Source organism: Lissotriton vulgaris, chromosome 2_1 (assembly GCF_964263255.1).
Source record: "Lissotriton vulgaris chromosome 2_1, aLisVul1.2, whole genome shotgun sequence".
NCBI lineage: Eukaryota > Metazoa > Chordata > Amphibia > Caudata > Salamandridae > Lissotriton > Lissotriton vulgaris.
This window is the reverse complement of record NC_141687.1, coordinates 76,478,220-77,054,935: the sequence shown is the minus strand read 5'-3', so window position 1 is coordinate 77,054,935 and position 576,716 is coordinate 76,478,220.

Sequence of the window (576,716 nt, the reverse complement as noted above, 5' to 3'; positions counted from 1 at the left end):
GCCACATTCTGCACTATCTGGAGCCTGTTCGTGGGTTTCTTTTGGATATTCAAATAGAGGCCATTACAGTAATCCAAACGGGACATTATCTGCCCCATGACTGCTGTCCTGAGGCTGTCTTTTGGAAGAAGGAACTTTAATTTTCTCAGAATTCTGAGAAGAAAAGAGCTTGCAGAGACAACCCAGTTTATTTGTTCTCCAAATGTGAGTCTGTCATCAACAGTGACCCTTAAGTTCTTCACTTTCTTTGCAGGAACAGGGAGAGTACCCAGTTCTTCTGCCCACCAATCAGGTGTCCAGAGGTGCATGTTGTTCCCAAATATAATGACCTCTGTCTTTCCTGAGTTTAGTTTCAACCAGTTCGATGACATCCACCCCGCGATGGCTTTCATGCAGTCATGGCATTTAATTCCCATTTTGGCTTCCCGGCCAAGTTTGAGAGATAACACAATTCATGTATCGTCGGCATAGGACGTCAATTGAAATGCATAAGATCTTATTAGGTTTGCCAGAGGGGACACGTACACATTAAAAAGCGTAGGGCTAAGTGCCGACCCCTGTGGGACTCCACATGGTAGAGAGAAAGGTTCAGATTTATTATTAACCAGATCCACTGTTTGTATCCGATTGGTAAGAAAGGATTTTGCCATGAAACCCTGCTTCTGACATACGGTACATCAATCTCTCATGATAAACCGTATCAAAGGCTGCCGAGAGATCCAACATAATGAGTATCGCAGTGCCTCCCTGGTCCAGGGCCTCTCTAACTTCCTCCTTGGATTTGATCAAAGCCAACTCTGTGCTATGACCAACACAAAACCCATATTGAGTAGGGTCAAGTATGCTGTGTATCTGGAGAAATTGGCTCAGTTAGATAGTCACAGCTTTTTCTAGCATATTTGCTGGAAGAGGAAGGCGTGAGATAGGCCTGTAGTTACTTTGGGTTCTTTGGATCAAGATTTTGTTTTTTAAGTAGTGGAAGGATGGAAGCAATTTTCCATCTTTTAGGAAACTGCCCAGTGTTCAGAATAGTATTAAACAGAGGGGTTAGAGCCGTCCCAATACTCTGAGGGACTAGTTTGCTCACAAAGGTGGGGCAGGGGTCCAGAGGGGATCCAGAGCGGATCGACATCAAGAGTTTAGTGGACTCTTGTGTCTCCAGTGACGTAAAGCTATCCTATATCTGGATAGTTTTACATCTCTTAGGCTTGGCCATGACTAATGCTGCGTTATCCTCTTTAAGTAAGTCCGTAAAAGAGGAGAAGATAGCTTCCACTTTTTGTTTGAAAAATCCAGCTAACATTTCACATAATTCAGGGGTGCTGTGAGTTTCAGGGGGATTGGGGGAAGTAAGTTTGGCTATGCTTTTGAACAATTCTTTGGACGAGGATTTAGCCTTGCTAATCTGCTCAGCAAAAAATAACCTTTTAGTATCAAGGAGTGATTTCTTATAGGCCGTAAGACTTAATTTATACACTTCTCTATTGGTCTCAGTGTAGCCTTTCCTCCAGGCTCGTTCTAATCGTTTGCAATCTAGTTTTAACTTTCTCAATTCTTCAATTCTCTATCGATTCCGTATAGGCTGTCGTAGCCTCCTCGACTCTTGGCGAAAAGTTGGGAGCTGTGGTTTTTAGAAGATTGCCTAGCTCTATATCATTGATATCGGAACAAGCCCTTGTTTCTATCTGAACTTGGACTCTAATTCGCATTCGTGATGGGCTGGCCGTGCCAGATTGAAAAGAATAGCGGAGTGATCATTCCAGGGGAGTGGTAGGACCACAGTGCAGGTCAGATTCGAATAATTGGAGAATACACCATCTAGTGTGTGTCCAGCTACATGGGTGGGGCCAGCTACCAACTGCTTAAGGTCCCCCACACTCATAACTTGTTGCAGTTTTATAGTGTCAGGGTCAGTGAGATCTTCAATATAGAAATTGAAATCCCCCAGTAATGTAAAGGAGTTAGCACAAAGTCCCTCCTCCAGAAGCGTCCCCACAGACTCTAGAAAAGCGCCTCGGGAGCCCAGAGGGCGGTACAGTAGGATCACTATAAATGTATTGTGGTAGGAAATGCGAACACTGATCCGCAGTGCTTCGCAGACCACGTTAGAGGCTGTAAGGAAAGAGGGATCCAGTGTATTGTGAAAGATGACTGTCAGTCCTCCACCCCTCCCAGCCGGTCTGTCTTGCGAATAGCTGAAAAACCCTGGGGGTGTGGCTTTACCTAAGTCAGGTCCTGAAGCTTTGTCTGTCCAGGCCTTTGTAATGAGGGCCAGCATAATTCTGTGTTCCTCAATAAACAGAGCACGTTCAGTGCTATGCTTGCTTAGACATCTAGCATTAAGGAGAAGGCATTTCAAGGGGGCAGGATCACCTATCCGAGTGGTTGCCCCTTTCTTGTTACCCAAAATGTTAATGGAATGGTCCAATATATGTGTAGTAACCGAAGACAGCATGGGCAAGTACCTGAGTAGTTTACCAGGGTTGCCTAGAGTGCAATTCTAGAGCAGGTTACGGACCCAACTTCACTTTTTAGACCCAGAACATGATCTCTGGAATATTTCAGGCGGTCTGACCGCGGAGATCCAGGGGGACTGGCTCTGAGCCCGGTCTGAATGCAGACGGCGCAGACGGGCTTGCCTTAGGTGCACCTTTGGCGTGCCAGCGGCGCGGTTGCGCCAGCGTGCCTATTTGTAGGTAGCGGCTGAACAACTAGCCTGCTAACCTACAAAATGGCGCCCGAGCTCCCTGCCCCCGATCCGTGGGACCGGCGCCAACAGAAAACAACAGAAATCGCCGCAGTGCCCTGTGCAAATGAGCAGCCTACAGTGGTCAGCCGGAAAGAGCCCCGTGCAGAGGAGAGAGCAATAAGTAAGGTGCAGTGGAGTTAAGAAGCAGCAATGTACAAAATGTTAAAAACGAATCAAATTGAATAATAGCGGTTACAAATGTTACAAAGTAGGCTAAAGTAGTCTAATTCCTGGCGAGCATTGAACACAGCTCGTAGCAAACCCAGGAAGCAGCGCTGTGCTGTCGCGCCAGCGTGCCTATTTGTAGTAGCGGATGAACAACCAGTGGTGGCTGGTGAGATTTGAAAGTGGTGAGGCATAAACTTTCCGTCAGAGTGCACCATGGCGAGCGAGTGCAGCGAGCGAGCCTGAACATCCAAAGGGTGGATCGGGGGGGAGGGGGAGGTGCTCTCCCCCAAGAAAATTTTGAAAAAAGAGTGGGTAAATGGTGCATTTTCAAGCAATTTTGAGAAGCAAGAAGGTAATTGTGAAAGTACCCTTGTTCTGTACAATTCACCAATGAACCCCCATAGGCCTCTCGTCCTGTCCTGCTTCACATGTTTCTGTACTAGTAGTACTGAAGTGTCTACAGCCCTTCTACAAGCAGCACTGGCATGATTTGCATTGTGTACTGGTCTCCAGGTAAGGAGACATCCAAGAGTACATTTGTACCAAAGCATTAAACAAACAACAATAAGAAACATTGCTAGCTAGCTGTGATAAGAGTGAGGTCTTCAAATATATATCCTAAAAGATGTAGGTGAAATGTTGCTGTCTCAGATTGAAACCCCGTCCAATCCAACTCTGCATTTCATCCTTTTGTAAATCAAGAAAACAAGTACCACTACTTCTAATAATATCACTGTTAATCTACTAAATAACCCCCATCCAACTGCCTGACGTCTCCATGCACACTGCAGATACTCAACAGGAGCCAGAGAAGAGGCTGTCCAGAAGCTCAACAGCGACACACATATCACCCCAGCTGCGTACAACAGCACTTAGAGGCTTTTCCTCATTCCATCATCAATCAAGTTCCTGCTCATTAGCCTCTCTCCAAATAAGGACTACTGTGACTTGGTAATGGGCGAATTTCTAAAACAAACATTACACGCTGAATAATCATTACACAAATGAACAAAACTGCACAGGTCATTACGCACGAGCAGGTTGCAGACTTTAAACTACTGGCTGTTTCCTGATGTCGAAAGGTGCTGGGGAAGGGTTGCATTACAGAATCACTCCTCCTCATTCTCTCCTTTCACGTATCCTAACCCCACCTCCTCTGCTCTCCCTAAAATCCCTGCGTGCCAGAAAAGTACAGTTTTGTGAAGAGCATTCTACTTACAAAAGATCTCTGCTGTGCCCATGTATGTATCTGGCACTCATGACCCCTTCCTTGTTCCCTGTAAAATCGTCTGAAGTCTGCCAATGCGCGTGCGAGCTCTAAAATATGCCTTCCAATAAATTACCAGAATGAAACAGAAATCAATTTAAAGTTTTTTCCCCCTGATTTGTACGTCTTCAATAATAGGATTTAAGGCTGCATCCGGTATGCGGAGCATTTCTTGCCTCCTGCTGTCCCTTTGGGCGACAATCACATGCAGGCTCCGAAGATAAGCATTGTGTAGCCTAATCAGCATTACAAGACTTACTTTTCTTGTCAGGGAAATGCGGCGCTGCAGGAAGTGGACACACACACTCCCAGAAACCATCCTACGCATGAACAGACATTTAAAATTTAAAATTGCACACATACAAATACGTTTTATGTGATAATCGCATACATTTTTAGATGTGAAATAATCTGTGTGCAGTCAAGTCTCGCAGTACTTCCGGGGAGGGGGGGGCCAAGGGAAAACAAAAATTAGAAAACTTATCTGACCGCCTCTGCTCCTGGTGCGCGTTGGCACCTCGTCTTCAAACAGGAACAGGAACAGCAGTACTGGAGTGGCAACCCCTAAGCCAATCCTGGCGCTGTTGCAGCGCCAGGATTGGCTTGGGGCACAGGTTACTCCACGCCCACATTTGCCCTCCGTCCCCACTCATGCGCACTTGTGTTGTGCTGCTGCTTGCTGCCCCATGTCTGACAATGCATAGTGTCAACATGACGCCAGACCGCCCGGCCCTTCAGACTCTGAAGGGGGTGGGCGGTCTGACGTCATGCTGACTGACATGCATTGTCAGTTCTCCCTTGGCGTCTTGAACTTAAGTAAACTGATTCAGTTTACTTAAGTTCAGAAACGCCGAGGGAACTGCGGGCGGCTGCGGGCGGGGGGGGCTATGCCTCCACGTCCCAATCAACGGACCGCAGCTGTGAACAACTAGCCTGCTAACGTACAAAATGGCGGCCGTGCTCCTTCCCCCAATCCAGGGGACCGGCGCCAACAGAAAACAACAGTAATCGCCACAGTGCCCTGTGCAAATGAGCAACCTGCAGTGGTCAGCTGGAAAGAGCCCCGTGCAGTGGAGTTAAGAAGCAGCAATGTACAAAATTTTAAAAACGAGTCAAATTGAACAATAGCGGTTAAAAACATTACAAAGTGGTCTAAAGTAGTCTAGTTCCTGGAGTGCATTGAACACAGCTCGTAATTAGTGAATAGTAAATAATGCCCCTCTGGAGTCCAACACTTTCCCTACTGTTGCAGATGCTAAGGCTGGAATAGTAGATCTAACCCGTTCCGGAGTCCAAAACTTTCCCTGCTGTTTTACAGGATGCAGTGGGAAGAGTAAAATAATTGTTTGTAAATTAAATACTTTATGAAATGTTTTTTAACCTGAATATATATTCATTTTCTAATTGCTATTTAATACTGTATGTTTACATTTTTTAACATTATTTCTGTATTTTAGAGTTTATATTATTTTTATTAAAAAGTTTGTTAAACTTATTCTTTTAGATTTATTATATAGTTTAATCAATTATACGTTTTTGTAATGGTTTTTTAAGCTGTTAATATATATTTTGATTTGAAATTTTGTAAAGCGCTCATATGCCCGGAGGCGTCTTTGCGCTGGCTTCTTACACTTAGGGCCTGATTACGATGTTGGGCAGATGCATCGCCGCGGTCTTGAAAAACACCATAACAATGAGACCGCATATGGTGCGGCAGCATAATCCGATTTCTCTAAACCGGCCACTGCTCAAGCTACCATGGGAGATTCAGTGAATCCCTGTACCGCAAGGCAGGCACCTCAAGATGCCTGCCACACGGTGCAGGGATTAACAGGGGGGCACCATAGGTGCCCCCTCTGCCCTAAAACCGAGGGCCATGGAGAATGTGGACACTGCTAGGGGTATCCCAATCCAAACCTGGGTATCCTATTAGATCATCATGGTCCAATCGGAGTTATTGGATAAGAAAGACCCTGTAATTTTACTTAACCCCTCCCATGCTCATGACGAGCTGAGCTCGTCATGAGCCATGGCGCTCCGGTGCTCATGACGAGCTGAGCTCGTCATGGCCCTTGGAACGCTCAGGTGCGGGGAGAATTCCCCTGCTGTGCTGAGTGTTCCACAGGAGCCGGTGCACCTGTGACGAAATCAGCTGGTCATGAGCACAGGAGCGCCGTGCCTCATGAAGAGCTGAGCTCGTCATGAGCATGCGGGTGCTGTGCGCGCCTCCCTCCCCCCCCAGCACAGCGGGGGAATAACCCCTGTAGAGAAGGGGTTAAGGGTTTAATGCACCTGCTGGAGACGAGGAGGGTGAGGAACAGAGGCTGTGACATTACAAGCAAGGGACAAGGTCAGGAGTCCCTCACTAGCCCAACACGCCCCTCAGGCTCCCTGTCCTCTCCCCGTCCCCCCAGAGTGGGCTCAATGTGTTGACTGTGAGTAAGGAGAAGGATAATGCCACCCTCAACGGGCCCTGAGAGGGCAGAAAACAGCCACCGCCGCTGCACTTGGTTCCACGGAGGCCAACACTCCTCCATCTGCCCACATCTGTGTGCTCTCAGCCTCATGCCCAAGACGGTCAAACCATTACAATGAGATGGTCCCACAGGGGGCTGATGAAGGACCCTGCTGGACCTGGACAGTAAAGGTGGGCATATGAAGGGGATGACAGAGGCCCACCTGCCCTGTGCTTCGGGCCTTCATCACACTGCCCAAAAAAACAGACCGCAGGTGGCCTTCAGAAACCCACCCATCCACACAGTTCCTGACTGCGCCTCTCACCAATCTGACCTTGAATTGTGCTCACGCCTGGGAAAGAGGCGCACGCCTACTTCGTAGTAAAGGATTCTTCATAAACTGCATCCCTTCAATGCCTAGAACAAAACTGTCCGGTAGAATTAGTATAAAAATGCATAATTAGTCAAGAGATTGTCAACAAAGTATTGGACCTGCTCTTTTTTTGCACAAGGATCCAGTATACTTTGTTGATATTATTTTTACAAATCATGCAGTTTTATACTAATTTTATATGAAAGTTTTGTTGTAGGCATTGAAGAGATTGGTTCTTCCCATGAATAATCTTTTACTACTCAGAAGGCATGTGCAGAGCTGCTCAAAGCTACCAGCATAGTGAAAACCATAAAACTGCGGCCCTATCTCTCTCACTTTATCATCCACCACACTGCTCCACGCTGCACAGCATAACAGGATAACCGCTGCTCGGTGGCCACCCCCAACAACATGAACATCTTCCCACATCGGATCAAAACAAAGACAGCATCCTTCCAAGCACACACCCTGACTGGTGCAGCCGGCCAGCGCCTCAGCGCCCCGCATAGGGGTAGTAAAAGTTGTATTAATACTGCGGCACAGTACAGGAGGTTCTTTCCCAGGCGTGAGCACGACACGCTGTCCCTACTAACCCAGACGGACTTGCGGACGTGACCCCGGTCAGCCAGACGGTGCTCCCCTTCCAAACAGGTTCGGAAAGCACCGTCAGCCCTCATTACAGACAATGCGATTATTTTTGGGAACCGTTTGTTCAGGAGCCACCCGCTTAGATAATAGTGGGGCGCAGCATGGGGCCACCGGCCACGGGTACAGATGGGTCCATTCATGCTCCGTTTGATCGGCGAATGAGGCATAACCAATTACGGCTAACCTGAGGAGACCCCCGCCACAATGGGCGCTTTTCATCTGATGTCTGAGGTCAGACAAAGGGAGGACTGTACCGCGACGTGGCGGCACAGACGGGCACGCACGGGCGTTTGCATCGGTACAATTAAGGGCGCACGTTTGCAGGCTAGGGGGGGTTTCCGGGGACGTCTCACCAGGCCAAAACAAAGGGGGCGCGGGATGTGGCGGGGACTCGGCGTATATCTACCCAAGCAGCAAGTCTGTTTGTGACAGTAGTGTCAAGGGCGGCTCTTGCCCAGCACCATGCAGTGAACAAAAAATCACAAAAGCTGTACTGTAACCCTAGGGGGGCTGAGGGTATAATTTTGACTAATTGTGGCCGGGACTGTACCTGCCACTCTTTATGTCAGTGGTAAGGGGAGGCCAGCATGTGACCCGGGACTGACACATTCGACCACCCACCCAGTGTGCGGCAAAGTGCGTCACCGCTCTGCAGTGAGACTGCTGGGTGCCAGTACACCATGTCCTCAGGTGTCACCCGTGATGACGCACGCATGGCAGCCTTATGCAAATGCTTGTTACTTATGTACTAACTGATATAGTATTTAAATTTGACAAACTGACGGTCAGAGCTGCCGGGTTTGGAACTGGGGAACCAACTTCGAGTCTTGGCGTTGGCACTACATTCTGTGTGACTCTGGGCAAAAATCACTTAATCTCCCCGAGCCTACCAAAAAATGAATGTATCCTTGCGCAAAGTAACTGGTGCTCATGCAAAGCGCTCCAATACCACAGGGTCCCGTTCAGCGCTATACGGCAAAATACCAAATGACGGTGTCTCACATACAATCGTGTTTTCATAGGTGGGGAATAAAACATCTAGCAGGCACGCGCCTAGGTCACTAAAAATTACTTATCTCATCGCCTGTCAAATATGAACGGATGCAGTTTCACTTCAGAAAAATTGTATTCAAAATTGTCCAAACCCTGGCAGCAAAACAATGTTATGTACTCGATTACCGGACGTTTCTGCATTTTAATCAAGATGTTGAACGCTGTGGAAATTCCTTGCTTACACTTTGGCAAAGCCGACTCACATCATGGGAATTCGCTAACAAATGTTCTGCAGGAAAATGCTGGTGGTGACAAATTATAAAGAAAAACGAAAGAAAAATGTCAGGTTATTACGCATTTATTCATATCAAAGTCTACATCCTGGGATGCTGCCACACCGAATAAAACCTCACATGTAAATGCCATGACATCTACACATATAAAATGAAGAGGCTGTGTTGCTGTTATTGTTTTGATTCTGGTCCTGAGCTCAGGGTAGTCAACGTTACAAGCAAGAGCCATTTTACCAGCTTAGAGTCCTTCATGCTGTACAGACCCTTATTTCTATTCTGTTTGTTAAAGGCCCTGAACTCGAGTTATAGGCCCGGTACAGCCTGATATTGCCTAGACCGAGGGCTAGAAGGCTATTAGAACATTTCATCCACTGAGGGGCAAACTAACGCTGCAGAACTTTCCTTTCGGTCTGGACGTACCTGCTGGGCCAATTTTGCCGCTCCTGGGGTCGCAACGCTGTGTGTCCCCCTGCCGCCGTTGAAGACCACTGGTCGCAGCTGGAGGAGACTACAGCTCCCAGGGTGCTTAGCGGCACCGTGACAACTTCCGCCCGGAGGCGCTGAAAAAGGAGAGGCTCCTTCCGTGTCGCGGTACGCACGTGGGCTGCGCCGGGAGAAGCCCCGGACAAGGGCGGTACAGTCTGTGGCAGTCAGAGGCCAGAAGAGGCCAGGCTGGGCCCCCCTCTAACATCGGATCATGGGTAAGCGTAAGAACACCACAAATACTGAGGGGGGGGGGGCAAGAAGGCCAAAGTACAAGCGACTTTTAATAGCGGTTCTGTTTAGAGAGTATGACATTACCGATAGTGAGTGCTTGTTTGCTGATAAAACTGAGACGAGCGGGAGTTTTTATCGTCTAAACAGAGAGGAGCTCATCTGATTTGCGCACCATGACAGTGCTGGTAGGCGCAGAAATTGACTATTAAAACTCCATACTAATCATATCTTACATACAAAGCTGAGTCAAGAGCAGTTGTGTATTAGGAGTTCGATACTACTGAAAGATGGCGCTTATCTTTGCGACTTCTAGTAGAGTCTTGGCTTTACTGTCAAAGAATGGAGGACGTCATCTGCACCGTCTAGATGCAATAGGGCGATATGTCAACATATATACCACAAATAGACGCGTTCTGATTCGCGTCTTTAGTCCTCTATAACGGAAGGTATAGACGATCCTCCATGATGAGGGTTTTTAATTTCAACATCAACAAGCTCCGTAGACAGGGTAATACAAGGGTTTGTGCACAGAGAACCCAATGGGAGAGATGGGTTCTCTGTCAATTCTTTTATCCAATTTTACTTGCAGAGTCTCTATCTGTTCAGTGGTCGCAAAAACAATCATGACTAAATATTTTTCTACACTACAGAGCGGTGCCCCATTATCCTGAGCATATATTTTGAGAACAAGGGTACCCCATAAAGCGAACCTGGGGTGAGAATGTACTTTTGGAAAAACAATGGTTCAGGGATGGCCTAATAAGGTCCTAAAGGGAGTATAACGTATGATTAATTAACGCTGGGGAGCTAGAGATGTAGGTTCATATACAATCTTTTATTTAATTTCTTTTTTTAAATTAACAATTTTCATAATGTTTTTAGGTGCTCAAATGAGTGACAAGGTGCAGAACGTGACACAATTGAACATAGTGAAAAAACGAAATGTCACACAACAACATGGCTAAAAACCACAGAGATATATAGAATGAAGTGGGGGTATTTCCTTGGATAGGTTGACGACGTTTCGATCTATATGAATTTAGAACATCATCAGGACTGATGAGCCTCCTGAAGCTGCAAAGAGGTGATTGAAATTAAAATTTGCAAGTAAACCTACAGAATCATTTTCTTAGCTTAGTGATTCTTGTGCTCCCAGTGGCATAATTCATTTCCATGCACATTTCGATTTAAAATAGGTGAGGGGGCGCTTTGCAGTTTCACCCAATGTGTACTGCGCATATTTATTTATCTTAAAAAGAGGGGGTAGCATGTGGATGCATGCGATGTCCTTATCGTCGTACGGGTGACTTACTTTGTACTTGTGAGCAATTGAACTGGTCAGAAAGAATTGGATTCTGAAAAACCTGAATATCCGGTAATTTGCCGTAGAAAATTTCTAAAGGGGACAGAGAACCGGTGTCATTTCAAACATACGTTTTGGGGTTTAGAGCGGTGTACATGTGGATAGTTATTAGTTATTGCAGAGCTCTAATGGTCATAGTAATGGCTTTTCACAATGGTGCATTCTAGCCTTGGACCAACGTTAGCTTGACAAGATGTAATCGCTATGGCATATGGAGTGTCAATGACTAGGCTCAATAGCGCTGCTGATAATCATATTAGTGGCTAGTTTTCAATAGACTACAGTAGTCGTGAGGAAAATTAAATTTTGGCCATGTTGTGTTCCCTAGCGCGTACCCCACCGACTCCATGTACCAGCTTAAAGTGCATGTAACTTCCCTCCTGTGCCAGCTATGAAGACGCAAATACATTTGCGTCCACCGTTAACTTGTCCTTTTTCAGATCCACCATGAATGGATTATGTAGTCCGTCCCTAAATATGCTATGCCACCGTCTCTTTGTAGTACACTTCTCATATTCTTCCTGCTCTAGCAAGAGTAGGCCCTGAATTCCTGCCATCTGAACCTCTTTTGTGGCTCCTGACTCTGCCCAGGCTACCTCTGTACCCGTGAACTCTGTCCTACTTTCAGCGCGGCCCCTCGCGCTCAGCTCAGCCTGCTTTCTGCCAAGACTGACTATAACCTTCGAGTTATCTGTTCCGTTCCTTGAGAATGCATTCCTGCCTACTAGATTCTGTAAACATCCTCCCCAGCTGCAGAGCCAAAGGGCCGACCTGTCTCAATGCAAGTAATTCATAGCCTCTGTTACCATGCTTCCATGGAAGGCCCCGTGCCCCACGCTTCACATGTAGACACTCAGGCGCTTATACACACATCCACAGTTAGCATAGAATAGCTTCTGCCCTAGAGACCTTTTCCGCCCAGATAGTATAGTTCCTAAACATCAGATATCAGATATGATAGAAGTACAAGTTGATCTGACATGCCAGACTTCTGTCTCTTTCCGTCAGTGTAAATGTCAAGTCCCTTGCACCTCGTCAATCACACGTCATGCAGCTGCGCGCGCATCCAAGCTTCCGATTTCTGCTGACATTGCAAAATTCTGTTAGCACCACCCCTTGGTGCCACCCACTTGCGTCACTTATCAGTGACGTTTCTAGCACACACCTCTGGTTCACGCCTAGTTTACGCCTCTTGATGATGTACTAGTACCACGTGTATACTGTTATCTTGTCTTCTCTCAGCTGTTACGCCTCTTACATTATTCTTTATGGTATAAATCAAGTATATAAGCTATGTACTGTTATTAAACGGGAGCGCTCTATCCCTTCTGACACCCCTGTGGTGGTCAGAACATGATATCCTGATTCCTTTATGAGGAATAAAACCCTTAGAAACTCTAACACCACGGACTCTGTCTTTTTTCATTCCGATTGAGTTATTATTGATTAAGTACTTACCTGCATAGAAATTAAGAGAGTAAATTAATTATTTACGTCATTTTGGCGCCCGAATAGGGACCCCTCCCCCACCTCACGCGCCGGTTGGTGCGTTGCAAGCTGTGTCCCCTGCCATCAGTTAGATGGAACACACGTGTACTGGCAGGATTTCCTGCATCTCCCTCTGACCCACGGAGGTGACGAAGACTGCGATCAGTGCCCAGACGAGGCGGTGAGGAGTGCGGAGGATCCCGACCAGAGCCTAGCCGAAAGAAGCAAGGTCCGAGGTGTGAAGAGGCCCACCAGTTTTCCGAAGTTTTCCGAAGTTTTCCGAAATTTTCCGAAGTTTTCCGAAGTTCCGAGTCGAGTCCAGTCGAAGTTTTCCGAGGCTTTCTGTTTCCGTGCTTCCCGGTGAGTACCATTGCTGGGTCGTATCTAGACGGGTTTGGGTACGCAAGTCCGGTCTGCACTGTTTTTAGGCAGTGTATCTGTACTGTTTAGCAGTATATCAAGTATTCCGAATTTCTGCACTGTTACACCAGTGTATCCGTACTGTTGAGCAGTACATCCAGTATAGGGGGGTAGTCATCTATGTCTTTAATGTTTTTATGTGATTAATGTTGTGGTATGAATGTGACTGTTTAAAGGTGTATTATTGTGCTTCTCGTATAATCTAGCTGTCAAGAGTAGTAAAGAAAAAGGATCTAGCATTCAGTAATAAGTAAGCAAGATGCCGTTTTTCAACAAGTTAAAACAGATAGGTACTAGGAAAGGGTTACTGGAGGAAGAAATTCCTATTCCCCCTAGGGACACTCCAGGCAATTTTATGTACCAGAAGCATGGCATAGATGCCATATTATATCTAGATTTATGGGCCGATTACACCAAACACCTAGACGAAAGACACAGATGGCCTGTCACCGGAACATGGGATGCCGAGTGCATCATGAGGGTAGAAGAAGCATTATGGAAAAAGAAAGCTAGACAATCTCAGAAGGACGCCATAGAATTTTGGCGTAAGGAATCACGTAAGCGTGCTGACAAAGCACTCCGTAGAGAAGACAGACTTAAAGAATCAGAGAAAGACCAAGAAAACGAATTAGTTACTGAAGGGATCCGAGTAAAAACAGAACAAATAGACCGTGCCCGAAATAATCTTGTAAACGGTATGTATCTTGCAGCAGATGGCACATCTGAAGCCCAATCAGAAACACCGAAAAACTTACCGACATCATTAGTTCCAACTAAAGTAATGCATAAAACTACTAAAGACATATTCCTAAATTCATATCTAGAGGATGTAGCACCAGCTTACACCAATCTGCCTGTTCGTGCCCTGCCTACAGACAGGGATGGGGGTGGCACTGTGCCCCCAGATAATGTTCCGCCAGTATCACGACAGACTTCCCCTGTTCCGCCAGCTCCGCCACTTCCCGCACTCAAAACAGACCTACCGAAACCAGTCCTACCTGATCTCACTAAACGACAAATTCAGACTCAGATCCAGACTCCGCGGAGAGATAATGCTCAAGCATCCGCCTCAGGAGGTGCGACAGCGGGTCTACAGACCCCGCCACCGACACACAGATTGCATTTAAGGGACACGCAGAATCCTTTCCAGTCTCCCCACTTATCCCGGCTTGACGCATTTAAAGAGAAGATGTCAGTTTGCAGATATGATCCAGTACCCGGAAAAGACGATTTAATGATATTAGCATCACTACGATTAAGATCTGCCACCGATAGCTTGCTATGCTATGTAGGAATGAAGGAACGCCTCGACAGACTATATGAGTTTATACAGACAGGGAAAGACCCTGACAGTGTCAAAGATGCCATGCATAAACAGAAAGTTGACATTCAAGCACAGATATTACGATTTTTCATAAATTGTGTAATAAGAGAACGAGACAGGCCCGAGACAGACCAAAGTGAACTAGACGCATTAAACAAGTGGGGAGACAGCTCACTCCCGATCGCATCCAGTTAATTGTAAATATGCCACGACCCCAGACACAAAAGGAAGTGCGGGCCTTCATAGGCCTCACCTCGTACTGCAGACAATGGATTCCTCAATATGCATTTCTAGCTAAACCACTCATTCAGTTAACGACGCAGGAGGCAGCAACTTCCATTGCCCTCCCTTGGACTCAGGAACACACACAAGCCTTTGAGGAATTAAAGAAAGCTTTATGCCAAGCACCAGTTTTAGCGACACCATGTTACAGCAAACCGTTTACACTTTTCGTTACAGAACGTGATGGTACAGCGTTGTCTGTCCTCACCCAAGATCAAGCAGGTTCACATAAGCCTTGCGCTTATTTTTCAAGTACATTGGATTCAGTAGCCCAGGCACTCCCTGCATGTTTAAAGTCAGTAGCAGCAACAGCGTTAGCAATCAGACAGAGCGACTCAATTGTTTTAGGTCATCAGTTAACAGTACAAGTTCCACACTCTGTAGAGGTTCTGTTAAACAGAACCCAGACTCAGCACTTGACTATAGCACGACTCACAGGTTACGAATTGACATTATTCCAGCCACACATAGAAATCAGACGCTGCAGTATCCTGAACCCAGCAACACTGTTACCTACAGTTATGACAGATCCAGCTCCACATGATTGTATAGAGATCATTAATGCAGTAACAAAGCCCCGACGAGATTTAACAGATGTTCCATTGACAAATCCAGACCTGATACTTTATGTAGATGGTTCATGCATGAGAACAAGTACAGGAGAGTTAGTGGCCGCGTATGCTGTGACCACTGAAACTGAAGTTAAAGAAACACACCGTATTGATACACTGTCTGCTCAAGCAGCAGAGCTCATCGCTCTGACCCGAGCCTGTATTCTAGCCAAGAACAGAAATGTTAACATATACACAGATTCCCGCTATGCGTTCGGAGTCGTACACGACTTCGGCATGCTGTGACAAGAACGAGGTTTTCTGACCTCTCATGGTACAAAGATCCAACATGGTCCTCTCATTCAAGCACTATTAGAAGCAATACATCTGCCTTCAGCCATATCCGTCATGAAGTGTAAAGCACATACTAAAGCCACAGATTTTGTTTCCCAGGGTAACGACCTGGCAGATCAGACAGCAAAACATACAGCACTGACCGACACTCAGATAAATGATACGACAAAAATAACAGATCCGACAAACTGTATGACAGTCAGGGATCCCACACTAGATGTTATCGACATTCAGACACATGCTACTCCAGAAGAAATAAAGAAATGGATTGAACTAGGAGGGATCCAGACAGATCAAGGTTGGATGACGAAGGGAAAATCGACATGGTTTCTCCCTGACTCTATGGTTCAAGTCATGATAAATACAGCACATAGTCCTGCACATCTAGGAGAGAAAGCAATGCTAGACAGTTTGCAAAATCTCTGGAACAATAAACACTTACGAGCAGCAGCAAAACAGAAAGTGCGTACTTGCATGATCTGTTGTCAGTTCAATCCAGGTAAAAGCGTCCCTGTAGAGCAAGGTGGATTTCATCCTCCCGATCACCCTTTTGAAGTCCTCCAGATGGATTATATCCAGATGGACCGTTGTCGAGGTTTTAAATATGTTCTCGTAGTTGTCTGTGCTCTGTCCCGCTGGACCGAAGCATACCCAGTCTCAGATTACACTGCTCCGACCACTGCCAAGCAGTTGGTTCGTGAATTCTTCCCACGATACGGCCTGCCTCGTGTCGTGTACTCAGATAACGGTCAGCCATTCTCGTCTGCCTTAATGAAAGAAGTTTCCTTATTACTAGGATACCAGTGGAAGTTCCATTGTGTCCGACACCCAGAAGCCGCAGGCCTTGTTGAGAGGCATAACCAGACATTAAAGATCCGCCTTGCCAAAATATGTCAGGAAAAAGGGGTCGACTGGATAGTCGCCCTTCCAGTGGCACTATTCTATATGAGAATGGTCGCCCATTCGAGATCAGGGCTATCTCCGTACGAGGTGGTCTTTGGAAGACCACCGAATATGTGGGGGACGCCCATTCCCAAAAAGATTACTGATGTTGATTCTAATATGTTGACAGATTACCTTGCCTCCTTGATGTCTGCACTCCAATCATGTCGTTCACAGGTTGCCGCAGCCTTCCCTGACAATACTGATGTGAAGCCACATGACGTCCGTCCCGGTGATACTGTCCTCGTCCGCAACTTCGACAGGAAAAGTCCGTTGGAGCCCCGCTGGAAGTCTCCGAAGACCGTTCTTCTAACAACAAGGACGGCGGTGAAAATCGAGGGAAGAAAGGGGTGGGTACACACGAGCCATATCAAGAAATTCGCTGGACTGAAACCTGACCCAGACTCGTCCACCCCCACCAAAGACTGTGTTACCAAAGACTTTACCGAATCGCAACGAGAAAAGACTCCTCAAGAACAATATCGCATGAAATTACGATCTAGCAAGTCAGACAGTTTAATTGTTTAAGTCCTCCCCTAGGTGAATCGGTTAAATAGTTTCTGACATGTATCCCCTAGATCGAGATAGAGAGAGAGAAGCAAAGAAACGTACATATTGCAAATCACTTCGTAGTCACTGCATAGTGACACTAATAATTATGTTTATTATCAGCATTTTAATTATTATTGCTAGCATCTTGTTACCTATCTATTATCCTATTTTCAAGCGTGAACAATCTGTTTACAATGTTTCTGCTGAACACACTTTTAGTGAGTTACCTCCTCACGAGCTTTCCTACAGACTTGCGCTGCGCAACAACACATTCATTAGTATGTTACATCATTCTCATCAAACTAACAATGCTACAAATTGCTGGATATGTGGCCGACTCCCTCCCTATCAGAATTACAAGGGAGCTCTGCCTCTCTTTCCGTATCCGTTCTCTCACAATGGCTCCTGCGGAGCATGGTTTAAAATAATTAATTCCTTAGATCCTGATATTGCTGTTTTCGACGGGGGCTGGGTTTGGGGAAACTTGAACTTGGTCCTGCTCGACGTCTGTTACCCAGATAAGGTGGGACTCCCCACTAGAATAGGAACTGATCTAGAAAATGAAGTGTATGGATTAGGTAATTATACAATTAACCTTATGATTCTTACTGTCGAATCCGAAGCCACACCAGTTCTACCTATTATGTCAGTACTGCCAGTCACTGGTGAATTATGTATCAAGAAGAAAGGTTCAGTACACTTAGGTCATAGTAAATGCACTACTGTGGTCGAATTCAGTGATCATGGAAAGTCATCTTTCAAAGCTATCAGTCATTCTTACTTTGTTTGTGGTCATACCGCATACATTCGTCTACCTCCAGATTGGGATGGTACCTGTTACATTGCATTCCTTCTGCCACCTGTTTTTCTAGCTCCTCCTGATTACCATAGAAATAGCAATATAGTAAAGAATAGACCCAGAAGAGATGTCCCACTTGTCGACTACACAGAAACGGCATGGGAACAGTACACCGATTTTAATAAAGGATTCTTTTTCTTTTTAGGACCTGTCCAGAATAGTAAATTAATACGCAGATTAACTAGAACACTTGAAGCAGTAGTAAATGAAACTGCCTCCGCCTTAGGTAACTTAACAGAAGAGCAGTCCGCTATGCGGGTTGTTGTCCTTCAGAATCGTCTTGTAATTGACGTCATCTTGGCAGATAGAGGTGGAGCCTGTAAGGTCATCGGGTCAAGTTGCTGTGTTTTCATTCCACAAAACGCACCCTCAGTATATCAAGCTATCACCCGTCTTCATAATATTGCAAATCAGATACATCAGAATCCAGGCACCTGGACTTGGTCCGGTTGGTTCTGGACAACGTTAACAGCTTGGGGATGGAAGATCCTATCCTTCCTAGGCATTGGCCTAGTCCTAGTATTCAGTTGCTGCCTGTGCCTACAATGTGGGCCAGCGATTTGTGGACTGTGTGCCACTTCTTGTATTGAACATTCCAGTTTTCATTCAAAACGTAACCGAAAGAAAGAAGAACAAATGATGTTACAAGAACAGACTGATCGATTCATGAGGATCGATATTTCATGAAGGGTCCGTAGGGAACAAGGAGGGAATGAGGAAAATTAAATTTTGGCCATGTTGTGTTCCCTAGCGCGTACCCCACCGACTCCATGTACCAGCTTAAAGTGCATGTAACTTCCCTCCTGTGCCAGCTATGAAGACGCAAATACATTTGCGTCCACCGTTAACTTGTCCTTTTTCAGATCCACCATGAATGGATTATGTAGTCCGTCCCTAAATATGCTATGCCACCGTCTCTTTGTAGTACACTTCTCATATTCTTCCTGCTCTAGCAAGAGTAGGCCCTGAATTCCTGCCATCTGAACCTCTTTTGTGGCTCCTGACTCTGCCCAGGCTACCTCTGTACCCGTGAACTCTGTCCTACTTTCAGCGCGGCCCCTCGCGCTCAGCTCAGCCTGCTTTCTGCCAAGACTGACTATAACCTTCGAGTTATCTGTTCCGTTCCTCGAGAATGCATTCCTGCCTACTAGATTCTGTAAACATCCTCCCCAGCTGCAGAGCCAAAGGGCCGACCTGTCTCAATGCAAGTAATTCATAGCCTCTGTTACCATGCTTCCATGGAAGGCCCCGTGCCCCACGCTTCACATGTAGACACTCAGGCGCTTATACACACATCCACAGTTAGCATAGAATAGCTTCTGCCCTAGAGACCTTTTCCGCCCAGATAGTATAGTTCCTAAACATCAGATATCAGATATGATAGAAGTACAAGTTGATCTGACATGCCAGACTTCTGTCTCTTTCCGTCAGTGTAAATGTCAAGTCCCTTGCACCTCGTCAATCACACGTCATGCAGCTGCGCGCGCATCCAAGCTTCCGATTTCTGCTGACATTGCAAAATTCTGTTAGCACCACCCCTTGGTGCCACCCACTTGCGTCACTTATCAGTGACGTTTCTAGCACACACCTCTGGTTCACGCCTAGTTTACGCCTCTTGATGATGTACTAGTACCACGTGTATACTGTTATCTTGTCTTCTCTCAGCTGTTACGCCTCTTACATTATTCTTTATGGTATAAATCAAGTATATAAGCTATGTACTGTTATTAAACGGGAGCGCTCTATCCCTTCTGACACCCCTGTGGTGGTCAGAACATGATATCCTGATTCCTTTATGAGGAATAAAACCCTTAGAAACTCTAACACCACGGACTCTGTCTTTTTTCATTCCGATTGAGTTATTATTGATTAAGTACTTACCTGCATAGAAATTAAGAGAGTAAATTAATTATTTACGTCAGTCGTGGGGGCAACGCATCACCGGTACAGCGTTAAATTGCCAGTGATCAGGCTCAGTTAGCTATGATAAACTATATTTGCCAAGGTTAATAGCAGAGCACACGTTCAATTAATGCTGGACTTACTAGATCCGAAGGAGTATCTGTTTCCGAAGTTAAAGTGGCTGATCAATTCGGTTGGTCAGGAGTTTTGAGCAGTAGCAAATACTTAATGGGTCCTGAAGACGCGGTAGATACCTTTTTGGATCTTTAATTTCCGCAGAAACATGTCGACCAGTAAATCTAGTCAGTAGTCATTTGTTTAACCTACTGACTTATTTGCACTCATATGTTTTTATTTCTTTGGAAGTGGACGGCTCCAGAATAAAGTGATTATTGCGTTCACTCTCCAATTTTAACAAGAGCACTTTTCTTTTTCACAAATCTTTCTATGCACTGCTTTCAGTTACATATACACAACAGCCACTGATCACTTGGGTCCTAACACCATTGTAGTTAACCATTTCATTATAATATCTTTTGAGGTGGTTACAACATGGACTCCCCACTCTGTGAAGTGGTCCAGATGATGAAATGGGCGGTGCAGGAAAAGTAACTGATGGATATTCTTTCACACTGTGTAAATATCCGGTTGTATGCCTCACGGTTAAGGCACACATAGAGCCATCCAGACACACATAGGCACTTCTCTTTTCTAGACCCACAGTTACTTTTTTTGTAATATAATTCTTGATAAGGGGGATGTAACTGTGCTGAGGTCGTTAAATATTCCCTTGGACCCTCAACCCATCCTTCTGTTTTTGATAAATTTATGGCTTCCCTTCATCAGGAGTTATTTGCCACGGTTAGGCTCACCAAGGAAGGCAGGTGCATGTCTAGATTTAAATCAGAGAAAGGGGTGCGCCAGGGTTGTATCCTGGCCCCCTTCTCTTCACTATTTATATTAACGGGCTGGGAAAACATCTAGAGGCAGGGGGGGGCGGATGTTCCGCGTGTAGGAGGAGTCACTGTACCAGCTCTCCTATACTCGGACGACGCAGTCCTAATAGCGCACACTGGTAATGGACTACAGATACTGTTGGACCTATTTGGGTCCTTTATGGAGAAACTTGACCTAAGAGTCAACGCGAAAAAATCCCACTCGATTGTGGTTGGACTACAGAGAAGTAAGCCTAAAACTAAAACCTAAGTTTGCAAGGGCGAGGTGGTTTCAAGGGTCACTGTCTTCCCTTATTTGGGGGTCCTGTTCAACGAGAGGGGGTTGTGGGCTCCCCAGATAAAGGCCAAGAGCTTATCCCTGGCCCGTTCCAAGTCTGCCCTGATGGGTTTCTCAAAAAGGCTAGGGACCAGGCCGGTGGAGGCCCTCTTGAAAGTGTACAACAGCAAATGCATCCCTATTACCACCTATGGGTCAGCCATGTGGGGCTACGTTGCCCAAGATAAAATCCAAAGTATAGAAATTGGGCTCTTAAGACAATTTCTGTCTGTCCCTAAGTCCTCCCCCACCTTCACAATCCACTCGGAGGTGGGCATGGTTTACATAACGGATAGATTGAAATTGGCCCCCCTAGTATTCTGGGCAAAAACATGGCTCAACTCAGAATTAACCATGAACCATGCAATTCTGACGGATGTTTTGTCCCTGGACCACGCCATGAAAATACCCTGGTTGAACTATCTAAGAAATACTTTTACACACCTAGGGAGACCTGAACTCTTCCTGTCACCTTCTAATATCAGGAGAGAGGATGTCAAATGGATCAAGAGTCACTTCTTGGAGAGGGCATGTTTGGCTAGAGAGCAGCTGGAACTAGTGAAACCCTCTGTAAGATCACATCTCATGTTAATCACCTCCCCTTCTCTCGAGCCTTACCTTAAAACTGTCACCAAACCCCTACATAGATATTTATTAACAACATTTAGATTTAATTTGATCCACTTCTCTCTGGGTAGCTATCAATCATGGGCCAAACCAGAAGAGGCTCCTCCCTGTAACTGTGATAAATTTTCCCATCAAGATACCATGCATTTTATGATGTTTTGTGGGTTTTATGCGGGTATAAGGAACAAATATTTGTTACCCATCTTGAGGGAGGCCGGCTTTATTCAAGTCAGGCCTGCATTAATTTTCCTCCAGATGTTGAGTAATACTCGCATTATCTATTGTGTGGCAAGTTTTTTAGCGGCGGCATTTAGAATTAAGCATAAACACGCGCCACTAAATGCATTATATTAATCATGGTATTGCCTGTATTGATTTTCTTTTTGTGTAATTTGTAGTGTAAATGTTTACTTGGGCCTAGCACTGATTTTGTACATTCATGAATTGCCTATTTTAACCATGTATGTCATTTTTATGCCTTTTATGATTTTTAATAAATCGAATAAAGTGTATTTTGACTGACTGATAGATTTCTAAATTAAAAAGCGAGAAACAGAAAGACAAACAGTTGGAGCAGGAGGATTATACCAGCCATTATTAGTCATGAACGCCCTCATTGTCTTCAATGGCGCTCCCTAAATTCTAATATTCTAAATATACTTAAAGTACCTTAGTATTTGATCGGTTGTAATTCTGTCCAATGAACGTTAGTCAAAGACGCTCATATCATGTAGTTTATTGGCCCTGAGCCAAAGGAGGAGTGGCTTGTGTTGGGGAAATGAGGTGGAGTGGAGTACGGGGTTGGGATGCAAAACAACAGTTGATGGACAGAATGCAGAACAATGTCATACATTCACCCCAGTACAGAGATCTGGGCCTAAATCCATTGTTTTTTGCTCACCACACAACCCCAGTTCTGACATGGCCATATGCAAATCAGCCTTGTCCCTGTGCCTCATGGGAACAGTCCAGCGTGAACTGCCAAGCCACGTGTTTCCTGGACTGGAATCAAGCATCCTAGGACCGGTTTCTGGCTATCAGCCTTCTTCAGCCTGGATAGCTTGACTCCAGTGATGTGGAGAGCACGGGACTCACGTCTGAGCATACCCGTCCCACTCAGGGTGACAAATGCAAAACAACAGTTGATGGACAGAATGCAGAACAATGTCAAACATTCACCGCAGTACGGGGTCGGGATGGAGGGGATGGGGGAGAATAGAGAGTTATGGAAAAAAATTAAAAAGAACTTCCCTGCGTGTCACACTCTTCTGCTGACCTCTCCTTTCCACTGCCAGGAAGGTACAGGCTCCCATGCTTTCCTGCAGCCAATCCTGTCGCTGCTCTCATCATGATAGCAGCTTCAGGGTTGGCCTGAGCGCCGATGATTTACTCTCCAGGAAATACTGGTAGCATGCGCCTGATCTCTCCAACCCCAGCAATGGAGCTGGAACTGGAGAGTGGGTAACTGCGCATGTGGACTTGGCCGGCCTGAGACTGCCAGCCAAACCCCACATGCCCACTGCCCACACTCCCCACCCAACCTGTCACCACCCTGGCCCTGTCCCCAAGCCTCGGCACAAGGAAAAATAAAACAATCATAAAACAGGTTTTAACCCAATTTTATTATTCCCCCAATTTCAATAGTGCTGGCGGGGGAGGCGATGATTCTCCACCATAGCGGAGGAGCCGCCCCTGAGCCCAAGTAGTGTCTCCTAGTTTTAGGCGTTATATGGGTTTGAAAACGTGGCATCGTCCATGGCACTCAATCAAGCTATGGACCATTGACAAGAAGAAAAAAGCGGCTTCGAGAGGAGACAAAACTGTTTCCTTCTCACTCATCACAAGCATCTTCCGGAGTAATTCACTTAAATTCTTAACACTGCGAAATGCTCCTTCAAACAGTAACCCCTTTACTTCCTAACTAAAATGCTGGTAAATACTTTCCGTAATCAAGAAGCTTACTCCTCTACTACCTGATCTCATCGCAGTGTAACTCTGTTCACTCGAGAGGGCTGAGGTGGCTTGATACCGGTGCTCTTGCTGGTGCTACCGACCTTATCCTGCGGATGAGGGAGCCGCCAGTCTTGCTGGTTCAGTGGGCAGGAAATCCCACAAATGAGAAATTGGTAGCTTGTGGGGCCAGGATTTTCAAGTATTGCAACCACCTGTGAATCCTGCACCCCTTTGATAGAGCATTCCAATCCATCATGGCACGGCAGATGGGTCCAGTACCCACCGTAGATGCTGCTGGATGCAATAGTCTGAATGAGCAGTCACTGACGCCTATTGAGAGCCCAAAGACTACATTTGTCTTGAATGATCCCTGAAAAGTGTATGATGAAATAAAGTGAAAGTCATACATAAGTGAGACAGTTGTGTGATGTGAAGACTACATTCTCTGAAGGAGTTATTAATCATATTATCCCACTCCTCTACCTTCGCCCATCAGCTACTACTTGAGACCAGTAAAACCTGTGCTTGTTGCAACTTGAGGCTCCCTATTTCTCTGGGACAGATAGGAGACACCCTACGCATGGACCTAAAGTCTCCAGGCAAGCACCTATTTTCAGAGATCTTACGGAAACAGAAGGCAATGGTGCCTCCTTTTCCTGAAAAGTCAGAGGCTGTTATCCTAAAAACGTTAATTACGGAACTAAAATTGATTATGATTTCTATGAGTGCTGTCCAATGTTCAACTTCAGGCTGATGTGAAATCTATGTGAACAGAGGTTGCAACTTCCCAGAGATGGATACAGTCTACTGACAAATGATTCCACTGAATTATATGCCGAACTGGGGGCTGATGACCTCGTCAACTATCAGTCCATCACTCACCTACTATTCATCAGCAATACATTGGAAAGACAGTCCATGTTCAACTTCAAGTTTTTTTTATAGGGGGGTTTCCCAATTGGAAAGATACCTGTTTTTAATTATCTTGGGATTCTGCTAGAGGCAAATGGTACATGGGATAGATTAATATCTCAGATTGCGCAACAAAACGAGGCAATATGTGACTCAATTCCCAGATTTGCTAAATGATTAAGCCACAAGCCAATTAAGGAGATGACCCAACTGTATAAAAGTAAATGCTTCTCAGTTGGTGCTTAAGGAGCAGGGGTTTCGGGCTATGTTGTCCATGGGAAGTTGCAAGTAGCCAAAATAGTTTCTTGTGTAGGTTCTTAGCCATCCCAAAAACCATTTCAAGTTTAATTTCTCAACTAGAACTGGGCATGGGCTTGTGGAGGACCAAATTTACATTGTTCCACTATTACTGTGGCTAAAGCTTTGATAAAATCCTAAGGAAGAATTTTCCAGACAGGTGCTTAGGGGCTGTCTTTGTTTAGACAATACGCAAGCTATTCCATAGCTGAATTATGTTAAAGATACCTTTTATGCAAAACACACAAGATGATGTACGGAATGTTGCACAATGGCAAAACATTCACCCCCAATCACAGATCTGGGTTTAATCCATCGTTATTTTGCTCACCAAGCCACCCCAGTTCAGACATGGCCATATGCAAATCAGTCTTGACCCTGTGCCTCATGGGAACAGTCCAGACCGAACTGCCAAGCCATTTCTTCCCTGGACCGGAATCAAGCATCCTAGGACCAGTTTCTGGCTATCAGCCGTCTTCAGCCAGGATAGCTTGACTCCAGTGGCTTAGTGAGCACGGGACCCACGTCTGGGCATACCCTTCCCACATAGGGTGAACAGCAAAACACACAAGATGATGGACGGAATGTTGCACAATGGCAAAACATTCACCCCCAGTCACAGATCTGGGTTTGATCCATTATTATTTTGGTCACCAAGCCACCCCAGTTCAGACATGGCCATATGCAAATCAGTCTTGACCCTGTGCCTCATGGGAACAGTCCAGACCGAACTGCCAAACCATGACTTCCCTGGACCGGAATCAAGCATCCTAGGACCAGTTTCTGGCTATCAGCGGTCTTCAGCCAGGATAGCTTGACTCCAGTGGCTTAGTGAGCACGGGACCCACATCTGGGCATACCCTTCCCAAATAGGGTGAACAGCAAAACACACAAGATGATGGACGGAATGTTGCACAATGGCAAAACATTCACCACAGTCACAGATCTGGGTTTAATCCATAGGTATTTTGCTCACCAAGCAACCCCAGTCCAGACATGGCCATATGCAAATTAGTCTTGACCCTGTGCCTCATGGGAACAGTCCAGACCGAACTGCCAAGCCATGTCTTCCCTGGACCGGAATCAAGCATCCTAGGACCGGTTTCTGGCTACCAGACATCTTCAGCCAGGATAGCTTGACTCCAGTGGCTAAGTGAGTATGTGACCCACATCTGGGCCTACCCTTCCCACATAGGGTGAACAGCAAAACACACAAGATGATGGACGGAATGTTGCACAATGGCAAAACATTCAACCCCAATCACAGATCTGGGTTTAATCCATCGTTATTTTGCTCACCAAGCCACCCCAGTTCAGACATGGCCATATGCAAATCAGTCTTGACCCTGTGCCTCATGGGAACAGTCCAGACCGAACTGCCAAGCCATTTCTTCCCTGGACCGGAATCAAGCATCCTAGGACCAGTTTCTGGCTATCAGCCGTCTTCAGCCAGGATAGCTTGACTTCAGTGGTTAGTGAGCACGGGACCCACATCTGGGCATACCCTTCCCACATAGGGTGAACAGCAAAACACACAAGATGATGGACAGAATGTTGCACAATGGCAAAACATTCACCCCCAGTCACAGATCTGGGTTTGATCCATCATTATTTTGCTCACCAAGCCACCCCAGTTCAGACATGGCCATATGCAAATCAGTCTTGACCCTGTGCCTCATGGGAACAGTCCAGACCGAACTGCCAAACCATGTCTTCCCTGGACCGGAATCAAGCATCCTAGGACCAGTTTCTGACTATCAGCGGTCTTCAGCCAGGATAGCTTGACTCCAGTGGCTTAGCGAGCACGGGACCCACATCTGGGCATACCCTTCCCAAATAGGGTGAACAGCAAAACACACAAGATGATGGACGGAATGTTGCACAATGGCAAAACATTCACCACAGTCACAGATCTGGGTTCAATCCATAGTTATTTTGCTCACCAAGCAACCCCAGTCCAGACATTGCCATATGCAAATTAGTCTTGACCCTGTGCCTCATGGGAACAGTCCAGACCGAACTGCCAAGCCATGTCTTCCCTGGACCGGAATCAAGCATCCTAGGACCGGTTTCTGGCTACCAGACATCTTCAGCCAGGATAGCTTGACTCCAGTGGCTTAGTGAGCACGGGACCCACGTCTGGGCATACCCTTCCCACATAGGGTGAACAGCAAAACACACAAGATGATGGACGGAATGTTGCACAATGGCAAAACATTCACCCCCAGTCACAGATCTGGGTTTGATCCATCATTATTTTGCTCACCAAGCCACCCCAGTTCAGACATGGCCATATGCAAATCAGTCTTGACCCTGTGCCTTATGGGAACAGTGAGGTAATTGGAATTTTTATGGTCAATTGTGTCCCCTAACGTAGACCCCAACGGCTCCATGTACGTGCTTCAAGTACATGTAATTTCCCTCCACAACCGAATCTGAAGACGCAAATACATTTGCGTCCAACGTTAATCTGTCCTCTATCAGATCCACCATGAATGGGTCAATAATTCCGTTCCTAAGTATGCCGTGCCACCGTCTTTACATGGTGCACTTTCACGTTTTCCTGGCTCTGTTGAGTTAGGCCCTGATTTCTGCCATCGAGCCCTTTCTGCCTTCTGCCTCAGAAAGCTGCAGCCTGGATCTGCATCCATGACCCTTACCCTACTCCCTGCGCGGCGAGTGGTGCCCGGCTCGGCCTGCTTGCCTGCCAAGACAATTCAGCCTTCAAGTTATCTGCTCCGCTCCTCGAAAATACATTCCTGTCTAGTGATTTAGGTAAACATCTCCCCAGCTGCAGAGCAAAGGGCCCGGTCTTTCTGTCTCCGTACATGAAATTCATTGCTCCCGTTACCATGGTAGGCCCATGGCCCCTCACATTACACGTAGACACGTAGACGCATGTGCATGCACTAGCAGTCAGTATAGAATAGCCTCTACCCGACAGACCTTTCCTTCTAGATAAAACAGTTCTCCAAACACAAGATATCAGATATGATTTGGGTTTAGGTTGTTCTGACACGCCAGACTTCTGTCTCCCTTTATAGTGCTAAATGTCAAGTCCCCTTCACCCTCCAGTTCCACGTCATGCACACGTCATGTTGCCTGCGCGCGCATCAAGCCATATATTTCTGCTGACACTGCAGGATTCCTCTATGAATCCACCCACTTGTGACACTTCCATGTGACGTTTCTAGCACACACCTCCGTGTACGCCCTCGTGCACGCCTTCTGTTACGCACATGTGTTCTTATCTCGTTTCTTTCAGCTGTTACGCCTTCTGTATCCTTTACCATTGTATGCATTTACTATATATATTGTGCACTGTTAATAAAGAATTGTCTATCCCTTCCTGAACCTTCGTGGTGATGGAACATGATACCATGGTTCGAACCATTCCATTACATGGAATAAAACCCTTATAAACTCAGACCCCACGGACTCTGCCTCTCATTTGATTGAGCTATTTTATTGAACTTATACCGCATAGAAATTCAGTATACGGTAAATCTTTATTTACCACATAAATTGGCGCCCGAATAGGGACCCCTCCCCCACCTTACACGCCGGCGATGCGTCGCAGGCCTTGCCCCCTGCCACAGCCATGACGGACAACTACGCGTACCCGCAGGATTTCCTGTATCTCCCTCAGGCCTACGGAGGTGACGGAGACTGCGATCGACATCCAGACGAGGCGGTGAGGAGTGCGGAGGATCCCGACCAGAGCCCAGCCGAGAGAGCAAGGTCCGAGGTGTCTAGAGGCCCACCAGTTCCGAAGTACCTACGTCACGTGTCGAGTCGAGTCCAGTCCGGTCGAGCCAGTCGAGTTTCCGAGGCCTTCTGTTCCGTGCTTCCCGGTAAGTACCGTTGCTGGGGACGCATCTAGACGGGTACATTAATTTGTGTCCGGTCAAGACGGGTTTGGGTACGCAGACCCGGTCTGCACTGTTTTAGCAGTGTATCTGCACTGTTTAGCAGTATATCCAGTATCCAGTTATCCAGTTATTGTTCGTTCTGAAATGTTTTAATGTATTTTTATGTCGTGGTATGAGTGATTGTTTGATCTTCATTCCTGTGTTTACTGTATTAGTTGTGTCCAAGTTCGAGTAAGTATCAAGTATCAAGTATCGAGTTACAGGATGCCTCTATTCTCTAAACTGAGACAGATAGGAACTAGAAAAGGGATACTCGAGGAAGCTGTTCCCATCCCACCCAGGGACACTCCCGGTCATTTTATGTACCACAAGCACGGCTTAGACGCCGTATTATATCTCGACTTGTGGGTGGATTACACTAAGGACTTAGCAGAGAATCAGAGATGGCCCGCTACAGGGACATGGGATGCCGAGTGCATCATGAGAGTAGAAGAAGCGTTGTGGAAAAAGAAAGCCAGACAGTCACAGAAAGATGCCATTGAATTATGGCGTAAAGAATCACATAGGCAGACAGAGAAAGCACTCAGAAAAGCAGAGAAAAGTAGAGAGGATTCTGATAAAGCCAAAGAAAAAGAATTACTAGAAGAAGGAGAACAAGTTAGAATGGAACAACACGACAGACAGAGTAATGCCATTTTGACAGGATTGTATCCAGTCCTGGCCGAGGGCCTGCCCAAGGCGACCCCGGAAACACCGAAAAATCTGCCCCCTCCATTGGTTCCGACTAAATTACGTCACAAGACCGCAGCAGATATTTTTCTTTCTTCCTATTTAGACGATGTAGCTCCCGCATATACCAATGTACCCGCCCATGTACCACCTATTGACAATAACTTGCCCCCTGATCATCAGCCCCCAGGTCCGCTTCCTGCACCCTTACCTGTTGTTCCCCCTGGTATTCAACAACTACATCCACTTAATCCTTTTGGGACTGGCACAGTCCAGGTTCCAACTACGTTACAGCAGATACCGACCCTACAGCCAGGTTATGCTCAGGCCTCTGCCTCAGGAGGTGCTACAGGAGGTTATCGCACCCCGCCCCAGATACATCGAGTGACAATGAGAGAATTCGCAATGTCGCGAACACCTAGGGGTGCCCCAGCCGAAAAGCTCAGAGAACAGCTTACAGATTGCAGATATGACACAGTGCCTGGTAAAACAGGACCCATGTTGTTAGCGTCCCTACGTTTGAGACGTGTTACAGATTATTTGCAATTACTACCAGAAATGCCAGACCATCTAGACAAAATGTATCATTTTATTAGAACAGGAGAAGGACCGGAGTGTGTTGGCGACGCCATGTCGCGTCAGAAAGTTGAGAACAAAGGTTTAATCATGCGATTTTTGGTCAATTGTTTGATAAGGGAACAAGATCAGACAGGCTTTCCACAAGATGAGATGGATAGATTGAACAGATGGAGTCAGAATATTGCTGATGGTAAACATGATAAAGAGAAATGTGTACATGCTATGGTTAGAAAGATCCGTAAAGAAATAATAGCAATACATGCCCGTCGAGAGTCTGAAGAACCACTCGAATCAGACGATCAGGACTCCTCGCAGGAGGATGAACCAGAGAAGACAGCAGAAACATCGCAACAGTCAAATAGAGACATGATAGCATATGTAGGTAGAGAGAGTCTCCCTAGACCGTGTCCTCTTGATAGGCCCTTCGATAGACCCATTCGTTTAGAAAAGAAGAAACGTTACCTTTGCCCGATACCAGAGCGATGTACCCTTGAACATGTATTCCAGATTACTGACAAAGTACTAAAAGAAAGGATAGGTTATCAAGAACTCAATACCCTACGTGATCAGGAACTAGCCCGGTCCGCAGTACAGTGGGCCGTAGATGACAGCATATATAAAGATGATTCGGTAGTACAAACGTTTTTAAGCCTTATTCCAGAAGAACAGCGATTAGCTGGTATATACATGACACAACATCTCATTATACAGTATGAAAGTAGAGCATCTGACCCAGGTCCGTTATATAATTTACTGCAGGACTTACTCCTGAGAAGATGGAGAGGTCTAGGTACTGAACTAATCAAAACGATTTTAGAGCAACGCCACAAATATAGAACCTTCTTGGCTCCACATCTTGTTTCTGTTCCACCCCCAGTCAGGAAACCATTCCACTTTGACTTTGACAAACAGAATCCTTTACGAGAAGTACATCCAGTCAGGAACACTGATGATACCCTTACACGTGTATATGTATACATGCCTATAACTAAAATGGAATTATTGGAAATGAAGAAAATAGTGCCCAGTCATGATAAAGACCCTGCAGGTTTTCACCGTGAAATAAAAGACATGTTACTCATGGGAGATTACACCTATCCCGACATTATGAAGATACTAAAAGTATTATTGCCTGCCGGTATTTACGAGAAACTCAAAGAAAAGGAATGGGAGGTGGGAGACCAAAAGATTGATTGGGCTGCATTAGAAACGGAAGAGACTGGTCGAACCCCAGGTTTGGGTCTTGGGGATAAAACTAAAGCATTACCAGGACTGTTAGTACAGGTTTTGCCACGTTTGTTAGCAACTAAAAAGGAGGACTGGGATGCAATCTCAGCCTGCAAACAGAAACCCGATGAAGACACTAGTGATTTTTATTCCCGATTTGAGAAATGTTTTATTATTAATAGTGGCCTGAAAGCTAGTAGCGAGTCATACCCACACCTTTTTGTATCCAAATTAGTCGAGAATTCATTGCCCCAGGTTAAGAACCGTGTATTGAAAGTCGAGAGCACATGGCAAGCTAATTCGCCTTCACAAATGTTACAAATGTTACAGTACCACCAGAACAGGATCAGGGAAGAACATGACCATGAACAGAGACGTATGAAAGACACGAAAATGAAAATGCTCATTGCTCAGTCAGTCTCAACTGACGGACATAAAAGGGGTACTACCCAATCCAATAATTCAAATTCAGCAGCTCCTGTTAAAGGGATATGCAACTATTGTAAACAGCCAGGTCACTATGTTAACGATTGTGCAGTTTTGAAACACAACATATCTACAGGTAAAACTAAAGAGAGACTGCGTCCTCCTAGACAGGACCAGGCCCCACAAAACGTTCCACAGAATGTTCAGCCTATGCAGACTCCACAACAGACTGTAGCGGTACCACAGCCACAACCCATTGCCGCAACACAACATGCAACACAGCAGATGTACCAATATGCACAATCTGACTATCCCGATTATCAGCGATACACATGAAACAGCCTAGAGAGGGAGGTTGGCTTGCCTCTTATTGAGGTTCCTGTAGATCAAGAGGGTCCTTATGTACATAGTCAGGTATTAGGGAAAGATAGAAAGTTTTTGATTGACACAGGGGCAAGCAGGACAACAATCAGTCACAACGAGGTTCCAGGGGCACCCCTCTCAGGCTCACAGAATGTTTCCCTTCGATTTTCAGGAAAGCCTATTGTTAATGAAGTATCGGAACCAGTTCCACTTGCAGTTGGTCCATTGTCCCGCACTACAGATTTATTACTCACGAAATCATGTCCAGAAAACTTACTTGGTATAAAGACTCTAAAAGCTCTAGGAGCTGTAATTTGTTGTTCTCCGGAAGGAGTAAGACTGTTTCTGCGTGATTTCAAAGGCCATTATGTATTGAGAGATTTTGACCCCAGGTTACAGAATGTTCCTGCACATTTATGGGCGAAAGGCCCCACTGATGTAGGTTGTATGCACATCACTCCATATCGCGTCACACTGAAGCCAGGAGTAGTACTACCACGCATTCGACAATACAAGTTACCACCAGATGCTGTAGTGGCTTTACTGAAAATCATTGACGAGCTCATTGCACAAGGAGTGGTTGTAGAAACCGACTCCAACATTTGTAATTCCCCTATCATTCCGATTCTTAAACGCACTGATCCAAATGCACCTCCAGTTTATCGATTAGTTATCGATTTACGAGAATTGAATAAATGCATTGTACCACAATATCCCGTGGTCCCAGATATTTCATCCCTATTGACAGCTATTGATTCCGAAGCGACGTTCTTTACTGTAATTGACCTCAAGAACGCCTTCTTTAGTGTCCCTATTGACCCGGAAAGCCAATATCTTTTCGGATTCTGTTTAAATGGCCGAAGCTTCAAATTTGCACGTGCACCTCAAGGATTCACAGAAAGCCCCAGTATCTACAGCCAAGCATTGAAAAGACAACTTGCCAGTATCCACATGCCTGACAACACTGCTCTACTACAGTATGTCGATGATCTATTGATCACCGCCCGTAGTGAACCAGAATGTGAACAAGCGTCACTGACAGTTCTGCATTTCCTGGCGGACAAGGGACACAAGGTGTCTCCTTCGAAGCTACAATACTGTGCCCAGCAAGTGGTGTACCTTGGGCACTTGCTGTCCAAGTGGGGTAGGCAGCTGACACCTGACCGAATTCAGTTAATTGCACATCTTCCGCAACCCAAGACACAGAAAGATGTATGAGCCTTCATTGGACTCACTTCCTATTGCAGACAATGGATTCCACAATATGCATTCCTAGCTAAACCACTCATACAGTTGACAACTCAGGAGGCAGCGTCTTCGACTGTCCTCCCTTGGACTCAGGAACATACACAAGCTTTTGACGAATTAAAGAAAGCCTTATGTCAAGCACCAGTTTTAGCAACACCATGTTACAGTAAGCCTTTTACACTTTTTGTTACAGAACGAGAAGGTACTGCATTGTCAGTACTCACCCAAGATCAAGCAGGTTCACACAAACCGTGTGCTTATTTTTCTAGTACATTAGATCCAGTAGCCCAGGCTCTGCCTGCGTGTTTGAAATCTGTAGCAGCAACAGCTCTAGCAATCAGACAAAGTGATTCCATAGTGTTAGGACATCAATTGACAGTACAAGTTCCACATTCTGTAGAGGTTCTTTTAAACAGAACACAGACTCAGCACTTGACTATAGCACGACTGACAAGTTATGAATTGACATTGTTCCAGCCACACATAGAAATCAGACGCTGCAATACATTGAATCCTGCTACACTTTTACCATTAAGTGAGACAGACCCTTTGGCACATGATTGTGTTGAAGTCATTACCATTACGACGAAACCCAGACAAGACTTAACAGACATCGCATTACCAGATCCAGACCTGACACTTTATGTGGATGGTTCATGTATGAGAACAAGTACAGGAGAGTTAGTGGCCGCATACGCTGTGACCACCGAAACTGAAGTCATAGAAACACATCGTATTGACATGCTGTCAGCCCAAGCAGCAGAGCTCATTGCTCTGACTCAAGCCTGTATACAAGCAAAGAACAAGAGAGTTAACATATACACGGATTCACGTTATGCATTCGGAGTCGTACACGACTTCGGTGTACTCTGGCAGGAAAGAGGTTTTTTGACCTCTCACGGAGCCAAGATCCAGCACGGTCCCCTCATCCAAGCTCTGTTAGAAGCAATACATTTGCCTACAGCCATAGCCATTATGAAGTGCAAAGCACATACGAAAGTTACAGATATCATTTCCCAGGGTAATGACCTGGCAGATCGAACAGCCAAGCATACAGCTCAGACTCATACTCACACAATCGATATGACAAAGACAGTAGTCCCGACACCGACACAATGCATGACAGTTAGGGATCCCGTCCTAGATGTAATCGACATACAGACACATGCTACACCAGACGAAATCAAGAAATGGACTGAACTAGGAGGGATACAGACAGAACAGGGATGTATGACGATGGGAAAAGCCACATGGTTTCTCCCCGACTCTATGGTTCAAGTTATCATTAACACAGCACATAGTCCAGCACATTTAGGAGAAAAAGCCATGTTAGACAGTATTCAAAACCTTTGGTTCAATAAGCATTTACGAGCAGCAGCAAAACAGAAAGTACGTACTTGCATGATCTGTTGTCAGTTCAACCCAGGTAAAGGCATTCCCGTAGAACAAGGTGGATTTCATCCTCCCGATCACCCTTTTGAAGTCCTCCAGATGGATTATATCCAGATGGAACGTTGTCGAGGATTCAAATATGTCCTCGTAGTTGTATGTGCACTCTCCCGATGGACAGAAGCGTATCCGGTCCCAGATTACACTGCTCCGACCACTGCCAAGCAGTTGGTACGTGAATTCTTACCCCGGTATGGTTTGCCCCGTATCGTATACTCAGATAATGGTCAGCCATTCTCGTCCGAGCTTATGAAGCAGGTATCACTCCTGCTGGGATATCAGTGGAAGTTCCACTGTGTCAGACATCCCGAGGCAGCAGGTCTCGTAGAGAGACACAATCAGACCCTAAAAGCGCGTCTCGCCAAAGTGTGTAAAGAGAAAGGCGTAGATTGGATAGTAGCTTTACCAGTTGCTCTTTTTTTATGAGAATGGTAGCCCATTCAAGAACAGGGCTATCCCCGTATGAGGTGGTTTTTGGCAGGCCACCGAATATGTGGGGGACGCCTCTGCCTCGTAAGATCACAGATGTTGACTGTAATATGCTGACAGATTACCTTGCCTCCTTGATGTCTGCACTACAATCATGTCGTTCACAGGTAGCTGCAGCCTTTCCTGACAACACCGAGGTGAAGCCACACGAGATCGTCCCTGGAGACCTAGTATTTATCCGGTATTCGATAGAAGGAGTCCGCTGGAGCCCCGCTGGCAGGAGCCGAAGCTTGTTCTTCTGACAACAAGGACTGCCGTTAAGGTGGAGGGCCGCAAAGGCTGGCTCCACTCGAGTCATATCAAGAAATACCATGGACTTCCGCCAAAAACAGACTCCCAACCCTGCCCCATTCCAGAGACTGATACTAAACTCCCCCTGGTAGAAAAAACTCCTCAGCAGGAGTTCAGACTGAAATTGAGGTCTAGCAAGTCAGACAGTTTAATTGTTTAAGTCCTCCCCTAGGTGAAGCGGTTAGACAGGTTCCTGACATGTACAAGTTAGACCCCAATAGAGAGAGAGATAGACAGAAACAGATCAAGAAACGAAAATATTGTAAATCTCTCCGCAGCCACTGCATTGTGACATTATTGATTATGTTTTTTCTGAGTCTTACGATTATTAATACAGGTTTATTGTTACACATGTACTTTCCTATTTCCATACGTGCACACCCTTCCACAAATGACACTGTCGAGCATACTTTCAGTGAATTGCCCCCTCACGAGTTATCATACCGACTTGCGCTGCGCAACAATACTTTCATCAGTATGTTACATCATTCCCAGCAGACCAGCAATGCTACTAATTGTTGGATATGTGGCCGACTCCCTCCCTATCAGAAATACAAGGGAGTTCTGCCCCTCTTTCCGTATCCGTTCACACACAACGGTTCCTGTGGTGCATGGTTTAGTTTAATGAATTCATTAGATTCTGATTCCATAGTTTACCAGGGCAATATGGTATGGGGAAATCTGAACACAGTTATGAATGAAGCATGTTTCCCTGACAAGGAGGGTCTTCCACGAAGGACAGGGACCGATCTAGAAAACGAAGTGTATGGATTAGGTAATTTTACACTTAACCTCATGATTCTGAATGTCCAGTCCGATACAAGACCAGACTTACCTGCTATGTCAGTATTACCAGTCAAAGGTGAATTATGTGTCAGAAAGAATGGTTCAGTACACCTAGGTCATAGTGAATGTACTACTGTGATTGAATTCAGTGATAAAGGCAAGTCTACATTCAAAGCTTCCCGTCATTCCTATTTCATTTGTGGTCAGACAGCTTATATACGCTTACCTCTAGATTGGGATGGTACCTGTTACATTGCATTCCTTCTGCCACCTGTTTTCCTAGCCCCACCTGATTATCATAGGAACTCCCATCTAGTACACAATAGACCCAAGAGAGATCTCCCGATTGTCGATTATACTGAAACGGCATGGGAGCAGTATACAGACTTCAATAAAGGTTTCTTTCCCTATCTAGGCACTGTCTCGAATAGTAAACTGATACGTAAATTAACCAGAACCCTTGAAGCAGTAGTGAATGAAAACTACTTCCGCCTTAGGCAACCTAACAGAGGAACAGTCTGCTATGAGACTTGTTGTTCTTCAAAATCGTCTCGTTCTTGACGTCATCCTGGCCGATAGGGGCGGAGCTTGTAGAGTCATCGGATCGAGTTGCTGTGTTTTCATTCCAGAAAATGCACCATCAGTATATAGAGCCATAACCTGTCTCCACAAGATTGCAAATCAGATACATCAGAATCCAGGCACCTGGACTTGGTCCGGTTGGCTCTGGAGCGTGTTATCAGCATGGGGATGGAAAGTCCTATCCTTCCTCGGAATAGCCCTTCTCATAGTATTCAGTTGTTGCCTATGTTTACAATGTGGGCCGGCGATTTGCGGCTTGTGCGCCACATCATGTATTCCCCATCCAAGTCCACGTTCTAAATCCCGCCTGAAAAAGGAAGAGCAAATGATGTTACATGAACAAATAGATGGACTAATGAAGATTGATATATCATGAAGGGTCCGTAGGGGACAAGGAGGGAATGAGGTAATTGGAATTTTTATGGTCAATTGTGTCCCCTAACGTAGACCCCAACGGCTCCATGTACGTGCTTCAAGTACATGTAATTTCCCTCCACAACCGAATCTGAAGACGCAAATACATTTGCGTCCAACGTTAATCTGTCCTCTATCAGATCCACCATGAATGGGTCGATAATTCCGTTCCTAAGTATGCCGTGCCACCGTCTTTACATGGTGCACTTTCACGTTTTCCTGGCTCTGTTGAGTTAGGCCCTGATTTCTGCCATCGAGCCCTTTCTGCCTTCTGCCTCAGAAAGCTGCAGCCTGGATCTGCATCCATGACCCTTACCCTACTCCCTGCGCGGCGAGTGGTGCCCGGCTCGGCCTGCTTGCCTGCCAAGACAATTCAGCCTTCAAGTTATCTGCTCCGCTCCTCGAAAATACATTCCTGTCTAGTGATTTAGGTAAACATCTCCCCAGCTGCAGAGCAAAGGGCCCGGTCTTTCTGTCTCCGTACATGAAATTCATTGCTCCCGTTACCATGGTAGGCCCATGGCCCCTCACATTACACGTAGACACGTAGTCGCATGTGCACGCACTAGCAGTCAGTATAGAATAGCCTCTACCCGACAGACCTTTCCTTCTAGATAAAACAGTTCTCCAAACACAAGATATCAGATATGATTTGGGTTTAGGTTGTTCTGACACGCCAGACTTCTGTCTCCCCTTATAGTGCTAAATGTCAAGTCCCCTTCACCCTCCAGTTCCACGTCATGCACACGTCATGTTGCCTGCGCGCGCATCAAGCCATATATTTCTGCTGACACTGCAGGATTCCTCTATGAATCCACCCACTTGTGACACTTCCATGTGACGTTTCTAGCACACACCTCCGTGTACGCCCTCGTGCACGCCTTCTGTTACGCACATGTGTTCTTATCTCGTTTCTTTCAGCTGTTACGCCTTCTGTATCCTTTACCATTGTATGCATTTACTATATATATTGTGCACTGTTAATAAAGAATTGTCTATCCCTTCCTGAACCTTCGTGGTGATGGAACATGATACCATGGTTCGAACCATTCCATTACATGGAATAAAACCCTTATAAACTCAGACCCCACGGACTCTGCCTCTCATTTGATTGAGCTATTTTATTGAACTTATACTGCATAGAAATTCAGTATACGGTAAATCTTTATTTACCACAACAGTCCAGACCGAACTGCCAAACCATGTCTTCCCTGGACCGGAATCAAGCATCCTAGGACCAGTTTCTGGCTATCAGCGGTCTTCAGCCAGGATAGCTTGACTCCAGTGGCTTAGTGAGCACGGGACCCACATCTAGGCATACCCTTCCCAAATAGGGTGAACAGCAAAACACACAAGATGATGGACGGAATGTTGCGCAATGGCAAAACCTTCACCAGAGTCACAGATCTGGGTTCAATCCATAGTTATTTTGCTCACCAAGCCACCCCAGTTCAGACATGGCCATATGCAAATCAGTCTTGACCCTGTGCCTCATGGGAACAGTCCAGACAGAAACTGCCAAACCATGTCTTCCCTGGACCGGAATCAAGAATCCTAGGACCAGTTTCTGGCTATCAGCGGTCTTCAGCCAGGATAGCTTGACTCCAGTGGCTTAGTGAGCACGGGACCCACATCTGGGCATACCCTTCCCAAATAGGGTGAACAACAAAACACACAAGATGATGGACGGAATGTAGCACAATGGCAAAACATTCACCACAGTCACAGATCTGGGTTCAATCCATAGTTATTTTGCTCACCAAGCAACCCCAGTCCAGACATTGCCATATGCAAATTAGTCTTGACCCTGTTCCTCATGGGAACAGTCTAGACCGAACTACCAAGCCATGTCTTCCCTGGACCGGAATCAAGCATCCTAGGACCGGTTTCTGGCTACCAGACATCTTCAGCCAGGATAGCTTGACTCCAATGGTTTAGTGAGCACGTGACCCACGTCAGGGCCTACCCTTCCCACATAGAGTGAACAGCAAAACACACAAGATGATGGACGGAATGTTGCACAATGGCAAAACATTCACCCCCAGTCACAGATCTGGGTTTAATACATCGTTATTTTGCTCACCAAGCCACCCCAGTTCAGACATGGCCATATGCAAATCAGTCTTGAGTCTGTGCCTCATGGGAACAGTCCAGCCCGAACTGCCAAGCCATGTCTTCCCTGTACCGGAATCAAGCATCCTAGGACCGGTTTCTGGCTATCAGCCATCTTCAGCCAGGATAGCTTGACTCCAGTAGCTTAGTGAGCATGGGACCCACGTCTGGGCATACCCTTCCCACATAGGGTGACTAGCAAAACACACAAGATGATGGACGGAATGGTCCTAGGATGCTTGATTCCGGTCCAGGGAAGACATGGCTTGGTAGTTCGGTCTGGACTGTTCCCATGAGGCACAGGCTCAAGACTGATTTGCATATGGCCATGTCTGAACTGGGGTGGCTTGGTGAGCAAAATGACGATGGATTAAACCCAGATCTCTGACTGGGGGTGAATGTTTTGCATTGTGCAACATTCCGTCCATCATCTTGTGTGTTTTAAAGATACCTTTTATACCCTGTTAACCCTCTGTACGACTACCAGCCTGGCTTTCAATCAAGCTGCAGCACTGAGACTCCTACCTCACATATAGTAGACGATGATCTCTTGATCACAGATAAAGGTGACCCCTCCCACCTGATATGGCTGGACCTCGTATCTGCTGCAACAGAGTCAACCATACCGCCCTCATGCGCACTCCGAGAATCTTGAATGGAATTCACCCTCAGTGTCCTTCAGTGGTTCTCTGCTTACTTTTTTCAACTGGCACCATTTTGTTCACATGGGCACCTCCAGGTCTTAAAAGAGTTCTGTCACCTGTAAAGTCCCCTGGGATTTCATACTGTCTCCTGCCATCTACAACCTCTACATGGTGCCACTTGGTGCTCTATTCAAGATAACAGCATCACTATTCACCGATAAGCAGATAATGCACAACTCTACTTGAATGTCTCCTTCAGACATCAATTCCTCCAACACTGGTTGCATTTCATCCAGGCCTAGATGTCCTGTGCCTACCTGGAGCTCAAAACAACCAAGATAGATTTGGTATTTGGCAAGCACAATAAACAAGATACAGTACAAACGTGCCTCGGAACATATCTGAATTCACCTGGAAATACCACAAGTGCATCTAAATGTAATACACTGGGTGCGTGCCAGAGTTTGCTAAGAGTGCCTTCTCTAACAGAATTCTCACTGCACCGAATATTTGCCAACAACAACAAACAAGATACAGTATAAACCTGTCTCAATGACATGAACCTTTACAGCTGCAAACCACAACTTTCATAGAATGTGTAGTCACTTGGATTCACCCTGGACACAAACCTCAAACCTCACCCTCAAAGAACACCCTGCCAAAAAAACAAAGATGGCCTGATACCAACTCTCTTTAAAGAAAGTGAAACAGTTCCTCCCAGAAAGAGACGTAAGAACTGCTGTGCAAGCCTACGTACTCTCACATCTGTATGGTGGTAATGCCCCACTATGTTCACAATATAGAAATTCAATTTACATACATTCACATATAAAATTAGTGGACCTGGAAGATCACAGTAGGCGAGACAATATTCACGTCTTTGAGATTTCAGAAAAAACAGAGGCAGACGACGCGTTCTCTCTCCAAGACATGCTGCCAATCACATTGAACCCTCCATTGGTATTTGAGAGGATGCATTGGATAAGTTCTTGGAATCAGCAATGTACTGACACTCCAAGACATTATCATCACCTTCCCACTGCGCCACCCACAAACTAATTGTGCAAATGGATAAAAAGCACAGAACCTATGAATATGGGAGTTCCAAAATTCAAATAGTTGATTTTTGACAAATATAAACCATGAGAAAGTTCTGGCTCTGCACCCCTAGGATTTAGATAGCAATGGAAATCAGTGATGGAACACATCCATTTACATTTATAACTGCTCGTATGGCAGAGGCGCCTGTACGCCTCACCACACATAGTGATGACTGTGATCATGGACCCAACCAGGAAAATTATGGGAACCCAAGCTGTGAAGGAGTGATGACACATCTGGGTCACCTCTGAAGCTTCCAGAGTCATCTGTATGACTTCCTAAACCTCATCATTACCTCACACGTTGATCACAAGTGGGCAGAATTATGTGGCATTTCTTTGACACTCCTATACCTATTCCTGCCTGTAGTAAGTACGTCTATTAACCTTCCCTTTACATAGAACATGCCTAGGGTTACTCTACTATTGGCATTCCTCTGTTTACCTATCTCAGTCAATATATAATTCAATGTAGATGGATTGCAAACGACAAGGTGTTCGTCCTTAAATGTATTGCTATCCCCACAGTCAATAACCCTTGAATATGCACCTCATCTGCACTTTCCCTATCTCGGTCAATCACCCAAGATTCTTCTGCAACCTTTGCACGATAAGTACCAAACCCACACACGTTATCCTGGCTCACCTGCCTTTTGTTTCCCAAGTTCTCACCAGTTCCTCCTCCTCAACGACCCCCGCTTAATATTATTATTAACACGAGCATAATTGGAAAGCAATGAAGCTGCTGTTCATTCAGACCTCCTAAATTAAGTCTGAGTGCTTCTGCAGCTGATTAAGTAGCTACTAGCATGTCACTCACTATCATTGTACACTCCTGACACCCTACTCTCTTTACATTTTAGGTATTTAGAATACTCTTTCCCATGTCTAAATTCCTCTGCCTACATTACTTTTGGATTTTAACACAATTCTCTTCTCTTGTTTTATACATTCATCTTAAGACACAGGTATAGATGCACAGAGATATTTAGTACACGTTCTCTCTCAAACTATATCTAAAAACAGAGATCACTATCTTCTCTTGCCTCAAAAACATTTAATGTGGTGATGCTACAGGAGACTCATCTTTACTTATTGGAATTGGGCAAATTAAACAAAGACTGGCTAGGGAAGTTGGTATTTGCTCTGGCGAAGCATCCAGAGAATTTACCACTATCTGCTACACCCAACAGGTTAGGAAATAAGAAGGGTGAGATGACCATCCCTTTTGTTATAGATCACTACTGGTTACTATACTAAAAATGTGGATTAACCCCTGGGGACAATATGTGTATGCCAAAGGCCAGCTTGGAGAGAGCATCCTGGAGCTTTGATTGGTATGTGCCCCTCACCAATGACTGTAAAGAACACATTTTCACTTAAGACAGCCTACAAGGAGAAGTTTGAAGTCTCAAAGACTTGGTCAGAGGTGATTGGATAATAGCATATTCTGGATCGCTTCGAGAAGCTGGACACCAATGGCGACAGATAACAAGGCCTTCTGAAGGTTTTATTGGATAATTGTACCTTACTGGATCCCAGGCACTTGATTTACCTATGAGATAGAGGCTATACATTCTTCTATAGTATCTTGTGCAATAACACAAGGGCTGATTACTTCTGGATGTCAAGCAATCCACAACCCAATATGGTTGATCAGGATTTCTTAGAGAAGAGTCTCTGATCATTCCAGTATTTAAAAGACTATCAGGACTTTACCAAAGGTTCTGTTTCTTCACAAACTTTGTGGATCGCAAGTAAGAAACAAATCTGCAAAAACAGAAAACCTTAGAATTGGATATCAAAACCCTGACAATAAACTACAACGACAATCATAATGATGCTCTTCTCCACCACTTAGGAGCAGCCAAATATGATCAAAACACGAAGCGCACCTCAAAAGTCTAATAAGCACTGTCTCACTTGTGATGGAGGTACTATGAACAATGGAAAAGCCTGGGAAGCTCTTGGGACTACAACTGAAAAAAAGAGAGCCAATGGTAGGGATTCCCTCTAAGTAAAACCTGATAGGATACATGATCATTAAATAACAAAAGAGAGAGTCAGGGAGTTTACACTTGATCAATGTGAGTTGGGAACTCCTGGTCCCCGGGATTAAGTTACAAAAACAAAGGAGGAGTTACCCCTCAAATAATTAGAAGGAGAGAATCTCTCACAGAGGGTGAAAATGCTCAATTCAGCACAGTCTATCCCAACCTGTCAGTGGATAATGCATATCCTTGTAGAAGACCCCTCACTCACCAACCTGGTTGGTGACATGCTTCATCATCGGGGTCCCACCCCATAGGCCGAGTGCCTATAGGGTGTGCTGCGACTCCTGATTACAGAGGAGCGGGTTGTTTTCTTTTATGTGTTCAGGGCGAAAAATAAGTGAATTTAAAAAGGGCCAATACTACTCACTGCAAGTTTTATTCTTGAGTGCTTGAACCCTAATAAAAATGTGTAACACCTATGCCTAATTAGGTAGACTTCGGTGTGAAAAAAGAAGTGTCTTTAAAAATAGCTAAGTGTGCTATGTGAAGTGTAATTAGTGCTATAGGTTAAAAAGGTCTACATGTTTCAACCATTGTATCAAGTCAAAGGTTTTCGTCAGGACCGTGAAAATGAACTGGGTGGTCCGCACACGCTAAGGTGCGTCCTGCCCTAGTCCACGATAGAGTACACAAATTGTGAACTCGTGTGAAAAAGGGGTGCAATTTCTTTGATTCAAAGAAAAAAACCTGTAAAGAAACAGGGAAAAACAGAAAGACAGGGAGGGGTTACATACAGGGGATGACTACACACATGTAATACATTTAACATACATAGCCAGTGTGTTTCATCAGTCAATATATGGGATGATGCCCATGTTACAGTCAGACAGTTGGATCCATCTGTTAAGCGGCAGTACTACAGTGCTGTTACCGGACTGTGACTAATGAGCCATGAATCAGTGCCAAAGGAGTGGTGTCGATATGGTTTTGGCATCTGCTAATGACTAGTGACAGAAAGGGGGGAAAAACGTACTATGGGCCAGTGATCATACTGGTGCTGCGGAGTGATCGGATGCACAGAACTGTGAGCACTCGTGAAGGCGTTTAAACTTGAGACTGGTATAAGGTTGGTTTCTTACACTCCCTTTGCGGAATTACCGCATCATGGGCGCCAATGCTTCCAAGACGGCAAGAGTCCGTCTCCTGAAAATGGGTAAAAAGCAAATACAAATACCTGGTTTTAGTTCTGCTGGCTGCTGTTTCCAAAGTATTGCCAGCGGTGAACGCCCGAAGAGAAACCGGTGTTCTCATTCAGGATTTGGATTTACATTTCACTTACTTGCAGCTTCTGCTCTTCCGACCGTAAACCTACTTGGCAAGACCGGCGGCGCCCCGAGGAGTGACCGGCTAGTTCTGAGTGCCGGTAACTACACGCTTGTGTAATGCTTCTCCTTTAAAACCTCTCTCATCACCATGGAAACATCAACTTACTCTGTTTCCCGATAGTAAAACAAACATCACAAGGCCCCACCCTCTACCCGAATCTGATTGGCCGATTACGACCCACGTGACCACATCACGTGACGTAGCCACGCCCTTCCCGGAACCGATCCGGGTTACTTTACCGGCACTCAGAACTAGCCGGTCACTCCTCGGGGCGCCGCCGGTCTTGCCAAGTAGGTTTACGGTCGGAAGAGCAGAAGCTGCAAGTAAGTGAAATGTAAATCCAAATCCTGAATGAGAACACCGGTTTCTCTTCGGGCGTTCACCGCTGGCAATACTTTGGAAACAGCAGCCAGCAGAACTAAAACCAGGTATTTGTATTTGCTTTTTACCCATTTTCAGGAGACGGACTCTTGCCGTCTTGGAAGCATTGGCGCCCATGATGCGGTAATTCCGCAAAGGGAGTGTAAGAAACCAACCTTATACCAGTCTCAAGTTTAAACGCCTTCACGAGTGCTCACAGTTCTGTGCATCCGATCACTCCGCAGCACCAGTATGATCACTGGCCCATAGTACGTTTTTCCCCCCTTTCTGTCACTAGTCATTAGCAGATGCCAAAACCATATCGACACCACTCCTTTGGCACTGATTCATGGCTCATTAGTCACAGTCCGGTAACAGCACTGTAGTACTGCCGCTTAACAGATGGATCCAACTGTCTGACTGTAACATGGGCATCATCCCATATATTGACTGATGAAACACACTGGCTATGTATGTTAAATGTATTACATGTGTGTAGTCATCCCCTGTATGTAACCCCTCCCTGTCTTTCTGTTTTTCCCTGTTTCTTTACAGGTTTTTTTCTTTGAATCAAAGAAATTGCACCCCTTTTTCACACGAGTTCACAATTTGTGTACTCTATCGTGGACTAGGGCAGGACGCACCTTAGCGTGTGCGGACCACCCAGTTCATTTTCACGGTCCTGACGAAAACCTTTGACTTGATACAATGGTTGAAACATGTAGACCTTTTTAACCTATAGCACTAATTACACTTCACATAGCACACTTAGCTATTTTTAAAGACACTTCTTTTTTCACACCGAAGTCTACCTAATTAGGCATAGGTGTTACACATTTTTATTAGGGTTCAAGCACTCAAGAATAAAACTTGCAGTGAGTAGTATTGGCCCTTTTTAAATTCACTTATTTTTCGCCCTGAACACATAAAAGAAAACAACCCGCTCCTCTGTAATCAGGAGTCGCAGCACACCCTATAGGCACTCGGCCTATGGGGTGGGACCCCGATGATGAAGCATGTCACCAACCAGGTTGGTGAGTGAGGGGTCTTCTACAAGGATATGCATTATCCACTGACAGGTTGGGATAGACTGTGCTGAATTGAGCATTTTCACCCTCTGTGAGAGATTCTCTCCTTCTAATTATTTGAGGGGTAACTCCTCCTTTGTTTTTGTAGGATACATGATCACACAATCATTTAATATTACCAGGGAGCTTACCACATTACTACTTCATGTACAACTCAGACCACGGCAATACATTCATGTTCAATTTACATCTCACTAAAATAAGTAATCGATAATGCAATGTCATCTTGCAAAGCTCTGGAGGTGACATATGTCCTGTAGATTATTATAAATTCATCATCAACAAAGTTACTTCACTGTTACACAGAGCCTTACTGGAGGTAACAGCTACAGGACCAATATTCTCTCCTTTCAGTGCAGCCACCATTTATCTCTGTGGGGCTTATCATGGTTGTTGCCTAAAGTGGATGGCGAGTAACCTTTATAGCTCGAAGCCAGAACGGAGTGGGACCAGGGGAACCATGTAAAAATACTACTATTGAACAAATTCATGTCCTAAGTTTTAATTCTAGGATGTCACCGAGTCATCTTTAAGATCCAAATACCATTGCCTATCTCAGGTGGAATGGACGAGACTATTTTATGTAAGACTAATATCACAGCCCTTATTGCTCAGTAACTATGTATAGTGTAAAGCTTAGCTGGCTGCAGGTCCACCTTGGCTATCTATACACTTTATATCCATTGTGAATCGATCGAGGTTATAATATGTATGTTTGCTAGCATAATCACCCAATGTTCATTAACTGTCTATTGTACAACGTCCTGCAGATTCACGGTCCTCTATGTTTGTTATTCATATATTTTATATTTCTTTTGTACGAATTGACACATTTGAATGAGTGTATACCACCTCAACCTTTTATGTTCTTATACTGTAAAGCGCTCTGATACCCTTGTGGGTCACGTTTGCGCTATATAAAACTTTATAAATAAATCAATATCAAATCCGGACAAAGATCTGTTGCAATGCTCGAGTTATATACTTATTTCTATAATCATTTCAGACATAACAATACTGACACATGCCATGGCAACCAGGCTTTCCAGAGTTATACCAAAACTTTTACATCCTTTGCAAGTGTGATTTTTTATAGGAAGATCCTTCAAGAATCATCTACCGACCCTTACTTCAATACGTTCGATAGTTCTTTGAGGATGAGGATAGCCCAGTGGGAGTCTCATTGAATGGTGAAGAGTTGTTTGATAAGCCAGAGTGGGAATAACTATTTCAAATGCTGGGCTTGGCCGTACTGAGGTTAGAATTTATCGACAAAGTTAAATAGCTACTCTTGGGACTGACCTCAAGGACAAACTGTGTCGGATTCCTGTGTGATTCCTTTCAGATGTATGGAGGCACAAAGCAAGGATGTCTCTTGTCCCATCTACTTTTCTTACTGGCACTTGAACCTCTTACAGAGGCCATCACACGCTTAAGGTCTGTCAATGATGTTTTCTCTTCTGCTATTGAACACAGAATACTGATTGTGGAAGGGGAGCGCCGCTTACCTCGACCAAGCGGCGCTCGAGCAGGGATTCCATGACCCTTGACCCTCCCGCGTCCCTGACGACCAGGACTCCTCCTCTCTCTCTCCCCCTGCAGGATACGGATCAACCAGCGGAGTCGCGCATCGTACCGGAAGTGAACGCCGGTGACCCCGGAAGTCCCGCCCCCATCACCAGCCCGGGACACAGAAAAGCCGGCGAAGAAGAGAGGAGAGCGTTCAAGGCAGCGGACTCGTGGTAGGAGACTGCGGGCGGAGAACCAGAGACGGAGAGCGGAAGGACCAAGAGCGGAAGCGAGGAGGAGGAGGACGTCTGAACCGAAGATTGGTGGCGTCCTCAGGAGGTTGCTGGAGAGCGGCCGCAACTCTGCGGAGAGTTGCGGCGGGGCACGTGAGTACACAGTCACCTTTTCTCCGTGTCTCCCTGTAGATAGTTGTATAGTAGATGTATATAGATCCCCTCACGGAGAGTACACCGTTGCACTGTATATACTTAGTAGTTTCATTGCACCTAGCCACTGTATTATAACCCCTGCACCTCCCCCTCACCGCAGCACGCACTTCCCACTCCTTTCTCGTCTATCACCTTCCTTGAATCCTCCCGGTCCGCCCCCTCCTCACGTTCTCTGTGGCCCCCTCACAACCTGGTGGTTGGTGACAGTACTCCGGCCATAAAGGACTAACTGCCCTCTTCTCTCTCTCTTTTTCCCTCCGAGGCGAAACCGGATCCCGGCCCTTGACCCGCAGCCAACCCGAAGACGACATCACCCGGACGGACTTACGGCCATCCGGCCACAACTACCGGCCACCCCTCCTGTTTTACCAGACTTGTGAACAATAAAAACAGCTGCCATAGCGCAATACATCCGGCCTCCATGCCTGTTATTCCGGTCCGCCCGTACCCCTAGTCCACACTTGGTGTCAGAAGTGGGATTAACCGGAAGCATGGAGGCCGCGGTTAAACAGCTGGCAGAAAGCAAGGAGATGCTGGGAAAGATGATGGAACGTTTCCTAAAAACAGCTGAAGACGATCTTGGCCAGCTGCACGACGTCCTGAAAGATCAGGGCACCGCTCAGGATCAGACTCTCGGGAGGTTAGCCGACGTCATGGGACAACAACGACCAGCCGCCTCCCTTCCCTCGGTGGTCCTACAAAAGTACGTTCCGGGAGAAGACCCGGATTTCTTCTTCACGAACTTTGAACGCCTCGCCAAGCCACTTCATGGCCAGCCGACCGCTGGGGTCACTACCTGGGTCCCCTACTGACAGGAGAACTGCAGGCGGCTTATCAACAGGCCAACATACAGGGTCAAACACCGTACCAGGATATAAAGACCTGCATCCTAGAATGGTTAGGGATCGACGAGGAGACCTATAGGGTTCGACTCCGGCAAGCCCGCGAAGGACCCCAAGAGACGCCCGGGCTTTGTCATTCCGCATCCAGGATCTGGCCAACAGATGGTTAAAGCCTGCCACAGCATCAAAGGAAGAGATACTATCCAAGATTTACTTGGAGCAACTCCTGGCCTCTCTCCATCCCGCTACCCAGAAATGGGTGCGACAACATGCCCGCTTGACACTAGACAGCGCTGTGGAAATCGCTAGTGCATGCAGCCGAGCACAGGAATTCCAGAAAAAAGACGAGCATCCTCCCTGTGTACCCCATGGAATTCACCCTCGAGCCCAAAGACCCATTGCTCCCCGAAAGCCGGAACCAGTTCCCTTGTTTCCCTTCCCGGTGATGCCCCGACCAAGCCCTCCCGGACCCAAATGCTAAAACTGTGGAGGACATGGGCATATCGCCCGCTTTTGCCCACAGAAAGAAGAGCCCATGGAGGTCGGGCTTACCAGAAACTATGTTTGCCTCACAACAGATGCCAGCCCTCCTCCCTTCCGGTGTCCCGTGAAGATCGATGGCCACCCCATGATGGCCCTCGCCGATTCCGGTTGCAGGCAAAGTGTCCTAAGACCCCAGGAGAGGCCCACCCCTATCGGACCTGTGATTGGTACAGTGGACATCCAATGTGTACATGGTGACACAAAGAGGTATCCCACTACTAGGGTCCGTGTTCAGCACACCTCGGAGGAAGGAAGCCCACTCACGGTGGGGCTGGTGCCAAACCTACCGGAACAAGTGATCCTGGGGAGCGACTACAGCGGTCTCCCACATCTACTCCAAGATGCTACCAACTCCCTAGAAAGGTGGTGGACCGAAGCTCCTTTCTCTCACAACTCTCCTCCCCTAGAGCCAACAACCAAGGTTCCGAAAACTCGAGGCCAAAAGAAGAAAGAGAAGAGGACCCACACTACAGCCTATCCGGTCCAAGTGGACCATCATCCCTGGGAGTCCGATCAAGAATACCGAGCAGCACAACAAGAAGACCCGGTGTTACAGGAGCCTGGGGGCGTGCCCTCGAAAACGAAGACCCCCTACAAGTATGTCCTTATTTTTTCAAAAAGAACGGTCTGCTATATCGGAAAGGCGGACCCCAACAAAACCCTCAGCTCCTCGTTCCTGCTCCCTTTCGCGACAAGGTACTGTTCCTGGCCCATAGCCATTTATTAGGGGGTCATTTCGGAGATGACAAAACAGGACAAACCATTTTGGAAAAGTTCTACTGGCCTGGTGTGTACCAACAAGTGAGTCAGTACTGCTGTGAATGCCCGGTATGTCAAAAGAACAGTCGGTACCGGCCCTCCAAAGTACCCCTCCAACCCCTCCCTCTCATCGATGTCCCTTTCAGTAGAGTGGGAATGGACCTTATTGGCCCCATGTTACCCTCAAAGAGCGGGTGTAGATACGCTCTTGTCCTCGTGGACTACGCCACCCGTTTTCCTGAGGCCGTACCCTTACGCCACCCTACCACCCAGAACATTGCTAAAGCTCTTGTCTCCATCTTCACCCGGGTCGGTTTTCCCCGTGAAATATTGACAGACCAAGGAACCCCATTTGTCTCTTCCCTTATGCGCCAGGTATGTTCCCACCTGGGCATTAAACAAATAAGGACCTCTGCCTACCACCCCCAGACCGACGGGCTGGTGAAACGGTATAATGCCACCCTGAAAACTACTCTCAAAAAGCTGTTAGGACTGGAGAGCCGCCGCTGGGAAGAAATGTTGCCCTTAGCCTTATTTGCAATAAGATGCAAAGTTCAGAGCAGCACGGGATACTCCCCCTACGAACTCTTGTATGGGAGGGCACCCAGGACCCTGTTGGATATGGCCCGAGAGGCCTGGGAGGCCGAGCCTGATCGCACCCGACCTCTACCGGAATATGTTGCAAACCTAAAAACGCATCTAGGTCAAATCAGAGAAATAGTCCGACAAAACATGATGACCGCTCAGGCAACCCAAAAACGCCAGTACAACCGGGGTGCCAAAGTGAGGACCTTTAGTCCGGGGGACCTAGTACTGCTCCTCCTTCCCTCCTCCGACCACAAGTTACTAGGCCAATGGCAAGGGCCTTATCCCATACTAAGACAGGTGACTCCGGTCACGTACGAAATTGAATTGGACCACAACCGCAACCAGACACAAATATACCATGTAAACCTCTTGAAGAAATGGGAAGGACCCCAACCAGTACTAGCCAATACAAGGCGTCATGAACCCCTGCCATTTGAGTGTTGTCTGGACCCTGATTTGACCGAAGTTAAAAGACAAGACCTAAGAAATACCCTATCCCCTGTACAGACGGTCTTTTCCTCCCTACCAGGGCATACCACGGTCATTGAGCATGCCATCCACACGGAACCTGGAAAAACCGTGAGGCAACGGCCCTATCGGGTCCCTGAAGCGCGCCGAAACGTAATCAGGGAAGAGACCAAGCAGATGTTACAAATGGGCATTATTGAACCTTCTATCAGTAGCTGGAACTCGCCCATCGTCCTAGTCCCCAAACCCGATGGCTCCACACGATTTTGTATTGACTTTCGAGAGGTAAATAAAGTCTCAAGTTTCGAAACCTATCCTCTACCAAGGGTAGATGAAATGATAGAACGTATAGGCAAAGCCAGATATATCAGCACCTTGGATCTCTGCAAGGGATACTGGCAGATACCCCTGAAAAAGGAAGATAAGAAGAAAACGGCGTTCTCCACGCCGGATTGCTTGTTTCAATTCCGAGTAATGCCCTTCGGGCTTCATGGGGCCCCGGCGACGTTTCAGAGGGCCATGAACATTGTCCTACAACCACATGCCCAATACGCCGGAGCCTACCTGGACGATATCGTCATTTACAGTAACGACTGGCCAGAACATCTATCCCACCTAAAACATGTTGTCACATCCCTCGGGAACCACGGGTTTACTATCAATCCCACTAAGACCACTCTCGCTGCCCAATCCGTAAAGTACCTGGGGTATCTGCTTGGGGAGGGCGTTATCAGACCTCAGGACAACAAAATAAAAGCCATCCAGGCCATCCCCTTCCCCCAGACCAAGAAAGACCTCTGTGCTTTCCTTGGGCTGTTAGGGTACTATAGAAGATTTATCCCCTGTTTTTCCCAAACTGCCGTTCCCTTGACTGACCTTTTGAAGAAAAGCACCCAAACAGAGGCCGTACTACAACACCCCTCTCCACAGATGTTGCAAGCCTTTCACGAACTCAAACGATCCCTGGTTTCTGAACCAGTCCTGATTAGCCCGATTATTCACAACCCTTCATCTTACAAACCGATGCCTCGGACCAGGGATTGGGGGCCGTTCTATCCCAGAAAGACCAGACAGGGGTGGAGAGACCTATCCTTTACCTCAGCAGAAAGCTCTTCCCTCGGGAAATTAATTATGCCGTAGTCGAAAAGGAGGCCCTGGCCATCAAATGGGCAGTTGAAAGCCTTCGTTATTATCTGGAGGGGCGTGAGTTTATTCTGTACACAGATCACGCCCCATTGGAATGGATGGCACGGAACCGAGGTCACAACGACCGAGTGCTACGATGGTTCCTATCCCTACAACCCTACAGATTTAAAACATTACACCGGAAAGGGGTAGAACAGGGGAACGCGGATTATCTTTCTCGATATCCCCCACCTACCTCACCCACAAGAAAGACAGCTAGGGAAAGGGGATGTGGAAGGGGAGCGCCGCTTACCTCGACCGAGCGGCGCTCGAGCAGGGATTCCATGACCCTTGACCCTCCCGCGTCCCTGACGACCAGGACTCCTCCTCTCTCTCTCCCCCTGCAGGATACGGAACAACCAGCGGAGTCGCGCATTGTACCGGAAGTGAACGCCGGTGACCCCGGAAGTCCTGCCCCCATCACCAGCCCGGGACACAGAAAAGAGGAGAGCGTTCAAGGCAGCGGACTCGTGGCAGGAGACAGCGGGCGGAGAACCAGAGACGGAGAGCGGAAGGACCAAGAGCGGAAGCGAGGAGGAGGAGGACGTCTGGACCGAAGATTGGTGGAGTCCTCAGGAGGTTGCTGGAGAGCGGCCGCAACTCTGCGGAGAGTTGCGGCGGGGCACATGAATACACAGTCACCTTTTCTCCGTGTCTCCCTGTAGATAGTTGTATAGTAGATGTATATAGATCCCCTCACGGAGAGTACACCGTTGCACTGTATATACTTAGTAGTTTCATTGCACCTAGCCACTGTATTATAACCCCTGCACCTCCCCCTCACCGCAGCACGCTCTTCCCACTCCTATCTCGTCTATCCCCTTCCTTGAATCCTCCCGGTCCACCCCCTCCTCACGTTCTCTGTGGCCCCCTCACAACCTGGTGGTTAGTGACAGTACTCCGGCAGTCCACAAGCCGTTAAGGACTAACTGCCCTCTTCTCTCTCTCTTTTTCCCTCCGAGGCGAAACCGGATCCCGGCCCTTGACCCGCAGCCACCCCGAAGACCACATCACCCGGACGGACTTACGACCATCCGGCCACACCTACCTGCCACCCCTCCTGTTTTACCAGACTTGTGAACAATAAAAACAGCTGCCATAGCTCAATACAGCCGGCCTCCACGCCTGTTATTCCGGTCCGCCCGTACCCCTAGTCCACACTGATGTATGTAGATTATACCTTATCGACTGTCAGGATATGAAGTGAATTGGCTGGGAGTAGGATGTTATGTTATGTTACTTTATTTTTGTATAGCGCAAATCACCACTGGTCTCTAAGTGCTTTTTTAGGAAGGAACACAACAGAAGCCACCGTTGGTCCGCCTGCTACCGAACTGACAGTTTATATTGAAGCTGTTACCCTTTTAAACAGGTAGGTCTTCAAAGCCCTCCTAAAGGGCAACAGCCACGGTACCCCTTGTAAAGTTTCAGGTAGCTCGTTCCAGATTTGAGGAAGGAGGACCGACAGAGCCCTACCACCCTTGGATTTAAGTTTAAATCTCGATGGGACAAGCCTGCAGGCCTTGGAAGAGCGCAAGGCTCTGCCAGGGCTATATTTTACCAGACGATCTTTAATGTATTTAGGAGCCTTTCCATAAATAGCTTTGTAGGCTATACATAGGCACTTAAATTGCACTCGGTATTCAATGGGTAGCCAATGCAGTTTATATAAAAGGGGAGTAACTCGTGTTCTCCTCGGTGGGGAAAAAACTTGCCTGGCTGCATCATTTTGAACTACCTGCAATCTCCTAAGCAGATTCCGAGGGAGGCCTAAATAAAGAGCATTGCCATAGTCCAGTCGGGAAATAACTGTGGCGGACACGATGGATTGTAATACTGAGACAGAGAGAATGGGAACAAGTTTCCGCAGTTTCCTAAGTAGGCCAATACAGGTGCCTACTACTGCAGAGCCTTAAGGGGTCATGGACAGGTCGAAATCAATTTTCAGTCTTAGGGTTTTTACTACTCTCCCTCGGGTAGGAACCTCCCCCAGTTCAGGGGGCCAAAAAAGCTCACACCAGGGGCTATTTTGGGTTCCGATTATAAGCACCTTGGTTTTATCTGGGTTAACCTTCAAAAAGTTCTTTGCCACCCAGTTAACCGTAAATCTAAGAAGATTTTTTACCAAGTCTTGGGCCTGACTGTTGCTATCGAGTTGGACCAACATTTGAGTGTCGTCCGCATAATTATGCGTAAGTCCGCTCCGTATGCCGAAGGTTTCTGGTAAAACAGAAACGTGAGTGGCTTAGCGATAAATTATCTAAGTATTCTAGTTTATACCGACCTCGAAAATATAGTCTGTGATAACATTTCCCCATATTTATAGAGGGGACGATGAATGATTTCACAGGTTGCAGATCTCTCTATGGGGAGGGTGTGAGTTGTACAAATAGTTGTCACACCCTGATTCAAGTTTCTTTTTGGTTTTATATCCCCGGGTGTTCCACAAGACACTCTCTGCCATACTGATAAATGCTCATCAGTTGGCGCTTATGGAGCTGGAGTTTGGGGCTATGTTGCCCATGGGAAGTTGCAAGTAGCCAAAAATAGTTTCTTGTGTAGGCTCTTAGCCATCCCAAAATACATGTCAAGTTTCATTCCCCATCTAGAACTGGGGAAGGACTTGTGGAGAATCAAATTAACATTGTCCCACTATTACCGTGGTTAAAGCTATGGTATAATCCCAGGACAGAAATGTCCAGACAGGTGCTATGGGGGCCGTCTTTGTTTAGACAATACGCTTTCTATTCCATGGCTGACTTATGCTAAATATACCTTTTATACCCTGGGACTTAGACATCTATTTGATACACTGGAAAGCATTACTCGCAAGTCTAAAGAATTAGTCAAATGGAGTTTTGAATCACTTAGGGGCATACCAGCAAAGAACGGCGATGAATAACACAAAGCGCCCTTAGCGCTTTGTTATTCATTGCTGTCTATCTCTGGAATTTATCGCCCTGGTAGCGCGTTATCAACAACAGGGCGATAAAAATTCCAGAGATAGTGGGGGAAATTACCATTTTGCAGGGAACATCGCTGGTTTTCCAGCGATGTTCCCTGCAAAAATGCGATAACCTTGCTGATACAACCCTGTGGTCGTATCAGCAGAATCCACCCCCTATGTTAGGGGTGGCTAGATCAAGAATTTAGCAAACGTTAGTTTTTGGAGAAAACAGCAGTTTTCTCCAAAAACTAACGTCTGCTAAAATGCTAGGGCATCCTTGCTGATAGCGCAAAGCCGCGCTATTGATGTCCTGACATATAGTGTATGTCAGGAACGCCCACTTTGCATCTCATTAGAGATGCAAAGGTAGGCGTAGTGCAAAAGGGTGCTAACATGCGAATATGCATGTTAGCACCCTCTTGCTGATAGGCGCGATGGTTTTATCTCTGCTTTTCTGGCTTTTAAAGCCAAAAAAGCGGAGCTAAAATCCTTGCTGATATGCCCCTTTGAGAGGACCTGAGATTAGAAAGATTACTTGACATGAGCTCAGTTACTAGGTATATTGAAATCATTACAACCATATGTGCTGAATCCTATTTAAGCTAGATTTTTAGCCTAGAGTATAGATTTTACTTGACTTGGTGAAGACTCAACACAATTCACTTTTTAGTAGCTTTTCCCTCAGCTGGCACGTGGTTTACCTCTCTTCCACGTTGCCCATGTGATGTTAGATCTGTCCAATCGACTGCATACTTTTTATTTACAACTGGCATTGGAGTTTGCCGACTTTCCTCTGCACCTGACTAGCGCCCGATCGGCACAGCAGCAGTCTTCATGGTGGCTCCACCCGGTAGCGGCCTGTGGTGGGAGTGCTGCTGGGAGCTGACGTGGGGCGGGGGAGGGGCAGGGTGTGGAGTAGCAAACTACGGATTAAGGCAGATTAGAGGTAAGTAAACATATCTATACTACTATTATAAAGAGAGAACAGAAACCTTTTGGCAAGGTAAACTCAGGAACCACAGCGCCAATCCACACACCCAATACATTGTTGTAATCCTCAGGGTGTGTAGATGGACATAGGCTGCATAAAATTTTTTTTAAAAACGTATATTAAAAAATTAAACTTTAAAAACAAAGTAGTGCCCTAAAACTAGCGCCGGCCGCGACGTAGCGCTGACCGCCACCTACACCTGCGTGATGACGTCAGGCGGGGAGGAGCGGTGACGAGCGGCGAGAAGTGGCACGGCGGCTCAGGTAAGACGAGGCGGGAGGCGGGAGGCGGTCCGGGCAATGTCGGGGCAGGCGGGGGCCCGGGAGTGGCGGTGAAGTCTGGAGCGCGGCTGAGGTAAGGCAGAGGCAGGCAGGCGGGAGCCGGGAGGCAGGCTGGCGGGGGGCGGTATAGGCAATGTCGGGGCGGGCGGGCGGGGGCCGGTATAGGCAATGTCGGGGCGGGCGGGTGGGCGGGCGGGGGCCGGTATAGGCAATGTCGGGGCGGGAGGGCGGGGGCCCGGCTGGGACTGCACAAAAGCACAAAATGCTGCCCCCAGCCCCCTTCTGCCCCGGGCAACGCTGGGGTGGGCTGCTAGTAAATAAATAAAAGAATTTTGTTGCGCGTGCTGCATCGCCAAATGCGATGCAGCATTCGAAACGAAATTCGTTTTTATTCATTGATATGTTTACATACCTCTAATCGGCCCTAATCCATAGTTTACTACCCCGCCCTGCCCCTCCCCCGCCCCACGTCATTATCCAGCAGCACTCCCACCATGGGCCACTACTGGCTCCACCTGGGATATGGGGTGGTTGATTTTCCTACACAGACTGGCTATGGCCCAATAGGCACAGCAGTAATTTTTATGGCGGCCCGCCTGGAACACAGGGTCACTAACTTGAACCTGCACACAGGTAATGACCTGATCATTGCATCATTAGTCTCCTCACACCTCGATACAGTGATACACTTGCCATGATCCCCCACTGGACCTCTCTCCCTCCGAAGCTCTCCTCTTCCTCACACGGTCCAGTGGTCTTGACATGCAGGCAGGCACTGGTGCTCCAGGGAGAGGTGTCCTTGGATGTCTGTGGATGTCCCCTTACCCAGCTGGGAGACTTCCAGGCCTTAACCTTGCCTCAGGCCTATGGCTTGCAGAGCTTCTCCTGCTAACATATCCCAACTGGTTGTTTGACAGTTGACAATTTTAGGAGCCTAAAGCCCCCCTTCATATAGTCATTTTCCAGACAACGAATGTGATCTAGGGTCTGAGTCTTTGAAGTTTGTGTGTTGATCTGCTTACCCTAGTCCTTCCTCCAGAAAGCATTCTGTCACAGCAGGAGTATTTCCAAATCTGATAACCCCACCACATAGGTTATGGGAATGACCAGAGGTGCACACTTAACTGTAAGCCACAGTGATATGTGCATCAAAGGGTTACACTAGGGCCCAACCATGCTATTTATGAGTCACTTTTCAGCCGCATCTCCTTCCTAAGATGTGCCCAGGCCCCTTCCCAGTGCCCTCTCCCTGAATCAAGGAGCACCCTTCGAGGTTTACTGAAGAGCCTAGCTCTCCTTCCGCCCATGTGTATCCCACGCACCTCACATGAATACAGCAATCCACAAATCTTATTGGGGGGAATCCTCTATCCCCCTCTGCTCCTCCATCCACCCCATGGTCTCCCAAAATGGAACCCAGGATCTTCCCTGTATTGTAGCACTCACAGGCACACATACACCCAGCACATGCATACAAACCACATGCACTGCACCTTGTTACATACTTACTCTATGTAGGTCAAAGGTGGGTTCAGCACCCAGCAGTGGAACTTAACATGAGTGAGACTGTAGGCCTCTCTCCAGTGACACATGTAAAAAGGCCTGGTCATGCCTACTGATCTCTACACAGTATGTTGCCACCACCATGCTTGTGCTACTTAACTCCTGCAAATGCAGTAGTCTTTTATCACTAGGAGGGTAGCGCTTTGGATGCCCTTCCTGGTCCAAGAGCTTATGTCATGGTGCACATGCATGCTCCATGTTGGCCCATGACAACAAAAATCAGTCGCAGACATCCAAACATCATTGCCGCTTGGGCCCTGAGTACAGGGGTACACGTCTGTCACCGTACAAGGGACTTTTGCGTCCCAACATATACAATTCTTTATTGTGTGATATTTCATTTTATCTACAGTGCAGGTAGTGATCTTAGCTATAATATCCTTTTATCAGTCAAAAGATCTTAGCTACTGTTGATAACATGTCAATATTGCTGAAGCAAGTATGTCTCAACCTCCTCCATTTTTAAATGACATATTGAAGCAACGCTTGCTTGCAAAAATGAGACTTTTTGAATCTTATTTGGTTGCTATAGGAGGGGAAACATTTTCACCATTTTGTGGGACACATGTATTACTACACAACATAGCTATGCATGGAAGCAAGGATTTTTCATAATCTTCCTGACTGAAGCATTGTAACAATTTACCCCTTATACTGTTTGTACATAATGTAAACTTTCTGGTAGTAATCATTCCTACTCAAAATTCACTCCACTGCCTGCATGGGAGCCAGAAAGCATGCTAGTCAGAAATCTGACCGGCCCAGTCTGGGTCTTACTATTGCAATACTACAAAGTAAGACTGTATTTTTCTTCACCTTTCCTTTTCCCCCTTCTTCCTCTGGTGAGATGCAGCCATGGATGAAATTCAGGAGTAGTCTGGGGTTACAGATGTGACCTCTAGCTTGCTCTGTGCTACTCTTCGCACTTCCTTTGCAACCCCTGGCCTCAGAGGGGGCAGAACCTTGCCTCCTCTGGTGCCAGGGATCACAGAGGAAGTGACCGCTGACTACTCCCACATGACGTCCATGGATACAACCATACTCAACAACACTTTGTCAGAGTGGAGAAGTGTGGCTCACTGGTTAGAGGAGGCAGACCTGGAAGCAGAGGTCAGCACGGGACCAGGGTTCAATTCCCAGCTTGGCGGGGTCTTGAGTCTTAAAATGTCCACGGACTCGACAATTCTTGCTCCGGTGCCTACTCGATTCATGGGTTCACACTCTGCGACTCTGGGCAATAGCTTGCTTAATCTCCACAACGGCCCCTCGCAGTGGAATGCCTGGCTTTTACCTTGTGGATACCCTGCCGGGGTTATCTCACAGGGGAATACCAGGACGGGTTCCCTAAGCAAGCGCTTAGATACCGGGTTGGTGATTTGCGCTATATAAATACATGTACATTTACATACATTTACAGCGACCTGTGCACGCCTAGGGTTCTCAGATAATCCATGTCTATAGCTGAAGCTTGAAACACAAAAGGCGATGGGGGGCCGCTTGCAATAAGTCTAACCACTGGCGGTAGCTAGGGTAGCAGTCCAACCCATCGTTCTTTTGCTCACCATGCCATCTCAGTTTGGATCAAACTATGTGAAAATCAGTCTTGATCCTGCTACAGTTGGAACAGTTCAGCCCAAACTGCCACGCCAGGTCGTCCATGAACCAGAAACACAAGCAACCCAGTACCGGTTTCACCTTAGATATGGGCTCATCGGCCGGGTTCTGCTTGGTTCAAGTGCCACAGTGAGCATCGAACCCACGTCTGGGAATGTCACTTGGGAAGGTACATGAAACACTCAAAAGGTGATGGGAGGCTGAAGCTTGACCGGCTCACAACCTTAGTATAAACTTCCCACCTCATTGAGGAAGGTAAAGGAAAAGGGCATATCTGCTGCTGGCAAAGGCTGTGGGCAGAATTCCTCAAGCAAGTCTTCGAGGACTTAGTCCATGACATCCAAATGCTGTGAAATCGTAGTCTTATATTAAGATTTCATCAGTTTCGACATTTATTTTAGAGCAGCACTCTGGAGGGGTCCTTCTGGACTCAAACAGCAGTTCCATAACAACAGGATACAACTTGTTGACATTTACATAGGGTGCAGTATAAACAGATGTCTGTGCAAATGTAAATCACTTTACTTCCTTGGGATGAGTAAATCATGCAACTTAAGTAGAGAGTGAGCCTTGTATACCAGTGGTGGACAATGTGATTTCCTACTCTCATGAAGATGGGAGCAGTGCTTAATTTGAGCCAGTGGTTTTGGGTGCTCGTCACCAGCACTTAATTGTCAACACTGACGCTTGTGACAGTCAGCTACATGGTAGCGCTGTCTGTCTGATTTAAAGATGAGCACAACAACAGCTGTTTGTTCAGTATACATCCAAAATGAGGAATACCTACCACCCAAGCCATTCTGATAGCTTTAGGGGCATGGAATAGTCTAATTATCACAGCAGTTGGAGTGTGAGGGTTAGTAGTTGTGTTGGTACTGTCGTTGGCCGTGCTAGCAGGGTACAGGTGGAGCAAGCTGCATTGGCCTCCTGACGAGAGCCCTGGCATGTAATTTGTGACAAATTAAGCACTGGATGCGATGAAGTGTGAAGTTCGCTGACTTCCCCCAGGATAACATTTTCTGCAGACGGATGTACCACAATAGCTGCCACTCAGGCAGGCTGCTTCATCTCATCTGAGACGACAATGGAACTGTCTACAGGGGCAAGTGCCCAGCCCCCCACAGCAGGAAGACGTCTCCTTCAGCAGCGCAGGGGTAGTTTTTTGCCCACAATTACTTTTTATATTTATTTCATCAGCTTCGAATTTATGTAGCTGGCACGTGTTTAAAAGCAAATTTTGCAGAGGTGGGAGGTCTAGGATTTTGCATCTTCCCCCACTCATACTGTGGAGCAGAGTATTACTTTACCTAATTTCAAACTTCTTTTTTTCAGAAACCATTCTTTTTGGCCCATATGATTGACAGCTTTTCCACCTTGCATTTCCGCCTCTCAATAGCCGCCTGCTTCCAGCGCTGCAAAGTCACGCCAAGCAGGATTTTCCACTTGTACCCTTCCATCAATGTCTTCCCCGCGCAGTGTACTCCATTGCACGTGCTCCTCGTGCCAGCCCAGGTTTCAAGGCTTTCAATAATTAAATCCATCAATCAATAGGTTAAAGCAGGTTAAACTGTGGGAGGATAAGATCTCGGGGAGAGACAGCACTTGGTCTCCGCACCATGTTCTCCTGCAGGCAGGTAATGCATATGAAAGCAGGCTGATCCCATGGCGATAAGAAGGAAGAGAACTGGGTTACCTGCTGAGTGTCCGGACTCTTGCCAGGCCCTTCTTAGCAGTGTTAGGTGTCGTGGATTGCATGCCTGCACATCACATCTCCTCCAGGTCTCAATCAAGACGAAGGAAACATACACCCGGGAGTTCACATTTCCAGCAGAAACTTGAAACATTGTTCATTATTCTCAGCTCTGCATAGCACAGTCAATAATTCAGCAAGCTGGCTGGCCGGCCTCGGCTGGATGTAAATAATACAGTCTGTCCTCCGCTGTCCTCGGTTCATCAGACCGTGCGAAGGTCATCAGCTCGGGTGGATTGATGAATCCTTCTATAAATGATCCATCAAACCTGCCAACCAAGGAGCTAATCACCAGTTTCCGTGAGAAGGGAGGCATAGGAGATGCCAGTCATGAAATATACAGTGACCTACAGGGCATTATCTGCGAAAGGCGGCAAGGGCTCGGTCAGAGTCTCTTATATAATAGGTTCAGAAGTATTTTGGAAAGATGAGTGAATACAGAAAACTAAGTGCATGATGTTTTCATAATTGTGTTATGCTTAGCACCAATATGTCATCATAATTGCTAGATCAGAAAGCTTTGACATACTTTAAACATACAGATGTGCATCCTATGTTAAGCACTTACGCAGGACTGTGTGCTAACTGTATGCTTCACAGTGCATTTGAATGCAACTGAGATTTTCACAGACCCCTTGCACACAGCAGTTTCCTCCAAAGCACTCCCAATGAGCCTGCACACTCCAGGCGCGCTCTCCCCTGTGCGCTACACTCAGATGCACTCTCTCCTGGTGGACTCAGATGCTCTACAGCTGTGGTCAGACATATCACCAGCGTGATGTGCTCTGATGCCCCCCCCCCCACCCCAGCTCAAATGCACATCTGCTGTTCAAGGATGTCTAGATGTTGGACTCAGATACATTCCAGGTGATCCTAGATACACTCTAGGATGCTGGCATGCATTCCACATGTATTTAGGGTCATACATGATATACTGAAGTACTCTAACGTAGTCCTCACACGTGCTCAAAAAGTGCGTTTTCAGATGTTTTCGAAGATAGAATGGTTGGATGGTCTCACGGGTTATGCTCTAGGGAATTTCTGAGCAGAGGGACTTTCACACAAAGTCCCAGAGCTCCTCTGTCGGGCAACAAATACATTTTTCAATGAACCAAGAAATGAATGACTGGAAGCAATTGAAGTGGGGTGAGTGCCACTACTGACATCTGCAGCTCAGTCGATTGCGTCATATTCAGGCGCATGTCCTTTGGACGTCCACGACTGCTCTTCACAGCGCACAGCTAGGTGGCCCAGGTGCCTGCTAAGGGTGCCCCCCCTTCTTAATTCCATATAAAGTTTTAGAAACCATGCTATGCACTAAGGAGGCATCTCTTGAAGAGGCAGCCTAAGGTTGCCCTGGGTGCAGGAGCCAGGCTCTGCATCTACACCCCCCAGAGAATGATGAAGCTCCAGAAACATCAATCCTCAAAAACTTTTTATAGGTGAAACTATGACCAGAGCATGTGCATAACAACAAAGATACTATAACATAAAGATGCAAGGAAGAAAATGGGAATGCCATTCTCACAGAATCGGGTGGCTGAGGGTATAAAATATTGTCATATTTAGCAAACACCAACACCAAAAAGATTGCATTTTTTTAAACGTCTTTGCAAAGTTTGAAGATGGGGTAGTTTTAATAAAGAGGGTGAAAAGATGCCACATACGGTGGCCGGAATCATTCCAGCTGAATAGAAGCACCAACGCGTGGCTGCAGACCAGTGTGTTTTTTAACCAGTTCCCTCTCAGGCTGAGCCCAGCCCAAGCTTCCTGCAGTTGGATGTCCCGCCTTGCTGAACAGAACATCTGGCTGCAAAGACTTACAGCTGATTGAACAGAACATCTGGCTGCAAAGACCTACAGCTGAATGCTTGCCTTGTATGAGGGACGGAAGCCCCACTCACCTTTCTAACTTCACCTGACTTCTCGGGTCAATTTATTGCTTTCCACATTTCTATGCATCTGCAGAAAAGTGATACAATGTCTAGAAGGGACCTAAACAAAATTAAGGGCCAGGTGTACTAAGAGTAGATTAGCAAAAGGCAGTCTTAAACTGTGCAATAATATTTTGTGACTGTACTAATAGATAGTGTCTCAAAATCACACTTTGCGGGGATCGTAGAATGATCCGCCTAATGAATATTTATTAGGCAGGTCACAATTTATGGCCCCCTGTGGCTGGCTACAAACTCAGAGATTGTGGACTGCAAGGGACAGATGGCCCCCATCCCTGTATTTGCATTCTCAAATGGAAAGCCTTTTTTTTTTAAATCAGACAATGGGGCATATTCTCAAGGACGTGTGCTAACCATTGCAAAAGTTACTTAACGCAACTTCCAACATCGCAGTATATCGCGGGAAAATTACGCTGTGTTAACCAAGCATTCTCAACACAGCGGTACCATGCGTTAAAATCAATGCCACGGCGCAAAAATTCGATAAGCGAATCCAAAAAAAGCTGCGATGAGGCCAATCACGATACTGAAATCAGCAAAAACCAGCTATAGGCCAGCAAGTCACATGCGCCAGGCAGGAAAAATCACCATAAAAGTATAAAAAAAACCTGAGAAACAAATGCCAAACAACAGCGGAGCACAATGGACGTTGCTGGAGCAAGGACGGGGGAGAAGCAGAACCCCACAAGCCCCCCGGAGGACAAGCCTGGGACCTCGGGTCAGTGTAGGCCAAGGAGAAGAAGAGTAGGAAGAAGCATTTCAGTCCGCAGGAAAACAGGATCCTGATAACGGAGGAGGTCGTACACCATCAACAACTGTTTGTCACCTCCAATGTGTCTTTAGCAACAAAAAATGGACTACGGCAGTCCATCGTGGACTAGGTGTATGCAGTGGGAGTGCTGAAGAGGACAATGGAAGAGGTCAAGAGGCACTGGAATGATGTCAAGCGCAAAACCAAGCTGAAACTCACCAACAACCGGAAGGCAGCAACGCAGACTGGAAGTGGGAGTCTTGTGCCACAAGAGGAGCTGGACGACATGAAGGAAATGGTGTCCACAGTCATCAGTGGGGAGACGGTGACTAGAGTCGGGGGACCTGACACTGCTCAACATGAGCGGACACAACAGCAACAGGGTGAGTAACGACCAGGGCCTGGGGGGAAGGAGGGAGATTGCCACAATGGCACACATGCACAATTTAGTAGAGCACATCTGTGGACAAACCATGCCCCAGACCCTCAACACCCACCAAAAGACCAATGTACCCAAGTATGACACATGTCAGCACTGTATAAGCACAGAAGGCAAAGGCACATTGCAGGAAATGGATAAGGGGCAGCAAAACAGAGAGCAGGAGCCACACTCCCCAAATGCAGCACACACCCATAACATGCAGAGCACAGCAACACTGACAACAATGTGGCACGAACCGCAACACGTCCACAACAGAACACAGGGTACAACTGGTGCCGATTGGGTGTAGACACTGGCCAAGCACAAGTGGTATTGCAGGGAAATGTGAGATGACAATCTACGAACACACACACGTCTGTTATCGAAATGTCCACTGTCCCCCATCAAATAGGCAGCTCCTCCCAAACAGTCACAATGTACACAGTCATGCAGTCTGTATGTAAACATGTACAATGCGACAACACACATGAGAACACATTGTTAAACTGTATCTCCCCTTCACATTGCCGAGGGACAATCAACACCTCTTGCGGAGCAGCCTGACTCTCTCCTCTCTGATGACGAAGAGGACCACCAGAGCTTCGACTCCGACGCCCTCCGAGAGTTCATTGACAGCTACGTCAATCCACCTTCAGGAGCAGGGCAGCCCAGCTGCAACAAGGACACCCCACCCCCTGCACAGACCACACAGCAGGCAGCACCCACCACCACGGCTGCCTCCCAGAACCCCCATGAAGAACACATGGCCTTCCAATGCCCTGTGTTGGGATGCCAGGAGCAGCTGGCTGAACAGGTGCAGGTGGGCCTTGACTGCATGGCAGACAAACTAGATGCCATACGTGGGTGTCTAAGTCCCATCAGGGCCCACTCATAGTCCCTAACAGTCACCCAAAGTCCGCTCCATGCTCTCCAATGAACCATGGCTGACATTGCCAGAGTCCTGACTCAGAGACAAGAACTACTGAATACTCAGAGTGGCTCCATCTCGCTCGTCCGTGAGGTGGGAAACATGCGGAGGCTCACGGAGACCATGGGATGGGCCAATACGGAAAGAACGGATGCAACGGATGCACACCAGCGAGTGGTAGCTGGGTTCCTCAATGACCTCAAAACCATCCGCATGGCATTGCTGCCACAAGGCCTGGCGCTGGTGCATGCTGCTGCCACACAGTGATGGAGAAAGTCCAGACGTAAGGCACATGGTACAGCAGAGGACGCAGAGGCGGATGAAAGGACCATTGTGGCAAGAAGGACGCAGTTGCATTCATCTACGCCATATGGCCGGTTTCAGCTTGGTTCTGCCCTCTGCATCATCATCTTCCACTGTCCCCCGATGCACTCTGCGACACTCACCTTGTACTTCGACATGGACTGCCATATTCTGTTTGATCGCCAATGACACAGCAAACAGACTGCGAATTGAACTCTTCCTCATCCTTTGGACTTGTTATTCCTTGGCCTTTCACGGGCCAACGTTGTCATGAGGGGTTTGCATGGCCCTCTACTGCTCCAGATGCAACACTCCACTGAATGTTTATTAAACATTCCGAATCACACAGATGTGTCATGTCTATGGTCTTTCATGTGTGGTAGTATTGATGAATGTAGGCTCAGTAAATTTCCCCTGTGTCCATGTGGCTCATGTCATTGGACTTGGGTCACAGGGTGACATATTGCCGAATGTTGTCCAGATGGCGCCGGCGCAACAACGGGGACACACGCATTAGTTCCTTCCTTGTCCAGCCCCATACGGAACCATGCCCTGAGACCCGTGGTCCTTGTTCAAACTCTTACGCTGGACTGCCGTACACCAGGCCAGCCCACTACTCTTACGCTCACAGGGGGGACAACAATGCTACGTGTGCCAGGTTTTCCCTGTAGTCATCTGCTGTTCACAGGTCTAGTTGTCAGCATGGCACAGCCACTCTCTCATGGCTGGTTTACACGCACACCGCACCCATCCAGCACAAGCGTCACAGCACATGTGACCCTGCCAATAAAAAGGGCGGGGCACACGTGCACGACGCCATTTCCAACCTCTCTCTGGGTGTATCTGTGTGGTGTGCATGGAGGCATGGGGGCCCTGGGGCCTGCAATATCACATTCCGCAGACCTGGGGGTGACATGATGGCGTCCGCACCACGATACCCAATCATAGAGGGTCCATGACTAGCGGGGCACAGACTTGATGGCACCGGATACACTGCGGCTGGTACAGGCACACCGCCACGGGATGGTGACTTTCGGTGCACTGAGGTAGGGGCACTTAAGTGCTGAGCGAGTGTGCAGCCTGCGATGATGTCCCGTCCTGGCTGTCCGGACGGCTTAGGTTTTGCGTGCCATGATGGACCTCAGTGTAGGCCTGAGCTAGCGGGCAACGCGGGCCTCCAGCCTCCTGGACCACAGAGTTAGTGGCACCCATGAGGCTGAGTGGGTGTGCAGCCTACGATGATGCGTGGTGCACTGGTATGTTCTCTGCCATGGAGAAATCAAGACCAGGGCTCCCGGTTTAACGGTATTTATTTTTTTAACATTTCCGTCTGTATTTATCCATATTTAAGTTTTGGCCATTTTATCTGTATTTATCCATATTTATTTTGTGTTTTGTGTATAAATGAAGTTGTAAAACTGTAAATTTCCATATTTATTTAGCTGATAGATGCGTACTCATACTTTGATCTTTGTTGTGATTTAGCTATTTAAGCTGCCAAATATTACATAACAATACATCCACTAAATATTAGCATTATACCACAAATCTATGATGACATACACCATTATTTAAATAAATGTAATCCTGCTTTTTAATTTTCCATGCTGTAAATATGCTCAGCTGTTCGGCTACAATTTATGAAAGATAGCATGGGAGTCACTTAAAAGAAGCACAATTTTCTGTATTTATCCACTTTTAAAAAAAAATGCAGACAGAAAACACATTGTTTTCTGACTGTGTTTATCTGTAAAAATCCGTAAAATGGAAAACGGAGCTGTAATCAAGACCCAGTACCAAATGTGAGACCTGGGGGCCCGCGGAGCGGAGCTGCATCATGTGGAGGGTGCCATGTCCGCGAGCCCTGGGCCTTGCACCGGCACGTGGTGAGCCCTCATTTTTACACGCCGGTGGCGGCAGGTGAGCAGTGAGGCCTGGGTGTGCTGGGGCGGGCATGCACCGCTGGGTGGCGGGAAGGGCTGGGATGCAGCTGCCTGGGTGCGCAGGGGCTAGGTGCAGCTGCCTGGGTGCGCATGAGCGGACAGGCAATGATGTGTGCAATTGTATGTACTTTGCCATTCATGTATCTGGACTCTGTTTCAGATGATGGGTCTGTCTCAGATGTGGGACCTGCACCTGGTGAGCTGCTAAACTTACCGGCATGTGGCTGGAGACACACCGGTGGCAGCAGGTGAGCAGTGTGGCCTGGTTTCGCAGTGTCGGCACTCTCTCTCCCTGTCCCTCTCTTCTCTTCTCTGTGTCTCTCTCCCTCTCTCTATCCATCTATCTCTCTCTCTCCCTCTCTGTCTGTCTATCTGTCTTTCCCCCTCTCTGTCTGTCTATCTCTCTCTCCTCCTCTCTGTCCATCTGTCTCTCTCTCCCCTTCTCTGTCCGTCTCTCTCCTTCACTCTCTCTCTGTCCCTTGATCTGTGCAGGACACACCTTCTCATCATAGTATTTGTATTGCAGACTGTGACCTACGGAGTGTCCCGAGGGGTGCCGCCATGTGTCTTCATTTCTATTCTGTGTTTGTTTTTATACATTTTCATTTGTTGCTTCGAAGGTAAATGTGTGATGCTCATTTTTGTGTCGACACATGCATGTAACCAGATGTGATTGTGCGTCATCAGGCGGAATGCTTGGTACATGATTCTGTGTAGTCGATGTGGCATGTCTTTGTCCGTGGGGGTCCTGGGGGTGGCGGCAGGGGGTGTTGTGGCCCTCCTGGGTGTCCGGGCTGCATGATGAGTGGCTCCATGGCATCTATTGTTCTTTAGGTTTGGCTCTGGGCTGAGCTCCCGTTGGTGGTGCAGGCTGTGGTCCAACTTTACAGCAGGTGTTAGTTAATGCTGTTAGCGCGCCTTATCGCATGTTTTGTGATCTTATTGCCGATGTTGCAGACTGGTGTTGCCGCTGCTTTTTGTTCGGGAACGCCTACTCTGCATCAGATCCGTAATGTCAGCATTCACAAACATGCTTGCCAAAGAACCAGCCAAATGAAAAGGTTTGAGGAAGGAACTTCCACAGATCCACCCTCTGGAACTGCCTTCACCTAAGTGTTGAAAATAATTCTGGAACAGGGTAAATATATGTGTTTCTGATGTGAGAAACTGTTCCCAGGCTCCTTACTTCAACATGTTCCCTGCGACCAAGAATGCAGACTTTGTTAGCAACTCTTTCTCCACTCATTCCTCCCACTACGCCTCTCGGTTGGCATTGTGTGCTATCTGAATGGCTCAAAATTCAGCAAAACCATTGAACTCTCTTTGGCCCATAAGGTGTGCCGCTTCATCCAATCAAACTGAAGTTATGTGAACAAAGCCAATGGAGGCTATTTCTTTCAAAGCCTCTATTTTTATGTGTCCATTACAGAGGCAGCTGGTGATCACTAAAAGTGGTGAGACTTTAGGTCATATGTACAAGGACTGGTGTTAACTACCGCTAACGATAGTTAGTGATGCATCATTTTGGTCCTCCCCATCGCACAATTCCAGCGGCATTGCTCGAAATAAGGGCCCCACTCCTGTGCCTCAAGGTCTTTGAATACTGAGGAGGGCATTTATTTAATATGTGTGGGGTCTTGTGGCTCAGTGGACTAATGTATCCACTGTAGGAACCTGTGTTTGACCTCATGGTCACAGGTTGAAATCCCGCAGGGTTACTCAGCCGTTCATCCTTCTGAGGTCGATAAATTGTTTAACATTGGTCTGGGTAACAATAAACATCTGTTATTCAACGCCAAGATACCCCTCTGGGCGATCATGTGTTTTACAAATACTTATGGTATTGAGTGCAAATCTTTGACGAGTGAGTGGACTGGAATATTTTAGGGTTTCGTTTGGGGCAGATGGTTTTTCTTGCGCATGGACCACAAGCCATAGGAGAGTGTCTTGTGCTCAAGAGGTGTTTGAAGGGTCCATGTGAGATAAGCAATACTTGTCACACTTGTGCAAGAGTTCCAGGATGAAACTGAATCTGCGGCACGTCTAGGAAGTGGGTAAGTTAACTTCATAGAGGAATTTCTACGAAAGAATAAGGCACTTTTGAAAAAGGGCAGGCCTAAAACGAAAAAAAATCCTCATACAAACAAGGTAAGAGGAGAAAGTTTTAGAGGGCAAATGAGGAGACACTCCCACGCTGCTTTCGGTTTACACATTGGCTGCCAAGTGGCCCCATGCCATGTGTAGCACATTTTGCCTGTTCCCCTGTTCTAATCGAACGCTTTGCTTGCTGGGATTTGAAAACCTTGCTTTTAAGCTAAGGGTGTTGTTGTCCCAGAATCTAAAAATTTGTTTACTGGAAAATAGGACTTACTGAATATGTCACGAGCGACATACAGCCACTTATCACCAAATGACGGCAAAAGTTCTGATAATGGCATGTTTTTATTGGAACTGGAGTGCACTATCAGGCAAAATGCTGAGGGGGAGGGGTTCTTTAGTTGTGGCGATACCGGTTTGGGAGATTTAAATTCTCTCTTCCATTTATATTTCTGACCAATTTATTCCACCGGGTTCTAGTGAAACATATCTGTGCTAAAATCAGGTCTCTGTCATGGGGACGAGATGAGGCCTAACGCCAGAGTTGCCGACTTGGGAACTGGGGAACTAGCTTCGAGTTCTGGCATTGGCTCAACATCCTGTGATCTTGAGCAAATCCCCTAATCTACTTGTGCCTAAAAAACATGAATGTGACCTTCTGTAATGCAATCTGATGCTCAAGTGGAGCCCTCGGATCAAGCAAGCGCTGTAAAAAACTGCAAAAATAATATGCATCTGGTTTAGACTCACAGATCTAAGGACATATTTATCAAATTATCACTCAGCACAGAAAGCCGCTGCATCGTGTGACAGGGAAAGGGCAGGATTGAGCCGTATTTAACATAATAGTTGCATTCCAGTCTTTTCTCTGTTCTGGCACACGATGTGCTGCGCAGCGCCGACACGGGCCCCCTTTCACCATGGTGCAAGGTTCCCTGCGTTGTAAGTAGGATTGTTTTTGTGCAGGAAGGGACACCTTCCTGCACAAAAACAGTCCTCAGAGGCATTGTCCCTTTTCTACGTGTGCTGCAGAACGCCCCACACAAAGACAGAGGAAAAACAAGAAGAAATAAAAATATTTCTCCTCGTTGCACCTCATCTGGGCAGGCATTGCATTTTGACCTATTCCCGGGTCTACCAGTGTAGGTAAATCTGGACATGCTCCAAAATGGAGTGGAGTGGTGTGGCTCACTGGTTAGAGGCGGCAGACCCGGAAGCAGAGGACGGCCCGGGACCAGGGTTCAATCCCCGACGCGGCAGGGTCGTGAACCAGGGTCAGCGGACTCGATAATTCTTGCCTCTGTGCCTACTCTAACCAGCGATCACACTCGGCAACTCTGGGCATTAGCTTGCCTCATCTCCACAACGGTCCCCCACAAACGACGGGCATGCCTGGTTTCACCTTGGAGATACCCAGGAGGGAACATCTCACAGGGAATGCCAGGACTGGTTCCCCAGCGGTCTATAGCGCCAGGACGCCTCCGGGTAGCAGTGCGCTTTACAAGACACACACATTTACAAAATCCATGGAGGGATGCGTGGGAACACGCCAGCTGCACCCAGGGAAATCATTCCTGGGGCAGTGTAACGCAACACGGAGATTAGCGCTGCGTTGCATTACTCTCGATTTATCCAGCCACTCAGGGCCGCTCAAGGTGGCCTTACCGTGATGAATCTTACTTAGTCGTTTGCAGCCCCTGCACCGCTTTGCGAGACGCAAGGGTGATGCAACTGCTTGATAAATAGGTCCCTCATTGTACTGAAATACAACCACATGTGATACATCAGCGAACGCGGTAATGGTTTGTTTTGAAGAATGGAAAGGATTGGGGGGTACATTTACTATTGTGTTGCGTCGCCCTTGCGCCACGCAATGGGGTGTAAGGGCGACGCAACACTAAAGTTAGATTTATCAAGCCACACTAGCCCCCTGCAGACAGGGCCGGACTGGGAACCAAATCCGGCCCCGGCAAAGTGCTCGTCCAGCCCCTCCCCGGGGGGTTAGGGGTGCCACCGAGCTCTTTGTCGGGGCCGGTTTTCGTCCGATTTTGTTGCAGGGCCGATTTTGCAGCTATGCTGCAAAAATGGCCCTGTAACAAAATCGGTCCCCAAAGGCCGAAACCCGGCTCCCACCCGTGCGGCGCACCGGGGAATTGCCCGGTGCCCGCTACGGCCAGTCCGGCCCTGCCTGCATGGCCCTGCATGGCTAGGTAAATCTAGAGAAAAGCAATGCAGTGCGGATCGTTTCATTGCATTGCAACACCCCACGGAGGCGTCCTATGGGTGCAGCGTGTGTGTTCCCACTCATCCACCCTTGGATTTTGGTGCATTCCAGCTTTGCCGTTATTGGGAGACCTGGGAAGGCATCAAAAGGCTCTGCATCTCCAGGTGAGGCGTATCAGGGAGAAAAACCTCAATTTCTCCTAGCTTTTTCCTCTTTCTCTGTCTGCTATGAGAATTGTTTGTGTGCAGGTAGGTGCTCCATGGTGCAAGGGGGCTTGCATAGGCTCTGCAGCATTTTGTGCACCAGCAAAAGTAAATTGCAGGAATGTGCCTTATAATGTTAAATATGGCACATTTCTGTCATTTCCCTCTCACGCTGTGTAGCGAATAAGGTAACTTGCTGCACTGCCTGACAGTTTGATACATTTGCCCCAGGGCATGTCTGGTTTTCTCGTAGATCTTTACTATATACATGCATGCAGAGGCCGTAGTACTTTTCCATATATTTAGTTGAGCAGGACTAAACTATTGTCTGTCGCTAAGTCTGAGGGTAACTATCCTCTGGGACAGCATCGTTTGAGCAGTGAAAAACATTGTTGTCATAAGAAATGAAATGCTGGGGCCTCCATGAAAGACAATGGCTTGACAGAGGGCCACTAATGGGCGTTGTGGACCTTCTGCTACACGAGTATCTCTCCATGGTTCTGTTTAGTTTAGAACATTCTACCTATCTTGGGCAGAGGACTACATTGCTTTTATTACAAGGGCACATCTATTTACAGTACACATGATTCTATTGGGCCCGATTCATAGAAGTAATCTGAGACAAAACCTTAAACTTACTACTTTTGGTATTCACAAAAGCCATTTAGTAGTAGTAAAGTTAGGATTTTGTCTTAAGTCTGTCTTAACTTAAGACAAAATCCTAACTTTACTACTACTAAATGCCTTCTGTGAATACCGAAAGGATTTTGTCTCAGATTAGTTCTGTGAATCCGCCCGATTGTGTCTACATTACACACCCAACATCTTCGATAATACAATATTGTAATTTGCCAAGCACTACTTTACACACATCTTTATGTCAGCACAAAAAAACTCCTCAATATGAGCGAAAAGGCAGTCCTATTGGCTTTGCCAATGCCTGTTGTTCCTGCCGACCCACTCCGTGTCCTATCTTGGCCTGATCTGCTAAAGCACTTGTGCTGCTCTTTGCTCAAGGACACATTTTTGGCTCTCCTGATGATATTTGTTTATTATTTTTAATGTATTATGCAAAAATATAATAAAATGATATAAGACGCTTCCAAGCCTTCAAAGGCTTGGATTCAGGTGCTGGACACAGTTTTATGAAGGGTCTTAGCTCCCTTGTTAAATTTATTAAAAATCCGTGTTTGCTGTTGCTGGAACAACAAAGCCGGTGCATTATTGCAAACGCCCTGGAGCGCTCCCAAGGGCAGGCTATTCTTGGAAGATGTTTTTAGAAAAGATAGCTCGGTCTCAAGACAGTTATTTCAGCCTTCTATTCAGGGGCTCTGCAGGAAGAAGGCACTTCATTCCAGAGCAGACGAACTGAAGACCTGAAGCACAGAAGGCAAGAATATCCTCTCCGTCCAACTGCTGGTGAGGGCTTTCCACCCTGTAGATCCCTGGGGGCTACAGGTCATGTCACATCCATTGCACCTGTGCCAAGCCATAGTCCACTGATGGTAGGCGCTACTAAAATGCCAAGTATCAAATGTAACACTGCATAAATATTGTAGCAAAAATAACGACGACGAGAAATTTGACAAGACATAAATGTGTAAATAGGTGCAACGACGCTGAACATCCGGTGATTCTGGGCAAATTTCCCCGTGCGTAAGGAAAAAGAAAATGAAAGTGTCCTTGTGTAAGGCAACTGGTGCTCGTGTAAACCTGATAACTTCGGGTCCATTTCGCGCTATATAAAACTCCGAAAAAAATGTACAGATTTGCTAATCTTAACGTAATATGCTGGTGCCTTGAAGATAAGAAATTTGTGCTGCGATATTTTTTGCAATACAGCAATCACTACTCCTTATTTAGCCGCCCAGGCAACTTTGCAGCGAAGCTCGTTCATTTTGCATTGACATTGTAACCAATAACCTATGCCAAATATTACCACTCACTATTGACTCCAAAGATCCCAGCGTTATCATTTGGTCAGATCACGGTTGGTGAAAACCTAGCCTTGTGTTGTGCGCGGCGGTGAGGCGCTACACGCGCTCCGGGGCACATATTCCTCGTCGCCACTGTAGTGTCAGTGTGCGAGGTCAAGCAGGAGGCACAGAGTGACAGAGGGGACAGGCACAGTACTTACTGGTGGAGACTGGACTCTGCGTGACCCACGTCTCGTTTGTTTGTTACCTCCCGGCCCAGCTCCTCTGTCAGGGTTCATGCGCGTGGTCAGGTCCTTACCTTGAGCCGCGTGGCTCACCACAGACCCCATTTGATTTCTCTGTGCTTGTGTGCTACCTTGTGCAATCTGATCAGTAACTGTCCTAGCTAGGGCATCTGTGTCAGCACAGAGGTGTCAGTGAGGGAGCTGGGAGGAGGCAGGTGTCTCTGGCCATTCTTCCTTCTCCTTACATTCTGCGACCTTCCTGAACCTATCCACTGCTTTCAGGAGGAATCTATTTTGGGGCCATATTTGGGTCGATTACAACAGTCAGTGAATTCGTTTTTGACGGCCCTCTCTTTGGATGCACAATATTTCAGTGTTTCTGTAAGTAAGGCACTTACCACCTAAGTAGGCCTATTTTTAGTGCTTTTTCAAACTTTCACTGTCTGCCCTTCTTACATCAAGGATATATAACAACACCTCGTCTGGGGAATAAGAATTATGGAAAACCTCAGAAAGAGCAATCTCTTGCTCGGAATAGAAAACTGGGGTGACAGAAATAGAGGAAAGACTCAGGCTCAACACTGGCCTATGAAGAAAGACCACCAGGAACGGGTGTCAGTGGGACAGGGCACCTAGTTCTCCTAGTTTCCTGGCAGGGCCATGATCCCACTGTATGAAAATGTGGTGTCTCATATTTCTCTGCTCAGGTATCCTGTGGTAAAATCAACCCCTCCAACCGTATTGCATAGCGGGTAACATGCTTTAAGTACCTAACACTTTTTAAAATGAAGAGAACTGTGTTTGTCCTGTTAAAATCAATGTTTAAAGTGGTTATGGAGGCTTGAATTGTGTTCCCCATAGTCTACATTCCTATGCAAGCTCTGTTCCATGTGGAATTGCGTTCAATGGAGTTGAGTTCAGTTGAGGACACTTATAGGTGCTGTTCACCGCATTACTGACTGGGAACTGGGACCCAGGCAAGAAACTTAGGAAAACAGATGCCAATTTACTTTGATCTTTAATATGGAAAAAGTAGGGCAGGAAGAGGAGCTGAGACAAAAGGTCCGCCAATCAAACTGATTGCAGCAGGACTCAAAGCAGATAGCAAGGCAGTACTGACCAAAGGCACCCAGTGAGGAGACAGGAAGGCTGATGACATTGATGGGGGCATGTGAGTGTCTGAGTCAGACACACTTCCAGAGAACTCAAGTTTCCTTGTCAGGAGAAAGAAGCTCATTGCGTTGGTAGTTCCCATTTTCCATTACAGATTCAGAACTAAGATGCAGGACCGGATATGGTGGTCACACATGACATTTGGTGCATGTGAGTAGGCCTTTGAACTGGGGAGTTTAAGGTGTCTCATAGTTGTAGAACAGGCTGCCCTGGATTAGCCAACCGGAGTAGAGGTGGACACATATCAGTGGGTGTGTTGAGAAAACCTTCGGTCATTGGCTATTTGGAGCGGAAGTTGGAAGAGGTGACTTGATATTTTCGAAAGGTTCTGGGTACAAGGCAGCACTACAGCCACAGAGAGGGGTAGGTGTCGTTGGGGGTGTCCATGCCAGCCCCCAGATTGGTACTGAAGGGGATGTGCCCGCTCAGCTCTGGCTGGAAGCTAAGTAGAAGGTGAGCTGGGACAGCTACATGTGGGAGAGCACATGTCAGTACCATGGGAGCAGCACACCATCTACAACTACCCTCACAGCCCCAGCTACTGTTGCTGAAATGAAGGAGACAAATGTGCAAGGAGAACTGTTACAAAGATGAATGGTAGGAACTCCAGACGTAGTCATGAGGTAAGTTTCATGTTGAGGTTTATTCAAGCTGAGATGGAAGATGGTATATTCAAGTCTAATTCAGTCTCCAACTGTCTTTTCTCTCACAACCAGGCACACCAACATTCTGCTCTCACATCAACATTCTAACATTCCAGTACACATTCATACAGGCTGAGCAGCAAGACAAGGAGATCAAAGTACAACAAGAACCTTATTGTGAGAGCTGTATGACTGATGCCAGGTTCGGGGGGTTTATCAACCAACCTTTTCTTCTCCGCTGCTGCCTCCTATGGACTCATGCTTCTGATTGACCCCTTCATCATTTCCCTTTTTATAGCCGCCTGACGTGTCCACCTTAACTCCATGCGCGCTAGCGGAATTCCGCTCCTGCGCTGAGTTTTCGTAAATCGCATGTTACGTGACGAGCTGGGCTCGTCATCAGCGTGCTAGGAGGCTACGTCATGACGAGCCCAGCTCGTCATCAGCGTCGAAGGGGTTAATAGTCAAAGTAAGAACTTTTAGCCATGCCAAGACAAAGTACACAAAGCTCTTGAGAGGGGTTCAAACGCCCACCAACCACAACTGTTCTCAACTAGGATTGATGACTCAGCCGAAGCTTTACAGCATATTGTTTCTCTTCTGCAGCCTTAATCTTGAGCCTGTCTTTGACTGACGTCCGCAAATTCCAGTTAACTGATCAGAGCCTCATTTTGAGTGCCTTTCAAAACTTGATTCAAGTGGCAACCCCGGATTGTGATGAATTTTGGGGCTACTTATAGGTGTTGCCTTGATGATTTGCACCACATAAATCCTAGTTTAAATCATATGATTATACAAGAGTCTTGGAATTCTCATTGATTAAACTTGTCTATCTTCAAGTAGGGGCAGTAATATTTACAGAACTGGAAATCTATAAAAATTGGTACGTTTTTCACCCTCAAAGCTCTTATCCAGGTCATCATCGCCTAAGTCATCATGCGGATAGACTATGTGAATCCACTCTACCTGGGTCTCCCCGAAAGCCTCAACTGGATATTAAAACTACCACAAAATCAGGCAGCCTGATTAATCTACCAACAACCAAGGAAGTGCCACATCACCCACATTGACTGCCAGTAAAACAGTGAACTGTATTAAAAACAAGATGCATCCTTTTTAAATCTCCCTATGGTACCAGTCCAGTGTTTATAATTTCCCGCATCCAAAAGTAGACATGGAATCTGCTCGTCTGAATCTTCTCACCATTTCCTCCTTCAAGAGGAAGAGACTTGGTGGTTCCAGATTCTCCGTATTAACCCCCTGTTTCTGGAAGTCCCTTCCACTTGACATCAGGATGACTCCTAGCTACACAAAATGTAGACAACTCTTGAAAACGTGCACTCTTCAAACTTCCATATGATTGACAGGACAAGTCGTAGTCATGATCTCCTTACTTAGCAAAGAAACCAGTCGGTGTGCGCGGGCTTTACAAATGCTTTTATCATAACACTAGCAGCCCGTCCCGATATTGTCCGGGTAGGAATTGCTGCCGGCCAGTAGTATATTGTTTTGTAGGATTTCGTTTAGATAGCATTTCTTATCTGTGACAGGCCTGTGAAACGCTCCGATTCACAGTGCACTGCTGATGCACTTAAGAGTGCGCGTTCAGTGTGTGAACTCGAGTTTCCCTACTTTATTTTTCCTTGCAATATTATATAGCGCGAACTCGACAACATGGCATGAGCACAATTTACATTACAGAAGAACACATTCATTTGTGGTAGGCACGGGGAGACAAAGCGATTTGCCTGGAATCACAGGATGTTGAGCTGATGCTGAGATTCGAACTTAGCTCCCCAGCTCTAAAGTTTGCAATTCTAGAACTTGTGGCGGGAGGTGTGTCTAAAAGTGTATGTCGGTGCTGACCTGAGAGAGACCTGTGCATTTTTCAAATGGGTGGTGACAAAATATGAGTATGTTGCTGGAGATGTGGGCCGCCGTGCCACCAATGTACTTACCGGGGAAGGGTAAACGCCCATTATTCCGCAACTTTCTTTCCGCATACCATCACTCCGCATACTTTCATTACGAAGTACCATGACTCCGCAATGCCATTATAACGCATGGCATTACATTTTATATGCTTTTACCATGCATACATTTACAACGAAATTCGTTGTAAATGCATGAATGGTAAAAGCATGTTTTTTTAAAATGTTTGGATAAGGTAAGTATGGGTATAGGGGTATATGTTTTGGGGATACTGAGGTATATGTTTTGGGGTGTTTGGGTATTTTAAGGGTTCAGATATAGTTTTGGGTTATGGGGTACAGGGGTTGTTTTAGGGTTATGGGATAGGTATGGGTTTTGCGGTACAGGGGTATTTTTAGGGTTCAGGGCTAGGTTTGAGTTTTGGGGTATAGGGGTATTTTTAGGGTTCAGGGGTAGGTTTGGGTTTTGGGGTACAGGGGTATTTTAAGGGGTCAGGGGTAGGTTTGGGGTTTGGGGTACAGGGGCATTTTTAGTGTTCAGGGCTAGGTTTGGGTTTTGGGGTACAGGGGTATTTTAGGGTTCAGGTCTAGGTTTGGGTTTTGGGGCACAGGGGTATTTTAGGGTTCAGGGATAGGTTTGGGTTTTGGGGTACAGGGGTATTTTAAGGGTTCAGGGCTAGGTTTGGGTTTTGTGGTACAGGGGTATTTTAGGGTTCAGGGGTAGGTTTGGGTTTTGGGGTACAGTAGTATTTTTAGGGTTCAGGGCTAGGTTTGGGTTTTGGGGTACAGGGGTATTTTTAGGGTTCAGGGGTAGGTTTGGGTTTTGAGGTTCAGGGGTATTTATAGGGTTCAGGGCTAGGTTTGGGTTTTGGGGTACAGGGGTATTTTTAGGGTTTAGGGATAGGTTTGGGTTTTGGGGTACAGGGTATATTTATTGGGTTAAGATGGGTTAGTGTTTAAGGTTGTTGGGGTATTTTAAGGAGTAAGGGTGGGTTATGATTATGGAGTGTCGGGGTATTTAAAGGGAGCAGGGTTGGAATAAGCACACAATATGAGACATGGCATGAAGGGCGGAACGTACCACAAGCCCCCAGCGTTTGTCACGCCCCCAGCACATGCCCACAGCACAAGGCAGACACGCCCACAAGGGACTACTTTGCTGGCACGGTTCTTTTACCTTTTAAATGTACATGGTGGGCGTCTGCATAGCCTATGTCCTTCTGCTGCAACTGCCCTTTCCAACGCTGTATTGGGTGTTGTGATTGGTGCTGTGGTTCCTGAGATTACCCGCCTCAAAGGTTTGGGCACTCTCTTTATTATATTAGTATGGATAACATCACACCACAGTTTACACGTTTGTAGCAAAATTTCCTTACAGCTAAGGGAGAGTATTTTTCTAAATTTCAATTTATTGCTTGAGTTCATGAGTATAAAAGCAACCAAAAAGTACATTAGGTACACTTGGGAGAGCAATGGAAGCTAGGGTGACTGTAGCAGGTTTAGAGGTAATGTATTGAGTGTGAGGCGTAACCTCTTCAGCCTGGCAAAAGGTCCTTTAGGCCCTCCCTCTCATGACAAGATGCAGCGTCACTGATTGCCTTGGACCTGGAAGCCTCAGTTTTAAGCCCTGAAGTGCCAGTGCCGAGTGTCAATCAGTGACACCTCCTCACAAAGTGAGGTGGGGTCAGCAGTCTCACTGATCCTATCCCACTCTGTGACGAGTGAGGCACTGCTGCCAATGAGGGAAGGTAGCAGTCCCAACCCCATGGGTCCTCCGAGGTTTCCCTCCAGAGAGCTGCACCTGCAATGAAGGTACGTTTTATGTTTTCTGATGTTTGGTGCTTGCCAGGGCCGGACTGGCTACCGGGCGTTTTGGCATACTGCCGAGCTGGGGGCTGATTTCGTTGATGGGGACCTGCATGTGCTGAACGAAATTCGTGTTGCTTTGTTTATTTCGAAGCACACGCAGGTCTCCATCAACTAAATTAGCCCACACCGCAGTGACATCAGCCCCCAGCTCGGCAGCATGCCAAAACGCCCGGTAACCAGTCCGGCCCTGGTGCTTGCATGCATGTATGTCTGAATGTATGCATGTATGTGTATTTGTCAGTGAGTGTCTTGAATGGAAGTGTGTGTGTGCACAAGTGTGAGTGCATGTGTCAACCCCTCTCAAGTTACCAGCCGCCACTAGCCAGCCTTCAGAAAGTAGGCATCAAGATTGTCCCCTATGTATGTGAAGGACTTTGTGTTGCCTTTCAGTCATTGCAGTGGTGACTGAGTGCCTTTAACCCCTTCCATACGGCTGCGATTCTGCGCCTGTGCAGCAGAATCATGAGTGGGTGGGTTTATGACGGCCCCCAGCTGTCATCAGCACACGAGCACCGTAGTGCATGACGGCTGGGGGCCGTCATCAGCATGCAAGGGGTTAAGATATGTGCCTTTAAGACATGCATCGCCATACACACCACATGTGTATGGAGATGCGTCCTGGTGAATTCCATTCATTGAGAACGAGTTTGTTACTGATTGAGACAGCATGTATCTCTAATATGTTTGTTATAAAATCAAAGTTGATTTGCATTTGAAAAATATCACAGAGAGATATGTGCTGACAGAGGTCCAAAAAGTATGTCTGAGTTTCCCACTAACCAGCATATGTTCAAGGTTGCCAGTTCTTTCATTACAGCTCCAGCAGCTATCAGACTTTGGTCGTCCAAGTCTGGCTCCACTGACAGGTGTCCCATGTGCTTGGTGAAGCAGTAATAAATAGTATGCATTGCTAAAGGGAGGGTAAAGTTGTATTTCCATGTGCATTAATGCACATCGCTATCCTAGCTTGACTAGTTAGGGAGGTCTGTTTGAGGTCAGCAGCACCATTGGTTTATGATTGGGGAAGTTTTTCAGATATATTTGAGTAGATGATTGTGTGGGGTTCAGAGGCCAGAAGTGTTCAGCTCGTTCAGATGATAGGGCAACTCAGGTTGGTTTACTCTGCCTGATTGGGATGGCCTGGTTTTTATTTGTAAGAAGTCATGTAATTCTGTGTTTGGGAGGTCGTGAACTGCCCGGAGTGGATAGGGGATTCTTTTCAAGGCTCAGATGTGTGCTGTTTCACAGTGCCAACAGATTGGATTTAACAATGGGGCAGATTGATCATTATTAAATGCAGCCACACAACATGCTGCGCTGCGACAAATGGAGAGGGCTGGAATGCACAATATCTATCACGATATGGGGCATTCCTGCTGTCTCCCTGCACCGGTGCACAACGGGCTGCCTCGCGCCAATGCAGTGCGCCTTGCACCATTGTGCAAAGGAGAGTACGTTGCAGGCAAGATTGGTTTTGTGCAGGAAGGGAGACCTTCCTGCAGCAAAACAATCCTTAGAGACGTCCTCTGCAGCACACTTATAAAGAGGGAACAAGGAGGAAAAATACAGATATTTCTCCTTGTAGTGCCTCTATGGGGAAGGCGTACACTTTTGACACAATCCCAGCTTTAGTAGCCTTGGTAAATCTAGATATGCACTAAAAAGAACCAATGAAATGCCTTCCTGGTGCAGAGTAACATAAGGATCGGCTGGCACTGCCATGCGTTACTCTTGATTCAACAAGCCACACAAGGTGGCCTCGCGTAGCTTGGTAAATCTGACTTAAGAATTGCGTTGCCACGCGTCACCCTGCGAGACGCAAGGGCAATGCAATCCTTTGATAAATCCGGGCCATGGTATCTTCAGAGTTTTGCTTAGTTGATGAAACAGCACAAGTTGTGTCTAGTGAGATCTTTTTTCGATGGGAGACTGCAAATTGTCCGCTTGTGAGTGTTGAAGTGTATCACAAAGCTCACTGTCCATAGGATGAGCCTTCCAATGGTGATATTTTATTCTGTCTGAGGCGCCATGTGAGGCGCAGCCCTAGGGGCACTTCTGCGAGCCTGCCTTCTGAGGGAGCTGGAAGAATCACGAAACAGGACAATCGGCGGTGCCCAGCAATGTGCTCTTATGTTTTAGGCATATTTGTTCTGTTTGAGGATGGCATGATGGCCAGTTCTGGCTTTTGCTCCAAGCTATGGGCTTCATTTATAAACCCTGTGCGCCGCCGGAGCCTCACTTATATTGATATTATTTTAGAAAAACAATGGTTCAGGGGTGGCCTAATTAGGTCCTTAAGGGAATGAAGCCTATAATTAATTCACGCTGGGGAGCTGAATGTGTAGGTAAACATAAATTCATTCATTTATTTTCATTTCTTAGCATGTATCATGGCGTTTCAGGTGCCAGAGTGCATAACGTGACACAAGTGAACATAGTGAAAATGAAACAGAATGTCACACAACAACAAGGTATAGACCACAAAAATATATACAAGAGAGTGGGGGTATTTCCTTGGGTGGGTTCCACCCCTGAACCATTGTTTTTCTAAAATACGCTTCTACCCCAGGTTCGCTTTATGGGGTACCCTTGTTTCCTAAACCTACTTCACTTATATTGATGCCCTGGCAGCGCCCAGTGCAGTGCCATATCTACGAGGCCACGTGAAGCCACCCTGCGTGGCTTTTCATAGCCTTGTAGATATGGTGTGAGGCAATGCACACAAGTGCTGCGTTCCATCACACTGTGATGGGGAGGCGTGCCACGGGCGTGACGCGCGGTGTTCCCACAAACACCCATGCCATTCGACACATTCCCAGATTTACAACTTCCTGTCAACCTGGAGATGCATCAAAAGCCTGCGCCTCCCCAAAGGTTCGGATGTATGTCAGTACAACGCAGTTGTTTTCAACGCGGTACTTTACATCGCAGATTTTACAACGCAAGTCGTTACAACGACTTGCGTTGGAGGGTGCGGATTTCGGAATCTTATAATTTTATATTCCAACACCAGTCCCCGTAACAGTAGGGAAGGTGTTGGAATATAAAATTACAAGAATCCTTATCCCACAGCGCCATCCAGCCCAAGTCGTAGTAACGACTTGCGTTGTAAAAGACGCGTCGTAACTGCACTGCGGGGTAACATCCGCGTTGTAAAGGATGTTCCCCAAAGGTTCGATAGGGGAGGCACAGCAAGGAGAAATAACTTTATTTCTCTGCCCTTTTTTTTTCTCTATAAATGGGTGCTGCCTTACGCAGCAAACATAGAAGCAGGAAATCACCTCCATTTATTGTTTTCGTGCAGAAAAGTGTCCCCTCCTGCACAAAAAAAATAATTACCACAGCGCAGACACCCTTGCGCCTGCATTGGTGCATGGCAGTCAACTGTGCACCTGCTCTAGGGAAGAGGACCGGAATGTGCTGTATCATAACATAACAAACGGCGCATTCCTCCCTTTTCTTGTGAAGTAGGGCAGTGCAGCAGGAAGGATTGCAGCACTGCCCTATGCCAATAGCTTGTAAATGAATCCTAAGAGCTCATACCCGGGCTGGGACACTTTGACTCCATGGTGTGTCTGTCGCAGAGGCCCTCTCAGAGATCCCCCCTACTCAGCAGAGCAAAGACAGAGCAGCTTGGCAGTTAAATCTATTAGACTACTTTTGATGGCTCCATCTGCTACTTGGATATATGAACATTTAAGAGCTAATATATGCCGACAAGTGACTTCCCAGAAAGCATGCATGTCGCTGACTAAGACCAATCTGGGGCCTCACTGCCATTTTGGTAACTCTAGATCACCTCGTGCAGATCGCATGTTGCTGTGACATTTGGATGTCTGCCCTCAACTTTCTATGGTACTTTTTGTTCCTTGGTGACCAAGGGTAGCAGGTACTCAGAGATGGCCAAGGGAATTGGTATTGTGTCACTAGCAGTGAAATTCGTGGACTGTCACAAGATGAACCAAAGAGAAAACATTTGCTAAGAATGCTTTCATTAATCAAGAATGAAAATCGGAAGTTCAAAGTCCATTAAATACTGTTTTATTTCTAACTATAAATTATGCAATTTAGAGATCCAACAGTGTTATTCCCAGAACCCGCTGAGCAGCTTCTGATGAACTAAACTCTGGTTGCAAAAATGAGACAAATAAAATGACAGAAGGGTATCCTCAGAAATGGAACCTGCGGCTCCACTTGACTGAACACATGAAGCCTCACCTGTTCTGGACACAGAAAAGAAAGATTGATAGCTCTTTCTCAATTACCTGCATCGTGGTGCATGATAGTTCTTTTTGGAGCAATAACGAGTGAGAGTCCCCATTGTTAAACAGTTACCCAACCCCCAGTGATCAGCATACAGATTCTTAGTGGGACAAGTGAATTCAGTCATGTTGGATTGAGCATCAACAGGTCTGGGATGTCCTTGCTGGCCAGGGCTGCCCTGCCGCAGCTCCATAGCAAAAGTGCCCCCTACTTTAGCGGTTCGTCTAGCTGTCTGGGCTTCGGCACCCGACTATGAGACTAGAACAAACATCCCGACCCACTGAATCTGAGCATTTTAGAAAGTGAAAGAAAAGAAAATTCCCTCAGTAACAGTGAATGAAGAGGGTAGAACCCAGCGCTGAAACCTGTTGTGGGAAAAGTGGCCTAGATCAGACCACCTCCATGGAGTCACTCAGGGGTCCTAAGCCATTCTGAATGAAGCTGAGCTCAAGAATGATGAAAGGCCTGTAGTGGTCCTCTGCGCACCATAATTGGCCCTTCTTGTAGTCCGTTTTCTTGTGAATGCAGCCTAAACCTTGCAGTAAATTACATCTAAAGCTAAAGATGAGTGCAAGACTGATAGCCAACATGTATGGTATGGGAAAGATGAAACTTTGAGGAGACAGCTTAAGAAGGCAGGAAACTGCCAAGAGGTAAAATAATGAGTACCACGCAGTCTGCCTAGAGAATCCAACTTGCAGGGAAATAGGGTCATATGGGAGGTCTGATGCCCTTTGTGGGACAGCTGCCTGAGCATGCCATCCCCTGAATGGCACATTTCTTCTATTGCTGTGCGCGTGACTGACTCTAATACATCTGAGAAGACTTGAGAGTGGCAGGTGACTTCTCTCCATCAGAAAGTGTTAGCGTGCCCTGACAGCAGTTCAGCAGTGTCCACAAGGTTGATGGAGATTGACAGCATCTATGTGCTCGTCAAAGGTTCAAGGCAGGAACAGGGGATGGGGTCCCCGGCTCATATTGTAACGGCTGTTAGGACATTCTGTTCTCAGTGTACCCTGACTGCTCTGCACCGCCAGGCAGGGAAGTCCATGCTAAGCATCAGGGGTTTGCAGTAATGCTGATTACCCACCTAACCCACCTTGAATCGATCCAATGAGGCTAGCGCATGCATGAGTCAGAAGACCGATCAACACCCTATGGCACAATGAAGTTGAGCGCTGGGTGAAGTAGGATCCCGCTTTACACCAGGTGCACCACTAGTCCAGCTTGCCCACTCTGTTGGGGAAGTGGAGCATGAGTCTGTATGCAAGAACTGAAAGATGGTGAACTATGCGGAGATCTGTAGCGGTGCTGACGATCAATCAGCCATCTGGCCTGGGCAATAGGCTGAACCATTTAGTAGCTTGTTCTAGCCACAATTTCCCTCAGGATGGAAGGTGCTGAGAAACCCCAGCTTTATTTGGAAAAATGATTGATTAGAGGTTTTGTGGCTATAACAAACTCAATCTGTTCTTAAATGTAAAATGGGTAAAAAGTCCAGCCTGCTAGCGTGGCTAGCAGGGCACCTTGGAATGTGTTCGCCCCAAGGGAGGAATGCAAGCTTTGGTAAGCATTTCGATTCTGGTGCTGTCTGGGGACCTATCACGGATCCTTGAAATTGGGGAGGAGTTGTAAATCTTGTGTCAAGGTTTACTCATATCCTCAGCTGGTCTCCAAGTTGAGCAGTCTCTGGCATGTTGGTACAATGCAAGTATGGGAAGTTGGCACGTCAGTTGCATAACTTTGGGATAAGAATTGGCGCTAAGAGTTAGGCTGGCTGGGCAGGGGTGTGAAGCCTGTCTGAGCATGTTCCATGGCTCGATGAGTCTTTGCCCTCTGGATAGCAGCGCTTTTGAACATGGGCCAGACCCTACTTGTGGATTGTCTCTCCAGTGCACCTTCCTGAGGCTAACCTCAGCTAACCAGGCCAGGGTTCCAAGAAGGCAGCTAGCATCCCATGGACATTCAGGAATGAACGACTGGCTTTACCAAGCAAATGTTAATGTGAATTAAATATAATACTTGTGCATCAGTGGAGGTGAACTCCTCTTTTTGACAATAAAGTCTAACTCACAACTGGTACTTACAGTCACAGCAGAATCACATTTTTAGAGCTTTTTCATCTGTCAATTTCAAACATGTTTTTCCAAAGACTGATGCACCTTTTCTTTCTGAGAGCATCTTCATTTGATACTTGGTGGAAAAAGTGCTGGACCTGGAATATGCAAGACTTTTGGATAACTACTTTGGCTGTCCTCATCTTTGTTAATGCAACAAATGCAGCAGCAAAGACTGATTGTTGAGTGACACATTGCCACTACCAAATAAAGACTAACAGAAGGTCTACATGAACTTGAAATGTACAAAAACTCTCACATGCATGTCTGCCCTCCATCATTGCTTCGGAACCTGCAGGGATTGCATTGCACATATTTTTCTCTTTATTTACTGTACATTTCAGGTTGGAAAATTAGACCCAAGACAAAAACATACAAACTGCACCATTGGTTGTAGCTATAAACACACAGCAGCTCTTGCTATGTTCAAACATGTGCAGCACTAGTATTTGATGAGTAGAATATTTACAGGATCTCAGTCTGTGTGAGGCAGAGCCAGTGACACTGTGTCTGATACTGAACATCTTTCAGAGATTGTCATCTGATTACTTTCCACTGATGACTTAAAACCTGATGCAAATCTACGCATTGCTCATGTACACGTCTATGCTGATACTGTGACCTATACCAGCTAGAAGCATCATGCAAATATCAAAGAGATTCAGCTATTGATCTGATCTGTGTAGTGTGGTTAAGCACTAGTCATTGAACCAGTATACTCAGCCCCATGGTCTCCATCAGATGAAGACAGGCAATCCAGAAGATCACTATTCTGTAGAAACGTGGGAATGGTGCATAGGAGTTGAATAAAATCAACACCAACTAGCAACCTTTATTGTGTGTGGAGGGAAGCTCATTTCAGAGGGCTAAAAGTGTGGCTTCTAAGTAAGGAGAGGCAGGAACAGAACGAGGTCTGAAGGACGTACACCAAGTTTTTGTCTTTCAGATGGATCTCTGTGAATATGTGATGTTACATCGCATGCGATACATTGCATGCCATTACAACGCGGTCGTTACAACGACTGCGTTATTACATTGCGTACCATTACAATGCACGTTGTTACAACAATTTGCTGTAGGGGTAGCTGGATGTTGGAATAGTATAATTGCTATTCCAACTCCAGTCTGTCCAACAGTAGGGAACTATCCCCCTCCTTGCCCCCTACAGCAAGTTGTTGTAACAACTTACACTGTAATGGTTTGCGATGTAACTACGCAGTCGTTGTAATGGCCACGTTGTAATGGCATGCGATGTATTGCATGCGATGTAAAGGATGTCTCCCGATCTGAGTAGAAGCACACAAGGGAAGCCAGAAATGAATTTGTAGTTGGGCATAGTATAGGGTACCACATTATTTTACCATCAAGTTGCATGCGTCAGATTTTGAGAGATTTTTTTGTGTAAACTGAAAGCAACTCATTTATTAGTTGTGGGGGGAGTTGCAGGCACCGATGTTTGCGTTGGACAGAGTTTATTTTGTTATTAAAAAACATGGGACTGTGGGAGAGTATGGGAGCAGAATTAGATGAACTTCCTATGTAAAACATGAGCCCATTCTGCTATCGATGCCCAGGCTGCTGGCGCAAGTCGCCTCTTAGTTTCCATTCTGAATAATTACCAAATAAAGAGACGGGCGCTGGAAGCAGGAATCACAAGAACAGAGTTTATTTCTCATGAGGAGAGCCAGTCATTTCGGACACGAAACACAGTGTCTTTCGGGAGTTGCTCTAACAAGTGAGCTGAGACTCCGTCTTTTATACTTTACAAAACACTTGGCATTACAATCATGATATTGTGTAACAAGGAAAATACAACCCCATGATCCTCGTGTCAATCCTACCCCACATGTGTTCACAATAGGGACCCTTGACCTGCTGATAAGAGGGGAGGGCAATCACGCAGCTGAGTGTTCCGTCAACAGTTTAGGATGTGTGCGCCTGATCATAGCCCAGGGGGTGGGGTGGCCAGGATCAATAGTGGGTCCTTTGAAGAGGAGTGACTTCATACAATAAGGGCAGTAAATGGTATCTCCTGGCTCAGGCGATGGCCTCGGACATGTGTGGTCAGCCGGACTCGGGGGAAGGGGTCATCAAAGGAGTGGTATTCATGCCGCGTGGACAATCGAGCGCGGAGGGAAGGCTTGTCAACAGAGGGGCATTCATGGAAGGAAAGGAGGTGTTGGTCAGGCGCGGCCGTGGCTCCCAAGGACAGGGTCTTGCAGAAGAAGAAGGTTTATGACTTGCCCATGTGAGGAGAAGGGAGGGGGAGCCAGGGTGGACACAGGGACAGAGTCACATAGAGGGAGAGAGAGAGAGATCTTATGACCCGTACATGAGAGAGCGGGGGCAGTCAGGTGCAGCTGGGGAGGGCTATGTCAGCTAAGGCGAAGGATGCCTCTTCAAGAGGGAAGGGGGGGGGGGGTTTGTGCGGGTCTAGCAGAAGGGTTGCCTTTCACAGCAGGGTCGCGCAGAGGGAGAGGGTTTCATGGTCTGTGCATGAGAGAGGGGGTTTAAGATACGCGCAGGAGGGAAGCCGGGGATTCCAATGGGCAAAAGGCCATGGTGCCTAGAATGGCTGTACATATGCATATGGGTACGGGCTCTTACTGGCAGAGTGATACGGTCAATAATTTACGGTATTCATGGTGCTCACGGGGAGAGGAGTGGGAGAAGAAGGGAAATGAATGCTGTTTATGTACATCAATTTCTTCAATTTCCACAGTCGCCCCTTTTTACATTACAGCGTTCATTTTTGCAAGTGATGGGGTTACAGATAGACAGGCATCGTTGAAGAATTAGCATTCGTTGATACTAACATTTGGCGTACAATCATAGACAGTTGAGGTGATGGGCAGAATGCAGCACATAGGAAATTGCATTTCGTTGAGTTCCTAACAATTAGGCGCACTAAATAGCATAAATGTTTCTGACTTAAAAAATGTGACCAATGAACAGTTTTGACCAAGTAGTTGAGAGCGGAATTCAGTTCAATACACAAGATTTCTTCGTCACAGTGTCTTTTTATCAGTGAGCCATCACTGGTAGGCTCTAGTCCGTGTACTTTCGTTGGCGCTGTTGAGCACCGGCGGTGGAGCTATAGGTCCAGCTCGGTTCTATCCTTACGCGTTGCAGGGTGCGGTCAGTCCTCTGCTGTTAGACCACAGTCCTGTTCCCTAAACAATCCGTTTGGCGGCGCCTTATGCTCGGCACCTATATTTCCGTGGCAACACCCTATTCCCACTTGAATGCAGTTCTTCCCTTTGGCAAAAAGTCACGTGGAAAAGAGGGTGAGTGTGGTTCAAATAGTCGATAGGAGGGAGGGCGGAGTTGGGTCAGAGTTCCTGGGACACACAAAAGGGACCAAGGGAGCAAAGGATAACAAGCAGGCAGGCCCATCAATCGGGCCCAAAGAAGGGGAACGGAGACTTCAGGCACACGTGGGTTAGCAGACGGAGGGCTTCAAGGCGGCCCGTCATTTTTCATTTTCCACGTTGAATTTGCGGTCTCGTCCCGTATCTAGTTGCTCTGCAGCTCCACCTTTGGTCGAGGTCACACGTGTCCCAAGATCTGCAGCCAGGCTGTACGTCACATCTGACCCTTCTCCTTCGGTGATCGTGAATCTTTGAATAGGTACAAAACAAGGTTTTAGAGAAATGGCAGAAGAAGATATCTACGTATGTGAATTCCTCCCTCAATTCTACGCATTTGGGAGATACGCTCATCGGTCACAGTCAGAGGTCTATTACCAAGCAGTGCATATGTCGGCATTCTTATTGAGTTCATGCCAAGTTTATTCATCATCTATATATGCCACATATAGAGAAAAGTCAGACTCTTATCAACTGTTCATTTCATCAAATTCAACATTTCGGAACTTCCAGGGAGACTCGTCTTTCTAACCTTAGCCTTAACAGTTCTAGCATTTTCCTTCAAGGCTGGCTAACCTTTTCAAACAGGGCGGGGGTGCCATCATCGAGAGTCAGGTAAAACAAGTTTTTCTCGAGGGACGACAGTTACTCATGGTCATCATATTTATATCCGGGACAGCAACTGGGGTCTATCAAAATGGGGCGGGGATGCATCGGGCGCTCGCGCTTGGGTGCAAAGGGGGTGGGGCAATCTGGGCATTGGGGGGTCAATCTAGACGTTGGCGTTCGTCTCTAATGAACGGAAATAAGGTGCCATTGACATACAGTTCCCCTATAAATGGCCAGATTTGGGGGACCTTAGTCGTCTTACCTGTCCTTTCCTTCTCAGCCAATTCAAGTTCATTCATTTTGCAGAAAGGAGAGGTAGTAATATGGCGAGATACAATCATTTTAGTTTCGGTCAATTTCGCTGAACACCTTTGCGTTCAATAAGTATCCAATCAGACTGGTGCCGGTGGGGCACAATTTTACCACAAAGAGGGATAGAAAATAGGGAGACTCTCATAGAGAGTGAGAGTCGTCCGCAATCTAAACGAGCCATTCGGTACACGTATGACATGTAGAGAGAGGGAGAGAGAGAGAGAGAGAGAGAGAGATAAGGGGGTGGTGAGAGAGAGAGAGAGAAAGAGAGAGAGAGAGAGACGTGTACGAAAATAGGTCATTTAGTGCGCTCACAACACAGAACAGCAGAGGTCAGGTAACACGCAAATACAGACAGAGGGAAAACATAAATCCGTACATTACATACACACAAACTCAGACAAGGAAGACAGCACATGCATTACATATATATAAGACATTCACGACAAAACAGAAAACAACAGGTGGCCAACAAAATCCATATTATATCCTACGTATCTTTACTATCCTATTTATCTACGTGCTTAGCTCTTTCTACCCTTCCCCCCTTTTCCTTCTCGCTTGTTATCTCTGCGAGCGTTCTCAATTGCCAATACTTACACCTCGATTAGTCGATCAGAAATTAACCTGGTCGCGCTATTTACCCATGGTTGGATCTCAAACCATTTTTCAGTTTCTTCCTTTGGTGGGAGGTTCTCCAGGCTGAGGCAACGGCAAGTATTGATCGGGAGAACAGTCGGACAGCTTGGCTATATCTATAAGAGTGTGAGAAAGGGGGCAGTGCATTTTGAACATCAGCAACATTTCTAACTTCCCAGACGGGTGGTGCCGTGGTAACCCTTACCCACATATTTTTCTTTGTCCTTTCCCTACCTAGTCAAATGTCTAGTTACATTATCTAACGTGTTATTTCTAGTCAATTTTCGTCATACAGTACCCGTCCAGTTTCTATGTCAGTCCATCCTCCCAGTCGCTATGTTCTAAGGAGGAACAGTCATGTTTAAGTCTACGTCTTTTTGAAAACTTATCGTCATAACGACTACACACATATTCCCTCTTTCCCTTTTCGTCGGTGGTTTGACCATCGCTCTCCCACACTTCAGCCGACGTTCTGACGTGACCTGCAGAAGGGAGGAGAAAGAAGGGGTGGGGGGGCAGCATTCAAAGCACATCAGCATGCAGTAGTCCGAAAATGTTTTTACCTACCACTTACTCGACCTATCTCCGCGCACTGCATTTCTTTACCATCTCGGCGTTTAAGCCCAGAGGGACCAGTAATGTCAGATAGATAATCATTGACGATCTGCGTATCTACATGAGTTACTTGGTCGCAACCCCTTTTGTTGGGCGCAAGGGTGGCGGCCAGGTGGCATTTCTGTGGTGTCGTTTTAAGGGCGTCTAAAACACTTTTCCGGCTGCCTGTGACACATAATGTAGCTGCTAAATATCTGGTCCTTTTTAACCTTCATCTTTCATCATACTTATTCTTCGCTCACAGTAGCAAAACATTCAAAACTCATTAATGCAACCTCTACAACTATGCTTTCTTTTTCAAAATACTTTTAATAAAAAGTGTTGATGTATAAATACAGGCCTACAACCCAGTGGACCGGCCACGGAGCCGATTGAAACTGTACATAAGAAGAACGAAGTTGGTGGCAGTTCATTGCATAAAGTGCAGTAGTGCAATAAAATCGTATTAAACTTCCCTACAGAGCAAGCATGATGCATGTCAAGAATTCAGTTTTTCAATTGATTCGTTAATTCATTATCCAAATGCTCATTCACTGTCTAAATTACACCAATTCATTTTCCAAATCATATTTAGTACCCACCCTAAGTCAGTTCATTGTCCAAACACATGATCAATATCTGCATTGCTTTTCTTCTCTAAGCACATAATCACTATCCATCTTATCAACTTTCATTTTCCAAAAAATGCACACGTATCTCAGAGCATCAAGATTCGAGCAATCCGGGTGAACAGAGAGTTCGAAATTTTCGTTTCGTGTATCGGCGCCATTTTGGGCGAGGTCAGGCAGGTTCCGGTATAGTCAGAATGTTTCCAATGACTCATGGTTGGACCAGAACCTTCCGTTGGTAGTTCAAAAAGTTTAGTGCAATGTGGTAACAGTCTAACAATATGGACCAGTAGTCAAAGAGTGGGGAGGGCGGCAACATTTTTCCTACCGGGTCATTCTGGTGTTCCTCCGGAACTGAACAAGTCTGTGCCGTGGCTGCGTTTTAGCCATTTCCAAATCGAGGCTGGCGCCGGCAGGAGTGCACCGATGTCGTGGTTCCCAGTGAGGGGGGGGCGGGGGCACCCATGCGGAGGGATCGGGGGTGCCCCCCGGCTCTCATAGAATCTTCAAAGTTGAGGAGAGAAGGCATGGGGCGTGTGCCCTTCCTGGGCAAAAGACCGCTTTTCGATGTTGACCCTCTTTAAGCAAAGAGCGTTGGGGTGCCGCTGGAAGCCTCCACCTGGAGGGAGGTGGGGGAGGCTCGTTCGCGCCGCCTCCCCCTTCCAGCGACCCCGCGCCGTTCTCCGGCTCCAGCGCTTCGGTATGGGCCGTGCCAGCCATTGGAGATGGGCGGGGGGGTCGGTGGCTAAGGCAAGACATCCCCCCCTTTGACATGTGGCGGGACTACCTGCAACTATCCAGGCGTTGGCATGTGGCGGGACTACCTGCAACTGTCAGGCGTTGGGTGTAGTTGCGGCCATTATAGCACAAAGAAATGCCGCCATCCTCGCTTTGGCTTCGGCCTTCGACGAAAGCCGGATCGGGTGAGAGAGAGGGGTGGTCGGTGGCCGAGGCAAGACAGCCCCCTCTCTCCCCGTGGCCTGCAGGGCGGCAGAAGAGGGAAAGGTGGAGAGGTCCTTATCATTCTTTGGGCCGCCTGCCCAACAGCATCTCCTACTGACCGCGGCCAGGCGAGCCCCGCATGCCTCGAGGCCTCGCCCTCCGGATGGGCGTAACCGCGGACCTGTTGCACTTCGGGAGCTTCCGGAATGGGGGTAGGTACCTATTGAATTGTTTCTATTTCATGTGACCGTTATTTGGGCGTGGCGGGCAATGAGGCAGACATGTTTGGAGCAGGAGTAGGCAGCGTAACCTAGCTACCGCGTGGCTGTCTTGCTGTCAAATCTTCGCCATTTTATATTTCTTGTTACGAACTATTTCTAATGTTTCTTATTTTTAGTGAAGTCATAAGCTCATCAGGGGGTTACTGACTTAGCCTGATTTCGTTTTATTTTTCCTTCTTTTCCTTAGAGTGTTTCGAGCTAAAGTTTTCTGTTAGTAGGGAACGGTGATCACTTCATATTTTTATGTGTCCTTTTCACTAGGGGGTACTTCTGGACGGACCAGACGAGTTCCCTCCAATAAATGGTCCGGGGTGGAACGAGATTATCGATCAAAAGGGGAACATATATTCCTTCATTAGGGTATCATCCTGGACAGACCAAGCGATGTACTTCCACTTACTAGGGTAGCCTCCTAGACGGACCAGATGGTCTACTTCCACTAAATGGCCCATGAGCGGGGAGCATATGTCCTCCATAAGGGTAGTCTCCTGGGCGGACCATGCGAGCTACCCCCCAAATAACCAATCAGTGGGGAGTGGGTAGGACTGACGAATTCACAAAGGGGCATAACCTACCCTTTACTACTTGCAAAGACTAGATAGAATATTTCTACTCCACGTTGTTTGCAGGCAGAAAATACCTCAAACAAAACAATTCCTGGAACAACAATGTCCAGGCAACCAATCAATCAGTGGGGAGAAAAACAGGCATGACGGATTACAACGGGGACAAACGTCTGCATTACCTGCCCTTCGCTATCCAGAAAGGAAGACAGAATATTTCTACTCGTCTCAGTTTGTAGACAGGGAAGATCTCAAAGAGCAACAATCGATTATTAATCGATTTCAAACAATCAGTGGGGAGAAAAGTAGGCATGACGGATTACAACGGGGACAAAAGTCTGCATTACCTACCCTTCTCTATCTGCAAAGAGGGACGACGTTCCTATTCGCCGCTGTTTGCAAACAGAGAATGTCTCGTTCTCCAGAAGAGAACCAATATGTCAAGTAGCATTCAAAGCTAAATGAACCAATACCAACAATATCAGTATACAAATACCGATTCCAATACAATCAATCAATCAATCAGGTGGATAGAACCACCCTACCAATCAGGCGTAAAAACACCCTACTTAATCTTACCCGGACCGGACCATACGGATAGTTCTTCGTGTTCCTCCTCCAGCGCCCGATCGTTCTCTTACTCCATGTAGCATTCCTGTGGGATTCCAGTCAGGACAATAGGTCACTCAAGAGAGGTCCGTTCAGAATTGGTGAAGTTCTTTCGATCGGCAGCCGGGCGAGGGCCCTCTCAAGGCAGGTATACTCCGATCATTTAGATGTTCACTTCTTCGTCTGGATCTCTCTTACCGAACCTTATGTCACTGATGGACCCCGCGTTGGGACGCCAATTGTAAAACATGAGCCCATTCTGCTATCGATGCCCAGGCTGCTGGCGCAAGTCGCCTCTTAGTTTCCATTCTGAATAATTACCAAATAAAGAGACGGGCGCTGGAAGCAGGAATCACAAGAACAGAGTTTATTTCTCATGAGGAGAGCCAGTCATTTCGGACACGAAACACAGTGTCTTTCGGGAGTTGCTCTAACAAGTGAGCTGAGACTCCGTCTTTTATACTTTACAAAACACTTGGCATTACAATCATGATATTGTGTAACAAGGAAAATACAACCCCATGATCCTCGTGTCAATCCTACCCCACATGTGTTCACAATAGGGACCCTTGACCTGCTGATAAGAGGGGAGGGCAATCACGCAGCTGAGTGTTCCGTCAACAGTTTAGGATGTGTGCGCCTGATCATAGCCCAGGGGGTGGGGTGGCCAGGATCAATAGTGGGTCCTTTGAAGAGGAGTGACTTCATACAATAAGGGCAGTAAATGGTATCTCCTGGCTCAGGCGATGGCCTCGGACATGTGTGGTCAGCCGGACTCGGGGGAAGGGGTCATCAAAGGAGTGGTATTCATGCCGCGTGGACAATCGAGCGCGGAGGGAAGGCTTGTCAACAGAGGGGCATTCATGGAAGGAAAGGAGGTGTTGGTCAGGCGCGGCCGTGGCTCCCAAGGACAGGGTCTTGCAAAAGAAGAAGGTTTATGACTTGCCCATGTGAGGAGAAGGGAGGGGGAGCCAGGGTGGACACAGGGACAGAGTCACATAGAGGGAGAGAGAGAGAGATCTTATGACCCGTACATGAGAGAGCGGGGGCAGTCAGGTGCAGCTGGGGAGGGCTATGTCAGCTAAGGCGAAGGATGCCTCTTCAAGAGGGAAGGGGGGGGGGGGGTTTGTGCGGGTCTAGCAGAAGGGTTGCCTTTCACAGCAGGGTCGCGCAGAGGGAGAGGGTTTCATGGTCTGTGCATGAGAGAGGGGGTTTAAGATACGCGCAGGAGGGAAGTCGGGGATTCCAATGGGCAAAAGGCCATGGTGCCTAGAATGGCTGTACATATGCATATGGGTACGGGCTCTTACTGGCAGAGTGATACGGTCAATAATTTACGGTATTCATGGTGCTCACGGGGAGAGGAGTGGGAGAAGAAGGGAAATGAATGCTGTTTATGTACATCAATTTCTTCAATTTCCACACCTATAGGCGGAAAGCTGCATTGTGTTTACGACCACTGCTGCAGAGGATTGGAAGTGAGTCTTGTTGGCCATGTTGCACTCGAAGATGTGGACTTGAGTGATTCAAAAAAGGTATCGTCAGTGCAAATAATATCAATGAGACTGATATTCGATATAAATGCATACTTTTGCCAGGATCTGGAAAATCAGTCAACAAATAATTTTTCAATTTATTTTTGGCAACTTCCTTTCCTTAAATGCAGGAACCATGTGCGATCACAGAAGTTGTTGTGCAAAATCGGTATGGATTTCCAGACTGTCCATTTCCATTAGCCCACACAGTCAAGTGGTACCCTCTTTGAAACTATATACCATTATCCAAAGGTTTGAGTGCATTTCACTATGGCTCATAGATATACCAAGGCTCAATGGCCAGACAGTGGCACACTGCCTGCAATGGTCTTTTAAAATCTCGTAATACATCTTGATCTTGGATACAAATTTCATCAGGGAATATGACACATAAGAACTCAGGCCCGGATTTATCAATATTGGACAAAGCACAAAACAGCAAGATTTACCTGCTCTCTCACCGCGCTGGCGCTCTAAGTACTGACTAGCGCTAATGCACTCACCCATGCACCATGGTGCAAGGGTGTCTGCAATGCAGGCAATCAATCAATCAATCAAAATATTTATAAAGCGCACTACATACCCGCTAGGGTTTCAAGGCGCTGAGGGGGTGGGGGGTGCTGCTACTGCTTGAAGAGCCAGGTCTTGAGGAGTCTTCTGAAGGTGAGCAGGTCTTGGGTCTGTCGTAAGTTGTGGGAGAGTGTTCCAGGTCTTGGCGGCGAGGTAGAAGAAGGATCTGCCGCCGGACGTCTTTCGTTGGATGCGGGGGACGACGGTGAGGGTGAGGCTTGCGGAGCTGTCGGGTGGGGGTGTAGAAGCTGAGTCTGTTGTTCAGGTAGGCAGGTCCGGCGTTTTGGAGGGCCTTGTGTGCGTGGGTGAGGTGCAGGAAGGAACACCTTCCTGCACAAAAACAGTCTTTAGAGGGTTTTTCTTCTTTCTACACTTAGTGGAAACAACGAGGAAACATAAAGATATTTCTCCTCGTTATACCTCTATCCGGAAGGCATACATTTTTGACGTATGCTCAGGTTTACTTCTCATAGTAATTCTGCAAATGAGCCAAAATATATGAAGAAGAACACCCACTCCCCAGCTATTTAATGCCTAACTGTTATGACTCAAGGGCAACAAAATACTTTAATGTGGGCCTCAGTCTATTTAACACCCACATTTGATGTGTGTGCAGCATTTTAATTCACATGCCAAATTTTGGCAAACCTTGCAACTCTCCAATCTTGCCACGTGAGCAAAACTTCACATATTTCTTTTTAGAAAAAATCTTCACAAAGTTACCAAATGCCACCCTCTTTGTTTGATGGAGACCCCTGCTGCACTTCTAAAGCTATGATACCGAATTGTGCTCTGAATAGATATTCATATCAAAGTTACACGGTCAATGGATGAGACTGCAGCAAGTCAGACGCCATGTCTCAAAAGAATGTTACCAACCATTCGACATCATTTGATGTTTACACAGTGTTGCAAATTATTATAAATAGATAGTTAACCGCTCAATACCAGTAAGAAGTCTTTAGAAAAGCCTCAAATGTAGTGTGCTTTAAATTTAGGGCTTCAAATATGATACAGTTTCTACTGAAAGCTTGTGAGACTAGAGGGTTTTTGATTGGTGCTCCAGGTGGTAATTGACATTACTTACATCACAATTGTAGAGAGCAGGATAATACCATCCCAGTTCACATCAGGACCAACCCCTCCTTCATAAACTTCAAGAGACAGCTCAAAGACCTCTTCCTCAACAGAGCACACCCAAAGTGAGAGATGACGCACAATATGCCTGAGCCCCTTTAACAAAGGTATCCTACTAAGCGCAGAAGCTAGACTCCTCAATAAGAGGACTTTCCTTCGCCTGTTCCCCTTCCCTTATAGTCTTGTTCCCAAGACTGCCGGAACAAGATTCGTCTCAAGACAATGCTGTCTATCGTAACACTGTATAAATATTTGCTTCACAATATATGTTGTAAAGCGCTCTGATACCTGCGGGTCTAGCTAGCGCTATATAAAACTCTTAAATAAATAAATAAATCAGAAGGTGATTCAGAAAAACAATACTGGTGGTTGGTTCCTCCATTGACTTGCATTGAGCAGAAGGAAGGTTTAGGAGGCAGAAATGGAGAATATTACCGTTTCAGTTTAACAAAAAGATACGGAAATCTCCTGCATGAACTGAGAGTGCTACCATACCCGTCAACATATTCTTAAGGCTCACAACGGAGGAGCGTCGTCCCACTGCTTAAAAGCAGAAAACGAAAAATAAAATGATAATAAAACACTTTTGTTATCATTTTTTTTTTCATTGACTCTGCTGAGTTTGCTGAGTCCGGGGTGAGCCAGGTGTGAGAAGTTGGCCTGTCATATGCTGTCCACTATTCTAGTGGGCACCTTGCACCAGTCCAAACGACCCTTATTGATGGTAGGTTAAGAACAACCTTTATAGAAAGCTATCCTAGTGGTAGCTGTGGAGAGCAGCCTTCAGGCTAAGTCTTGGAGGAATGTAAGCAGCTTGTTTTACCAGTCTATATTCTCGTGAATGACCAAATGAAAGGAGAGCCACACCAGGTATATATATATAAAATATATGTATTTATTCTAAACACATCCCTCTAGTCTCTTTATGAGGCTAGAGGCCAAAGTACATTCAGTAAACTTCATAACATACAGTAAATTAGCAAAATATATGTTGAGCTCTAGGGGCGTACCAAACCATATATTAAGAAAGTGGTATAAGAACCATGACTTGATTAGACACAAGGCCTAGAGCCTGTAGAAGTGCTGGGGCCACAAGGAACCACCAAAGGTAGTGACACAGGGGATCCACAGGGGACGCGTGCAGTGTATAAACACAGCAGCGGATCACCATTAACTTCTATGGGGAAAGTCGTGGTTGGAAATTTAAAGATTAAGGACACTTAGGCGAGGACTTTAAGGAAACCCCTTTAGACTTAAGGGGTTCGAGGGCCAACACCCACGGGAGCACCAGAGTACTCAAGTTACCTCACCCAGGGAAGCCGGGTGCATAGGTGTCTTTTGGTGTTGGGTTTCGTCGTTGTTTTCAATGGCGATCTGCTGCAAAGTGCTGCTGCCGTATAAGTGGAAAGTGTCCGGTGTGATCGAAGACTGGATCGAAGATGAGAAGAACCTGAAAGCAGAGAGGACAGAGTCTGGGTCACTTGCCAGTGACCAGGGGCATGGTAGTCGAATGCCCATCGATGTCGGGTGATTTCAGGTAAAAGAGGTGAAGCCTGACTCTTTAGCCATGAGAACCAGGAGGTGTCGGCGCCAAACAGGGTCTGGAATCAAGTTGTCCCACAAAGGATGTTGAGTGCTGCAGTATCGGTAGCCGGATTAAACCCAACAAGCCTTGGCAACAGCAACCCACGCAGGAATCAAAGAAATACTTCTGTGTGGACCAACAAGGTCTGAGGGACTCACCGCACGGTGGGGAGTCAGGTCACATCTGGAGCAACTAGGGAAGCTTAAGGAAAATCAGAGTTGCTTTCTTAGGGACCCACCAGTTGACAGAGCAGGGATCGTGAAGGAGCCTCTATCGGAAATGCAAGGAGCAAGCTCACGGAACACTCGTGAATTGTAGGCCCACAATCTTTGGTGCAGATGGTGCTCGGGCATGGGCTACAAGTAACTCAAAGCACAATTTCAAGGAATGTTGAGAAGTTAATGGACTAGCAAATGTGCACGGTGTCCAGGAGTTCCGGTTCCACGTCACTCATGAGGGATGCGCGTCTCAGCTATGCTGGGGACTTGGGTCAGCCTCTGAGAAGTCTGGAAATCCTCTTCAGGTGTTGCAAATACTTCGGAGTCAGGTGAAAGCATCAGAAATGCAGACCGGCAAGATGCTTTGTTGGTGTCTGCCAAGCAGGGGTGTCACTCCTTGACCCCAATGGAGATTCTTCCATCCTCTCGTCTTTAGTAGAGCATCGAAGTTCCACGATTCAGTTTCAGAGTTTCGTCCATGTGTAATCTAAAGTCCTGCTGCCAGGGGATCCTTACTTATACCTAAGAAACGGGTTGGACATACTCTAGGGACCCACCTATGGGAGAGTCTGGAAAGAGGGGTGGTTACACCCAATTCCTTTGTCCAGTTTCGTGCTAGAGCAGGGGCTGGTAGCCCCTGCAACCGGTTTGAACTGGGCTATGCACAGGTACACCAAATTTGCCCCCAGTGCAGACTTTCAAAGCACTCATGGAGTGTACCCACCCAATCCCAATACACTAAAGCCTGTCTGGGAGGTGGTTACACCTCCCTGTGACAGGAAACCTATTGTCCAGGCCTCCTCTGCCATATTTTCGGTCAGCAGCAGGAGGCCAGACTCATGTCTGTTGCTGCAGCATCCATTTTGTGATGCCAGGGCTCTTTTAAACTATTACCGGTTAGACAAGTGTGTACATATCTCTCCCTCTAGAAGGGTGGAATTCTACCCCGACAGCCAGGACTGGCGGGGGGGGGGGGGGTGGTAGGATTCCAAAGTGTTTGACACCAAACATGACATGTTTCCACGCAGTCATTCCAAAGTTAGCATTTACGCAAGGTTATGATGCACTTCAGAGTATATGGTCTGGCTGCATAACAAAAAAGCCTCAGAGAATAGGCTCTGAAAGCTGCAGAGGGGCCCAGCTCATGCATGGGCACCCTCTCACACAAAACCATGCACTCTGCCTTCAGGATTGATAAAGCCTGCCATAGGAGTGACTGATAGGTTTATATGTGCAGTGATTTAAGGTAGATATAGGTAACCTATATCTTAGTAAGGAGTGCATGCACCACCCTACCCAGGCTCCAGTAGCAGTCCTGTGCTGTCATTTTGGAAGGCTTCCCAGGGGTGGCATAATACCTGCTTCAGCCCCCGGTAGGCCTATAGGGTACCTATGCCCTTAGTACCTAGTGTACTGTATACTAGTGACTCACAAGGGTACCCCAGTAACCAAACTGGAGTGTACCTATAGTACATGCAATCAATTTAGAGAGGAAGCAGCTAGGCTGGGGTCCTGGATAGCAGTGCCCCAGCCAGACTAAAGTCGAAAAACCGTGAAACACTAGCAGCAGATCCTACTCTCCTACACCAGGTCGCAGCAACACCAGCAGGGGGAGGAGAAGTAGTGGGCACCGAAAGTGCGCATGCCGGTTTGGCCAGCCATCCACAGCCGGCCAAACCGATATGCACAATTGAATACCTCGAGGCTATTCTTTGGAGATGTATATGTATGGCTCAGGAGCACAGGTTCCTAGTCCCTGCTGGAGTATGAAACCGGCCCTCTCCACCCAATTCCAACTCTTCTCTCATGCTGGTGGTAAGAGCATGAGAAAAGCGTTGGGATTGCATGGGGAACTGGGAGCCTATGCTCATAGGAACTGCAGTGTCGGGAGCAGAGGAGCAGCGTGGCCTGGCACAGAAGCAGAAGGTAAGTGTATGTTTATTTATTTTTCCTCATGCAGCCCCCCGCTGCCTTCACACTGCCCCACCACTGCCCCTGCACTGCCTCACCACGTAGAATGGGCAGCAGCTATGACTGCAATCAACGCTGCTGTAGGAGGTTATGGGTTAGGTTGTGGAGGGCAAACCTTATGATGAGCTTGTGAGTCCTAAAGAGACAGCAAAGGCCCTGCAACAGGAATCATAAATGTTTGCGATGAGGCAGGCAACAAGCAGGTTCCCATCATGATGAATGAGAAGTGTTAATGGCTCGCCCTAACCAGAGAGGAAGGTGCCAAAGGGGGGAGAAGATAAATATCCCCTGGACTCCAAAATCTGTGGGTAGCACCTTCAGTGATGTGACTCATTGCAAGAACCTCTCCTAATTTTAAGAGAATAAAGATGGCGGCATGATGCATTTAGTATGTCAAAGTGCAGGCAAACAGCCTTGGCACTGGGTTAGTGTGCAAGTGCTTGCAACAGTGTTGAGTGGCGTCTTTGTGATGGTGTTAATCCATTACAAAATCACTTGATCCCATGAGAACAGGCATATAGTCTTCTTGCCAGGATATCTCTGGATATCTATCTATATCTTTGCACCAGGATACTCCGGCAGTAATTTAGCGCGTAACAAAACAGCATAATTTTTTTTTTAAAAAAATAGTTCAAAGTCCCAAGAGCTGCAGGAAGGTTGCAAAGAACCCATGCTCAACCAACACCAGTGCTGAACATGACTAGCGTAGCCTGACGCAGGAACAAGGGTCATTCCCGTCAATCCATGGACGCAAAAATGTGCCAAATCTGGAGACTCTAACCCAAATAGAAGCATATAAAGTCCATCTCGCTATTATTTTGTCTGATAAACCCACATCCTGCCAAAATAAACACTAGTCTTGAAAATGATTATTTCTCTAACTGGTTCCCTGTTTTCGGGCTGTTTTGTCTAGCAGCGGTATGTTTCCACTCAGCCAGCCTTGCAAACAAGCTCTAAGTGTTTGTGAAAAAGGGAACTTGGCTGGGAATTGCTTTGATGAACTTTACTTCACAGTTGCTGGCTTCCTCCTATTTGGACATTAGCCTGAGCATGGCAGCTTACCTTCTTCTCCCCGCCCCCAGCGCGCCCACGTGCCTTCTCTTCCCAGAAGTCACTACAAGACGGTTCCAGGAAGCGGGGGGAATCTGGTAATGAGATGCCGCCCAGTTCCTATTCCTATTTTTATTCCTTCTTGCCTTGATTTGGGCGGTTCAAGAAACAGGTGGGGGCAGGCGGGCTAGGAGCAATAAAAGTTGTCACATTGTATGTGGTGGCAGGAAGCAGGCCGGGCCCTTGTCGTGGCCAGGGACTGCTGAAGGGGGCTTTCCATTCCCCTTCTCATATAAATTCCGTTGCTTCCTTTCGTCAAAGAAACAGCCGAAGGCGCGGGAGAGCGCCATTGGCTTTCTCTGGGTGTCGGGTCAAGCGGAGTACTTGTTTACTTCCTGGAATCCACGCCAAACAATATAAAGCATTGACGGCATCAACAGGTCCAGCTCTGCACGTGTGTAGAGGGTATTTATGCTTGTCTCTCTTCAATGTGTGTGTTTCTATGACTCTTGTGCTGTGCCTGCTTTTTATTTCCCAAGCTTGCAGTGCTGCTGGTGTTTAATTCCCTGACTTTGCAGCACTGGAGCATATGCATCGCTTAATCCTCTAAATCAGAAATATTATAGCAGACTATAAAAACATCCAAACAGCAATACAGAATGCTATGCTGCTTAACAAGGTCTTCACGCAATAACTACACTCCATGCTGTTACTTGAAGCGTAAAAGGCCAATTCATTAGGACAAGATTGCAATCATTTAGACTTTATTAACAGTACATAAATGCCAGAAATATACCTTTTCCATTCCATACCAACTCATTCTCCCTTCAGTCCTCTCAAAACCATCTCACCTGTTTGACCCTTCCCCATTCACTCGGTGACCTCCTTCCTCTCCCCATTCTCACCTTCAATTGCCCTCCAAGTATCCTCTGTTGAATTTTCTTCATTGCTCATTGCCTCTCGCGCCCTGCTATCAGTCACTTGTGTTCCGTTCTCCCCCCTGAGGCGTGGATCCACCGGAATGTGACTCACCAGCCCTCCAAAGTACAGTAACAGCGCTACTCTGCAACCTGCCCTAAACTGGCCCTTTGCCTAAGACCTGTAGGGTGGGTTGGCTGACAAACCTTCTCTCTGACCTCCCGGTGGTGCTAAGGTGTCAGGAAGAGGCCCGATGCTCCTCTCCTGACACATTTATATCCTACCAACTCCTGCCCCTTCCCCCATCTCTTCTAATCCCTCCCACACCTTGTCCTTCCGGCCATTGCTCAAATAGCCCCGAGGGAAGACTGGTCTGCGACCTTCACTTCCCCGAGGGCTGTCATCGCACAATAACTACACTCCACGTTGTTGCTTGAAGCGTAAAAGGCCATTTTATTTCGACAAGGTTGCAATCATTTAGACTTTATTAACAGTACATAAATGCAAGAAATATACTTTTTCCATCCCATACCGACTCATTCTCCCTTTAGCCTTCTCAAAAGCATCTCACCTGTTTGACTCTACCCCATTAACTCGGTGACCTCCTTCCTCTCCCCAATCTCACCTTCACTTGCCCTCCAAGTATCCTCTGTTGAATTTCCTTCATTGCTTATTGCCTCCCACGCCCACCTATCAGTCACCTATGTACCGTTCTCCCCCCCGAGGGGTGGATCCTCCCGTATGTGACTCACCACCCCTCCAAAGTACCGCCAAACAGGGAACCCCCGTAGGGCGGTTACCTGCCCCCCACCCCGCCTTAGTTCCTGTGCACCTTTCGCTTCCCGTCATCCGACCCTGCGGCACCATGTGAATGGCCATCTATCACATAAAAATTGGGCCCTGTGTTCCAATAATATTTCTGTGACATTCCCCGACCGTGAAAGGTGCACCATCTTTAAACAAGACCCCTTGATCCTCTCTAAAACTATCCCATTACCTGCAGGCCATTTTCCTTTAAGCATGTTTAACAGCCCCCCATTCCATCCTCTGTGAGGCACCATTCATTCACATAACCAACTACCCCAAGTTCCGTTTTATTGAACCATATCCCCTTCCATGTATCTTTGCATAGTGCCAGACCTGACATACTCAAGAATACTTTCTCTCCCACATGTATCTTCATATCGGGGCAATTCCTTTTTTGACATGGTTTCACCCATACTAGCAACAACGCCCCCCTATTGCAGTCGACTTTTAACCCACCATATCACATCCTGGTGGCTGTGTTCCCAGACTGGTGACGTCTGTACACCTGCTAGTCTGCATAATTTGCTGCCCAACGCAGAAAAGAATGGCCACCTATCCAGGCAACTGTCTTGGTTCCCGGTCTACCCCGGCATCCTGTGGAAGAGAAAGAACGATCAGTCCCGTAACAAATTCTTCCTCTTTTCCAAAGCCCCTTGCCAATTGGATCCAAACCCACACCTAGAAAACCCCCTTTTAGCACCCATATCTTCACATGCAACTTTTTGTACTCGCCTCCCCCCTCCTTCAACTTCCTCCCCCCCATGGTCCATCCTGACCACGCCGCTGCTACAGCCCAATAGCATAGGAATTGTGTCTCTCCATAAGCTGACCCCGCCCATGCGCCGTGGCCTTTGCGTAAGAACTATAATGACCGGGATAGCTGACATTCTACCTTTCAACTTTTGGAAAAAACAAATTTCCCCAGCCAGAGGACTTCCCTTTCTTGCCACCACACCATTCATATCAGGCCCGCTGCGTTCTTCCCCCTCTCCTATAAACCACGCTCCACTTCCCTCCGGCCGCATCCAAATTAAACAACTCTATCATCTCCCAATACCCTTGCTGCAAGCACCCCTCCCCATCCGTACCTACATCTCAAATAAGCCAACAGCGCTCTGTCAAAACAACCCAGCCTCATTTGCCACCTCAAACATGCTAGGCTCACTCAAACCCTTTCACATCAACCGATCCCCCTTTTGACCTGCTCTCCCTAGTGAACTATACCGTCCCGTCTCCAAGTTTCGCACCCCCAGACATCCAGTTCCACCAAACCTTGGAAAAATTTGCCATACTTTCTTTAATTCGGCCAATATGTGATGACCCACTCTCGACACATCCACGACCATCCCCGCACATCTCTACTCCACACATTCTTGTTGCATCTACCATTTGCACCTGCTAAACCAAGTCCCCAATCAACATCCTATGACACACTTGCATTCCGTCTCACTTTTCCCGTGCCCAATATCTGCTCTCCCCCACAAAATCTTCACCCCATGGTACAGCGAACCTGCCCCCTGTCCTGGCTACGCCTGGGCTTTGGCACTCGTTCTGCCTGTTACCTCCTCTCCACTTACCCCCTGCGTAAGTCCCCCCAGTCCCTGATACACTGCCCTCGGCTCAAATGTCCTCTCACCCCCAGCCCATAGCAAAGAAAAAACTTGCGCGAACTCTTCTTTCCTTGGCCCAACCGCACTCCCCTTAGTAAAGAGTCCAATTTACATGTCAAAAAAGACTGCCCTGGGCCCAACCGTTTCTCAGGGCACCAAGGCCCCTTAACCTGTTAAATTCTCTGAATCGTTGACCTGTCCCTTCACCTACTCCATGGGCTCCCAGTCTTTTGTACCTTTTGCGCCTGGTTCTGCAATGCCCCCGATCCCCTCTGCTCCTTATGACACTAAACCCCCACTCAGTATGCTGCAATGTTTCAGAACAGGGGCCTCTCCTTGCCCGGTCCCCAGGCAAGTCCTTGCCTATATAGATGCCCACATCACGTTGCACAACATTTGCGCCTAGTTACTGTGACACCACCAAAGACCCACTGCTCCTTGTGACACAAACACCCCACCAAGTGTGCTAAAAATTATTATTATTTTTTTTTAATCAAGGTACCCCATACTTGCCCAACCTGCAGGCAAGTCCTTGCCCAACAATATATACTCTCACAAATTGCTCACTTTGCCACTGGATTCAAGCTAGCCTGGCTGAAGAAGGGTGTTACCAGGAAACCGGTCCCAGGATGCTTGTTTCCGGTTCAGGGAAGACCCGGCTTGGCAGTTCGGGCAGGACTGTTCCCATGAGGCACTGGGTCAGGATGGATTTGCATATAGCTGCGTCTGAACTGAGGTGGCGAAGTGAGCTAAAGAATGATGATGGATTCAACCCAGACCTGTGACTGGGGGTGAGTGTCTTAAAAGTTTCAGTGCTCCGTCCATCATCTCCTTGTGTTTGCATCTTTCCCCCATAATCTGCCTACCCTTGCAGTAATCAACTTACTTTCTGATTGTCTGCCTTTCAAGGTCCCTGTGGACTTGTCGTCGTACCTGCCCCGCCAATAATACCACCCTGTTATTGGCGTAGCACCAGCTTCCTGTCGGGAAACATTGAGCGCCATTGGCCTCAACTAACCGGGTTAGGGTCTCCTGGCCCGGACTACCCCCTCCACTTAGTGGCCTTCCCCTGTTCTTCCCGGGTGGCTAAACGTGACCTTGTGTGAGTGGATGTTACTTCTACTCTTTGTACTCTTCATTCTTAACGTCCCTGGTTATCTTCCGCAGGGACCGTCATAGGTGTCCCCTGTCCTAGTGGTGTAACCTGATCTGTTTCCTGATGTTACCCGGAAAACCGATCCCCTTGTCCCCCAATTCAGACTTTCCTGCTCCTTGTTAAGTGGTCCCCTTGTAAGGGCTGATAAGTGACTAACCTGCCCCAGCTTTTCGCAAGGAAGCTGGGTATTGCATCGATGCCCTCCTGTGCGTACATCGGTCCTGCTCCACTTCCCCTGTGATTTAGCCATGTTAGGATTGACCCTGGCCCTTATACCACCTTCTTTCAGCCAGGCAAAAACCATCCCCATCCCTTTTGCAAGTCAGCGCATTATCCATAAATTTCCACAGGGCACTTGCCCTGGCCCCGTGCACCACACGGAAAGATGCTGGGACAACTTTGCAAAGCTGATGTGCTTTTCGTGTTAACTCCCTTCCAACATGGCAATTCGTGATGCTGACCCCCAGTGTATGTCGTCTTCCTTTCGGGCATTTCCACATTGTCTGTCTGGGTACCATCCCTACCGAGCGTTTGGCCCCCACTTTCCACTTTGCCCATGTCATCTGCTTTAGTCCATTACCTGAGTGTCCATCTGGGACCTCCTCTTCCTTTCCTGCTGCTGCTGTTCCCTTTTTTGTCTTCGCCCTCCTCTCCATCTTTGGCCGCACTTGTCTCCTGCAAAAACACCAATCTTTTCGGTTGCCTTTACTCCCCCCACCGAAAACCCCAGTCAGCCGCATCCTCTCATCAATAAAATTTACCGCACACCAAGACTTCCTGACACACCAGGACTTAAAACCCTTAACAAGTGTAGTAGGAGTCAGAATCTTACCACTAGGCCACCATGACTCCTCGCACTTCACCTTCCATTCAACACCATCCTCATTGCACACCGTCAAAACCCCCCTTCATCCACTTACCATCCATGTCATCCTTTCAAATGCATTCATAATGTGGTAGGGTTTGCTGTGCAATCCCTCGTTGGAGGGTAGGCCGCCTCTGACCCTCTACTGCTTCTGGCCAGCGTCCTGGGGCCGTTGGGCACCCTGCTGCCATTGCCCCTTTCCTGCCAGCCTCAACCGATGGTCCTGGTTTCGTCTCGCCCCGACCAGGCCGCTCCGACCTCGTGAGTCCCAAGCACCACCGGGCCTCATGCTGCGCTGGCAGTCCCTCACTCCTACTCTGGTGACCGGCTATCAGCTGAAACCCCGATCCCACCGCAGTCCCCTATTCCAAACCCAGTCCCCTGTGTTACTGCCCTGGCCCAGGGCAAAAGGGGGCCCCTCCTCCCCCCAACTGCAGCCTGCTACTCCCTTCACAGCATCCTTAGCCCCCGCGCCCCCCTTCCCTCTCCCCGAGCGGAAAACCCCTGCTCATGGCCCTGCCTCACCCTTCCCGGCACAGCCTCCACCTACTGAGCCCCCCAGCACCTCTGCCACTAAAAACCCGGGGCCTGTCTGTCTGCGCCTGATCTCTAATGAACGACTCTGGGAAGGCCCCGCTGCTTGCCCTTCTAAAGAGGCTCCATACTTGCTGGGGGCACACCACCACCCACGCTGTGGCGCCAACTGCTGCTGGTGCCACCTCGCCCCACCGCTCCACATCGCTGTTGTAACTTTCCGATCTGTGCTGTGCGGGCTGTCTCACGTCCGGGAGCTTCCTGCCCCTAGGCCCCTGCCCCTACGCCTGCGGCTCGGCTCACTTACTCCTGCCGATGCCGCTATGACCACCCCACCGGATGCCAATCACGGCACAGGGTACCAAAGAGCAGCCATGCAGGCAGGCTCTTACCCCACCTCGGCACGCTGCTCAGGGGCGCCCTGCTACTGCCCACCCCAAGCCTTCAGACCTCTATTACAGTCAAGTCAAGTCAAGTCAGAGAATTTGTAAAGCGCACTACATACCCAGAGGGTCTCAAGGCGCTAAGGAGGGGGAGGAGGATTACTTGTCAAATATCCACGTTTTAAGTTGCTTTCTGAAAGCTAGGTGGTTCTGGGTAAGGCGAAGCTGAGTGGGGAGTGAGTTCCATGTTTTAGCAGCCAGGTAAGAGAAGGATCTGCCTCCCATGGTGGTCTTGTTGATGCGAGGTACAGTGGCGAGGGCTTGGCTGGAGGAGCGTAGTTGGCGGGAGGGGGTGTAGAAGGACAGTCTTGAGTTGAGGCATTCTGGTCCGATGTCGTAGAGTGATTTGTGTGCGTGGGTTAGCAGTCGGAAAGTGATTCTCTTATTGACGGGTAGCCAGTGGAGGTCTTTCAGGTGACCAGAGATGTGTTCATTGCGTGGGATGTCTAATATGATTCTGGTTGAGGCGTTTTGGATTCGTTGGAGTTTCTTTTGGAGTTTAGCGGTAGTGCCTGCGTAGAGGGTGTTTCCATAGTCCAGTCGGCTCGTGACCAGAGCATGGGTGACTGTTTTCCTGGTCTCGGAGGGGATCCAGCGAAATGTTTTTTTGAGCATGCGAAGAATGTTGAAGCAGGATGAGGATACGGCGCTGACTTGTCTGTTCATTGAAAGTGAAGAATCCAGGATAACGCCTAGGTTCCGTGCGTGGTCTGTCGGGATGGGTGCTTTTCCAAGGGCTTCCGGCCACCAAGAGTCGTCCCATGCAGAGGGGGATGTACCTAGGATGAGGACTTCTGTTTTATCTGAGTTCAGTTTCAGACGGCTGTGTTTCATCCATTCAGCGACTTCTTTCATTCCTTCGTGTAGGTTAGTTTTGGCGGTGCTGGGGTCCTTGGTGAGAGAAAGGATCAGTTGAGTGTCATCCGCGTAAGAGATGATGTTGAGGTTGTGTTGGCGGGCGATGGTCGCGAGGGGGCTCATGTATACGTTGAAGAGGGTGGGGCTGAGAGAGGATCCTTGTGGTACGCCGCAGATGACTTCAGTGGCCTCTGACTTGAATGGAGGAAGGCGGACTCTCTGGGTTCTTCCGGTGAGGAACGAGGTGATCCATTCTAGTGCTTTTCCTTGGATTCCGATGTTATTGAGGCGTTGTAACAGGGTGCTATGGCAGACTGTGTCGAAGGCTGCAGAGAGGTCGAGGAGGATGAGGGCGACTGTGTCTCCATTGTCCAGTAGAGATCGAATGTCGTCTGTTGCTGCGATGAGGGCGGTCTCAGTGCTGTGTTTTGCTCGGAAGCCAGATTGTGAGGAGTCGAGGGATTTGTTGGCTTCGAGGAAAGCGGCGAGCTGGTTGTTGACAGCTTTCTCGATTACTTTGGCCGGGAATGGAAGGAGCGAGATGGGGCGGTAATTTTTGAGTTCGGTGGGGTCCGCAGTGGGTTTTTTCAGAAGGGCGGTGAGTTCAGCGTGTTTCCAGTTTTCCGGAAAGGTGGCGGAGTTGAAGGAGCAGTTGATGACGTCTCGGAGGTGCGGTGCTATGACGGAGTCTGCTTTGTTGAAGATGTGGTGAGGGCATGGGTCTGTGGGGGATCCTGAGTGGATGGAGTTCATCAGGCGGATGGTGTCCTCAGTGGAGATTGGGTTCCAGTCGTTAAGGGTGTTCGCGGGGGGAGAGTGTTCAGCATGTGGTTGGGTGGGTTGGGCTCCGGGTTGGTTGTCGAAGCTGTTGTGGATGTCTGCAATCTTGTTGTGGAAGAATGAGGCTAGGGAGTCGCAGAGGGCTTGAGAGGGGGTGATGTCGTTGGAGTTGGCCGAGGGATTGGAAAACTCCTTGACGATGTTGAAAAGTTCCTTGCTGTTGTGGGCGTTGTTGTCTAGTCGATCTTTGAATGCTGTTTTCTTGGCCTTTCGGATTAGTTGGTGGTGAGTGCGGGTGGCGTTTTTGAAGGCGTCCTTGGTGCTGGTGGTTGGGTCTTTTTTCCATGCTTTTTCAAGGGTGCGGCAGAGTTTCTTGGACTTCTTAAGATCATCGTTGAACCATGAGGCCTTCTTGTTGCCAGGTTCGCTTTGACGTTTTTTCAGTGGTGCTAAGGTGTCGGCGGTGTTGGATAACCATAGGGTGAAGTTGGCGGCGGCTAGGTTTGGGTCCGAGGAGTGGGCTGGGGTGTTTAGAAGGAGCGATGAGGAGATCTGGTCGGTGGAGATTTTTTTCCAGTTTCTTTGCAGAGTTGGTTGGAGGTGGTTGGTGGGTTTGGGCTTGTTGTAGGTGAAGTGAACGCAGCTGTGGTCAGTCCAGAGGAGATCCGTAGTGTGGCTGAAGGAGACTTGATTGCTGGAGGTGAAGATGGGGTCGAGTGTGTGACCTGGGATGTGGGTGGGGGAAGTGACCAGTTGTTTAAGTCCGAGGTTGGCGAGGTTGTCCAGGAGAGTGGAGGTGTTGCGGTCGTTGATCTTTTCAAGGTGAAAGTTGAGGTCTCCCAGAAGGATGTAATCTTTGGAGGGGAGCGCGTGTGGAGTGATGAAGTCCGTGACGTCTTCACTGAATTTTGCGCGGGGTCCTGGTGGTCTGTAGAGGAGGGTGCCTCTGAGTGTGGTTTTGGGGTCGATGTGGATCTGGAAGTGAAGGTGTTCGGAGTTGGCGAGGTTGGCGTCAGAGCTGGTTGAGATGCGGATTGATTTCTTATGGACGATAGCGATTCCTCCTCCTGTGTGGCCGGTACGGTCCTTGCGTGTGATCTTATAGTCTTCAGGGATGGCAATGGTGATGTCTGGTGCGGAGGAAGCATTCATCCATGTTTCCGTTAGGAAGGCGATGTCTGGAGAAATGGTGTCTAGTAGATTCCATAGGTCAATGGCGTGCCTGTGGACTGATCGGGTGTTGAGAAGGATGCATTGTAGGTGGTTGGGGTCGGGAGTCAGTGGTGTGGTCGTAGCGGAGATGTTGACGGTGCCGCTGAATTTGCAGGAGTAGCAGGAGAAAGGTCCATGGGTTTGTCCAGGGGCGGCTTGGACGCAGTTGGGGGCGCGACCGGGGTTAAGGGCTAGGAGGGTGGCGGCATCGTAGGTAATGCGGGAGGGCTGGGCAGCGCGAGGGGCAGGGGGTCTGGCGCAGGGCGCGGTCCAGGCGCGGACGGGCGTAGACGGGCTTACCTTTGGCGCACCTTCGGCGCGGGTTGGGCGCGGTCGCTGCGCGTAAACGCTGCGCCCGGGAACTACTGTCATATATGGATAGTGGAGGGGGAGGGGCGAGGGCGTCTCAGCTGGGAGGCGGGTCGGGCACACGAGGGGCACAACAACAAACAAAATGGAGGCGGAGGGGGGAGCAGAGCGGAGCGCTCTTGGCAAACGCGCAAACAATGTTAAAATACAGCAAGCACAATGAAATAATGTGAGCGCTAATGAGGCAAAGCGGTAAACAAGCAGGCGAAATGCAGAGCAGCTTAATCAAGTCAAACTGAGCACAGCAGCGCTACGATACCAGGTGTCTGCCAGGGACACTGGGAGCGACCACTCGGACCGTGAGGAGGAGCGAGTCACAGCGTCTAGAGGGTGAGGAGCGCTATTTTAAGATAGTGGGAGGGCGTCTCAGCTGGGAGGCGGGTCGGGCACACGAGGGGCACAACAACAAACAAAATGGAGGCGGAGGGGGAGCAGAGCGGAGCGCTCTTGGCAAACGCGCAAACAATGTTAAAATACAGCAAGCACAATGAAATAATGTGAGCGCTAATGAGGCAAAGCGGTAAACAAGCAGGCGAAATGCAGAGCAGCTTAATCAAGTCAAACTGAGCACAGCAGCGCTACGATACCAGGTGTCTGCCAGGGACACTGGGAGTGACCACTCGGACCGTGAGGAGGAGCGAGTCATGCAAGGCGCTGTCTCAGCCCACCGGGTGCCCGCGGAACGGATCCCCCTCCCACCCCCCACCTGGTCAAATACCAGGCCTCAAGGGAACCGCCCAGCATGGTTCATGCAACGCTTTGCCGGACTCACCATAGACACCCAGTTCAGCGAGGTAAGCACAAAGCTACTCACCCATGGACCTCTATGACGTACTTTGCACCCCGCTAACCCACCCGTTATCCAAACTAACCTTCACTAATCCACCTACAAACTTTCTCACTGACCTCCCGGTGGTGCTAAGGTGTCAGGAAGAGGCCAGATGCTCCTCTCCTGACATCTTTATACCCTCCCAACTCCCGCCCTTCCCCATCTCTTCTAATCCCTCCCCCACCATGTCCTTCCGGCCTTTGTGCGAATAGCCCTAGGGGAAGACTGGTCTGCAACCTTCACTTATCCTGGGGGCCGTCATTGTGCTGCATTGTGTATGTGATCCACATCTCTACACTCCCTCCACCCCGAAGCAAATCCCTCCTCTTTGGCTCCAACGTCTGTTCCTCCATGCTGTTTAGAATATGCCCATCTTACCAGCTGTCCCATTCCTTTAAAGATGTCTTTACTCTTCTGCTCTAACACGCTTTGGCATTTGGATACCCCAATGAAACATCCTGCCAGGTCGCTGTACAATGAAGAGACCCGGGGGAGAGACAGGCAAAGGCAGTCACCCCCTGAGTGGCTTCGTGATAATGGATCAGGCCAAATAGGTCAGGGCACGGGATAAGCTAAGTGACAGGGTAGGGGGCGTGGTTTAGGGCAAGGAATTTAGGGACAGGAGGTCAGGAGTTCAGCCTCTTGCTGCTTCCTTCCTCAGGTGGGAGGCAGGGTCAGTCGTATGTGAGCCGCCCACCACCCTGCATGTTAAGGGGGTGTGATTGAGAGTCTAAGGTTACGCCACGTTAGGACAGGGTCTGTGGTCACGTTTGTTTTAATGATAGTTTGGGGGTATGGAGAGTCAGGTGCAGGCGTATCCACGACTGGTGGGGGAAGCACAGGGGAGCCGAATACGCCGCTTTGAGGGCGTAGACAGGAGGCTACATTTGGGGAGGCTTGGTAGGGTGAGAGAGAGAGAAAGACAGGGGGAATGCAAGCGGGACGATAAATGAAAGATAAAAGAATGAGGGGCCATATTATCGCCGCTTTTATCGGCAGGAAACTGCAGATAAAGCGGCGATAATGGGGTTGATAATAGGCCCTTGTGAATTCCCACAGAAGCCCAGGTTCTGGTGTTAACCTGGGCTTCTATGGGAATTCTCAAAGGCCTATTATCAAGCCCCTTATCGCCACTTTATCCGCAGTTTCCTGGCGATAATGTATCGCCCTTTCTTGATAATATGGCCCTTGGTTCAGGTTATGGGGACTTGGCTGGCTTTTATTGTAATATAGATATGCGAGCAAAATTGATGCGTACTGATCAACCATGCCATGTACTATACTACGAGCATCACAAATATTGTAATAGGCTGATGCACATTTACATACAGTGTAATGCGAGGATGATATATATTTCTTGATGTGAAAGTATTGAAGCATGTGGTTGGACCGCATGTATGTACAGCTGGAATACGCATAAGCTGTATTGTACAGAAAACATTAATAAAAAAGACTCTTAAAAAAATGGGGACTTGGCTGGGTAACAGTTGGTGCACCTGGACGATTTGTTTGAGGGAGTGGGGTGTGTGAGGAATTCGATGTATTAGTGAGGTTGATAATGTGTTTCATTTGTATTTAAGATAACAAACACAAATACAAGCCTGTCCTAATAAAGTGGCCTTTTACGCTTCATAATGGTTGTGGCGTGTGCTTCTTTCATGATATCTCTTCACCATCTCTCTTCTTAATCTACTTTACAGTAAATTTAACCACGAAATTGTATATTTATTTATATATATATTTCTTTTAGCTCTTGTTGTTAACAACAACAACCATTCCCAAGAGGTGTTATTCCTGTCCCCTATTTTACTAGCCTCCTTGTTCTCTTATGGATGGCACATAAGGAATTAGTGTCTCCATTATTTTCATCAAATACATCTCTTTCCCTAAACAGGACAAATACACCTTTTCTTGCTGCAATAAGTAAGGGTAGTTAACCTTTATATCCTCCTGTATGCATCATCCCAATCTATTTCACTCAACAAACACTGCTATTTACCTGTCCATTTCCTTTTTAGACGTATCAAGCCTTGTCCTCTGGGCAGATCTGCGTGGTTTTCATGGCACAGACCTCTCCTCTGCCCCTTTGCCCCTCATCTTACTCTCACCCTTTGGTGCTCTGACTGGGCATCTGCCAGCCTCCTGAGCTTCATTGCCTTAGTCATGCCCTCTGATCTGACTTTATTTCCTCTATCCACATGTTTAGGGTTTCCATGCCTATCTTCCACTCTAGAACCCAGAATAACCCTTTTTTTCGGTCACTTCCAAAACCTGAACTGTACCAGTCAATCTGCTTTTAATAAAAGCCCCCAATGGGGAGGAGGGCATTTGTCCCTTTACCACAGCTATTTTCACTATCGTTTTTCCTCTCACCCTGACTAATTATTGCAGGTGGCGAGTCAGGGTACAGAGCTCTCTTGCTCATTTCACCCACTAAAGGCTGGTATCCCAGTGTTCCTTCCACAAGAAACCAGACAGGCCAGGTTGCTTTCTTTTGTGTGGTAACCAGGCACTTGTCAAGTAAGCCAGTGGTGAGCCAGTGGTGAGCCATACATGCCACTTTTTTCTCTTGTAAACTGACATTGCCAGTGTCCATTATACGTAAGACAGGTGTGTCTATAAACATGTCACCTGGGCAACAAACCACCATCACTCTCCTAAGTGCCATAAGATTTTGGGTATATTTATTTTCTCATAGCGCTAGGACACACAGGGGGGGATGTAGAAGAAAATGTTGGAGCACGGTGTATCGCCAAATTTGGCAACGCCATGCTCCAACAATTTTAAAATGCAGGGACGGGCCACATTTACCAAAATATGGTGCACCCCTGTGTTTCCGCTGGCACTAAAAGAGATGCCTAGGGCTATTGCAGGCACCCTTGCACCTTTTTGTGATAGTTTATGTGAGAGTTTTTGTGCAGGCAGGGTCACCTAACGGCACATAAGGAATCTTTAAAGGCAATTTGCTATTTCTACGTGTGCTGCCTAACGTAAATTACAAGGATAAATTAAGAATTTCTCCTCGTATCGCCATCCTGAGACCAGGCTTTACCTGGCATTCGTTTTTGGCTCCACCCCAGCCTTTGAAACATGGGGCAGTGTCAAACAGCAATGTGTGTTGAGGTGGAACGCCCACTGCAACACCCATTGCCCGTCCCTTTGCTGCAGCGGACTGCTGCGGAGAGAGGCATATTTACAAGAGAGTGTTAAGTGACTTGACACCACCTTGTAAATATGGGCTAAATATGGGGTAAATATGAGGTATATAGCAACGCCACCTGAGCACAAGAAAAAGTGACGTTCCTGTGGAGTTAGGGGCTGGTAAGTATGCCCCACAAGGCGGCACACAGAAAGGCAGGCAGAATACAGAAATATATTAGTAAAAAAGAAAGATCTTCAGCTTTTTGTGAAAGACAGAATCAGCGCTCAGCAGTTAAACATAATTAAAGAAGTAAAGCATTCCAAAGGTGGGGGTCCACAGACGTACATCAGTAAACATACTGAAACAAGAGAAACATGAGTACTAAATAATAGAACAAGATTACTAAATACAGAGGGCCTCATTTATGGGAAATGACGTATCGCTGCGTGAAAGCAGCGATGCGTCACTTCTCAGTGCGCACTCCTTGCGACATTACTGATGCGTCATATTTAATGTATGACGCATCATGTCGCAAGGAGTTACAGATACGATACGACGTATCTGTAAGCGCAAAAGTGACGCATTGCTGGAGTGTGTCATAAAAGTGACGCCACTCCAGCAATGCGTCCTTTCACATGGGGCAAGCCCCATGTGAAAGGGCCTGCGTCAGTTTTATGCCTGCTGTAAGGCAGGCGCAAGATTTTGACGCAACGGCGTCCTAAAAGTGACGCAGTGAAATCTCATAGATTTCACTGCGTCACTTCTACGACCCTTCCTTGCGTCAATACGCCCCCTTGCATACATTATACCTGGTGCAGGTATAATGTGGCGCAGGGGTTTACAAAGTGACGCATCTACCTAGATGCGTCACTTTGTAAATATGGTGCAACAAGGGTATTTTTTACGCCACTGGTGCGTCACAAAAAGTGACGCACCGGCGGCGTAAAAGTGACGCACAGCCTCATAAATGAGGCAAGTGGGGCTTCTTTTTCTCATATTAAAAGTGACGCACCGTCAGCGCAAGGGGCTTAAAGTTATACAATTGATTGTAATATGGCAATACCCACGTATTGCTTAAAAACAAATGTAAATTGGAGCTTTAACCGATACAGAATACTCGGAAAATGACTGTCTTTGAAAGATCTGCCAAAATTGGGTACTAATTTGCTAACAGTTTTAACACAGCAAAAATACTACAATTAATTTACTAGACTCCATACAAAATTGGAAAACTTGAAATCCCGGCAGGTCGGTGGTGCTGAGATGACAAGAACACAATGCTTACAGCATTCACATGTTTATACAATGCCCTCTCATTACAAACTGGTGACAAAACATGATCGCTATTGTAAACAGTATCTCAAATGTTAATATAAAAATTATGATTAGGAACATACTTTTCAATGATATCAAGAGATGTCCACTGCTGTAAAAATTGCAACCAATGTAGCTGGTATGGGAAATTATGACAGCAAACACAAAAGTGCTGAAGTACTGGAAATCTACTTCTTAACCTCATCCCGACACCTGGTTTCTCACTATGACAAATCTATCCCTGAGAGGAAATTTCACTCAAACTAAAATGTCACAGTGACCTTTTTCCTTTGGTTTTGGCTAGAGCTGTCTGAGACCTAAACTGGAGCAATGACACTTCATTATAAAACGCCATGATCTAATTTTTACAAGGCTAATATCTGCAACATTCCACATTTTCTGTGTAAATCTCTTTATGAGTTTGAGTCTGAAATGTTAAAAATATGTACTGAGGGGCAGATTTACAAGCCCCATGTGCCACATTTTCGCTGCCATTGCGTCACTTGTGGCACAGCGGCGGCGTAAACCATGCGCCAGGTTACGCCTTATTTACAACGTGACGCATCTAAGGAGATGCATCACGTTGAAAAACCCTGTGCCACATGAAACTGCGTTAGGTTTCATGTGGGACTTCCGGCACAGGGTGGGCGTTCCATCGCAGGAACACCTCGTAAAAGTGACGCAGTGAAATCTACAAGATTTCACTAAGTCGCTTTTACGTCCATGCTACGTCAAAAGCCTGCGCCTGCTTGAAGCAGGCGTAAGGAGTATTGCAGCATGTTAGGTATAGGGCGGCCCGAGCATTGCTGGAGCCGTGTCGCGCTTGCGCCACGACTCTAACAATGCGCCACCCTTACGCCACAGGATGCGACACGCATCGTCCTATACTTGCACCAAGGTGCGCCGCATTGTAAATGCGATGCGTTTGTGGTGGCACAGGGAGGGAATTGCGTGTAGCGTCTTTTCTGGCGCATCCCTGCTGATTTGCCGAGATGCACCAGAACTGGTAAATCTGCCCCTGAATACTTTGTTAGTTGGTCTACTTCTTTAGCATGTCTGCATAAAAACAAACCCTCAAAATCTAGGAGTTTTGGAGTCAATATGTTGAACTGCAATTTTAATTCCATTTTTCATTAACTCTACTTCGGTTCAAATAACCATAAAAGTGCACAAAAGCAAGCTTCTCAGTGATAAGTAAGATACATAGTAATAGATGGTGAATACGCTGTTCATTACAAAACATCTCAATGATTAAAAGGGTGCATAAGGAAATAAAAACACACAGCTCATCTAACGTCTTTGCACAACAAAACACGAGATGCGCCTCCACTATGAGACAAACTTGAAATGGAAGAGTACACATTGCATTACAACGCATGATTAGCACATTTTTTAAAACATATTACATCTATTAACAATCGAGCACATATAAGTACCACCCTACTAAGACAAGTTTAGAAAAGGCAAAAACCTCAGAGAGAACCTAAAAATAAGCTCTGAAAGGGTCTGCTATGCCAGCCATGATGTCTTGGAGTAAGCACCAGCTCGGCGGTACTCAGGCATTATATAATATGGGTAAATGTGAAGTCCACAGTGCATACGACCAGGGGTCATATTAACAAGGAATTTATCTCCGCGTTTTTGGCTTTAAAAGCCAAAGAAGCGGAGATAAAAATATCGCCCTATCAACAACAGGGGGCTGACATGCAAAATCGCATGTTAGAACCCTTTTCTCTACGCATGCCTTTGCATCTCTAATGGAATGCAAAGGGGGCGTTCCAGAGAAAAATAATAGGAGAAATGTCACTAAGCGACATTTCTCCTATTATCAAGCTTCACGCTAATCCTCTTAGAGATAAAAAAAAGCAGCGCTAGCCACGGTTAATGGTGCTTTTTAAAGTCTGCTAATTTTCAGATTAAGGCATACCTGTAATGGGAGGTGGATTATGTGACTGCAACCACAGTCACTATCACCAAGTTTATCGCAGTTTTTTATTGAATATCGCTGGAAATCCAGCGTTGTTCAATGTAAAACGGCGATATTCCTGCTATCCATGTTTTTTTTTATCGCCATGGCGTTCAGTGAAGATAATACTGCGCTACCATGGCGATTATCGCCAGGGATAGCCAGCAATATATTTTTTAACGCTAACAGCGGTCAATGAATTTTTTCGCTGTCGCTTGTTAATATGCCCCCAAGATACTTTAAAATCAATACAAACGTAAAAAATTGCAAGTTTCTAACACTGCACTTAGGGTAAAATGTTTCACCCAGCATTCACTCTATGCTCCGAGCGGAGCCTGAAAAGAACGAATAGAAACAGTACATACGATGTTGTCCATACTGTCTGCCTTACAATTTCTCAAAGTTAACTGTCAAATACCAGGCTCAAGGTCCCGGCCAAGACCAGGCATAGAATAAAGAATCACAGAAACCCTTTTCGTACGCATCAGAAAAAAACAAGTAGCTAGAATCTGCAAAACAATAGGCGGTTGTGTGTCGTTTTCAGAATACTAAGTGCCTCATAGCAATGTGATGTTCCTAGATGTCTGCAAAATTGGACTAGCCATTTGGACCTACATTTTATATAGACTTTGACAAAAAAAAGGCATGGACCTGTTTCCTGAGCAATATCACAAGGTGGACATTTCTGCGACGGGTCATAGCCATCACCTCTCCAAAGGTTAGTAAATAAGTGTAGGGCGAGTGATCCCCGCCTAAACTGGATATACAGCTTCCTTTCTAAGGCAGGTTGGAGTTTGTCTAGAAAATTCTCCTATCTGTAGGTATCGTTGGTCCCTATAAATCTTGCTGTCAAGGCGCCCAGGGAATAGCTCATCAGGAGAGAAGATAACTTGCACCCGTGTCGCAATTCAGAAGTTCCTCTTTAGGCATCATCGAGCAGGCCTCAGCAGGATCATCCCACAAGCTCACTTTGCCAATGCTTTTTAAAATTTTTCTAATGTAAAGGAGCCAAGGCAACCTTCCCACCCCATGTAGCCCTAGAATCTCCTCCAGAGCCATTCTATAGAAGATCAGCTCAGGAGTGGCCCAGATTCTTATCCAGAAGTGAAGGGATCTGAGTCCAATTCCCTGCAAAATAGGTCTAACACCTAAATCTAATCTGAGCAGAGCTGATGGAGTACTGGGGGCAGGGGGAGACTAGCTGATTGCTAATGAAGCTATTCTTCATCTGCATGATGTCTTATCCAGATTTGTGTCCTCAAAGCTTGGCCCCATACATGGCACCACCTAGGGCTAGCAATCTGTAAATCTCAATTGTGGGGCTAACGGGTTGGAAAGAAGACCCCCCTATACACCGTGACGAGCCCACCCGTATGTTGTGCCAGTTTGAGCCTTGACTTGGCCATGTGAAGCAACCAATTCACATGCTCGCTAAGAGTTGACCCAAGATAATCAAAGGTGCATACCCTCTCAAGGAGAATCCCATTCATATTAGGGTTTGTACTTGTGTAAAAAGATGGATTAAAGACCATAAATGTGTTCTTGGTAACTTTAATTTTGATCTCCTTAGCTTTCAAAAAGCATTAAAATTTCGAGTATTCTTTAGATGCCCAATGAAGTTTTTGAAAAGAGAAGGGTATTATCAGCAAACATCAACGCAGGTACTTTTCTAGAGTCAATCCTAGGTGTCTCATTGTTATTAATGGTATTCAAAGAATCCATAAAGCCATTAATATACAAACAAAATTATGTTGGGGCCAACACACATCCTTGTCGGACTCCTCTACTGACAACGAAGGGTTCGGAGAGATTCCCCAATTTGCCACAGAGGACCTGTGCAAAATTCTTCTTTTGGAGTATCTTGATTGCATGACACAAGTAGCAGGGAACCGCCATGTCAGCCAACACTGACCAAAGTAAATTCCTCGGGACTAAGTCAAAAGCTGACTTTCAGTCTTCAAATATCAAAAAGAGGCAGCCACCTTCAAGAGTAAGAAATTTCCAATACAGAATTTGTAACCTGAAAACGTGATCTATAGTGGGTGTATGTTGTCTAAAAGCGGTTTGGAAGGGGTTGAGAACCTTATGTTCTTCCATCCAATCCTGTAGTCTTTCTAATATTGCTCAGGAAAAAACTTTTTGGATTGTGCCTATCGAACTGATAGGTCTATAACTGCCTGGCAGCAATGGGGAATCTTTCTTATAAGTAGGTATGATTTCCGCCCCAGCCCAAGAGTTTGGGATGGGCATTCCCTCCATATCGGCATTAAGGATCACTTACAAGTATGGACCCAAGAGTTCTGATTCAGAAAGATAGAGGTCCCCAAGTATTTTATCAATACCAGGTGCCATGTGAGGAGTGATCCTGCTAATGGCCCTGAGCATTTCTGTCAAAGTTATTAAAGGATAAACCATCTGACTGGAGGAGGACAGCTCCCTGCTTGGTGAACCCTTAACAATAGTTCCAGCCCCGTGTACTTCCTGTTCTGCCCGGGTGCCATACAGGAACTTGTTATGTTCATTACACATGTCAGCAGCAATTTTGTGCCCTATGTTGGCTCTGTCCTCACAGTTCCCATATGTGACTATACTCCAAAATGCTTTGGAGTCCTTATGCTTAGTAACAAGAAGAACAGAATCCCATTTTGCTGAATCCCACTCTTTTATTGGCATTTTTATAGGCAACCCTCACAGTTCAAATCAGACAGCTGTCCTTGGTTTTTAGTGCCTCCATTAGGTCTAATTTGGCAACTCTACCCTGTTTATTACGCCATGGCGGTGTATTCTTCCTGGGGCCCTTGGACCGTGCCTATGTAAAAAATAAGTCCTTAGTTTACCAGCTATCAATGCATGAATCTCAGCCACCTTAACGGGGTCGCAGACTTTACCGTTGAATGAGATGACTTCACTGAAATCTGTGAGAGAGTTGTCCACTGCCTTGTACAGGCTGTCAATTAAGTTTGGGGCCTGTTATGTTATGTTATTGTGATGTTGATCAACGTGCTGACGTTGGAGCACAGGATTGATGTAATTCTCCCTATTGATCGCCATTCTGCCTCACCAAGCCTGCATTCAATTTTAAAGGTCTCAGAGCTTTTACAGCTCCTCCTTTGCTAAGAAATAATTTGTGAGCCTTTGATAATCATGTTTTCAAAATCACTGGTTTCAGGAGATTGACTACCCCTAGCTCTACTCCAATATCCCCCGCTGCCTACCACCGCTGTGTTTTTGATAATACTATGAATACCCAGAGATGTGATGTACTGCGTCGTTCCATGTGAAACGAGAGGGGTGATAGACTCACGGTTCCACTGCGTGGATGTCTGTACTTTGATGCTGCTCTGTCTTGCTCTCCTTATACTCCAGGGTGGCTAAAATCCACTCCTGAACACAAAAACTGACAGGAAAATTGGGAAAAACACACATCACTGAGTAGCACCTTCTCTTGGACCTGGTCTGGCTTCGTCTCATGTGTTCTATTGCTGAAGAGAGTAAAGAAACATTTATCCTTATTCTCTTGACCTGAACTGTATTATATGATGCATCTTTTAGAGGTGGGTAGCACTGAAGAGGACATGAGGAGACAACTATGCAGCCATTGAGCAGCCTGGTTCTTCCCTGTAAGCATCCTGCTATTCTAGGGTTCAAGGATGGCTTCCACACTCTGGTTCACATGTGTTATTGTTTAACATGTGACATTCATTATGTGAGTGTCATTTACTTTTGGGAAGTTATATCGAATACTTATTATTTTGGCTTCCATCAGAAAGCACGGAACGTTATTTAGACCCGCATTCAATATTAGGAACATGAAATCCTAACTCAAGGTATAATATTCTGAATGACAAAAATGTGCAAAACATTAAGTACACCTAATGTCCAAGTCCATCTACCTCCCATCCCCCACCATGAATCCCTGCCTGCTGTAACCACATGTGATGCATGCCATGGTATTGCTCCTGGCAAGTTGACTCATAGGTGAGAGTGAAGTCGTTCACTTAAATAGCTGTAGGGAGGATATGGATCCGAGCCAGAAGAATTGTCTACCAACTGCACAAACGTAGATGTTGTAGGTGCACCTTTTGCCCTTCAATGTGGTGGAGGCTACACTGCGGCCACCTCTAACAATGCACGGATTGTTCAACACATCCCAGCTAGAGCTTGGAGGCAGCGTAAAAGACAACTCTCCCCTTAAGGTGGCAGCAGCTGCTGCAGGAAGGAAGAGCAAGAGGGCTAACATGGCTCAAATCAAATAGTTTCCCATTTACTGACAGATCCAAAAAGACAAACAGAGGGTCAAGTGTGAGAATCAACAAGCAGCAAGCGATATACCAGCAAAAGCATAAGAAAAATACACAATTCCTAAATAGGTTGCAAAATGATAAACAATCGTGTCCATTGGCCTACACATCCTGGCAGGTAGACCGTAGTCTGTGTTGGAAACAAAGCTTATCCTAAGATGTTTTAGCAGGAAGGACGCTGCCTACAGAAGGTGCCTATGATTTGTTTCCCTCTCAGGGAGTTTGTTCTTGCAGAACAAAATACGTTGCTGAGTGTAAACATCAAACATCGTGACTGAGCAGCAAAGGTTCAGCCTCAGCTCCCCAGAAGGCAGAGCGATGCTAGTCAGACAGGTGGGGGATCTTCAAATAGGGTAAATGGTCCTCTACCAGGAGAGCAGAGATCACCGCCTCCGCTTACCTGTTCACCAGGTAAGCAGAAAGGTATAAATGATGTCCTAAATATATGATTGGAGAATACATAGATCCTACAGTCACTCATAAAATGTATAGAACTTGCTCACCTACTGTGCACAAATGTCATGCTGATCCCAGGGACTCATGGCCCATGTGGTGGGAATGCACAGTATCTGAAACATTCCTTAGTCATATGCTTAACGTCCTTGGTAAAGAACAGGGAGCAGATTAGATCTCCAAAGTTTCCTTCCACCAACTCATGTTTTTGCACTGGTTCAGGCTGGGGCGACAACACCTTCCGTCTTGAGAAATGTGATGAAATTGGTTATTGAGGATCAAATTGTGAAGAATGACTCCATGCAAAACAAAAAGTGTATGGTAAGATTATTTGGAAGAGTTAGAGGGGGCAAGACTTAAGATTCCCTTGAAGTGTTACACCCTTGGTATTGATTTATATTATTTATAAGGTTATAATATACAAAGGAACTAATATACCATGTAAGCCTACCTGTATTTCAGATATGATGCCTGGTTCTAAAATGGCCTGATTACTATCTTGCTCTCATATTGCTTTTCTATTATGACACCTGTCAGTGGTGGCTGGCAGCGTCCGAGGGTTGCGGGCAGGAAGGTGAGGGTGGGAGGGTGGATTACTTGCCTTTTGCTAGCCGCCGTCTATCCTCGGCTGCGGTCCCTCCCCTGCCGCCTTCTCCACAGATTCAGTTGTGAAAGCAGGAAGCTCACAGGCTACATCACCAAAGCCGATCACAATGCTGCATGATTGGTCTGAGGGCTATGGTTTGGTGCTCAGAAGGGGACAGGGAGGGAGCCTGGGCATGTTCTCCGCCAGTGTGTGTAATGCAGCCTGGTGGGGAACCTGCAAAGTGCGCATGACTGTAGGCCAGCCGAAGAACTAAATGTTAATGACAAAGTAATAACATTTTGTTTTTCCTTTTCTATGCGCTGAAAGCAGTGGGGCAACGCTCCTCCACTTTAGCGAAAGAGCCGCTCCTGGCACCTGTGTAACTTACAAAAAAGACATTAAAACAAGTATATATGTCCTGTCCCTATCAGTACTTCTCGAGCAGACAGGATACATTTTAGCATGCTAGGAACTTGGGCAGTTCGATGTTGTGCCCAGATAGTGACAACCCGCATTTGCAGGCCTGCAGGAGACCTCCTCTTCAGAGATGTATACAGAAGCCGGACCCTTTATGTACCCTACCCAGGAAATAGTATGTCACAATATCGTAATCGGAAATATTGTCTGACATAAAAATTGCCACCTAAATATAGTTTACAAAAATATTGTCAATTGAATATAAATGTAATAATAACTACAACATATAGGGCAACATATTTATTTCAGACGATAATCTATGATATTTTGTCACCACAACACCTAGGGATGTAGCATTAGTAGAGTTACTGCCCGGTGCCTAGCTAAAGCTGTATCCAGAGGTGGGCGCGCCAACGAGGGACATTGAGAGATGTATGTAGTGGCAACACCTCCCCCAACAGCAGGGTCCAAAGATGTATGCAGATGCACCTGCCCACCTAATGGCAAGATCCTATACAGAGATATGCAGAGCCTCCCCAGCAAGAACCTACCCTACGATGTATGCAGAGGCTACACCACCCCCAATGGCAGGATCAAGAGATGTATGAGGAGGCAACACCTCCCCGTACGGCAGGGCTCATAGATGTATGAGGAGGCAACACCTCCCCCAACGGCAGGGTCCAGGGATGTATGAGTGGGCAACACCTCCCCCAATGGCAGGGCCCAGAGATGAATGAGGAGGCAACACCTCCCCATACGGCAGGGCTCAGAGATGTATGAGGAGGCAACACCTCCCTCAACGGCAGGGCCCAGAGATGTATGAGGAGGCAACACCTCCCCAAACGGCTGGGTCCAGAGATGTATGAGGAGGCAACATTTCCCCCAACGGCAGGGTCCAGAGATGTATGAAGAGGCAACACCTCCCCCAACGGCAGGGTCCAGGGATATATAAGGGGGCAACACCTCCCCCAATGGCAGGGCCCAGAGATGTATGAGGAGGCAACACCTCCCCCAACGGCAGGGCCCAGGGATGTATGAGGAGGCAACACCTCCCCCAACAGCAGGGCCCAGAGATGTATGAGGAGGCAACACCTCCCTGTACGGCAGGGTCCAGGGATGTATGAGGAGGCAACACCTCCCCCAACGGCAGGGTCCAGAGATGTATGAGGAGGCAACACCTCCCCCAACGGCAGGGCCTAGAGATGTATGAGCAGGCAACACCTCCCCCAACGGCAGGGCCCAGGGATGTATGAGGAGGCAACACCTCCCCCAACAGCAGGGCCCAGAGATGTATGAGGAGGCAACACCTCCCTGTACGGCAGGGTCCAGGGATGTATGAGGAGGCAACACCTCCCCCAACGGCAGGGTCCAGAAATGTATGAGGAGGCAACACCTCCCCCAACGGCAGGGTCCAGGGATATATAAGGGGGCAACACCTCCCCCAACGGCAGGGCCCAGAGATGTATGAAGAGGCAACAACTCCTCCAACGGCAGGGCCCAGAGATGTATGAAGAGGCAACATTTTCCCCAACAGCAGGAATGTATCCATAGATATAAGCTGAGGCAACCCCTCCTCCAGCGGCAGGATCCCGTACAGAGAGGTATGCAGAACCTACCCCCCAACCTATTCAGAGATGTATGCAAAGGCTTCCCTGGCAGGAACCTATCAAAAGATGAATGCAGAGCCCAACCCACCCTTTCAGCAAGAACCTATCCTGCAGAGGAACCCCTTCCACAGTGGTAGGAACGTATCCAGAGATGTATGCAGAGACACATCCCCAATGGCAGTAACCTATCCAGATATGTAGGGGGATACCCCCCAATAGCAGGACCATATCCAGAGATGTAAGCTGATCCCCTCTCCCCCGCCTTCCCCATGGCAGGAACCTATCCAGAGATTAATGCAGAGCCCCGCCCCACCCCACCAAGCCCTCTCAGCAAGAACCTATCCTGCGTTATATGCAGAGGAACCCCTCCCCCAGTGGTAGGACCCTATCCAGAGATGTATGCAGAAGAACCCTCCTACCCCCTTCCTCCACAGCAGAGCTCTGCCTTACGTCACTGCCAGAGCATACTCCTGTCTGTCCACCCCCAGCCACCCACCACGTGGAAGCTATCTAGGTGCACAGCTGGGCTGGAACCACTCGAGGGTCTGGTGTGGGGCTGCCCCCACAGCCAGTGGGGTACGTGAAGTGATCCCAAACACTCAGGCTCTCACAGGGCTTCTCTGCAACATCTGGTACAAAAAGAACACAGTTCATAACAGCTCATGAATTCATCCCTATTTCGGGCCCATTTCATATCGATGTATGTGGCCCCTACCGACAGCCAGGGCCACTTTTCACACGGGGGTGTGTGCTAGCCGGCCACTAATAGCAAAACATTACATAACATATTGCTATAAACACCCAAAGACAGCCAGAACAGGATAAAGGAAACCATAATGCTCTGGGTGAGCACCTAGGGTTGGGGACAAAGCCAAGGCTGAATTCTGCGAACCTGCCTGTTGATGGCGCTACAGGTTCCAAGGTCTTTCCCTCACAGGGTGGGTCCCTCCAGGGAACTGACACTGCTTTCAGTTGAAAGGCATAAAAGGCCCCCATCGGGCCCTACCCATGCTTTCCTGCACAACCCTGTTTTATTATATGGAGAGAAATGATTCTTTCTTGTTAGTTTTGTTTTGTTATACTGAGGGAGAAAAACCATCTGTTTAATGATGCACACTGGAACCAACACAGAAAGCATACACTAGTGCACCAGGGGACATGTGTTGCCCTCCTAATGACCATATGTTGGCCCTTCCACAGCACAAGCCGAGAACAGCAGAGCCGACCTAGTGGGGTGAGCGTAGGGCTGTGTCTCAAGGCATGTTGGTAGGTCTCATGTGGAAGACGGGATTGAGGTTTGAGGCATGAGTCAGGGTGGGTGTATGTACTGGAAGGTCAAAAGCACGCTCAATGCATTGGGTGTTTATTTTGTGTTTTAGCTGACTGTAAGCTAAAATACTCTGGGGCAGATTTACAAGCCCCTTGCAACACTTTTGTACCACCGCTGTGACGCGGTGACAAACTATAAGCCTGGTAGATTCACTATAAAACATTATGTTTGAGTCTGTAGATATGGTCTGCTTGTTATTAAATATTTTGACAAAGTTAGTTGGCTTAATCAATTGTTAAAACAACATTTATTAAAGCTGGTAAACCTTTAGCAGCTGATTGTTATCACATTGTGTTACAGGAGAGAGACAGATATTTTGTTACATGTAATCTCACAGATTACTGTAGTAGGCAAATGTTTTTGCACTGCCCGCTTACGTTGACTAACCCTGGGGGTTTTCACTGTGAGGATTCTTGTAAGGACCTGTTGAGAGGGGCTGTATATTGCTTTGCCAACTGTAATTTGGTACATGTTTGGAATTGTACGAATGTATGCCTGATGGTTGTCAATTTATACACACTCCAATATCCCATATAGTGTGAAGCCATTGGTAAAGGTTAGATGCTTTATCGGTTTACTGGGAAAGGTTATAACTGATTACTCAGTTGCGATCAGTTTAAAATGAAAAGTTATGACAGAGCAAGTCTTACATTACGACTGTCAAAAGCCTATGTTGAAGGCAATAGGCAGTGAAGGGTAGATTGTTATTACTGTGTATTAAAGCCATCGGAGAGGTATTTTGTTACATGCAATGTCACATATTACCACTGTAGGGAAGGATTTGGGTGTTTCTACACACATCTCACAAACCCGGGGGGGGGAAAGATGTGCAGTGTAAGAATGCTTGCTAGAATCTCTTCTTAGCTGCCTGCCAGAATCTTGTAAGATGAAAATAAAAACATTAAATAGTATGTACATCCATATATAGAAATGTAAATCCATATAGGTACGTAGAGGGCCTTTGGGTAAGTCCTCTTCTGCCATTGGTCTGTGTGAGTGCCATTTACACTCTACTTCCACCCGTGACAGCGCACTGCATTGATCATTGGCTCTTTTGTCATGTGAATGTTGGCATTTTCTGACCACATGTGGACATCCACCAGAAACCGAATGTGGTCAAGTGCTGGTTGGTCAGTCCTTTAGTTTTCATGTTCTCCTTTTTTAGTTCCCCTTGCCTGTTTTTGCTTCTCCTCTTTTTATTTAATGTTTTTTAATAGGATACTTTTGCTCTCCAGTCTTTGCTAACGGGGCGCTTTCTTACCTCTCAGTTCCTCTGCAGTGCACTGCATGCTACATGCCCACTTCCTTTAAATAAAGAGACCTGTTGTCCATTCATGTATCACTGTCTTACCATTCCAAGATGGCAAAACCATGTGTTATAAATGTGGCAGCCATGCTGGAACTTTAAAACAACAATGTACTATTTATGATACCACTGCAGGATGGACACCTGCTGCTATGTTTCATCTCGCTACTGTAAGAGTATACCACCATGTTTAGGCAGAAGTAAGTTTTCTTTTATCTACTTGTGTTCTTTTAGTTTATCTTGCATATTTTCTCGAGTTTGTGTGTTTTATCGTGGTTGTATCAGAGGGTGAATGCAAGAATGAGTCTGGGGATGGTTGAATGGATACATGAGTGCACAGATGAGAGACAGAATGCATGTATGACGACTTATTAGGTGCCTAAACCCAATAATCCTGTCATAAGCTGAGCCTATTGGCATTGCGAATGTTTTCTAAAATTCTAAAGATGTGAGACTCTAACTCAAAACTTTTCCAGTTTTTGTCCCTTGGTTCGCCCCTCCCCCTTTCCCGAAAGGGTGGGGGATTTGGCTGGAACATAGGCCTTAGTGGGGTCACCCCCAGGGAACAGTATCCGGACTGGACAGGGGTAATGAGAGCGATAAAGGAAGGTAGACACTGACTGGTCAATGGAGTGCGACAGTGGGATCAGCCTAGTCATAAAGTTAACTATAGGCCTTTGGCACAGAAGTATTTAATCGCACCTGGGAACCCGGCCCTCTTTCTCCAGGTAAATATTGCAGAGGAGTACCCACCCAACCACACTCAGAAAAGGCAAGAAGTACAGATTGGGTACATCAAGGAACATCTGTCACAGATGCATAGGAGACTTACAGGGGATCCTTTTGCTATCATCGGCCTAGTGGTTTGCCAGTGGGGAACAGGCCACAGACAAGGTAGGCCTGCATGTGTACATCTCACCCAGGACCCAAGGGGTACTGGCAGGCTACCACAATGGCCTTGTGGGTTTAACTGAACAGAAACAATCAAGGGGGAGACTGTGGCCTGGAAGAAGTTGATGTACAGGTGACCCGGTCGACCTTGCAGGGAAGGGTAGAGACGTTCACCCAGGATATCAATTCACTCATGGGCTGAAATCAAACGCTTGCCCTGAAAGAAAGAAAAACACTGGAAGTGAATGGTCACTTAGCGGGCTGGAAGCAGACGCTTGCCCAGAAGGAAATGTGGTTGCACAGGAAGTGAAAGGTCACCTGATCTGGGCTGGAAGCAGATGCTTGCCCAGAAGGAAATATGTGGATGCGCTGTAAGTGAAAGGTCATTCGGTTGGGCTGGAAGCAGACGCCGGCCCAGAATGTGCGTCAATGGTTACATCCAAAGTGTAGGTCACCTGGGCAGGGCTGGCACTGAATGTAGGGCGCAGTGCTTGTGGCTATGGTAAGGAGGACCCAGGCTCGCCAAAGAATGAAAGAAATGGTGGTAAAGGATCGCTTGTAAGTTGAAACAAGCCCCCTTACTAAGAAACATAAAATCTCGGAGCTCCGCCCACTGCTTACGCAGTGCGACGCAGTCCTCGACCTAAACAGTGCCTAACAAACTTGGGCCTCAATTCTTCCATACACGTACAATTGGTGTGGTCTAAGTTTGCGGGATCCAGGTGGGCGACCAGGTGGGGGGTGCCTCTGCTAAATGAGCCAGTTTTGTGAAATGGGCCCTATAATGAGTATGTCTTCATAAAGTTGGATTCACCTCCAAAGAAACTCTTTGCTGTAGGTCAGGATAAATGAATCTGGAGACAAGCTTGAGCGGGCTTGAGAATGCCCAAGACCTCGCCCCGTGTCATCAGCGATCTGCGGGCCCCATAATGGATGCGTTTGTTTCATCTATTTTTGCACATGAAACGTATTCATGCCCACACCAGTTGGCCTAGATCAGGGAATTGCATTGCTTGCTATGAAATTTAATTAGATTGACTTCTGTTTGCTGCAGTTAGTTGATAAAAAATGCAGATAGCGTGTGTCTTTGAAGTTTCAATCCAGCGGACACAGAAGGCTAAGAAATTGCTCTTCGTTACATGTCTGACGTGGGATCGCGATAGCAATGTAATTAATAACAGCTGCAAGAGAAGGCGCGCGTTTATCTAAACCCCGCAAACTCCAACTTTAAAACACACATTTGTGACAAAATATTCTGGGTCGTTTTCACAAAAGCTGTTTTTGGGAAAAGTACTTCTTTCCATATTTTAAAATGTAATTCGTGAATCTCTGGCCTGAATTCACCACATCGCCTCCACTTTTCTATAGGATTTTGTAGTAAAGGTGGGATTGATGAGGGGGAGGGGTAGCAAAATGGATAATAATTGGGTGGGGTTAAAGAAAATTGAAATAGGGGTTTAGGGCGGAGACACATTAATACAAACCACAAACAAACATGATAGTACGACAATTGCAATTCACAAAACATACATTTAAAATACTACAGTAGTACTACTAAAAAACAGGCTTAAATGTACTGCAGTGCAGTGCGACAGCTGGCACCACAGCACACTCACATAGAAGTAAGTGCAGGCATGGAATACCACTAGCACTAGGGAAACTTTATTGAAATGAATGTTATTTTACTTAATTTCATTTTTTTCTAAATACAATTTCTAAATATTTTTAAAATAGCTAGCATTATATTTCAACATATTGTAAATTATAATTATTTTTTAAGAATCATACTAACAAATACATTAGTACATAACCTCCATTCAAAAATATAACACATTCAACTCAAATTATACTACAAGGGGTGGGGAAAGGAAATGAATACTTAAATTAATGTTATTTCATTCAAAAAATATAAATACAAATGAACTGAAACTAGTTAAAAATGTATTCATTTTTCAATGTTTTAGTGCCGGTGTATTTCCCCTTGTTACTGTGGTAGTCTTTTAAAAAAAAAAAATGTTTTGATTGAGTTTTATAAATTACAACATACAGAAATGCATTGCAGTCATATGACCCCGAAGGGACAGTATATCATTTGAAGCAATCATGAATCTTATGTAGAATGGAAAATAACTGAGCATTTGCAAACAAGAAACAATACATGCAAGCTTACCTTTGCGAATAGGGCCCTTTTAGTTACTTTTTCTACCCAAATTCTCCTGGTTCTGGAGGAAATATTCTTCTAAATTTAGAATAGCGCTAACTATATGTGAGCCATTGGCGGCTCATGATCTTTGAAAGTATTGAGGCACAATACCTGGCCTCAAATTTTAGCAACATCCTCCACAGGGGTGAGGAAATGGTCATCCCCTAAATTTTTCTTTTTCATATAAGGTGAAATAATGCATTTTTCAAGTGTGGTTTCATATAAAAAAGCTAAAAGCCAATAATCTCTGCAAGCCACATGAGAGCAAGATATTAGGCCAGCAAAATGCAGAGAATGTTCTGTTGTTGGGCAACGTTTAGTGGGGGCACACACATAATAATGATGACATAGAGTGAGGCATATTGGGCCCGATTCACAGAACTAACTTAAGACAAAATCCTAAACTTACTACTTTTGGTATTCGCAGAAGTTAGGATTTTGTCTTAAAACAGACTTAAGACAGACTTAAGACAAAATTCTAACTTAAGTCTGTCTTAAGTCTGTCTTGAGTCTGTTTTAAGACAAACTTGAGACAAAATCCTAACTTCTGTGAATACCAAAAGTAGTAAGTTTAGGATTTTGTCTTAAGTTAGTTCTGTGAATCGGGCCCATTGTCTTCAGTAGGAGTTCCTAATGCGTATTTCCAAGATGGAAAAGATTTCCAGATTTTGTCAGCGAGGTTTGGGGGTGTGACTCTCACATTTTCCACTAAAAACCTGTGGGCTGCAGGCTGCTCAGCTGAATGGCTGAGCAGCCTGATTGAACCCATCGCAAAAGACTCACATCGCTACTGCCTCCCGCATCTTGGGACCAATACATCATTTCAGAACATCCACTGAGTGATGCTTTTCCCAGTGTCGGCTTCTCGCATCCCTCGATGATAGCAGCCTCGCCAATGACGACAAAACTCCACATTGTTTATTTATTTATTATTTTATAGCACTTGTAAAGCGCACAGCTACCCACAAAGGGTTTCCCGGCGCCGGACCAAAAAGACACAAAAATACAACTGGAGAGAGAACAGTCAAAGCATTTATTTGTTGAACAGCCAAGTTTTTACGCTTTTTCTGAAATTCATATAGCTTTCCTCCTTGCGTATATGTGTAGGCAGTGAGTTCCACAGCGTTGGGCCCAGGTAGGAAAAGGATCTCCCGCCTATTCTGGCCCGTTTGAACCTCGGTACCACAAAGTTCGCAGCTGTGCCTGAACGAAGACTGCGATTTGGGAGGTAGGGCTTAGCAAGGGCCTGTAGATATTTGGGGGCAGTGCCAGCTTTGATTTTAAATAGGTAATTCAGGGCTTTGAAACGAATTTGGTTTTCAACCCTGAGCCAATGCAGGTCCCTAAGATGTTTGGTGATCCTAGCGGATCTAGGGATTCTGCAAAGCAGTCTGGCCGCAGTGTTCCGCACTAGTTGCAGACGTTTTATCACTGCCTTGTTTGAGCCCAGGTATAAGATGTTACCGTAATCAAGCCGAGATGTCACTAAGGCATTGACCACGGTCTTCTGGGTGGTAGATGGCAACATCCAGACAATTTTGCGTAACCATTTAAGGATGGTAAAACATATACCTGCCACTTTGTTTGCTTGCTGAGTCATAGATAGACTGTCATCTATGATGACCCCAAGGTTTCTAACCTGAGAGGCTGGAGGTGGAAGTTTACCTAGTGACGAAGGCCAATGGGGATCACTCCAGAGATCTTTACTATTCCCTAACAGGAGGACCTCTGTTTTATCCCCATTTAATTTAAGTTGGTTAGCTGACATCCAACTAAATATTTCTTGAAGGCCTACTTTTAATGCAGATGGGGCAGACAAGTCGGATTTGGAAAGTGAAAACAGGATTTGCGAGTCATCTGCATAGGTCATTAAACTAAGACCAAAGTTTTCTGCAAGATTGACCAGTGGTCGTAGGTACAAATTAAAAAACAGAGGGCTCAGGATTGATCCCTGTGGCACACCATGAGGAGAGTGGAATACCTCAGAGCATGCCTCCGAAGAGGAGATCTGGAAAGTGCGGAGGGATAAGTAAGATCTATTCCACTCCAGAGCTTTGCCCTCGACACCATTCTCCCCCAGCCTGCCAAGCAGTATGGAGTGAGAAATGTTGTCGAAGGCTGCACTAAGATCCAACAAGACCAGTGCTAATGTTTGGCCATCATCCATAAGCTCCCTGATCTTTTCTGTGACCCCGAGCAGGGCCGTCTCGGTGGAGTAACCACTCCTAAACCCAGATTGGGACGAATGAAGGAGCTCGTTGTTTTCCACATAGGTTGAAAGTGCCTTATGGCTATGCCTCTCTAAAATTTTTGAAAAGGCAGGCAGTAATGAAATTGGACGATAATTGGCCAATATCATAGGGTCTGCGCCTGGTTTTTTAAGTAGAGGGCTGACCATAGCATGTTTCCATAGAGCAGGAACTGTGGCTTGCTCTATGGAGGCATTCAGTATCTCTGCTATGGAAGTCAAAGCAGCGTCCTCTAACTTATTTATGATACTGATAGGAATAGGGTCACGTGGGGAACCCAATTTGATCGATTTTAGTAGTTCCTTCAGTGTGTCCAATTTAATGGGAGGCCAGGCTTCAAGATGACAGTTTCCTCTAGGGACTTGGGAGGTGTTTCCTTGCTTGTCTGTGATCATGCTGTCATTTTTGATATTAGAGACAATGTTCTCAATCTTATCAGTGAAAAAAGAAGCCAAGTCCTGGCATTGCTGGGTATTGAGAGGGGTAGGTTCCGCTCTAGAATTCTCACCAGCCAACTCTTTTACCGTATTAAAGAGAGTCTGGGATTTGTTTACGGCCATGTTAATAGTATTGGTGACATAGCATGCTTTGGCTTTCATGCATGCTGAATGATAACTATTTCTGGCCTTTCGATAAACTTCTTTTTGGTGAAGTTCGTAATTTTTTCGCCACTGCCTCTCTAGAGTCTTGCAGGTAGATTTTTCTTTCTTCAGAGCTTCTGTGAACCAGGGGGCAGGAGGGCGATGTACTTTTCCTTTGCAACGGGCTAAGGGCAGGCAAGTATGAACTGCGCCAGTTAACCATGTTTGTGTCGACTCTGCAACGCTATCCATATCTCCATCTAAACATGGGTGATCTTTCTTCAAAGCATTGTTGAGATCCTCCAAGTTTAGGGATTTCCAGTTTCTTCTAAAAGATTCTGAAGGGGTCGTAACTGGACATTTAGTAGGTTTAAGTGAAATAGCGAAACTTAATAGGAAATGGTCTGACCAGAGAACAGGCGTGGTGTTAAGCCATGAGAGTTCTTTCATATTTGATATAATAGGGTCTAACAAGTGTCCAGCTTTATGAGTTGGACCCCTATTTCGTAGCGTCATGTCTAAAACCATGAGGTCGTCTATTAAGTTTTTGCAGGTCTTGTTTTTGTCATCTTCTAGATGAAGATTCAAATCTCCTAGTACAGTGAAATTTTGGGCTTTCAGATGTTGGGGTAGGATGAAGTTAGCCAAGTTATCTGACCAAGAGGGATTATTTACTGGCGGTCGGTAGATCAATAAGCCGGAGAAGGTAAAATTTGGACTGAGGGTAAATTTGAAAGATGCCGCTTCGCAGTTAGGGATATCTGCATGTTCAAAGTTGCACACATAATCTCTGCTGTAAATAATGGCGATACCCCCTCCTGTTTGGCCTACCCGATCCCTCCTTGCAATAGCATAGCTCGGGGGGAGGGCGGTTGCAACATCAGGGCCTGATCCGTCATGAAGCCACGTCTCAGTTAAAAATATGGCGATGGGCTTTTTTTCAGTCAAGAGGTGAAAAATATCTAATTTGTGTTGTGGTAGTGAACGACAATTTATCAGATAGAATGTGAAATTGTTAGAACTCTCTCTCTGCTGGTAAGATTTAAAAACAGTACCTTGTGGGGTGTCAGGATAGGGCTGATAGTTAGTCAAAGTAAGGGTACATTCAGGGCATGTTTGTACACCAGCTAGTAGCGGGTTCAAGGTTAAGCAGGTATCATGGCTAATGGGGCGTAACGCCCTGAGTTGAGCACCTGTTAGCATACCTTAAATAGGAAGGGCAGAGATTTGTGCCCTATGTCCCGGCCTGGCCCGGACGGGCACAGATGGGCTGACTCTGGCTGGACTCCGGCGAAGACGAGGCGCGTCCGCTGAAACGCGTCCGCTGACGCGGAAAGGGACTGTTTCCTTTTATCGCCGAGACTAGAGCGCTCTCACCGCTCTGTCCCGCCCTAAAATGGCCGCCACTAATTCCCTGCTGCTCGGTGCCTTGCCCTAAATCGGCAGGAATCGAGCGTGTGTGTGCTGGGGTGATTGCGTGTGAGCGACGGTTTTGCTGAGTGCAATTTAGTGATTTTAAAAACACGAAATACAGTTACTCACCACACATGCAATTTTAAAATTTTCGATTCCATTTTTTTTTCATTTTTTACATTGCAATTTTACTGCTCATCAGAACCTATGCATTGACTCGGCTGCGCCTCGCATACTCGACTCAGTACTTTTCATCGCAAGCCCCGTCTACAGGATCTACTACATCGGCGCATCAGGAAATCACACCACAGCCTCGCTGCATCTCGGAACCAACATATTTCCTCAGCTGCAAAAACACATCTTTGACGCGGATCAATGAAATACTCCGCAACCAGGATTTTAGGTACTTTGTTCAGCTGGCCTAACTGGGTCCCTGTAGCTGGCCCACACTCCATCGTGGTTGGCCTGACCTTGTGACTTTGACTTGTCCAGCACGACCAGATTGCTCCAAGATCACTTTGTATTTTTTGGTGCTATTTTTCTCACTAAACTTTAAAATTAAATTTGTCATGTTTTACTGATTAGATTTCACTTCATTTTGATCTTGTTTCATTTCTGTACATTTGAGCTATTTTTCTAATTTGGTCTGGGGTCTTTTGCTGTGGTGTTTTCACTGTTTTAATGTTTGAAGTGTTGTGCAACTACTTTACACACTGCCTCTATTGTTAAGCCTAACTGCTCTGTGCCATGCTACCAGAGACTGAGTGTGTTTTTACTTAGGGTTTGCCTGCACCTTACCCTGGCTAGGATTGTGGCTGCTGCTTGACCAGGGCTTACACCCCAATGAATCAACAGCCCTATTTCTAACAGTGGGCTTCTATCTAGAATGGCACAGTGGTTGAAAAATGATAGGTTGGAATGGTACCCTAGCAATTGCCACTGGTTAGACTATTTGCACACATTCATCCCATCTCCTTTTAGGTGTTTGGTTGTCAGTAATTTGCCTGGAAATCTGAGACTGATGCAGCTTTCCAAACTTACTTCTGCCAATGTTTGTGAATTCTAAAAAGCTGAAACTTTGCACTCATTCAAGGTATGCTTTAATGGGTACAGATCTACTTCTTTTTTGGTGAAGCAGCCACAATAATTTAAAACCTCTTAGTGAAATGAGAATGACGAGACAAAACTGACACAGACATAGTAGACCAGACTCAGCTTCCCCAGACCCATCTACCTAAGAATGCAGTTGAGGGGTGTCTCACCCTAAACACCACTTAAAAAATAATAATTATGTATTGGCGGTCAGTTGTAGCATACAGAGAACCATGAGAGATATACAATTACTTCACAATAGTAACAACCTTGATTACAATAAGCTGTTGAGATTTCATATCCCATAAGACCTGTATACCAGCACAATTTAAAGGATGCATTGGCATGTATCGTCTTGCAGGTGTAGCCACCACCCATAGCTCCCATCTTTTCTGCACACAACCATGTATAATGCATTAATGTGGACATCCCTTACAAGTTATATTCAATTGACGTATCTAATTATGCGTTTAGTCATCTATTTGGAATGACTGGAGGTATTGCACCAGTGGGTCCCAAAAGTCTTTTGGTCTGGAGGCCTGCGGTATTTCTTCCGCGTATGTGTCTAATTTCTCCCTACAGTGGGTCATATCTGTGAGCCAGTCTCTACTCCGTGGTGGCCATTTGCTACCCCAGAGTATTGGTATGCGCCGTTTGACAAATAAAAGTGCCACAGCCAGGAATTTATGTTGTCTAGCCTGCTTGATTTGATATATTCCCAGCAAGCTGACTAGGGGTGTGTTAGGTATCTCTTTGGATAGCAGGGTAGTCAGGCTATTTGTTACTTCCTGCCAATAGTGTGGAAGTCGTGGGCACGCCCTTGCCATGTGCAGGAAATCTTCACCGTGGGCGCCGCATCTATGACATCGATGATCTGTTCTCAGACCATAACCGTGTAGTTGTGTTGGCGTGTAGTATACCTGGTGTATAAATTTAAAATTAATAATGTGCAAGTTACAATTTGATGTGAGTAATTGCAATTGTTTACAGCTGTATTCCCAGTCCTCGGTTGCACTAGTGCAACCAAGTGTGAGTTCCCATCATCTATCTAGAGCTTTGTCCCGCTCTCTAAATTGTTCACATTGAGCTGCATTGTATTGAGCTGTTACTAAACGTTGACCTGTTGGCGATATCAGGAGTATCTGAAGTGCATTATGTGTCTGCGGCTTGTCTTGGAAAGTGGGATACAGTTCCCTTACTGCCAATCTGAGTTTAGGTATCCAAATATCTTTAAGGGGGTATGATGTACACTCAAGGAGAGATCTGTTTGTGATATAAATTGTCCGTATGGAAATATACTACCCATGAACCGAAGTCCCATTTCCCCTAATAGCGTCATCATTTTCTTTTCCTGAGTCACCGTTATCCATGGATGACTATTCAAGGGTAGTGCCTTTGCATACATTGGTATCTTATGTGCTTTCTTTTCCAGCATATGCCACGTCATTATTTATTATTTAGTGGTTTTCTATAGCGCTAGCCATACCCGAGGGTATCAGAGCCCTTTACAGCATGATGAAGAGGAGACAAAAATACAGGACAATGCATGGTAGGCAAATACAGAAAAGTTCAAACTTTACAGTTCTGCTGAGCGTCATAGATGTGTTGTTGAGGTAGAGAGGTCGAAGGATCCAAAGCGTAGCATTGAGGAAGAGGGGTCAAAAGGTAGTCTCAAAGCCTAGGGAAAGCAAGTCTTATGGTGGAAATGTTTTCTTAGCGGTGCCGACCCGGGGGCTGAGAGTTCAGTGAGAGGGCATTAGGTATTGGTTGTGCAATTTCTGATGGCTGCCCGGTGGGGAGCGCTTTCAGGTGACTGCCTGGTGGAGGCGAATGCATTGAGTGATTGTGTTCGGGAAGGCGCGGTTAAGTTAAAGGGTTTTTAGGAGGCTTTTGAAGGTTGGAAAGGAGGGGGTGGTTCTGATGTCGACTGGGATGGCGTTCCAGATTTTCGGAGCGTTTCCTGCAAAAGAGCGGGCTGCAGTCTTTTGTTTACGCGTTTTCAGGGGAATGAGAAGGAAGGAGTTTGAACTCCTGAGGCTTCTTACTGCCCGGCTTTCTTGAGTTTGGAGGCTAGGTATTCCGGTTTCCCTGTGTGCAGGGCTTTGTGTGTGAGGCATGCAGTTTTGAAGCTGGCTCGCATTTCGACTGGGAGCTATTTTAGATCTCTGAGTGCGGGAGGTATATGGTCAAATTTTTTGATTCCGGTGACCATTCTGACTGCTGCATTGAGGGTGGTTTTGAGTGGGGCTAAGTGGGAGCCAGCTGTACCGGAGGACTGCGTTCCCATAGTCCAGTCTGGACAACACTAGTGATTGGGTGGCTAGTTTGAGGTCTGTAGGAGGGATGTGGGGTTTGATTTTGTTGAGGAGCTTCAGATTGAGGAATGCGCTCTAGGCAGAGTTCTTGATGTGATTGGTCATGGATAGTCTGTGGTCAAGGGTGAATCCCAGTGATTTGACCGAGGTTGCCAGGGTGAGATATCCGTTGAGGGCATCAATAGCTTTCAACCATTCAACGATTTGCGGGTTTTCTTCCTTGTTGGAGATGAGGAGGATCTCGGTTTTTCCCTGATTGAGTTTGAGGTGGTTCGTTGATAGCCATTCTTGGACTTCTCTGAGCGTATTGTTGAGTCTTAGAATGTCGTTAAAGGAGAAGGTTTCCAAGTAGATCTGTGTCATCTGCATATAGATGAAAAGGGATGTTCGATTTTCTCAGAATGGAGTTGAGGGGTTCCATATATATATATTGAACAGTTGAGCGGAGGGAATGGATCCTTGAGGGACACCTCTGTTCATGGGGAGGAGTTCGGAGGCAAAGGATTTGATTTTTACTCTTTGGGAGAGGTTTTGGAAGAAGGAGGAGAACCATTGGAGGACCACTTCGTCTGCGCTTACCCGCTCTTTGAGAGCTTTGATGAGCAGACTATGGTCTACAGTGTCAAAGGCTGCTGACAAGTCTAGTAGGTTGAGAAGACAGCAGCGGTCTGAGTCGAGGGAGTTGAAGATGTCGTCCATGATGTTGAGGATTGCAGTTTCGGTGCTGTAGCCTTTTCTAAAGCCTGATTGGTGGTGTTCCAGAAAATTAATGTTGTCAATATGTTTTTTCAGTTGACGGAGAACGCATTTTTCTAGGATTTTTGTAAGGAAAGGGAGATTGGGGATAGGTCTGAAATTACTCAGTTCGGTTGAGTCTAAGCCTGGTTTCTTCAGAAGAGGGGTGACTTGGCTGACTTTAAGGCAATCTGGTATGGTGCCAGTTTTTAAGGAACTGTTTATGATTTCGCACCAAAGTGGTGCCAGGGTGAGTTTCAGCTCTTTGACCGGGAGCCATTTTAGATCTCTGAGTGCGGGAGATATATGGTCAAATTTTTTGATTCCGGTGACCATTCTGGCTGCTGCATTGAGGGTGGTTTGGAGTGGGGCTAGGTGTATGGGGTCGAGGTTGTGAGTCAATGGCTTGGAGGAGGAGATAAATTTAAGGATCTCAGATTCTATGATGGGGTCGAAGGAAGACCAGGTTGTTGCCGGTCGCCTTTTCATGGTAGTTTCGATTGTTGAAGTGCAGTCTTTGTCGGGGGGATGGAGGTTAATGTCCAGCGAAAGTTCGATCATGGTGATTTTTTTGTTAAAGAAGTTGGCGAAGTTGTCACATAAGGTTTTTGAGGGCTGGACGAGGGATGTCGCTGGCTTGGACGTTTTTTTTTTTGATGATGTCAAAGAGTTCTCTTGGTCTGTTTTTGGCCTTGTCCAGCGCGGTGCAGAAAAAGTTGGATTTTTCATTATTGATATGTTGTTTGTACTTTCTTCTTGCTGCTCTGGGTTCATCATAACGGCTGGAGGAGGGGTTCTTTCTCCAGAGACGTTCAAAGGCTCCTAGTTGCCTTCTTTCCTCATTAATGTCCTTGTTGAACCAGGATCTGGAGGGTATGTTCGTGTTTTTTTTTCCAGTTTCAAGTGGGCTACTTCGTCTAGGATGGAGGACATGGTAACATTGTAGTGGGATGTGAGTTCTTTAGTAGAGAGGCCTTCCGGGGAGATGGGCAGGAGGGAGGATATTTTCTCTTCTAACTCATCTGTGTTGATCTGCGATAAGTTTCTTGACCATGAGGGGGGGGTCTGAGATGGAAGGCAGAGACAAGATCTGATGAGGTAGGTGGAATAGGATAAGGTGATGGTCTGACCAGTCGACCAGAAGGATGTGGTCTATAGTGATTGCGTCATGATTGGCGATGATGGCATCCAGGATAGCTCCTTTGTTGTGGGTTTCTTTTGAACAGTGCTGGGTGAGGTTGCTGGTATGGAGTAGGTCATTTAGGGTTTGTACTGGAACACTGTTCTTATCATTCCAGTGGAGGTTAAGGTCGCCTAGAATGATGTTGTTGGTATCTCGGAGAGAGCAGTGTGCGATTAGGTCTGATAGGTGTTCCGTGAACGTGACTGAGTTGCCTGGGGATGGTACAGGAGGTGGCAGTGTACTAGATTATTGTAGGTGGTTTTGATGTTGGCGGTTATGCATTCAAAAGAGTTGTACATGAAGTTATCGGATTCAGACACCAATAGGTTATTGTTCCATCATCCACAGGAACACCATCCGTCTCACGACCAGCACCGACAACTCCCTGACCACTGCGGAACACCTGCATTTCCAGATCCACACCGACCCGAACACCACCCTCAGAGGCACCCTGATCTACCGACCCCCGGGACCACGCACACAATTCAGCGAGGACATCGCCGACTTCGTCAGCCCGCATGCCCTCCCCTCCGCTGACTACATCCTCCTGGGGGACCTCAACTTCCACCTGGAGAACAACAACGACCGCAACACCAGCACCCTGCTCGACAACCTCGCCAACCTTGGACTCAAGCAGCTGGTGTCCACCCCCACCCACCTCGCCGGACACACACTCGACGCAGTCTTCTCTTCCAGCACAGACATCGACTTCAGCCACGCCACAGAGCTTCAATGGACGGACCACAGCTGCATCCACTTCATCTTCAAGAGAACGACGACCCACCACCACCAGCAACAGGCCGCCCGCAGAAGTTGGAACAAGATCACGGCAGACCAACTCGCCACCTCCCTGAGCCAGCACCCTCCTGCCAGCTCAGCGAACCCCAGCCAGGCCGCCGACAACCTCACGAAGTGGATCAGCATCTGCGCGGACGAGCTCGCTCCGCTGAGGACCCCGCCCAGCAGACCCGGCAGCAAGAAAGCCCCATGGTTCACCGACGAACTCAAGAGCTCCAAAAAGAACTGCCGAGCCCTCGAGAAAGTCTGGAGAAGGGAACCCACAGTGGACAACAGGACCACCTTCAAGCTGGCCACCCGGAAGCACCACCAGCTGATCCGCGCCGCCAAGAAAACTGCATTCAAGGACCGGCTGGACAACAACGCACACAACTGCAAGGAACTCTTCAACATCGTGAAAGAGCTATCCAACCCCAGCGCAGGAAACAACGACATCACCCCATCGCAAGACCTCTGCAACTCCCTCGCTTCATACTTCCACAACAAGATCGCGGACATACACAACAGCTTCAACAACCAACCAACGCACACCAAGACCGAACAACCACCCCCCACCACCACCCTCCTCGCCTGGACCCCGATCAGCACCGAAGACACCATCCGCACGATGAACTCCATCCACTCCGGATCACCGACCGACCCCTGCCCTCACCACGTCTTCAACAAGGCCGACGCTGTCATCGCACCCCACCTGCGAGACATCATCAACACATCCTTCGACACCGCCACCTTCCCTGAGAGCTGGAAGCACGCCGAACTCAGCGCCCTACTCAAGAAACCCACAGCGGACCCCACGAACTCAAGAATTACCGCCCCATCTCACTTCTCCCGTTTCCAGCCAAAGTCATCGAGAAGACCGTCAACAAGCAGATGGCCGCCTTCCTCGAGACGAATGGATCCCTCGACCCCTCGCAGTCCGGCTTCCGAGCCAATCACAGCACCGAGACCGCCCTCATCGCCGCCACCGATGACATCCGAGCCCTGATGGACAACGGAGAAACAGTGGCCCTCATCCTCCTAGACCTCTCCGCGGCATTCGACACTGTCTGCCACCGCACCCTAGTGCAGCGCCTCAGCAACGTCGGAATCCAGGACAAGGCGCTGGAATGGATCATCTCCTTCCTCGACGGAAGAACACAGAGAGTCCGCCTACCACCGTACAAGTCAGAGGCCACCGAAGTCATCTGCGGCGTCCCCCAAGGATCCTCACTGAGCCCCACCCTCTTCAACGTCTACATGAGCCCCCTCGCGGCCATTGCACGCCATCACAACCTCAGCATAATCTCCTACGCCGACGACACCCAGCTGATCCTCTCCCTGACCAATGACCCCGCCGCCGCCAGAGCCAACCTGCACGAAGGAATGAAAGAGGTAGCCGAGTGGATGACGACCAGCCGCCTGAAACTGAACTCGGACAAGACGGAGGTCCTCATCCTGGGCTCTTCACCCTCCGCCTGGGACGACTCCTGGTGGCCCCCCGCCCTGGGCACCGCACCCAAACCGACAGACCATGCACGCAACCTGGGCTTCATCCTGGACTCCTCCCTCTCCATGACCAGGCAAGTCAACAACGTCTCCTCGGCGTGCTTCAACATCCTACGCATGCTACGGAAGATCTTCCGGTGGATCCCCACCGAGACCAGGAAGACCGTCACCCAGGCCCTCGTCACCAGCCGACTGGACTACGGCAACGCCCTCTACGCCGGTACCACCGCCAAGCTCCAGAAGAGACTCCAGCGGATCCAGAACGCCTCAGCCAGACTCATCCTCGACATCCCACGAACCAGCCACATCTCCGGACATCTGAGAGACCTTCACTGGCTCCCCGTCAACAAAAGAATCACCTTCCGCCTCCTCACCCACGCACACAAAGCCCTACACGACCAAGGCCCAAGCTACCTCAACAGCCGAATCAACTTCTACGCTCCCAAACGCCACCTCCGATCAGCCAACGACGCCCTCGCCGCCGTCCCCCACATCCGAAGAGCGACCACAGGAGGAAGGTCCTTCTCCTACCTGGCCGCCAAGACCTGGAACTCCCTCCCGACCGACCTGCGCCTGACCCAAGACCACCTCTCCTTCAGGAAGAAGCTGAAGACCTGGCTGTTCGAGCAGTAGCGGCACCCCCCCCACCCCCAGCGCCTTGAGACCCTACGGGTATGTAGTGCGCTTTATAAATGTCAGTGATTGATTGATTGATTGTGGATAATTGCCACGCCTCCGCCTTTTTGGTCTTTCCTATCTCTCTTGATGATAGAGAAACCCAGGGGTACGAGCATATCCAGGATCGGAGGAGAGGAGTCATTGAGCCAGGTCTCGGTGATGAAGGCAATGCCAATGTCATGGTTGAGGATGAGTTCTGCCAGCTCTGTAGCATGTTTCGTGGAAGACCTGCAGTTTATGAGCATGCAGTTAGTGCGGTGGGTCTCTTTATTTGGTTCCGTGAGGATGGAGATGAGGGAGGAAGGGGGTCTGATGGATTTCTGGACAGAGTGTTAATTTCTGGTCCCAGTGATTACCTATTTATTTCAGCTCTCTGTGTTGTCTGTCCGGGTTCCGATATATAAGTGATCAGGGGGTTGGACTTCCACTGTCATGCTCAACTGCGATATGCTGGATATGGGCACGTGCATGTAACCAGTAGTGTGCATGCTGTGCTTGTGCACAATAATAATAAAGTTGTAGGTCTGGGGCTCCAAACCCACCCTGGGCATATAGTCTGGCCAGTGCTTCCAATCCTACCCAGGCTTCCTTACCTGCCCACGTCAGACGTAGCATAGCAATGCGTAGAGTGTCAAACAGGTGTTGGGTAGGCCTCACCGGAACATTCGTAAATAGGTAAAGAAATCTAGGGAGTATTATCATTTTCTGTATTGCTATCCTATCAGCCAACAACAGAGGTAACCTGATCCACCTATCCATTTGCTCATTTACTTTAGTTAATGCACTACCGTAGTTTTCATGGAGTACCACCTCCGGATCTCTGTGAAGCCATACAGCCAGATATTTCACTGGTTCCATCTGCCATTGGCGGGGGTAGTCTATCTGATGTTGCGCCGTGGCAGAGGTGAGTGGGATCATAACAGATTTTGTCCAATTGATACTTAAGCCTGTTTAATGTTCGAACCTAATGTATTCCAAGTTTATTCAAGTTATCTGCTGGATGGCACACATAGAGGACCATATCGTCTGCATATAAAGATAGGCTGACTGGCTGGAGATGGAACTGTAATGCGGTGTCCGCGTGTCTCTGTCTAATCATACAAGCCAGAGGTTCTATCCTACACACCGCTGTTAAAGCAACTCGTCTGCCAATTCCACCTGGGCCTGGTAGTCATGTACAACACTTCGGCCTGGATCCCAGGGATCAGTTATTTTAAATATATTTTGACTGGATGCACTGTTCTTCGTCTCTGGTACAAGAAGCCTTAATACTAGAGTCTTCAAATCAATATATGGGGGCAGGCATCCATGTTTCTAATCCTCGCCTTTTACAAATCATTGAATCATGTAACTGATGGTCCCATGTACTAAGCCTGAGTTGTATACAGAGGAGGGCGCACAGGCAAATTACTAGGGAGACCTGAGAAAAGCTGAGCCATGGGTCAGGCTTGGCTGTAAGAGTCCATGCACAAGCTGAGCCAAGAAAATGTTTGGCATGTATATCGTGCATCAAACATGATGTCAAAAATGTGATGCAATCCTTTAAAAAAAAAATCAAGTGTATTTCTTTAACATGCAGAAGCATTTCACCTTAGTACATCACACTTTATCACAGCATAGACAGGCATTTAGGGTCCAATTATGAGGTCGATGGGACAGCCACCGACAGAGCTTGGTGACAGTCCCACTGACATCCAGCATAGTGGTCTGACTGCCGTATTACAATGCGGTCAGTTGATCCACAGTTGGCAGGGGGACTGACCGACACCTCCAACAGGCTCCTTGAGCCAGTCGGAGCATCGGTGCAACAGTAATCCCTACAATGGGGGCACCGTCGTAGGGATTATGATGGCCCTTTCCGGCTTTCTTTTCATGGCTGTCAGACCACCATGAAAAGGCAGACAGAAATGGACTTTGGGGGCCTCTAGCAGGACCCCATCCCCTGTGGCCCTATGCTGTGGGCCCAGGGGGGCACATGTGTGCTCACCCAAAACATCCATGCACCGTGTTCCAGGCACCACATGGGGCCTGGCACACGGTGCAACAATGTTTGCAGAATGCCTTTTACCATTGCAGCATGTGCTGTGGCCCTTTCTGGCCTGCAGCACATGCCGCAATGGTAAAAGGCATTTTTACCACCGCCTACATGGATGTTGCATTGTAATCGGGCAGGTGGAACCGCCAACATACATTCAGTCGGACACCTGCCCAAAACGATGCCTGTCCGACAGCGTAATCAGGCCCTTAGTTAGTTTTTAGAAACATTCAAGGCTGACTCCTGCCTTTGACAATGCCATTAGCATTGTCATTGTCATTTAACATCTACATTCTTCCGCTAATCCAGGCCTTAAGAGACATGCAGGTGTCTGTATTTAACTACGCAGACGACCTGCAACTGCTCTTTACGATCGACAACTCCACAATCTCCATTTCTCATTTCCAGTCCACCATGTGGTTCATCCAAACTTGGATGAACCAAAATCACTTAAAATTAAACCCTGGAAAAACTGAGCTGGTGCTTACAGGGGACAGTGCCAAATTCTGGGGCCCTCACTACTGGCCATCCAATATGGGCAAAGCCCCTACCCCTACCCCTGCCGCAAAGACACTTGGAGTGACCCTGAACAGTGACCTCTCCTTAAAAACTCAAGTGAGCCAAGTGGTCTCCAAGTGTTTCTTCCAGCTCAGGAAAATCCGGAAGGTTCGACGTTTCCTCACTCCTGCAGCTATGACCCAGGTGGTGATTACCACGGTTTTGTCCCACCTGGATTATACAAATTCCATATACCTAGACCTACCCCTCTATCTCTTAAAGCGCCTCCAGATGGTCCAGAATTATGCAGCCAGGTTAATCACTGCGCAACCGAGATGGCACTCAGCCTCTCTGCTGCTTAGGGACCTCCACTGGCTCCCCCTGGCCCAACGTTGCTCTTTTTTAAAACTGGTTGCATGATCTTTAAATCGCTCGATTGCAAAAGCCCTAAATTTATAGACAATCTCCTCACCAGGCACACCCCCTCCCGCAATCTGCGCTCTGCGCACCAAGCTCTCCTCGAGACACCTGCCTTCAAACGCAAACGCTCTGGTGGCTGCAGATTTGCTGTTCTTGCATCTCGCCTTTGGAACACCTTCCCCTTTGAGATCAGATCATGCCCGGATCTCATGTCTTTTAGGAAAGCCTTAAAAACATGGCTTTTTAAGCAAGCGTATCACTGATCGCCTTTCCCCCCCTCCCCCCTCCCCCCCGCTTTCCTCAGGATCTGTTCTCTGTCTACTCTAGCGCCAGGAAACCAACCGGTGGAAGCACGCTCAATAAATACTTTTTAACATTAAGATTAACATTAGGGAACTAAGAGGCAAATCATAGATCATGTAAACCCTAAACGTAGCCTAGACCCTTAATATGAATGGAACAACATTATGATCTACAAAATCAAACATAAAAGGTGCTTGTAAAGTGCACATCCGGAACGCAAGAATTTGAAAGTAGTCTCATATGTCATAATAAAGAAAAAGGAGGTTCTGTGAAATTAAATATTTGCCTAAGATCACACAATTTGGACAAGCAGATAAACTGGTGTTTATTCCACGTTATCTGGTTTCACTTTTTGAAATTCAGCAACCAGATGGGTATCTCCGTCTCTATCTCTTTTTTCCATTTACATTAAAGGTCACTATTTTGTTTTTCATTCTTGGTTCATGAGGAGAACAATCAACATAGACATATCAGACCCGACTCATTGCCCCCAAACCCAACTACCAAGCAATTATGCATTTCTTTTGCCAAACCCCTAACACCCCCCTGAAGATATGCGCATGAGATTCCCTAACTCAATAGGTGACAGCTATTAAACATGGCCATAGAGGTGTTAACTCGGTGTCACACCATTTATCACAGATTAATAAAAGTGATTTTAACTGTCCGGGTTAAAGGTATCTCTGAGTGCTCACCATGCTGCAGAAGGTTTTACTGCAGCAGTCAGACACTCCTGTGGCCACATTCCTAAGTATAGCCACTCCTAAGAGAAAATTGGTGATTTGGTACAAGGAGAGCAAGCAGGAATATGGTCGGGGCACGCACCCTGACCTCCTTATCTGACTATACCACTACTGCCAAGACTTTTCAATTAACTTTTAAACAAATATAATATGTGTTTAGTGGCTGCTGTCTTCCCCTCACACAACAGCTTCCTACCACAAACTGGGTCTGGTGACTCAGTCGATTCAAGGATCGGTGTTTGACCTCATAGCCACAGGTTCAGGCCCGGACTGTACGTTGCGGGCACCGGGCAATCCCCCGGTGCGCCGCAAGGGTGGGGGCCGGTTTTGGGCCCTGGGGGCCGTTTTTGTTACAGGGCCGTTTTTGCAGCATAGCTGCAAAAGCGGCCCTGTAACAAAATCGGCCGAAAACCGGCCCCGCCAAAGAGTTCGGTCGCACCCTCAGGAGGCCGGCTGAGCACTTTGCCAGGGCCGGTTTTGGTTCTCAGTCCGGCCCTGCACAAGTTTGAATCTTGGTGGGCCAAATTTCCCTTTCATCCTTCTGAGGTTGATAAAAGGAACACTGCTGAGGTGGGTAATGATGAACATCTTTTATTTCTGAGCCAAGACACTCTTCAAAGTAAATGTGTGCTTTACAAATAAAGGTGTTATGTCTTAACATCATAATAACTCATTATCGTTTGAGGTACTAGTCAAGTTTAACTGTAATGTTATGTACCATATACTGTTCATGTGTAGAGCATTTGTGATCAAAATGCTTGATGCTGTACAATTAGTTACCCATATCCCAAATCTCTTTTTCATGTCTATCAAAACCCTCTTCTTTGTTGTAGTGTTATATTATGTGTATTTGTAAAGCGCACTATCACCTGTGAGGATATCACCTGTGAGGATATCCTGGTGCTAGGTTGGTGTGTGTGCCTACCCCTGCGTAGGGAAGTTTGGTTCATTGAAATGCCAGTTCTTGCCGTTTCTTGCGGAATTCAAGAAGAGAGGAGGAGATTCTGATGCGGGGAATGTGGACGTTCACGCTTTAGTTGCTATGTAGGAGAACGCTTGTCTTCCTGATCAGGTTCTGTGTATGCGTGGGATGTGTACGAGTTGGAGTCCTGCAGGGCTGTCTGGATGGTTTGTGGAAGGAGAAGAGGCTGTTCAGGTAGGTGGGGCCTGAGTTGTGTAGTGCCTTCAATGTGTGTGTGAGGAGTTTGAATTGACGGATCTGAGTTCTGTGCGGTAGTTTGAGGATGAGTCTGGCTGTAGAGTGCTTGATGGTCTGTAGTCGTCTAGTAAGTTGCTTAAAGATCCAGGCATAGAAGGGGTTCCCATAGTCCATCGTGCTGTGACTAGGGCATTAGTGAATGTTTTTCTTGTGTTGCTTTGGAGCCATTTGAAGATCGCCTTCAGCATCTTCAGGGTGTGGAAGGAGAATGCAGTTACCGCGTTGACTTGTACAGTCATGTCCAGTTCGCTGTCAATGATTATTCTGGGGTTCCAGCCATGGGTTCGAGGTGTGAGTGTGGGTCTGAAATCGACCGGCAACCAGTTGGAGCCCCACGTTGAGATGTTCTATCCAAAGATCGGTTGGGTTTGATCGAGTTAGTGACTGGTCATGCACACACAGCCTTTTCTACATGTGGCTTGGCCTTTTTTTCATTTCACATAGCTTTACCAAATATCACCTGCCCTTTGTTTATTGAGAGAAAGCCCATTATGTGCTGTCCGGGAACGGCATGCAAAGTTGAAAAGTGTTACCGGATTGTCAAATGTCAAATGTCAAAAGCTTTTATATAGCGCAACAATTCATCGAAAAGGTTTCAGGGCGCTTGGCAGAGAAACGGCAATTAACCATTGCAGGGAGCAAAAAGTGGGTGAGAGGGAGATTACTTAGGAAAGAGCCAGGTTTTCAGGCTCCTGCGGAACGCTAGATGGTTAGAGAGAGACAGCAAATGGGAAGGTAATGTATTCCATAGCTGCAGTGCCAGATAGGAGAAAGCCCTGCATCCATTTCTGGAGGTACGCGCCTTAGGTTGAACAAGAAAGGACTTTGTGCTTGAACGTAAAGTTCTGGACGGTTTATACCACGCTAATTTCTTTGCCAGGTAGGTGGGGCCTGTACCATAGAAGAGTTTGTGGGTGAGATTTAGGATTATAGGATTGTGCAGTGTGTATCTTTTGTGGCATCCACAGTTGAAACAGCATCACTTTCATGTTGCTTTGTGAATTTCGGGTTTATGGAATTAATAAGGGCCCTAAAATCTCCAGAGACTCACGCAATTCTGCAGGTCAAAAATGTACATTTCAAGCAAAGAATCACACCAGCACTCTACTCTCACTGTCAGACACAGATCCAAGCAGCTCATCTGTTATTCTTCACTCCTCTCCCCGTGCATGGAACCCCCCATCAGTGGAGGGACCTTTAACATTTTCTCACTCAATGATTCTGCTTCATGAGATACTCCTCCTTCCCTTTCTTTCCCCCTTTGTATCTGCTTGAAGTCCTCCTTCCCCATGATAATGTTCTCCCTCAGTTTTATGTTCAGCTAAATTATTTTAACGATCCATTCACCCCGATTTCTCTGTCACGATATATAGAGCTGTGATGTTGTATCTCAGTAGCTTTGCACGAGTGCGAACAATACTGAGAACATTTATTTCTGCCATTGTTGCCACTTGTGTAATAGGAATGGTGAAACAGATTTTGTTCTAGTGCACGTGATGTATAGGACTAAAATATTTTTGTACAGGAAAACAATCTCTGAAAATGGAGAGATGTGTATATGATATTGGTGTATGTGAACATGACCCAAACTCCCCAACAGTGTGAAGCCGTTGGAAGCCATTCTGCCGCCTTACTCTGGCTTCATGATCGCAGGGCATTTCCAGACCCACCTTGATGCGCATGTGTGAAAGGTGAGCTAACTGCATAGCTCAGTCTTAAATGAAACAAAGAGGTCGGCAGGTGGGGTGGAGTCTTAGTGGACACTGGGCTTTCGCCAGAGCAGAGCCATGCATGAGCTGTTTCCAGCGTTTGACTTATTTTCCCAACCGTTCTGATATGGCACTTTCACTTAATTCGTTTAATTGAAGTGACCTAAAAATACAAATCCCAGCATGCATTAGGAACCTGGCTGGTTTAATCACCGCTCTACCTCTCCGGGTCAACCTTGCCGGGTCAGGCAGGGTATCCCTCTCCTGAGTCTCTCCGTCTGCTCCTCCACTTCCAAGCGCATCGCGCTTTCATCTCGTCTCCTCATGTCTCTTTCCTTCGCAGCACCCTGGCTGCCCTCATCAGCTCTCTCTTCCTGCTGTTCTCCTCTTCTCCCATCCAGTTCCACATCAGCTTGCTCTTGCTCCACGTTTCTTTCCTCCATGTCTCCTAGGTCAGCTCCACCTTGGTCCCATCGTAGAACCCTGTTGCATCTTGCCATGCGATCCTGGGACCACACGTTTCCATCGCTTAACAAAGCCGCTCTGCTGAACACTTCCTTGACCTGCATGGGCTTACTGTACTCGCTGTCGCCCTTTCTTTGTAGCGTGGCCAACTTTACTCGTACCCACTCGCCTTTTTCCAAGTCTGTCTCCTTCACGTTTCTCCGGTTGTTGTAGTGTCTAGCGTAAATGGCCTGTGCCTTTTCCAAATTGGCTTGCACTACTGCTGGGGACCACTCGCTCGTTATGGTTTTTTCCTTCCATACGCGATTGTCTCAAGTGAATGGTTCACGACCCCTCAAAATTTGGAAGGGGCTGTATCCTGTCCCTGTGGGGGTAATTCTGTACGCCCACACCATGTGCCATATCTCTCTTTCCCAGTCTTTGTTGTTGGAGATGGCTGCCTGGACCGACCCCATCACCACTCTGTTAAATCGCTCAACCAGTCCATTTCCTGCCGGATGGTAGACCGACGTGTGTTTGGCTAGTATTCCATTCCTCCGCATGAAATTGCTCAATTTTTCTGACCTGAATTGGGGGCCGTTGTCACTCAGGATGGACTTGGATATGCCCTCTCTTACAAAGGTCTCCGACAGGAAATTTATGATGATCTCAGTATCCATCGCTTCATCCACCTTCAACTCTGGTCATTTGGAATATCTATCCATGAGGACGCACACATATTTTTGAACCCCGTGTTCATCCAGAATCGGGCCCACGATGTCCACCGACAACTCCTCCCACGGGTTCTGCGGGGGGTCAAACTTTCCTATGACTGGGCGTAGTAGTTTGAGTGTTTTGTCTGCCCCTTGGCACTGTAAGCAGTCCCTGACGTGCCTTTCCGCTCGAACATCCATCCCTGGCCACCAGTAATTCTGTTTGGTTCTCAACTTCATTTTTCCTATTCCCAATGTCCTTCGTGGAGCATGCTTAGTAACTTGGGGATGATCTTTGCCGGGGGGATGACCTTCTCTCCCCTGTACACGAACACTCCTTGGTCGTCCATTGACAACTCCTCCCTGATCTCGTAGTATGGCTTGAGGTCCTCACTGGTCTGCTTTTTGTCTGGCCATCCCTTTGTGATGAAAAATGTCACTTCCTTTATGATCTGGTCTTCGTCATATGCTTCCTTCCATTCCTGATTTCCAATCACTCTTTCTTGGTCTTCTGTGAGTGCTACCAATTCTTCCATCCCTGCATGGTCTTCCTCACTCTGTTCAATGGCCGCTGCCCTACTTAAGTAGTCCGCAACTCTGTTCCTGCTACCTGGGATGTACTCTACATCGTATCTGAATTCCAGGAGTTTTAGGGTCATTTTCTAGATCCCAGGCGTGGCGTTGGCATGCCTGCTGGATGTTAGTACTTTCAGTAAGGGCTTATGATCCGTTCTTAACTGGAACCGTTTGCCCCAGAGGAATTGCTGGAATCTCGTCATTGCCCACACGACCGCCAGCATCTCTTTTTCTATTACGCTGTATTTCTTTTCCGTTTCACTCAGTGTGCGGGATTCAAAGCTAAGTGTCTCCATCCTTCCTTGTCCTCGGTCTTGCATCAACACCGCACCCAATCCCTTGCCGCTGGCTTCGGTGGTGAGTACTGTCTTGCCCTGGGGGTCGTATCCTTGAAGAGGTACTGCTCCTACTACCTCCCTTTTGATGATTTCGAATTCGTTTTGTGCCTCCTCCGTCCAGCGGAACTCAGTGCTGTCTCTCGTCAGCTGCCTCATGTTATGCGTCTTGGTGGCGAAGTGCTGCACAAATTTGCTGTAGTACTCCGCCATGCCTAAAAATGACCCGACCTCTTCTTTGTTGGTGGGCGGTGGTGCTTCACAAATCGCTTTCACATTCTCCGCTTTCGGGGTCACTCCTCGCACCCCAATCTCGTGCCCTAAGTAGGTCACCGACTCCATGCCTATCCGGCACTTGGCCCATTCTGCTGTGATGCCTTTATCCTCTAGGATTTTCAGTACTTTGCTTAGTTTCACATCATGATCTGGTTTGTCTCTCCCCATTATCAGGCTATCGTCCTGAAAATATTGGATACCCTCCGTGTCTTTAAACAGTTGGTGCATCAGTTTCTGGAACACCGCAGCTGCCGAGGCTAGCCCGAACGGCATACGGCGGAACTGATAGCATCCGAATGGGGTGATGAATGATCTTAATTTCCGGCTCTCTGGGTGTAGTGCAATCTGGTGGTAGGCTGAGGTCAAGTCTATGGTGGAGTACCACTTGATTCCTCTGGTCTTGGCTAGCATTTCCTCTATTCTAGGTAAGGGGAACTTCTCCACCACAATGTTCTTATTCAGTTTGCGTAGGTCAACGCATATCCTGACCTTCCCGCTGGGTTTCATAACTACCACCAATGGTGCCAGCCACTCCGCGCACGTGATCGGTTCAATGATCCCTTTTCTTTCTAAGTCCTGTAGCTCTTCCTGCACAGCTTCTCTCACTGCCAAGGGCACATTTCTCACTTTGTGGGCGACTGGTACTGCTTCCTCCTTTAGGATTATCTTGTGTGAGAATTTCTCCATCCTTCCCACAGTGTCTCCAAATGCTTTGGGGAACTCTCTCTTGCATTTGTCAAGATCTGGCCAGGCTTCTAGTTCAGTCAGCAATATTTGCTCCTTTCCCCCTGGATCCAACTTGATGCCCAGGTCGCCTTGGTCCAGCCATCCAAGCACCGAGGGCCCTCTCTCCGATATGTAAAGTTTCCATAAGGCGGAATGGCCTCTGAACTCAGATTTCAATGGTCTGAATCCTGCCATGGGTATGCGGTCCCCGTTGTATGTGACTGGACGAATGTCCAGCTTCTCCAGTTCTGGGCCTAGATGTGGTGCGAAGCTTTCATTCCACACCGCTCTCTGGACGATGGTGTAAGGCGAACCTGTGTCAGCTACCACGCTTATCGGTACTCCCCCTATTGTCATTTCCACTACCGGTTTCGTCGTTCTTCTGCCATCCACACTCAATACTTGGCCGTCGATGCTCAGCACTTGGTCATAAATGCAAAGCACGGTGACAACGTCCTCCTCAGTGCCTTCTTCCTGTTCTTCGCCCTCTTGTCCAATATATTTTAACATGCCTTTAGAAGTCTTCCTCCAACATACCTTCTCATAGTGGCCCACAATGCCGCAGTACATACATTTGGTGCGGAACGCTGGGCACTTCCTGTCGTGCGCCTCATGGGACCAGCTCCCGCATCTGTAGCATGATTTCTTGTTGCTCCCCGCCTGTTTTCCTGGGGGGCCTGGGTTGCCTTGCCATTTGTTGGGCTCCTTCACCGACGACCCTTTGTACTTGTAGTCCTTGCGGGGCTCTTCTTCGTCAACTTTGTTTACCATGGTGCTGGTCGCCATCTCCTTCGTTGCCTCCGCACACCTGCACGCCAGCTCTGCCCTCTGGACGATTACCATCACCTCCTTCAGTGTGCTGTCCCCACTGGCCCATAGCTTGTCCTGCACTGCTGTGCTCGTGGTGTGCATCACCACTTGATCCTTGATGAATTCCTCTTCCTAATTGTCATATTTGCACGTGGACGCCAGTCTCTTCAGGGCCGCCACGTATTCCTCTACTGTCTCACCTGGGCGTTGTTTTCTTTGCTGGAAATAAACCTGTCCACTGATACACACACCGCCGGCCTGTAGTGTTCATTCAGGTCATCTATGGCGTGGGCATACACATCATCATCGGTGCTTCCTCTTTGTTTTGGGACCAGGCTCTTATAAATTCTCAGTCCTTCCGGGCCTAGGTTGAGCAATAGGATGCGCTTTTTTCTCTTGGGGTTGAACTGTTCCTTGTTTTCATCTTCCAAAACCCCTATGTAGTTATCAATGTACTCTCTCCAGTCCTCCCACTTCATTAGTGGTTCGCCTGGTCTGGGCAGAAATTGCACTGGCGCCATTGCATATCCTGCCTGCGCACTCATCTTCTCGCTTTTGATCGTGGGTGGTGTGCTCCCTTGACTTCTGGGACTGCCCGGTGTATTGTCCTGCTCTTCTGTACCCACGTGGGACTGGGGACTACCTGTGTCAGCCCCCTCGCCCTTTTGTAAGGCAGCCAGCGCGGTTATCCCTGTTTTATGGTTCGTTGTGTGGTTTGGTGCGCTTTGCTTTGTTCCTCTGGGGTCTGTTCACTCCCCTCTAGCTTGGTTTTGCTTCCCTCCGGGGTGATTATGGGCTCTGCCGCGCTCTTTAGGGTAGGGTACCTGTTTGGTAGCTTGTTGGTCTCCTCTTGACCATGTGCTTCCCTTGGCCCCCTGGCTCCGTGGTCCTGCTTGCTTCTGTGTGTCTGCTGTTCACCGGTGTAATGATATTTCCCTCGGTGACTTCTTGTTGCTGAGTTCGTCCCCTATGGTATGCAGGGTTTCAGCATCCCACCTTCGTCGCCATTGTGATGATGGGGATATCCCCAATAAAGACGCTGCAGCAGTGGTGAGGTTAACAGTATATTTATTTGTATGTCTCCCCTAAAGAGCGCCGAGCCAATCTGCCGTAACATCAGCTTTCGCGCCACTCAATGCGCGATGCGCGCGCAGCCTCAATATGGCCGCTGGCACATCACGTCGCAGCGTGACGTGCAACAACTAGAGCGCGCCACCACAGAATCGAAGTCTAATCTGAAAGATGGTTACATTAACTCGACCAGTAACGCTTTTCATCAATACAGTGGGATCTTATTATGGCGTGATTTGAAATGCAAGAGTAAATCAAACAAATGTGCAGTCTGAAAAATGTTCCCTCTACCCAAGAGTGAGAACAAATTGCTTTTGCATGTTCTTTTTTTACAAACAATGTATCTACTGCAGAACCGTGTACAAAGCCTCTGACAAATAATGAGCTTTGTGTGTTAACTGAGTTTCTTTCGGTGAAAAATAAGTGTGATGGGATGGTGCTGTGCATGGCTGGTGCTCAGCCGATTCTCCACAGTGAAAGCTATGTTAAAAAATGCTGCTCATCCGATGGTGAGCATGTAGGTGACTTTATGCACACTCACAGCCGTGGCACACACCAACTCACAGTCATGCACATACACACTCACAGTTTCCCTCTGAAAGGCTGGACGGTGTTTAAGGGGAATTGTCAGGAACATTAATTTAAGATCTTGTACGCATCCACCTAGGTGAAACTGTTTGGACATTGACATACACTATTAAGTGCTTTTTCCAACCTAAGTTAAAACTGCACGATCCAGACTTAACCTCTGCACCGGACATTGCCATAGGCATCCCTGCCGGCTGCAGAATTGCAAGGAAAAATCATCGGCACAAGCCCAGAGCTGGAGTCACCATCATATTCATATTCATATATGGACACCCCTATCAGCTGCATGGAACACCTCAGATTCAAGATACGCCTCACAGCCAAGTTCTACCCAGGCGGAGCTCTTGTTTACAGACCACCAGGACCCTTCAGCGATTTCAGCAGCGACATCACGTACTACGTCGCACCCCTCATCATCAATGCCAGCACCTTCATCCTCATCAGAGACCTTAACATTCACCCTCCCAAATTCTACAGCCCTTCTAGAAAACCTTGCAAACCTTGGCTTAACGCAGAACATTACCCCACACACCTACACCACTAGACATCTATTGGACCCGATTTTCTCCTCAATCAGCAACATCACAGTCAACAAGCTAGCATCTATGGCATGGACAGACCATGCTTTCATCAGATTCATACCAATCCAGCCCCTCCACAGACCTACCACCGCCAGACCGCCCACCACAATTGGAGAAGCATCTCAGAAGAGAAGTGGGCTTCTGCTCTTACCACGTACCAGCCCGAGCACACCATCAACTTGTGGAAAGCCATCAAAAACCTCAACAGCTGGAACACGGCATACAACCACATCTGGGCTCCCCTCAAGTGCAATCCAACAGCAAGAGCCACAGGCCAGCTGGCACACAGAAGGACTCGGGCTGATGAAACGCCACTGCAAGAAACTGCGGTTCCAATGGAGAACAAGTAATGGCACTGCAGCTAAAGACATGTTCAAATTAGCCCTAAGACCCTACCACTAGCAGATACGGATAACCAAGTGCACAGCTCTTGCAGATCGCATAAACACAGGCGCTAACAGCAGTAAGGAAGTCTCCACCATCATCAAAGATTTCACCATGCCTTTTCCCGCCTCCAGCAACATCACCCCCTCACAGAGGAGCGTCTCCCCACTAATCTGAGAGCAGTTGACAAAAGGAAAGATAAAATGATAATAACAAATGTAATTATCATTATTTATTTTTCCTTCTGTGTCTCACCTGGTCAGGGGCGGGGCGGGTTTGCACATCACTGGAACAGTGGTGGCACTCTGATAAGTGTGGATGAATGTTTGGCTGGCCATCTTGGCCGGCCAAACAGTCATGCGCACTTTGCATGTGCTCCACCCAGGCTGCACAACAGTCTGGGTGGAGAACATGCCCAGGCCCCAATCCCTCTCTGAGCGCCGAACCACTGGAAGCCTGGGCGCTTCCTGGTTCCTTCCTGCTCTTAGACTCCACCGAAGATCCAAAGAGGACGGAGAGGAAGCGACTGGCTGGCGTGCAGGTAAATGTTATTTTTTTTCCATTTACCCCCCACTACTCCTACCAACACCCCATCCGCCTCACCACCCCCGTTAAGTAGTGGCTGCCACTGAAGACCTCTGCAACAAAACAAGCTCTTAGAATTTTTCTGGATATAAAATTGCCCCCATACACAGCAACATTGTCACCATTGCAAATAAACTTTCCATCATGGCAGAAGATCGTACCCTGACCTCATGACCCACCATCACCACCGTTGAAATCGCTACTACCATGAAGATTATCCAGTTGGGGTCCCATCTGACCATTGCTCCCACCACTCCTTCACCAAAGAACTCCTACCAATCAAGCACTAAGACCCATCTTCAAAGCCTTAATTGGCTCCCGGACAACTGGAAACATGCCACTATCCCGCCGCTCCATAAGACACCAGCCATGGATCCAGCCACAATTTCCAACTAAGCATGGGCGCAAAATCCGTTCCGTTCGCAGAATTTGTGGATTTTTGGCAAATTCTCGGTCCGCGAATTGCGCAAATTTGCCCGAAAATCTGCAAATTCACAAGCTGGCAAATTTTTCCGCTTGGTCGCTCTTGAAAAATACAATATCGCGCACGCGGCGTTAACTTACCTTGATTCTGTGTTCGCCGAGTTGTTTTTCTCCTGGATTGCGTGTGCTGCGCTATTTTTGATCTTGCTGCGGGATCGCGCAAGAGTTTTTCGACTGCGATTACGTCATCGCGGCCCGCCATTTTGCACAGCGAGAGTTTGACAACGTGAGAACGTCATAAGGGCCCGCGATCACACATCGCTGTAGATGCGGCGCACAGTTGACTTCCGGCGGGAGATTTGAACAGCCCGCATTCCCGAACTTGCAAAAATTGCAATTCTACACAAGAAATACACCGCAGGCAGCATAAACTTTCTGAAAATCATGATTGTGATCAGAATAACTCCTCAGATTGACATTTGGCTGCACTTTTCTGTGCAAGGAGTCCATTTTTTTTGGGGGGGGGGAGGTGGGAGGAAGTAAGTGCCCCAGAGTCTCCAACTTCCTGTTCTTGAGGACTTTTTGGACTTTGGAGTTTGGATCACTTTTGGATTTGAGATTTTACAAGTAAGTTGGTGTTGTTTGTTTGGGGCATTGCAGTTGCTGCAACTAAAATTTTAATACTTTTTCACAACTTTAAAAAAAATATATTGTGAGTAGCCACAGTATCCAGTAGGCCCAGGGTTAGTCCTGGGTGCATGAAACAACTGTTTCTGTGAGTTTTGTTTGAACTTAAATCTCATTTATGTCATGGAATTTTAGCTCACTGTTATATATGGATTTTTTTTTAATTTTGGGGTGCCTGTAAAGCCTCACTAGCTAGTAGGCCCAGGGGTAGTGAGTGGTGCATGGGCCAAGTCTTTCTGTGGGGTCTCTTGAATTTAAACATCATTGAGGGCATGGATGGCATTGGATTGTGGTGATTTGTGTGTTTTTTGACTTTTTGTGGTGTTGTTGGGGCCTGGCCATGTGGGTGGGGGCCATTTTGAAGCCTGGTCGAGGCAGGGCCTGGCCATGTGGCTGGGGGACAAGGGGCCGTTTTGAAGCCAGTCAGTGTGCTTTGAGCCATGGGCCTGCACCCAGTCTGCCCTGCTTTCATCCATTATGCCCAGGGGTAGTGAGTGGTGCATGGACCAAGGCTTTGTGTGGGGCCTCTTGAATTTAAACATCATTGAGGGCATGAATGGCATTGGATTGTGGTGATTTTTGTGTGTTTTTCGACTTTTTGGGGTGTTGGTGGGGTCTGGCCATGTGGGTGGGGGCCATTTTGAGGCCTGGTCCAGGCAGGGCCTGGCCATGTGGCTGTGGGACAAGGGGCCATTTTGAAGCCAGTCAGTGTGCTTTGAGCCGTAGGCCTGCACCCAGCCTACCCTGCTTTCACCCATTATGCCCAGGGGTAGTGAGGTGTGCATGGACCAAGGCTTTGTGTGGGGCCTCTTGAATTTAAACATCATTGAGGGCACGGATGGCATTGGATTGTGGTGATTTTTGTGTGTTTTTCGACTTTTTGGGGTGTTTAACTGATTTTCCTCTGGCTTCCTTTGCTTTTAGGTGCACAAGAGAACCACCAGTGCCAGGAAGAAGTCCTGCAGCGGTGTGTGCAGCACAACATCACGTGACGTCGCGTGTGGCCACAGACAACTCTGCAACTCATGCAGCTGCTGCCTGCTGTTCTGACATCTGAAGAAGATGGGCCCAAAGAAAGGTGGCCGTAACTCCTCTACAAAGAAAGTTGCCAGTGCCACTCCCAGTAAGAAGGAGCAGAAGAAGCAAGTGGTGCCACTTATCAAGGAGATTGGTGTGCCCACAGACACTTTTTTCGGGAACAAAACAACGCCTGCAGCAGCGGGGTCCGCCGGGGTCCAAGCTGGGAGCAGCACCTCCGCTTCATTAGGCTTAGTGCTACCACGCAAGGTTAGGTCCAAGCCCATGAGTGCTGCAGAGGCAGCCACTGTCATTGCTCAATCACTATCGACCAGTGATGTTGGCTCATCGCAAGAAAGTAGCACCCAATAAACGCAGGGTGTAACTCAGCTGACGAGTGTTCAACAACCACAGGTGCAACGACAACCACAGGTGCAACTAGTACAAGCCCAAGTACATGGGAAAGGAGAGGCGCAAGGAGAGGCGCAAGTAGAGGCGCAAGGAGAGGCGCAAGTAGAGGCGCAAGGAAAGGCACAAGGAGAGGCGCAAGGAGAGGCACGAGGAGAGGCGCATGGAGAGGCACAACTAGAGGCGCATGGAGCGGCAAAACTGCCCACAATGCTCGTTCCTCCAGAAGTAGGGGCACATCAGGAAATCGAGATTCAAGCGGAGGTATCATCTGAGGAAGCCACTCCTCCTGAGGATGATCTATCGTCTTCCAGATCCCCAGCAAGAAAAAGGTCAAGGAGGGCTACTACAAGTTCTTCTTCAAGCACCCTTCCTTCTGATGATCTTGATCTTGATTGAAACCCACAAATGCAGTCTGAGGGGGAGGCACGCCTTGAGCCGACAAAGGTAGCTAAGCCTAAAAGGAAGGTTCCCGCAAGGCTTCCACTTATGGGTGATGATGACAAACAAGAAGTGGTGTCTTCTGCTGCTGATAAACAGTCTGACGACGACTCAGTCATCACAGTCGTCACTCCAGCCCCAGCGGGCATGCAGCAGACAGACATTTTGACCCTATCCGAATGGCTGCTGAGTGGTATGTGGGCTGCCTGGCACTGGTACCACCACCAACATAGTTTACTACAACACCAACACGACCTACAGCTTCCATATTTTCTCGTCAAAAGTATCAGGGACCTCCATCCAGCTCAACCTCTATTACCTCAAGTAGTGGTGCTGTAAGTGAACAACAGAGTCAAATTCAGCCACGCCAATCCTCCACTTCATCTGGCATTGAAACTGAAAGTAGCACCTCCACCACCAACAGACATCTCCAGTCCTCAGTTTGGGACTTCTTTAGTGTTAGCCAAAAGGTGGAAAACATGGTCGTTTGTTCTATTTGTAAAATATCAGTTAGTCGGGGTAAGCTTGGTACCAACTATGGTACCGGAGGCCAGAGAGGTCTTTTCAAAACACCACACTATCCAGTGGGAGGCGCACCTAAGTAAGATCCAGGAAGCCAAAAAAAAAACAAATCCAAATGTCTCCATTGATATTGCATCTGATGATGACCAGGGGCTGATTGTGCAGGCGGGAAGTGAAGAAGCAACAGACATTTATTCTGGTACACCCAGTACCCCTGGCAGCAGCACTGCAGTGGTAGCACCCACACCCTCTACCCCTGCAACATGTATGAGGCACACTAAGAGTCTGGGAGAGACACCAATGCGAAAAAGTACATTAATGAGCCTAACTGGTTTGAAGAAGTCTGCATCATCATCATCACATAAAACGGTCCAGACCACCATTATCAGAATGTTTTGGTCGGATGCGCCATTTGAACGCAACCACCCAACGGCGCAAAGCTGGCTAAAATGCTGGCGCTGGACCTTCTCCCTTTTTCTTTCGTGGAAGGGGTGAGTTTTCTAGAATTTGTGGCAATAGTCTGCCCTAAATGGAAGGATCCTAGCCGGTCCTATTTTGCCAGAGTTGATGTTCCAGCACTACATAAAGTTGTGCTGGAGGTGATTGGCGCAGCTATTCAGAAGAGTGCTGTTCACAGTATTCACCTGACAACAAACATGTGGACCAGTTGCCAAGCCCTTGATTACATGTGCATCACTGCACACTGGGTCTCTTTTGCAGGGGTTAAAGAGAAGTTAAAAGCAGGTGTTGACATGGATACAGTTTTTCAAGCTACTCAGAAACATGCAACAGTAGCCATGTTTGCCATGGAGAAAACTCATACTGCACCTAACCTTTTGGAGGAGTTTGATAGGAAGGTCTATGAATGGCTGCATCCAAGAAATCACATGATTGGTTATGTTTCCACAGACAATGGTAGTAAGTAATATAGTTAAGGCCATGCATCTAGGTGACTATTTCAGAGTGCTGTGTTTGGCGTACAGTATTATCATTGTTGTGCAAGATTTCTTGAAAAAAGAAACCAAAGTCAACAAGTTACTGACTACCTGCCGAAGAATCTGCACACATTTCAGCCATTCTTTTAAGGCCGGGAAGAAGCTGAGGAGCATTCAACATGAACGTAGACTGCCAGTCAAAGGACTCATCCAGGAGGTGGCAACACGTTGGAACACAACCTTTTACATGCTTGAGCATTTGTCTGAGCAGTGGGGGGTAATCAATGAGTATGTCTATTAACTGGGTTCTACTATGAAAGACATGAGGCTAGAGTTGGAGGAATGGAAGCTAGTTGCAAGCCTGACAGACATGCTTCCTCCTTTTGAGGTCTTCACGCGTGAAGTTAGCAGGGAGGATTGTTCTTTGGGCAAAGATGTCCCACTGTTGCTCATGCTAAAGCACCAACTGAAGGCGGTGTCTTCAATGTTCCGAGATGATGCTGAAAAGCCAGACGCATATCAGTTGGCGGAGAGGTTATTAAGCCGCCTACTTAACAATGAAAGGCTTAAAAAAATACATACAGAACAACATTACATTTGTGCCACTATTCTGGATCCAAGGTACAAAAAGGCCGTGGCCAGCAAAGCATTCATTCCTTTTGATGAAGCAGATGTTTCAAAGTACCTCCATTGGCTAGCTGTGTCAGCCACTCGGTTCGAAAAAGAGCGGCAGAAAATTGAAGGAGCCGGCAGAAGTACAACTGAATCAGCAGGCCATCCGGTGTCAAGTTCCACTTCTGAATCTGTGGCCTAAGGGAGTCACTTTCCCTCACAGCCGTTAACGTCACCAGCAACCGTATCATCATCATCTTCACCGGCACCAAGCCCAGCCATAATATTGTCGGAAGTGGATTGGCTAACTCATCAAGGGTTTGCTTGTTCCAGTGATGCAATGGCCACTGATGGTAAGCAAAGTGGAGCAACCCTGGAGAACCTTCAGTCAATGGTGAAGGCCTTTCTGGATGACCCAGTCCTGAGGCGGAAGCCGGGAGCTGGAGGTACTGTAACCAACACTTGGCAAAACCAAGTTTTTAAGCTTTGTGTGGTGTCACTGTTTATTTGCTCTGTATTTTAAAACTGCCAACTACTCCCCTGAAGCACACAGCGGTGCATACGCTGTCGCGCTATTCATAAAAACAAAGCGGCCGCCATTAGAGCAGGCGCGCTCGCCGGACACGCCCCCTAGAGGCCACGCCCCCTAGAGGCCACGCCCCCTTGACTACTTAAACGCTGCCCCTCAGCGCAACGACCGATCATTTGACCCAGTCCTGAGGCGGAAGCCGGGAGCTGGAGGTACTGTAACCAACACTTGGCAAAACCAAGTTTTTAAGCTTTGTGTGGTGTCACTGTTTATTTGCTCTGTATTTTAAAACTGCCAACTACTCCCCTGAAGCACACAGCGGTGCATACGCTGTCGCGCTATTCATAAAAACAAAGCGGCCGCCATTAGAGCAGGCGCGCTCGCCGGACACGCCCCCTAGAGGCCACGCCCCCTTGACTACTTAAACGCTGCCCCTCAGCGCAACGACCGATCATTTGACCCAGTCCTGAGGCGGAAGCCGGGAGCTGGAGGTACTGTAACCAACACTTGGCAAAACCAAGTTTTTAAGCTTTGTGTGGTGTCACTGTTTATTTGCTCTGTATTTAAAAACTGCCAACTACTCCCCTGAAGCACACAGCGGTGCATACGCTGTCGCGCTATTCATAAAAACAAAGCGGCCGCCATTAGAGCAGGCGCGCTCGCCGGACACGCCCCCTAGAGGCCACGCCCCCTTGACTACTTAAACGCTGCCCCTCAGCGCAACGACCGATCATTTGACCCAGTCCTGAGGCGGAAGCCGGGAGCTGGAGGTACTGTAACCAACACTTGGCAAAACCAAGTTTTTAAGCTTTGTGTGGTGTCACTGTTTATTTGCTCTGTATTTTAAAACTGCCAACTACTCCCCTGAAGCACACAGCGGTGCATACGCTGTCGCGCTATTCATAAAAACAAAGCGGCCGCCATTAGAGCAGGCGCGCTCGCCGGACACGCCCCCTAGAGGCCACGCCCCCTTGACTACTTAAACGCTGCCCCTCAGCGCAACGACCGATCATTTGACCCAGTCCTGAGGCGGAAGCCGGGAGCTGGAGGTACTGTAACCAACACTTGGCAAAACCAAGTTTTTAAGCTTTGTGTGGTGTCACTGTTTATTTGCTCTGTATTTTAAAACTGCCAACTACTCCCCTGAAGCACACAGCGGTGCATACGCTGTCGCGCTATTCATAAAAACAAAGCGGCCGCCATTAGAGCAGGCGCGCTCGCCGACACGCCCCCTAGAGGCCACGCCCCATCGCTCTACAAATGTGCATCTACAGGAAGCGCAGCGGACGAGCGCAGCGGACGAGCGCAGCGGACGAGCGCCGTTTGCGCGCCGAAGGCGCGCCTAAGGCAAGCCCGCCTGCGCCCGTCCGCGACCAGCCGGGACCCAGGGCCACAAACCCTGGCCCCCTCCCTGCCCAGAGCAGGGCCTACAGCTCGGCGGCCCTACACAATATAGTTAGGAAGGCTACCCTCCAATGCCCTCACATATATGCCCCCACCGAACTACCCGGCCTATGTCTGGGTTGCAAGCACCCCTTTCGCAAAACTCCGTCGGCCAAGGGTCAAGTGTTCCATATGTTTGCACTAAACTGCCGCTCCCTACCAAAACACCATACTGAGATTGCCATGTTGCTTGAGGAGAAAAAGCCTGACGCAATCTTCCTGACAGAAACATGGCTCACTGCTCATTCAGATCCAGACGTGGCTCGAGCACTACCCGCAGGCTACCACATCCTCAGACTGGACAGACCGGTCGGCAGAGGCGGAGGTCTGGCGATCATTTTGAAAAACCAGTACCAATGCCGTATCACAGCAGACACTATTCCTGACTGTGAGAGCGTAGCATTCTGCTTAGAATTCAATGCAAACAATTCCTTCTCAGGTACCCTGATTTATCGCCCCCCTGAGCCTGTAAAAATGTTTCACAGGTCCCTGCCAGAAATCATTGCGGAAAGAATCCTCACGTCCGCCAACCACACGATTCTAGGAGACCTAAATCTTCATTTCAATTCCCCTGCAGACCACATCGCACAGGAATTACTAGAAGATCTGGAAGCCCTCCAACTTCCCCAACTGGTGGCCGCCCCGACTCATAGTAAAGGCAACTTACTTGATCCCATATTCAGTAACTGCCTGGACCTAACTGTCGATCAACCCATCCCCCTCCCGTGGTCAGACCACTTTCTGGTCCCCTTCTCCTGGGCCACACACAAAACCCCCCAAGCACCTCCCCAAGTTACTATCAGGAGAAATTGGTCAAAACTCCCCTTGGAATCCTGGCTGCATAAATTGGACTCCACTCGCCCCTCACCCTGCACAGATCCTAATGTGGCAAATGACAACTACAGAGACTGGATCACTCACTCACTAGACTCGACTCTCCCGCTTCGCAAATCCTCCTCGAAGAGACTACATAAATCTGCCCCCTGGTTTTCTGACTCTCTAAAACAACTTAAACGCACCTGCAGACAACGTGAGAGAGCCTGGCGTCTAGATTTCCTCCCAGATAAAAAGACCTCCTATAAAGAGGCAATCAAAGCATACAAAGAAGGGATAAGAACGGCCCAGGCAACCTATTTCTCCGAGAAAATATTGGGAGCGAAATCTAAACCCAAGGAAATCTTCCAAATTATAAAACAATGCTCTAGTGCCAATACGGCTCCCCCCCCTATTAAAACCCAGGAGCAATGCAACGAGCCTGCAGATTTCTTCCATGACAAAGTTTTAAAAATTTATTCCACCTTCCCACCTGCAGCTACACCCCCAGAAGCGATCAAACCACTCCTCCTCAGACCACCTCCTCGTCCAGACCAGCCTTCGCTCGAGCACTTTCTCCCTCTCGACCTCGACACTTTAAGTAAAGTGGCCCGCTCGGTCAAGTCAGGTTCTCCCCGTGATCCTGCCCCTCCAGACATCCTGATGCAGGCAAGTAAAACCACCCTGCCTGTAATCTTGGATCTCCTAAATACGTCCAATTCCGCATGCTCTGTCCCCACAGCCTGGAAACAGGCCATGGTACGGGCGCTGCTAAAAAAACCCAGCCTAGACCCAAACGACCTGTCCAGTTACCGCCCCATCTCACTTCTCCCGTGGGCGAGCAAGGTGCTAGAGAAGCACATAAATGCACAGCTGGTGCAGTTCCTGGAGGGCCACTTGCTGCTACACACATCCCAGACAGGCTTTAGACCACAGCACGGGACAGAAACCGCCTTACTAGCAGTCACCGAAGAAACTAGAAGGATTCTGGACCAAGGAGGCTCAGTGGCAGTGATCCTCCTTGATCTAAGTGCCGCCTTCGACACGGTCAGCTACTCCACCTTGCTGGACCGTCTCCACAACATCGGAGTTTCAGGTGACGCTTTAAGGTGGTTTGACTCCTTTCTGTCTGGGAGGTCGTTTCAAATCTTCGACGGTGTAACAGTGTCCACCAGCAAACCCCTGAGCTGCGGAGTACCACAGGGCTCCTCCCTGAGCCCTGTGCTGTTCAACGTTTACATGAGGCCGCTGGCAAGTGTCGTCGAACCGCATGGCATTAAAATTGTGTCATACGCCGACGACACCCAGCTTGTGGTCTCGCTGGCGACCGAGAACAGCAGGCACTCCTCAGCCGATTTGTTACACTGCCTAGAGGACATAAAGGGCTGGATGACCAACTCCTCCCTTAAATTAAATGGAGATAAGACGGAGCTCATGCTCTTAGGCCCACCTTCCCCAGTGCCGTTCACCTCCCTGTGGCCCAATGCACTGGGCCCCCCCCCCACCCCCAAGGAAAGCGTGAAGAGCCTGGGAGTGTGGCTGGATAACAAACTCTCCTTCTCCACCCAGGCCACAAAACTATCTGCCACATGCTTTGGCCTACTTAGAACCTTGAGGAAAGTTCTTCCGTTGCTTCCACTTGAAGCTAAAAAGGTTGCGGTCCAAGGCCTTATCCAGTCCCGCCTGGACTCGAACAATGCCCTATACATGGGGGCACCTGAGCTTACTCTCCGAAAACTACAGGTAGTCCAAAACTGTGCAGCGTGTTCCCTGCTGGAAATCCCGCGCACCCAGTCTGCCAAACCCGCTCTAAAAAGTCTCCACTGGCTGCCAGTGAGGCAGAGAGTGGCCTTCAAAGCACTGTGCCTGGCGCATCGCACCTTTTGGAATACAAGCCCAGCGATCAACAGAAACCTTGTCACCCCCTACCATCCCAACAGGAACCTACGATCAAGGGAGGCCTTCCTTGCCGTTGTTCCCAGAGTAAAGCGAGCCAGAGCCGGGGGAAGACTGTTCTCGCTGAACACCGCCAGGCTCTGGAATGACCTTCCCCTCTCACTCCGGTCCAACTCTGACCTTCTCTCATTCCGTAAAAACCTAAAAACATGGCTGTTTGTCAAATCCTCTGTACCCTAGCAGACCTTCTGTCACTGTCTGGTCATCTCAGCGCTTGGACGCCCATGGGCAGCAATCGCGCTCAACAAATACCGTTACAATACAATACAATACAACAGAGGTTTTTGTGAATCAGAACCCATTGCTGTATTGGTATAGGAAAAGGGCTCTATGGCCACTGGTCACCAACCTGGCTCTAAATTATTTGTCTTGCCCACTCGCAAGCGTGTCTTCTGAACGCGTTTTCAGTGCTGCTGGTGCTATTGTAAGTTCAAAAAGGACCCGCCTCTTGCCCAAAAATGTGGAGAGGTTAACATTGATCAAGATGAATCAGCATTTCATACCACCAGATTACAAAATACGCGAATGCACGCAGGAAGAAGAGGACACCGACTTAGGTGACGGAAGTTCTTCTCTGTTACCTGACCTACTCCCGTCTCAATTCATAGAGTTTGAGGACAAGCTATACCTCTCTGACACCGAGGCTTGAAAATGACTTCCTTTTTTTTCGTCCTTATTCACTTTTATTCCTGTGTGTCTTTCTTTGTTTTGCAACTTTTACCACAACAAAACTCTAATCACAACAAGTCCATCAGCAGCACTGTCTTCATCTTATTTCCTTATTGATTTGAAGGTGCCGCAGTCTGCATTCCTGAGGTTCACAAGTTCACAACTCAATCATGCTCCTCTATCCTCCTCTATCCTCCTCCTCCAGACTCCCCCTATCCATTTCCCTCAAGGCAGATGGCTGGATTACGCAGAATAAAGAATCTTTGTCTTCGTAGACGAGTCCCCTCAAGTGGGACTGGAATTACTGACTACATGCTTGCTGATTGCTGACAGTTACTTCTGAAATTGACAGGAGAGGCTGCCCTGTGGTCGCGCACTTTCAAATGAAGATGCGGACAAAAAGTGGAACAGGTAATGAATAATGAGAAGAAGATGGCATGCAGTGGACAGCAATGGCTATCTGGCTCTGATGAAAGCAATTGCTGTTGTTTGTTGTGCATGAAATGAATCATATGTCTTCTGTTATTATTTAATCTTTTACACACTAAATGTAACTCAAGTCTACTCTGCTTTTTTTACCTTGTTTAATTCAAATTGTACTTCAACTGCAGGGGCCACTACGTTGCATTTTCCAATATGCAAAATGTCCTTGGACTTACTGTTTGCCAATATACCATGATGATTGATTAAATAATATATCTTTTTTCTTTACAGTCACTCACCGAGATGGAGGGATCATCAGTGTCGGTTTACGGAAGAACTATGGCCAATTCGTGAGTGGCAAACAGGTAAACCAGTCTACAACAACTACTACAGCAGAACTACATGTCTGTCTAGTCGTGGTATGGAGTGGTTGAGGCAGTGTAGTGTTGTTATGCCATGCAGTTTACAGAGTACAGCAGTTCATGTAAAATTGGGGCTATGTGGCTTGCTGCATACAATTAGATATGCTTTGTCTGTCTGTGTCAAAGAGCCTGTATGCTACATCAAGTTGCTTCATTCAGTGGTGCCTGCCTTGACCGTCATGGCCCTGCCGCAAGCATGGGCCAAAAATCTGTTACGCTCAAGAGTTTGCGAATTTTCGGCAATTTCGCAAGATTCGCGGATTGCGAATTTGCCGCCGAAAAACAGCAAATTTCGCGAGCGGAACGGATTTTTGGCCCATGCTTGTGGCAGGGCCATGCAGACGGTCAAGGCAGGCACCTTTGAGTGAAGCAACCTGGTGTAGCATACCTAGGCTCTTTGACACAGACAGACAAAGCATATCTAGGGTTTAGGGTTCAGTGCGGTTTACTAGGGTTTTTGGGTTTAATTAATAATTTGGTAGGGTACCCGGAGTCTAGGGCTCAGGGCCCGATGCAGGCTTGTTCATAATGATGTTGGCAAGGTTTTATGGGTATTTAGCGTTTTTTCAGAATTGGCTGAATTTTGGCCTTTTTTGGTGTTTTGCGGGCACGTGTGTTTGGGTGAACTAGTCGTACACCTTCCAGTGGATCTATTTTGTTCTGCCTTTCTGGGATTCTTGGGAATCACTGGAACAAGTGTCCTGGTAAGTTTCAAGAGGATCGAAGTAGTGGAAGTGCTGAAAACAGCACTTTTATGTCAAGGGGCAATTTCCCATGTTTTGGGGACAGCAGCATTGCATGTTTTTGGTGGCTGTTTGCGGGTGTTCTAGATTTTTGGGGGTGGGCTGAGGGGTCTGGGAGCACTGCTGGGAATGTCTAATTTTGATTGCAAGTGGTTTGAAGAAAATCCATGGTGGGAAAGGGGGGTTTGGGCCTAGTTACAGACAGCGTTTTGGCACCATTTAAACTGAGGCCTAGCAGTATTGCATGTTTTTGGGGGGCTGCTTGGGGGGGGGTTCTAGATTTTTGGGGGTGGGTTGAGGGGTCTGGGAGCACTGCTGGGAAGGTCTAATTTTGATTGCAAGTGGTTTGAAGAAAATCCATGGTGGAAAAGGGGGTGGTTTGGGCCTAGCTGCAGAGAGCGTTTTGGCACAATTGAAACTTAGGCCTAGCAGTATTGCATGTTTTGGGGAGCTGCTTGGGGGGTTCTAGATCTTTGGGGGTGGGTTGAGGGGTCTGGGAGCACTGCTGGGAAGGTCTAATTTTGATTACAAGTGGCTTGAAGAAAATCCATGGTGGAAAAGGGGGGTTTGGGCCTAGTTGCAGACAGCATTTTGGCACGATTTTAAGTTAGGCCTAGCAGTATTGCATGTTTTTGGGGGCTGCTTGGGGGGGTTCTAGATCTTTAGGGGTGGGCTGAGTGGTCTGGGGGCACTGCTGGGAAGGTATAATTTTGATTGCAAGTGGTTAGAAGAAAATCCATGGTGGCAAAGTTTTTTTTTTAGCAGTATTGCATGTTTTTGGGGGGCTGCTTGGGGGGGGTCTAGATTTTTGGGGGTGGGTTGAGGAGTCTGGGAGCACTGCTGGGAAGGTCTAATTTTGATTGCAAGTGGTTTGAAGAAAATCCATGGTGGGAAAGGGGGGTTTGAGCCTAGTTTCAGACAGCGTTTTGGCACGATTTTAAGTTAGGTCTAGCAGTATTGCATGTTTTTGGGGGCTGCTTGGGGGGGTTCTAGATCTTTGGGGGGTGGGTTGAGGGGTCTGGGGGCACTGTTGGGAAGGTTAATTTTGATTGCAAGTGGTTTGAAGAAAATCCATGGTGGAAAAGGGGAGTTTGCGCCTAGTTGCAGAGAGCGATTTGGCACAATTGAAACTTAGGCCTAGCAGTATTGCATGTTTTTGGGGGGCTGCTTGGGTGGGTTCTAGATCTTTGGGGTGGGCTGAGGGGTCTGAGGGCACTGCTGGTAAGGTCTAATTTTGATTGCAATTGGTTTGAAGAAAATCCATGGTGGAAAAGTTTTTTTTCTTAGCAGTATTGCATGTTTTTGGGGGGCTGTTTGGGGGTGTTCTAGATTTTTGGGGATGGGTTGAGGGGTCTGGGGGCACTGCTGGGAAGGCTAATTTTGATTGCAAGTGGTTTGAAGAAAATCGATGGTGGAAAAGGGGGGGTTGGGCCTAGTTGCAGACAGCGTTTTGGAACGATATAAACTGAGGCCTAGCAGTATTGCATGTTTTTGGGGGGCTGCTTGGGGGGTTCTAGATTTCTGGGGGTGGGTTGAGGAGTCTGGGAGCATTGCTGGGAAAGTCTAATTTTGATTGCAAGTGGTTTGAAGAAAATCCATGGTGGGAAAGGGGGGTTTGGGCCTAGTTGCAGACAGACATAGTTACTAATTACTATCCTTGAAAAGGAGACTCAGAGTCCGCACTTTGAAATGATGATTATATGTAATACTGTCACCTCTGAAACTGAAAGTGTTATTTTTGCACTACACAGCGTACCTTATAGTTTTTTTCACTGTGGTGTTTTAATACCATTTCCTGTTTTTCCATCAACAATTACAGGCCGGCTTTTACCCTGTGCCATAGAACAAATGATCTGCAATTTCACATCAGGCAGGCAGTGGACAGTGTGTCTGGTCACCAAGATTGATCGACGGAGCGTCAGATGGAATGGAGGAGTACCGCAAATAAGTGAATGGCTGGATGCATGCAACTTCACAAATTCAACAGGACAACTACAACATACAGTTATAGTATCCTCTTAACTTTTCCTTATCTTTTAAATGTTATTGTTGTGAACTTTAACTTCTACGAGTGTGACTCTGTGTGTTTGTTTGCTCTCTGCTTCAAATTTATCCCTCCAGCTATTTGATGAGTTTATTTGCTATTTTTAAAACGAATTTAATGTACTATAAGTGTTTATTCTCTCTGAGGGCAGAAAGGCAAGTGAGATTGCGTAATTATAATTATTACTGTAGCCCTGTACTGTCAAATTGTTTCTTCATAGTTACTAGTAAGTTGTAAGTGCTACTTTTCAGTAACTTAACCATCCATTTAGCAAACAACTTCATGCATGCAATAGTGCACTTCCTTTATGTCCCTTAAAAGATTTAAGGATATCTTCGAATCCAAAGATTTGTTTTTCTTCATTTGTTGTTTGTACGTGCTGTGTTTTTTTTCCCCTCTCCACAAAACTTTCACAAAACCCCCATTCCCATCCAATTTTCAAACCCTAACCCTCTTCCCCCGGGCTGTGTGGTTTTTCATTGCGGTGTAACTAAATGACAACAATACATTCCACACACTTGCTGGGGAGGATAAAGTCAAAGCAACAGAAAAATCATTCTAATCAGAATTTCAAGTGCGCCATCGTGGATTGATCATCAACAACATCCTCCTCCTACACGTGACGAATCGAATGCTTAATGCTTACGTTGCTTTGTTCTTTGCCTTAATACTATTTCTTATAGTAGCCATACTCCACGCAACTAGTACTTAGTTATCTTTTGAATACTTTAGCACAGCTTAGGCTTCAATTTATGGCACTGTTCTCTACCGTACTATCTATCGTACTGTTTCTAATGCTACGCTTAGGCCACTCAATGTTTCATTTCCTTTTTTTTCATATGCTGCTACTGCCAGTGTATACCACTACTACTACCAGCACAACAATGATATTTCAGCAATCCAGGACTCAAGTCAACTCGCCATTTGCCATGCAGGCAGCCCTGTGCTTAGCCATATTCTCAAACTCGAATCACAGGTAAGATAAGCATTTTGGGGAGGTAGAAAAATGGGCTAGGGCTCGGAGGAGAGGAGAGACTGACAGTGTCACAATAGTGCTAGTAAAGTACTAGTAGGGCAATTGAATTCACTAACTCTGTTAGTGGTACTTTTGTACATGTTTGAACGTTTAGATAATTCATGCTGGTAAGTTTGAAGAAAGCAAACGTACAGTAACCCCCGCCCACTACCACACAAAATAATATGAACGCGTATACTATGTTTCAGTATGTAAAATTAATGAATTTATTTCCCCTAACAAAAATAAACTAACCCAACTCACCCCCTTCCCTAACCACAACTAATGTCCAAATGTCCTTCAAGTCCCTTTCCCCAACGCCCAATTCCCACCTCCCCAACAGTCTTTAAAAAAGGGGCAAGAGAAAGTCACATCCTTCGGCGATGTCCTCCTTTGGACAGGTCCCGCACCTCTTTGCGAAGGTCCTTGAGCTGGCGCTGTTGCTTTTCTGCAAATCGCTCCAGGTAGTCCACTCGCTTTCGGAGGCGGCGCAGACGTGCCATCCAGGCTCTGGGGGGAGGGGGCAGCTGTTGTTCATGCTGCTGTGCGATGGCAGCGGGAGGCTGTCGGGTCACGGCGCCATTTTGCTGGAGGATGCTGGGTAGTAGACCCGGGGGCACTGGAGGAGGACACAGTAGTTGCCGTCTACTCCTGCTCCCGAGCCCACAGCCGCCGATATTCGATACAAATGGCCTCCAGCTTACGTGCTCTGGTCCGGACAGCCATCTCCTTGCAGGTGAGATTTTTTGGAGCATCTAAATGAAGAAAGAAAGAAAAATACTGTAGCCAAAAGTCTTTAACATGAGAAGTGTGGCTCAGGGGTTAGAGGCGGCAGACCCGGAAGCTGAGATCGGTCCTGGACCAGGGTTCAATTCCCCGCCTCGGCGGGTCTTGGGCTCAAAATTCCACGGACTCGATAATTCTCGTTCCGGTGCCTACTCGACTCATGGGTTCACACTCTGCGACTCTGGGCAATAGCTTGCTTAATCTCCACTACGGCCCCTCGCGGCGGGATGCCTGGCTTTCACCTTGTGGATACCCTGCTGGGGTTATCTCACAGGGGAATACCAGGACGGGTTCCCAAGGCAAGCGCCTTGATGCCTTCGGGTGATACGTGCGCTATATAAATCGCAATACATTTACATTTAACATGAAGTCAAAATAATTCAACAGAAAATTGTCTCACAGTAACAATAGCAACTTGCAAACACAGTATAACATTTTGGCATGTATCTTTCCGCAGTCTTTGTAGGCCTGTGACATTAGTGGGAGTTTCAGGAATTCTACTAGCAGCACTATGGACTCACTACTACATAGTCAGAGAGTCAGAGACTACACCGGTCTTCTTTTTTTCTCTTGTTTTGCAAAAGAAATTACTTGTACGTGGACTTGTGGTAGCCGGCATAATGGCAGCTCAGTCAGCTTGCACCCAAGAAAAACAGACACAAGCCATGATGACGCAGACTCGCATTACTTTAAGCAGTATATACAGGTGGGGATAGGAAGCTCTTACTTTTCTATAGGGGTGGCACTGTCCATACTCGGTTACATCAACTGGTACTGCTCAATGTAATTTATATTTCGCACTGCCCCCCCAGGCCTTGACTACTACAAAAGGAAAATTAAGATTAATCATTTTTGATCATATATCCTGCCGATCACATGATCTTTGCATATATGATGGATGACTTTAGGTGCTTTGTTTTGATAGATTGAGTGAACAACAGCAATAGTTCACCCATGACACAGCTGAAAGAAAATTATTAACATAGGGAGTGAGTGTGGTACCCATTATTGCCAGAGGAAGGGACTTGACTTGATATAATGTCAACTATACAATACGTACACAATATATGCTGTGCTTGCAAAGTAAACTACTGTACTGTTAGTCAAGGCAGTATTTAAATTTTATGAACAATCACAACTTCTAGCATTTGGATTTCCTCAGCTTTGCTACTCTGGCACGGTCATGCTGTTCAAAGTAACATTGTTCATCCGCTGAGCGCCTGCTCTACTACATACACCTCTGCTATCTATGAGGAAGAAGAAGATACAATCCAGGCTTCCAAAGTAAACGTCTATCATTCTTCTTAATGTCTCAACTTTTACCAAGTTTACTTTTTCTCAACAACCGACTAACACCCTTTCCATTTTATTTGGTAAACCACCGTCTTGACTTGCATTTGAGGTTGACCCACATGATATATTGCAATGCACACCACACATGCATTTTCTGATTCACCCACACAGGCAGTCATCTTTTCTTTCTCCTCAAAACCATCCTTGCTTCAAGCAGCCATGCATCTGATTCCTTCCTATCAGCCACCTCTGCCTGCATTCAAAAACACGTATCATTCTTTACAGTCATACATGTTACGACTCGCTCATCCTTCCTTTCACCCTTCTTTCCCTTTTTGTTCTTCACATCCCTCAAGATCATCTGATGTGACTTGCCTTCACGATAAGAGTTTACCAGCTGAGTTGAAGTCAAATAGAGGGGGCCATTGGTTACCAGAGAAGTATCGCCGCTAATGCTATCACTAAGTCAAGGTTGACTGTCTTCTCCGTGATTGGCAAAAATGTAGTTCTAAATTAGTAACTGTTCTTAACAGTACAGTGTACTTGTACTAGTGTACTGTCTATTGTACAGTACATCATACACTCCTTTCCGAGCCTACTCTAAAATGTCAATAAGTAAGGAGTATAATAACTTACCACCGTCCGCCGCTGCTGAGCCATCCCCCTCAGCTCCTCCTGGTGGCACTTGTGGCGCCGCCGCATCTGGCCCTGGAGTGGACCCCTCCGCGCTGCTGGCCCTGGCACTGGTGGTGGGTAGTGCCGCATCCGATGTTGAAACGCCTAGAAAAAAAAGTCATATTTTTAGATGCCATACACCACCCCCTATTTCGTCCCGTAATGGAAGAGAAAATGTTAATACATATACAATTTTTAATTATTGGGACTGAAGAAAAGTCATGCTTTTGGGGAGGTGTTAACTTATATGCTTAGCCATAACATGCAACACTTTTTGGCACAACTGATGAATGCTTGCTTTTTAATGTGCAACATTTTTCTAATTACAGACAGAACCAACTACTCCTCATCACCACCAGGAGGACTTGAAGTTCCAACAAGGTGAGGGCTCCCGAGTCCCGAACAGTTACTTCTGACTGAGGTATGTGGAAAGTCGAACTTCATCTATCATCAACAATGTCCTATTTCTCTTGTCCAGACTTCTGTATGTGCAGGATAGTCCCTGAAACACAAGCTTTATGGTATGTGCTACTATCAAATCAAAAAACCAACTACTAGCTTATTCTTGGTTGACATTGACATTTTGTTGTTGGAAATTGTCAAAGCACTAACGTTAAGAAGACTGGAATACACAGCAAGGGCAACCCAGAGGACTGCACTCAGTGCCTCTAGAGCTATTGCTGGATCAGAGTTTTGTTTAACACCGTTTGCCGACTGGGCAAGCTTAGCTACCTACACAGACCGACTCATAATATTAGTAAATAGTAGTAGCACAGAGAGTGATGGTAGAGAGGCAGGATAAGAATGTAGAAACAGTCTACAAGAAGATCAAAGACTATTTTGTAAAAAATAGAATTAGGAAACAGTTTGGAATGAATAGGAGCTGTAAAAGTTAGGGAAGTATAATTATATTAACAACAGAACAACTTACTGGGGCCAGCAGAAGAGGCTGCAGAGGACCGTTCCTGCCCACTTTCTTCCGCCGGAGTCTGGGGTGTACTCTTCTTGCCCCTGGGAGGTGCTGAATGTGAACATGAAATAAACACAAACATGGATGATTGTTTTTTTTTTTAAATATTTGATTTATTTGCCCACAATCTAAAATTATCTTGGGGAAACAAATTACCAACAATTGCACTACATGAATTGACCTATCTGATCTGGTCAACTAGGAGGATACTAGTACAATATTGCTGTATTCGCAGACCGTCTACTTGGAAAGTTATGTGAATCACTAACTAAACCAACCACAAAAAGGTTCTACTACGACTGCCAGCACTCAGCAGCACGCGACATTACAGACACAGTCCGTCATCATGATTGCAGACCACTAAAAATGTCCTACTACTAATAACAAGTCATAATGTACTCAACCTATCAATCCACCACTATCTCTTCTTCTTAGTGGCAGCAGGAGTACAAAGGAAGGACTAGACTTGAGTCTCTAATCTCTCTAGCATTACGCAGTTCTGTAAAGTACTACACTCATACATATTCAGGCCAAATGAGCACAAAGTTGCAAACAAGTAAACATAGTAGCAACGCCTCTGAGGAGGCGAGCACCTGCAATCGCAGAAGCTATTTGAACATTATTTTACCTGCAATGTAATCGAATCGGCAGCATTCTTGCTCTTCGGGAAAACATATATTAGCAATATAACACAGAGCAGAAGAAAACAAAGTAGTTATCAAATAGCTACTCACCAAGGCCAGGGATCTCTACGCCTAGCAGGTCGAGCAGGTCCTGCTCCCGGTCGAGGACGTCAGCCCACCGGTGCGTCGCTTGGTCATAAGTGCACCGGACCCCCGACTCCCTACGATTGGCCCGGCACACCTTATCCCACAGCTGGCGACGCTCCCGGAGGCCATACTCTTGACCGGGCCTGCCCCCTCATGCCACAGTCTTCGGGAGGTGGCGCAGAACATAAAATATAAGTGCGGCCACCTCCACCGTGTTGAAAACCTCCCTGGCCACCGCATCCTCCCCCTTCAATCGCCCTCAAGGGAGCCGGGTACGGGGTGCGGGACCCTTCCCCTTCCCCTTCCCCTTCCTCTCCCCGGCTCCCTTTGCAATGGTCCTGGACAGCTGAACAAAAAATAATAGGAAAGAATAGGTAAAAAGTAAAGAAAAGAAAAGAGTTAAAAAAAGTAGCTTTAAAGTAACCAAAAGTAGAAAAAAAACACAAAATATAGATGTAGAAAAAGAGAGGGATAGATAATGAGTAAAAAAGATCCAAAAAAAGTTCAAAGAAACAAAGGATTGCAAAGATTAGGGGAGGATTGCAAAAGCATGCCCAGAACCATAGCAATGAATGAAAAACAAGATGGCCGCGCCCATTGAGGACCGCGTGGGTAAGTTTGTGCGATATTTCCCCGCGAGCACGCAAAAACGCACGCGAACACGTAATCGTGCCCCGCGCACAAAGCAAGCTTGCAAATAGCGCCCGGAAACAGAAATACGCAATGCGGACAAGATGGCCGCGCCCATGTACGACCGCATGGCTAACTTCGCGGTCGGTGCGCTGCAAGCGGCCCGCGAACACGCAAAAAAAAGATCCACAAATTTGCACATTTCGCCCATACTTATTTCCAACTACAGACCCATCTCGCTCCCACCATACCCAGCAGAGGCATCAGAGAAACTAATCAACCATTGCCTGACTGACCACCTCAGTAACCACCAGATCCTTTTTGCCACATAGTCTGGATTTAGACCCAACCACAGTACAGAAACAGCACTCCCCTCTCCCACAGTTGACATCCCATGATCCTTGACAGAGAAGACATGGAAGCCCTTATTCTCCGAGACTGTCTCTCTAGCATTTGACATGGCCTCACACCCCATTGTCAACAGGTGCTTGCATGGAATTTAAGAAACTGCTCTCCACTGGTACTGCTCCTTCCTAAAAGATAGAACACAAGTTGCCAATCTGGCACCTTACTCCTCAAAAGAAGAATTCATCTGCAGAATGTCTCAGGGTTCTTCAATCAGTCCCACCCTCTTCAACGCATACATGATCCCTTTGGCCAACGTTATCCACGGACAACAACAACTTTTCCTACGACTCACTCATGGACGAGACCCCCAACACAAGAAAAAAGTTCAAGGACTGCATGACTGATGTTGGTAACTGGATGATAAAAGCAAACACAAAGAGATGATGGACGGAGTGCTGAAACTTTTCAATCACTACACCACTGTATTCAAGCTAGCCTGGCTGATGAAAGGTGATGCCCTGTAACCGCTCCCAGGATGCTTGTTTCCGGTCAAGGGAGAACCTGGTATGGCAGTTTGGGCTGGACTGTTCCCACAAGGAACAGGGTAAAAACTGATTTGCATATGGCTGGGTCCAAACTGGGGTGGTGAGCAAAAGAATGATGGATTAAACCCAGATCTTTGTGACTGAGGGTGAATGTTTTCATTGTCCATCATTCCGTCCATCAATTGTTTCTTTTGCATATATCACCCTAAGTGGGAAGGGTATGCCCAGATGTGGGTCCCGTGCACACTACACCACTAGATTCAAGGGGGAACATCCATTACGATGCGGTCTTTACACCGCACTACCATTACAACGCTGCTTTTACAACGCAAGTCGTTACCACGACTTGCGCTGGAGTGCCCACGAGGAACCCCTGTTCCTGATTTGCACATGGCTATGTCCAAACTGGGGTGGTGTGGTGAGCAAAATAATGATGGATTAAACCCGGATCCTTTTGACTGGAGGTGAATGTTTGCATTGTCCAGCATTCCATCCATCAATTGTTTCTTTCGTTAACTGGATGAAAGCCAACTGTCTGAAGGTCAACATCGACAAGACAGAAGTAATTATATTTGGCAAGACACCTCACCATGGGACTCCAGCCGGTGGCCGGCTGAACTCTGGCCCACACCCACACCCACACCCAGCAGCTGCGCCAGGAATCTCAGAATAATCATCAACTGTAAACTGAACATGACCGCACAAGTTAACGCTGTCACTGCATCCTGCTCCCAGAGCCTGTAGACGCTGAGGAAGATCTTGAATTAGCTCCCAAGCAGCACTAGAACAATTGTCACAGGAACACCCTCTACACCAGGGTCACCAAGCCCCTCACTAGAAGACCACAAACCATTCACCGTCCATTGCTTGTCAGTCAGATTCATCCTCAACCTCCCACACAGAACACACATACTTTGAATTTTCTTACCCAGTGTAGTGTTGTGGTTCCATGCATACCAGTGTTTGTGCAGTGGAAAGTAGCACTTAACCACCCCTGGCTTGTGAATCCTACTGAATGTGGTCAGAAGGCAGGCAAAAGTGTAAACTCAGCCAACCATGAGGTAATCAGAACATCATGAGGAACTATTTCACCTCTTGCCCCTCCCATGCAATTTTTGGCTGAGGCCTTTTTGATGGGTGTCCAGCAGAGGAGCAAAATAGATTATAGCTTTCACAGTGGAATTCTGTGAAGGTAGTATAATACTATATACACAACACACACTGGAGAATTTATTGCATAAAGGGCTTAAATAACATGCCATTTATATGTCTCAATGGTATTAATTTTATCACCTTAAGATAATGAAAGGCTCGATAGACTCTGCAGGATTTAAACTTGCTAGGGCAAAGTAAAACACAGAGTGCTGAAACAAATGAGCTGCCTTTGGGTTATATGAAGCACATATACAACCCATGGGGTTCTACACTGGGGGAGTGTCACAAAGACCACCAAACAATTCACCACTAATCCATTAGAATCACTGCATTTCAAGCCATCCAGTCAGGTGATATAAAATGTCTAATTCACCTTCTGTTTGCCTTGATTGCTCCGCATCCTGCTTTCACTCTCACCCCCTTCTCCCACAGTTTGATACACTTTTACCCTTTATGTTTTCTGTTCATGGTCTCTTGCTGCATTTGCATTTTTAATCAGATAATTCGTTTTCACTGGATAGTGGCTTGGTGCCTTTCCAAATAACAGTCTGTGCTAATGAAGAGCTTGATGAATTATAGACATGCAAGACCCACAAAGCCATGAAAGAGACAAACCTTGGAACTGTTGCTGGCGTGTCCAGCTGTGGTAACACAAATCTTTTTGATTCACGTTTTTGGTATCTAGTGAATGTGGCTATGTGCCAGGGAGGGAGGTTCCCTTGCAGAGCAGACTGCTATATGAACATGTTTTGACACATTATGCTGCATGAATATTCAGCAGCTGGCAAACCAGGGATGCTCCACCCTTCTGGTGAGCTCCCAAAGTACAAAATGAATGTTAGAGAAATGGCATCAAAATGTGAGAAACTATTCAGTATATGCCCAACTAAAATTACCATATTCCATTGGAAAGGATTTATGTAATGAAAAGGTAAATTGTAATGTAAGACGTATATATTTTATCATCCATCACTAGATAGCACCCATGGGGCTTGCAGATATAATGCTACAGACGACTGCATCGGGTGGGATCCCTCAGTGTGTGAGTCTGGTAGGGGTCTAAGCTGTGCAAAACTAAGGGGCATATTTAGGAGAGGTTTGTGTCCTGTTTGCACAGCGAAACGTGGTACATGCATGACGCAAACTTGACAATTTTATGAAGCCACGCCAAGCCACTTTGCGTGGCAATGAGTGGCTTCATAAATCTAGAGTAAGGGAACCTTACTCTGCCCTTCATCCGCAATTCTACAGTGACTCCAGTGCCACATCTGGGTATGCCCTTCCAACTTAGGGCGACAAATGCAAAAAGAATAATTTATGGACATGAATCCATTATCTGTTGCCGCAGCAATTTACGCCCTTAGTGGGATGAGTATGCCCAGAGTGGTTTAGAAGAGAGTGGCTTACAGTAGAGTGACATAGAGTGCCGCAGTGCAGAGTACAGTACAATAGTGTAGAGTGAAGTAGAGTACAGTGGAGTAGAGTGGCATAGAATGGAGTGGAAAGTGGCATATAGTAGAATAGCACATTATGGAGAAGAGTAGAGTTGAATATAGTTGTGTGGCATACAATAGAGTGCTGTACAAAGGCGTGGCGCATAGTATAGCAAAGTACAGTAGAGTCACATAGAAAGAAATGGGTCAGAGTAGCGTGCTGCAGAGTAAAGTACAGTGGCATGGGGTGAATTGGTGTAGAGTAGAGTGGAGTAGAGTAGAATGGTGTAGAGTGGCATAGAGCGAGTACAGTGCAGAGGGTTTGAGTGGCGTATAGTAGAGTGGCGTACAATATAGTGGTATACAGTGAAGTAGGGTAAAACAAAGTGGGGTAGAGTACAGTGGCATAGAGTAGAATGGCATAGAGTGCAGTGGTGCAGACCAGAGTGCAGTGTAGAGTAGAGTGGCATACAATGAAGGAGTGTAGGGTAGAGTGCTGCTGACCAGAATAGAGTGACAGACAGTACAGTGGTGTACTGTGCAGTGCAGTGGAGTACAGTGGTGTGGTGTGGTGTAGCGTGGACCAGAATAGAGACTAGAGTAGGGTGGAGAGGAATGGCATACAGTAGAGTGGAGTAGAGTGGCACGCATTGGCATGGAGTTGAGGGCAGCTTCACCACAGGCAGCAGCCAACGCCATGCTGCGCATGCCTTCAGCCTGTGACCAGGCCCTGTGGCTAACCCACCCTCAGGCAGCACCCCCCTCAGGCTGCCAACAGCCTTTGGCGTGTGCAGAATAGGGCTGCCTTCGGGCCCGGGTGACCCCATCACACAGGGCACGCTCATATATATAAAGGAGAAGGGATGTGCAGCTCACCTCCACAAGTCCTAATAGGTTCCTGAGACCCCATTCCCCTGGCTAAATTTCCTTAGGCGCTAGGGACCTCATCCCCTGGGACCGTGTTTTAGTAAAAAGGGGGAAAGGGGTTCTCCCCCATAGCTATCTCAGACATCAAGGACCCCATCCCTGGGGCACTTTTTCTAATTGTTAGGTGCTCCGGTGCCCACCCGGTACACCCACTTGCCAAACGCTGGGGTCTGTGCATGGTGCAGGAGCTAGCATAGCTTCCATACAGGTGGAACAGCTATCTATGCTTGCTCCCTCCAGGTGGTGGCAATATGTGTTCTGTTTCCCTGCCCGCAGGATTGCAGGCAATAAAACCAGCTGGCTGGATCATTTTTGAATCTCCTGCCAAATCTCCAGTCGGCTAGGGGCAGACTCCCATGTTTGCTTCCGTTTGGAGGGACATTTAAAAATCCTCCCACCAGACGGTAGCAACTTATATTTCCCTGCCTGTGGTAAGGCGGGCAGGGAAAATTCTGTGTCGTGAGGGTGGGCTCCCTGGAACACAGTCATTGAGATGGCCCCAGGGGATGGTGTACCCAGGGCCTTTAAACGCTCATGGAGAGTGGCACTGTGGCCACCTCCCTCTCAATAAGTGTTTCTGCCCTGAGAGATGAGTTCTCTAGAGCTTGTTTAGGCAGCCCCCCCCCCTTTATTTATATTTTGAAGGAATTCATTATGTACTCACCCCCGAGAATGAGGTAATCGGGGCCTTTTTACGCTGGGGGACGTATGTAGTGCAACTCCTACCTCTTTTTGTTAAATTTTGGCCCTGGTGGATGGGGTTCCCTGGGACTTTTTAAGCTTGGAGAAAGGGTCCACGCAGCCCCCTCTCCTTTTAAATACATTTCGAAGCAGGCAAAGGGGGTTTACGGGGACTCTCAAAGGCTCGGAAGGGGAACCACACGCACCCTGTTTGCCGCAGGGGTTAGGGTACCCCTACCCTTACCCTTATGTGTATCTAGGAAGTATTATCATTCTATCACCCTTAAACCACTCAGCTTGACTTCCTTTCCACACATGTTGCACATGTTTTGGTGAACCCAGTGCTGGATGGAATGCCTTGTGTTCAAGCATGGCAGTAATTCATCACCATACTAACTATATCATGCTTTCATCGACATGCACTCTGGCGCGATACACTACTATTGGAACTACAGGGCAGGGCATATGTAAAAGCCCCTATTGCCACCCCAACGTCACTTTATCAGACGATGTGGTGGAGATAAGGGCTTTGCCTTATTTACAAGGCAGCGTTACGCCACTTAAGGTGGATTAACGATGCCTTGAAAATAGGGCCCCATTTACGCTAAATGCAGCGTGGACTACAATGTCAAGCAATGGAATGAAACAACAATCCTAAAATATCATGTGCAGGTCCTGAAACAATCTTCATCTGTTCTGTTCCCCACCTCACCTGGATGTCTATCTCATTATTTGATCTTTATGCATGTAGATTTGGCATTTTGCATTACTTTATTTATTAGAATGGGACTTATTGTGGAGCCTGTGGAATAGTGCAAGACAACAGAGCTTTGAAACTCCCTCCCTGCAGAAACCTCAGGTGTTTATCTACATGTTCACAGGTCAGACTCAAAAGGTGTGGGTCAGGCCTTGACATTAATCGAGTGTGGGGAAGGGGGTGAGGGTGGGGAATGAGGGCTGGAGTAGTGCGAACCAGGAACAAATTCCCAACCACTGCTCACTTCATACGCCACTCGTATTTAGACGGTGGAACTAAACCTGATCTCTGACAGAGAATGAGGTAGCATGCAAGACCAGGGGAACAAACAATCACCAGATCCAGCCTTCACAAACTGTTACCACCCCCACCAGTAGGAGTGCGGGGAGTATAAGGGAGACCATGCTATGCAATGTAAATATGAGGGGTTGATCAGGAAGCAAAGGCAAGTTTTATAGAAAGGTGGTGTCCAAAATGCATTAGGACTCTTTATCTCTTTCTCTTATTATCATAAGGTGAGGAACACATTGCAAATTGGTTACAGAAGCAGCAGAATACAGTCAACTACATAGCACATCAACGAAACGTGGGAGGAGGAATAATACCACAAATCCAGAAGCAGCATTATTATTGGGAACTCAGTAGTTTGATACTATTAGCCCTGAAGTAGCGGCAGGCACATGCTGCGAAACACGTGTCGGCTGGAATTACTTTGTTGTGGTTGAAAATACTTTATTGTCAAGAATAGTTTAGGTTGGAATTACTTTGTGGTGGTTGAAAATATTTCATTGATTTTTTTTTTATATTGGATTTTGCCTCGAATAATACTCTATTGTTAAGAACAAGTTATGTGCTTTTGGATTTTGCCTTGAATAAGTATGTGGATGAAATGATATTTCTACAAATCTTCAGTGGTGAATTATTTGGTATCAATATCTCCCTATGAAAACTCTAGATAAATTACAAGGGAGATCAAGGTATTGTTCTCTTCTGAATCCACCTCAAACTGTGTCACATACGGAGACAGCGGCTGAGTCACAATTAGAGAAATAATCAAAAAGTGTTGGGCCAAGGTCCACCCAATTCCAGAATCTAACATGAATTTAGTGGCATGGCAAAGATCGAATGATTTTACGTTTCTGAGTAGGGTTTTTGGTGTACAGGAAGAATGGAACACCTAACAGGTAGCAGTGAAGTCAGGAATCAGTACAAAATACATTTGGTGCAACTAGGTCAGGGGGAACCCAAATAACCCCTGAAAAGAGTGGGCGAGACCCACCCTTTCAAGCACAGAAAAGGTCCTGTGCACACGTCAGGCGAGTTAATTTGATACAACGTATATCAACAAGTGTCTTGTGTTTAAAGCAAAAAAAATGAAGACAGGGTCGACAAATAATAGATGATTTTCTTGGTTGTATGTTGTGGATCTCCTTCAGGAGGAAACAACAAGGAGAAACCAGCCGACACGTGTTTCTTTATCAGGTAGTCACCTGTGACTCTTCAGGGCTGAGTAATGTCAAAGTAAATACAAAATGGGATTGAGGGACCGGTGATATTTCCAACCTGGTCCAAGCAGGTAAAGATGCAGGAAAAGGCCAGAAGTGGCGTTTACTGAAGCGAGAACTTTGCACAGGACTTTTTCTGTAAAGAACGAATGATTGCTTCTGGTCAGCTGTTGGCTCTCTTGCTATGAATACATACCAGGATCACACTTTTCCTCCCATGAACCACCTTCCTACTGCTACTTAGTCTACCTCAAACACCACTTACCTTCAATGCTCACCTAAGCAAAAGTAGGAGAGTGGAAAAGGCCTGCTGGTGGTCCACTCTGCCACACAAATCTCCCTGGGAGCAGCCAGTAGTTCAGGGTCATTCAGAGCAGACTGGAAAATCCTGTGGACTTATGATGCCCATTCTGCCTGGATCCTACATCTGGGTTCAGCCCATTGAACCATATGCACAGTGGATAGATCTGGAAAGGTCAACCCCTTCCCTAAATGAAAGTCAGGGAATTTGAATGTTCTGTAATCGTTTGTAGCATGAAATCGCCGTATGGAGGAGGTACAACCTACGGCGGCAGTCTCCCTCTTGTTGGCCGAGGAGGGCCAATGTTATGTCAGGATAAAAACTGACTAGGTTAATTGTATGTAAATTTATCTTGCAATAATCTCTTGAAAATGTAACACAGGTCCCAGTGGTATCTTGTAATTCTTACCTAATGTGGCAGGCACACGTGCACACTCATTTCCTCAAACCCACTCACAGTGCACACACATATATACACACAGACCGTCTACAAGCGCATTCACTCGCACCAGCCATTCACAAGTGCAATTGCTCACACCCACTATTCACAATCACCCTCTCTCACACCAAACCATTCACAAGCGCAAATACTCACACCCACCATTCACAAGCACAGGTAAATACACATACAGGCATACTTATATGCATGTATCCTAACATTAAAAACAATACTTACCTGGCCGCAGCGGTGACAGCAGAACCACTCGCAAGTGGCAGTAGGGGGCAGCATAAGGCAGTGGTAGGAGTTGGGCCCTTCCGTGGGGGAAGGGAATAGTAGAAGATCCCACCATCTCCTCTCATTGGCTAGCCTTGTCAAGGGTCAGCCAATGAGAGGAAAACCTTCCCTAACTCCTTACAGGGTGGGCTCAGTGAGACTTGTTGACCCCACCTCCCTCTGTTATGTGATGTCATTGATAGACAGGCAGCCCTGAACGCTTCAGAAGTTAAACCGGAAGTGCCCAGAGCTGACTGTATTGGTGACGCTTTCTCTAGTCCTAGGGAAGAACCTCGCAGGGCTTTGCCGGGCTGATGAGGTTACTGCCCTGAGGGCTGTGAAATCTTCAGCACGTCAAAGCCTAGCTCATGCTGCTGGGCACCTGTAACTTAGTGCATGTAAAGTTATAAGCTAAGTTAAGTTATAAGCTGTTTTGTAACGCGCACAATTACTACCGGAGTATCCTGCTGCGGTATACTGCTGGGGAACCCGTCCTGGCTTTCCCTGTGGATGGACCCTAGTGGGAGTCCCCAAGGTGGAGCCAGGCATCCCCGGCATTGATGGGGCCGTTGTGGAGATTAGGCAAGCTAATGCCCAGAGTTGCAGAGTGGGACCCCTGGTTAGAGTAGGCACCGAGGCGAGAATTATCGAGTCCGCTGACCCTGGTCCACGACCCTGCCGCGTCAGGAATTGAACCCTGGTCCCGGGCCGACTCTTCCTTCTGGGTCTGCCGCCTCTAACCCGTGAGCCACACCACTCCACACCTGCCCAAAGCTCCTGGCTGACTGACCCTGACATGGTGAATGCCTGTGAGGCTGACAGACACTGATCAAGCTTTGGAAAATGGAGAGAGGCACAGACCCTCCGCCCATGATGACGGGCCGCTACTGATGGATCCAACTCTTCTAGACCTCCGTGGGGTGCCCCAGAGCAAGTGTCTTGATCACTGATTAGGTGGGGCTCATGCCAGTCCTTCCTAATGTCTTCAAGGATGTAGGGGGTCTGCAATGAAGAGTCGTCGGTAGACATGGGAGAAGCCGACCTCAGACTGGACCAGAGCTCTAGGCAGAGGGTTGGAAATAACAAAGCAAGTGTTGGAGGCCATCACTTATTTGCAGACAAGAAATAGTTCTCTGCATGAATTTAGTCCTGTAGTCTGGGATTTTAAATGTGAAGAGTGTGCATCAGGTATGGATGTGTCAGTTTCATAAATCCCAAACTTAGCTGCACAGCATTAGAGTGCTTTGCACCTGCGGGTCATGCAGAGAGCGCTGATTGAAGTTGGGCATCGAAAACCCATGCCACCGTCGAGGGCGTGATTAATGACAGCCCGGCCTGCATCGGATCCCCGGAACCAAAATCCATTTCAGGCAAGTTGGAAGCCAAATGGACTTGCTGGCAAGTGAGCGCTTGCTTTGTTTATTAACAAATAAAGTAGAGTGCTCTGGCATTTAAAAGAGCACACAGGCGACAATTTCAGCATCCGCAGGGGACTAAGTGGGTCCGAGGAAGATGCCAAGGCACCTTAAAATAGAGGGGTGGGTCCAGGACTCAGGAGGGAGCTTGGACCACGGATGGGTTTAAGACCAGCTGAGCCAACACTGCAGCCTGGCCAACATGAGGTCACAGAAGTTCACATATGGATGCGATCTTAATGCTGAACCTCTATAGTCGTTTAGAGAAACATAGGATTTAATAAATGAAGTACCTTTAGCTTTTTGTTAAGCACTGGTCAGATTAGTCCAGACCTCAAAGTGCTGTACAACAGATTCATCTTACGCTGCACAGAGGCAACCAGGGCTTGGCAAGGTGCGTGCATCATCAGATAGATATTATGACCTTGAGAATCTGCCACCCATGCCTTATACTTTCACATCGTTAGCAAACAGGCAAAAGGAAAATCAGTTCACTGAAAGAATGCTAAAATCTACAACACCTTCAGGGATACATGAGCACCGTATGCCATGAGCTCTGAAGATCACAAGCCTCCCATAGTTTCACCCTCTACCTGCTCTCATCCAAGCCACTCTCATGTCATTTTAATATTTGTAGTGTCTTGGTATGGAAACTCCCCTGAATGGCTCCTCAGTGCAGCCCCCCTGCTCTGTATCATTTCCACTTGTTGTGCATTGATGTATTTGTACGTTTTCTCCCAGTGAGCCCAACAATCAATCTGTGGGTCTCCTGGCACATGGGCTGAGACCCCAGAGGGGTCCTCCAAGGGCAAGGTGTGCACACCATGTTTTGGCAGAGTCCCACCCCCAGCTTTGTGTAGCAGGTAGTGGTGGGAGCACAATTTAATGTGAAGAGACAGGTCATTGTCACCGTTCTCCTTCATGGGGAGATTCATACTGGCCTTCCCTGTGGAAAGGGTCTGCCAGTCCCCCCTCCGAGGCCTTTCAATTCCATCTGCATGGGGAGAAGGGAGGTTTTATGGCCTCTGTGTGCATGCTGCAGAAGGGGATGTGGGGCAGTGTGCATTGCTTACTGAGTGCAGGAGGAAATGCATGTTGACGTGTTGTGAGCACCTGCCCCTTTGTATTCCTATCTCTGAGGGGCAGATTTACTAAAAGCTCAGAAGGCAAAAAAGCTGCACTACATTACGGGAAAAGAAGTGAGCAGGAAAGCGCCATATTTGCAGAAATATGGCGCTCTCCTCCCCTCTCCCTAGCGTTGTCGCTGAAATTAGCAGCTGTGCTTCACGCACACACCTTTGCACCATAGTGGAAGGGGGTCTGCGTGAGTCTAGCATAGGTTTTGAACAGTCGGATAGCCTTTCAGTACAAAATACTACGCTCAGACTAACTTTAAACGGTTTGCACCTTTGTATGTGTGCAGTACAGTGCAGCACACATGCACAGTCGGAAAAGGAAGGGGAAATTAAATCATTTCTTCTTCATAGTGCCAGTTTGAAATGGGCACTAGTTCCTTATGCTAAACCTTGTCTTCTTTTTTAAGTAAATAGGGTTTATCATCCGAAACCTTGGTTGGTTGTATGGGAACGCCCATGCACCACCATGGCACGCCTCTTTGTTTAGTAAAAAACTATTTAGCGTCGTTTTGCGTCACTTTTGTGATGCAAACACAGTGTTAAATCTTAGTAAATAGACCCCCTAGTCTCCTTATGTAGAGGATTAGTGTACTGATGAAGAGCATGTGTCCTGTCGGCTAGGGGTGTCAAGATTCCTTCTTTGAAGTTGTCTGCAGTTCCTCTGCCACAGGACCTGTTGCTCCGCCCATTTTCCTGCCTGACCTGCATCTGCAAGAGATGTGCCCTATAGTAAGGGAGGAATAAACATCCTTACTTAAGCCACTTGAAACACGCTCTGGATAGGCTCCTGTTGTCAGCTTTCAGGATTCGATTGGAGGACCTCTCTAAAATCTATAACTATAAAAAAGATCTGTGTGGGTAGCCTGAGGAATAGCTACTGGCCAGTTTGACCAATCTTTCGTTCCAAGATCCCTCACGGCTCCCAGATACCCCAGGAGTGACAGTGCTGCGCTATACAATGCTGGTTGATTGATAGATTGAATACCTTGCACAAGTGCAGTTGAGGAAATTCAGATTGACTGCTGACTTTCTGTCTGACTAGGGCCTGAAACATTTAAAGCCATGTGAGTTGCCTGCCGCCTTACCAAGTTGGTGGAGAGACCAGCCACTATCACTTGGGAGAAGGACTGATCACCACATTTTGGAATTCCCACCTGCCTGTTGGCGATCTGTGTGACAAAAGTGCATCTACCACATTAGCTGATGCACTTTTGCTTAACATTTTGTTTTGCTTTTCTGAAACCCACAAGTAGGAGTTTGTTTCTGAAAAGCAAAATAATAAGGATCCTGATGTACAGGAAAGTTTCTCTCTGTGCTTAGATGCCATTGTTTGTTTAGCCTTCCTATGCCAGCCATGCAGGGCCTGCTTTAGGGCGGTGTGACCGGTGCGACTGGTGCAGCCGCACCCGCGTTGCCCTTGGAAGAGGCGCTGTGGCTAGAAATAACTCTTACTTTTAAAAGCATCTGCTGTTTGTTTACGTGTCCAGCAGTTTTTAGGCAACAACAAAAATGTCAAGATTACACAGGTAGTTCATGTTTCTACTGGAGAGAAATCAAGTTTTGTCTTGTGGCTGTTTTGAATCATCATAAACTAGCGCAGAGGGTTAATGTGTCTACTGCAAGGAATGTGTACCATGCAGATAACAGAAAGGTAATCATCATTGCTTTGTGTCACATTTCCTATAGACTTATTACACACGTGAGATTCATTGCCTCTGTACACCATGTGTGATGTAAAGTGCTCTGACACCCTAGGTTTGTATGAGTAGTGCTACAAAACAAAAGAAATGCATGTGAGATAGGGGCTGTGGAAAGCTGAGTGGCACTGTTGGAAGGTGGTAGTGAGGAAATCTGTTAAGAAGGAGGTCAAGGGGGTGGGTGGGCGGTCCAAAATGACTGTCACAACTGATGTCCTGATGCCTCTAACTCTAAACCCCGCTTAGCAGCCATGTCCCATAAGGTGAACCCATGCAGGAAAAATCAGTGGCCATAGACCATCCTGAATAGGCTAAGCCTAGCACCACTGTGGCTTGGTGGTCCTGTGGCTAATCGTCCCCCGGGTCAAAGATTTCTGTGGCACAGCCATCTGAGGCACCGCCATTAGCAACCTATCAGTTTCCCCACATGTAAATGAGGCGGGAATCAGCTAGTTCAGTCGGAGAGGAGCTGTACCAACCCATGGTAGAGCTCCTGAGCTGTAAAACTCTTTATCATCTCCTCAGTTTGGGTCAAGAATCCTACTCAGAACATTTCTGGACCCCTTTACAACAAGAGGAGTTGCTACACCAAATAATTATAGCAGAGCTTCTGAACTGGCAAACTCTAATGTAACCCCTAGTCTGGATCAAGAATCCTGCTAGGAAGACCGCTAGACTGCCTTCACAAGGAGACACACTCTGTCCGCTATTGGAGGAGTTACTCAACTGCACTCTCTACAGGAGAACCTGCCAGGAAGAGAGAGCTTACCATCCCCGCTGATGACATATGGGTGCCATTGTGAAGTCTTGTTGGCCCGGGTCACAAGGTTGCCCAGCGTCTGTGCAGGAGGAAGGATCATCAACAACTATCAACACTGCCAAGGTCCAAGCGGCTGGAGCATCCATTTGTCCTTGTCAGTGCCACAGGGAAACCTGTGTGTGGAAGTTCTCTCCATTAGGGGGCCTTGAGGACCTTCAGAGATGCAGTTGGTGATATCCACAGTCATTGCAGCTCCACACACCATGTGAAAATCCATTATGTGGTTGTAGAGATATAAGCATTTGAAGCTTCAGTCCATATTTTGCTATGGTCCCCTGAACGTAGACGTCAAGGCTGCTGGACTCCCCAGCATTGGAAATATCTAAGAACAACCAACAATTTTTAGATGAATGGCCTCTAAGTTATATTCCTGTTGACAGGCAATTGAATCAAAATCAGTCCCAAACACATTTTGGACTCCCATTCCATGAACTCTGCCTATTTGAAGACAATCAACACCTGTTTTCATCTAAATCAGGTCTTGGTGGGATAATGTATCCATTTTGGGAGAAGGGCATTGGTTTGGTTCCAAGTTTTTACGCCGATGCATCAAAAACTTGTGAGATTCTGCAAACTCCTTGATCAGGGGCCTGATCTTCGGTCAATATAAAGTACAATGAAAGATTTTTCTTAGAACAGCAGCAACCAGAGTGGGTGACCACTGAACAGTGTCAAGTCAGGAACTTACCTTGTGTTGTGCGTTGATTGCCAGTACCACAGGCACAGTATTCACAAGCACCATGGAGTAACATGTGCAAACACTGAGCAACATCTTGCGCTGAGTACTTAGGCGCTATAATAGCATTTGCATGGATAATTCTTGCTTTATCGATCTTGCTTTTCTGTGTTTTTGAATTGCATATAAAGTGAAGTATTTTTCTTTCTAAACATCAAACAGTAGCTATGTTCTGAGAGCGTGATTTGTCAAAGGTTTTGTTCCCCTTGCGACACACACAAGCTGACGCAAGGGCAACCTAAGCCCTATGGTCAGTAACGCATAGCAGCACAAGTCGCTGCGCTGCGTTATTTTGCATTGGGACGGCATTCCATAAGTGGAGAGTGGGTGTTCCCACACATCCACTAACGATTTTTTGGCGCAATTCCAGATTTACTAACACTAGTAAACCTGTCAGTGCGTGAAAATACTAAGCCTTCACAGGTGAGGCGTAACGAGGAGAAATATGTTTATTTTTTTCTCTTTCTATGTGTGCTGCAGAGGAAAATGCCTCAAAGCATTGTTTTTGTGCAGCAAGGTTCCCATTCCTGCAGAAGGCAATCCTGCCTCTAACATAGGAACCCTTACACCATGGCACAAGGGTACCTGCATTGGCGCTAGATTACACTGTGTGCACCAGCGCAGAGAGACAGCAGGAATGCGCCATCTGCAAGTAAATATGGCGCATTCCTGCCCTCTACATTTGACGCAGCGAAGCAAGTTTTCTTGCTGCGTTGTGTCGCGCCACTTGTTAGTTAATCTGCCCGAGTGTCGAGCTCATAGCATTTAAATTCATTGTATGTACATTTTTAAGTGAATTTGAGAGCTTTGCACTCTTTATCGGGTTGTCTTGAGAGTTAAGTGATAAATGGGAGTACTTGGAAATCCTTTTTGGGTCCAAAACCATTTTGGGCCCAGGACACCTGTGGTAAACAACACTAGTTGTAATAATTAGGATTCAGTAATTTCTGACCACGATAGGGCCACCTGGAATTGGTATCACACTGGATATATGTTTTTCATTTTCTAATTTTGCCATGCCATACTCTGAAAAGGTTTTGGCATTTTAAATGTGTTGTGTACAAGTCTATCCATTAAATCCAAAGATTACTGTAATTTTGTTGTATACATTTTTTTTGTTATAGTTTTTTGTGAATTGATGTATGCCACATTTCGCCTCAGAGCACTATGAACGTAGGGGTGCACAAGATGATGAGTGAGAGTTTTGCACAGATTTTCTGTCTAGGTGTTTCTATCAAGCTGAGGATGACAACATGTTCAACACTGAGATCTTTTTTGATTTGTGTTGAAAGTTGGGATGGTGAGTCTTATGCCTGGGAGAGGGCAGTCAAAATGTTGGTCTTAGGTGTCTGACCTGAGTCGGATTGGGACAAAAAATAGGCCCATCGCACCAAAATAAAAGTGTCCCCTATTAATGAATCAGATAGCTAGAAAAGTGTCCAATGTTTGCAAATTGGGCCAGTTTTGAAGTTGTAAAGAAACGCTATATAAGTGCTTTGCAACGTATGGACGACTGCATGGATTTGAGCTGGCTGTGCACAATGGTTATCGTGATAACAGAGAAATTAACAGTAGGAAACCGGCCTAGAAGACCATGAAAGAGAACCACACAGTGCTAAAGAATAGTCACACATTGACATGACAGACCAGCCCTTCGGGGTATTGCCTGATTGTCCTACTGGTGAGTCCAACCCTGTGCCCGACAGGCAGTAGGGCGACAGGCAGGTAATATAGGTGACTTAGTTTAAGTCTTCTTTGTCCAGTTTGCTGCAGTCTTACTGTAGATTAAGTGGAACCATTACATATTCAGATTTCTTTGAAATTCTAGAAATTCATCTTCAGCTCTCAAGAATAGGAAAATAATTTTCCAGAGATTAGATACATATGTGTGGAGTAAGATACCATAGAAGCTTGACTACCCAGGTGGGTCGTCTGAAAATCCAGATGCACCGATAATTACCAGAAGACCTTATTACTGGTGGCCGGACTGGGAACCAATCAAAGTGTCTTATATTAAGATCACTCATTGACCAGGATCGGGCGGTCTGATCTGAGGGCAGGCATAATCTGCTTGTTGCCAAATTAGGGCAAACTACGGAGAGCAGAGAGATTTTGGAGCATTTGGTATTTACTACAAACCTCTTGTGGAGCTTCATAAACCATCTGGTGCAATAGTCAAGGAAGGATGTCACTAAATAAAGGACTAGGGCAATTTTGGAGAGATGAACAGAATAGGATAACAAGTATGGTATTTAAAATGTAGACTTCTTCAAGTGGTAAGACAAGCACAAGGGAGAAGTCAAGTTTACAGTAGACCAATAGCCATAATCTGTCTTCTGGCTATTTCGGCAGAACTGTTTGTGTTGAGTTTCCTACAAATAGTTGGCCAAGTTATTATGGTTGCAACATATCTTTACTAAACCGAGGTAAAAATGTTTATCATTCACACAAATTTGGTAGTTGTTATCATGGAATTCTTGTTGAAGAGACCTGTTGAGATGGCTGGTTCTTCAGAGGCTCCACAGGGGATTGCAATCATAGCTCAGAAGGTGGTACCCGGCTTACCTTGATAAGTGTTCTTCTCCAGGCAAGGAGGAAACCCGATGAGGATAGCATACAACAACAGATGTTTAAGTAGAACTTTATATCAAATAGGTAGATGTAGTACTATCAGGGAGCAAGATGCCTTATGCCACAGGTTCTGAGTGCCTATATATGCATTTATTCGGTATTTCTGTAGTGCAAACCTAGCTGAAAGGCAGTGGAGCTCTGTACATAGTCATAGACAAGCAGAAAGTCAATGAGTAAGAGGAAAATGGAGAGCAAATTAGTTGTTGGATTGTTAATGCATTGCAGCATAGTGTTCTTTAAAGAGGTGAATCTTAATTTATAATTAATTTATAGCAGGGCTGGAGTGGTTCTGATGGATATGGTAAAGTTGTTCCAGGTCCTGGGTGCATAGATAGAAGAGAGCTGCAGTGTTGTTTTCTATTTCTTTACAATTCTTAGTCTGCAGTCTGATAGCATCCTTGCTGCAGGTGTACCGAGATCCACCAGAGATGGTGTCCTTGTTTGCACTATAAGCGGGGGTGCTGGCTGTGATAACTTTGTAAATGTTGCATCTGGTTTTAAAGATGGTGTTGGTGAAAGGGGAGTCAATGGAGTTCCATCAGGATGCGGATTGTGTGATCATATTTCTACAGACCCTGCATGAGATGTGACACAGCATGCAGGGTGCCCCTAAGGGGTGACAGTGTGATGTGTGGAAGGCCATGGAGAAGGACATTACCACCATCCAGATGTGAGAGTGCAAGATCGGTCAATATCAACAAGAGAGGTAGGGCATAAATAGGCACTCCTATACCTCAAGGAATCTATATTAACAACAAAGGAGTGACTGTGATAACAAAAATGAACTAGTGAGGTGTAATGGTAATCCGCTGTGTGCCGCAAATGCGATCAATGCTCACACACGTGCATGCACACAGCGAATGCTCTCCCTGTGTACGCCTGAGAAACGATTAGCACAATATTTGCCATGACTTGACAGCCAAGTAATTACTTGACACCGGTCCTATTACGTGAACGGTCATTCTAGTCAATCTGGGTGCACCCTTAACCAGAGTCTGGGGCAGCACCTCACAGTTGGTGTGATATATATTTAGTATTACGCCTGTACCTGCACATACATAAAACTGCATCTCACTGAAGAGATTAACCATGCAATTTCTCCTCATGTATGTTTTTTGTCTGTCTTCTCTCTCCCTACAGGATTTTTTCATATCCCTACTGAAATTGTAGTGGGTTACTGATGGAAATTATCCGTTTATTTTACACTGTATATATATTTTTTCACATTTAGAGCCTCCCGCGCGCACACCAACGGGAGGACTTTTGCTTAGGTCCTGAAGAATGCTGAGCTAAATGCAATTTAACAGCAGAAACATGTTGACCAATGTTTGATCCTAATTAGGACTCCGGTTCCTTAACTTAGAACCTGGGGAGTCCACCCACTTTGTTTTTATCTAATGCAAGTTGGCCATTATTAAAGATTTTTGTAAAGGCACAACTCCTGCATTTTTTAATACACTCACACATTCACGTTTATTCACCTCCTAATTTGGGCACTGTTGCACTCACCACATCCTGCTCCGCTGTAACCAGGCGTTGTAGCATGCTGGGGAGACATTCGGTCACCCCAGCGGGGACCCAATGATGAAGCATGTCACCAACTAGTGGTGAGTGAGGGTCCTTCTAATAAGTAAGGTTATTTCCCTCCCTTTTACACCGGGTGACCAACAAGCCCACCAGGTTTCTCCCCTAGAGGAGGACCTAAAAGGGCGTACACAGGGAGAGCATTCGCTGTGTGCACGCACGTGTGTGAGCATTGATCGCATTTGCGGCACACAGCGGATTACCATTACACCTCACTAGTTCATTTTTGTTATCACAGTCACTCCTTTGTTGTTAATATATATGCGAGAGTACAATAGCCAGTTTCTGTAAGAAATGGTATAACCTTCTTTAGAAGTGAGACCTGGTTCCAGGCCATATTTATCTTTTTTAATTATATAGAACAGTGATGGGTGGATCGTTGAAATAAACTTAGGCTCACACCCCAGTCTATCATTATTGTGCACATCATGACTCCTCAGTTTATGCCCACCCATACCAAATGAGTCCCAACCCTACTGCAGCAGGAACAGTCCAGCCAGAACTGCCATCCAGGTCCTCTTTGTACCAGAACACAAGCATCCCAAGAGTGATTTTGCCCTGGTTGGGGCTCTTCAGCTGGGTTAAGCTTGGTGTCAATGGCAAAGTAAGCATGAGACTCATGTCTGGGAATACCCGTCTCAGACCGTCTCATTGAAGTATACAAAAAAGTGATGGGTGGAATGCTTGGGTTGCTTGTGTTCTGACTCAGAGATGACCCAGCTTGCCAGTTCAGGTCAAGACTAACCCTGGGTGGACAACTACGCTACGCTTGCGTAGTTTGCGCTACTTCGCACTATGCGAATTGCACGTAGCACAGTGCAAACAGGCGTAGCGTAGCGGTTATTTTTTGCTTGCTCACGGTCCTCAACGTCAAGTTGGCGACCGCAAGACTTTTTCCTCGTTCGCGATCAGCAAAATCAAGTTGGCGATAGCGAGCGTGTAAAATAAACGTCCGGGCGAGATTCTCAACGTGGGGAGGTCAGGGTTCTCATTGCGAGTGGTCGCGTATGCTCGCAACCGTTCGTGATGAGAAACTACCATTCCGCGTTGAGAAAGCTGCAGCTCGAGTAAAAATCTACTCGAGCGGCAGAAAATGACAGCTCGCACTGTGCAAGATGCCATTTTCAATGATTGCACAGTGCGGACAAGCATTCAGCACTGTGCAATCATCGCGAACAGCGCACTACGCAGTTCACGTAGCGCTACGCGTAGCTCGCGTAGTACAAAGTGCACTTTGCGTAGCTACTCGTAGCGCTACTTTGCAAACTATGCCCAGGGTTAGTCAAGACGCAAGTCTCTGTGTAACTGAAAACTTCAATAAAGGATTTAAATTGGATGTAGCCCGGCGGTCTATGCATCTTAACAACCTGTCTTGGCAGTTCAGGCTGGACTGTTCCTATTGGAGCAGGACCAAGTATGATTTGCATATGGCTGGGTGTTTTCTGAAGTGGCATGGTGGGCAAAAGAACTATGGGTTGGAATACTACCCCGATTAGCAGCATTTATTCAAGCATTCCTCTAATCAGATGTTGTGTAATTTTGTTTTTTTTTGGCAATATGCTCCTATAGGGTGAAGTTGGTGTCCATGCTGAATTCAAGAGATATGGCATTGTGTGAAACGAGGCCTCGCTGTTTTGTGATTATTAATCAAACATAAGATACAGCTTTTAAGTGGTGCAAGACAAGTGTTGACGTTGTACGTGTAGATCATGTTTTAAAATTTCAACCTGAGTGAAGGTTTTAAAAATAATTTCAGAAAATAATGTTACTAGAAATGATATGGTTTAACCATTTGCTGTCAAACACATAGATTTCATCTGTGGTACATGCCCTCAAGATAGAAGGAACTAGGAGACTCCAGAGAAAGCATATGGGTGCCCTAATTTAGTTCATTGTACACTGATGGGCTGAACAACAGCAACAACAACACCTGATCATTGCAAAACCTAATTTGTCTGAGAACTGCATTCATTCTACATTCTACATGGAATTTGTACTGATGATAATATGGAAATCCCAGCACTATCAGTAGAGCATTCATCAAGAAAGCAATTGTGTCATGTGAGTAAAGTAGAAGTTTAAATGTGGTAATATATTTCTTTCTTCCTTGATTGTTTTAGCCTCATAAGTGCTGCGCCTAGTCCAACAGCCGACGGCACCACTACCTCAGGAGTGCTGCCGTCGGCCGTTGGACGTTCGAACCTCACCTGCGCAATGGAACGTTCAGCACTGGAGCTGGACGTTCCATAGCTGCTAAGGTGTTAAGTAATTGCTTTCGTTGACATTTAGGTCCATATTTACAGCAACACAACACAATGCTGCTTTTCGCTACATTGTGGTGGTGATAGGGGCTACACTTTATTTACAAGGCAGAGTTAAGCCACTTAATATGGCTGTATGCTGCCTTGTAAATAAGGCACCCTTTCATGCTATACTTAGCGTTAAAGGGGTGGGCAATGGGTGTTATGGGGGGCGTTCAACCGCAACACTATCTTTACAAACGTGGCGTAAATATGGGACAGTGCCGAAATTAAGACTAAGAAAAACCTGGCCTTAAAATAGTAAAACGAGGGGATATGTTTAATTCCGGCTTGTTTTTGTTGTTTCCATGTGTGCTGCGTTGTGCAGCACACATGGAAACAGCAAAACGCCATTGAATGTTTATATGCAGGAGGATGTACCTTCCTGCACATAAACAATAATTTTAAAAATGACGTTTCGCAACTTCTATATATGCTGCATTAAGCAGCACACCTAGAAGTTAAAAACGCAATTTAAGATTGCTTATGTTCAGGAAGGGACACCTTCTGGCACATAAACAATCTTCTTCCCCTGCAACAGACAAACCTTTGCACTATGGTGCAAGGGTGCCTACGTTCGTGCTAGGCAGCTAAATTTAGCACCAGCGCAGGGAGAAATGCAGAGCTGTACCGTATTCTTGTAAATACGGTGCAGCCAAGAAGGCTGACCCCGAGCTCTATCACTACTATGGTAAATATGCCCCTTATTTTCTTTATGACTCATTCTAACCCACTCGAGCCAGATGTGACTGTTTTATACGGTCTACTGCTGCCTCTATGGTGGTCCTGGTATCAAATAAGACCCTGAGTCAAAAGTAAAGTGATTTATGAAAGGCACCTAATCCGCAAGGATTTCATGTATTACCATATTAAACATGTTGCTCATTATTTTGTGTTACATAACATGTTTGCTTTGGTGCCGTTAGCATGAAAATCATGCTTTTGGCACACATAAAAATATTTGTTGGAAATGAAATAATGGACTGTTTACTGTGGATAAAAGAGGAGAAAAAATGTCATTATGGAAGCAGCTTTAGTAAAACATGTTTTGGTTTGTTAAAACCACATTCTCTCTACTGCATAATAAAATACAAAAAAAGCAGTACACAAAATTTACGGAAAAATCCGGGTACAAAACAGAAAGAAGAATTGGAATGAAAACATATTGAAGGGACAGGTAAGCAAAAGAGACACGAATTTAAAACAAGGGTAACAGTAAGTTATTTAATAAAAAACAGTGGCAATGGAGGATCGAAGCTGTTCATCCCCTGTAAATAAATGAAAAAGTAAACATTGGGGCATTTAGGAGATTGATCTCCAACGTAAAATATGAAATTAACATCTGATTGAAATAATGGTATTAATTTGATATTATTCCAAAAACTATTAAAAACATATAGGTTGCTGAATAATTTAATATTGCCAAGGTTAATCTTCTGTGATGATTCCAGAAAAACCTTAATAGTCCCTTTAGCATCACTAACGTGAGAGGATTTGAAACTGCAGTTTGCAAGGTAACGCCACTAAAAGAACATGATTGCAATTCGAATGTTCAGGCTTTGCTCACCTTCCTGTAGATCACGGTTACAAAGGGCATTGATAAAACCTATCAAGTGGTTTCAAATTGACATTTTCTTAGTGCTTAGCTGGAAGAATGATGTCATAATCAGGGTAAGACAAGGCCTTCCATATGATGACATTTCCTATATCCTTAAAACCACCTATGCGCAAATGTACGGCTCATACAAAACTAATAAAATAGAACACTGGGGCACCTGACAGGTACCCCTATGCAGTCTTCACATTCTATAGATGGCACAGTTGGGGGCTGAGAGCATTCCAATTCCCATATGGCCCACAAAATATTATATCCTACTCAAGTACTGGGCAGCTCACAGATGTGCTGGTACCCTATTTTCAATTGGCGACAGGGCAGTGCAGCGGTTCGCCTTTCGGCAAGGCAGGGTGTCAAGAAAATGTGGGCCATATGTACAATAAAGTGGCAGAGAGAGGCGTTAGACTTCCTGGCTTAACGCCTCTCTCCGCCACTTCTGAACTGCAAGGCTGCACTGTATTTACAAGAATGTGGTGCAGCTTTGCGTTTCCCCCTGCGATGACGCTAAGTTTAGTAACTTAGCGCCAACAAAGACCCCCTTGCAACTTGGTGGAAATTGTCAAAATTAATGGGTGTGGCGGTGGAACGCCCACCGCAACACCCACTGTCCACCCCTTTCACGCTAACATAGCATGAAAGGGAGCTTTATTTACAAGGCAGAGTTAGGCCACGTTAAGTGGCTTAATGCTGCCTTCTAAATAAGGTGCAGCCCTTATCGCTACCACATCGTCAGTAATAGTGACGTTCTGGTGGCGATAGGGGCTTGTACATATGTCCCAGTGCCTCTCTGCCAGTTGGTAAGACCCAGTGACCTAAAGCCTCTATTGCATCCAATATAATCATGCAAGATCGGGTGGAAGTTGACATTGGAGAGAAGGGTTTTCAAAGTTTCTCCAAGAGTCTCGAGTTAAGTTCTTCATTTCATTTCATTTTAGGCCCTTAGGTTACAGTCACAGCAGGTAAAACCTGCCAGGGCTCCATCCTCTGTCCAACTGCAGCTCTCTCCTGGCTCTCACACCAAACAATGCACCAACGTTCTATTACATCATTCACTTTCAGCATCCTAGACACCGGCTGAAGCATACACTTTATGGGTACACATAGGATACCACAGAGTATTTAGTATTGGTCAAGGGATGTGAGTTTTGGACTGTAATGCCTCTCTAGGCATTGCTCATAGTAAGGAGAGGCATGAATAATGTTAAGTTACTGAGAGAAGACCTGATATATCTTTCCCACCACTTATTGCAGTACTCAAGCTAACTGCAGCACCGATCACAGATGGAATATCGAAAACAAAAATATTGTGTGGACAGAATATTGTGTCAAAAATATCGGGGACCAAAATATCGAGAAGGTCAGTGCAAATACGTAAGTAAAGATTTACTATTCTTACCTATTCTTTGTACCTTGAAGATCTATATATCGTCATGGTCCATAATATGTGGAGTGATATATAGTAAACATTACTTAGCAGTTCATGCTGAGCTAATCCCATAAGAAGCAGGGTCATGGTTGATTTTGATATAGCTGGGTCCAAACTGAGGTGGCATAGTGAGGAAAAGAGTAATGGGTTGGAGTGCTACCTTGTTCTAATGATAGCGGTTAGACATTGCATGTAGCCTCCCATGACCTTTTGTGTTTTTCATGTACCGTCCTATGTGGCATAGGTGTGCCTAGACGTGGTTCTTGTGCTCACTATATCCCTGGAACCAAGCTGTACCCTTCCGTTAAGCCTAAAATTAGGGCGAATCCGGTCCTGGGTTGCTTGTGTTCTGGTTCAGGGAAGATCAGGTCTGGCAGTTTGGCAGGACTGTTCCTATAAGGAGCAAGGTCCAGGTTGATTTGCATCTAACTTGGTACAAAGTGAGGTGGCTTGGTCAGCAAAAGAACAATGGTTTGTAGTGTTACCCCGAGCTATTGCCAGAGTTTAGACTTATTGCAAGCAGCCTCCCATCTCCTTTAGTATGTTTCATGTACCTATAGATACTTAACTTCGCAATATTTTTGGCCTCCATGTTCTTGACACAATATTTTGTCACACAATATTTTTGTTTCTGATATTCTGACTAAATATGGGCAGCACACAGTACATTCACCTCCAGAAGGTCATTCGGCAACTGCTACCCTGGCATTTCATTCAAGGGTAAAAGCATAGAATGGAATGTGGAGGCAGTATGTGTTCTTGTGGAAGCATGAGAACACTACACTTCTTCCCTCTTAACCATAATAAAAACAGTTAGAAATACTGACATAAATTCATTAATGAAATACTACTAAAAGGAAAACTGAAATGTGATAGTGTTGTATAATAATGCATTACTACAAAAAAATACAATTTGTATTTAAAGTACAAAACATAAATCAATCACAAACAAAATCTACAAGACATTTGGGTGTAACAATTTTTCTACCTCATCTTCCCTTGGTACCCCCAGAAGTGTTCATATCATACCCATTGGCAAGATAGAGGTGTCTACATCAGATGTGGCAGCAGATGTATCCGTCGCAGACATATTTCTCTGGGGCATCCAACACATCATCCAACCAATTGCCTTAAGCGAACCATCACTTAACACCATCCTGTGCAAACCATCACTTGACACCATCTCTTTCCTTTTGAATAAGAAAAGATGAACTAGCATGACACAATTTCCTATCACTAAGTAATTCAGCATTACATAACATATTCCTTGAATTCAATGGAGCCGAAAATTTACATATTTTTATTTTATTTTACAAACCTTCCTTTTTTAACCCTAACAATGTCTCCAATTTGAATTTTCATTGACTTTACACCATGTGATTCATCATACTGGCTCTTCTAACCTGTTTGTGTCAACTGTAACCTTTCCTTAACTTATTCAGTGGATCACCCAACTTTATTAGCTTTGATCATCCATTCCATATTGTCATTAGTCCACCATGTCCTACCTCTCATCAAAGTTACAAGTCTATGACCAGTAGTTCGACCAGGTGAACATTTATATGCCCTCAACCTTTTTTGATTTCATTCTCCTAATTCAAAGTTACTAGTTGCTAATTCAATTATGCCTTTTATCACTCTATTAAAGGATTCAATGTATGATTACATTCTTTTTGATATACTCTTGAAGTACTTCTGATGAGAACTGGCCTCCTTTAACACTAATTATGGCTCTGGGAAGGCGCTAACTTTAAGAAATGTCTTCCAAACACTCACTACTGAATTAGCATCTGCCTTTCCTACAACTTTCACTTTTGGCCATTTAGAGAAACATCCTACAATCAAAATGGCAACTTTTGAATCACTTTCAGTAATTTGACTTGTCCTAACACAACAATCCAGGTCCTCTCCCAAGGCATCTCTGGTGATTTAATGCGGTGTAAAGGTGGTCTGAGGATTGGCAGAGTTAATACTTTTTATACACTTACGTACAATGTCTGCTACTTCTTTGTAACATTGAGGCTGCCTGTAAGATTGTTTGGCCCTGTGCTAGGTGCCCTTCCTGATGCAAAGCAATAATTTTATAATGTAATGTAACAGGTACACAAGGCGTCCCAGTATCATCAAAATCGAAAGGTTTTTCTCAATTGAAAATTCATTCTGCACTTCCAAAATTGGAATCAGAAACTTGTCTAATGTTTTCTTTCATCTGGCCACCCATTAAAAACAGATTATGTGACTTTTTCCAATTCCATATCCTATTCCAGTTCAATTTTCCATTCTTTTGCTGTCATGCCTTGTAATTTATTTCCTGTCAATGATGTAATCTAACGCTCCCTTCAGTCACACATAGTTTCTTTCTTTATGGATAGAGGCAACTCGAATGAAGAACTCACCAGCTTTACTGCATGCCCCAAGTACATTTTGTACTGCATAGCTATAATCAAGAATGTGCAATGAGAGTCTTTAAATCCTAGGTTTATCATAGTTACAACCTTGTGTATGCAGCACTTTGTTTAGGGGTTTGTGACCACAATGTAGTAATACAATGGATCCCCACACACAACCCAGGGATTTTCTCCCTATTACTGAATATTTCTATTCAGTCTAAAGAGGAGCATGAGGAGCACATGCTATAACAATTTAATCACCTTCTTTATTCAGTTGGGACACCTGAATAATAGCATCAGGTCCGGCAATGCTTTTAGACTTAGGATCAAATTGTTGCAAAAATGGAGCATCACAGATTGTTTTCTTAATATTTTCAAATGCAAGTTGACAGTCTTCAAAGCATAAGAATTTGAGGCCACGCTTCAGTAATTGCCTTTTCCCTTAAAAACTAAAGTATGAAGTATGAACTTCATCCTTGATTTTTATATAGAAGAAGACATGATTCACTTACTATGCTCTTGCGAGAAATTGAAAGATGAGAGGAAACTCCTTTTAAAACAACACTTTATTCGGCTTGGGCTACGCACACGAAGGAGCGCAGTACTATCCTGTTTTTCATCTCAGGACCCTCAATTGAGCTGCGGCCTTGTAAAATTTTTAAAGGCTGTGGGGGAAAAAATGCCAGGGCTAGAATCTTGAATTGACTTGGTTCCAACTTGTCTTGTAACACAAATCATATTTAACTTCAAATACTGAGTGATAACTGAATGGCTGATAAGAACAGAACATAAATGTTCATACAATGATCATTTTAAACATATGTGATTTTATATTGTGTTTTAATTTTCATATTTTGTATCGCATTGCATTGGTTTTAATTAACTGTGCAAATAAAATTACCTTACCTTACCTCATCCTTGATTTTTGGTGGTAGTGCATGTCTAATGGCCTTTACCAGTCCTTCTTAGGGGATATATACTGTGACCTTTCTCAATGTAAATTTGCACTTACAGGCTGCTGCATTAAGCCATACTTTTCTAGGATTCTTAAAACTACATCAGTCTTTTATTGTGATCTTTCTTGTATCTTCACATGACTATTATGTTGTCTTGGAAGAATGACACATCCTTAATGTCCTTGAAAAGCATATATGTGAGTTGTTGAAAAATAACAGCCGCAAATGCCAAACCAATCAGGACCCTCTCAAGTTGGAAGCAGACGAATGGCGTAATGAAAGCATTGAGGTATTTACTATCATGGTGCAGCACTAGTTGATGATATGCAGCAGTGAAATCAAAAACCAATTCATATTCCTAGTTAAGGCTAACAATGCATTTATGCATTGTAAAGAAAATGTGTACAACTAAATAGTTTTGTTAAAATATCGTAAATCGACACACAATATAACTAAGCTATTGGCTTTGCGGGTCACTATAATGAAGTTACCCAATCAGGGAATTCGACCTGCTCACTTATCTAAGCATTTTTAGCTGACTCAATTCACTACTACATCTTCAGTGATACTTAGTGGAAAGTAATTGACTTTGGGAATATAGGGATGAGTATATGTTTTAAGATCTTATGTGCAAAACTACAAATTACCTTACTTTGACCTAAAACACTGCTGGAACCTCCTTAGTAACCCTTTCATTTGTATGAGAATCATTGTCCACAAGGACTACTGGAGCTACACTATTGGGAAGAAGTAAAATACGTAAATCTACTTGATCCCACCAACCTAGGACTGATGGACCTTACTCCGTAACATAAAGTTTACGCTCTGCTGTTCTGTCTTTAAATTCAAATTTCAGTTTGAGGTACCCTAGTAACTTCATGGGTTCTCCTATAAAAATCTGTGGTGTAATAGCAGCAGGTTCTATGTCTGCATCTAACACTGTGATAATCAACTCCTCCCACACTTTTCTATTAATTATTGCATACGGTGACCCTAAGTCTCTAACAAAACTTGCACTTACACCTCCTGAAACAATATCACACACAGGCATCTTCCTAGAGTTACTACTAAAACCCAAGACTTCTTCATGTATACTCAATGCTTTAGTATCTTCTCTCTTTAAATCTTAATGATCATAGTCTTGTATAGGGTCATCTACTATAAACTTAAATGAAGACCTTTGTTACAGCACATCCTGGCAGAATAACGTTTGATATCACAACTTAAACACTTCTGACCGACTGCTGGACATTTCTTGTGGTTTGGCCCCCTTTGCCAAAGCACTCCCTCTCCCCATTTTTGGGGAAGGATCCAGTAAAGTAGGCCTTGGAGTCTCAGAGACCCCTCTGAGAGAGTCCACTGCGCTTAGGGAGCCTTTCACAACTGAGATGGGGAAATGAAACCACTCCCCCTAGGATCACAGCATACTGGACTTTGGCGCAGCTTTGACCTGCCTACCGGTTTGTGTCCTCATCACCTCCCCCCTCCTCTTGCCTTGCCATGGCACTAATCCTCCCTTCCTCCTTCCATCCTCCACTCTCTGTCTACTTCCCCTGCTCCTATCCCCCACTCCCCGAATATTTCCCCTTCCCTGGTTTCATCACCTAGCCCCCTGTCCTTTTGTGCCCTTTGACTAAGCAGTCCTTCTCCCATTTTTGGAGAAAGATCCAAGTTATATACGCTGGAGTCTCAGCATACCCGCTGAGAGAGTCCACAGCGCCAAGGGAGCCACTCTAAATTGAGGTATGGTATGACACCCCTTGGCAAAGCAATCCCTCTCCCCTTTAATTGGGGAAGGATCCAGTAAATAGGCCTTGGAGTCTTAGAGACCCCTCTCAGAGAGTCCACTGCACTGAGGGAGCCTCTTGAAACAGAGATGGGGAAATTATACCACTCCCCCTGGGATCACAGCTTCTGGACTTTGGGCGCAGCTTTGACTTGTCTACCGGTTTGTGTCCCTGTCACCCTCCCCCTCCTCTTGGCATGCCGTGCCTCTAACCCTCGCCTCCTCTTTCCCTCCTCCACTCTGTCTACTTCCCCTGCTCTTACCCCCCCACTCCCCTGAATATCTCCCATTGCCAGCTTTTTGCCCTACCTATATGTTTCCTTTTTGTTTGTCTCAACCTTACTTGTAACTAAAATTTCCATGCTCTAATAACTGTGTAACCTTTGTAAAGCTGTAACCTGCAATATATTGTCTGATACCCATGTAAAGCACTCTGATACCTCCGGGTCTAGCCAGCGCTTTATAAAACCTTTTAAATAAATAAAATAAAATAAAAATCTAGATGGTCAAAGTTTCCACACATATAATATTTCCCTTCATATCATCCATTCTATGCATGTTGCCATAGTTCCCAATAGAATCGTTCTTTTTACTATCTTCCATATAGTCCTCAATAAACTCTTGTTTCTTTCTGACAACCTTTGCGACAGTATCTTTATCTTTTTAATGTTGGTATTACATAAAACAGCTTTGGTACTAAACGTTAATTGAGCTTTAGAAACTATGACAACTACCTCCTTCAAAATAGCTTCTTCTTTAACACAAAGTCTGTCTTCTATGGTATACAACCTTTACAACGAATCTTTTACCACGCGCTACCATTACAGCGCAGTCATTACAACGCAAACCATTACAACGCATTGTGCTGGGGATAGGGAATACGTTTAATTTACTATCCAACACCTTCCCTAGTGTCCACGGGGACTGGAGTTAGAATAGTAAATTAAACTATTCACTATCCAGAACCCCAAAGCGCTATGCGTTGTAATGGTATGCGTTGTAAATACCGCGTTGTAATGGTATGCGTGGTAAAAGTATGCATTGTAACGTCATACATTCTCCTGTATATTCGTAATATTTCAATGCATTATATGATCCCTGATGAAATCATCACTTAGGTTACGAAATCTACATGTGAATTCCACTTTCTTGATAGTAGAAATATAACCTTCTATCATTTGGTTAGATCCTTTTTCCCTGTGGTAAAAATGGCAACAGTCAATGGCAACACGTAGAGGGGCAGATTTACAATAACTGGCGCATCCCCATGGATGCGCCAGTTATTGTGCACCGCAGCTCCGCCAGCCATGGTGCGCCGCATTTACAATGCGGCGCACCATGGGGCAAAAACGGCACAGATGCGTGACGCATCTGTGGCGTAAAGGTGGCGCATTGCTGGAGTTGCGTCGCAAGCGCGACGCAGCTCCAGCAAGGCTCGGGGGTGCCCTATCTGTCCAATGCTGCTTCAAGCCTTACGCCTGCTTCAAGCAGGCGCAGGGTTTTGACGCAGCATTGGCCTAAAAGTGACTGAGTGAAATCTTGTAGAGTCACACCTGCCCAGGAACGCCCACCCTGTGCCGGAACGCCCACATGTGGCGCAGGGCTTTACAACGTGATGCATCTGCCTAGATGCGTCACGTTGTAAATGGGTCGCAGGGATGCGCCACGTTTACGCTGCCGTTGCGTGACGCAAATGTGGCACAAGTCCAACATAAATCTGCCCCATAGTGTGCGAGAAAAAAAAGTCTAGATGTAGAAAAGCATTCTTTTCATCACCTGACCTAGGACTATTTTCTATGCAATTTTAAATGTATAAATCCTCTGGACCTAAGCAACGTAGAATGATTTTCTTTTTCCTTCTGGGCAAGAACATTCTTCCTCAAAAGTTGATAGAAAATTGATAAAATACTCCTTCCACTCTTTACATTTCATTGAAGGTTCACTCTATTACGATGACAGGTTGCAGAGAAGGATGATTCCTTGTAGACATAGTTATTTGTTTACTAGATATTTCGATCTCATCTTTAGGGACAGATTCAGTGGAGGAACATATGGTAGATAAACTTACCATTCCCCAGTATTGAGTACATTCACCCCACTTTCTGAAGAGAATGTCTCTAACCTTATCAGCACTATGAAATCTGGAGCCACTGCAGATCCTAGACCTCCGCTGGTACTCCCTCCGGTTTCAGCTACCCTTTCTGCGCATCTTCATTTATTACTAAACATGATGCTCTAGTCTGGCTCTTTTCCAGATGCTTAGAAAAAGGCATCCATTTAGCCGCTTCTAAATAAGTTTTCTCTTGTTCCCTCAAACGTAAAGAACTACAGACCTATATTGCGCCTTCCTCTTCTTGCTGAAATTTTTAGAAAAGGCCATTAATCAGGGGATAACCATCTTCTTTGAAAATACGAATTGCCTGGGTCCTCCTCAACATGGGGTTAGTCCCAACTACTGTACAGAGTCTGCCTTATTTGCAGCTGAAGAGATTAGAGCCATTGTGGAGAGAGGAGATAATGCGGCCTTGATCCTCTTGAATCTTTTGGCCGCATTTAATACGGTTGACCATTTCTCTTTGGTATACCGTTTAGAAAGTATAGTCATCAGAGGTATTTCTCTTATGGCCGGGATGCCTGTTACCCCCTCCCAACACAATCCCCAAGGATGGGAAGACGGACGCAGTTCTGAACTTTTGGAAGGCGGGAGGGAGTGACCACCCTGGCCGTATTTATTAAAATATGAAACAAAATTAAAAACATTAAAATAATAGTTTCATATCATGTACAATTTTCATTTATTACATTTTGATGAAGACATGTTCTTTGGCTAACCTTAACAAATCTCTAGTACGAAGGTTTACCTAGCCGAGTCTAACATCCTGCAAATGCATACTTTCTAAATTAAAATTGTACATCCTAGCATTAAGGGCCAACGGCAAGGTCACAACCGGTGTCAGATCCCTACTACCAGAACTCTCCTCCTCACGGTGTGAGGGAGGCCGCGCAGAGGACTGTGCCCTCTGTGCCAACTCCAATTTCCCTTGTCTTGCGGGGGCCCCCATTTAACTCGACGCCATCTTAAAGGTCGTCCGAGGACCCGTGTGGGGTGTCTGTAAGAAGGCAGCGTGGACCCCCCTCCCACCCCACACTGTCTATCACATCCGCCGTCGCGGATATCCGGGCCCCGGGAAATTCGTAGGAGGGGCATGTAGCCGCCTCCTCCCCTGGAAGGGGCCTATGGCCGTCTTCCCTTAGGCGACCCATACTTAGTGGGTGCCGCCTCCCCGTGGGAGGGGCCAATGGCCACCTCCCCCCCGGGCGCTCCCATCCATAGTGGGTGGCGCCCCCCCTCTAGGGACCTTGAAATTACTGCTCACCGATCATGACCTTACCGCCCGACCAAGAAATAAATACGACATTTGTTTACCTACTAAGGAAGAAAATTTATACTGTATATTGCAATATTTGCCAATACTACTAGATATCACATCACTAAACTAGATCGTTATCATTTCGCTCAATCGAGGACGAAGACGTTACCAAGCAAATACTTTATTGCAATACTAACATTGCCATGTTGTTCACCACAAAATAAAAAGGGGGAAAAAAGGCTGTTATCAACGCAAATCACTTTATTGCAGTACTAACGCTGTCCTCAGGGGCTGGTGGGTGGGTCAAAATTGCTCCTTGTTCCGTCGAGGGCTCACGTGCAACGAGTGGGTGCAGCTTCCAAGCACAGGAACAAGAGGATGCTTCTTCGGATTCCTGCTCTCTTTATTCCTCCTCGGTAGGGCGTGTACCCTCCTCCGGTACGCCTCCTGGGCGTGGCCAACGGTGTAGGTGTCTAGGACAACCCCTCTTGGGCGGGAAAAAGGCGCGCCCCGGCTACGCCGCTTCGGGCATACCAGCCGTGACACGCCCCCCGCCCAAAATGGTTTCCCGGGGGGATCGGGGCCCCCTACCATACGTTCGGGGGGACCGAGTGGTCGCCCCTTTCCATAAACTGATCAGGTCCTTTGTCAACAGAGAGCAATTGGTGGCTTTGATAGAGTTTACCTTCACTCAATTTACACTTCCTTGTGATGTCCCTCAAGGAGCTTCTTTAAGTTTGACTTTGTTTAAAACCTACTTCACTCCATTAATCAAACTAGTTCAATCCTGTGGGTTCTTGGTAGTGTCTTATACCAACGATACCCAAATAGTGGTGGGACCGAGTGGTCGCCCCTTTCCAGATGGCCGGGATGCCTGTTACCCCCTCCCAACACAATCCCCAAGGATGGGAAGACGGACGCAGTTCTGAACTTTTGGAAGGCGGGAGGGAGTGACCCCCCTGTCCGTATTTATTAAAATATGAAACAAAATTAAAAACATTAAAATAATAGTTTCATATCATGTACAATTTTCATTTATTACATTTTGATGAAGACATGTTCTTTGGCTAACCTTAACAAATCTCTAGTACAAAGGTTTACCTAGCCGAGTCTAACATTCTGCAAATGCATACTTTCTAAATTAAAATTGTACATCCTAGCATTACGGGCCAACGGCAAGGTCACAACCGGTGTCAGATCCCTACTACCAGAACTCTCCCCCTCACGGTGTGAGGGCGGCCGCGCAGAGGACTGTGCCCTCTGTGCCAACTCCAATTTCCCTTGTCTTGCGGGGGCCCCCATTTAACCCGACGCCATCTTAAAGGTCGTCCGAGGACCCGTGTGGGGTGTCTGTAAGAAGGCAGCGTGGACCCCCCTCCCACCCCACACTGTCTATCACATCCGCCGTTGCGGATATCCGGGCCCCGGGAAATTCATAGGAGGGGCATGTAGCCGCCTCCTCCCCTGGAAGGGGCCTATGGCCGTCTTCCCTTAGGCGACCCATACTTAGTGGGTGCCGCCTCCCCGTGGGAGGGGCCAATGGCCACCTCCCCCCCGGGCGCTCCCATCCATAGTGGGTGGCGCCCCCCCTCTAGGGACCTTGAAATTACTGCTCACCGATCATGACCTTACCGCCACAGGCCGGATAGTTGACCGGCTATCCGGCCCCCCAAAAACTCCTACCAAAGGTCATGTTATTACAAACCCCTTAACCATGCTAAGAAGTCTCCTATGAGTAAGACATCCCCCTCCCGGGACAAATGGACCCCATCATCGAGATACATGTGATCCCCCCGAATACATCCATGCGGAATACAGTGCAACTGCGCCGAGCGAAGTAACCTACTAAGTTTGTTATTGACCTTCTTTACCGAATGGTTCAGTGCTGGCACCGAGAGGCCCCCCCGCCACACCTTTCTGGGAATCATGTGGGACCATGCTATCGTGCACCCCGGGATCCTTCTCGCCAGCCAGCTAACAGTAGATAGAACTCGCTCGAGTAGTACTCGCCGACCGACAAAACATTGAAACTGGTCAATACAGAGCCCGCCCCTTCCGTGGAAGGTCACTCTGTACCCGTATTCCCCAGCTGCGTGAATCACGTCACCTGCTTTGAATACGTCCCCGGCCCGTCTCACGTATGAGTGGCCCACGACCCACACCACTCTGTCCTCAGCCGTTGATCTCTGACCGCTGGTCCCCAGGTGCCGGGTCGACTGCACAGTCCGCCCCGCATAGTATGCTCGCGAAACTGAAAACCAAACAGAAGACAAGAAGCGTGAGTGCATGACATTGGCTTCACAACATGTGCAAACGCACATACCTTTTATAACAGTTCGAGGACCATCGTCCCAGTTGTTTCACTTTCTCAACACTCTGACCCCTGGCTGTAGCCTCTGTAGCAGCCCCTATCCGAAAGGAATGGGTCCAGAAATCGCCGGGGTCCAAGCCCGCTGCTGCGATCGTCATTGTTAGCACCCTCTGAAACTGAAACCTCGTCAGTGGGGTGGCGTCGATGTGTCTCAGCAGGCTACCCCCCCATGTATCCGCCCTTTGCGCCAAATATTCCTCAATGCACTTCACCGGGCACATGGGGGACCCGCGCATGCGCTGGACCACAATACTGTCTCCCCTAGCACTCTGATCAGTCTTGGACTTGGCTATTGTGACCACCATAGAATCACCCTTAATCAGAATGCAATCCCGACACAGACCTCCCTCCACATCTTTCTTGTTTCTTGCCACCAGCTCGCTCACCCGCATAGCCCCATGGAATGCTAATGCGAAAGCGGCCCGGAACAGCACTGCCTCGAACTGGGAGGAACATGTCGTGGGGAGCATCGACATCAGCAGGGACAACCTGTCTCACCCGATCGGGCGCCTCTCGTCCACTCTGTGACCCTCAAGGCGTTGCCAACCACGAAGGGCTTTCTTTACCAAAAAGGACGATGTCGGGTCCTTGATACCATGCGCCTGCGCCATGAAAGAAATGGCGGCCCGGTGCCTATTGGCCGTTGCCGCTGATCGGCCTTCCCTGTGCAGTGCTACTAGAAACTTCAGCACATTATCCTCCTGACCCCAATTGTCCCCCCCTGTCGGACCCAAAAATGTACAATAGGAACGAAACGCTCCTTCGTATGCCTTCCTTGTCCTGGGGGCTAAGCTTGCTGCCACGAGGTCCTGTAATCCGGGGCACCGAGTAACCAGAGTGCTTCGGGAAATGGTGCCGCCGCTAGGTCTGCGGAAGGTAGATAATCCCTGAAAGCCTGCATGTGTGAACGAGAGAGTGCATCAGCCGCCTGGTTCAGTACACCTGGCACATGCTTCGCTCTGAATTGCACGTTCAGTCTCATGCAAAGCAGTACAATTTCCTTCAGTAATCTCAATATCCACTTACAGCGTGCTGCCTGACTATTTATACATTCAACCACAGTCATATTGTCGGACCAAAACACCACAGAGCGATCTCTGAACTCATCCGGCCATGCCTTCAGAGCCACATAAATGGGGAACAACTCGAGGAACCCAATGTTACCTGTGAGGCCGCTGGTGTGCCACCACATCGGCCATGTCTGCGCCGACCATCGATTACCGAAGATGGCGCCAAATCCCACGCTACCCGACGAGTCGGTCCACAAACCCAGCTCGTCCGAAGACGCAGGCGGCTAGTTCCACACCACTCGACCGTTGAAGTCCGCCAGGAACGCCAACCATATGCGCATGTCCTGGCGAACCTCTGCCGATAGTCTCGTGCGGTGGTGCCCTTCCTTTAGACCAACCATGGCTTGTGCAATGGAGCGGGAAAAGGGGCGGGCCATTGGTATCACTCTTAGAGCAAAGTTAAGCTGCCCTACTGCTTGTTGTAACTGGTGGAGAGTCACTTTCTCTTTGCTAATGCACAGTTCCAGGGAAGCCCTGAATTTCGCTACTTTCCCCACTGGCAGACGGAAACATCCCTCCACAGAATCGAGCTCAATTCCCAGAAACTCGAGTGAAGTGGATGGTCCGACCGTTTTACCTGGTGCCAATGGCACCCCGAATTCGTTCATGAGAGTGCAAAATTCATGTAAGGCCTGCGCACATGTTGTGTCGCTGGCTGCCCCCAAAAGTAAAAAATCATCAAGGTAATGCATAACATGGCTATGGCCAGTGGCCTTGGTGAATGCCCATTCCAGGAAACAGCTGAATTTTCCAAAATAGGCACAAGAGATGGAGCAACCCATTGGCATACATTTATCCATGTAGTAATGACCCTGGAACACAAAGCCTAACAGACGCTGATCCCTTGGGTGTACCGGGAGCAACCGGAACGCTGACTCGATATTGGACTTCGCCATCAGTGCTCCGGGCCCCAGGCGATTCAACATGGCGACGGCATCATCGAAGGATGCGTACCGCACCGAACAAACTCCTGGGTCAATCGCATTGTTCACCGAAAGACCCCTCGGAGCTGACAAGTTATGGATCAGCCTAAATTCCCCAGGGTCCTTCTTGGGAACCACCCCCAACGGGGAACAGATGAAATTAGGTACTGGCGGGTGCCTATATGGGCCAGCAACCCGGCCAAGGGCAACCTCTTTTGCAATCTTCCTCTCAACCACCGCTGGATTGTGCAGAGCCGAGAGTTGGTTCCTACAAAGTGGTTCCCCCCGAAAATCCCCCGCCGGGATGTGGAAACCATATAAGGAGCCGTTCCTCAACACCCCAGCGGAGACGTGATCAGGGTATTCGTTTAGCCAGGGGATCATTGCCAAGATATCAACGGGGGTGGGTATCGATACACAATGGACCCCCTCAGACCTGTTTGGCCCCTCCTCTACCCCCTGTATCACTACTCCTGGATCTACACGAACTCTTGGGGTGTGAAGAATTTCCGCAACCTGCACACACATGTCTGAACTTACATGTCCCTTGTGGCCTTGTGCAGTTGCCCCTGTTAAAGTTCCAACAGACCCCTTTCTTACCCCCATTCCCACCATTCCTTGGTTGGTGGTCGCCAGCGGGGCCTGCTCGAAAGGGCGTCGCGGGCTGTTGGCGGGAAGGCCCCGACCCACTCCCGCCTAGCGAGGATGACTTTGTCGCGCCCGGCAGGAGCTGCTTCTGCCAAGAGATCGAGTCGAGACAATTCCACGTCAGAGATGAATCGTACTCCTTGGCCTTACGAAACTTCATATCGTAACCCATCCACTCATCGCCCTCATATGTCTCATAAAAATCCATTATTCGTGCCTGATAGCAGGCCAATTTGGTCAAAACCTCGGGCTTACGCTCCCCAATAATTGCAGTAAACATCGCAAAGGCCTTGGCCCAATTTGAGATTGTCTCATCAACCCTGAATCCTGCCATTTTTGCTCGCCACACACTCGGGTGCCACAAATCCTTCTGAGTCGTAACATACTCCATCTCGCGATGGTCAGTCAGCAGAGAAAACATATTCACATACTTATCAGCCCAAATCAATTCTTTCGTGGCCAGCGGTATATGTTGGACCACCTTTTCCCTTCTCGAGGGCAAAGACCCCTACCTTGCCATTGGCAATGCCTGCTTACCCGGCTCCATTGCTGATCCCGCTGCTTTTTCGACGCCGGTTGCTGTTCCTTCCGAGGTCACTTGTGGGGGGACAAGAGAGAGATTCGCCTTTGCGGCATCTCGCGACTGCCGCAACTGCTGCATTAGTAACTTGGCCTCCGCGGCCGTGTCTCCCGGTGCCGTAGCACCCCCTGATTTTTTGCCGAGCCATGCGGCCAACTGGCTGGCGGGCGTAACAACAACCGGAATCGGTTGGCTCGCGTCCGGGATCGGTACCGGGGCCTCGACTGGAACGACCGGGCTTGCCGGGGGTAACTCGGGGACCGGGACCTCCCCCCCTGCTGCCCTATTCCTGACCCTTTTGCCCCTCCCTGCGGGGACTACTCCCGGCAATGCCGGGCCTACAACCTTCTTCGGTTTACCCGTATTGTTCATCGCTGCCATCTGTTTCTTCATGCTCGCCATATCTTTTATCAGCATGCAAAGCATCTGGTCAGTCCCTGACTTCTTTCCGGCCTTCTTGCCAGGCATTGTTTATCGGATGTTCGATCCTTGTTGCTCAACACGGTCCTGGATCGTAGCCTCGAAGTCGCTGAAAGAGAAACACAAGAATTACACGTTCTCAAAATTGCTCCTTGTTCCGTCGAGGGCTCACGTGCAACGAGTGGGTGCAGCTTCCAAGCACAGGAACAAGAGGATGCTTCTTCGGATTCCTGCTCTCTTTATTCCTCCTCGGGAGGGCGTGTACCCTCCTCCGGTAAGCCTCCTGGGCGTGGCCAACGGTGTAGGTGTCTAGGACAACCCCTCTTGGGCGGGAAAAAGGCACGCCCCGGCTACGCCGCTTCGGGCATACCAGCCGTGACACGCCCCCCGCCCAAAATGGTTTCCCGGGGGGATCGGGGCCCCCTACCATACGTTCGGGGGGACCGAGTGGTCGCCCCTTTCCATAAACTGATCAGGTCCTTTGTCAACAGAGAGCAATTGGTGGCTTTGATAGAGTTTACCTTCACTCAATTTACACTTCCTTGTGATGTCCCTCAAGGAGCTTCTTTAAGTTTGACTTTGTTTAAAACCTACTTCACTCCATTAATCAAACTAGTTCAATCCTGTGGGTTCTTGGTAGTGTCTTATACCAACGATACCCAAATAGTGGTATTGGTTTCTGCTGAACCCAAATAAGCAGCCAAAGGGTTTAGAATGTGTATGGCTAGCAAAGCTAATTGGACGCAGAAGACATTCTTAAAACTGAATTCAGAAACAAAAGAGAGGTAATGCTATTTGGTAAGGATCCCTCATTCTGGAACATTTCTTGGTGGCCATCCAGCCTCGGGCCCCTTCCACTCCCAGTCCAAAAGGCTAGAAAATTGGAGGTCGTCTTCAACTCAAAACTCACTTTTATTGACCACTCCAAGCAGGTAATATCTTCCTGTTGCCTTATGTTAAAGATGTTAAAGAAAATTTTGCTATTTCTTCCCATGGAGCTCAGGGAAGCAGTCCTCCTAGCTCTAGCCATCTCTAAAATAGATTATTGTAATGCTCTTGATGTGGCCTCCCAATTGCGCCTTCTCAATAAGTTACAAATCCTCCAAAATGTGGCAGCAAGGTGCTAAAGAATCTCTCCAAATGCTGCTCAGCCTCCAAAACTATTAAAGACCTCTATTGGCTGCCCAGTAGGGGAAAGATTAAATTCAATGCCTTATACTGGGCCCACAAGAGACTGCATCAGGTTGGCCCTCGCTTTCTACAAGATTTTTCTCTATGGTCTATCAATTCTAGGCAGGTATGTATATCCAGAATAATAAGAGTGTATTGGGGAGAAAGAGGTTTCTCCTTCTCCACCTCCAAATGGTGAAACTCTCTACCCAATCCACTCAGAGGTTAGCCTAATCTATTAAAGTTTTGAAAGGAACTTAAGACTTTTCTTTTCAGCACCACAGTTTATTGTTCTCATCTAACTCTTAAGGTATTGTATATCCCTTACTGGGTTTCAAATGACACTAGCGCTGAGATGTCTTTTGGTAATCGCGCATTCTATACAAAATATTAAATAAAATTAAATAATGTACCAATCCAAACACTCATTGAATAGTGTCAACACCCTTTAAATAGATAGATATCTAAACATTTAAAATTCCCCTGATATAATCGTGCAGATAATTCCTGAAATGTGCTAGAAAGTAAGTGTTTCGGTAAGAGTTCCCTCACAGCAATAAGTGAGTAATAATGGATGCGTGTTTTATTCTGAACTGCTGTTTATTCTGAAGGAAAACACAGCCTTGCCCAAAGCAAGATGGCTTTCTGGGTGAAGGCGCTGCATGTCGCCTACCTAACCGCATTTTAAAAGTATAAGTTATGATGTGCGCTGTCAAAGGAAGTAAGGGAAAGCAGATGTTCACATTACAACTCTTCATGTATCACATCTTGTGGTTGCTTTGTTCATGTAGAAGCGAGGACTTACAGCTGCTCTTACCTTGATGTGCTTCCCGTGTATTACACACCTTGCTATTCTTCCATTCCTGATGAGGATGGTAGGTCCCTGGGAGCGAATAGCAGGCTCTACCTCATCAATGAAATAATGAAGTTCTGCTCTCCAATTGCAAGAAGGTGTTAAACAGCAGTACCCCATAAAGAACATCTGCAGCAACACCCATGGCATGCCTCTTTCACACAAAGTGATGGGTGAGAAGGGGCCATATTTTCAAGGCCATGAAAAGCCACGCAGGGTGGCTTTGCGTGGCCTTGGAAATATGGGGCAGACCACTGCGCTGCTGGTGGAACATGCAGCTTGTAAATAGGCCCCCTAATACTTAAAAAGACAGGGGAGCTTATATACAACAAAATTATGCTGCAAGCTATTTTGCTGCGTCATTGTAAAAGCACAGGGATGCATCCTATTTACAACAATATGCCGAATCCCTGTGTTTTCCCCTGCACTGGTGCACAATTGGCTGGCATGCACCAAAGCAGGCACACTTGCATCATGGTTCGAGGGTGCCTGCATTGCAGGGACACCTTTCTGCACAGAAACAACCATTGATGGTGTTTTTCTCTTTCTATGGGTGCTGAAGAATGAGGAAAAAATTAGGAGAAATATAAGTATTTCTCCTGGTTGCGACTCCTTGCACCTCCGTTGGAGAGGCATAGAATTCTACAAAATGTGTAAATCTAGAAAGGAATGTGTCAGGTTCCATGGGTGTTGCATGGGAACACTGATAGCAACACCCATGGTGCGCCCCTTTCACGCAGAGTGATGCAGGAAAAGTGGCTGTACTTACAAGGCCATGAAAAGCCATGCATGGAGGCCTGCAAGGCCTTGTAAATATGGGGCAGTACACTGCACTGTCGGTGCGTCAAAAAAGGGATGCACCAGCGGCGCAAGGGGCTTGTAAATAAGCCCCTGCAAATGTATGTTTTACGGTAATACCCGAATCTGCCACCACTGAAGACAATACCCACACTTAGTCAACCACTCATATCCCATATACACCCTTTTCAAAAGATTTTTGAGTTTAGAGTGCTTGTACTAACCCTGTTGTCCTGACTTTTATGACTGCTACACACTCACCATAACCTAAAGACAAACATGCATTAATCAGACATATTGATAAACTTAATTGAAAGCGTTTCTCTACCAAGTGACGTTCTGGGATAAAATGTCTCACTCCAGAAGCCCGATGCTGAAATAATGCTTAGGATACACTTACATATGTGTAAGACACTTCATGATGTAGCACAAGGCTCCCCGCTTGAGACTTCAACATCTTACAGCACTCCCCCCTTCCATCAGCCTCCCTATCGCAATTGAAAACACCATGGAGGTCTCCCAAGCACAGATTCCCAGTCTATCCCCGACCTTATCTATGGTCCCTCCTAATGATTCACCAACTGCCTACGCAACCACCGTTACTCTCTCTCCTCCTATTGAGGCTCCAACATCTCGCAGAAGCTCCCCCCTTTCATCTTCTTCTTCCTCTCAGCCCCCTCAATTTGACCTCCCTCCGACTCAATCACCTGCTCCAATTCCCCCCGCCCCAGCTGACCTTTCTCTCCTTAACCAGGAGGTCTACCCTCCTCACTCCCACCGAGCTCACTTACCTTCCCCTGACTCTCCTGTGCCCCCATTGACTGCCTCATCCCACTTCACCTCCCTCCTTTCAGCCATAAATCGGAACTCCCCTCTACACCTCCACCCATGCTCCCCCCCTCCCTCTCCCCAAGCCTCTCGTCATGACTAACAAAGATCATCCTCCAAGTCCCCCTGAACTTGCATCCCCGATACCCTTCTCCCTCATTCCCCAGACGCTTTTTAACATAGAACTCCATCTCGCTAACCTATCGTTTGAAATCACCTCACTCAGAAAAGATGTTAACTCCCTCTCCTCACTTAACCGCCCCAATCCTTCTAGTCCCCTGTGCACTGATCAAAACTACTCTACATTCACCTAGCAACAGGATACTAACCCTCTCTGTAACGATACACTCAGAACCTTCTCCGCCCGACCCTCCTCCCCACCTCTGATCTCCCTGTCACCTGTAATCCTTACCCCCTGCTCTTTATCTCCCGACCCTTTGAACTACAGGCTCCTATCCCCGTGATCCTTGGGACTAACAGAATTCCAACTTCCCCAACTTCACCAAGACTTCCCCAGCAATTGGCCACAATCAATACTATACCTTTGAATTGCATGCTTTTATAGTGTCGCTCGGCAGTCCGACGTGCGATTGAAATTTCGGAAACCATCCTTAGCGAATCTATTTACATTGCCTTTCTTACTGAAACTTGGCTTAAAGATCACTCCTCTCCCATTCTTGATATACTCTCCGCCCCTGGCTACTCCATCCTCAGAAAAGATAGACCTGTCAAAACTGGTGGCGGTCTAGCAATAATCTATGAAAACGAACTCCAACTCTCCCCTGTGCCTATCCCCAATCTTTCTACTTTTGACTACCTCGGAGCAGAACTTAAAGTGCTAGGCTCCCCTCCAATTAGATTACACAACATCTATCATCCTCCCGGTGACTCTCTTCCTTTTGTAGAAGAATTGTCTGACCTTCTCACCCAGTCCACACTTTCCAATTCTAAAAACCTCTTCCTCTGAGATTTTAACCTCCATTTGAACAAAAACGACGATACTATGGTTAACCTCCTCACTGATCTACTCGACATCAATGACCTGAAACAACTATGCCACACTCCCAAAGGAGCCACTTTTGATGCTATCATTACTAACAATGAGTTAGCCTCCCTTTCCTCCATAGTTCCCATCGACTGGTCCGACCACCACCTCATCCTTTTCACGATCACCAATACGGTTCCAGCCCCTCCACCCAAAACCATCAAACAGATGAAAATGACCAGGAATCTTCACCTTATCCCCACAGGCGAACTTGAGGCCAAAGTCAAACCTCAACTTCAACTCTCTATTCCCTCCCAAAATGCCAATGACCTCACCGAACACTTTAACAAAACCTATTGTTGAGATCCTTGACCTAATTGCCCCAGCCAAACTAAAACGAAAGAAAAACTCCTCCAATTCCTGGTTTAATACAGAGCTCAACAATGAGCTTCGTTCACTTAGATCGGCTCAACGCTTATGGAGGCAAAAAAAAACCTTCCCCCTTTAACCTCTCTCCTCTCAGATCCGCTAGATCCAACTATAAAAAACACATCTTCAATGCTAAGATATCATTATTCCGCTCCCAACTCGACCGGGCCAAAAACAGACCCTGGGAACTCTTCAGCATTGTGAAAAACCAAACTTCCTCTGCAGCCCCCAAGGTGATTGCTACCACTGAGAGATGTGAGGAAATTGCCAACTATTTTTCAGAAAAATTCTCCAAAATTGATCAATCCTTCGCCCTAACCCCCCTCCTTCTTAACCCACTGCCCTCATCAGACATTTCCTCTCTATGCTCCCTCAAGATTCCTTATCACTCCCTCTTATCTTCCCTATTCTTGAACCCGGCCCCATTGTTCTTGAACTAAAAAATAATGCTTCTTGGCACGACTTCCATCCAACCACTGAACTTGATGTCCTTAGCGTAATTTCCAGACTGAAACCATCATCTCACACTAAAGATCCTCTCCCTTCCAACCTTGTACAAAATCTAAAGCATATCATTGCCCCCTATTGGACCTCAATCATCAACTCCTCCTTTGCCTCTGGTTGTGTCCCTGCATCCCTCCAACTGGGACAAATCACTCCCATCATCAAAAATCCCGCTGGTGACCCTAATGACCTAAATAACCTTTGTCCTATCTCTAACCTCCCTCTTCTCTCAAACGCCCTTGAAATATGCGCCCTGCTCCAACAAGATAGACACATTGATTCTTTCAATCTTCTAGACCCGCTCCAATCAGGCTTCAGAAAGCGATGTAGTACAGAAACGGCAATGCTAAACATATTTGATGACATCCATCATGCCCTCGACAAAGGCGAATCATCCCTACTCATGCTCCTTGATCTCTCTGCTGCTTTCAACACTGACAATCACTCTACGCTACTTAACACACTTAAAGATCGTTTTGGCATCAACGGTTTAGTCCTCAAATGGTTCACCTCCTTTTTCCAACATTGAGCCCAGCAAATTAAAATCCACGACTGCCTTTCTAAACCTCTGCCCGTCTCCCTAGGGGTCCCACAGGGCTCTAACCTCTCCCCCTCTCTATTTAATCTCTTCATGGAACCCTTCACCCTCATCCTTAAACAAGCGGGAATCAATTACGCAGATGACACACAACTTTACTATAAGATTCAATCCCGCTCAGACGTCCTTCACCTCAATGATGCCTTGAGTAAGATTCAAGCCTGGTTCCACCACAACCACCTCAAACTCAACCCAAAAAAGACTGAAATAATTATTTTCTCCCCTAAGAACAACTTTCTCCCTATTCTATCCTGGATCTCTCACCTTACAGCATTCAACTGCTCTCTCACTATTTCTAACTCAGTTAAATCCCTCGGTTTTAACATTGACCAGAATCTCACCCTTACCCCCACATAAAAAAATCGGCCAAAAGCGCTCTCTTCACACTCCATCACTTAAAGAAAATAAAACCCTTCATTCCAGCTGACGACTTTAAATTAGTTGTCCAATTGCTGGTCCTGTCAAAAATTGACTATGGTAATGCCATCCTCGCTGGAACTCCTAAAGCCCACCTCGCCCCAATCAAATCGGTTCTGAACCTTGAGGCTAGGTTCATTAGCGACCTCAAACGGTTTGATTATATCTCTCCTGCCCTTAAAGCCCTTAAGTGGCTGCCCGTTGAAGGAAGAGCTTCCTACAAGACAGCTTGCATTACGCACAAAGCCCTGCATCAATGCACCCCGCAATACCTTACAGATAAGCTTCACTTAGCCAGTTACGCTAGACCACTGAGACACTCCAACACCCCCGCTCTTGTCCCTCCTCTATTAAACAAGAATACCACACTGTTAGACCTGGCACCTTGGCGTGAGTCTCCCTTCCACTTTTTGCTGATGTGCCTCAGATGTTTTGCTGGTGTTCGCTGCTCAGGGCACTGCGCCACGGCCAATCCGTGCCGCAGTGCAAGTGCTCCTAATGTAAAGTGTATACGTATAATTTGTTTCCATGATTGGCTTATTGGATTTACTGTCAGTCCCCAGTAAAGTGCACCGGGATACCAGGGCTTGTAAATACTGATATGGCTCGTGGGCCTGCAGCGCGGGTTCCGCCACCCACAGAAGCCGCCTTGTAAAATGTGTCTAAGGTCTGCCATTGCAGAACCTGCGTGCAGTCTGGTACTGTCATGCTGGCTGGGTAAGTGCACACACTTACCAGCCTCTAACCCTTCCCTTTACTTCATATCAGTCACCCCTTTGGTAGGCCCACGGGCAGGGTGCATTGTGAGCATAAGGTAGGACAAGCCCTGATGTGCGTGGCATATCCTAATAGTGAATTACCGCCATTCTCGTTTTTCACTATTGCAAGGCTACCTGTTCTCGTAGGCCAGAATGGGCTGCTGGATTATTACACTCTATAATCCCAGTAGACTCAGGGAACATGGTAGGAAGTCAAGTTTAGTATGCTTGAACTCAGAATACTAAAATACTTACTTTAGTAAAGTTTATTTTTAATATCCTGTGTTTGCAAATGCTACTTTTAGAAAGTTAGCATTTGCTTGCCTAACCATCTCGGCCCGCCTCTGCTCATATGGGTATTTGCTGTCTGGGTTGTGTGAGTGACAGGGCTGGGGGGAAGACAGGTGGTGAATAGAAAGATTACATCAGGATGGGTGGGGGAGTGCCCCTTGACTCTGAATAGGTCTTTGCTCTGCCACCTCAATGCTGGCTCCGCTCCCTGGGGAGCGGCTGACGACTCTGCCCTACACCTTGTAAGAAGAGAGGGGTAGACCGTCAACAGAGTACTCCTCGACAGTACTTGTCTTCACAATGCTGGCTCCACCTTCTGCGGAGCGTCTGCGCGGCCTGCCCTGCTCACTGAAAGGAAAACCCAGACTTCGCAAAACAAAGTACTCAAGAGCTGAGATGGACTATGTAAAGGCCCCCCTGGCCGGGAAAGATAAAAGAAACGGTGTATAAAAAGAGGAGCTCTGCTCCTACCAAATCAGATCCTGTTTTGACCATGACGAACCTCTGCCTGACTAGAAGGACCAAGAGAAGCTGAAGGAAGGAAACTTGCAGTGGTGCCTTGCTGAGAACAGAGAGGAAAAGACCAGAGAGGACTTTGAAGACTTGTGCCTGACACGATCTCCAAGGGCTTGATCTCGAGCTTGCCCTCTGAACTGAACCCCAGCCAGTGGGTTAAATTCTTCCTGTGCCCGTCTGCTGCGGGGCCCTTAAGTTCTGTTCCCTCGCCGGAGTTGTGACTCGGGTGCCGTCGCCCTCCTAAGGTCGTGACAGCTCAGAGCCTGGTCGCCCCGCTGCAGAGAGCCCCGGGCCACCCGCTCTCCTGACACCTCGCCTGCTACAGAGCGCGTTGTGCGCCTCTCATCTTCTCCCGCCGGAATCTGCACGGAGCGCATCTGATAGCCCCGGACGACCCGTACGTCGATACGTACCCGACGGTCTCGCTTTGCCCACCTGCATACCAAGGCCCATGCGGCACCTCAAGAAGGCCTTCCGTACGTTGGTACCGGAGGCCCGGTGCTGCATCCGTCTGCCCGAGAACGCGACGACCCACACAGATCCACAGGTACGACCTGGCATACTAAGAAGAAGTACGTCCCGCAGGCCTGCCCCGTGAGTTGCTCCAGACCCCGGATCGCCACAACCCTCCACCGTCCCGCTCACCCGCCTCGCACCTCGAGGGGGCTTCGAGCCGGATAAATCCCCGGAGAACCGCCGGCCTCCTCCCGAGTCCGCCCTCACCTGAGGCCTCGCCTGAAATGCCTCGGACACCCGCAACAAGGTACACTTGAACTCGATCCCGAGTTCACATCGGATCCAGGGTCCGCAACTTTTGTTTTCCCTGTCGTCCATCATTCACCCACGGGTCGCTTCACCAGCACGAAGCGCTCATCGATCCACAGCGTACCGTGCTGAAAAGAACATTAAGAACTATTGCCTATTTAAATCTGGTGGCCTCAATCGCTAAACGTTATATATGGTCTTGTGATAATTCTGCAACGTAGTATTTTTATATAAAGCTACGTATTTTTGATACAAACTTACGACTGGTGTCCGTTTGTGGTGGGTCACTGTATGTGATCATAAATGCTGAACTAACTATCGCCCTGAAGATTAGCCTTGTCTGCTCATTCCACACTACCTAGAGGGTAAGCAAGGGTTATTTCTAAGGAGTAGTTCCCTTACCCTGACTAGACGAGAGGGTCCCTGTTTGTCACAAGTGCATACCTGTGCCAACCAGAGACCCCCGAGTCTAACACACACAATCTCTATAATTTTCTGGGAACGCACCTTACTTCTGGAACTCCCTCCCCAAAGATCTTCGTTGCAACCCCTCTTACGCCAGCTTCAAAAAAGACCTTAAACTTCTCCTGCTTACCAAATACTGGGGTCCTTAAATCCTCCACTGAGCTCTCTTCCCTCTCCTACCTCCTATTGCTCTACTCCCCCTCTCATATCTTCCTTCGCCCACTAACTCCTCATTCCAGTCTTTCCTATATGACCTGCCTGGTCACACCTGGTATTACCGAAACCTCCCCCCCTCACCATGCCTCCATTTCCTTACACTTCCCCCCTCTTCTCCATCTCCCCCCCCACGCTAGGCTAATCTCTCAAGACTTGCTGTAACCCTTTGCAACACATGTAATGTGATGGTATAAAACTAGAGTTGTTTTTACCTTCTTGTGGGGTTTTGAATACCACCTCATTGTAAACCTGTTATATGCATTTAATTTTATCTAATTATAGCTGTTTAAAATCGCTTTAACTATCCCCCTCACTTACCTCTCCCGTTCCTTACCATTCCTCCCTATTTTACATCCTTTCCCTCTCTCTCTAGCCTAATCCCTCATGATTTGCTGTAACCCTTGGCAACTTGTTTTGTTTAATTAGATTGTGTAATATTTAAATTGCTTTCTATCGTCTGTATTAATTTCTGAAAACTACCTCATTGTAAATTTTGCTATATTACACTGTATACTCATGTAAAGCGCTCTGATACCCCCGGGTGTAGCTAGCGCTATATAAAACATGTTAAATAAATAAATAAATAAAGGCTGTCCAACCGAGGTTCTTGATGCCCTGAGCATTTGTTTACCCTTCACAAGTTGATCATTCATTCATTCATTCACACATTCGCAATTGCTGGATCCATGCCAAGTTTTTGTAGCAAAATTTCTGAATGAACACTAGGTAAAAGATGTCAGGATAGATTAATTGCATGTTTAATTATCCTGTGTTGATTTCCTGAAAATCTTTCTTTAATTTAGCCAGCCTGGACCAATGTTGGACACCTTTTATTTTTATCATTTTCTTCCTTGTGTCTTTGTTCCTAAAGAGAAGAGGTAGGTGTTTAGGGCTGACTGTAGAATCATATATAGTACATCCTTCAATATCGATCTCTTGCCATTGTACATTTCTGCACCTACATTTATTAAATTAGATATAGAAAATAAAATTCATCATGCTTCCTTAAGATGATCTTTTCCAGGTTTATTCAGTCGCCCTGGTGAAGGCACTTTTTGTGGCAGCACCTCGAGTGAGTGTATTGTGCATTGCATACTATACATACCTATTTTAAGGGGTTTAAGTAGTGCCCTTCCATTTGGCCCTACAACAGTAAAATGAATAGTTAGACGAGAAATTCGGACTCGCAGGTTCCTCTCCACAGGCCTCTAGCCCTGCGCCATTGTAAATGTAAATGTACAGGAATTTATATAGCGCAAATCACCAAGCGGTTTCGAAGCGCTTGCTTAGGGAACCCGTCCTGGTATTCCCCAGCGAGATAACCCTGGCAGGGTATCCGCAAGGTGAAAGCCAGGCATCCCGCCGCGAGGGGCCGTTGTGGAGATTAAGCAAGCTATTGCCCAGAGTCGCAGAGTGTGCACCCGTGAATCAAGTAGGCACCGGAACGAGAATTGTCGAGTCCATGGACATTTTAGGACTCAAGACCCCGCCGAGCCAGGAATTGAACCCTGGTCCTGGGCTGACCTCTGCTTCCAGGTCTGCCTCCTCTAACCAGTGAGCCACACTTCTCCACTGACTCCATTAACTGTATCTGTTATATAGTGAGGGCTCGAAGCGTTCTCCGTTTGGATGCAGCCGCGCCCCCATGCAAATGAGGAAATGCCCCTGTATTATCGTGCTAGTGCACATTTTGTTCCAACACAATTCATAATTACAGAAATTATCAATGCATTTGCAGCCCCTTCCGCATTATTAGAGTCCCAGCGGGAGAAATAGTGGCCACTAATGGTTGTTGGGCCTTCTGGGCACTTTGCATAATTTGACCCCGGCTGGGGGGAAACAACCATTACAACGCAGTCATTACAACGCAGTACCTTTACAATGCAACTGCCTTTACATCGCATGCCATTACAACGTATGCCATTACAACGCACGTCACTGCAACGCATGCTATTACAACACATATTGTGGAGATGATGTAGCCTTACAGCTACAATGGTCGACCTCGAAGCTGGGGGACCAGGTTCGAGTCTCGGCAACGACGCTCAACATCCTGTGCTTCTGGGCACTAACAAAAAAAAAATGTGACCTTCTGTAACAAAATTGGTGCTCATGTAAAGCGCTCTGATACCCATTTCTCGGGTCTAGTTCGCGCTATATAAAAACTCTTTTAAAAAAAATACCAGTCCAACGCATGTCATTACAACGCATTATAAGGTAAGTAATGGGGATTTTCTTAGGGTGGGTATGGGTTTTGGGGTACATGAGGATAGTATTTTTACCCCTATACTCTCCAACACTTACCCTACTGTTGCACTCACTGGAGTGGGAATAGGAATTTTTACCCCTACATTATCCAACCCTACTGGTGCACTCACTGGAGTGGGAATAGGAATTTGTACCCCTACACTATCCAACACTTACCCCACTGTTGCCCCAAAAGTATAATCCATTGTAATGGTATGCGTTGTAATGGTAGTTTCTAAAAATGCTTTGTAATGGAATGCGTTGTAATGGTAGTTGCGATGTAAAATCGCGTTCTAAAGGCCTGTATTGTAATTGTTTGCTTTAAAACGTGATATATTCCCGGCTGGGCTGTAGAAAGGAAGAGGCTCTCCGGCAGTGGCAGCTTGCATCTATGGGGAGGAGGGTCGTGCAAACGCAAATAATAATATTAAAACATGGAACACTTACCAACACAACGTCTTCTGCGCCGGACACTTCTTTCACCTCAGGCAGTAGACCTGGATGCTGCAACTCCCTTGATCAATCCTGGTGCTGTTTGCATGCTGTTAACCTGCATGAGCAAAGCTCGCTGATTGGAGAGAGAGACCTGTCTCAGTGCTCCACAGCACACTGGAGACCTGCACTTACTCTCAACCCAGCCGCCTCGAGACAGCTGGGTTGAGAGGTTCAAAGTGCACACGTCTGGCTGGCTGTCTCAAGACGGACTGCCAAAGGGACATGTGCACTTTGAACTGTGCAGAGACAGCTCACCTTCCTCCCTGCTGCCGGTGCCACTCAGCAGGCCCGCCCTATCCTGATGCTCTGTGTGGGGCGGGTGGGTGAGAAATAAAATGTAATAAATTACCATTGTATTTTTTATCTCTGGGGCTTTGGGGGCATTTACGTGGGGTGACGCCCCTCCAATCAAAGGAGGAGCCGCCTGCTCTCAGGGCTAGAAAGTGATTCTTCACTCACCCAGTCCTGACCGAAGCCTCAAATGAGCAGCACCCATGCACCTAGAGACACACATGATTGGCTGGGCCATGAAATCATGTGTGTGTGAGATTTATAAAGCATGAACCTGTCTACAGGTGCAAAGCAATATCCCTACAGACGCCGGGGAATGAGGAAGAGACCTGGAGCTGAGGGATGCTGTGCACAGGGTCGGACCGGCCTACAGGTTCCCTGACAGGCTGCTCTGACAGGTCAGTGTGTGGGCCAGTTTAGTGTCTGTTTGCTGGCCTGCTTTGTGGGTTGCTGGGAATTTTCTTGCAGTTTTCTTTCCAGGTATTAAAACAAGCATTGCTTGCATCAAAAACAAATGCATACAGTCTGACATCTCTTGCAAAACATTTATTCAGACTTTCTTTCCTAGTTCATAACTGCAAACACAGGCCATTTTTTTCTCTTAATTCACTAATGTGGGTGCCTTTTATGTTGGTTCTCAGGCCTATTTGTCTTCCAGCCCAAGCCTGCCTGTGTGGCAGTAAGAGGAGCAGAGGGCTGCGGTAGAAGAAGGTAGAGGTGGGTAATTAGGGGAATGAGGAGTAGAGATATGTCTGCAGGGTAATGGGTGATAGGAAGAGTAGATAGTTTAAGAACTAACCAAGTACACCATTGCATTGTCCCAGCTTGGTTGCCCTCAACAAATATCCACACACATACACACACAGCAGGGGGGCAGGCAGCAGTGGGAAGACCGGAGAAGGGGGCTCGCTTCAGGAGGGGTGGTGGCTCTCTTCTCCATGAGGCTCCACAGTAACAAGGGGGCATATTATCAAGGGGGTTTATCTCCGCTTTTTTGGCTTTAAAAGCCAAGATAAAATTATCTCCCTATTACCTAGCTGCAGCTAACACCAGTTAGAGACAGCTAGTAGGAGATAGCGACCATCTTGGGCCCCGCTTTGCATGTCAGTGATATTTATCACTAATGAGATGCAAAGTGGGCGTGCCAAGATGTTAGCGACTGAAAACAGTTGCTAACATCGCTATCTCCTATTACCAACTTTTGGAGATATTTGCGCTAAGCGCGAATATCTCCAAAAGCTAACACCTGCCCTGAGCAGTTCTTAGCCATGTTATCCAATGGGAGGTGGATAACATGGCTAAGAGCATTAGCTCGGTAATGCATGAATATCGCTGACTTTTCAGCGATATTCATGCTTTGCGGCGATCTTTATCGCATTTGCGTTAAACCTTGGTAATACCAAGGTTTATTTGCAGGAAAAATCGCCGCAGCTCAGCGGTAACTTTTTGTCTCTAACCAAGCAATAGCGATAATTATCGCTATTGCTTGGTAATATGCCCCAAGATGTTTTAGGAGTTTGGTCTTTACCAGATCTGGACTTATGAGCTGTATACATCTGTCCCCAGCTGGAGGAGGCTTGGCATCTTGATCTCTCCATCTTGAATTTTTTATACAGGCCGTGCTTCGGAATGAAAATAGTTACGAAGTTCAGCTTCACAAAATGTGGGCCTAAAAAGGGTTCCTTCCCAGCAGCACCGCTCAGCAGCCTTTCATTTTGCCTTTGTGGCACCTCATACCTTTAATTTCTCTGCTGCCGGAAGTCCCAAGCCAGGATGTCAGGCAGCAGGTCATGGAGACGGTGTTGCTATAGACTGGAGGCTATTGCATTTCCCTGCTACCAGTGAATGGGCCCGGTAATGTGACAGGGCTTTCTTTTTCTTCATGAAGTGTCCTGTTGTCTGACATTGCATCTGGTGACACATTTCTACTGCCCTAGTTATGCTACTGTGCCTCCCGCTGCACCCAGGAGGTTCTCATCCTGATCTCCTGTCTGAGTACCAGAGGTGTGGAGAAGGCAGAGGTGGCCACAGCAGGTCCAGGAAGCTTCGCATCCGCATCCTTTTAGCTGAATAACTGTACTAATCAATCAACTAATCAATCAATCAATCAATCAATCAGGGTTCTTATAGAGCATGGCTAATCACCCGTTGAGGTCTCAAGGCGCTGGGGTTCGGGGGGGGGGGTGGAGTTGTCTGCTGTCTGCTGTCCAGTCGAAGAGCCAGTTCTTGAGGTCCCTACTGAGGTCCAGACACTGAAGCACCTGGCTTGTCTTCGGTTTCCCCCTCAGAACTCTTAAACTGCTTGGCTGATGCACTCTAAAAATACATTAATCTTTTGCCTCTTTTTTTTTAACAACCTTATTTGCGATGGAGGTTGGCACTACACCTCCTATGGTAGGACGCGCCCTCCTTCTAACTGAGACTGGCATGAACCCTTTCCCCGGGCTGGTTTTAGTTCTGAGTCCAGCCCTGTGCCTGGCTGTCCGGCGATTCTTGCTCTCTGCCTTAAATCCTGACTCATTCGCCGCTCTTTTTATCTTCGTTTTCTTTATCACTCTAAGTCTTAAAAACAATAAGGTGTGGGAGAAGCTGTGATCTCTGCGTCTAAAACTGGCAGCGCTGCAGGGCATGGCTTTCGCCCAGTCGCGCCTACGCCCACCCCGGGCGTGCAGGTGCACGTGCGGCGAAGCCCGGGTCCCTGAGCGTGACTCGACACGTGCTGTGGAGCGCGCTTCTTTCCCTTCTCTCACTCAGTGGAGATGAGGTTGCTGCTTCACAGCACGGAGGGGTTACAACCATGCACCTCTATTTACTATGTTGTTGTTTGCTTTCTTGTTTCTTCCTTCGGATCACCTGTAAAGCGCTCTGAACCCCTCACGGGTCATGTTTGAGCTATATAAAACGTCATAAATAAATACATAAATAAATAAACTCCTGCAATATAAGCTTCAAAGGGTTCAAAATCCAAGAGCCCCCTGCAGTGGCAGCAGAGGGCCTTGATCGAAGCTTTCATGGGCGACACACTAGGGGACCCATGGAGAGTTATGCATTTGGAATTAGGGATGTCTCATAATGTGGGCTAAAAGTAGCAATAGACATTTATATGGTTTTATTCACCACGAACAGTGCCTCTGGATTATAGTTTCCACATGACTCCAAGGTACCAGGAAAGCCCTTCTGCAGTCCTGTCTTTCATTTAAGCCTGGAACACGCCTCAGTGAGTGAAACTCTCTCTGCTGGCATCTGTGTGTGCTTTGTAAATATAAGTCCATCCCTCTGAGGTTCTTAAAATGAAAATCGGTAAATTTGATAATAGCAGGATTGGTCATTTGCAGCATTTTGTAACAACAAAACTACAGTACTAAGGGTTAAAAACAAGGTACAGTTTTAAACACCCAGGGCCTCATTTACAACGAACTGATGCATCTGCATAGATGTCCATGAGACACCATGGATGTTTTTATGGTTATCTCCCACAATGACCTAACCAACAACCAACTTTTATTGCAGCATACGCACCACTCAACGAAGAACACACCATGTGAGCTGACATGAAAAACCACGAAAATAGAGATAAAAGAAGGCCATGGGCGGCCAAGTCTACCTGCAGACTGGACCGTTCGATATTACGCTTGTTTAGTTGATTGCCTGTACTGGAGCACATTGAAGTGAGCGAAGACAATGCACTAGCACTCTAAAACACTATTGTGAATAGAAGTATCTGAAACTGCTGCAACAGATGGGTCTTTGTCACTTGCCACCTATAAAACTGGGCTCAACGATAACATCCCATGGAACTCAGTAATGGGGTAATCTACCCCCGTTAATATGGTGTGTAAGTTAATTCCTCTTAAAACCACACTATGATTCCACATATGGTATGCACATTAATTCCTCATAAAACCACACTATGATTCCACATTGAATACAGTATTCCAGGCTGAAGCGTGTCCTGTATATTGTTGTTTCTAGAGTCTGATACCTCTTCAGCTCATTGCACATGTTTCCGCTACATATTGATCTTACCAAGATCAATAAAAATAATTTTCCCTCTCAGGAAGGCGCGACCCGCCCTTGAGCTCCGTTCGCGTTCATAATCACCTAGGCAACCGAAAAACGCTGAACCCCACGTGACCATCGCGTCACACGCAACGTCATCGGGCACCACCCCCGAGCCGCGCACCGATTGGTTTACAGGAACTCCCTGAATGGAGGCACGCCTACCCAGGAAGTAACAGACAAACTACTTCTGGACGCCGTTACCGCTACGGGTGACTCCACGGGGCATTCCGAGTATAGAACCAAGTAGGTTTACAGGCCTGACGAGCAGAAGCCGCAAGTAAGTGCCCTGAATTTTAGAATAGAGACGTAAATAATGCGTCTCGGACCAAGACGCGCCTATTTGCTGCATCAGATTAATGGGATACAAACCTCTTGATTTGCCGCGATCCTTTAGGTAACGGATACCTGCAGTCTTGGCCAACTCGATGCCCATGAGGCGCAAATTGCTGCTTCGAGTGTAAGCAAAACAGTCCCTAAGTGTGTGATGTTTCGAAATGGTACTAAAACTTAGATACCGTTCACTTTCAGAAATGCCTGGGCGTGTTGTGACGCCGCACTAGAGATAGCGATTGCTCTCCCACACCCCCTTCCCCTTGTCACGTGTACCTACAACTAGTGCATTAACTAGTTGTTGGAATCATTTTTAACACCTTTATGCTCCGGTAAACTCCGCCTGAGCACTTCTGTTGACTACCACAGACAGACCACGGGTACGACCTGAAATGTGAGGTGTTCTACTATCACATGAGTACTCACCTAGCACAATAACTATAGTAATTTGTACCCTTGTATTGTTATCCCCAGTACGTTTACCCAACCTTTTATATGTTTTCTATTCCACAGGTTTTTCTCCTGAACTCAGGAAAAAGCACTTTTTAACACCAGACCACTATTTATGGTCTGCTTTTGAACGAGGGCTGGACACGCCTTAGCGTGTGTGGACCACCCCGTTCAAACCACACGGTCCTGACGAAAACCACATAATATTACCAATGGTTGAAACATGTAGACCTATTTTAACTTGTAAATAACTCACATAGCACACTACGCTATTTTTAGTCTTTTTCACACGTCTCGAAGCACCTAAACCTTCCTAAATAGGCACTGGTGCTACATATATTTTAATAGGGTTCAAGCACTCCAGAATAAATTCTTGGTGTGAGTAGACTTGACCCCTTTTTAATACACTGTTCACAATTATCCTTTGCACATATAAAAATCAAAGAAACCCGCTCCACTGTAACCAGGTGTCGCAGCACACCCTATAGGCACTGGGCCTACGGGGTGGGACCCCGATGATGAAGCATGTCACCAACTAGGTTGGTGAGTGAGGGGTCTTCTATAAGGACTATGACTGTCCAATATAAAAAGGTTGGGGCAATCTTTTGCTAAACCAGAGCCTTAAGCTCCTGACACAGAAGGAATCTCTTCTTTGTATGAATATTTTTTTTTGCCTATAGGGGGTACTCCTCCACTGTTTGTTTAATTCTAGTTTAGGGGACCAGGAGTTCCCACCACACATAAGACTGTGCAAACTTCCCTTACTCTCCTTTTTGTTATACACTCTCTCATTGATGGCCAGGACCGACATACGCTTTTAGACACACCTCCCGCCACAAGTTCTAGAATTGCGAACTTTAGAGCTGGGGAGCTACGTTCGAATCTCGGCATCAGCTCAACATCCTGTGATTCCAGGCAAATCGCTTTATCTCCCCATGCCTACCAAGTCAAGTCAAAAACCACTTTATTCGATTTTGCTAAAAATCATAAAAGCATACTACAGTAATTAAAAACAATCCATTTACAGTAAAAAATATTTCATACAGTGCATTACAATTAAAAACAATAGAACAATCAGATTAAATGAACTCATCATGTGCAAATAAGCTATCATCATGTGCAAAAAAGCAATATGTACCACGTTCTTCACTGACCCCACTGCTGAGTTTGTAATTTCCTCTTCCTAATCCGCACAGCGGCAACGAGGTAATTTGCTACACTAAACGTTACCAAGGGTGACTCAAGCATTTGTAAAAACAGAAGAGCAGGTTTTGCTTGCGTAAATGCTTTCTCTTTCAACAACGGTAACAAATACTTTTGCCTAGGTACATGATAAAAAGGGCAGAATAACATAAGGTGCATATTGTCTTGTGTAGTGAAATTATCGCATTTGCATACAGGCGCATCCTCAGGCTTAAACCACCCCTGTCTGTCACAGAATACCAAATAAATCTGGTTGAATCTAAACTTAACCAGGAGCCACCTGTGGAACGGAATGTTAACTAAGACAAGATATGGTTGGATAGCTGCGCAAGTGATTGTCATGTAATGTGCTCTGACCATGGGTTTTGTTAACTGGACTTGTTCTCTCTCCAAAAACTTAAGTTTATAAAAGTTTTCCTTGACCCAGGCTAGATCTACTTTTCTTAGGTCAAGCGGGGAGGAGAAAATCTCCGGCCGTCCAAGTTCTACAGAGCACTTGTGTATGTACGCCAGCCAAGGAATGTCTTTGTATTTGTCAAGTTTTAGACAATCCATCAAAATTTTGTGGTTAAGGCCTAGATTTTCATTTATCCAGATTCTTATCCACAAAAGAATGGGTGCCATAGAGAGGATATCATTGATGTATCCTACTCCAAGCTCCTGATGGACAGAGAAGGTGGGTGTTGAAAAGGGGAGTCCTAATATTGAACAGAAGAACTTATTTACCTCTGTTTGGATGGATTCAGTTTTTACATATCCCCATATCCCAGCTCCGTACCTAGCTATAGCCAGTGATTTTGCCCTATACAAAGCTAACAATGCACCACTTGGTTTCCCCCCAAGTCTCTTTGACACAAATGAATGTGTTCTTCTGTAATGTAAATTGTGCTCATGCCATGTTGTCAAGTTCGCGTTATATAATATTGCAAGGAAAAATAAAGTAGGGAAACTCGAGTTCACACACTACTGAACGCGCACTATTAAGTGCATCAGCAGTGCACTGTGAATCGGAGCGTTTCACAGGCCTGTCACAGATGAGAAATGCTATCAAAACGAAATCCTACAAAACAATATACTACTGGCCGGCAGCAATTCATACCCGGACAACGTCGGGACGGGCTGCTAGCATATATATATATATGAAAGCTCCTTTGGTTACACCGGCTTCACGCACTCCAGAACAGGTGCTTTCGGCTGGTGTCTCCCGCTTCAATAGTAGCTCCACACTTGCCTCGTAATGAAGAAAGAGAAATAACTCTCCAGGGGCGAGCTCAAGATTTTTATTGTGAACTCACAGTGGCCAGATGCGTTTCGGCATTCGCCTTTGTCGATGGTAATTTGGCGCGCCAAAAACTGCCATTTTTATGTCATTTTGATTCTGACAAACCACATGCATAGAAAGAGGACTACATGCCCAAATATAGAATTGCCATATTTAAACATGTCTTTACGATGTCGAACACAATACATTTGTTTATCGGTGCAACCATTTTTCATTTATAAACACATTCAACCCACAGATGAGTAAGTTTACATTTGCAATTGTGCTTAAAAAATTTCGTTAGTCACATCGTATATGGCGAAAACTTTCATAAAGCCCTGAATGGGCAAATCCTCCCCAACTATGCGAGTGTATTCCAAACCATACAGAATAAATACATTTCATGCTGGTTACATTTCAATGCCTTAGGCTGTTCTCTCAGTTCAAAACAACAATGGGAGAGGTAGGGAGATTCAAGGACACTCTCTCAGTCCCCGGTTAGATACAAATAAACAAAAACAGAGAGGTCAGATCGGTCTCAAAAAAGCCACAGAGACGGAGCGAGATAGATAAAAATCACACACCCACTTTGGGTGGATAGGAAAGCCCTCACACACCGACCTAGTCAGTGTCATGCTTCATCACCGGGCCCAACCAAAGGTGTGCTGCGACGCCAGAAAGACTGCGGAGCTGGTTGTGTGAGAAGGGCGTGCTGTGACGGTAGCTAAAATTAAAAGTGCCTAAAAGGGTATCAGTAAAAAAAAGTTTAATGAGTGATCCCTAAGACACAAGTGAAGAGTATTATGTGTCTGAATTTAGCTGCCAAGGTTTAAGGATTGATTAAATTCAGAAAAAATACTTAAGTCAGTCAACATGTTTCTGCCATATGGGTGGTTTCAATTTACCAAGGCATTCGTCAGGACTAAACCCCGGCGGTATGGACTCTCTAATCGTCCACCCTGACCTGGGGGCGTGAAAGTGAAAATCTTAAAAAAGGTGAAAAAAGTGCTTATAAAAGGTGGAAGAGCGGGTCGCTGATTCCGAAAAATGCTTTTTGTTGTCTCAGTTCCCCAAGTGTATTGCCAACTCCTCATGTGTGTTGAGACCTTCAGGGTGTTTAGTTTGTAGGTCGATAATGTACCTCGACTCTAACCTCCTTAATGTTATCACCCTGTCTCCTTCCCAGGGGTGTGATGGAACATGGTCTAATGCAAAGAAAGACAGAAGGTTCTTATCACTATTGTGTTCTTTTGGAAAGTGACATGCTACCAGATAATTCATATCACAGTTTTTTATGGCCCTGGTGTGTTCCAGAACCCTCTTTTTTGTTTCATGGATGGTACTCCCAATATATTGGAGTCCACAGGGGCAGACCAAGCAGTAAACAGTGTATTATGTACTGCGCGTTAGAAATTTCTTTATTTTCTTGGGTTTATCCGAACCTGGAATCTTATATGTCAGGACACTTTTGCTTGCAGAGCAAGCCTTGCATTTACCGCAAGGGTAAAAGCCCTGCATCCTATTAGCAAACGGGTTCGGCACCTCCTTTCTTTGGTAGCTGCTGGTAAGGGAGTCTCTTAGTGACCTAGCTCTTCTGAACGTAAGTAGCGGTCGTCTCGGTATATCCATACCTATGACTGGATCCAATTTGAAAAGGTTCCAGTTTTTTTTTTTAAATTTGCCTCAAGGTTCCCACATCCTCTGAGAATGTGGAGAAAATGCGAAACATGTTTTCGTCTGCTACTTTGGTCTTTTCCTTTAACAGATGGCTCCTAGAGATTTTACTCACTCTACTCAATGCATTCTGGAGTGTAGATTCCTCATATCCCCATGCTCTGAATCTATCTATACATTCCACTGCATGTCTTTCAAAGTCTACTTCCCTTGTGTCATTCCTTTTGATACGTAAGACCTCCCCATAGGGGATGCTCTGTAACAGTTTTGCTGGATGACTACTCCGTGCATGTAATATAGAGTTACCGGCGATTGGTTTCCGAAACAATTTGGTATAAAGGGTACCATCTGTTGCACACACCTCCAGGTCCAAAACATTTACTGAGGATGAGCTTATATCTGCACAAAATTTCAAATTTAAATCATTAGTATTTAGTTTCACGATATACTCCCCGGCACTCTCTGAAGACCCTCTCCAAATGATGAACAGGTCATCAATGTACCTATGCCATGCTACTATCCTCTGTGTCCAAACGCTGTTTTCTACCGCCAAGGCCACCTGCTCCTCCCACCAGCCCACAAATAAATTTGCGTAGCTGGGGGCGAAGCAGGTGCCCATCGCGGTCCCAAAGGTTTGGTGGTAATATTGGCCATGGTATAAAAAGATGTTATGATTCAGACAAAAGTCTAAAAATTCCAACACCATATCATTATGATGTGTAAATTTAGCTGGCCTGTTCTGCAGAAAGTATTTCACAGCCTTCATTCCATCGTGATATGAAATGCATGTATATAAGCTAGTTATATCTACGACAATCATATGGTCACCATCCAGCCATTGTACATTCTCTATGATTTTCTGAAAATCCTTAGTGTCTTTCACATATGACCTCAATCGCAATACAAATTCAAACAGAGAATGATAAATATAGACAGAGATATGTTCCAGGAGACTTGATTGTGAAGAAACAATAGGCCTACCTGGCGGTGTAATTACATCCTTGTGGACTTTGGGCAGATGATAAAAACACGGTGTAATGGGGTTAAGAGTTCTTAGAAACAAATACTCCTCTGTAACAATCATCCCCCTCTCATACCAACTTTTCAACATTGCAGGACACATTTTGATGCTTTCAAGATACACACTTTTATTTGAATTCTCATAAATGGACTTATCGGACAGTTGTCTCAGGGCTTCCTTATTGTATGCTTCATACGTCTGAAGCACTAAATTCCCGCAATTATCAGAGGGTTTACACACAATCGATTTGTCACTTCTAATACTCTCTGTAGCTTGAGATTTTACACACCTCCAGTCTCGTTCCTCTTTATCTGCGTTTTAACAGGTGGCGACTGCCGCCCTTTTACGCCATTGGCCGCCACTCCTCATCGGCCTGCGCTTCCTTGGTTTGGCGGTTTGCCCCGGATCTTTTGGTACGATTGGCGCACCACACGGAATTCGTCTTGAAAAAGGGATCTATTTGATGAAGCCCCTAATATTCCCGCATTTTCATCTCCCAATTGTTCAGGGCTCGTGACCTCCTACTCTGAGGTTTCTTGTTGTACCACGGGTTGTGCCTTTGATTTATCTTGCAGGGCTCTCCGTGGCGCATCGTACCTTTTGGCAAATGTGATGACTCTACCTTGCGGGTAGTCGCGCTCACATTTTTCTTGCTTCCTCTGCCTGATCTTTCTTTCGTAATTCTTCAAGCGTTTCATCATCTGCTCTCGTAGGTCCAATTGTTTTGTTTTATCTCCATCTTTGGCAATTTCGACCTCTAGATCGTCAATGGCCTTCCTTGCCTTTTCATGATCACTCCATGCGAACTTGATTAGAATAATCAGCATTCCTTTGCCGTGTGCTCTGCCCATTCTTCGAGTAACAGAGGGTCCGGGTTTTCATAGGCAGATATCATATAGATACGGAGACCTCTTGGTACTCTCTCCACCTCCACATAGTTTTGTAGTGAAGTACCCTCCCACCATTTACGGATCTCCCGTTTGTGCAGCCCCTCCAATGCTACAAACTGTGTGGTTAGTGTAGTAACAGCCGTGCCCTGGTCCTCTCTCTGTACGTTTGGCGTACTCGATGTCGGTCTCTTTTTAAAAACTTCTAGTGCCGCCTCACAGCGACCCGAGTTACTACACATCGTAACTCGCTATGTCTTGTTTTCACCGGAAATCCTCCTTGTGCGGATTTCATATATATATTTTTTTAAATATTTCTTAAAAATATAAATTAGAAAAAATATGTATATATTTATATACATATGTATTATTAAGGATATATATATGTATATATATATATATATATATATATATATATTTATATGCTAAGTACACGTACTTAGTTTATAACTTCACTACACATGCCTTTGCGTTGTAAAGGCATGCGTGGTAAAGTTATGTGCGTTGTAATAAATGTGGGAATAAAGCCTGCGGAATAACGTCATATATTCAATTTGTACAGTGAGATACAGCCTCCTGGTGTACTGGGCAGGTGCCTCGTATAATGTGATACAGCCTAGTGGACTGGGCAGCTACCACGTGCAATGTGATACAGCCTAATGTACTGAGCAGCTGCCTCGTACAATGAGAACCAACCTTACATATTGAACACCTACAGAGTTCAAGGAGAATTAATCTGATGCACATATGTGAATTAACCTGGCATACTGGAACACTGGCTGGTACAATGATACATAGTCTAGCGTACTAGACAGCTGCCTTGTGCAATGACAACCTGGTGCATTGTCCAGCTCCCTAATACAACAAGGTTCAGCCTGAATTATGCGTTGGACAGCTGGCTAATACAATGACATCTATCGGATCTGTTCATTGAGTCATTGATTGACAATGCTTATTTATTACACCCTCATTACAGTGATTTCTCTTGGCACCATGAGACGCCAGTATCAGGGCTCAGTGAGATAAGCACTACCACAAGTGGGCAAGATTACTAGCGAGTTCAGTTCTGTGATAATGAAGTTTAATAGCTCATTATGTTCAGGGCTTCTATAAGCCAGGAAGTAAGTCACTGAGCTAAGCATTCAAAGAAAACAGTAACGCAATTCATTGATTTAAAAACGTAAAGCAGAGGTCTATGACCAAGACAATCAATCAATCAGAGTACTTGTAGAGAGCGCTACTTATGAGGAAATAGAAATTTTATGTGGCCTGTGTGTCCCCCACTCGCACTCTGGCGGTGAACTTTGTACTATGCATGAACAGGAACTAGCCCGGTCAGCAGTTCCATGGGCTTGTAATTCTAACATATATAATGATGACATAGTGGCGCAAACATTTTTAAGCCTTCCTCCGGAAGAACAGCGTTTAGCTGGTATTTATATGGTTCAACATCTAATTATATTGTACGAGAGCCAACATTCTGATCCAGGTCCCTTGTATAAATTACTGGACGATTTACTCCTAGCGAGATGGAGAGGCCTAGGTACTGAATTAATTAATGTCATTCTAGATCAACAACATAAGTACTTGACTTTTCTGACCACGCACTTGATTCCTGCCCCACACCGAGACAGAAAGACCTTCCACATAGACAGACAGAACCCCCTACGAGAGGTTCATCCCGTTAGAAGTACAGGGAGTGAGCTTCAACGAGTATACGTTTACACACCCTTGACGAAAATAGAGATATTGGAAATGAAAAAACTACTGCCCTGTCATGATAAAGACCCGGGGGGGTTCCACCGTGAGTTAAAAGACATTCTTCGCATAGGGGATTACACATACGCTGACATCATTAAATTATTGAAAGTATTATTACCAGCAAGCATTTATGAAAAGCTTAAAGAAAAAGATTGGGAGGTGGGAGAGAAAAAGATCAGTTGGGCAGAATTGGAAGACGAAGATAAAACACAAGGCCCTGGTATTGGTCTTGGGGACAAAGCTAAAGCACTACCTGAACTTTTAACACAGGTTTTGCCGAGATTATTGATTACTAAAAAGGAAGATTGGGATGCTATTTCAGCCTGTAAACAGAAACCAGATGAAGACACTAGTGATTTTTATTCTAGATTCGAAAAATGTTTTACTATTAATAGTGGCCTTAAGACAAATAGTGAATCGTACCCACATCTTTTTGTGAGCAAATTAGTAGAGAATTCCTTACCCCGATAAAAAATAGAGTACTGAAGGTTGAGAGTACCTGCCAAGCAAATAGCCCTTCCCAAATGTTGCAAATGTTACAGTACCACCAGAACCGAATTAGAGAGGAACAGGAACACGAAAAGAGACGCATGAAAGATACGAAAATGAAAGTGCTAGTTGCACAAACAGTACCAGCTAATGGCCATAAAAAGGGCACGGCACCTGTTAAGGGTAACTGTAATTATTGCAAGCAACCAGGTCATTATGTAAATGAATGTGCTGTCCTGAAACACAATATAGCTACAGGCAAGACAAAAGAAAGACCGCGTCCTCCTAGACAGGATAACATCCCACAGAACACGCAAACGCCACAGAACACGCAACAGACAGTAGCTATACCCCAACCTATAGCTGCCACACAACATGTCACGCAACAAATGTATCAGTACGCACAGTCAGACTATCCAGAATATCAACAGTATTCATGAAACAGCCTAGAGAGGGAGGTTGGCTTGCCCCTTATTGAGGTTCCTGTAGATCAAGAGGGTCCCTATGTACATTGTCGTGTATTGGGAAAAGACAGAAAATTTCTGATTGACACAGGGGTGAGCAGAACTACCATCAGTCATGACGAGGTTCCAGGGGCACCCCTCTCAGAATATTTCCCTGGGATTTTCAGGAAAGCCTATTGTCAACGAAGTGTCAAAGCCAGTTTCCCTAGGAGTCGGTCCATTGTCCCGCACTACAGACCTGTTACTTACTAAATCATGTCCAGAAAACTTGCTTGGTATAAAGACATTGAAAGAACTAGGAGCAGTGATTTGTTGTTCTCTGGAAGGAGTGAGATTGTTTTTACGTGATTTTAAAGGACACTATGTGTTGAGAGATTTTGATCCCAGACTCCAGAATGTACCACAGCATTTATGGGCGCAAGGTCCGACTGATGTAGGTTACATGCACATCACGCCACACCGTGTTACTCTTAAGCAAGGAGTAGTACTGCCACGAATCCGACAATACAAGTTACCACCTGATGCTGTAGCAGCATTACTGAAAATTGTTGATGAACTAATTGCACAGGGAGTGGTTGTAGAAACTGACTCAAATGTATGTAATTCTCCTATCATTCCTATTCTTAAACGAACTGACCCAAATGCACCACCAGTCTACAGACTAGTGATTGACCTCCGAGAACTGAACAAATGCATAATACCACAGTACCCAGTGGTACCAGACATTTCTTCATTATTGACTGTGATTGATTCTGAAGCGACGTTCTTTACTGTAATTGATCTCAAGAACGCCTTCTTTAGGGTCCCAATCCATCCAGAGAGCCAATACCTCTTCGGATTCTGTTTAAATGGACGCAGCTTCAAATTTACGAGGGCTCCTCAAGGGTTCACAGAAAGTCCTAGTATTTACAGTCAAGCATTGAAAAGACAACTAGACAGTATTCGCATGCCTACTGACATTGCACTGCTCCAATACGTTGACGATCTTTTGATCACAGTGCGAACAGAACGAGACTGTGAACGTGCATCACTGACAGTCTTATACTTCCTGGCAGACAAGGGACACAAAGTGTCCCCTTCAAAGTTACAATTCTGTGCACAGCAAGTGGTGTACCTTGGACACTTGCTGTCCAAGAGGGCTAGACAGCTGACACCAGACCGCATTCAGTTAATTGCACATCTTCCACAGCCCAAGACACAAAAGGAAGTACGGGCCTTCATTGGCCTCACTTCTTACTGCAGACAATGGATTCCCCAGTATGCATATCTAGCCAAGCCACTCATACAGTTGACAAACCAGGAGGCAGCGACTTTGACTGTCCTCCCTTGGACTCAGGAACATACACTCGCATTTGATGAATTGAAAAGAGCTCTATGTCAGGCACCAGTTTTAGCGACGCCATGTTACAGCAAGCCTTTTACACTCTTTGTCACTGAACGTGAAGGCACCGCATTACCTGTCCTTACACAAGATCAAGCAGGAAAACACAAGCCTTGTGCTTACTTTTCTAGTACATTGAATCCAGTGGCCCAGGCTTTGCCTGCGTGCCTAAAATCAGTTGCAGCAACAGCCCTAGCAATCAGACAAAGCGATTCCATCGTGTTAGGACATCCCCTGACAGTACAGGTTCCACACTCAGTGGAAGTTCTCTTGAACAGGACTCAGACACAACACCTGACTATAGCAAGACTGACAGGATATGAACTGACATTGTTCCAGCCACACATAGAGATCAGACGATGTAATACCCTGAACCCTGCTACACTTTTGCCCTCAAGCATAGCAGATCCTGCACCACATGACTGTGTGGAAGTAATTAATACAGTGACGAAGCCAAGACAAGACTTGACAGACATTGCACTAACAGACCCAGACCTGACACTTTATGTGGATGGTTCATGCATGAGAACAAGCACAGGAGAGTTAGTGGCCGCATAAGCAGTGACCACTGATACTGAGGTTATAGAGACACATCGAATTGATACACTGTCAGCTCAAGCAGCAGAGCTCATCGCTCTGACGCAAGCCTGTATACGAGCCAAGAACTTGAAAGTAAACATATACACAGATTCACAGTATGCCTTTGGAGTCGTTCACGACTTCGGAGTCCTCTGGCAGGAGAGAGGTTTTCTGACCTCTCATGTGACTAAAATACAGCATGGTCCCCTCATTCAGGCTCTGTTAGATGCAATACACTTGCCTACAGCCATAGCCATCATGAAGTGCAAGGCACATACTAGAGTCACTGACACCATTTCCCAGGGTAACGACCTGGCAGATCGAACAGCTAAACTCACAGCCCAGACTCAACCAGACATTCCAACTGACACGACAACGACAGAGGCACCATCACTGACAAATTGCATGACAGTCAGGGATCCCTCACAAGACGTACTCGACATACAGACACATGCCACTCCAGACGAAATCAAGAAATGGACTGAACAAGGAGGGGTCCAGACTGACCAGGGTTGGATGACAAAAGGCAAAGCTACATGGTTTCTCCCTGACTCCATGGTTCAAGTTATTATAAATACAGCACATAGTCCAGCACACTTAGGAGAAAAGGCCATGTCAGACAGTCTACGGAATATCTGGTTCAACAAGCATTTATGTGCAGCAGCAAAACAGAAAGTGCGTACCTGCATGGTCTGTTGTCAGTTCAATCCAGGCAAAGGCGTTCCCGTGGAACAAGGTGGATTCCATCCTCCTGACCACCCTTTTGATGTCCTCCAGATGGATTATATTCAGATGGACAGATGTCGAGGATACAAGTACGTCCTCGTAGTTGTATGTGCCCTATCTAGATGGACAGAAGCGTACCCAGTCCCAGATTACACTGCTGTGACCACTGCCAAGCAGTTGGTCCAAGAATTCTTCCCGCGATACGGCTTGCCCCGTGTCGTGTACTCAGATAACGGTCAGCCATTCTCTTCTGAACTGATGAAACAAGTATCTCTTCTGTTAGGGTACCAGTGGAGATTCCATTGCGTACGACATCCAGAGGCAGAGACACTTAAAACCAACTTAGCGAAGGTCTGTGCAGAAAAAGGCGTGGATTGGATGGTAGCCTTGCCAGTTGCCCTCTTTTACATGCATATGGTAGCTCATTCCAGAACCGGACTATCCCCGTACGAGGTGGTTTTTGGTAGACCGCCGAATATGTGGGGTACGCCTATGCCGAAAAAGATCACTGATGTCGACAGTAATATGCTGACAGATTACCTGGCTTCCTTGATGTCTGCACTCCTTTCTTGTCATTCACAGGTTGCAGCTGCCTTCCCCGACAACACCCAGGTGAAAGACCACTCGATTGTTCCGGGGGACCATGTTTTTATCCGAAATTTTGATCGTTCAAGTCCTCTCGGGCCCCGCTGGCGCGCACCAAAGCTGGTTCTTCTAACGACGAGGACCGCCGTCAAGGTCGAGGGGAGGAAGGGCTGGCTCCATGCCCACCACGTGAAACGCTTCCATGGACTTGGTTCGGTAAAAGACTCTAAGGACTGCCCTGATATCAGTGACTCTAAACTCCCTTTGCTAGAAATGACTCCGCAACAGGAGTATAAATTGAAACTACGGTCTAGTAAGTCAGACAGCGTTTAATTGTTTAAGTCCCCCTCGGGTGAAGCGGTTAGACAGGTTCCTGACATGTATAAGATCGTAGACCCAAATAGACAGAGAGATAGACAGAAAGAGATGAAAGATAAATACTGTAAAAACTTGCACAGCAGATGCATAGTAACTCTGATCATTATGTTTTTTCTAAGTATATCGATTATATGTATAAGCTTGACGCTACATGTTTTCTTTCCTCCTCTTGGTTCACATATACATTCTTCCTTCAATGACACTATTGAGCACACATTCAGTGACCTGCCACCCCATGAATTGTCATATCGACTAGCACTGCGCACCAATACTTTTATTCGTTTGTTACACCATTCTCACCAGACCAGCAATGTAATGAATTGCTGGGTATGTGGCCGACTCCCACCTTATCAGAAAACAACGGGAGTTCTGCCCCTCTTTCCTTATCCGTTTTCGCACAATGGTTCGTGCGGAGCATGGTTTGCTTTAATGTCATCATTACAAGACAGACAGTTCACAGATTCCCAGAGTGAATGGGTTTGGGGGGACCTGAATATAGTAATGAATAAGGCATGTTTTCCCGACAAAGATGGTTTTCCCCAAAGGAAAGGAACAGATCTAGAAAATGAAGTGTACGAACTAGGAAATGTTTCCCTTAACCTTATGATCCTAAATGTCCAGTCCGAGACAAATATGGGTTCACCGTTTATAGCAGTTTTACCAGTAAAAGGTGAATTATGCGTTAGAAAGAATGGTTCGGTACACTTAGGACACAGTGATTGTAATACTGTGGTCGAATTCAATGATAAAGGAAAGTCTACTTTCAAAGCTTCCCGCCATTCCTATTTCATTTGCGGTCAGACAGCCTATGTACGTCTGCCTTTAGACTGGGGTGGGACGTGTTATATAGCGTTCCTACTGCCACCTGTTTTCCTAGCCCCATCCCATTATCATCGAGACTCACAACTAGTGCATGTCAGACACAAGAGGGAGACCGATTCCCCGGTTGTCGATCAGACTGAGACAGCGTGGGAGCAATATAAAGATTTCATTAAAGGATACTTCTGGTTCGTAGGTCCCGTCCAAAACAGTAAATTAATACGCAGGTTAACAAGAACACTTGAAGCAGTAGTGAATGAGACTACTTCTGCTTTAGGAAACTTGACCGAGGAGCAGTCTGCTATGAGACTTGTTGTTCTTCAGAATCGCCTTGTTCTTGACGTCATCCTGGCCGATAGGGGCGGGGCTTGTAGAGTGATCGGCTCCAGTTGTTGTGTGTTTATTCCTAATAACGCGCCATCAGTGTATGCAGCAATAACGAGGCTCCATAAGATAGTTCACGAGATACACCAGAATCCAGGCACTTGGACTTGGTCCGGTTGGATCTGGAGTGTGATATCAGCCTGGGGATGGAAAGTGTTGTCATTTCTAGGAATAATACTGCTCGTAATATTTAGTTGCTGTCTTTGTCTGCAATGTGGCCCAGCGATTTGCGGCTTGTGTGCCACTGCTTGTATTCCACGTGCACGTGTACAAAAGAAAAGAGACGAGCAAATGATGCTGTATGATCAGATATATGGTATCATGAATATAGATGTGTCCTGAAGGGCACAGTAGGGGACAAGGAGGGAATGAGGAAATAGAAATTTTATGTGGCCAGTGTGTCCCCCACTCGCACCCTATATATATGTAACTATGCCCCATGTATGTCCATGTCATCATGTAATTCCCTTCTCATGCCTGTAATAATAATGCCTCTGCATTTCCGTCCAATGTTAGCATGTCAGTTATTAGGCCCTCCATGAATGAAACGTTAATTCTGCACTGAGGCCTATGTTGCCAACGCATTTACATGGTACACGTTTAAAAGTCGAGATGCACTCGTTTGTGGCACCGTCGAGCCAGGTCCCGAATTCAGGCTCCGAGCCTTTCCCGACTCTGAAAGCTGCAGTTTAGTTATGCATCCCTGACCTCTCCCTTACTTCCTGCTCAGCCGAGAGGTGCCCGGCTTGGCCTGCCAAGACGGTATTTTGCCTACAGTTATCTGCTCAGCTCCCCAAAAACACATTCCAGTCTAATGAAAGGGGTAAACATATCCCGCCTGCAGAAGATAGGGCCTAGCCTTTCTGTCTCCATTCAAGTGATTTACTGAACCCGTTTCCATAGAAGGCCCATGGCCCCACGCAATGCACGAAGAAATGTATGCACACACTAGTATTTAGTGATGAACACCCTTTACTCGAGAGACCTTTACTTCAGACAATACATCCTCCAAACACAAGATATCAGATGTACCAAAGGTGCAGGTCGTTCTGACATCCCAGACTCCTCTACTAGTGCTAAAGTCAGCTCCCCCCAGCTCCCTCCAGTTACACGTCAATTTCACGTCATGGCCAGTTTTGCGCGCACAAGTAGGGTAAAGGTTCCTGCTGACCCTGCAGATCTCCTCTATGCATCCACCCACCTATGACTCATCAAGTGAACACCCACGTGTACGCCTTCTTTCACGCCCATGTGTTCTTATCTCTCTCTTTCAATTGCTCCGCCTTCTCTACTCAATGCAATTTTATGGTTTCACTATATATAATGTGTTATGTGAATAAAGATTTAGATGACGACCCTTCCTGAACCTTAGTGGTGATGGAACCCGATTCTCCATAAGCTCGAGCTTTTGTATTAAAGCCCTTTTGAACCGGACACCACGGACTCTGCTTCTCATTTTTATGAGCAATCCTTATTAATGTATAGAAATTATGACAGGGTAATATATTATTTACCACACTTACCCATGAGGGTCCCAAGGCGCTGAGGGGGGGGCTGCTACTGCTCGAAGAGCCAGGTCTTGAGGAGCCTTCTGAAGGGGGGCAGGTCTTGGGTCTGCCGTATGTGGGTGGGGAGAGTGTTCCAGGTCTTGGCGGTGAGGTAGGAGAAGGATCTTCCACCGGAAGTCGTTCATTGGATACGGGGGATAGCGGCGAGGGCGAGGCTGGCGGAGCGGAGCTGGCGGGTGGGGGTGTAGAAGCTGAGTCTGCTGTTAAGGTAGACTGGTCCGGCGTTGTGGAGTGCTTTGTGTGCGTGGGTTAGTAGCTTGAAGGTGATCCTCTTGTCGACGGGGAGCCAGTGCAGGTCTCTCAGGTGGAGGGTGATGTGGCTGCGGCGGGGGACATTGACGATCAGTCGGGCGGAGGCGTCTTGGATGCGTTGTAGTCGTCATAGGTGTTTGGCTGGGATTCCTGCTTAGAGTGTGTTGAGGTAGTCTAGTCTGCTGCTGACAAGGGCCTGTGTTACCGTTCTTCTTGTTTTGCTCAGGATCAACTTGTAGATCCTGCAGAGCATGTGGAGGGTATTGTAGCAGGAGGAGGAGACGGCGTTGACCTGCTTAGCCATGGAGAGGGAGGAGTCGAGGATGAATCCTAGGTTGCGTGCATGGTCGGTGGGTGTTGGTGCTGCTCCCAGTGTGGTCGGCCACCAGGAGTCATCCCAGGCTGAGGGGGTGGGTCCGAGGATGAGTACCTCCGTCTTGTCCGAGTTCAGCTTCAGACGGTTGCTCCTCATCCAGTCGGCGACGGCCTTCATTCCCTCGTGGAGGTTGGTTTTGGCGGTGTGTAGGTCCTTGGTGAGGGAGAGGATGAGCTGGGTGTGGTCGGCGTTGGAGATGATGTTGAGGTGGTAATGGAGGGCCACTTGTGCGAGGAGGGCCATATAGATGTTGAACAGCTTTGGGCTAAGGGATGAGCCCAGGGGGACGCCGCAGATGATTTTGGTGGCTTCGGATCGGAAGGGTGGGAGGCGGACGCTCTGAGTTCTGCCGGAAAGGAACGGCGTGGTCCAGTCAAGGGCCTTCTCTTGGATTCCGGCTTCTAGGAGGCGTGTCTTTAGAGTGCGATGGCAGACCGTGTTGAAGGCGGCCGACAGGTCCAGGAGGATGAGGGCTGATGTTTCGCCATTGTCTCGTTGGCGTCTGATGTCGTCTGTGGCGGCGATGAGGGCTGTCTCGGTGCTGTGCTTTCGTCTGAATCCAAACTGGGACGGGTCCAAGATGTTGTTGTCTTCCAGGTGGCGGGCCAATTGCCTGTTGACGATTTTCTCGATGACCTTTGCCGGGAACGGGAGCAGGGAGATGGGCCGGAAGTTCTTGAGGTCCTTGTGGTCCGCCTTATGCTTCTTGAGGAGGGCGTTTATTTTAGCGTGCTTCCAACTTTCCCGGAATGTCGCTGTTTCGAAGGAGATGTTGATGACCTTCCGTAGTTGGGGTGCAATGGCTGCATCTGCTTTGTTGAATACGTGGTGTGGGTATGGGTCTGACGGAGATCCTAAGTGGATGGAGTTCATGACCTCGCGTGTCTCGTCGTCATTGACGTTGGACCAGGAGGTCAGGCGGATGGCGCTGGTGGTGTTCACGGGGGAGGTGGAGTCTGGCGTAGTCGGGGTGGTTGTGGTCTTGAAGCTGTTGTTGATGTCAGCGATCTTGCGGTGGAAGAAGATGGCTAGTGAGTCGCACAGTTCTGGTGAGCGCGGGATGTCGTTGGCGCTGGGGTTGGAGAGTTCCTTTACAATGCTGAAGAGTTCTTTGCTGTTGTGTGTGTTGTTGTCCAAGCGGTTTTTGAAGGAGGATCTCTTGGCTAATCTGATGAGGTGTGATGTCTGCGGGTGGCGCCCTAGACACAAACCATGCAGGGTCGTCTCATCCTTTCATCCTTGAAAAGGCATTAACTTGATTGTTACAAAGTAATATGTTATTTGCAGCACTCATTATGAAAGTATAAAAACTGAATTTGCAAGCAGTCTATACCATGTGAATTATTAAATTCTGTGTGTCTTTTAAAAGTGGGAGTGATTTGCATACTCATTGTTCTGCTAGAAATTAACATCTTTATTCCATGGGTTTTCCATAAGAATATCACCCAGTATTTTTTGCAATGTCAAATTTTATTTCCTACAGGAAATGCCGTAGGATGATTTCATAAAGGTAAACATTCAAGTGCCGCTCTATTAAAATCTTTCGAGGAGCTTGGCTTGGGTCGACACTCCTGTGCTCTTAGTTAATGTTGTGTTAGCAGCAACATAGCACCTTTGGACCCACAGATATGGACGTATCATGTTGGATTTACTGACATTGCTGACGCAACTTAGGCTGGATGACACAAAGGGACCTAGAGTCAAGGATGACAATGCAACCCAGATACTGGATAATGCTGAAGGACCCAGCAACAGAGCCGAGTTTGAAAGGAAACCTTGTGTAGATGATGCACATCAGAAAGAGGAACTGTCTTAAGACGGGTCAGGATGGCCCGGAAAAGGCAAAGCCAGAAGTAGGGTGCTGCCGCTGAGGGGTACTCAGGGGTGTATCATCTGAGCAATGCAGAAAGAGGCACAGTGGGGTCTCTGCCACACACACACACACAGGCATAATTGGCCAGTTCAGGAGTAGAACTCTGATTAGAACATACCTTAGTACCCTACCACATTCAGCATGTTGGCTCAAGTGTAGGCTTTATCAAAAGATTGGCAGTGAATACTGCAAAGAAGAGGACAGCATTGGGTAGTCTAGATTGCCTTAGCTTGAAGTGGGTTCCTGGTTGTCTCTGTCGGCTACATACCTAGATGCAGTGGCAAAAAGGTATAGCTATTTATAGAAGTCTACAAAAAGGTACATTTATGAGAATCAGACTTCCAGTTCAGTGGCTCGGGTGGAATCCATTTTTTGGGCCAGGGACATCTATGCATCAAAATCTAAGGATCAGATTCTAGATGCCTCCTATCCTCATTGAGCTGTTTTCTGCATTTACCTTTCTGGTCTCTTTGAGTTATTGCACTCTCAGATGGTGTCACCGAGTTAGCATTTTAAAACAATTCCAGCCCGTAGCCTATATCATTTTCAAAAGTATTGTGGCAAAACAGTCTCTTTTTTGTGATGATATCCATGATGTAAAAAGGCGATGGGTCAGCACTGGTGGCCTCAACATACATTTGTCTCTATTTTCTTGTTAAAAATTGGTGTACCCCACTATATAGCGCACGTTATTTCGCATGCCAATAATATTGCATCCACTTCAAATATCTATTTTAAGGTGAGACCAGGATTAATTCTTGTTGGATAGGACCATCTTATTTTTGAAGGACCTTGATTTTTTGATCCTTATGAATTGGTGACTAGCCAATTTTTCTAGGGTTTCTCTCTGGTCTTCTATTTATCCAACTAGACAGTCTTTTGCTTTTCTATTTTCCTTATATTGGTTAAAGCGTCCTATTTTGGACAATTTTCTATCCCACCAGGTTAGAAGTATGTTAGATTTAGCCATTTGAGATGTTAGATGTATTAATTTTTCTTAGTCAATACTTGTTGGTTGTAGGTGTTATTTAGGATTGTCTATGTCTTATTTGCATATAAGAAGTCATAAACATATATGTGCCTTGTACAATTAGTTATGGATCACCTGCTTTATTGGTTGCATTCTGTGCGTTTTTGATGGTTTTTCTGGGTTGTCTATTTAAAGTTTTGTATATGTCTTCCTTTTATATAAAATATGTTTTCGTATTGTTTTTGATTATGTCTAGACTGTTTGTTTAAAAATCTTTTCTTTTGCATATATATGTAGTTATTTATGTATATTCATGTTGGTTTTTTATAACTGTTACATCCCTGATGAAGTTCCTGTGGCACTGGGGCACGAAACGCGTTGGCTGTGTGCCAGTTCTCTTCTCAAAGAAACTCAATAAAAGAAGAATCTTTAAAGTACCTTTTTTTTCTTTACTTCAATGTAGTGCACCTTCCTTTGGTTTTTCTAATTGTAAATAGGCATCTTTCAGCAGCTGTTGTCGGAAGTTCTTGCACACATCACCAACCTTTGAAACTAAGAGAGTGTAGGTGCTTGACCGTGGGCTGCTGCTGTGTTTATACAAATTAAATACATGAATTTTGTTTTTAATTATTACTTTTTAAACAATAATTTAAAAATGACACATGCAAAAATATTTTAAAATCTTTTTTAACTTCAAGAAAACGTTTTAATGGGAAATATTTTTTTTTAATTAAGCTTATTATGAAATGAGATAACCAATTACTATATAGCATTTTATCACAAACAATAACATATGTAAAACTGTACTAATTTGAACTAATTGAATTAATATAACATTAGTTCCTACGGGTGCTGTTTTCCCTACTTCCCTTGTTTTCAATGGGAGTGTGCTGCTGTACCTGTGCGTACTTGTGTGGTGCTTGACTTGCTCCAAGGCTGGACTGCAGCACATTTGAGCCTGTTTTTTTACACTTTTAAACTTGTAGTAACTTTAGAAGTGTATTTTGTGAATCTCAGTTGTCTTACACTTTTGTGGGTGGGTGTTTAATATTGTCATGTCCCTCGCAAACACCTAACATCTCCCTAAACTCCTTCCACATGTACTACTAATTCAAAAACCTGTGTGTGCAGAACTCCACCACTGTGATCTCTGCACAGAAAAAAATTGTAGAGGCAGAGGTCTCCCGCCCTAGGAATGTGAATTGCATTGTGCTGTATATGAGTAGTACTTCTGTTGTGCTACTTTAGTACTACTGAATGCAGGTTAGGACTTGGGCCTTAGACACTGAGCTGTATTACTTTCTGCAGCACTTTCAATCCAGTTGAGTTTTGGTTTCATCACAAAACTATTTTTGATGGTTGCGTCATGTACACTCGTGCACAGGTTCGGCTTTCATTGCCATGTTATTTGAACCCCTCATATCAGTGTTAACCCAAAAAAACCTATGTGGTGGCTTAATAAAGGTACACTATCATCCCTGGGGGATGCTTGTTTTGTAACTGCATCCCCATGTCCGTGTCCTGAGCTTCCCGCGCTGCAAGGGCGCCATGTTATGGTAAATAAAGCGATTGAGTTCTGCTGTCCAGACAGGAGGCTCTGTGATTTCAGCACACACCGATCAATAGTCCTCTTGGGGGATCTTTTACATATGGTGGGTACAATGGCACCAGTGTTCATGTTCCTTCTGTGTCTTCTCTTAAGTACACCTTGTACCCCAACATAAAACCACAAAATACTTTAACTAGCAAAACTTTAACTTCATGCTTCTTGGCCATCAGCTTGGAATTCTGCATTGCAAGTGTGGCCTTTAAAATTCAGCTATTGGTCTGAGTAGGTAGTGCAGTCACAGCAGTGCTTAATTTGTAAAGACATTAGTGCTAGGGACCTTATCGAGAGACTACTGCTGCTAGCACCACCCATGGCCCCTGCCAGCTCTGCCAATGACATTACCAGCACCGCTAACCATCACACTTCTACAAGTGTATCAATTCAGACTTTTAATTTACATAAAAAATTACTAATACCTGCCGCTAAAGCTATTCTTGTAGCTTTGGGCGGCAGGTAGTAGTCATTTAAATGTATAGTGTAGTATTAAACAATTATTGTTGTGCTCGTCACAAAATGAGACAAACAGCTCCACCATGTGGCTGGCTGTCATAAGTGCCGAGCACCGGAAACCCCACCCTCAAATTAAGCACAGAGTTACAGTGCACTCCTGTGCAGTAAAACACAAGACTTGGGGTTCACTGAATTGCTCAATTTTAACTTCAAGAACTTTAAAGGTTTTTCTTTAATACTTTGCAAACAATGCCAAGCGGATTTTTTTTTTAGCAAATTGGGCTAATGTATGTTTTAGTAGCAGAACTGTATGAGAAAAAGGGCATTAATAAAGGATTTCATAAAAAAACTCACAACATTCCCTTCCTCATCGACGCCTGTACTCTGTAATCCTGACTTCACACCAGCATTTACGAATGTAGATTCTGAAGAAGCATTGGCAGTGCCAATAGATCCTACCTGTGAGACCTATCGGGTTAGGTAATGTTTTTAAACCATGCTTTACAGTCCCGCAACTGGCTGTGTCATTTTGTAGATTCATGCATACGTTCAAAATGCATGTGCATGACAAGACATAGGCCTTTTTTTATCTTTATTTACCATTCCCAGATGGATTGGTAAAATAAAAAAAAGCATTGTAAAAGGGGTTTTTTAAAACGTAGTTTTAAATTCCTTTTTTATTTAAAAAAGAAGATGAAAGCAGATGAGCAGGAGCGGGTTGGGGAAGGGTTTAGGTGAGGCAACAAAGCACTTGTTTATTAATCAATCAATATATCAGAGCATTTGTAAAGTGCACTACATACCCGTGTCGGTCTCAAGGCGCTGGCGGGGGGTGAGTGGGAGATGCTGCTACTGCTCAAAAAGCCACGTCTTGAGTAGTCTTCTGAAGGCCAGCAGGTCTTGGGCCTGCCATAGGTGGATGGGGATGGTGTTCCAGATCTTGGCGGTGAGGTGGGAAAACGATCTGCCGGCGGAGGCCGCTCTTCGGATGCTGGGGACTGTGGTGAGGGCGAGGTCGGCAGAGCGAAGCTGGCGGGTGGGGGTGTAGAAGCTGAGTCATCTGTTGAGGTACGCTGGTCCGGTGTTGTGGAGTGCCTTGTGTGCATGGGTGAGGAGCTTGAAGGTGATCCTCTTGTTGACGGGGAGCCAGTGCAGGTCTCTCAGGTTGGGGTGTGATGTGGCTGCAGCGAGGAATGTCGAGGATCAGGCGTGAAGAGGCGTTCTGAATGCATTGAAGTTGTTTCAGGAGTTTGCCCGAGGCTCCTGCATTGAGGGCATTTCCGTAGTCCAACCTGCTGCTGACAAGGACCTGAGTGACCGTTGCTGAGGGTGTTGAAGCAGGAGGACGAGACAGCGTTGACTTGCTTTGACATGGAGAGGGTAGAGTCGAGGATGAACCCTAGGTTGCGTGCGTGGTCAGTGGGTGTTGGAGCTGTTCCCAGTGAGGTCGGCCACCAGGAGTCGTCCCAGACCGAGGGGGTGGAGCCGAGGATGAGGATTTCCGTCTTATCCAAGTTAAGCTTCAGTCGGCTGTTCTTCATCCACTCGGCGACGGCTTTTATTCCTTCGTGGAGGTTGGTTTTGGTGGTGTGGGGGTCCTTGGTGAGGAAGAGTATCAGTTGGGTGTCATCGGCGTAGGAGATGATGTTGAGGTCGTGCAGTCAGGTGATATGGGCGAGCGGTGCCATGTAGATGATAAACAGCGTTGGGCTGAGGGATGAGCCCTGGGGTACGCCGCAGATGATCTCAATGGCTTCGGAGCGGAACGAGGGGAGGCAGACGCTCTGTGTTCTGTCGGAGAGGAAAGAGGTGGTCCAGTCCAGGGCCTTCTCTTGGATCCTGATTCAGAAAAGGGGGTGGTGATGAACAGAGTGTCTGAATTAAGCAGACCACTCTTACCCAGTCCAAAGATCAGGGCTTGATCCATCACCGTTATTTAGCTCACTGCACCATCCCAGCTCAGAACCTGGCTATATGCAAATCAGTCTGTCCCTTGCCCAGTGCATCATGGGAACAGGGCAGACTAAACTACCAAGCCAATTCTTCACCAGAAAGGAGACAAGCTTCCGGGGACCGGTTTCTGGCATTTCAGCCGTCGTCGGCCCGGCTTGCTTGAATCCTGATGGTGCAGTGAGCAAGGGACTCATGTCTGAGTATACCCTGCCACACCTATAGTGGCCAAAAACGATTCAGAAAAAGGGGTGGTGATGAACAGAGTGTCTGAATTAAGCAGACCACTCTTACCCAGTCCAAAGATCAGGGCTTGATCCATCACCGTTATTTAGCTCACTGCACCATCCCAGCTCAGAACCTGGCTATATGCAAATCAGTCTGTCCCTGGCCCAGTGCATCATGGGAACAGGGCAGACTAAACTACCAAGCCAATTCTTCACCAGAAAGGAGACAAGCTTCCGGGGACCGGTTTCTGGCATTTAAGCCGTCGTCGGCCCGGCTTGCTTGAATCCTGATGGTGCAGTGAGCAAGGGACTCATGTCTGAGTATACCCTGCTACACCTATAGTGGCCAAAAACGATTCAGAAAAGGGGGTGGTGATGAACAGAGTGTCTGAATTAAGCAGACCACTCTTACCCAGTCCAAAGATCAGGGCTTGATCCATCACCGTTATTTAGCTCACTGCACCATCCCAGCTCAGAACCTGGCTATATGCATCTCTTGGATCCTGGCGTCATGGAGGTGTGTGCGTGGAGTGCAGTGGAAGACCGCGTCGAAGGCGGCTGACAGATCCAGGAGGATGAGGGCCGAGGTATCTCCATAGTCGAGCAGGGCCATGATGTCGTCGGTGGCGGCGAGGAGGGCAGGTTCGGTGCTGTGGTTGCTGCGGAACCCGGACTGTGACGGGTCCAGGATGCTGTTCTCCTCGAGGTAGAGGGTCAATTGTTTATTGACGGTCTTCTCGATGACCTTCGCCGGGAACGGGAGCAGGGAGCTGGGCCGGAAGTTCTTGAGGTCCTTAGGGTCCGCCTTGGGTTTCTTGAGTAAGGCGTTGATCTCAGCGTGCTTCCAGCTCTCCGGGAAGGTTGCTGCCTCGAAGGAAATGTTGATGGCTTTCCAGAGATGGGGTGCAATGGTGGTGCTGGCTTTGTTGAAGATGTGGTGTGGGCATGAGTCTGACGGAGATTCAGAGTGGATGGTGTTCATGATTTTGATGATGTCGTCGTCGTTGATGTTGGTCCAGGAGAGCAAGCGGTCGGTGCGGATGGTGGTCGTGGAGGGAGGAGGTCTTAGTGGTTTTCGGGGCAGTTGTGGTGTTGAATCTGTTGTGGATGTCTGTGATCTTGCAATGGAACAAGGTGGCAAGGGAGTCGCACAGTTCTTGCGAAGGTGGGTTGTCATTGGTGTTGGAGCTGGGGTTGGAGAGTTCCATCACGATATTGATGAGCTCTTTGCTGTTGTGTGCATTATTGTTTAGGCGGTCTTTCAAGGAGGTCCTTTTGGCGGATCAGATGAGGTGATGGTGTCTGCGGGTGGCGTTCTTGTGGGCTGCGTAGCTGTCTGGTGTTCGTTCACGCTGCCATTTCTTCTCAAGCTTTCGGCAGGTTTGCTTGGAGGCCTGGAGGTCTTCAGTGAACCAACTTGCTTTCTTGCTGGTGTGGCTGTTGGAGGGTTTCTTGATCGGGACGAGGGTGTTGGCGCAGTCGTCGATCCACTGTCTGAGGTTGCGGCTGCTGTGTCAGGATCAGTGGGGTCGGCGGGTGGGCTCCGGGTGAGGGTGGTGGTTAGCTGGTCCTTGGTGACTTTGCTCCAGCAGCGGCAGGGGATCTGTTGTGTGCGGTGGTGCATGGTGGGTTTCCCGAAGGTGAAGTGCATGCAGCAATGGTCAGTCCAGTGGAGTTTGGTGGTGTGGTTGAAGGAGACGTGAGAGAAGATGGGGTCAAGCGTGTGGCCGGCGGAGTGGGTAGGTGTTGTGACGAGTGGTCTGAGTCCAAGGTTGTCGATCAGGGTGGTCGAGTAGTTGTTGTTATTGTTCTCGAGGTGGAAGTTCAGGTCCCCGAGGAGGATTTAGTCCGTGGAAGCGAGGGCGTGTGTGCTGACGAAGTCGGCGATGGAGTCGCTGAACTGTGGTCGTGGTCCGGGGGGTCTGTAGACGAGGGTTCCTCTGAGGGTGGTGTTGGGGTCGGTGTGGACCTGGAAGTGCAGGTGTTCGGCGGTGCTGAGGGTGTCGTTGGTGTTGGTCGAGACTCTGAGAGTGTTCCTCTGGACGATGGCGACTCCTCCTCCTACTCCGTTGGTGCTGTCCCTGCGGGTGATCTTGTAGCTGTCCGGGATGGCTATGGCGATGTCGGGTGCCGAGGAGGGGTTGAGCTAGGTCTCCGTCAGGAAGGCAACATCTGGGGAGATTGAGTCGAGTAGGTCCCAGAGTTCAACAACCTGGCACTCAAGACCTGATACCATTCAAACAATATGTGATCTAGGTGAACTAAAGGATTATTCTCTAATCTACATGAACTTGAAATGTAGTTCAAAACCCCTCAAGGGGAGGGATTGGGGGGGCTATATTGTGAAATTCAATTACTTACTTCAAGAGATCCATGTATCAGAGTAGATTAGACTCTAGGGAGACATCATACTCAGGACCACTGGAATTATGTGATTGTGTGGCAGCAGCGATTCATGCATAATTATAGATTTGGTGCATATACCACATAATCATCATCTGCTGCATAATCTGCAGATTTTAACAACAAAAAATGTTGATTCTAGCTCAAAAATTCACAAGCTACTAAAAATGCAGTGGCAACTGTTGCCGCATGGTAGAAGGCCCTTACACAGCTGGACTTCTCACTTTTCTGTTGCTTATTGCTATGTTGAGGTGCTAAACTGGTACTAATAAGGTGCAGCCAATGCCCAGAAAGTGTTATTAAGCTTAAAATGATGAAATAATGAAGTAATACTATTAGGAAATGCCGTGGGTTTATGGTGCATAATTTGGTTTTTCTTGCCGCATAATGTGGCTTTTCTTGCCACATAATCCCAGTGGCCTGATTATGCCCCACATTTCTTTGAGGATGCTTGTTTTAGAAGTGCTTTGAAGGTTGGGGGCGTTGGATAACCACGTCAACAGAAGCATCACTCCTGTGATTGAAAGAGCCCGCTGGCACTCGGAGAGGCAACGGAGAGCTGCTTTTGTTAACAAGATGGACCCGACGGACTAAATACAGCACCTTCACCGTCTGGAAAGACAGGATCAGGAGCTGGCAATGTAGCAAGGGACCAGAAGTCAGGCGTTGACCTTAAGCGGCTCCACCCCTCCACCCCCCCACACCCAACACACACCCTGCTAGGTTTGTGGTGCAGACTTTATGACCCATTATGTATATTGCCTGTAGCCAGAAAGAGGGTACTCGCCCACCCTGGCAATCACCCGCGAGTCATTAATTTGGCGCATCGCAGCTCGAACCGTGATTGGACAAAGCAAACAGATTTTGAGCGTTCGGAAGATGTCACACGTCGCTTTTGCTGTTAATCATTTTAATTTATTTATCGGTCTCTGTTTTGTGCCCTGGCATAGCTGGTCTGTTTTTTTCCGGACTGCAGGGACAGCAGGCACATCATGTGCACGTGTTCACACTGTTCACTTCTCACTAATGGAGAAGTTACGGCATGACGTCATGCCAGGTGAGCATTGTAGTGGGGTAGGAAAATCCTTCAAAGAGAGTCATTTTCTCTCTGGATTTCCCTTCTCTTTTTGAAACCGAGGAGCAGCAACATTGTTGTGGTATCACCAGGGCTTTAAGTGGAAGATTTTTCAATATTATATACAAGCCATAGTTGCTGCTTATTTGTCTTATGCAACTAACAACCATTGACAAAGCCAATAGTCCTGTCTTGCTGTAGGCATGATGTTACTTGTTGTATAATATATCTGGATGCAATGAGCGAAACAGCAAAATACAAGTTGGCCGGCACACTTTGCTAAGCACAGATTTTTAGCTTATGTGTTTTTAAGCCACACCTTTATTTACATAGGCCACGCTCTTTTGAGAGATCCCGAGCTTTTTCATTCCACTTAAAGCCCTGCTTCTACTACCTACTCTGAAGAGGTTGTAAATGCGTGTGGGGCAGGGTTGGGGTGAGAGCGATGAAGAGTTTAGGGAAGGGAAGGATATTTCTGGCAGGGAAGAGCATTGCATGCCAGAAGAAAGCATCAGCAGGGATCGAGGCTTAGCGGCTGTCGTAGCCAAAGTCTTGTGTAATTTTACTGGCTGGTAAAATGGGGTAAGGTGCTCCCACACCTGGGAGCCTGTGTGCAGGACCACCGGGTTAGTTTTTATAAGACAGATCGATATCACACCCTGGGATCCTGCTGTGCCAGACTTGTTGTCAGGTCTCTTCAATGGACTGCATCAATTTACCTGGAAAACACAGACAAGTTTCTGCCATCACTAAAATATATAAAACAAGGATTTTAGCGACGTTACCTGCCCACCCAGACTTCGAGCACTTCTCCATTTTAGGTGTCGCCTGCACAGCGCTTGCAGTGTGCTTGAGAAAATCTATTGTTTTTAGTATAAACTTAAAAGGATTTACATTCGCCTCCTCTCTTTCCTGGCTTCTCATTGGTTCCTGTGCATGCCACTTACCTTTCCTCTATTTCTATTGGCTGTAGCATATTTTCTTGCATTTACCAATGCTTTTTCCTCATCTGCTTCTCTTATCAGTTTCACGCTGCCGAAATACTGTTAACATCTACTTTGGTGGAACTATATTTCATTGAAGTTTTACCTTTTACTCTTGCAGCATATTTCTATAACAATTTATTACTCGGAGAGATTAATTGATTTGCATAGAATCACAGGATGTTGCATGGCACCACCGAGATTCCAACCGGGATCCCCAGCTCTTGAGTCAGCAGATCTGTCCTCTGCAGCCACATCCTCTCCACTCCAGTGTTATCTGTCAGGGAGCTCTGTCCTTCTCCCGGACTATAATAGATGAAAACAGCTCTTTATTCATTACATAGGCAAAACCGATGCATTACCAATGCTTGTTTTCTTTAGCAAGCCACTAACTACTAATCACTTTTCTTAATGCTTTATTTTGCAATTGGTGCACATGTTGGGAAAGGGATAATGAGAGGGTAAAGGGAAATGTTTGTATAAAAATTTAAATATTATAGTCTATTAGAACATTGGAATGTTGAGCGCTCCATTGAAATCAATGGAGTGCTGCGGGCTTCTAATGGCCTGTAGAAACCCAGGGCATCAAAATTCCAATGTTTGTTCACAGCAACAGCTGTGAACAAAGGCCTTACAGAGCCCGAAGGGATTTCAACTCCCTCAAGCTCTGTGAGGCCTTTGTTTTACAAATTAGAACATTATGCCCTCTAGGGATGGAGTGTTCTAATAGCTTTAGAGCCCTCAGTAGCAGGCTCTACCAGCCATTAAAGGCCCGCTCTCTTGTTAAAGACCCTTGCCTCCGGTGGAGCGGGCCATTAATGGCCGGCAGAGCCCATAATGGTGGGCTTTAAGGCTATAGCTCAAGAAGATAAGTTTGTCAACTTTGCAACACTTCATACGTGAAAGATAATGTCCCAGGCTGAACACATGGCTTCTGAAGACAGAGTAAGACGGGACATTAATCCACAGGGCCACACGTTTATACGATACAATGTATTTATGGGTTTTGAAGCACGTTTAACCTGGGTATTCATGGGACCTATAAGGGCTTAAACCACTAGATAGTACCAGGTACTGGCATTGTGGTCCGAGGTCCTGCAAAGACCTCTGACATGCTTTCATGCACAAGATACAGCTTCAGGTGGGAGGGCGTTAATGACCATTGAATCTGCATGCAAAGTAGAGATGGGCACATATATTTGCCTGGTTTATCAGGCGGCCGCGCGTGAGCATCACAGAGCCCGCACTGACCTGGTGCCAGTGGGCACCATGGGTTCGTTGAGGACACGCGCCTTAGCCAATTTTATGGACTGATATCAGTGTTTCGTACAGATCGTACAGAGGTCACAAAATAAGCCGACAGATAAAGAATATGTATAGAAAAGCATGACAAAGGTTTGTATCAGAGAATGGGCAGGCGTGGGCTTTGTAGTGCAACAAAGGAGACGTTTCCTACCACAAAGTGATGGATACATTATTTCGCTGTCCTGCTTTATACCACATCAAAAGATTTGTTTAATTAAAACATGGTTTCCATAGACATAACTTTTAGAATGTACGTGTAGTTTGGATCTTGATAGCCCACATGCAGTCTTCCTACAGAACACAGAGAAATCCTATAATATGTCCTACATAGCCTCAGAGATGGGTAACATGGTGCCAAACAACAGTGTGCATCAAGAAAGTGTGCAACCATCTCCATCCACCGATAACTTGGAATGTCTATCCATCTACAAGACTGATGCATGAGTCTGAAGCCACTCTGTGATGGTAACCATGAAGCTACATGAAAAGTATCTGCACTGCCAATTGCCCTACAAGGCCATACCCATGTCAGAAAGCGTATTAGACAAAAACACAACCACATGACTTCTAGTGTTCAGTGATGCTGCAGAAGCTTGCCTTTGGAGAATACTGGAGACAGGCATAGTGTGGAACCGGATGTTAGAGGTGTCTGCAGCCCAGCTGGTAGAGCAAGCATTAGTGGGTGCTGAAGGGCAGTGTGTCTGTCCAAATGTGAGAGTCGTCTTTACAGTTTCTGCAGTTCTTAAAATGTCCTTCCAAAGCAAAGAAGAAGCAAATACAAAACAAGTATTGGAAAAGTCAATTGGTCTCACCTTAGGGACCTTTTGGCTTTGCCAGTGCTATTGGTACCTCAACCTCCCCCCCAAAAATAATTCATAAAATATTTATAATCAAGGCTGTGAGCGCAAGAGAGGCAAAGCAGCACACCGAGAGATGGGGGAGAAGCGCACAAGCAAGAAATTAACACAGAGACCAGAGGAGGAAATGAGTTTGTGGGGGCGGGGGGGAATCACAAAAGAGAGATCTTGCCATCTGAGTGAGACACAAATGCAGAGCATGGAGGTGGGTAATGGGCGAGGGGGGAGAAGCACGCAAGGAAGAGAGCGAGAACACACATGCTCTTTCATGGAATGCATAAGGAAAAAGAAAATGGAGCTCCCTAAAAATGAAAAGTGGAAGAACAGAAGCCAGACAGTCAAAGAAAGGGTAGAGTTGATGCTCCAGGGGAGGGACAAACACACGATGGACAAGGTGGGGCAAGGAAAGCCATTGAATAAGAAGCAAGCGGATGAGAGTGACAATAAAACCAAACAATGGGAAGCAATGTACGGCACTGTAAGTTCTTGGTAAGCCACCTATTGGTCTTTTGAAGCCAGACAGCATAAGTTGCTTGGTGGGCTCGACGTAAACAGGTAATATTGCTAGGGCTATCACCTCTCTGCCCTCGCTTAGAACCACCAGCACCAGTCACCAGTTTAAGACTGGCTGAAGCAGGATATAACCTTGGTAAAAGATGATTTGAGCGGAGACACCTGCTGAATGTGTTACTTCTTGTAAGAGGCACAGCAGAAATTCAGCAGCTGAGTGCAGGAGCAGCTCGTGTGAGGTAAAGGAGGCGGGGTGGTGGGTTTCGGGGGTGGATGGAGGACGACATAGAAAAATAAAAAATAACTTACCTGCTGACTACCAGCATAGTGCTCTTCTGTTCCTCTCCACTGCAGTCACAGGCTCCCAAAATTGCCTTGCAGCCAATCCTGAATTTGCTCTCATGCTTGAGAGCAGCTTCAGGATTGGCCTGAGTGCCATGAATTTGCTCTCCCAGAAAGGCAGGGAGCTTGTGCCTACTCTCTCCAACACAGCAACGAAGGTCAGGTTGGGGAGAGCTTCAGTGCGCATGACGGGTTGGGTTTCCTGAGACGGCCGGCCAAACTGTAATGCGCACTGATAACAGTGCCCACCACTCCCCCTATAGTACTATCATACCCCTAGACCCACCCCCAAGACTCGGCACCCAGTCACTTAGAAGAAAGATTTAACGATAATAAAAGAGTTGCTGGGGGGGGGGCACTCCTTCGCCATAGTGGACGAGCCACCACTGGCTTCTCACCGCTGCAGTGCGCCTAAAATGACCTTCTCTTTGTGAGCAAGAGCCAGTTGTGCACACCGTGCTTTGCAGAACAAAAAGCAAAAAGTTAGGGAGTATTGGAGAACAATTTGTCTAAATCAAAATAACACATTTATGGTAGCTTATTCCCAGACATGAATAATAAATTATTATTTTATTATGCATATTTATTTGTAGTTTTTCTGAAGTGAAGCTTATCACGTTGGGTAGAGTCAGAAGGATCAGGGAGGGGATATAAGCGGGAAGATGAAAACGGTGTCCCTCTAGGTGGTCAAGTCAGCCAATAGATTGAATGTGTCCACCCCCTTGCAGATCATCAATGACATCTGACCAGATGAATAGCATTTTAGTATCAAGTGTAGTGTCGCGTCTCCATAATCACACATGAGTAATATAGAGGGGGATAAACAAAAACCTGCATGAAGAGGTGAGTTTTCAGGGATTTCCTGAATTTGAAGAAATCATGTTCGAATCTCAGATGTGGCTGGAAAGAATTCCACATGGAGGGCCCTTGCATTTGGCAGGGGGCAACTTTCTTCTATCTGGTCTTTTGGATGGTGTGTAGATTGAGGGTGAAGTTTAATTTAATATTACTCACAAATGACAAAAAAACACCCAGCTTTGTGGTGCCAAAACATCACGCAACAATACAACTTAAATCTAATAGGACAACTACCTGGAGCATCACATCTGGGTGAATTTGTTGATAGCATAGATGTTGCCTGTGCACGTGACACATATGTTGCATCCTCTACTGAGAGAAGCGAAGCCAGTATGTACTTTTAAGCACCCATGAGCAGTACAGTGCACTGATTCCTTCCACGCAGACCAACTATGGGGCATATTTACAAGCCCCTATCACCACCACAACGTCACTTTTCTCGACGTTCAATCAATCAATCAGGGAATTGTAAGCACACTACTCACCCGTGAGGGTCTCAAGGTGCTGGGGGGGGGAGGAGAGGGGGAGGAGGGTCAGCAGTTCTATTTCAGCCAAAGAGCCAGGTCTTGAGGGTCTTCCTGAAGATGTTCAGGGAGGGGGCACATCTGATGTCGATCAGGAGCTCATTCCAGGTCTTGGCCATGATGTAGGAGAAGGATCCCGCCCCTGCTTTGGCTCTGTAGATGCATGGGGTTTTGGCGAGGACGAGGTTGGCGGATCGGAGGTGCCTTTTGGGTATGTGGAGGATGATTCTGTCATTGAGGTATTGGGGTCCGGTGTTGTGTAGGCATTTGTAGGCTTGGGTGAGTATCTTGAAAGTGACTTTTCTCGATGGGGAGCCAGTGGAGCTTCCATAGATGTTTGCCGTTGCGCTTGTGTCGAGGAATGCAGCGGACAAGTCTGGCGGCGGTGTTCTGTATATTCTGGAGCTTGCGGAGAACGGACTTGTTTATGCCAGCATAGAGGGCGATACCGTAGTCCAACCTGCTGGTGACAAGTGTGTGGGTGACTCTGGGGGGATCCATTTGAAGGTCTTACAGGGGATGCAGAGGGTGTTTAAACAGCTGGAGGCGAGGGCATTGACCTGTCAGTTCATGGAGAGGGAGGAGTCGAGTATGATGCTGAGGTTTCTGGCATGGTCTGTGGGGGTCGGGGGCTGCCGAGAGAGGTGGGCCACCAAGTGTTGTTCCATGCCGATGGGGTGGTTCCAAGGACGCGGACTTCAGTCTTTTCCAAGTTGAGCTCTAGGATGCTGTTGCTCATCCAGGCTGCAATGTGTTGTATTCCTTCCTGGAAGTTGAGTCTGGTGGTGGTGGGGTCCTGTGTGAGGGAGAGGATGAGCTAGTTATCGTCGGCGAGGATACTATGCTGAGGCCGTGCTGTCGGACGACGGCGGAGAGGGGGGCCATGTAGATGTTGAAGAGGTTTGGGCTGAGCGATGATCCCTGTGGGACACTGCAGTTGATTTCTGTGGGTTCAGAGAGGAAAGGTGGCAGTCTGACCCTTTGGCTTCTGTCGCAGAGGAACAATCGGATCCAGTCGAGGGTGTTTCCTCGTATGCCAGCGTTTTGTAGTCTGGTTACGAGAGTACGGTGGGAGACTGTGTCGAATGCTGCTGACAGGTCGAGTAGAATCAGAGCTGCAGTGTGGCCTTGGTCGAGGAGGGTGCAGATGTCATCTGTGGCGGCGAGTAGAGCGTTCTCGGTGTTGTGGTTGCTGCGGAATCCAGATTGAGGAGGGTCGAGAATGGCATTATCTTCGATGAACCTTGTTAGTTCTGCATTGACGGTCTTCTCAGCGACTTTCGCCGTGAAGGGGAGGAGTGAGATGGGCCAGTAGTTCTTGAGGTACGTGGGGTCAGCTGAGGGCTTCTTGAGCAGAGGCCTTACTTCTGCGCATTAACAGTTGTCGGGGAAGATGCCGGTCTCGAAGGTGGTGTTGATGGTGCGTCGTAGTTCGGGTGCGAAGGCGGTGGCGGTACTGTGGTAGATGTGAGGTGGGCAGGGGTCAGTGGGAGCCCCTGAGTGGATGCTCTCCTTGTTGATGCGGTCTCTTCAGTTGTGACCGGGGTCCAGGAGGGGATAGTGGACTGTTTGGCGTTGCCGGAGGGCGGGGTGGCTGCGAGTCAGGTGTGAGGTTGTTGAAGTTGTCGTAGAGGTTTTTGATCTTCAGTTGGAAGTATGATCCGAGCTTGTTGCAGAGGTCCTGGGTGGTGACAGGGGCTTCACCTTAATCACAAGGCAGCGTTAAGCTGCCTTGTGCAGCACACATAGAAACAGCAAAACAGCATTGATTGTTTAAGTACAGGAATGTGTCCCTTCTTGCACATAATCAATCATTGAAAAAAATTACGTTTTGCAACTTCTATGTGTGCTGCATTAAGCAGCACACATAGAAGTTTCAAAACACCATTTCACATTGGTTATGGGCAGGAAGGGACACATTCCTGCACATAAACAATTATTGCCCTCAACGCAGGCCCCCTAGAACTATAGTGCAAGGGTGACTGCGTTGGCTCTGGGCAGTTAAATACGGTGCAGCTCTGCGTTTCAGAAGTGGTGGAGCATGGCGTTAAGCCAAGGAGACTACCGCCGCAGTCTACCACTTCCCTTGTAAATATGCCCCCATGTTTGCTGGAGAGCTGTCATGAGGCTCAGGTGTGTCCTTGACTTGGACCAGGCTTCCGGGAAAGACGTTTACGGGTTCCGGTGGCAGTGTTGAAAAAATTCCAGCTTACAGAAATTGAACGAGTGGTCGTCCCGAGAGGGGAGCCTTTGTCTCATTTTCATTCACCTTAGGACGTCTCACCTGCCCCAGACGCACTTGGATTCACAGGCTGATAACTTTCTCAGTTCTGTGAGTACTGCCGCAAGGGCTTTCTTGGCTGGTGGGCCAATTTTGAAGAGCAAGACTTTATAATACACAGGATTCTGCAATCCATGTATAAAAACCTGTCTCTAATTTCTTTATGTTAGTCGACTTGTGACACACCTAGTCATCTATTGTAAACAAATGACATCAGAACTCAACTGTAATAGGTTATTACAGTTGAGTTCTGGCGTCACCGTGCCTGCTGCAAGAGCCAGCACCTGAGGGAAAAGGCAGGGTAGGTCATGGAGCATAAATAAAGCCGAATGGAAACAAACTGTTGCTTTTCTTTCTTCTGCTTTGTTTTTCTAGCTGTTCAGTGACATGCAGGAAATAGATTTATGGCAACATGTTTATTTGTTTATACTCCCTAAGTAAGTATGGCAATGTAAGAATCTTTCTGCATGTTTCTACTGTGCCTTTAAAAAAACCTTTTATTAAACAGACTCTAACATCTTTTGGCAACAAATATATTACAAGACTTTTCATGTGTTGAATTTTGCAATATCCTTATAATATACAACAGGGGGTACTTTATCCCATATTCCCATATTTAATAACGTGCATAGGTGATCTTCATGCTGGAAATGAACAGGTGATCATATTTCACTCTCTTTTAAGGGGCAGAAAACTACCAACACCTGGATATTCTCATGGGTGATAAGTTAGCGCTCTACAAATAGAACTAACCTAACATAACGTAACATAACACATCATAATATCAGCAGTTGTAGAGTGAAGTTCGGAGATTATTGGGTGGATCTGACAGCACAAAGGGTTTTGGGGATTTTGGAGAGCGAACTTGGGAGGGACAGCCAGGACTGATTTACCCAGATGAAGCACTTTGCAAGGCTCTGCTATGCCACACACAGCAACTCAGCAGTAAAGTTGGCATTGAAAATGAAAGAAGATAACAAGAGCTGCCCATGACCTTGTTATTTCACTTTTGACTGTAAAGTGGGGAAAAGGAGGAAACAAATGTTGCTGACTTTGGCCAGGTCATGTTGGGAGTGATGGTGATGTCAGGCACTAAGGGCTAGATGTAGGTAATTCCCATTTACAGACTCTTAAATACTAAATTTTACCGATTCGGTATTTAAGAGTCTGTAAATGGGAAGGGGGCAGATGTAGGTAATTTTAAAATCTGAATTACCCAATCTGTAAAATTCGGTATTTACCGATTCTGTAAATACAGAATCGGTATTTCCCATTGATTCCTATGGGCTTTGAAGCCCATAGGAATCAATGGGAAATACCGATTCTGTATTTACAGAATCAGTAAATACCGAATCTTGCAAGGGTGCAGGGGGTGTCATTTTGACACCCTCTAGCACCCTAAGTACAGGCTTGTGTGCAATGTGGCACACAGACATGCCCTAAGGGCATGTCTGTGTGCCACATTGCACAGGTGTGCATGCACAGATGTGCATGCACACCTGAATTCGGTATTTTACCACACAATAGGATTGTGTGGTAAAATACCGACTCTTAAGGGACTGTGGCACTGTAAACTGTGCCACCTACATTTGTAATTACAGAATCGGTATATTTACCGATTCGGTAATTTACCGAATCGGTAAATATACTGAATCGGTAAATATACCGATTCTGTATTTTTCAGCCCCCTACATCTGAAAACCCTAATACCGGTCGGAAACGGCCGAAATGGGCCGTTTCCGACCGGTATTAGGGCTCCTACATCTTGCCCTTAGAGTGAAAAAGGGATGAAGTGAGGATGCGGACTAAATTAGCCTCTGTTGGGGAGACCTTCAACCCAGCACACAAGGAGAGTGGAAAGGCAATGAGCTGAGATCTAGGAGAGGAGACCTCTTGTGTGAAGGAAGTGATGGGGCCTAAATCCAGGATTGAGAATGCATGCACTGGGAAGAGGAGAGGGGAAGACACAGTGGCATAAATGTAAACCATGTTGTCTCTTACGAAGGATGCCTAAAATCCTACCCTTACAGATGCTTTGTGCGAAGAACCGGCCCTTTTATAAGTGGTCCAGCTACACCACGGAGACACCAGGCGCCCACATTACTCCGCTTCTAGAGCAGAGGACCCTGATACTCCTCAAAATCTCTTTGCTGTTCAAGCAGTCTATCCTGCTCAGCTATGTCATAGGCTGCTCATGCTTGAGGAGTATTGCAGAGGTGTGGAGGTCTCATTTTGCTGTGATGGGGAGAGCCCTGCTTTTCTGGTGGGTAAAAAAGCAGAATGGTGTTCACGTAGAGGATGTTGATGTTCAGCATATTTCAGGCCATGTGTCACTTCTTCAAATCTTCTGGGGTACAACCTTTACATGAGGTAGTGCATGCAAGCATCTGGGCTGTGCTTGTTTTCCTTAAGGAAAGTAGTTATCATTGAATGATACATGGGATTAGTGGCTGAGCTCTGGCTAAAGGATGAGATCTCTGAGAAGCCTGCAGTAATACTGGAATTAATACTCTGATACGTTCTCCTTAGCTCACTTCTGTGACCAGCTGATAACTTTAACCTTGTTGATCACCAGTACCTCCTTGTCACCACTACTGCAATATAGATGGAGTTTAGGTGTACAGGAGTGCAAGACTGCTTTGTGATACCAAAGCTTTGTGTCCTCCACTGGGCTTGAGCAGCCGAGATGTTGGACTATTCTGTTCAGTTATTTACTTACTTGCTTACTTGTATTGCAAGCTCATTGATATGAAGTGTCCAGTACTGTGTACTGCCCATATTATAACATCCAGGGTAATGGAAGATAAATGGTAGCATCTGGGAGGGACACTGTGCTAAGTAAATATAGTGCCTTGCATGTGATTGTGGGGAGGTGAACTGTGCAAAGGGAGATGTGTGGTGCCTAAATGTGCCTAAAACGTTCCGCATGTAGGGCTTGCTCTGTTGAATGATGCAAGAATAAACATGGAGACTAAACATGGAGAGTGTGGGTCCCACCAGAAGATGCCTGGAGGGCCCAGTAGCTGATGTACTAAACTATGAAGAACATTTTTAACTCCTGAAGAGGTGCATGTATGAACAATCTTACAATTACTTCTTTGCCAATAAATAGTTAATAGATCAGTTATACATAACCAACAATGTATGGATAGAGACTTTTAAGGGTACCATGCTGGAGCTTGTGAACTCTCACACACACATTTGGACATTTGGGTGTATTCACCTACCCATTGCAATTAGGGCCCCTAAATGGAAACCCATATAAATTAGCTCTTCTATCCATGGCAAGAGGATATGTTTAATTTTGCAGGATGACAAACAAGAGGAAGCACCTTCAGGTTTGATGGGAGTATAAGAGAGCATTCCAAAGCAGCCAAAAAGAGCGTTGTGCAAATGTGTTTCTCATTAAGATTCAATTAAACAAGGTATTTCCACCAATGGATTGTCCTCATGCATAAGTTTTGCACTAGCAAGTGCTCATTGTAGTCTAAGACTGTCGTAGTTTTTAGGAGTACTCCTGGAATACTTTGTGCAAGTCGTTCAAGCTTCTTCACAAACTCAAACAGAGTGGGAGCAAGAGAAACATATTCGTTTTTCACATGTCCTCCGAAGTAAAATATCCATTCAAAATGGTGTGACATTTAAAAAAGAAAGACCAAAAGCTGAATGTACCTTTGAGATACCATATCTTAAGTCTGAGGATTATCCTTTACAGGACCATGACCTCCCCAAGCATGGTGGCATGCTCCATCATCAGATCATGCTCTATATGTGGTCGGGTGTGTAATAACTCAACAGGCTCCAGGAAGAGATCTTTTTGGAAACTTTTTAATGCAACGATTGAAGGACCACCAACTTTGAGGTATCCCTTTACCTACAGCTTTATAGCATACAGGGCCAGTAAATGATATAGTGGCATAGGGGATACTAGGCTAGAAACATGTTGACTATGAAACTATTTCTTGTAAGTCCCCTTTTCTTTTAACCTTACAGTGGACAGTGCAAGTAGCCAACTAATTAAAACTATCACCCCATCTATCCATAAGTAATTTTAATCTCCCTTAACTTTCACCCGATCAAAAAAAAAACTCAAAACAGAATATTAAGGGGTACCTCAAAAGCGAAAGTTTATATTACATAAAGTTGTACTAGTGTAGTACTACTAGGGGACCTCAAAAGCTACAGTTTGTAATACGTAAAGTTGTACTACTGTAGTACTTCTCACATAAATGCAGTTCGTTAATATACACACCAAAACCTCCACCTCTTCTATCTTTTCTGTGCTGAGATCATCGCAACAGTTATGGAGATCTTTATACACGTAGTTATACAAATGAGATATCTGTTTACGAGGGTTAGGAGAACACTGTAGGGTTATGCTAATCCAAGGGGGTCAGTATTTGATTTCTATCTTGCACTTTACTACTAGAGACTATTTGAGAGGTTGTGCCAATCTAAAGGGGACATTACTAGATTTCGAAATTGCACTTTATTGCTAAAGATTACTATGGAAGGTTGTGCTATGGTTTTTAATCAAGTTTCACTTGGATTGTTATCTTTTGGAACCATGGTTTAATGTAATTTGAATGTATTGCAACTTTTATGGTTTTAGCAATGTGAAACCGAATAAAGGTGATTTGATTTGATACAAATTAGAAATAAATGTGTGAGGGACAAGGGACAATGGTTGGGAAATAGGGTATACTTACCACTGAATTTGAGGGGTTTAGGGAAATTGAAGGCTTCAGAAAGGGACATGTCAATACAAACTCACATCCACATAAGAGTAAGACCATTGTTCTCCCCAGACTACACTATTAAAGTTACAACAGCCCTGAAGGTAACAAAACATGTGTAAATGTACAGCAGACCAGTCTTGGAATAAGTTATGCACCATAAATGGCCACTCACATGTACTGCAAAACACTCCCATTGAAAATAATGGAGACATGAGAATAACAAAACACTTAATAGAAACTAATATTCAAAAAATAAAACTCTTTTCACAATTAAAGAATATATATATATATATATATATATATATATATATATATATATATATATATATGTATATATATATATATATATATATATATATATATATATCTCCACTGCTTCAAACCACATTTTCCTGTGCACTCTCGTACGAGTACCTTTTATAGCGCTGGGTGAGCCAGCGGTAAATATCACAGCTCCGCTATTTATCCCAAAGAGGAATCGGCACTCACAGGGATGATTTGATTATTTTTCATGAAGATTCTACAAACAAACGCATTTTTGCTCTCGGCTTCCTTAGTGTCAGCAGTTGCGCCGGAAACGTCGGCATTTTAAGCATTTTACTAGACATCAGCAACAGCATGGTTTGCATGTTTGATTCCCCTCCACGCCGTCTTGGTGTCTCTAACATTCCATTCTGTGCAGCACATTACATTGAGAAGGATAATATCTGCATACAAGCAGCATGGTCAAGGTTAAGAACAGTATTATGCCCTGAATGGACTATTATAGCTTGACTAAAAATTAATCTCATTAAAGAAAAAACAGTTATGAAAGCCATATTGCAATAGCTACTATTTTCATTGCTTTATATGGGCAATGTCGATTTGCTACGATGTCTATTTAGAGTATTAAGAGCATCAAAACCAAAATATCATCCTACATGGATTTGGTGCTGTTGGACTTGGCCCTTTTCCCCCGAAATTTTTCGCCTTTCACCCCCCTATTTTAGGATGTCTCCCTCAAGGTAAATAAAGACTTATAGGCCATGTGAGGTATGAGATGCCCTGTTCAATGTGTAATGTCATGCAATGGTGTGTACACTTATTTTCCCCTCATTGTGTAAAATGTACCCTGATGGAATGCTGCATTTAAAATGGATGCCAGGGCTGTGCGTTGTGCCACCTGACTGCAGTAGGTTAGCGGTCTAGATGTTAGGTACCCAGCCACCCCGTGACGGTGAAGGCGCCAGGTGGGAGCTACCCCGCGCTGGCCCCAAAGAAGCCTGCAGCCTTGCGGAGGCTGCCTAGAAGTCCCGGGTCCCCGCGAGGGAGATGGGGCCCGGGTGAAGCTGGGAGGAGTGAGGCGGCGGTCGAGGCCCCAAGGAGGGGCTGAGGAGGGTCCCAGTGCCTTGAGGAAGTGCTGCCTGTGACCCGCGGGGCTCCCGGTTTGGAAGAGAAGCCCCACGCCTGCCCGGAAGAGAGCCGCCTGACGCCTGCAGGGCTCCCTGTGGCGAGTGAGCCCTGCAGCATCTACAGAGCTCCACAGGAGACGCAGAGACATCGCAAAGAGCACGGTGAGTGGGGGCTTGACTGTGTGGGAGTTGGGGGCATGTCGGGGCATATGGTCGGTGCCCGCCCCCAAGGACCGGACTGACTTTCCAGGTGCCCCCTCTGGCAGCGGGCACCTGCAACATTGGGCCCCTGCAGAGTCAGGGGTCCCAGCAGGCTTTTCCATTTGTAGAGGTCATTATCCGCAGGCGTAGGGCCCCCGGTGTCTAAGCCCCCCCCCCAGGATTCTCTAAAGGGTTATTGATGCCCCTGATGCCGGTGCCAAGCCTGGTTATTTTAATGGCGGATGCCCTCGTGTTAAATGTACCCTAGACCTGTACGTGTGGGCCCCTGGTGGTTCAGATTCCCGGTTTGTGCCTGCTGTAATGAGTTTGTCTGATCCCATGCCTAGGGTGCAAGTCAGGCTAAGAGATTAATCCGCAGATATTCCTGCCTCAGGTGTTATGCCACTGTTAATGGGGTGTTGCCGGCCTTGGGTGCCTAATGTTTTCAATGCTAAGGTTCTGCCTAATGTTTGTTTGTACGCAGAATGCCTACTGTTGACGCCTAAGGTTAATGCTGTGTATTTATTTCAGCCCAGAAACCCATGGACTTACCTTTTTATTCTTTTTCCCATTACCCCTGTAAATAATCCCCCTGGTATACATTGCCCTGGCGCCCGTTGGTGCCCCATTGTGATTACTGTGTCTTACTTTTGCAGGTTGGAGACAATACATGAGTTATTCTTTTTCATCCAAACAGGTGTTGTGTCTCTTTTTGTGCTGTGCCTGGTGTGTCGTTTGTGTGTTTTGCGTGAATGCTTCACACCTGTCCTCAGGAGTTTGGCCTGCCCGCTCTGCTCCATGCTACCCCCCGTAGAATTGGCTACCCCATTTCTAACATTGTTGGCGAGCGGTGGGATAGGACTTGTACCACAGCGGCCTCGGGTTACACTGCAAATAGAGCTCTGAAATGTAATCACATTTTTCTTGGGGATTATTGTGTTTTTGCTGATTATTATTTTACTGATTGTATTTCCTCCTGAAAGTGTTTTTTTTTAATTGTGTCCCCCTGTTGCCCTGTGGGTGGTGTATCCTGGGTGTACCTTGTCAGGATGGGGTTGGTTTATAATGAGGACGACCTCATGGATTACACCGAGCAGGAAGTTTTGTATTTCTGCAAGGAGAGAGGGATACCCCGAGTAGGCAACATTAGAAGGAAGTTGTTCCTTTACGAAGCTCTCAAGATGGGGGAACCCTTAGAGCCAGATGGGGACCTGTATGATTACCCCTCCGCGTATTTAAAGGGTGAATTTGGTAGACACCAGAGGGAGGGCTCCCAGTCCATAACCTGGGAGGGTGGTTACTCTGATGATGAGGAGGAAGAGTTTGATAGGGCAGAGATGCCAGCAGCTGATGAGGACACCATAGAGAGGGAATCCCGCACTGGATCCAGTCCCGGGGGCACTGCCCCATCCCTTTCCCTGTCCCCAAAAGAGTGGGTAGATAGAAGGGAAGAAAGGGAACATCGGCTGGTGCTGTAGAAGCTCAGGCATGCCAAGGAGTTAGCGCAGCTGAGGGTGGAAGAGAAGAGGCTAGAGACGGAGATGGTCCTAGCACAGGAGAGGCTAGAGACTGAGAAGGTCCTTGCGCAGGAGCGGATGGCAGAGGCAGAGAGGGCCTTTGCCAGGAAGAGAGTAGCTCAGGTGGGTAGGTTGTCCCCTGAGAGTGGTTTTTGTGGTCTGGATTCGCCAGTGAGGGTGGGATCCAGTGGTGGCAGCGAGAGTGGTTCCAGGGCAGGGAGTCCCAGTCCCAGACCCCAGGAGACGGTTCCTGATTCCCAGGAAGAGGGAGACGGGTTAGTGTTCAGGGGCAGGGGAAAACTGTCCCACCAGTCCTGGGAGGAGTTTGCGGAGGAGTGTGGGACTGCATTGGAGGATTGGGTGGTGAGTAGAGCAGTGGAGGATTGGAAAGGACTGTGCCATGCAGTTGTCAGGGAGCACATGCTAAAGAATTGTTTATCAAAGCTGCATCACCATCTGTTGCAGTGTGGGTTCTCAGTCCCCAGGGAACTTGCACGGGAGGCAGACCTTTGGGTAAGTGCCAGAGAGTCTGAGAGGGCATTGGGGAGTGATCCTGAAGGGGTTGCCTGACCTGGTGGGTGGGGCGTCTGTAAACAGTGTCCCCCCGGGTTTGACTCTCAGGGGTACTTCTCCAGGTAGGAGGGTGTGGAACTCTGGGAGGGGGGAGCAGAGGGAGGAAGGTCTCTCCTCTGGCACCTGCTCAGCCACAGGGCGTAGATCCTGGACTGGGGTGCCAGGTTCAGGGGTTGCCTGACCTGGCGGGTGGGACATCTGTAGTCAGGGTCCCCCCAGAATTGACTTCCAGGAGTACTACTCCAGTTAGGAGGGCGCAGAACTCTGGGAGAGGGTGCAGGGGGAGGGAGGACTCGCCCCTGCCACCATTTCAACCTAAGGGTTTAAACTCTAGGTTGGGGAGAGAGTGGTGTCCTGAGGGTGTCCCGCGTAGGAGGAGGGGGCGGAACCCCAGAAGGAGAGGTAGTCGGAGGAGAGCCTTGCCCTTGGTGGCTGGTCAGCCTGAGGTTGCGGACCCCAGGTGGGAGGACCAGTGGCAGTTTGATAGGAGGAGAGTGGTCAAAGGGTACTACGGGCCTGAGGCTAAAGCCTCCCACTCTGTGCGAAAACAAGGGCCACAGACTTCTGGATGGCCTAGAGGCCAGTCCTGGCCACATCCCACTAGAGAACTCCAGTGGGGTGGTTTGGTTGGTGAAGGGAGGGTTGAGAGAGAACCTGCAGATGCCCCTGCAGTAGCGGGCCTGCGTCCACCTTTTTCCGCCCCAAGCAGGTAAGCCCATCAAGGCAATGATTGGTCTACCCTGGCTTTGGGCTGGGGGGGGAGTTGTGTTGGACTTGGCCCTTTTCCCCCGAAAATTTTTGCCTTTCACCCCCCTATTTTAGGATGTCTCCCCCATGGTAAATAAAGTTGTATAGGCCATGTTGTTAAAAGCTAGGCTGCAATCGTCAACATTATCGGCGCCATCTTGCCCCTTTTTGAGCCCATTCGTGCGCGTAAGCGGCAGCCATTTTGAGCACCATGGCCTCCCTGCCCCTCGCTGATAGCTAGCGCGTCTCTCTTTCTCTCTCTTAACCTCGCAGGCATCCTCCGCACGCTGACAAACCCCCGCTCTCGCATGCCTTGGGTCATAAACCCCCCTTCGGCGCAGCTCTGCCTCGGAATCCCATCCTGCTCCCAGCGCGACTCCTCCCTTCATTCCTTTCATGGTCCCAGGTCCTTTGATACAAACCCCCTTTCCTCCTCTGTACCCGTTTGTCTTCCTCGTTCCCAGGCCACCACCTGGCCCTGCGGATACTGTTATTACCCCCCTCTCCTGTACAGTAGGAAGTTTCCCTCATCAAAGGATCCAAGAGTTGATCAAAGCCCCCACCCCATGAGATCCGATCAACCTCACACATTCCGTGAATCGGCGGAATGTCCAGCTGCGCGATAATCATCACCTGTTGTGACCGGGGTGGGGACTTCAACTGTAAATGTGTGTGGGAACGGGCCTGAAGCGGGGATTCCGAGGGCGTCTTTCCTTACATCAAAGTAAATGACAGAGATGTGTTTAACGTAATAAAACAATAAACTTGTGTATAAGAGGCCAGGCCTCAGAGATGCGGTTAGAGCACCTCGAGAAGATACCCTGTTGTCTGATTTGATGTGTTCTGCTCCGTCGGAATAAAACTTCTGTTTCCTGCCTTCCAGTCTCAAGCGCCTGCCTCTTTGTTTGATAAACTTGAGTGGGTATAGAGGCGGCTAACGCCGGGCAACTTCCAAAAAAGGTCTTCTGCCGGTACCTTTTTCAACAATTGGCGTCCCAAACGTGGGGCCCATCAGCGACCAGTGGATCCAGTGGGAGAGGTCCTGACGACAGAGTGAACGACTGCAACGATGGGGAGTGCACCTGTCCGATAGACCCTCGTCTGACAGCCGATCATCCGAACTTCACTAGTTCCGAACAGACCTCTCTCGAGTGATCTACGGTCCTGACTGGGAACCATCAGGAGTGCCGTGAGGAATACGAAGAATAGAGGACGACCGGGCGCTGGATTCGGAAGACAAGAAACTGTCCATGCGGTCCGGGTAAGGTCGTGTAAGCACGACGAACTGCGAAATGATTGTTTGATTGTTTGGAAAATACTAGTATTACTCTTTGATTGATTTATTTGGAGATTCGCTGTCTGCAAACGGAGAAACGACAGGCTCTCTCTTTGCAAACAGTGAAGGATAGGTAACGCAGCCGTCGTGCCTATTTTTCTCCCCCACTGATTAATTGATTGAACCCGAACTACTGTTCGCGGATTGCTTTCTGGAGATTCTCTGTCTACAAACAGGAAAGAACAGGTTCCTTCTTTGCAGGTAGTGAAAGGGTAGGGAACGCAGACCTTTTTGCGTGCCTATTTATTCTCCCCACTGATTGTTTGATTGACCGAGCATTGACTGTTTTGATATTAATTCTTGAGGTATTCACCGCCTGCAAACAACGTAGAATAGAAATATTCTGTCTAGTCTTTGCACGCAGTGATAATATAGGTAGTGCTGACTTTTTGTCCCCATTGATCCGTCATGCCTGTCTTCTCCCCACTGATTGGTAGCCTGTTTAGCCCGGACCGCTTATTAGAGATGAACCATCCGGCTCCACTGGAGGGCACCCCTAATAAGGACATGTTCATGAAACATGGATTAATCGCTATAGCCTATAGCAAGCTGTGGCATAAATATACAAAAAAGGATCGAGAAAGTCAGTGGCCACTGATAGGATCCTTCGATGATGATAAAGTAAACGCGCTAGAAACAGCCCTTGGTAAAAACAAGACAACACCCACTATGCTTGATAGTTTCGGCATGTGGCGCAAAGAAACTGAACAACGTAAAAGGAAAACTGAGAGTAGGTTGGGAAAAGAGCTGCGAAAAGCAGCCCACCTAGCTGCTCAGAAACTAGAAGAAGAGATAAAAGAAAGAGAGGAAGTCAAACAGAAACTAGAAATAGAAACATCAAACCAGTGTCCGGTTAGAACGCCCCCTACGCTCTATCCTGAATTACCCTCGAAACAACGAACCAATGATGATCTGCTGTTAGGTCCTCCGATCATCTACATGCCCCCTCCATATGCCCCTTCCCAACTCTTAGCACAGCACCCACCACCCCCAGGTACAAACGAGAGAAGTGCCACAGCTTCGGCCCCCATGGCCTCTGTGCCGGCCGAACTCCTTGTATTAGATACTACACAAACAACAACGTTAAGCGACCCTGAGACCCGAAGGGCCGGTTCCGCTAGAACAAGCAGATTAAGCAAAGATGAGCGAGCAGGGATTGACAAGATAGCAAGTACACTGGTAGAAAGAAAGGAAGATGAAGAGTATATCACAGATATGTTTAACTCGTATACAGGAAGTCACAGACGACATTTTACCGTTCGACTGTGTTACCATGTCTTAAACGCATACGAGGACCGATATCGAGACAAAGGTCCCGGGAGCCTAACGACTCTGTACCGGAAGGTCGATATCGGGGATGAGGGCGAGTGTGATGTGACGGACCTCCTTATGTGTACGTTTGAGGTTTTCCGCCACCTCACTGAACAAGAATCGGAAACTAAAACCACGACATCCGTAGTGACCGAACCACAAACGGGGCAATCTAACGCCATGATGCCGATACGAGAAGCTGCCCCTTACTGGGTTCCTCCACGAGGTGAAGGGACTAACGATGATGCAAACCACAAGGATGCAAAGGGAAGGGTAGTGTACAACTGGGTCTACCAGCCGTGGGACCGGCAAGAGATTCTGACATTCCGGAAATCTCTGCCTGATCTACGTAAAAACCCCACTGCCTTCTATACTGAGTTAGCTACAGCCCTAGGTTCAACGATTATGACCCTGGCTGACATCGACTTGTTTTTCGGGTTATGTCTACCAGCTGATGTGTGGAAGCAAATCCGGAAAGTCGACCACCTTGAGCTGTTTGGACATACCTGGTCACAACTCGATGGCATTGACAAACAACGAGAGCCTGGACAAAAACCTTTGAAACCCATTTTAGACCTCCCAGATAAAATCGTACAGAAATTAAAAACCCTGATTCCAGAAAAGAAAGTGGACTGGTCGATAGTAACGGCCTGTCGCCAGAAACCCCAGGAGGATGTATCGGACTACTTCTCCCGGTTCGAGACGGTGTTCTCCGATTACAGCGGCCAGGACCTGACCACTGCAACCGGACACCATCTGTTTGTCCAGAATTATGTTAAGGGTTTGTCACCAGAGGTATCCCAGAAACTGCAGGCCAGCGAGAGTAGTTGGGCAGCCTCCAAACCTACGGCTATCCTCCAAATGGCCCAATATTACGAACATCAGAAAAACGAAATAGATAGAGCCACAGAGAAAAAGAAGAAAGATTTGAAAGAGAGGGTGATGATCGCACAACTGCAAGGGGTGACTATAGGACGTGACCAATACAGGGGAAGCTATCAGACGAACGTCCCTAAGACTACACATCCCAAGGACCGTACTTTGACTCCCCACATTGGACGTACAGACATTAGAGAGGACCAGTGCGCTTTCTGTAAAGGAACTGGCCATTGGAAATCCCAATGCCCGATCCTTTCGGAAATAATCAGAAACAAAGACCCCAAGGACATAGCAAATGGACCGAGAAATAAGGGACAGCAGCGAGGGCCCTCAAATGACACGACTAATGACAGATCAGGCAGACCAAATACATTTGATCGACCCAGACAGAACCAATGCCAGCAATCTGACTATGATGACGCCCACGACTTTGCATAGGACTGCCAAGGGCAAGGGAGGGATCCAGTCGAGCTCTATGTTGACCAGCAAGGCCCTTACGTCACTGCTAAGGTCTTGGGTACAAAGTCTCCATTTCTGGTAGACACTGGCGCAACACGTAGTGCGTTATCTAAACGACTGATTCCAAGGGCACCCTTGTCTGGCTCACTCATAACATCGACAGGTTTCGATGGAACGCCCTCCACTAACCCTTTGTCCGCCCCGATCCTCTTCGACTTAGAAAACCACACCACTGACACCACGTTTTTGCTTTCCTCCAATAGCCCTGACGCCATTATGGGACTTGACTTATTGAAACACTTCCGAGCAACAATTAGATGTTCTCAAGACGGAGTTCGAGTTTTCCTTTACGACAACCCTGTCCTGCTTAGACATTGCCCTCCCCGACGCATGTTTTCCATCACTGACGCTGACATATCCCTGCTTGACACTCTGCCTCCGCATCTGTGGGCCAAGACGGATTCGGACGTAGGGCGCATGATGATTGACCCAGTGCACATTACTGTCCGACCAGACACAACGCTCCCAAAACTTCCACAATATCGGATATCGCCCGAGGGCGAGAAGGCATTGGTAAAGATTATTCAGTCACTGATAGACGCAGGAGTGGTAGAGGAAGTGGTTAGCAACGTTTGCAACAGCCCTATCTTGCCCATCATCAAGAAACAGGGAGAGGGAGATGAGAAAGCATACCGCTTTATTATTGACCTTCGAGAGATCAACAAAGTGGTGGTACCCCAGTACCCCGTGGTCTCAGACATCACAACCATCCTGACTTTGATTCCTTCTACTGCCACCACCTTCTCTGTCATTGACCTCAAAAACGCATTCTTTTCCATCCCCATCCACCCAGACAGCCGATATCTCTTCGGCTTTACCCTAAAAGCCCGCTCATATAGGTTCTGCCGAGCACCCCAGGGCTACACAGAAAGCCCTAGCATCTACAGCCAGGCCCTCAAGAGACAACTGGATCAAGTCCAGTTACCCGATGGACTGGTGTTAGTGCAATATGTCGATGACATCCTTTTAGCAGCCGACACCACTCCATTAGCAGTTACAGCCACCATTCAACTCCTGCACTTCCTTGCGGAAAACGGCCACAAGGTCTCCAAGAAAAAGTTGCAATTCTGCCAACCTCAGGTCACTTACTTAGGCCACCTTTTGTCCAAAGACGGAAGGAAACTCACTCCCGACCGGATCCAAACCATTCTCGACACACCTGTCCCTAAGACTCAGAAACAGGTTCGCTCCTTACTAGGCCTCACCTCCTTCTGCCGACAGTGGTTACCAAACTTTAGCCTCATTGTGAAACCGCTGCTTTCTCTGCTAGCCAAGGACGTCCCCCTCCCACTCCCTTGGACCCCTGAATGCCAAACCTCCTTCACGGAACTGCGAGACGCCCTTTGTTCGGCCCCTGTCCTAGGTACCCCCGATTACACAAAGCCCTTTTCCCTTTACACTCACGAAAGGGAGGGGTGCGCTTTATCTGTCTTGACCCAGTCCATTGGCCCAAAGCAACGACCGTGCGCTTACTTCTCTGCCACTCTTGACCCTGTAGCCAGAGCCCTGCCTGCCTGCCTTCGAGCTGTAGCTGCCGCTGCAATCTCTATCCGACAGAGTGAGGGGATCGTGCTCTCGAATCCCCTCACGGTACTGGTACCCCATGCGGTTGACACCCTCCTGAACCAAACCAAGACGCAACACCTGACGAGTGCACGACTAACTGGATACGAATTGACTTTGCTTGCACCCCATATCACCCTGAAAAGATGCACCACACTGAACCCAGCAACTCTGTTACCCTTACCAGAGAACGATCCCAACGTGCACCCTGTGCATGACTGCGTGACTCTTATGGACGAACAGACTAGAAGTAGGGTTGACCTCAGAGACACGGCTTTTCCTGACCCTGACGGAGAGCTGTGGGTGGACGGTTCTTGCATCAAACTCCCCGATGGCACCACTTCAGCTGCCTATGCGGTCACCACGGCTCGAACTGTAGTCGAGACAGCCCGCATCACGCAACGATCTGCCCAGGCAGCGGAACTGATTGCCCTGACACGAGCCTGCATTCTAGCAGCAGGAACCACGGCGAACATTTACACTGACAGCCAGTACGCCTTCGGGGTGGTTCATCATTTTGGGCTCCTTTGGAGAGAAAGGGGATTCTTGACCTCACACGGCACCCCCATCTTGCATGGAGATCTAGTCTCCGCCTTGATCGAAGCTGTCCTTCTCCCCAAGAGGCTTGCGGTCATTAAATGCCAGGCACACAAGAAGGTGACGGACATTATTGGACAGGGGAATGCACTAGCCGACATCACTGCCCGAACGACAGCCGAAAATAGGACGACAACACGTATGTACGTGACCAGATCACAAGCAGAAAAATGGACTGACACTAGGGACACTATTAGAGACATTCAAATGGCTAGCACACAACACGAGCTGACTGAATGGACACGGGTGGGATTAAAAGATGACGAAGGCTGCTGGCGGACAAAAGACACAAACAAATGGTTGCTACCTGACTCGTACCTGATTCCCATACTGACTATGGCACACTCCCCTGCCCACATAGGATCAGCCCCCATGATCGAACTAGTCTCCAGAGTTTGGCACAATGATAAAATCTCAGACTCCGCCAAACGTCTGGTCCAACAATGCTTGATATGCCTGCAACACAACCCCGGGAAAGGAACTGTAGTACCCCGGGGAGGGTTTGGGGTCCCAAATCACCCGTTTGAAGTCCTGCAGATGGACTACATCCAGCTAGACAGATGCCAAGGCCTGAAATATGTACTTGTAGTAGTATGCGCCTTTAGCAAGTTGGTGGAAGCATACCCAACCCGTGACAACACTGCTATGGCCACTGCAAAAGTACTATTAAAGGAATTTTTCCCTCACTACGGCCTTTGTCGTATTTTATGGAGCGACAATGGCCCCCACTTCATAGCCGAAGTCATCCAGCTCATCATAAAGGGGCTGGGCATCAAGCAGAAGTTCCACGCAGTCTTCCACCCCCAGTCTGCGGGTCTCGTTGAGCGACACAATGCCACCCTAAAACTCAAATTGGCCAAAATAGTGGCTACCACGGGTCTGAAATGGCCAGACGCCCTCCCACTGGCATTGCTATCGATGCGTTCCACCCCCACCAAACATCACTTGACACCTTACGAAGTTGTTTTTGGTCGACCCATGAGTGTCTGGTCTGCACCGAAACCAACTTCCATTCATGACGTCCCGGACGTCCTAATGTCTGATTATCTGTATAAATTGACTGAAACTCTGTCTGTCATTCATCAGCAGGTGCAGCAGGCCATCCCCGATGCTTCCAGGGGTCCGGGTCACGCCATCCAACCTGGAGATGTCGTGCTGATCCGGAATTTTCAGCGAACGAAAAGTCTGGAACCCAGGTGGACGGGCCCCTGGCAAGTGCTGCTCACCACCCGGACGGCTCTACGTGTGGAGGGGAAACGGCACTGGCTGCACGCGCACCACTGCAAGAAGGTCTCCTCGACCTTGACCACAACAGAGAGCATCGACAACCAAGAAGAGCTCCTGGACAAGGACCGACCGTCTTTAGCCTGCTATCCGGATTCCGAAGCCCTCGAACTTGCAAAATTCTCTGATCCTACTGTGCCATCCAGAGAAGGGTATTTCCTGCGATGAAAGGAGGGAGCTTCGGCTAAGTAGACCACGGACTAAGTTAAATCTCAGAACGGTGGACCTAAACACCACCAAGGGTCACCCGGAGAGACGCTAAACGAAGTCTGTGGTTCTGCCCACCACCGAGCACTTTGAAGATGATGGAAGCGCCAAATAAGAAGATGATGGAAGCGCCAAATAAGAAGGTGATGGAAGCAACAGGAAATACCCACTACAGAAACCCGAGAGCAGACAGGCTCCACAGCTCAAAGACAATTGCACTTTTCATCACGATCCTTTTCTGCTTTCCCCTCATGACCACGCTCTGGATTGTGGAAGAAAATGCACCTGCTCATGAAACATTCCTGACCACTGCACAGCCTACCACCATGAAGGAACATTACCTGATTTCACTCTCTCCTCAACTCAGAGAGAGACGAAAGGAATTTTGGAATAACTCCTTTGTACAGTTGCTGCACCAGCACAATCTTGCCACCAACGCCACCAACTGTTGGATCTGTGGGTTGCTACCTCACGCCACTGGACACTCGATACCATTCATCCCTTCACCCTTCTCAGTTCACGGCTCTTGCCTTGCTTGGCTGATCCTCCTGCAAGAAAGCTATAAGGACAATGCCACCTCCAGCAAAACTGTAACGCATTTCTTCCACGAGGTCTGGCGAAACAAAACAAAGACACACTTCTGCCCGCAGACCTCCAACGACTCAATCCACATGGACATCCCTGCTAAAGAACGAATTGAAATGCAGGTATTCAACAATCCAACCAGACCCACCTTCTCCTACCTGCGGAAATGAACGGCTGCCACTCTGACTGTGGCCCTGTCAGTCATCAACGTCACAGGCCACATGTGCATAAAAGGGCTTGGGACACAGCTGGTAGGCCGCAGTGCTTGCCGTTTTACCAGAACTTTGGATTCCACTGATCCACCTTCCTTTGTGTCGTCCCCAAATATGTATTTCGTCTGCGGCACAAAAGCCTACACCTGGCTCCCCAAAGGCTGGGGGGGCACTTGTTTCATCTCCTTTATCCTTCCTCCGACTTATGTGGCTCCAGCGAATCATCATAGACAAAAGCGAGCCAAGGACATTGAACAAGCCGACTCAACAGGAGCGCAGTTCCTCAATGCTATGAAGGGACTTGTCCCACTCTGGGGCCCGATGGCAAACAGCCGTGCCATCCGACATCTGACCCAGGCAGTTGAGACAACAATGAACATCACAGCTGGTATCCTTGCTAACAACACTGCCGAACTTCAAGCGGTCCGCTTGGTGGCCCTTCAGAACCGCCTTGTCCTAGATGTGGTTCTTGCGGACCGTGGTGGAGCCTGCCGCATTATTGGGTCCAGCTGTTGTACATTCATACCGGACAATTCACCCTCAGTGTATAAGGCCATCGAACATCTTCACAGACTCTCTTCAGAAGTCCACCAGGAACAGGAAGAATGGTCGCTTGGTGGTTGGTTCTGGAACACCGTTAAGAACTGGGGCTGGAGACTGTTCACCATTATCCTGATTCCTGTAGTTGTAATATGCGGTCTATGCTTAGGAATTCAATGTCTGCCACCTCTGTGTTCACTATGTGCAAATTGTATTTGCCCTAAGACTGTGGACTTTGTAAACGAACGCATGGGAGCATTATATGATGCTGAGGTTAGGAATTTGATGAAGATTGACATTGAGTAGGCAAGTTGGCTAGATATGTTGAAAAGGGAGGACTGTTAAAAGCTAGGCTGCAATCGTCAACATTATCGGCGCCATCTTGCCCCTTTTTGAGCCCATTCGTGCGCGTAAGCGGCAGCCATTTTGAGCACCATGGCCTCCCTGCCCCTCGCTGATAGCTAGCGCGTCTCTCTTTCTCTCTCTTAACCTCGCAGGCATCCCCCGCACGCTGACAAACCCCCGCTCTAGCATGCCTTGGGTCATAAACCCCCCTTCGGCGCAGCTCTGCCTCGGAATCCCATCCTGCTCCCAGCGCGACTCCTCCCTTCATTCCTTTCATGGTCCCAGGTCCTTTGATACAAACCCCCTTTCCTCCTCTGTACCCGTTTGTCTTCCTCGTTCCCAGGCCACCACCTGGCCCTGCGGATACTGTTATTACCCCCCTCTCCTGTACAGTAGGAAGTTTCCCTCATCAAAGGATCCAAGAGTTGATCAAAGCCCCCACCCCATGAGATCCGATCAACCTCACACATTCCGTGAATCGGCGGAATGTCCAGCTGCGCGATAATCATCACCTGTTGTGACCGGGGTGGGGACTTCAACTGTAAATGTGTGTGGGAACGGGCCTGAAGCGGGGATTCCGAGGGCGTCTTTCCTTACATCAAAGTAAATGACAGAGATGTGTTTAACGTAATAAAACAATAAACTTGTGTATAAGAGGCCAGGCCTCAGAGATGCGGTTAGAGCACCTCGAGAAGATACCCTGTTGTCTGATTTGATGTGTTCTGCTCCGTCGGAATAAAACTTCTGTTTCCTGCCTTCCAGTCTCCAGCGCCTGCCTCTTTGTTTGATAAACTTGAGTGGGTATAGAGGCGGCTAACGCCGGGCAACTTCCAAAAAAGGTCTTCTGCCGGTACCTTTTTCAACAATGTGAGGTATGAGATGCCCTGATCAATGTGTAATGTCATGCAATGGTGTGTACACTTATTTTCCCCTCATTGTGTAAAATTTACCCTGATGGAATGCTGCATTTAAAATGGATGCCAGGGCTGTGAGTAGTGCCACCTAACTGCAGTAGGTTAGCGGTCTAGATGTTAGGTACCCAGCCACCCCAGCATTTGGAGGGAAAGCCTGGCACCCAGGGTGCTCTACTCCTCCCCCTGAGCCAGTTTAAACCAGTACGCCTGAGAATTCTAGAAGCTTCTGGCACTGTCTGGGAGGTGGGGTGAGGGGGATATTAATAATGGGGATGTGCCACCATGTGCTGAGACAGAGCAGGGACATGAACGTGAGGGGAACTGCTGCCGGGGGATACCGCCACTTGGGTCTGTGTGCTGGACCCTGCACCTATCTAGAACCCCTCTACTGTCCCCAGAGCTAGTAGATTCTAGCCTCCTAAGTTTCATGACCCTGTATCCCCCTCTCACATCAAAGGACACACGATCTAAACAGAAATAACGCAGGAGATCTCTATTGTTGTTATGCATTCGATTCACAGTGCCTTGCCACTGGGTAAAACACATCTTTCTTTGCTATGGCCCTTAAGTGCTCCAGGATGCGTATTTTTGTGGGGTGGATAGTACTACCAATATACCTCAACCGGCATGGACTTGTTAAGCATTAAACAGTAAATGGTGTCTTGAAATTCATAAATTTCAATATTAGCTTCAATTTCTTTAGCACTGGAATAGTGTAAGATACAGTTTTCAAGCTGTTAGCACCGGCCTTGCATTTCCCACAAGGAAAAAAACTCTGCAATTCCTTCAAGGTAGAACTCCTTCCCCCCTCAGTGTAATGACTTTGCACTATATGATCCCTCAATGACCCCGATTTTCTAAAGATAATTAGAGGAGTGGAGGGGATGTCTGGTCCAATGACCTAATCTGTTTTCAAAGTGCACCAGTTTTTCCGTAGGATGCGTCTCAATTCATTGGCATCCTTAGAAAAGTTCGTTATCATCCTAAACTTATTTGTCTCCTTTGCTGATTACCCCTGTAAATAATCCCCCTGGTATACATTGCCCTGGCGCCCGTTGGTGCCCCATTGTGATTACTGTGTCTTACTTTTGCAGGTTGGAGACAATACATGAGTTATTCTTTTTCATCCAAACAGGTGTTGTGTCTCTTTTTGTGCTGTGCCTGGTGTGTCGTTTGTGTGTTTTGCGTGAATGCTTCACACCTGTCCTCAGGAGTTTGGCCTGCCCGCTCTGCTCCATGCTACCCCCCGTAGAATTGGCTACCCCATTTCTAACATTGTTGGCGAGCGGTGGGATAGGACTTGTACCACAGCGGCCTCGGGTTACACTGCGAATAGAGCTCTGAAATGTAATCACATTTTTCTTGGGGATTATTGTGTTTTTGCTGATTATTGTTTTACTGATTGTATTTCCTCCTGAAAGTGTTTTTTTTTAATTGTGTCCCCCTGTTGCCCTGTGGGTGGTGTATCCTGGGTGGACCTTGTCAGGATGGGGTTGGTTTATAATGAGGACGACTTAATGGATTACACCGAGCAGGAAGTTTTGTATTTCTGCAAGGAGAGAGGGATACCCCGAGTAGGCAACATTAGAAGGAAGTTGTTCCTTTACGAAGCTCTCAAGATGGGGGAACCCTTAGAGCCAGATGGGGACCTGTATGATTACCCCTCCGCGTATTTAAAGGGTGAATTTGGTAGACACCAGAGGGAGGGCTCCCAGTCCATAACCTGGGAGGGTGGTTACTCTGATGATGAGGAGGAAGAGTTTGATAGGGCAGAGATGCCAGCAGCTGATGAGGACACCATAGAGAGGGAATCCCGCACTGGATCCAGTCCCGGGGGCACTGCCCCATCCCTTTCCCTGTCCCCAAAAGAGTGGGTAGATAGAAGGGAAGAAAGGGAACATCGGCTGGTGCTGTAGAAGCTCAGGCATGCCAAGGAGTTAGTGCAGCTGAGGGTGGAAGAGAAGAGGCTAGAGACGGAGATGGTCCTAGCACAGGAGAGGCTAGAGACTGAGAAGGTCCTTGCGCAGGAGCGGATGGCAGAGGCAGAGAGGGCCTTTGCCAGGAAGAGAGTAGCTCAGGTGGGTAGGTTGTCCCCTGAGAGTGGTTTTTGTGGCCTGAATTCGCCAGTGAGGGTGGGATCCAGTGGTGGCAGCGAGAGTGGTTCCAGGGCAGGGAGTCCCACTCCCAGAGCCCAGGAGACGGTTCCTGATTCCCAGGAAGAGGGAGACGGGTTAGTGTTCAGGGGCAGGGGAAAACTGTCCCACCAGTCCTGGGAGGAGTTTGCGGAGGAGTGTGGGACTGCATTGGAGGATTAGGTGGTGAGTAGAGCAGTGGAGGATTGGAAAGGGCTGTGCCATGCAGTTGTCAGGGAGCACATGCTAAAGAATTGTTTATCAAAGCTGCATCACCATCTGTTGCAGTGTGGGTTCTCAGTCCCCTGGGAACTTGCACAGGAGGCAGACCTTTGGGTAGGTGCCAGAGAGTCTGAGAGGGCATTGGGGAGTAATCCTGAAGGGGTTGCCTGACCTGGCGGGTGGGGCGTCTGTAAACAGTGTCCCCCCGGGTTTGACTCTCAGGGGTACTTCTCCAGGTAGGAGGGTGTGGAACTCTGGGAGAGGGGGGCAGGGGAGGAAGGTCTCTCCTCTGGCACCTGCTCAGCCACAGGGCGTAGATCCTGGACTGGGGTGCCAGGTTCAGGGGTTGCCTGACCTGGCGGGTGGAACATCTGTAGTCAGGGTCCCCCCAGAATTGACTTCCAGGAGTACTACTCCAGTTAGGAGGGCGCAGAACTCTGGGAGAGGGTGCAGGGGGAGGGAGGACTCGCCCCTGCCATCAGTTGTGGAGAAGTGTGGCTCAGGGGTTAGAGACGGCAGACCCGGAAGCTGAGATCGGCCCTGGACCAGGGTTCAATTCCCCGCCTCGGCGGGTCTTGGGCCAAAAAATTCCACGGACTCGATAATTCTCGCTCCGGTGCCTTCTCGACTCACGGGTTCACACTCTGCGACTCTGGGCAATAGCTTGCTTAATCTCCACAACGGCCCCTCGCGGCGGGATGCCTGGCTTTCACCTTGTGGATACCCTGCCGGGGTTATCTCACAGGGGAATACCAGGACGGGTTCCCTAAGCAAGCGCCGGGAAACCCACTGCGGGTAGCTGTGCGCTATATAAGCTCAAATACATTTACATTTATATATATTTCAACCTAAGGGTTTAAACTCTAGGTTGGGAGAGAGTGGTGTCCTGAGGGTGTCCCGCGTAGGAGGAGGGGGCGGAACCCCAGAAGGAGAGGTAGGCGGAGGAGAGCCTTGCCCCTGGTGGCTGGTGAGCCTGAGGTTGCGGACCCCAGGTGGGAGGACCAGTGGCAGTTTGATAGGAGGAGAGTGGTCAAAGGGTACTACGGGCCTGAGGCTAAAGCCTCCCACTCTGTGAGAAAACAAGGGCCACAGACTTCTGGATGGCCTAGAGGCCAGTCCTGGCCACATCCCACTAGAGAACTCCAGTGGGGTGGTTTGGTTGGTGAAGGGAGGGTTAAGAGAGAACCTGCAGATGCCCCTGCAGTTGCGGGCCTGCGTCCACCTTTTTCCGCCCCAAGCAGGTAAGCCCATCAAGGCAATGATTGGTCTACCCTGGCTTTTGGCTGGGGGGGGGGGAGTTGTGTTGGACTTGGCCCTTTTACCCCGAAAATGTTTGCCTTTCACCCCCATTTTAGGATGTCTCCCCCATGGTAAATAAAGTTGTATAGGCCATATGAGGTATGAGATGCCCTGATCAATGTGTAATGTCATGCAATGGTGTGTACACTTATTTTCCCCTCATTGTGTAAAATTTACACTGATGGAGTGCTGCATTTAAAATGGATGCCAGGGCTGTGAGTAGTGCCACCTGACTGCAGTAGGTTAGCGGTCTAGATGTTAGGTACCCAGCCACCCCAGCATTTGGAGGGAAAGCCTGGCACCCAGGGTGCTCTTCTCCTCCCCCTGAGCCAGTTTAAACCAGTACGCCTGAGAATTCTAGAAGCTTCTGGCACTGTCTGGGAGGTGGGGTGAGGGGGATATAAATAATGGGGATGTGCCACCATGTGCTGAGACAGAGCAGGGTCATGAACGTGAAGGGACCTGCTGCCGGGGGATACCGCCACTTGGGCCTGTGTGCTGGACCCTGCACCTATCTAGAGCCCCTCTACTGTCCCCAGAGCTAGTCGATTCTAGCCTCCTAAGTTTCATGACCCTGTATCCCCCTCTCACATCAAAGGACACACAATCTAAACAGAAATAACGCAGGAGATCTCTATTGCTGTTATGCATTGGATTCACAGTGCCTTGCCACTGGATAAAACACATCTTTCTTTGCTATGGCCCTTAAGTGCTCCAGGATGCGTATTTTTATGGGGTGGATAGTACTACCAATATACCTCAACCGGCATGGACATGTTAAGCATTAAACTGTAAATGGTGTCTTGCAATTCATAAATTTCAATATTAGCTTCAATTTCTTTAGCACTGGAATAGTGTAAGATACAGTTTTCAAGCTGTTAGCACCGGCCTTGCATTTCCCACAAAGAAAAAAACTCTGCAATTCCTTCAAGGTAGAACTCCTTCCCCCCCTCAGTGTAATGACTTTGCACTATATGATCCCTCAATGACCCCGATTTTCTAAAGATAATTAGAGGAGTGGAGGGGATGTCTGGTCCAATGACCTAATCTGTTTTCAAAGTGCGCCAGTTTTTTCGTAGGATGCGTCTCAATTCATTGGCATCCTTAGAAAAGTTGGTTATCATCCTAAACTTATTTGTCTCCTTTGCTGTCTTCATTTTATCTTTCAACAGCTCTTTCCTTCATATTTCTTGTACCTGTCTTAAAGCTCTATCAAGCACTGCCCTATCATATCGTGGATCTGGCAATACACTCTTTGGCTGGGATACGGAAATCCAAGTCTCTGGTGCTATTTCTTTTAATGCCCAAAAGTTTGCCAAATGGGATACTGTTGATGAGTGTATTCAAATAGCTGCTAGTTGCATGTAGCATGGAATTCCCTGTTGTTGGTTTACTGTACAAAGCGGTGCACAACTTGTCTTCGGATATAAAGACTCGTAGGTCTAGAAAATTCACTGACATGGTGCTTATTTCTCCTGAGAATTTTAAGTTAGCGTTGTTTTCTTTAAGCACTGCAATGTACTGCATAGTTGACTTCTGTGACCCCCTCCATATTATGAAGAGGTCATCTATGTATATATGCCAGCTAACAATGCTGCTCATCCAATGGTCATTAGCATCCGACCAGGCCACCCGCTTCTCCCACCAGCCCACATATAATTTTGCGTAACTGGGTGAAAAGCTGGTACCCATTGCAGTGCCCAGAACCTGTCTGTAATGTTGATCCTGAAACAAAAAGATATTGTTATACAGACAAAATTCAATGCATTCCATCAACATCTTATTGTGTTCAGTGAATTTCAATGAGCCTTTAAAAAGAAAACCAGTGCTTCTAAAATGTCCTTGTGGGTGATACTGGTAAACAGACTTTTTTTTATTTAAAATATCTTTTTATTGTTTTAGGCAGAAAGGAAAAAACAGAACCAAACAGTTTGACTGGCTTGACAGATGGTTGACAGATGGGACAAATCAAATGCAATAATCACAATGGTGACAAACATTAAAATAGTACACATTACATAATTAATGACAGAGTAACCATTGAGCTGGGTCATGGGGACAACGACTCTTCCTCAGGGGTGTGTACAGGCGCCACACAGATCCCTCTTTTATAAGCATTCCACCCAGACCATACCACTGACCACTTTTTGGGGCATCCTTGTGCTGCGATAACAGTTTTCTCTCTAAACATGCACCAATTTAGACTCCTCTCCCAAGCTGCCAGTGTGGGTGGTGCCTCTGCTCCCCATAGGCAGCCTATCTCCCGCTTGGCCACCTTGGTCCCCAGTGTATCCCATATCCTTTCCATGCTTGTTAGGTCAGTGGGACTCCACATGTTCAAGAGGCATCACTTTGCCTGTGGACAAATGTCCTGCATTACGTCATGTATCTCTCGCCAATACTGTTGTATCGGGTCACATTCCCAAATTATGTGAATGAAGGTACCCGTGTGCCCACAACTTCGCCTGCAATCGCCCCATCTCCCCTTCCCATATGGACTAGTTGTAGTCCCGTAATGTATGTATGATGAAGAATTTTGAGTTGGATCAGTTGCAAGCGCGCCGGGATGGCAACCTCCTTAAGGGAGGCCACCGCCTCCCACCACTCCTCGCCGTCGAATTCTAGGCTGTCCCTCTCCCAGCACTCTTGCAGCCGCCCCAGTGGATCTGGAGTGTTATTAATTAGTTTCTTATAGGTTAGGGAGATTGCTTTTTGGGGAGGTATCCGTTGAGCAGACGGTCCTCTAGTGGAGAAGACTCTGGGGGGTTCGTGCCCGTCCGCAAAGTGGCGGTCAGGGCATGCCGAATGGGTGCGTAACGGAACTGTTCTGTGGTGGAGAGTTCATATTGCTGCTGGATCAAGGGTGCTGTGGCACAGGGGACCACAGCACCCTTGATCCAAAGGTCACCCAGTCGAGATATGCCAATCGAGTCCCACTTATCAAATCCCTTGGTGGTCCAAAGGCTCCCCAACAGTTCTGAGTCCCACAACAGTGTGGCCAGTGTGAGCCTACGAACCCAACCGAGACTCTTATTCACGGAATGGCAAACGGTAACATAATGTTTGGTGGGGCCCGTAAGGGGCAGTTTCTGGGGGCTGGAATATAGGAATCTAATAAAGGTCCCCCTGGGAAGCAGCCACCTGTTCATCCTTAATGCAGGGTCATCTGGCTGGCAATATGTGCACTGATTTATAGGCACTAGGTGGGATGCCCAATAATAATTGCGGATGTTCGGGAGACTAATGCCTCAGTCGTACCAGTTCAAGACCAGCTATCCTGGGCCTCCCCTCCAATAGCAGCTCTCTCTGCAACCCCTCTATTTACCTGAAGTATCGTGCCAGGACTGGATCGGGGTAATTTTGCAGGGCATAAAGAAGCCACGGCAACAACATCATTTTAAATAATGCCGCTCTCCCCAAAAGTGAAAGCGGCAAGGCCTTCCAACAGGACACATCTCTCTTCAGGCGCTGCAGGGGCGGGATCAAGTTATGTTCGTACCTGAGTTTAAGGTCAGCAGTAATAAAAAACCCTAGATAGAGAACGCCACCTCTCACTGTCTGCATTGGGCAGTTTTTAGGCAAGGTGAGCGGGGAACCTCCCAATACATATATGACCAACTTGCCCCAGTTGATGGAAAAGCCTGAGTATTTGCCGAATGTAGTAAAATTATCCAGGACACAAATTAGGGACTTTTTGGGAGAGGTTAGATAGAGAAGGATGTCGTCCGCGTAGAGCGAGATTCGGTCCTTTCAGCTGGCCGACCATCGCATCCCATGAATCTGCACGAATCCAGGCCGCTAATAGCTGTAGAGCGAGGACAAAAAGCAGGGGGCACCATGGGCATCCCTGTCTGGTCCCACAGTACAGCTGAAAAGGGTTTGACCGTTTATTGTTAACTATCACCTGAGCCATTGGTGCAGAATAAAGGAGTCTTATCCATGACATGAACACAGGCCCAAACCCCACCTTGGTGTGGACCGCCAAGAGGTAGGCCCACTCCATGGTGTCAACAGCCATGGAAGCATTGAGCGACACTATTATCGCGGGCTAATCAACAGTGTCAACTCTGCCCAGCACTCCGTGGACCCTACGCAGATTGAGGGCGGTGTTACGGTGAGGCATAAAGCCCTACTGGTCTTGGTGTACCAAGGGCGTGATCACCAGCGAGAGGCGTGTGGCTAAAAGTTTGGCGAGGATCTTAGGTTCTGCGTTCAGGAGGGAGATCGGTCTGTAGGAAGTGCCTTTGTTTCTGGGTTTCCCTTCTTTGGGGATGCCGACCAGGGATGCGAGCCTCTGGTCGGAGGGAAGGATGCCAACTCATTTTTTTTTTTTTTTTTTTAACATCGTTTTTATTGCAGTACCAAAATAATTGTACAGACATTAATTTCACAGTAGTATTAGAAAACATAGCAAGAAGACATATTATGAAAAGTCACCCCCCATCATTCCGGCATGTCTCCAAAAAGAAGACTAATCTACCACTGCGCCAAGGCCACTCCTTGCTACATAGTTCAGCGCCCGACACCTTATTTACAAGAAAAAGTGGACTGCTTTTGTAATTTTCACCCCTCCCCCACCCCTATCGAACACCCTCCCCCCACCGCCCAACATTCCCGAACTCCCCCCCCCCGTGGCAGCGCTGTGTAAGAATCCTAGTCAGAGTATGGTCTGGTGTGTTGAAGAAGGTCCTATACATTCACTAAGGTGCGTTCCTAGGTGTGCTAGCAGGGTCAGCTACCAACAATTCCTCCCCCTCCTCATCCTCCTCCTCAGTATCATCTCGGAGCGCTTGTACCATCATTTCCCATGCCGTTGCCCTCTCCAGCGCATTCTCATCATCCATTCTTCTAGCCAACTGGTACCGCAAAGTACTTTCACACGCTGCCCACCGCAAACATTCACCATACCACCGCTTATACGTGGGTCCCGTTTTCGACTTCCAATTCCTCGTTATTTCCCGCTTAGCAAGGATCAGCCCCAAATCTATAAATCGGCTGGTGTTTTTATTCTTAGACGTGTGCGGAAACCAATGTAGGACCCCCACTGCCTTGGTGTACTGTATGTCCCTATCCGTAGCATTATTCAGAGCCCTCCCGATTTCCTGCCAGTAATCCCCCAAGGCAGGGCAATCCCACAGCATGTGACCCAAATCCGCCCCAACTGTGTTACACCTGGGACAGGCCGCTTGTTCTACCCCAAAGTATTGCCGCACTTTCCCGGGCGTGAGGTATGCCCGATGGATAATGTAAAAGTGTATGAGCTGGAACCTGGCGTTCCTTGAGCTTTTTCGTGCCCGTTGTAGCAACTGACCCCATGTTGCATCAGGGATCTCCGTTTGGAGGTCCACCTCCCACTTAGCTTTCAAAGCCGCGAGCGGCTGCAAGGCCTCCCGCAACATTCTGGAGTATAGACAGGTTACCGCCTTAAAGGTCCCGGCTGCCATCATCGTATATTGACACGCCATGGAGATCGCCGGTTCCTGCAGACCCTCTCCCCAGTGATCTTGCATAGCGCCTGTCACCGCCGCATGCAACAAATAGTCGCCTCGTGGGAGATCGAACCGCTCCTGCAATTCCTGAAACGGGAGCATCACACCATCCTCATACAAGTCGCCCAGCATTTGAACTCCAGCCTCTTCCCAGCCCAGTAAACGCGACCAGTCCCCACCATGAGGGAGGGCCGTGACCATTCCCAGCGGAATTTCCGGAGCATACATGAGGCGGACTCCCACTCGTTTGCGTGCCCGATTCCAGCAGAGACGAAATGTCTGCTCCTCCACTGTCAAATCCCTAACCAAGAGCTTCTGATGCAGTGTGATGTATGCCAGCACATGCCGCGGGATGCCCTCATCCCTAGCATGCTCCGGGCCTCGATATACCCTCGCGACCTCCTGAGTGAAAGCCTGCAACTGAGCCGCCAGATAATAACCTTCAAAATCAGGCACCGCCATGCCTCCCTCGTCCTTGGATGCAGGAGGGTGTCCAGCGCGATTCATCGCCTACCTGTGCCCCAGAGAAACGCTATAGTCAGCGATCTCAGGCGTCGGAAAACGGAGCTCGGAATCCATATCGGGAGCGTTCTGAAATAGTACAACAGCCTGGGTAGAGCCACCATCTTTAGCAGGGAGACCCGACCAGCCAGCGATAATGGAAGAGTGGACCAAAAATCCATACTCCCTCTCAGAGCAGTAATGCAACGGTTAATATTTCCATCTAGCATATACGGTGGGGTATGGTAGATGTATACGCCAAGATAGTGCAGGCAGTGCGGCTCCCACCGGAGTTCCTGCGCTGTGAGAGGGCACGGCTCCCCCTGTCTCAGTGGGTACAGACAGGATTTGGGCCAATTGACCTTTAGGCCCGACAGCCTCCCAAACAGCTCCAACAGACGTCTCGCCCCCAGTAACTCTTCTTCCGCATCAGCCAAGAACATGAGTAGGTCATCCGCATACAACGAGATGAGATGCGGCCTGTCCCTGTACATCAGCCCCGCATAGTGGCGGCCAGATCTGGCTTCCACTGCAAAGGGTTCCATTGCCAAAGCAAACAAGAGGGGAGAGAGGGAGCACCCTTGCCTGGTGCCTCGCCGTACAGGGTACTGTTTCGAGATTAGGGAGCCAACCTTGACTCTAGCTACGGCCTCCGTATACAGGACTTTGGTCCAGTTGATGTACCCATCCCCCAGCCCGAACCGCCTCATCACCTCGTACAGATAATCCCACTCAAGGCTATCGAAGGCCTTCTCGATGTCTATGGAGAGCACAAATGGACCAGCAGGCCCCCATCAACCTTGTAAGCCTGCGGATATTGTGGGTAGTGTTACGCGTGGGGATAAATCCGCACTGATCCTTGTGAACCAGACCGGTCATGTGGGCTAGTAATCGATTTGCTAGGATTTTACTCAGGATCTTGTAGTCCGTCGTGAGCATGGATAACGGACGGTAGGATGAGAGGGCCGCGCCCTCTCTGCCAGGTTTTAATAGTGGGATCATGAGGGCCTCACACATGGAGCCCGGGAGCCGACCACGCGATTGCGCTTCATTGTAGACCAATTGTAGTTGCGGAGCTAGGTACTCCAAATATTTACTATAAAACTCTATCGGGAGACCGTCAAGCCCTGGAGTCTTATTCCTAGCCATCTGCTTCACTGCACTCCCTATCTCCCCGACCGTAATGGGCCGACCTAACTCCTCAGCCTCCGATTCCTCCAATTGCGGTAGCTGTAACCCGTCTAGAAAGGTGCCCAGCTCATCCACCCCGCCCGTCTCTCCGCTCTCGTACAAACACTCGTAATACGCCCTGAACCTATCCAGGATCCCGGCTTGGGTGTGGCACAGCTCCTCCCCCACCGCCTGAATCGCCATAATCGGCGTGCCCCGCCTGATCGGATTGGCAAGCCACGCCAGCATCGACCCCGCCTTATCACCTTCCGCATGCGCCTTTGTCATATACGCTTTATGGTCAAAGCTACGCAGCCGTTCTAATTCCACCGCTAGTGCCTCTCTGGGGCCACTAAGCCCCTCCTGAAGCTCGGGGTGATTCGGGCGTTCCCGCTCCTTCTCCCTCAACCGCTTCTCCGCCTTCTCAAGATCATCCAGCAAAGTCCTACGAGCCCCTGCAGTGCTCCCAATACAGTGCCCCCTGACCACCACCTTAAATGCGTCCCACTCCACCGCCCTAGAAGAGGCAGAGCCACTGTTCTCCCCAAAGTAGCGCTCTATTCGCTCCCCTAAGGCCTCCCTGAAAAGCAAGTCATCTAAGGTATCAGGCTGTAGTCGCCATGTTGGCACACAGTTAACTTCCACCATCCAGTTCAGGGACAACAACAAAGGGTTGTGGTCCGACACCGTGCGAGCCAAATACTCTGCGCTACCCACTGTGGAGAGCATATGTGATGAACACAGAAATGCATCTAATCTAACATGCAGGTCATGCATATGTGAGTGAAAGGAATAGTCCCTAGTGGTGGGGTGTAGCATCCTCCAAGCGTCTCCCAGGGCCCAACTCTCCTGCCACTCCTGCCTGCGGTTTGCTACCCTGTGTGCTGGGGATGCGCGCAGCGGGGGGTGGGATCTATCCATATCAACATCCACCACCGAGTTGAAGTCCCCCCCCATAAGCACTGGCCCTGCTAGGTAACTCGCCAGTTTGCCCGAGAGAGTCGTTAGAAAAGCGGGCAAATCCACATTGGGGGCGTACACGCTGCAGAGAGATACCACCCGGCCCCTCAATCTCCCCTCCACCGCCACATACCTTCCCTCCGGGTCCACCATTGTCTTAGTGACTTGGAAAGGGACCCCCGCTCGTATCCAAATCAACGTCCCTCTTGCAAAGGCCGAATAGGTCGTGTTAAACAGTTGTCCCCGCCACCTCCTTTGCAGCGCAAGTCCCTCCTGCTTGTTGAGGTGCGTGTCTTGGAGGAACGCTATGTGCACACCCCTACGTTTTAGATACGCTTGAACCTTGTGCCTCCGTACCATAGTCTGGAGACCCCGCACATTCCAGGTCACACATTTCAGAGCCCCCGTACTAGCCATATCCCTTCGCACACACAGACAGAACAATAAAAGTCATCGACCATGCGCGTTTGCCAACAGCCTGCTGCCCCTCCCTCCCACTCCAAACAAATGAACCCCCCCCCTCCAAAACAACCTGAGCAACCCCAACTACTCTCGGTTCCCACCCCCCCAGGACAGGCCCCCCACAATCGGAAGCAACCCCATCCAAACTATCACACCCAACAACCCTCAAAAGAAGGCACTAGTATTCGCAGTCTCCACTGCGATGACCGTAAGGGCCAGTAGGGCGCGGACCGATGCCGAGAGGGTCCGTCAAAGCAAATCAGTCCCGCACATTCCGTCCCATGATCCCCTCATTACAGAGTCACGAAACCCCATATAGCAATATACTGCGCTCACGGGCATAGCGCCCCAGCGTCCGACCGGTAGGCCGCTCCTCTCGTCCAGCGTATCATGCCTCAAGGATCTCTCCAGAAGTCTGCGGTGTCACTATTGGGCCTTTGGCTCCACCAAATTCCGAGAGCCCCGTCTCCGACCCCGTGCCCTGCTCATCGGAGTCCGTGCCCTTCCCGGACTGGCTTCTGGTCGCGTTAGATAGGTCCACAACTGCCTGCAGGGCCGCCTTCCTCTCTGTCTCTGTTTGTGACATGGATGGTTTACCAGTTCTTCGACGATTTTTCCGAATCTGTTGGGACTTCCTGATCGGCTGCGCCACTCTAGCCTCCTCCGCCCGGGCTTTAGCTCCGTCCGTTCCAGCTTTATAAGTGTCCCACCAGGCCCAAGCATCCGCCGATGTCGTAAAAAATAGCGATTTGTCATCCACCACCACTCTCAACTTCGCATGGAAGAGCAGGGAGTATTTTATGCCCTCGCCACGGAGCTCCCGCTTGAGGGACAAGAAGTTGGCCCTGAGTTTCCGAGTCTCAAAAGTGTAGTCCGGGAACATGGTGACTCTGTTATTGTCCACTTGAAAGGGTCCCGCTTCCCTCGCCTTCTGTAGTAGCCAGTCCCGGTCCCTGTAATGGAGCAACTTGAACACCACCGGGCGAGGTGGAAGGCCCGGGGCCGGAGGCCTAGCCGGTACCCTGTGGGCCCGTTCCAGGGAGAAGAAAGGAGACAGTCCCTCCGGTGCCACCTCAGTACGTAACCAGTTGTCGAGGTAGCCCACCATATCGTCGCCCTCAATTTTCTCCGGCAGGCCCACGAGGCGAACATTATTGCGCCTACTCCTGTTTTCCGCATCCTCGGCCCTCCTCTCCAGCACCCTCAGCCTGTCTAGGGCATTCGCCATCTGCGCTTTCAGAGCTGCGTGGTCCGGGGCCAATTCCTGAACAGTGACCTCCACGGATTTCACACTATCCTTAAGTTTATCGTGATCCGCTTTTAGGAGACCCAAGCCCGTTGCCACCTGGGCGATGTCCTGCTGCAGGGCGTCTTTCGTGGTCGCGATGGCCTCCAATATACGGTCCTGTATGCGCTGGAGAGCAGATTGGTCACGATCCGCTCCATCCGCCGCCTCTGTGTCGGTCGCTCCTTCTCCCTTCCCTTTCGGTTTCACCATCTCGGCTGCAAATGGCGGCGGCCTCTAGGGTCCCTTTGTCACCCCCACTGTCTCCGCAATGTAGAGCTCCGCCACTAGGAAACTCCCCGGGCAACAGGATCAGAGACCACAGATGTACTCAGCGCAGTGGGCTCCGCTCCAAGCGCGCTAGATAACGCCGTATTCTAGGGTCCACTGCTGCCGTTGAGCCCTTGATGCCAGCCTGTGCACTGATAATCGGGACCGTCGTCACAGGGCCGCCACCATTTTGTCGCTTCGTCGGCGATCTTAATTATGGCCACTAATCCCTCCAGCTCGCCTCAACCTGAGGAGAGTTCGTCCGTGCTCGCCGGGTAGGTCAAGAGGGGTCCTTCAGTCCATCCAACATCACCAGTAATAGGACAGCAGAAGAGTCCAGCCTCGTGCTCCCGACGTTTCTTCGTCCCGGGCTCAGGGCGCCATCTTAGATCGATGGCATCACACCCGGTGCCAGCCTTCTAAGTCCAATTTCAAGGCCAGGAACAGCTCTAGGTCGTCCGCTGCGAGCGCCGCACCCTCCGCGATGACTTCAGATTTTGGGTTATCCCAGTTTTGCTGGAACTCGTTCAGATAATCAGGATGATATTCGGGATCGGGCGCGGAGCTCCGGGCTCACGCTGCCTACCTCCTCGGCATCCAAGCCACGCCCCCAAGGATGCCAACTCATCTGCTCTCTTCAAACATGGAGCGGAGAAAAGGGGCTAGACCGTCGAGCCGCAGTTTGTAAAGTTGATGGGTAGGCCATTAGGCTCGAGTGCCTTTCCCGGTTGAAGACTACGAATGGCTTGGGCTATTTCATCATTGGTTATGGTACTGTCTAGGAATATACAGGCACATGCATCATTGTTGGCTTTTGCAATTCCTTAATTGCGATTTTTAAGGAATCGCAATTAAGGAATCGCAAAACCCTATGCATGTAGAAATCGCTTAAAAAATAGCGATTTCTAAACATTCCTTAATTGCGACTCGCAATTTGCGAGTCACAACTCTTGGACCTGTCTGTCGCTATACTCCTATACTCGTACCTCTTAAGCTGTAGGAGGTGGATTGTTTCTGGGCATAGGTCCCTGGATGTGTTGTTTTCAAGGGATAAGATCTGTGCCTCAATGTCTTCAAGGTCTTTCTGCTTTTCTTTTTTAACTCCAGCGATAATCGAGAGTGCCTGACCCCTGATAACAGATTTAAATGCCTCCCAAAGAGTAAGGGGGGAGTCCACAGAGCCCTGGTTCTCTAGGAAATAAAGGTCAATTGCCGATAGGAGGGGTTTACGGACAGCTGGGTTGCGGGGGTACCGGGGATTGATGGGCGCAATCACGCCTACTCTAGTGTCACCAATGACCAGTTCGGACCACAGTGGCGAGTGATCCGAGATTCCCCAGGCTAGGTGTCGAATCTCATGGATGTGTGGAGTGTGGGCAGTGGGAGTCAAGAAATAGTCCATGCAAGAGAAACTGTGATGGGCTCCTGAAAAGAATGTGTATTCAGTGTCACCAGGGTGAAGTGCCCTCCAGGCATCAGCCAGACCAAAGGAGTCCAAGAGGTCTGAGAGCCAGTTTTGCGCCCGGCCAACGTTGCGGGGGGGGCAGCGATCAAATAAGCTGGAGCCAACCGCATTAAAGTCCCCTCCCATTAGGAGCAGACTATCTGGAAGGGAAAGGAGGTGGGTCCCTAGGTCACTAAATGTTTTTGCCTGCAGGCCCGGTGGCACATATACTGAGGTTAAGGTGAGCATACCGCCTTCCCACTGGCCCGTCACTGTAACGTATCTGCCAAAGCCATCGGTGTGTGTTTCCTGTGCATGGAAGGGGAAAGTTTTTGACCAGGATTCCCACCCCTCTGGATCCGGAGGTGAAACCAGCGTGGGATTTCAGTTTGTACCCCCATCTATTTAATGCTCTCTATGAATTACCCACCAGATGCGTCTCTTGTAGAAAAACTACATCAGGGGAGTGGCATTTAAGATATTGAAGAACTAGTGTACCCTTCACTCTGTTACCAAGCCCATTGACATTCCAGCTCATCAGGGTAAAACCTATATCCCACTACGTATCCATGTGTAATTTTAAGTGTACATCTGTCTCTAAAAGTTGTTTCAGTCAATGTCGTCGAACAAACAAACCCCAACAAACCCTCCGCCCACACCCAACACCAAGCGAAACAAAAGGGGATGAAGGACGGAGCGTTTGAGCAAATCAAACACTCACCCCCAGTCAACTGATCTGGGTTTAATCCATCACCATTCTTTAGCTCACTCAGCCACCCCAGTTCAGACATGGCCATATGCAAATCAGTCTGACCCTGTGCCTCATGGGAATAGTCCAGCCCGAACTGCCAAGCCATGTCTTCCCTGGACCGGAAACAAGCATCCTGGAACCGGTTTCGGATTCATAATCCTCATCAGCCAGGCTATCTAGAATCCAGTGGCCAAGTGAGCAAGGGACTCACGTCTGAGCATACCCTGCCAACTTAGGGCCAGATCTCTGTAATGGGGTGAATGTATGAGATTGTTCTGCATTCTGTCCATCAACTGTGGTTTTTGCATTTGTCACCCCGAGTGGGATGGGTATGCTCAGACGTGCGTCCCATGCACTCCACACCACTGGATTCAAGCAAGCCGGGCTGAAGACGGCTGGAATTCCAGAAACCGGTCCTCGGAAGCTTGTTTCCGGTCCAGGGAAGGCATGGCTTGGCAGTTCGGGCTGGACTGTTCCCATGAGGCACAGGGTCAGACTGATTTGCATATGGCCATGTCTGAACTGGGGTGGTTTGGAGTGCAAAAAAACGATGGATTTAGGCCCAGATCTCTGTACTGGGGTGAATGTATGACATTGTTCTGCATTCTGTCCATCAACTGTGGTTTTTGCATTTGTCACCCGAGTGGAATGGGTATGCTCAGACGTGAGTCCCATGCACTCAACACCACTGGATTCAAGCAAGCCGGGCTGAAGACGGCTGGAATGCCAGAAACCGGTCCTCGGAAGCTTGTTTCCGGTCTAGGGAAGGCATGGCTTAGCAGTTCGTGCTGGACTGTTCCCATGAGGCACAGGGTCAGACTGATTTGCATATGGCCATGTCTGAACTGGGGTGGTGTAGAGTGCAAAAAAATGATGGATTTAGGCCCAGATCTCTGTACTGGGGTGAATGTATGACATTGTTCTGCATTCTGTCCATCAACTGGTTTCTGCATTTGTCACCCCGAGTGGGATGGGTATGCTCAGACGTGAGTCCCATGCACTCCACACCACCGGATGCAAGCAAGCCGGGCTGAAGACGGCTGGAATGCCAGAAACCGGTCCTCGGAAGCTTGTTTCCGGTCCAGGGAAGGCATGGCTTGGCAGTTCGGGCTGGACTGTTCCCATGAGGCACAGGGTCAGACTGATTTGCATATGGCCATGTCTGAACTGGGGTGGTGTGGAGTGCAAAAAAAACGATGGATTTAGGCCCAGATCTCTGTACTGGGGTGAATGTATGACATTGTTCTGCATTCTGTCCATCAACTGTGGTTTCCGCATTTGTCACCCCGAGTGGGATGGGTATGCTCAGACGTGAGTCCCATGCACTCCACACCACTGGATGCAAGCAAGCCGGGCTGAAGACGGCTGGAATGCCAGAAACCGGTCCTCGGAAGCTTGTTTCCGGTCCAGGGAAGGCATGGCTTGGCAGTTCGGTCTGGACTGTTCCCATGAGGCACAGGGTCAGACTGATTTGCATATGACCATGTCTGAACTGGGGTGGTGTGCAGTGCAGAAAAAACGATGGATTTAGGCCCAGATCTCTGTACTGGGGTGAATGTATGACATTGTTCTGCATTCTGTCCATCAACTGTGGTTTTTGCATTTGACACCCAACACCAGACACCCCCCTCCCTGCACCCCTGCACACTGTGCCTGGTACTACCCATGGGTAACTTGCAGAGTGCCTGTCGCGCAACCCACAAAACTAAGTGACTTAAAGGTGGGAAAAGGTGAGAGTGCTCCCTCCCTCCACCAACCACACTGAGCAAGTCAAAGCAACATAAACCCCCATGACGAACAGCGTCCCGTGTCTCCCTGGGCAAGAAGAGGCCCGTAAGAAGTTTACCCATCAGTGCGTCCCCAATGTACCAATGGCAACTCCCAAGAGTCAGCAGGGCCCTCCCCAACCCGGAGGTAAAACATTAGTACGAGGTTACCAAGCCAAGACCAGGTACGCATCCGTGCCTCCCGCACTGGCTAGTTCAGTGAGCATTGTGTTCTGCAGCAGGGCGCCAGCCCTCCAGCCAGTCCTCTACGTCTTCAGGGTGGTCGAAGAACCAAGGATTGCCATCTGCCTCGACTCGCAGCTTTGCTGGGAAGAGCATGGCGTACTTAATACCTTTGTCCCAGAGTTTCTTCTTTACTGCCATGAAGGACCTCCTCTGTCTCTGCACAGTTTGGGTGAAATGCAGAAATATAGAAATAACTGCGCTTTCAAATTTGAGGGGGGGGGGGGGCTCTGGCACATTGTAGGATCGTGTCTCGATCGCGAAAGTTGAGTAGCCGGGCCAAAAGGGGACGGGGCCCCCGGCTTCAGACGTCCCCTAGGAACTCTGTGCGCCCTCTCCACAACAAAGAACTTGGATAGTCCCTTAGGGCATAGGTGGTGTAGTTTCAAGTCCTCCACAAACAGATCAGGTGACTGCCCCTCCGCCTTTTCCAGCACTCCAATGATGCAGACGTTGTAGCTCCAGGAGCGCCCTTCATAGTCGTCAAGCTTGTCCTCTGCATATTTACAGAAAGACTGTAGATTTTGAAGCTCTGTGTGGATTTGCGAGACGTCCTCGACCAGGCTTGTTGTGGTCACCTGGAGCTGCTGGACCCTCTCCCTCATCTTTGCGAAATCGGCTTTGATGAAAGTTATCTCCACCGTTATTGCGTCGGTGAGTTACTCCATCGACGCACAAACCCCGGCTATCGCCTCTTAAGGACAGGTTAGTGGGGCTCTCCTCCGCGCCGGCAGCTTTATCGTCCTGGGCGGGTGCCGCAGATCGGGCGACCTTGGAGTAGGAGTATTTGTCCAGTTTTGTTTGCTGCGTCTGCTTTGGGCCCCTTCCACGCATGGTGTCTCCGATCCCGCCTCACGTCCTCCGCTGGGACTCCACCAGTGACCCCAGGTGCCACACAGACAGGCCAAAAAGAAGGCAGAGATGAGGGAGAGGCAGAGGAGATCTGAGGATGGGGGCCGAGGTCCCACAAAGATTGAACATCTAGGCCGCCAGGCGAAAGTAGCGAAGGCCCAGAGAGGACTCAGGCCACTCCCTACACCCAAGGAGCACCCAGGGAGGAGCGCAGTGAATTGTGAGGTCTTCAGTCCAGTTCCTCAAGCGCCCTCAACCGGGCACCGCCCCCCTAAGTGGGCAGACATGAGGTAGGCCGTATGGATCCACTCCCAGGTCCAGGCCCGCGGTGAGACACTCACCGATGATGGCGGGGCAGCGGGAGGGGTACAGACGTCTTTGCAAGCACCCCTCACAAAAATCAGGAGTGGGGTTGGCCGCATCACTGATGGTCCGCTCACCCAGACAACTCAGCAGGCTCCCGTGGGTTGATATGCTCAGGTGGCAGAGGGAACGTCTGGGGAGGGGTGGGTGTGTGGTGGTGTGTATGCCTCCATCGTACCTCCGATGCGATGCAGGTGGGGACTCCGCCTGCAGGAAACTCCCGGTCTGCCTCAATGGTAAAAGGCCGCTCTCACCGGTCTTGCGTAGAGTGGCGCAGCCGCTCCCGCACGATGGACTCCCGGGGGGCTCGCTCACTCCAGACCCCGGATCGACTTCACTGACAGGCAGCAGAGAAGGTCAGGCCTGGGGTGCTCCGTAGAGCACGGCGGCGCTCCGGTGACCGGCCAGGATAGAATCAAAGCACTCAAGGGACCCGTTCCTGCTGCAGGGGCTGGATAAGTTTATCGGATGATGCGGTTAGGCGAATTTTGGAGCGGAGCTGCTCTCTCACGCGGCCATCTCGCTACCGCTCGAAGTCACGCCCCCCTGGTATACATTCTTGATATGTCTAGGACGATCATCACGAAATACAATTCCCATACCACATCTTCAATGTGTCGCAAAAAATCTTTGGTGTCCCTGATATAGGAACTGAAATCAGTTAAAATTTTAAACCGAAAGTGATCTGTGTACATCGATAAGTGCACCGTGAGACTGCCCTGAGATGAAACAATTGGATGTCCAGGTGGATTTAGTTTGTCTTTATGAATCTTTATTAGGTGGTAAAATGTTGGTGCTACAGGGTTCGGATAGCGAAGCAATTGGTATTCTTCTGTGTCAAGCATTTGTTTCTCATCCCAGCGTTTGATCAAATCATGGCACTCTATTATACTTTGGCTCTATTCTCCTTTAGGTATATTCAGGTAACAGTTCCTATCTCCTAGTTGTTGAAATACTTTGGTACAGTATTTTTCTTTAGTTTGTAGTACAATATTTCCCCCTTTATCCGAAGGTTCACATATAATCAATCTATAATTGTTCAAATTCTTTATCGCCAATTGCTGCTCTTTCATGGTGTTGCTCTTTGATTTCAATGTCTTGCCTTTCATGCGTAGGCGCAGACTATCTTTCTTCCGCGAAGAAGTCTATAGAGGCATAAGATGTTTATGGTAAGAACTGCGATTTAGGTTTAAAGGGGTTTGGTGCACTCGATTGTGTCATTCCTAGGCACTCTGATCTTTGCACAATGTCCAAACTGCTGCCCGATATTATATTTCCCTCCATATGTACGTTTTCCAAAATTTCCAGTGTCTCTAGATCATTTCCTGTCAGGATGTCAGTTTCCACCGATTTAGTACTCAGCTTCTTCATCTTCGCTGCAGTCCCTTTTAGTTTAAAGAACTTGTGCATTTTCAATTTTCTTGTATATTTAAAGAGGTCAGTTTTCTTCTGGGTATATTCTAGTTGACTTTGGGGTCAAAAGGGTAAGCCAAGCTTAAACACCGACTCCTCTGAGGCAGATAGTTTCTTGGGAGTCAGATTCACGATGGTGAGATTTTCCAAGGCTACTTCTGTTTGTTTCCTCGTTTGCTCCTCATAATGCGTGGTGATGCATTGCTTTCGTCTCCACCACCCGCCCCTTTTCGTTTGTCGTTGAATCTTGATTCTGGTGGTTTGCTCTTTCCTCCACTGGGCCACCTCTACCGCTTTAGGTGGAACTCCTTGTGAAAAGGGGTTTTGTTGGATTAAGCCGACAAGGAGCTTGCGCCATCTTTGCCAGATTGCTCCTTATCCGTGACATCAGATTCAGATGTTTCCCTATTCTCCAATACAGATAAAGTTTTCTTTATCTGTAGTTCTCTTCTTGGTGCGTCAAATTTCTTAGCGAAGGTCAGCACTCTCCCTTGTGTGAAGTATCTGGTATCTCTGTCAAATTTGTCTTGTTTTCTTTGTCTGATCTTCTGTTTGTAATTAATTAGGTGCTTTCTCATTTGCTCCTTTAACTCTTCCTGTTTAGTCTTGTCATTAGCTTTTGCCATTTCAGTTTCAATGTCTTAAATTTCTTTCAGGGCAACGTCTCGGTTACTCCAAACAAACTTAACAAATATTATCTGCATGCCTTTGGACGAGTTAGCTGAAGGTAGGTTGCTTCCCACCACTTCCTAGTTTCGCATTCATAGAGTCTTTCCAGGTTTCATATTGGGAAGATAAGTTGATATTACTTTGTGTTCGCCTACTGTTTGCTCTCTGATCCGTAAGTGACCTCACTTCAAAGATGTCTGATGCAACTTCCCGGCACGCTGCTTCATCCGGTGAGTGCTGATTCCTTTTTGGGATAAATAATGGAGCTGTGATATATTTATATATATTATTTTAAAAGATAATAGTACCCCTTTTAAAAAATCGACACAACATTTGAACTTTTAATTACAAATTAAAAATGATTTTAATAAATTAAATGTACATTTTTATCAAGGTTTGCTACTCATTAAATAAATGGGGCAAATAAATATGGAGCTGATTTCGGTGTCGGTGGGACAACCATCAACAGGCGTTCAATGGCGGTCCCTCCAACAGACAGCCCTGGGGTCAGACCTCCGGATTACAATACTGGTGGACGTCCCACAAGCTGTCGGAGAAAAGACTGTTGCCTCTGCCATGATCTCAGATCCCGACGGAGCGGTGGTCAGAATCATAGTCCTGACAAGAGGCAGTGCAGAGGCAGGCTCCACCATCATGATTACGATACTCCTTTCCGACAGCCTTTTCATGTCGCATAGACCGCAATGATAAGGTTGTTGGAAACAGATTTTGGGGGCCTCAAACAGAGGCCACATCCCTCGTGGGCCTCAGCAAAGTGGTCCTGGGGCCAATGTGGTTCCCCCACACACGTCCATGCACTGTGTGCTAAGCATCACATGGTGCATGGCACACAGTACATGGTGGTGCAGGGGCTCCATACCACCGCCATCACGTCAGTCGCATCGTAATGCAGTGTTCAGACCACCGACTGCCTGGCGGGCGATCTCCTGACCGCCATGATAGTGGTCTGCGGCTTAACCATACGGCATCATAATGATGCCCTATTTCAGTGAGGGTGAGAATTTTTTAAGTCCTCATAAAAAAGTAGTATTTAATGATGAAATTAATGTTTAAAATAATTATTTAATATCCTTTTAATTTGCACAGTAAAGTTTTAGACTAGAAATACATATATTAGGGTCGGCAAGCAGTGACTCTAGTGGTAACAATACACCCAATAACAACCGCCAGCAACGTCGCTCAAACTGGAACCGAGGTTACCATCAGGGACCCATGTTCCAAGGACCACCCCCAAATGCTGCCTCCATGGCAATACCCTTTCTACCCGCAGGGACCCCCACAATTCTACCCATTGAACCCCCCTTTTCACGACAGAGGTTGGGGCAGAGGAAAAGGGCGCAAGCGGGGCGGTATAAGAGGGGTGCAGTGGCAAGACCAGCCATCAACATCTGCCCGATGGAAACCAGGAGTGTAAATGTAAATGTAAATGTAAAATGTAAATGTAAAGGAATTTATATAGCGCAAATCACCGAGCGGTTTCTAAGCGCTTGCTTAGGGAACCCGTCCTGGTATTCCCCTGTGAGATAACCCCTGCAGGGTATCCGCAAGGTGAAAGCCAGGCATCCCGCCGCGAGGGGCCGTTGTGGAGATTAAGCAAGCTATTGCCCAGAGTCGCAGAGTGTGAACCCGTGAATCGAGTAGGCACCGGAGCGAGAATTGTCGAGTCCATGGACATTTTAGGACTCAAGACCCCGCCGAGCCGGGAATTGAACCCTGGTCCCGGGCTGACCTCTGCTTCCAGGTCTGCCTTCTCTAACCAGTGAGCCACACTTCTCCAGGGGTAACCAGGGGAAGGAGAGCCTAATAGTCAACCTCTCTAGGAGAGTACTCAATTCGACTGAAATGGGTATCCTTGAGAAGGGTTTAGGCTTTGTTCCCACCCCCACCCCGGATAACTTCATGGAGATGTGTGAGATTAAACAGCTTTTCCGCAAAGTACGGCTTTCTTCCAAGATCAACCATCAACTGAAAAGACCGACACAGGGCTACGTAACCCCTCCACTTTCACCCCAATGGATGGGATGGTCCCACCCGAGGTGCTGACATTTGAGAGGGCAGTAATTAGGTCCCTGGAGAATAAACCACAGACCAGTAGCTTTAACAACCTCAGTAGAGCTGAAAGACAGGCAGTCTTAGCTTTGGGGAGTGATACCTCCATCGTCATCAAACAAGCCGACAAAGGGGGAGCAACGGTCATACAAGATGCCATTGATTTTGACACAGAGTGTAAGCGCCAACTAGCCAACACTACCCACTATAGACCCCTACCGGCAGATCCGACAAGCAGGTTGACCACAGACATCTCTAGTCTGATCATAGAAGGCGAGACCAATGGCTGGATCTCGAAACACGAAGCAGAGTTCCTCCTGACTACGGACCCAGTGGTCCCTTATTTCTACACTTTGCCCAAGATTCATAAGGGTACTAGTCCAGTCCCAGGGAGACCTATCGTCTCTGGAATTGGCTCATTATTGGAGCCATTGTCTAACTTTTGTGACGTATTCCTCCAGCCCATTGTGAAGAAAATACCCTCCTTTTTGCAGGACACAAGGGATGTCCTACGCCTCATTGACTCCATCGAAGGTAGAGAAGAAGTGGACCTCCTCCTCACGCTTGATGTGGAAGCGTTGTATACGAATATTCCCCAAGCAGCCACACTAGAAGCTGTGGAAACTGCCTTAATGCAGGAGGAATGGTCTTCACCTACACCAATACCGTTCATCATGGCTTGCGCGAGTATTGCCCTAACAGAAAACTTTTTTCAATACGGATTACAGATGTACCATCAAATCAGGGGTACTTCAATGGGTTCAACCTTTGCTCCCAGCATTGCCTGTATCTATATGGCAGCTTTTGAGAACCAATTCATCTACCCGGAATCTAACCCCTTCAGACAACATCTTACATTATGGCGGCGTTACATAGACGATATCCTGATACTATGGAAAGGTGACCGCGACAGCTGCACTCAATTCTGCATATGGATCAACCAACAGAATCCATACCTTAAATTTACAGGCTCCATGTCTGAGACAGCCCTCCCCTTTCTTGTCCTCATGATACGGCTGGGCCCAGCCGGTCTGAGCACTACCCTCTTCCGCAAGGGCACGGACAGAAACAGTCTTCTCTTGTTTAATAGCCATCACCCGAGAGCACTACGCGAGAATCTACCCTTCGGTCAATTCCTGAGGGTACGTAGGAACTGCTCCTCCAGGGATGACTATAGGCAAGAAGCTAATATCCTCCAACATAAACTGCAGGATAGAGGGTACCCCACTAAACTGATACGTGACTCCACCAAGAGAGCACTAAACAATCATAGGGAGGCCCTCCTTGAAGTACACCAAAAGGAGCGTGATGACCTGATTACTTGCGTCACTAGTTTTAAAAGAAACTCTATCTTTATTAAAAACTGTGAACAACCATTGGGGCATCCTCAACTCAGGGGGTGCTGAGTTACCCAAACCAAGGTTCGCTTTTAAACGGACGGCCAACCTTAAAGACTCCCTGATACATACACGCCCCAAGAAACAACATAGTGAGGAAATATAAATTTTATGGTCAAGTAATGTTCCCTAGCGTGTACCCCACCGTCTCCATGTACCAGCTTAAAGTGCATGTAATTTCCCTCCTGTGCCAGCTATGAAGACGCAAATACATTTAGGTCGACCGTTAACATGTCCTCTTTCAGACCCACCCTGAATGGGTTGAATATTCCGTTTCCAAGTATGCCTTGCCAACGTCTTTTTATGGTGTACTTCACACGTTTTTCAGCTCTGGCAAACTAGGCCCTGAATTCTGCCATCGAGCCTTTTTTCTCTGCTTTCTGACTCTGAAAGCCTCAGCCCAGGCTGTCTCTGTACTCGTGACCTCTGTCTTACTCCCTGTGCGGCCCATGGCGCTTAGCTCAGCCTGCTGCCTGCCAAGACTGTATTCAACCTTCGAATTATCTGTTCCGCTCCTCGAAACTGCATTCCTGCCTACTAGTTTAAGTAAACATCCCCCCAGCTGCAGAGCGAAGGGCCCGGCCCCACTGTCTCCGTGCAAGTAATTCATAGTCTCTGTTACCATGGAAGGCCCATGCCCCTCGCATCCCATGCAGACACTTAGGCGCTTATACACGCACTCACAGTCAGTATAGAATAGCTTCTGCCCCAGAGACCTTTCCCTCTAGATAGTATGGTTCCCAAACATCAGATATCAGATATGATAGAAGTACGAGTTGATCTGACATGCCAGACTTCTGTCTCTTTCCGCCAGTGTAAATGTCAAGTCCCCTGCACCCGTCTGTTTCACGTCAATCATACGTCATGCAGCTGCGCGCGCATCCATGCTTCAGATTTCTGCTGACATTAAAAAATTCTGCTTTGTTGCCACCCACTGTGACACCTATCTGTGACGTTTCTAGTACACACCTCCATGTGCACGCCCAGTTCACGCCTTCTAATTACGTACCACTATCACGTGGATGCTGTTATCTTGTTTCTCTCAGCTGTTACGCCTACTGTATAGGTTTCTATAATGCAAGTCAAGTATATAAGCTATGTATTGTCAATAAAATATTGCTCTATCCCTTCCTGAACCCCTGTGGTTGCAGGAACATGATATCCAGGTCATGACCATTCCTTTTTAAGAAATAAAACCCCTAAGAACTCTAACACCACGGACTCTGCCTCTTTCTTTCCGATTGAATTATTATTGATTAAGTACTTACCTGCATAGAAATTAAGACGGTAAATCAAATATTTACCACATTATTTTGGCGCCCGAGCAGGGACCCCTCCCCCACCCCACGCGCCGGTTGGTGCGTTGCAAGCTCTGTCCCCTGCCATCAGTTAGACGGAAACTACGCGTACTGGCAGGATTTCCTGTATCTCCCTCTGGCCCACGGAGGTGACGAAGACTGCGATCAGCACCCAGACGAGGCGGTGAGGAGTGCGGAGGATCCCGACCAGAGCCTAGCCGAAAGAAGCAAGGTCCGAGGTGTCAAGAGGCCCACCAGTTTCCGAAGTATCCACGTGTCGAGTCGAGTCGAGTCGAGTCCAGTCCGGTCCAGTCGAGTTTTCCGAGGCCTTCTGTTTCCGTGCTTCCCGGTGAGTACCATTGCTGGGACGTATCAAGACGGGTTTGGGTACACAAACGCGGTCTGCACTGTTTTAGACAGTGTATCTGTACTGTTTAGCAGTATATCCGTTATTTCAAGTTTTTGCACTGTTCTCAGCAGTGTATCTGTGCTGTTTAGCAGTACATCCGATATAGGGGGTAGTCATATATGTTTCAAATGTTTTCCATATGATTAATGTCGTGGTATGAGTGTGACTGTTTTAATGTGCATTATTGTGTTCTTGTGTAATTAACTGTATTCAGTATTAAGTAGCAAGGATTGAGCATTCAGTATTAAGTAAACAAGATGCCGTTTTTCAACAAGTTAAAGCAGATAGGAACTAGGAAAGGGATACTAGAGGAAGAAATTCCTATCCCCCCTAGGGACACTCCTGGAAATTTTATGTACCACAAGCATGGCTTAGATGCCATATTGTATCTAGATTTATGGGCCGATTATACTAAGCATCTAGACGAAAGACACAGATGGCCTGTTACCGGAACATGGGATGCCGAGTGCATCATGAAAGTAGAAGAAGCACTATGGAAAAAGAAAGCCAGACAATCTCAGAAAGACGCCATAGAATTTTGGCGTAAAGAATCACATAAGCGTGCTGAAAAAGCACTCCGTAGAGAAGACAGACTTAAAGAATCAGATAAGGCCCGAGAAAATGAATTAGTTACTGAAGGGATCCGAGTAAAATCAGAGCAAATAGACCGTGCACGAAATAATCTCGTAAATAGCATGTATCTAGTGGCCGAGGGTTCGCCTGAGGCCACTTCAGGGATACCGAAAAATCTGCCGCCACCATTGGTTCCTACTAAAGTAAATCACAGAACTACTAAAGACATATTCCTGAATTCCTATCTAGAGGATGGAGTACCCGCTTACACCAATCTGCCTGTCCGGGTCCCGCCTACCGACGGTGACGGAGGTGGCAACCCGCCTCCAGACCCTACTCCACCATTACTGCAATCAGGTTTCCCTGTTCGACAGTCCTCCGTTCCTGCACCTCCACCACTTCCTGCACCTAAGATTGATATATCGAAACCTGATCCTACTAAAAGACAAGTTCAAGTACACATACAGACTCCACAAAGAGATAATGTCCAAGCTTCCGCCTCCGGAGGTGCGACCGGGGGTTACCGGACCCCACCAGCAACACACAGATTACACCTTAGGGACATACAGAATCCGTTCACGTTCCAATCACCCCGTCTCGACATACTCAAAGAACCGCTTCCAGTTTGCAGATACGATCCAGTACCCGGCAAAGACGATAGGATGTTGATAGCATCACTACGATTGCGACAAGCTACAGATTACCTAATATTGTTCTCAGGAATGAAAGAGCACTTAGATAGAATATACCATTTTGTCCAGACTGGGGAAGACCCTGAAAGTATTAAAGAGGCCATGGCACATCAGAAAGTTGACACTCAAGCATATATACTACGTTTTTTCATAAATTGTCTAATAAGAGAACGAGACAGGCCTGAGACAGAACAGGATGAAATAGAGGCACTCAACAAGTGGGGTCAAAATATATCCGAAGGAAAACATGATAAAGGGGGTTGCATAGCCAGTATGTACAAGAGAATAAGAAAAGCAGTGATAGAAATACACGAAAAAGAGAAAGAAAAAGCTTCCTCCGAGGAGGAGGAAGAATCTGAAGAACAAGAAAAGACTACAGACACGATAGCGTATGTAGGTAAGGGAACTTACCTTAGGAAAGGCATTCGTCCAGAAAGCAAGAGAGTTTTTCTCTCTGGCATAACAAAACCGAATTCTCCGGAACATCAGTTCCAAGAGACTGATAAAAGGCTTCGAGAACGAATGGGGTACCATGTACTCAATTCTATGGATGAACAAGAACTAGCCCGGTCAGCAGTACTATGGGCTGACAATCCGAACATATATAATGATGACACAGTAGCACAGACATTTCTGAACCTCTCCCCAGACAAACAGAAATTAGCAGGTGTATACATGATTCAGCACCTCCTCACGTTATACAGAAACCAACATTCTGATCCAGGTCCCTTACACGATACATTAGAAGCATTACTCATGGACAGATGGAGAGGTCTAAGTACCAAGTTAATACAAATAATTCTAGAACAACGACATAGATATAACACTTTCTTAAGTACAGAATATGTTCCCGCTCCGCCCCCAGAAAGAAAAATTTATCATATGGAGCGTCTGCATGGCATTGAAAGTCAGAACCCCTTACGGGAAGTGCATCCAGTTATGGGTACCGATAATAACCTGAAACGTGTGTATGTACACACGCCTCTGACCAAGTTAGAACTATTGGAAATGAAGAAACTAGTACCCTGTCATGATAAAGACCCTGCAGGTTTTCACAGAGAACTTAAAGATATGTTACTGATGGGGGATTACACATATGAAGATATCATGAAAATGTTAAAGGTACTGCTGCCCACAGGCATCTACGAGAAACTCAAGGAAAAAGAATGGGAGGTAGGAGACACAAAGATTGTATGGGCAGAAATAGAAGACGAGGAGGAAAAACGTACCCCAGGGCTAGGCCTTGGGGAGAAAACTAAAGCATTACCAGGTTTAATAGTACAGGTTCTGCCTAGATTACTGACAACTAGAAAGGAAGATTGGGACGCAATTTCGGCCTGTAAACAGAAGCAAGATGAAGATACTAGTGACTTTTATTCAAGATTCGAGAAATGTTTCATTATTAATAGTGGTCTTAAACCAAGTAGCGAGTCGTACCCGCATCTTTTTGTATCAAAGTTAGTCGAGAATTCCCTGTTAGCAGTTAAAAACCGTGTATACAAGCTTGAGAGTACATGGCAAGCAAATACGCCATCACAGATGCTACAAATGTTACAATATCATCAGAACAGAATCAGAGAAGAACAGGATCATGAACAGAAACGCATGAAAGACACGAAAATGAAAATGTTAGTAGCCCAATCAGTTCCAGCCGACAGCCAGAGAAAGGGTACGACCCAGACAGGTCACGCTGCAGCTCCCGTTAAAGGGACATGCAACTATTGTAAGCAGCCAGGTCACTACGTACATGAATGCCCAGTCCTGAAACATAATATAGCAACAGGTAAAACTAAGGAAAGACCGCATCCACCTAGACAAGACCAGGTCCAGCAACAGACTTCACAGAACACACAGCCTACGCATGTTTCATCTCATACAGCACAGACGGTAGCCGTACCACAGCCACAGCCCATTGCCGCGACTCAGCAAGTTTCACAACAGATGTACCAGTATGCCCAATCTGCTTACCCCGATTATCCACGATACACATGAAACAGCCTAGAGAGGGAAGTTGGCTTGCCTCTTATTGAGATTCCTGTAGATCAAGAAGGTCCTTATGTACACAGTCAAGTATTGGGAAAAGACAAAAAGTTTTTAATTGACACAGGGGCAAGCCGCACAACAATCAGCCATGATGAAGTTCCAGGGGCACCCCTCTCAGGCTCACAGAATGTTTCCCTTGGTTTTTCAGGACAGCCTATTGTAAATGAGGTATCAGAACCAGTTCCCCTGGCTGTGGGTCCATTATCACGTGTTACAGACCTATTACTTACAAAATCATGTCCAGAAAATCTGTTAGGAATAAAGACATTGAAGGCTCTAGGAGCAGTGATATGTTGTTCTCCGGAAGGAGTTAGACTCTTTCTGCGAGATTTCAAGGGTCACTATGTATTACGAGAGTTTGATATCAGATTGAAAAATGTACCAGATCACCTGTGGGCACAAGGCCCAACCGATGTAGGCTGCATGCACATTACTCCATACCGTGTTACACTGAAACCAGGTGTTGTTTTACCGAGAATCAGACAATACAAGTTACCGCCTGATGCTGTAGTGGCTTTACTGAAAATCATTGAAGAGCTCATTGCCCAAGGAGTGGTCGTAGAGACCGACTCCAATATCTGTAATTCCCCTATCATTCCGATTCTTAAACGTACTGATCCCAATGCACCGCCAGTATATCGGCTGGTGATTAATTTACGAGAACTGAATAAATGCATAGTTCCACAGTACCCTGTGGTTCCCGACATCTCTTCCCTATTGACTGCTATTGATTCAGAAGCAACGTTCTTTACTGTAATTGACCTCAAGAACGCCTTCTTTAGTGTGCCTATTGATCCAGAGAGTCAATATCTTTTCGGATTCAGTTTAAATGGACGAAGTTTCAAATTTTCACGCGCACCTCAAGGATTCACAGAAAGCCCCAGCATCTATAGTCAAGCACTGAAAAGACAACTAGATTGTATTCAAATGCCAGTTAACACCGCCTTACTGCAATACGTCGATGATCTGTTGATCACCGCACGAAATGAACCCGAATGTGAACAAGCATCACTGACAGTTTTACACTTTCTGGCCGACAAGGGACACAAGGTGTCTCCTTCGAAGCTACAATTCTGTGTTCAGCAAGTTGTGTACTTGGGTCACTTGCTGTCCAAAGTGGGGAGACAGCTCACTCCTGATCGCATCCAGCTAATCGTAAATATGCCACAACCCCAGACACAAAAGGAAGTGCGGGCCTTTATAGGCCTCACCTCGTACTGTAGACAATGGATTCCTCAGTATGCATTTCTAGCTAAACCACTCATTCAGTTGACAACGCAGGAGGCAGCAACTTCGACTGCCCTTCCGTGGACTCAGGAACATACACAAGCCTTTGAAGAATTAAAGAAAGCTTTATGTCAAGCACCAGTTTTAGCGACACCATGTTACAGCAAACCTTTTACACTTTTTGTTACAGAACGTGATGGTACAGCGTTGTCTGTCCTCACTCAAGATCAAGCAGGTTCACATAAGCCTTGCGCTTATTTTTCAAGTACATTGGATCCAGTAGCCCAGGCACTCCCTGCGTGCTTAAAGTCAGTAGCAGCAACAGCACTAGCAATCAGACAGAGCGACTCAATTGTTTTAGGACATCAATTAACAGTACAAGTTCCACATTCTGTAGAGGTTCTTTTAAACAGAACTCAGACTCAACACTTGACTATAGCACGACTGACAGGTTATGAATTAACACTATTCCAGCCACACATAGAAATCAGACGCTGCAGCATTCTGAACCCCGCTACATTATTACCTTCAATAATGACAGATCCAGCCTCGCATGATTGTATAGAGATCATTAATGCAGTAACAAAGCCCAGACGAGACTTAACAGATGTTCCATTGACAAATCCAGACCTGACACTTTATGTGGATGGTTCATGTATGAGAACAAGTACAGGAGAATTAGTGGCCGCATATGCAGTGACCACTGAAACTGAAGTCAAAGAAACATATCGTATTGATACACTGTCTGCTCAAGCGGCAGAGCTTATTGCTCTGACCCGAGCCTGTATACTAGCCAAGAACAGAAATGTTAACATATACACAGATTCCCGTTATGCGTTCGGAGTCGTACACGACTTCGGAATGTTGTGGCAAGAACGAGGTTTCTTGACCTCTCACGGTGCCAAGATCCAACACGGTCCCCTCATTCAAGCACTGTTAGAAGCAATACATCTGCCTTCAGGCATATCCGTCATGAAGTGTAAAGCACATACTAAAGTTACAGATTCTGTTTCCCAGGGTAACGACCTGGCAGACCAGACAGCAAAACATACAGCACTGACTCACACTCAGACAACTGACGTGACAAAGACAATAGTACCGACACATTGTATGACAGTTAGGGATCCCGCCCTAGATGTAATCAATATTCAGACACATGCTACTGCAGATGAAAAAAGGAAATGGACCGAACTAGGAGGGATCCAGACAGATCAAGGATGGATGACGAAGGGAAAATCTACATGGTTTCTCCCCGACTCTATGGTTCAAGTCATAATCAATACAGCACATAGTCCAGCACATCTAGGAGAGAAAGCGATGTTAGACAGTTTACAGAATCTCTGGTATAACAAACACTTACGAGCAGCAGCAAAACAGAAAGTGCGTACTTGCATGATCTGTTGTCAGTTCAATCCAGGTAAAAGCGTCCCTGTAGAGCAAGGTGGATTTCATCCTCCCGATCACCCTTTTGAAGTCCTCCAGATGGATTATATCCAGATGGACCGTTGTCGAGGATTCAAATATGTCCTCGTAATTGTTTGTGCACTTTCCCGTTGGACCGAAGCATATCCAGTCCCAGATTACACTGCTCCGACCACTGCCAGGCAGCTGGTTCGTGAATTCTTCCCACGGTACGGCTTGCCTCGTGTCGTGTACTCAGATAACGGACAGCCATTCTCATCCGAATTAATGAAGCAGGTTTCCCTTCTGCTAGGGTATCAGTGGAGATTCCATTGTGTCCGACATCCCGAAGCCGCAGGCCTTGTAGAGAGGCATAACCAGACATTAAAGACCCGTCTTGCTAAAGTTTGTAAAGAAAAAGGGGTCGACTGGATAGTCGCCCTGCCAGTTGCATTGTTCTACATGAGGATGGTCGCCCACTCGCGATCAGGACTATCCCCGTATGAAGTGGTTTTTGGCAGACCACCGAATATGTGGGGGACGCCCATACCGAAGAAAATTACCGATGTTGATTGTAATATGCTGACAGATTACCTTGCCTCCTTGATGTCTGCACTCCAATCATGTCGTTCACAGGTTGCCGCAGCCTTTCCTGACAACACAGATGTAAAGCTGCATGATGTCCGTCCAGGAGATCTGGTCCTAATTAGGAACTTCGACAGGAAAAGTCCGCTGGAGCCCCGCTGGAAAGAGCCGAAGACCGTCCTTCTCACAACGAGGACCGCTATAAAAATCGAAGGAAGAAAGGGGTGGATCCATACAAGCCATGTAAAAAAATACAATGAACTAATGCCAGGAAAAGACTCGTTCACCCCTTCCAAAGACTGTATCGAACCTAGTGACTTTAAAATTCCGAAACAAGAGAAAACTCCCCAAGAAGAGTACAGACTGAAACTCCGATCTAGCAAGTCAGACAGTTTAATTGTTTAAGTCCTCCCCTAGGTGAATCGGTTAAATAGTTTCTGACATGTATCCCCTAGATCGAGATAGAGAGAGAGACAACTCAAGAAACGTACATATTGTAAATCACTCCGTAGTCACTGTATAGTGACATTATTGATTATGTTTTTTCTAAGCCTTCTGATTATTGTTGCTAGTATATTGCTTTCTATATATTACCCTATTTTCAAGCGTGAACAATCTGCTTATAATGACACTGCTGAACATTCCTTTAGTGAATTACCTCCTCATGAACTTTCTTACAGACTTGCGCTGCGCAACAACACATTCATTAGTATGTTACATCACTCCCATCAGACTCACAACGCTACAAACTGCTGGATATGTGGCCGACTCCCTCCCTACCAGAAATACAAGGGAGTTCTGCCCCTCTTTCCGTACCCGTTCACACACAATGGCTCCTGTGGTGCCTGGTTTAGAATAATTAATTCCGTAGATCCTGATATTGCTGTTTTTAAAGGGAGCTGTGTTTGGGGAAACTTGAACTTAGTTCTGCTTAATGCCTGTTATCCTGACAAGAAGGGACTTCCCATTAGAATAGGAACTGATCTAGTATATGGATTAGGTAATTATACAATTAACCTTATGATTCTTACTGTTGAATCAGAAGCCGCTCCAGTTCTCCCTGCTATGTCAGTATTACCAGTCACAGGTGAATTATGTGTCAGTAAGAAGGGTTCAGTACACTTAGGTCATAGCAAATGTACTACTGTGGTCGAATTCAGTGACCAAGGCAAATCTTCTTTTAGAGCTACTCGTCATTCCTACTTTGTTTGTGGTCATACCGCATACATACGCTTACCTCCAGATTGGGATGGTACCTGTTACATTGCATTCCTTCTGCCACCTGTTTTTCTAGCTCCTCCTGATTATCACAGAAACACAAATCTAGTAAAGAATAGACTCCGAAGAGGTCTCCCGATTGTCGACTATACTGAAACGGCATGGGAGCAATACACAGATTTCAATAAAGGATTCTTTTTCTTCACAGGCCCCGTCCAAAATAGTAAGCTAATCCGCAGATTAACTAGAACACTTGAAGCAGTAGTGAATGAAACTGCCTCCGCCCTGGGTAACTTAACAGAGGAGCAGTCCGCCATGCGGGTTGTTGTCCTTCAGAATCGTCTTGTTATTGACGTCATCTTGGCAGACAGAGGCGGAGCTTGTAAGGTCATCGGGTCAAGTTGCTGTGTTTTCATTCCAGAAAACGCGCCAACAGTATATCAAGCTATTACACGTCTTCATAAAATTGCAAATCTGATACATCAGAATCCAGGCACCTGGACTTGGTCCGGTTGGTTCTGGACAACGTTAACCGCTTGGGGATGGAAGATCCTATCCTTCCTAGGCATTGCTCTCGTCATAGTATTCAGTTGTTGCCTGTGCCTACAGTGTGGGCCAGCGATATGTGGACTGTGTGCCACATCGTGCATTGAACATTCCAGTTTTTTCTCAAAACATGAAAGAAAGAAAGATGAGCAAATGATGTTACAAGAACAGACTGATCGATTCATGAGGATCGATATATCATGAAGGGTCCTTAGGGAACAAGGAGGGAATGAGGAAATATAAATTTTATGGTCAAGTAATGTTCCCTAGCGTGTACCCCACCGTCTCCATGTACCAGCTTAAAGTGCATGTAATTTCCCTCCTGTGCCAGCTATGAAGACGCAAATACATTTGCGTCCGCCGTTAACATGTCCTCTTTCAGACCCACCCTGAATGGGTTGAATATTCCGTTTCCAAGTATGCCTTGCCAACGTCTTTTTATGGTGTACTTCACACGTTTTTCAGCTCTGGCAAACTAGGCCCTGAATTCTGCCATCGAGCCTTTTTTCTCTGCTTTCTGACTCTGAAAGCCTCAGCCCAGGCTGTCTCTGTACTCGTGACCTCTGTCTTACTCCCTGTGCGGCCCATGGCGCTTAGCTCAGCCTGCTGCCTGCCAAGACTGTATTCAACCTTCGAATTATCTGTTCCGCTCCTCGAAACTGCATTCCTGCCTACTAGTTTAAGTAAACATCCCCCCAGCTGCAGAGCGAAGGGCCCGGCCCCACTGTCTCCGTGCAAGTAATTCATAGTCTCTGTTACCATGGAAGGCCCATGCCCCTCGCATCCCATGCAGACACTTAGGCGCTTATACACGCACTCACAGTCAGTATAGAATAGCTTCTGCCCCAGAGACCTTTCCCTCTAGATAGTATGGTTCCCAAACATCAGATATCAGATATGATAGAAGTACGAGTTGATCTGACATGCCAGACTTCTGTCTCTTTCCGCCAGTGTAAATGTCAAGTCCCCTGCACCCGTCTGTTTCACGTCAATCATACGTCATGCAGCTGCGCGCGCATCCATGCTTCAGATTTCTGCTGACATTACAAAATTCTGCTTTGTTGCCACCCACTGTGACACCTATCTGTGACGTTTCTAGTACACACCTCCATGTGCACGCCCAGTTCACGCCTTCTAATTACGTACCACTATCACGTGGATGCTGTTATCTTGTTTCTCTCAGCTGTTACGCCTACTGTATAGGTTTCTATAATGCAAGTCAAGTATATAAGCTATGTATTGTCAATAAAATATTGCTCTATCCCTTCCTGAACCCCTGTGGTTGCAGGAACATGATATCCAGGTCATGACCATTCCTTTTTAAGGAATAAAACCCCTAAGAACTCTAACACCACGGACTCTGCCTCTTTCTTTCCGATTGAATTATTATTGATTAAGTACTTACCTGCATAGAAATTAAGACGGTAAATCAAATATTTACCACAATAGCAGTGGGCAGCAGACCCTATGGCACCTCCCCCCCCGTTGTTGGACACTACCCATGTGGCGGCTGTGCGGCGTGTCCCCAGTCCAGACAATGTAAAGAAATCAAGCTCACTGAGTCCTTCACGTGGAAACTCAACAGACACAACAACTGTCTCAGTACTAAATGCATCTACCTCCTGATTTGTCCTTGCGACAAATTCTATGTAGGTATGACCATGAGACAGGTGAAGCTCAGAATAACAGAGCATAAAAGCAACATACGGTGCTCCAGTACCCACACGAGACTTTATGAACACTATCAGCTACACAATCATTCTGCAGACAGCATCCAGTGGCTAGTGCTCGAGTCCCAACCAGCCATGACCAGGCAGGCACTGTTTAGGCTTCTACAGAGATGGGTGCACTGCCTCCAGCTCGATACAGTAGGGCTCAACGATGCAGTCCCCTGGGCTACCGTCTCCAGATGACACTTCCTAGCTAGCCTCTGTACTTTCTCATCCCATACAGCACAGACACCCTAGCTCGGCACAGGCCCTCCCACAACATTGCTGATCCGCCCCTCCAGAAGATCATTGTCCTACCCTCAATGATTCACCAACGAGGTACTCCTACTCCAAATACCTTAGTGACCTTTGCCGTCTCCCACACGAGCCCAGCAACCAATTCACCCATAGGGAACCCTCTCCACCCACCGGGTTGCTGACTGTTAGTATCTACCTTCCTCGTGCAGTTGCGCGCCCCCCCCGCGCCCTACCAGTCAGGTCTTGTTTTCTTTCCCAATGCCTGAATGATATCCATCATTAGTAGCAACCTAGTGCTACTCCAACCCTTAGCAGACCATGCATCTGCTTCCTGCCGGCAAGAGCGACCTTTCCAACATGGCCGTCACGTTTGCCATGACTGCCCGGTTTCTGTTCTAGTTCCCATGCTACCAGGGCGCATGCGCGTGACGCGCGGTAGGCGCCACCATACCAGCGGCGCCTTGGTGAGGTAGCGGACAGCCTACTTAAAGATGGACCCGCCGGGACACACCACCAGCGGCTCCGCACCCTGACCAGGTGCCGCGAGCGTGAGGGGTAGGTGTCGCCGCCGTCCCAGCGTCTGTACCCAGGTAAGCCTTGTCCCCCTCCCCCGATGACCTGTGGCTCGTATCAACGCTTGCAGCCCCACATCACAGGCGGTGACGGGGGAGGCTCTCAACTCCGCCCGGGCCCCCCGCCCACTCACCACAATGCGGCCGGCGGATTAGGAAAAGAGGGGGGAGCACCCGCCTCTCCCCAGCCCCACTTACGCCCTCCAGGCTGCACTCTGAGGGATGTTCACCGGCGCGGTGATCCCCCATATCTTGGCGCTGTCTTCTCTCATGCTCACGGCTTGTGAGCATGCAGTGTTGCCATGGTGCTGACTGTGCGGGTTGGCTTCCGCGCTGGGTGCTCCTTTGGTTTGTTGATGCCTCATATGGACAGAGAGTTCGACTCCCCGCCTGCCCGGTGACTGCATATGTGGAATTGGGTTAATTAGCTCTGGAGGTCCACTGGGCGCTTACTCCTGCACCCCCAGCGTGGCTTGGCTAGTACATGAGCCTGGTCTTACCCATTTGAATAAGCCTCTAACTCCAGGCACTAGTCCACCACCCTGTGATTTGAAACACACAAATCACTCCTTCCCTCCCATACCCTGCAGGTATACCCACCAGACAGCGCTGGCCTCACGGGAGGATGCTGCGAGGCCTGAGTTACTCTCCCTTAGGGTAAGAACCTTCCTTTTCTTCTCCCAGGAATGGGTGTGGTATTGATAGATTCGGCTCCACACTTTAGACTATTGTTTAACTTGCACTCTGGCTTCTCCAATGAGAGATAATAATCGCGCCATACCTTGACCGATTATGAAGGGAAATTCTCATCCACCTTGCGTTTGGTATGAATGCTTTCCCTGCACGCCCCTCTGACCCCCCACAGTGTGGAGAGTATTTACTTATAGTCACCCCAGATCATCTAAATGTATATTCACAATTTGAGATATGATCTGACCCGCTCTCTTTTAATCACTTTTTCCTCCTACCTTTAGGCCACCTAATTAGAGCAGGACCCCTTGGCCCTCCTTGTAACCGACCCAGTGAGGTTGTATTCACCTTTGCTTTTTACTTTCTGAATTAGCATTGTTTCTCCTTTCTTCCTGTGTAGTACCTTGTTTAGGTCCTGACGAATCGCCGGTTGGCGAGAAACATGTTGACCACACCAGGGGGCTGAGTTAGTTTTCTGTACACCTCCACAGTTTCTAGCTCTCCTCTCACCCCTTTTAATCAGGGAATCAGCCACGTCAATAAAATCCATTGTGAACTGCTCATCCTGTTTTAATATTCACTCACTTTGCACCGACTACACTTACTCTCTGTCTCACACACACACCATCGGCAAGGAACAAAAGAACTCCGCCAAAAGAGTGCCTTTCGGCATTCCGTCAGGCATTGCAGCGCCGGTCTGACGAGGAGCAGTGAGCCGATGATGAAACTGGACATCCTACAGTCAGGGTGTGTTTCACACCTAACGCTCTGGGTGTGTGAGGCTCTCTAGTTCCGACAAGGGAACCTTCCCAGTTCCTTGACTCTGCACGTCTTCTCCTTCTCCACACTGTAGTACTTTCCCCGGGGAACTTTGTATCCTTCTGTGTGATCTCTGTCAAATGTGTCTTGTTTTCTTTGTCTGATCTTCTGTTTGTAATTAATTAGGTGCTTTCTCATTTGGTCCTTCAACTCTTCCTGTTTAGCCTTGTCATTAGCTTTTGCAATTTCAGTTTCGATGTCTTAAATTTCTTTCAGGGCTTCGTCTTTGTTACTCCAAGCAAACTTAACAAAGATTATCTGCATGCCTTTGGACGAGTTAGCTGAAGGTAGGTTGCTTCCCACCACTTCCTAGTTTCGCATTCATAGAGTCTTTCCAGGGTTCCATATTTGGAAGATAAGTTGATATTGCTTTGTGTTTGCCTACCGTTTGCTCTCTGATCCGTAAGTGACCTCACTTTAAAGATGTCTGATGCAACTTCCCGGCACGCTGCTTCACCCGGTCAGTGCTGATTCCTTTTTGGGATAAATAATGGAGCTGTGATATATTTATATATATTATTTTAAAAGATAATAATACCCCTTTTAAAAAATAGACACAACTTTTGAACTTTTAATTACAAATTAAAAATGATTTTAATAAATTAAATGTATATTTTTATCAAGATTTGCTACTCATTAAATAAATGGGGCAAATAAATATGGAGCTGATTTCTGTGTCGGTGGGACAACCACCAACAGGCGTTCAATGGCGGTCCCACCAACAGACAGCCCTGGGGTCAGGCCTCCGGATTACAATACTGGTGGACGTCCCACAAGCTGTCGGAGAAAAGACTGCTGCCTCTGCCATGATCTCAGATCCCGACGGAGCGGTGGTCAGAATCATAGTCCTGACAACAGGCAGTGCAGAGGCAGGCCCCACCATCATGATTACGATACTCCTTTCCGACAGCCTTTTCATGTCGCATAGACCGCAATGATAAGGTTGTTGGAAACAGATTTTGGGGGCCTCAAACAGAGGCCACATCCCTCGTGGGCCTCAGCAAAGTGGTCCTGGGGCCCATGTGGTTCCCCCACACACGCCCATGCACTGTGTGCTAAGCATCACATGGTGCATGGCACACAGTACATGGTGGTGCAGGGGCTCCATACCACCGCCATCACGTCGGTCGCATCGTAATGCAGTGTTCAGACCACCGACTGCCTGGCGGGCGATCTCCTGACCGCCATGATAGTGGTCTGCGGCTTAACCATACGGCATCATAATGATGCCCTATTTCAGTGAGGGTGAGAATTTTTTAAGTCCTCATAAAAAAGTAGTATTTAATGATGAAATTAATGTTTAAAATAATTATTTAATATCCTTTTAATTTGCACAGTAAAGTTTTAGACTAGAAAAACATATATTAAATTAATTTAAGTTCATATTTTACATTAAAATATTTGTAATATTTCTTTAAAGAATAATCAACTTTAATATTTGTCCAATTACTCTCCCATAGGGAGATCTCTGCTTCAGTAGTTGAGGCCGCCATGCAAGTAACTTTATACCTGTTATCCTGGTTCTAATAGGCTCCATCCGCTGATTTGAGAGGGTAGAGACACGTAAGTCGACACTTAGCTGTAAATCTACACTCATTGTAAGAATAGTCACCTACAGACATACAGTGAAAGGTATTGATTTAAATACATATTTCTTCTTACAGAAAGAACAACAAAGCAGATTATTTCTGTTTCTTCTTAAGGGTCACTCCCGTCCACTGTCCCAAGCTTCATAGCGCAGTTCTATGGCACATCATGATGCATCATTATGTTGTCCAGACAGAACATGAGGCTCTCCAATAACAGGACACACTAATCAATAGTTTTGCTCCTGGGTTCTGTTTCTTAGATGAGGTTTAAATGCTGCAACTCATCTTATTTACCTTTTTTAAGTATTCAGGTACACTTTGTGCATTTCATAAGAAACCACAAGATAATTTCATCTAAGAAAATTTTAACCTTACAATCTAAAGCCATCTCTGAGAATTGTAGCCATGCTAAATATAGTGTCAGAATTTCCAGAGGAGACTGACCATCTCTTTGGAAGCAAGTGATGCAGTCTTGTAAGGGGGTACACAGCTTCACTACACCACATCGTTTCTCCGCATCCTAGAATGGAGATGTGCGACCAAAGAATGCATCATCTGCACTGCACAAACTGCATTTTGTAGTACTTAAAGCCCTACTAATGTACTACAAAGTGCAATTCACAAACCTATGGTTGAAGACCACTCCTATTTTTTTGTGTGGAGATCTCCGTCACGGTGGTGGAAAATCTCCACACATGTAGGTACAAGTATTAGTAGTAAATGTGGGCGGGACCAGGGGGAGTGGTGGGGAAATGGAGAACAATTACTATTAAATGGTAAATGTAAATGTGTGTGTCTTGTAAAGCGCACTGCTACCCGGAGGCGTCCTGGCGCTATAGACCGCTGGGGAACCTGTCCAGACTTTCCCTGTGAGATGTTCCCTCCTGGGTATATCCAAGGTGAAACCAGGTATCCCCGGTGTTTGTGGGGGGCCATTGTGGGGATGAGGCAAGCTAATGCCCAGAGTTGCCGAGTGTGATCCCTGGTTAGAGTAGGCACCGAGGCGAGAATTATCAAGTCCGCTGACCCTGGTTCACAACCCTGCCGCGTCGGGGATTGAACCCTGGTCCCAGGCCGTCCTCTGCTTCCGGGTCTGCCGCCTCTAACCAGTGAGCCACACCACTCCACTAGAGGATTAGGAATTTAAGAAAGGAGTTTATGGAGTTACATGTTAATACGAAACACACACCCACAAAAGAGTAGGATTACTGGAATTCAAAAAATACACGTCTTAAGTTAGCACAGCCTGCAAGGTTCCAAAAGAGGCTCAAAAGTATGTCAGTCTAGTTTTGGATTAAGGCAGGAACCACACAAGGCCACCACTCCTACTGCAATACCCTCCCGTAGAAAACACTCTAACAGGATCTCATGTTAAATTAATTAAAACAGTTTGGCATTCAACATTAGAATTTTCAAGTGCTAAAATTATATATAGTCATTGTTTTTCTAAATGTAATAATAAATAAACTCAGTTTACAAAAAGTAAACCTTTTTAAAATAATTGAAGACATAAACTTTAATCAAATTTATGAAATATTACCTAACAATAAAAAATGTTAGTGAGGTCGAATATTTTGAATTCATGTTTAAGATTATATTACTAAATTAATTTAATGCGTTTATTATTTTATTATTTAATACAAATTTAATTTGATGACTTAATGCGCTGTAATTCTTTTTTTTTAATATTCCCAAGTTAATAATAATTAATTCAAATGAATTTACATTTATATTATGCATGCACATATTTGTAATTTTTTTTTTACAAACAGTGAGTAACATTCTATTACATTTCCCTATACTTTCCCATAGGGGGATCACCACTGGAGGTGAAAATCTCTAGCAATATGTAAAAAGTTAGTTGAAGGAACGTCTGTTGTAGGACGCTGCACCCCCTCATTTGAGGGAGTGGCGAAATGTAAGTCTAAACCTAGGTGTAATTCTCAACTCGGAAATTATGAATTGCAAAAAAAGTGGAGAGTTACACCTAGTTGTAGCAGTAAATATACATAAGTACATACATGTGTATATTTACTTGTTGAATTGGGACAAATGAGTTTACAGATAAGCTTTAGACTGCACAGTAAGTAAACAATAGGCAGTGGTTCACCCCAGCCCCCTACTTCACTGCAAGTGTGACCCCCACTAGAGTGGGCATAGTCAAACACTTCACTCAACCTGTTATTGCCTTAGGTGACCCTTGAGGCTCAAATACAGGGTGTCATTGCCAAGACACTAATAGCACAGCTCATGCTGCACTCCCAAGGTCTTTAAAGGGGCACCCGTCGTGAGAAACTGGGGATCCAAGAGCCCCTCTAAGTATCTTCTCAAAGGCCAAAAGTATTGTTACATTTGCCTGGGATCACTTACCCCGGCAAATGAGAGAACATCCACTTGTCTTTTTGTTGACCAATTAATGCACATGCCTAATGTGTATTACACAAAGAGATGCATATAGTTCTGTAGCCCCTTCTGTAATAACAAAGTACCTTGGAAACACATACAGGTTAAGATAACTCTCTGTAGCACTTCACTTATATGACGCAGGTCTCTTCCATACTGGGGCTCACCATGGGGCTTCCACAATACACTTGACGCACTGTGTAAGTTCATTTTGAGAAAACTCTCAGTCAGGGTGCCTGGCAGTGGCCTGCGTCACAAAGTTGTTCCTGTAAGAAGGACTTTCCATTTATGTATTCATTTGCTTCTAATTTTATGGGATTATCGAGTTACATTTACAAAGGTAATCGTTTGCGGTTACCAAAAATCGAATTTTTGCAATTAACTATTTGGTAATTGCAAACAACAATATACAAATGTGTCTATGACACATTTTGCGATTCCAAGTGTGTTTCAAATAGACCTATCCCATGAATATTAATGAGGTAGGTTTCGGTTAGCGATCTATTGGGAATCGCTAAAATCACAGAGATAGTGGCCTGCTGGTGTCACCAGACCACTGTTTCTGTGATTGTTTTTAAGTACAGCATTTTTTTTTAAATACTGCCTATTTTACTGAAAGGTAAATGTGTTGAGCTTAAATTAAACAATAAAAAGTTTTATTTTCATTTTGTAAGAGTAGGCAGTGGTCCGTAGCTTCGAGAATTCCACCAGCTCAAGACTTAAAGATAGAAAACACAAGGAAACAGATTGGAACTTCAGAGCAACTGGCCTACACCAATAATTTTTCCTTTCTTCAATGGAGCTCCCAGCTTTCCAATCTTCTAAGTATTTATGTGTCTGAAGCTTTTACATAGTGCCCTCTTTGTTGCATTTTATTCCAAAACCACGTTGCACTTAATTCCAAAACAAGGACACACTGTGTCTGTGTGATGTAGAAATGCATTGGTTCATTAGATTGACAAGTTTCATTCAGCGAGAGGGCGGTCTTTCTAGCATGTCTACTAATCCAGTACACGGGTGGGGTTGGGCTGAAATATAACTTTTGGACTGCATGTTGGAGTTTAAAATCAGCTGCGGCTGGTCATGGATTCTCATAGAAGATTATATAGAGTTTATTGTGACGAGTGGCAGATACAATTATGCCATTCATTGGGGAGGGAGCGGAGTGAGGTGGGTCACCGGATACATTACCCCAAATAAAAGAACCACAGTGTTCTCTGAAAGCCAAGAAGAACATGCAAGAAATTGGAAACAAGTAAGATGTGTATATCATAACCCTTCATAGACCACCAGAGCAATTGACAAGTCCCATTGAAATTTCATGGTAGTTTGTATCTTGTCTTTCTGTCCTATAATTTGGAACCGATGCTTGTCAATTATTTGGCCCAACCAGTAGATTTCCCCATGATCTATGGATCTGGGAAAACAAACATAGGTCTCATGACCCAACAGTGGGGAAATTCAAAGGAAGAGACCAGTCTGGAGCTGAAAAAGTGCCTCCTTCAACTGGATATTTACTCAGTCCAAATACAAAGGGAAATATTAACTTGTATTAAGAGGAACGTGTACTGCTGTGGAAAGTATAGGGAAAATCATTAAAGTGTATTATGCTTTAAAAAATATTAAAAATATTTTAATATAAAAAAAAATTTAAATCCTTTAAAATATGTATTTTTAACAAACAACAAATAAAATCAAAAGTTGCATCGAATTAACACATTAAATTAAATGTGTAGGCAATCATTTCTTCATTAACAAATATTTATTTAATTTATAAATAATATTTCTCAAAGAATAATTTTAAAGCCCACTTGCAGTAACATTTTTCTTTTTATTTAATATGCATTACATGTTGTTAAAAGTAGTTTGCTAAAATCATTTAAATTCTTTTTACTCTTTTAACAACATTTTAAGAGTTTAATTTAACTTTCTTTTTAAATTAAGTTTATTATTCCATTTTATAAATATAATAACAATTATATATAACTGTTTTAACGTTAAACAGTGCAGGGATTAACAGAGGGCACCGTGGCCCTCAACCGGAGGCTGAAGGAGCAGGGGGCCCTGCTAGGGGCCCCCATACTCTTTTGCAACAGGCTTTCCATGTCGGAAAACCCGGCATGGAAAGCCTGTCGGAAACCGAGCATCGTAATCCCAACGGCGGAAACGCCGTCCATTGGGATTACGGGCTGGTCTGTGACTGAGCCCATCAGAATCCAGCTGGAATGACCTTCCGATTCCAATTCCTACTGCCTAAATTGTAATTAGGTGGTCAGTAATGAAACCGCGATGAGGACCGGAAAGCCTCAGACCGCAGGCCGGAGAATTTCTTGGCCTCATAGTTATAAGACCCTATGTAGTTCATGTGTGTAGGGATTTGTAGTTCATTGGGGTTATTAAGAAGAATGTTACAGTGCGTTATGTTATTATTTTATTTGTGTCACCACAAGTAACAGATGCAATTGTATTTTTACAATTAGACAATCACTTCAGGCAGTGCACTTTGACCGGATGTAAAATACAGATATGGATTATTTTGTTCTGTAATGTGGATGTTAGTCCTGGTCCTGGGGGAATTGGCTGCGAAGGAATGTTTTCTTGTTTTAGGTCTTATGTGCCAAGAAATATATATATATTTTAAATGATTGAAAAAACATGAATCAGTACCCTTAAATCTAAATGACAATCTAAATGACGATTCAGTGGTCCGCAAACACTTCCTGAACCTTCAATGAAGTATAAAAATACCAGTAGATTTTATTAATTTATTATCAATCCTTCTCAGTAAAACCTTCTACCCCACACACACGTAGCCTAATAACAGAAAGGATTGCTACAAATTAAGCCCGGAGGGGTAACTACGCTTCTCCAGCATAGTTTGCGTAGTTTTGCCTACTCCGCGTTCCATTGCGTATACGGAGTTTAGGCAAAACTACAACTCCGTGGCAGAGCGTAGTTAGCCGGGCCCCTACACCCTCCCAAAGTAATTATAAAGTAATTAAAAAGGCACTTACCTGCCGTGGCTGCCTCCACCTTGCCATGGCCGCTCGCCTTCCTCCTCCTCGCCGTCCTACTTCACTGATAACCCCTACGTTGTACGTCTTGGAAAGTTAGTCTGCAGAGTATTTTAGAAGTTTTCATGGAAAAACTCCAAATTGTCGTTCTCATTTTCAACTTTTCTCTTTTGCTCACTTGCTATTTTACTTTTTCTGTCTCGCTCTCCTCACCTCATATGTCTCACCCCTTCCACGCCCTATTGCAGCCCAGCTTAACCCAGAGTGACTTCTGTCTGAACTGGGGTGGCAGAGTGGGCTAAAGAACGGTGATGGATTAAACCCAGATCTGTTGACTTGGTGTGAGCGTTTGATTGGTTCAGATGCTCCGTCCATCACCACCCCCTTTTGTACCGCTTTTGGCTGCCATAAGTGTGGCAGGGTATGCTCAGACGTGAGCCCCTTGCTCACTTTGCCACTGGATTCAAGCAAGCCGGGCTGAAGACGGCTGGAATGCCAGAAACCGGTCCTCGGAAGCTTGTTTCCGGTCCAGGGAAGACATGGCTTGGCAGTTCGGGCTGGACTGTTCCCATGAGGCACAGGGTTAGACTGATTTGCATATAGCCATGTCTGAACTGGGGTGGCAGAGTGGGCTAAAGAACGGTGATGGATTAAACCCAGTTCTGTTGACTTGGTGTGAGTGTTTGATTGGTTCAGATGCTCGTCCATCACCACCCCCTTTTGTACCGTAACCCAGAATGGAAGCAGGAAGCTACAGGACTATGGGCCTCATTTAAAGTTTGGAAGCAACTGGAAATCCTTCAGTTTCTGGAGTCCAAACCATTATTAAAACTCTGATATGGTATTGATATGCCGTAGATGTAAGATTCAATGCAGATAAATAGTGAATAGCAAGCATAAAAATGTAACCCTACTTTTTTCTGCATTTCCTTGTGACTGGTTTACATCAATCCTTTGCTTGCTGAACAGCTCAAGGTAATTCAAAGAGAAAATGCAGTATTATAAAGTTTTTCTAAATTTGCTTGATTTGTGGACAGGTACATCAGGAAGAGAGTATGTATGTAACTTATATTTGTATAGCACATCCCTAGCTGGGAAAGCATTGGAGCGCTGTACAGGGTCAACGGCAAGCACATAGTCAATGAGCGAAAGGAGAAGTAGCTGGTTAGAGGGTAATTACTGCATCGTATAATGTAGTGTTCTTTAACCCCTTCGATGCTGATGACGGCCCCCAGCCGTCATGCATTACGGTGGGCGTGTGCTGATGACGGCTGGGGGCCGTCATGAACCCGCCCACTAAGGAAAACGCCGCACAAGCGCAGAATCGCAGCCGCGCCCAAGGGGTTAAAGAGGTGATCAACGCTTTCCTAAATTGAAGCAACACTGGAGTGGTCCTTATGGATAAAGGGATGTTATTCTAGATCATAGATGGAAGAGGCCTGTTGTCTCTTTTTTCTTTTCTTCAGTCTGCAGCCTGAAGGTGCCCTGGCTTTGGATGTGCAGAGAGCCACCAGAGAGGGTGAGCTTATCCACAAGATAAGCGGAGTGCTGATCATAACGGCTCCCAGAGGGTACCACACAGGTTATGTTTACATGAGAGTGACAAGAATGGAGCTAATGAGATGGAATTCAGAACGGTGCATGTAGCCTCAACAATCCCATCCCCATCAAATTGAGGAGGACCTAGTTAGAGTTTCACAAAAGCAACTGCAAACCCCCACCCACCTCTCCTTGCCCTTCACCTTACCCCGGATGAACACAGATTCTCTCCAAAATCGCATGTTATGAACTAAATGATGCTACCATAAACGACCACAAGAGGTGGCTCGATAGCATCAAAGCACCTCAAAACATGTATATAAAAGAGGGCTTTATTTAAAATTGTCATTTTACCAAAAGCTTCCAGAGGTTCTGCAAAAGCTGCCACAAGTCACCCACTGAGCATTGTCTCCATGCATGCAAATTCCTGTTCCCTGGGTTACCTATTTTTCAGCTCTTAGGTTTGTTGTGATGGGAGGCCTGGGGCAGTGCACCTGCATTGTGTTAGTTTGCACTGCGGTTTGTTTCATCTCCTCCCACTAATAAAGTATTGTTCTGACTCAACATCTCCTCTGCCTTCATGTGTGTGCCTGTGTCAGCAGACATCATCTTTGAACTGTTAACTCAGCCAGTGGCAAAACTCTCCTCAACCTGGCAGGATTCATCAGGGTGGTGTTTACTGCTGGGGGTGTTTTCTGGTTGCTTTCACCATGTCATTGCACTTTATGCACACATTGTGTTCAGCTGTGTGGCATGTGACACCTGAGGGAAAATGTGAACTCTTTCTATACCAGGGCAGTAATCAACACTGTATTCCTTTTCCTTGTTGATTCCCTGGTTCCCAAGTAGGCACTCATTAGTGGGCACAATGTAGGGGTGGCTAGAGTATAAATTGGAGGAGGTCAAGTCAAGGAAAGCTTTATTCGGCTGTTTTTCAATACAGTCATAAAGGCACATAGTATAATACAATATATTTTAATTCATAATATTTGCAGCATTATACATATAAAAAACACTTATCATACTCCATTAAAAAACATGGTACAACATTTACAAATTCATAATAATAGATTTCCTAATTGTCAGGAGTTGAGAACAGAGAGTGTCCTTAACTGGGCGGTAGAACCAGAAGGTAAACTGGTGATCCCTGCGAGTTATAAGAAGTATTTCCATAGGGTTATAGTGAACAGGTTCTCTGTCACTGCTCCGATGCCACTCAGACCATGATGGTGGAACAGTCGGTCTCCCCAGAGCAGAATATGCAGAAGAGATATGGAGACTAAGAAATGTTCAAGGAGGGAGACCGCCCTGTGGCCAGTTTCCTTGGAGTGGACGGGGATAGTCCTCCAGAGGAAGGTAACTATGTTCCTGCTAATAGATTGCCTCTTTGGAAGTGAGGTACCATAGGTGAGAAGAGGACCAGTGGTGAGCACTTCCTGGTTGCCACACAGAGGTTCCTCATCCGGTTGGTTAGGTTCAGGAGAGGTTTAATTAATGTTATGAGACACCTGAATTGACCTCTCTGGAATATTTCAGGATCCTTGTGTAGACCAGGTAATGACAGGCGTGAGGGAGATATTAGGCTTGGTGCCTGATCCTGACCTAAAAGGGCATGATACTGGTATGTGTGGCTACCCCGGGGCTGAATGACAAAATGTTATTGGCATTTGGGGAAAAGAAGGACTTGAAAGTTTTTGAACTTCAAAAGATTGGGAAACGGTGTTGAGGCTTACCTATGGAGCAAAGCTGCCTCACAACCACAAAATCCAGGTTTTACCCGCTTGTAGGTATGGGCGGAAAATCCGTTTCGCTCGCGGATTTTGCGGATTTTCGGGAAATTCGCAATCCGCGAGATTCGCGAATCTCCCGCAAAATCCGCAAATCCGCGAGCAGCGGATTTTGCTCGCACTGCTCGCACTGTTCGCGTGAGTTCGCGGCTTCCCAGTACAACTTCGCGCCCCGCGAATAAGTGCTAAATTGCAGAAATACGATCTTAGCAAAACTGAAACTACTTGCCAGGTTCAAAAGTTCAGGCTCATCATTAGTAGCCATTTCCTGTAGTGCTTCCTGAGGGGCCCCTCCAGAGTTCAGTTGCCAGTTGCAACTATTATGTGACCCTGCTCTGAACCTCAGAATAGTTACACATATGCCACAAAGGTCCTGAATTACAGCTAAGGGAGACAAGCAGGAGCCAGGCTGGAAGTTAAAATCCATTAATCAGCCCCTAATTCATTATTGTCAGTTGGGGCAGGGCAGGTGTTGTAACTAATTTTGCAACAATGAAAGCACTTAGCAAGTGCAAAAGATCACTAATCAGGGCGCACTAAGGAAGCAGGTGCCAGCTAAAAAAATATTCTGTGACACATTAATCAGCCCCAAATTAATTCAGGTCACTTGAGGCAGGGAAGTTGTGCTTTGCTTTGCCGAAAATAATGTACACTGGACAACCAGAGGGTGTGGTGATGAAACAGAGGGTGGCATGGGTGGGCCAGAGGGTGGCATGAGTAGTCAGAGAGTGGCAGTGGTGACAGAGAGTGGCAGTGATGAAGAAGATGTCATATCTTGACAAGAATAACTACACACACATGAGGTCTTTAAAGGAGCTTTATTACATGCTTCCTTCCTCGTGCCTGTCCCTACTCTAACTGTCGTGGTTCCTGTCACTGGCTCCCCCCGTTCCTGCTCCTCCCTCTTAACTCCATCCCAACCACTAGACTACACGACATCTCCCCCTTTCTTAACAAAATGAACTTAATTTCCACAGTGTTCGCAATTCTTCAATCCACCACACGGGTTGGCGGACAGCTTGTTCTTCAAGCATCAGTAGTGTCGAATCCGTGGTGGTCCTGACGTTGATCAATCTTTCCGGTGTCTTAACCAAGACATCCTTGACTACGGGAGTGCACCTTTGAGAATGCAACCCATTGTGTGTGGGCTGCTTATTATCCGGTTCCGCAGTTATCATGGTTCTTTCTTGTTGTGTGACTGCTACAGGCTCAGCTCGGCAGTGGCAGTCTGCTTTCCCTGGTGACTCTTGTTCTATTGACGGTTGATCTCCTTCGGGAGTGGAGAATGTTCTGGTCTTCTTCCGAGCTCCCACCTGTAAGGATATTTCTCTTTGTCTTGTCAGGTTGGGAGCAGCACTGTTCTTCTGTTCACCGTCAGGCATGCCAGACGTTAATGTACTATCTGAAATGGGTGTCCTGTCTTGATTCTTGGACTCGTTTGCTGCCTCTGTTTGTCTCTTCCTCTCCCACTCGTGTTTGAGACTGGCGAAACCCTTGACCATCTGGTCATGTACCTGTTTCTCTCTCATTCGGTGACAGTCTATCTCTGTCACCACTTTTGGTCCTCCTCCCGGGGTGACAGGATAATCCTTTTCCACTTGGTAGATACTGTCCCATCTCTTTGTTTTCCTTCCGTCAGTTCTTTGAGTCAGTCTCGCTGACCCCATCAGGGGTGACGGTATATTACTCATGTCTTGAAATGGCGATGACTGATGTGACATGTTGTCCTTTGGTTCTGTTGTGCGTTCGGGAGATTGATGCCATGGACGTGGTCGGGACCATGATTTTGTTGACCCGAATGATAGGACAGACATGTTTTCCGACCCGGAGGAGTCGTTCGCTGATTCCTTTTGAGAACGTTCCTTTGAGGGCGTTGTGACTGATAAGTTTATTGAGTTGGTAGTCTGGGACGACATGCTCCTGGAGTCGGAGCTATCTACGGAACATTCCTTTGGGTACGTCTCTTTATGTGTCTTTTGTGTTGTTGCGATGGAGAGATTGTTTGCTAACCACACGTTTACTTCTTTAGTTTGATCTCGGAGCATTTGGTCTTTACCCTTTTCACGGGACATCACTTGTCCCTTCTCCGTTTTCTCATTGACACAACTGTCTTGAGTGCACGTGCCACTCCTTTTTCGGTGTCTGAGTGGCTTACCACTCCTCATGTGGTTGGTTTCTTCTTCTCGCTTGTTGGGCGTGCTGACGTCCGTGCCATTGGGGTGATATGTCTCGCTGCTTGACGCTTCCTCGGACTCATCTATAGACTTTGGTGCATAGCGGGAGGATGCCCGGGGATGTTCGTGTGCCGATTTCCGGCGTTGACGGGACTGGTCCTGTCTTCTGTAGTTTGTCTTGCTTGCCCTCTTGTTGAGCAATCTGTCATCTTGTCCATGGGTGTGATCTGACCCGCTTGACACTTCATCTGCTTCATAACCATTTTCATCATTGGTTGACTGACTCCTTGAGGTTGAGTAACTCCGTGAGGTTGTATCAGTATCATCATCTGTTGACTGACTCCTTGAGGTTGAATAACTCTGTGAGGTTGTATCAGTGCCGCTTTCGCAATCCTGATTCATCCTGGTCTTTTGTGATGGTGACTTGGAGTGTTCCATGACGCTGTGTCTCTTGTTTCGTCTTGGCTCTGATTCACCCTCCTTCTTTTCAGTTTTGTTTGTTTCCTGGGCCTTGCCCCCAGACATGAGGGATGTCTCTCTCCAGACATCCATGTGTCTTGCATTCGAGTGCACGTCTTTCGATAAGTCTTTTGCTTTTATCCGCACTCCAACCTCGGCCCCTCTGATGATTCTCTTTAGCGACCACTGCTCCTGAAGAATCTTGCGCTTCGTGTCTGCGCTTGAACAGCCTTCGATTATCCGGAGCCGAACTGCTTCTTCATTTGTAAATGTATTGAAGTAGCAGCGGGGTACCAGACTTAGCAACCGGGTGATGAATTTCGGCAATGGTTCTCCTGGTTCCTGCCGTGCTGTATTGAAAGCGATGCGAGCATGATCCACTTCCACCTGTGCATGGAAATGGGCACGTAGCTTCACTTGGAGTCTTTCATAGCTCTCTGTGTCCCTTTTGGGAAATGTTCTGATTAGGCGTCGGCCCTCATGACCGACCAGTTGGAGGAGTAGCATCAGACATTTTCTATCTCTTCGCTCACCAATTGCTTCAAGAAAATCGTCCAGTGATTCCAGCCACCGGTTCCATTTGAGACCCAAACTCTGACTGTCAGTCTGTTGCACTGGGGGTGGTACTTCAATGCAGGGATTGGACCGATGGGTTGCATTTACCCCCGCCATGATGGAGGAGAGGTTTCGTCTACTACCGTTGCAGGATTGTTCACTTTGCCTCCAGTCTTATTTGCTGACCTTCTTCGCCTGGGGTCCTGTGTCTAGTCGTCTCCTTCGATGTTGGGAAGGTTCGCCACTCCTGAGTGACTACTGTATTCTGTCCGCCCTTAGCGCGACTGTCTCGGTAGGCTTCAATGAGTGAGGCTTGAATTTCATGATTTCGAAATGGCCACTACTCAGCTGCTCCTTACGTGATGCGTGGCTCAGCAACTTCCCAATTCTGTTAGGGTGACCTGCTAACTGTAGGTAATTTGGGACTCTTCCGCGATGATACGTGATGCCATTGACATCTCGTTCTTGCGTTCCCTTTCAGCCTGGCACAGGTTATCCAGTGATTTCAATTATGAGAGAAGGCTTCCTTGGTATCCGTTTACTTATGCTTCTGGATCATTTGATTTCTTGGCTCTTCTTACTGTTGATCATTTATCTTCGCGTGGTGCTGGAAGACTTCGGTACTGACCTTTGCTCGTGTTTGTTACGTTCAGGATCGGTATTTGCTTGGTGCAGTCAGGATGTGCACCTGCTTGCGCTCACTGACTTCGGGACTTGTATTTGTCCGTGCTTGGTATGTTTGGGTCTGTATTGGTTCGTGCTTGTAGCGTTGTGGATTTGCATTTGCTTGTGTTAGTTTCATTTCTTGCCTTAGCTCGTGCTTGTTTTCTCATTTCCCTTTTGCGTTTACTCAGGTTTGTTAATTTTGCTCTTTGCAGTCGCTCGTGTTTGTTTACTTTATTGTTGTCCTTACTTGTGCTTGTTTGTCTTTATTGTTGCTTTTGCTCGTGTTTATTTTATTTGCTATTGCCAGTGATTGTTCATTGTTGGTTAGTTTCATTTCTCAGTGCTTGTTTATTTTACATTCATCAATGCTTGTTTTATTACAGTTGTCAGTGCTTGTTTTCTATGTTTGCCAATGCTTGTTATATTATGGGCGCCAATGCTTGTTGCTTGTCTTTATCAATGCTCGTTTCCAAGCTCTGCTTGCCTGACTTAAAGATGGCCGCCTGGATCTCTAACAGGGGGTGGGAGCAAAACTGCCTGACTCTAAGATGGCCGCTGTAGTGGAAATCTCGTTTCTGCCGAGATTTGGCTCTTTTTGCTGCTTCCACGCCGATGTTTACTCACCGGACCGATGGCAGGAACACAGGATGCTCGCGAAGGCCAGGACCACTGCTCCTCAACGCAGCTGAGTCTCCAGACGCTTCTTGGGACACGGGTAGGACCGGGGTAGGCTCCCGTCCTCGGTGTCTTTTCTCTTCAGTCGTGTGCCGGTCCCTGGAGGAGGCAGGGCTTTGTCGATGCCGCACACGCTTCTGGGCCGTCAGCACACACCGGTGAGGTCGGGGTAGGCTCCCGACTTCATTTCTTTCCACGCGTGCCGTGTTCCACGCATCGGGGGTAAGTGTCTGGTTTCAGCGTATGCCGGCGCTCTTTCCCCAGCACTTCTTCACAGCTTCCACAATGTCTCACACGCTCCTCAACTACCGGAGCAGCAGGGTAGGATCGGGGTAGGCTCCCGATCTCTGTCTCCGCAGCGCACCACTAATTACATGCCCCGGGATAAGCTTCTGGTTTTGGCGCCACACAGCGCTTCCTTTCAAATCTTCTTTAGCGCTCGACCACGCTGATCCTGCAAAGCTCTACGCGACTGGCACTCGCGGAGCTGAGACAATTATCGCTGGCCTCAGGTTCTTGGCGGCGATTTCACTGGGGGCACGTGTCGCGACGGCGACTTTCCTTTTCTTGGTGCCCAGGGACAGGACGTTTCTTTGCAGGGTTCAGGGATGCCAGGCTGCAAATCCCACCCTCGTTCGCCAGTTGTCATATCTTGACAAGAATAACTACACACACATGAGGTCTTTAAAGGAGCTTTATTACATGCTTCCTTCCTCGTGCCTGTCCCTACTCTAACTGTCGTGGTTCCTGTCACTGGCTCCCCCCGTTCCTGCTCCTCCCTCTTAACTCCATCCCAACCACTAGACTACACGACAGAAGAGTGTCCCAAACAGGCTGGACACGTAGAAACAACAAGTTCGCAAAACTTGCGACCCGACAGGTAAGTTCGCAAATTGCAAAATTGTAAAAACCCTCGCGAACTGGCAGAAACACGGGCGAACACAAAAAAAAAAAATCCGCAAATTCGCGGGAATTAACCCTATTGCTTACTAGCACCATTTATCTCTATTGACTAATACAATCTGGATGAACTCTTAGACCATGATGCTCGGAAGAACCTGAACAGTTACGCATCTATCAAAAAGAGTAGTAATCCGCTGTCTTCCCTTGAGTTTGGTCCAATAAGCTGGATGGAAAGAAATCCATGGCTGTGGAGGGCTGAGGATAGATCACTGCAACATTTATGGATACTTTATCGTACAGGCCACGAGGCAATGCTTCTTTGATAGAAGAAGCTAAAAATAACATAACACATGGGGTGAGGAGGGGGGTAGAGGGGAGCAGTCTAATCCAGACTCCTAAGCTTGTGGCTTTCTGAGGAACTCTGGCTTGGTTTCCACCGCAGGTTGGGATTGAAGGCTTTCGGGCAAAGTAGTGGTCACCAGGTCTGCCAAAATTTTAAGGTCACAGGATGGTCCAGTCCCGGCCTTGAATTATTATTGTAGCCCTTCAAACACCAAGAGATATTTCACCTCCTCCTCCACTGTAGACAGGAGAATACAAATGACTTCCGAACCTAAATAAACAATTGTGTGAAACAAAGTGAGTATGCATTTGTAAGGCTAAAGCATGTGGCCACAGTGTCTCGAGAATGCACCATGCTCCATCCATTAATAAAATTTGGGATATCAATATTGATTAACTTACATGAAGGTTACCCACTATTACAACTTTGGAATGTTGGGTGCTCCGGTGAAGAGAATAAAGTGCTCCGGGCTTCTAATGGCTGGTAGAAGCCCAGAGAATCAACATTCCAATGTTTTCCTTTCACAACTGTTTCTGTGAACAATAGTCTAATGGAGCCTGAGGGGATTTCAATCCCCTCAGGCTCCGCAAGTCCTTTGTTTTACTAATGAGAACATTCTACCCTCCGGCAACAAAATATTCTAATAGCCTCATACTCTTCCGTAGCGGGGCTATACCGTCCATTAAGGGCCCAGTGCCATGTTAAAGGCCCTCGCCTTCAGCGTGGGCCTTTAACTCTGGAGGGGCCTTTAATGGCTGGTATAGCCCGCTACTGCCGGCTATAAGGCTATAATAGATACCTGCCTTACTTACAGATTAGTGAATCTGCCGCTTTTATTATCTTGCAGGAATTTAATAAAATACACAGATACTAATTAACCTTGAGGAAGTCAAGACTGTTAAAAATGAAAGATGTACGTATCGCACTGTAGAAAGGGAATTTTATCCACATTTGCTTACAGCTGTGCACATAATCTGTAAGCGTATGATTGGCTACCTTTTCCATGACTAGGGATAAGTCTGTAACAGCGGAATGGCGCACCCGTTCGATAAAGGAAAGGCGGGCGGCCTCTTGCTTTTTAAGGAGAGTGACCCCCAAGAGCATGTTTCCAGGTTGCTGGAACCAATGGAAAAGTGAGAGAAAGACTGCAGAGAGAAGTAAGAATGGGACAAGTGTGTACAAACCCTAAATATGAATTAACTTGGGGTACAGGGCTCAAGTAGGAAGCTTGATTTGATAATGGAAGCGATCCGATGAACAGTGTCTGAATCCAATGGTTGAAACTCGGATAGAGAGTCATATTTGCTGGAGAAGGAGGGTTCAAAGAACAGAGACTGAGATTCAATAGTGGGCTGTAGGTTAAAATTGGCTTGAAATGGCACATTTTTTCAAATAATTGTGCAGAAGTAGAAGAGCAGAGCTCAGAGGTTTGTGGAGTGCCTTGGCCCAGGCTTTGGGGCGCATGAGATGTTTCCCTGTGGACACCAGCTGGGGGCAGAATTGGGGCTGGAGGTAAGAAGGTTGGAGAAGAACAAGGCCTGAGTGAATCTTATTTGACAGTGGTCATTTTTAGTGACTGATGTAAATATAACCTCTAGATTCCATACGCCAGGCCAACTCCAGCCGCCAGCTGTTCCTGCTCCTACATCGAGCTCTTTGCCGGCCCAGCTCAGCCTGTCCATCACTCCCCGCCCGAGCAGACCCAGCCCTGTATTTATTTACATATTTCCGCGGCTTGCTTACACGGAGGCGGTTGCCCAGAACAGAGCTCCCGTTTTTCCACCTGAATTCTTTCCTGGTTTGCAGTAGGAAAAGGCGGACCTGAAAACGCCCTCGGGCTCGGGAGGAGTGAAACCGAGCACGCGCCGCCCTGCACTACTCGAGCAATGCAGTGCCTGGTTGGAGCAGGTGGCGGCCGCGGCGCTCATGTGACGTCATCTGACTTTAATCCAGAACAAAGCGAGAAAGGCTGGAGAGGCAGAAAGAGGGAAGAAAAAGACAGAAACTTATAGACAGGAAGGAAGCAGGGATCAACAAGAACCCGTAAGAGTGAGATAAAGAGGCGGAGTCAAGGCAGCCAGGGGATTCGGCATCGCCAGCTCCGGCGGCGGGCTCCTATCAAACACTTTGGCCCCGGGACTTATGTATAACTTTTGTTAACACATTAAGCGATATCCCAGCGCAACACACGTTTCTACATCTCTGCAGCCCATGATCCGCTTCATCTGCAGCGCCTGAAACCAATCGAAGCGCTGCAAGTACTCGGTTAGTTGTCTTTCTTGCACAGTAGTCCACTCTCGATTGTAAATTAAAGGCTTTGAAAATGAATCCCCTGTAGGCAAGGAAGCCGATGACACCTGTGACTCAGAAGAATATATTTGATGACCCCTCCCCCCTTTATTAATAGATTATTCATAAAACAGATCCTTATTTTGATGCATGGTGGGTGCTTTCTTATACGAATCTTGCACATTCTCTGTTCATGCAGTATCTCTTATTAACCCATTTAAAAAATACAATAACATCTGAAAATCATACCACAAAACATCATTAATGTTAGTTTTATTTTTAATAAGAGGAGGAGAAAAACAGGTGACAGAGGTGAGGAGAAAATACAGGGAAAGAAAGAAAGAAACAGAGCCTCCAAGAGTAAGATAAAGACGCAGGAGGGCGAAAGAGGTATACGGCTGTGAGGTGTGAGGTGGAATGAAGACTAGGGAACCTTGGTGTCCATGAGATAAAGAAGCAAGCAGTGGATGGCAGTGGAAGAAAGAGGCACGAGGAAGTGAAGTGTGAGGTTTATTCAAGATTAGGCAGCCTTGGTATTCATTATGTATAGATACAGGCAGTGTAGGGTGGTGGAAGGAATGTAAATTGATACTTGTATAGCGCACTACTCACCCGCAAGGGTCTCAAGGCGCTTGTACGAATACCGCTGTGGAACCCATCCTGGCTTTCCCTGTGAGGCATCCACTCCTGGGCACCCCCAAGGTGGAGGCCAGGCATCCTTAGCGTTGTGGGGATTAAGCAAGCTATTGCCCAGAGTTGCAGAGTGGGACTCCATGATTGGAATAGGCACCAAGGTGAGAACTATCAGGTCCGTAGAATTTTGAGCCCAAGTCCGAGGCGGGGAATTGAACCCTGGTCCCGGGCCAGACCTCTGCATCAGGGTCTGCCACTCTAACCATTGAGCCACACTTCTCCAGGGGGTGGAATTAAGAGTAGGCAGCCTTGGCATTCATGTGATAAAGAAGCAGGCAGCGTAGGGTGGTGGGGGAAAGAGGCGTGAGGTAGAATCAATACTAGGGAGCTTTGGCATTCATGTGATAAAGAGACAGACAGTGTAGGGTGGTGGGTGAAAGAGGCGTGAGGTATAGTCAAGGATAGGCAGTCCTGGAATTCAGCAACTCTGGAATTTAGCAGCAGACATGCTCGAAAGCAAAAAAGTTTGGAACGCTAAACCTTCAATTTTTTACAGAGACCACTGATAGTCAGTGTATTAAAGCAGCCAGGGGGCACTGTGTTTTGTTAATGATGGTTGAACCATCGCTGTTGTTTTTGATGTCCATGGGATTGAAACCGGGGACCGCTCTGTCGGTGCCCCCTTCCTGGCTGAGCCTCCATGTCCTCAACCAGTGCTCCTAGAAGCCTCAGATATTGAGAAATATCATTGTTTTATAAGGTAGGAATCGGGGCTGATGGGTTAGACTCCATTGCAGAATCGTTGTAGAGAAAGTTTTTCTAATGTTTCTCTCACCTACTGAAATGTACCCAAAAAGCATAATAACAGGTGGACAGATGAATGGGATATAATCTCAATTAGGCGCATATGTACAAGCCCCTATTGCCACCACAATGTCACTTTTTCCGACGTTGTGGTGACGAGAGGGGCTTAGCCTTATTTACAAGGGAGCCGTAAGCTACCTAATGTGGCTTAACGCTGCCTTGTAAATAAAGCCCCATTTCACGCTCTGCTTGGCGTGAAAGAGGTGGGCAGTGAGTTTTGCAGTGGGCGTTTCATCACAACACCCATTAATTTTGCTGCTGCCCCCTATGTACAAGGGCAACATACATAGGAGGCAGCGCCAAACCTGGTCTTCACCTAGTCTTTGCTTTTTCCATGTGTGCTGCCTTGTGCAGCACACATGGAAAAAGCAAAATGCCATGGATCGCTCATGTACAGGAAGGCCGCCCTTCCTGTATATAAACAATCTGTAAACCAAAATGCCATTTTGAGACTTTCATGTGTGCTGCATGAAGCAGCACACATGACAGTGACACAATGGCATTTTATGATTGTTTATGTGGAGGAAGGGACACCTTCCTATATATAAACAACCCTCCCTGCACGCAGACACTATTGCACTATGGGGCAAGGGTGCCTGTGTTGGACATACACTGCAAAATGTAGCGCCATCACAGCGGGAAACGCAAGGCTGCAACATATCCTTGTAAATATGGTCTAGCCGTGCGTTTCAGAAGTGGCGGAGAAAGGCGTTAATCCATGGCGGCTATCGCCTCACTCCGCCACTTCCTTATACATATGCCCCTTGGTTAGCTTAGAGGTAGAGGTGTGGTGCAGCGGCCCGGGTGCCTAACTCCGGTGCACGGGATTCACGGTTCGATCCCTGGCGCCAGCCGCAGGTCAGCCCAGCACCATGTGACTCTGGGCAACAGCTCGCTTAATTTTCCAGAGGAACCCGAGCTCCGGGAAACCACTTCGTAGGTAGCTGTGTGCTTTACAAATTCAAGGTAATTATTATTAGTTGCTGTTTCTTGCTAAAAAGGTGCAAGGACTATATATGGTGCAGCTCAGTGACAAAACCGGTGCACATGGCTTTTTCCCTACCACTTGGAAGGAAGCCTTGGTGATCCCCATTCTAAAAAAGGCAGATGCTGATCCCACGGTTTTCTCCAACTACCGCCCCATTTCCCTTCTCCCCAAACCTGCAAAGGTTCTGGAAAAAGCCGTGCAGTTGCAGCTCACGGAGTACTTGGAAAGCAACTCACTACTGCACGACTCACAATCAGGATTTCGGGCGGGATACAGCACAGAGACGGCTCTGCTGGAAGTCTCGGAGACTATCCGGGAGTGCGTGGACAGGGGCGAGGAGGCCATGTTAGTCCTCCTCGACCTGTCCGCTGCATTCGATACGGTATCTCACCCCATCCTCCTTGACCGACTAAAACAGACTGGCATTGGCGGCACTGCCTTTAGCTGGATCGAGTCCTTCCTCTCAGGAAGAAGTCAGAGGGTATTGTTGCGGCCTTTTAAATCGGAGGAAAAACCCCTGTTTTGCGGTGTGCCACAGGGCTCGGCCCTCAGCCCTCTGTTTTTTAACATCTATCTTGCCCCACTGGCCGGCGTGGTGGAGTCCTACGGAGTCAGGGTGGTCTCCTATGCTGATGATACCCAGCTAGTGTTTTCCTTCAGAGACCACTCTGACTCCGCGTTCTCCAACTTCCGCCTGTGCCTCAACAACATCAGTGGTTGGATGTCTGAAAACCATCTAAGAATCAATGCAGACAAAACAGAGGTGCTGTTTTTTAACCAGAAAAACTCCATCCCCTCCTCCTGGTGGTGGCCCACGGCACTCGATCCCGCTCCCTCTCCCGTCCACTCGGCCCGTAACCTGGGTTTCCAGTTTGACGACTCCCTTTCATGCAAGACTCAGATTAAAAAAGTGACCTCTGCCTGCTTCCTGAAGTTGCGCATGATCAGAAAAATCCTCCCCTATCTCCCTCTGGACTCCCGCCATACAGTTACCCATGCCCTCATCACGTCCCACCTGGATTATGCTAATAGCCTCTATGCTGGAGCTCCCCAATACTTGATTGACCGGCTGCAGATTGTTCAGAATGCGGCGGCGAGGCTGATTGGCAATATTCCCTATCGTCAATCAGTTGCCGCATATCGTAAGGAACTGCACTGGCTACCTGTGGCCAGCCGTATCCAGTTTAAGATCCTCACTCTGACTCACCGAGCCATCAACGATCGCGGACCAAACTACTTGAAAAAACGTGTTTCAATATCCCGCTCCATCAGATCTCTGAGATCCAATGACCTATGCCTTCTGATCTCTCCCCGTTTCAGACTATCCAGAATGGGTGGCAGAGGGTTCAGTGTCATTGCGGCAAAACTATGGAACTCGCTGCCAGTCGATCTCAGATTCTGCCCCTCCGAATCCATCTTCCGGGCCAGACTCAAAACTTGGCTCTTCTCTGGACTCTGATTTACTACGCTACTTCCCCTTCTTGCTCCGTTCCTCTCCTCTGAGACTTAGGTTCTAGCGCCGGGACACCCCTTCGGGGGTAGCTGTGCGCTTTATAAACTACATAAAATAAAAATAAAAAATAAAATGGCGACTGCTCTCCTTTCAGGTGCTCATTAAGGTTTTACGCTGGTACTAATGAGGCGAAATATTGTCAAGGCAGTATTAATATGCCTTTAAGTGACATAATAGCAAAATAATACTGCCATGGACTGGGCCACAAAATGTGCCATTTATTTCCACATAATAGAGTGAACAATGTCACATAATGAATAGAGAAACCATGCATTTGTACATGTTTCCTGCCGTCAATAATATGCTTTTGGAAACAAGGAAATGTGTAACTCAATGTGGAGTCTGGAATCCATTCAATGCCCATCTGTAATGCTCAATTTGATTAGGAACTCTCATTATACTGGGGGGGTAGGGGGAGGGGCTATTCCTTTGTGGGCCTTGCTCTGTGTGAGAGAGAAGCTTTCAGTGCTGTTACTAATATTGTACCTGGTCTAGAGTGTTTGAAGCTTTGGCTCCTGAATTGCTTATTTTGTGTACAAAGAGGTTTTGCAGGGTTGCACAGTGCTTTGCCTTTTCTCTGAAGAATGATTGGGCGGCTGTTGTGTGTGCCCTGCCTGTCCCGTAAGGGTGTGAGCATGCACTACTGCTGTCTTCACTGTGCATAGTGTGTAAGCGCACGTGCAGATGTGCGTGTGTGTGTGTGTGTTTGTGTGTATGTGTGTGTGCATGTTTGTGTAATTGGAGCATCCAGGATAACTACTTGTGATTGTGCAACAAACCAAGTACTATCAAATATGAGTCTAACATCCCAGCTCACGTAGATGCAGAGCACTCAGTTTTTGATGGAAAATTGGCCTCTTAGTCTCAATTCTATGGAGGGTTCTAATGAGTAATAAAGACCAAGCTCATAGAAGATAGCCTAGGTACAGTAGAGCACATTGTCAAAGCTGCAATAAGGATTTCTTTGGGACAGGAAGATCCCCTGCAGTGTGTACAGTCATCTTCCCTTGCCCTGAGTGCCTGTCTGCATGTATCTGGAATCCCACTTTTTGATTTTACCCCAAGCCTCACACAAATCTAATGTGTGCCCAGAAGCCTTGGCATGTCCCTTGATATGAGTGAGGCCCAGGTCCTGTCCAGTGCCCAGAAGGGGTGCCCCAAATGTACCCTTATTGTATAGACAGTGGGCTACTGTCTCTGTCATAGGTACAGTCAATATAGTGGTGGTGGCAGAGTAACTTGTTTTATGAATCCATATTTCTGACCATAACTTCTTATCTGTCTCACTGATGTGGAGTCCTACTCATGTCAAGTTGTACTTCTATATGCTAACTCAGATCCTAGTATTAACATCCCAAGCCTATGTTGTGTCTGTTTGGGAATGCTGCCTGCATATGTATAGTATGTATAATTTTAGTGTTATGCTTCTTTTACTGAAAAACTAAGGTATTTTTAAAGCCCAATACAATCAAATTGCCTTATCTTTCCTTTTAACCAAATAAATTTGTGTACTGTTTTTACTGTGAAGCTTTTATGATGATATTTTATCGAAATAAAGCCTTTTGACTTGACTTGACTTGAGTATGTATAAGTGAAACAGAGTATAGAAGCCTGTGGGATCCTCTTTGGATACCCTGAAATGCGCGTGAGGTTGTTTTCCCTGAGAGTGGAAGTGTATTGCTGACATTCCTGAAGCTGATTGAGGAGTCCCAGACTCTGAATTGGGAAAAGAGGAGACAGGGCCCCTCTAGAAATTCTATTAGGCCTTTTGCTGAGAAGAGTAGCTAATCTGTCTTCGTGTATTGAATCCATTTGGTAGAAAATGGGGTAACGGTCGGGATGCAATCTCTGTTGTTCATGGGGAAAGGGACCCCTAAATTGAGGCTAGCCGTTTGTGCTTTCCCTGGCCACTCTTCAGTGTCCCTGGTGAGAGCCAGCTGCTGAAAGCTCACACCTTTCTGTGCCTCTGTTGTGGGTGCTCCAGGCTGGAGACTACCTTGCTATGATGAGTATCACTCTGTGTAAAGGTTGGGTCTGGAGAGCATCCTGTAGAGGAAAGTTGAAAGAAGATTCACCCTAAACTGGTTCTGAAAGTGCAAATATTGGACTCACATCTCCATAATCCCCAGGATGGCGCTGCTGTGCCCCCAACCTACACTTGGTCCTCTATGGCACTTGCCGCCTGTGCTTTATGAAAGCTACAGCAACTACAAAATAAGGCTAAGAGCTGTAACAGGACTGAATACATGTGATCACATGGCTGAGAGAAAGAGACTAGTTTGGCTGACTATGCAGGAAAGAGTCACCCTGAAATTAGTGGGTGTGTGGTACCGGTACACAGGTCCTATTACAAAACTGGACCTTCTTTCCTTTCAGAATCCTTTTGCTTCCATTGACCTGGAAGGGCTTTTCATTCCGGTACTGCCCCCCTGCTTAAAATCCCACAGAGCAGGAAGATATGTGCTGGAAAAGGTCTTTTTCAGTATTTTGGCCAAAATTTGAAATGAGCTGTCCATTATAGTGCAATCCATCCTCAATCTTGAAGCCTTGAAGAGAGCTCTGCGTACTATCCCGTGGGCCTAATTTCTATTTCTTTACCTTATTTCACTATTCTGTATATATCTATTTTGCAACTAGTTCTGTCTAGTGCTTGTTTTTTGTTTTCTGTTTTTCTTTTTACTCCTAGTACCAAGATGCTGTGATGGATGCGTGTGGGACAAATATAATAATGATGATCATCATCATCATCCATACCATCACCATCATTAACATCCACATTATCTTCTTCTAACTACCAATAGTTAAAGCCAGTGCTTAATTTGTAAAAAAATAAGTGCCGGAGCTTTTATCAGGAGGCCACTGCAGCTTGCACCTCACATTGCCTCTGCCAGCGCTGCCAATGATAGTAACAACACAATTACTAACCATCACATACCTACCAGTGTGATAATTCGAGTTCTTCCAGGCCCGCAAAGCTATAAGAATGGCTTAGGCGAGAGGGATGGTGTTAGACGGGGACCCGGAGGGTCGGCCGAATACAGGGGGAGAGGCCTCCGGTGAGGACCGTCTCCAGCGATCGTACAGACAAGTAACTTCCCCCCCACAAATGGACACCACACAAGGATGCGATCTGTACTCTTTATATAGGATTCTTGAGGCAAGGTTATCAACGATACAGTGGGGGCAGGACACGAGGATCCTCCCAATTCTAGTCTCTGTAGGGTATGGGGTAGCGGGACAGTCTTGGTACCGGTGCGGTACAGGGGCGGCCAGAAGGAGCTCACAATCCTCGAGCTCAGGTGTCTGCAAGGTCGGGCCGCGGCAGTGCCAGCAGGCTTAGGGTGATAGTTCTCGGCAAGGAGGGCCGCGGCTGCGCCAGCAGGCTAAGATGACTTCACGTTGCAGAAGGCCGCGGCAGCGCCAGCGGGCTAGGACGATAGTTCTCGGCAAGGAGGGCCTTGGCAGCGCCAGCAGGCTAGGATGACTTCACGTTGCAGAAGGCCGCGGCAGCGCCAGCAGGCAAGAGCAATGATTCACGAGGATGGGCCGCGGCAGCGCCAGCAGGTCCCGACGAAGATGCACGATGCAGAGGGCCGCGTTAGCGCCAGCAGGCTTCGGGGATGGTTCATAAGGCAAGGCTGCGGCAGCGCCAGAAGTCCGTCAGGGATGAGTTCTTCAAGGCGTCTCTCGACTCCAGGATACAACTGCCTTCCTGCTCTGGAGCTGCCCCAGTTATAGGTCTGGTTTCCTTTGATGTCCGGACCCTCGCGCTTGGAGGTCGGGAGGTCTGGGATGAGGGAGTAAGGACACCCAGCAGGGGGGTGGAGCCTGCGCCCGGGGAGGCCGGGGGCGATCGGCACCTGGCGGGGGAGAGCCATCGACACTCCTTTTTCCCATTGACATGCCAAGTGGTCTCTTCACCTCCTGGGTGGATGGTGGTGCCTCGATGTCGGGGCCTGGCCAGGTCCTGGGTTGGGGTCGCGCCGAGGCCACGCGGCCTCGTGATGCAGTGTCCAAAGATGGCGGCCGGGCCGGGGCAATGGTGCTGGCGGGGACCCGGGTCAGCCGATGCCGGGATGTTCGGGAGCAGGCGTCCCGTTGGGGACGGGTTGTGGGTTGCCTCGGTGGGTTGCCGGGAGGGTTCTCTCTGGGACCCAGGGAGAGCCGGCGTCCGGGCCTTATCATGCGGGGAGGGAGCGGGCCGTTCATGAGGCCTGTCCAACATGTGTCCCCCCCAGCTGAAGGCAGGGAGAGTCACCCATCCTCTTGGGTACTCTCCTCGCCGAGGCGGAAAAAGCGTGACAGGCCGTCCGCGTTGGCGTGGTCCTGGCCAGGACGATGCTCCACAGTGAAGTCCATCCCCTGCAAGGAGATGGACCATCGCAACAGTTTTGGGTTCTCCCCCCGCATCTGCATTATCCATTGTAGGGGTCTGTGGTCTGTCTGCACCCTGAAATGGGTACCGAAGAGGTAGGGCCGGAGTTTCTTGAGGGCCCACACCACTGCGAAGGCCTCCCGCTCGATGGTGCTCCAGCGCTGTTCTCGAGCCAGCAGGCGTCGGCTGATGAAGGCCACTGGCTGATCGACTCCCTCGGCGTTGAGTTGAGAGAGGACTGCCCCAACGCCATGATCTGAGTCGTCCGTCTGGACTATGAATTCCCGACTGTAGTCGGGGGCCTGGAGCACGGGGGCGGTGCACATGGCGGTCTTCAACCTCTCGAAGGCCGCTTGACAGTCCGGAGTCCAGTTGACTGTTTTGGGGTTTTTCTTGGATGTGAGTTCTGTGAGGGGCCCCACAATGCTGCCATAGTCCTTTACAAACCGCCGGTAGTATACGGTGAGCCCCAGGAAGGCTCGGACCTCGGTTTGGGTGACAGGTGGCTGCCAGGACTGGATGGCAGCGATCTTGAGCTGAAAGGGGGCCACCAGACCGCTCCCCACTTGGTGTCCGAGGTAGGTCACGGACCCCTGGCCAATCTGGCATTTGCTGGCTTTGATGGTGAGGCCGGCCTGCTGGAGGGCGTGCAGGACTTCTTGGAGGTGGTGAAGGTGGTCTGCCCAGTGGCGACTGTACACAGCGATGTTGTCCAGGTAGGCGGCGCTGAATTCTTCGAGGCCCGCCAATACCTGGTTCACGAGTCGTTGGAAGGTAGCTGGAGCGTTTTTCATGCCGAATGGCATCACTTTGAAGTGGTAGTGGCCATCCGGGGTAGAGAAGGCGGACCGTTCTTGGGCCCTGGGGGTGAGGCCGATTTGCCAGTAGCCCGCTGTTAGATCGAAGATGCTCAGGTAGCGGGCAGCCCCAATGCGGTCAACCAGCTCATCCGCCCGGGGGATAGGGTGAGCGTCGGTTCTGGTAACGGTGTTCAGGCCCCGATAGTCCACACAGAACCGGAGCTCGGGGGCAACGCCCGGGGCGGCAGCCTTGGGGACTAGTACGACTGGGCTGGCCCAGGGTCTGTCTGAGGGCTCGATTACTACTATAGCCAGCATTTTGGTGACTTCGGTCTGGATGCAGGCGCGCACCCGATCTGGCACTCGGTACGCCCTGTGTCGAATGGGTGGACTATCCCCGGTGTCCACGTCGTGAAGGCACCAGGGGGTGGCCCCGGGGGTGAGGGAGAACAGGTTTGCGAATTGTAGCAGGAGAGCTCGACAGTCTTGGCGTTGCTCCGGGGACAAGGCATCGGAGAGTCTGACCCCTTCCACTGAGCCATCTTTTTCACGGGTCCTTAGTAGGTCAGGGAGGGGCTCGGAGTCTTCTTCCATCCCACTATCTGTTGCCATCAGTAGGCTGAGTTCCGAGCGTACGAAGTGGGGTTTGAGTCTGTTGGCGTGGAGGACTCGTAGGGGGTTCCGGGAGGACTCCATGTCTATTAGGTAGGTGACAGGGCCCTTGCGCTCGATCACCTTGAAGGGTCCTGACCATTTGTCCTGCAGGGCACAGGGCTCGACTGGAGACATCACCCAGACTTGTTGGCCTGGTTCGAACTCGATGGAGGAGGCATGCTGATCGTACCATTTCTTCATGTCCTCCTGACTGGCCTCCAGGTTGGCTTTGGCGAGTTCCCTGAATCGCCGGGTCTGGTTGCGGAGGGTCAGGAGATACTTATATACATCTGGAGGAGTCTTCTGGGGGACCATCTCCCAGCCTTCCTTGACCAGGCTGAGGGGGCCCCGGACGGGGTGTCCGTACAGGAGCTCAAAGGGACTGAAGCCGAGGGATTTATGGGGAACTTCTCGATAGGTGAAGAGGAGGCACGGGAGCAGCACGTCCCACTGGCGGCGTAGGGGTTCTTCTAGACCCATGATCATTCCCTTGAGGGTGCGGTTAAACCGCTCGACCAGTCCATTTCCTTGCGGGTGATAAGGGGTCGTGAATCTGTAGGTGACCCCGCACTGTTGCCAGAGAGATCTCATGTACTTCGAGATAAAGTTCGTGCCCCTGTCGCTGACGACTTCCCGGGGGAAGCCCACTCGAGAGAAGATCCCCATCAAGGCTCGGCCTACCACGGGTGCTGTCACGGTCCGAACAGGAATGGCCTCGGGATAGCGGGTGGCGTGGTCCACCAGAACTAGGATGAACCGGTGCCCCTGTGCCGTTCGGGGGTCCAGGGGCCCCACAATGTCTATTCCCACCCGTTCGAACGGGGTGGTGACGACGGGAAAGGGTTGCAAGGGTGCTTTGATCTTTCGGCCGCTCTTCCCGCTGGCCTGGCAGGTGGGGCAGGCCCGGCAGTGGTTGGAGACATCATTTCGCATTTTGGGCCAGTAGAAGTGAGTTACTAGGCGGTTGTACGTTTTGTCTTGCCCCAGGTGCTCTCTTCTTTCGACGGCTGCCCAGGGGGAACTTTCGAGGTCGTTCCCCAGGAGGCAGTCCACTGGTACATCATCGCGGACAGTTACCTTCAGCATTCCGGACACTCCTCCCCACTCGAAGGGGACGCAGGCCATCCGACACAGGCTTTCTGAGTTGTCGGCTGATCGGACGGGGCAAAGGATGTTCGGCAAGATCTGATCCGGGGTCACCAGATGACAGCGGACTGCTGTCACACTGGCCCCGGTGTCGCGTAGGGCTTCAGCCCGGCGTCCATTAATGTTATCCCACTGGCTGTATTTCCGCGTATTGGCGGGTAGGGGGGCCCGCGGAATCATGTCTCTTTCCCCTAGGCAGACCAGGGATATGGCGGCTGGTTCCCACTCGGGCTGGTCGGCCTCGTACTCTTCCGGATCTTCTGGGGTTTGCTCTTCCCCCAGGGCGGCGGCAGCGACCTGGCGGGGCATAGGGGTCTGGTTCTTCGGGCAATTAGGGTCGTTGGCGTAGTGGCCGGGTCGCTGGCATCGGTGGCAAATAAAGTTGGCTCGGAACCCTGGACGCATCGGGGGGTTTCCCCTGCCGGCCGGGGGCGGGGCGTTGCTGGCAGGAGCCACCGGGATGGCGTCTCTGCCCCGACCCTGGCCTCCTCCTCCCCCTCGGGGGCGATGGGGTCCTTGGTTGGTTCTGTTCGGTTCGCTGGGCCCGTTTCGGGCAACTCAGGTGCTTTCCCATCGGTCAGCTTCGGCGGCGAGTTGCCGGGGTTCAGTCAGTTTACTGTCGAGGAGGTGCTGCCTGAGCTCGACGAAGCAATTGTTAGAAAGATGCTCCCACACAATAAGATCAAAAAGTTGCTCGTAAGTTGACACCTTGCTGCCCTTGATCCACCCCTTGAATGCTCGGCTGAAAAAGTTCACGTGCTCTACCCAAGTTGTACCCGGGATCCGTTTGCAGTCGCGGAACCGCTGGCGGTACATCTCGGGCGTGAGTCCGTATCGAGTGAGGAGGGCGGCTTTCATGTGGTCGTAAAAGGTCATCTGATGGTCCGGGAGTTGCAGAAGGGCGTCTCGTCCTTCGTTGACGAACCTCCCCCATAACCCGGCTCCCCTGTCGCTTCTGGGAATTCGGTGGGAGGTCATGGCTACCTCATAGGCTTTGAACCATTGCTGGATATCGTCGTTCCGGTAATACTCTCTGACGACATCCTTGGGGATGTGGACTTTAGGGTCTGTAGTGACAGGAGTGTTCAGACGCTCGGGAACCCCGAGATCTTTGTTCTGTTTCCGAAGCTCTATTTCTTTTAGGTTGCGCTCATGTTCGTAGGCTAGTTTTTTCTCTTCTAACTCTCTCTGTCTCTGTTTCTCTTCCCACTCCTCTCGGAGCCGCAAGTGTTCCAAGGTTATTTTTTGTTCCGCCAATTTCAGTTCTCCATCCAAACGAAGTCGAGCCAGCTCCAATTCATGGAGCCTGCTTTTTTCCCGTTCTCGGATCTCCTCTGGGGAGAGACCCGATCTTCTTTCTTCCGTTGGAGTGGTGTTCGTTTCCGGTGCCTCGAGGCTTTGGTTTTGGGGTACGGCCGTACCCGTCTCTGCCCAAGATTCCAGGGCCTTTTTGAAGTCTTCTTTCGTGCTCAGTCCTGTGGTAGCAATGCCTAGTTCTATGCAGAATTGCTTTAGTTCTCTGTGGTTGTACTCTTCTAGTTTCTCCATCTGGAATTTTTCTGTGGTTCCGCTCTCTTTTGTCATCATTGTGGTTGTGTCGTGGGGTGAGTTACTCTCTGTACGATTACGCGTTGGTTCGGATCGCGCCGCTGGCCACCAATGTTAGACGGGGACCCGGAGGTTATCAACGATACAGTGGGGGCAGGACACGAGGATCCTCCCAATTCTAGTCTCTGTAGGGTAGGGGGTAGCGGGACAGTCTTGGTACCGGTGCGGTACAGGGGCGGCCAGAAGGAGCTCAAAATCCTCGAGCTCAGGTGTCTGCAAGGTCGGGCCGCGGCAGTGCCAGCAGGCTTAGGAGGATAGTTCTCGGCAAGGAGGGCCGCGGCTGCGCCAGCAGGCTAAGATGACTTCACGTTGCAGAAGGCCGCGGCAGCGCCAGCGGGCTAGGACGATAGTTCTCGGCAAGGAGGGCCGCGGCAGCGCCAGCAGGCTAGGTTGACTTCACGTTGCAGAGGGCCGCGGCAGCGCCAGCAGGCTTCGGGGATGGTTCACAAGGCAAGGCTGTGGCAGAGCCAGCAGTCCGTCAGGGATGAGTTCTTCAAGGCGTCTCTCGACTCCAGGATACAACTGCCTTCCTGCTCTGGAGCTGCCCCAGTTATAGTTCTGGTCTCCTTTGATGTCCGGACCCTCGCACTTGGAGGTCGGGAGGTCCGGGATGAGGGAGTCCAGACACCCAGCAGGGGGGTGGAGCCTGCGCCCGGGGAGGCCGGGGGCGATCGGCACCTGGCGGGGGAGAGCCATCGACACACCTTTTTCCCATTGACCTGCCAAGTGGTCTCTTCATCTCCTGGGTGGATGGTGGTGCCTCGATGTTGGGGCCTGGCCAGGTCCAGGGTTGGGGTCGCGCCGAGGCCACGCGGCCTCGTGATGCAGTGTCCAAAGATGGCGGCCGGGCCGGGGCAATGGTGCTGGTGGGGACCCGGGTCAGCCGATGCCGGGATGTTCGGGAGCAGGCGTCCCGTTGGGGACGGGTTGCGGGTTGCCTCGATGGGTTGCCGGAAGGGTTCTCTCTGGGACCCAGGGAGAGCCGGCGTCCGGGCCTTATCATGCGGGGAGGGAGCGGGCCGTTCATGAGGCCTGTCCAACAGATGGGAGGACAGAATCTCTCTATATGCGGACGATAACCTCCTTTAGATGGCGTCAGCCCACTCATCAATGGGCAGGATTATACAAATCTTTACTAACTTCTGTGAGTATTCTGGGTGCACCATTAACGGCCCCAATCAATACTGTTTATTCTTCAGGGTCCTGCACCAAAGTTGCCTTCGGACTGCACAGTGATGGTGACAGAGGAAGGATTCCAATTTTGGGGATCTATGTTACCAAAGATCCCTCACTCTTTTTACAAACGCAATCTCCTCAGACCTCTTAAATGATTACAGGAAGATACACAACATTTGAGAACATTGCCACTGATCAAGAATGAAGTCAGAATATTGCTGTGGGAGGGGAAACCCTTGAGGGTAGCCACACGCAAGCTAGTGAAGAGCTGGTACGAGGGTGGCATAGCCCTCCCAGATATCCAGTTGTATTATTGGGCAACTTAATTGGTGGTAATCAAACAATGGTTATACGGCCCACACACAGACCGTGCATATCGGCAGGTAATAGTAATTTTTAAACAATATTGAATTAATAATTGACTGTTGTCGTGGTCATCTCTAAATTAGCCAGACACCGCCACCTTGTGGTGGATTGTCATAAGTGCCGCTGTTGACAATTAAGTGTGGGTGTGGAGCACCGGAAAAAAAGGCTCAAATTAAGCACTGTGAAGCAGAGACTTTCTGGTTCACTGTAGAAGGTAGTTCATATATTCCAGAGCACTTGGCATTTCAGTGAGAAGCTTGATTGAAGGAAATTTAACAGATGCCTCTTTTACAGGTATTGTTTTAGGACCTTCATGGTTTAATGATCTGTTCCTGCCTCATATTTAGCAAAATATATCGACTTTCCGTCTTGTTTCATTCATGACTGGTAACATTATTTTATTTTAAAGTTTTCACTACATTTGTAAGTTTCACGTACTGAAGATCATTTGAAATACATCAACTGGAGTTTGATTCTGCTTCTACTGTCTAGGGACCTTTTTTGACAGTATTGCCTTTCCTTTCTTAGGCTGATGTTTTCAGCAGAAAGAGGACTTGCTGGCAATGGTTAATTTACATTTCGACTTGCCTATAATGATTGGTGGATACATTGTCTCATATTAATGGTGATTTCTTTTTCCCCAGAACTGTTAGAAAAGTTAGGTTTTTGTCTTTGAATTGATTCCTATTGAAAGTCCAGGTCAATTGGAGCAAAATACCGCTTCCTGTCTTTAACAAAATCAGTTCTATTATCCCTACCATTATTTGCAAGATTGTTTTTAACCAGGCCAATCACAACAGGTCAGCAATGCCCCCAAAAATCCTTTGAAATGGCTGACTTACATGGAGGAATGCTCACAGATGGTGGTGTCCATGTGAGCGAAACAAGGAGCGATAATACACTACATGACGATGTGTCTGATTCCCGGAAGTATGTGTAATGTCGTCGGAGCCTAACAATAGGAGGGCACTAGGACCTAATTGGCAGTGAGAAGGCAGGGCGAGGGAAAACGACAAGGAATTGGAAAGGGAGGCGTTAGATATATAGGGGTAGAGATAGAGTCAGGTAAGTTTGGAGCAGTGTGAGTGCCCGAGTATTGAGAAATTAATAAAACCCATTGGAAAGGAGCGCTGCTCTTTATTGCTTCGTCTCGACCTTACAACTGGTTACAAAGCACGTACATGGTACCCTCCAGCTCTGCGGTTTGTGCTTTGAGCCTCCTTTTTCCCATCACGATCGCACCGAAGACAACCTGCCTGTGCGACTTTCCGTTGCAGAGGTAGCATGAAGTTGGGTGCCAACCCCAAGTGCGACATCGGGAGCCCCAACCGATCACGCAGAGGGAGTCCTGTCCAAGATAAAGCATCGGAGAGGGAGAGTCTACCCCGGTCCCATGGGCCAACTCCTTCTCTCTGGCCTGCTCCTTGCTTGTGGTAAGCACTGCAGCAGTGGCCAGTGCTGCTAAGAGTGGTGGGGCGGTAAGGCCGGGTGGGGGAGAGTTCGACTAACGACAACAAGGGGAAATTAATTATTTATTTAATTTCCCCTCATGTTCGTCTGTCAAACCCCCGCACACACCCCAATCCGCCCCCACTGCCCCATAGCTCTTACCTGCACGGGCCGTGGTGGGAAAGCAGAGCCCTGCTTGCCTGCTTTTTCCCTTGCACAGCTCCTCCTTTGACTGATTCTTTTTTAGGTCTTGCTGAACCAAAGCGCATGCATTGTCCTGCGAGAGTATAGTAAGGGGGCTTTCAAAAATGCTCCCAAAGTCTGCAGGCGGATCGGGCCCAGTGCATGTGCGCCGGGCGCGCGCATCTTTTGTCCACCTACAGCCTTTGTGAGCATTTTCGCAGCCGCTTTTACATTCTCATTGAGCCGTATGGCCACTGTGAACATCAAAGCGGCCACGAAATGCTCACCATTTGCCACCCCCTCCCACTTCCTGCTTGTTCTGTTAATGATCTACCAAGAGCACAGCGTCCCAATATTCAACGTTATGTATGCCTATGAATGGTTTGTGATACTCTGCAGATTATGATCATGTATAGTGTGACACTGATTGAAAGTTGTGCATTTGGCATACGAAAAGCACACACGACAATGCACCTTTTCTTGAATGTAAATATAGTGACATTCCGAAATACAAAATGTTGTGTTTTTTCCTAAGGTTTGGGTTCCATCTCACAATTTTGCTTAGATTATCTGCATGCTAAAATAATCCTTCTAGCATCTTATGTTCGGAACGTATACATCTTCGTACGTTTTTAACTTCCCTGACATGTCATTTGACAACCCGGTATTCACCAGTGGCAGGCCGCGGGTGAATGACGTGAAGAAGTGTGCACGTACGGAGCGGCTGCACTCCTCGTGCACGTTCGCGATGCCATATACTGCTGGCATTACCGCGGCTCATTCTCTCCCGAGACTCGGAGAAGCGAGGCCGCATTAGAAGGTATGTGACATCCACACACACGAGCATAGCACGATCCTCCCACCTTTGTAATAATCGTAGTTACGTTTGAATCCATCGCCATTAGTAGACTAGTGCAAATATTGGCCAAGGAGGATTCCCTCACAGCCTTTTCAATAAGCGCAGTGAGGTTATAAAAGACGTACTTCCCTTATGGCTTTCTTTCTGTAAATTACTCTACTGCCACTCAGAGGACATTTTTTAATTTTTTTACTAACAGGAGTTGCCAGGTCAGTCAGTCTGCCTTTTCTTTCCAATCCTGCTCACGCCCCAACCGCAATAACTAAGCGCGATGTTTGTACCATACACAAGTGTACCAGCCTTCTCACGTTTTTATTACTTTTTTATGACTGTCTGCATCAATGATAGCACTCAAGATCCACAGTTTAAACAAGATGCACAATCTCAGCTAATAGAATTGGTAAAATTATGTGTTTTCACTTGTCTCCTGGGGAGCTTCACTTCAGTAACTGTTTATAAGTAATCAGTTCCCTCAGAGCTCTGCCAACGCACCTCGGTTGATAACCTCAAAATGTTAGCATATTGGGATTGCTATGCTCCACCAATGCACCTCACTAATGGCTCTTCCGGTTCACATGCTAGGATCGCACACTGGTTATAGAAAGAAATTCACGTTAGTGCTTACACTAGTCTCTACACTGTCTGGGACTTTCATTCTGGCTCCGGAAAATCTATACTGCACCCTTTCTAAGGATGAACATTTATGCACATCCCACCTCCCTGCTGATCATTAATGCAGATCACACTTTACCTGAATACAGTTGAGTGAATACATCCGTGAAGAATTCCTTCTGCAAACTTGCAATCCAACCAAATGATACCCAGGTTAGAATGTACTCAGATAATGTGTCCAGGCCCTGCTCCCTTGAAATGTAAGTTGAAGGATATGTTCACTACCTTAATGTTCTTTCCCTAACCCACCGCGGCGCGTCAAGACCGGAAATTTGTGGGCCTACCGTGTGTAATGAAAGGACCCATATCTACAAAAATGTCTGTGAAGTTTCAGCGTCTATCTATCTATCTATCTATCTATCTATCTATCTATCTATCTATCTATCTATCTATCTATCTATCTATCTATCTATCTATCTATCTATCTATCTATCTATCTATTGCCCTCACTCCTATCTATCACCCTCACTCTATCTATCTATTGCCCTCACTCTATCATTCTATCGCTATCTATCTATCTATCTGTCTATCTATCTATCTATCTATCTATCTATCTATCTATCTATCTATCTATCTATCGATCTATCTATCTATCTATCTATCTATCTATCTATCTATCTATCTATCTATCTATCTATCTATCTATCTATCTATCTGCCGCGGCCAGTAGTGGGAGTACCGGCCGGGCACTGACGTGGGGTGGGGGAGGGGTAAGGTGGTGGGTAGTAATGTATGGATTACGGACTTTAACAGGTAAGTAAACATAAAAATAAATAAAACTAATTTTGTTGCGTGCACTGCATCGCATTTGGTGATGCAGTGCGTGCAACGAAATTCGTTTTATTTATTTTTATGTTCACTTACCTGTTAAAGTCCGTAATCCATATATTACTACCCCCCACCCTGGGCCCTCCCCTCCCCACGTCACCGCCCGGCCGGTACTCCCACTACCGGGCACGGCTTCTATCTATCTATCTATCTATCTATCTATCTATCTATCTATCTATCTATCTATCTATCTATCTATCTATCTATCTATCTATCTATCTATCTATCTATCTATCTATCTATCTATCTATCTATCTATCTATCGCCCTCACTCTATCTATCTATCTATCTATCTATCTATCTATCTATCTATCTATCTATCTATCTATCTATCTATCTATCTATCTATCTATCTATCTATCTATCTATCTATCTATCTATCTATCGCCCTCTATTTATCTATCGCACTCACTCTATCTACCTATCGCATCACCACAGCATCACTCAGCACCACCACAGCATCACTCAGGGGCACCACAACATCACTATGCGCTACCACGGCATCAATGATCGCCACAGCATCACTCGTCGCCACCACAATATCACTCAGCGCCACCACAGCATCAATCTGTGCAACCATTAAACAACAACTGGTTCAAATATGGTCTCTCAATTTTTCAAGCTTTATTACAAATGTCACAAAAAGATGTTAATATTTCACTTCTGTTCTTGGATTTTCGTCACAATAAAATACACTGAACATAATCTTCACAAAAGTTATTTACAAAAGTTTAAGCTATTGCCATTATAAATTACAATAACTTTTATTTAAGTATTAATTATTAAAAAAATAAAAAGCCATTGTTATTTTTAATATCAATACATCTAAGTCACGTAAATACAACACATATTGCATTACAAATGCTATAGGTGTCACATTTGCAAAAGTTAAAACTATTGGCATTGTAAATGACAAAGTTATTAATTTCGCTATTTTCAAAACCAACACATAAATAAAAAATTTGTCATTTACAATACCAATAGGTCAAACTTTCCTATTGCGAGACCTATTACATTGCAAATGCTTGTTGTTACAAAGTCACGCAAGACTACAGCTCCTCTCAGCGGCCATATTGGAGTCAGGCAGCTCGTCCAATGATCCTTGAGGAAAGGATGGAGGCCAGTTAAAAGTCACACACCATTGGCAATCGTGCCTCTTGAATAACTGGTGTGCTTTTCTTCCGAAGCAAACACAAGGAGATGATGGACGGACCGTTGAAACTTTTCAAACACTCCCCCCAGTCACAGATCTGGGTTAAATCCATCATAGTTCTTTAACTTACTTCGCCACCCAAATTCAGACCCAGCCATATGCAAATCAGTCTTGACCCTGTTCCTCATGGGAAAAGTCGAGCCTGAACTGCCATGCCAGGTCTTCCGTGGCCTGGAAACAAGCATCCTTGTACCTGTTTCGAGATAACAACCCTCCTCAGCCAGGCTAGCTTGAATCCAGTGGCAAAATGAGCAAGGGGCAACGACTGGGCATACACTGCCAACTTAGGGTAAACAAAGCAAACACAAGGCGATGTGGGACGGAGCGCCGAAACTTTTCCGACACTCACCCCCAGTCACAGTTCTGGGTTGAATCCATTATTGTTCTTTAACTCACTTCGCAACCCCAGTTCAGACCTACCCATATGCACATCAGTCTTGACCCTATTCCTCATGGGAACAGTCCAGCCCAAACTGCCAATTCAGATCTTCCATGGACCAGAAACAATCATTCTGGGACCGGTTTTGGGGTAACACCCCTAATCAGCCAGACTAGCTTAAATCCAGTGGCAAAGTGATCAAGATACCCATGCCTGGGCATACCCTGCAAACTTAAGGCAAATAAAGCAAAAACAAGGAGATGATGGATGGAGTGCTGACACTTTTCAGACACTTATCCCCAGTCACAGATTTGGGTTAAACCATCATCATTCTTTCGCTCTCTTCGTGTTCTTTAGCACTCTGGGCGGATGTCATTGAGAGAAAATCCACACCCGTATTGTGGGTGTCCCCAGTAGTAGTGGTGCTCAAAAAAGGATCAGACAGTAAAGTGCGTCTATGAGGGCACCAGATACTTCCATTGGCAGGTAAATGCACCTGGGACGCCACGTCAGTGACATGGGGACAAAATCTTCTCTAAGTTGGACCTTAACAAGCGTTATCACGAGCTCGAACTCCATGAGAGTTCCCATGATGTCACCACATTTTCAACACACCATGGCTTATTAAGGAATAAATGTCTCAGCTTTCTTTGGCGTGTTATCAGCAGCTTAGATTTTCCAAGAACGATCAGGAGAGTGGTTTGTCACATTTCCAACACCATTTATTATAGTGATGACATCCTTGTGTTTGGCACCACCATCCAAGGACACGAAAAAGCGCTGGATCGGGTATGTCATGCACTTCTGGAAGCAAACCTGACTCTCAACAAAGACAAGTTCAAACTTCACAGATCCACGTTAAAAGTTTATGGACACTTCTTTTCGGGTGAAGGGTTGAGGCCAGACCCTGAAAAGTTGACAGCTCTGAATGACACCCTTGCCCCCCGAGATGCTGGTGATATTCGGTCTTGTTTCTAGGAATGGCTAGCTATTGCGCTTGTTATATGAAGGACTATACCACCATCTGCTATCCTCTTTGTAATCTGACAAAACAAGGTCAAACATTCAAATGACTAGAGAGATGTGATCAAGCGATTAACACAATCTATTCCTCAGTTGAGTCAGCCTGCAATCTGGCCTACTCTAACCCTCGCTGGAAGACCGAAATCGCTGTGGGCACTAGACCTGTGTGACTTGGAGCCATAATTGCACAACACGATAAGGAAGATGATCAAAGATACAAAGTGGCGTACGCTAGCCACAGCCTGACTGATACTTAGAGGGTGTGCTTACAGCCAGAAAAGGAGAGCCTGGCAGCAGTCTGGGCCTGTAAGCATTTTCACATATTCATTTATGGAAAACATTTTACGCTCATTACAGACCATCCGCGCTAATAACTATATTCAGAAACCCCTGTGCAAAGATGCCACCCAAAGTCGAGCGAAGGGGAATCGGTCTTCAAGAATACAAATATACATCCACAAACCAGGAAAAGGAGCAAATCCAGCGGACTACATCAAGGCACCCCATGGCCTTTAAAAAAATTATAGACTCACTAGCAGAGGAATATATCCATTTCATCATCGCTCAAGCAAGACCACCTGCAGTTCCCCTTGAAGCCATCCTAGAGGCCAATGCAGAAGTTGTCACTCTGCAGGATGTGACACGCCGCATCCGAACAAACATGGAGAGTGACTTGAAAGAGACGAAAAGTAACCGATACAATGACACCAAACAACTGAATTAATTTCGACAAGTAAAGGATGATTTGTCAGTTGCCAAAGATGGACTCCTGCTAAGGGACAAAAGGATCCAAATCAAGGGGTTGTTAACTTAGCGCACGAAGGACATCGGGGCATTGTAGCCACTAAAAAGGCTTTGTGTGAACGTTTCTGGTTCCCCTCCCTTGACTTGATAGTCGAAACCACTCTAAAAGACTGTTGTCAATGTTAACTGAGGAAGTGGGGGACACCCAGTGTTGTGTTTAATACCCCTCACACACCAACAGGCCCCTTGGTGTCATGCTTCATCATCGGGGTCTTCGCACCCCGCTAGAGGGATGCGGCGTGCTACGACCAGCGACTGCGCGGGAGCACTAGAGTGGTTGGCTATGTGTGGTGTGTGTTATGTGCTTGTGCTGGGGTATACGGGAAAATGTGAGTGAAGGGTGTGGTGAGGATTAAAAAGACACCTGGCCAGTAGGTTTGTGAGAAAATTTTTTTATTCGAAAACTCTGGCTGGTGCTATTAAAAAGGTGCAAGGCGAGGTTAGTAGTCTTGATTATGGACTCTACCTCTGGTGTGCGTCAACATGTTTCGGAACTCAGTGTTCCTTCTTCAGGACGGGTGCACAACTTCCCAACCCTACTCACGTGTTTTTTAATAAAAAATTTTGTTTTCTAAATTTTTAGAAAAAAGTGAAAATTATTTACAGTGAGAAACTAGGCTATGGTGTGCCTACAGCGGTTTGTCCGGATCATGCAGTTGCATGTCCTGCAAAAAAGAAAAAGTTTTTGAGTTTGGTTACCACTCGGGAATGGCTCAAACAAGTGCAGTCACTTGGAGCCCCAAACGGTTAAATAAACCTGTAAAAGAAACACATACACAAAAATATATACAAGACACACTTTCGGTTACTAATAGTTCTGAATTCATACTCATTTAGACTGTCATGTTTTGCCTCACGAGCATGTCCAGAAAGCCAGGGTAGGTAGGTGGACTCCTAATCTGTAAAAGGTTTGAAAAGAAGGATTTAGTCCTTTCCTCACTATCCTCAGTATGTTCAGTGGGTTTCGTTGTAAAGGAGGTTTTACTCATACTCACAAAGTCCGCCAAAATAGGCCTCTTTCCTCCCTGCAATACTCCGCTGGTAATGCTTAGCGTGCAGGGTTGTGGTATATATGGGGCCTATGGCGCTCTATGATTCGTTAATTAACAGATGTGATTTTTAAGACCATATATGGGACATCCGCCTCTGTGCCTATCATGATCATTGGCCTGTTGGAAAGAGTACCATGTGTCGATCTGAGCATGTAAAATGGGTTAGTGACTCACTTACTTAAAGCGCATGCGCATGTTAGGTTGTCTTGATGGGTTTAACTGCTATGCGCATGAGTAAAAGGTTGCGTGTGATTGGGTACACTACTCTTCTGTTTACATAGATCTGGCACGGTTCATGATCTGCACACACAGTATGTAACCTGTGAGTATTTTCAAAAAAACCACTTGTACTTGATAAAGTGGTGGGGGAAGGTGTGAGCCTGGCTACCATTATTTTGCGGATTCGGAAGATAAGTTGTTCTATCCGGACAATTGACCCCAAGGAATGTCATCATTCAGGCCGTCCAGATGGGTGCCCAAACGGAAAACCCAGCGCTGTTCTTTTTGAAGTAGGCCAGTTTCAGAGGGCAAGCGTTCAATTACGGTCCAGTGTAAATCGTTGACACAGTGTTGTTTGTCTAAAAAGTGAGATGCCATTTTTGTAGTTGTTTTTTTGCATCGGATGTTACTTTTGTGTTCTCCAATTCTTACTTTCACTGGACGTGATGTCATGCCTATGTATTCAAGGCCACAGGGGCAGGTGATCATATAGACAACATTTTTTGTGTTGCAGTTCGAGAATTGTCTTTGCTCCCATGATGTGCCATTTCTGAAGTGTACTTCTTTGCTTTTGCTTGTCAGGTGGCAGCTGTTGCAATCTCCGCAGGGGTAGTGTCCTTGTACCCCAATACTGGTTTGTCTGCCCGTGGGGTTTTGGCGAGGTCTTGTGTGGACCAAAATGTCTTTGATATTTCTGCCTCTACGGTGTGCATACATCGGTTTTTCAAAGTTCAGCTGGCCACAATTCAATATTCTCCAATGTTTATTGATTACTTTCGACACTTCATTAGACAGGGTTGTGTATGTTGTGACACATATTGGTCTTTTCTCTACTTCCTTTGGCTTGGGATTGTCTTCTAGGAGTGCTTCCCTGTGATTATTCTTTGCCCTCTTCAATGCCCTGTTTATTGTTTTTACTGGGTATTGCCTCTGTATCAATTTCTTTTTGAGGTCCTTTGCCTGGTTGTTGAACTGGTTCAGTTCCGTACAGTTCCGTCTGAGGCGTAAGAACTGCCCATAGGGTAGGTTCTCCCTTAGGTGCCTGGGGTGGAAACTATCGTACCTCAGTAAGCAGTTCCTCGAGGTGGGTTTGAAATGAGTTCGACTTTTCAATCTACCTTCCTCGCTGTATATGCTCAGGTCCAGGAATACCATGTTGGTGTTTGATATTGTGCTCGTGAATCTTAGAAATCGATTCTGATTATTCAGCCATGTTACGAACTCTTGGGCACTCTCCATGTCTCCATCCCAGATGATGAAAATATCGTCGATATATCTCTTCCATGTGTTGATCTGGGAATGGTATGGGTTGTCGTTGTTGAGGATTTTTGTATGTTCAAGGTAAAAGTGCTGCCCATGCTTGTCCCATGGGTTTGTAGGTAAAGCGTTTGGTCATATTGGAAAAAGTTCTCTTGCAAGGCTATGGAGATGCATTCCATGACCAAATTGCGTGGGGTTTGGTATTTCCATCTCTCGCTGAAAAGTACTTCTTCAATAATTTGTAATGTTTCGTCATGCGGGAGGCTCGTGTATAAGCTCTCTACATCGAGGCTTAGTAGGAACTGTCTAGCCGGGTCGAATTGTTTGTCTTCGAGGAGTTGTAATACGGCTTTGGTGTCCTTGAGGTAGGTACTGGTGGATTGAACCAGAGGGCGTAAGAAGGCGTCAGCAAACTTAGATAGTGGTTCGAGAATCGACCCTCCCGGAGACGATAGGCCTCCCGGGTGGATTGCTGATGTTCTTGTGAATTTTGGGTATGCAGTAAAAGTACGGTATTTTCGGTGATGGTTGTTGTAGGAAGTCTGCCTCTTTCTTACTTAGCCAGTTATGGGTTAGACCTTCCTCTACCATTCCTCCGATCTTTACGCGTAGTCTTTCCGTAGGGTCTTCTTGAAGGATTCTGTAATTGCGCTCGTCAGCTAATAGACGTTTGCATTCCATATCATAGGCCTCAAGGGTTTGTAGGACGATGGCTCCCCCTTTGTCTGCTGGTTTTATTATCAGTTCGTTGTTGCTTGTTAATTCCCTCAGGGCTCGGTGTTCTTCACCGCTGGTGTTATGAAAAGTGCTCCGGCCATTGGGGTTCATCTGATTCACCTCCGTAATGACTGCTTTTTCAAATGTTAATATTTCCACCGGTATCGCTGAGTCTGGTGGACTGAAAGTTGATTTTAACCTCAAGCCGGTATCTGTATTGTCCTCCGGTGGTGGTTTGCCCTTGAAAAAGGCTTGGAGCTTTAGTTTCCGAAAGAACTCCTGCAGTTCCATGTTCAGTTTGAATAAGTCCGGTTTGTGGGTAGGTACAAACCCCAAACCCTTGTTTAACACACTCTCCTGTGTTGTTGTCAGACTCAACGGTGTTAAGTTGACTATTAGGTTCCTCTCTTGCTTGTCGATGGTTGGTTGGGGAGGGACCCGGTCATGCTCCTGGTTGTTCGTGTGTTGGGCTGTTCCTGGTCCTGCCATGCCACGTTGTTGCCTTTCCGGTTTCTCCCTCGTGTTATCTGGCGTGTGCCTAAAAAAGGCTGTTGTTGACCTCCAAAAGCCTGTTGTTGGCCGTAGAAACCTTCATTATATTCTTGGTTCCACTGTGGGTAGTTCATTGCCATTGGAGTTGGTCCAAACTGGTAGGGGCTGAATTGAGGGTGGCCCATAAATTGTGGATACTGGTTTTGAGGCTGGTAACCTCTCCATCCCCTTTGCTTTGGGAATTGTTGTATGCGTTGTCTCCATCCACCTCGTCTTTGTCTTGATCCTTTGTTGCCGCTTGAGTTAGATCCTGACGAGCTATTATCCGAGACGTTGCTTTCTGCATCACTGTTTGTATTTCTGGAGACATAGTCCGCTTTAGTATACGGATATGCGGTCTCTGGAGTGAATTTGGCTACATCTTTTGCCAATTTGTTTGTTTTGCTTTGTTTCAAAGTACACTCGAATTCTGTCATCTGCTGGTTCAGTTCTTCCAGTCTGGTTTTTAGTTCATCTGTACTTATGTATGTGTTGAGTTGGACCTCAATCTTATTAATTTCAATTTTTAGTTCATGTGTTATCCTTGCGGCAGTTTTTACTATAAGTACCAACCAGTCTCTCGAGCAGTGCCAGGAAATCAGGGACCATTCTTTTTTAAAAACCATGTCATTTTGAAAAATAAAGGGTTCGTTTTTCACAATTAGTCCTGGTGGAGCCATTTTGTTGCGCAGGGACTCGGTCATGAAAAGGCCATGGAGGGCAGCTTTTATTTGGCTGCGTCTCAAGTTCAACAGTTCATTCCAGTCGTTAGTGTTAGGACCAGTTTCTTGGTTGCTCAAACCTTCGAAGAGGTTAGAGTCCGCTAGGATTTTGTCAATTTCATCCTCAGGAAAGGTAAGGCCATGCTCGTCCTCCATTTTTGAGATAGGAGTTGGACCGCTGGCTTCTATTGAATACGGTGTGTGTCTTTTATGTGTGTGTCTCGGTGTAGTCGGAGCAAAAGGACTGCCGCAGCTCTGCGCTGCCTAGAACAACAAGTATCAACAGAGGGAGGTAGAGTATAGAGATAGGATTCTCACTCCACGGGCACTGATAATTAAACAAGAAGAATCCTACTCGGGGTGTACACCTCAGGAAGTGGGGGACACCCAGTGTTGTGTTTAATACCCCTCACACACCAACAGGCCCCTTGGTGTCATGCTTCATCATCGGGGTCTTCGCACCCCGCTAGAGGGATGCGGCGTGCTACGACCAGCGACTGCGCGGGAGCACTAGAGTGGTTGGCTATGTGTGGTGTGTGTTATGTGCTTGTGCTGGGGTATACGGGAAAATGTGAGTGAAGGGTGTGGTGAGGATTAAAAAGACACCTGGCCAGTAGGTTTGTGAGAAAAAATTTTTATTCGAAAACTCTGGCTGGTGCTATTAAAAAGGTGCAAGGCGAGGTTAGTAGTCTTGATTATGGACTCTACCTCTGGTGTGCGTCAACATGTTTCGGAACTCAGTGTTCCTTCTTCAGGACGGGTGCACAACTTCCCAACCCTACTCACGTGTTTTTTAATAAAAAATGTTGTTTTCTAAATTTTTAGAAAAAAGTGAAAATTATTTACAGTGAGAAACTAGGCTATGGTGTGCCTACAGCGGTTTGTCCGGATCATGCAGTTGCATGTCCTGCAAAAAAGAAAAAGTTTTTGAGTTTGGTTACCACTCGGGAATGGCTCAAACAAGTGCAGTCACTTGGAGCCCCAAACGGTTAAATAAACCTGTAAAAGAAACACATACACAAAAATATATACAAGACACACTTTCGGTTACTAATAGTTCTGAATTCATACTCATTTAGACTGTCATGTTTTGCCTCACGAGCATGTCCAGAAAGCCAGGGTAGGTAGGTGGACTCCTAATCTGTAAAAGGTTTGAAAAGAAGGATTTAGTCCTTTCCTCACTATCCTCAGTATGTTCAGTGGGTTTCGTTGTAAAGGAAGTTTTACTCATACTCACAAAGTCCGCCAAAATAGGCCTCTTTCCTCCCTGCAATACTCCGCTGGTAATGCTTAGCGTGCAGGGTTGTGGTATATATGGGGCCTATGGCGCTCTATGATTCGTTAATTAACGGATGTGATTTTTAAGACCATATATGGGACATCCGCCTCTGTGCCTATCATGATCATTGGCCTGTTGGAAAGAGTACCATGTGTCGATCTGAGCATGTAAAATGGGTTAGTGACTCACTTACTTAAAGCGCATGCGCATGTTAGGTTGTCTTGATGGGTTTAACTGCTATGCGCATGAGTAAAAGGTTGCGTGTGATTGGGTACACTACTCTTCTGTTTACATAGATCTGGCACGGTTCATGATCTGCACACACAGTATGTAACCTGTGAGTATTTTCAAAAAAACCACTTGTACTTGATAAAGTGGTGGGGGAAGGTGTGAGCCTGGCTACCATTATTTTGCGGATTCGGAAGATAAGTTGTTCTATCCGGACAATTGACCCCAAGGAATGTCATCATTCAGGCCGTCCAGATGGGTGCCCAAACGGAAAACCCAGCGCTGTTCTTTTTGAAGTAGGCCAGTTTCAGAGGGCAAGCGTTCAATTACGGTCCAGTGTAAATCGTTGACACAGTGTTGTTTGTCTAAAAAGTGAGATGCCATTTTTGTAGTTGTTTTTTTGCATCGGATGTTACTTTTGTGTTCTCCAATTCTTACTTTCACTGGACGTGATGTCATGCCTATGTATTCAAGGCCACAGGGGCAGGTGATCATATAGACAACATTTTTTGTGTTGCAGTTCGAGAATTGTCTTTGCTCCCATGATGTGCCATTTTTTCTCACAAACCTACTGGCCAGGTGTCTTTTTAATCCTCACCACACCCTTCACTCACATTTTCCCGTATACCCCAGCACAAGCACATAACACACACCACACATAGCCAACCACTCTAGTGCTCCCGCGCAGTCGCTGGTCGTAGCACGCCGCATCCCTCTAGCGGGGTGCGAAGACCCCGATGATGAAGCATGACACCAAGGGGCCTGTTGGTGTGTGAGGGGTATTAAACACAACACTGGGTGTCCCCCACTTCCTGAGGTGTACACCCCGAGTAGGATTCTTCTTGTTTAATTATCAGTGCCCGTGGAGTGAGAATCCTATCTCTATACTCTACCTCCCTCTGTTGATACTTGTTGTTCTAGGCAGCGCAGAGCTGCGGGAGTCCTTTTGCTCCGACTAGACCGAGACACACACATAAAAGACACACACCGTATTCAATAGAAGCCAGCGGTCCAACTCCTATCTCAAAAATGGAGGACGAGCATGGCCTTACCTTTCCTGAGGATGAAATTGACAAAATCCTAGCGGACTCTAACCTCTTCGAAGGTTTGAGCAACCAAGAAACTGGTCCTAACACTAACGACTGGAATGAACTGTTGAACTTGAGACGCAGCCAAATAAAAGCTGCCCTCCATGGCCTTTTCATGACCGAGTACCTGCGCAACAAAATGGCTCCACCAGGACTAATTGTGAAAAACGAACCCTTTATTTTTCAAAATGACATGGTTTTTAAAAAAGAATGGTCCCTGATTTCCTGGCACTGCTCGAGAGACTGGTTGGTACTTATAGTAAAAACTGCCGCAAGGATAACACATGAACTAAAAATTGAAATTAATAAGATTGAGGTCCAACTCAACACATACATAAGTACAGATGAACTAAAAACCAGACTGGAAGAACTGAACCAGCAGATGACAGAATTCGAGTGTACTTTGAAACAAAGCAAAACAAACAAATTGGCAAAAGATGTAGCCAAATTCACTCCAGAGACCGCATATCCGTATACTAAAGCGGACTATGTCTCCAGAAATACAAACAGTGATGCAGAAAGCGACGTCTCGGATAATAGCTCGTCAGGATCTAACTCAAGCGGCAACAAAGGATCAAGACAAAGACGAGGTGGATGGAGACAACGCAGACAACAATTCCCAAAGCAAAGGGGATGGAGAGGTTACCAGCCTCAAAACCAGTATCCACAATTTATGGGCCACCCTCAATTCAACCCCTACCAGTTTGGACCAACTCCAATGGCAATGAACTACCCACAGTGGAACCAAGAATATAATGAAGGTTTCTACGGCCAACAACAGGCTTTTGGAGGTCAACAACAGCCTTTTTTAGGCACACGCCAGATAACACGAGGGAGAAACCGGAAAGGCAACAACGTGGCATGGCAGGACCAGGAACAGCCCAACACACGAACAACCAGGAGCATGACCGGGTCCCTCCCCAACCAACCATCGACAAGCAAGAGAGGAACCTAATAGTCAACTTAACACCGTTGAGTCTGACAACAACACAGGAGAGTGTGTTAAACAAGGGTTTGGGGTTTGTACCTACCCACAAACCGGACTTATTCAAACTGAACATGGAACTGCAGGAGTTCTTTCGGAAACTAAAGCTCCAAGCCTTTTTCAAGGACAAACCACCACCGGAGGACAATACAGATACCGGCTTGAGGTTAAAATCAACTTTCAGTCCACCAGACTCAGCGATACCGGTGGAAATATTAACATTTGAAAAAGCAGTCATTACGGAGGTGAATCAGATGAACCCCAATGGCCGGAGCACTTTTCATAACGCCAGCGGTGAAGAACACCGAGCCCTGAGGGAATTAACAAGCAACAACGAACTGATAATAAAACCAGCAGACAAAGGGGGAGCCATCGTCCTACAAACCCTTGAGGCCTATGATATGGAATGCAAACGTCTATTAGCTGACGAGCGCAATTACAGAATCCTTCAAGAAGACCCTACGGAAAGACTACGCGTAAAGATCGGAGGAATGGTAGACGAAGGTCTAACCCATAACTGGCTAAGTAAGAAAGAGGCAGACTTCCTACAACAACCATCACCGAAAATACCGTACTTTTACTGCATACCCAAAATTCACAAGAACATCAGCAATCCACCCGGGAGGCCTATCGTCTCCGGGATAGGGTCGATTCTCGAACCACTATCTAAGTTTGCTGACGCCTTCTTACGCCCTCTGGTTCAATCCACCAGTACCTACCTCAAGGACACCAAAGCCGTATTACAACTCCTCGAAGACAAACAATTCGACCCGGCTAGACAGTTCCTACTAAGCCTCGATGTAGAGAGCTTATACACGAGCCTCCCGCATGACGAAACATTACAAATTATTGAAGAAGTACTTTTCAGCGAGAGATGGAAATACCAAACCCCACGCAATTTGGTCATGGAATGCATCTCCATAGCCTTGCAAGAGAACTTTTTCCAATATGACCAAACGCTTTACCTACAAACCCATGGGACAAGCATGGGCAGCACTTTTGCGCCGAGTCTGGCTGGTTGTATGTGTACCACCTTGAACATACAAAAATCCTCAACAACGACAACCCATACCATTCCCAGATCAACACATGGAAGAGATATATCGACGATATTTTCATCATCTGGGATGGAGACATGGAGAGTGCCCAAGAGTTCGTAACATGGCTGAATAATCAGAATCGATTTCTAAGATTCACGAGCACAATATCAAACACCAACATGGTATTCCTGGACCTGAGCATATACAGCGAGGAAGGTAGATTGAAAAGTCGAACTCATTTCAAACCCACCTCGAGGAACTGCTTACTGAGGTACGATAGTTTCCACCCCAGGCACCTAAGGGAGAACCTACCCTATGGGCAGTTCTTACGCCTCAGACGGAACTGTACGGAACTGAACCAGTTCAACAACCAGGCAAAGGACCTCAAAAAGAAATTGATACAGAGGCAATACCCAGTAAAAACAATAAACAGGGCACTGAAGAGGGCAAAGAATAATCACAGGGAAGCACTCCTAGAAGACAATCCCAAGCCAAAGGAAGTAGAGAAAAGACCAATATGTGTCACAACATACACAACCCTGTCTAATGAAGTGTCGAAAGTAATCAATAAACATTGGAGAATATTGAATTGTGGCCAGCTGAACTTTGAAAAACCGATGTATGCACACCGTAGAGGCAGAAATATCAAAGACATTTTGGTCCACACAAGACCTCGCCAAAACCCCACGGGCAGACAAACCAGTATTGGGGTACAAGGACACTACCCCTGCGGAGATTGCAACAGCTGCCACCTGACAAGCAAAAGCAAAGAAGTACACTTCAGAAATGGCACATCATGGGAGCAAAGACAATTCTCGAACTGCAACACAAAAAATGTTGTCTATATGATCACCTGCCCCTGTGGCCTTGAATACATAGGCATGACATCACGTCCAGTGAAAGTAAGAATTGGAGAACACAAAAGTAACATCCGATGCAAAAAAACAACTACAAAAATGGCATCTCACTTTTTAGACAAACAACACTGTGTCAACGATTTACACTGGACCGTAATTGAACGCTTTCCCTCTGAAACTGGCCTACTTCAAAAAGAACAGCGCTGGGTTTTCCGTTTGGGCACCCATCTGGACGGCCTGAATGATGACATTCCTTGGGGTCAATTGTCCGGATAGAACAACTTATCTTCCGAATCCGCAAAATAATGGTAGCCAGGCTCACACCTTCCCCCACCACTTTATCAAGTACAAGTGGTTTTTTTGAAAATACTCACAGGTTACATACTGTGTGTGCAGATCATGAACCGTGCCAGATCTATGTAAACAGAAGAGTAGTGTACCCAATCACACGCAACCTTTTACTCATGCGCATAGCAGTTAAACCCATCAAGACAACCTAACATGCGCATGCGCTTTAAGTAAGTGAGTCACTAACCCATTTTACATGCTCAGATCGACACATGGTACTCTTTCCAACAGGCCAATGATCATGATAGGCACAGAGGCGGATGTCCCATATATGGTCTTAAAAATCACATCCGTTAATTAACGAATCATAGAGCGCCATAGGCCCCATATATACCACAACCCTGCACGCTAAGCATTACCAGCGGAGTATTGCAGGGAGGAAAGAGGCCTATTTTGGCGGACTTTGTGAGTATGAGTAAAACTTCCTTTACAACGAAACCCACTGAACATACTGAGGATAGTGAGGAAAGGACTAAATCCTTCTTTTCAAACCTTTTACAGATTAGGAGTCCACCTACCTACCCTGGCTTTCTGGACATGCTCGTGAGGCAAAACATGACAGTCTAAATGAGTATGAATTCAGAACTATTAGTAACCGAAAGTGTGTCTTGTATATATTTTTGTGTATGTGTTTCTTTTACAGGTTTATTTAACCGTTTGGGGCTCCAAGTGACTGCACTTGTTTGAGCCATTCCCGAGTGGTAACCAAACTCAAAAACTTTTTCTTTTTTGCAGGACATGCAACTGCATGATCCGGACAAACCACTGTAGGCACACCATAGCCTAGTTTCTCACTGTAAATAATTTTCACTTTTTTCTAAAAATTTAGAAAACAACATTTTTTATTAAAAAACACGTGAGTAGGGTTGGGAAGTTGTGCACCCGTCCTGAAGAAGGAACACTGAGTTCCGAAACATGTTGACGCACACCAGAGGTAGAGTCCATAATCAAGACTACTAACCTCGCCTTGCACCTTTTTAATAGCACCAGCCAGAGTTTTCGAATAAAAAATTTTTCTCACAAACCTACTGGCCAGGTGTCTTTTTAATCCTCACCACACCCTTCACTCACATTTTCCCGTATACCCCAGCACAAGCACATAACACACACCACACATAGCCAACCACTCTAGTGCTCCCGCGCAGTCGCTGGTCGTAGCACGCCGCATCCCTCTAGCGGGGTGCGAAGACCCCGATGATGAAGCATGACACCAAGGGGCCTGTTGGTGTGTGAGGGGTATTAAACACAACACTGGGTGTCCCCCACTTCCTGAGGTGTACACCCCGAGTAGGATTCTTCTTGTTTAATTATCAGTGCCCGTGGAGTGAGAATCCTATCTCTATACTCTACCTCCCTCTGTTGATACTTGTTGTCAATGTTAACTGATCAGTCAAGAAGAGCTACCCTCACCTCGGCAGATGTCTAAGCTGCCGGAAGGTGTCTGCCAGCACGTGGCTGTTGACTTCTTTGGCCCTTTGCAGTCAGGCAAAAACATCCTCGTTATAATGGAGGAATATTATTGATTCCCAATTGCTCAACAAGTATCATCCACCAATGCGGCCATCACTATTCCCGTACTGGATGAAGTTTTTGCAGCATTGGGAATCCCTAAAGTGGTCAAAACAGATAATGGGCCTCCATTTAACAGACATGCATTCACAGCATTTCTAGTCACCTTCATTTTTGACATAGGAAGATCACTCCCATGTGACATCAGGCCAATGGGATGGTGGAGAAGTTTACGGCCATGTTAAAGAAAACTATACAGTAAGCAGAAATGTCAAGGCGAGATGTCCAGATCTACACCTCACAGCACCACGGACAAGAGTCCAACCACCCAGATGTTGGGCCGCACGGTGCGCATGAGAATACCTATCTGGGAAACGTCAGCCAGCTGTGTCCGTCAAGCTCAGATCACGAAGAGCTGGCAGGGTTGGACAGAACTAAGCAGGCCAAAATAAATGAATACGCGGACATTCGTCGGAGAGTCAAGCCATCATCTGTTCAGGAAGGTGACTGGGTGCTCGTCAGGCAAGAACAAAAGAGAAAGTCTGACAGTCGATACCATGAACTTCCACTGCAAGTAACAAATCTTAAAGGCACCATGGTCACGGCAGCCTCTGATGACAAGCGGATAACCCGGAACATCGCTCACTTCCGAAAGTGCAATCACGCCCAGGGAGTCAGTAGCTGTGTTGGAAAGTGATGTCATCACGGACACTCAATCAGTGTCACTGTTCTTCCCTCCTCCTTGTCGGTGGGATAGACAACAGAGCTAAACTCAGCAAGTTGGCCTGAGCATGCTTGTAGAGGACCTGCATTTCTTATCTAAGAAATCTAACTACTGCTTCTCCGGAATGAGACCCATTTGCGCAAGTGGGTGGGGAGATGTAACGTAGAAGTAGCCTAACAATAGGATGGCATTAAGATCCTGTAGGCAGAGATAAGTCAGGGCGAGGGAAAGGGCAGAGTCGGATATTTAGGGGTAGAGATAGAGTCAGGGGAGATTGGAGCAGTGTGAGCTCCTGAGTATTGGGAAAAAAATAAACCCCTTTTACTTACCGAATCCAGGGGCATATTATCAAGGGGGTTTATCTCCGCTTTTTTGGCTTTAAAAGCAAAGAAAGCGGAGATAAAATTATCTCCCTATTACCTAGCTGTCGCTAACACCAGTTAGCGACAGCTAGTAGGAGATAGCGACCATCTTGGGCCCCGCTTTGCATGTCAGTGATATTTATCACTAATGACATGCAAAGTGGGCGTGCCAAGATGTTAGCGACTGAAAACAGTCGCTAACATCGCTATCTCCTATTACCAACTTTTGGAGATATAAGCGCTAAGCGCGAATATCTCCAAAAGCTGACACCTGCCCTGAGCAGCTCTTAGCCATGTTATCCAATGGGAGGTGGATAACATGGTTAAGAGCATTAGCTCGGTAATGCATGAATATCGCTGACTTTTCAGCGATATTCATGCATTTCGGCCGATTTTTATCGCTTAGGAGAGAAACCTTGATAATAGCAAGGTTCCTAAGCGATAAAAATCACCACAGCTCAGCGATAAAAATATCGCTGCTAAACCAACATAGCAATAATTATCGCTAGTTGTTGGTAATATGCCCCCGAGTGTTGCTCTTAAAGCACTGTCTCGACCTTGCAGTTTGTACTTCGATTTCCACCACATGTGAAACTACCTTGAATACAGTGCACTATATAAACTCTTGCTGAATTTGAAGAGTTTCTGACTGCAACTTGGACATATATTAGAGGAACAGCTCTACATTCTGCTTGGAGGTGTGCACCAGTGCCGCCATTTATTTATGTATTCATTTTTTTTTTTAAATATTGGGTTTTCCAAAACTGGTACAAACATAAAACTAAGGAGCATGAAAGAAAAAGTGCCGCCATTTATAAATGGTACTGACCCGTGTGAATGCAGTTGGATCACCAACACAAGCCTCCATTTTGAGTTGTTTGTTTTTGTTCAAACTAAAAACTTTCAATAAAGAGAGTTTTTAGAAGAAACAAAAACAGATGCATCTCCGTACAATTGTCACACCCCCTAGTGTCTCTAATCAGAACCCTGTCGATCCAGTCACATTCTCTTTAAATCCTAAAATGTGCTCCTGAGTCATTTGGGCGATGCCGAGTAATTCCATAAAGAAGCTGATCCGCTGTGCTACGCTGGCATCTCGTGCTAAAGTCCTAGCTTTCTAGTGAATACAGCTATATTAAAGTCCACATTTACATAAAGGACAATTAGTAGACCATGGTAATCTCCATGGCAACAGAGCAGCTTTGCGAGATAACATAACATAACATGTGTATTTGTAAAGCGCACATTCACCACTACGGGTATCTTGGCGCTGAATAACAGATGTTTGTTGTTACCCAACGGTACTCATTTTATCGACCTCAGATGGATGAAAGGCTGAGTGGACCCGCCGGGATTCGAACCTGTGACCATGAGGTCGAACACAGGCCCCTGCAGTGGACGCATTAGTCCACTGAGCCACCAGACCCGGCTAGATGATGAAAGGATTGTTTAGCGAGCCTCCTTTTGGCCACCAAAGTATTCTATATACTAATTTTTCTCATTGTTCCTTTTGAATAACACCTCTATTTCGATTATTTCAACCACCTTTGTTTCTCGGAGCAGGCGACAAAGGTTTCGCTAAGGCAAACTTGTTAGCTCTGTCTCGCTGTTTTCAGGGTTTGCATTAGAACTCTGACACCAATTCCATGTATTCCAGGAATTTAATGTCAGGCACAGAGGTGCTGCAGCAAATGTTTTCCAGTTCTGATCTGTCACAAGTACTGGAGACGGGTTTTCCAGGAAAGATCAACCCCTGGGTACTTCTGTGACATTCAGAACCAGGGCTTTTTCTATTTATCTTTTTTATTTGCTTTTAATGTATACCTGCTTAATTTTCATTATATAGGTGCCAAACTGTCTGCTTTGTATTCCTGAGAATGCATGATTGAGTTATCATGCACGGTTCTCATAATTAAGTTATAGCCCTAGTGTCAACCATATGCTCAATCCATACATTTCATGTGGTTGATCTACAGAGAATAATTTGTATTACTTGATGTTAAGCACAGCAATTCCTGCGCACTATCCTGAGTGGTACCCATATAACATGTGAAAGTGTTCTGTGTCAGGGCCACTGGATTTGATGACTGAAAATGTGCATGTTTTATATATTATTTAGTAAAGGTTTACAATAGGTGGGCGGCAGTATCTACAAACGGCGTGGACCCCTGCGGGCTGGTGAGACCAGAGGCGGCGTGAGGCGGTGAGTTCTTTGCCCTGAACTCGAGTGGGCCTCCTGCTGCCTCGAACGGACTACACCCCCCACGGTGCATCTCTCCTTACTCACCTGGTGAGACACAGTGGGAGGCGCTCTGAACGTGCATATAAACGCTGTAACTTTTTCACAAGTGTGGGTTGCAGTATCTACCAACGGCGTGGACCCCTGCGGGCTGCTGAGACCAGAGGTGGCGTGAGGAGGTGAGTTCTTTGCCCTGAACTCGAGTGGGCCTCCTGCTGCCTCGAACGGACTACACCCCCCACGGTGCATCTCTCCTTACTCACCTGGTGAGACACAGTGGGAGGCGCTCTGAACGTGCATATAAACGCTGTAACTTTTTCACAAGTGTGGGTTGCAGTATCTACCAACGGCGTGGACCCCTGCGGGCTGCTGAGACCAGAGGTGGCGTGAGGAGGTGAGTTCTTTGCCCTGAACTCGAGTGGGCCTCCTGCTGCCTCGAACGGACTACACCCCCCACGGTGCATCTCTCCTTACTCACCTGGTGAGATGCGGTGGGAGGCGCTCTGAACGGGCACATGAGCGCTGTAACTTTTTCACAAGTGTGGGCGGCAGTATCTACCAATGGCGTGGACCCCTGCGGGCTGCTGAGACCAGAGGCGGCGTGAGGAGGTGAGTTCTTTGCCCTGAACTCGAGTGGGCCTCCTGCTGCCTCGAACGGACTACACCCCCCACGGTGCATCTCTCCTTACTCACCTGGTGAGACACAGTGGGAGGCGCTCTGAACGTGCATATAAACGCTGTAACTTTTTCACAAGTGTGGGTTGCAGTATCTACCAACGGCGTGGACCCCTGCGGGCTGCTGAGACCAGAGGTGGCGTGAGGAGGTGAGTTCTTTGCCCTGAACTCGAGTGGGCCTCCTGCTGCCTCGAACGGACTACACCCCCCACGGTGCATCTCTCCTTACTCACCTGGTGAGACACAGTGGGAGGCGCTCTGAACGTGCATATAAACGCTGTAACTTTTTCACAAGTGTGGGTTGCAGTATCTACCAACGGCGTGGACCCCTGCGGGCTGCTGAGACCAGAGGTGGCGTGAGGAGGTGAGTTCTTTGCCCTGAACTCGAGTGGGCCTCCTGCTGCCTCGAACGGACTACACCCCCCACGGTGCATCTCTCCTTACTCACCTGGTGAGATGCGGTGGGAGGCGCTCTGAACGGGCACATAAGCGCTGTAACTTTTTCACAAGTGTGGGCGGCAGTATCTACCAATGGCGTGGACCCCTGCGGGCTGCTGAGACCAGAGGCGGCGTGAGGCGGAGAGTTCTTTGCCCTGAACTCGAGTGGGCCTCCTGCTGCCTCGAACGGACTACACCCCCCACGGTGCATCTCTCCTTACTCACCTGGTGAGATGCGGTGGGAGGCGCTCTGAACGGGCACATAAGCGCTGTAACTTTTTCACAAGTGTGGGCGGCAGTATCTACCAATGGCGTGGACCCCTGCGGGCTGCTGAGACCAGAGGCGGCGTGAGGCGGAGAGTTCTTTGCCCTGAACTCGAGTGGGCCTCCTGCTGCCTCGAACGGACTACACCCCCCACGGTGCATCTCTCCTTACTCACCTGGTGAGATGCGGTGGGAGGCGCTCTGAACGGGCACATAAGCGCTGTAACTTTTTCACAAGTGTGGGCGGCAGTATCTACCAATGGCGTGGACCCCTGCGGGCTGCTGAGACCAGAGGCGGCGTGAGGCGGAGAGTTCTTTGCCCTGAACTCGAGTGGGCCTCCTGCTGCCTCGAACGGACTACACCCCCCACGGTGCATCTCTCCTTACTCACCTGGTGAGACGCGGTGGGAGGCGTTCTGAACGCACACATAAGCCACTTCTCTCCTACAGCGGCGCGGGAAGAAGCCGGGACTAAGGGCGGGCCTGTTTGTGCCTGTTTGTGACAGGCAGTGACTGGACTGGACCATACCACTCTGGTATTTAAAATTGTATTCAGTCAAAGCAAGGTTTTATTGTATTTTATCTAGGTTATTGTTTTCGTTTTGAGGGTGTTACCACCTCCAAGTGAACAGCTTAAGTTCTCATTGTACTTTGAATGCTTAATCTTGCTGTCTGGCTACGGTGAAGGACCAAGACATTTATGACTAGTATCGTGGGCAAAACCACTACCCGAAGCTCTCGCCCATTGACACGGCAAAAAGCAGCTTCAGCAGTTCCCATCCCGAGTGTAACGGCAATTGATAAGATGCTACAAAAAGCTATTGCGGTGGTTTATTTTATTTATTTATTTTATTTGCGTGTTTATACCGCGCTAGGATCACCTCCCGAAGGAGTATCTCCGCGCCTTTGGCGACCAAAAAAAGAAAAGCAAATAGCGGACCCTAACCATAAACATAGATCAATTTTGAAAAAGGAATGTCTTTAATTGCTTCCTAAAAGGAAGGTGGTCCTTGCACTGTCTCAGAAACAGTGGGAGGCTGTTCCACAAGGTTGGACCAGCAACCGTAAGAGATCTTCGGCCATAGTTAATACAGAAAGACGACTTTCCCTCACACCAGCTATGGCCTCCCTTCCTATCTCCTGGGACCGTACCGCCACCTATTGCCAAATTGCCTGGTTCTATCTTAGAGTCTCCTGTAGCTGAGCTCTCATGCGCTCAGATAGCACCTGACGATGGTTCTCCCATTAACCCTGTACCCCCTATAGCTCCCAAGGAGGTTCAAAAAGCACCTAAGTGCCGCTTCAGAAATAGGAACCTGAAACCACGCAAAAAATCTGCTAAGCCAATTACAACTGCCCTAGACACACCTCAGGTTGAGCCAGGACCTGTCAACACTACCTTTGCCCCCCCCCCCCGGTATGGGCTACCTATTTATTAATAGATTTTCCAACACAAATAGAGCAGCTTATCAAATCCCATTTTAAAACCCTGATGAGCAGAATCGATAAAGTTGTATCGTTGATAAATACTAAGGGTGGAGAAGGAGGACAGTTACCTGTCCTTACTGGGAGTAACACTGAGAACGTGGACCTAGGTAATGATATTCAGGTAAACCAAGGTCTAAGCATAAATAAGGCCCCCGAAGTAAAAAAAATTGGCACCAGGATTGGAACAGACAAATAGGCTTAACCATAATTCCAACATTACTCCTTCTGGTTCCGTTATTCCTACCAAGGAGCGTTCAAATATAGCCACTCCCGCCCGTCGAGATTCAAACTTAGTTTCACAAGTCAACAGCAGGAACCAGCCAGACCAGGTCTTGGCTCCCCACAAGCCTGTCCCGAAATCTCCTAGGAAGGACATCCAACTAACGTCACCTTGCCCCCAGTTACCCCCCGCAGCTTCTCTGTGAAGGACTGGGTTATTTAGGACCCAGCGGTGCCAGGGGACAACACCTGAAACCTTCGTGGGTAACCTGCTCCGGCGCACAAATGACAGAGACACGGGACACTTCCTTCGGCGTCAAAGATTCGAGGTTTATTTGCTGCAGGGAACACAGAAGTCACAGGAAGTACAACAAGTGTAGGTTCGAGGAGACTGCTTCAATTTGCTACTGTGGATCGCTCCTTTTATACACATTTCTCCCATAAGTTAACATGGTACACAAAGGTTTACAACTTGGTTCCCATCATAATTCCCGAGGGGGTCACTTTTGATGTATTCAAAGTCCGGAACATAAGTGCGGAAACATTTGGCGGTTCCCAACTGTAAAAACCCATCTTCCCACCATTAGTACATTCCAATCGGCAGTAAAACAGATCGAAGAAGGAACAAGGACAGGTGCAGAGGAAGATGGAAACAGTGGGGAGATCGGAAAGGGTGCAAAAGGGGAGGTATCGGGAAACACGAGCTACAGGCATCAAAGGGACGTGCCTAATGAGATGCACGGCTAAGACAATAGACCGGCACGGCAAGATGAGCCTCGAGCGGGGCCATCTGCCTTACAGTATCATCCCCCTCATCATAAAGACACTTTCAAAGGAAATGTGTCTTCCGCAAATGTCTTGGGAATCTCAGGGTCGCGAAGCGGACAACGTCCGTTCGCTGGCTACTTGAGGGCAAGAAACAAAATGGATGCCGTATCTAAGATGGAACCCGTGGGTACAGATAGAAAAACCCACGAAACAGACGAACGGTTTAGGTTAGCACAGCGAAACTGCGTGCACCCACTAAGCACATCATTTGCGGTTCGTAGATACCAGACTCGACCATATTCGTGCAAGTCGAAAACACCACTTACAATCGTCACGGAACCTCAGACGCTCCTTTTGCCCTCATGTAGGCAAGCACTAGTCGGAATCATACTCGATATTCATCAGATCAGCTAGATGTTGCTGTAACATAGCTCTGTCCAACCGAGCTCCTTTGGTAACAGGCGGCTGTCTTATACACGTCGTAGTGCAGAGGCCCCATAAGGCAGGACCACACTGCACACAAAGGCAACACGTGAACAGGAACGCCACAACAACTCCGATGATCATCAGAATCTTCCAACCCCAAGTCGACATCAGGCCCCAAAACCACCCAAGTAGCGTCCAATCTCCTACATCCACGTGTATGGATTCAGAGATCTTATGCAACTTAGAGATGGCTTGATAGACGGTCAGAGCGTTATCTGGAATGAAAATACAGCAGCTCGAATGGATCACCTTACATACTCCACCTCGATCTGCTAAGATCACGTCTAAAACCATACGGTTTTGTAACGTCATAAGCCTATCCGCCTGAAGTTCTGTGGTGATATTACCAAGGGCACTGGCAGTAATATTAGCTGTCGATTCCACCACTCGAGTCTACTGTCTCAGGTTCCTACTATTAACCATAGGTCCCCAAAACGGGAGGAAACCCTTGAAAAAGTCTCCTGCCTCTTGACCGGCAGTGTCCTCTTCGCTAATTACGCCTCTCACAACTCTAGTCTTGTGATAGTCTGCATCTACAGTGAACGTCGGAGGCAACAGATTTGCAATAAAACATGAGCCCACAAAGTCGGAGGGCAACCATGCATACGCACGATCATGGCAGACAAAGTATGTACCCTTGGCAGCCAGAAACACAGGGGACGAGACCATCAGCAGAATATAAGTCTCGGAGCAAGCACTCTCTCCAAGACGGGCTTTTGATCTTCGGCCACGACCCATTAGACAGAAATTACCAAGGTGGGGTACGACCCATATCGGAGGCGAGCTTCTAAGCTGTTTTTCACTCGTGAGCGCACTATACTCGGCCTTACTCAGGACCCTATAGGCTTGTACCTCTTCCTCTAGGATGAGCGACGGCTCATAGATATCTCTATCAAAATCCTCTATCGCTATAGTCAAAGGCTTTTGATACGAGCCGGGACCAAAGAACGTGGCTCTCGACTGGGGTAAGAATCTAGTGCTCTTCGAAACATTGTTTGGAATGCTCGAGCTGAACCCTGGGAACTATAAGGTAAGACCAGATATGGAATTACCTTATCAGTGGTATGTGGCATTAGCCCACACACCCAACAATTAGTAGTGTTAACCACTAACTGGTGCTGATGAAGGAGCTGGATAAAGGAATTATTTCGGAATTCTGCACGTCTAGCCTGTTCGTGTTCGGGTAAGCTATGGAAAGAATGAGGGGATGCAGTGGAGGTAAGTTTAGGGTCAGAAGTAGGAGTAGGTATGGCAGAAGGTAAGAAGTACAACATCATGTAATACACCCCACCCGCCAATAGTGCAGAAACAGTCAAAAACAATAGGAACACTTGAAACATAAAACATTTGGTACGAATAAGTTGTTGCAGTTTGAATCTTTGCGCCTGAGCTTCTTCCAAGTCCATCAGCTTTGAAAACGCCATCCCCTATGACCGTCCGCAACGTTTCTTGACGCACTTCGTTCTGTGTAGCAGTAGTCAATCCCTAGGAGTTCCCAGGAACCGACGGTCTTTAACCTAGCGTCAAGACCTACTAACCAGAAGGAAGTACACGCGCGGCCCTACGGTCTTTATTCACAATGTATGTACAAAAGTCTCTCAGCTGTGGAAGCAAAAACACATGTGGAACGAAACTCAATATATACAAAAATAATCACAATGATACGGGTGTTTAGACTGATCGTGGCAAACGGGGTAATGCAGTTGTCAAGGGACAAAACGAAATTTCTTTATTAGTCTCTAGTGCTGGATCGCAAAAAGTATCGAGTTTTCCCAGGACGTGTCTGTTCATCAAACAAAGGATCCGATGAGGGAACAGAGTTCTGCCGATCAGTCGAATGTTCTGGTCTTGAGTCTTTTGGTGACAAATGTTCAACAATGTCTTTCTGCTGCACTGAGGATTCTCCGACAGGTTGTGCATCGCTAAAAGGTACAAAAGCCTGTGATCCTTCGGTCTCAGCTGAAGCAATGCCCTTCCTCACCCACGAGTCTGCCGGTAAAGGTATAGGAACCTTCTTTGTATGAGTGGCATGCACCCAATTTTTGCGTCCTTCCAAATGGACGGCAGTTCTCGTGGCAAGGAGGACCTGGAAGGGTCCAGTAAAACGGGGTTCCAAATTCTTTTTACGGGCAAAGTTGCGGGTAACCACCCAGTCTCCGGGTTGGAGCTGGTGGCCTGGACCCTCCGTCTGCGTCGGCAGTGCTTCATAAACCTGTTGGTGAATTAACCTCAGTTTAGCAGTAAGATCATGAAGATAGTCAATCAACATTGGATACTCAAGATTAGAAAACACACCTGGTCTAGGGACCCCCCAAACATTCGCAGGACGACCGAAGACTATTTCATAGGGACTGAGCCCTACTCGGGAGTGTACGGTTGCCCTTGTTGACAATAAAGCTAAGGGTAAAGCGTCAGGCCACGAGAGACCAGTCGTAGCCTGAATCTTCGCTAGCTTTAATTTAAGGGTGCCATTATACCCTTCAACCAAACCAGCTGACTGGGGATGATTGGCGCTATGGAATTTTTGATTAATTCCAAGGCCCTTACACACACTCTTCATCACACTCCCCACAAACTCACTTCCGTTATCAGACCATACAATCCGAGGCATTCCATACCGAGGAAAATATTCCTTCAGTAGGATTTTCGCAGTCGACAGGGCAGTGTTGTCTTTCAGAGGGTAGGCTTCAATCCATCGGGAGAACGCGCAAACCACAACCAAAACGTATTTCAGGTTATTGCATCGCTCCATATGGATGAAGTCTAGTTGAATCACCTCAAAAGGACATGAAGGGGGAGCAAAATGGCCAGGAGGTGTTGGGGTTCCCTTACCAGGATTGTAAAACATACATATCATACAATTCTTAACCAATCTTTCAGCACATTTCGTGATACCATCATTCTTCCACACAGGGGACAGCAACTTACAAATACCTTTCACGCTAATATGTGCTAACCCATGTGCCATTGTCACGACAGCTAGCACATACGCATCCGGTAACATCCATCGCTTATTCTCCCACAAATCAACCCAACAACCATTCGCATCCAACTTTCCCGTACTCTCTTTCCACTTCGTCTTTTCAGTCTCGGTGGCCTCATTCTGAATCGCTTTCACACTCTCGATAGTGTCCTCACACATTCCAGTCTCTGTAGGCCACCTAACCGAACTCGTCACATACATTCGAGTGCTAAGGTTCCGGGCAGTCTCCTTAGCAGTCTCATCCGCAAATGCATTACCACGACCAACATCATCCGTCACCTTACGATGTGCACTACATTTAACAATCGCTACCTGCTTAGGCAACGTAAGTGCATCCAAAAGATCATTCACAAGCTGGCCATGCTGAATCTTCGTGCCATGCGACGTCATGAAACCTCTCTCTCTCCACAACCGTCCAAAGCTATGAGCGACGCCAAAAGCATATTGGCTGTCGGTAAACACATTCACACGTTTCCCTTTTGCTAACACACACGCTCTAGTGAGGGCAATCAGTTCTGCAGCCTGGGCAGAGTTCTGATTCAATCTTGCAGCTTCCACAACAGTATTCAAAGTTACAACAGCATACGCAGTAGTCACATCACCATTTGGCAATTTAAAACATGAACCGTCCACATACAAAGTTCCATCTGGATCTTCCAAAGGAGTGTTTTTAAGGTCCACTCGACCTTTTGTTTCCTCCTCAGTCCTTAAATAACAGTCATGTTCTGCTATTTCATCTGACTCCGTGCTAATTGGTAACAAAGTCGCCGGGTTCAGAACATTGCAACGTTTTATCTGAATATGACTTGCCAACAGCGTCAACTCGTACCCAGACAACCTCGCACTCGTCAAGTGCTGAGTTTTCGTACGATTCAAAAGAGTGTCAACTGCATGCGGAACCATCACCGTAAGCATATTATCCATGACCAATCCTGCTGATTGTCGGATGGACACCGCAGCTACCGCTGTTGCTCTCAAGCAACTCGGCAATGCTCTAGCTACCGGGTCCAAGGTCGAGGAAAAATATGCACATGGACGTTGCTTACCACCAAAAGGTTGCGTTAAGACGCTCAACGCACAACCTTCCCTCTCGTGAACATATAATGTAACCGGCTTGCTGTAGTCAGGGGTACCTAACACAGGAGCCGAACACAATGAGTCACGCAATTCAGAAAAACTCTTCTGACATTCCTCCGTCCATGGTAAAGGAGTTGAAACATCCTTGCACGTGAGAGCCACCAATGGTTTCGCTAGCAATGAAAAGTTTGGAATCCATTGCCTGCAATATGACGTGATACCTAGAAAGGCACGCACATCTCTTTGGGTTGTTGGCACAGTCATTCGCGCAATTGCTGCAATTCTCTCTGGGGTCAACCGCCTTCCCTCCTTTGACAATAAGTGACCTAGATAGGTTACTTCTTGACAACAATATTGGAGTTTAGAAGGTGACACAGTGTGAATAAAACTATCCCTTGGCACGTTTAGATAAATATTGAAGCCCAAATGCTCGTCTTGGACACAAGCACTTACAGATTAAATCATAAACATAACAACTGTGTTTCTATGAAAGTATAAAATATTTTATTAAAACAATTAACAATTCCGAATTGTATAAACACAACACTTGATAAAAATAGAGTTAAGCAGCTCTATGCAGAATTTATAAAGACAAAATCGCATCTATATGTTAAAAAAAAAAAACCTAAATGAAACATGTATGTGTAAATTTACTAAACAGTTGATCGAGAGGAAGACCTGCCCAAATTGTATAGCGACATATAGGACAAACATTTAGTGGGAGAGAAATTAAACAAACACAGACAGTCACACTTTGTCATTAAGTTGTGCACATTAAATGTCCAATCTGGCTCACACCAAAACCCGACTTCTTCTCAATGTTCTTGGGGCGAGTTTGGTATTTTAATTGTGCAATAGTATGCGTCGACGCGTTTCGGTGGCTTTAATAGATGGTTGCCGCCTTTATCAAGACTTTTGATCTTGTTTATGACTCTCCTAAAGTGGCACTGGATGGTTGCCTTTAATTGTGGATCCTGTTGGTAAATATATTTCGGTAAGTATATGGCATAAAGTCACATATTATTGTTACTATGGAGATTACTTGAAGCATGATCAGCTCATGTTAGATGATATTCTATGACAGTTATTGTTTTGCATTTATTTGTGCCCACACATTACACAAAGCGATGCTCAACTGCATTATCTTGTGGTGTCATTCTTACATCATTTCTCCGCATATGCTTTTGGACAAACATTTTCACATCACAACTTGTTTATCCTACCAGTATGTGGGCTTCTGTTAGAAGAATTACATGGATACAGACCAAACTGGATACCCACGAAGTTAATAACTAATATGGGCATGTATCCTCGCTTATGTGATCCCTGGATTTACTCCTATTTTATATGCGGGGTTGGGGCAAAAACAAAAGGGGGGGTTTAGTTACCTTAGATCATCTTTATTGTGCGGTTTGTCGTTCTAAGCGTATTGAATCAGTAAATATTGTTCTGAAACACTCTTGACCTGCAAATGTATAAATTGCCAGAGTTGGATTTACATATTCTAATTATAGACCTATATACATCTTAAAATTTAAAGAATTTGGGTTACCTGGAAATAGTATCCCCTTTGGACAATGTTAGTCCTGGTTAACCATTTTTCTTCCTGATTATGAAGATATGGGGGCATGGATGCAATCACACCTGTGCATCAAATATAAGTATTAATATCCGACGGTATAGTCCTTAATTATACTAAAGTTCTATAGTTTCTTAGTCTCTCAGTCTCTATGGAAGTACCTGGAGAGATGTTATCCTCAGCTTGGTATTTCTGGTCCTTTCCACTTCTTATTATGTTGTTTGGACAGGGGGCACCCTCCGTTTTACTCCATGTCCTAAAAATAAACGTGGGTTTTATTGGGGATACCGCTGTTATGGAGCCATTATCAATGGGGAGTTTGCCCAGGGTCTTACCTATGAAAAATCAGTCAGAGGTCTTGGGATCGGGTGGTAGTATGCCTGGTTCCCTCTCAACAAGGCTCAGCGTGCCTATAAAGTAATGAGGAAGCGGAGAGTTGTTAGTGAGCTCTCTCATTCTCTAGTTTAAAGCTCCCAGGGTTACGCGACCATACCTGTCTCTGAGAGTCAGTTCACGTCCCACCCGTCCGTGTGGCTTCTTGCTTGTTCTCCGTCTTCCGTCTTACGAGAAAGTGCTAATTCTCGTTGGCGGTGGCAGTCTGTTTTTATACTCCGCTATTGGCCAATAATTAGCCATACCTTGATTGCCGACAGCTGTGTATAGTCCGCCTTTACGCGGGATCTTGTTTTGTTTTTTGACGCGGATTGATTTACTTCCGCGTTTCAAGCCTCATGTTGGTTTGAAGCACGCCTCGTTTTGGTTGCGCTCTAAGAATACCGCGTCTATACCGCGCGGTAGAACAATACCGTGTTTCAAGCCTCAATTAATGCTTGATGTTGTTAGAATTAGGACGTGCGGTGAAATTTTTTTTTAACGAGTTACAGGACTCGTTCTCAGTGGGTGCGAGCCTTATTAAGATTATATATAAAAACATGAGATTTTACCTGGGAAAAACGGTTAATTTGCATTTGGGCTATCCCCTGAGAATACACTGACTCATATTATTGTCAAATACATATTATGGTCAACTACACATCATAGTTGTAATGATGGAATTTATTCACTATTAGATTCATGCTTTACTCCACGTACTGTTGTTGTTGATCCTAATTGGACCCTGTGTTGTAATCATGTACGCTGACACCTCGTTCAGGTAGATCACAACAGGTTTAGGGGAGTATTTTAGATTTACCGGAGGTTTGTTTTATAGGTTCAAAATAATTTTCATCCATTCCTCCCTAGAATTAAGGCCCTTCTCAATGGTTTCCAAATAGCATATGAACCATTGTTCTCGTTTTTTTCTTTTGGCCTCCATACTGCCACCACGTCTGCTGACTGTTATTTTTTCAAGAATGTACCACGTGAATTCTTCACAGCCATGTTTTTTCTCCAGGTAGTGCTGTGTTAGTGGTGCATTTTCTTTATTATTCCTGATAGCTGATTTGTGTTCCAGGAGTCTAATCCGTAGCTCCCTGCCTGTCTCTCCCACGTAGCCTAAGCCACAGGGACAAACTAGCAGGTACACCACGTTCTTGCTCCTGCAATTATTTAGACTCCTGGGTATTAATGTTTTGTTATTGAAAATTAGTTTCTTGGTCACAATGCAATTGGGACAGATTGCACAGGATCCACATTTATGGTTTCCTCTTGCTCTTGCATTATCTATTAAGGTTGTTTGGAAGGTCTCACCAGGATTTCTATAAGTTCTCACTAGACTGTTTTTGATTGTTTTATTTCTGCGAAACGAGAAAAGTGGTTTGGGTAGTGGAGTAGGTAGGCCACTGTTGAGAATTTTCCAATTTCGATATACCACATTTTTAATTTTATTGCTTATATTGGAATATTGGCTTACAGAGACTATTCTATCTTGAGTTTTATTGGTCTTTTCTTTTTTCATATCTAATAATTTGTCCCGGTCATAGAACCTAGCACGTTTTAATGATTGTTTAATAAGTTTTTTGGGGTAACCCCTATCTTGGAGTTTTTTTTCCATCATTTCTGCATGTTTGTAAAAATCAGTTAGATTTGTGCAGTTGCGCCGTAAGCGTAAGAATTCCCCAAATGGAATATTATTTTTCTGAGCTTTCGGGTAATTGCTTTTGTATTGTAGAAGAGTGTTTTTGTCAGTCGGTTTTGTATATAACTCTATTTCTAATTGACCGTCATTTTCTTTGATTTTTATGTCTAGGAAGTTTACGCTTTTATTACTATAATTTGCAGTGAACTTAAGGTTCCTGTCTCCGAGGTTTAGCCATTCTAAGAATGAGTCTAAATCTTCACTAGCACCATTCCAGACGAAAATGATATCGTCGATGAAACGATGCCAGTGACTTACATTTTCAAAGAACGGTGCCAATTCATTGTATACATGTTTCTGTTCAAAGTGGCTGACATAGAAGCATGCCAAGCTAGGGGCACATGTGGCCCCCATGCTGGTCCCCTTCACCTGCTGGAACAATTCATCTCTGAATAAAAATACATTATTTTTCAACACTAACTCGATACAACCAAGTATGAAATCTATATTGCCTCCCTTGAGATCTTCGGTTTCTAAAATAGAAGCTAGAACCTCTATTGTGTCACTCTGGGGTATATTCGTGTACAGAGCTTCGATGTCTAAGGTGACCAGAATCTGGGTTACCTTGTCGAAGCTCTGCCCCTCGAATACCGCAATTGCATGCGCTGTGTCCTTCAGATATGACCGCTGTTTCTGGACAATAGGGCGCAGAAAAAAATCCGCATATTTGCTGAGGGGTTCTAATATGGAGCCTAAACTGCTCACTATAGGCCTCATTGGGGGGTCGTTTACATTTTTATGAATTTTGGGCAATCCATATATTGCCGGTATGGTTGGATCACTGTTGTACAAAAATCTGTACTCTTCATCACAAATTAATTCATTTTCTTTACCAAAATTTAAGAATGTGGATACATCTCTTTTAAGTTTGTTGATCACATTATTATGGACTGGGATGTAGTGTTCTCTTACATTCAAAAGGGTTCTCATGCGTGAGTTGTAGTCGTCTGTATTAAAAACTACCACCCCTCCGCCTTTGTCGGCGGGTTTAATAGTTATGGACTCATCTGCTTGTAGTGATTTAAGGGCCTCCCTGTGACATTTTGGTAGATTATTGCATTGTCCCTGTGTATTACCAACTATGTTTTTGATTTCAATTTCCACTATTTTTTCGAATATTTCTACATTCTTATCTATTTGGTTTAGACTTGGTGTGAAGACTGATTTTGGTTTAAAACCGGTTACATTGGGTTTCGGTACATACTCTTTGTCAGAAAAAAATCTGTTTAATCTGATTTTTCGAAAAAAGCTTTTTGTGTCTTTTTGTAGTTCAAATTTATTTGGGTAAGCTGTTGGTGCAAAGCTAAAACCTAATTTAAGTACTTCTTGTTCCTCTCTACAGAGAATTTTGTTCGAGAGGTTTATTATCGGAAATTCATCTACCTCCAGTACCTGGCATTCCTGGTTTTTAGAAAGTTGGGGGTTGTCTGATTTGGAGGTGCCGGGTTCCTCGTGGGTTCTTGTCTCGAGTAATTCCGGTAACCTCTTTGGCCCCTGTACTGGCGATTCCCTAAAAAATGTTGGGGTTCGCTCTGATGGTTGGACATTGGTCTACCTCCGAGTTCATTGTTGTGTTCCTCATCGTCACTTGAACCAGAGGTTTCGGAGAAGGTTACTTTCCTGTTGTTGGCACCTCTGGAGTAGACCTGTCTCGGGTATTGGGGCTTTTCCCACCTTTGCTCACTTCTGCTCGTGTAGTAGTCTTTGTTAAGAAATGGGTACACTGCTTCTGCACTAAATTTTTCGATATCTTTTCTAAGTTTAGTTGTCTTTTTGTTTGTTAGATATTCTCTGTACCCTTCCGTTTCTTGTATTAATTCATCTAATTTCTTTTTTAATATCCTCTATTGTTGTATTGCTTTTAATTTTAGCCTCCAGTTCTTCAATTTGTTTAAGTCGAGGACCATTACTTCTTGTGCTGTCTCTATAATTAGAATAAGCCAGTCTCTACTGCATCTATTAGCGATGTGGGTCCAAATTTCTAAGAATTTTTCATTATCGGTAAAGAGCCCCGGTTCATTCCTTATTCTGAGGCCTAGTGGTATCACTCCTGCTCTTAGATACCCCGTTAGGAATTCGGCATGTAGCTCGGTCCTTATAAGTTTTTTCCTTAAATTTAGGATTTTAATTAGTTCTTCATGGCCGTTCTTATCGGTCACATAGTTGCCTCCTGTTGGGGGATTTTTATTCAATAATCTATTAAGTTGGTCTTCAGTAAATCCAAATGTTTTGAATTTATCCATTATTGACTTACTCTATGCACCACAATTGGTGTTATCTATAGGACTCTGGACTATGATTTAGTTCCCAGGGTCCTAATGCACACACTCTCCAGTTCTCCGAACTGTACTTTTAGTTGTAAAGATATTATGAGAGGGACCCCTTACAACCAGGGGAATAGGGTACTGTCACACAGTGTGAATAAAACTATCCCTTGGCTCGTTTAGATAAATATTGAAGCCCAAATACTCGTCTTGGACACAAGCACTTACAGATTAAATCATAAACATAACAACTGTGTTTCTATGAAAGTATAAAACAGAAATCTTGCTATATGGCCAGTTTCCGCCCAACTTCAGAGAAACTCTGTGGCCTTCCGATTTTCCCCCACCAGGCTCCGTCAATATTCCTGCTAAAAACTTGGGAGTCTGGTTTGGGGAGGATTTGCGATTCGAAGCACACATAAAAAAACTCACTGGGGTGTGCTTCGGGTCCCTAAAAGCCATGAGGAAGATTTTTCCTTATCTGCCGTCTTCAGCAAGAGAGTCGGTCGCGAGGGCCCTTATTTTATCACGGCTCGATTATGCCAACTCTCTGCTGTGTGGCTCTCCGGCTTTTTTAATCACAAGGCTTCAGATCATCCAAAATGCGACTGTTCGTCTACTGTGCAATGTGCCATATAGAGAAAGTACTTCGTACTCACATGAAGGAACTACACTGGCTGCCAGTAGCGCAGAGGATAACCTTTAAAATTCTTACTATAGCCTTTAAAGCAGTTCATGACCTTGGCCCCTCTTATTTGAGGGAAAGATTTTCCCGCTATGTCCCTACTCGTTTACAACAAGGGGTGGTGAGGGACAGAGTCTCTGAATTAAACAGAATACTCTCACCCAGTCAAGAGATCAGGGCTAGATCCAACACCGTTTTTTAGCTCACTGCACCATCCCAGTTTCAGAACCCGGCTGTATGCAAATTAGTCTGTTCCCGTCCCAGTGCATGATGGGAACAGGGCAAACCAAACTACAAAAGCCAATTCTTACACTGGGAAGGAAACAAGCTACCGGGGACCGGTTTCTGGCATTTCAGCCTCTTCGGCCCGGCTTGCTTGAATCCTGATGGTGCAATGAGCAAGGGACTCACATCTGAGTATACCCTTCCACGCTTAGGGTGGACAAAAATATTTACAACAAGGGGTGGTGAGGGACAGAGTCTCTGAATTAAACAGAATACTCTCACCCAGTCAAGAGATCAGGGCTAGATCCAACACCGTTTTTTAGCTCACTGCACCATCCCAGTTTCAGAACCCGGCTGTATGCAAATTAGTCTGTTCCCGTCCCAGTGCATGATGGGAACAGGGCAAACCAAACTACAAAAGCCAATTCTTACACTGGGAAGGAAACAAGCTACCGGGGACCGGTTTCTGGCATTTCAGCCTCTTCGGCCCGGCTTGCTTGAATCCTGATGGTGCAATGAGCAAGGGACTCACCTCTGAGTATACCCTTCCACGCTTAGGGTGGACAAAAATATTTACAACAAGGGGTGGTGAGGGACAGAGTCTCTGAATTAAACAGAATACTCTCACCCAGTCAAGAGATCAGGGCTAGATCCAACACCGTTTTTTAGCTCACTGCACCATCCCAGTTTCAGAACCCGGCTGTATGCAAATTAGTCTGTTCCCGTCCCAGTGCATGATGGGAACAGGGCAAACCAAACTACAAAAGCCAATTCTTACACTGGGAAGGAAACAAGCTACCGGGGACCGGTTTCTGGCATTTCAGCCTCTTCGGCCGGTCCCCGGTAGCTTGTCTCCTTTCTGGTAAAGAATTGGCTTGGTAGTTTAGTCTGCCCTGTTCCCATGATGCACTGGGCCAGGGACAGACTGATTTGCATATAGCCATGTTCTGAGCTGGGATGGGGCAGTGAGATAAATAACGGTGATGGATCAAGCCCTGATCTTTGGACTGGGTAAGAGTGGTCTGCTCAATTCAGACACTCTGTTCATCACCACCCCCTTTTGTAAATCGATTTTGGCCACTATAGGTGTGGCAGGGTATACTCAGACATGAGTCCCTTTCTCACTGCTCCATCAGGATTCAAGCAAGCCGGGCCGAAGAGGCTGAAATGCCAGAAACCGGTCCCCGGTAGCTTGTCTCCTTTCTGGTAAAGAATTGGCTTGGTAGTTTAGTCTGCCCTGTTCCCATGATGCACTGGGCCAGGGACAGACTGATTTGCATATAGCCATGTTCTGAGCTGGGATGGGGCAGTGAGATAAATAACGGTGATGGATCAAGCCCTGATCTTTGGACTGGGTAAGAGTGGTCTGCTCAATTCAGACACTCTGTTCATCACCACCCCCTTTTGTAAATCGATTTTGGCCACTATAGGTGTGGCAGGGTATACTCAGACATGAGTCCCTTTCTCACTGCTCCATCAGGATTCAAGCAAGCCGGGCCGAAGAGGCTGAAATGCCAGAAACCGGTCCCCGGTAGCTTGTCTCCTTTCTGGTAAAGAATTGGCTTGGTAGTTTAGTCTGCCCTGTTCCCATGATGCACTGGGCCAGGGACAGACTGATTTGCATATAGCCATGTTCTGAGCTGGGATGGGGCAGTGAGATAAATAACGGTGATGGATCAAGCCCTGATCTTTGGACTGGGTAAGAGTGGTCTGCTCAATTCAGACACTCTGTTCATCACCACCCCCTTTTGTAAATCGATTTTGGCCACTATAGGTGTGGCAGGGTATACTCAGACATGAGTCCCTTTCTCACTGCTCCATCAGGATTCAAGCAAGCCGGGCCGAAGAGGCTGAAATGCCAGAAACCGGTCCCCGGTAGCTTGTCTCCTTTCTGGTAAAGAATTGGCTTGGTAGTTTAGTCTGCCCTGTTCCCATGATGCACTGGGCCAGGGACAGACTGATTTGCATATAGCCATGTTCTGAGCTGGGATGGGGCAGTGAGATAAATAACGGTGATGGATCAAGCCCTGATCTTTGGACTGGGTAAGAGTGGTCTGCTCAATTCAGACACTCTGTTCATCACCACCCCCTTTTGTAAATCGATTTTGGCCACTATAGGTGTGGCAGGGTATACTCAGACATGAGTCCCTTTCTCACTGCTCCATCAGGATTCAAGCAAGCCGGGCCGAAGAGGCTGAAATGCCAGAAACCGGTCCCCGGTAGCTTGTCTCCTTTCTGGTAAAGAATTGGCTTGGTAGTTTAGTCTGCCCTGTTCCCATGATGCACTGGGCCAGGGACAGACTGATTTGCATATAGCCATGTTCTGAGCTGGGATGGGGCAGTGAGATAAATAACGGTGATGGATCAAGCCCTGATCTTTGGACTGGGTAAGAGTGGTCTGCTCAATTCAGACACTCTGTTCATCACCACCCCCTTTTGTAAATCGATGTCCCTACTCGGGCTTTGCGTTCAGCTGACTGTAATTTTCTAAGAGTACCCCGATTTCAGCGAGTTCGCTTAGGAGGCCAATCACTTGCTGTCACCGCGGCTAGGACTTGGAATACCCTCCCCCTTTCCCTGAGATTAACTGAAAATTTTGTGACATTCAAGAAGGCACTTAAAACTTATCTTTTCAGAATGGCTTATTAAAATACTAATAGTAAAAAAGAAAATTTAGATCTCTACTTTTTTCTCCGGCCACATGCTTGTTTCTCTTTTTACGCGCCAGGACACTCTGGTAGTATATGAGCGCGCTACAAAACAGCTAAAAATAAATAAAAAAAATAAAATATTTTATTAAAACAATTAACAATTCCGAATTGTATAAACACGACACTTGATAAAAATAGAGTTAAGCAGCTCTATGCAGAATTTATAAAAACAAAATCGCATCTATATGTTAAAAAAAAAAACCTAAATGAAACATGTATGTGTAAATTTACTAAACAGTTGATCGAGAGGAAGACCTGCCCAAATTGTATAGCGACATATAGGACAAACATTTAGTGGGAGGGAAATTAAACAAACACAGACAGTCACACTTTGTCATTAAGTTGTACACATTAAATGTCCAATCTGGCTCACACCAAAACCCGACTTCTTCTCAATGTTCTTGGGGCGAGTTTGGTATTTTAATTGTGCAATAGTATGCGTCGACGCGTTTCGGTGGCTTTAATAGATGGTTGCCGCCTTTATCAAGACTTTTGATCTTGTTTATGACTCTCCTAAAGTGGCACTGGATGGTTGCCTTTAATTGTGGATCCTGTTGGTAAATATATTTCGGTAAGTATATGGCATAAAGTCACATATTATTGTTACTATGGAGATTACTTGAAGCATGATCAGCTCATGTTAGATGATATTCTATGACAGTTATTGTTTTGCATTTATTTGTGCCCACACATTACACAAAGCGATGCTCAACTGCATTATCTTGTGGTGTCATTCTTACATCATTTCTCCTCATATGCTTTTGGACAAACATTTTCACATCACAACTTGTTTATCCTACCAGTATGTGGGCTTCTGTTAGAAGAATTACATGGATACAGACCAAATTGGATACCCACGAAGTTAATAACTAATGTGGGCATGTATCCTCGCTTATGTGATCCCTGGATTTACTCCTATTTTATATGCGGGGTTGGGGCAAAAACAAAAGGGGGGGTTTAGTTACCTTAGATCATCTTTATTGTGCGGTTTGTCGTTCTAAGCGTATTGAATCAGTAAATATTGTTCTGAAACACTCTTGACCTGCAAATGTATAAATTGCCAGAGTTGGATTTACATATTCTAATTATAGACCTATATACATCTTAAAATTTAAAGAATTTGGGTTACCTGGAAATAGTATCCCCTTTGGACAAAGTTAGTCCTGGTTAACCATTTTTCTTCCTGATTATGAAGATATGGGGGCATGGATGCAATCACACCTGTGCATCAAATATAAGTATTAATATCCGACGGTATAGTCCTTAATTATACTAAAGTTCTATAGTTTCTTAGTCTCTCAGTCTCTATGGAAGTACCTGGAGAGATGTTATCCTCAGCTTGGTATTTCTGGTCCTTTCCACTTCTTATTATGTTGTTTGGACAGGGGGCACCCTCCGTTTTACTCCATGTCCTAAAAATAAACGTGGGTTTTATTGGGGATACCGCTGTTATGGAGCCATTATCAATGGGGAGTTTGCCCAGGGTCTTACCTATGAAAAATCAGTCAGAGGTCTTGGGATCGGGTGGTAGTATGCCTGGTTCCCTCTCAACAAGGCTCAGCGTGCCTATAAAGTAATGAGGAAGCGGAGAGTTGTTAGTGAGCTCTCTCATTCTCTAGTTTAAAGCTCCCAGGGTTACGCGACCATACCTGTCTCTGAGAGTCAGTTCACGTCCCGCCCGTCCGTGTGGCTTCTTGCTTGTTCTCCGTCTTCCGTCTTACGAGAAAGTGCTAATTCTCGTTGGCGGTGGCAGTCTGTTTTTATACTCCGCTATTGGCCAATAATTAGCCATACCTTGATTGCCGACAGCTGTGTATAGTCCGCCTTTACGCGGGATCTTGTTTTGTTTTTTGACGCGGATTGATTTACTTCCGCGTTTCAAGCCTCATGTTGGTTTGAAGCACGCCTCGTTTTGGTTGAGCTCTAAGAATACCGCGTCTATACCGCGCGGTAGAACAATACCGTGTTTCAAGCCTCAATTAATGCTTGATGTTGTTAGAATTAGGATGTGCGGTGAAATTTTTTTTTACGAGTTACAGGACTCGTTCTCAGTGGGTGCGAGCCTTATTAAGATTATATATAAAAACATGAGATTTTACCTGGGAAAAACGGTTAATTTGCATTTGGGCTATCCCCTGAGAATACACTGACTCATATTATTGTCAAATACATATTATGGTCAACTACACATCATAGTTGTAATGATGGAATTTATTCACTATTAGATTCATGCTTTACTCCACGTACTGTTGTTGTTGATCCTAATAGGACCCTGTGTTGTAATCATGTACGCTGAAGGTGACACCTTGTGATGTAAGTCACAGAGATGTTGTAGCAATGACACCGTAGCAATTTTGCAAATGTCCTGAGTATCTGCAGCCACCAATAAGTCATCGACATATTGGATTAAGGCCGCACCAGCCGGCAACGTAAACGCATCCAGTTGACCCTTCAAGGCTTGACTGTAAATCGATGGACTCTCACAGTAGCCCTGAGGAGCACGTTTAAACCGGAAGCTACGGCCACCAAGAGAGAAACCGAAAAGGTCTCTGCTTTCTTCGGCAATTGGAATGCTAAAGAAAGCATTCTTCAGATCGATCACCGAAAACCAAGATGCAGAAGCTGGAATCAGAGTCAGTAGCGCTGTGATGTCAGGCACAACAGGGAACTGAGGAATAACAATTTTATTTACCTCCCGCAAATCGATAACAAAACGATAAACAGGCGGTTTCGAGGGATCAGTACGTTTCAGAATAGGCAGTACAGGGCTATTGCACACGTTTCCCCGAGTTTCTTCAATAACATCTTTCTCGATCAGATCGTAGATGATCGCTAACAGTGCTCGTTCACCATCAAGAGAGATTCGATACTGGGGAATACGTGGCAATCGCACATTAGATTTCAGCTGAACAACATAAGGGGAGATGTCAAGCAGGCCCACGTCATTGGGACCTGTTGCTCACAAAGATGCAGGAAGAGAACTCAATTCCGGTGGAAGCTTATCGAGAGACAAATACATAGGAGAGACAACCCTCTCACCCAAAGTAAGCTTTACTCCCGCAGGAGAACAGTACAAAGTCGCATACAAACGTTTTAGCAAATCCAGGCCCAAAAGATTTTCACCACAACCAGTAGTCAAAATCAACGGAGCTTGCAGCTCACGAGGCCCAATTGTAAGGGGCAAAGGGCGCGAAACTGGATTGCTAACGGGGGTGCCAGAGAATCCAACGGAAACATTTGTTAAGCCAGACAAAGGTGCGCCAGGGAGTTTCGAATGCATTATAGAACTTTTCGCTGCACCAGTGTCCAACAGAAAAGGCTCAACGACGCCCGATGTAGCAACTGCGACGTAAGGCCCTCTCTGATCAACCGGAACTGATACCACTCCCTCTCCTTGTCTATGGCTGTCCTAGTAATTACTGTCGTCAGTTCCCTGATCGACGTAATAATCGTCTACATTGTACTGCGCAGATCGTCCTTGCGATGATCCACGTTGATCAAAACAGTTATTGGAATTTGATGAGTTATCTGAACGATCATTTTGAGCACCTCGACCCCTACCGCGTGATGTCTGCTGAGAACCACCACGACCTCCTCTAGATGAGTTACCACTATTGCGGTCATTTAGAACAGGACAGCTGAATTTTAAATGACCCTCCTGTCTACAATAGGCACACTGATTGTACCCTAACGAAGATCTTTGGGAAGAGGAGTCATTTCGCGATTGCGACCTATTTGATTGCGGCTGCGATCGATTCCGCTGCGAATCATTCTGATTCGAACGCGGAGGATAAGCCTGCTGCAACAACACTTTGGTTTTGAGTTCTTTAGTCTTTTTATCAGAGCGGTCGTTCTCTTCTTTTTCTCTGTTCTCGTAATTCTGTGCCGTAGCCAATATTTGAGCAGAGGTAGAGACAGCCCACGCACTCTCAGAATTTTTCAATTTATTGCTCAAGTCGGGCAATAAGTTAGAGACAAATTTATCCACAAACAACCGTTGACCACCCTCAGTGCCCATATCCTGACCACTATGGTCGATGAATGCCTCCTCAAATCTCGTAAAGAAATCAGAGACACTTTCGTCCTTCTTCTGTCTACAAGCGGACAGTTTGTCCCAGTTCACCCTCATAGCTGGCATAAATGTTTTCATTAGTGTAATTATTCTCTGAGGCAAAGCCGTAATGAGCTGTTCGGGCTTAGCCCCATCAATTTGTCGTGTATCTGCCGCCGTAAGGGCAGCCCAATCACCACCTAATTCGTTTGCATGATCTTCCTGACGAATCTTAGCCCATACCGGTTGCGGTACAACATTACCAAACAGCATATCGATATCGGCAAGATTCATTATCGTAGCGTCTACGAGCTGCGACAATTCCTTATAATACCCTGCAGGATTTTTGCGAGGGTCGGGCAAAGATTGCTTCACCTGTAACACTTCCGATCGTTTCCATGGGAGATGTATCCATACTCTCTGAAAGTACGGTAAAATGATGGGGTTAGCATTAGCATCACCTGGCATCCACACTGGTGGGACTTCCCGCATGGGGTACTGACCAGACGCATCTAACTGTCTCTCAACATCTTCCACAAACAATGCTCGAGGCATTATAGAGGGACGAAGAGATAACAATTGCTCAACAGCGCGTCGAACATTAGTATCCACTATCATTCCGCTCGAGAACTGAAGCTGTAGATTAGTCAAAGCGGTCAACACATCGTCAGATGCATCGGCTGATACTTGATCGCGCAGAACCTTGCACATTTCTTCGAAAACGTATCTCTGTGTCGGTATATTGAATTGACAGAACGTATCAAGTATAACACGTGGAGGATTTCTAAGAGGGTGTGTCATCCACCCCATCGCCATGTTATACAGCGCGGCACGTTCCCTATTACCGGGAAGCTGGCTACGTCTTTGAGGACCGTCCGAACCAGCGGACTCAAGAATAGGTCCAAGAGAATTAAAGAAGTTAGCAGCAACAGAAGGGGTACGATGTCGAGTAGATGGAGAGGTATAACATAAGGGATTAACAAGAGAAGGAGTAGAAGCAGAAGAAGCAACAGGAGTAAGTAGAGCAGGAGCAGTAGCGGGAGCAGGAGTATGTGGAAGTACAAGCAGAGGAGCAGTAGGAACAGCAGTAGGCAAAGGAGCAGGAACAGTCGGGAGAACTGGTACAGGTTGAGGAACAGGTTGGGGAGGAAGAATAGGAGGAAGTACCGGAGGTACCACAGGAGCTGTGGTACCCTGTGCATACGGAGGTGGCGATTTCATAAGATAGGACATTAAAGGATCCTCAACTAATTCTTCCTTTTTTATCCGACTCCGTAGCCAAAGCGGGATAACATTTATCTATAGACATACGCTGTAGCCTATCAAATACTTCCTTTTCCTTATCCTCCTTATCACGCTGGAACTGCTCTGCTTTCTTTACAATGGTAGCAACACCATCTCTCTGATTACGTTTAGTCTGTCTGATCTCTTTCTGTCGGGCTTCTTTACGCCACAACCGAAAGGCATCAAACATGGCCGGCCTTGACTTTTTCTTAAACAATTTAGCCTCAAGATTATCTAAAATTGGGGTCTCGAAACTACCCTGAGGTGGCCAACTAAGGACACCATCTGTCTTGGTGTAACGAATCCAATATTCATTAAAAGCAATCGTGCCTAGCCCATGTTTACTATAGAGCTCATAAGTGGGAGTTCCAACCGGAGGTATCGGACAAGAATCCTCCAGTCGGGAATCCGTACCACAACGTCTGAAACAACTAAACAGAGTACTGCGACCAGGCATCTTGCACACTAGCCGAGTTCCACAAACGTCAAGGGTTACGGGATTTACCAAGTCCCTGCAAAGAGCAAAAACCCTCGGTCTTTGGCGGCTGCAGTCGTCAAATATCACAACAAAGTACCAAGAACCACAAATGCAATGGAACCATGCAACAACTAAGCAACCACAACCAAGAACTCTGGGAGCGACCCACAAATACTTAACTCAAAGATCGATGGCGTCACCAGGAAGGCCCGTCAATCGTCTCGCTATACCAAGGTCTACGCCAGGCGCCAAAACAGGTCTACAGTCAGGGCAGCAGTCCGTCGCAGCCGTCAGGAGGCGGGGATCTTCGCGGTAAAAGTCGTCGGGCCACTTATTTCGACAACAGGATCGATGAAGCGGGGTGCACCTTCCCTCGGAGATTTCACACGAAGTTCCTCACGATCGTCGGGCTTGGACCGGTACCACTGATGCAGCCCCACGTTGGGCGCCAACTGAAGGACAAGGTTATTTAGGACCCAGCGGTGCCAGGGGACAACACCTGAAACCTTCGTGGGTAACCTGCTCTGGCGCACAAATGACAGAGACACGGGACACTTCCTTCGGCGTCAAAGATTCGAGGTTTATTTGCTGCAGGGAACACAGAAGTCACAGGAAGTACAACAAATGTAGGTTCGAGGAGACTGCTTCAATTTGCTACTGTGGATCGCTCCTTTTATACACATTTCTCCCATAAGTTAACATGGTACACAAAGGTTTACAACTTGGTTCCCATCATAATTCCCGAGGGGGTCACTTTTGATGTATTCAAAGTCCGGAACATAAGTGCGGAAACATTTGGCGGTTCCCAACTGTAAAAACCCATCTTCCCACCATTAGTACATTCCAATCGGCAGTAAAACAGATCGAAGAAGGAACAAGGACAGGTGCAGAGGAAGATGGAAACAGTGGGGAGATCGGAAAGGGTGCAAAAGGGGAGGTATCGGGAAACACGAGCTATAGGCATCAAAGGGACGTGCCTAATGAGATGCACGGCTAAGACAATAGACCGGCACGACAAGATGAGCCTCGAGCGGGGCCATCTGCCTTACAGTATCATCCCCCTCATCATAAAGACACTTTCAAAGGAAATGTGTCTTCCGCAAATGTCTTGGGAATCCCAGGGTCGCGAAGCGGACAACGTCCGTTCGCTGGCTACTTGAGGGCAAGAAACAAAATGGATGCCGTATCTAAGATGGAACCCGTGGGTACAGATAGAAAAACCCACGAAACAGACGAACGGTTTAGGTTAGCAAAGCGAAACTACGTGCACCCACTAAACACGTCATTTGCGGTTCGTAGATACCAGACTCGACCATATTCGTGCGAGTCGAAAACACCACTTACAATCGTCACGGAACCTCAGCTGTATGTGGTAACATTAACTGGAGTTCCTCTGCTGTCAGGCGAAAGAGGTGAGACATTCCTAGAGTTGAAAAATAAAATCACTTACTGGTTGAATAAATACAGACCCCTAATGGGTATGGGGCAGGGTGAAATTATATTTGCTAGAACAGTCAGCTGGCTGGGGACTAGAGCCAAGGACATTGGAGGGGATTGCGTGATTGTTAATTTTAGGGACCCTGGAGTGGTTAAACACATTCTTGAGTGGGGAGGCCCTAGACAACAGGGTACAATCATCCCACTCCCTCGGGGGTACTTTTACTCATGGGAACCAGTTCCATGCGGGTATGGGCCAACGTACTTCCATCCAGATGGACAGGCAGTAGAATATAACCTTCCTGTAGCCAATAGATTAAGGGCCAGATGTAGGTAGGCAAATACCGGTTGGTAACGGCCGAAATTTTGTAATTTCGGCCGTTACCGACCGGTATTTGAAAAATGAGATGTAGGTGGGCATTTTACTGATTCAGTAATTTACCGAATCGGTATTTTAAGGAATCAGTAAATTACCGATTTTGCTATGTAGGGAGCACTCAAATGAGTATTTTTCCCCTTTTAGGATTAGTTATTTACCACCAACTACAAGTTGGTGGTAAATAATGAAAACCTTGGAAAAAGCATTTTTTTTGCTTTTCCAATAGTGCCATGTTGCAGACATACATGCCCTAAGGCACACCATACACAATTGATCGGTGCAACAGGGTGTCAAAGTGACACCCTGCCACCCTTCAATGTTTCCACCTTTTACAAAATTGGTAAATACCGATTCGGTAATTGGCATTCATTCCTATGGGCCTACAGGCTCATAGGAATGAATGGCAATTACCGAATCGGTATTTACAGATTCAGTAATTACCGAAACTTACCGATTCGGTAATGGTTTCGGTAAAAATACCTACATCCCATTTGCCTGTTCTTAAATACCGAATCGGTATGATTCGGTATTTAAGAATCGGTAATCTGTGATTGCCCACATCGGAATAAATGGCAATTACTGAATCGGTAATTACCGATTCGGTAATTACCGAAACTTACCGATTTGGTAATGGTTTCTGTAAAAATACCTACATCCCATTTGCCTGTTCTTAAATACCGAATCGGTATGATTCTGTATTCAAGAATTGGTAATCTGGGATTACCTACATCGGGCTCTTAGATTGACTACACCATCCATTAAGGCTTACAGATATAGATTCCAAGGTAGCTGGGTGTCCTGTGGAGGAGCTTCAGAGGGTTGAGGGTGGGCCCCCTTGATGGATTTCGGGGTTTAGGAAGATGGAATCTTAATGATCACACCTGGCGTAATCTCATGCCCTCCAGGAGCTGAAACTCAGCCGGACAATCTGGCAAGAATGTGTTTCCATGTATACTAGCTACTCCCTCAAGGGCAGAACCCCATAGCACATTAATTGGGTCGTGGAACCTAGTGGGTATTGGCTCCAAGCTAGGCAATCCGGAATGGGGAGAGCTCGTGGACCAGTACGATTTGTGCCTGTTTCAAGAGACATGGATGTTGACTGCCCCCATAAGGGTGGGCTTTGCAACATTTTACACACCTGCTGTACAGGGACCAAGAGGGAGACCCTCGGGGGGACTTTGTATTTGGGTAGCTACGCACTTGGGTTGTTCAGTGAAGGTGATTGTATCCCACTCTCCGGATATTCTTTGTATTGTGCTCAAATATTTGGACGGCACGAGTGTAGCAGTTTTTAACGTTTATTTGCGCTCCACTCCCCATACAGTGGGCTCTTCTACGTTAAATGCTCTAGATGAGCTATTTACACTATTTCCCTCACCGATACATAGAATTATGGGGGGCGATTTTAATTGTCACTACGAACCCTTGGCCGGGATCTCTCATGTAACCCAGGATGAGGATTCCACCTGGTTTATTCAGGAATGCTCTATGTACCCGGCAAAGCGCTGGTCGCTAATGGCTCTGCAGATTAACAAGCTCTTATTAACCCAATCCCTTAGAGCTTGTAATGGCAGACTATCTCCTCATGTCCTAGGTAAGATTACCTATAATAGATTAGGGAAAAGCACAACCATTGACTATATCATGGTCAATGTAGAATTTTTGGTCCCAAATTAGGGCCTTCACCGTAATCTCGAGGGTAGATAGTGACCACAACCGTCTGTCACAAGAATTAAAACATACATTGGAATACCGATATAGACCAAGGAAGTTGGAGACCCATGCAGACACGAATCTAATTTTAACTACGGGTGGCAGACGCATAAGATGGGCCAAGTTTGTGCTAGCTCCTGAAAAAATAGCTGACCTATACCAACATGTCGCCTGCTCCCTAGTGGAGGCTTTCGAACTCCCGGCCGACAACTTTGATTCTTCTTATTTTCACGCGTTTGGGTCCATCCATTCTAATTTAACCACTACTTTGGCCTCTTATTTTTACATCACAGTAAACAGGAGGCCGCGGCCCAAAAATCAGGCCCAATGGTACACCAAACAGTGTAGGTTGGCTAAATGCGCACTTGTTAGGGAAGTCAAAATTTTATTTTTACAGAACATTAGAGCAGCTAGACTCTCTTACAAGAGTATAATTGCTGAATCTAAGTCAGAATGGAAGGCATTAAGGTGGGCAAATATAAAAGAAGCCTTGGATGGACGTGACTACAGGGCTTTTTGGAATTTAGTTAGAACATGCTCGTCTGAAGGTCCGTCTGCATTAATACCCAACCTGAGTGAAGAGGTTTGGATATCGCATTTTAAGTCTTTGTTCTCCCATAGCGATACCCCAACTTCTGTAGATTTACTTCCACTATTGAATGGAATACTTGTCCCAGGAGCACTGGATGCAATGGATTATGATTATCCACCCTGTACTATGTTTGAAATTCAGGCGGCCCTTAGTAGCTTGTCACCCGGGAGGCTCCGGGATTGGATAGAATCACTGGAAACCTATTCCTGTGTGAGCAGAAGGTTTGGGTACCTTATTTTTGGTTATACATTAATGCCATCCTTCACGGTATGGAAATCCCGCACACATGGTTAGGGGCAGATATCATCCCCATCCATAAAAGGGCCTCTCCACTCGACCCGGCGAACTACCGCCCCATTAGCCTGATTGACGTCTTGCAGAAATTGTTCACCAGCTTTTTACTAACGAGGTTGCAGTGTTGGATTGATGATCATCATATCCTGACCTCCCTCCAAGTTGCCTTTCATGCTAAGGCCTCTACCATTGACCAACTGTTTAGACTTCAATTGGTCTACTGGAAGACGGTGACAATGGGAGCTGGCAGCTTGTATTTGATCTTTGTAGATCTTCGATCTGCCTTTGATTTGGTCCAAAGAGATAAGCTCTGGGCCATATTGCTAGAGATGGGTGCCCCAGTATATTTGTGCCAGTTGTTTAAACGCTTACACCAAGGCACCTTTGCAAGGGTGAGGAATGGGAGGAAGGGGGAGCTCACAGCCCCCTTCCTGGTGAAAAAGGGTGTTAGGCAGGGGTGTGTGCTGGTCCCCACGCTTTTCTCCCTGTTCCTTAATGGTTTGATTGACCATCCTTTGGGTGCGAGGGATTTAGATTCTCCTAGTCTATCTACACGTAAAATACCAGCCCTGATGTTCGCTGATGATACCCTTTTGTTATCAAAATCTTCTATGGGTATTCAGCGAACTCTGGAGGCATTCTGTTCTTTTTGCAGAACTAGAAACCTGGAGATCAATCTTTCCAAAACTAAATACATGGTCTATCACGCTAAAACAACTAATTGCCCTCCCCCCGACTTGGATGGCTCGGCCCTGGAAAGAGTCTCCACGTTTGACTATTTGGGGGTAACATTAAATGACTGGATGGAGTGGGGGTCGCACATGGCCATGGCAAATCTGAAGTTGGCTCAAGCCTCTGGGGGAATTTTAAAGGTGTACAACGAGTGCTCATATAAAACCCTGGGACCAGCAGTTGAAATCTACAAAGCCCAGGCGAGGGGTGGTGCGCTTTATGGAGCAGAGTAATGGGGTTATGCTAGTGCCTCCTCATTGTCCATCACTGAGAATAGCTTCATTAGGCGCCTACTGAGACTTCCCCAGAGCACCCCTTTGATTCCATTACGCTTAGATTTGAGCTTGGCCCCTATACATAATGTTATGCCCGATCGCCCCTTGTTGTACTGGAGGCGACTCTGGATTACTCCAGAGCTGCTAAGCTATAGAGAGGACTTAAGGGACATACTGGCTATAAGGGGAGTGGGGAAAATCCCCTGGTTAAAACATGTGAAGCAGCTCTGTTACGCAGTGGGTAGGGCAGATATGTGGCTGTCCCCAGAGCAAACTTGTGCCTTGATCCCTAAAAAGGTCTTTGGTCAATGTACTCAAACAGTATCAAATGGATCTTCTAGCACTTAACCCTGCTTTGGGTAATTTGACCAATAGACTATTAGAGGTCAAGGATAATTATCACTTTGAGGAATTCCTGGATGACATTCAGCCCCTACTGACGAAGACATTATACGTCCAATTTAGACATGGAACACTCCCAGTTAGGGCATATACCAACAAGTGGTCGAATTCATCCCGTGTAGCTAGTACATGCCCAGGGTGTGAAGGTCGTGAGGAGACGGATCTGCACATTCTGCTCTTCTGCCCTTCTTACTCTAAGGCTAGAGCCAAATGGATTGTACAATTATGCAAGAACAAGGGTCTCAGGGACTATGGGGAAGTATTCAGAATCTTAAAATATGATACTTCCACCTTGATTGCGTTCGCGACCTCCAGATATCTTTTGTCAATGCGGTGCTCTTGACGCGCGAAATAAAAATGCCAATTCGTGAGATCTTTGCCACTCAGACTATTGTAACCCAAAAGGAATTTTATAAAAAAGGGTGGACCTTCTAAATTTTATTAGGTTATTTCTTTGTTTTTAACGATGTATCCTAAAACAGTTTTTATCTGTATTGTCTTTCTTTTTTTTACTATGATATATTGTTATGCCTTTTTATTCTAAAAGTTTGTATATGTGCTTTTATGGCGTTCAGCCGATAATAAAGCTTTTTGACTGGCTAACTGACTGACAATAGGTAATGTGAAATGTTAAGTGGGTTAGTGGAATTCTATCCATTGGTCAGCCTGATCACACTATAATATAAGCAGACATTGTTAATCTAGTAAAGACAATACATGAGAATGTAGTATCTTTAAGCTGACTTCTGATGGTTCTAAGATCTATATTGTTTTGGTAATAGGGATATGATGCTGAAGTGTCAACAGGGTGCTAACTATATGGCTTTGATGCTGTGTTGTGCACAAGAGGGTGTCAAGAGGTCTGTGTAATGTATTGTTTTGGGGCACTCAAAGTATACATATAAACACACCAATAGTATGTACATATCCATTATATGCCTGTCCTTTCAGACGTACCTGCCAATTCGATGGGTACACCCGTTTTTAGGTCTCGCCTGCTAGACAGCTTTTAGCTGCATATAGGTGAAAGCCTCTAGTCGACATCAGCAAAAACGTATGGCCTCATTTATGAGAAGTGTTGCATCGCTACGACAAAGGAGCAATGCAACATTTCTCAGTGCGCCATCTTTCCGATACTAAGGATGCGCCATATTTACAGTACGGCGCATCATGTGACAAGGAGTTACAGGTACGTCAGTATTGCTGACGTATCTGTATGTGTAAAAGTTGCGCATTGCTGGCTGTGTCTGAAAACAGATGCAACTCCAGCAATGTGTCCATTCACATGGTGCAAGCCCCATGTGAAAGGGCATGCGTCAGTCTAACACCTGCCATGAGGCAGGAATAAGGTTTTAACACAACGGCGTACTAAAAGTGGTGTACTGACATTTTATAGATTTCAATGCACCACTTCTACGAGGCTTTGATGCGGGGGACGCCCACACTGCATACATTATATCTGATGGAGGTATAATGTAGGGAAGGGATTTATGAAGTGACGCATCTGCCTCGTTGCGTCACTTTATAAATATAGGGCAATGTGGTGCATTATTTACTCCACCGCAGCATCACAAAAAGTGACGCAACGGCACCGTAAATGTGACGCAGGTCTTCATAAATAATGCACTTAAGGGCATATTCTCAAGTACTTATCGCCGAGTTATCAGCACTTTATCGCAGCCAAAGTGGCGATAAATCTATCGCCCTGTTCGCAAGTTTGGTGCTAAAGCTGATATTACCAGTTTCCCTGCGATAGCAGCAGCAAAAAACATCGCCACAAATGACCCCAACTGCTAAGGAGATGCAGAGTAGGCGTTCCTGTGGAAAAAACTGAGACAACACCACTCTGCAACATTCTCAACGACCAGCCAGATTGTCAATAAGATCACAAAACAGGGGATAAGGCGCGTTAGGAGCAGGGATTTAACACCTGGTGTAAAGTCAGACAACAACCTGCACTATAAAAGGGAGCCCAGCTCAGAGCCATATCTGAAGGCCAACAGATGCCATGGAGCTACTGAACATGCAGCTCAGACACCTAAGAGGGCCATAACACCCACGGCCACCATACCCAGGACCCCAGCCACCCCCCTTCAACCCCCCCACCTCCTCGGGCCCTACCCCAGGCACACCCCCCCGCCCCAGACAAAGATATGTTACATCAACTTCACAAAATCATAGTCAAAACAATCCTCCTGATGTATCACAATTACAACACTAAACATTCATGTGTGGTCAAAAAAAGAGAAACATTCATTCATCTTTGAATTTCCAAACAAATTGTTTTATTCAGATTAAACCAAAAGCAACTATTTTGAAGAGTCATGGCGGGTCTTCTCAGGACAATCTATAAGTCGGAGCCTGCAAGACAAAATTCAAGATAAGAAGGTGTGTCATGCACTCATCTGAGGATAGAACGAGAGAGAAAGAGAGTGAGAGAGAGAGAGACAGAGTGAGAGAGAGAGAGAGAGAGAGAGAGAGAGAGAGAGAGAGAGAGAGAAAGAGAGACAGTGAAAGGAAAAGAGGGAGAGAGAGAAAGAGAGGAGAGAGAGAGAGGGAGAGAGAGAGAGAGAGAGGGAGGGAGAAAGAGAGGGAGAGAGAGACAGTGAAAGGAAGAGAGGGAGAGAGAAAGAGAAAGAGAGGGAGAGGGCAAGACAGTGCAAGGAAGAGAGGGAGAGGGAGAGAGAGTGCTGACACTGCTGGCCCAGGCCTCACCGCTCAACTTGCTGCTACTGGTGTGTCTCCAACCACGTGCCGGTATACACTGCAGTCCACCATGTCCCTTTTCTGAAACAGAGTCCATACAATTGCACACAGCATCATTGCTTGCCCGCCCCTGCACACACATGCTGCTGCACCCCAGCCCATCCCGCTGCCCAGCCATGATTGCCCGCCCCTGCACACCCAGGCCTCACTGCTCACCTTCCACCACGGGCGTGTCTCCAAGAGGGACCACCACAGGCTGGTGCAACTCCAAGCCCAGGGTCCGTGACCTTGGCAGCCTCCACATCATGCAGCCAACACTGCGGGCCAGCAGGTCACACACTTGATTCTGGGTCTTGATTTCGCACTGGCAGAGATCATGTCAGTGCACTCAGCATCCTCGCAGGATGCACACCCGCTCAGCTCTCTAGGTGCCACTAACTCTGTGAACTGCAAGGTAACGAAACGTGGCGGTAGGCCCGCACTGCCCGCTGGCTCAGGCTTACACAGCAGGGCTTACACTTATCCTTACCAGTCCAGACCGCCAGGACGGGGCATCATCGCAGGCTGCACACCCGCTCAGCACTTAAGGTGCCCCTACCTCAGTGCACCGAAAGTCACTGTCCCGTGGCAGTGTGCCTGTGCTGGCCGCAGTGTAGCCGGTGGCACCAAGTCTGTCCACCGCAAGTCATGGACCCTTTATGATTGAGTATCGTGGTGCAGATGCCATCATGTCACCTCCGGCAGTGGGGAATGTGATGTGGTAGGGCCCTAGGCCCTCATGCATAAATACTAACCACACGGATACACCCAGATAGAGAGTGGAAATGGCGTCCAGCACTTGCGCTTGTCCCTTTTTATTGGCAGGGTCACATGTCCTGTGACGCCGGTGCTGGATTTGTGTGGTGTGGGTGTAAACCAGCCATGATGGAGTTGCTGTGGCATGCTGGCTACTAGACCTGTGATCAGGAGATCACTACAGATAAGACCTGGGACATGTAGCGTTGTCATGACCCCCAACTGTAAGCGCAAGCATAGTAGGCTGGGCTGGCACATGCCAGTCCAGCATAGGGGTGTGAACAATGACCACAGGGATCTGAGCGTGGGTCCGTCCTGGGCTGAACAAGGAACTTACTAATGCGAGTGTCTCTGTTGTAGTATTGGTGCCACCCGGACCCCAATCATGTTGCACCCTGTGATTCATGAGCAACATGGACGTAAGGGGGAATTACTGACCCTACATTCATCCATACGTCCATACTTGATTGATCATAGACATGACACATCTGAGTTAATATGAATGTTTAATGCACATTCAGTGGAGTGTTGTAGTTGGAGCAGTACAGGGCCTTGCAAACCCCACTTTACATTGTTGGCCCGTGGAGGGCCAGCCAGAGTCGTTTAGGGAATGACAAGTTCATCAGAAGAGGAAGAGTTCAGTCCGCAGTCTGATTGCTGTGTTATTGGTAACCAAACAGAATATGGCAGTCCATGTCGAGGTCCAAGGTGAGTGTCGGGGGACAGTAGAAGGTGATGATGCGGAGGGCAGAACCAAGCAGAAACAGGCAATATGGCGGAAATGAATGCTACAGCTTTCTTTTTTCCACTAAGGCAGATTCATTGTCATCTTCGTCCTCTGCTGTTTCATGTGCTTCACATATGGGTGGTGGTGTTCTGTCTCCAGAACTGAGTGGCAGTGACACATCAGGGGCCAGAGGTGGAATGTCTGCCGAACTGTGTGGCACTGACACTTCAGGGGGAGGAGATGTAGATGGAGTGGTAGCTGCAGCATTCATCCGCGCCAGGCCTTGTGGCAGCAATGCAATGAGGGGAGTCTGCAGGGCACGGAAGAACCCAGCTACCTCTCGCTGTTGTGCAGCCGTGGCAGCTGCTCCTTCCGCATGCGTCCGCTCCATGTTCTCCATGATCCTTCTCATGTGGCCAAAATCCCCCGGGTGACATCACTGGAGCCACTCTGACTAGACAGTTGTTCTTGTCTCAGAGTCAGGACTCCAGCAATGTCAGCCATTGATCGTTGAAGAGCATGGAGCGGACTGTTCGTGTCCGTTAGTGACAGTGAGGGGTCCCTGATGGGACTTAGACTAAGCATGGGCGGAAAATCCGTTCCGCTCGCGGATTTTCGGTAAATTCGCAATCCGCGAACTCCCGCGAATTTACCGAAAATCCGCAAATCCGCGAGCGGCGGATTTTTCCGGGGGCAAAAGTTCAAAACTTGCAGCCTGGCCTGTTGTAACTATTTTAGGATGGCGCCGGCAAGCTGCCAGCGCCATCCTAAAATAGTTACTAAGTTAGCTTCAACAGGAAGCTCTAATAGATAAAATAAAGCAGGTGCTCGATTTTATCTATTAGAGCTTCCTGTTGAAGCTAACTTAGTAACTATTTTAGGATGGCGCTGGCAGCTTGCCGGCGCCATCCTAAAATAGTTACAACAGGCCAGGCTGAACTGATCTTTCTCTGACCTTTTATGCACACAAGAGGCATGTGAACTCGCATGGAAGCCCCGCACGTTTGGCCCCGCGCACACACTCGCGGTTTGCACCGTCTTCCCGCCATTCACCCACTATGATGGACAGCTCATTCAACGGACCCCTGCGCCCTTCGGGGCGATTGCATAGTAACACACACATGGGCGCTTGAACTAGTTGATGCTCAAATTCAGTGACTCATTCATTAGCCCAAAAACAATCATGAGCGTCTTCGAGGCTGGACAGGTGTGCCTCTTCCCAAATCTACCGTGGAAAGTCAGCTGTGATGCTGGGGAGAGGCCTTTGCATCCTTGACTTTCATGAGCGCAATCCCCGTGCTGTTCCTGTGACCAGGAGCTTCTTTCTCTTCATATTATTGTGTTCGCACGGGTTGCTGCAAGTTCGCACGCGTTTTGTACAATTTTGCAATTTGCGAAATTGTACAAAACCCTCGCGAACTTGCAGAAACCCGTGCGAACATAAAAAAAAAAAATCCGCAAATTCACGAGAATTCGCGGATTTTGCGGATTGCGAGTTCGTAAATCCGCAAAATCCGCGAACGCGAGATCCGCAAAATTCGCCCATGCTTAACTTAGACACCCACATATGGCATCTAGTTTGGCTGCCATGCAGTGAACCCCAACCGCACCAGTTCAGCCAGCTTCTCCTGGCACGCCAACACACGGTGTTGGAAGGTCATGTCATCTTCGTGGGGGTCCTGGGAGGCATCCATGGCATCGTGGGGGTCTTGGGAGGCATCCATAGTGGTGGGTGCTGCCTGCTGTGTGGTCTGTGCAGGGGTGGGGGTTTCCTTGTTGCAGCTGGGCTACCCTGCTCCTGGAGGCGGGTCGACGTAGCTGTTAATGAACTGTTGGAGGGCGTCGGTGTTGAAGGTGTGGTGGTCCTCTTCATCATCAGAGAAGAGACGTTCGGCCTGCTCTGCAGGAGATGTTGGTTTTCCCTCTACAATGTACAGTTTAACATTGTGTTGACTCATTGTACATGTTTACATACAGACTGCATGACAGTGTACATTGTGACTGTTTGGGAGGAGCTGCCTATTTGATGTGGGACAGTGGACATTTCGACAACATCACGGATGTGTGTTTGTACTTGTACATTGTCAACTCACATTTCCCTGTAATGTCCAAATGTGATTGACCAGTTTCTACACACAAGCGGCACCAGTTGTCTCCCCTGTTCTGTTGTGGACGTGTTGCGGTGTGTACCACATTGTTGTGAATGTTGATGTGCTCTGCATGTTATGTGTGTGTGCTGCATTTTGGGTGAGTGGCCCCTGCAGCTCTGATTTTGCTGCCCCTTATCCCAGATCATGTTTAGCAGTGTCTGGTCCCCCAACTCCTGCCACCGTCTCCCCACTGATGACTGTGGACTCCATCTCGTCCAGCTCCTCCTGTAGTGCTGGACTCCCACCTTCAGTCTGCATTGCTGCCTTCCGGTTGTTGGCGAGTTTCCGCTCGGTTTTGCGCTTCACATCATTCCAGCGTCTCTTGACCTCTTCCATTGTCCTCTTCAGCACTCCGACTGCATTCACCTTGACTGCCATATTCCATTTTTTGTTGCCAATGACACAGTGGAGGTGACAAACTGTAGTTGATAGTGTTCTACCACCTCCGTTATCAGGATCCTGCTTTCCTGTGGACTGTATCGTGTGTTCCTCTTCTTCTTCTTGTCCTTGCCCTTCCCTGACCCCGAGGTCCCAGGCTGGTCCTCCGGGGGCCTTGTGGGGTTCTGGGTGATCTGGTTGTCCTCTGTCCTTGCTCCAGCTACCTCCATCGTGCTCTGCAGTTGTTTTGATCTTGTTTGTATGTGGGTTTTTTCTCCTTTTATAGTGATTTTTCCCACCTGACGTGTGTGACTTGCAGGCCTGGCGGAGATTATCGTTGATTTTTTTATCGAGGTTGGGCCCATCGTAACTTTTTTGCGTTAAGGTTTACATTTTATTCGCCGTCTGGGTGACCTTATCGCGGACATTTGACGCGATATCTGGAACATATTACATGTTATCGCTGTGTTGTGAATAGGACGTTAACACAGAGTTATTTTCCTGTAATAGATGGCGATATGAAACATTGCAATACCTCATTTTGGCGATGATTATCGCACGTTCTTGAGAATATCCCCCACAGTGTTTGACGTGGGCCTCTCTGCAGGGTCACATTCACAATTTTTGTCTTCTCCTTGTTTTGCAAAATTCGTTTTTGGTAGCTTCAGGACTGTGTGCAACTTACCACTGCTAGAAAGTTCTAAAGTGCTTGCGCTCACTCTTAAAACATGGTAAGATTGGCTTACATCAGAATGGCATAATTAATTTACTTATACATCCCTAGAAAGGTGGTATACCTTATATCCAGAGCTGGTACATTAAATGCTACTAGAGGAGCTGTATCACTTATAGTGCCACCCACTTAAGAAACCCCATAAAACAAGTCCCAGGCCTGCCATTGCACCCTGAATGCAGTTTATAAATTGCAATTTTTACTTGCCAAATAAACCTTTTCCCAAGTCTAATACTCCCTTTTTAATACATATGTTACCCCTAGGGTAGGCCCTAAACAGCCCATAGGCAAGGGAACATTGTTTTTAAAGTGTTGAACAAGTACTTTTAAGTCTTACATGTCCTGGTAGTGAAAAACGACTCTGAGGCCTACTTCTCCCATAGGACAACATTGGGTTACCATATTACATTTAATGAGTGATAACTTTTGTTTAGAAGCAGATCGAAATATAATGTTTGGGTTCTAATTGTGACTTAAAATCTTCTTCAATTTTAAAGTCATCTTCTAAGCCACAATTATGAAATTGCCCTTTTAGAAAGTTGGTGTTTTCCTCTCCTAACCATGTGGTGCCTGAAGCCTGTTCCTTGGATCACACAATTCGATGTAGTTGACCTTTGTATATTCCTCCCAGACAGCCACACAATAGAGGGTCTGGGTGTTGGCAGGATGGGCAATTCTGAGTTGATGAGGGGTAGAGCTGTCACCTTGCAGTTCAAAAACACTGCCTCAGCTCACTCACAAGAGACTTCACACTAGCCTATTGGGCCTGCAGACAGACTGGGACCAGGGCAGCAGGAAATTCCAGAAAGTTCGTTAGGGTTTCTTCAATTTCAAAATGGGCATAAGGTATAAACGGGGACCTACAGACCAACTTTTCAGTTCACCTCCGGACCTGTGGAAGGACTCTCAGAGGATTGCAATCCTGTGTGCGGCCTGCTGTGTACTCCAGACAACTGACGTGCTGCACTAGGGGGCCTGCCCTGCTGTGGAAGCTTGCCTTGTGCCCTCACAGGACCGCCCTGCAGCTTTAGACCTTCTGTTATGCTAGCAACCAGGACTACCAGAGTGACTCCAAGGGCTAGTTGTCTGGCCTCCTGATCAGATCAGAACCTCATGGAAAGAAAAGGCTCCAACCAGCTTGAACCTGGACCTGGATCCGACCTGAGTGACTCCTGACCATACAAGTGGTGTCCCTCCAGTCCTGTATCCTTGTAAGTGGGGCTAAATCTGCTGTACCTGCCTAATTGAAGGTTCAACAAAATCCAGCAGAAAGTGCTGCCCTGTAGAGCAACCTCGCGCAGGATCCAGCACCAAGGAGGTTAGGTACAACCCTCAGTTGGCCAAACTTGGTCCTGTGTCTGGCTCCATCGCAGTCAGCCTGTACTTGTGACTTTATCCTGGTGTAGGGCAACCAGATACCCTCAGTTGGTGCTATGCGCCTTTTGGCGCTACTTTTAGCTAAATTTTTAAAACTGCACATTTCCAGTTCTACAGATTGAATTTTTGTCATTTTGGTGTCAAATAATTTATTTATTTACTTATTATGTATATAATAACTTTTTCTAAGTTTGAGTGGGGTTTATGTAGGGTTTTCACTTTAGTACTGTGTGTGCTGCATAAATACTTTAGATATCACCACTAAATTAAGCTTGCCTGCTTTAGTGCCAAGCTCCCAGGTTAATTGAATTACTTTTGGGGTTCACCCTGACAGGAATAGTGGCTGTTGCTTGAGAAGGGCTCAAATACCCCTCAACAAACATCCCAATTTCTTGCACTTAAAGTAGGCTTAGAGTCCACTGATTGCTTACCTTTGGTTGTAGTTATTTTTAGTCACATTTACTTGCTCCTTATTCAATGGCTTGCCTTCTTCTTCTTGTGTTTATCTGTGCTCTTACCATAGCTTCTTTGTCATCCTTTTAAATTGGCTCACTTGCATCCTTCCACTGCTCACTTTTAGAGAACTACTTTTTTTCTTTTTGTTAAGTGCTCCACGAGAGCCTATGTGTTTTACCAGCTCTCGCCCTTATGTGCTTTGCCCCCTGCCAAACACCTTCTCCAACTTACTCTGTGTTGCTCTCTCTTCTTCGTGTGCTTCTCTCTCGCTGGTGTGCTTCTCACATGCAAAATCCCTCACCTCCTCATGTTGCTTCTTTTTCCATCCTTCTTTATCCTTTCTACTCCCACCGGCTTTATTTTTAATTAACACCCCGTGCTCACTCTCTGATGCTTCCCCACAATCACTCCTCCGTTGCTTTCCGCACCCCTAGTGGCACTTTTAATGTTTATTTTATTTATTTGTGGGTTTGTACCGCGCTTGAACCAACTCCCGAAGGAGTATCTCTGCGCCCAACGCCCGTGACAGATGAAGATAGGAGCTTAGACCTAAGTGAAATACTAATACTGGAACAGAAAAGTTTTCAGCCTTTTCCTGAATGTTAAGTGGTCTGTACATTGCCTAAGAGAAATAGGGAGGTTGTTTCATAGTCCTGGACCCACGGAAGACAGGTCTCTTCCTCCCGTCTTACTTTTTTTACCAAAGGGACTTGCAGAAGTAACTGGTTGCTGGAACGAAGGGTGCGTGCTGGTTATAGGGGACACATTTTTCGGCAGATACGAAGGACCCAGCCCATGCAGACCCTTATGGACCACGCATCAGGTTTTAAATATGACCCTTTGGCGAATTGGTAGCCAGTGTAATTCTTTCAGCAAGGGACGTGAGGGGGATCTGGGAGGGGCATTTAGAACCAACCTTGCAGCAGTGTTTTGTAACACTTGAAGCCTGCTAAGTACACCCTCATTGGCCGATGCCAGCAGCCCATTACAATAGTCCAGGCGGCTGAGCACCAGAGCCTGGTCCAAAGTTTTTCTGGTGCAGTCTGGAAGTAGGGGAAACACTTTATGGAGTAATCCGATAATGTGAAAGCAGGATCCTACTGTATAGTTCACATGGTCCTTCAAGGATAGGTCTTGATCCAGTCGCACCCCCAAGTTCTTTACTACCTGTTTAGGGCAAGGAGCAGGACCTAGATCAGAAGGCCACCAATCTGGTGTCCACAGCATTTTGGCTTCCCCAAAGAGCATAACCTCTGTCTGTCCTACGTTACACTGTAGGCAGATGAGGTGCCATTGTGAAACCTTTTAGGAACCTTCTACATATGCATCTCTGTGTTATTTTCTATCCCACCTGCAGCTGGACCCCCCCCCCAATACCCTTCCATCTACTGTTGGCCCATGAGGCACTGTTCCTCATCATAATAAGTATGTACAGCCGACCTCTCTCCACTACATCTGTATGGAATGTGTGATTTCTGTTTGTGTGTATGACTATCACTGAAAAAATTCCGGTCCCTCCCTGGGTTTCTTCCTAGGGTTGGACAACAGCTATATGTTTGTTTGTCTATTTCTTTACAGGTACTTAGTCAATAGCGCTTTGGGATCCGCGCATTAATAACACTGTGCTCTTGTCTTTTTAGGCATACTACATGAGTATCTTGTTAGTAAGGGATGTGTATTAGAAATATTAATTTTAAATCCATACACATAGTTCCCTTTACCTTCACTTTTTTTGTAAATACACCCATCGTGGCGACTTTTTAGTGAGTGACAGGGGGATCTTTAACCCCGGTCCTGATGAAGGGGCATGGAGCCCCGAAACATGTCGACCCACATAAGAAAGTAAGCACATAACCCCGCTTATCCTTTCCGACTTCACTTTTTTAACAATACCAGCCAGTGTTTAATAAATAGTTTTTGTATCACTAGGCCAGGTATTTTTTAACATCACCTTCCTATCACTCCTGACCTCACTGACACTCACTCCATTTCACTCACATAGCACCCACATTAAAAAGGTGCTCCAGCGTAGTCGCTTGTCGCAGCACTGCCCCGTCCGGCAGCCGGGCGGGAAGACCCCGATGATGAAGCATGACACCAAGGGCCCTTTTGGTGTGTGAGGGGTATTTTAAACAAATGTGTGTATTCCAGAAACACCAGGATACATACAAACAGGCCCCCTTTTGAGGTGGACCCCTTTTGATTATTGTTATCAGCATATGACACTGGGATGAAACTAAAAGCTCTCATGATCCTGGCTAGGGGGGCCACATAGATATTAAAGAACGTAGGGCTCAAACATGAGCCCTGAGGCACCCCCTTTGTGATTTTTACTGGGGCAGATCGAAATGCACCCATGTTAACACACTATGTGCGGCCGGATAGAAAGCTCCTCAACCAGGCCAGTGCTGAACCCTCAAGCCCAACCTCTGCCAAACGTCTGAGTAAAATGTTGTGGGATAAGTATCAAATGCCACCGATAAATCCAATAGCACCAGAACAGATGAATGTCCCTTATCCAAGGACATGCGGAGATCGTCCGTGACCGACAGTGTGGATTCGGTGCTATGATTTGGACTGAAGCCGTACTGGGAGTATTCCAGACTCCCTGTACGTTTGATAAAGCTCGACAGATGTAAGTTGACGTGCTTCTCCGTTAGTTTATTCAGGTAAGGAAGGAGAGATATTGGCCTGAGGTTGGACAGATCAGTCCAGGGGATGGTGGTATTCTTCCGGATGGGTCTCACTTTGCCTTCTTCCAATCCTGTGGGATTTGGCCCTCAGAGAGCGAGAGATTGATCAAGGACCGGATCACAGGACCAAGCACCCCACCCACTACTGGCATAACTCTGGCAGGAATGAGATCTGATGGACAGCCACTCTTAATTTGACCAATAAGGTCCTCAACCTCCTCCACAGAGGCAGCCGGGAACTTAGTCAGAATTGTGCGGTTGATGACCCTCTTTTCCTGAGATGGTACAAAAGGCCGACCCATAGATAGACTAGAATCAGAGGTTTTATCGTAAATCCTGTTAATCTTGTTAGTAAAATAGAGGGAAATGTTGTCGCATAATTGTTGCGACGATACCTCAGGGCTCTCACAGGCTGAAGGTTTAATGAAGGTTTGGAGGATTTGGTACAGAAGCTTAGGGGCATTACCTGCCTCCATAAGTTGAGAGGCAATATAATTTGTGTGTGCTGCTCTGATATCCTTATGATAGGAGGTCAAAGCAGTGTAATAGCATTTTTTATCAGCCTCCAGATGAGACGATCTGCAGGTCATTTCCAACTTCCTACACGCCTTTTTGCGAGATCGAAGTTGGTCAGAAAACCATACTTCTTGGCGATGCGCAGCGAGCAATTTACATAATTTCGGGGGGACATTGGTTTCTACCACGGAATCGATGGCCAGGTTATATTTAGATAGAGTCATCTCGATATTGTCAGAAGGAGTAATGCGGGGTACAACAAATGTCTCTTGAAAGACCTCCTGTGACATTTTATGCCATTGTCTCCGCCACAGAGGTAGCGGTGGGGGCTGGTTAGAAGGTTTAGTCAGATTAGGCATCGCAAATTCTATAATTGAGTGATCTGCCCAGTTAACCTGTTTAGGGGGGTGACACACAATTTTAGGGGAATTAGAAAGAATTAAATCTAATGTGTGTCCTGCCCGATGAGTGGGGCCTGTGTTGTACTATGTTAGTCCTAGTAGGGAGAGATTGGCCAGCAGAGACTGGGCCTCCACATTATCCAGCAATTCACTGTATACATTAAAATCTCCTAAGAGTAGGAAGTGGAGTGGTGTGGCTCACTGGTTAGAGGCGGCAGACCCGGAAGCAGAGAACGGCCTGGGACCAGGGTTCAATTCCCAACGCGGCAGGGTTGTGGACCAGGGTCAACGGACTCGATAATTCTCGCCTTGGTGCCTACTCTAACCAGGGATCACACTCGGCAACTCTGGGCATTAAGCTTGCCTCATCTCTACAACGGCCCCACACAGACGCCGGGGATGCCTGGTTTCACCTTGGAGATACCCAGAAGGGACCATCTCACAGGGAAAGCCAGGATGGGTTCCCCAGCGGTCTTCAGCGCCAGGACACCCCGAGATGGGGTAACAGTGCACTTTACAAGTATCATCATTACATTATAGGAAGTCAGTGCCTGAGTTAATGTGTGAGGCCAATGCTTCCACTAAGGAAATGAAGAAGGTCGTGCAAGGGCCAGGGGGGGCGATAGACCAAAGCCCCTTTCCAACTAATCCTGGCAGGGATGTCAATCCTAAAAATCATCAATTCCATATCTGCAGTGCAGCATTGGTCCAATATGAAGATGGCGATGCTTCCCCTATGGACTATGGCGATACCACCACCTATTTTAGTGGGTCGGTCCATCCTTACTATTTTGTACCCCTCTGGGATCCCAAGGGTAATTGCGGGGACCGAATGGGGTTTTAGCCACGTCTCCGTCAGGAAGCATAGGTCAGGTTGTAGTGTGGAAATAAGATCCCAGGCCTCAGTGTGATGTTTGGATAATGATTACAGAGCAGATTTTTCCACCCTGTTTGTGGTTTGGAGGTAACCACAGAAGGACTTCCTGGTTGATAGTAATCATCAAATGGTGCCTGAAACTTGCAATGCCAACAGGAGAACGGTCCTTCCGGAAGTGACCCAATTTCCCTAGCACAGCCCCATGTAGGGGCAGTGTGAAGATCTAATAGCGCGTGTGCTGAGTAACTCACTCGTTCAGGAGTGCAGCAGCCTCTGACTGCAGATGTAGGGGTCATGGCCCCAGGCCCCGTCCGTTCGCGGACGGGCGCATAGTGCTTCTCTTTGGCTTGTCTTAGGCGCGTCCTTAGGCGCTCCCCTGCGCGCGACCGCTGCACGCTCGGCGCGACGAGAGGGCTAAATAGCCCTTTCCCTCCAACAGCTAGAGCGCTAACCGCTCCAGTGGGCGGAAGTACCTGGCTCTACCTGTGCCGCTCTCCGCTCAACGGTACTGGCTACCGAGTCGGACCGGGCGGGCAGGTCACACCATCGACCACAGGCTTCCTTTAGGTAAATGCCGGTCCCCTTTATGGCACAAGAAGTTAAAACAACAGCGATGCAAAATGCAGTAGGCAGCTAATTAAAATGAATACATTTGGCAGATTTTAAAAATTTAAACAAGCAACATAGATCGTAGTTCAATTGAATCTTACAGTGCGTCAAGCGGGTCAGGGAGCCTCTGCCACCGTCCTCCCTACTGTTTATATTTCTTGGAGGACTCCGAAGCTCCCATTTGCTGCTCGGCTGCTCAACGTGTATAAATATGCTTAGTGTAATTGAATATAAATATAGTTTTTTTTTACCATGCCAAGTGGCCACCTTCTTGGATCAGTAGATAAAACAAGCATAGACAAAGCCAATAGGTCTCACCAATGCGAGATCTATACGCTTTGGCAATGTACTTTAGCCATGCTGTTTGTTGGACTTGGCACTTTTTGCAGGGTCATACCTGAACTTTTTGCCTTCCTGCTGGTATTTTTTCTGACCTGGTGTTGGTGGTTTTAGGACTCTGGGCACTTTATCACTGCTGTCCAGTGTAAAGGTCATGTGCTCTCTATGGTAAACATGGTAAGATTGGTCTACACCTGTTAGGTGTATTACATCGTAAGATTGGTCTACACCTGATTGTTGTATTTAATTTACCTATCAGTCCCCTGTAAAGTGGTATCTCATTGACCCAGGGCCAGTAAAATTAAATGCTACTGGTGGCCTTGCAGCGCTGCTTGAGCCACCCAGCAAAGTAGCTTTTCAAACCTGTCTCAGGCTTCTGCCATTGCAGGGCCTGTGCGAGCAGTTTACTGCTGCTGTGAAGTGGCACATAAAGTGGTCACCACGTCTGTGACTCCCCTCTTACTACATACCAGTATGCCCTAAGGTAGGCCTAGCTAGCCCTATGGTCAGGATGTGCTGTAGGTAAAAGATAGGACATGTCTCTTAACTATGTGGCAGGTCCTGGTAGTGACAAACAACCATTTTGGTTTCTCACTACCGTGAGGCTGCCATCTCATAGGAATGCATTGGGGATTCCCTGATATGTGTTTCAGTGGTCATTACGGGTAGGAGGAGGAGGAGGTTTGGTATGTTTGAAATAGTGGTGATAAATGCTGCGTAATGGTGTTCATAGATTTAGTATCACTATTTTAGAAAGGCTTCTTTTAGAAGTGGACATTTCTGTGTGCTATGTGTCTTTGTGTCTGCCTGTTTTGTATTGCATGTCTGGCTCTGCATTTGGAGGGGTGGGAGGAGTAGCACCTGGACCTGAATAGGACTGTGCCTGACTTCCACAATGCTGGCTCTGCTACCCTGTGGTGTGTCTGGGGCCAGAGCCTACACTAACAATAAGGGTGTTGTGCAAGTAAAAAGATGAATGGAAGTAACCCCTAGAACTGGTTTGGACTGAGCACTGAGCCCAGTGCCAGGGGAAGAACAAAGACACTTGTGATATAAATATTGGGGTTGTGACCCCATGTTTAGTGACTTGCTGGGAGCTGTGTTACTTAACGACTACTAGGCACCAGAAAGAACTGCCACAAAGGATTGCCCATCTGCTGGAGGGCCCTGTGAGCTGGCCTGCTTAGGCACCGATATGCCCTGTGTGACCTGAAAGCATGGAGCATGAGGAGCACCTTTGTGAGGGTTGTGCCCCTCAGTGCTGGGCTGCAAATCAACAGAGCATGATAGGCGCTTTTCTAAATTGCATTTCCAGAGCTTGAGGAAGGGGCTCCAAATCTGCTTGTAATGAGCGCTGTGGCCAGGAAGGAGAAAGAGGCCGCCAGTGTGCGTGTTCGTGTTGGTGAATCTCTCAAACGGGACAGTGGCCATTTTGCCTGCCGGTGTGCCTGGACCGAAGGGAACTTCACTCCCTGACAAGAGGAAGTCAGATTGAGAAAGCCTGGCTGTGGGCAGGTCTCTTGAGAGGAAGAGGAGAGCTCCCCCCCATGTCATCTGAGCATGGTTGTGGGCAGAGAGATATGCTTTTCCTAAACTGAGAGGTGGGACCCAACCGAGGTGAGCAAGAGCCTCGTGGGCTCCAAGCCGCCGCATCCAGCTCGATGGGCAAGGAAAAGTAAGTGATAGTCTGCGGCAGACCTCACAAACTGGAGGAGAACCGGGACCTCCACCGACATCCCGCGTTGTTGTGCGGGCGGCGTGATCGCTAGCAAACGGAAGTCAGGCTGTTTCCTGCTTGTGGGCGGGCTCCTGGCCACGAGCGATCCAGCAGAGTTGGAAAGCCGACGTTTGGAAAGATCGCCTCTGGAATCCTGAATCACCCGGAGTGAGGGTGAGTCTGGCCATTGCAAACAACTGGATGCTTTACTCTTGCTGGGGGGGCCTCTGGACACACTCCAACTTGGCCATTTGAATTGCGGTAAGACCGCCTTGTAAGGAAATGGCCTGATTGCGGGCAGCTGCACGCTTGCCTACTATCCGGGGGCATTGGTGTTTGGTTGCAGCTGCAGTTCACTGTCAGGGGCCTCTGGGAGTAGATGCTCGCTCCTAGGCCTTTACCAGTAGTTACTGGTTGCGTTTATTTCTCACTACTTGTGTGCTAATGGTTATGACAGTGACCCTATTGGCCCTGTAATATATATAATCCCCTGTAAAGTAATACCTAGTGCCAGGTGGCACAGTGTATATATGTGATTACGCTCTGATGTGTTTTATAGATAATACAAAGGCTATTTGTATATAACCTTGGGTGGAGTTTCTTTTGTCGTGTGCCTAGCGTGTCGCTGCTGTGTGAGTGTGTTGCGCAAACACTTTACACATTGCCTCTGGGATAAGCCTGACTGCTCTGCCAAGCTACCAAAGGGTGAGCAGGGGTTATCTTCAGTGTGTAACTCCCTTACCCTGACTAGAGTGGTGGTTTCTGCCTGGCTTAGGCGCATGCCCTAGCCAACCAGAAATCCCATTTCTAACATTGGTGGCAGCGGTGGGATTTCTGGCTGCTGTTCAGCATGGCTAAATGTTAGCTGGTGAAGTGGGGTGCAGTAGGGTGGGCTGGAGTAGATTGGAGTGGGGTAGATTGAAGTAGAGTGAAGTGGGATAGAGTGTGGTAGATTTGGGTAGAGTTGGCAATACTAGGGTTCAGTGTGGTAGTTTGGGGTAGATGTTACTGGAGTGAGGTAGATTGGAGAAGCGTAGACTGACAGGGGTTGATTATAGTGGGGTAGTGTGGAGTGGGGTAGAATGGGGTGGGGTACACTTGGGTAGACTGTAGTGGGGTAGACAGTGGTAGAGTGTAGCGGTGTAGTTTGGGGTAGAGTGTGTGGGGTAGAGTGGTTTCGTTTGGAGCGGGGTAGATGGGGCAGATTGTAATGGGGAGAAGTGTGGTAGAGTGGAGTGGGGTAGATTGTGATGGAGTGGGGTGGATTGGAATAGAGTTTAGTGGGGTAGATTGAGATAAAGTTGAATGGGGTAGAGTGGGATGAGGTAGGCTAAGGTAGAATGGAGTGGGATATAGTGGGGTGGAGAGGTGTAGATTGTAGTGGGTAGAGTAGGGCAGATTGGAATGGGGTAGACTGGAGTGGATTGTAGTGGGGTAGATTGGAGATGGGTGGATTGGGGTAGATTGGAGTGAGGTAAATTGGGGTGGAGGGGGGTAGATTAGGGTAGAACAGGGATGTGTGAAGTGGGGTAAATTGGGTAGAGTGGGGGTAGATTGCAGTAGGGTGGAGTGGGGTAGGTTGGGTTAGACTGTAGTGGGGTAGCGCGGGTCAATTGGGGTACCGTGTATGGGTTGATTGGGCATGGTGGAGTGGGGTAGATTGGTGTGGAGTAGATTGGGGTACAGTGCAGTAGGACAGAGTAAGGTAGATTGGATTGGGGTAGAGTGGAGTGAGGCAGATTGGGGTAGGGGTAGGGTGGAGTGGGGTAGACTGTAGAGAAGTGGGATAGACTGGAGTGGGATAGATTGGGATAGTTTAGAGTGGGTAGATTAGGGTTGATTGTACTGGAGTGGGGTAGATTGTAGTGGATTCAGGTACAGTGTGGTAGATTGGAGTATGGCAAATTGTAGTAAAGCAGGATACATTGTGGCTGACGGGAGTGAGGTAAGTTGGGGTAGAGTGAATAGGGGTAGATTGGGAAAAGTGAAGTGAGGTAGATTGGTGTGATTGGGCTAGATTTGGGTGATATAGATTAGGGTGAAGTGGAGTGTGATAGATTGGTGTTCAGTGGAGTGGGTTAGATTGGGGTAGAGATGAAATGAGGTAGATTAGGTGGAGTGGAGTGGGGTAGATTGTTGTAGAGTGGGGTAGATCTGAGTGTGGTCGACTGTGGTATATTGGCATAGAGTGAGATAGAATGTAGCGCAGTGGGGTAGAGTGGGGTGACTTGGGTAGCGATGGTGTGGGGTAGATTGAGGTAGAGTACAGTGGGGTACATTAGGACAGAGTGGAGTGGGACATATTGGTGTCGATTGGGATAGATTGGAGTGGGGTAGACTGAGGTAGATTGGAATGGGGTAATTTGGAATAGAGTAGATTGGGTAGAGTTGAGTGGGCCAGACTGGGACACAGTAGAGTGGAGTCATTTGGGAGACAGTGGAGTGGGGTAGATTGGGGTAGATTGTGGTAGCTTGGTGTGGGGTAGATTGGGGTAGAAGAGTTCAGTAGAGTGGGTTTGATTGGGATGAGCTAGGTTTAGGTAGAGTGGAGTGGGGTAGATTTGGGTAAAATATTGTGAAGTGGAGTGGAGTAGATTGGAGTGGGAAAGTTTGGGGTAGAGTGTAGTTGGTAGACTGAGGTAGAATAGGGTGGGGTAGATTGGAGTGGGATAGAATGGGATAGAGTGGCATATTTACTTTTATATGTCCTAACCAATCTACTATAGCATACTTAAGGACAGATTTATGAAAGAGTTGTGTTACCGTTACGCCAAGTAATGGGACACAACGGCGACCCAACCACTAAATTGGATTTATCAAGCCAAGCAAGGCCACCTTGCGTGGCCCTGCGTGTCTTGATAAGTGTAGAGTAATGTAATGCGGCGTAAATTGCTGTGTTGCGTAACTCTGCCCAGAGAGGCTTTCATGGGGGGAGTGTGGGTGTTCCCATGCATCAACCCATAAATTGTGTCTTATTTCCAGATCGAGCTACGCTGGTAGAACTGGGAAAGATTCATAATGCTGCACCTGCCCAGGTGAGGTGTAATGAGGAGAAATATATTTATTTCTCCCCGTTTGTGCCTCTTTGTATGTTTGCTGCATTTTACAGCACACATAGAAAGAGCAAACTGACTTGGAGGACGGTTTTTGTGCAGAAAGGTGCTCCTTGCTGCACAAAAACAATTCTGCATGCAACGTAGGCACGTACCATGGTGCAAGGGTACCTGCATTTGGCCTAGCAGCCAAGAGCGCGCCAGCGCATGAAAAAGAAAGGAATGCACCGTAAAATGTTAACATACAGCCCACTCCTGCCTTTTCACGCAGTGCAGCAGGGTGGCTTGCGACGATGACCTGTATGAAACTTTGACAAATCTGCCACTTAATAACTGCTTTCTGAATCAGCCCCATTGTACGGATTCCTCGCCGCTAGTCAGCCGGCTCCCTTGTCAGAGACGGCTGGCATTGTGACAGGTTCCACAGTGTCGAGCATGTCTCCAGCTCACTCAAAACTAAGGGAGAAGTGACACCTGGTCTGCTGCACCGCTGGAATGCAAACACCGACTTCCACCAAAATAGCAGGTCTCCCTTTTCTAAAAACTTAATGTTTTTAAGACTGGCCGAGAAGGATGTGTATGGATCATGCGGTTTCATGTCATTAGATTCCTTGCAATGAAATGCTGCCTTTTCCCTTCCCTTCACTCTTTCCCCTCAGAGGAGGTGTATACCTTTCAGCTGGTCTGGAAATCAAATCCCTGCCTTCTGCTGAAAGAAAGCACGCTTTTCATATGTAATGCAAATATTCCAAAGAGTGCATTCCTGATACTCCCCTGGACGTCTCAAACAGGACTCCTTTACACAGAGTCTACTCCTGCACTGAGATGGTCCCAAATAAAATGATTCTGCTGTAATGCGGATTGAAAGTTCATATTGCAAGGGTCAGAGAGGCTGATTCAAACATGGGTCAGTGGGAGGGGGAGTGCAGGGCTTTTGGGGGGCAATGGCGGGTGAGCAAGGGGGGAGCCGTCATTGTGTCAAGAAAGCACGGGCCGGAGTTGGACCAGTCGCTAGGGCATCAGTAACTTGTATAAACGAAACACCTGGACACACAAGCAATGAACGCCCTAACCTTTTCCATGTGTCGGACGGTGTCACGGTGGGCATGTGCGGAGGAAAGCCGGGGCCGTCCGAACTGCGCACACATTATTTTTTTCCGCACCGCAGTGGAATGTCCGCCGCGGCGAAGCAGTTAAACTTGTTCTGTGTTTAATTATTACACTTACTATAAAGTATGACTGCCAAACCAGAATTGTTTATTACACAACACATTCAATAATAACTCATATTGTTGTAGTATCAACACTACAGTCAACACTAAGAGGAGCTCAATGCACATTATGGACTGCATGTACCATGATACAAAGGAGCAAACTTTTCTGAGATACGATGTAGTGTCTGGCAACACCCTTTTCCCTGCCCAAACTGATTTTCAGGACCTCCCCTACCATTTATCACATGTTCCTAATATTTCTTTTTATGAAAATTACATTGCGGCTCATTGATTGCACTTTATTAGACTGAGTCAAAGAATACAGGCCGGGTGCGGAGATTCCGGCCCCACTGCGGCCTTAAAGATATGACTAGTAAATAATCTCAGTGAATACCAAAAGTTGTAAAGTTAAACTTTTGTCCTAGATTGCCTTTGTGAAACGGGCCCTCCATGTTTCATTAAAACATAGGGCCTGATTCACAGAACTAACTTAAGACAACATCCTAAATTTACTACCATATTGGAATTCACAGAAGGCACTTACTCATTTCGGTATTCACAGGAGTTAGGAGTCCTAACTTTAGGACTCCTAAAGGCCTTCTGTGAATACCGAAAGTCTCAAAGTTAGGATTTTTCTCAGTTTAAGAGTAGTAAAGTTAGGACTCCTAACTTGAGGACTCCTAAACTGAGAAAAATCCTAACTTTAAGACTTTCGGTATTCACAGGAGGCATTTAGGAGTCCTAAAGTTAGGACTCCTAACTTCTGTGAATACCGAAATGAGTAAGTGCCTTCTGTGAATACCGAAATGAGTAAGTGCCTTCTGTGAATATCAAAATGAGTAAGTGCCTTCTGTGAATAACAAAATGATAGTATGTTTAGGATTTTGTCTTAAGTTAGTTCTGTGAATCGGGCCCTCTGTTTGAAAGAAGTTACAGGTGATTACAACACTGGATTGTGTTAGCAAAGCATGAACTGTACACATTTTTTTAATTTCTCACAAATGTATTCCAAGGTTGCCATCAGCACCTTGTTGAACTGGTAGTCAAATGTAAAGCAAAGAGATTCTGTTTGAATGTTAGAAATATGATTATTAGTCACCAAAGTTGCCCCTAGTGGGAAGCTAGCCTGGTATCCAAGAGCCATAGATGCACCAGGAGTTATTGACTATAACAGACAGAAAGGAGACATTTTGGCAATATCCAATGACCCCTGTTACAAACGTGATATGGAATATTAAACGGGGAATAAGCACTAAGTGCTCACTATGGTACTACATTTTGTTTTCTCCTTATTTTAAGGTAATTGGTGTGAGATTATTATCTAATAAGACTTCAGACTCTTACCCTCATGATCAATCTCCATCATCATGAGGTCAGCACCTCTGAGGGGCAGAAGAAATTCCATCCCTCCTAGTATTCCAATGCAATCATAAAGTACCAGGTGAGACAAGTAACCAGGGAGAAGAGGCTTTTAAATTATATTGTCAGTGACTAATTGTAACCGTGATACTTAGACTCCATCCCACATTAAGTTGGTGTTTTTATGTGGCTTACTTCATGAAAATCAACACTAAGAAGTCTAGGTTATGGACATTCTTAATAATTATATCCTCAGATTCCTGCACTCTCTAGGAATTTGAATAACTGAATCCCTGAAACATCTTAAATTGTCAGCATTAAACATTGAGGTCTCTGGGTTGATCCAGACCTATCCATGGTATAACATTGGCCCTAGTGACAGGCACACAATGCGGTTTAGCGATCGCACGATCAAGCAGTTAGCCAGCAGACCACTTTGATATGTGTGGACCTGAATAAGGTAATGAAGTAGGTTGAAGCTCCATTCTAAGCACATTTAAAAGCCAGGCTCTTAACCGCTCACCCTTTAAGCGCCCTACCCCCACGTTTAGGAATTTCTCTACAATAGTCTACATCTTCATCAGCGAAAGGCCAGCACCGAAACTCCAAGACTTTCAAATTGTCAAAAAGGAAGAGAGCGACCACAGACCCCTGCGTATAGTTCTCCAACTAGTCTCAGACGACTTCCCTTCAATACCTTTGCTTGGGGAACAGACAGGGGACAAGCGCCATAAAGTCCTTCATAGAATTAAATGAACCTCCAAACTAAGGGGTGAATCTCGAAGCTTGGATAGAAGGGAGAACACCGGCCATTACAGCACCCAGATCAAAACCACCTTTGCCCCTCCGACAAGTCAGAAGAACAAGGCTGAGGCTGGAGCTGGACCACGGGTGCCTTGACATCGTGGGCCTGGGGGATCTAATATAATTCTATCTCAGGGTCTTGCAGGCCCCAGATCCCTTGCTTAAAAACCATTTGAAATCCATTTTCGAAGCAGCAGGGTCTCCCAGTCAACTACAGCTAGCAACCGCTACCAGCACTCTGAAAATCAGGACAGATAGCCTGCATCTATCTCCAAGAAATTCCGTACTCTGCTTGGAAAAAGTTGTGAACAGGAAAATTCTATTAATTTCCTTTGAACAGGATATCAGTAGTCTTTGATGCAGTGCCCTGACTGAGGCGGTGGATGCATCTTATACTTCTGGGAAGTCACAGACCTACTTTAAACAAGCGTTCTCAACCCAGGCCTGCATGAAAATTCTCAATATGAGGCGAATTGCACTGCCAATTTTAGTATTTAATCCTGCTTGGGCCCACCAAGATGAGGTCACTGCCTGCTCCTCCTGCTTCCAAAAGGGGTTATGCGCTGTAAGGGGGCATTGGATATGTGCTTAACTGAAAACACACCAAGCACACTAACTCTAGCTAGACTGGGGAAATGTACAAGCCTTATTCGCCTTTCACTCATTGAAGCGAGGTCAACAGCCACTGGCCATGTTCCCAGGACCAGCACTTAGCAGCTAGCTCTTAGGAGAGCCACCAACTGGAACTGATAATCTAAAGGGACAAGTGCAGCATCCTACGCTACGATAAGATCAAATATCCGGATTGACCAAGTGGCTATCCAATTAAGGTAAACCACAATGGTTTAATATAATCTTCATATAGTTATAGTGAACTAATAATGTCGCAATCTCCAAGATATATAGAGATGCAGAATGACTTGAGATATACAAATTTTTAGTTTTTCAGAGAGACATACATCCTCATGCAATAAGAGAGAATTGTGCGTTGTGGTGAATCTATAAACGGTCCATAGACATGATACTGTAACATCCCCAAATGGCTCTTCTTGTTATATAATCATGTATACTACAGCATATATAGTTGAGAATGTGATCAAAGATAAATTGCTATATGCAAGGATAACGACTCCAACTAGTCGCACTCTCAATGTATGAACTGTATGCTATATGCCTTTTGAAGAATGTATATATCTTTTGATTATGAAACAAGGATGGATTTGACAAATGTTTTTAAATGTTTTTATTGGTTATTGATAAAATGGTAAAAATATAGTCTCTGGTGGTGTATAGGTAACTAATTAGAGTATACATATATATATTTTTTATTAGAGAACGAACATTGAAAACAGAGTGGGAGGAACTCATGATTTGTCCTGAAGATGGTGGGAGTAAACATTTAGCCCTGCCGAAACATGTCGACGCAAGCACGAATTGTTAAATCTGTGACAGGACAATTAACATAATAACAAATTGGTGTTTCATGTTTTTTCACTAGTCAACTGCAGGTTAACTTGTAAAAAAGCATATGGTTACTGCCTGCTATTAGCTTTTCCTTCCGTGTTACATAGCAGTTCAGGGGTTCATCATTTTCTATTATGTATAGACATTGTCTAATGTCTTTTTAATATGTGATTTTTGTTTTATAATGAATTTTTGTTTTTATTATATATGTTATTTTAAGAAATAAACTTTTGTACTATCTACATAGAATTTCCTTTTGGAGTTGTTCCAGAGTATGAATGCTGAGTGTTTGGAATAAGGTTGTGATTCTTCTGTGAATCTCGAGGGCAAAATATTTTTACTAATACTGTAAACTGGTGCTCTGACTCTTCCTGGATTATAGGAGCCCCTTTCCTTGGTTTACAAAGAAAACAAAAAACAGCATCCTACACGGCCATGAGGCCTGGGGACATGGGGAGCGCTCACTCAAAATACACAACCTTCTGTTCATCATTTATTGAGGGCAGGGATACCCCATCAGCTAAGACATAAACACCGCGGGGCACTGAGTTGTTAGTAATCCACGCCCTAACAGCAGGAGGACTTATTAGTTGGCACGTGGCACATTTTACCTCTTTATCTGTAGAACCTCGGACACTGTTTTTATCTCAATTACGCACGGCAGATTTGAACTCTAGATGATATTGTTTGTAATTCCCTGAAATTCTATTCCTTTCGCAGTATCCATTGTTTTATCTCAAGTGAAAATGCATTGTACAGCTCTTAGTTATGTAATGGTTTTAATTAAACGAACATCATTGAATAAATAAATAAAAAATAAAATGGAGAAGTTGATCCCCACTCTGACAGCCAGCCAGTGCTAGGATCTCTCTGGCTTCTGTGATAAGATCTCTTATTTCAATTGCTTCAAAGTTACTAACCTTAGAATCACTCTTATTCAATTTTCAAATTATCCAAAGTATTGCTTGGGATGCATTTCTATAAAGCATGACAAAAGAATTTTTGCAATTAACACATTCTAGATAAATGATATATCGCACTTATTCAGGCAAATTGTCTACTAAAATAAAAACTGAAAAATATCATGGACCATAGTGGTAACTTACAGGGACGCTTTATATTTTATTTCTGTGGATTCAATACAGTATATGCATGCATTGTTAAATAAAACGTAGACTGAAGTTAAGGATACAATAACAACGAAAGAAGAAATATATGCAGCAATTAATTTGACTGAAGACCATGACAAAATGGAAACAGAGGATCACTTGAGGGTATGCAAAGGTTTCACCCAAGAGTATTATAGGTACTACATCTAGTCATAAACTAGGATTAGACTGTTCATGTCCTGATGAATGTGCTAAACAGTGTAAAGCAATTGATAGGTGCAGAAACATGCCCTTCCAAAATTTTAAAGTCTGGAGAAGGACCATTAGTGTTTAATTATGTGAGTAAAGGAACAAAATTGAATTTTTAGCATACGTTTTGATTTGACGGACCCAACGTTGTCAGGACTTAGACTGGGCACATAATATGATATCCCTGATAGAACGCTACACCGGTACCCAATGCTAGAGTCAGAGGATGAAGAATGAAACTTTATGTGGGTCAAGACTTCCTATACACATAAAATATTTAACACTATAACTTAAACAAAAGAGATTTTTTAAGAGTATAAGTTCCTTGGCCAACCCTGCATATTTTCAAAGCAATACAAACCAATCTCAACAACAGTGTGACACTATTATCTATTACTTTCAGGAACAAATTGAGAACATAAGTAACTTTTAACGCACAAGAGTTCAGAGAACAACTTCCTTGTATATTTCAAATTTTCACCTAAGGCTATGCTGGTGGAATTCATATGAATTACTGAGAAGAAAATATATCAGCTGATAAATCCAATAAAATCAGGCTCCACTTTATATCTCTGTTCTGCCCTTATCTTTAATATACTACAAGAAGCTATTTTATCCCATATCCCGGATTTTTGCAATGTATCACTGGAAAAGGGTGTAGTTCCTGACAGTCTGAAATAAGCAATTGGTAAAACTTCTGTTGAACGAATCCACTGCTAGCTCAAAGCAAGCAGGAAATTAAACACCAATTTCCAAACCCCATTTTTAGTAAAATGTTAGAGAAAGAAGCAAACTCCCAATTTTAGGAAGATCTGGAACTGGAAAACCTATTGGACCCTAGCTAAGCACAGTACAGAGTCAGCTCTAGTGGCAGTTCTAGATGAGCTGCGATTGCGGCAGATCGGGGGAGGATCACTGGCCCTGATCCCACGGAATCTGTTGGCTTCGCTTGGTACCATTTCAACAAATATTAGTAGGTCACCTTTATCAAGTAGGAGTAAGAGAAACTGTACAGAAGCGGACCCAAGATTTCTCAATAAATAGATCTTTATGTCACCATTCCACTCTATCACATAGGAGTACCACAGGGTTCGTCTTTACGACCAACATTGTTCAACCCCTATATGATCTCCCGTGCAAAGCTGAGTCGGTCCTTTGGTTTCAACTTTAAAATGTTGACTGGAGGACTCCACTTTGTCAACAGCGGATCCCTTTCATGCCTGCCTTAGTTCAGTAATTTCATGGCTGTCAACAAACTCTTTGAAAATTAACATAGAAAAACATAGGGGCATATTACCAAGCAATAGCGATAATTATCGCTATTGCTTGGTTAGAGACAAAAATGTACCGCTGAGATACGGCGATTTTTACCGCAAATAAACCTTGGTATTACCAAGGTTTATCGCAAATGCGATAAAAATTGCCGCAATGCATGAATATCGCTGAAAAGTCAGCGATATTCATGCATTACCGAGCTAATGCTCTTAGCCATGTTATCCACCTCCCATTGGATAACATGGCTAAGAACTGCTGAGGGCAGGTGTTAGCTTTTGGAGATATTCGCGCTTAGCGCGAATATCTCCAAAAGTTAGTAATAGGAGATAGCGATGTTAGCGACTGTTTTCAGTCGCTAACATCTTGGCACGCCCACTTTGCATGTCATTAGTAATAAATATCACTGACATGCAAAGTGGGGCCCAAGATGGTCGCTATCTCCTACTAGCTGTCGCTAACTGGTGTTAGCGACAGCTAGGTAATAGGGAGATAATTTTATTTCCGCTTTCTTGGCTTTTAAAGCCAAAAAAAGCGGAGATAAACCCCCTTGATAATATGCCCCATAATTTTTGTTGGTGAGTAAATGAATTCCCCAGTTTTAACTGAGTACTGGCTGTCGAACTGGAGATAGCCCCAAAAGAGGTAAAGAAGTTCAAAACATAGGCTTTCACTTCATTGACCCACATACACTGGCTCCAGAAATTAGTTAAGTTTCATCTTCGAGTGCTGAAAAAGATTGCTCTTTACCTAGACCAAAAATGTCCCTTTTCAGATCGGATGAATGAAAAGCTCTTTTTACCTTCGTCTCCGCACAACTCTATTAAACAGACAGAGCCAAGTTCAAATTACTGCTACATGATTAATTGTTAACCTGCCAAAATAATCTCGTGTTTCTCCCTACACGAAAACTGACATTGATTGCCTCTGACCGAGAAATGTAGAAGCTGCAATAAAAAAAATTCCATCTGTCAAAAAAGCCTGAACAGAGAAAATAAGTTTTTCTTTTAAGTGTAACAATTTAGAACAGCTTACTTCTCACTCGGATCAATAGAAATTCATGTACTGTTTAGAAAACAGCTGAAAACACTTTCTATTGTAATACCATCTGGATGTTTCAGCTCCTCTTTAGACATTTCTATATGATCATTTCTGTTCCTGAACACATTTCTCTGTCGGTTCTGTTCACATATTTCTTTTTTATAAGCTTTTTAATACTTAGGGAGTATATTTACTAAGATTTTGCACCATAGTTGCTTCACGAAACAGACGCATAATCGTTTTTTCTTTCCATTTACTCACCAGCACAAAACTTCTTTTAATTCATTTGAAAAGAGCTCAAAGTAGCGCCTAGCGCCGATTTGCATTACATTACTTAGTGCCAAGGGGCGTTCCATGGGTGGTGAAGGGGCTATCAATTTGCACCATCCATGTTTTTGATGCAAACAAGAAAGTAGAGAGTTTTGCATCACAAAATAACGCCATTTTGAAATAGGCGCTATGAAGAAGAAATGCTTTTATTCCTCCTTTCTTTTCCAACTCTACATGGGCTGCACAGGATAGCACACATGCAAAGTAGCAAATGTTTGTTAGTTACTGGAATCAAAGGATTTTGTACTGGAAATGTACCCATCGAGAACAAAACATTACCTAGACTATGGTGCAAAGTTGTGTGCGTGGCACCTGGAAGCCTGATTGTGCACCGGCGCTAGGGAGAGAGGAGAAGACCGCCATATTTCTGTAGATGTGGCACTTTCCTGCTCTCTCCTTCTGACATAATGCCGCCCAGCAATTTTGGCTGCCGTGCTGCATAGCATGAGAATTGTGTAAATTGCCCCCCAGGGCACCGGTGTAATCTAGACCTTCAAGGGATCCCCATTCAGCACAAGGACAATGAATATCTGTGAGATATGGGGAACTCAGTGGTCCCTGATTACATTTTGCAGGGGGCCATCAATTTGCATTAAGCCATTGGCCCCAATGGGAACCTGCTAAGCTCCTGGATCCCAAAATGGGGGACAGTTCTCTGCTCCACAAATGTCAGAATCAATCAAACCGTCTGTATAAGTACTTCGGCTTACAGGTCAGAGGAACAGATGAAGTACAATGATGGATAAGCCAAAGCACTTGGTTTAGCCAAGCAGCGAAAGGCTCTCAAGAGAGGGTGATAGTGGAAAAGCTCGCTACGTCTATAAAGAAATTTGCAGCAAATTTCCATTTGCGCTGACAAGCAAAATAATTTCCATTGAGCAGAATAACAAAGCACTTGTATGACCCTTCAGTGGTCCAGCAGCGCTGACAGCTCCCAGAAGCGGTGCGTGCCAACAACAACCGTGAGTTCAAATGTACAATACTGAAGGCGGGAGCCAAAACCACTCAACACCACTTGCTGGATCCGCTGCTCGAAGAGAATGTCAGGAGGCAGGATCTCAGACTAAGAGGCAATAGAGATAGCAAAAATGTAAATCCGTATTTGTAAAGTGCGAACTACTCACCCTTACGGGTCTCAAGGCGCTGGGGACCCTCGTGGAAATTAAGTGAGCTATTGCCCAGAGTCACATGGTGCTAAGCTAACCTGCTGCCCGTGCTGGTGATCAAACCGAGAACACTGTGCACCAAAGTCAGCTGCCCTGGCCGCTGCACCACACCTCTCCACCCTAGTAATGCAGGCAGAGGTTAAAGAAAATCCAGTTTTAGGACTAGCGGTGACTGCAAATGAAACATATGCCACAATTTACAAAGGCTTTGTGCTGGTGCATAGCGACACAAGCTGTTGCATGGTATTTACTATCCAGCGCAATGGGTACTTGTGCAGGAAAGATGCTCTTCTTCCAAAAAAGGCTTTGGGCTGCTTTGTGTTAATGGGATGTTAAGGAGGGACCAGTGCAAATACCCATAGGTTTTGATGCAAAACCCGATCTACTAAGATATTCAGACCAGGTTTTAAGTTAAAATGCCCACTGGAAGAAGGCATAAACAAGGGGAAATTCGTTTATTTCTCAAAAATCCAGACATTGCATGTGTGCGGCAGTACTCCGCTCATGTCCAATGTGTGGGATCCTTCTCTGTTTGTCGAGGCATAGGAATTTGTACTGAAAGCGAACACTCAATCTGCACTATGCAAGATAGCCTGTTTGTGTGCCAGAGGAGGGGGTGACACCAGCAGAAGGCCAATTGGTGTAAATATTCCCTCTTGTGCAACAAAGAACATTTTTTTGTTATGCGGTGTTGCGTGCAAAATGTATCATTCTGGGCCAAATTCTGGAATTCAGACGCTTGCCAAAATGTAAAACTCCCAGTTTCAAATTTGAGCAATTTGTAATTGCAAACCCCACAAGCATTGCCAATGTTAGGCCTTGGCAGGCAGATTTGATAGTGACATTTTATTTATTTGTTATTGGAAGCATGTGTCATAAAATAAAAAGAAGGACAAAAAGAGAGCTTGCTGGCAACTAAAAGGGACAATCATATGCTTATAATAACAATTTAAATGTAAAAATAAAAATCTATTACATTAATAGAACTTTATGGGTGATTGCTAGCAAGCAGGGGTACTTAGAGCAGATATAGAAACCCTTTATAGTTTTAATGCACATCATAGGAAAATATGATTCATATTGGCTCATACAAATAAGTGCTAGATGCTTTGAATTACTGTCATCTGAAGATCAGTTTAAACACAAATGGATGACTGAAAAAGTTAATAAGACTATAGACATATATGGCAGAGTTGTCTGCGATGCGCCGGGTGGTGGGGATCGCTAACTGAGTGAACACCCCTATGGCAAGGAACGGCATTGCGGGAGGTGGCTCGATTGGAGGGTTTTGGGAAATGGGATGTTATAGGTATCTCAATCCAAGGTGATGTAATGAACGGCACCGTTCTGGAATCATTTCCAGAACTACAGCTTGAAATCAATTGCACCACAGCTAATTCCATCGCTACTTACAGCTTCGACACGCCATTACCCCATACATTAGACATCTTCAAACCCTTCCAGAATTCAACCCGCTGAAAGGCAAACTCCTCATTGGTGTTTCACAGCACACACACTCTCTCTGCGCTTAGAAGCTCATGGAATTCAATGTACCAGGCGAGGGAAGGTCCCCATAAAGATCCCAACATCTGTCAGAGTTGGGCAGACTGTAGGGGAAATACTCCGAAGCCTGTCCAAACCATTAACTCTTGTGTTGAAGAAGAGATTCTAACCTTTGGGGACAACAGTTGTGGACATAGGGAACAGACTTGAGCTCTTTTTCGCAGATAATTTTGAGGCCAACCATTGGGTGGTGGGGTGGGATGTGGAGAACATTCTGTGCATGTTTTATGTTAATGTTTTTAATTATGATCATTTGGTATGTTTTATGTTTCCTCTATTCATCAGCCTAAGGGGCCATGTAGTGGGAGAGAGGACCCGGTGCCCGGGGCCTAGCCAACCTCTCAGGCGATCTACCATATCCTGGAGGCAGGGCTGCGGCAGAGTCGATAATGCTTGAATAGTTGTAGCTGGCGGTCCTACGCTGGTGGTTACATTTGGTGAGTGACATGCCTCTTTCTGCCCATGGGGACTGCTACAGATTAATTGACAGACGCTCTGGCCTGCTGCATTCGGCTCCTCAGCTTGTTTTTGGTTCCTGTTTCGTGGTGCCCCATCTATGCACTGTGGTGCCCTTGAATGTCAGTAGGGTAGTGGGCTAAGAAGTGGGATACGAGCTGATCGACTACCTTGCAATTACTGCCCTGGAGGTATTGCAGCCTCTCGTACAAGTACTTAGACCTCGAAGTGTGTTCCAGATGCAATAACCTTTGCATAACTGGGATTCCAGAAACCACAGTTATCTCCAAGATGGAGGACTATCTTGAAAATCTGTTACGTGAACTTTTTAGTGACAACTTATCTGCTATATTCATTGTGGAACAGGCCCACCAGTCCCTTGGAACTAAACCACCTGTGGGCGCACCTGTGCGCCCCATAGTTGCCTGATTATTGAACTATCGAGACTGTGATATAATCCTACTGATGGCTCACGAACGCAGGTCTATCCAACAACCGGGCAACAACATATCGTTCTATCTAGATTTTACTCTATCAGTCCAGGCAGTCCTCTGCGAATTTCTACCCTTCAAGAAAATTCTTCAACAAACTTGAATCCTGCACGCTCTCCAATATTGAGCCAAGTAGCACATACCCGTAGAAGACAACATGCACTTTTTCATGGAGGCCAAAGCAGCTTTAAAATTTGCTAGAACACATCACCAAGTCACAGCAGTCCCCGGCAACCTCGCTTCATTCTTCTGTGGAGGCCCAGTGACAATGGGCAATTGATGCTCCTGCACTTCCTCATGGGTGAACTGGGGGGAACTACCAGGTCTTTTCAATGATGCACCGTCTACTGTTCAATGGAATATATATATATACACTGTGCTCTAATTTTGATTTTGTGCTTTCACTGTTATTATTGCACATCACTAGTTCAGCCACTCAGCCGACCCCGGCTGGGATGTTTGCCCTTTGATTCTCTATCCCCAAGGGATGATTCCCAAACTACAATACCAGATTTGTAATACTTTTGTGGGAGGAGTGGTAGGAAATATATCTCAGCCTGACTGGGTGGTTGGATTGAGTGGGGGGAGATATGGGATTGGATTGCTGAGTTGTAATTTTGTCTATTGTTTGTATACTTTTTTTCTTTTTTGCCGCACTTACCCTCTCTCTCATACTACTAGTGTACACTTTAGGTTCCACGCCATGAATATCCATTTGTTACAACACATGCCACTCCCCATAGCCACAATGGCTAAGCTCTCAAGCATTACTTGGAACATTTGTGGCCTTAATGACTAGAGAAAATCAAGCCTTATACAAGCTTACACAAAGAGACACAAATTAGACAATTGCTTCCTACAAGAGACACATCTGAAAAAACCCACACCTCCCGGCACAAGTGCCCGCTGGTGGGGGGAAATCTACTCCTCAGTATATTCCAACTATGCCAGGGTGTCGCAGTCCTCTTGCGCAGAGAACTCCCATGGCAATTGTCGAAATCACTTATCGACTCCGGGGGGTGGTTTGTTTTACTTGCGGGCATCCTATGTGGACAAGCACTGAGGCTGGCTGCGATATATGGTCCAAATTATAATGAACCTGACTTTTTTGCGGAGATAATGGGTGAAAATAACCAATCTATGCCCTGTGCCCTGTTCTGTGGTAGGGACTTCAACCATGTTATTGATAATCAATTAGATCGTCACAGCATTTCTAGGAGTCTACACCCCGAGCCACCACAACTATCAAAACAATTGTAAAAAGATAATTGTTTGCTGGATGTCTGGCGACAAGCTCACCCACGAACCCGAGAGGGCACATGCATCTCGTCTTTTCATAATGCATGGTGTCGACTCAATTTCTGTCTGGTGTCCGGAGATGCTAGCACCTGGACCACGTCTGTCTCCCACTTACTGCATAATCTATCTGATCATGCCCAGTTGCTGTTGACTTTGCATATCCCCCATGCGCTCCCTCGCGCTTTCAGTTGGCACCTACCAGCAGGAGCACTCCTAGATGTATCCTTGAGGGAAGAGATATGCAAGGATATACTACAGTTTTTCACAACATACTAGAGTTTTGCAAAAAAACTTGGGCTCAGTTCAGTCATCATCCACACTATGTGAGGCATTTAAGGTGGTGATATGGGGGGCTGTATTGCGAAATAATCCAGGGTTTTCAAAGCCATTCGGGGAGCACTGACGAAACTTAAGGAAGATATTAGGATTCTAGAGCAACAATACTACCAAACTAGTGACACTCCCATATTAGCTGATATCTAGGACAAACTTTCTGGATTTCACGGTGAAGTCACTTGGGAAACTCCCTTTCTAAATCCCTTTAGTCAGGCCAGAGGCTAAGGGAGGGAGACCGCACAAGTAAGACACCTGCAAATGTACTCCTTGCCCCTCATACAACCAATTATATTACCAAACTCATCGACACAGAAGCCAAAAAAGTGCCCTCTCCATCTAAACTGCTAGCCGTAATGACCTCTTTCTATGCGCAATTACATTCTGCGACTGCGACATTGGGCCCACAGTGCTTTCTGAGTACTTTGACACCATGGAGCTGTTCTGGCTTGATAATGCACACCTTGCCTATCAATATTCACCATTCACCAATGAGGATATTATCCAAGTGATCAGAAACCTGCCAGGTGATAAGGCTCCTGGACTGGATGGCCTCACTACTGGTTCCTATAAAGAATATGCCCTCATTGCTATGTTCCAAGACCCCCTGGGCACCAGTGCAGTGCCCCCTTCATTGAGGTAGGAAGCTATCATCACACTACTCAAGCCAGGGAAACCTGCTAATCTATGTGACTCTTATCGCCACCTCTCTCTAATAAACGTGGACAATAAAATCTTTTCCAAACTCTTGCTAACTGGCTGCAGCCTTTGTTGCGCATCTTAGTTTGCCCAGACCAGTTGAGATTTATCCCCGGCCAGTCCACCTCACACAACCTACGTACTATATTTGCAGTCATGCACTATCTTGACCCTCCGATATCTGCTTTGGCTGCTTACTGAACGCCACAAAGGTCTTTGAATAATTGGAATGGGACTATCTATTTCCCCTTCTGGCTCATCTAGGTCTTAGCGCCAGCTTTATCAAGCAGGTGCAACTCCTCTATCCTTTTCCACAGCACGGGTGAGCATGAGGATGTATGACGTTACAACGCATGCTTTTACCACGCATGCTGTTACAACGCAAGTATTACAACGAAAACCTTTACAACGCATTACACTTGGGGGTGCTGGATAGTGAATAGTTTAATTCACTATTCCAACTCCAGTCCCCGTGGACACTAGGGAAGATGTTGGATAGTAAATTAAAACTATTCTTTATCCTAGAGCGCCCCCCAGTGTAATGCGTTGTAATGGTTTTTGTTGTAATAATTGCGTTGTAACAGCACTGCGTGGTAAAAGTTGCGTTGTAAAGGTTGTTCACCATCATGTAGCCATGCATTGATTGTAGGGACGGATTCCCTATCCCAGTGTATGGCCACTCTCCTCTTCGCTAGTAGCAGCAACGTGGCACTATCCAGCACCCCAAAGCGCTATGTGTTGTAATGGATTGCGATGTAAAAACCACATTGTAAAGGCATGCGTGGTAAAAGCATGCGTTGGAATGCCATATATCCCTACATGATATCACATATTGCCAAGAACAATTGTCCACATTCTGGAAACTTATGCCCCTTCATTCCACACTTGCAGTTGTGGAGAGCTGTAGTGCAGCGGCCAGGGCAGCTGACTACAGAGCACAGGGTTCATAGTTCGATCCCCGGCACAGGCGTCAGCTCAGGTCAGCACCATGTGACTCTGGGCAGTAGCTCACTTAATTTCCATGACGGGCCCCAGCGCCTTGAGACCGGAAAGTGTGGGTAGTTTGTACTTTACATATACGGATTTATATGGGAACCATTCAATTCTTGGCTCCGCCACAGAGACTCGGATACCCCATACTCTACTCCAATGTCACAACTGTCCGCTCATGTTGAGCCTGTACTTGCTAAGCTATGAGAAGCGTGAGAAATAGATGGGTAATGTCATTATTGTTATATTTCACTTCACAGATGTCTGTGAATGTGCTTAATAATGTCTTTCTCATATCTTTGGTTTTTATCAGGTAGAAAATGTGGCATGTAATATGTATGACATTGCATACGAATAGGTACTGAAGATTTTTTTGTGATATTGTTCCCTGAACAGCTCTTCAATGTCCCTCATGTCCCCCCTCTCCTTATCTTTCTCCCTCCCTTTAAGTTCACTATAGTGCTGGCGATATTGTTGAGTTGCATTGCTTTCATTTCCAAATGTCAATAAAAAGATTTTCTTTTTAAACCTTGGAAGGATGAACGGCTGCAGGAGCCCCGGGATTCTAAACTGTGTCCATGAAAGCAAACATGGGTTTTGGGAGCAGATGCCGTGGTGCACTGAGCCAAAGCAATCGCAAAGTAAAGTATTGACTCACCAACCCTTGGCACTGAAGTGCACTACTTTTTAGGCGAATGTGCACATGGGATCAAGCAAAATACTCTCACCTACAGTGTAAGAAAGCCAATGGGTGAGGTGGGCTGACCCTTTGACCCATGCCGTACGCTATGATGTGAGGAAAAATACTAATGGCAGTTGAACAGATCAATACATGATGAGGGCAAAGCCCCTCTGAATACAACATGTATTTATTCAGTGGAGATGATATCTTCACCCAAAAAAGCTAAGTTCCCTCACCCCCTCCCTCACCTCTCCCTCACTCCCTTCCCTCACTCCCCTTCCCTCACTCCCCTTCCCTAACTCCCTCCCTCACTCTCTCCCCTCACTCTCCTTCCCTCACTCCCTCACTCCCTTCCCTCACCCCTCTCTCACCCCCTCCCTCACTCCCTCCCTCACTCCCTCCCCTTCCCCAACTCCGTTCCCTCACTCCCCTTCCCTCACTCCCTCTCCTTTCCTAATTCCCTTCCCTCACTCTCCTTCCCTCACTCCCCTTCCCTCACTCCTCCTTTCCTCATTCCCCTTCCCTCAATCCCTTCCCTCACTCCCCTTCCCTACCTCCCTCCCTCACTCTCTCCCCTCACTCTCCTTCCCTCACTCCCTCACTCCCTTCCCTCACCCCTCCCTCACCCCCTCCCTCACTCCCTCCCTTCCCTTCCCCAACTCCGTTCCCTCGCTCCCCTTCCCTCACTCCCTCTCCTTTCCTAATTCCCTTCCCTCACTCTCCTTCCCTCACTCCCCTTTCCTCACTCCTCCTTTCCTCATTCCCCTTCCCTCAATCCCTTCCCTCACTCCCTTCCCTCACTCCCCTTCCCTCACTCCCTCCCTCACTCCCTTCCCTTACCCCTATTCCCTCTCTCCCTCCCTCCCCCCACTTCCCTCACTCCCCTTCCCTCACTCCCTCACTCCCTTCCCTCACCCCCCTCTCTCCCTCCCACCCCTTCCCTCACTCCCTCACTCCCTTCCCTCACTCCCCTCTCTCCCTCCCTCCCCTTCACCCACTCCCTTCCCTTACTTCCTCACTCCCCTTCCCTCACTTCCCATCCTTTACTCCCTCACTCCCCTTCCTTCACCCCTCCCTCACTTCCCTTCCCTCATTCCCTCCCTCACTCCCCTTCCCTCACTCCCTCCCTCACTCCCCTCCCCTCACTTCCCATCCTTTACTCCCTCACTTCCCTTCCCTCATTCCCTCCCTCACTCCCCTTCCCTCACTCCCTCCCTCACTCACCTTCCCTCACCCCCTCCCTCACGACCCCCCTTCCTTCACTCCCCTTCCCTCCCCCCTTCCCTCCCTCCCCTTCCCTCACTCCCATCCCCACCCCCTCCCTCACTCCCTCCCTCACTCCCTCTGCTTTCCTCACGCCCTTCCCTCACTCCCTTGCCTCACTCCCTCCCCTTCCCTCCCTCCCTCCCCTTCCCTCACTCCCCTTCCCTCACCCCCTCACTCCCTTCCCTCACTCCCCTTCCTCACTCCCTCCCTCACTCACCTTCCCTCACCCCTCCCTCATTACCTCCCCTTCCCTCACTCCCCTTCCCTTACTCCCTTCCCTCACTCTCCTTCCTTCCCTCCCTCACTCCCCTTCCCTCACTCCCCTTCCCTCACTCCCTCCCTCACTTCCTCCCCTCACTCCCCTTCCTTCACTCCCTCCATCACTCCCTCCCCTCACTCCCCTTCCCCCACTCCCTCACTACCTCCCTCACCCTCACTCTCTCCCCTTCCCTCACACCTTCCCTCACTCCCTTCCCTCACTCCCTTCCCTCACTTCGTCACCCTCCCTCCGTCACCCTCCCTCTGTCGCCCTCCTCCCTCTGTCTGTCTCCCTTTCTCTGTCTCCATTTCTCGGTCTCCCTTTCCCTCCCTCTCCCTCTGTCTCTGTCTTCCCTCCCTTTCCCTCCCTCTCCCTCTGTCTCTGTCTTCCCTCCCTTTCCCTCCCTCCCTCTGTCTCTGTCCCTCTACCTCCCTCTGTCACCCTCTGTCATCTCACCCTGCCTGTGTGTCACCGGGCTGAGACAGCTTACCCAGGCTGCTACCCCAGCGCACACAGACACACAGCCGCACCAGCACTTCACAGGTCTTTAAAAATACCATTTGCATGTGAATGGGGCTTTGCTGTATTTCACCTCCTCTTAGCGCCCTTGCTGCTCCACTCTGGCCTCGCTGGAATTAATCGCCCGGCCCCCACAGAGAAGCAGAGTGTTTGCAGGCACTCTTTGAAAACACGGGTACAATGTCTAATGGTCCGCGGGCTGCCACGGAAGGCTTGCCGGGCCGCTGCTGGCACGCGGGCCGTACTATGAGTACCCATGCCCTAAACCAAGCTGTAGGATGCCCTGCCAGGTCCAAACTTTGGTACTGCACAAGTGAACTCAGATTCCGATTGGTAAGGCGGACAATGTGCAATTGGCCAGTAATGAGTAACAGCTGTGGGCCACTTTTTTGACCAGCGTAGTAGCCGATTTGGGCTGTCCTAGTCAGATGCCACCAGCGACCCAGTGGGGGACTGAGCAGTCTTTCCGGAAGTAGATGGGCCTCTATTACCGACCTTTTACCAATGGTGTGGAGGTATCATTCCCAGTCTCTCGCTGGGCTGGCCCGATAGAGCAGGGATTGGGGCCCAAGCAGAAGTGGCCTCATTTGTATTCACTTTTGAAATAAAAATACTGTTTCATCCAGGGCTGTGGCTAGTTTGATTTAAGGATTTTCTGCTGCTTCGATTAATGCTTGGTCACTTGCCAAAAAATGCTGACAACCTCTGTGATTTCTTTTGTGAGGAACCCCAGGATGTGCTGTTTGGGACTGAAACCTGGCTATCTGAATCTTTTTGCCCAGTAATTATCTCAGCAATTCCAGAGGACTATATAATGTTTAACGAGGTCCACATGAGTAGTAGAGGAGGAGGGGTTCCTATAATCTATAGAGCCACATTTGATTGTGAAACAATTCTGATAGAGGGGCTGGAAGGTGTAGAGGCACTTGGCTTTTGCCTCAACCGCCCACCACAACAATCCTTGGCTGGGGCTTTAGTTTATAGACCCCCATGCCTGGCAGCCCCTTTCCTTCACTCTTTGTGGAATGGTATGATATATTTGGTCTTGAGATATACCCATTTTATGCTTTTGGGAGAATTTTTTCTCCATATGGATAATGAAGAAAAGGAGGTGGTATCCCTACTTGAGAGTATCTCTTCACTCGCATTGTCCAAATTTGTGTTTAATCCTACACACCTAGCTGGTCATGTGCTGGACCAGAAATTCTCTAATGCATCTTTGGAAGCTGAAACTCCCATTCTGCAAGTTTCTTGAGACCACAATTTTATTCGATTTAGGTGGGCATCGGTTGGAAAGACTCAATCACAATGTGGGTCAATGTCTCCTGTGTCGAGAGCTTTTCATAAAAGTCAGGCACAGGCTTTCTTCAGTGCATTGGAGGCGAGAACGCCCTCTCTCGAGTGATGTGGTTACCAATGCCAGCTTTCTAGACAGATGGCATGGCTGATGGCATGGCATGGCACCTGAACTTATTCAGACAGCTTTATCCTCTTTCCTGTCTTCTTGGTCATCGGTATCCATTTAAAACTCATGCTACTATTGCACTAGGCCCTTTATTGGGGTCTTTACCTCACAAAGCCAACTCTACTGGGCACTCTACCCTTGAGCTGGTGCCTGAACTGCAGCGTTTCTCGCGTCCAGCTAGGCCTTCTTGTCCCTGGTACTTAGACTCCCTCAAAGAGATTAAGAAAGAGTGTGAGTATCTCGAAAGACAGTGGAAGCAATCATATAACCTGACTGCTAAAGCCCGGAAGAAGGATGCCTCAAAAAAATATTACAAAGAGATCAACATTGCAGAAAAAGCCTACGTGGAAGGTAGAATTGCAAGAGCTGGTACTATGTCTAGGGAAATGTTCAAAATTGCAAACAATTTTATGTACCCAGAGGCTAGCGTTAGGCAACAGGAGCCCTCGGAAGAATGGTGTGAATAACTGGCTCACTATTTCCAGACTAAGGGGGTCATTAGGATCGCGGACGGACTTGAGTCGGTCCGCGACCCCTGAGTAGGAGGGAACGTCCGCATGGGCTGCGGCGTTCCCTCTCTGCAGATTAGGATGTGACCGCCAGGCTGGTGGTCACATCCTCCATTTTAACATGGGGCGGATGGAGCTTCAAGCTGCACCCGCAGCAATGTTAAAAATGCACGCATTGCATTTGTATGTAGAAAGTGGCAGGCACCGCATACCCCCCTGCATACAAATGCAGGGGGGTACTATAGGTACCCCCCCATGTGCACCCCCGCACCACCCCTTCACCTAGGGGGCACGCTACGGGCCTCCGCAGTGAAGTTACACATGCTTTTCCACGGCGGAAAAGCCGCCGCGGAAAAGCATGTTTCCGAGAGAGCTACACTCAGCTGAGCTTAATGCATAACCCACTGTGACTCTTGATAGGTTTGATGCCATTTCACTGGAAGGAACTCTTTCAGTGATCTACAGTCATAGGTCTGGCTCTCCATCTGACCTTTGATCCTTAACATGTTGGCACTAGGGGCAGGCGTTATTAATCCCTTTGCCAATAAGCGTCTGAATGCTTCTCTGTCCTCATAAATAGTGCCTCACGCCTGGAAGCAGGCTACACGTTTACCTCTGCTGAAGAAACCCCAGACTAACCCTAGCGAACCATCCTACAGACCAATTTCACTGCCTCCAGCCCTCTCTAAACGGAGAATCATGTTAACTATCAGCTTTCCCAGTACCTGGAAAGAAGTAATCTATTACATTGTCACTATTGGCACAAATATAGGGCCAGAGTCAACTTCCTAACATAAAAATTGGGTAATATCATTAAATTGACGTTTGGATGTCTCAATTAATGTCTTTTTTCTTCTTCTTTTCTTTAGGGCCTTTGGAGTTCCAGTCCGCCAGCACCCTCGACAACATTTAAAAATCTAGAAAGTTCCTATAAAATGTATTTTCTTATTTCTTTGTTTGGTCAGGTTAGTCCAGTGATTCTTAACTTAGCTGTTCTTCTCTCTCGTGAGGTTATTGAGAAAAGTGCTAATAGGTAAAGATTTGTTAGTGATATATAAAAACAAATGTTAATAACCAAAAGAAATGAATAGTCCTCTCAAAAGCACCTATACTAACAGAAAACAAAAGCAGGGACAATAATTCTATTTCCCGTTTAAATTCATAATACAGGCTACTTTGCTCAGTGGGTAAGGATAGAAGTAATCTTCCTTCGCCCCTCCCTTATCTTTTACTTGGTTAAGGGCTTTTATTTTTCTTTCATCTCCCATTTAGGATTTTCTCTCCTACTCACTGACTCAAGCCGTCCACACACCCGACGAAGCTACTCTCATCCTTGTACGTGGCTGGAAGTTGTGCTTTGCCAGTGTACAGGACACGACTTTGGGTAATATATTTTCAATTAAATAATAATTCGTTGATAATTAATATTAATTAATTAATTGATCATTCATTATGCTAATAGTGTATTTATTTTGGGTGCAAGTTGTGGGGTTAAAGGAGTAAAAGGTGGGAAGTAATTTATTTTAACCTAATAATTAATTGATAATTACTATCAATTAATTAATTATGTTAATTGTGTAATTATTTAGGTGCGGGTTGTGAGGTTATAGGGGAAAAGGGTGGGAAGTAATTTACATTTAATTAATAATTAGTTGTTAATTAATATTAATTAATCAATCGATAGTTCATTTTGTTAATTGTGTAATTTTTTTAGGTACATGTGGGCTATAAGGGTAATGGGTGGGAAGTAATTTATTTTTAATTAATAAATAATTAGTTGATAATTAATATTAATTAATTGATAATTCATTATGTGAATTGTTTATTTACATTGTTCTTAGGTGCTGGTTTTGAGTTTATGGGGTTAAAGGACGGGGAGTAAATTATTTTGTAATTACTTGACAATTAGTTGTTAAATACTATTAGTTTTTTTTAAGGTTTAATTTTAGGTGTGTGTAGTGAGGATTACAGAGGTAAAGCATGCAAAGTTAATTAACTTTAAGGATTATAATTTGATTTCTAATTAATAATATTTATTTAATTGATAATTAATAATGTTAATTGTGCAAATAATTGTTTTTTTAAATAAATTTTAGATGTGGGTTTTCTACGCGCATTGGGTATGAAATAAATTAATTTCAAACAATTAGTATTTTCTTTTAATTAATAAATTTATTAATGTAATATTTAATTATGTTAATTGTGTAAATATTTTTTGTTACGTGTTATGAGTGTATTGTGTGCTTTGTGGGGATTTACTGTGGGAAGTATAGTAATTATAATTAATTAATAATACATATTTTATGAAAATTAATTTGTTGATGAATATTTATATTAATAGTGTAAAGAATGTTTTAGGTGCAGGTTGTGAGTTTTGTGGTGCTATAGGATGGGCAGTAACTAACCTAAATGTATGTAATAATTATTATTTTTGTAAATTAATAATTTCTAAGTACAAATATTTATTTGTATGAAAATTAGTTTGTATTTTATTTATAATAGTTTTTTGTAGGTATTTGTGATATTTATTTAAGATTGTAATATGTTTTTATTTTTTTAAATGTTTAATATTAAATACATTTTTTTTCAACATTTTATATATTTTTATTTACTTTGTTTTTGTTTGTTTGGGGTTATGGAGTCTCTGATACCAGGGGATGTGTGGGAATCCCACTACACTAAGATTTTTAACCCGAATGGTATCATTAGTCAAGAACTAACTCAGGGAGAGCATTTAAATCCACTGACCGCGCATTATCTGAGTGCCTCTCTTACAGTGAGCGAGGTAAAAGAGGCCCTACAGAGAGGAATACATTGAAAAGCCCCAGACCCCGATGGTGTCCCTCTTAATTTATTTAAAAGTAATATTCAACTTTGGGCCCCTCTCCTAACGAACGTTTTTAGAGCTGCAATAGTGGGCCCTATTCCAACATCATGGCAAGAGGCCATTGTAGTCCCTGTGTATAAAAAGGGAAAGAAGGAGGATCCGGCCTGTTATAGGCCTATTTCCTTAATTGACTCCAAGGCTAAGGTATTGGGGAGGGTAATTTTAGCACGACTTGAAACCTGGGCAGACTCCAAAGGTATAATGTCCCCCACGCAATATGGGTTTCGAAAAGGAATGCGGACTAGCGAGCAGTGCCTTAATTTGGCACTAATTATGGCCAAGTACATGAAGGCAAGGAAGGGATCCATCCACCTTGCCTTCATGGACTTATCCAGCACGTTTGACACCGTTAATAGGAGCAAATTGTGGGGTATGATGGGAGATTTGGGTTTTGAGGAACCTTTGATCACCCTATTGTGTAGATTGCACGCAGGTAACACAGTAGCTATGCGATTTGGTCCCAAGGGAGAAAGGACAGGGCCTACAGAGGGAATCCGTCAAGGGTGTATATTAGCCCCATTCCTCTTCCTTTTGTACACAAATGGCCTAGAATCAGCCTTAAAAGAGCAGGATCTAGACTTCCCTAGAATAGGGGGCAAGCCTATACCATTGTTGTCGTATGCGGATGACACGGTTTTAATGGCTTTAACTGCCAATAGTCTCCAGAAGTCTTTGAACACATTCACAAATGTTATGTTAGCTCTAGACTTAAAAGTTAATTTTACTAAATTCTATGTCATGGTCTGTGGACCAAGTCATACCAAATCTAGAAAGTTCATGGTGGAGGGAAAGTCAATTGATAAAGTTTCGACTTTTAATTACCTAGGGAATATTTTTAACAATAAATTGACTTGGGACCACCTTATTATATCTAGGGCACAGAATACTAGCCGTGCTGTGGAAGGTCTTTTCCGCTTTGCATGTAAGCTGGGCCATGAGCCCGTAGCGGAACTAATAACCTTATATAAATCAAAATGCCTGTCCTCTGCCATATATGGGGCAGGAGTATGGGGTCACCAAAAAAGTTTGAAACTCCAAACCCTAGAGAATAATTTTTTAAAAAGATTATTGATGATTCCGAAAAGCGCCCCTACGGCATTTTGTCATTCTGAGGTAGGGGTTGACTTTATTTCGGATCGAATAAATATCGCCCCATTGATACTCTGGGTAAAATTTTGGCTGACGGAGGAGTTAAAGCTCACAAGAGAAATTATTAAGGATTACATGTTACTGGATAATGCAGAGGCTATTCCATGGCTTCGTTTTGTGAAAAGAAAATTGTATGAAATTGGTTTAGGGAATTTTTTTGACAACCCTAACAGCATAGATATATGCACAAAATCGATTATGAAAAATGCATATCGCGCTGAGCTTGATAACCGCTGCTGGCCAGCAAGGCGATTTTTTCGCAACGAGGAGACTTTTTTATATCAGCAATTTTACTTGTCTTTTACCAGGAACGTACAATTTAGATTTTTGTTGACTAGATTTAGGCTTTGTACAATGCACGATTTAGGGGCCTTTCCTAAACAAGCCAGTTGGTGCCATAACCTTCCATCCTGTCCCTGTGACAACCTGTCCCAACAAAGCACTCTGCACTTTACCCTTTTTTGTGCACTTTACAATGTCCCAAGAGCTCTTATACCATTCCTAAAAGACATCAGACCATGTAACTTTCAGGAGGGTTTTAACTTTTTGCTATCTTTGTCTAATGATGTAACTTGCATGGCTGTTTTAAATCTTATCAGGATGGCACTATCAATAAGGAAACAATACGAAATGTAATGAAATTGAGGCATCTCCTTTTAGGAAATGGTTTTTTCAACCGGTCTGGAATTTTTAATATATGTGAGTTATATGGTTTTATTGGACTTTCATGTATATAAACCTTCCCTGTGTGATTCATGTATGTTATACTTTTATGGTTAATTTTAACCGAATAAAGTTATTCTTGACTTGGCACGAGTCTGGACCAAGGACTACATCTTTGCAAAATTTGGTGTAATTCCGTTCAGCAGTTCGGGCAGTAGCCACGATGAATGGTTCCTAAGGAAAATTGCATGGGGAAAACATGTTTTGGGACCCCCCTTTTTTCTCGGCCCCTTCTTCACAAATTACCCCGAGACTTTCAGGATAGGAGCGGACCAAGGCGCCCCAACAGTTTTGAAATTTTCGCGAAGATTCGTCAACCGGCGCCAAAGTTATTCCAAATAGAATGTTACGGATTTCCTATGGAAAATAGGTCCTAACTATAACTACCTACTGGCGACCGCTTGTAGGTAATAGATATGTATATCTTTATATACATATACATATATATATATTTATTTGTTTCAATATTATTTATAAATTATAATATAAAATTACAATTATTAGTTTAATAACTTTATTTGTAAGTAAATATATGTAAATATATTTTGATTATTATATGTGTGTAATTTTTTTAATTAAGTATATTTGTTACATTTGTTAAGATATATATTAAATATTTCTTATAATACATTTTACTATTTAATATATTTAATATTGTGTTTCATATATATTTAAAAAACGATATTTGATACAACTATATTAATGACATTGATATTTTTGTACTGATTTTATAAAAAATTAAATAACGTTTAATTAACATAACTTGTGGGACCCCCCTAGAGGTCTGGGAGTCAGAATGTTTCTACCCTGCCCCCTTCTTTTTTTTAACCTTTTTTCTTGTGACTCGGTTATGACTTGTGAATGAGTGTGCTAGTGGCATGAACTATTGTGCCACAACAGAGAAGCTGGTTCATAAGACACAGGGGTGCCTGGAAAAACAGCGCTGGGCTTCCTGGCTACATACTACTGCAGAGGGACGTGTCATTTTCACTGCCCTTGAGCTGTCAGTGATGTGGATGCTTTTTGCGGGTGAGAGGCACCCTGTGCTATTGCATATTTGTGTTGATCCTATCTGTACTTATGTTGTGATTCAAAAAACCACTGTTCGTGTTGAGAGTACAGCCCCTAGCTCCAGCCTGGGGCTATGAGGACCTCAGTCATGAATGCGTCTTTATGCTTATCTTTTGTTTCTGTTTCTTTTGTTCTTCTTTCTTTGCAAAAAAACAATAAAACATGTTTAAAAAAAAGGTTACAGGGACGATATAATTAGGTTCAGATTGTACGCACACAATACCATAGAAAATCTGCAGTTATAGTTATAGTTTTTCCAAGTAACTATAACCCATACCCTAAGATAATTGTAGCTCACGCCCTCACCATGCACTGCTAATAACCCCACATATTACATCACTCATAACATCCTCTATGGGATTATTGATAATATCAGTGCAGTATTTGCAGTGAAATTATTGATGAAAAAAAAATCCATGGTGGGGTGCTGCATATAAAAATCGTTTTTTCTCCTCTTTATTTCCTCTTTCTATATGTTCTGCAATAAATATTGAAAGAGGAAAATGCCTCGAGGGATTGTTTTTATGCAGGAAGGTGCCCCTTCCTGCACGAAAACTATTCTTATTCTCTTGCCCACACCCTTGCACTGTGGTGCACGGGCGCCTGTGTTGGCACTAGGCTGCCTTGTAGTGTAGTTCCTATATTCCCAATAGGCTCTTCGCATTGGAATAACATAAACAGCAGTGTAGACGTAGGACTGAGGTCATCTAGGTCTCTACTGACTATGTTAGACTTAATTAGTTTTTTGCCAGCTAGCTCAGAGGTCACTAGAAGCTTTCTCGAATGTTCAGGAAAGGGTTAACTGTCCTGATTTAGACAAGAAGGGATTAGTTTCTGACAACCGCATAAACATGACAACTTTGCTCCCTCAGAATAAAGAGTGTATCTCTAGAGTCGTGTGAAAACAATAGACAGCTATTTCACTCAGTCAATCATGCATGCTTAGTTTCACCAGAGTGCAGAGAAATAGAGAGACGGGCGTTTTCAATAAAAGGTGTTATTTTATTGAGCAGTCTTCTTTCTCATGCAAGAGAAATGAATTGCCACAATTGCAATACTTATTATAAAGTAAAGTGCGTACAGTAAAAGTAGTATTATGAAATAATACTGTAAAAGCATTGATATGGTTTCTTAGCCATATGATACTTTAAAATGGATAAAATATATACATACATAAAAACATTGACTAACGAACTCAACTGGTGCTTCTAAGATACGCCTACCTCGGTGTACCTGACCTAAGCCTAATACGTGGGAAGGAGTAAGTAAGTTGCAGTTTTAAGTTAAGTTAGGTTTTTGCCAAGTATCGGAATCAAGAATTCTCTCAAAGGTTTTAATCAGCTCCGTACCTTGGTTATAGAATGAAGGTCTTCTATCTCGCTTCCAAGGACTCGATTTCCCAGCAACCCGCGAGGCTGACTTGTGAAGACCAGAGCTGGATTTTCTCGGCTGGAGAAAAAGACAGCGTCTCTTTCAGTGGGTCAAAGGGAGGGGCGTTTTCCGTCGGCTCTAGCAACAGCTGGGCTCTCGGGCAAGTAGAACGTCGCTCTGCTCCCCACCACTGTGTGTTTGCTTAAGGCAACGTTAGTATATTTATACCTGAAAGGAGCCGGGTTTGACGTAAGGTTGGACATAAGACGTCACTAAGAACTAACAGTTCTTTCTGGACTCCAGGAGTTCTTGTGCAAATCAAAACAAAGCAGGGGGAATTCCCGGGCTGCTGGAGGCTTGGTTTGTTTAAAGAACGCGTTGTGCTTTCTAGGAGTCTATGGGAGTAGCCTTGCCGTGTTTTGGACTGCATGGGCTATTACTAAATATGGATATGATTCTTATGCCTTTATAAGGATATTATTTGTTATAACCACATAAGGGCATGAATCGGGAATATCGAATTAGGGTCCTAGATAGAAATACAACACCCACTCCACGTATTAATGTCCATCATTACTAAAAAAATAGGCAATATTAAACATACGATGCATGTGTGTTTCCCAACCCACCCCAAAATACATAATTGCATATGAAATGGTGCGTGGTTTATACACGAAAATGAGTATTGGTACTGTACGTTTTTTCAAGCAGGGTTATCATTCAGTTACATGCATATATATCAGCTGAATGAATTGCGAAAATTACACATGAAATGGCTCTGTATACAGAAGAGAAGGTCGAGACCATTTCATCACATATTTATACGATACTGTACATGTGCTAGAGGCTGAGGTAAATATTGTCTCTAATGTCTCTAAAAATAGAAGCTCTGTTCTCTAAGAATAGTTCTACTTTAAGCAGAGTACCATGTTCCAGAAAAAGGGTAAATATTTTTGAAGTTAAAGAAAAATAATTTCGCTTTCAGGGAAAGAAATAGTTCCAAATGTTTTCAGTTGTTTTGTTTAACAGAACTGAAGGCCGAATTCAGAGTTCAGCGAACGCTGTGTGCTTGTTGTTTTTAACACCATCAGTGCTGCAGCAAATCATCCTGGATGCTGCACTTTCTTGAATCCAATTGTTCATGACGAGCTCAGCTCGTCATGACCACACGAGCAGTGTACTGCATGACGAGCTGAGCTCGTCATGAGCATCGAAGGGGTAAAAAGTTATTCTCGTTGTTCAGGGGAGAACATCATATCAGACAGGCTTGCAAAAAATTGGTCTACAACATCAGGTGAAAGTTCGACCAAGTTTGAAAATGCTGTAACTGTGCAGTTTGGAGCGTGATTGCTATCATCAATCTTTGGATCAGCAATGCTCACAGAAGGTTGTACCTGTTTGGTGCTGCTTTCCTCTCGTACTTCACCACCACCTACTTGTAATGGTGAAGTCTCAACGAATGCCGTCATCAGAATAGGTAGCCGCTGGGGACTACACGTTGCATGAGTCGTTACCAGACCTAGCAATGTATCGATATCCATTGGTACTGCTGAGGGTAGTGTAAGACAGACTTCCAACACACATTCTTCTCCGCATAGCAGACATCGAAGCACAGGTAAGATGCAATCTTGCCAGATTGGTCTGAATGAAAGATACCAGGTAGTATTCAGATCTCTTAGCCAGGCCAATCCGAGGACCTTAGTGATGCGGTCTCAGTAGCGTATTGCTGGGATTGTTTCTTCCATCGTTGCTGGAGTCTTGTCTGTGGCTTGGCTTGCCATATCAGAGCAGAAGGAACAAAAATACAATTCCTGCCACGAGTCCCAAAATTAAAGGTAGGCCGCCAAAAGACAGAATGGACAAAATTAGGGAAGATGCCCAGAACTGTTTCAAATGGTGTTAACAGTCCCGAAAAAATTGTCTTAAATACATGTGCGATGCCACTGGTATCAGACATGTTTAAAATTTGACTTAACATTTCTACGGAATGCAAGGGGCAATTTGTCGATAAAAGGGTATGTATCTCTGCTGCTGTCCTTGCAACTTGCAGATCATACGTTTCTTTGGATGAGATCAAAGGCACAGTAGTCTGTAAAAGAATAGACTTCATTCTGCTTAAAGTATCAATTCGAATAGAAGAGATATTCTCATAAGGCCATATTGCCGCCTCCATGTCTCGATTGCTGTTTGGATACAATACTTGCATACAGCAAACGACCCTGGAAGTAACAGTTACGAGATAGCATTCTCCTGGCACCATTCCACAACAGCAGTGGCCATTTATTAAAACGTAGCTACCGTTGGAAAGCTGTCTGAAAAATGGTTCTATCTGTGTTGCAGGAGTGCCTTGCAGGTGACATGAAAGGTTATTTGAAGACCCTTCGCAGGCTCCATGCAAGTTAATACCTTGACACAGAAGTGTACCGCTTAGTGATTTTTTACAATTATTGCAACTAAGGAATACCTCCTTTTTCCCTTCACTATAACATTTGTGTGTGTAAGGTGAATTCCAGGTTGATTTGATGTATCCTTTACCCAACCTTTGATACTGGCCTGCTGGTATATATTCTTGGCAATATTTAAATTGGAAAGTTGTTATCGGAATTCTAATTGTTCCATGTATTATCCATTCAATGACAGGTCTCTCTGACATTGTCAAAGGTAATCTCTCAAGTTTTTCAATACTCAGAATCGTATAGTCTGCTCCTTTTTGTGCCAAACTGATTTGTTTATCAGTAAGGTTAAAGATAGAAAATAGATAATAATGGCGTTATGTTGATTAGACGCCATGGCATGTAGCCTGAACGTAGGTTTTGAAACGTCCAGCCAAGCTGTACAATAGAACGCAATTGGGACTGACCATGTTGTAACATTAGCAAGTCTTGCTCTATTATATCAAAGGCAGATGATACAATGCTGGAAGGCAAAAGAAGGGGGTTCCCCAATGGGTTTCTGGTTGGATGACGGCGGGTCGAGGGGGGAAGAAGATCAAACAAAGAACAAAGAGCGTACCCCGCCAGTTGATAACGTGGTCCCAAATCTGGGATCCCAATATATGTGGGGTGATAAACCTAGAAGTTGGCACTGCACATTACAAGATTTAACATGATCCAAACATTTGCACGACAAAGTTTCTTAGCAAAATATAACAATTTTTATTTTAGTGTAGAAAACATTTATAAACACCTATAACACATGATTATTTTATAAATATTGCACAAAACACATGATCTATTGTTTATCAGTAAGGTTAAAGATAGAAAATAATGGCGTTATGTTGATTAGACGCCATGGCATGTAGCCTGAACGTAGGTTTTGAAACGTCCAGCCAAGCTGTACAATAGAACGCAATTGGGACTGACCATGTTGTAACATTAGCAAGTCTTGCTCTATTATATCAAAGGCAGATGATACAATGCTGTCCAGTGAATATATTCTGGAGGACAGAGTCATTAACCCATTGTCCACTACAGAAAGTGATTTTTCCAAAATTATACGATCAATTTCTCGGATTGTTTTCTGCTGTTTCAATTTGCATTACTTTCCAAGCTTCGTTGTATGCAGCGTATATACCGGCGGCTATGAAACATTTTTGACGTTGTTTGCGAGGTCCCATTATGAAATCTCGCAAGTCAGCACCTTCTTTAAGTAAAGTCAAGTGTTGCTTAATTTCAGCCAGTGTGGATTTCTGTAGCCACTCAAGGCATAATTTCCCTACACTGTATGTTGTAACTATCCCTGGATGTTGTCTCTGGGAATATCTTTGGTTTGGCCTGTTCAGTTTGAACCCCTGTTTTTTGTTCAGGAATCTATCTTGACAGTTATTTGTGTCTGTGGGCCAGATCAACCATTTTTTCCAATCAGGATTTGTTCTGTTTAGATGAAAAATATGGGATACGTCTATTTCTACATCCGTAGTACTATTGCTATCAGGTATGGGCTTTGGTATAGACGTTTTATTTAAGTCTTTTATCTTAGCTAAACCAAGACAAGTAGTTTGTTGAATGGTGTCATTCAGGAATGTTATTTGTTCTGGGATCATGCAGGCTCTAAATAATGATTCTAGACCTTGTACCTGCCAGTCTTTTGTTCCCCAGATGGTTTTTGTTTCAATGTTATTTTTCCAAAATTCAAAACCAAATGTAGACATTTCGTCATAAAATTTTTCAGAATAAATCAATTTAGTATTTGTCAACATTGTTTTCATTCCTGTCTTATTTAACATTTTAGAATAAAACGTTTCTGGATCACTGTTGTTAAACCCTGAGAAGTATGGACATTTCTCATAAAATATCTTCAAACTTCCATTTGGTGGAGTTGGACAATGTTCCCATTGATTATAAGTAAACACATTTCTAGGTTGTGCAGATTTATGCAAATAGTGATGACCATAGTGATTGTAACAGTATAATTCTTCATAATTTGATGAACCCTGTAAATAATCATGTTCTGTAAATTTAGCTGACATTACTAAATCTGACATCATATTATTAATATTTTCAAAGTCCCAATCATCAGAAAAAGAACTTGGTATCACAAAGTCACTTAAGGAAACCTTAAACTGGTGTGGATACTTCAAGAGCTCAATCGGGCCATAAATTTCATAGTCAGTTCTGTCCCATGCTATACCCCGAGGTATTGGGTTGGCTGTGATGTTCGCTGACGATAGTTCTGTTTTCTCGATGTGAGAGAATCTGTGAGACTTTAGGACCAAGTTGATGTTCTGACTTGCTGTGTCCATTGTACTATATTTTCCATCAATGAATTTACCCAAGCTTAAAACTATGATGACTCAAAGCAGGAGGAAAAGTACACCTAACACAGTCCAAAATTCAATCCATGGTGAAATCAGATATGTTTCTTTTAGTTGGTGAAAAAGAAAAAACTCGGTCATTTTTTCTTTGAAACTTTTTGTTGCTGGCTTGTCTCCATGTTCACTTGGATCATCAGAAAAGCCATCAAAGTTGATAAAATAGCCAGATGCAGTTCTGTCAATTGGTGGAATTGCTTGCGGATTTTCATTGATCTTTGCATTTTCCTTTATTACATTTGTACAGTCTGAGGCTACATCGTTGTAGATTGGTGTATCATCATGAATTGTTGCAATTTGGGTTTCAAGAGGCACAAGTTCCATGGCTTTGTTGCATAGTCCTTTTTTATTTACTGCAGGTTTATCAAATGTGATTAGTCTCTCAGTTTGAACCTCTTGGATTGTAGCAAAGTTTGGTCTTCTGCTATTTCTTGGTAGTCCACTGGGCCTGCTATTTATTATCGGCCACATGTTTGTGGTTTCACCAGGTCAATGGAAACAATTCTGTTTTCCTTTTTACCAGCGAGTGGCGGTAGTATTACTGATCTTGTTCCGCTGACAGCTAAGACAGGTACTGCTTTTCTGTAAGAAGGCCCAAACTCCTTCTTGACCGCGATTTTTTCTCTGACCAGATCCCCAATCTTTGGAATCCGGAAAGGTCTTGCTGGGACAGGTGGTTCTTCAGTGGTTGTTGGCTTAAACTTTATGTTACTTAGACTCTTTCTTGTTTCATTCAAGTCCTGTAAAACAGCCAAACGATCTTTGATATCAAAAGTTTTTCTTCTACCACTGAAGTTTGACGATCCAAATCCTGGATTTATTTATTTTATTTATTTAAGCTTATAACGCGCACAGCTACCCACAAGGGGTTTCCCGGCGCCAGGGATAGACTATAGAAGAAAGGAGGGTGCATCACCTGACTTGAGGCCACAACCGATTATTGGCCACGCTTAGTAAAAAGCAGAGTCTTCAGAGCCTTACGGAAGCGGAGCAGGTTGGTCTCTGATTTTAGTGCCAGTGGGAGGGAGTTCCAATATTTAGGGCCCAAGGTAGAAAAGGAGCTGCCTCCCATTTTTGTCAGCTTCCATCTTGGCACTGTGAAGTTGCCAGTGTCCGATGACCTTAGTGAGCGTAGGGGTCTGTAGGGTTTTACCAGCCCTTGAATATAGGCTGGGGCGCTGCCCTGCTTGGCCTTGAACATGTAACAGAGTGCCTTGAATTTAACACGTTCAGGGATGCTCAGCCAGTGAAGGTCACGCAAGGCGGCAGTGGCTGAAGTGCGTCTAGGGACGTTCTTTAGCAGGCGCGCAGCCGCATTTTGCACAACCTGAAGCACATGTATGGTGGCTTTATCTGCGCCCAAGTAAAGAATGTTGCCATAGTCCAGGCGTGATGTTACAAGTGCTTGGACTTCGGTTCTGCAGGAGGAGAGGGGGAGCATCCACAGAATCTTATAAAGCCACCGCAGCGTTGAGAAGCAAATGGCTGCAACCTTAGTAGCCTGTTGCCTCATAGTTAGCCTGTCGTCAATAATGACACCCAGGTTACGAACTGCAGTGGAAGGTGTTGGCGCATTTCCCAGTTCGATGGGCCAATGGCGGGGACCCCAGAGATGTTTGTTCCGACCTAGAATGACCACCTCGGTCTTCTCCCCATTCAGCTTGAGACAGTTTCTCCGCATCCAGTCGTCACAAGAATGAGGCCCGACTTGAGTGCGGAGGTACTGTTCTCGTCTCTTCCTGATAGGGAGAAGACAATCTGGGTGTCATCTGCGTAGGAGAACAGGGTTAGCTCCGCCTGTTCAACTATGGTTGCCAAGGGTTTAAAATAAATATTAAATAATAAAGGGCTAAGGATTGAACCTTGGGGAACGCCGCGGGTAGATGGGCAGATGGTGGAAGCTGCTTTAGAAGAAAACACTTGAAAGGTTCGGTCGTTAAGGAAAGACACCACCCAGGCCAGGGCCTGGCCTGCCACACCTAGAGATTTCAGAGAGTCAATGAGGATGGAATGCGACACGGTGTCGAAGGCTGCGCTCAAATCCAGCAGGATGAGCGCCATGGTGTTTCCCTGATCGACACCGTGCCTAAGACTCTCTGTTACCCCCAGGAGAGCTGTCTCAGTGGAGTGCCTAGGCCGAAAGCCCGACTGAGAAGGATGGAGAAAAGCAGTGTTTTCGACCAGTTTAGAAAGCTGGGAATTTATATGTCTCTCCAGTATCTTCGAAAAGATAGGCAACAAAGATATAGGGCGAAAGTTGGCGGAGTTGGAAGAATCTGCACCCAATTTTTTCAGTAAAGGTACAACCATGGCGTGTTTCCAAGGTTGAGGGACATGGGCCTCACTCAGAGAAGCGTTTAGTAATTTGATAATGATGGGGTGAGTGAGGGGATCTAATTGTTTTAGTATTTTGGCCGGGAGAGCGTCCCGTGGGGAGCCCGATTGCACACTATTTAAACAGGAGACAAAGGAAGTGGCATCTAGAGGCTGCCAGGTAGTGATTGCTGCATCAATGGCGGTATTCTCCGGTTCCTGGACCATATCAGGGGTAGTGGAAGTAGTCCCTGGGAGTGTAGTAAAATGGTCGTAGATAAGATCAACTTTATTTATAAAGTAATCTGCTAAGGACTGACACTGGGTGGCATCAAGTGCCGGAGGGGGAGGAGTAGAATTTGCACCAGTCAATTTTTTAACAACGGAGAATAGCACCTTTGGGCAATTTTGTGCATCAGTCACTGTTTTTTTAGTGTAATCTGCTTTAGCAGTTTTACAGCTATTGTGGTACTTTTTCAAGGCTTCTTTATATATGACTTTGCGTGAAGGGGAATAGCCTTGTCTCCATTTACGCTCCAAGGTCTTACATTGTGAGCGGAGGCTTTTAAGTTGTTCCGAGTACCATGGAGCCGGGGGATGGTGTGAAAGTGCGGACTTCGATGTCATCGGTAGCGCCAAATTGACAGCATTGGTTAGCCAGAGTTCAGTGGCGCAATTGAGTGCAGCAACTGGTAGTTCAGCGCACGGGAGTGTTTTGATCAACAGCTTATTGAGTTCTGGCATGTTGATCTTCCCCCAATTCCGAGCTGGCCTCGCAGTTTCCACCTCAGGTCTTATTGCTGTTTCAGCCATATCTAAGGAGAAGGGGACAGCTAAGTGGTCGGACCAGGCAATTTGTAGATCTTCACGAGAACAGTCTAAGGACAGATTGGACAGAATCGGGTCCAGTAAATGACCGGCACAATGTGTGGGACCTGTGTTTTGAAGTTGAAGATTAAAAGCTTCCAGGATGGAGAGAAGCTGATTCCTATAAGGGCACTCGTGGTCGTCTAGATGTATATTTAGGTCCCCTAAGATCGTAAAATTCGACGCTTTAAGCATTACAGGAGCTAAGAAATCCGGTAATGATGTTATCCATGAGCTCGCTGCCCCAGGGGGACGGTATACCAATAATCCTGACAGCGTGAATTGGGGGGTAATGGACAATTTAAATAGGGCTGATTCACAATCTTTTTGAGTGGCATCTACCAATTTACAAGTGTATACATTCTTGTGAATAATTGCGATTCCACCACCCCTGCCAGAAACTCTATCCTGACGAAGAATGGCGTAATTGGAGGGAATAGCATCTGCAATATCCGGACCTGAGCAGTCCCTGAGCCACGTCTCGGTCAGGAATATCGCATCAGGATAATCATTCTAGTACCAAACAAAAGTTCATACGGACTGATACCTCCTAGAGAATTTCTTGGCATGTTATTAAGACTACGTTGGACACTTATTAGATGTTTGACCCACCCATCACCTGAAACTAATACCCTCGCCGTTATAGATTGCTTTATGTCACTTTCTTTTCTTTCCACTACCGCATTTCCCTCAGGATGGAAGGGAGAAGAGTACCGCAATGCAATGCCCATGCTGGCCATGGCCTCTTTGTAAGCTCGAGAGCTAAACGCAGGACCCTGGTCAGAATGTAGCATGCCAATTGCGTATGTGCTGATAAAGACTCGCAAATCTTTTATAACAGTTCTGGCATCAGCCGAGCACTGGGGCCTACATTTTCAAGTGAATTTAGTCATAATAATTATGGGAACGCATTTCTCCAGCTGGATTTCTGCGTATAGATCGCCTGATGCTTTCTAATAAAGGTGTCCTGGCAATAGTCTGGTCCGGTTCACAACTGCGATCTCTGTTGCAGTCTGGACAATCCATTGCAAATTTGTAAATTTGCAAGCTCATCCCTGGCCACCACTATTCTGATTGTAATTCTATTAGAGATTTCAAGATCTCTTGGTGCCTCAGACCCAGTCCCATGTGTGCGTCTTCAATCAAGAAACTCTCCGGTTCGTGTTTGGAATTACTCTATCCCCCACTCCAGGGATTTGAGCAAAAGGAACGGAGTTTGCATCAATTATGTATGTATTACTGAGTGGATAGTTGAGAGGTAATGCTGCATAATCGCCTTTTAACGACGCTTTTACCGCCAGCATTGTTTCTCCATGTATGTGTTTTTTAGAACGCTTTTTTGTGGCTACGGAAGCCGGTTGAACCGCTTCTGCTGTGGCTCTGTTAGCCAATAAATTCCCTGCAATGTGTACGCCATCACGTTGATGACTCAGTGTATGTATCACGTGAGTCTTTTGTAGTTCTTTCTGCAAAAGAACTACTTGTTCCCAAAGCGTTGTATGCTTTATTGTGGCACCTGTGTCATCTTTGTAACCGTTTTTGCTCCATGTCTGCATGTCAATATTGTATGACTTGACGCAGTAATGCGAATCGCACACTATCAGTGTGTGGAATTCGCGATCAGCATTTTTAAGCGCCATCTTTAAAGATCTTATTTCATCTCGCTGAGCTGAACAGTTTCTGAGTGATTCAGTTTTGGTAATCATTAGTTTGAATTTACCAGAGCGCCAGCGACCTTTAACAATCGCGCACGCTGTATTGTAGGATTTTTTCTCTACATCGTAATGGTGTGCAAATCTGTCCATATAGATCACATAGGTATATTGTTCGAGAGGCAAAATTTCGATTGGCAGAGGATATTCTTGTGCGTATTCTAGATCATCTAGTTTTTTTCATTTTCGGGTCAAAATAGTATTTCACGTCTTCTGCAGCAAGAGAATTTTCCCATTGTATCCATTTTGGATCTAATGCCACTGCATTCAGATTGAATGGACTTGTTAATGCCTCAAGGGCTGATTCTGCTGTATAAACAGTTATTCTCTTGCCTTGGGCAAGGGCTCTTTCTCTTGCTACAGCAGTTTGAATCGCTGTCAGAATTTTTTCTGTAGAACTGAATTTCATTTCAGCTTGAGTGTACAAATGTGATTTGTAAGCTATAGGTACCGTTTCTCCCTCATTAGAGGTCAGGTATGTGAATCCGCATCTTCCTTGGATGACTCGGATTACAAGGCTGCGTTCGTTTTCGCGAGTTTGCAATTTTGTTTTAGCTAACTTGTCTGTTTGTAATGATCTTAAAATTTCTGTGTGTTTCTGAGTCCAATGTATTGGTTTGTAATCAGGTTTTATTAATTCATAGAGAGGTTTAACCCTCTCTGCATAATTTAGAATGTATGTTCTAGCGAAATTCAGGAAGCCTAGTATTGATTGTAAATTTTTCAGCGTTTTTGGTGCTTGGAGTACTGCACACTTCTCTAGAAAGTTGTCTGATAATTCATATCCTAAAAATAGGACTGTTAGATGGGCAATTCTTGACTTTTTAAAGTTGAATTTGTAACCCTCTGATGCGAACCCAAGTATTATGGTGTTCACTCTTTTTAAGTGAGTCTCCAGGTCATCGTCTGTAAGATAGATGTCATCGACATATGATAATGCCTCATCATCATATATTTGTAGTAATTCTGTTACCCTTGCTGAGAATAATCCTGGGCTATTCTTGAATCCCTGTGGGAGTCGACAAAATTGTTTGAGCGACCCCAATATTGAGAAAGCGGTCAAATACCTGCTTTCAGGTGCAATGTTTTTACAGAAGAATCCATTAGAGATATCTAATGTTGTTTTATATTTTTTGCGCACGATGTTGTTCATTAGTGCTGCACTGTGTGAGTTTTGTACTGCAAATGTTTTGCAGCAGGAGTTTAAATGTCTGTAGTCCAAACCCAGGCAATATGAATCGTCTGGCTTGGAGACAGGAAACAAAGGATTGTTCATTTGTGAGGTGCATGTTTCAATCACCCCTTGATATTCAAGTTGATCTAAGATCTCCCTGACTTGCTTTTTAGCTTCTTGTTTAACTGGGTACTGCCTTTGTGCAGTGGGTTGATTTTTTAACTGGATTTTGTGGGGAGGAGAGTCCTCATCCCATCCTACATGATTTTTGTATAACGCAGGGGCTTGGGCCACTGCCCATTTTCTTGCGAATGTGTATTTTTTATGAATTGGGACATGATTTGGGAAGGCAGGCATAATCATTTCTTCGCCATGAGGGCACTCCCTGACAAACTCTGGTGGCCAGTCTTCTTCAGCTAACAGGATGTCATAGCCTTTAGAAAGATTCTCCCAAAAGAGACCCTTTATTTTCCTACTTTTATCTCCCTCTATACGTAATGTTATTTCATATAGTTTATGGGGGACGCTAACTCGTATGTCTGCAGTTTCCACCTGAATGTATTCATTCGTGTCCACTGTCTCCAGATGATTCATCAGGATCTTGCGAGCTATGGTCACTTCTGCTGTGCTGTCTAGCATTGTCTGAGCCCACTCTCCAGTTTTCAGTTGTGTCCTCAGAATCCTCGGCATGTTTAATTTTAATACTTGCTACCTTCTTTTTGGGAAATTGTGATTTTTTACTTTGATGAGCAGGTTCTTCGTCTTTGGACTTGACGTGCTCTTCCTTGTGTTCTGACCGTCCTCTTCTTTCCGATTTCTGTGAGGAAGTCTGAAAATATCGAGAGGGACGTGTATCAATATCTTGATATCTATCAGGTTTTCTCAATTTATCCCTGTCTCTAAGGCTGTATCTTTTCTCAGAGGGTTCCCTTTGGGGAGACTTGCCTCCTCGGCCAGGAGATCTTTCTCTCCATTGAGGAGACCTTCCTCTGGACTGGAATCGTTTTTCCTGAGGAGTAGATTGTTTATTACCACCCCAACCCTTTTTTGGAGTATTTAGATTATTTTTAATAAATGTTTTTTCAGGATTTTCAGTTAGTTGGGGTTTTATTGGTTTCCCACCCAAACTATCTCTTCCTAGATCTTCGTAGGATTTTTCTATGATTCTGGCAAGTTCAAATGGTTGGTCTTAAGCATGGGCGGAAAATCCGTTCCGCTAGCGGATTTTGCGGATTTTCGGTAAATTCGCAATCCGCGAACGCTCGCGAATTTACCGAAAATCCGCAAATTCGCACGCAGCTGATTTTTTATTCTTGGTGATACAATTTTGCGGCGTGCGGTGTAAGTTCGCAATTGCGAACATGTAGGTGCGGCGGGCAGCAACAATCTCGCACTCGCGAAATTACAAAAATTGCAATTCTGCACAAGAAATCTACTAGCAAGCAGCATAGACCTTCTGAAAATGATGATTTTTATCAGAATAACTCCTCAGGTTGACATTTGCCTGCACTTTTTTGGATTTGAGGCCTTTTGATTTTCTTTGGATAACTTTTGGATTAGAAATCAACTTTCTCATATAAGCTTGTTTGGGACATTACAGTTGCTGTAAAGCTGTTCTGCAGAAAAACGAGTTTTACAATAGTGAAAGCATTCAGCAGGTTCAAAAGTTCAAACTTATCATTAGTAACCATTCCCTGTAGTGCTTCCTGACAAGGGCCCCTCCAGAGTTCAGTTGCTAGTTGCAACAATTGTATGACCCTGCTCTGACCCTCACAGAAGGCTCATAGAATAGCTACAAGTAGGTCACAAAGGTCCTGGAAAAAAAATTGCTCTGCAACAGAAAGCAAATTACAGATAAGGAAGCAAGTGCCAGACTGGAATTTTAAAACAGTGACACATTAATAAATCAACCCCAAATTAATTCATGTGAGTTGAAGCAGGCAGGTGTGCTTGCTTTTTCCCCCCATAATCTACAGTGATGATGAACCAGAGGGTGGCATTGATGTACCAGAGGGTGACATGGGTGAAACAGAGGGTGGCAGGGGTGAAACAGAGGGTGCTGGGAACCTGTGATGATGAACCAGACGTAGAAACAACATAATCGTGACCGTTGCGAGCCGACATGTAAGTTCGCAATTGCGAACTGGTACAAAACCCTCGCGAACTGGCAGAAATCCTTGCGAACTGGCAGAAATCCTTGCGAACACGCGAATTCGCGGATTTTGCGGATTGCGAGTTTGCAAATTCGCAAAATTCGCAAACGCCAGATTCGCAAAATTAACCCATGCTTAGTTGGTCTGTTGTATCTGTCTCCTTCAATTTCTGGCGGATTGCCACACATGCTGCTTCTCCTTTTATGTTGGCTAATAATATAGCCGAGACCTGCTTCAAATCTTTTAGTAATTTCATACCCAGAGTTAAAGCAGGTTCTGGACCATATTCGTTCTGAATTTTTCTTAGTACATTTGGTATGACCGCCATAGATGGAACACCATGTGTTTTTGTGTAGATGGAAGCAAAACCCATGCCCCAAGTGTCACAGTCCTCCACATGTGGTGCGACCCCCATTGGGAGGCAGATAGTCAGAATTCTGTGTTTTTCATGAGGTGTAGTATTAGGAAATACTGCCTCTATTTGAGTTATTTTTTGAGCTAACCAGAATGGGATTTGTTCCCGTTTTATGGGTGTTTTACCAAGACATGATTGTATGTTCTGTGGTGTAATTTTGTTTGTATTCCCCTGATTAGCGGTCAGCTGTGGGATGTTAATTGCTAGTTGGACTGTTGAAGTCCGCATGACATATTGGACCAATTGTCTATGTATTTGAATTAATAGTTTTAGCTGAGCTAAAAGTTCCCGGTCCAACATTTTATCAATGTCTGGGTGTGGTGTGTAGCTGGCTAGAACCGGCCACGTGGCTCCTGGTCTACCTAGTGGACCGTGCCTGGTGATGTGATTTTGATGTTTTAGGGCACCATTAAACCAGAGCAGGTGCTCTTGGTAAGTTAGTGGGATTTCAACGTCCTCGAAAGGAGTGTATACATCCGGAGGTTCCTCTATTTTGTAATAGTGGAAATCTTTTGTCACAGCGTGTGCTGCTGGAAAATGTATCCATGAATAGAACACCTCTGTCTGCCGATACTCATGTGCCTCTATCACGAATATGACCGTGCCACCTCTTGGTGATAGTCCATTCTCTATAAGTTTAAGAGTTATAGTTCTTCTTATATTGACCGGAATGATTATAGCACTCGGGTCATTTTCTTGGATGGTTGTGTCATTCGCTAGGAGTTGAGCTGCTAATGCTTCTCTATCTCTTTCTTCTTCACTTTCCCCCATTTTACTGAAAGAAAGTTTTTTTTTTTGTTGCAGATCAAGTTTCAAGGAAACAAAGATTAGGTGCACAATATTTTGGAACACTGTATCCTTCAATGTTGACTAAACCAAAAACTAATACATAGGATTCTCATCCTACTAAGTTCCGGCGGATATTAACCTTCCACCCACTCCAGACGTCTATTGGAGTTTTTACGGGAGAAAGGAGTCTGTGTGAAAAGCACGACTGAGTTACTCTAGTGTCTCGCGTTAGATTATCGCCTTACCAAACATTGGGCGCCAGGTAGTGTAGTTCCTATATTCCCAATAGGCTCTGCGCATTGGAATAACATAAACAGCAGTGTAGATGTAGGACTGAGGTCATCTAGGTCTCTACTGACTATGTTAGACTTAATTAGTTTTTTGCCAGCTAGCTCAGAGGTCACTAGAAGCTTTCTCGAATGTTCAGGAAAGGGTTAACCGTCCTGATTTAGACAAGAAGGGATTAGTTTCTGACAACCGCATAAACATGACAACTTTGCTCCTTCAGAATAAAGAGTGTATCTCTAGAGTCGTGTGAAAACAATAGACAGCTATTTCACTCAGTCAATCGTGCATGCTTAGTTTCACCAGAGTGCAGAGAAATAGAGAGACGGGCGTTTTCAATAAAAGGTGTTATTTTATTGAGCAGTCTTCTTTCTCATGCAAGAGAAATGAATTGCCACAATTGCAATACTTATTATAAAGTAAAATGCGTACAGTAAAAGTAGTATTATGAAATAATACTGTAAAAGCATTGATATGGTTTCTTAGCCATATGATACTTTAAAATGGATAACATATATACATACATAAAAACATTGACTAACAAACTCAACTGGTGCTTCTAAGATACGCCTACCCCGGTGTACCTGACCTAAGCCTAATACGTGGGAAGGAGTAAGTAAGTTGCAGTTTTAAGTTAAGTTAGGTTTTTGCCAAGTATCGGAATCAAGTATTCTCTCTAAGGTTTTAATCAGCTCCGTACCTTGGTTATAGAATGAAGGAGGTCTTGTATCTCGCTTCTCAGGACTCGATCTCCCAGCAACCCGCGAGGGTGACTTGGGAACACCGGAGCTGGATTTTCTCGGCTGGAAAAAAAGACAGCGTCTCTTTCAGAGCGTCAAAAGGAGGGGCGTTTTCCGTCGGCTCTAGCAACAGCTGGGCTCCCGGGCAAGTAGAACGTCGCTCTGCTCCCCACCAACGTGTGTTTGCTTTAGGCAACGTTGGTATATTTATACCTGAAAGGTGCCGGGTTTGACGTAAGGTTGGACATAAGACGTCACTAAGAACTAACAGTTCTTTCTGGACTCCAGGAGTTCTTGTGCAAATCAAAACAAAAGCAGGGGGAATTCCCGGGCTGCTGGAGGCTTGGTTTGTTTAAATAACACGTTGTGCTTTCTAGGAGTCTATGGGAGTAGCCTTGCCGTGTTTTGGACTGCATGGGCTATTACTAAATATGGATATGATTCTTATGCCTTTATAAGAATATTATTTGTTATAACCACATAAGGGCATGAATCGGGAATATCGAACTAGGGTCCTAGATAGAAATACAACAGCCTGAAGCACACAAGTGCTTTGAGAGAGCAGAAGTGCGACATAGCTTAGTGGATATGGTGCATTTCTGCTCTCTCCCTATCACAAAACTCAGTGCAGCAAGTTGCTTAGCTGCACTGCATTACGTGAAAGGTTAGCAAATCTGGCCCTTACTCTTCAAACACACGTCATAGTTTGTGGGCTTCGGTCATCTAGAACCTTTGCATATCTAGGCTGTGCATTATTCAAGGTTATGTTTCCCTTCTTACGGATCAGTTTAATTTCACTTCTGATTGCTGTTGTCCAAGTGATGAATATTCCTCTAACTCTTTTGCACTTTACTTGTTTTTGTAAATCTTATCGATTTTTATCAATCAGATATTTAATCCCACTTTTAAAGAAACATGGTTTTACTAGATGTAGACCTGCATTGATTCACTTACAAATGCTGTCTGATGCAATGTATGTTTTGCTTTGTGGTATTTCCTAAAATCTGATGTATTGTTTCCCTGCTTTTTTTAGCAATCATGAACAATTACTTGTTATTTATTTGCTATATCAGATGCTGAGATGGATTTATGCTTTTGAAATTAGATGCTGCTGTATGTTTTGGATTCATTATTTGGTGGTGATTCTATGCTTTCAAGGTTGTATTTTGGAGCAGTCCTTGGCAGAATGTTCAGTTCCTCCACTGGAATCGGAAGAATTTTGGTAATTCTTCATTACTCTTGTAACACAGAATTACTGATAATTTAAAATTCCACTTCTCTGCTGGTAGAATTTTAATCATGCAGTAGTTTCTAAAATTAGAAACTACTGCATACCCCTTGGAGCTTTGGCATACTCTACAGTAAGTAAAACTTTTCTTCACCGCAGAGTATGCAAGAGCAGCGAGTGGTATTTGGCTGCACTATTTTCTTAGCACAAAATGCATCTTCACATCCATTTTTAGACTCATGGGTGCATTTTGCACAAAGAAAATAGCATCAAATGCCAACTCAACCCCGTCGTAGAATTCCAATGACACCGGTGAATTTTAATGTAATTCTGCATGATTCTTCGGAATCAAACTGCAAGTTCCACCCGCCCCTATTTTAGAACCGAATAAAGACTTTTATTGATACTCATCCAGGCCGTCATATTTGAAAATAAACAGAGCCATGACTCCTCAGCACTGGATGTCTTACCAGGGCTGCAGGCCTTTTTTTTTTTCCAAAAGATTTTATTGAAGACATTTTCTGATATGATACAGATACAGTACAGTGGTAATGCGGGAACACATACAGATGAGGTACAGGCATATTATGGTAAACATACGGCATATAGGCATGGTTGCTCATATTGGTAGTCGGCTTGTCTGTAGGCCCCGAGAGTTTGGAAGGAAGTGTGAAAGGAGGAAAAAGAAGAGAAAAGGAGGGGGGGGAGGGACAGGCCACTCACAGGATGGTTTCTTCTAGCCTGTGGCTGATTGCTTCCTATGGAAGCTGGCCTGTTGCCAGTCTACGGGGGTTTATGTGACCCTAAGTGTGCATCTAGGGCGGCCCATGTCCCGCTTCTTGCTGTGTGGCTGGTTGAGTGCTTTGCCGTGATATTGTCCGCCCCTCTCAAGAAGGTTACCCAGTTGAAGCATCTCTTAAAGGTCGCCTTGCTAGTGCACTTCCAGTTCGCTAAGATTGTTTTAACGGCCGCTGTGAGTAGGAGGTCTACTAATTCTCTGTCTTCCTTGGATTCTAGGTCTGGGGCTATGAATGCGGTGGCAAGTCCATCAAGACCTTGCTGTATAGTTCCCCCCACTACTGTGTTGATGAAGTTGTTCACTTTGCTCCTAAAAGACTTGACCTTTGGGCATTCATAGATGAGGTGGGCCAGATCTCCCTTTTCTTTATGGCAGTTCCAGCATGTGTCGCTTTCTGTGACACCTACTGCAGCTAGTTTGGCCGGCGTCCAGAACATTCTGTGCAGTAGCCAGTACTTTGTTTGCGCTAGTTGGGGAAAACTTTATTCTTGGAGGCTGAGACCCAAAGCCGGGATTTCTCATCTTTGCTAAAGTGCCTGTTGTGCAATGTTTCCCAGAACCCCATCGTTTTGGTGTTCAGTGTTGACGTGTGTGGGCTTATGAGTTTGTATAGGTGGGCGGTTTGGTGTCCGATCTTGTTCAGGTTTTGCATGTATTGTATGATGGAGGGTGTCTCTTTGGTCAGGTTTGCTCTAGTGATAGCAGCTCTGATTTTTAGGAATTCATAGTATTCAATGTTGGGTAGGTTGTGGGCCTTTTTCAGCGTTTCAAATGTGAGTGGTGTACCCTCCTTCCCCAGCTGAGCAGGTGTGGTGATCCCTCTCCCGTACCACTCCTTGTTGGCAAGTTTTCTGCCTCTGTATGTTATTTTTGAGTTGAACCAGATTGATTCCCAACTTGATCTCTTGATGCTCTGTTCCATCCTTCTGTCTACTTTCAAGAGTGCTATTCAAGTGTTTTTGAGGACAGCGTTGTTTGCCTCAGGGTGCTTATTGGCTGTGAGTATGGCTACGGGGTCGGCACCATCCAGGATATCCCTCTCTAACTCGAGCCATACAGGTGTGTACTCCTGGTTTGGGATGAGCCAAAATATTCCTTGTTTTGCAAGGCAGGCCGTTTGGAATACCTTAAAGTTCGTGACATTTATCCCCCCTAAGTCCTTGCGCAGTCTCAATTTTTGCAGGCTAGTCCTGGGTTTCTTCTCATTCCATAAGAACTTGTTGATGATGTTGTCAAGCTACTTGTGGAAGTCTTCAGTGAGTGTTAGTGGCAGCATACCTAGCATGTAGTTGATCATGGGTGTTATCATCATTTTGATTGTCTCCACCCTTCCCCACCAGCTGATATATTTGGGAGACCAGGAGTCTAGTTTCGTTTTAACTTTGTTTAGGATGGCTTCTTTGTTATGATCAAGGGTTGACCTTAGATCTCTGCCAAATAGGAGGCCGAGATACTTTAAAGGTTTCTTTTGCCACATTAGTCCAGATGTGCCCAGGACCTCACTTCATGGGTTTGCATTCAGACTTCTCCCTGTTTAGTTTGTATCCTGAAACTAGCGCGTACTCTTCTATGGTGTGCATCAGCGCCGCTATTGAGGTGGTCGGGTTTTTCGTTGTGATCAATATGTCGTCTGCATAGGCTGCTAATTTCACTGTGTTGTCTCTGACACAAACGCCTGTTATGTGTGGGTTATTCCTGATCATGTCCAGCAATGGTTCCAGAGCCAACAGGAATAAGGCTGGGGATTGTGGGCATCCCTGCCTCGTGCCTCTTTCTAGGGTGAAAGCTTCTGATGTTCCCCCGTTAACTGCCACCCGGGCCCTAGGATTGTTGTATAGCGACATCACCATGCTTCGATACTTGGTCCCCAGGCCGAACTTTTCCATGCATAGGTCTAAGAATGGCCAAGAGACCCTGTCGAAGGCCTTCTCTGCATCTAGCGCGATCATGACTGCCTGGTCTTGACTGTTGGCTGTGAGGTGGATGGGGTGGCATAGAAGTCTGGTGTTGTCTTGAGACAACCTGTTTTTAAGGTATCCTACCTGTGAGGTGTGGATGAGATGGGGCAGGAACGTATTTAGTCTTGCCGCCATGATTTTGGCATATATTTTACAGTCGACGTTTATGAGGGAGATTGGGCAGTAATTTTGTGGGTACTGTGAGTCTTTGCCCTCTTTGGGTATGACTATGATGTTTGCGTCAGCCATCGAGTCTGTCATTCTCGCCTGTTGGGCACAGAGTGAGAAGACCTCGACCATAGTGGGTTTCAGCTGCTACAGGAATTGTTTGTAGAACACGGCTGTGTACCCGTCTGGTCCCGGCGCTTTATTTGCTTTGAGGGAGGTTACCGCTTTTTCTACCTCTGCTCCATTTATATCCCCCTCAAGGGATTCACGTTGTTGGTCTGAGAGTCTAGGTAAGCTTAGTTTCTCAAGTAGACCTGCCCCCCCATCTTTTGCCAGGCCTTTGTCTGCCGTGTCCAGCTCTTTATAGAAGTCCTTAAACACCTGTAAGATTTTTTTGTTGGATGTTTGTGTCCTGTTCGCTGTGTCTGTTATCGCTGTGATTGTGTGTTGTCTTTGTTTTGCTTTCAGGTAGGCCGCTAGTGCCTTCCCTGCCTTGTTAGCTGAGCATAGGTTGATGGATTTGTATTTGTTGATCCATGTGCCTGCTCTTTCACTCAAAATTTTGTTGAGCTCATACTTCTTCTTAGTTAGGTCAGTCAGAGTGTTTTTGTCCGCTAGATTTGCACAGTGGCCTCTTTCTAGATCTTTGATCTGGTTCTCCAGATCTGTTATCTTTGTTCCTGTTCCTATTCATCCTGGACTTGATGTTCAGTAGTTTGCCTCTCATCGTGGCCTTTAGGGATTCCCACAGGGTGGCCTTGTCCATCTCTGCTGTGTTGTTGAAGGCAAGGTATTCTTTGATTGCTTCCTCAATTTCCACTATATTGGTTTTCCAGGATATCGCTATTTAATCGCCAGCTGCGACTGGGCTTCTCGTTGTTTTTACTGCTAATCATGAGGGTGATGTGTGCGTGGTCAGAATTTGTCATTGGGCCGATCCCTGTTGAGTCTATGAGGTGTGTATGGGTGGCTGACATGAAATGTAATCTATTCTGCTGTATGAGTTGTGTGGGTGTGCGTAGAAAGTTTATTCCCTAGCGTCTGGGTGTTGTAGTCTCCATGGGTCTCTCAGCTCTAGTTTGGTGCAGAGGTTTTTAAGGATGTTCTGTTCCTGCGACCTATAGCTTGTTCTGTGTGGGTGTCTGTCTATGGCGTGGTCGAGGGTCTGGTTCATGTCTCCTGCTAGGATCATTAGTTCGCCTTGGGGAAAGTTACTTAGTCTAGACTCAACCTCCTCCCAAAAAGTCTTATCTGCCGAGTTGGGCTCATATATGTTGGCTACGTGTATCGGCTCCTCCCATCTTTTGAGGCTTGTGACTAGTACTCTCCCGTTTTTGTCTGCTTGGCATTCTTGTATTGCAAGTTTGGATTTTTTGCTTATAATTGTGATGACCCCCCCTTTCTTGTGTATGGCTGTTGAGCAAGCTACCTCTTCTATCCATTTCGCTTTGAGGCGTTGCGCGTCCTCATCCGAGATCCTGGTCTCTTGGAGGATGTACACGTCACCTTTCATTTTTGCCCGGTAGTCTAGTGTTTTCCGGCATTTGATTGGGTGATTGAGGCCCTTTACATTAAGAGACACCACTTTAATGTCAGAGAGTAGTTGGTTGTTCGTTGGGGTAGTCATGGTGGTTTTCCTCCCTCACTATCTCATGTGGCGAGTGTGTCTAAATTCCGCAATTCTAGAGGTGATAGTTGGCCTGGTTTTGTGCTGGTTTTGTTCCCTTGGGAGATAGTCAGAAAAGAAAGAAGGATAAAGACAGAAAGGACAAAGAGATAGAAAAACGCATACGACTGTACTGTGACGCTCCCCTCCCCCTTTTCCCCCCCTTTCCCCCCCCCCCTCCTCCCCCCTGACTTTGTACTGTAGGCGTGCGACAGCAAGGGTCCTTCCCCTCCCCCCCCCCCCGAGTCACATTTATCTCAGGCCCTTTCATTTGTAAACATCTTACACCTTGGAGTTAAAGGATATACAGGCTTCCTTCTAGGGTCCATGGTGTTCGGCTTGTACTGGCCGACGATTGACGCACTTCTATATGCGGTTTGATTGTCTCTGAATGTTTATTTCATGAGGTAGCTTCGTTGTTCTGCAGAGTCATAATTCAATGTTTTTGTTTCCTGAGGAGTTTGCATTCCAAGACCATTGTCTTTGAGGTAGCTCTGTTGTTCTGAGGTAGACTGGTTTCATTCTGTTGGCATATTCTGAGTTACTAGGCTATTGTCCTCCTTCCGCCCCTCCCTCGGAGGTGTCCAACGAGGCTCTTCTTTTGGCCGCTCCTGGGCTTTGTGCCTCCATTTCCTCCGGGTCCGGGCCCTGTAGGTATCTTCGTAGCTCGTTAGGTTCATCAAAGACCAGTGTTCCTTTCCTATCTGTGATTCGCATTCTGGCTGGTCCTGCGAAACTGAATGTTATTTTCGCTTTCCGGAGTCTGTCTCTTAGTGCCAGAAACCCTTTCCTGGATTCCACTGTTTGCCTTGAGAAGTCTTGTGTTATAATGATTTTTTGACCATTCCATTTCACGGTTTGTCCTTTCCTGGCGAAGGAAAAGATCGCCTCAGTGTGGTTGGCACGGAGTGGCTTGCATATGATCGGCCTCGGGCCTCTCTCATGCTGTTGTTTTGTTGCTGGCACACTTTGTCTACCTCGAATGACCTGTCAAAATTTAGGCCAGTAAGCTTGGGTAGGATGTCTTCCAGTAGGGCTACGCATGAGCCTGTTTCATCTGCCTCTCCTTCGGGCACACCCAGGAGCCGAATGTTACCTTTCCTGCTGCGATCGTCCTGTTCCTCCAGCAGCTTCTGTAGGTTGCTGGTTGTCTTGACCACGTACCCCATGTCTCTGTTTGCTCTGGTTGTGTTGTCTTCTAGGTCGCTTATTCTTTTTTCTGCTGCATCAATTCTGCAGTTGGTTTTGCTTTGGTCGGCTCTAATGCCGGCTAGTTCCAGCTGCATGTTATCAATAGTTTTTTTTTGTGGCTTTTGCTAGGTCATTCCCTTCATTTATCTTTTTGAGGAGTGTATCAAGTGTGATTTCATTCATGTGGTTGTTTTTCAGCTTTGTCGGGGATTCAGTTAGGTCTTTCCTGACTTTTTTGTTGTCGCTGGCATTTTTATCGTCTCATCCCGCCATTTTGTCAAACCCTCTTCTTGCCAGGTAGGTACTCAGTCTGTCGTCTTTCTGTTGATTAGCCGGGTGACCTTTGGTGCTATTTGCGCCTACTGTATCTTTGTTTTCAGGCGTGCTGTCCAACCTGAATCTGCTTGGCCACCTTATTGTCCTTGTCCTGGTCTTGGCCCCCGCCAGCTCTCTTTTGGCAGGTGCTTGGCGCACTGAGTTCCGGTTTGCTGCTTTGTGAGGCTGCTTCCACCATATTACCGATTGTCTAGGGCCTCACTTGGTGCCTTTAGTTCTCTTGTATCAGGCCGGAGTTAGACCTCAGTTTGTGGCTGCATCGCGGCAATACGTGGCTCCCCTGGCCTCAGGCTTGCTTGTTTGCCTCTGGACGCTGATCAGCTATGGCTACGTTTGCTGGGGATGATTCCTGGTGTGCGCAGTGTGCGTCCGCGACGCACGACTGTGGCTTGGGTCACGTGCGATTGTCAAGATGGCTACCTCCAGGTGTGCCTCTGGTATTGTCTATGATAGCGCTGTTGGTTTAAAGTGCGCCTATTTTTGGCTGGGCCTGCTGGGATTAGGTCATGTTCTTGCGGTTGGCTTGCGCTTAAGTTCCCCCGCGGTGTGCGGCTGTGACGGCTGTTGCTCGGCTGTGGTTTGGGTTTCGTGTGGTTGCCAAAATGGCTGCCCCCAGGACGCGCTTCCGGTTTCGTCTGGGTGGTGCTGATTTATCTAAAGTGTCCCGAATCTTGGCTGAAATTTGACTCTGGTGCTCGTGCTTGGCATCTATATGGCTGCTCTGCTCCCTTCAAGCTGCATTAAAGCTCCGTGGCTCTGTTCTACGGGGCTGCGCTCGTTCGGTAGGCTGGAGCTGCCACGGCTTCCCTATACCGCTGTGCTGCTATTCCAACCTGTCCAGGTGCCCCTAGCGTGTCCCGGTTGTTCGGTGGTTCTGCCTTTGTTGGCTTTCCGCCACTGGGTTCCGGCGTGCTTTCTCGGCTTTAGCGGGAGCGCCCTTCCTTTGTGCGTGCTCTGCCCGAAGCTGCCTCAAGATGGCCGCTGTCGGTTGCTGCTTTTGGTTTCGTTTCTTGTGTTCCTTACGCCCGCTCGTTGTTGAGCTCTCTCTGGTGTCTGTCTTTTGCGCGGACCTACCGGGAGGTACTCTGGCGGTACCCTAGCGGTTGTCTTGCCTTGGCGGGTCTGCTGTCACTCTGCTCCGCGCTGCCTCTGTGTTTGTGGCCGGCGATCTTCTTCTGCTGCTTTTCAGTGCCCCGCCATCTTGTGTCTCAGCCGAGCTTCCTTCCCGTTAAGATTATTGGCTTTTTATTTCCTTCTCCTTCTCTGTACCTCTTTTCCTCTCCACCTGCTTGTGCCTTGATGCTTCCGACACCTTTCCTTCAGCTTGTGGATTGTTTCTTGGGCCGTTTCGCTAGGTAATTCGCTGATCTTTTGCTCGGGGTGACGGAGGTTCCGGACTTAGACGTCTGTCTACATTGCCGTCCAAGCCACGCCCCCGGCTGCTGTCCTTTTAATGAAACTGTATGGGCACTTCTCAGCAGGACTCCCTTGCTCTGATTGAGACTAGCGCTTCTCAGCAGAGCTCCTAACGGTTTCATGGGGCGCTAGTTGTACATTCTAGCATAACTATCATACTTTAAATGGGCAATGTGGGCACTGTTTACTAGGGGTTTGCTCTGTAAAAAACGTTATATGCTTTTAAACTAATGGTAGGAGAATGTCTCAGCAACAGTGATGTACCCTTAATGGTGCAGTAGCAGAACCTCTCAGTAGGGCTTTTGTTAGTTCAGCGATATCAGAACTTCTGGGCAGGGTTGCTACTCTTTTATGAGTGCAATGCTGATTGCTGTTTGCAGTCTCAGCGAAGAGGCCAGTATTTGAATGGGCATGGGGTCCGGACTTCACTCCTGGGCACACTTGAATTATGGTGAAGTGTACATTAAACTACATCAGTGCAAGTGTTGTCATTTGCAGGAAAGTCACAGCATAAACAGCAACAGTGTAAGGTTGAAGGACAAACACAGACGTCTAGCACACAGCCGCTGGGTAAGGAAAGAAGTGGGAGAAATGATTGTACATTCAGAAAGTTCAGGTACTGGATAGACGAGGATAATCTTAACGCCATGGATGGTGTGAATAGTTCATTCCGCCCTGTTGTACGTGCTTCAACAAGGGGAGAGGATGTGGTCCGTTGGCTGGATTGCTGACTTTGCTACTGGAAACGAGGGTTCGAGCATCGGGGTCGCGTCCACATCCTGTGATTCTGGGCAAATCACTTGAACTCTCTGCCCCTGCCCCTGAATGTGTCCTTGTGTAACATAACTGGTGCTCATGTAAAGCGCTCCAATACCTTCGGGTAGAGTTCGCGTTATATAAATCTGCATTAAAAAAAATATACAAGTGTCTGAATGCACAAAACGGGTGCTGATTGGAGGAGCCCTTATGCGTGACAACAGGCATCGTACGTTTTCTGCACAGTTTTCTGCACAGTTCAAAGAACAATTAAATACAACAGAAAGTGCAACACTGTTAAATACCCTAATGTTTGGCACGTGTCAGATTTCTATAGGCGAAAAATAACGTGTATGTGTAATGCACACATTCACCCAGAAGGGTATCTTAGGCCAGGAGCATCGCCCCTCTAGCCCCAGGGCTGAAAAAACAGTAATGAAGTTTATTTATCACTGCTATATTTTGCAGCAACCTGTCTTGAACTAAGGGCCCCATTAGGATGGCGGGCGGATCGCCCCCGCCGGGCCGGCGGTACCCACCGCCGGCCCGGTGGGGGCGATCCGCCCGCCATCCGTGCAGAAATGACCCCCCCCCTGCCAAATTATAATGGCTGGGTGGTCCGCGGCGGACAGAAAGACTGTCCACCGCTTTTCCACCCAGTCGACATGCCGACGAGCGGAAAAGGGTTGTATATGGTGGCGGTGTCTAATAGACACCACCAGCCATATTAGAATGTGTCTTAACAGATGCCTTTCCGTGGCAGCATTGCAGCCACGGAAAGGCATGCAGAGTCTGCTTGGGGGGCCCGTTGTGGGCCCCCAGGGACTCTGGGGGGTGCACATGGGGGTACCTATGGTACCCCCCTGCAGTTCCATGCACAACATGGCTACCATGTTGTGCATGAAAGTGCACAACATGCCTCTCTGACATTGTGGCGGGCGCCCACCACAATGTTAGGGATACAGGATCCTAATGGCACATACGGGACCCCCGCCCTTATGGTGGGTGGTCCCTTGTTACGACAGGATGGCGGGCGGACAAAGTCTGCCCCCCATCCTAATGTGCCCCTAAGTGTCAGGACGGGGCGGGCTAGCACTGTCGAGTGGCAAGATCAGGGAGCTCTGCGTTTTAAAATGTGCATGTCTCTTTGACCAGCTAGACATGCAAATGTTAAAGTTCTACAACCTAGCTGTCTTAGACAGCTGGGCTAGAGAACGTGCAAGCCTCCAGCGCTCTTAGGAGCGATGGGAGAGCCTGCTCCATCCAATCCTGGTGCTGCTTTCATGCTGTGAAAGCAGTGCCAGGATTGGGTGGTGCAGTTTCCTGGACCAGGAGCTTCCTGGAAGATACCCGAGGGAGGAGAACATCGCACTGTGAAGGTAAGTGAATATTTATTTTTGTGGTGCCTCACCACCCTTGGTACAAGCCATCCGCCACCCATCTTGGCGCTGAAAAACAGATGTTTATTTTTGCCCAACTCAATGTTCCTCATTTCATGGACCTTAGAAGGATGAAAAGCTGAGTAGACCCGCTAAGATTTGAAGTGGTGACCATGAGTTTAAACACAGGCCCCCACAGTGAGGGCATTAGTTCACTGAGTCACCAGCCACCAGCTTACATCCTTACATTTTGTTGCATTCTGCTACTTATAGTTGAATTTTACCATTACAAATGCAGGAGTACAACTATCACACTGCACCAAACAAAATAAAAAATTACTTTATTGTCATCACAACAGATACAAGCATTCCAAACCTCGACAGCAAACAATGTTAATTTCCTATATTTTTAAATATTAGATACACATTGAGTGCGCACCTTCATGAAGAATAAAACAAAGAAAGTTGGCTATTATTTTACTTTAGTCTGTCTAGCAGACTTATGGCTGCTAAGGCAATTCCCCTCCTGTGCTGGGATTTGTTATATTTCATTGTTTTATGACGAGCTGGGCTCGTCATCAGTGTATGAGGAGGCTACACCATGACGAGCCCAGCTCGTCATCAGTGTGGAAGGGGTTAAAGAAGGAACAGCAACACTATGTGGGTTAGTTTTCTGCTATCTAAAAAGGGAAACATCCATTACAACGCAGACATTACAACCACCTACCTTTATGACGCAACTGTTCCAACGCAACTGCCTTTGCATCACATGCCAATACAATGCATGCCATTACAGTGCATGTCACTACAACGCAAGTCATTACAATGCATACCATTACAATGCATGCCATTACAGTGCATGTCACTACAACGCAAGTCATTACAATGCATACCATTACAATGCATGCCATTACAGTGCATGTCACTACAACGCAAGTCATTACAATGCATACCATTACAATGCATGCCATTACAATGCATACCATTACAATGCATGCCATTACAGTGCATGCCATTACAGTGCATGTCACTACAACGCAAGTCATTACAATGCATACCATTACAATGCATGCCATTACAGTGCATGTCACTACAACGCAAGTCATTACAATGCATACCATTACAATGCATGCCATTACAGTGCATGTCACTACAACGCAAGTCATTACAATGCATACCATTACAATGCATGCCATTACAATGCATACCATTACAATGCATGCCATTACAGTGCATGCCATTACAGTGCATGTCACTACAACGCAAGTCATTACAATGCATACCATTACAATGCATGCCATTACAATGCATACCATTACAATGCATGCCATTACAGTGCATGCCATTACAGTGCATGTCACTACAACGCAAGTCATTACAATGCATACCATTACAATGCATGCCATTACAGTGCATGCCATTACAGTGCATGTCACTACAACGCAAGTCATTACAATGCATACCATTACAATGCATGCCATTACAGTGCATGCCATTACAGTGCATGTCACTACAACGCAAGTCATTACAATGCATACCATTACAATGCATGCCATTACAGTGCATGTCACTACAACGCAAGTCATTACAATGCATACCATTACAATGCATGCCATTACAGTGCATGCCATTACAGTGCATGTCACTACAACGCAAGTCATTACAATGCATACCATTACAATGCATGCCATTACAGTGCATGCCATTACAGTGCATGTCACTACAACGCAAGTCATTACAATGCATACCATTACAATGCATGCCATTACAGTGCATGCCATTACAGTGCATGTCACTACAACGCAAGTCATTACAATGCATACCATTACAATGCATGCCATTACAGTGCATGTCACTACAACGCAAGTCATTACAATGCATACCATTACAATGCATGCCATTACAGTGCATGCCATTACAGTGCATGTCACTACAACGCAAGTCATTACAATGCATACCATTACAATGCATGCCATTACAGTGCATGCCATTACAGTGCATGTCACTACAACGCAAGTCATTACAATGCATACCATTACAATGCATGCCATTACAGTGCATGCCATTACAGTGCATGTCACTACAACGCAAGTCATTACAATGCATACCATTACAATGCATGCCATTACAGTGCATGTCACTACAACGCAAGTCATTACAATGCATACCATTACAATGCATGCCATTACAGTGCATGTCACTACAACGCAAGTCATTACAATGCATACCATTACAATGCATGCCATTACAATGCATACCATTACAATGCATGCCATTACAGTGCATGCCATTACAGTGCATGTCACTACAACGCAAGTCATTACAATGCATACCATTACAATGCATGCCATTACAGTGCATGCCATTACAGTGCATGTCACTACAACGCAAGTCATTACAATGCATACCATTACAATGCATGCCATTACAGTGCATGCCATTACAGTGCATGTCACTACAACGCAAGTCATTACAATGCATACCATTACAATGCATGCCATTACAGTGCATGTCACTACAACGCAAGTCATTACAATGCATACCATTACAATGCATGCCATTACAGTGCATGCCATTACAGTGCATGTCACTACAACGCAAGTCATTACAATGCATACCATTACAATGCATGCCATTACAGTGCATGCCATTACAGTGCATGTCACTACAACGCAAGTCATTACAATGCATACCATTACAATGCATGCCATTACAGTGCATGCCATTACAGTGCATGTCACTACAACGCAAGTCATTACAATGCATACCATTACAATGCATGCCATTACAGTGCATGTCACTACAACGCAAGTCATTACAATGCATACCATTACAATGCATGCCATTACAGTGCATGCCATTACAGTGCATGTCACTACAACGCAAGTCATTACAATGCATACCATTACAATGCATGCCATTACAGTGCATGCCATTACAGTGCATGTCACTACAACGCAAGTCATTACAATGCATACCATTACAATGCATGCCATTACAGTGCATGCCATTACAGTGCATGTCACTACAACGCAAGTCATTACAATGCATACCATTACAATGCATGCGATTACAGTGCATGTCACTACAACGCAAGTCATTACAATGCATACCATTACAATGCATGCCATTACAGTGCATGCCATTACAGTGCATGTCACTACAACGCAAGTCATTACAATGCATACCATTACAATGCATGCCATTACAGTGCATGCCATTACAGTGCATGTCACTACAACGCAAGTCATTACAATGCATACCATTACAATGCATGCCATTACAGTGCATGCCATTACAGTGCATGTCACTACAACGCAAGTCATTACAATGCATACCATTACAATGCATGCCATTACAGTGCATGTCACTACAACGCAAGTCATTACAATGCATACCATTACAATGCATGCCATTACAGTGCATGTCACTACAACGCAAGTCATTACAATGCATACCATTACAATGCATGCCATTACAATGCATACCATTACAATGCATGCCATTACAGTGCATGCCATTACAGTGCATGTCACTACAACACAAGTCATTACAATGCATACCATTACAATGCATGCCATTACAGTGCATGCCATTACAGTGCATGTCACTACAACGCAAGTCATTACAATGCATACCATTACAATGCATGCCATTACAGTGCATGCCATTACAGTGCATGTCACTACAACGCAAGTCATTACAATGCATACCATTACAATGCATGCCATTACAGTGCATGTCACTACAACGCAAGTCATTACAATGCATACCATTACAATGCATGCCATTACAGTGCATGCCATTACAGTGCATGTCACTACAACGCAAGTCATTACAATGCATACCATTACAATGCATGCCATTACAGTGCATGCCATTACAGTGCATGTCACTACAACGCAAGTCATTACAATGCATACCATTACAATGCATGCCATTACAGTGCATGCCATTACAGTGCATGTCACTACAACGCAAGTCATTACAATGCATACCATTACAATGCATGCCATTACAGTGCATGTCACTACAACGCAAGTCATTACAATGCATACCATTACAATGCATGCCATTACAGTGCATGCCATTACAGTGCATGTCACTACAACGCAAGTCATTACAATGCATACCATTACAATGCATGCCATTACAGTGCATGCCATTACAGTGCATGTCACTACAACGCAAGTCATTACAATGCATACCATTACAATGCATGCCATTACAGTGCATGCCATTACAGTGCATGTCACTACAACGCAAGTCATTACAATGCATACCATTACAATGCATGCCATTACAGTGCATGCCATTACAGTGCATGTCACTACAACGCAAGTCATTACAATGCATACCATTACAATGCATACCATTACAATGCATGCCATTACAGTGCATGTCACTACAACGCAAGTCATTACAATGCATACCATTACAATGCATACCATTACAATGCATGCCATTACAGTGCATGTCACTACAACGCAAGTCATTACAATGCATACCATTACAATGAATGCCATTACAACGCATTATAAGGTAAGTATGTGGGTATGGTTTTTGGGGTAATGGGAATAGTAATTTTTACCCATACACTATCCAACACTTACCCTACTGTTGCACTCACTGGAGTGGGAATAGAATCCTTACCCCAACACTATCCAATACTTACCTTACTGTTGCCTTAAAAGTATTATGCGCTGTAATGGTTTGTGTTGTAATGCTATGCGTTGTAATGGTATGCGTTGTAATGGTATTATTTTATAAACGCGTTGTAGTGGCATGCGTTGTGAAATCATGCAATGTAATGGTAGTTGCGATGTAAAAACTGCATTGTAAAAGAATGTGTTGTAATTGCATGCATTGTAACATCACATATTCATCTAAAGATGTGAAGTCGACTGAGAGATGGGAGGCTTGTGTGTTTGATGTGAAGATTGCTCACCTGTCAGTGTCAATGCCACAAATATAAGCTTCAGTGACTTACCTGCGGCAGCCCTGGCATCCTGTCCCAAAGGCACCACTCAAAGGCTGAATAAAAATCTTAAATGCCTCATAAGGCTGGCCAAAGTCTTCCACGACCCCCAGCTTGTCAGCTCTACTACCGGAGCTCAGTGACTGGGCGGAGGGTTAGGAAGTAAGATCTGCTGGTATCCGACGGTAGGTGAGAGGGAAAGAACAGTTCTCTTTTAATGCAACTGTCTGAGAGAGACTGCATGGTATAGCGTCCTTCTGTGCAGGCGCATTAAGAGCCCCCCAAGAGTGCTCATGCATGAGGCCACCCGAGAGTGCTCCCCCCTGAGGATCATTGGATATCTCTGTGCTAAGGTGCCCGAGAGATCATGACCTGCCCTTGCATGGCGCTTTGATACCTTAGGATAGACTTTAAGGCGCTATTAGACACTGAGTCCCTACTATGTGACAAACAGCCAGATTCATTAATAGCGATTATTAAGGAATCGCTATTAATGACTCGCAAAACGGGATTCATGTAGAAATCGCAATATTATTTGCGATTCCTACAGCTTCCTTATTTGCGATTAGCAAATTGCTAATCGCAAATAAGGAATGACTTCCCATGCATTCCTATGGGCCTAGAGGCCAATAGGAATGAATGGGGAGTCATTCCTTATTTGCGATTAGCAATTTGCTAATCGCAAATAAGGATGCGATTTCAAGGGTGCCAGGGGTGTCCAGATGACACCCTGTAGCACCCCTGAAATGTAAATGTAGACTGATGTTGCGCACACACATGTCCAAAGGACATGTGTGTGTGTAACATACAACTTAGAAAAATGCACTAAAGTGCATTTTTCAAAGTTTTCGCTATTTACCACGAAGTCAGACTTCGCGGTAAATAGCGGCCAAAATAGCGATTTCGCAATTCAAAAATGGTTCATGAATTGCATTTAAGGAATCTCAAATAGAGATTCCTTAAATGCAATTCCTCGCAATTTAGCGATTTTGCAATTTGCGATTTTTGCATTTGGGATGATGAATGCCATATGCAAAAATTGCGCTCGCAAAGGGCCAGATTCTCAGAATCTGGCCCTTTGCGAGCCGATTTTTCAATGATGAATCTGGCTGTAAGGCCCTTCCTGCAACGCAACCACACATGCACAGGTCAATGACCGTGACACCAGCACTCAACAGAACAAGAACATACCGCCCTGAACATCATCATGAATGATCAGACTCCGGCCTGCGATGGAAACCCCAGAATCACTTGCCAAGCTCTCGACCCCCTCCCCCCACCCTGACTGACTGCGCCTTGAGGCCATGCCAGCCACAGGCTTCTGCTAGCCAAATGGCAACAACATAACACATCAAAGTCCCAAGTCAGCATCAGTGGCGAACAGCACCACAATATCCATCTCAGGTGGGTGCAGTTCCTTCCAGGGTGGGGTGAACACACTCAGGATATTGGAACCCCCCCACCCCCCCTTCCAAGAGTTATAGGTTAATAACCCGGCCCACACATCATCAGAGGCTTCGGTATTTCCAAAGACTTGGGCGTTTCAGTAACTTTTCAATTTCACATCCTTGGCGCGCGCGTCGGCGGCCCGGCTATGCGCTCATCACAGCCAACTTGTCCCCTTTCCAGCTCCACGTCCCTTCTACTCGCGCGCCAACTTTCCGCTCCTTCCAGGCCGGGCCCACCTGACACATTAATACCCTTTCCGGTAATAAGCCGAGTCTTCCCAAGTATAAACATTCCGCGACCAGCATCGCTATTGGCCAAGTTCTGACCTGTCAACAGTCCCGAGTAGGTTTTCCTATTTAAAATATTTTATTATTCACAACAATTCCATTTATTCATATGCAATGGCACGTATAAATTAAAAGCAGATACCAGCATGTAATGGGAAGAAACGAAACTCACAGACACTTAAATTACATAATAAGATTAGACTGAAATGTAAGGAAATATCTGTTTACGATTATTTTTTTTTATATAAAAGACACATACAGGCACCCACTCTCCGAGACATAGGTGGAAGGAAGGGACGCATTTAACTACCATTAAAATGCTCGCAACTGACAGTGTACTTGCCTCATTTGAAGCCCCTCCGTTTACAAAGTTTAGCAAAATTCGTGGAGGCAAGTGGAAGACACCACGCATTCTCAGCTGTAACATGTTGTGGAAGAAAACAGCTTCAATGTCTCAATGAGTCTACTTAAAATAGAACTACCACTTTTGTGACGCAATGGCGGCGTAAAAAATGCAGCAAATTTACAACGTGACGTATCTAGGGAGATGCGTCATGTTGTAAAGCCGTGCGTGACATCATACCTGCGTCAGGTATGATGTATGCAGGGTAGGCGTTCCCACACAGGAAAGCATCATAAAAGTGACCCAGTGAAATCTACAAGATTTCACTTTGTGACTTTTAGGACGCCACTGCGTCAAAACCTGGAAGCAGGCGTAAGGAGTGACGCAGTGTATTGGGAATAGGCTGCAACACGCATTGCTAGAGTTGCATCGTGCTTGAGCCACGGCTCCAGCAATGCATGACTTTCCCGCCAACAGATGTGTCAGGATTTCTGACGCATCTGTCAATCCTTACGCCATAGTGAGCCGTATTGTTCATACAGCGCATCTATGGCGGCGCAAGGGTTTTTAACGCAGGCGCAGAGGAACAGATGCGTCAGTTTATTGCAAATCTGCCCTATGTATTTATTTTAGCCATTGTATATTTAGAGCCAACAAAACCGAAGAAGGTAGCAGAGCGCTATAGATGATCGCAGGTAGATCAGATACATGTTTCCAACGTGCATTCTTACATACGGTTTCAAAAGATGCATGTTACAAATCGCACATATTCAGCATCAGGTGCGAATGGTGTATATATCCTGCAGAGGGCTGATTTAAAGAGAACCTTGTGTTTTCTTTATTACCATAGGTGTCCTTGGAACGGAAGGAAACTTATTTCTTCCTTTAAGTTTACAAAAGAGGAAAGAGTTCTCTTTGCTGGAGGGATGGAACCACGGACACTTGATACACTCCCTGAAAAGGACTCGAAGCGCTTTTTTTCTACTTGAAAGCAGCAGGGCCTCATTTATGAAAAGTGACGCATCGCTGCGAGAAAACAGCGATGCGTCACTAATCATTGCGACCTCCTTGCGACCCCAATGATGCGTCATATTCACAATATGACGCATCATTGCGCAAGGAATTACAGATACGTCAATATTTCTGACGTATCTGTAAGCGCAAAAGTGACGCATTGCTGGAGTGTGTCACAAAAGTGACGCAACTCCAGCAATGCGTCCTTTCACATGGGGAAAGCCCCATGTGAAAGGGCTTGCGCCAGTTTTACGCCTGCTGTGAGCCAGGCGCAAGATTTTGACGCAACAGCGTCCTAAAAGTGACGCAGTGAAATCTCATAGATTTCACTGCGTCACTATTACGAGGCTTTTTGCGGGGGAACGCCCCCTCTGCGTACATTATACCTGACACAGGTATAATGAAGCGCAGGGGTTTACAAAGTGACGCATCTGCTTAGATGCGTCACTTTGTAAATAGTGCGCAACAGGAGGCATGTTTTACGCCGCCGATGCGTCACAAAAAGTGACGCACCGGCGGCGTAAAAGTGACGCACGGCCTCATAAATGAGGCCCAGCAGTTTCTACCAAGAGGGCTTCAGACCTGCGAGAGCTCATTGTTTTAGGATGAAAGTTTGCAGGCCAGGCAGAGCAGTGATCCCATGTGGACAACTGAATACAGACCAGTCTGGAGAGGCTTCTCTTGAGATCCACTTAAGTGTGATGAGACCAGGAGTGAGGCGTTCAAATTTGGCACCCCTTGTGCAGCCTTGCTTCCGCATGTAAGCCCACCTTCAGATGGCCCAGGTGGATCTGGGGTCTTCTTCGGAGTAGCTTGTTGCCATAGTCCAGCCCTTAAAGTAACAAGGTTTCAGTAACTATTGTGAAATCTTCCACTGTAATTAAGGATTTTTATACCCTTTAAAAGCCTTAATTGACAAAGACAACCTGTGGCATGCGCGTTGATATGGGTATAAAAAGGTTTTGGCACCACTGCTGAGGCTCAGAGTGCAGCACCTGCTGGTGGTGCTGCAGCTGCTCCAGAGAGCATGTTGCAGGACATGAGACATCATAAGAGCATCCCTCAGCTGGCCCAGTACTTGACACTGGGTCTGGAAAAGATCCAGCAGCAGTTAATATAAGTGTTCCATTCCATGTCCCTTGGAGCCCCGTTAAAGAACATACATAATCAGTCCTTCCTGAGTTCGCCGAAGGGCCATCTCCAAGTGTCTTTGTTGCCTACACAGATGTTGAGCCAGTAACAGGAGCCTTCTTCTGTGATAGCACTCAGAAACCATAGGAAGAAAGAAAGATTTAAATGAGAGATGAAAGTTGCATATAAGGCGTGTGCACTTAGACTAGCATGCATATAGCAGGAGTGGGCTTTAGTTGGGGTGTGGGGCTGTGTCCCACGGTGTGTGGGGCTTTAACCCCATCCTCAGTGTTTGCGCTTCCAAGTATTTTTGGGCAGTGCCAGGTGGTGCCAGAGCCAATTAGACCTCATCCTTCTGGGCGTTGTCTCTTTGGCCCCTTTAGAAAGTCTCCCTTTTGATGTGTGGTTGCTCAGATGTTTGCCCTATCTGCTTGACTTGATTCAGAATTCTGTGACTTTTACCCCTGCTAACAAGGAATAGAGGGTCTGTAATTCACCTTTAAACATGGTCACACTGGCTCATTGTTATTGCCATATTTAACTTGTCTGCAAGTCCCTAGCATATGGTGTAGAAAGTGCATGTATTGCCTGGAAGTCAAATTCCACCTTTGACTGTAGCACCTATTGTGCCATCCACTACAATAGTAGTGTAAACATGGCTACAGGGCTACCATGTGTAGTATGGATGCTACAGAATAAACCCTGCAGCACATCCTGTTAGAGTAACCCTTTTTGACAGGAAAACACTCCCTTTTAAACCTTAGTAAGCCATTCTTTTGGAAGCCTTGTCGCCCACAAGGTAGGGTGCATGGTATTTCAAAGTGGGGCATGTAAAATAATAAGATTACCATATCCCTACTCCAACAGAATATGTATGGTCAGGTCTGTGAGCTTCCTTTTGACAGCATAGTGTCAAATCTGCTTGACTGGTTTGACACTTAGTGCACACTCGAAACGTAGAGAACATGATGCCATGACAATTCTTGAGGATCCCCAGTCTGGTTACTGAAGAAACCTGCTTTTGTCCTACCAGACTTTTGTCTCTAGGTTTGTTGTTGGCACAGTTGCTGCTTCAAACTGGATTTTAGCGTTAGATGCTGGAGAACACTAGAATTACTCTAGTACACGCCCCACACACCCAGAGCCCAAGTTTAGTGTGATCGAAGATTTTTGACATCTTGTAAATGCTCTGAAGCATTGCATATTGGACCTGTTTGCAGTAGGGCGGTCAGGAACTTCCACCCATGTGATTATGGTTACCCCTGTTAAGGTTCACTCTATTAGTCACTCTCACCCACTCGCTGGTGCCAGGCATAACTGTGGTATCCCTAGGCATTTCTCTTCAGAACACTTTCTGGACTCGTGGAAGATCAGAAGAGGACAGGACCTGCTGTGTTTGACCTGAGAAAAGCCTTGAAAGATTGGACCTACTCCCTCTTTCTTGCACCCAAGATAAAGAAGTGGACCCCAAGTGTCAGTGGGAAGTAGAGTGACCAACTGGAATGGGTGCAAATTCAGGACAGTGAGTGTAAAAATTCAGGACAAAGGGTCAACAGTGAGGACAGAAATTCAGGACATGAGATCGAAATTCAGGACAAAGGGTAAGTTTTGCAGACACGTCAAAGGGGGTTGCACAATAGTATATAAGGAAGTAAATAGACAACCACTTAAGTACAAGTGAAAATAAGTTTATATTAGGTTGAGCCAATTGTGCACTTCATGGTTTTTCAGTATGCGCGCAGCTTTGAGCAAATGTGTAGGTCTTTTTGTGGAAACAAAACTGCCCCCACCCCACCTTTCCAATCTCCCAGGAAAACGCCCACTGCCCGGTCCGGCCAGTTCGGCCTTGCAAACAGCCTCCAATGGTGCCCTCATCTTCACAAAGACCCTCTCTCATCTGTATTTAGTTTCTTTTATAGTGCTACTCATCCCAAGTAAGTAGGACAGGGTGCCGGAGAGCGTTACATCACACACATATAGAGACAATGACTCATATAAATGTGAAAGTCAGTGTATAGGAAATGTTACTTAAGATAATGGGGATTACAAGGTGTAATCACTCTTTCCTCCATCATTCAATCTTTCACCATTCATTCTGTTCTTCTATCTGTGTGCCCATCCATATCAATATTCAACCATTTGCCGCTCGCCAAAGGAGTCACTGACCTGTGCTGCTGCTGGCCGTCTGGAGCCCTGAAGGATTTGGAAAACGCTGCAGGAGAGTGCTAGTTGCAGGAGGACGGGACTGCGAGGCCCACCAGGCTGTGCGCGCTACACCTAGCACACCTGCTGCCTCTTCCCGTGTCTCCGCCCCCTGCTTGTGCTGCCGCTGAAAACTCCTCGCGGCCCCCGCTCCGCGGGTGCCGCTCGCCAAAGGAGTCACTGACCTGTGCTGCTGCTGGCCGTCTGGAGCCCTGAAGGATTTGGAAAACGCTGCAGGAGAGTGCTAGTTGCAGGAGGACGGGACTGCAAGGCCCACCAGGCTGTGCGCGCTACACCTAGCACACCTGCTGCCTCTTCCCGTGTCTCCGCCCCCTCCCTTCTTCATCCTGTATAAGATCAGGCTTAAGTCACGCGATAGCGGGACGCGTGTGCGGGACATTACCCGGGACAAAGCCCGGACTAAGGGCGGACCCTCTGAGACCCTCCGAGACAGGCCGTGACTGGACTGGGCACGTCACTTCGCCTCTGTTGTACCTGATTGTTACCAAACAGTAAGACTATAATTCCCAGAAATACCCGCTCTCCTTTTGTTAATTTTGCACTATATTACTCGTGATTTTGCTTGTTCTGGCTATTGGATAACCTTTAGGATTTAACATCAATCACTTTTAATAATGCCAAAGAAGAATGTTGTGATGGGGGGTAATTCTATTGAAAACTATATGGTACAAGTAGTGTCAAAGATAAATACCGAAAGGAGACAATCTTTAGGTCTTAGTCATTCCCCCAATTTATCTCCTTTAAGCCCTTCACCAGATTCACCTTGGTTAGATATTCCATCTCAGGCTGAGGGAAGTTTAATTCTAGATTCCGAGGCGCTTGAAAATGGTCCGTTAAACATGAGTATAGCTCAGGATCAAGATACAGCTACAATCAATGTCTCGGACTCACAGATAGTAGACCCTGAAGAAAATCATACTGTACAAGTCAGTGAGCAGACAACTATAGAAGCCGATCCTCCCGTTCTAGCTCCAGCTGCTCGAGCGATTAGAAAGTGTAGAAAAACCCAACTACCTCGCGGTGGAGTTAGTATAGGGAGGAAGAGGGCTGCGTCACCACTGAGAAGCAGGGAAAAAGGTAGGAGGAAATTAGAAGAGGATGATAAATTAAATATGGAAGAGGAGCTTATTTCCAGGTTGGTAGATATAATTGACACTAAATTCAGAGCCTTAATTAAACCGGTAGTGGCCAAACTGGATAAGTTAACCGCAGACGTGAAAAAGCTGGGAGTAGATCAAAAGAAGTTATTGGAAGAAGTGTCCAACATATCCGGTTCAGTTAAAAATCTGGCCATACCTGTAAAAGAGGTACTTGGCCACCAACCAGATACAGGCACAATTCCTAATATCACAAGGGTAAATCTTTCAGATCAGACACCAAACACTGTATCCACTCAGTCGCCGTCAAGGGATATCCACCCCCCACAACCACGAGGAATAACTCCACCAAGAGCAGGAGAAGATACACTTCACTTTATTGAGGACGCAGCCCCTCTAGTGCTGGTTTTAGCAAATGCTCCCCCCTTAACACCGGACCAAACTGAATCACCCACGGGGCTAACAAGTAAAGCCCTGCATTGGCTATCGGGCAATATGCGGTTGGCCCCCTGGGGGAAGCAACAACTAGCTAGAGATATTAAATCAGCCAGAAGGGCCACTTGGATAGGCCAAAACCCCCAAAAATTTAAAGGCGACTGCATAATTATAAATTTTGCAAATTCTGCAGTCTTACCAAATATCCTTCCAAACATTCTACCACCACAACGAAGGAGTGGTACTATTATTCCTCTCACTCTGGAATTTTTTGGTAAAAAACAAAGGAGCATGACATACCCTAAGCCTAATCATACCTATACTAGACCAATATGGCCAGAAAAAACAAACGGTTGGGGTTTTGATGCACCAGCAAACAACTGGGGCTATAGTAGGGACGGATATGACCAACAACCACGACCATACCATACAGATCCCTATTATTTTAATATCCCCACTTCAAATAGGTATGATATTTTCTCTGCGGAGGGAGGGCTGGACGGGGTAGAATGACTACCAGAAGATGTAGGCATAGTGAATGTGAATACTTGTAGTACTGTAATCCCTACTACTAACCCTCCTGCAACAGAGAGCTTGAATAGAACACAGTGTGGAGGTCAAAAATGTGTGGAGGGACTTCTATTGTTATCATGGAATATAGCCGGACTCTCTGACAAAATGCAAGATAAAGACTGGCTGCATTATGTTAAAAAATATCCCATAATATGTTTTCAAGAAACTTGGGTAGTAGGGAGAAACCTATACATTGAGGGATATCAGAGCTTTATAATCCCGGCAACACCATCTGCAAGTGGAAGAGCTAAAGGGGGTTTGGCCATTTTTGTTAGTTTGTCGCTTATATGTCAGAAGATTGAACATAAATCTGGTAACAAAAACATTCAGGTTTTGGAATTTAGAAGGGGTAAAATCCATTTTGCACTGATTAATTTTTATAATTCTGTGAACCAGGCTGGAGATTGCAATATAGAAACCTTACGTGATTTGCTAGGGGCAATTGATAGTTCTCTGCCATGCTCTAAAATACTAGTAGGTGATTTTAACACACATTTATGTGGGAACCCTAGCGTGGGACCTGTTGGACAGTTGGGGTGTAACAGTATGGAAGGAATACACTTTGAACACTCGCGGAGGGGTACAGGGTTAAACGAATTAATGAATGAAAACAACCTGTTCACTGCAATGTCGACTGTACCCGATCAAGCTGTATTCCCAATCCCTACTTATAAAGGCCATGCAACAGGCACTTATATAGACCACATCCTCATTTCAGCTGACTTTGTTAATATCATCGAGGATTTTAGGATCCTCATGAGTATTTATAGCGACCACAACCCTTTGTGCATTACTCTGGGCATGAGTTTACTTGAAAAACACATCCCTCGCGAGGACCGTGGCCTTTTAAAATGCATAAATGGGAAGCGTCGCTTAAAATGGGCTATGGTGGATAGCGATCAATTTTATACCTCTGTTAGTGCAGTTTGTAATCAAGAATTAATGATTTGTACATCCTCTGCATCAGCCCCGTCGCAAATCCTGACATCCTTTAAGGAGATAGCTAAAAAGGTGGAGTCTCTTTTAACGGTACCTAATAAGGGAAGGGTAAATTCAAACTGCAATCCAAAATGGTTTGACAGTGTTTGCTCAAAGGCCAGTCGCGAGCTCAAGAAAGCCCTAAATACAAAACCAAGAGATCCACTGATCATCAGGGGCTTGCGGAATGAGTATAAGAAATCACTGGCCACTCGTAAGCGAGCAGTCAAAAAAAGTGTATGGGAATCACTCCTAGAGCCCGAGACTTTAAAAAATAGCTCGAAGTTTTGGGAGATAATTAACAAACCAATATTTGACTGTCCTACCATCCCAAATGTGGGCACAAATATATCAGAGGACGAATGGATAGACCATTTCAGTTCTATTTTTATAAATAATACATCACAGGCAGAACACAATCCTGGTATAGGCAGAGATATTTCTCTATGTTTCTCAAATGAGGAAATAGTTAAAGGAATTAAAGGCTTGTCAAATAATAAGGCTCCGGGTCCCGATGGACTTCCGTCTGATCTCTTTAAGTCACGTGAGGCACTATGGGCGCCGGTACTCACAGCAGTACTTAATGCAGCTGTGCTTTGTGGATGCCCTAAATCATGGGGGGTATCTACAATAGTCCCTATATTCAAGAAGGGAGACCGTAGCAGTCCGGCCTGCTACAGACCGATATCTTTAATAAACTCTGTGGCAAAAGTGATAGGAGGAGTAATTTTAAATAGATTGACTAGTTGGGCAGAGGAAAATAATATAATATCGCCAATCCAGTATGGCTTTAGGCCTGTACATTCTACCATTTCTCAATGTCTGAACTTGTATCTCATAGTCGGGAAGTACACCAAGGCACGAAGAGGAACGATTCATATGGCGTTTATGGATCTCTCTTCGGCCTTTGATTGTGTGAACCGTGGGAAACTCTGGGGCGCCATGGAAAAAATGGGCGTAGACAAAAATCTAGTAAACCTTTTAGAAGACATACATTCAGACACCAAAGCGAATGTTAGATATACCCAGGACCTAAAAGTGACCAAAGATTTTGGAGTGTTTCGGGGCGTCCGGCAAGGGTGTATTCTGGCCCCGTTCCTCTTCAATCTATATATTAATGACCTGGAAGAGACCCTCTTAAGTACCAACATAGACTATCCATACATTGGCCGAAAAGGTCTGCCGGTTTTATTATACGCGGATGACGCAGTCCTTTTATCTAGAACGGCCAATGGACTTCAAACTTTATTAGACTCCTTTTACACATTTATGAAAACCAGAGATTTAAGTATTAATAACACCAAATCCTACATAATGAAGGTCGGAGAAGGTTTTAAGAAACCAAATCGCCTAAATGTAGATGGAGTGGAAATACCTGTAACGCACACATTCTCCTATCTCGGGGTCCTCTTTGATAGTCAACTTAAATGGGGACCCGTGATTCAGAAAAAAAAGGGAGACGTTTCAAGGGTAAACGCGGCTATATTAGATTTCTCTAAAAAGCTGGGAAATAGTCCAGTTGCCGCGCTACTCCAACTATACAAAGCCAAAAGTGTAACCACAGCTTGTTACGGCAGTGAGATATGGGGATATGTTCCCTTGGATGTACTCCAGATAGTTGAAAACAATTTTTTAAAACAGATTTTAAGGGTTCCAAGGGGTACAGCAAATTTTTCTGTGCATGAAGAACTGGGGGTTCCGTATGTCAGTGATAAACTTGCTTTGAATCCCATGTTATGCTGGATGAATAGCTGGTTAAATGACAATATTCCTCTGACCAAGCTTATTCTAAGAGAAGCACTTACATGGGATAACAGGTTGGAGATTCCTTGGCTTAAATATCTACTTAAATGTTTCTCTGATTTAGGCCGTCCTGAACTCTTTTTATGCCCGGAATCCATTACTAAATTGGATCTCATTTCAGTCAAAAATGCCTTTATTGACTTAAGAAAACAGGAAAGGGAATCATGTGAATTAAAAAAAGAAAGTGTACGCAATCACATACTAATCAAAAGCACTTTGCTTATGGAACCCTACCTGACATGGCAAATGTCAAGCTATGACCGATTTTTGTTAACAAGGTTCAGGTTCAACCTGTTTCACCTTTTGCTGGCGGTACCCAGGGGTTCTCATCGAGGTCAAGTGTTGCCAGCTTGCGGCTGCGACGATAAGTCTCCGCAAGATCTGGCACACTTTCTGTTTTTTTGCCCCTTTTATGTTGTACCAAGGAAGTTATGCTTGAAACCCTGTTTGAAAGAATTGAACTTTCATCAATATCGTCCTGCACAACTTTTTCTACAGCTGCTAAATTGTGATTACACTTTATTTGTATGTGGTTTTTTGAGAATGGCGATCAAATTCAGAAACAGTATGGAAGGATAACAATACTGATATGGTTATTTATCACTGTGGCCAAAAGAACATTATTTTTAAACGATCTTCAATATCTTGAAATAGTGATGTATTTTTAATTCTGTGATTTTTACCTGTAATTGATTATGACCTTTTAAGATTATGTGTATGTCATGCTATTTTCTGTAATGTAAATACTTTTATGGTTGTCAATTCGAACAACCGAATAAAGTTATTTGACTTGACTCATATAAATGTGAAAGTCAGTGTATAGGAAATGTTACTTAAGATAATGGGGATTACAAGGTGTAATCACTCTTTCCTCCATCATTCAATCTTTCACCATTCATTCTGTTCTTCTATCTGTGTGCCCATCCATATCAATATTCAACCATTTGCAAACCTATCAATCATCCTACCTTCCATCCATTCATCAGTCCACTCATCTCTCCCTCCATCCACCCTTTCACTCATCCATCCTTCAATTCATCCTTTCACCCTGCCCATTCGTACACTCATCCATCCATTCAATCATCAATCCAGCAATTTAATCTTTCACTGGTTTAGGCATCCTTTCACTTACTGATTCATCCACCCGGTCACTCATCCTTTCACCCATTTACCCTTTCAGTCATTCATCCATCCATCCTCCTTTTCTCTCTCCATCCCCCTCACACTTAGCTGTCCATCCTTCCATCCACCCACCCATCTACTCATCCACTCATGAGTCCATCCATTGACCCTATCACTCAGCCAGCCTTTCACTCATCCATCCACCCTTTCTCTCATCCATCCACCCTTTCACTGTCACTCATCCATCCATCCTTTCTGTCATCCATCCACCATTTACTCCTACACTCATCTATCCACCCTTTTGTCCATTTACCCTCCCTTTCACTCACCCAGCCTTACAACCACCCTTTCACTCATCCAACCTTACATCCATTCTTTCACTTATCAATTCATCAATCCTCCATCAGTTCACTCATCCATCCCCCCATTCACTCACCTATCATCCACCCTTTCACTTATCCATCCATCCGCTCATCCATCATTTATCCGTCTATCTACCCTTCCACCCATACATCTTTGCATTTACCTTTCTCATCCATCCGTCCACTCACTCATTATTCATCCATTCACCCTTTTATTCATCTATCCATTCACCCTTTCACTAATCCATCCAGCCATCCCTTCACTTATCGCACACATATATCCTGAGCTTGATTTCAGAATATTAGAAGTCCTTATTAAGTCAATACAAAAAGGGAGATCTTCTTATGTCCATCATTTATTCATTTCAATATGTATCCAAACTTGATCCTTGCCAACACGTGTTTCGTCTTTAAAGGTGTCAACCTCAGACTTCGTCAGGGCTATCGAAAATATTGAACTCACATTCTACCAATAGGTTAAGGTGTGGTTTATACTATGATAGGTATGTCCAATCATCTACTGTTTGTATGAGCCTTAGTAGTAGTAGGAGATTAAGTTGTCTCTCACAGTGTTCTCCGGTACCCAAGTTATTCATTAACAGCCTCTATCTCTCGTAACGTCCCTTCGTGTGGAAAACAGCGTCTTACTCAATTTTTCACATTAATTATGAGCGGAGCCTTTGTCTGCAGAGTTACAGACAGAAGAGACCCATCAAGGACTTCACCCCTGCTATAGTTCCTAAAGCAAGAGGTGAGGTGGGAGAGGCTTCACTATACCCCTGTGCTGTACATAGGAAATCTGAAAAAGTGGTAGTCTGGCGTCATGCATGAAGCTCATTGCCACTGTGACATTGAGTTCTTTCCAGGGTTTTAAGTGGGATGAAAAAATGGGGTGTCTTTCAAAGGGGGTGTTTGATGTAATGAAGGGCATGGCTTAAAACACCAAAGCTAAAAATCTGTTCTTAGCATAGTGTGCTGCCCGACTGGTCATTTTCAGCTTCTTTCATTGCAACCAGATAGGTGCCGCGTACATCAGGAAGAGAGTCCAGTTCTATTGCCCGCACCGAACACTGAGGCCCTGAACGCTAGAGTTGGCACGCACTCGTAAATATCACCAAGCACGGATTGGGGGACGCTCCTACCAGGTGCAGGCGGCTCAACTCTGGATCACCCTGCCACTGGAACTGAGACTGATGCAGGAACTCCTTGCTTTCAGGAAGTCATTGAAAACCTGGTTATTTCAGCAAAAGCACTTGAGCTGGTTCTGACAGCACACGGCCAGCTCCGTCACATGGTTCTCAGCGCCGGGACAATCTATTGAGTAGCTGTGCCCTTTATAAATACTTACTTAACGTAACTTAACATAACACAACACGTAGCATTAGTAGAACTATTGGTTTTATTAATGATTGTCAGTTGCATAAAATAAAAAAAGCAGCAACCATGGCTATGCTGAATATAACACTGAAAATGCGTCCGTTTTAAAATGATGAGACAGTGAAAAACCCATAACCCTTTGTTATTTTTTACTTGTTTCACCACTATTTTTTCTGTGACCAGGATTCTTGTGTAGCAGCATGGGTGTTTTTGTGCATTTCACCACCTGACTGAATGCCCTGCCCTAGACCGAGGCTGCAGGAGGCTCACCACAATTATTAAGAGTACAGACTGTCCCATTGTCATGCTTTATGTGGCACTCAGCCCCATACAGAATGACAATGGGCGGATGGGGCTTGTCTTGGCTTAGAGGCTGAGTGCGAGGTGGTGCCATCAGGGAGCTGAGGCTTCTGGCAGGAGAACAGTGATGTTCCTCATTGCCCAAAACTACGTACAAAAGGCGTCCGTAAAAGGGATCCTCACGAACAACGGACGTGAGGTCCACATTACGAACGGTCAGTGAAATTTACGGACGGTTGGTCACCCTAGTGGGAAGGCCTCATGTGGAGCTACTAGAGACAACGAATCACTGACAAAATATCGAAGGTCATAATATCGACCTACAAAAATATCGCAGCAAGATATCGAAGTCAAGAATAGCGACATCCTATCAACATTATGGTAAGTACAAAAATATTGAAAAGAAAATATCGAATCTTATGAACAAAACGCGTTGGCTACCTGATGAAAATTTAATAAAGAAGATCAAAAAAGCAAACAATCACTGATGGTCACTTTTCTTTAATTCTATGTCAGTACCGGAGGCTTCAGATTATGCTATATCTTCCTTCGCTTTATTAACATAAAGAAACCACAGCAGCTCAGGAAAAGATATAATAAGAACACAAGATGCTTTAAACATAAAGCATTGACGTAATGTTCAACAAAAATCAACAACAACTCCCAAGAGTCTCTTTGCTTATAATAATAGTCCTTTGTCTCTGTCCATCGTCACTATATAACCGGACTTCCCATCATCTTCCTCCTCTTTCTTCGCTGCTCCCGCAGCCAGATAAGTGCTTTTCTATTTTGACTTCTTTTTATTGTGATTGATTGTCTTGTGTGCGGTCTTTGGGGACTCCTTGCATGGTTTATTCCCTTTCAGAGTCCCCGGTTGCGGGAACGTTCTATCGTTCCTACGCGACTTTATTCCCACTTGTGTGCGGTGTGTACATAGACCGCAAGGGGGCGGCCTGTCGTCTCGCCGACCCTCTGGCGCGCCTCCGCAGTGCGAGGAGCCACGCCGTCGGGTCTGCTTGCGCAGGGGCCGACCCTCGCGTACCCCTCTGACACCTGGTGATCCGGGTCTGTACTTTACCAATTTTGACGCCCTCTGGGGTCTGTATAGCGGTTCTGACCGCGTGAATCGCCCTCGGGCGAGATCTGTGCACCTCTTTACCGTGTGTGGCCTAGCGCGCTTGAGGGGTACGTAGACCCGGTCCCGGCGAGGAGGGTCTGCGCGCTTGGGGGTTGGTGCAGCCCACCTGCCACGTCAGCTGGCCCAAAACGTGATCGCAGCCGCTGGGCCTGCCCACATTCGAGAACTTTCTCGGTTGCCGCCCTCTTGGGTGCCCCGCATTTGCCCCTTGGTTCCGAGATGGAAGGGGAGTACGATGAGGAGGCCTGCCCCTATCTGCAGGATGATGAGTTTTATCAGGCGGTGGACAACTCCATCTATCGTTGCGTGACGGAGGTGGTAGGGCCCATGGAGGACCGCCTTTCTGCCCGCATCGTGGAGGAGTGTGCGAAGCTGGCAGCGGCGCAGGTGCCTCCGTCCCCCGAACTCCCGGGGACGTCCGGCGGGTTGCCACCCGCTCCGAAGAGACCCCGTGGTGAGGGACCTTCATCGGAGGCCCAAGGCGTGGACAAGGGCGCTTTCGAGCGGCTTCGTGACGCCTTCCTGGCCAAGGCTACGGCGGTGCCTCCGGCGCCCTTGGTGGACCCTGGCACTTCGGGCGACGTGTCTACGACGCCCGCCTCCCCGATCTACGACTCTCCGGACACGGATGACGACGGGGAGTCGACCCGCTCCTGGCTCCCGACACCTTCATCGAGGGAGATGCCCCGAGACGAGTCGGGCATGCTGGACCCGGACGAGATCGTCCACCCCCGATCCGCGGCCTGGGCCCCGGGGGAGACGGTGGCGAAGTTTGTCGCGGGCAGGCTGCGCAAGCCCCTGGAGAAGGAGGCGAGGGGTTGCCTGCGCGGGGAATGCCCTTGGCCTACTCTGGAAGGGAAAGTGGCCATGACACCAGAATTGGACACCAAGATGGCCACCTTCCTGGCGAAATTCATGAAGGACCCCAGGAAGGGGATCGACCGGTCCTGGCGGGCCTGCCAGGACAAGCTGTTGGATGCGGTCGGGCCCGCCACGAAGATCCTTGATATGGCGGAGGAGGCTCGAGCGAATGGCACCGCCATTTCACCGGAGGTGCTCTCCAACTGGGCCCAGAGGGTGATCGTATTTTTGGGCAACGCCAACTGTGCCCTATCCACGGAGAGGCGGCGTTCGCTCCTTATCAAGCTGGATCCGAAGCTGGGGGACCTGGCCTCGTCGGAGGCAGGTGCCGTGGCCCAGGGTGGCCTCTTCGGTGAACCTTTCATCCGCGAGCTGGGAAAGTTCGTGAATACGTTCACGTCGCTGGACAAGGCCCAGTCCAGCATCAAAAGGGTGTTCCACCAGCATTTTTCTGGAGGGGCCGGTCGCGGCAGGGGCCGCGCGATCGGCCGTGGTCAGCAGACCAACAACCGTGGACAAGGCTCCGGAAGAGGTCAGTACCAGACCCCGGCCAACTACACCAACTTCTACCCCACGAGGGGACAGCGCTATGGTGGCAGAGGGTTCAAGAAGAACTCCGGACAAGGAAATGCCCCCGGTAAGTGTACTTTGCTTGGATCAAGTTCCGATTGGGGGGCGGCTGGCAAGCTTTTACGGGGAGTGGGAATTGCTCACTGCCGATGCTTGGGTTTTGCAAACTGTGAGAGGTTTCCATATAGAGTTTTACGACCAGCCAACTCAGGCGAGGCCCCCGCGCCCGATGGTTTTTTCAGACTCCGACGCGCGATTGATAGACGAGGAGGTCTCAGACTGGCTGCGCAAGGGAGCCATCCGTCTATCAACGCGCCATCCACATGGGTTCCTCAGCAACGTTTTCTTGGTAGACAAGACAGATGGGGGCAAGAGGCCTGTGATCAATCTCAAGGAGTTCAATGGGTGGTTGGTCTACCGTCACTTCAAGATGGAGGGGATCCACCTCCTTCGGGACGTGCTTCTCCCTCGGGATTGGATGGTGCGACTGGATCTCAAGGATGCCTACTTGGTCGTTCCCATCCACCCCCCTCATCGTCGTTTCCTACAATTCCTGTGGGACGGCAAGGTGTTCGAATTCACCGCCCTGCCGTTCGGTCTTTCTTCGGCCCCGTGGTGCTTCACGAAGGTCCTCCACCCGGTAGTGGAGTTTCTCAGAAGTCAGGGGGTCCTTATGCTAGTATACTTAGACGACATCCTCCTCATGGGGCACTGCCCAGAGGTGCTGGCAGGACAGCTGCGTCAAGCTGTCGGCCTGCTTCAGAGACTGGGGTTCGTCATCAACGGCTCCAAGTCGGTTTTGGTTCCCACTCAGCAGATCACCTTTTTAGGTTTCGTGGTGGACTCGGTACAGGCGGTCTTGAGCCTACCGGGTCGGAAGGTCGCAAAGATACGACACCTGCTTCGGCAGACGATCGCGAGGGACCGTACGTCACTGCGCCATGTCGCCAAGGTGGTGGGTCTTCTATCGTCCTCCATCCAGGCGATTTTCCCAGGCCCGCTGCACTACAGGGCTCTTCAGCGCCTGAAGGCGCAGCATTTGCGCCGTGGGATGTGTTACGATCAGTGGGTCCCCCTCACGGACGAAGTGAAGGAGGAGATGTCATGGTGGCTGTCTCACATGGAGGCATGGAATGGGCGAGCGATCTTCAGGTCGGCTCCGGACTTGATCATAGAGTCCGACGCCAGCAGGTCGGGCTGGGGCGCCCGGTGCGGGGATTTTTCCACCGGCGGCGCCTGGTCGTCAGAAGAACAACAATTGCATATCAATTGTTTGGAGCTCCTTGCGGGCTCCTTCGCGGTTCGCTGTTGGACCAAAGATTCGGTCAAGGCTTGTGTCCTGCTACGGATGGACAATATTTCGGCGGTCCGGTATGTGAACCACCTAGGAGGTCCTCGGTCCCGCGCCTTGGCGGACTTAGCGAAGGACTTCTGGGATTATTGCCTGTCTCGTCACATTGCAGTGACGGCGGAGTATCTGCCGGGCCAGTCCAATCAGGTAGCGGATTGGCACTCTCGACATCTCAGGGATGCCAGCCAGTGGAAACTGGATTCGGGAGTCTTCCGGTGGCTACACTCCCTTTGGGGCCCCTTCTCGGTGGACCTCTTCGCGTCCCGTCTCGACCACCAGCTGCCGCGGTTCTACAGCTGGAGGCCGGACCCTCTGGCGGAGGCCACGGACGCGTTCTTGCAGGATTGGAGTCGGGAACAGCCGTTTGCGTTTCCCCAGTTCTCCATGATCATGCGAACGGCGGCTCAAATACGCCGCCAGGGTGCGGAACTGGTGTTGGTTACACCGCTGTGGAGGTCTCAAGTATGGTTTCCGGTTCTTCTGGAACTTTCTTGGGATTTTCCAATCCTACTCCCCCTGTTTCCTCTGCTCCTGACGAGCCCGTATCAGGAACCTCACCCTCTCGTCATGCAGAACACTCTCCGCTTCGTGGCGTGGAGGCTCTCAGGAGACGCTGGACGCTCCCGGGCCTTTCGGGGTCAGCTGCGCACTTGCTCTCCAAAGCATGGGCCGATAGTACGACGAAGCGTTACAGATCCGCTTGGCTTAAGTGGATGCGTTGGTGTTTACGAAGGGATTTGGATCCCATGGTCGCCGGCCTTGTTCCCGTGCTGAATTTCCTGGCTCATTTGGCCGACAAGGGTTTAGCGTATAGGACGATCAATGCTATCCGGTCGGCGATTTCTGCGGGCCACGATAACATCGATGGCCATCCGGTAGGGGAACATCCTTTTGTGTGCCGGCTTCTGCGAGCGGTTCGCCTCGCACTGCCGCCAGAACCCAGGTACTCCGTCCTTTGGGACGTCAATTTGGTTCTGAATCTGTTCCTGTCGTGGCCAGCGAATTCTTATCTGTCTCTTAAGGAGCTCTCGGCGAAATTAGCCATGTTGTTATGCCTGGTCTCTTGTAGGCGCGTCTCGGACGTGCGCGCGCTGGATGTTTCTGCACGCATTTTTTCCCCGGATGGGGTTACTTTTACGGTGGGCCGACGCACTAAGACGTCGTCGCGTTCCATTTCTTATCCAGCCTTTACTGACACTCCTAAGTTGTGTGTCGTGCAATGCCTCAAAGCATATGAGGACCTGACCTTGGATCTGCGCCCTCCGGGCGAGCGTCAGTTGTTGATTGCCCTGCGGAGGCCACACAAAGCTGTCTCCTCCCCCACTATTGCTCGGTGGGTGCGTTGGGTCATGCAGGAAGCGGGCATCAATACTTCTCTCTTTGGAGCACACTCCGCCAGGGGGGCCATGGCCTCTAAGGCATTCTCGGTGGGTGCTCGTCTGGAGGACCTTATGCGAGCAGCGGACTGGTCCTCGGATTCCACCTTCAAGAGGTTTTATTTTAAGCCAGTGGTGGATTTGGCTCAGTTGGTGGTAAGTAAGCTTTAAACTAGCATAATCTGAAGCCTCCGGTCCTGACATAGAATCGAAATTTGCCTAGCTTACGTAACGGTAAGTTTCAATTCTATTAAGGACACGGAGGCGAGGATTATCCCACCCGGACTACAGTGGTGTCTCTACCCACCCGTATGGCAGTAAGTAAAGCGTTTTCCTTTACGTTGTCAGTACTGTGTTGTTCACTGAATGCTCCTCGCCTTGTTGTCGCATTTCCTGGGCCACCTCGCTGATGCTTTTTTGGCAGGCAACGACGGTGCTAAACAGGACCAATGAGGCTTAAGCGTGATCTGCGCGAAGAAAGAGGAGGAAGATGATGGGAAGTCCGGTTATATAGTGACGATGGACAGAGACAAAGGACTATTATTATAAGCAAAGAGACTCTTGGGAGTTGTTGTTGATTTTTGTTGAACATTACGTCAATGCTTTATGTTTAAAGCATCTTGTGTTCTTATTATATCTTTTCCTGAGCTGCTGTGGTTTCTTTATGTTAATAAAGCGAAGGAAGATATAGCATAATCCTCGCCTCCGTGTCCTTAATAGCATTGAAACTTACCGTTACGTAAGCTAGGCAAATTTCGATTCCATTGATATTTATGTTATTGATATATGGTGGTGCAATCCACAGTGGGTGGAACTATTAATTTAATTATCAATTAATAAATTGATACAAAATAATTAGCAATTACTAATTAATTGACAATAACTTAATTAACAATAAAAATAATAATACATTAATTATAAATAATATAATTTACAATTAGCCAATTAATAAAAATGAATTACCAATGAACAATTAATTAACAATCTATAACTATAAACAAAAAACATATTAATTAATTAATTATATTTAAATTACTTCCCACCCTATTCCCCTATAAACCCACAACCCGCTACACGGTACAAATAACATCATTAATGTAATCAATAAAAAAGAATTACCTATTAATAATTAATTTACAATACATTAATTAACAATATCAATGAATAAAAAAGAACATAGAACTAATTATAATTAATATAAACATAAATTAACCAATTAATAAAAATGAATTACCAATAATTAATTTACAATAAATTAACAATCAATAATAAATGAAAACATATTAATTAATTAATTATAATTAAATTACTTCCCACCCTATTCCCCTATAAACCCACAACCCGCTCTGACACTAAAACACAACATTTAGAAAAAAAACTATTTTATAAACATTTAATACATATATTTAAAACTAATGAAAAAACATTAAAACATTTTTTAAACATACACATAAAATACATACTAAAATACATAACACTAAAAAATCGATAATATTTACAACAATATTTTTGCTAATGATATTATTTACTTCGATATTACTTACTTCAATATTAAAAAAAACTATATTACTTACCTTGCAGTCGATATTGTGGTCAACGATATTCTTGACTTCGATGTTCTGTCCCTATGATATTAAAAACTCGATATTAATGTAGGACAATATTAAAAATTCGATATTTTGACTGGTCACCAGAGACAACAAGCTGCAAGAGGCCTATTGCAAGTTGCAACTGGACCTGGACTGGACCCTGATGTGTGCCTCTACCTGACATTTTCAGAGCCTCTAAGTGCTTTCCCTGGGGTTCTGGGGGCTTTAAATGTGCACTCCTGTGCTTGAATGGTGTAGGAAAGTGCCCTTTTTAGATGGTCACCCCCCACTTTTTTGCTTTAGATGCTTTGGTAATGGATCTGGAAGTGCACTGGAGCATGCTAACCAGGCCCCAGTGCCAGTGCTCTTTCCCTCAAAAGGTAATGTGAATTGGCACACCTAATTGGCAAGATGATTTAACCCCACTTTGTAAGCCCCTAGCATATTGTACCAGTGGTACCCAGGGTAAGGGTAAGGGTGTTAAAGGGGTCACCAGGGCTGCCGCACTATTTGTGCCACCCAGAGTGACCCGAGTAAAAGTAGAGCCTGCCATCACAGCCTGACTGAGCAGCCTCGCTGCTCGAGATCGACTCTGCACAGGCCATGTTTAACAGACTCGCATCACTGCCCTTAATATACATGAGTCACCCCTAAGGTCAGTCAGGAGGCAGGGTGCATTATATTAATGCTGCAGACATATATATGCAAGCACATATGTCTCTACAGTGACCTTGCCATTCAAGATTTCTGTAAATGAAATGTAGTCCATGGAATAACATGAACTGGCTACCCGGCGACCCCGAGCTAGCCATCTCCATTATGGTACCACCACATTCTGTCATGTTTGGTATCAAACAATGCTTTTTCACCCCTGACATGAATTGGCATGTGTTGAAGGCGAAATGGCATGCACACAGGTTGCATCTTTAGAGGTTGCCACTGAGATACGTCAGTTTTCCTGTGTCCTGGAAGGCTTTCCAAGCCGTTTTCTGCCAAGAAAGACGTCTTACCTCCTACCAGGAAGTGCTATCACTTCCAGAGGATAAAGACAAAAGCCTGAGCAGGAAGAAGGTAACACCTCCACCCACCCAGGATGGCTAGTAAATGGTACATCAGAGTGGTGAGTTTCAAAGACTTGCACTGCCTCTGATATACAGCAGAGTTGTCCCCCAGTCAAAGACAAAGATCCCCCTACCCCCAGGCACTCATGTTTGCGAGCAGGCAGGAAAATTAGCCGGTCTGGAGGCATACACTCCCAAAAGGCTAGCCACACCACTAGGATGGGCTACCTGGACTGGACAGCTGAAGATGGGTCATGCCATATTGAAAAGTCCCAAAAATAGTGGGTTCTGGGTAGTAAAATGACCTATACCCACCGGATGTAGTCACTTCAGGGGTGGATTAGCCACAGGACTAGTAGCCCATTGGCTACTAGCCTTTACACCACTACACACGCCCTAAATCCAGGAATTGAGGGGCACTTCTGACACCAGAACTCCAGATCTGCTCTGAAGGAGGAAAGAACAAGGACAACGCAGGACTCCACAAAGAGCAGGGGCAAAGTGGTGCACCTGTGGAAGTGCCCCTCACCCGCTGGACTATGACTCGTCCGGGCCAGAGACCGGTTCCAAAAGAAAGGTGAACTCCTCCGAGACCCACAGGCTTCACCAAGACTCCCTAGGACTAGAGTCGGCAGGCGCAAACCGCACTTCCAGGATCCAAGAAGAACTGTCCGCTGGGCTCTGTCAAGGACCACCCAAAAGTAACCAGCCAGGTGTCTTCTAGGAAGCGTAGTTCTGAACCTCAGCTAGTCTCAGCCCTCTGCACGGTTACCAGGACTGCTGGGAAAAGATTTGGTCAAGCCCTGCATTTGCCATTGCCAAGGTTTGTTTGTGGTCTGGCTGAATACTCACTACTTACTCGACGCTCCAAAAAGAGGAGACCACCATGCATCATCAACCTTCTCCTTCTGTGGCGCAGTTGTTGACCATTCGCAGCCCAAACCTGCTGGCGTAGGCACACCCGGTAAACTCAGCTAATGCAGTCCCTTTCAACACCACTGATAGCCAGGTACACCTCTGCAACCAAGACACTTGAGCTAGGTAGAGCTGTTCTGCCTCTTAATTCCTGGTCCAGGGGGCCCCTCCAAGCTTCACCCCAAAAGGGCTCCTCTGAACTCAACCTGCAAGTTTAGTTTTTTCAAGTACTGCTCTACATCACGCGCTGCTCCTGTTCAGCACCAAGGACTGTTAAATCACCTCTGCACCCGGACTCCCTGGGCAATGTAAAATTGTTCTGATAGTCGAAGCTTGGTCTGTGAACCCCCAAGACCTTATCTCCAAGTGCGTTCTGTAGAACTCATGCTGCAAGTGACTGAACGTCACCTTGTGTTTTCTCCATTGACCTCAATAGTAAAGTTTGATAGCTCTGCAAAGTCTTGATTTCATTTTCACTGTAAAATCTACAAGTCCGGTTATACGAACTGTACATACTTTGTTTTGGTGTCTAAATTTATATAAAATATAGGTTCTAATTTTAGGGCTCGCGCCCTGCGTTGCACTGCGCAGCAGTGCTCGTGCAGGCGAGAGCCCTTCTGTGGAGGGTTCCAAAATGGACCCTGCAATCGCACACGCTCGTGCGTGTGCGATTCCTTTATGTCCACCGTATTGGCGTTTGCGGTTGTATTTTTTCGAATGACAGCCCGCAATAGGCCATAGGTGGTCGCGTTACTCTGCCCATGGCCTATTGGTGTCTGTTACCCGCACGCCGACATCTGTTTTCAAATATCGTGCCCAGACACAGGCTCGATAATTGAAAATAGATCGCTCGCTGTGGCGCGCGCACCACTCGCAGGCTTGTTTATTTTTTTACTTTTAACAAATATTAACATGCCCTTCACCATGCGCTTCAGATACATAGTGAGCAAGACCCATGTTTAACTAGTAGAAATTGCTCCGGTAGATTAATTTCCAAACCGCTCCTTTCGAGGAATTTGTTTCCGAGCGTAAAGTGACTGCCCTTCACTTTACAGAGCCCGGAGCATGTTGTGTCTGAGATTACGCACTCTGTCCCCAAGAGCTGGGTCATCAGTCCGGGGCATGTTCAGTCTTGTCCTGTGCCCTCAGTGCTTCCCATGCCTGGAATTGCTCATAGAGGGCCTGGAATGATGGACAGCAGCGCCTTCCCCTCCTGTCACATAGTGAAACTCCTGAAATGTGCGTCTAATCGTTCAGAGGTCACGCGACCGAGCATCTGCCTGAAAGACTTCTTTCACACACCCTACAGCCGTTAGACACTGACAGACAGCTCATTGAAGTGCATGTCAAAGAATGTAACCCACTGTAGGGCTCAGGTGTGAGGCCATTGTCAGATGCAGAGATCTCGCTGCAGCGCTGCACACTACTGCTATACCCAACTGCTCTATAGCCTCAGACCTTCCACAGGAGACGCACTCCTCTTTTTACGAGCACTAGACACAGCCTTGGACAGTAGAGCCACTCCTCCAGCCACAAGAGCCATTAAGGCCCAAACCTTCCACCCCCAAGTTACTGCTTACAAGGACTATAAAGGCTCTGCCCTTCGACAGCAGAGCTATCCTCCTTGTTACACGATCTCTACAAGCTCGGACCATTCGACACAGTGCCTCCCCTCCGGTTACTTGACCTGCACAGACTCAAACCTGCGACATCCGAGCCGTCCCTGTGCTTGCAGAAATTATGCAGGCATTTGACAGCAAAATCACCCCTGTAGTTACAAGGATTATACAGGCTCAGACCTTTGACAGCAAAGTTCCCCTTCCTGTTGCATGAACTACTGTACAGGTTCAGACCTTCGACAGAAGGCCATCCCTCTGGGTACAGGCGCGATACAAAGCTGAGGCCTTCGAGCCACCCCGCTGGTTACCTAAACTATCTAGACTCGGACCATCAGCATCCGAGCCATGCCCATGCTTACATGAATTACACTGACTCAGGCCTTCAAGAGCAAAGCCACCCCGCTAGCTACAAGGGCTGCACAGGCTCAGACCCTCTACACCCTTCTGTCGCAAGGACTGTATAGGCTCCGACCTCCAACAGCAGGTGGCTATGCAGACCATATAGGTTTAGACCTTCACAGCAGAGATACCCCTTCAGTTACAGGGAGCATACAGGCTCAGACTTTTGACAAAAAAAGCCACCTTTTAAGCTGCACCTGCCTATACACTCTTGGAATAGTCACATGTTGAGATGCAAAGGCCCTGTCCACGTACACCCTATGTATAAGTGCCATGCTCCAGATCACACGTGTGAGTGGTATCTGAGTCTGTAGACGCAGACCCCTGATTGCACCGTACCCCGGCATCAAGTGGGTCCCTTGCAAGCTTACCCTTGAATCTGAGCGTCGGGCTACATCAAGGAGACCTGGGGTTGTTAACATGCAAGGGTGAGTTTAATTACAAAGTCTACATGTAGCATATTACTCTGACTCTGGAATCACAGCTCATTACCAAACTCATCACAGAGCCTTCTGGGGATTCATACTCCGGTTGTGGTTCATAGAGTCCACATACTGCTTGCGCCAAGGCATGGAGAACACGAACGCTACTGTCTGAGGCTGCACCACAAACAAGCAAACATTTATATTGGATACGTAACGGGCGTCAAGATATCACAATCAAATATGGCACTACAGTATAAATAAGTGTCAATGCGGTCCATATGTTAATATCTTCTTTTATTGAGGTATATCCCATTCGTCAAAATCATCATCCAACGCGTTTCGTCCATTTAAAAATTGGACTTCTTCAGGGCAGCATGTTTCTAAAGCGTCTGTGCCAGTCACAAGAGTGCACCTTGGTTATGGGCAGTTTCCACTTCGTATGCCAATTATTGGCATTTGTAAGGAACTGGGAAAACAGTCCAAGCAAGGAAGCAAATCAAATCGAATGTCCGATAGGCAGTAGATAAGTATTAATCATACAAATGGTATTGTAACCAAATATTGCAGGTAGACGTGCAAGTCCAAATCAGACTGGCACACAGTGGTGGCGATTAGCCTCTAGGTCGTATGCACTGAAGTCAAAGTGCGTCTTTCCAAGTAAGTTTTTGCTCCTTCTTTGATGACATATCTTCCTTTTTTTTCTCCCTGTTTCATTACTTTCATACCATGTTTCTGATTGGATGATTTGTAGACTTCCACTGTTGACGTGAGGTGACATTCTTAATTAGACGTTCAGTGCTTTCCTCACTCTCACCTCCATCAGTCTGCCACCTCTTTATTTTTTATTTGTTATGTTTTTACTTTTTGCAAGGGTCCGATAGTTGTACACAGCTACCAGGCAGTCAACTGCCCCCTCCCAATTTCATTTCCCTCTGAGCCTGCTCCCCACTGTCCACTTGTGGAGAAGTGTGGCTCACTGGTTAGAGGAGGCATACCCTGAAGCAGAGGTCAGACCCGGGACCAGGGTTCAATTCCCGACGCATCAGGGTCCTGAGCCCAATTGTCCACGGACTCAATAATTCTCGCTTCGGTGCCCACTCTAATCACGGGTTCACACTCTGCAACTCTGGGAATTAAGCTTGCTTAATCTTCACTACGGCCCCCCCGCGGCGGGATGCCTGGCTTTCACCTTGGGGATGGCCAGTACGAGTTATCTCACAGGGAAAAGCCAGGACGGGTTCCCAAGGCAAGCGCTAAGATGCCCTAGGGTAAGTCGAGCGCTATATAAGAACACACATACATACACTTGATTTTGCCTTGCGTTTTTGATGTCCATACACTCTTTTCTCCCAGTGATTTTTGCAATGTGCTACAGCTGCATACTGCAATCAGATTTCTCCCTTGCCTTAATTGCGTGGCATCCTGTGCATACTTTATTTTTTAATTTACCATTCTGAAATGCCAGTCAGACATCTTGGCGTAGTAAATCAGTTTTAAAGGTTAAAAAAATAATAATAAATTCCAAGAAGACCAACATGCGTGTACAAGCTTATATGTGGCCATCTTGAAATTATTTTTGTTCAACTTAAAAAAAAAAAAAAGTATTTATGCATGCAGGGTTACACGCAATAGCCATTGTAGAATGGTTCTTTTCCCAAATTATAACAAAATCATTCCAAAATGGATTCAGGTCCATTTGCACATGTGCTCTTGGACATCCTGGCTTTTTTTTTCTTCAGAAAAGCATTCTGGGATGGCAGCCTTGTAACTGTAGTACATTTATATTGTATAACTGCACTAAGGTGTTTTTATATGATAATCCTGCTATTCCTTCAGTATAATGCTGTAACATAATGAATTTGAGTAATTGGAGCTTTTGTTCTTCGGTAACCACTATGAAGTGCCATTCTCAGCTTCCAATATATATCTTAGCTTGAGATTAAGTACCCCAAGCTTCTGCAACAGACAGCGCGGTATATGTTATTAGATCGATCCCCGAGACGTCTTCAAACAACGCAGCGCATGCGCGAGAGGTAAGCGTCTTCCGGTGTTCAGCCGAAGCACCTCTGCGCATGCGTTTGAAGATTAGCGCTAGGCTTGCGGCGCCTCCAGGTTCCGAGTCCCTTTCTATCCACTCGATTCCAATGATCACAGGTGAATATGGTTCCTCTGGTGACTCGGTGCGGCATGGCTATAATGTACACTATCATTGGCTCTGCAATCAAGTAGCCCCGTTATTTAAATGAAGCAGGCGAATCCGTCTGTGCCTCCCCTTCCGCTCATCCTAGAGCTATGGGTACCGACGGATAGGTAAGCGTGGGGATACTGTTGTGGGGTCATTGCCTTGTAGAAACCTACATTATACAGAGAGCACTGCTAGTTAACAGTCCTCCCCCTGTTTTAATGCTTTTAGACCTGAGTCCTTGTTAGTTGGCTGCAAAAGTATATTTTTTTGCTGCTACAGCCCATGGCACTAGAAGGGTCAGTTGTAGTATTAAATACAGAGACACTAATGGCCTCTCTTGGCAGCGCTATTATTTAAATTTGCCCTCCTTTCCCTCTGTGGGTTAGTGATTTACTTCAAGTGAATTAGAGTTGGTTCAATGGTGGGGGTAGCTTATTGCAGGACAGAGAGGTGTTCACCACATGTCTATTGGGTTGTATGTGTAAAACAAATTGGGCTGGACACATATGAGTTGTGCGCTAATTGTGTCCTCTTTTCCACACATCAGAGCGGGGCCTCAATTTCCCGAGCGGTTGCCGGGCGAGATGAGGCTTTCACCCACACAAAGCTGGGTGAGTATCACTAGGAGGAAATGCCTCCATGTGATGAAGCTAGTATGCTTCTATGTTATGCGGAACGCAAATTGTTCTCGCATGTGTGTTTTGTCCTATAGGTGTCTGTGAAGTTATGTTGTTCCATGTGTGTAACAGAGTACATGCACTTTTGTTGTCTTTTCGACAGGAAGAAGATCCCCTTTCTGTCTCCAGTGGACACACAGGTTCCAAGTTTTGGGGAGATACATGATTTCCTCAAGTACATTTAATGTTTGTCAGTAAAGTCTACTGTATTTGTACACCTATCACACCCTGTTGCAGTAGCTAACTACCTTGAAGGTCCTGACGAAAGCTGGAGCACTGCTCCATTAAGCTGAAACTAGTCGACCACCCTACACAGCGCCATAGTGTAGCCTTACTCATCTACCACTAGGCGTGTTTTTAATCTTGACACCTACACTAACTTCCATAGGTATTTCCCTCAGTGTAGGTAGTTGATTTTAATAATCACCTTTTCTAGAGCACTGCACTTTTCTTATACTTTGCTTTGAGCATGACTGTGGCTTAGTATGCCGCTCTCCACTGATACTCCGCCACGTGACGATTTGGGCGTGATATGGAGCGACTGCTCATTCCCATATGATGAAATGCCGCCACGAGGGTGGTCTGATGGGAATTTCTCAGCCCAGTGTGACCCAACGCACTCTCTCCACACATGCACCTGTGTAGTTTTTCATTCACCATTTAGGGCAACACACACCCCCCTGGACCTGGTCTTCTCTTTCTGTGTATTTATGTTGATTCTAGGGGCATGAGTTGACAGGTCGGTAAATTATTCCCCTTCTGACCCTCTGCACACTTGGTATTTTCAGTATTTAGAGCAAATTCTGGTTGCGGGTCTATATATACAAAGATGTAAACACATCCTTTGTTTACATCATTAGCTCTCCCAATTTAACTGTGTGTGACTCTCTCTGCCTGCCTACCCCTAGTTATCCCTTCCTTTCACTTGTTCTTTTGGTTCAATTTAAATTTCATTGGCCTGGCATCATCAACACCTTTTTATGCCATAGCTCCCTTTAAGGCGAGCATATTGCATTTATGCAATTTCCCCGAGTAGTCCATGGCCACTACGATCCAAGTGCTTACCCTTTGAGCATTTTTCCCCACCATACAAACTGTATAAGCTCTGTTATCCCCAGCAGCTGGTCTTCACCACCTATACCATTTACATATTGTAACTGTAGTACATTTATATTGTATAACTGCACTAAGGTGTTTTTATATGATAATCCTGCTATTCCTTCAGTATAATGCTGTAACATAATGAATTTGAGTAATTGGAGCTTTTGTTCTTCGGTAACCACTATGAAGTGCCATTCTCAGCTTCCAATATATATCTTAGCTTGAAATTAAGTACCCCAAGCTTCTGCAACAGACAGCGCGGTATATGTTATTAGATCGATCCCCGAGAGGTCTTCAAACAACGCAGCGCATGCGCGAGAGGTAAGCGTCTTCCGGTGTTCAGCCGAAGCACCTCTGCGCATGCGTTTGAAGATTAGCGCTAGGCTTGCGGCACCTCCAGGTTCCGAGTCCCTTTCTATCCACTCGATTCCAATGATCACAGGTGAATATGGTTCCTCTGGTGACTCGGTGCGGCATGGCTATAATGTACACTATCATTGGCTCTGCAATCAAGTAGCCCCGTTATTTAAATGAAGCAGGCGAATCCGTCTGTGCCTCCCCTTCCGCTCATCCTAGAGCTATGGGTACCGACGGATAGGTAAGCGTGGGGATACTGTTGTGGGGTCATTGCCTTGTAGAAACCTACATTATACAGAGAGCACTGCTAGTTAACAGTCCTCCCCCTGTTTTAATGCTTTTAGACCTGAGTCCTTGTTAGTTGGCTGCAAAAGTATATTTTTTTGCTGCTACAGCCCATGGCACTAGAAGGGTCAGTTGTAGTATTAAATACAGAGACACTAATGGCCTCTCTTGGCAGCGCTATTATTTAAATTTGCCCTCCTTTCCCTCTGTGGGTTAGTGATTTACTTCAAGTGAATTAGAGTTGGTTCAATGGTGGGGGTAGCTTATTGCAGGACAGAGAGGTGTTCACCACATGTCTATTGGGTTGTATGTGTAAAACAAATTGGGCTGGACACATATGAGTTGTGCGCTAATTGTGTCCTCTTTTCCACACATCAGAGCGGGGCCTCAATTTCCCGAGCGGTTGCCGGGCGAGATGAGGCTTTCACCCACACAAAGCTGGGTGAGTATCACTAGGAGGAAATGCCTCCATGTGATGAAGCTAGTATGCTTCTATGTTATGCGGAACGCAAATTGTTCTCGCATGTGTGTTTTGTCCTATAGGTGTCTGTGAAGTTATGTTGTTCCATGTGTGTAACAGAGTACATGCACTTTTGTTGTCTTTTCGACAGGAAGAAGATCCCCTTTCTGTCTCCAGTGGACACACAGGTTCCAAGTTTTGGGGAGATACATGATTTCCTCAAGTACATTTAATGTTTGTCAGTAAAGTCTACTGTATTTGTACACCTATCACACCCTGTTGCAGTAGCTAACTACCTTGAAGGTCCTGACGAAAGCTGGAGCACTGCTCCATTAAGCTGAAACTAGTCGACCACCCTACACAGCGCCATAGTGTAGCCTTACTCATCTACCACTAGGCGTGTTTTTAATCTTGACACCTACACTAACTTCCATAGGTATTTCCCTCAGTGTAGGTAGTTGATTTTAATAATCACCTTTTCTAGAGCACTGCACTTTTCTTATACTTTGCTTTGAGCATGACTGTGGCTTAGTATGCCGCTCTCCACTGATACTCCGCCACGTGACGATTTGGGCGTGATATGGAGCGACTGCTCATTCCCATATGATGAAATGCCGCCACGAGGGTGGTCTGATGGGAATTTCTCAGCCCAGTGTGACCCACGCACTCTCTCCACACATGCACCTGTGTAGTTTTTCATTCACCATTTAGGGCAACACACCCCCCTGGACCTGGTCTTCTCTTTCTGTGTATTTAGCCTGTGCATCTACACTGCAAACAGACTTTAGAAAGGCCAATAGCTCTATGTATGCGCTAGGTCATGCTTGTTGAGACATATTGGGCTTTTAAATCTTTGATTCAGGATTATGGGCAATGTTAGTTTTTGTATTATTTATTCTAATGATGGTTTTTGGCTCGAAGTTTTGTAATTGTGTGGAGCATAAAGAGATTAAAATTGTGTAACATGTATTATGGCTGTCTATCAGAGACAAAGTTTTCTGTTTGAATTCAGAAACAGTTAAAAAAAATTTTTTTAAAAATATATATATATATATATATATATATATATATATATATATATATATATATATATATATATATATATATATATATATATATATATATATATATATATATATATATTACCTACAGGTAGTTATAGTTAGGATTTTTTTCAATGTTAAATCTCAAAATTCTATTTGGAATAACTTTGGCGCCGGTTGACAAATCTGCTTGAAAATCTCCTCAAAATGGCCTCGCGGCGCTCCGGTCCTTCCCTGAAAATGTGGGGGGGATTCGTGAAGCGGGGGCTGAGATAAAAGGGGGGTCCCAAAACGTGTTTTCCCCATGTTAATTTCCATAGGGCGGTCGACCTCACTTTTAGCCCGAACGGCTGAATGGATTTACACCAAACTTGGCAAAATTGTAGGGACTGGTAGCCTGATGTGCCTTTGCTATGTCTCAAGATATGTGCTCCAGTGGATTTTGAGTAATTTAGGTTAAAAAAAATATATATATCTATGGCAGCGCCCCGGTACGCGCTCCGGGGAGCGCTCCGGGCGCGCCACGCGACTTGCGCACAGAAAGCTGATTGGCTCTCGGGTGTCTGTAAACATTCCAAACAGTCCGGAGTGGCCGCCATCTTGTGTCTCGGTAGGATCGAGACACAAGAGGTGGCAAAAACAAAGGTGGAAATGGCCATAAGGGGGCAGGGGGGCAGGGGTAGACCCCCCCCTGACCCCCTAGGTTTGATGTGGGGGTCATAAAAGGGCCCTGCGGGGCATATAATAATTATTTTTGATTTTGGCGGGGGGGAGTGCCCGGTACACGCACCGGGGAGTGGACCGGGGAGCGTACCATGGGGGAAAAAAGAAAGACAGTTTTTAAAAAATGTAGCATTTTCATATAAATTGGAGGTAGTTCTGAAAAGAACAGGTTTTTTTTCTTTTTGTTGTTTTATATATATATTTTTTTTTGGAACATTTTTTTTTGGGGGATCTTCAAAACAATTTTATATTTTTTTTGTAGTTTTTCTGGGGTGAAACAAAAGACAGGGAATTGCAAACAGCTCAACTGGGGCAAAAAAATAGAAAAAAATTAAAGTTGCTTGCTGCAGTGATGGTTGTCGGCAGCTCGACTAAGTAAAGTGATGCTCTGCTCACCATATGATATTGTTTTGTTGCAATATATGCAAACAAATTTAAATTTTGAAAACTTTGTTTGGACATTAGGGACCATCTCCCTAGCCTCTGCACCCTATGGAGTGGGTTGGTTGGAGGTGCTTGAAGTAGAAGGATTGGGAGGGTTCTTGGTCAGTTCTGCTCTTGAATAATTGTTTGGGTGCTTCCTCTGCATATGCCTTATCATAGTGTGGTTCCCAAACGAATATTTCTTGTTTGGGTTCCCTCTTGACACTTCTTGGTCACAGATGAGGCAAGTCACCTTTGCTGCATTTACTTTTTTGGCACCCCTTGGCATTTTGAAAAACTCCCAAATAAAATGTTCCTTGGGTCTGTATGGGGGATTGTCCTCAGGCAGATATTGCCTCTCCTCCTGCTCCTCTTCGTCCTCCTCTTCTTCATGACCACCAATGTGGACTTGTGGTGGTCCTTGTGGTGGTGGTGGAGGTGATGGTGGTGCAGATGCACCTGCAGCTGCTACTAGTGAAGCCATTTCTCACAGAATGCAGGTCTTCGTCACTCAAACAACAAAGTGAAAATGAGGAAAAAAGGTGGGGTCTTTCATCATTTGGAAAAAAAAACTGTTGTGAACCAATCAAAAGTGTTATTTTCAGGTCACATGACCCAACGCGCTTACGCTAAGCGCCCCGGGGCGCGTCGCGTAAGCGCGTCGAATGCTTCCGGGTGCGTTTACGCCGTGCGTATCACGCGGACGCGGCTACGCGATACGTCACGATCATGTTTTCGTTCGCGACATTGGCGCTAATGGGACGCTTCCCGGTTCGCGCACCGGGGCGCTTGAAACGTGTACGCTCTCCGGGGCGCTCACCGGGGCGTGCACCGGGAGCGCTCAGAGGCCAAAAAAATAAATAAATAAATTTTAAAAAATGGGAAAAATTGTAGGGACTGGTAGCTCGATGTGCCTTTGCTATACTCAAGTGGTTTTTACGAAAATTAACTTTGAAAAAAATATATATTGTGCTACATTGGGCTATATATATGTTAGAGCCCAAATGTAGCCCAATGTAGCCCAATGTAGCCCAATGTAGCCCAATGTAGCCCAAAGATGGCCACCAGAGACAAAAAAAACAAATGCAGCCCAAATATCAGCCATATGTAGTCCAACTATAGCCCAATGATAGAATGTACCAGAGTGTTCTAAAGAACAACTAGAGCGTTAACAGTCTTACTTATAAAGTGAGACTTATAGTAAGGAATTAGCATTTAAAAAACCTATGAAATTCACTGAAAAAACCATAGGTTTCACACCAGTTATAGTTAGGAATTAGCATTTAAAAAACCTATTAAATTCACTGAAAAAGCGCATAGTCTCCAGGCTCCGCTGACCTCCGTCCTACGCTCTACTATCCTGTCACCTATCCTGATTTCCTGCCCCGGATCCGTGTGTGTGACCCGATTTGCACTCCGATGATGTGATCCCGGAGTTTCTCCGACATCGTGGAGTGGAGTAACGTCGAGGACCGATTTGAGGCCTAACCCAGCCGAGAAGCCAGGGTCTCGAGTGCTGCCCTAGCCGGGTCCGAGTTGAACAACAACGCACTGTTGAATGCGGTTGGGTCCGGTCTCTGGAACATTCGGAATTTTGGGATTGCTCTGCTACCATCTGCTGCCTGGTGCTTTATAGGAGGTGAGGTGACGAGTGACGCACGGTGCTGTGTTTCGGGGGTCCCGGACCGGGGGTCCGGCATTCATATCGCCGGTGCCCCTTGGGTTGGAATCTCGCTACGCGCTACTGCACGCTAACAGTCTGTCCCTCATGGCTCATTCCTGCTCCGCCTAATCTTCCCCCGGAGAAGGCACCTCTCTGTGGGGAACACCATGCCTGAGGAACAATGGAGGCTGACGGAGCAGGCTCAAAGTAGCCCGTCATTACGGACGGTGCTGGAGGCCCTTGTGGCACTTCAGGAGACTGTTAAAGCTCGGACCTGTAGCCTGTTGCTGGCGGCGGATGGAATCAAAGGATTGAGACCGGATCCTGACTTGACGCCCAAGACCCGGCGGCCAGCTCGCCTTTCGATTGCCGCCCCGGTGGCGTACTTAGACCCGGCGCTGGAAGCTGTATTTGCCCCTATCGCAGTGGAGCTACCCAAAAGTACTGTGCTTGGTAACTCAATTAATCCGTTGGAATCCCCGGTTTTGCAACTGTCGGAACATTTACATGCTGTCCCCACTTCGGTTCCTTTTAATTGGTACTGTGAACTGTTTTGGGCTGTGTCGACCCCCCTCCCCAGTCGGTCTATCAAGATGGCGGATGGGATAAAGCCTGGCTTCGGAGACGGGGAGGGGCATCGTTGGTTCCAGCCGACTAATTTGAGACCTGTCGTTCTTTTTTCATCTGTGGACCCATGTTCTGCCGACTTCTGTGTACCTTTCGACATTTTGAGGACGGGGCTTTCTTCCCCTGACAGACTCAGCGAATTTAATCGACCGGGCCAAGGCTGAGATTGTTGTCTGGGTTGTTCATTGTGGTATTTGGTTAACGGGATTGTTTTATTGAATTAACGGAGTCCGGGGCGGGGTTGGTTAGGACGGGGGCGAGAGACCGGGAGTGCATTGAATAAAGCCCTCCTCCACTTCCCTTCTTCGGGTGGGGTTTAATTTCTTTTACTTTTTTCCCTGTTTCTTCTATATTTCAAGTTTCGGTTCTTGTGCGACAGGCAGGCACGCTGCTAGGGGGGTAGGCCGTAGTCATCTGCGAGGGTGCAGGGAGGGGGGCTGGGGGATGAGAGTTTTGTTTTTTCTTTGTTTCTATGGCCTCTTTTCTCTTCTTATCTTTCTTTGGCCTTTCTTTTCTCTTTTTCCGGGTCAGTGTAGTGGGTTCATTGTTTGGTCCATCTCTGCTTTCACATCTGTGCCTCAACTCTCGTGATGTTTCGGGGCCACGGGGCGGGCATAAATGTTGGCGCGAACCATAATAGTATGCTTGTTTATCCGGGTGTCGTCTGCTTAAACGCCACTGACTTACATGAAAACAAATTAACTGTGGACGCACTGCTATTTCGCTCGCCCCCTCTTCATAGCTTGAGATATTGTATGGCACCTGATCCTTCTATCTTATGTTATAAAATGAAACCTTTTGTATCCTGTTCCCAATTTGATATGTCTTCCAACCAGTACGCATTGTGGATGTAGCAACTATACTCCCCGGGAGGCTGGGTCTGAAGTTTTTATCGTTGTATTGTGTTGCAATTGCTTAGCGGACAGCCCTGGGGGTTGTTGGCCCGTGTTTGTATCTGGTTGAAAATGTCAAATAAAGGTTTTCACAAAAAAAAAAATCACTGAAAAAACCATAGGTTTCACACCAGTTAGAGTTACCTGGAAATTTTACTGACATAAAACCATTGAAATTCCACGTTATAGTTAGTTGGACTCACTATAACTTGCGCGCCTGCAATGCACTGCTGATGACGTCACATATTACATCACTCATGACATGGTCAGTGACATCACTCATGACATCACTGATGACTCCATCCTTGTGACAGAGTGACAGACCTCCTTTCAGTGTAATGTAACCCTTGAAACACATATTCAAAAATAGAAACTAACATTTACAAAAAAGTGGAGATACCTATACCAGTTACAACAACCAATTCAGTAATTCCACCATTTATATACACATCCACTCATTCACCAACAGTTCTATATAGTCATTCATACATATATTCACTTATCATATGTAGTGAGACACCCTTACATCCGTTAACACACCGACAGTCTTCCAAAAGTTGCTCACACACATACTCACCCATGCAAATAAACTATTGAACATCCATTTTTTGCATATACAGCTAAACACACAATACCACCTTACTTCTAAGGAAACTTACACATACTTACTCTCTTAAACAATCACTTATAGAAACACATACTTATTAAAACAAGAACTCTTTCAATCTCTCACTCTCACATATACTCACTTATATACATCAATACTAACATATACTAGATTAAAACATATGTAGTTACTGATAAAGACACTAGTGAGACAGTCATTCAGTTACTAATACATACATATACACACTCATACACCCATACAGTCCGGCACACATGCTGTCTTCAAAACACATACAAACAGTGAGTCAGTCATTGATGCATCTATGTGCTAAGTAACACCCCCACCAAATCAAACAGACAATTATAAAGATACTAAAAAAAATCTAATAACCCATATACACACACATGTAGCTACTCACCAACCCATACAGCCACTTATACACAAAGTGAAACACTGATACATGTATTTAAATATTTAAACATTACTCGCTAATATATGTATTCACTAAGATACACTTAATAAGCTAGTTAACCAATCATTTTTTTTTTTAAAACATCCATTTAGACACTTATTTAAACATTCATTCTTCCATCGACCTTTACATATACATATATAAAACATATTTATTTTTCAGAAACACACACATTCACTGGATGGCGTCATCAGTGATGTCATGAGTGATGTCACTGACCATGTCACGAGTGATGTAATATGTGACATCATCAGCAGTGCATTTCAGGCGCGCAAGTTATAGTGAGTCCAACTAACTATAATGTGGAATTTCAATGGTTTTATGTCAGTAAAATTTCCAGGCAACTATAACTGGTGTGAAACCTATGGTTTTTTCAGTGAATATATATATATATATATATATATATATATATATTAATATAATGCAGTTAAAATTAAACCCATTCTACAACGAAAAATGTGAAAGTACAGTGGGCATTGTAGTCTCTGTCTGAGCGTAATTTTACATTTTTGTCCTATTCATAGACCAACCCAGCCATACACCTGGAAAGCTGTGACCAGTTTTTCCAAGCGTACCAGTGTGAATGTTCTGTGACATGTCACACAGGATCCTATTCCTCCTATGTGGAATTCTACATCTGTAGAGAGGACATGGAGCCACGTGTGCAAATGCAAATGCATGTGTTTTTTCCTCTGCTTGGGGAATTAATTTTTTTAGTTCACAGAGTAAGCGCTCCCCGGATTCCGCAAGCAAATATGGGGTGAATCATTTCCCTTCCCATTTTGAGAAGGGGAGTTAGTAAAGGGCCCATTAGGAAGTCCGCCCGCCATCGGGACGTAAAACAGGACCCTCCCCCATAAGGGCGGCGGTCCCGTGGGGGCCATTAGGATGCGCCTGCCACACAGGCGGGCGCATCGCGCATTTTTAACATTGTGGTGGGCGGTGCTTAAACCACCGCCCTCCGCAATGCTAAAAATGCACATTGTGAACTTCAATGCACAACGTGACAGGCACCGCGTGGTCCCTGACACGTTATACAGTGAAGTGCAGGGGGGTACCCTATGTACCCCCCGTGTGCACCCCCCAATCTGGGTGCCCGCAACGGGCCCCCCCAAGACATTCCTGCATGCCTTTCCATGGCAGCGTTGCCGCCATGGAAAAGCATGTCCCTGCACACACCCTAATATGGATGGTGGTGTCTAACAGACACCGCCACCATATGAAACCCTTTTCTGCCCGGTCAACTCATTGACCGGACGGAAAAGCGGCGGACGGTCTTTCCGTCTGCCGCGGTCCCCCCAGCCATAGTAATATGGTGGGCGCAAATGGGTGGTGGGCGGGGAAGGATGTCGGGCGGATCGCCACCGCCCGCATGGCGGTGGCGATCTGCCCGACATCCTAATGGGGCCCTAGACCCTCAGACTAATTTAGTGACGTGTATGGTTCATCATTGTAATTATTTCTTGAGGTGGATAGTCATCCACTTCAAATAATAGTCCAATTACTTACACACATTGTGGTTTCTCACTTTGCAACCAAGCATGAAGACGGACAAGGCAAGATAGTCCACTTGAACATGGGGTTGGAGCTGTCCCTTGCCTGATGGCTAGACAAGAGAGACGTTAGGTGTCCTAGAAAGTGAGCTCTGCATTGTTTTTTTTTAAAGTAAACCTGACTATGTGCAGAAGGAATGTGATTAGGTAAATTTATAAAATTATTTGTATTTGAAAGCACAGCCAGAATACAGCTCAGTACTTAGCTGCTGACTGACAAAAATTAAAAGTAATTTTCAAGAATTCATGCACACTCTAATCAAATTAACAAAACTGTCAGTGTGGACATGTTAGTACAATACGAGACAAAGCGTTAGATTGCAAATAAGTAATCTGTATTCTTAGAGTCAATCTTTAGAAAGGGTGTTTTTTAATGTTAAAGGATTTCTTCTTGACTGACACTACATTGAGGGGTTATAGGGCTTTTCCCCTCGCCCAATGTTGCGCCTAACGTTCGCCATAGAACAACTAATTAATACTGTGTCAATACCCAGCTGTGCACCCTTTTCTATAACCTACCTTCCTTAGACCCTTAGAGATGACAAAATGAAAAGCCTTCTTGTTACAATTCGGTATAATGTGGTAAAAAATCACAAATCCCCTTTCGCGATTAGGAAAGCAGTCAGTCACTATTTAAAGGAAAGGAGTGAATTTGCTAATGCCACTAACAAAGATGGAGGCTGAAGGAGGTCGACTATCAGATTGGAAAATTGTGTATCTAGAGACCTTACCAATTAAAAAAGAATAGCAGCAACTATTAGTCAATAAGGACCGTCTCACATGAATGTATCCCCTGCAGGTTCCACATCTGCATTTCTTGGAAAATCCATGTCAGCCCATTCATAGAAAGTAACAGTGACAAGATTGCATTACGATGTGCAAGTAACTTGTTCACGGTATTGGAACTCATATGAAGCAATATCTCATGGAGGGACAGATTGTACATTTCATTTTTTCCAATATTGAACTTTGCACCTAGCCACAACAATTAGAAAAGATTATAGACCTATAGCTCTCTTCAATTGTCATTGTACTTATAGCTTCATATGTATACTACTATTATAAAGAGAGAACTGTGTCCTTTGAGCCAGGCAAACTCGAAAAGTACACAACCAATCGCAACAACCAATACAGCGTTGGAAAGGGGGGTCCTGTAGATGGACATAGGCTATAAAAAAAAATAAAAAAAAACGTTATTTAAAAAATAAACAATAAAAAAAGTAGTCCCTAAGAAATAGCGCCGGCCGTGTGAGCAAAAAACGTGGACGTGCGTGCTGACATCATCTAGCGTGGGGAGGAGCGGCGGACAGCAGCGGTGAAGTCGGGCTGAGATAGATGAAGCGCGGGGAGGAGCGGAACATGTGCTGCTGACTGAAGCGATGGGAGGAGGTGGAACGAGGAGCGGTGAAGTCGGGCTGATGTAGGTGAAGCGCGGGAGCGCTGGGAGGAGGCGGAACGTGTGCAGCTCAGTGAAGTGCTAGGAGTAGGCAGAACGTGTGCGGCTAAGTGAAGCGCGGGGAGGAGTGGACCTTTAGCGCAGGGAGGAGCGGTGAACTGTGTGTGGATTATTGGGGGCCATGAAGGTGGCGGTTTGGCTGATTGGGGGCCCTGAAGGTAGCGGTTGCGCTCCAGGGGACCCCTTGACAACGTCGGGACGGGCTGCAGCCCTGAAGCAGCCATTTTCTCCCGCACTACGTCGGGACGGGCTGCTAGTTAATCTATAAATACATTCATTGTGTGTATCTTTTTTTCATTCCGGGGATGTTATGGATATTATGCCTTTTTTATTCTGAGTACTGTCCGGCTTGAGTTATATGCGCCAATCAATCAATCAATCAATGTGATATCAAGCTTACGCGAATATATTAATAGTATTTAACCTAAATACTGACTGCTTTATTCTATATTAGTGTGTCCTGGTTTTCCCAGAATTGCTAGAAAGTTGACAACTATGTGTATCGTTTATTGTTGGTATTCAGAAGAACACAGCAGACAGAATTAAAATACATTAAAGGGCATCAGGTCATGTTCTGTTAATTGTTTATGCTATGAGGTTTAGCAATGATAAAAAATGTTATAAAAGCTTAGCATGAAGAGTGAAGGGTGGAAGGGAATCTCCACACCTGGTGACACTCAGAATCATATCTCTGGTCTTAACTGTAGGATAAGAGGAAGGGAGAAACTTAGCCTTCGCTCACTGACTTATCAGTGCAGCTAGCCTCATATGAAAAGAATAGCAGGCCACGCTATTTTATTAAACATGATTCCTATTGTTCAAACAGGTAAGCGGGTGTGCACCATTTCTGAAACTTTAAATACTCTAGAAGTAGCAGAATGAGTGTGGGTTTGCTTTAAAAAATGTACCAGCAATCAGTTTCAGTTTCAGTTTCAGTTTGTTTATTTATTTCGAAGGTTAAAAACCATCATGAAAATACATCACAGTAAAATACATGATCACAAACTTTCTCAACGACATATCATTATTTAAAAAGAAAGGTTTTTTGAGAGTAATAGGACCAAAATGCAGATGACATACAAAAACTCCGAATCACATGATAGATAGCTCCATTGCCGACCAATTTCAACAGCCCATAGTGTTTCTCAGTTTAAAAGCAACTTTGAGAAAGCTTATAATGGCACATAGGGTTCGCATTTCAGTGGCTCTTTGCAAAAACAGTAAGGCAGATTTGGCATGGGTAATTTTTGAGTCTTTTAAAATCCCTACTAAAAATCTTTGACGGGGTGTTTTAAAAAAAGGACACAATAATACAAAATGAAGGGTGTCCTGCGGAGACCTATTGTCGCAGCCGCAGGCACCCTTCTGCTCAATTGTTGGAGTAAACCCTGATGCATGAGCTAAATTGTGGTGCAACAAATTGAGCATAAAACGAGTCATTAAAAACCTCTCATGCTGACTATACAATAAAAAGAGGTAAGGTTCCATGCCAACTTGATTCGAAACTAGCGAGTGAGCAACTACCGAGGATTTAATAGAGTCAAGCTCCCTCCTCCTGCCACGAAATTTGTCCAGCAATAGCCCTTGTACCGAGTGACTGGTGTATATGTCCACCAAGGATGGGTCCAAAAATAATCTTTGTTCATCTATTTCCCCCAGGGTATCTTTGATATATTTCAGCCAGGGGATTTGAAGGCATTTTTCTTTCGTCAAGCAATCCTGGATAATCTGTCTGGATAGTTCCGCGTTGGGATTTAGCCAGATTTTGATCCAGGCCAGTATGGGTCTCAGCCTAATCGAGTCCGCTATATATGTTATTCGCAGCTCGTTGTGTATTACTGCAGCGGAGGTGCTCAACGGAAGTTTTAACAGTTTTTTTAGAAATTTCTCTTCCTCACTTTGAATTAGTTGAGCATCTCTGAAACCCCGGACTTCAGATCCGTAAATAGTCTTTGAGATGCTGACTGATCTATACAGAGTCAGCACCTGCTCTGGGGACCACCTTCCCATTCGACGAGCATAGTTTAATATGTATTGGCATTTATATAGCGCACTACTTACCCGTAGGGTCCCAAGGCGCTTCGACCGCTGCGAAACCCTTCCTGGATTCCCTGAGAGATGGTCCCTTAATGGGTATCTCCAGGGTGAGACCAGGCATCCCCGGCGGTCTGGTGGGGCCGTTAGTGAAGATGAGGCAAGCTAATGCCCAGAGTTGCCGAGTGTGATCGCTGATCAGAGTGGGCACCGAGGCGAGAGAATTATCGAGTCCGCTGACCCTGGTCCAGAAACCTGCCGCGCCGGGAATCGAACCCTGGTCCCGGGCCGTCCTCTGCTCTCGGGTCTGCCTCCTCTAACCAGTGAGCCACACTATGGCTCCATTAGCTGAGACAAGTCTCCTCGCCCTCCCCTCTACCAGCGGGGCGAACTTTAGCTTCTCGTCGAATAAAAGACCCAAATATGGGAATGTTTTAACACTGTCCAAGACATGATCCCCCAGTTTGAATACGAATTTCTTCTGAGGTTTCTTCCCCACTGTCATGATGAAGGATTTTGTCATGTTTACAGATAGGTCCAATTTTCTCATGAAATCTGCGAAACCCTTGATTAGCAGCTGCAGGCCAACCGCCGTCCGGGCTAGGAGGACGGCGTCATCGGCGTACAAAAGTACTGGCAGATGACGTGAGCCCACCTTTGGGCAATCAGTTCCCAATGCTAAAAGGTCGCTCTCCAGGCCGTTTATGTAGAGGGAAAACAAAAAAGGTGCCAGGATACACCCCTGCCTGACCCCGCCCGAGCACAGGAAGGGATCGGTACTCACCCCCCCCCGCACTGAAGCGGACCTTGGCAGTGGTGTTGCAGTGGAGTTCCCTCAAGATGTTGATAAGATCCGGATCAATTCCCAGGTTTGACATGATCGACCATAGTTTGGCTCTGTTAACATTGTCAAACGCCGCTGCTAAGTCCATGAACCCCATGTACATGGTGCCTTCAGACGCCTTAGTGTACTTAGCAGTGAGCAGGTACAGGTTGAGGCACTGGTCGGTAGTTGATCTCCCCGTTCTGAACCCATACTGGGTGTCCACCAAGATATTATGTGTGTCAGTCCAATCCAGTAGGCGGTTGAGAAGTGCCCTCCCCAGTACCTTAGCAGAGACGTCGATGAGCGAGATTGGTCTATAACACTGCGGACTGTCCCTACAGCCTTTCTTGTAGATCGGGACAATCACCGCAGTGGACCATGATCTCGGCAGGCCCGTTTTGATGGCAGCGTTCAATACTCTCATTACCATTGGGGCCCAAAGATCCGTGTTGCTAAGAAATAGATCCGGGGGGGTTCCATCCGGGCCCGGGGCTTTGTTTCGTGTTAACCCTAGGATTGCCTTAAGAACTTCATCCAGGGATAATTCAAATTTTTCCGCCCTTGGCCCCCTCCATATTCCGTCACCAATGTCTACAACCTGCTGGTTGTACAGGGATTTAAAATGGGCAATCCATTGTTCCGGCAGAATGTTTGAGCTGATGACTGGGGAGCTTGAATCGTGAAAACATGGTTTGTTTATAATTTTCCAGAACTGGGTATAGTCCTTGTTTTCGCCGGCCTCCCTTAAGTCTGCCCAGATTTCCTTTTGGAGGGTGCTTTTTCTGATCTTAACCTGGATTTTATAGTTCTGTCTACAGCGAGTAATTTCATTTTTGTCCCTTGGTGTCATTTTCAGGCTCTGTTTTAAGTCTCTTAACGCTTTAGAACAGTTGGCATCAAACCATCTGGGCATGGATTGCAGGTTTACGGGCTTCTTGGTTGTCAGGAGTTTCTCTATGATTTTAGTTAAGGATTCAAACGCCTCTACTACTCCTCTACCCTCTATTGTAACATCTAGACAGGTCTCTATGTGATCTTTCCCTTCACTAACTAATTTAACATAAAAATCTTGGGGGTTAATCACTGACCACCTTAGGCGTCTCCCTTGATCTGTTGGTTGAATTTCTGCTTGTTGGATCACCCCTGGTACTTTTTTAATGAAATCATTCCCTATTATAATAGGGTTGTGGTCGCTAAAGGGACTCCACTCTGTCCTGGTATTTATGATCCTTTCCCTAGCCCAGGCGGATATCATAACGTAATCTAATATAGAACCCCCGCCTTTACCCTTAAATGTTGGTATTGGGGATTCGCCTGCCTTATGAGCGGATAGATCCATGACCTTTGTAAGGGCAAAGTTGTCTAATAACTTTGTCAGTATTGTACCCTCTTTAGTATGTGAGAAGTGGGGGCCCTTTTCTAAGGGGCAACCTGACCAATCGGGAGTTAAGGGGAGTAATTTGGGGCATAGGTGGCAATTAAAATCCCCCATCAACAGGACAGTTGGTTCAATCCCCGTCGTCCTTTGATCTAATTCCTCGATTAGACTGCTCTCCAACTGCTCTAAGATTGGGTAATTTCCCTCCACTGGTCCGGAATTGTAGAAATTCACGAACAGTAGACACTCCCCCTGATGAGTAAGTCTAACTGCTTGTATATTATCTGAGGAGCAATCGGTATATGACCAGGAACCTTTCAGGTCTAAGTCTGCATATAAAACTAAGCCTCCCTTTGCTCTTCCCGAGTTTGTGCCCTGTGCGGGTTTAAAGAAACATTTGTAGCCTTCCAGTTGGCATGGGCCCGAGTCTCTTGCCCATGTTTCCTGGAGCGCTATCAAATGAAAACATTTGATAAATTCTAGCCATTCCTTATTTTTTAATTTGGCTTCCAGCCCTGCGACATTCCAAGATAGAATTGTCAGGCCCTCCCGCTTTCCTTTGCCTATTGCCATATGAGTTTCAGTTGCTCTCTCCACCCCATCTGATGGTAACTCTAGTTTGGTTGTTTTTTCCTTTTCCCTCTGGGGCCGGGGTGAGTCTAGTCCCCTAGTTAATATACTCTCCTCGCTCCCCCCTATAATCCCTACTTGTGGGCCAAGATAGCTACTAGTGGCCGGGCTTCCTATAATGTTCTTTTGAGTGGGTGGAGTGAGTTTGAGTCAATCTATGTCCTCTAGAGATTGAAATGGGGCATATCTGTTTCTCCATTGAGGGTAATCACGCTGGGAATAGGGCTGTTCGAGGTGACTTGCTAGTCTGGGCCTGTGTGGGCGCTGTGATCTAACCAGTGTCCATCCTCCCTCATCCTCCACACGATTGTTGTTTCGTGTCCTTGGGTAGAAATATCCAAGTGGGAGAGCACAAATTGTGCTGGTTTGGTTCCTGTTGGAGTTCTTCAGGATGTACTCTACCAGACTAGTGTCCGTAAAGTTTGCGACTATACAGTCTCCTCTAATATCTTTCTTTCTCCCCCCAACCCAATTTACCCTTCTTACGCTTAGAATCTCTTCTCTTTCCCCACTATTTAAGGGTCTGTGGATGTTCAACCATTTGGAAATTTTTGAGAGCAATTGTAGGTGTGTTTCTCTCTCGTTAGGCCTATTTTCAGGAACCCCTGCAAAGATTATTACAAAGGGGTTCGCCTCGGGAGGTAAATCTAAGTGTGGTGCCTGAGTATTGGTGTTGTGAAAGGGATCAGGGTCTGTGTAACAGTGATTATAATTCCCTTCTCTCTGCGGACGCTCATCTTGTCTCCATTGCATAAGTGGTTGTATAGGAGGTTTCTCCCTCTGGGTGTTATTCGCACCTTGTTGTTGTCTCCCTCTAGAGTTATCATTTGTACCCCCTTTGGGGTTTGGGGCAGAGTTGGGGGCCTCATGAATCTGAACTATAGCCTGGTGGACATGGCTAACACAGTTGTTATTTTGGGCCCTCTTTGTGTTTGCCTTATCATTTGTGGTTTTCTCCGTCGATTGTGGTTTATCAGCGGAGGTTTTTGCAAGTGCGTGTTCTAATGCCTTGGATTGTTTGGAGAACTCACACATTATTTTATCTACCTTGCTTATAATGGGTTTTAGTTGTGCCGCAATGAAGGATTCTAGCTGTGTTTTAATATCTATTACTACTTGCTCGATCCACCCTGGGGGAATAGTATCTACTCGGGGATTATTTTCTAATGAATTATATTCTTGAAGGCTTATTGGGGAATTGGTACTTGGGGGTGCTTTCCTCTGTCTCTGCTGACCCTTATTCCTCCCCACTCGCTTCCTTGCTTTCCGAGGGGCCGTGTCAATAAGTTCGGGGGATTCTAGCCCTGAGGTTTGGGCACAAGGGACATCCGCTGTATCATAGTTTGTTTGTGACACACTACCCTGGGTGTTTAAGCTATCAATCAGTAATGCATCTCTAGGGGGTGTTTGAGTGATGGCATTGAGATTGGGCGAGGAGGATAAGCTCCGTTCCATTCGTTCAATTTCCCCTGTGACTTTTTTTAGCATTAGGTCGGTAGCTGTAGGTTTGTTCCCCTTTGCGTGGGCTGCCTCCTTTATTTCCCCGCGTGTTGGCTTAGGGGTTGTTCTCTTAGAAGACTTGATCCCGGTCGAGCGTGTATTGGGGTGAGTGGACATCGTTCCCCTGTCGTCTCCTTCCTTATCGCCACAACAATGTGCAGCGTTGGTTTCTACCAATCCTCCTGCGTGCTGCCGTAGGGCTTTAGCGAGTAACTTTCAAGGGCTCCACTGCCCTGAGCAAATTCCCTTTGGCCAGAGTGCAGTACCTATGTGTGGTATCTGAGACGTGCGGACCAAGGGGGGTGGCCCGTCCCGTCCCTCGACGTCCCCGGACGGCCCCAGACGGCCCGCCCTCTGCCCAGGCTCCGCCCGGCGCTGCCCACGCGCGTCCCGCGAGGCGGGAGGATCTTCCGGTCTTTATGCACCTCCGTGCGTTGTGTTGGGCGTGTCACCGCCGAGGATGCTGGGGGCTGTAGTTCCCTGCCGCGTGGTGGTCGAGCGGCCGGCGTGCAGCCAGGAACCAGCCCAGCATCTCCCCCAGTGAACAGGCAAGGCAAGTGTGAAAGCCCCAAATCGCCGTCGAGACCCCCACTCTCCTGCAGGGACCTCCGGTCTTTATGCACCTCCGTGCGTTGTGTTGGGCGTGTCACCGCCGAGGATGCTGGGGGCTGTAGTTCCCTGCCGCGTGGTGGTCAAGCGGCGGGCGTGCAGCCCAGGAACCAGCCCAGCGTCTCCCCCAGTGAACAGGCAAGGCAAGTGTGAAAGCCCCAAATCGCCATCGAGACCCCCGCTCTCCTGCAGGGACCTCCGGTCTTTATGCACCTCCGTGCGTTGTGTTGGGCGTGTCACCGCCGAGGATGCTGGGGGCTGTAGTTCCCTGCCGCGTGGTGGTCGAGCGGCGGGCGTGCAGCCCAGGAACCAGTCCAGCGTCTCCCCCAGTGAACAGGCAAGGCAAGTGTGAAAGCCCCAAATCGCCGTCGAGACCCCCGCTCTCCTGCAGGGACCTCCGGTCTTTATGCGCCTGCGTGCGTTGTGTTGGGCGTGTCACCGCCGAGGATGCTGGGGGCTGTAGTTCCCTGCCGCGTGGTGGTCGAGCGGCGGGCGTGCAGCCCAGGAACCAGCCCAGCGTCTCCCCCTGTGAACAGGCAAGGCAAGTGTGAAAGCCCCAAATCGCCGTCGAGACCCCCGCTCTCCTGCAGGGACCTCCGGTCTTTATGCACCTCCGTGCGTTGTGTTGGGCGTGTCACCGCCGAGGATGCTGGGGGCTGTAGTTCCCTGCCGCGTGGTGGTCGAGCGGCGGGCGTGCAGCCCAGGAACCAGCCCAGCGTCTCCCCCTGTGAACAGGCAAGGCAAGTGTGAAAGCCCCAAATCGCCGTCGAGACCCCCGCTCTCCTGCAGGGACCTCCGGTCTTTATGCACCTGCGTGCGTTGTGTTGGGCGTGTCACCGCCGAGGATGCTGGGGGCTGTAGTTCCCTGCCGCGTGGTGGTCGAGCGGCGGGCGTGCAGCCCAGGAACCAGCCCAGCGTCTCCCCCTGTGAACAGGCAAGGCAAGTGTGAAAGCCCCAAATCGCCGTCGAGACCCCCCCAGCAATCATATTGAAGTGGTTCCTCTTTATGCCTTTAATAAATGCTACCATTTTATTTGTCTTCATTGTGGTTTCAATTGATATTGTGTGCAGAAGACTAGGATTTTGATTTTAAAATACATCTTTTCACTGTATCCCTTGGGTTGAAGTGTTCTTGAGTGTATTATTCCTCAATTGCAGTTCTAATAACTATCCTTGTAATGACTCATGGGATTGACAGTTCCCAGAAACAAATTACACTCACATATTGCTCAGCGGATTTTGAGGTGGCGACAGATGATTGATGGTTCAGGTTGGCACATTGACCGAGTCCTTAGTGCTATAGAGTTCTAGAGAACTAAACTCTGGGTCTGATTTAGATATTGGTGGACGGGTAACTCCATCACAATGGTGGCGGATATCCCATCCACCGAAATATAATTCCTATAGGATACAATGGGCTTTATATGTCGGCATACAGGATATCCGTGTCGGCTGTGGCTGAGTAACTCGTCCGCCACAATCTAAATCAATCCCTCTTGGTTGCTAGAAAAATCTGGAAAATCTATCACTGCATAATGTGCTCACTTTTAACGATTTGTCAAACTTACCAGGGATACTGAGCCTTTGAATGCCTTTCCCCACTGCTCCAGTGAGATTTACTCATGTACAATATTGCACTATTGTGGGGTAACTTTGAGTTTCAGTAAACTAATTTAAGAGTGCAAATTCAGCTTTTGTGCATACCTTGCGCTCATAAATCGTGGCGTTGCTCATGCATGTCATACTTAAATATGTAGACATGAATCATCCCATGAACCTGTCAGCTCGTTCTTTAATGCAGGAGCAACGCCAAGTTCCCAAGGCATGCGAGTTGGATTGTGAATACATTATATTTTGTGCAACTGGATTTTATAGGGAATTATACAGGTAACTTGGCAATGTATTTATACGCTAAGGCAATGATATTGTAGACCATTTAGCAAATGAAGCCAGACAAGCTAATAACATTATGCCAATGTTGTTCTGCATGCAAGGAAGTTTATGTGAAATAACCTTTTTTCACATTTTTTTGTAATCGGAAAGCACAGTTTATTTCAAATGCTTTTGCAACCATCGCAAGTTTGCTATTTCACGAAAAAAAAAATGTTTTACTTGCAGAGAAAGTTCATGGCCTCTGCAAGTATTTACCATTATTTAGCATGAGCAAAATGGCACAGCAGAACATGTACTTTGCAGGAATCAATTTGGCCCTCATTCAGTGCGATTCAAGTATTCATGGAAATAAAAACGCCCTGGGAACTAGAGTATCGCCTCTTGTGGTTTTCCAAAGGGCATTTTTTTTTTATTTCATTACTTATGAAATCCGAGTTGTTCAGCTCGGAATGAGGAATAACCTACAGAGTCAGTGTTACTGCTTGGGTCCACCCTGTTTTCTCTCCAGGATGTACTTGGTGAAAGGTACATAGGGAATATTATGGGTGTGTGAAATTAATGTACAACTTGGAATACCGGGGCTGGCCATACACAGTTTTTGTGCACGTTACTCTATGACACATAGGGGCCCATGGGGCGATGGCGATCCGCCCTACATCCTAATTGACCCCATAGAATCAGGGCCTTAGGGGTCTGTTCCTGCTCAATTGCAGTCTGCAGACAAAGTTTTCTCAAAATATAAACTTGAGGAGTAATACTTTACAAACATTTGGCACTGTAGTAGTGAACAGAACAGTGGTGGCCGACACAGATAAGAGTGGTGAGCCGGGGGGGGGCGTGGCCAGCAGCATGGCTGACTAGACGTGCCTCGCCGGAGCTCCGGCCGAGTTGCCCCATAATCCGACTTTAATCCTTGTCATCGAGCCCGAAAACCACACCACCTTGCAGAAGAACCTTTCCGCTTCACAGCGTGCCAGTGATCCGGGTGGTCGTGTGGGTTTTGTCGGATTTCCGCTACCTAACTTGGAGGCATACTATTGGGCTGAACACCTTGCCCCCATTAATGAGTGGATACATGCCCCTGCGGATCACTCAACCTATGCACTAGAAAAATCCAAATGGGGAGATAAGACGGTGCTCCACTTCCTCTATGGAGGGAAGGGAGGACGTAAGCTTCTCCCGGCGACTAGAATCACCCTATCCGCGTGGCGTAGAGCGACGGTAAAAATGGGATGGCAGGAAAGACCCACCCGTCAAACCCCCCTGTGGTCGTGTAGATGGCTGGCTGAGCTGCACAAACTGCGGGGATTTAAAAGGTGGGACGACATTGGCATTTCCACAATCGGAGATGTCATAGCGAGGGGGGAGCTTAAGACCTTTCAGGCATTACAGCAGGACTGTGGCCTCCAGAACACCCAATACTTCAAATACTTGCAATTGCGACATGCGTGGGGGGCACAAAACATTTCTCTTACAGACATTCCCCAATATGCACCACTCGAGGGGCGCCTGCTCCAGGAACAAATACATAGGGGGCGGTGTCCATGACATACAAAACACTGACAAACAACATGTTGGGTGATTTACAGGCTCTGAGGGAGAGGTGGGAGGGTGATGTAGACACACTAGAAAACCAGGATTGGGAACTCATCCTCATGCACCCTCGAGAAGTAGCCATAAAGTCGAGGCTTCGCCTCATCCAGTTCAAGGTTCTACATCGGGCCTACTTTGACAGAGCAAGACTCTTCCGGATGGGGAGGGCTGCAAATTCCTTCTGCTTACGATGCCAGCATCCAATGGGCGATTTTTTCCACATCATTTGGGGTTGTACTGTGATTCAGGAATATTGGAATGAGGTCTTCACTGAATTGTGCGCGATACTGGAGGTGGACATTCCCAGGGACCCCAAGCTGGCGCTTCTGGGCATGTCGACTGAGGTGGATGTCACACGACACTCACTCATCTTTCTGCTGCTGGCGTTGGTGGTAGCCAAAAGAGACATAGCGAGGCTGTGGGGGGCGCCAGGAAGGCCCAATCTAGATGACTGGAGGCGAGGCCTGGACATGTACATGGCGGCTGAAAGGGTTACGTATAAAGCGAGAGGGTGCCCACGAAAATTCCGTAAAATCTGGGCCAAGTGGAGGCACTATCATGGACTAGAGTAGGAGGGTGAACCGTGGGGGGAGGAGTGCGGGGGGCGGGATTGATCGTTGGGGTGGTTCAATGAGTGGTTGGTTTGGACCTGTTGAATCTGAGAGGACTTGGGCGATGAGACGGCACATGCTCATAACACACACCCTGAGAGGTCGAGGAGGGCACGGGAGTCGGGCGGTAGGGTGGAGGGAAGGAGGACGAGCTGCTTGGGGGAGGGGGGACAGAGGATGGGAAGGGAGGCCTCGAATAGAGGTCTCTCAGTTGCTGTGGGGTGTTTTCATGGATGTTGGGGGGGGAGTTCGGGGCGAAAAGAAAAAACAAATGATTTTGTCATGATGACTGCTATGTACCTGTATATTCTAAAAGTTGCGAAATGTCGGGTGGAGCAGAATGTTGACGCTCCCCCGTGATACCATGATGCTTATACTGATGATCCGCCTGATGCAACAATAAAAAGAAATTAAAAAAAAAAAAAAGAGTGGTGAGCCGGGGGCGCCGCTGGTGTGGTATGGGGAAGTTGACAAAGGGAAAGGTAAAATCAAATAAAAAACTAAATAAAACCACTTACTTTACGCTTGCCGCATTGCCGAGTTGGCGATGCGGCTAGTGCAAGGTTAGTGGTTTTATTAATTTGTTTATTTAATTTTACCTATCCTTTTGTCTGTTGACTTCCCACCCGCCCCTGCCTCACCGCACTTACCTGTGCTGTCCGCCTTTTGAAGAATATTCGACATGCTAAATACTCACGATGCCTGATTGGATACGTACTTCCTCCTAGAACGATCAGACTGTATCTCCTTACCCATGAGTGCTTTGAAGTGACACATGGCAGTACATAACGATATACTAAATGCCTAACAAGTACATTTATTATACCTAGAAAAGCTATGCAAAACATAACTCTGCAAATCAATGTTGTCATTATTTTTCAGCTTGCCTGCATCAGATTAAATTGCCAATATACATTAGATTGTACATGATCCCCTTATGAGAAAAATCAAATACCATGGGGTACATTTATCAAAGGTATGTGCCACGTTTGTACCATGCAACGTGGTAGATGCGCACCACAGACGGTAAACGCAATCGATCACCCCCAATTCTTTTAATAACTTCCTGGCTGCATCAATTGTTTTGAACCAATATTTGCACTATCTAGTTCCCAAAGGTGCTTTGTTTTTTCCCTCACAGTACAGGCCTGTCATGAACACGTTAAAAAAAAAAAAATACCAGTTTGTAGATATGTTTTGGGCAGAGCCCTCGCTTTCTGTCTCAGCCCCGAAGACCAGGTATATCAAGTTGCTGCTTCAGCCAAGCAATTAAGCGAGTAAGGAACCCGACCCTGCAGCCAAATCCAGAAATGTTCCATGTGGGCCTCAAAAACGACTTTATTATAACTTAAAATCATTCTAAACCCTCTCAATTAAACACATTTACATGGAGCGGTTTGAAGATAGGATATCAAAGGAAGGAGTAATGCTATTGCACTTATAATGGCAAGATATGAATTTGTTTGAAAATAATTACACTTCTGATATTTAGGCAATTATTCTTATTTTCGTGCAAATTCTGATTCAGGCGTAAACTTCCAAGCTCCCACATCTGGTGTAAAAGTGGTGTGGTATAAGTGCACGTGGGGGATACTTCTCTGCACAGTTTTCATCCGTTAACCTGTCCCATTCCAAAATGGTGCAGAGAGAAGCTTTCCATGGCACCTTCTGATTCCTGGAGGCACTTAGGAAAGCCCTGTATTTTAAATTACAATCCTGTGCATATTTGAACATTGCTCTTAAATGCAGAAATCATGGTCACACTGAAGAGGAGGTCTGCATTTTATCAACATAAAAAGATGACAGAAATCTGATGTAATTGATGTGAGTGATCTGACCTGATTAGGATAAAAAAATATCAAGACTCCAATACTGAACATATTTCTAAATAATTGCCGAAATGTGATTATCTTAACATAACTGGAAACTCGTCCCACCATATTCAGAGCATGCAAGAGATGACTGCACTTTTTTCCCTCTCTAGAGCAATGTCGAGAAAAGATCAATAACATTTGTGCTGAATGTAAAATATCTCATTCTTAACAGAAATCTGTAAGAAATTTTGAGTTGAACAAAAAATGCAGTTTATTCCCAAAAAATAATATTTCTAGTAAACCAACTCAAAATGGGGGGCTCAAACTGTTCCAAGTGGTGGAAAATTAAGTCTAAGATTTGCAAGTGGGGTCCAGAAGTAGTGCAGAAGATTTTCAGATCTTTTTCTCTTTTTTACCTTCAATGTTTTGGCAGTTTTGAAGAATGGCATGTATAGCGGATAATGTAGTATTCGACACTAGAATGCAGTACAATTTTAAGAGGTCATTGACATGACTTTCCTCAACATCTTTTGTATTTAGGTATTTAGGTATCCTCAGTCTTGAACTTTACCAGTTAAATGCAAATATTTAAGATGATTAAATAATAAAGAGTTCAGGTTATTTGCCTGCTACCCATGAACATTCAGGGTCCTACACTGTCTATTATTGAGCCACCCGTTGCGGCATTCATCACAATGCATTGCCTACACTGGCCTGTAAGGTTAACTTTGTTTTGAATGCACTGTGACTAAACCAATAAAAGTATTTTATTAAACAACTATTTTATATTTTTTTTAGTTGCATCTATGATTATAATACCTTCATCAGCTCATGGCAATTATTTTCATTTAGAAAAATGGAAGTTCCCCTGAGACAGGGCTTACATCCCCCTACTCACTAAATAAAGTAACATAATGGGGAGCCGCAGCTTATGGCCAGTAGATCAAGGGAGCCGTGGGCCTAAAAAGTTTGGGAACCACTGCCTTAGGGAAATGTTTTTGTGTGGGAAAGTGTCGCTTCCTGTACAAAAACAATCCTGCACGCAAGTGAGGCACCCTTGCACGATGGTGAAAGGGGGCCTGCATAGGTACTAGGCAGCCCATTGTGCTCTAGCGCTAGGGAAAGGACAGGAGTGCACCACATTGGAATAAATACTGTACATTCCTGCCCTTTCCCTTCAAAGGAGCACCAGGCCGGCCAAGTATCACGCATCAGGCGTGACTCTAACTCATTTCAGTGTGGTGGTCAGCATCACCGCACTGAAATGCATTGTCACACATTTTAATGCCGGCCAATCTCTCTACTGTACCAGCGCTGAAGTATGTATTGGTCATGCCAGCTGCCAGCCCGCATGCCTGTGACCTGCGCAGGCTCTACCAGCACAGGCTCAGTCTAATAGCTGGCTGCTGCATTGAAATTCCTGCGCGCCGGCGGCGCGGTTGAGTCACTCAGACTACAGCCCAGACCTGACGTCACTGGGCCGAGGTAGTAGTCGCTGTGCCAACACCAAATGCCACTCATTCACACAATGAAAACATATAAATATCACACATAAGCAATTATACAAATTGGCAGCTATGTAAAGTTGTATTTAAGTATCATGTCTGGCCCTTTGCAAAATGTTAGAATGAGAACAGAAAGCTGGTATTTTTGTTGTGGGTGGGAGAGATGCAGAAGGGGAAGGGTTGTGAGGGTACTTGCAATAACAAGCTGACCCATGCTATAAAATGTGCTTTTTAGGCTAGCATGCAGTCATGAACAGATCATCTTCTGAGCAGCAGCAGTGCCTGCCAGCCTGCAGTCACACAGTGTGTGTCTGGTTAGTGCCCTTCCATTTCTGGTGCCGTGCAGCAGTTCTAAGATCTTCTCGTTGCACAAATGGGTAGAATCTCTGTTATTTATACGTGCCTCTTATCTTCATTGCTTGATTTTTGCCCGCGAGATAGTGTCACTCATAGGTGCTGAAATGTCACTCATAATTACACAGGAATTATGAAAATGTCACACATAGCAATCTGAAACCTTGGCAGCTATGGAGCACTGCGCAGCAAGGTGGCTTGCTGAGCTATACTGCGTTTGTTTTTTTATAAATATGCCCCCATGTGTTTTTAAGGGAAATATCTCAAGCCCAAGTAACAGACTCCACAGCTGGATAACTACAACCCACCCCTTCTTCCTATAAAGGGCTACTTCACGCAGATCAGACAAAACTATAAATATTTAAGGTCCTGATCAAAATTAAGATTTTCTGAAGCAGGTTAAGTGTATTGACTCCACCATGTGGTATTGGTTTATTGCAGTATGCTTGATAATCAAGCGCTGACCCCTAACGCCATGAACTTTCTGAATACTCCCAGAAAGCCTCCCTTCCTTCAGTAATATAATGTGAACAGGCGGATATTGTCTCTCATGCAGGGACTGTTCTGGTAATCTTCAAGTCTGGAGACACACAGGTCAGCGTGAAGTCAAGCACTAACGAGCGCCAGGTGATGATGTAAACACGTGGCCTGCGTCGTATGATGTCACCCTTTCTCCACGTTAACTCCTCGGAGTCTCTAGAGGAGGGCGTGGTTTGGCCACGAGCGTGACGGGACAGAGCGTGCAGCAATAGAACACAGCGTGGACGTGACGGCGTCATAGTAAAACGAAATACCCTGGAGTTGATGGTGGGATTTGAGAAGGATTAGAAAGTTCTACTGTGCATGTACAACGCTGTCAAAGGGTGAAAGGTCTGCATTCTGGAACCCGTGCATGAAAACAGACCAGACCTCACACTCTGATTAGATGGATCGTTGCAGATGTGCAAATTATGTGATTACAATCTAGCAGCAAATTTCTTTCAGTCACAGGTAATGGAGTCCTTGGACAAAGTGGAGACTATTTTTGCAGGTGGATCCTAATATCAGAAGTTTTCTTCAAAATTGCAAAGTTTTACAGCCTAAAGGATAAGGGAGTTCTCAAGAGGGACTAAATGAGTGCAGTGTGTTTTTACTGCGCGAAAGCTGAAAAGGGACCTGCTAATCAAGGAATGGAAGTATTGCTACGATTACTACTAGTAATCTTACTACTTTGATTCTTCTCCGTTGTCCCAGTCTCTTACATTATAGCGACTGGCGTACCCCACTAGCTTCCTAAACGGATTGTTTTTTTAACTCCACCTACTCTAGGAGGGTCTATTAAGGACCACTTCTTTTCAGAATTCTACTATGTCAAAGCAGCCCAGCAGACCACAACCAACGCCACCCAGGGGAAAGGAATATTGTTAGTTCAGCGATGTGGAAGGAGAATTAGAGTAATAATCAAAGCATTCATTCCTCATCACTTCCTCTTGCATGTCCTTATGCCCTGTCGGTCAACCGAACCAGGCACAACCAACATCAGTTGTCCTTCCAGGCAGCAAGAAAGGATAAAGCCCTCCCAAAAGGCAGAAGATACACACAGGATTCCCTAAGGTACAGGCCCTAAAAGAGGGGCCATCTGCAGGAAATATCTGCAGGAACCAATCCACCTGAGTTAGAAGGAAAGGTAAGAAAGCCAAAGGCAGTCAGTTAAGTGATGCAGGGAAAAAACAACTGATAGGATCATATGGCAGCAGCAGCGATCTCCTGGAGGTCAGGCCCAACCCAGTCCAAGCAAAACCAAGAGCACAGGGGGGTACTCTGCCACCAACCCCCAGCTCCCTGTGGGTATTAGGGACAGGAGTTCCAAACGAAAAGTCTTCCATATCAAACTCAACCTAAAGGACCCACGGGAGCACAGAAGGAAGACCACAAACAGGCACCATCCACACCCAAAATAGGACACCAAGAACACACCGGCCCAAGCCAGGTACCACAGGCAAACAAAAGGGGAAAGACAGAAGCAGCAGAACAACACCCAACCCATAGAAGGGGAAGGTCCAGCCCAATACATCTACACCAGGTGGAGAAAACCCCATGACGACCAGAGAAAAAGAAAGCACCATTAACGCTTAATTAACCATACAGTACCACAATGGTTCTGGTTATAATGCCTGCTGTGCGACCGCAGGTGCTCGAATGTACTTTTTTTGTTTCTCTGTGAGACACTCTAAATGTGGTAGGTATTCACAGACGTGGATTCTGTACTTACATTGGCTGCAGGACTCAAGCTGCACCTCACTGATGAGGCGCAACAAAACCAGTCTGGGACTGTAATAGCTTCACAGCTACACATCATTGCTTCATCATTTCTCCTAGACAGTTCCTATACCCAGGCGGATTGGCATAGGCCTGGCTCCTTTCTAAAGACGCACTGCCAGCAAAAACTGATGGACTGGAATGTGTTCCAAAGTAATAACCAGTGACCAGATTAATTAAAGGATCCCACCTATTTCTTTTTGTGATCTTGTTGAACCTAATAGGAAAGCCAGAAGCAGGGAGAGCAGAAGAAGAAATCACATGAGGAAATGATCTAGCCCAAAATAACAGAGAAACACTAAAGAATCTGAAACAATGCCCCAAAGAGCCCTGGGCACTTGCACTTCCAGTCCCTACCCCATGCCCAATAGGAAACACGGGTACAGCGAGTGACATGACAACACACCAAAGAAGGGGAAAGGTGACACAATTCCACAATAAGAAGACATACAACACTGGACAGTCTCCAACCAATCTCCAAGCCCAAAAAGGAGGACAGGTACCACCCACCACCAGAGCCTACATCTAGATGACTTTAACAGGTTCAAAAGGAAGGGAATATGAACCAGTGGATGCAGGTTCAGGGTATTCTATGCCAGAAGCTCCAAACCCTGGCAGCCAGGACCAAAGAACTCTAGAGCAGCCACCAAAGTCTCCAGGTAGAGGAGTCAACAGAGGACAGGTATACTCGCCCAGCCGAGGAAGCTACCTCATACAGCAGAAAACAAGTGAAGACAGCAGTGTTGAAAGTACAGGACCACCAAAGAAGACACCAGATCCCCAATCCTAGCGCACTACATCTGCATTGGGGGATCTTAGGGCATAATCCGTCTGAGTTAGGACAACCCACAGCCAGACATGCGCAACCATAAAAAAAACTAATACAAACGTTTGGGCAGAGTTGGCTACAGGGGCAAGAAGAAGGCCAAGCCAAGACAGCAATAAGCAGTCTCAAGCACCAATCCAGGATGCCTGAAGGCCCAGACTGAACTTGCAGCATGGAACAAGGGCACAAGGCAACAGCATAAGGACCCTCATGTCTGCAAAGACTTAGGATGGAGACTTGGAGTTAATAGTTCAAGTTCAAGTTCAGACATTTGTATAGCGCACTACTCACCCATAGGGTCTCAAGGCACTTGTGGGAGGGGGTGCATTATTTATTGAATAGCCAGGTTTTAAGCTCCTTTCTGAAGGAAATGTGGTTCTGTGTGAGGCGGAGGTGATTGGGGTGAGAGTTTCAGGTCTTGGCCGCCAGGTAGGAGAAGGATCTTCCTCCCATGGTGGATCTGTGGATGCGCGGAACTGCGGCAAGCGCTTGGTTGGAGGATCTTAGTTGGCGGGTGGGTGTGTAGAAGGACAGTCGTGTGTTGAGGCATTCGGGTCCTAGTTTGTAGAGGGCCTTGTGAGCGTGGGTGAGGAGACGGAACGTTATTCTCTTGTTGACGGGAAGCCAGTGGAGGTCTTTCAGGTGGCCGGTAATGTGAGCTTGGCGAGGGATGTCTAATATGAGTCTGGCCGATGCATTTTGGATGCGTTGGAGTTTTTTCTGTAATTTTTCTGCGGTTCCGGCGTAGAGGGTGTTTCCGTAGTCCAGTCGGCTAGTGACCAGTGCGTGGGTGACCGTCTTTCTTGTTTCGGTGGGGATCCAACGGAAGGTTTTTTTGAGCGTACGGAGTACATTGAAGCAAGAGGATGTGACGGCGTTAACTTGTCTGGTCATCGAGAGGGAGGAGTCTAGGATGAAGCCCAGGTTGCGTGCGTGGTCTGTGGGTATGGGTGCTGTGCCCAGGGCCGATGCCACCAGGAGTCGTCCCAGGCAGAGGGTGAAGATCCTAGGATGAGAACTTCTGTTTTGTCTGAGTTAAGTTTTAGGCGGCTGTTTTTCATCCATTCGGCTACTTCTTTCATGCCTTCATGAAGATTGGTTTTGGCGGTGTTGGGGTCTTTGGTGAGGGAAAGGATCAGCTGGGTGTCGTCAGCTTAGGATATGATGTTGAGGTTGTGTTGTCGCGCGATGGATGCGAGTAGACTCATGTAAACGTTGAAGAGGGTGGGACTGAGTGATGATCCTTGTGGGACTCCGCAGATGACTTCGGTGGCCTCTGATTTGAAAGGGGGGAGTCTGACTTTCTGGGTTCTCCCGGCGAGGAACGAAATGATCCATTCCAGGGCTTTTCCTTGTATTCTGACGTTGCAGAGGCGTTGTATGAGGGTGCTGTGACAGACTGTGTCGAAGGCGGCGGAGAGGTCGAGTAGGATGAGGGCAGCTGTTTCTCCGTTGTCCAGTAGCGTTCGGATGTCATCTGTCGCTGCAATGAGGGCGGTTCCGGTGCTGTGTTTGGCTCGAAAGCCTTATTGTGAGGGGTCGAGGGAGTTGTTGAGTTCAAGGAAGGCGGCGAGCTGGTTATTGATGGCTTTCTCAATGACTTTGGCAGGGAATGGCAGGAGGGAAATGGGGCGGTAGTTCTTAAGTTCAGAGGGGTCAGCTGTGGGCTTCTTCAGGAGGGCAGTGAGTTCGGCGTGTTTCCAGCTTTCTGGGAAGGTAGCGGAGTTGAAGGAGCAGTTGATGACATCACGAAGATGGGGAGCGATGATGGAGTCTGCTTTGTTGAAGATGTGGTGGGGCAGGGGTCGGTTGGCGAGCCTGAATGGATGGAATTTATTAGGCGGATGGTGTCTTCAGTGGTGATTGGGTTCCAGATGATAAGGTTGTTAGAGAGCGGTTTGGGTTTGGATGTGGGTGGGGTTGGCTGTTCTTTCGAAATGTTCTTGAAGCTGTTATGTATGTCGGCGATTTGTTGTAGAAGAAGGATGATAATGAGTCGCAGAGGTTTTGGGAGGGAGTAATGTCGTTTGAGGCTGCGGTGGGGTTGGTAAATTCTTTGACGATGTTGAAGAGTTCCTTGCTGTTGTGGGCGTTGTTGTCTAGACGATCCTTGAAAGCTGATTTCTTGGTGGATCGGATCAATTGGTGGTGTTTGCGGGTGGCTGCCTTGAAGGTGGGCAGGTTGTCAGTGGTTGGGTTTTTTCTCCAAGTTTTTTCGAGGGTACGGCATAGTTTCTTGGAATTCTTAAGGTCATCGTTGAACAAGGGGTCCTTTTTGCTACCTTGTTTGATCTGGTGGTTTTTTAGGGGTGCTAATTCATCAGCGCTGTGAGTGATCCATTGTTTGAGTTGGGTGGCAGCTTCGTTTGGGTCTGATGAGAGGGCTGGAGGGTTTTGGTTGAGCGATGCGATGATTTGGTCGGTGGTGATTTTGTTCCAGTTTCTTCGAGGAATAGGTTGTGTGGGGTTGTGGGTCATGGTAGTTTTGTAGCTGAAGTGAACACAGCTGTGGTCCGTCCAATGGAGAGCTGTGGTATGATTAAAGGAGATGTGTTTGCTGGAGGTGAAGATAGGGTCGAGCGTGTGTCCGGCTAAGTGGGTGGGGGTGTCAACAAGTTGTTTGAGTCCGAGATAGGCCAGGTTGTCCAGAAGGGTGTTGGTGTTGCAGTCGTTTTTCTTTTCCAGGTGAAAGTTGAAGTCTCCCAGTAGAAAGTAGTTCTCGGAGGGGAGGGCATGTGGGCTGATGAAGTCAGTGATGTCTTCGCAGAATTGTTGGCGGGTTCGTGGTGGTCTGTAGATGAGGGTGCCTCTAAGTGTGGTCCTGGGGTCGGTATGGATCTGGAAGTGTAGGTGTTCGGCGGTTGTAAGGTTATCGTCGAGGCTGGTTGTGATTTCGATGGTGCTCTTATGGACGATGGCGATGCCTCCTCCTGTTTGGTTGGTGCAGTCTTTTTGGATGATCTCGTATGTGTCCGGGATGGCTATGGCGATGTCGGGTGCTGATGATGCGTTCATCCAAGTGTCTGTGAGGAAGGCGATGTCCGGTGACGCAGTGTAGAGTAGGTCCCAGAGTTCTGTGGCGTGTTTGTGGATCGAGCGGGTGTTTAGCAGGATGCATTTTAGGTGGTTAGAGTCGGAGCTGTGTTTGGAGATCGTGGATTTGGTGTGGGTTTTGATGCAGGTGAACTTGCAGGAGTGGCAGGCGAAGGGACCGTGGGAACGTCCTGGGGCGGCTTTGTGGCATTGTGGTGTGCGTCCGGGGTTAAGGGCTAAGAGGGTGGCGGCGTCATACGTTATGAGGGAGGGGTGCGGTTTGCGGGGACCAGGGGGTCTGGCGCTGGGCGCGGTCCAGGCGCGGACGGGCGTAGACGGACTTACCTTTGGCGCACCTTCGGCGCGTATAGGGCGCGTCCGCTGCGCGTGAACGCTGCACGCAAATGCATCTGTCATAAATGGATAGTGGAAGGGGAGGGGCGAGGGAGGGTCAGCAGGGAGGCGAGGTGGAGATCAGGGGAAGGAGGCAGGACAACAGCAAACAAAATGGCAGCAAGCAGGCAGTCTTAAAACAACACTGGGGCACAATGGAGGCGAGCGCGATGTCAAAGGCGGAGGCGCAAATACAGTATACAATTGCAGGCACTAATATTCTTTCAGGCAGCACGGTGCAGGAACTGCTGTCCTCGGTGGATTGAAACAATAATGCTGGGCGGCCGGGGCAATCTAGCGCTACGCACTAACTAGACGCTTCTTTAACTGTGCAGGCTCAAGCAGAGTGTGAGATAGGATCTCAGTGTTAACGATACCAGATCCAGGAGGCTGGGAGCAGCGTGTGGAGCGGCCGCTTCTGCTGATAGCAGGACGGTCACAGCGTGATACAGCAAGACCCAAATAGTGCCTACGGTGTCACGAACTCTTGGCTGCCAGGGGAACGGGGGACACTCCACACCAGAAACCTGCCATTAGGACACAGGGCCAGTCAAGCCACTAGAGAGTATATAGGTCACCACAATACGACAACCCTGCCATTCCTCGGAGAAGGTCAAGTTTCAAAATGAAGTACTTGGACAGAACATGACTAGCTGACATGCTGAAGCAAACGAGAGGAGTTCTAAGACACAGGTAGGAAAAGCTAAGGTAGTCAAATGACAAACTAGGGAAGCTAAATGATCTTCAACTGTACAATGTCTGGAAACATATACAAAACTATGATGGAGGAGCAGGAAGAGGCAGCAAAGAATATTTGGTCAGCAGCGTGGGGTGTTTTCGTCCACCTAGGCCTGTGCAAAATTTTGCTGACTCCTTTTTGGATCTCATACTACCCCTCTCGTTGACATATACCAATGTTATGGTGGTAGGGGATTTCAATATCTGGGTGGGCCAGATGGCAATACAATGACTATACCAAGAAGTGCATAATCAAACCAATCAAAAAGGCCATACGTTAGATCTCAATTTTGCTCCCTCTGTTAGAAACTACATCATTAGTTTGGTCTGACTACTTTTTGACCAACTGTAAACTACAGTGTAGTAATAGAACTCATTTTATGGAAAACCAGGTTAGAACAGAAAAACAGCTATGGCCAAAAGGGAAAGCAGAGGATTTGATGAAGCGTCTGTCTCATATCAAAGGCCAGTTCACTGTGACTAAGAAACAAAGAGATGAATTACACAAAGTACACTCACTGGATTAAGTCAGCCCTGCACTGTCAAAAAAATGTACACCTATGAGACAGTGCCTGCCAGCTCCATAGTATACTTCTTAGCTCAGAGAGGAAAAGCTGGTGTGTAAAAAACTGCTCGAAAGAATCTGGCATGAGGAGGGTACTCTACTCCAGCTAGACTAGACATAAAAAGGGCACTCATGAATTATAAGAAACTGATTACGTCTGCAAAATAGAAATATTTCTCAGGAAAGACACCGTTTGCAGAAAATTCCTCAAAAAAGATCTTGGAGGTAGTGCGCTATTGTGCCTCCCCTAAATGTGTCACTGCACATATTGGCAACACACAAGGTCGAGCCAACAGACTTCCCTTATTTTTTTAGGGAAAAAATACTTTTTTCACAAGCATCTAAGGACTCAATGTTCCCAATATTGCCTCTAATGGAATCAAATGCTCTCAATTCTGGCTCAGCCATTAGTGAAGTGTCTGAGATAACCGTAGTGGGCACTGATAAGGCTCCTCTGGGATCTGAAAGGCTGGCGTGATTGAAGTACTTAACCTTGGATGAATTCACTAGAATTGTGCTGTCAATTACTTCAGATTCACCTCTTGACACTCTTCCTCCAGATCTTTGCAACAAAACGTCCTTGCCCTTCCCATGCTGGAGATACTTAGTGACTCTCTTGCACAGTGCTGTGTGAGAGGCTGGCCTGGTATATGATGTATACTAATCTAAGTGGGCACCTTGCACCAGTCCAGACAACCCTTATGGTGATATAAGAGGTCTTAGACAACCTTAGAAAGCTCTCTAAATGGTAGCTGAGGAGAGCAACCTTCAGGCTTAGTCCAGAAGGAGTCTAAAGCATCTTGTTTAACCAGAATGCAATCTTATAGTATAGATTAAGTGAAAAAGACCACACCAAGTATTTATAAAAATATGTATTTATTATATAATACTCCTTAGAATGTTCAAGTATTTCCAACACAGAGATACACAAAATGAACAAAATAGTTTAGAAAAGAAACACAGTAAATAGCACGAAATACACAGGGGTGCCAGGAGGGAACCAAACCATATACTCAGAAAGTGGTATTTAGAACCACAACTTGAGTCAGGACTATGTCGAGAGGACATAGAATAGCATGGGACTCACAGAACCATCCATGGTAAGTAGATAGGGACCCCGGAGAGAGTGTGCTGTGTGGGAACACAACCGCGTGCTTTGTACAAGTCTATGTGCATGCCGCCGTTGAATTTCTAGAGATTAAGGGCCCTTCCCAGTGGACCCTGATGAAACCCCGTGGGAGACAGAAGGTTAGTGTGCTACCCCACCTGTGGATCCTCCAGTACCCACATTACCTACACCAGGGAAGCTGTGTGCATATGTGTGAAGTAGTTTCAGAAACTGCTGTCGAACCCAATGGAGGACTTCAGGAAAGTGCCACTGCTGGAAGGGGAGAAAGTGTCTGTGAGAATCTAAATGTGGATTCTTGAAAAGAAGTACCTGAAAACAGAGGTGACAGAGTCTATGTCACTCAGGAGTAATAAGGAGACTTGGAAGATGAATGCCCTCCTATGTCTGATGCTTTAGGAAGGATCACAGTGACCTTGCCTCTATAGCTGTGAGGGCCATGCAACACTGAGGAAGACCAGGACCCGGATACAAGCTGTATCCCACAAAGGATGTTGAGTGCAGAGGGGTCGATGTCCGGCAGCAGCACCAACAAGCCTTGGTAAATGCAACCCAGGCAGGAAGTCAATAAGGTGCAATGTTGGGACCAGTAGGGTCCAGGACTTACCACAAGCAGCGGAATCAGGGCTGGCCCCAAGCAATCGGGGAAGCCAAAGAGAAACAAAGGTGACCCTCAAATGGGCCCATAGGCCGGAGGCACAGCAGTCGCGAGATGATCTCGAGCAGCTCACCAAAGGAGCAGACCCCGGTGCCCACAAGATGATGTGCTAAAGATCTTGGTGGAAGAAGTTGACGGAGGTTGGGGCTACTTGAAGCCCAATGCACTTGTCATAAAGTTGCCAACAAGCATTTGTACTTGCACAAACATGAGGGGCACAGGGGTTCAGATAATGGAGCCCCCACAAAGGGATGCTGGTCTCAAACTTGTTGACAGGACAGCTCTGGCTCAGGAGACGTAGAAAACCACCACCTGTGTTGTTGAACCCTTCAGAGTCCCAAGGACCTCAGGATCAGCAGACCGGTCCGCAGTGTTGAGGTGCCTGTGAATTCAGGAAAGTGACTCCTTCATTTCAAGGGAGATTCCTTCAAGTGTCGTTGATTGCCCACAGGTCCTGCATGGATCCTGTATGGTGAACAGGCAGAGAGGCAGCAGCAGGCTGAAAGGGACACTAAGTCAGGCTCAAGAGAAGTTCAGAGTGCCCAGACGGTAGAAGCTCAGTGGTGTCAGTTCTGAATCTTATCCTACAATGTATCTAGGGGCCTACACTCAGGTAACCCCTAAGGTACCCTATGGAAAGGGTTGGGAAGATTCAGGGGACCCCCACCAGGGGAGGATCTGGACAGGGGGGAGGTTACCCCGATGTCCTTTGTCCAGTCCTGCGCCACTGTGGGAGCCAAAGGCTCCCAGAACTGGTTTGAACTGGATTATGCACAGGGACACCAAATGTGCCCCTAATGCAGACTTTGAGGCACTGTCAAGCGCACCCATCCAGTTTCAATACACTAAATCCTGTCTGGAAGATGGTCACCCTTCCCTGCGATGGGATGCCTATTGTTCCACCTTCCTCTGCTCAAGCTTCGCTCAGCACCGGAGGCCAGAAATGTGTCTCTGGTCGTCAGCAACCATTTTGTGCTGTCCGGGACTAGAAGGTTGGCATCGAGAACACTGAGATCCTAATGGAGGGCTTTTCCAATGCTTGGAATCATGCCTCCCACACTCTTTATGGTGTGGGGGTATGATTGCCACATGTTTGAAACCAAACATGATAGGATTTGTTGCAGCCATTTTCTGATCGTAATTGCATAATAATGCGGTTCCCGTCTATATAGTATATGGCTGCTTCACTGACAACCCGGGAGAATGTACTCGTAGGCTACAGGGGTGTCTAGCTCATGCAGGAGCACCCTCACACTTAGAACCAAGCACCCTGCCTTCATGATTGCAAAGGCCTGCTATAGGGACAACTTATAGGTTGTAAGCGCAGTGCCACTTAGATATAGTAAACATATATCTTTAGTAAGTGGTGCATGCACCAACGTACACCGGCTGAAATGGGAGGCCTGTTGTTCCATTTTGCATTGTCTTCCATGGATGGGATACTTCATGCTTCTGCCCAAGGGGGACCTCTGGGGTACCTATATCCTGGGTATCTTAGTACCATATACTGGAGACTGATAATGGTACCCGAGTATCCAGTCTGGAGTGTACCTAAGTACTGAACAAACCAATTTAGGGAGTAGGCAGATAGACTGGGGTCATGATTAGGCGGATCCCAGTCAGACTAGTCAAAAACAGCATCACATCAAGCAAAAAGTAGGGGTAACCATAAAAAGCAGATCCTACTTTCCTACAGGCTGTGTTACAGCTGAATGGAAAAAGGCATTAATACTTCCATTGCTAAAAAAGCTAAATCCAGATTCTGAGATCCTATCCAACTTTAGGTTAGACCCCCTTCTGCCTTAGCCAGTAAAGATATTGGTGAAATATTGAAATCAATTACTCTCCACCTTTCTGGAAAAAATTAGATTTTTGATCCAGTTCATTCAAACTTTTGATCATCTTATTGCACAGAGACTGCACTAATGTTGCTAGACCTGTCTGCAGTATTCGATACAGTGATACATGATATTCTGATCACAAGAATGGCAGAAACTGGGATCGGTGGTAAGGCTGTACAGTGGTGCAAGTCTTATTTGAAAGAAAGAGCTCAAACTGTCTATTTGTCTCCATATTTGTCAGAATTTAGGGTTTTAAAACAAGGTGTAACTCAATGGTCAGCCATTAGTCCTACACTCTTTAACATCTATATTAGATTGGTGGTGCAATTGATTAAATCCTTTGGTATCAGACCAATCACACATTGCCACACGCTTACTGAGAGTAGTCTAGTGTGTTATTCTTCAGATGTGTTCCGCAAACACTCCCAAAACGAATCCAAAGTAACCTTCACATGCCCATCTAAAAGTTGCCCACACTTCCTGCTAATATTAAACACCCCCCTACCTGCAAGATAACATGAGTCACTGATATGTTGCTGGCATGACCTTGGGACTGAAAGGCATAGCTGGAGAGCGGAGAAGGGACTATATATGCCTCTATACCTAGTCAAGATGATTTTCCCTATGCCACACCCACTCACAGGTTTGCTAACTTCTGAGAGGGTCCTAGCATGATGCGTATTCACTGCTCAGTACCATGACAGCTTCTGCATTGCACATTCAAGTGTCCTCTGCACTCTGAATCGGGGATAATGGGGGACAGTCTCTAATGCGGGGACTAATCCTCAGTGTCTTAGGACAGCTCAATATGTGTAAGGAAAGGAGGTATCCCCGACTAAGGTTCCTAAATCGGGATCACTGAAGTGTTTGATAAGACGAATATTTAGGAACATAGATTTCAAATGGACGCTGACTGACAACAAAGAATACTGACTATGGATTGACGGTACACACTAGAATATGTCAAAAAAAGGGGGTACTTTATTCAATAATATAATAGTTAGGGATCTGACTTTTTAACATTCATTGTCGATCCCATATTGATTATCATAGTATGCACTTTATATTTGTCATGTGTCACAATACATTTTTATATAAAAATATACATTTCATAAATAGATCCAAAAATTACAATAGATAAAAAGATCAAAAATAACAATAAATATATAAAAAAAAACATGGCTAGAGATAGTTTAACATTGCTACGCGCGTTTCGGCTATAAGCCTTCATCAGGGAGCCATGGCATATGTTCCGAGTGTACCTGCGTGAAGTAGCGACAATGCGTGACGGAGAGAGATCCGGGACTTATCACCGGGAGCGGGACATCTTGGTTGAGACTGTTGTTGTGCGATTCACTGTGTGGTATTTCCTCGCTCCAGTCAGAAGAAGTTGACGTGGAGAGTTCCGGGACTTATCACCGGGAGCGGGAAGTCTTGTTTAGGACTGGTATTATAAGGTTCACTGTGTTGTATTTCCTCGCTCCAGTTGGGAAAGGGGGGGGAGGGGCGGAACAGGGCGTTACTGTAAATAACGCGAGTATCGTCCTCCAATGCTGTGATCTGGCTCTCCAGCGTCTCGACAGCTCAATGCCTTGTTGCCTAGCTCCTGTAAATCCTTCTGAGTCTGACCAAGCTTTTGGAGGCCTCCTCACGAGGGATGCCTTGGAGATATGCACATTCTTAGGTGTTTTTTTTTTTTAAAAAACAGTTTTATTGGCATTTGCATTTAATACAGTAATGTACGCAATCAGATTCATACTGTGGGGACCTTTCCCAATCCATTCTTCTATTATCCCGGTCCTCAATTAGTACATTTATTGATATTGTCATCTGCATTTTCATATTCACACTGTAAGTTCCATGCCAATCATAACAGTAATAACTTCCCTCTCTCCTTTCACCCTATTCGTGTTGTGGTCTTGTTAATCTGTGGTCGTGTTATGGGGCGAGAAAACATCAGTGTGAGTATATTTCCCTCTAACATTATTCCCACTCATCTTGCCATCAGAAATCAACCCTCATTTCCCTCACTGCCTTATCTTCCCCTGCGTCTGAGGCTTGTGGAGCTCCTAAATCAACAACCATAGCTACCCATGCTTGTACAACGTCTTCAAGTTTTTCATCATTCTTAAACTGTTTCATCAGGATTTATTCTGCTGTCGTCCATTCGCCCATATCTCTCACCCATCTATACATGAGCGGTAGGAATGGACTCAACCACGAGATCGCCACTCATCTTTTTGCTAATACCAACCCAAGGAGCGCCAACCTCCTGCTTAGATTTTTTTCCTTAGGTGTGGTTAGTAAGCCCCACAGCACAACTGGTATTTCCTTAGGAATTGTCTATCCCATGGCTACATGTAGTTGTTCTAGTGTACTCTCCCAGTATTGTGTTAATGTTCAGCATGCCCACATGATATGTCTAAAGTGAGCTTCAGATTCACTGCATCTAAGACATGTATCTATTCTTGGGTGTGTTAGGAGATCCTCAGGGTATGAAAGATGGCATTGGAGAATCATGGCCCCACCAGAGAAGCCTAGACCAAGAATCTGCATGAGTCAACTGATCAGAGCTCTCTGACAAAGAACACATTGTACATTCCATGCACGAAACACAACAGACCTTAAAGAAATGCCCATCATATTAGCGTCTTAAAGAACCAAAACACAGCCATGCACAAACTCTTTCAGCCATCCCGTGCACTCTTATTTCCTGGCAGGTTATACTTTTGTGTTATCCTTACCTGTAACAGGTACTGCATGGACGTCCAGCCCAGGTATCTGTCCACACACACTTTCTGCTCCAATTCATACAAGTGTGAGATACTCCACATTGCTCCATGTTCCAGTGCAGGGACTTTCTTCTGTACAAAGGCCATTCACTGTGATGTCAAAAAGTTAGAAACGCATTTGTTCTGACCGACTTTTTCGGCCCTCCTTTGAGGGAGGATGATTGGAAATGACTCCAGTCTATTATCATTCTAGTGCAAGGATTAGAACCATAGACAGGGCCTATTCATAGGGCACAGTAATGCACTTTCGTACCCTTTTCCTTAGATCAGGGCTTATAAACTTATGTTAGGGGATAGATTCATTAGTATTAGTGATAATCCGTCCTTTTGCAAGAGTATTAGTATTACTTCTATGGAGTTATGCTTATTTCGGGCCTTGTAGGCCTCAAACGGGAGAGACTCCATCTTGCTTTCTGCCCCGGCAGCTTGAGATGCTTCTAGGTCAAATGTAATGTTTTAGTTTCTAAGTGTTGTTCGCTTGGAGAGAACCGGCTCAGGCTGGCCCTTATCGAAAGACTGTATTTTTCTCCACTCCGAAGACACAACATCAGATCGGCCGACTGAGAACGTGTCCTTGGTACGGGGAGGTACAAGAATTTGGTGAGCGGCAGGTTACTGGCCGTAACTTTCCATGAAAGGACAAGCTTCCATATTAGCGAAAGCATGAGGCAGTGAGTTAGTCAGTCTGTAGGCGGCAGCTAGCCATTAGCATCAATGCCATTAATTATTTCCAGGCAGACAGTCGCCATTTTGAAGTCCGAGAAAAACCAAGAAGCGGATACTCTCTTAAAAAGATTGAAGTTATTTTAGTTGGAGCAGCTGGTGAGCTTTGACCTATACGATCAGAGCATTCCAAATGAAGCAGTTAGTCAGGAGAGCGAATACCAGAGTGGCTGAAACTGAGTTATAAGATCGAAGCCGAGAAGTGAAGATGGTCCGTGATTGAGAGGAGAGAGGAGTAGCGCAGAACAGCCAGAGAGAAAGCAGCTAATGAAAGGAAGGTTCCAGTGACTTGGAGGGAAGCAGAGAAGACAGAGCATAGCGGTGCAGACGTGTACCCGTGACTGCCAAAGTGTGACTTTAAGACGAGCCAAGGCACAGACGAGAAGGGAACCTAGATGACTGCTGAATCCAGACTTCACATTACTCAGGTGACGTCGACCTTTTTCCCATAGTATGCACATTCTAACCTTTCACTTTCCTTTGCAGGATATATATATATATATATATGTTATAGTGTAGTATTGTATTTTTATGATCATTGTAATAAAGTACCCCAGTTCTTAGTGAACCACTATGTGCCTCGTATTCTTGTTCAATCAGGGTAACCTGTTCTTCTAGTCAGGCATTGTTTTCATGAACGGATGTAATTCCCGGTCAGGTAAGAAGTGACTGAGCAATGAGGGAGAGAGGGACCCCTCGATGTGAAGAATAGATTGCACATCCTCTAATTTGGTAAGTTGTTGTATAATTCCTAATATTGTAGTATCATATCCCGAGTAGCCAATGAGAGATTCCTTCCAAAGGTATTCATAGGAAAGTGATCGTCATTGGTAAGTGGCGTTAATGAGAACACCCGGCAGGATACTGGTGCGTAGATCCGCCGGATTGTGGATCGGAATGTGAGTGAGAGACGACTGGGGAGGACACTGGTGCGTAGATCCGCCGGATTGTGGATCGGGCTGTGAGTGAGAGAACACCAGCGAGGATACTGGTGCGTAGGCACGCAGGATTGCGGCTTGCCGAGCGAGCACTGACTATGGTCAGTGTGTAATGGTAATTAATCAGAACTGCCCTAGTGTAGACTAGTCTGGGCCTAAGTCGCCGCGAGACTAACTGGTATGAGTGGGATATTGTAGAAAACCTATGCATCTATATTGCTAATTCCCCATCCTTAGGTACAAGGCATATACATACCTATTGTAAATACGTCCTAAGGAGGGAGGTGATTACGTTCCAGCTGGGTTGGAGGTGCCCTGAGGAGCGGATCCTATCTGGTCCGAGAATCCGGCCGTTACATCTGGCGTCACGAACTGTTTACATTTACATTTACATTTACGAAGCCTGTGTGCGCTGTATTGTTTTTATCTTGTTGGTTTGCGCTCGGCTCGTACGTGGTTTCTTTTGTATATTCTTTGTTAATAGTTGTGTATACCTTTTTTTTTTGTGTGTCAAAATGTTTTCGCGAAAGTCGAAATCTACTTTTAAATTGCCTGTTGAAATTCCCGGCTGGGAATCTACGCCTTACGAGGCCTTGGCCCGTGAGTGGGCCGATTCTACTGGTTTGAGTGAGAATTGGACTTCTTGTTTGGAGCTGGCGAAGCCAGCTGATGTGGTTTCTTGCTTGCAGAAGGCACCAGTAGTGAAGGGTGATGAGCTTTCTATTTTAGGACGCAGAGGTTGGATTGTTTTGACTGCTTACAGAATTCTTCATGAGAAATATGTGAAATTACAGCAACGATTTGAGGATGTGGAGGAAAAGTTTGTTGAGGTGCAAAATGCGCATACTCTTTTGCGATGTCAAAATAAATTACTTGCCGACAAACTTGAGACTTATCAGACTATTGCCATAAAGGGCTGCTGTTCGCATTGCGAAATATAAATATAGACACCGTCGCGGTCATGTTTGCAAACGGAAAGTGCGTCTGGTCATGGCAAAAGCCGGACTGAATTGGAACCCCGACGAATGGGATGGTAATATCTAACACTCGAATGATTCTGGTTCCTCGGCTGAGGAGTCTGACAGGCGCGAGACTTCTCGCTCCGGACGTGATTGTAAATCTACTTCTTGTGACAAAGATGATGATTCTAGCGGCCGTGGTCGCTCTTCCCATTCTAATGACGTTTCTCGTCCTGATTGTTCTTCTAAATCTATGGATCGGGCTTCTTCGGATGCTCGTCCGGAGGTTTCTGCGCACCCAGTTTTTCGACGCAAATTACAACAAGCTCCTGGTAATCCTAATGGTATTGCTCTGGATAGTTTGGAAGACTTTACTCAACAGGAGGTTAGTGACATTCTGCAACGATTTCGGCAACGGCCTGGTGAGGCTTTGCTTACGTGGATGGTGCTCCTTTATGAATTGGGCGCTGCAGGTATCATGTTAGATGCAGGGGATGCCTTGAAGTTTTGCTCTTTGAGTTCCGATTCTACTGTACAAGATCATTTTCGAAATTTTAATGGTGTTGGCCAGATTAGTTAGCGACTGATGGCTGTAACCATAAATATCCTACTGAATCTGATTGGCCTGTCAATGACAAGCCATGGTACACTTTGCGCGATGCTGCGCAGCGGTTGAAAGAGGAGGTGATGAAAACTGCGATCTTTCTCAGTACTGCTGACAGGTTGTTGGATGGCTTATTGACATCTTCTGTGCGGAATCGCATTATCCGTTCTTCCCCTGTTGCTTACAAGCAGGTTATGATGACTTTGTTAATCAATCAAACTGGTAATGCTTTATCTATGGTGCTTGGATCTGTTCGTCAGTTTGGTGAGTTGGGTGACTGGTTTAAACCTGAGTGACAGTCCAGACCGGAGGGTCGTACTGCTGGGGATTATAAGTTCTCTAGACGTGATATGTTTCTTGCACTGTTGGATGATGGTGTGAAAAAGGAGGACATTGATGGTGAACCTAATTATCGCTTATGGGACATGTTTCGTAAGCGTGGTTTGGATCGAAAGGAGGGTGCCCGTCGAGTGCGAAAGAATGATTGTGATCGTGGTTGTTCTGATGACAGTAGTGACGACAGGCGTCGTGTGGATTCTGATCGTCGTGGTGAACGGCGATATGACCGTGATGTGTCCCTTCGTCGTGAAAAAGAGAGAGGGCGAGAGGGGGAAAGAGAAAGGGGGAGAGATGATCGTGTCTGCAACAGATATGGAGATGAAAGGGATCAGTCCCCTGAATTGAGGAGAAGGGAGGATCGACACAGACTGTTCGATCGTAACTCACAGTACCATACAGATGACAGGAATCCATTTCGTAATGGAGATGGATATGAGCAGGATGTTTTAATACCCAAAAAGCATGAGAGCATTTATCCTGATTTGTCCTGGTTGACAGAACGCAGTAAGAATGACTAGGAAATAGGTCAAGCTCCAGTACGCAGGTGGGCTCACAAAGATAATAGACCCTATGTAGATATTGAAATTTTTTGGAAACATCGTAATATCCAAAGGGCCTGAGCATTGGTAGATACAGGAGCGGAGGCCACTCTTATTCACGGAAAATCAAAGAAATTCAAAGGCCAATTTTTCACAATTACTGGTTTAGGTGGAAAGGAAACTCCCGCAGTGAAAACTACACTCGAAATGAGAATTGGCAGAATTCCCCAAAAAGAATATTCTGTATTAGTTGTACCACTTTTGGAGTACATAATTGGAATTGACATTCTAAAAGGAATGACTTTGCATTTAGATGACGGCTGTTATCAATTTGGAACTAAACATTATATATCGTCCAGACCCGTACTGGTTGGTCGTTTGCGAATGCCCCCCATAAAAATCCCTCAGGCTACAAAAATTGTTTCTCAGAAGCAATATCGTATTCCAGGTGGCCATGAAGAGATTAGTGCCACTATTCAGGATTTGGTTGATGCAAGAGTTATAACTCCGGTTACTTCTGCTTGGAATAATCCCGTTTGGCCCGTGCGCAAAAGTGATAATTCTTGGCGCATGACTGTTGATTATCGCGAGCTGAACAAAAATACACCCCCTTTGACTGTTGCAGTACAGGATATTATTACTTTAATTGAAAGAATCCAAAAGCATCCTGGCACATGGTATGCATCCATTGATATTGCTAATGCTTTCTTTTCAATTCCGATTGCCCCCGAGTGTCAGGAACAATTCAGTTTTACATGGAATGGACGTCAAATGACGTTTAGAAGTCTTCCCCAAGGCTATGTACACAGTCCTACGATCTGTCACCGGCTGGTGGCGGTACATTTGCCTGAAGTAACTGTACACCCGCAAATTCAGGTATGTCATTATATTGACGACATTTTGATTCAAGGTGAAACACAAGATCAAGTTCAGACCCAATTAGATCAAATCCTTGAGTGCTTACGTGAAAAAGGTTGGGAAATTAATCCCGATAAGTTACAAGGTCCATCCCAGAGTGTAAAGTTTTTAGGCATCAATTGGCATGAAGGTCACAGAGAGGTGATCCCACAGGTTAAACAAAAAGTTTTAGTTTTTGCAGTCCCAAGAAACCGGAAAGAAGCCCAAAGCTTCATTGACTTGTTTGGCTTTTGGCGTCAGCATATTCCACATTTGAGTCAGATATTGGCCCCTTTATATCGAGTTACTCGTAAAAAGAATGTGTTTGAATGGGGTGAACCACAGCAAAATGCGTTTAATTTGGCAAAAGAAGCGATTCAGTATGCTTTGGATCTGTGGCCTGTTTGCGAGGGTGATGTGGATTTAAATGTGTCCGTGCAAGGTCTTTATGCAAATTGGAGTCTGTGGCAAAAACAAGGCAGACAAAAAGTGCCATTAGATTTTTGGACCAAAAAGTTACCTGAGGCTGGTGAGCGTTATACACCTTTTGAGAAACAGTTGCTTGCGTGCTATTGGGCTCTGGTGGATACCGAGCAATTGACTTTGGGTCATGATGTGATTTTGAGACCTGAAATTGCTATCATGCAGTGGGTTTTGAGTTCGCCGAAAACTCAAAGAATTGGACATGCTCAAGAAGCGAGTGTGATTAAGTGGAAATGGTACATTCAAGACAGGGCACGTGTGGGTCCGAAAGGTGTAGCATCTTTACATGAGCTAGTGGCGCAGGCACCATCAATTGAAACAGGAATCTCCTGTTAAGTGGGGTAAGCCGTTTGATGACTTGTGCATGGAGGACAGGAAACGTGTGGTTTACGGATGGTTCAGCGAGGTTCATAGGAGAGAAATGGCATTGGAAGGCAGTGTCCTATAATCCGATTACACAGAAATTGTTGAGTACAACCGGTGAGGGTAAGAGTAGTCAATTTGCTGAATTATATGCAGTTTACCAAGTTTTGAAACAGGAATTGCCTGGCACATGCCATATTTTTACTGATTCCTGGTCCACTGCTAATAGACTGGCGGTTTGGTTACCGACTTGGCATTCTCATAATTGGGAATTGCATTCAAAAGAACTGTGGGGAAAAGAATTATGGCAAGAAATTTGGGAAATGCTCCCACAGAGTACTGTGACAATCTTTCATGTGGATGCTCATACCCCGATAGATTCCCATGACAAATTCTTTCATAACATTGCAGATGAGAAATCTAAAATTGCTGAGGCAGTGGTGGACATGCAAGATTCTGATTTGGCGGGATTGGCGAAATGGGCCCACCAGAAAGCAGGACATTTTGGAGAAAGAGCCACTATCAGGTGGGCCGCCGATCGAGGAATTTATATTCCCTTAGATCTCATTAAAGATACCATTTTGCATTGTCCCATCTGTCAACATTCTAGACGAAGAAAAGTACCACAAATTGTTAGAGGTCATTTACATCGAGGAAAATTGCCCGCTCAAATTTGGCAGATTGACTATATTGGTCCACTCCCTATGAGTAAAAATTGCCAATATGTTTGTACAATTTTCGATACCTATAGTGGCCTTTCCTTGTAAACAAGCTACCCAAGTGAATACCATTAAAACATTGGAATTGATTATGCTCTATTATGGTGTTCCATTTCAAATTCAATCTGACAATGCATCCCACTTTCGTGGAAGATTGGTACAGGAATTTTTTGTGGAAAATAATATTGAATGGGTGTTTCATATTCCATATTATCCACAGGCATCAGGCCTTATTGAAAGAAAGAATAGTTTGCTAAAAGAACAATTACGGAAATTGACTGACAATAAATATAAGAATTGGAGAGATTATTTGTTCCAAGCACTGTTAATTTTGAACAATCGTCCCTCTTTGAATGCTGAATCTCCTTTAATGCGCCTATTTCCTCCATCTGTTGATGCAAAGCCCAACTCCATTGGCAATACTGTAATGTACTGGGAAATTTCCCCCGAAGCCTTGGCTCGGGGGACCCGCAGGCTTGGACCTGCATGCCATGAATGACACTGTGATTAAGAGTAAAGATCAAGTCATCATTGAAACTGGCGTTGGTGTCTGTATACCAACTGGAAATTTTGGACTGATTGCCCCTAGATCGGGCCTGGCCTTAAAAGGCATTCAAGTACTCGGAGGAGTCATTGACAGTGATTATCAGGGTGAGATTAAGGTTCTCCTGCTGAATAGCAGTGAGGTTGATTTATCGATTCAAAAGTCTGACCGAGTTGCTCAATTGCTAATTATGCCTGTTTTCAGTGGTGAGATTCAGAAAGGCACCGCCCCATCTTTGCTAACTGTGCGAGGCCAGAAAGGCTTTGGCTCTACAGATAATCCTGGAGCGAGAATATGGGTGCAATCGCCTAAAAATCCCCCTGAACAAGCTGAAATCATTGCAACCGGTCATGACAATACCATTTTGGTAATGAGACCAGGGACAGATAGCTGGGAAGCTGTCCCGGCTGACAAATGTTACTTACGAGAATGAATAATGCCTGTATTTGATTTTCTTTCAGATCATTCTCTGGACTGCTGCTGCAGGATGTGCCGGCATTGGACTCCTTTTGGTCTGCTACGTCAGGCGAGGAGGGAACCCACAGACTTTGGTTGATTGGAGAACCAGAGTACCGCGTTCCTTCGTGCTTGGGATTCATCATCGAACGTTTGGACAACTTTGGCTAAACGAGTTACCAATTCTCCGCATTTTTGCTTGACACCGATGCGTTCAGTAACTGATATTCTAGCGACCTGTTTGGTTGCTGTCCCCGCCTCGCTGGAGACTCTGAAGCATATTTTTTATATATCAAATGCCCGACCCAACGTAATTCTAGGCGATTTTGCAACCCACGAGTACTGTCCCTTATGTACTATCCTTTCAGATTCAATGCCCCCGATTCATTCCCAAATCACTACCTATAATATCACCCAGGGTGACCTGTGCTTTTTCCTTACTTGTGATCCCAATGCAATTACTGAATGTGTAAAGTTGAAGCTCAAAGCAGCAACCTCTTTTTCGGCTCATGAACAAACTTTGTGCTCCCGGAGACCATCAAAGTCATGTACTTCCGTTAAAAATAATATGACTTGTAAGAGAATAATAGTTGCCCCTAGCCATTACCGTACAATGCTGTTACCTTCTGGTTGGTTATTTTCCTGTGGCAACACCTCTTGGCCCTATATTCCCACAAATATTTCCGGAGGCCCATGTGCCATCACTAGACTGAGTTTATTAATGTTTTCCTCACATCCTAATACCTATTCCCGTATAGTTCGTGATGCTATGATGTTACATGAGGACTGTGATTCTTCCCTACATCTCTATTCCAAATCTGAATACCTTAGTTTAGCTATTTCAATTATTGCTGTCCCGGCATTGGCTGTTTATAACACTAAATCCATCGGAAAAATGGCCTGTTGGATGGTCAAATCAATTAATCATACTTCTACAATTTTATCTGATATGTTATTATATGCCCAGGGTGAACGCAGAGCTATTTTGCAAAATCGTGCGGCCATTGATTACCTTTTGCTAAAACATGGACATGATTGTTCTGATTTTGAAGGTCTTTGTTGCTTTAATCTTTCGGATCATACTAAATCCATTCAAGCTCACATTGACAAACTTCATGACTTGACTGAAGAGGTTAGAAAACACATTGACCAGGGTTGGTTTGACTGGCTCTTCAATTGGTTACCTGACTTACATTCCCTACGACAGATATTAGGGGGTATTGTGATTACTATTAGTATTTTAGTGGCTATTTGCTGTTTTATTCAGTGCATTCCTTCCCTACTCCAATACTGTAGATTTGGCACGAGAAATAGATCAGTTAGTTTTGTTTCCTATTATTCCTCCACAGATGTCAGTTCCGTATAACAAATGATTAATAGACTGAAGTCAAGAGTGAAGTGTTCTGACCGACTTTTTCGGCCCTCCTTTGAGGGAGGATGATTGGAAATGACTCCAGTCTATTATCATTCTAGTGCAAGGATTAGAACCATAGACAGGGCCTATTCATAGGGCACAGTAATGCACTTTCGTACCCTTTTCCTTAGATCAGGGCTTATAAACTTATGTTAGGGGATAGATTCAGTAGTATTAGTGATAATCCGTCCTTTTGCAAGAGTGTTAGTATACCTTCTATGGAGTTATGCTTATTTCGGGCCTTGTAGGCCTCAAACGGGAGAGACTCCATCTTGCTTTCTGCCCCGGCAGCTTGAGATGCTTCTAGGTCAAATGTAATGTTTTAGTTTCTAAGTGTTGTTCACTTGGAGAGAACCGGCTCAGGCTGACCCTTATCGAAAGACTGTATTTTTCTCCACTCCGAAGACACAACATCAGATCGGCCGACTGAGAACGTGTCCTTGGTACGGGGAGGTACAAGAATTTGGTGGGCGGCAGGTTACTGGCCGTAACTTTCCATGAAAGGATAAGCTTCCATATTAGCGAAAGCATGAGGCAGTGAGTTAGTCAGTCTGTAGGCGGCAGCTAGCCGTTAGCATCAATGCCATTAATTATTTCCAGACAGACAGTCGCCATTTTGAAGTCCGAGAAAGACCAAGAAGCTGACACTCTCTTAGAAAGATTGAAGTTATTTTAGTTGGAGCAGCTGGCGAGCTTTGACCTATACGATCAGAGCATTCCGAATGAAGCAGTTAGTCAGGAGAACGAATACCAGAGTGGCTGAAACTGAGTTATAAGATCGAAGCCGAGAAGTGAAGATGGTCCGTGATTGAGAGGAGAGAGGAGTAGCGCAGAACAGCCAGAGAGAAAGCAGCTAATGAAAGGAAGGTTCCAGTGACTTGGAGGGAAGCAGAGAAGACAGAGCATAGCGGTGCAGACGTGTACCCGTGACTGCCGAAGTGTGACTTTAAGACGAGCCAAGGCACAGACGAGAAGGGAACCTAGATGACTGCTGAATCCAGACTTCACATTACTCAGGTGACGTCGACCTTTTTCCCATAGTGTGCACATTCTAACCTTTCACTTTCCTTTGCAGGATATATATATATATATATATATATATATGTTATAGTGTAGTATTGTATTTTTACGATCATTGTAATAAAGTACCCCAGTTCTTAGTGAACCAGTATGTGCCTCGTATTCTTGTTCAATCAGGGTAACCTGTTCTTCTAGTCAGGCATTGTTTTCATGAACGGATGTAATTCCCGGTCAGGTAAGAAGTGACTGAGCAATGAGGGAGAGAGGGACCCCTCGATGTGAAGAATAGATTGCACATCCTCTAATTTGGTAAGTTGTTGTATAATTCCTGATATTGTAGTATCATATCCTGAGTAGCCAATGAGAGATTCCTTCCAAAGGTATTCATAGGAAAGTGATCGTCGTTGGTAAGCGGCGTTAATGAGAACACCAGGCGTGATACTGGTGCGTAGATCCGCAGGATTGTGGATCGGAATGTGAGTGAGAGAACACCGGGGAGGACACTGGTGCGTAGATCCGCCGGATTGCGGATCGGGCTGTGAGTGAGAGAACACCAGGGAGGATACTGGTGCGTAGGCACGCAGGATTGCGGCTTGCCGAGCGAGCACTGACTATGGTCAGTGTGTAATGGTAATTAATCAGAACTGCCCTAGTGTAGACTAGCCTGGGCCTAAGTCGCCGCGAGACTAACTGGTATGAGTGGGATATTGTAGAAAACCTATGCATGTATATTGCTAATTCCCCATCCTTAGGTACAAGGCATATACATACCTATTGTAAATACGTCCTAAGGAGGGAGGTGATTACGTTCCGGCTGGGTTGGAGGTGCTCTGAGGAGCTGATCCTATCTGGTCCGAGAATCCGGCCGTTACACCATTTAAGAACACACTTTAGGGACTTCACCATTCCTCACTGTCCACCCAGTTTTCCTTTCTTTGACACCATGCCTCAGATTGTACTATCTCTTGTACTTGGTTTGTTTATTAAGACCACCATTGTTCCCCAAAAAGCACAATTGAGACTGTTTTCTCCAGCTGCTTGGCCTCTCAACAATAGACTGCTCAAGATCTTGATCACTGTCTGTGTGCTCACTGCAACAGCACAGTCCATTACAACCCATTGAGTGATACAATCCATTAAAATCATTATATACTGATCTGTAGTTAGCAACTCCCTCAGATGACAACATTGTCCACCTTAGGTTCCGTCATAGGCAACATGGCATGTGAGCCAGATGGCCAAGTTCCAGCAGCCAATTAAGTAGGACCTTGATCAGCATCTAGAAACCTGCAAGGATATGATGCAGGTATATCTGACTTGAGAAGATTCCTCTCTTATCAATTGAAGCCCCGGTATTAATCCACACACCAATACTAAGGCAAACCTGAGATCTACAAGATTGGGAACTGGCTGGTACCTCGAAGATTCCTCCACTTGTACTGTCTAATGCAAGAGGCTAAGAGAAAATCACAGAGCTTTTCCTTCTCAAAGTTGTGTCTAGGTTTTTACTGTCCCAGCCCAAAATAGTTCCTAGTTAATGGAAACTAGAGCAGATTGGCATTAACAAGGTGAGGACACGCCATTGGGAGGGACACACAGCTCCTATTCACTCTTAACCGTACATTCAGCTGGACCCCTCCAGCATTGTTACAAAAAATGGTAGATACCATTGCCCAACAAGTGACGGGTGGGGAAGGTTGAAAAGATGATGAAGAAATGAAAGAATTGGAAATGTTGGTAATGCTGAAGCATCAAATATGGGATTGGCATGTGATCTTCCATCACATATTGTTTATGTTTAGTAATCAATTATGATAGAACAATTATTCTCTCAGTCTAACAAAATATACGAATCAGATCTGTTTCCTAGGAAATCGGGATTGAGTCATTTCAAGAGCCAAATGGTTAAATTTTTTTAGTCACCCGGATCTTTTTACTTTACAGTCAAGGTACTGCATTTCCCATGTCACATTTGGACTCTTTTTCTGTCCATCCCTTTTTTTTCTATAGGGCTTTCATTCTTTTCCCTGTGCACGCAGAGACGCTCCTCGAAAGAATGAGGAGAGATTAGCCACAGGAAGTCCTGGATCTAGCTGGTCTCTCCCACTCGGGCAGAAAACAACCTTCTTTATCATGGGGATAGTCTACTCTCCACTGCTCCTCCCAAGTTTGTTTCCTGATTGTCCAGTCTGTAGTATTTCTCCTCCCTTTATACACCGAAGAGGAGTGAGAAGTATATGGTAAGGGTATACCCTCGGCTTCCCTATTTTACTATGCAATAAACAGGAGGAGAGGGAAGACCCAGTTATTTGTGACAGTGTCTTGCCTGTGTCCGAGCAAGTGAGTGTGATGAACCTAGGTAAATCTGTGCTTGCTTCACAATTTCTCAGACAGTAAACTTTCTCTTAGATGGTGTGAACAATGAAACTCTCTCTCTCTCTCTCTCTCTCTCTCTCTCTCTATATATATATATATATATATATATAAATACATAGAAAAAACACCATTCCACCCAGGGCCAGCCGAACTCACGGCGGGTGCAACCGAAAAGCGGAGGTGGAACCGCTTAAAAGATCAACAAACACACGGCAACTTCAGTGCACACTCGGGGCATTAGGGGGCTTTGTCATATCCGCAGACGCGTTTCTGGCTTCTGCCTTCATCAGTGCGGAAAAGCCGTCGATGATTAGCCACAGTCTTTTGAACAGTCCTGTCATTTAATAGGTGTATCCTTGGCCAATGAACGGCCCGCGATATACATATATATATATCTTTATATCAGCTCCAAGATTTCCCCCCGAAAAGGAAGAAACGGCCGCACTCGCCTGGTAGAATTTGCAAATTTTCAATTTATTTGCACAAAAACAGGACGCATTTCGGCATACGTGCCTTTTTACCACTGTGTCAACGTAAACAAAGGCTACCGCCATTTCATACATTATTTGTCGTGTTGTTTTCTCGAAACCTCCGATATCATAAGCTTAGAAAGTGGACTAACATTCATCGTCGCTGTGGGGGCCATCTTTAAATGTCAATATGTACAATATTTACATAGATACAGTTATATATATACACAAATATCGTTATCTCAATAACTCAGATTTTATCTATTGGTAATTTTCAATTCAATGGCGCACCATTAAACCCTGTATGGGTTTGTAGGTCAACATAATTTTATACAAAAGCTAATTTATTGCATATTTGTAGCAATTCGTTCCAATTTCTGTTTACACATACATAATTGAGCCCTGAATGGGCAAATTCATTACTGAAAAAAAGTGTTTTTTTCACTTGGATCAATTCATTGGGAAATCAGTCGTGTCTACAGCAGTTTAGATTCTTAATCTTAGCAAGCAATTTCATGTTATATCTCAAAAATGGACCCCTATGCTAATGTAATACAAGATCATGTATAGCGTCTTCAGAGAGTTCGCTACCTTCCAACTTCAGCTACTTCAGAGCTCACTTAACCCAAATGTATCAACAGTTCTTCTTCGGAGTTTAAACCAAATGGAATATTAGTGTGCAGATCGATTATGTATCTCGATTCGAGTCTATGTAATCTTTCTCCTCTGTTACCGCCTCGTTCATTTATAGGAACGTGGTCGATACAGAAACAATTTCTGTATAAACATGTTTAGCCCACCTTTTCACATTCAATATCTGGGAGAGGGTCCATTGATGAAGCATGGTACAGGTGGTACCTGTGGGTGAGGCCAATATATATATATTGGCCTCACCCACAGGTACCACCTGTACCATGCTTCATCAATGGACCCTCTCCCAGATATTGAATGTGAAAAGGTGGGCTAAACATGTTTGTAAGTGGAGCTTTTGAGTGGTAGCAGTGAGTGAACCCCAATTGAATTACTCCATGACTCGGTTATGTAGAGACTTGGCCATGTAGACATGGTCGGCAGGCCATTTCCATCACTGGTATTACCTCATGACTCGTTACGATGAAAGCCAGTCGTGTGGACATAGTCCGCATGCTGCAAATCCCCACTGGTGTTCCCTCATGACTTTATTACGATGGGAGCTGGACATCACGGTGCTCCATCTTCTCCTGATGTTACTTCCTCCTTTATCAAAGGTTAGAATCGAGCCAAAGACTGAGTATCAGGCCTGGAAAATACAGAGGAGCAAAGCCCTTGACCAAAAAAAGTATCTTTTAAAAATCCTTCTTCGCCATCCATAATTTTGTTCTGAAATCTTTGTTTTAAAAAAGTGGTGCTTGAGGCACATGTTCCAGCAACAATTTCAATACCAGAACAACAAGGCAAACCCTCCATCCAGGGCGTCTATAAGTTTTCAGTGCAAAATATTTAACGCACACAACAGTTGGTCAGAGCTGCTGTTTTTTACCACTTTGGTACAAAAGAGGGGGGTGTTGGACAGAGCATCTGAACCAATCAAACACTCACACCCAGTCAACAGATCTGGGTTTAATCCATCACCGTTCTTTAGCCCACTCTGCCACCCCAGTTCAGACATGGCCATATGCAAATCAGTCTGACCCTGTGCCTCACGGGAACAGTCCAGCCCGAGCTGCCAAGCCATGCCTTCCCTGGACCGGAAACAAGCTTCCTAGGACCAGTTTCTGGCATTACAGCCGTCATCAGCCAGGCTATATGTGCATGAAAATAGTAGACCAACTTTCCTTTAAAAAATCCACAAAATGCAAGCTGAAAACCTGTGGAAACCACGAAGAGTTCAAGCTCCTGGAGATATTTTGTTATATTTTCAATCAATCAATCAATCAATCAATCAATCAATCAATCAGGGGTTTATAAAGCACACTACTCACCCGCGAGGGTTTCATGGCACTGGTGGTGGGGAACACCGGATCAGTCGAAGAGCCAGGTCTTGAGGTCATTCCTGAAGGTGTGGAGGATTGCAGAGCGTCTGATGTTCACGGGGAGCTCATTCCAGGTCTTGGCTGCGATGTAGGAAAAGGCTCTCCCGCCTTTTTGATTAGTTGTTTTAAATAATTATTTTAAATAATTATGTTAATTAATATTTTAAGTATTTATTTTAGTTAGTTATTTAATCTTTTTATGTTAGATTTTTGTGTTGAGTATTTGTTTTGGCTTATTAATTTGACATTTTTGCAGGTATGTCCGAGCAAAGTATGTCAGCACCTCCCAATTTTTTGCCAGTTGCTGGTGAAACTTCTACTCCATGGAAGTGATGGAAAAATATGTTTTTCACATATTTGTTAGCGATTGGGGGGGACAAATATGGTCCTATGCGCAAACAAGCTATGCTTTTGCATCATCTAGATGTAGAAGGTAGAAGGGTTTATGGTGATTTGCCTGAAATATCGCTGGGCATGGGAAATGGTCAACCAATGAATCTATATGAAATGTCGCTGCAAATGTTGGAGAAACACTTTACTCCTAAGGTGAATATAGTCTTTGAAAGACATAAGTATTTCTGCAGAATACAGGAGCAAGATGAGGACATTATTACCTATGTTGCCTCTTTGCTTGGGGTAGCAGTGACATGTGAAATTCAAAACGGTTGGATCTTTAATAAGGGATGAAATAGTGAGGTGCACAAACAATACAAAAGTAAAAGAAAAACTACTATCAAAAGATCCTAGTTGTAAGAAGCCGTACAAAATACCAGAAGTATGGAACACACAGCAGTATGTATGAATGAGACTGACAAAGGAAAATGTGCTGCATTGACTATGGGAAAGGAACTGCCAGTTGAGGTAAAAGAAGTCAAGAGAGAAATTTATAGGAGGCCTAGTAAAAGTGATGAGTCTCTTCCACCAAGAGTTGATGATAGGCGAACTGTAACTTGTTATAGGTGTGGCTCCACACGAATGTTGCATTTCGTGTGGAGCAAGAAATGCAACATGTAGATCATGTGGGAAAAGAGGGCATTTAGAAAAAGCCTGTAGGTCGAAGGAGAAGACACAGATCACAAGTGTCAAGGAAGTTGAAGACAAGGGTGAAAAACATGAGGAGATATTTCTAACAGTAAATGGATTGGAGAATTTTACTCAGGCAAGCATTTCTGTGGAATAAATAAATGTAGGAATAGAAAACATAAATATTTTGACCATGAATGATGAAAAGGGAATTGTTTTCCAAGAAGGCAATTGTGGAAGTAAAGTGAAGATTAGGGAAGAAATTGGAGAAACCTCATTGTGAGATCATCTTGGGTTCAAGAAAGGTCAAGTTATTAGTTGATTCAGGTAGTTTGTTTACTCTAATATATAAAGAAACGTATAAAAAGGAATTGGGTGCACTGATTGAGGACTTTCAGCAATCTGATGTTAGGGCTGTGGGGTATGGTGGAACAAAGATCAACATTGTGGGAATGCAATGGATGGACATAATCTTTAATTAGAATGTGGTGCAAGAAAGGATCTATGTGCCCAATGAAGGTTAAGACCTTTTGGGCTGGCGACACCAGAAGTACTTACACATTGTGCTTGACCCCGATGCCAGGAAACCAGTCATGATTTTAGAACTGGTGATTGAGCACGTAACAGCAAAGAGTGATGTGAATAACGAGTGGAGAAAACAGCTTATGAAAAGTTTTCCTCAGGTTTTTGCAGAGGAGTTGGGTGTGTTGAAGGGATTTCCTCATTGGATTATCCTCAAGAAACATGCTAAACCTGTTGAGCATGAGGTGCGAACCATTCCTT